Genomic DNA, 429,824 nt, shown 5'->3' with positions numbered 1-429,824 from the left:
AACCGATTTGGATGGTTAAGGCGGCAATCGAAAGAGCTTGTTGGCCATCAACTTTTCTGGAAATTTCAGATCATTTGATCAAGTAGATTCGAAAATATTGGCGAATTACGGAAAAAAAAATTTTTTTTTTTTAGTTTTTTATTGATTTCTCAGAAACGACTCGAACGATCGTCTTCAAAATCTAATCAGCTCTAGAACTCAATAAAACACGTCGATTGCCGCCTCAACCATCGAAATCGGTCGATTCGTTCGTGAGATATTGTTGGAGAAAGAAATGCCAAAAACGGTTTTTTTCGAAAAGAATGGAATACAATAGTATTTTCGAAGAGCTCGAAAATGTACTCACAACAATGTTTTCGAGCTCAAGGAGCTCGAAAACAGCGGGAAGTTTCGGGGCTGGCCCGCAGGGTCAACCGATAGACAGATTTTTTTTTTTAAGGTACACATCTATATTATTATTAGGCTTCGGGCAATCTCATATCCGGCCAACTTAGTTGAATTCAAATTCAAATTCAAATTCAATTTTTTTAAACCAAATTAAATGAAGTGTATTAGTCTCCAATCTTTCTAACAGTCTAATTCCGCTGTTTTTATAGCTCTTGATTCTTTTCATCTATTTATCTATTTAACTAGTACTGACAACAAAATTGGCGGGACAGTCGTTAAAAAAGTAACGACGTCTACGAAAAAGGTGATATACTCGAAAAAATAATTTTTTGCACACATCGAACGCGAAGCGAAAAGGTACAGTGCTCTATACTGTCGCCAAACTTAAAAACTGGGTTTTCATCAACTTAAGTCATCTCCGCTAATTTTATCCAGCACTTAAATAACAAAATAAATGCACTAATGTCAAAAGATATTCCAATAAACAATTTCAATATAATTTAAAGTCTTCTTGATTAGTACACTGTAAAAAATTGGGAGTGAATTCGGAGCGATTGCGGATTTTATTTCGATCCGAATTCAATTCGTCACTCGGAGTTCCGGAGTTGAAAAAAACCAATCTACATACGAAGTAAATGGGGAGTATGTTTTTTCAGCTGAGTGATTTCAATCTGCATTCACTCGGATTTGAAGTTTTAATACACTTATCCAAAAAATTAAAGGAACAAAAAAATTTTATAAATTTTTTAGTGATTTTTGGAAGGCTGTATTTTTGTGAAAAATATTCGTATCAAAAAAATTAAAAAAGCAAATTAAAGCTTGAAATCTCTAGTTTAAAGATCTTCCAGCGAAATATTTTTTCGAGCCACGGTTTTTGCGAAATCATAAGAAAAAGGTCGAGACAAAATTTTTCTAAATTTTTTGGTTTTGTTTTTTAGGACTACGGGGCCGGGAAAAATTTTCCGAAAAACGAATTCATGGTTCGTTTAGGAAATTTATTCAGCTACAATTTGCTTTTTTTTGTTTCTCTGTACGACAATTTGCTGCTGAGATATCAGCCTTCAAATGAAAAAGGATCTTTTTGTCTTTGACTATCGATATCTCAGTAAATATTGGCCGCACAGTAATTTAAAGGGCAGTTCAAGAAACTTGAATAAATTCCCTACAAGCTCCATTTTCGATTTTAAAAAAAAAAAAATTTTTTTTATCCTTGATATCCATTTGAAAAATGGCCATTTTCTGATTTTTTAGTCAACTCATCGCTACTCTGCAAATATTGATAAAAAAAATAATGTTGCCAGGTAATTTTACAGCTAAATGTACCCTCAAAAACCTTGGAAATTTTCAGATTGATCCATTGAACCGTTTGTCCGGGCCGATTGCTCAAAGTTTTACAAAACAATCAAACGAAGAAGTTTTGTTCCTTAATTTGTATAATCATTACCAAAATGAAAAAATCAATTTTTTTTGGATTTTCTTTCTTTTTGCGTTAATTATTCAGTAAATATAAGGTAAAGACACAAAAAAACAAATTTTCCGAAAAACGAGATAAAACAAGAATTTTTTTACTTTTTTTTTTTAACGTTTTATTCAGTTTTTTTTTTCGTTTTTCGGAAAATTTTTCCCGGCCTCGTAGACCTAAAAAACAAAACCAAAAAATTTCGAAAAATTTTGTCTCGACTTTTTTCTTATGATTTCGCAAAAACCGTGGCTCGAAAAAATATTTTGCTGGAAGATCTTTAAACTAGAGATTTCAAGCTTCAATTTGCTTTTTTAATTTTTTCGATATGAATATTTTTCCCAAAAATACAGCCTTCCAAAAATCACTAAAAAATTTATAAAATTTTTTTGTTCCTTTAATTTTTTGGATAAGTGTATTATTAAACAAAAGTTGATTATAAAAAATTTTTGTATATGAAGATACAAGTTATATAATAGTCCCTGCACGAAAAAAAACAGTATTGTAAAAATTACAGAAAAAAGTCGCTAAAATCTACCGATTATATTATCTGTAACATTTACAGATAAAATATGTTATTTGTATAAATTTTCACGAATAAAAGTAATTAGGTAATAAAAGCAAATAAAGGTACTAAAAGTAATAAGAGTAAAAATTACAAATTTAGGTTGACAGAATTCAGAATGTAAAAATAAGATATTTCGTTCTGTAAATATTGCATAAGTCAATTTATAAATTGTATACAGAGAAACTTCGGTAAATTTCACAGATTTTTCTGTTTTTTTTACAGAACTGTTTTTTTCCGTACCCTCTAGAAATGAATTAGTAAAATTCACTGCGAATCAGTGGATAGTCACTATTTCTACAGCTATAAGTATACCACTAATTCAACCAGTGGTATACTTATGCTGGTTCTCAGTGAATATTCATTTCACTTCGAAATAAATTTCACTGATTCATTTTTAGAGAGTATGAACTCAAATATCTTCGGTTCTACGTAATCAACATTTTTCTTTTCCTTTTCGCTAAGTAATCCAGAATATTTTAAATGACAATCCCTTACAATTCCAAAAATATCGTAAGAAACTGGTTTTAGGAGCTTATTACATACTCTAATATGAACACATTTTTGTAACAACTTATATTTAACGACTTTTGAATTATTTTTGTGATCATCAATTTATTAATACTTTATTTTACAATCACTGATAGCAGACAGAAGTATTTTGAGATAAATAAATTATGATTAAAAGATATAATTTATAATAAAAAAACAAAAATGTATCAATGAGTAATAAAATGATTAATTTATAAATTATAACGTAATACCTATAAATAAAAATCCTGTATAAAACGTCATATTATTTTCAGAATAAGATAACTATGATAAAATAATTGTTTTTGTTAAGTGAAAGATAAATGTCTATGACATAAACTCAATTTGCTGTGTCTTACATATGACATCATAGAATATATTTATTTATTATGACGGCATTACATATATTAACAATATTATTCATACATTATTTGCACGGCTCATAATGCGAAGCATTAGGAAGTGCTTTACGATCGAAAATTTTTTATTTATTTGTAACAACACATAAACGAAGATGAAAAAAAAAATTTATAAATAAATATCAAATTTTTTTCAACATTCAAATTTTAAATTAAATCATTTTATTTTTACATTATATAAACAACTTGGAATTCATAATTGACTCGATTTTTTCGTTTCGTTCGTGTTAAATAGTTCCAATAATCAATACAACAGCAGAATAAATTTATACGGTTGTTTTCTATATTCATCTAAATTAAAATTATAATTAAAGATAATTAATAATTGTGACATACATAAATATATATATATATATATATATTAGGGTGATCCAAAAAATAACAAATTTTTTTTTTTTCTCGCAAACAGGTTCAAAAGTTTTATATAGATAAAAAAAGACGCCTGTGAAAATTAGAGCTCTTAATATTAACATAAAGAGGTTCCTCATCGCACTATTCTATTTTCCATAAGAATAACATGGAAAAAATTTTTTTTACGTCTTCTGATTTTTATAAGTAGCTAACGATGCGTCATAGAAATAATTGGCAGGCATGTTTTAGTAGGAAATTGAATGCTCTACAAAAAAAGATTCTTATCAATTCTTGAGGAATCTATTTGTTCAAAAGTTATTTGAGGTTGAAGTCAAATTCATATTAAATTTTGAGATTTTCTTACTTTTCCGGCGAAACTATCAGACCTATTACAAAATATCATTGGACCTTTTTTGTAGACAATTTTATTCCCTAGAAGTTATTTTGAATAAAGTTTTTTCGAATTCCGCATTGTTTTCTAGTTATTTTAATTTTAATGACATGCTCATAAAAAAAATAGTCTTATGATCGATTTTAACATTAAAATAAAAATAACTAGAAAACAATGCGGAATTCGAAAAAACTTTATTCAAAATAACTTCTAGGGAATAAAATTGTCTACAAAAAAGGTTCAATGATATTTTGTAATAGGTCTGATAGTTTCGCCGGAAAAGTAAGAAAATCTCAAAATTTAATATGAATTTGACTTCAACCTCAAATAACTTTTGAACAAATAGATTCCTCAAGAATTGATAAGAATCTTTTTTTGTAGAGCATTCAATTTCCTACAAAAACATGCCTGCCAATTATTTCTATGACGCATCGTTAGCTACTTATAAAAATCAGAAGACGTAAAAAAAATTTTTTCCATGTTATTCTTATGGAAAATAGAATAGTGCGATGAGGAACCTCTTAATGTTAATATTAAGAGCTCTAATTTTCACAGGCGTCTTTTTTTATCTATATAAAACTTTTGAACCTGTTTGCGAGAAAAAAAAAAAATTTGTTATTTTTTGGATCACCCTAATATATATATATATAATTTTTAGATTATCGGGCGAGTTTAATAATAAAGAAAATGATAATCTGTTTTATCTAAACATATAATGAATCAGTTAAACGTTAGATGTCACTAAAAGTAACGTTTTTTTTCAAAGAATTCCCCGATTTATTTACAGTAAAATTTGTATAACTTACAGGATCCTCGTTTCTTAATGTTACTGATATTATTTGTGAAGTTTGCGGGTCTCTTGATGTGGAACTTCGTTCGTTAATTTGATTCATTTCTAAATTAGTACTTACTAATTTTTTTTGGTGATGCTCCTATTGATTTGATTTAATTGAACTTATTTATAAAATACACATCGATATTAATTAATTAATTAGAAAGTCAAACAGTAGATGTATAATTAAACAAACCCAATGTAAATAATCATATATGAGCCAAAATTGAATTTGATTTAAAGCAAGATTGAAAATAGATAAAACACAAATAACAAAGTCATGAATAAATATTGGATGGCTAATAACATCAGCAATATTAACTCCTGCAAGATTTATTTGTACTTGAGCTTGTCTCATTACGACAATTGATGTGACTATTGACAAAATGGTACCAATGGCACAACCACCGAAAGACTTGAAGAAATAAAAAAAAAATAATTAAGCAAATTATAATTTATTTAATTAATATACCAATAGTACAGTCAACCTCAGCCACTTTGGTCCGTTGACGATTATTTTAACCATTCCTTAAAAATATATTTATGCTTTTTTTACTCTAAAATTAGGTATTTTTTTTTATTCTAAGCCGTCTGTTGCTTATGTTTAAAAGAAAAATTAGTTAACTTATTTTTCGGACGACAATGTAACTCTAAGCGGCCAAAGTTATTCAAGTTGACTGTAAGTTAACTTACAATTTCATTTTTTTTTTTTAACTTTTTAGCAAATAACCACATGAAACTCAGACCTAAACTCACAATCATATTGAATGGTATATTGATAATTAATAAAATATCACGATCACCGTCAAGACTCGGTAGAGCAGGATTTCTTTCTTTTAAACGTCTATGAACTTCATGGTAAATGTGGTGAAATATTTCGCTTAGTGTTATTACCATCTACGACAAATTAAATAATTTTTTTGATTAATTAAAAATAATTAATTTAACTTATTTAATTATTTATTCCTCAAATAACTACGCTATTAATTTTTATCTATTCCATTGCAATTCAGAGTGATTGTTGGACACCTGATTGATGAGACAAAAAAAGAAATAGGAAAGAATAGAAAATGTCAGTAAAATCGAACCAATGCATGTTTTACACTGTACAAAGTCAGGAGTGAATACGTATTTTATTTCAATCCGAATTCACTCTGTCCCTCGAAGCTCCGGAGTTAAAAAAATATATCACTTCCATGCGGAGTGAAGAGGGCCTTTTTTTTTAGCGTAACGATTTCGGAGTGGCGCGAATTTTATTTTATTCCGCATTTACTCCGGTCTGGAGTTTTTATGACTAAGTGAAACTATATTAATGATGGAAAATGAAAAATCTATTTAACTTAATAAGCGTGAAAGTTTTCATTGTCAACTGCTTATAATTTTAAAAAATTAATTTGCGTGAATAAATATAAAGGGAGCATGTAATTATTTCCGCATTTAACATAAACGTCAAAACACAAAAAAACTCACCTCGCTATGTATTAGTAATCTAATCCGCGAGTTTTTACTACGATTTTACTTTGCAGAGTTCTTTTTTTATAAATAATACTACCTAATGTACATGGCGCACGTATCGCTTTTTATATGATATTTTAATGTACATTACTTTGTCAATTGAGTATATTTTTGTGCTGTTTTGAGCTCTTAGCTAATGACGTTACGAATAGTTTGACTTCACAGATTTTTTATGGCTTTTATATTTTAGGGATTTTACAACAGTCCCCCTCAAAGTGAATTTCACTTCAAGACAATTAAATAAATAAAAAGTCATCCACTCCGCGGAAAACTCCCCTTCGGAATGATTTTCGCTTTGAAAGATACTGATTGATTGATGTAACGGAGCTAACTATGGTGATTAATAATTTTCGAATTCTCACCCCTTTTTACGGGAGCTGTTCCTTCACCTTTTTGGGTATATCTGACCCCATTGATCTGTGATGTCTAACCACAACCACCACGAGTCCATAACTCTGTGGGCCTAACACCTTCCATCTCATAGGGAATAAAGAGACTCTGGACGAAGTGGGCTTCGAGAGCCCTGCCGTGGTACCAGTTCCCTATACTAGAGAACAGGCTGCTTCAAGATAAAATTGTAAAACAGCCGCGCATTATTACCCTAAAAAAGGTCCTCTTCATTTATATCTCTCTCAAATTTCAGACTAGCTATTATACACTTGTTCCGTCCCTGAGCGACAAACTACTTTTCCGAGCTTCCATGCAATCGACGCACTTGACTTTTTTGAGCCAAAGCAAAAATGGCGCCCACTCGAGGGGCAACTCCAAGAGGGAGTGAATATATAAAATTCATCCAGTCTTCGTTCATTCCGAAAATTTTTACAGTATACAAGTTACCAAATAATATCATTTGTTTTTTTTTTATTTCTTAACTTGAGCTCTGCTTATAAAAATGAAGAGCAAGCGATTGAAAAGCACCCTAAAAAAACTATATGTACAACTATTTATTAAAAACAATAAAAGGGCTTACTCTTCAACATGGAATTTCAATAGAGTTCTACTCTAGTTAAAAACAAATCTCCACTTACAATGACAATGTTTATCATGTAAGTAAACATAAATACTTACACACATGTGTTATATAAATTTTTGATTTAATATAAAGTTGACTCACTAGAACATTGGATTTTAAAAAAATGATTTATTCCAAAATACCTATTATGTCATTTGTCTTATGTGGGAGTTGAAGAATAGGAATCCTTATGAAAATTGCAATCTGAATCTTTTCTGTTTCATTATAATCAATTAAAAACTTGAATCTGATAATTACTAATAATAGTAATTTTTGGCTTTAATTTTGATTTTATTTTTTAAGTGGCTAATATTTAGAAACAAAAAAGCAAAAATATATCATGTCAAGATTACTCTTAATTGCAGAGTAATTTTTATTAAAATATTTTTTTGATGTAGTATTGATAATATTTTACAAAATAACTAGGGTTATAGAGTAAAATGAAATAGAGTTAAATAGAAATCGAATTAAAAAACAATAAGAATAGTATCGCAGTAAATTTCACAAGAGAATTTCTTTGATAAATTTAAAAGACCTGATTTTTATTGCACTCACGCAATGTGCTCATATCCTCAAACGTGATACCATTCGCGCGTGTTTATTATATATAGATATATGTAATATATATAGAGAAATACAAGACGACACACAATTAAATTATGTAATCTGATACAATTGTCCTCGTTATAGTATTTTTTTCATTTACTTTTTTTTTCTTTTTACATAAATAAACTTGTTCTAATTTTCAATCATTAAGTTCAATAATAATGATACATATATACGATTTAATACAATAAAATAATAAAACGTAAAATTAATATTTTTATAAAAGAAAAAAAATTAATTTTAATGAGGTTAATAAAACATTTACTTACAAATTGTGATAAGTGTAATGTTGTATGAACGATGTGAGATAGATTAAAATTTCGTTTTAATTGTGAGTAATCTGATAAATATAATTTTCTTATTCGCGCTAATTTTTCCAACTCCTCAAGTTCTTCAGAAAAACCTGTTTGAATCATTGCTTCATTACACGAAGTTGTTCATTTATAATTAAAATTCAAATGATTGTTGTTTTGTTTATTTATATATTTTATTTACTGATTTAATCATTTGGATGTACATCTATAAGAATATGACTATTGATTTAGATTAAATTTAATGGAGAAAATGAATAAAACAAATGTTAAAACATGTATACATTTATATTGGATCTACATGCATGGTATAAGATCACTTCTCATGTTGTATAGAATAGAATAAGAAGTGGAAGTTGTAAACACGCGGATCTAAAGTAAGTGGCGCCAGTGGACATTTAGTTGCTTTGGCGATGGCGCCTCCATGGAGCCTTTCTCCAACATTTAGCTGCTTGTCGACCTTCAGTATGGTGTTGTAGATGCGACAGAAAATTCTTCTTTGCTGTCTCTTAAATTAACCTTTCAATTTTTATCTGTTTTTTATCTATCTTGTTATTTTATTTTTTTTTTTGGACTTAATTTTCACACTGTATCTACTTAAGATAATAATTAATAGGTAATTAATTAGGTATCAGTGCACAAAAAAAAAAAGTATTTTTTACTTTAATTCTTACATCCTCTAAAACTTATATACCTGAACTTATAAAAAATTATATTGTTAGTGAAAATGCTTATTGGTTTTGAAGCCGCATTCACAGAAAACGAAACTGTGAAGGTGCAGAAGAGTGAATAAAGTCTTGATGTCTTAGATCATTCGGTCACTGCGAAATTAAATCTAAAGTTTATGATTCCTTATTAAAATGAAAGTAGTATTAATGGAAAATTTTCATTAAACTAAAGAAAAAGAATTAGGTATAAATTTTATCTAATTATTTTTCATTAGAACATAGAAGGTAACCACACAGAAAGAAATTTTTCGCGGATACTACTATTCTGTATGGTCGATTCCACCATACTGTATGGTATAGCAAGGATTTTTTTATTCGTTTAAAAATTGTTTATATAGATGATTTGACCATTACGGGAATGGTTACATTCACGATAGTCATGGCGGGTGAGTATGTCAGTATGAGCGTCGTGCCCATACTGCTTGGAGGTATCCACAATGCTTCAGGCAGAAAACCCTATTCAATATTGTAAAATTACTTATGATAATATTGGAGTACGACTAAAGTTTATTTAAATAAAAAAGTAAAGTACATTTAGTTATAGCTTTTAAATAGGAGAGGGCCAGGCAAAACGGGGTACCTAAAGTAATACTAAGTTTTCAAGGGTTAAATACGCTAAATCGTTTTTTTTAATGATAATCAAAGTAAATAGAAAAATTTTTAGTTGCCGTTGAAACAAAACAATTTAATTTTTGCGGGCAAAATGGCGTACCCTCTAAAAAAGATAAAAAAAATTTTCTGGATTTTAAATGAATTTCATTAAATTAATTTTTTTGTAAGTAATTTACATAAAGAAAAATGATATTTTACATGATTATTTGATACAAAAAAAGAAAAAAAAAATTTTAATAGTTTTTATCATAAAACGAAAATCATTAACATTTTTCGACTGACACTTGATTTTTGAAAAAGTTTAACGAAAAAAATTCAAAATAATACTCAATTATATTTACAAAAGTCATTTAGAAAAAAAATTTTTTTCTATCAAATTTTGGGGGTACCCCGTTTTGCCCGGCCTTCCCTTAATATTGTCCAAAAATGTTATAAAATTAAGCCCAATATTGATAAATAAAGAAATATATGAGAACAAAATATTAATGATTAATTGTATGTTATTATTAATATTAATTATTTTCAGTATTGAGCATATGATTTTTTTTATTCCCGATTAAAATCAATTCATTCCGATTAAAAATTCTCAATGGGATTCAAGAGAAATTTTATAATAATCTTATAATATGAAATATATTGATTGCTTTAAATAATGAAAATATATCGTTTAAAAAAGTTAATTTCTAAATTGTGGGAGATTATTTTTTGTAAAATTTAAAAGATGAATAAAAAATTAAAGTAAAAGTTCTTTTTTAAATTTATTTATGTATGATTTTTTTATTTTCAATGATTAGTGTACAGCATTATTAATAATAATATAGATTATATAAAGAAATCAGCAGCTAAATTTATGCAATATTGATGGTAATCTGATAGTGTATTGACACAAAAATCTATGGTGGTGTTGCCATTTCTTCAATGCATATAGTATGGGATTCAAGCCCATACTTCTCTAGCCAATCCTGCTATACAGATATGTGAACCCAAAGTTTTTTGTACTATTCAGTATAGTAAATAACACCATATTTATGGTACTTGTTACGATACTATATAAGAGTATGGTCATAAGCACCATATATTTCTTTCCGTGCACACAAAGATCAGTCCAAAATTGATCATAATCAAAATTTCCTCTGATAATATCATTTATAATAATTTGAAATACTGTAAAAAATTCGCGGAACGAACGCGGATTAAATCTTGAGTGAATACGGAGTGAATGCAGAGTGGATGATTTTTCATTTATTTAATCCCCTCGGAGACAGATTGACACTAAATTCACGTTCCTCCAAAATCATTCCGCTGAAAAAAAAACTTCTTATTCATTTCCTATGCTATGCTGAGTTATTTTTTTAAAAACTCTGAAACTTCAAATGACGAGTAAATTCGGCTTCAAATAAAATTCATATCCACTCCCAATTTTTTACAGTGAAAGAAAAAGAAATTATTCTTATTAAGAAAGTTTGAACCAGCGTCAGAAAAATTATTCCGAAGTACCAACATAAAACAAAATTGCAAATCGTTGAAAAGAAATTCATTTTTTTTTCTTTTACATCAAAGAGCATAAAAATATATAAATTATTATAATTTTGTGCTGAACTAGAGAGAAACTAGTAACGAAAAAAAGGAAACCTCATTTATCTAAATTGGTTAATTAGTTTTCGAGTTTTTGAGGGGAATTTACAAAAAATAAAAGATGTTTTTATAGAAACTCGTTTAAAGTTTCAAGTGCGGTGCGTACCCTCGTCAATACGTTAGATTACAAACTTTTATAACTTATCGAATTTTATAAATTTTTATAAAGTTTTTGTGAAGGCTTATGCTGGAAGATTTGCAAAAAATTAGAATTTAAAAAGCGTTCGATGAAAATACCATCTCATAGTTTTGAATTTATAAGATATTCAAAGACTATTGGTAAATGATACATTTGGCCCATTTATTTAACTTATTGATTTATATTCCCCTGTCAATAGTCAGAAGGGAAAGTTCCAAAAATTTAATAATATATTTGACTATTGAACATGAGAAATAGAAGCATAAAAAATGTATATGCGTATGCGTCAATTCTTAACAAATAAGGTTCTCGAGCAGAAACCTTATTGGAATAATAAAAATCTATCCAGTTACGATATTTATTTAAATTTGAATAGAAAAAAGTAGATACTTGACATTGATAGTGAAATAAAAATTTATGAAAACAGATAAATATTTTATTAAATCCTTGCCTTGCATATTGATTCGTAGAAATGATTGATATTTAATCATTGTCAATTCGTAATCTTACTAGTTCGCTTATACTTTGTATCAGCAAAAATATAAACTCTTATATATTATACTTAATTTTTGATACTCAAGAAAACTGAAAGAATGAGAGCTTTTTAAACTATTGCCCATGACGAATTTAATTATATGAGAAAAATTATACAATCTTTTATCAATGATTTTTTAACTTCTCGAATTTTTTTTTAAAGTTCCAATTTTCTTAGCGTGAAGTTAAAAAAAAGTTATTGATTTCGGTCCGATTTCAAAAAATCGAGTTTTGACCTAATTTCGACGTTTGAAGGTCTTATAATGTTATTTAATTATTTTTTAAGATGATGCCCAAGTGTATGTATATCACTCCAGAAATAAAATTTTTGAAAATACATTTTGTTCTGATAACTTTTATCATACTTTATGGATTGATTTCAAAATTTAATCAATTCTAAAAACTAAAATCCGCATATCGAATGCTGCCTTAACGAACAAAATCGGATCATTTGTTCGAGAAATATCGTTAACAAAAAATTTAAAAAACACGTCTCTGTCGAATACCATCAGAATTGTTGATCTAATTGATTCTGAGATTTTTTTCGCATTCGAGGAAATATTTCAAGTACATAATAAGTAAACACGAGTTATGTGATACGATGGTCTCAATTTAAAAAAAATGCCATCTGGCAGCTAGAATGGAAGGTAGATTTTTTGAAAATTTTCAGCACCTCCCCGACTTTTCGCTAGCTCGCGCTTAGTTAAAACGAAGGTGGCCCTTGTTTATTTATTTAAGGTTGAAGCCAATTTTTGAAGATCAGTTTCCCAGATAATTTTTTAATCAGATATTTCAAGGTGATACTCTTTCAGATTTCGATTAGTTTTGGAGTTTTTTTTTCTTTTGGTTGTTGAGGTTTGAGTATTTATGCAATTATTTTTTAACTGTAGATTTCATTTATCTTCAAAAACAAAATGATTGCTTTCAGACGACAGTAACTTACAGTAGGTACTTACGCATGGGTTGCTCAAAATCTGCTCATGGCTCAAAGTCAATTCTGAGCCTTGAGCAGATCTTGAGCAAGCCATGCGTACTATTTTCAACTATAGTCTTCCTTCAGAATTGAGTTATAATCTGGCACGAATTTCTTGTGTAAGGCTTGTACTAGGCTTGCAATTTTAATCTGGTGACAAGTATCTGCAGCAAGACACATACGTAGAAAAAGACACTAGCATCTATCGATTTTGAGAACAGACTTGCTCAAGAATTGAAAAAGATTGTTATATGAGAAAGAATCACACCTAATTTTTTAGACCATCTAGACTTTTTCTATCATATATATTAGGGTGTGCCATAAAAAGAACTAATTTTTTTTTCTTTAGTTACCGTGAAAATATGGTTAAAGATGATGACGAAAAAATTCTGGTAAAGTTGGAGCTTTTAAAATTTATAATAAGAGGTGCCTCTTCGCGATTTTTGATTTCCCATTTAAATAACATGAGAAAAAAAAATTTAAGTCTGGAATTTTATACCTCATGCAGGCAATGGCTCATTGTACAGATAAGCTCAAGACATATTTTGTAAGGAATTAAACGCTCTACAAAAAAAGTCTCTTATTATTTTTTGATAAATTCATCTGTTCAAAAGTTATTGGAGCTCGAAATCAAGTTATAATAAATTTCGAGATCTTTTTACTTTTCTGGCGAAACTATCAGACTTATCACAAAACTTCATAGGGACTTTTTTGTACCCGGATCAAAAATAAAACTTGATTTAGACTTGGTTTACTAAGTCGAAATTTGGAGTCGTTTTTCAGAAGACAAACTCGATTTTTTTTTTACGGAGATATGAAATACAGTTTTCGCCTTGGTTTAGACTTAACTATGGCTTACTTAGCCAAGATTTAAGACGAAAAAGTTGAAATCAAGTCGAAACTGATTCGGTTAAGACTTATTCAACTTAAATTTTAAGACGAAAAAGTCGAGATCCAGTCGAAACTGGTTTGGTTTCGACTTATTCGCCTTAAATTGTAAGGCGAAAAAGTCAAAACCAAGGCAAAATAATCTTTATATATTAGATCGTTGGAAATCAACCAAGTACCGAATCGTTAAAAAAATATTTTTAAATATAGACTTAAGATTCATTTAAGAGCTTAAATTTTAAATTTTAATTTCGGTATCTAGTTGAAATATTAATTTACTACTTAACAATTCAGATTAAAAATAATATTAATTTATTTGTATCATATTTTTATTCAGAATTTTTTTGATTATCTATATTCTGGCGAATAGATTAATTCATTAAATATATATTCATGAATATTTAATTCGACAAGTAAAGAAAAAATTGATTAAATATTTATTATCAATTTGAAGTAGGTCTTTTTTCAGTTTGATAGCTATTAAAAATTAAGAAATACATCTTCAGCTTACAAAAATTTTTTTTAACGTTATCAAGCTTAAAAAAACATAATCGTCAATTTATCTAATATAAATATTATTTTTTATACCGTTATATTTATGTAATTATTTATTTTGATAGTAACAAAAAAAAAAAAAAACTGTTGAATGAGTTTTGGAGTTTTAAAGAAACACTCAAGACATCAAGTAGTTTAAATTTCAAAGGGAAATTTTTTTTTTTCAAAATAAATGAAGGGATTAAAAAACACCTGCATCATTTTTTTTACCTGGAATGTTAGAAAAAAAAAAATCCGGAAAAAAGTGTTTACATAATTGTACTTGAACTTTTTCTTATGTTTAACGGTAAAAAAATACATATTTAATATTTTAGTTCTAATTATTTTTTTTTGTCGGAAACCTTGAAAAATTGTTTAAATATCATAGGCTACGTAAAATAAAAATATTTACTGATATAATTTCTACAATAAAAATATTTTTTATTATTTTTTTTTCCTCCCACTTGTTAATGGCGCCAGTCATTAACCCACTTGCATTAAACGTGTACTCTATAAACTTAATAACGAGGGCATTATTAGAAGATGTTGACGATAGACGAGATCAAAGAATAACCGGCGTATAGTAAAAAATAAATAGATTAAAAAGATAATTGTGAGCATATATGAGTGCAATAAGAAAACACAGTAAGCTTTGTTGTTATTACTCTGTTGATGTTGTTGTTTATTGTAAAGTGTGAATTATTTCCTAGATTATTCTCTGACACAAACGATCGCATCTTAAAGATGCGCGCAATCTTATCCTCTACACAAAATAATAGGTCTTTGACGCGTCTTTATGTTTATGACTTACATTTTCTCATTCTATATCTATTCTTTTATTGCTATACCCTGTAAAAATTATTATTAACGCTTTATATTCTTGGAATAATATTTCCAACATGAATATAATTTTTCCAAGGTTAATTTTTTTGTTTTTTAATGAAAACTTAATTTTGAAGTTCAAATTTTTTTAATTAAAAAATAATAATTTAATTGAATCTTGTTTTAAATAAAACTTTGACAGTGTAATAAAATGAAAAAAAAATATTTAAGGTGACGAAGTATTGAGTGAAAGAGGATTACATAACGTTTTTTTTTATTCATTGAAATTCGATAATGAGCAGCGCATATATATTTAAAAGTCGGGGAATAAAATCAATTGGCAAACGAATTATGGAAAGTTTAATGAGAGTTTGAAATTCATAGCTCAAAGGGAAGCACTTGATAATTAATATATAGTTATACCCCTGGGCGATAATATTAATTAATCAATGTTAAAGCCGGTAGCTCTCCTCAAAGCTCGGTCAATCGTTTTATGCTTTAGTGAATTCGCTCGCAACCCACTGTTTTGCATACACTAGATCCACATTATATTATTGAATATATTTATATTTGTTATCTTTGGTAAATAAGTTTACATTAAAGTGACTCAACAGTAAACATGTGACGCGATAATTTTAATAACTCTAGATAAGTAATTACCATAATAAATTGTCAACTTTGATTCCGTTTAAAGTATATATTAGTACAAATATAGTGTATGTGCACTGTGAAAAAAATAACCTTTAGAAAATTGAATTTTCTTCTGACAAGAAATTACGCTATTAAAAATTTTCAGTCTTATATATATTTAGTGAAAAAATTTTAATATTTTATTCAAAGAAATTTTCTGAATCGAAGAAAATTTAGTTTAGTTCAAGATATGCTGATCTTATTTTTTTTCGTAATAATAGTGTAATAAATATCGACTTTCTCTTGTCAAGAAAATTATTATATAAATATAAAATTAATAATGCTATCATTATTGTAGAATAACTATTCAGCAAAATAATTTTTATTTCTCAGTGTATTTGGAAAATCCAAAAGTGCCCACCTCAAACGCTCATGTTATATTTTCATTGATCAATTTATTTTCATAATAACACGAAATATTCTTTGACGGTACGATATTGACAACTCTTCTCTCTAAAAATAAGTAATAGTGAAATTCACTGCGATTTAGTGAATATGCACTGGGAATCAGCTACATGTATACACTGTAAAAAGAGCGGTGTTAAAAATGGACTCGTTTTAACTCCACTCGGTGGTAAAATGAAATTACACCGGTGTAGGAGGAGTAATACACCGGTGTTAAAAATACCGGTGTTGAAGCGGGGTAACAGGTGTAAAAGCGGAGTAATGCCGGTGTGAAAGCGGGGTAAATTGCGTCCGCTTGGAGTATTAACTTTAAAGATTATAAAACACAAAAAATTTTAGTTCTTTATGAAAATTAATAAAAAATATCATTTATCAACTAGTATAGTGATCGAGTTAGTAAAAATATTCACAAAATAAAATATTTTAACACCGGTAAAGAATATCTACACCGGCGGCGTCGTTATTTTAACACCGGTCTAGAATATTTACACCGGTGGCGGCGTTATTTTTACACCGCTTTCGGGGGTAAATTTAACACCGATAATTTTAACACCTACACCGCTTGGACTTACCCCGGTGATTTTTTACAGTGTACCACTGGTTGAATTAGTGGTATACTTATAATAGCTGGAGAAATATAGTGACTATCCACTGATTCGCACTGAATTTCACTAATTCCTTTTTAGAGAGTTGACTTAACTACATTAAATTTGATTATTTGTATTCAATTTAAATGCTCTGCTAGATGTCGTCGAAAGGTGTGTATCAGTTTTAACATTTGTTTTTTTACTACTATCACGCCAAGGTTTATGTCAATATTTGACGGGAAAAAATTGCCAGAAATAAAAAAAAGAGGTGTGCAAAAAATCCATCTGGATGCAGCACAGGTAGAAGGCCCATAACAGAATATATGTGTAATATGTATATGGGGCATTCCACGCCAAATCAACCACTTTGGAATTTGACCCCTTTAATTTGGCTGAAAATTTTTTCTCTTTTTCTACCCTATCAGAAATGTTTCTCATAATTTTTTCAAATTTTTTCACCCAACCGAAAAAAAGTTATAAATTTTTGAAAAAAATGGCTTTTTTTATTTTAAATAGCTATAACTTGTTCAAAATTCGACTGATTGGAACGTTTTTTTTTTCAAAATTTTTGTTTTTAAATGTACTTTTTGAAAAAAAATACAAAAAAATTATTGCAACCTATTTTCATTGTTTTTTTGTAGATTTTTAGAAAAAATCAAAAATTTTTCGATGTTTACCATTTTTGATTTTTGATTTTTTTTTTTTATATGGAACTTTGACATTTTCTCCAGATCCTCAAATTTTTTCAGAGTGATGATTTTTCGATTTATATTTTTTTTTTCCAATTGAAAAAAAAAATTATTTACAACTAGCCTTATTTCTCATAACACCATGCTTAAAATTTTTGAGAGTGCTCAGAAAATTTTCAAATTTGGAAAAAAAAATAAAAACAATAAATTTAAATGGTAATGTTCGAAATAATTTGAATTTTGTTCGAAAAATCAAGTTTAAAAATAGAAGGACCTTCTGAATAATTTTTTTGTATTTTTTTCTGAAAACTACATTTAAAAACGAAGAAAATGAAAAAAAAAAGTTTTCGTTTGGGCCATTTTTGGACAGATGCTGGCAATTCAAAAAAATTCCTTCTACACTCATTGTTTTATGGTTAAAAGAATTTTTTTTTGAATTGCCAGCATCTGTCCAAAAATGGCCCAAACGAAAACTTTTTTTTTCATTTTCTTCGTTTTTAAATGTAGTTTTCAGAAAAAAATACAAAAAAATTATTCAGAAGGTCCTTCTATTTTTAAACTTGATTTTTCGAACAAAATTCAAATTATTTCGAACATTACCATTTAAATTTATTGTTTTTATTTTTTTTTCCAAATTTGAAAGTTTTCTGAGCACTCTCAAAAATTTTAAGCATGGTGTTATGAGAAATAAGGCTAGTTGTAAATAATTTTTTTTTTCAATTGGAAAAAAAAAATATAAATCGAAAAAACATCACTCTGAAAAAATTTGAGGATCTGGAGAAAATGTCAAAGTTTCATATAAAAAAAAAAAATCAAAAATCAAAAATAGTAAACATCGAAAAATTTTTGATTTTTTCTAAAAATCTACAAAAAAACAATGAAAATAGGTTGCAATAATTTTTTTGTATTTTTTTTCAAAAAGTACATTTAAAAACAAAAATTTTGAAAAAAAAAACGTTCCAATCAGTCGAATTTTGAACAAGTTATAGCTATTTAAAATAAAAAAAGCCATTTTTTTCAAAAATTTATAACTTTTTTTCGGTTGGGTGAAAAAATTTGAAAAAATTATGAGAAACATTTTTGATAGGGTAGAAAAAGAGAAAAAATTTTCAGCCAAATTAAAGGGGTCAAATTCCAAAGTGGTTGATTTGGCGTGGAATGCCCCATATATAGAAAAAAAAATATAGAGTCCAACACCCCTGCTCCGCGTTCAGGGCATACGATTTGAGGAGGTCAAAACGAAGCTTGCAAAATTATCCGTTAGATATATATAGTCGATTATAGAGAAAAATTTACCGTCAATCATTACTTATATTTAATTATAAAAAAAAAAAATCGGTCTATCGGTTGACCCTGCGGGCCAGCCCCAAAACTTCCCGCTGTTTTCAAGCTCTTTGAGCTCGAAAATACTTTTGTATGCCGTTGTTTTTGAAAAAAATCGTCTTTTATCATTTTCTCTCCAACGACATCTCTTAAACGAATCGACCGATTGAGACGGTTAAAGTGGCAATCGGCGCGTTTTATTGAGTTCTAAAGCTGATCAGATTTTGGATTTGATCGGATGTGTCGCTCCGAAGATAATCGAAGAAAACCGTTTTTCACCATTTCTTTCTCGATTGATATCTCTCGAACGAATAACCCGATTGAGATGGTTGAGGCGGCAATCGACGTGTTTTATTGAATTCTAGAGCTGATTAGATTTTGGAATCGATCGATCGAGTTATTTCTGAAAAATTTGGAAAAAACTGAAAAAAAAAATTGTTTTTTTTTGTATTTCTTCTATATCTTAGAGTCCATTTGATCGATCGATTTGAAATTCCCAGAAAAATTGACGGCCAACAAACTCTTTTGATTGCCACCTCATCCATCTCAATCGGTCAATTCATTAAAAAGATATGAAGAGTTTACATCCATACACACACACATACACAGACACTCGGACATCATCTTGAAAATAATCAGAATAGCTTCCTAGGACCTCAAAACGTCGACATCGGATGAAAACTCGATTTTCGAAAATCGGACCGAAACCAATAACTTCCTGAATTTTTCAAAATTAACAATTTTCTTAGTGAGAAGTTAAAAATGATAAGAACTATACGATAGTAGTGAAAATCGAAAGGGATCAACTAGACAAAACTCTAAAGATGATAAAAAAAAACAAGTCTTTCCAGTGAATGGTTCACGAGATATCGTGTTTACATACGTATACCCCTTTATAAACAGACCAATTGATGGACAACGAAAGTTTTTTTCAATCAACTTTTTTTTAATAATATACTCAACAAGAAGACTTTTTGAGTATATCATTTACTGTTACTATTTTTTGTAACGTGAATAAATTTAATAAAACTAAAAAATATATATTTGTAACGTACCAGTAAGAAAATCGAAAATTTATAAAAAATACGAGAGCTATTGTTTTCAATCCGATTTTGAAAAATTGATTTTTTATCAAATGTCGAAGTTTTGAGAATAGAAGGAAGCTCTTCTGACTATTTTAGGATGACATCAGAATATGTATATGTGAATATTCAATAACTTTTGAACGGATGAAAGAATTAGATCGTATTTGCAGTATTTGGAGCAGCTTATCAAACCTAAAATTTCATGAAAATTTGAGTTCAATCGAATCCCTTAATTTTTTTAATGTTCCAAAACTATAATGTTTTGAAAAATCATTTTTTTTTTTGTAATAACTTTAAAACTACTCTGCCGATCAAAAAAGCATCGGAAATGGATTATTCGTTTCAAAGGTGTTATCGTAAAATTGAAAAAATTAACAATTGTTATCATTTTTTTTGAATGAAATAATAGAATCTTCATCTTAGTAGCCTCATTTGATTACTGTAAAATTTATTTTAATCGTAGATCCATATAAGTGTAAAGAATATTGTTATTGAAAATACTTGTTTTGAACATTTCCTTAAATTAATCATAATTTAATGGTCAAATCTGATCTGATAGTTATTTCTTTTGTCTAAATGACCACTTTTGATTCTTGTCCATACCGATTAATTTCATCAAAAATATTCTTTAACGAAAATGTAATAGTTGTTAATTCATTAATTACTTTCAATTTCTTATATTTTTTTACTTGGATATAAAATAAAACTTTTTGAAAATACAATTGGTCGAGAGTATTTTTGAGTTCGAAGATCCCAAAAATATCGGCAAGTTTTCGGGCTTGCATGCCTGCAAATCAATTCCAAATATTTTTGTAGTGAGTCAATCTGTTAAATTAATGAAAAAAAAAATTTTTCAAATAAATGTCGATGAACTTTTTCGTTACCTAAAGATATCCGATTAATCATTTGAGTGATTGAATTATACTCAAAGCATGTCAGGCTACATTACGGGTTAAAGATCAGAAGAAACTACACACTGTATGTGCAAGACTTGATACTTTGAATGAACGCCTTCTTCATTAATGTAAACATTACGCTTTCTGACACACCGATCACATCACCGTATAAATTTATTTTTACTCTTCCTCTTTCTTTTATTTTTATTTTTTAAATTCATACTCTGCTCATATTCTTCTCACAAATTATTATTTCTTATTTTTTTTTCAAAGTCACGGATTTAATTTCCATCTATATCATTATTTATAGTGACCTTATTTTTTAATCTATCTCGTCATATGATGATTTAACAGTTAGATTTGTGTAATATAATCTGCTCTACATATTTATAGTATGAGTAATTTTTTTTGTTTTTGTTTTTTTTCACTCAATATTTCAATGATTCAGAATTTGGATATAAAAATAATAAATTTATATTTAAATTATGGTTAATATTCATGGTCCGATAATAAACGGAACGTCTTGCAGTGACTTAGTGCATGGTACGTGTAATAATTAATGTATAAAGAGTAGAGGAGTTAACTAAACCGTCTATAGGGTCATCGGTAGTGAGCGCAGGAAACAGGAAATCCTGAGGAATAAGACGAGCCAACCAGAAAGCAACAATATTGTGCCTGTGATTTTAACTCTGTGATTTTTACAATACCTTTATTTTATTAACAAAGGGATTTTTATTTACTTTTTAAAGTTTTGCTTAAAAAAATACAACATACATATGATTTATGATTAATAATCGAATTATTATTGAAAAGTATAATTTAAGTTTAATTTATTGATAATAAAGTTTCAATAAAAAATTTATCTGAAACTTTTGATGTTGGAAAATTATAAAAAAAAGTAAGATGAATAATGAGTTAATAATAAATTCACAAAGATATGATGTATAAGTGTATGAAAGTAATAGTGAAAACAAAAATGAATGTAAGAATGAAAAAAGATGAAATGAAAGATAAAAGGAGTGAGAAAGAGAAAGGAAAAATTTTATGGGTTCGTTGATGCACACGTTTAAGATTTATTGTGATGCCGAACTGCATTACAAATCTTATATCATGAGCAGAAATAACTTTTGAAAATTTTGTAAGAGATTATTGTCATGTTTATTTTCAGAAATATTTTTTATTTTTAATTATCAAAGTTTTACAGTAAAAAATGTCATGAAATTTAACTCAATATGGACTATCAACGTGTGTTCGTATTAATTGTTTAATTTAAATTCTATAGTTAATCGATATTCATGATCTTGAATGAATACACTGTAAAAAATTGGGAGTGATTTCGGAGTAATCTAGATTTTATTTAAATCCGCATTTACTCCAATTCTGAGTTTCAATATTAAAATAATCTCCTTGTAGGAGTAAATTTTAGTCCAAACCAGAGTTTCAATATTAATATGAACTTCTCTTTGGAGTGAATTTGACCCGGAGGAGATTAAATAAATAACCAGTGATCCACTTCACATTCACTCTGCAATCACTCCGGATTTAATCCACGTTCACTCGGAAAATTTTTTACAGTGTAATAAGATATTTGTCCCAAAATAATTTTTCTTAAAAATATAAGTAAGATATTCAGACGTTTGTAAGATTTTTTAAGACTCGAATTTTATAGATCAGATATGAAATCCAACTTTTAAATCTTTTTAAAAAGATTTTTTAATCAGTTAATTAATTAAAAATACAATTGAAAAAAAAACTTCTAAAATCTTTTAATCATGAGCTATAATTTGATATCCAACACGCAATTTTATTTAAAAACAAAAGAAACTTTTTTTTTTGTTTGAAATAAATCTCAATGCAAATTATAAAAAATAATTATTTTACAAAAATCGAAACTATTACAGGCTTTAAAAAATTAATTTTATTTATATGAAAAATTTTGAAAATCATTGGGTACAGATATATTTATTTTGAAAGATATTGAACTTTTATTAAAAATAAGCGTTTTACTGTGGAAATATAAAAAACAAACTATTTTCTGTTGTATAAAAAATTTGATTGACATTAAAAAAAAAAAATTGTTTAGTAAATTTTTTTTTAGTTAAAAAAGCCTAGTCTGTAAATATAACAAGAGCATTGTGATGGGTGTAGGAAGGATTTAGAGAGTGATGGCACAAACCTTTTAGGCAAACTAATGCATCAACCCTGTGGGTGATGGCAGAGCACAGGATGTGTGTTGATAAAGCAAGCTTTGCACTAAAATGAAACAACAGGATATGAGAGGTAGAGCTAACTGTAGTCACTTTTACCATGACTGATAATGGCTGATTGCATTTTCACTTACACATACACACATAAGTGTATATATATGTGTGTTACATAATGACAGCTTAGTTATTACTACCAAGTCATTTACGAGTATATAAATGTTTATGGGCGACTTCTACACCTGATGCCTCACAATTTTAGCAGTCAGACAAAGGAATTAAATTTTAAATATAATGAAAATTTATAATGTGCTTCATATACATATATTTATTGAAATAAAAAAAAAAAAAAAAAAAAACGATAAAAAAAATAATTAAGAATAAGATAAAATAAATAATTTATTCTACGAAAAAATTAGAAAGTTACTTTATGGAAATTGATGTATTAACGTCAATACTCTTGAAGATAGAAAATATATTATACGCTACTCGTTGTCATTATCAACAAAGAAGAGGTAAATCTGGTTGGAATTTTATTATTAGTTTTTGAAACTGAAGTAAATCTGCATTACTTTATGTTGACATTTAATAAAGGTCGATCGGAGAATATTCTTTTAAGAAAAATATTATTTATGCCGTACTTATTATAATGATCAAGGATAAAAAAAAATAAAAAAAGAGATTTAAAATAAAAAAACTTTAGAGTTAATTAAATTAGTTATAAGAGTAGTATTTTCATATAAATGAAATATTGATTAAATAAAATTGAGTGATTGCCTTATTAATGAACTTTTTTTTAATTTCGATGAATGTCTAATGAAGTTACTATTTTAAATGTTGATACTTGGAGAAATAATAATTTTTATTTGAATGATAAATGTATTTGTTGTATATATCTAGAGTAATTTTAATATTAAATTGAAGAATAAATTTAGTCTTTGGTGTATAACAAAAGTTTCACTGAAACTTTTCTTATAGATAAGTGCTTTCTTGTGTTTGTATATAAATTTACATTATTTATTATACAAAGTACAAATCCCATATATTATACAAAAGATAATTAACAAAAAAACTTTAAATTAAATTTTAAAAATGAAAATTTTAAAACTTGTTTTTTTAATTTTGATTTAAAAAAGAAAAAGTCTGTTAAAATAAACGAAAAGAGAAAAAAAAAGAGCAAGTGCATTGAAAATGTCCAGTTGTCCATTTTTTCGCTAGACATTTACAAAGGGTTGAACCCCGTGCATTCATCGGTCTAAGCCCTTACATTTCCATTTATGCATTGTTCAATATACCAACAATTTTCGTTCAGTAACAACCCTAATCTAGTAGGGTGGCTTTGTGTCTCAAGGGAATTTTCCTACTAAAATTCATCCCGTAAATCAGTAGATCCCTATATTTATATTCTCCCTTAAATTTATCATTTTTTTCTTTTCTTTATTCTTAATATCAAATCATCCATATTATCTCATACCACTAGGGAGTGTGTTATATTATCAGCCCACTAACCACTGGTTACACTAATTGTCTTATCATTTTACAACTAACTACATATATATCTACATGTAGATATCACTTTTTTATCTCTATCTCTGCTATCTTTTTCTCAGTCTTACAATTATATGTTCTTATTACATTACTTATTATTATTTAATTCATTAAAATATTTCATCACAAAATTTGTTTTTTTTTAATCAATAATTTATTGTAATTTTTAAAAATAAAAAATAAATATTTATATCCAATAATATATATTTTAAAATAATTAATGGTTTTTTTATTGACTCTACATTTATGATAATTGATATGATATATTACGACAATTTACTGGTCGAGTAAGCAATAATAATGATGACTTCCGCATGAACTACATAAAAAGTATCATCATGTAAGCAGCATCTAAACATACTAATATATAAGAAGTAACATAACACTAGAGTGTTGAGAAAAATAAGATGAGGGGTTGGATGCCAGTTCTATGGGAGCTGGTAATAAGATAAATCTATTGCCTTCATGACCACTGAGTGTGTGATGAGAAAAAAAAGTTTTAATGAGTAAAAAGGTGATAGAAAATGAGTTAAGGGAACCTGGGAAATAAAAGAAAGAAAATGACAATAGAAAAAATAACAGGATTTAGAAATTGACTTTATGTTAGGATTTAAATACGGTAGATCTTGGATGTTGTCCTAGACCTCCTAGACGAGAGTTACTATTCTATTGTGATGTTTATACATGTTTCTTAAAAGTCTTTTGGAGTATGTATATATTTGAGTCATAATAAAGTTAAGAGAGAGAAAGAGACAGAGAGAGGGAGAGAGCAGGGAAAGAGAGAAAGATCGAGGAAGGGGCAACAGCAATGAGTGAGAGATATTGAAAATGTGTAAGAGAGATACACACTCGTCGGCTTTACTCGAGAACTCGATTGTACACCGAAGAAACGGCAGTCGCCACTCGACGCCCGCTACGAACGGAAAGAAAATTGTACGCAAACGCGAGGAGAACGACTTTGAAATTACAGAGCTGGCTTATCGCTATTGCATTTTCATATTTTATTTTTTAAAAATTTTATTTGATTGTTGATATTTACAAATTTTAGTTTGTTTTTTTTTTAATTTACCGGTAAAAAAAAAAATTTTAGTATTTTTATTTTTAGTGCCACGTTTTTATTTTTGTGAAGGTGTAAAGTGAAAGGGAATAGCCATAAAACTTTTTTTGGAGTAGTTTTTTTTAGAGAAATTTAAAAAAGTAAAAGTAAGAGAAGAGATTAAGGACAAGGGAACTTTTAAGATTTTTTTTTTTTTTAAATACATATAATAAATTTAATAAAATTGTGGACTTGATTTAATAAAAAAAAGTAAAAGCGCTAAAAAAATGAATCAAAATTTATTGGAGTTGATTATTTTTTAAACAAGGAAATTAAAAAACGCGGAACTCTGTTTTTGTGATAAAAAAAAAAAAACAATAATAATAAACAATACGAATTGGTAAGAAAACAAAATTAAATATTTAAATTATCAATATATATTTATTTATTATTGATAATTGTAGTATATGTTTAAGACGAAATGTCAAAGGAGATACTGAAAGACAATTGGATTGAGAGGCGAGAAGTGCATGGATATTTTAATGAAAATAAATCATTAGATTGCAAGTAGATTTATTAAAACTTACTTATCGTCATATATTTATATATTTAGTGATACATATACACTTCTGTACATTTTAAAATATAAAAGTGAATTAATAACTTATTGTATTACATTACTGTCGTTGCATGTGTATGTTGACTGTTGGATGTCATCTTGTCATAACATTTAAAAATTAAACTCCAATGTGCTACTCAGCTCTTTGTAATTATTATTGGTACTAATAAATGAATAGATAATATATCTGTATATTGGTTAAGTGTGAAAAAATAAATAGTTTCTTTTCGCAACGTGACTTGTTTTGTTTATGTGAAAGTGGTGGCTAAATATGTAATTGTAATAGTGATTTAAATCTATTGATGGATATTTATTTTTTTCCACTGGATTCAATTCTGTGGTTTAAAATTTTATTTTCAAATATTTTTTAATGGTAAGTTTATTTATTTTTTATTATTGAATGTTTTCATGTTTTGTCATTAAAAATTTGCTGAATATTTTATTTTAAATAAACTTTAATACATAATTGTTTCTGTGAATTTATTAATTATAAAAAATAAATGTAACGTTTATTGTATTATGATTTTCATCGATTTAATTAAATTTAATTTAAAATAACGTCAAAATAGACAATAATTTTATTTGAATTTAAAAAAAAAAAATTTTGTATTCAAACATAAAAATTAGTACGCGGAAAAAAATAAGGCTTGAAAATTTATCATTTACGAAGTATATTTGTGACTTGAAATTAATATTTATCTACAAACTTTGAACCAGGATCATAATTTATTAAAAAACGATAAACATTTGTATAAAAATTAAAAATATATTAATTTATAATTCGGTATACTTTAATTAATAAGTATTATTTATTTTATTCTTGTACATTAGATTATTTTTCGTTAATAAATAAATGATATTTTCTATGAATTATCAGTAAATTTATGGTTAATGTACTATAATTTATAAAATAAGGATTAGAAATTTTTAAAATTCTTTCTGTAGAAAATTGGTAATGGAAACATCAATTTTTTTCTTCACAATAAGTATCAATAATTTAATTGTTGTATATCTTTAATTAATTAGCGTTTGCTACTGAATTATAAATTTATATCGAAAGAAATAATATTTATTTACTTTTGAAATTGTAAATCTACAAAAATTAGTAATCTACTTTTACATTAAGTTACAGGTCAATACTAATTATTGATAATAAACTCTACACATACACTACTTTTTACTACTTTACATTCATTTTTAATATTGTTTATCCGTATAATATCTCTGCGATTTTATTAATATTTTGTCGATAAAAATAATTCGTATAAACAAACAACTAATGATCAAATTTCATCATGCGAAAGATTATCATCACAAGCAGCATCATAATTATCTAAGATGATATAAAGTTACCATTAGATCTTTAATAAAATAAAATTAGATATAACATGCGTAAGAATGACCGATAATTTGTTTGTTCTTGACCCTACTCTCTTAAACACTGTCTTTATCATCCACACATGGAAATATATGAATCAGTCGTAATAATTATAAAATTATAATTACAAAATAATTTCTAATTCGACATGGCATCGGTACTACTAAAAACAAATTAATATAAATTATTTAAATAAAATTAAATATTTTAGTAGGCCGGTAATTTTAATTATTCTTTGATCCAATTATTAGCCTCCAATGAAGATAAAGCTCTCCTTCGTTCTTGTGTATAATAGAGTAAGTAGAATAAGAGTTTATAAACTTATAGAGTACACATAGGGGTTGTTCATTTAATAATTAATCAGTCCACGGAGTGATTGGTTTAACTGGATTACCGAGATAGAAAGCGTAACACACCGCACACGCGTTTGTAATTAATTTTACACAGATTCTCTCACTTCTCATCGCTTATCCATTAGCTATTCATCAGGATTATTATCTATATGTATGTCTATACAGACAAAAGATCATATATCTATATATTTTACATATTAACGCATAACAGGATATAGTCAATGTATATATATATACACTGCGGTCTTTTGTTAACACTAAAGCTCGCATAATATTATCGTGTGTATAGTATTTTGGTGAATGAATAGAAAGAGATTAATTAGCGTCAAGTAGTTAATTTAAACCTATTTGAGTTTAAATGGAAATTAATTTAAATTTGTCCATGGCACACTTATTATACACTGTAAAAAATTGGGAGCAAATTCAGAGTAATTATGAATTTTATTTCAATCTGAATTCACTCCTTCACTCAGAGTTCCGGAGTTTTAGAAAAAATCACTCCGAATACGAAGTAGACGGGGAGTGTTTTTCCAGTGGAGTGATTTCGGAGTGATCAAGCTTTTATTTAAATCTGCATTCACTCCGATTTGTCGTTTTATTATTCAAATAAACTCCCTCTAGGAATTAATTTCACTTTGAACGAACGAATTCAGTTGAAAATTTTGTATTCTTGTGTATGAAAATTCAATGGTTAAATATTTTGTGTCAATTATTTGATACCATCAAGTGTGAATATAACTAACGTTGAATGTTTTATCTGATCTCAACAAGTTTTAAACCTGTATTATTGTTTGACATATGATCTCTGTGTTAAATTTAACACAAATTTTTCAACTGTGTACTATTTTACGTTAAATAAATACACAGTCATCCGCTCCGCATTCACTCCGGATTTAACCCACGTTTACTTCCCAAATTTTTTACAATGTATATTTGGTTAATAATTATTTCTATTAATTTTACAAATTATTATTTAATTAGATTATCAATTATAATGTAACACGAAATTATTTAATGGTTTATATTGTCAACAATCGGGAGTGAATTCAAAATGAATATAATTTTATTTTAGTCTGTAATCACTCCGTCACTTGAAGTTTCGAAGTTTTAAAAAAAATCACTCCGGAGTTTAAATGATCAAATAAACTGCTCTTCGGAGTGAATTCCGGGTTAGATGAATAAATAATCATCCGTTCCGAATTCATTCTGGATTTAATCCGCGCCTTTACTCCAAAAATTTTACAGTGTAATAACAATAATCATAATAATAATAATCATCATCATATTTATTTATTGATTTTGTAATTATTTTACATGATTAATTTATTTAATATAATATTTAAAATGAATAATTTAGAATAATTTATATCGAGACTAGTAATTGGCTACTTTTAATAACTTTTATTTTTTTTAGTAATTACAAAATAAACTATTAGTTTATTTTATATTTAAATAAAAAATATATAATGATTTGTATTGAATCCGGTAAAAAAAATAGGATGAAATAAAATTGAGATCAAAGTATTTCTACGAATGTTATCCGTACTAATGGACTTCATGATGTATCTTTGCTTCATGAAGTATATATATAAAAAATTGAAGCAGTATGTTGTACATACTAGTTCTATTCGTTTTACTTAACTTTTTACCTTATACTTTAAGTGTACATTCGTTCTATTCGCTACCTGCTGGTAAAGCTGTTGGTGCTATTCCATCACATCAGTATAAGTAACCACGGCACGGACTTTGCTCACGCGGTCACGTTGCGCGCGCGCGGCTGCGCTAAATGTCAGGTGCACTATACAACATTGCGTGTATATTTACCCAGCCTCCTTTGTAATAATATTGTCGTGAGAATTTTCATAGTAAAACCATTTACAGATTTTTATTTTTATGAATTTATTTTTTTTTGTCTTCTTATGGTAACACAACAACGTAATAATCTCAAACTCACATGTACAAATTCTTATTAAATTGAATCATGTTTGTTTATTTATATTTATTGACTGGAATTTATTTCAATGCAATATTTGAAAATTATTCGTTTATTACTATTTTTTTTTTATTTAACAGATACATGTCAATAAAACTAAAAAATATTTATTCGCGACACTTTCTAACGACATTCAAGAATCTATAGTGTCCTGATACATGAATCTGTACTCTCTCTCTTGAGAATTCAAAAGAAGCCGCAATGAACGAGAGAGTTTTTTAAATTAACTTTTGTACATGTATGTATGATATTACTATAATCATGTTGTAGTGTAATATATATATTTATAAAAGATTAGTTTGTGATGGTTTAATCGTAGTATATATATGATAACCACCTGTTTCATCTCATGTTGTCCGTAACTACGATATAAGAGGAAAGTGTATCCTATACATATATATTACATATATAGAAATAATTGTATTTGTATGGCAAGTGGGTCGGCTGTCACACCTTCTTCAAACTGCTCATTTACCGATGTACCAAATATACAATCGTTATCATTATCATTATCATATTTAAAAAATATAAAACTTTGTAATATATTCGCTCTTGTTTTCATAAGGTTTCAAAGCATTACGTATAAAAAATTTATAAATAGAATATTAAATATGTAAAATAATATAAATAACTATACACAAATATATAATTGGATATTATTATATAAATTTAATTTAAACTTAAAATAATAAAAATAAATTATTTAAAATATTAACATTATTTGAAAGCGACTTTAATTAAAAATTTAATAAACAAGTTTTTTTTGTGTCTTTTAGTTTTATAAAAAATAAAAATAAATGTTTATTTGGTATAATAAAATGGATAAAATATTTTTTTATTAAAACGTCTGTCGAACTCACGATTTCCAATTTAATTCACTTCATATTTCGTTAGTTGTTTTATATTTACCTCTCGTTTGTAGTTTTTTGAAAGGTCAATGAACTAACAAATAATAACTGATATTTTTATTGTAATTATTTTTAATACATGAATATTGTTGTTGATAAAGTGTTCAATAACTTGACAAAAAACCTAATTATAAATTTTTATTTTGAATAAAAATTCAATTTAAGATTCTAGGTACTTGACTTATAAATGATTACGTATTGTATTTAGTTTATTTATAGTATCGTACATTGTGTGTACGAATAATACATAATAAAATAATTAAGTTAGTCAATTAGAGATAAAGACATTAAATTATTTAATGCGCATGCACTTTACTCTATATGTATGCGTATTTATTTTATTACTTCATAACCAAAGAGATAGTTATCACGTGTTTTTATTTATTTGTTTTTTTTTCTGTAGTCACGCGAGAGTTATTTTAAAACATATGTGCCGCATAAAGTAATTAACAAAGATTTAAATATAAGAATTAAGATGACGATAATGATACTTGTAATTATTAAGAAAAGTATATTTAAATGACATATATATCTATATATATGTAAGGAAGTAATTTTAAATTACGGTAAATTTTTAACACGAGTCTGTAGTCATTTTTTCTCATCATTATTATTATTTTTTGAGCATAACAATGATATTTTGGACCATACTCTTTTTTATTTTTTTAAACATTAATGTCCCGTTTAGTATCTGGTGAGTTATATATGTTATGTGTTAATTATTGTTACTGTACCATCAAGAGTAAAAAATATTTTTATTTTTAGCTGAAAAATAAATACTTTTTTAAAGTTAATTATTAACAATCTTTTATATTAATTAATAAATAATTTTGATAATTAAATTTTATTGGAAATAAAATTCATTTTTGAACTAAATTTTATTTTCTAATGAAGATTTCGATGTAATTATATGAAAATCGGCTATTGTTTAATTAAAATATACTAAATTATTAAAATATTTAAATTAATAAATATTGATTTGAAGATACAATTTATTAATTAGTACTGTTTACATAATAATAATAATCATAGTAACTAACAACCTACAGTGACTACGTGACTTGCCGAGTATTACTGCCAAATTTATAAAAAATGATTTGAATTTAACTGTTTATTAAAATCTCTACTGTGAAAGCAATTCTAGAATCTTCTGTTTATTTCTATTATCATTGAAATTTAATGAGACAAATATGATTAACTCGCAACGTTATTGATTTCGATGACTGTATAATCATGGGATTCTTGAAAAAAAATCTACACACGGTCAAATTTTGTTTTATTATTCGTTTAATATATTTTTTTCACTGATAACAAATTAAATTTTTTTAATTTTTATCATGATAGAAGACATGGCATAGACTAAATTTTCTTCATGTTCTCTTACTTAAATGTATAATAGTTATATATATTCAGTCATAATTAGTAACAGAATAATTAAAATATTAATTTATTTGAAGAAAATAAATGTGATTGACTTTTTTTCCCGTGTAATTTAAATGTAAATCGAATATTATAGATAAATTGATTTATCTAGAAATTTAGCAATAAAAAAGAGTTCAAACCATGAGAAGGCACAAATTCGAGTCAATACCTTTTTAACGATACCAAATTTGATAACTGATTCTATCATATAGATTCGGCTGGAACAAAATTTTCCTTATTCTCTTAATAATACAGATAACAATATAGATAATAATAATAATAATTTTAAAAAATTTTAATTAGTTGACCGAATATGGCTATCCTAAAATCTCATTTTTAAATATCTGAATTATAAAATATTTATTTTTTAAAATAAAAATTATTATAAAACGAAAAATCAAAAGAAGGTAAAATAAATGAAATTTTTTTAACATTTCGGTTACATCTTTTAACTAAATCGACCGATTTAATAATTCTTTCAGCAACTAAAAGTCTTCATGGAGACCAAATTTAATGAAGGGTTGAAGAAGTTTAATATGAGATACAAAAAAAAAAAAAACCACATCCGCAATTATTTTAAAAATATTATTTTAATCTCGTCAATTATCTGATCGATATAAAAATTGAATGAGATCTATATCTTGATAAATAGTGATTATTGCGAAGAAAATTAAAATCAGTCGATTGGTTCGAAAAAATCGTTTATAAAATTTATTTTATTGTTCTATATTTATTAAATTAATTAATGATAATGTAATTCAGCAATCGAAGGAAATTATAAAGAATTGTATTTGTATAATTTTCCGATTAATTAAGTTGATAAGTTAACGACTTATTAAAATATTTGAATACATTTTTTTCGTATTTTATGTTTATAAAAACTTAATAAAATATTTAATCTGCTGAATTAAAAAAATTAATTAACTTCAGATCTTACGTCTTATAAATCTTAATTAGGAAATTTACAAACTCAAAATTCTGTTTTTGAATTTTAAGCTAAGAAAATTTTAAATTTTTATTTAAAAAAAAAGTTTTGACTTATAAATTGTTTATATAAACGAAACAATATAAGAAACACTATAAATAAATTTAAATTATTCAATGAACGTTGTAATGAGCATTGAATCAAGATTAGCAAATATGAATTTCTCCTCATCCTTTCAATGTCATAAAGAATAAAAAAAAAATTTCATTGTGAGCATGGAATTACCGTCAAGAAATTATAAAAGAGAATTTCATGACCAAGGTCTCTGTTGTGTAATCATTGATTTTTTTTTTTTTTATTATTATTATTTGAAAACAATTATAACCGAGTATAATAACTAAACAACAATGTACACAATCAAAAAAATAATCAAACTGGAAAATATTATTAAATAATGTACAGAAAAATTTTCATAATTTACTCAAAAATAAATAATAATTAAAATTAATAATCATTAGAATTAAAATGAAATTGCATAATCGTTCATAATTAAAAAATTAGTTCAAAATATTTATAGAAAAATTCCATATATATATTATATATTATATATAAATTTTTTTTTTTAATACATATGTGTATTTATTATACAGTACATATAAAGAAAAGTCGTTCGTGTAAGGTTGGGAATTACCTGAGGTTACACAACGTAAATATTTCCGGTTGTCTGCGGCCAGTAAGTGTGTCTTCAAGTCACTTGTCAAACCATAAACTCTATATGATATACCTATTTTTTTTTAAATATATATATTACATACCTTTACATATACATAGTAAACACACGATTTTAATTAATTTTCCCATTCTGTATTATTACATGCGTATATAACATATATATAAACTATAAAGAATTATTTTATTATATATAATTAAATCAATCCATATATTGTGCTTCTCAGTATAATTAGACAAAGAAAAAAGTAATAATACATTTTAATTGGGATGTTAAAAAGGGTTGATATTATTTTTTTCTATAATAATTAATATGATTCATATCCTGTGAATCAACTTTAGTTTTTTTTTTTTTTTAACATCTGATCTATATTATTTTCATTCATAAGAACGATAAATAATTATTAATTCGTAATTAATTAATTAATATATAATAATTTGTCCTTTAAATGTTGGAGATAAAATATTGCACGAGTTTACCTGAACTCTGTGTCCGTTAGTCTAGCAAGTTTCAAAGTGGGTTGCTATAATGAGATCGACGATTTTGTATGAGTATATATACGATTCTATATATGTGTCACTTCGGTAAAAAAAACACTCAACAAAAAGTTTGTAAAAGTTTTTTTTTTTTTTCTAAATCTAATTTCACTCTGCGTGATATGTTTACTAATCAATCAATTAATTAATTAACTATTAATTTATTTATTATTGTTATTGTTATTACCGTATATATATTCAAGTTAAATACTTTTACTTTCAACATTATCGGCTTGAATGAAAAGGTAACGGAATACGAATCACTAATGAAATTGCTTAAGAATAATTATAACATTTTTTTTATTCTCCATAAAAATAATAATTAAAACAAAACTTAAAAATTATAGTTTTATTAATTTCAAAATTGAATTAATTTATAAGAATGAATTTTAAAAAGGAGCGTACGTAAGTGGGCCAGCGACTGGGTCAGTGTCAAACCTTGATATAGTTTTTTTAAATTTTCTTTCAATTAAAAAAATATTGAATTTTTTTTTTTTTTTAGTAAATTAATTCCTTTGTAAGTAAATTATTAATTTAAATAAATATATAAATTTATAATTTATCATAAATTTGATGACCTTTTAGTCGGTGAAAATGTCACGATAAAATAAAGTATTAAATAGTCTTTAAGATTTATATACATATAGAATATTCGAATATTTTTCTCATCATCAATATCATTACTCTCAATCTCACTATTCTTTAAATTAATCTGTAAACGTCGCTTAAAGTTCAAGTAAATCTTAAAAGATCTTGTCGTTTAATAAGCAAGGTGGTCTGGTGGCCTTAGGCTGTCGGTCACTGACACTGTTTCACGAGACACACAATTTAACTGGGGCCTTACAAGCCTTATAGGCCTCACTTTATACTCATCACATGACCAATGAAAAATATACGATTTAATAAAACTCAATTCAATTTAAAATTACAGGCTTATTACTTGCTAAGAAAATACCCATTCTCATAACGACGATGTAACAATATATGTCTGTATATATGTGTGTATTTGTGCTCGTGATGATAACATTATTTTAATTTATATATAAGAAAGCATAATATTGTTAAAGATTGAGGTGGGAAATATATTGTGCGAAAGAGAACTTACGGGTTAACAATCGGGTCAATTCCTCGTTTTAAAAACCAGTTGAACATACACAAGAACACACACGTGATGATGTTGATGCTTATTATTATGATAGTGATACTGATCAAGATTATTATTATTTTTATTAATATTATTATTATTAATGTGATGATGATGATCCATTCTCTTTAGAACTGCCTTTACGGTCAATTTAGTTCGTCAAACATCGATCGACTTATCATGTTAAATAATTTATAGTAAAAAAATATTTATTTTGACAACTTTTTTCACGTCAGTTGATATATATTTTTGTTTCACTTTATTAATTGACTAATGTCAATTTATGTGAAAGCATATTCATTTTTAGAGCTTTGTTCCTCTATTAATTAAAAAATAAAGTATAAAATATTATTTATTTATGGATTTTTAGTTTAAGATAAATTAGTATAATATATTACAAAGTTAGCTTAATTTTTTATTGTACGATGCTTGAGTTATGTAAAATATAATTAATAGATTTAAATATGTATGCATATTTAATGCCAATGTACGAGGGATACATGATGATGCCAGTAGAGGAGAGAATACAAAATTTAAGTTGAGAGTAAATAGTCTATATTACAATACATACTACCAAAGAGAAACTAGAAATAATCTCCAACGACCTGGGTACGTCGACGTCAACGATCGTACCGAAGAGATATGGATGGCAAGGGGCGAAAATATATTTTGACCCGCGGGCCATCTTGCTTTAGTCCGGGTTTTAGCGACCAAAAATGCCATGTTCATGTGTACATATATAAACATACAAACTGACACGTGCGTCAATGTATATATTTGTCTGCGACATTAATTAAACTTGTAATTAATTAAAGACCTAGCGCTAAAATATTTAATAACGACATTTATAAATAAGAAAAATAAAATAAATACACGCAGCGAATTATATAGAAAAAATTACCCGAAAATTTTAGATGATGGTTTGACAAGTTACTATTCTAAAAAATTCTACATGTTCTAGTAAATTTTAATAAAAGCTTATTAAAATATACTCTGAAACATAAGTACTTTTACTATACCACGTAGTAATATTTCTGACTTATCAAAAAATTGATTACTTTTTTTTAATATTTACAATAAAAAAGAATTTAAAAAAATTCGTGCAATGGGAAACTTATCAAACTTTCAACGTTAAAATTCCAACTTTTCTGAAACTATATACTATACAGCATGGTAATTTTATCAAAAATATTTCAAATTCGAGTTTGTTCGGTAATATTCGGCTCTTTTCGTTTATTCCAGTACTGATAGGTTAGAATGGTTAGAATGAAGTATAATTACGGGACGTATTAATACATAAGCAAGCATCTCTGTGTATATTATCTTATGAATTTTCTTTCGTATTATAATTACAAATATGTATTTGAATGTTTATGAAATTTTGGATAAATTTAGTAGATGGGCTATTTTTATTATTGTTAACGGCGATGTATTGAAATCAATAGGTTATAATTTACTTTACAAAAGGAGCATGCTTATATTTTGTTGTTACTAAGTAATTGAATCTACATTGATCTATGAATGCAAGCGATTCATTTTTTTTTAACTTTCTTTTAATGATAAGTTTTTTTAAATTTATTATTTATGACTATTTTACCAAATATTATAATTTTAAATAATTAATTTTGATGCAGCTGGTAAAAATTTCCAAATTAAATTTTATCCGTTGCTTTGTCAAAATTAAATTCTATCAGTGGATATTAAAAATTTCCACTTTGTCGTTAATTTTCACTATAACTCCATACTGCTATGTCTTCATGTTGCTATTATCATAGTAATTTTTCTACAAATTTTTCACTTAAAAATCCGACGAAATTATCTTAGTGTATTGTTTTGTTATTCGCAAGTATTTAACAAATTTATTTGTAAATTATTTCTTAAATATTCTGATGAATGTAAACATTATTGTTGTTGTTATACAACATGTTTTTCTAAAAAAGTTTGCGCATATCACGGCCATATGAAATGTGTGCCCAACAGTCTGGAAAGTTTTGGCACTGACCCAAAATATTTATACGACGATCGTGCGTATTTTATATATGCCTATCTTCAAATTTACAACAGTATCTTTGAATTGTTTTTAATTCATCAACTTTGTTTTACATTAAAACAATATTTTTTATTTTTACATTAAGTAGATATGATACACATAAGAACAGATGCTTTTACTTATTTAAGTCTTGAGTTCTATTTCAGTTGAAAATTTTTGCGCCGAAAAAAAATTTTTTTAAATTGTATATAGACATATTATTTAAAATTAATATAAAAACGTACGAAAATACTTATTTTTATAAAGACCGGAAATATTCCGTTATCACAGCGATTGCATGTCACATATTCTTCCGCTTTCTGTTTATTTAATAAAAACACGGAAAATAATGATATTATATTCATCATTAAATTATATAATTAATTAATAAGTTAATCATTAAAAAAATTATTTTAATTCTGTTTTATAATTAATATAAATCCCGATTGAATTAAAATGATATTACACTAACCAGAAATAAGTGGTTATATGTAATTATAAATATGTAAATAATTAAAAAGAAAGCCACAATATGTATAAGTTACAAGACAAACTCTATCAGAGCATGTCCATATGAGTGGCATTTATTTTTTTAATATTCTTGTTATTATATTATACAGTTTACGTGGAATTAAAATACGTTAACATTAATAACCGTATAACCGTCAAATACTCATTTTAATATTTATTAAATATATATTTTAATATTCAAATAAAATATAATAAATTGATAATAAATGTAAAGAGTTCACAAGAGATTTACCGAGTCATCTTAAAAGAATGTTTTTGTCAGTAAGAAGCCATTGCTCCCAACATTAATCTCATTATATAAAAAAAAGAAGCCGGTTTGACATTTTTCAAAAAAAAATTGAAACTCCGGATTTTCAAAAAACATTTCGATAAAATAATATTTTTTATTATCTTATAATTTTTAAATTTGGTAAAAAAAATAATTAATTAAATTTTTTATTACCAAGATCTTAAGAGTGAAGTAAATAGCAAAGACAAGAGTAAAAAAAATGAAGGAATGAGAGAGAAAGAGTATGGACAGGGAAAAATCGAAGAAAGCCTTGACGCACGACTGGACAAGGATCGAAGGTCTTTCTAGCACGTGTATAATATAATCCAAGACCTGCTGAGAACGAGTCTATACAAAGGGAGTAAAATAAATATAAAAATAAAGTAATAAAATAAAGTTTAATAAAATGAAACCAACAGAAACAACGACAATGGGTTGTCGAACTTGCAGCCAACATTCACCCACTGTAGAATGGAAATTACACTAGGGTATTGCCTTGAATACCTGGATTGTATTACAATATTTAAGTAAGATATAACGCCATCCTCTTCCTTGTACGTTTTAACATAAAAATAAATAAATTATTATTATTTTTAAAATAATAAAAATACAAGTACAGCGGTATTACACTCAAAGAAAACGAATGGAGTATCAGTAAAAAAAAAAAAAAAAAAAAAAAACTCGCTTGCTAAATATAAACTCCAGGCACACGTTTAGATATTCTTATTTTTTTTTATTTATAAAAAAAAATGTCAGATAAAAAAAATTATTTACACGAGAAGTTAAAAAGAAAATATTAATAACATAAATTAACTTATTTTTCAACTATATATTAATTTAATATTACGTAATAGTCATAATGTCGAGGTTAAATCTAAACAAAGAATAATTTATTTATTATAATTTAGAAAAAAATTTTTCACTTAAAAAAAGTTATATTTTGGAAGAGTTGACTATTTAAAAGCAAGTGGGTAAAAAATATGAGTTTAATGTATATTGAAAATAATAATAAATGTAGTAGAGTGTTTGGAGTCGCGAGGGAGATGAAAAGAAAAAGAGAGAGCGATTGAGCCGTGAAGGACGAAAGTGAATTGAGAGACGAGGTTGGAGTGCCTTGGGGCATCTGCGTTTGCTTTTCTCCCTGCTGCTGTAGTAGTATCACTCGTTCAAACTATTCCAGTACCCAGTACCCAGTACACAGCCTAGTAAAGTAGACGGTATATCTATATATAACTTGGTAGGGTCTAGTATATAGACAGAATGCCCTGAAGGATCATCTCATGTCGTCCTTATGGTTCCATGTGCTTTAACCAACTACATTTTAACCACACCGACAATGACGACCACGTAAATTCACATAACGGCACCAAAAGTTTCACCACGAAACTTGCATTAACATCAGTTATTTTTTATACTACACACTACTGAATTATATATACCCTCTTTTTTATAAAACTTTTTGATGATTCTCCAACAAAAGTTTCCAACTATACTTGAGTATTTTTTTAAATTATTAAAATGTCTCGCGGTGTTGAGCAAATACGTGATATTTAAATTAATTTCCAAGTTTTCGAAAAAATAATAAAAAATTTCAACAATAATATTTAGTTATGAAAAAAAAAAAATATCAAAGATCATTAAAGACAAAGTTATGAATCAAAACATGAGGATAAAGATGAAAGGGCCAAAAGATAGAGGATGCTACTGCTGATGATGGTGTGGAGAATATATAGAGCGTAGTTTGTAACTATGGATAGTGTAGGCAAAACAAGGTAATATGAGAGCTTCCGGCAGACAATTTAAACTTCAAAGTAGTCTATGCCTTTCTCCCTTCTATATCATTCTATTCATATGAGTATATACATATAGATAGTAGTGATATAAGTAGTGGTAAAATGTAACGCCTGCGGAGATTAGCAAAATAAGCTCGAGAAGTTTCGTGGGAGCTTTTTGGGATACGCATAAGTTTATTCATGCAGTTTAACTAGTTCACACTATGTGTGTGTTTTACAATGTGTATGTAACTATCTTTTATAGTGAACTCAGCTCATCGTCGATGATAGTTGGCTTGGTCTAGTACCTAGTATACCCTATTAATGTTATAAAGTTTATAAAGACAAGATGGTATGATAGGAGCTTGTAGATGAGACGAGAGACAGTTAGAAAAGGGACACTGGCACACGGCCAAACGAGCCGCAAACGTGCTCTGGAATTCTCTTTGCGGAAACTGCTGTCTCTGCTGATCCTGAACGCTAAACTACTTCAGTAGTTTCTCATTCTCTTTCTCATTATATAAATTATACATGTTACTATGACCCGATCAAGTAGTATCGATTTTATCACGATAACTATTATTTCTTTCTCTTAAATTGAATCTTCTTTTATTTATTTCTTTCCTTGTGTGATAGATCAACTTTGTCGCATCTGCTGTTATATTATTGATAATATAATATAATATGACAGTATTACATATACTTGACACTTAAAGCTACAATTTGCTTTTTTTATATTCGCTGATGTAAGACCATTTTTCTCTGAGTCACAGCATGTTGAAAATCGCTTAAAAATTGTGAATTTTTTTTATATCCTTATTATTAACGTTAGTAGTTAAAAAACTGCGTCGAATGTCACCTTGAACGTCAAAATTGGTTCATTATTTCTAAAGATATTGCTGGTATAAAATAAAAAAAAACAACGATTTACTTGATTATTTATTTTTGTTATTGTTCAATTACTTGAATTTTCGTAATGAAAGGCGCGACATTACTATTTTCGAGCTTGAAGAACGCAAAAATGCATTAACAATAGTATTTTCGAGCTCAAAAGGTAAAAAAAAGCTGGAAGATTGAGGGCTAGCCCGCAGGATCAGGCGGTTTTCAGAGTTGTTTTTTTGTTATACAACATAACTTCTATAATTTAATCAATAAACACTTAATATATTTAAATTTAATAAAAAATCATTCTTAGAATGGACTAAATAAATTTTTTTTTTATGGAAAGTATCGGTTTTGTTTTATATTTTTTTAGCGTTGATTGACCTCATCATTCTCAGAATTATACGATTATTATTATTATTATTATTTTTATTTTTATTTTTCTTTCTCTCATCGAGTATAGCCAAAGGCTAAAGCAAAAAAAGTTACAGGTATATACGACCTACACCTACAGGTTTTGAAAGGAAGAAAAAAAAAACGGGCAAAAAAATTTTTCTTCAACTTTCTAACTATATTGACTCTTCCTCATCTCTCGTCGTCCTTAATCCGCAGATATAATATTAAATATATATAAAATGTAAAAAAAAAAAAAATTTAGAAGGTCAAAGATCACCTACACTTCTAGCGCAACTGCAACTTTTATCGTTAAGGTAAACAGTTTTTTACCGCTAAAAAAATTTCGACATTTTATTAATAAAAAAAAATAATATTTTTTAGTAAACCTCGAAAATGAATATATATTTTATAAAGAAATTTTTTTTTAGATCAAATAAATTGTAAATTATTATTTAATAATTAACAATGCATCACGGTCATTTGAATGTATAACTCTATTAAAAAAAATAATAATTTATCTGTTTGCATACTTATCAAATGGTCTATCTAATTGAACCATATATCATAAAGTTATGAACGATTAATTTATATATTAATCTTACTTAGCTAAATTAAATTTAAATATTTAAGTTTATTTAGAAATATATTCACTAAAGAAGAAGTGATTAATATGATGGAAAAACTTGAGTAAAAAAAAAAAAACTAAGTAAACATAATGATTAAAAGATGTTGTGATAATTTGATTAGAGGATTAAAATATTAAAAAAATTAATTGCAAATAACAAGTGTAATATATATAATGCAAATACTTTCGAAATACTATGAATGCATAGCTCTGTTCTGTCAATGATATATTTCCGAGTACATAGTAGAGTAATAAGAAAATTCACAGCGATCACAATCCTGTGGAATGCGCTTAGAACTTAAATTTCGAAAGGCTTCTCTTATATTACATATTATATACAATATACACTATGTTCTTACTCTCTTATAACATTGCTATGAATGCTTACGCACGGTTACTGAGCTATATGAGTTACAAGTGTTTCTTTGAATTACATTTAAATTTCTGGTATTCAAAAATACGATATATTTCAATGAAATAATATTTTTTTATTGAAATTTTAGACACGAGTAGGAGCGTAGTAACACGAAAAATAAAAAAAATTATGATAATTTATAAGTAGTGACATTAAAGGCGATATTTAATTAAAAATTTATAAGCCATTTTCGTAAATTTATTGATAAATTAAGATAATTTTATTTAAATTTAAATTTATCAGTGGTATAAATATAAATATTTTCGTATTGTATATCAGTCATTATTTAGACTTCAGACAGTAAAGTGCTCGGAAAAATTTATTTAAAAATGAATTATCAAAAAAATATAACTTTCATTTTCTTTATTTTTTTTATTATTATATATTTTTTAAATGCTGTAGCGATAAATAGAATGCATATTGAAGAATGGAAAAATCATCGTAAAGAATTTAACAAACCTAAATTTTTAACTGATAATCCGAAAGTATGTCAAAGTAATAAAAATAATTATAAAGATAAAAAAAACTAGATCTTTTTAAAAAAATCTATTATTACAATTTAAAATTATCTGATACTAAAAAAGTTAATTACATAGATATTTTGTAAGTGTCTATTTGTTAAAAAAATTTTTAACTTACACTAAAATTAATTACACGTGAATAAGTATTTAATACAACTACTCAACTATTATGTTAGATAAAATATCTGACTTTAAAAAAAAAAGATGAAATATACTAAATTAAATCCAGTATAAGACACGTCTACAAATATGTTACTATTTTAGTTTAATAATTTCAAGCGCAGATAAAGGTAATCTTATATGTACTTTTTAAAATTAATGATTATTTTATGATTAATTATTACTAATTAAAATTATAATTATAGTCTATTTATAAAACATACAATGAAGTTTATTAAGATAAATTGGATAACAATTTTAATGACATTATTGGTCGTCATTAATTCTATAAATGCTGTTCCGTTAAAGACGGAATCAGTTTATGAAGATGATAATAATCAATTGAAACTTCATCGGATTGTTAACGAAAACTACAATAATGCTGAAGATTGCGATGGAAACGTACTAAGTGACAGCTACAAGTGTGTAATTGATCCGAGTTATGTAAAATAAATAATTGAAATATTTTTTAGAATTATATTTACTGCGAGAAAAAAAATTTGAGTCGTAAATCACTTGGATTATTGGCTTATAAATATGTATTGATATTGAAATATGTAATTTAACTTTGTAAAATTTCTGAAAGTTTAAGAAAAAAAATACAATGAAAAATTTAAAATTCTAAACACGTTTATCTGTAATAAATTTTCTTTTTTCCTGCGTGTTTTTCAATGAGCCTCTTTAGAAGAGAAAATACATATTTCGTAAAGTAAGAGGGTTGGGAACAAATATAAAGATCTTACTTCAAATATATGTTCAAATGAGTTATTTTATTTTGAAAATAAAAAAATAAACTTTAAGAAAAAAAAAATATAAGATTAGAATGATTTAGTAATTTAATATTGCAGTTACTCATTACTGATTAGGATTAGTAATTTAAAATCCTTATCAAACAGTGAAAGTTTTAAAAAAATTCTGTGAGTTATAGAGAAACTCAATGAGTCAATGTTTAAGTTTTTTTTTATTTTAACCGTGAAATTTTTATCATCATTTATAAAAAATATATAATGTTGAAATTCGATTTTTTATAATAAAAATTTTTAGAGAATAATAAAATTTATAAATGAGAAGGCATAATTTTATTATCAATTGCGACACTTACTCGATAGTTATATTTTTATTGGATATTTTTTTTTTTAATAATATATCTCTTTTAAAATTAATAAAATAAATAATAGGTTTGTAAGAACTGTATTTACTTACTGCCTTTAAAACGTCGTTAGGTCTATAATAATTTGATATAAAAATAAATCATACAATAAATATAAGAATAAAAGTTAATCAATTAATTTTATTATTTTTAATCAAGTAATATTTATTTTTTGTTACAAACCGTCTTATGTTAATGAATGAGGAAGTTTTTTTTTGTGACCACTAACCCGGAAAGTTACCATATATAACATGATTTTGTTAAAAGATTACATGTATTAAGTGATTTAATTTAATAATTTTATGCGACAAATGAATTCCTCACAGTATTTCTTTTATCTTATATTTATTAATTTATATAATATTTTAAGTTGGTAATGAATTACTTTTCCTTTAAGAACCCAATTTGATTAATAAAAGAAAATTCAAAAGTATTTATATTAAATAATAAAATAATTTATTAATTTTTATTTCAACTATATGTATCTATTAAATTAATTATGGGTATTTTTATGAATTTAAATATGCATTTTTTTATGAAATGTCAAAACGGTTCAATATAAAAAATATTCATGTTATTTTGAAATATGCATATAAAAAAAAAATTGCGAAATTTTTTTTTTTTCTTATTATTAAGAAAAAAAACATAAAACTCTATACTCATATATATAGGTAAGAAAAAATGTAAATTTAGTATAATAAAATTATTTTTCAATGGAATGGTACAACAAAGCATTATTATAAAAATAACTGTATTTTTTCTTTTATGTTAAACCAAATTTAAATAGGAATTTTTATATATTTTATTACGGAATATTTATAAAATTAAAAAATAATAGTTTTATTAAGTAATTAATATTACATTTTATTTTAGTATTATTCATTTTCCTTTTTTCAACCACAGATTTTCAAACGTAATTTAGCAGGAAAAAAATTTTACAAGTACAAAATAATAATCAATTTTTAAACTAAATAATTAAAAAAAATTTAATCTAACATTCCTCACATAAAATCAACTTATTAATATTCTGAAGAATAATAACACCTGTATCGCGCAAACGTCATCAAATGTATAAATTAATGTCTATATATATTAAAGCCTTACTGATAAACTTTATTTACTATTTATATTTAATCGTAACTGATTTTCCCGATAACTTACGAAGAATGCCATACAATATACTATATTAATACGTCATTAGCATAATTTACGGCTATTTAATAAACTTTTCCTATTTTAGACAATAAAATTAATTTTTTTATTTTTTAAGAAATATCATTTTTAAAATTCATGTAATTATGATTACTAACAGAGACCTATTTTATTTTTTTGTTACAGAAATAACTCCAATGTCACGAATGAGCTACCAAAATATTGTAACAAATTAAAAACTATTAACCGTGGAATAATTCAGTCAAGATGTTTTCATCCAGAAAACAAAAAAATAATAGTAGTAAATTAACTTGTTTATTATTTTTAAGTATTTTGAGTTCGAATGTATTATCAGCACCTACAAGTGAACTCAAAAAATCGCCATCAGCATCATCATCAAAAAAGATTAAAAGTTTAGATGACCCTCAACATCCAAGTGAGTTAGCTTGGGGAGCACTATTACTAGTCGATAGCTCTATATTAGATTCACCAAGTCCACCACGTCGTATAACTCCAAAAAGCATTTTTATAGCGCCGCCATTGCAAACTTGCGCTGAAGGTTATCAACCGGATAGTATGAATCGTTGTGTAAAAGATGTTAATATTAACCAAGAAGCATATTTTGACTTTCTGCTTCAGCGATTAAATGCAATGTACGGTAATTTAGGTAATCCTCAACAATCTGATTCATCATCATCATCATCTTCGTCTTCTTCATCTTCATCTAATGGATCTTTAGAACCTTTTCAATTAAACATTCCAATCCTAATAAATTCAAATAAAGAATCATCAAATTTAGATAATACTTCTGAAAAAGCTCCCGTATCAACATTTGATGACAAACGCCCAGAAAATGAAACAAAGAAACAAGAAACAATAATAACAGTTTATGAAATCGAAGATCCAGATAATAATAATAGTAATAACAAAACAAAACCACATAATGATGATAAATCTTCAGAAAATGAACAATTAATTCCTGTTGTAGAAATTGTTGAGACAAATTTAAATGGTTCTGAAATAATTGATTATACAATTCCTATTCAGTTGTACAATGTAACAAATAACACAGATTCGAAAAATAATACAGTTATTTCCAACAAAGAAGAAAATCCATTAAATGAATCATCATCATCAACTCTAGTAGTTCTTTTATCTCCAACAAAATTACTATCAAACATAACGGAAGATTTAAATAAAATAAAAAATCAAAGTCTTGACAAAGACATCGTGAATGTACGAAATACTTCAATGGATGAAGAAATAAATATAAGCCTACCTGAATACACAGTAACAACTACTTTAAGTCCTATTAAAATTTTTCTTAACTCATCAACATCAACACCGTCGTCATCATCATTATCATCAGTATCAACAAACACTAATACGGATTACGAAGATACATCTCAAGTGACAGAGGAAGATCGTGATGTTATTTATAATGATAATGATAATAATAAAGAGGCCATAGATTATAATACAGCTGAGGACCTTGAAGAGCATGATCTTGAAGACCACACGGAAGACTTAGAAGAGTTTACGGAAAGTGATGATGAAATATTAAAGCATAGTGAGGCTGGTATGGCTGTAACGTTACCTTCACGATTTCACACAACATCTTCACTTACTACACTTGATGATCAAAATAACAACGATGATAACGAAAAAATATCAAGTGAGGTTCACATTAATCGTGATTTTATTCGTGAGACTACTTTGGTAGGTCTTAATTACGATAAAAATAATATTTCAACTGTAGTTGACAAAGAAATTCAATCTACAACGCCATTAGATGTTGAATACGATGACAATAATGAAGATATTATGGAAGTAACAACAATTGCGGAAGAAATTCCAGAGTTTGAAACACAATCTTCGGTTTCGCTTGTTGACAAAACTTTTGATTCATTGGATAACATTAACCCGGTAATAACAATTGAGGAAGCTTCACTTACAGGGTTTATTGATAAGAAGACAACAACAACACCTGAAACTACAACAATAAAATCAACAACACCATTTATTGTTTATCCAAGTCAAACTGTTGAAAATATAAATTCCCAGACAGTTAAACCAATTTATCAACCAGATAATACAGAAATAATGACAGCATCTTCATCAAACGCAGCAGAAACAGTTGTACCTGAAGTAGAATCACAAAAACCAATTGTTGTAAAACCTACGGTCGATAAAACACATAAAGAAATATTCATAAATGGTCCAATTACAAAACCAAAAGAAATCGAAACAGCTTCACAAAATAAGCAAACATTTGATTATGATCCGGCTCCACAAGTTTCCAGTTTCAGTAGCCACAATTCAGAAAATAATCCTATTATCAAAACGATAGACGACCAACGAATAGAACTGAACAAAAATCCACTTAACTTCTTTCCCAATAATAATTTTCAATCTTCTTACAATCCTCCAAGAGATTATGTAAGATTTCCGTTGTACGATCAGCCACAAAATCGTCCGAATTACGTAAGATTCCCGTCTGAAGAAGCTAATAGTATTCACACTGATGATTCAAAAGATCGTTATCATAATCATTATCCACCCGGGCAAAATAATCGAATTACGACAACTAAAGTTGGAGGATTCAAACGACCTATATGGCCAATTCCACCGACATGGCGTCTAGATCGTCAACATTTACGAGAGAAATCAGACTCTCCTGATGATGATCAAAAACAAAGTGAAAGTACTCCAATGCTAATGAGATTTTGGAAACGAATGCCATTAATTTTAGATCCCAGTTTAATAAATGATTCTTCTCATCCAACATTTCCACAAACTCCGAGTCAACCTGAGTCTAATGAACGTACGGGGAGATCATATTCTTCACGTAGAATTAATTATTATCAAGAAATGTCACCGCAAGATGTAACACAATCTTTTGCACGTATTCAACGTTAAATCAAACTCGTGTTACAAGGAAGAGTTCTTGACTAGATTCTCTTCTTCTTTTAATCGTATTTTTTTTTTTTTTTTGTAAACTTCCTTGATGAAAGAACATCGCCATGGATAAACAAAGAGGATGGAATCCCTCCGACTCTCTTCGTTATCAACATTGATAATTATCGACTTATCGATTACAAGAAGTGAGCTTGGATTTACGTGGGCTTATAAATACCCATTATGCTGGTTCAAATACATATATTAATTATAATTATTATAATTATATTACGTTTGTCCAGCACGCACATATTTCAAGACTGATAGCACTATTATAGAGAAAAAATGAAAAAAAGAAAATAAATAAATAAATGAATAAAAATAAGTGAGTCCTGAATAAAGCGAGTTGGATAGACGGTGCTTTTTTTTATTTATTAATTCGATTCAATATTTTTATTAAAAATTATTTTAATTCTATGTCCTGAAATTGCCATTCGATATATTAATGATTTATATTAATCAACTACGATAACAACTAATTAAATGTGATTAAAAATACTTGCGCTAAAAAAAAAAATTATGTATGCAAATCTATGAATCAACTCGATCTATTATGAATAAATATAATAATAATAACTAATATATTAAATATATACTATCTATAAAAGAAAAATATTTAAATGTGTATTTAAAAAAAATAATAAAAAAATATATATATAGAATTATGTGTGAATGAATTTGACATTGTGGCCAGTAATTGTTACTGTCTTAATTAATATTATTATTTTAATATATCGATCGCACCGTCTTGAAAGCATTATATCAAAGCCCACTCTTTCCTATATTTGTATCTCAGTATGTCGCCATACATATCTAATTAATTATTATTATTATTATTATTATGTTTAATATATATATAAATGTCAATTTGTGTAAATAATTTCTTTATTCGTTGTCGTAATAAATAAATAAAAATTGTATATATCACGTATTATTAATATTAAATATATTAAAATTAAAAAAATTAATAATAAAACGATTATAGTAATAAGGAATGAAATTATTAGAGTGTTAAGTAGAATTGTATTAAATCGTAATATTGTATTATTATTATTATTATTATTAATATTATTTTATTATTTATATTATAAATTCGAAAAAAGGAAGTGATGGATTATATATACATATATATATATATATATGCACATCATTGTATAACCAATAGGTGGAAATCTGCTTCAAGTAGATACACAATTTTTTTTTTTCATACGATGAACAAATATTAAAAATGATTAATTAAATATTATTTCAATTCTTTTATTTATTAATATCCTTTTTATTATTTATTTACTTTTTTCTTTTTTATAAAAAATTTTTTATTTTAATTTTTATTTACGTTTTATTTAAGATAAGAGACCTATTAAGCGATCAAGATCTAATTTATTCTAGCTGTCAGATTAAAAATATTCAATAACTGAGTTATTGATAATAAAATAATTATTTAAAAATTTAAATTCATTGCGTTGTTAAATTATTAAATAAAATACACGTCAATGTGAAACGATACCTGTTTCAAGTATTTAAATATTTATTAGTTAATTTTCGTAAATTAATGTTTTGTAAACAAATCAATATTCTCTATTAATGTACTTGAGAAATTAAAAAAGATAAAATATCTTTTCATATTTATTATAATTAAAACTGGATAATACTAGTTTTATTTTATATTAAACTACAACTCAATTTGCTCAAAATGTTTATTTATATTTAAAAATTTTTTTGAAATTAATATTTCACACCACATACAATTTTTTAATATAACAAAAATTTATAATGTCATATGTATTTTTTAAAAATACATCGATATTTTTCTTTTATCGATCGCTAAGAGCTTGTGTTGATTGAGTATCAAAGTTTTAAAAAAGTTTTTAAATCGGCTACCGGAATATTAATTTATATATTTTTTAAATTTGATTAAATCAAATAGTGACGTCATATATTTTTTTATTCGATGTTTTAAAAGTTTTTTGAAAATTGTAAGAATATAAGAAATTAAATTTGTCGTTTTTTCATATAGATCATACTTTTGAAAAACGTGCGTAAAATTATTTACATTGATATTAAAAAAATTCTATATCAGGTCAGACAGCTCCAGTTTATAATTTCAGTTTAAAACTCGTTTTTTACAAAACTTTTATTGAAACAGTGGCAATATCTTCAAGTTAATTATCCAATCAAAATTTAATTTCATCATTTTATTCAATATTACGTCTTCGTTTTTGAAATTTCACATATGATTATTTTCGTAAACTTTTTTTTTAGTTCAAAGGGTTAATATAAATTATTTTTTTATTCAATTCTATTCGCAGAAAAGGCTTCAAACATCAAATAAAAAAGAGGTTTTGGCGTTATTTTAGTGCACAATACAACATTTTAGCATAAATTATTTTAGATTTATTAATTAAAAAGATTAATGCTACCAACAACATTCAATTCAACGATTTGATTATAAATAAAAATAAAAAAGATGATGCTGCTTCTCATTATCCACGATCATTGTTTTTGGCGTTTGATCAACAAAAAATGAAATTTCAAAAAATCTTTTTGAGTAAACTAATGTATAATTTTGCACATTCAAAAATTATCTTCATTTTTTTATTTATTTTTTTTGTTAGATTATTCAATTGAAAAATTTTATTGTCACCATCAAAATACATTTGGGAATTGCCCTACGAGATGTAATATAATTTTTGTTGATTTTGATATTTTCTGATATAAATAAATAAAAATTTTTTTTGACAACAGCCGTTATTTTATTTGTTATAAGTTATAATTTATTTTTACTTTTAGACACTCATCAATAAAATTAAAAAAAAAATCATTAAATTAATTGTTTTTTCAAACAAGAAAATAATTTTTTATTTGTTTTATCTAATCACTTTAATAATAAATACGAGCGACCTGCAGTCACTACGTGATTGCCCAAATATCACAACTAAATTTATGAAATACACAGAAAAAAAGGATTTTTTGCTGCATAAAGTTTAATTGTACCAAGAAATTTTACGCATTATGAATGAAATACACAAATTTTCTTGGGGCGAGAAAAGATTTTATTGGCAAGAAATAATTTCTTGCGCCAAGTAATTTTTTTCTAATTATAAATAAATTTTTGTTTTCAATTCACAATGCAAAAAATTTCTTGGGGTAAGTTAAAATTTTCTTTAATTGAGTAAAGATTTTTTATGTCAATGAATCCTTTTTTTCTGTGTACGATCTTTTGGCTTTGAGAAGCTCCCTAAAACCAAAAGGGTGTATAAAAATATGTCATTTTGGAATAAGTAACGCGATATAAATAATATAGCTATATATTCAGTGACATTTAATCATATTTAGTGACAGAATAATTAAAGTATTAATTTATTTAAAGAAAATAAATACTATAGTCCTTTTTCTCGCGTAATTTAAATGTAATTCGAATGGTACAGATAAATGTATTTATCTCAATACTTGGCAATTAAAAAGAGTTTAAAATATAAAAAGGCACAAATTCAAGTCAGGACCTTCCTAATGATACCAATTTCAATAACATTAACCAATTCTATCACGTAGATATGGCGGAAACAAAATTTTCCTTATTCTCCTAATAATAAAGATAACTTATTTATTTATTAAATTAGGTTATAATAATTGAAAAATTGCCAAAATTATTGTCTCCATTGTTTCTAAATGGAAAAAATTTTTTTTTCCATTTAATTCAAGAATTTATTAATAATTACCATAAAAGATTTAAACACTTTATATATTTTATTATGACAACTATTTTTTATTTAATTTCAACAAATAATAATCAAATGTTAAGTCTCTTCTCTTATTTGTTTATTAATTTATAAATATGTATGTTAAATTAACTTGTTTTAAGACCTTTAAACCCTCTAGCTAAAACATATTTTTCAGTAGATTCATCTCTCGTAGCATCAGGCCTAACAATTTTAACATGATTATAAAACCTAGCAACATCTTTTTCAAACTGTGGCGATTTACTACCGTCCCATATTTTGACAACAAATGTACCATCGACTTTAGACATCTTAATAGCGAATTCCATAGCAGCATACGCCAATACAATAATTTGATCGTGATCAATATCTCGTATACCGGTTGCATTGGGTGCCATATCTGACATTACAACATCAACCGGTTGTTTCAATAATTCACGCAGTTTAGTTTGTGCTAGGTTGGTTGTAAAATCTAAATTACCAAATGTCGTGGCACCTTCGATATGATGAATTGGCAATCTATCAATTGCATAAACACTACCTACAGGTGTATTTTCCGTTTTACCTGACGCATTTGTTAAATTAACAGCAACTTGTGTCCAGCTACCAGGTGCAGCACCACAATCAACGACACATAAACCAGGTGTGAGTATATTAAAACGGTCATTTATTTCTAGCAATTTAAATGCACTACGACAACGATAATTTTCTTGTCTTGCTTTTTCGACATATGGATCACGGATATATCTGATTAACCATTTTTTAGAATCAGCTTTCTTACCTTTTAAATTATTTGGTACTGCTTTGCATAAAGTTTTACAGGTTGAGAAATTTTTTCTAATTAAAATATTAAACAGATCCATTTTTAAATATCTGTAATTATAAAAAAATTATTGTTTTTTTATTTTAATAAATTAAATTCATAATTATAATAATTTACCTTTTTGAATTTACTTCTGCTTAAAAATAAAAATTCAATAATTTTAATAATTTATCTGTAACAATAAAATAATAAATTTTTTTTTTTTTTTTTTTTTTTTTTTTTTTTTTTTTTTTTTTTTTTTTCAAATTAAGGGTATTCTCAGACAGTTCCCCTCATTTTAAAAAAATTTTTAAAGACTTTCAACTGTCATCAACGTATCTAAATTTTGTTGATTAATTAAAAAAAAATTAAAAACCTTAATTGGACACAGGACAACGTAATTGCGATTTTGCCAAAATAAAGAATTAAAAACAAATTACTCACAGTTGTTATCAATAGAAGTTGAACAAAATTTAATAAATAAATTTTAGCCTACAAAATTTGAAAATTCAAATTATGAAATTGACATAAAGATTTTACTGAAATTTATTTTCCAAATTTCGTTTAACTTCCAGTTGATATTAATTGTAAGTAATTTCTTTTTTAAAATATATACCTCAGCAAAATTACTACTACGTTGTCCTTTATTCAATCAAGGTTTTAATTTTTCTTTTTTTTTTCAAAGAAAATTTTTAAAAAATGGAAGGCACTGTCTGAGAATGGCCTTAATAAAACAAATAATTAAAAGCATACATTTCAATAATTACTGCATGGTTAAATAACATATTTAATGTTTGAAAACTTTGTTTCTTTTTTAATCAATTGTGTAGGTTAGAATAAACTTTCCGCAATTTCAAAATTTAGTTATTAATATAATATTATATAAACAAACATTCATGTTCAAAAATATAAATTCTGGTTATTTAAATAATGTTAATTAAATGTCAACAACTAGTTTCTATTATTTAATAGCTGTTTATTGTTATAACAAAATCAAAATAAATTTGTTTTCCAATGCTTAAAAACACTAGCGCCATCTTTTAAGTTTTAAATCCACAGTATGGTAATTTTAAAATGGCGCCATCTGAGTGTTTAATTTAAACTCACGAAGTTAGTAACCGATTGAATTATTTTATAACAACAAATATAATTGATAACTAGCATTTTAAAATTGTAAATATGTACCCTAATAGCACTGTTTGATTTAGTTAAAATTTATTTTACAAAATTTCCCTTGAATAGGCGTGCGTCCAATTTTGGAGGACAAAATGCCGGCAAGACATAAATCTAAATTTGCTGTACACTCATTGTCATTAATGCCTAGTCCCCTGCATGGCTAAGATTCTATAGTCTGGGGGACCAGGCATTAATGACAACGAGTATAAATTTGCACTTTCATGCAAAATCTGATCTGGAAACTTGTGAGTCAAAGTTCCCAAGATCTACGTCCACTATTAGATATCAAATTGCCAGCAAAAGTTGCAAATTAAAATTTACAGTCAACTCGATGTCAATTTGCACTCATATTGTAATTAAGGGTAGGCAGTACTAACCGAATTTTCGAATTTTACTTTTCTAATTACGTTTCGAATAATTACGTCACTCAAATGATGAAAACCTTCCGAAAAAGTTTGTCTTACACATTTTTTCGGAAGCTATAAAAATTTCTATAATAACAATTGATTAATAAATTAAAAGAAAAGTAAAATTCAAAAATTTTTTTAGTACGGTCCAGCCTTAAAACACTAAACAACCAAAATTGACGTATATTTGAAAGAAAATTTGATTAGTAAACTCCGGATCCAGTTTCCCCAAAATCTACGTCCACTATTAGATATCAAAATACCAGTAAAAGTTGCAAATTAAAATTTTCTGTCAATTTGCACTCATGTTGTAGTCGGAAAACTAAACCACAAAAATTGACGTTTATTTAATAAAAAAATGTGACCATCAAACTCAGGATTCAGGTTTTCCAAAATCTACGTCCACTATCAGATGTCAAATGCCAGGAAACTTTAAAAAATTAAATTTACCTGATCTGCTGCTGGAAGTTGATGACAAATTTACAGCAAAAGTTGAAAAGAAATTAATTGGCTGAATAAATAAATGGCGGTAAACCAATTATTCAAAATGACAACGTTGAAATTTAAAACTACTGGCGCTAGTGTATCCAAAATGGCGCTCTCTGGGATACTCAAGTAAACAATTAAAATAAAAAAAGGTTATACTTATACTTATTTAAATATATTATTTTATTGATATTGTCTCCCGCCCAAGTGTATCTAGTTTGTGGGATTAAAACTTCTGAACGTAATTTGTCAAGTCACTTATTAATTAATTATGATCAATAATCCAGTAGTTGAGTGTTCGATTTCAACGTGGTATCCGGAATTTACAAAAAATTCATTAGAAACAGTTGTATTAAAAATACCAGATAATTTTCTTAATTATTTAGAGCATGATGCATTTATATTGCCACTCGAAGCTACTGATAATAAAGTACGAAATTTAAAGTGGTCTGATGGTTCTTCCGGAGATGATAACCTAGCAGAGGTGAGTTGATTATCCAATTTTTTTTGTTTTTATTTTAATTCAAAACAAATGTTTAATTATTTTTTTTTTATGAATTCACTACTCAGGAATCAGCTCAACCAACATTTCCAGAGTTTAGTAAAAAAATTCAAGATGTAATCGATGATTTTGGAGCAGTATTTATAAAATCCAATTGGAGAACTCCTTCAGTAATTTACATTTATTTTAAATAATTTAACTGATATTCTAATAATTATTCATAAGATTTTTTTATAGTCCGCTAAAAAATATTTTACGTTTTTTAAATATCATAAAAGTTACTTTAAACGAAATTTTTTAAACAATCTTTTGTTAAGGACATTCTTAGACAGAGCCCTCCACTTTTTAAAAATTACTAATAACTTTCAACTGCCATAAACGTATTGAAATTTTATTGATTAATTAAAAAAAATTAAAACATTCATTTAAAAAAGAATGACGTAGTTGCAATTTCGTCGAGATATAAAATTTAAAAAAAATTACTTGTAGTTGTTATCAACCCGGAGTTAAACAAAATTTGATAAATAAATTTTAGTCTACAAAATTGAAAATTCGAATTATAATATTGACATAAAGATTTTACGAAAATTTATTTAAGAGCATTCTCTGACAATGCTACCCCTCTCCCCACTTTTTAAAAATATGCAATGACTTTCAACTGTCATAACTGTATTAAAGTTTTATTAATTAATTAGAAAAAATTAAAACCTTAATTGATAAAAGAACTACGTAATTAAAATTTCGCTCAAATATAGATTTAGAAAGATATTACTTACAGTTATTATCAATTAAGAGCGAAATTTGGTAAGTAAATTGTAGTTAACAAAATTTGACACTAAATTATAATATTGATATGAAGATTCTAATGAAATTTATTTAACAAATTTCGTTTAACTCTTTATTGATAACAACTGTTAGTAATTTTTTTTTTTAATCTATATCTCAGCAAAATGGCAACTGCAGTGTCCTTTTTTTCAATTTTTTTTTAATTAATTGATAAAATTTTGATATGTTGCTGACTGTTAAATATCATTGAAAATTTGTAATAATAGGGGGGAGGGGGGCCCTGTCTGAGAATCGCCTTAAGGGGAAATACCACTGGACCTCTTTCTAGCTCTCAGAAAAATAAACGGGTCTATCTTTGTTGCACTAGTAGAGTAAATGAGAATTTTAAAACAATTTTTCTCGGAGTCAAATTAGAATTTTTGAAAATACGACATTTTTAGCCCTCTGTTAAGGTTTTAAAAAAGCTAACGACTCTCTATTTTAGGTTTCCTGTATTTGTCCGTGAATTGAATTAAATTGAAAATGGATTGACGTTACCCATTAACGTAAAATTATACTAGTAAATACCAAAATTAATTTTTTAAAGGCTTTTTGAATATATAATAGTTATTTGACCCACTCAATTCATAAGTAATGTTACATTTAAATTATAAAAATCGAGATGTCTTTTAAATCATTTTAATTGCGAGTTTCTCGGTCAGGATGTATATCAATAATTAACTAAGAATTAAAACTTATAATTTTACTGGCCATTGGAAGTATAAAATACTTAATTGACTCTTTCATTAAGGGCCATTTTTTAAATCCAGGTTAAAATTATTATTGCTGGTATATCTATATGTTATTAATGCATAGATATACTAGCAATATTAATTTAAGCTTGGTTTGAAAAACCGGCCTTAAATCCCCGCAAATATATAAGTACTAAACAAACTTATTTAAAATAATGACAGGATGCAATGTGGGTAGCAGTAACAAAATCATTAAAGTGCACATCACTTGAAGAAGTATATTTACTTTTAAAAAGTTCAGATCGCATTTCACGTGATCTTACTGCAGTAAAAGAGCTAACGAGTGATACCAAAGTAATCCCGCCTTGTTTGGTATTAAAAAAATGGCGTGACATAAATCCATGCACAGAATTTCGTTGTTTCGTCGTGAATAGAGAGTTAGTTGGTAAATATATCTTTTATATTTATGAATTAAACTTGAAAATTTATTTATTAATCAACTATTGATTAAATGTTCTTTTTGCAGGCATTTGTCAAAGAGATGTCACTCAATACCATCAGTACATAGAAAATGAAAAATATAGTATACAAACTGACATAAAAAGTTTGTTTAGGGAGCGTATAAAAAATCGATTCCAACTAGACAATTGTAATAAATTAAATATATTACATATATATATTAGGGTGCTTCGTTTCCGGTGAAAGTTTGTTTTTCGTTGCTCATCAAGCAAAATATTGTTCTTCATGCTGAAACAAAAATTCCTGCCATGTTTGAGCTCTTAATTTCAACCCTAAGTACTTTCCATTTTATTTCAAAGATTTCCCATTTAAAATACACGTAAATTCAATTACTTTTTTTTTAACTTTCTGATACTCAGCTACTTTTTATGATATCGAAGCGCCGTTTGTCGCTAATTGTAGGGAACTCTAATTGTGTTCTTCAAAAGTGTCTATAGCAACTTAGCTGTTACTCAAACTGTTTTACTTGTGTCCGCTGCGGAAGTCATTTTTACTATGAAATTGACATTTATCAGCTTGCAGAATGTAAACCAATAAAAGTACACTAAAAATGGTAATGGGAATATTATAGGAAATTTCATTCCCTTCAAAAAAAGTCCTATGAGCCAAGTCACTAAAGTCCATAGTTTTCGAATTATAGTAATTTTAATAATTTGAAAAATACAATATCGAAAAAAAAAAAAAATACAATTGCACCCTAATATATGTATATATTTAGTAGTCCAAAAATTTTTAGCTGATATTTAATAATTGCATTTCCTAGATACGTTTGATGTGATTCGTTACAAAAAAGACAAAGTAAAACTACTTGATTTCGGACCGTTGGATGAGTCAACAACAAAAGGAACACTATTTACCTATCAAGAATTAATTAGTTCAATAGTAGAACCACCAGAATTTCGTTTCATTGGTGAAGACATGGGGATTCAACCCAGTACTCCAAATTACTTTTGCATGCCCCAGGAACTTAACGAATATTTTACCAGAGAAGGCTCTAATGACATGATTGAAATGATCCGCAGGGTATTTTTCGTATAAATTATTATTAAAAAATAAGTAATTAATAAATAAAATTTAAAAAAAATTTAATTTTCAGGCAGTTGAAACCCAACAAATCGAATGAACGGCTTAACAATAATTTTATCAATATTGACTAATAAATAATAGCTTATAATTATTAAAAAAAAAGTAAATAAATCTAAAAAATGTTATTAATTAATTGAAAAAATGATTAATTGTAGGAAAGGTGAGTAATGTCAAAGATATTAATATACACAAAACAATGTAAATACAGAACTTTAATTTATATTCTGTCAGACCATTTTTTTCTATTTGATGCATTACATAAACTGATTAAACTATCCTACATTTTCTCTTTAAAGAATCATTATTAATGTTAATATTAATATTATTATTATTTTAATATATAATATTGCAATATTTTTCGGTTCGTCGATCCTTACGAGCGACGCATCCTTATATAGAAAATATGTCTCGTTTATGTACAATATGCAATCATCTTAATACTTCCGTTTGAATAAATGATTCTTGATATATGTAATTTTTTTTTTTCAGACAATTATTCTTTCAACCCACTGTACAATCATATTCTCAAGAGTATTTATCAATTAATAATAAATTAATGTTCATTTTCATTTTTAATATAATTTTCATTTCTTGTTTATTATTTACCTTTATAATTAGCAAACGTAATTAATAATTAAGCTGAAAATTAGATAATATTAATCTCTGTTATTTTGAAGCCATCTACATTTTTTTTTTCACTTATTTGTTACTTATTAATAAATCATTCATTATGTACTTGCCATTTGTGCATTTTTCCAGTACTCATTCTCTCATACAAATTTTTATTTTTATGTATTATTATTATTATTATTATTATTATTATTATTATTATTATTATTATTATTATTACTATTATTAATTATTAAATATGTATACACCGTGCAATTGGTATTTAAATCAGTTTCTATTTGAAACGAGTAATTAATTATAATCTCGTATTACGTGTCAATTTTTTTTTTTATACAGTAATCTATTAAAATTACGTACTAAAAATTAATTATTTACAGAATAGCTTTGCGGATTACAAGTTGATCGTAACATTTTATTAAATGCGCTATTCCGCTTAACTTATTGATATTATTATTGTAATTATTATAACTATTGTTAATATCCGAAATTTGTGCAAACGGAATTACATTGTAATTAGTTGATACATTATTGTTCACTCACCAGTGATTTTATTTATTTTAAATCTGTAACACTAATTACCATATTGCAATCATGCAATACAATATGTCAATACTGTTAAGTGACAAATTTAATAGCTCTTACAAATATACATTACAAAAAAATTATTTCATTATATATTTATATATATAATCTTATCAACGGCCTTTTTAAAGCAGCTTAAATGGAGTTAACTTTGGAAAACTCGATTTATAATTAAAATTATTATATTTAAATAAATCTTATTTTACTTTTCTTATTATTGGCTAATTTTATTTTTTTATTTTAAAAAAATTTTTAAATGCATTTGGTACGACTAATAGAATTACTCTCAAAGCCACTGTCATTAAATTTAAAAAAAAATTTAATACAATAACATGTTTGTGCTGTTACCGAATAAAAAAAATTTTAAACGTTCAAAAATATTAATCTATTGATAATTTACATATATACTTTTTTTTATAACTATCAATTTACAGGAAGATGTTGAGATTAATTATAGTAATTAATTTAACACGCTGAATTTTACTATGCAGTTAATTAAAATTAACAAAAGTTCGATCCTGCGACATCTAGCAGGTTTGTAAATTTTAACCAGTAAGGGCGTGTTCAGAAATACACTCTGGAGATGAAAAAATACCTATCCAGGTGTGATTAGTACCTTTGTAATGTTAAATCGCATCTCTGGTTCTACCAGAGGACATTTCTGAACGCAGGAGTTGAATATTTCTCTTCCAGAGTGTGTTTCTGAACATGCCCTAAAAATTATATTTCAAATTATGAGTGTGAATATAGCAGACACCAGACCAATTTACAATTATAAATAGAGAGTAAATAAGTTAAAAAAATAATATTTATATAAAATGCACTTCTTAATTTTTTAATTTTTTAAATGCGCATTTTTAAAAAATTTTATTTTATTAATTATTTACTCTATTTATTAATAACTTTAAATTTGTCTGATGTCTGCTACATTCATTTTCATTTCAAATTGATAATTGAATATCTACTTTATATTCAATCGCATTAATTGTACATAATATTTAATCAAGTTTCATTAAAATTTTTAATTAACGATTATAAAAAAAAAAAATTTGAATTCAATCTTCATAATCGAAGTAAATAAAATTTAATTTGCAATTAATAAACATAACCGGCTAACTTCAATATCACGTGTAATGAATCAAATAACTTTTTTTAAGTCATACATTTTTAAATGTATCAGTACATATTTAAAATAATCAAAATATCAAATTATAATTTCTTGAAAATAATTTACATCTTAAACAAGTTTAACACGATTTAATATTAAATTTGTAACCAATTTTAATAAATAATGATATTTTTAGTCCGTAAACAATTTTTTTTTAAGATCACTTACCAAAAAAATTATTATTGTATAAAATTAGTAACAAACTTTAATATTAACACTCGAGAAATTTTTAAAAAATAGAAATTATTAATAAAAAATTTTTAATCGATACTCTAAAAGTTTTCATACAAAAAGCAGTGGATTTAATGTAATTTTTTTTTTTTTTTTCTGAAAAATTAACCAAATAAAATTAATTTATTCATTTAAAATTACCAAATGCACAATTGTCGATGATTCTTTAATAACCAGACAATTTTCGGTTTATGTTTTCAACGAATCAAAAAATTAAAACAATGCACATGTAGAAAATTTCAAAAACTACAGGTGCAATTTTTTAAAATATTTTTTTTTTCATAATTTATCGTTTTTAAAAAATCCAAAAATTATAAGACGTCAGCTAATTTCAGTATCATAAATGTCGATTTTTTAATTCTCAGGGTAATTTGCGCAAAAAAGATGAAAATAAACCGCTAAAAAATAAAAATATAATCATATATAAATACCAAGTTTATTTAACTAAGTAGTCATATATAATGAGATCAAAATATAATAAAAAATTTACAGTACATTCAGCTAATTCAGCTTTACATGAAACTAAAATAATGTCAATTATTAATTACTTATTTATTTATGATTTTTTGTCAAACACTTTGAAAAAGAAAAAAAATACGTTAACACGAGAAACGTATCTGCAGTTGCACGATGTCTTACATTATTTAATTTATTTGTTTATCCTTATCATCATAACTAAGTAACAAATTATTAAAAATTATTTCTATGACTTCGGACTTTTTAATAAAACGAAGAAAAAATAAAATAAAAAAATTAATCTCCTATTAAATTAATGTTTACAAAATAGCCGCTAATATTAATATTAATAATAGTAATGATAATAATAATTACTATTATTATTATAAAATGAATGAACTTAATAATAATAATATTAATACCCAGACAAACTTTACAAATGCAATAACACAAAATAATAATATATTTAAAAAAAATTGCAGGCATTCGCGCTTCACCACCGTTATAATACGTCAAGAATAGTACCTGCCGATATTCAAATAAGAGATGAAGCATTTTTGTACTAAAGTGCAGCAATATATGATATTATTATTGTTATTTTTATTTTAAGTATTTATTATTTTAAATCTTAATTAATAAATTTATAAATTTAAGTTATTCATATAAACTACTCAATGTACAGTATGGATTTACATATGATGTCATTTTTATAATTTAAAAAAAAAAATTTTTTTAAATTAAACTAATCTAATAAGTAAATAAAAATAATAACCCATGATATTTTGTCCTATCTTTTATTTAAAATGTACAAATTGATCAGCAACTCATGTTTTATTTTAAAATAATTAAATAATAAAATCTCATAAATATCGTTAATGGTATTAATTATTTATTATTCATTAAAAAAAATATAAACTGATGATAAAATAGGGAATAAATCTAGAACGATGGAGACTTGTGATCACATGTGGCTTTAGATTTAAAAAAAAAACGACGCGGAGAAAAAAACTGTACACAAGTTTTATAATATTTATTTATTAATTAATTAATTAATTATTTTTATTTTAGTCTCTGGTTGGCTTGCATCACCAAGTGTGCAAGTACGCAATAGTATGATAGCCACTTTAAAATACGCTATCATTTTATTTTCTCTGTTATCATATATTTTATATTCAATTTATTTATTTACTCATTCATTAATAAACTCTCAACTAGAGTTCCAACCAGTTGACTAGATTGCGGTTTTTTTTTCTTCAGTGTCTCTTAAAAGATATAAATCTATAATTTAAATATAAATTTACTTTATTTAATTTTTTTTTTGTATTTTTATTTTTTTTTATTTTTATTAAATGATCGACTACAATTAGAATTTGAATCTACTATATTAATTAATTTATTTATTAATCAATAAAGATAATCTAATAATAAATTTTCGTCTTACTATTTATACTTAAATGTAATAATAATAATAATAATAATAATAATAATAATAATAATAATAATAATAATAATAATAATAATAATAATCAATTAATTAGTAATAGTAATAATAAGAATAATTAAATATTAATGAATATTAACTACAGGTTGTTGCCTCGTTCCAAACTAAATCTGGATAAGTGAAGCCTGCTATACACTGATCAAGCATACTATTATTTACATTATCATCATCATTAATTCATAATAATAATATTAATAATAATAATAATAATAATTATCATAATAAATAAATTAATTAATAAAGATTAGCAAGAATCTGTTATTAAGCTACTACTGTATTCACTGTAAAATTATCTCATCCACTCATTATTTTCTCTCTTAATCTTTCTTTTTATTCATTATCATTATTATTTAATTATTTTCTCATTATGATAATTGGCATTAGCCGCTTTGGTCGCATTTAATCAATCATCATTTATTTAAATATTACTAAACACATGGCAATTGCCCTTAAGCGTTTTTTTTTTATTTTTATTATTATTTATTTTTTTAATAATTATAATATTTAAATATTACTTTTTAAAATTTTTCTTCAATAAATTTACAAATACCGTACACTTTAATTAAATACATTTAATAATAAATAAGCAAGAATACAATCGCTAAGACTACCTCTTTTTTCCAAGTGATTTAACCAATTTCTTCTTGAGTTTGTGCTCCAATATTTTACCGCCTCCACTAGTAGCACCGGTACCTGTGGCATTAACTCCAGAGTTACCAGTTTGTCCAGCACCAGTACCACTTTGTTTCTTCTTGGGTCTCTCGGGTGATCCATTGCAGCAAGCGCATCCTTTTTTAACGTGTCCTCGTAAACTAGATCTCCTGGCACGGCAGTCGGGTTCAATCAATGTCGTATGGCACGATTCGTCGTCCGATGGTTCTGATGTTTTGTCATGACTCGACATTAAACCCATTTCATTGTTCATTCCTTCACTTTTACCACGTTTACCAATAATACTTTTAGATTCTGCGCGATTTAATACCACTCTGGCATTACCGTGTACTTTAGTGTTGTCCTTTTTTTTTAAATAAGTACATCTATCATTAACTACAGTCGTACTACTATTAGTTGTTGTTGTTGTTGAGTTAATATTAGAAGCAGTACTTTTAATGCTACTTAATTGTAAACTGTCATCAAGCCCATTGGTAATTAAATCATCAGTCTGACTACTGATAGATTCACTTATACTTGAATCCTCGTCATCGCTACTTGATCTCGTTCTCTCGGATATTGGACTCTCCCAAGATAAATACTCAGCGCGTAATACTTTTGATGTCGCACGTTTTTTGTTGGTATATGTGTACTTGTGCGTTGATAATAAAGGTCCTGCGATAGGTGACAGTGGCGACGGTATCGTAACATCAGCGGTATTGCTACCCATCAATGTCATACTGTCATCACCAGAACTGCCAATTGTATTGTTAACATTTGAACCAAGTGGTAATGACTCGGAATCTAAATCAATGTCTAATTTAATATTTGATGGAATACTAGACACGCTGGTAGGTGATCCTTCTTTAGAACCATTACGTGAAATCATTTTTTTTAAAGACATTGTATCTTTTGAATCATTATCCATAAGCGGTAAATGCGGAGGTGAGAGTCGAGATAAATCTGAATTACTATTAGATCCATCGTCTTGACTCTCTGGACTTAATCTTAAATGTTTCGGTGGATTAATCAGTTCGTCATCTTGCCTGTCACGTTTACATCTTTTTGACAGTCGGTCAGAGTCCTTGGAGGTTCTATTGCGCTGCGAAATACTTTTTCTCCGTTCAGTCGTTTTCATTTCGACACTGGCAACTGGACTGGTGTCACGACTGCCACTCGACGAATCTAATGGTCGAAAGTATGAGGAAGCGTTATACAATTTCATGCCCAATGGCTGACTACACGACGCATCTTGTGACAGATGATCAAATGACGGGGAATGATTGGTGTCAAACAGTAAATCGGCTTCTGGAAATAAGTCACTAGTGCTCGGTTCGTCAACTCCTAAATCTTCACACTCTTCGGACAAACTTTTTTGCAATCTTAATTCACGTTCCATTGCCGCACGATTACGTTCAATTCTCTGCTGTGCTAATTCACGCTCCAGTCTTGGATTATTACTTGAATTTTTATTGGCAACAACAATATTACTTTTATTTGAAGTTGTAAACTGTTGAAAAGGCTCAAGATGATTTATAAAATATTTTTTAGTCGTATTACTTTGAAACAATTGCCCGCTATTCATTTCTATACTCTGACTGGTGCCTTTATTTATAATTTGCAATACAGTTTGTACATTTTCAGAACTATCACCGTCACGTGAGTAAACTTTAAGAGGTTCAATAGTCAATTGATTTGTTTGAGAAGGAACGTATCTCCATGGTGTATCTGGTGATGATTTTCTGTCATCTGGTTCCCAGGCTTCTTGTAGTCTCGCATTGCCACATAAAACACCATTACCTACTTTACAATTAACCTCATTTTCACCAGATTGCCTCAATGTTGATTCTTGGCCATCCAAACTTCCACTAGTAGCGTCAGTACTCACTAAATATTGACTCGGACTGTCTATACTTGACATTTGCTTTGAAGTTACCACCGAAATCGACTCAGTCTTCATATGATTTTGCATTGACGTCACTGTACTCGGCGACACAAGCGAAGTAATCAGTGATTTTGAAATTTTTTCCGGCGACATCACTTGATGATCTTCAAGTTTTCTCTTAACAGCTTTAGGTGATATAACTTTACTGCTGGTTATTAATTCTGTCACCGCTTCACGGTTTTTATGCTGAACAATATGTGCTACTTGTTGCTGCATTGATTTACTTTGCGTACTGGTATTGTTTAATGCCGTTACGTCACTTGGAGATGCAAACGCTAAAGCAATTGTTGCCCCGTGCATTGATACCGACTTATTATCAGCCTGCAGTTGTTCAATAAGCGGCTTTTTGTCATTATCTCCAACATTTGATGCCAAACAAACGACACTCTCAGTCTTACTACCACCAGAAGTTGATAATTTACCAATTGTTGAATTAAATAGCCTCGCACCTTGCAGTGTTAAGTTTGAATTACTTGTTATGACACCACAAAATTGTTGTGTATCAGTAATTTCACTCAGACTACGTTGCAATAAACCAATTGCCGGTGATTTATTAACTAAAATAGTATTTTGTGTTGTTGTGTCATTGATAGCTGGAGTACCAGGTTCACTTTTGATAATAACATCAGTTGCATTCTCATTTTTAACGTCCAACGTTGAGTCATTATTTGTAAATTGTTGTGCTGAAGAATTAGTCGATTGTTGCGGTATGACAACAGATGTTGTATTTAATGTTGTTGTTGTTGTTGTTGCAGCCGTTGAATTAGAAGTTATTGTTTGTAAATTTGGTAACTTAACTTGTTTGACTTGTCCAGGTTGTTGTGAAATAATTTTACCAGCTTGATTTAAAAATGACTGCAATACAAGAGCATTTGACACACCGGAGTTACCACTTGTTGCCAACCCTGCCGGTACTGTTGCCAATAATTTAGACCCACGCGATACTATTGTAAATTGTTGTGTACTTTTTACAAGATTCATTGGTAAAATATAATTACCACTGGGTACAAGTACTGCTGTACCACTTACTTTACCTGTAACAGATGCCAATGCTTCGCTCACGTTAACAGTACCCGAAGGCATAGTTTCTTGGACAATAACCGTTCTCTGTTGCCCACTGGTAGGTTCAGTAAATATTAAATTGCGTCTTTTGACGTTAACTTCAACTCCGTCATTTGAATCAGAAGTTGTTAAATTATTACGGGTTTCAGATTGTGAGTCGAGATTTGAAGCTGTTGATGGTTCATCTTGTCCTGAAAAACCAGCCGGACTGTCTTGTACAAGAGCGATGCCACTTGATGAATCTTCACTGCCCATTGTCCGACCCAAGTCATCAGCACTGGGACTCATTTCCGACGATTGCTGTCCACCAGAAGGTTTACTTGATTTACCACCAGATTTTTTTCGTTTTGATGACTGACTTGGATTTGTCGGCGGATTAGACCGTCTTCTAGGTGCCGGTTTGTTATTTAAATCCGGTGAATTTCTCAACTGCTCCGCATACTCGGCAAGAATTGTGTAGATACGTTGTGCCGTTTGTTCATCTTCTTGAGGTTTTTGCTGTGGTTTTGGAATTGGTGATGACTTTGATGCATTACTTGACGTATTTGTTTTGACATTTTTAGGCGCCGACTTTTTCGAACTTTTTGGTGAAGGTGTCGGTGGTGTTTTACCAGCAGAAGGAACAGATGCTGGAGCTGGAGTAACACAAGGACTTGAAGAACTCTGTGAAGTGACACTGAGTGCTGGTGAAGCTGCTGGTTGACAATAACTCGTTACCACAACTACTGGTGTCGTTGCAGTGCTGGTACTTTTTTGCGGAGTAGTCGGTGCTGTTTGATTTACGTAAGTGAGAGAAACTTTTTGCGGAAATACATCTTGCTGTTGAAACGTCGTAGTATTATTATTATTGCCACCATTGCTGGTTGTAAACTCGGCGTTTGTTGAAGTTTGAGATGAAATAAGAAGCTGTTGAGCTAAAGCCGATACAGCAGTTTGTTGATGCTGTTGTTTAGCTTGAGTTTGCTGACTTGTCGTTTGCGTTTGAACAGTTGTGGTGGTAGTGGTATTGGAAGTTGATTGAAGCTGAGGTTGAATGGTACTGCGTTCTTTTACCTGCTCAAGTACACTTTCAAATTCACGCAATTGCTCAAGTGTCGTTGAGCTCACCTGGTTTGGTACTTCAATTGGTGAATTCAATAGAGTGTCCGTTCTAACTGTCGTCTGTCTTTGTTGCTGTTGTTGTTGCTGCTGTTGTTGTTGCTGCTGCTGCTGCTGCTGTTGCTGCTGTGAATTTTGCTGCTGAAGTCTTGAAGCATTCAAAGTAGCCTGTATTACTTCAGCAAGATTCTGCTGTCTCAGTGGAGTTCTTATGATATTTAATTTGACAACTGGTGGCCTACCACCTGGTAGGGAGTTAGCGTGGGATATAGCCGGAATGATGTTCAACTGACTAGGATTTGCTGTTGTCGTAATAGTGACAGGTATTTTGTGCGTTGTATAAATAACACCTTGTGAAGCATTTTGAACAAGTTGAGTTATTGTTTGACTAGCATTTGGAGTATTAACATTTGTATTATTGCCACCAGTGCTCTGTACAATATTAAGTATCTGTCTGCCACCTGATGATGACAATTGAAGATTTGGAATGTTTGTTATTGACTGTACACTAAGACCACTATTACTACCACCAGCACTAACACTACTTTGACTATTTAATACAGATGTTTGTACAGCTTTTGATAAATTTGACGTTTTCTGAATACTACTCATTGGCTGGGTTATTGTTTCAGTTGTCGACGAAGTCGCAACAGTCGTCGTATCAGTTGATTGTGTATAAATTGTTTTACCAAAAGCCTGTTGAAATTTTGGTAATCCTGTATTTTGCTGCTGCTGCTGTTGCTGTTGCTGTTGCTGTTGCTGTTGCTGTTGCTGTTGCTGAGAAACTTTAACAGGCTGTCTTTCATAAGTATTGCTTCTATTATTAGATCCATTACCAGTTGAGGATTCAGACACTCGTTGAATGTGTCTCGTAAAACCAACAGCATCATCATCTAAATTTTGTAACGTTAATAAATTTCTTTGTCCCGTTGTTATAGCATTTGGATTAATTGTCGCCAGCTGATAAGTACCATCAGGTTTACAAACAATTTGTAATTGTTCTGTGGTAATTGGTACTGTTGTTGTTGTAGCAGCTGTTGATGTTATTGTTGTTGTTGTGGTTGTTGCTGAAGGCGATGGTGATTTATTTGGTGAATCATTACGACTTATTACCCGTTGATTATTATTATTATTATTATTATTACTACTACTATTATTATTGTTATTATTATTATTAACATTATTACTCATGGCATGAGGACTGTCTGGTTCAGTTGTCGACGCATTTGTTGAACTTGTTGGTGATGTGTCAGGCGGTTGATTAGCCTCTTCACCGACATCATGAAGTACTGAGGTACGTGTAGGCGGGGGTGTTTGTCCGGCTGGACTCATTCCAACCCCGCTATCATGGCCACCCGATGACGGTGTACCCGGTAATTGTATTATACTGCCAGCCATACTCGAGGTACGATTTCGCGGCGGTGTGTTCCCACTATTAACCGATCCAGAATTCGGACTCTGCGGAATGTTACGTGATATTTGCACAACATTAACTGTTGACTGCACACGTGGCGGTACCATCATATCCAATGTATTTAAACCTGGAACTGTTTGAGCCAGTATATCGGAATCACGAACTGCTTTAGCTAGTATATCATAATTATTATTTTTTCCTATATTATTATTAATATTATTATTATTAGATTTAATTGGTTTACGTCCACGTGGACTTTTGTTATTTTTATCACTCGAATGCTGATGATGATGATGATGATGATGGTGGTGGTGATGATGATGATTATTATTATTATTGTTATTATGGTGATTGTGATTATGATGATGATTATGATTATGATGATCACTTTTAGTATGCTTATGATAAGAGCCAATTGAATTTTTGTGCGCAAATGGCATTTTCTTTTGTATATTTATAAGCTCACTTGATAAATCACCGGCACTCAATACTCCCGGTTGTTTTTTAATTCTCGTTTGTTCTAATTTTTTATCAATCTCATCGTTACGTGTTAGTATTATTTTAGGATTTAAATTAAGTGTACTCAGTAGTGGAGCAAATTTTGTAATATTATTACCGACACCAACATTTTTACCACCAGTATTATTGTTATTATTGTTATTACCACTGATATTGTTCGTAACATTGTCTTTATTATTGTTATTACTTTTATTATTATTATTATTTAAAATATTTTTAGTTACCAATTGGGTTATTCTCGTAGGTTTTTTACTGTTTTGCGGGCGAAACATTCTTAATGATTTTAAAACAGCCGGATCACTTCGTTTTTTAGTTATTATTATCGGTGCAACAGCCGTAAAAGCCGAACCTTTTATTGTTTCACGTTTATTTTCATCAAGATCTGCTGAAAATAATGTTATTATATCATTACTACTAACATCTGATCCACTTACATCCTCGCTGCCGACACCACTCGTTACTGTCGTTGCAGTATGACGTATATTTTCATTTACAAGCATATGAAAATGCGATACCGTATCAACTGTTAATTTAGATTTACCAACACTATTTGCATTATTTACGATACCAATACCCCCACTGGCTCCACTGTTACCACCACGTTTAGTTAAGTCTTTATTATTGCACGGTTTATTATTTATTTTATTATCCTGCCGACATCCATCACTTCCTAAACTGTCTGTCTGACTGTCCTGAGTGTTGGTATCCTCGGTATCAGACACGCAACTTGATTTTCTTGTTCTATTGTGATTATGATTGTAATTATTATTACGATAATGTTTATTACCCGTTGATTTAACACCACTACCACTGTCATAATCGCTCTCAGAAGATATCAACCGATGAACTTTACGTTGTCTGGCAGTTCTACGTACCCGTAAAACACTACCGCTGTCTGAGTCAGAGCTGTCATCCAAGCTTCGTCTTGTGGAAGTCCTTTTATAAGAGCCAGCTGGTTGAAAACTTCCATACTGCTCCGAGTTATCTGAAGGTATGTCTGCCCACTGCTCGTAACCCTTTTCAATACCAAAAAAAACATCCTTGCTGTCATCTTCCGATGGCCAATCTTTAAATTGCGAGTAGTCGATATTAAGATACTTTAGTTCTTTATTTGTATGACGCATTTCTTCAGCATTTTCCAAATATCGCTCACAAAGTGCACTCAGTTCATTCCAATCTGACACCCAACTCAGCATGTGGTAACGCGGACTACTCAGTACGACAGCTAAATCATCGCACAATTGAGGCGTCAGTCCCAATTGTTCGGCATCCAAAATTTGATTTGGCACTGATTTTTCGTCATAATTTGCCGAACCGGTAACAACTTCTCCTTTAATAAGTATCAATGCATCTAATGTACGATGATCTTTATTAACAACAGCACTATTATTACTACCACCTTGACTCTCAGTAGAAGACTTTTTTTTAATATTATTATTACCACTATTACTACTACTACTATTATTATTACTGATACTATTATTAGTATTACTATCGACATCCATTCCCTCATAATTATTACAATTAAAACATATTTCATCCAATGAACCCCCACTGTTTGGCTCTTTTTTAATATTAACAACACACTTATTATTATCTTGTTTTTTAATTGAATTATTACTCGAATTTGAATGACAACACTTAACAGGTGCAGTCAATAATTTTTTTAACAACACATCTGTACATTTATTATTATAATTTTGTGATTCTTGTTTACTGTTGTTATCCTTTGGCTCTGCTTTAATATCACTTGTGTTATTTTTAAATGGTGATTCACTTGATTTATCAGCAGTAGTATTTAGTTTTTTATTATTATCTGATTGAGCGTTGTCGTCCATTTTATTTGAACTAGTTGTGGTAGTTGTTGTTGTTGTTGTTGTTGTTGGTGATGTCAATCTTTCATTTTCTTTAGTCTCTTCATCAAGAGTTTGAGTTTGCGGTTGACTCTCTTGTCGAGTTACTTTACCACAAGCTATTGCCAATTCACAAATTTTATCGTAACAATTGCGCGTTGGATGCAACGAAAATGCCGTTAATACGCACTCACGTGCAATACCAATATTATTATTAACAACATCTGCTAATTTTAAAAACTGAATACTCAAACGTTTTGCAGTTTCACGTACATTGTCATTATCAAGCTTTATTTTTTGTGTCTCCAGTTCATTCATATCTGCTGTTAGTGCTCTTATGTATAATTCAATAGTCAATGGTTTAATACTATCTCCAAACTGCAATTACAAAAAAATATTTTATTATTAATAACTAATAATTAATAGTATACTGTAAAAAAATTTTCGGAGTCAATCCGGAGTGAACGCGGAGTGGATGATTTTTTATTTATTTAATTCCCTCGAAGTGAATTTCACTCCGAAGAGGAGTTTCGAAAAATATTAATTATAAAAAAAATTACTAATACATAATGAGCTTAGGTCTGATATTTTGACATTTATATTGAGTACGGAACCAATTACGAGCTCTCTTTCCATATGTTCACGCGAAATGATTTTAAAAAATTATAAGCAACTGATAATAAAACTTGAACAAATATAACTCCACTGAGTCACAAACTGTCGTATGACTTACATCGACCATACCACGAGATAAAATTTCATATTGTACGGAAATATCAAATATTCCTATAAAAACTATGTCACTGTAGCTATTCAATAATTTAAAATTTTCACTATGTATTATATATATGAAATTATAATTTAGTGAGTTACTAAAACATTTTATAAATTAAAAACATAATGTTTTAAGTTCAATTATTAATATCTGAATCAATTATTTATTGAAATAATTATGTTTCTAATTAATAGATGTTTCTATTGAATACAAATTTATTTAAGTATTAAAACTCCGGATCGGAGTGAATGCGGATTGAAATAAAATCCGCGTCACTCCGAAATCACTCTACTCATAAAAAAAATCCCTGTTCACTTCACATAAGAAGTGATTTTTTTTTAAAACTCCGGAACTCCGAATGACGGAGTGAATTAGGATTGAAATCAAATCCGTATTCACTCCAGATTCACATCCGATTTTTTACAGTCTAATGATAATAAATAATTTCATTTTTGAGTAAACTTACATGTTTTAATAAAACAGCACAGAATAAATAAATATGCTGTGCACTTTCAGCAGGTTCTATTAATTTTCTAATCATACCCGGGAGATTTGGATCAGTAGCCTTTAGTTTAACGTGTAAGCACGCCCAGGAATTAAGAATTTGTTCTAAAATACTTGCACTAGTTTCATTAACGGGCCTAATCATACCCGCTGTAACAAGATACTGAGCAACTAATTCGGCGGCTTTTATCGAATTTCGCCAAACACGCGCAGTACCATATTTCATTGGTTTCTCCTCGCTTAATCTTTGGACTAGTTCTAATCCATCATTTAGGTCCATTGATTTTAACTGTAAATATAAATATTATTTATATTAAATTCTTATGTCAAAATAAATTTATAATATTTATAACGTTATTGTGTAATTTATTATGATTTAGACATCATTATTATTCTTACTTGAGCGAATATATCTTGCGTGCGTTTTAATTTGTACAACAGGACAATGTATACGTCAATCATAAAGTGAACATGTTGTAAATCTGACAATGAACGTAATCGATCACTTCTTCGCAAACTACGGACACAAGCTGCTGCAAGATTTACTGCGATATCCTCACAGCGATCTTCACAGAGAATTTTTAACCGCATTGTTAATAATTCACCTTTTTCCGAGCAACAAAATTCTGTAATTCAAAATTATAATTTATTTTAATATTACACATCATTTAATCTTTTTTTTTTTTTACTTTAAAATATCATTATAAAAGGTTTTAATAAAATACTTTGCATTACTAATTCCAAAAGGACATATTTTTATTCGCCCTTGTAGCTTTAGGGAGCTTCCTAAAGCCAAAAGGGCGTATGATTTTTTTTCCATTGCCAATTGTTTGGTAAACTTCTTTTAGAGCAAAAAATTAAGAACACATTTTTTGAAAGCCTAATGGATGCATGACTTAAATTATTCTTCCTATTAGCTTTCAAAAATTTTTTTCAATTTTGAACATAATATTAATTCTTCAAAACGGTTTGTAATAAAAAAAATTCTACGCCCTTTTAGAATTAGTAACGCGACTTACCCGTGTAAACAAAATCCGTCCCAAAAATGTTTCAAAAACGGTCCTGACAATGAATTTCGAAATTTGAGACAATTCTGAACTTTAACTTGAACTTTAAAATAATTACAGTTGTGAAAAATTTTCTTTGCAGGTTTCTATTTTTTTTTTTTTTTTTTTTTTTTTAATTTTTTGAGTAAAAATGATTTGAATTAAAAATTTTGTGAGTTCATAATAAGTTCATAAAAAGTTTATAATTACTTTCAATTGATGACTACTTACTTTCATTTTATGGACTATTTTTGAACTAGTCGAAAAGTGAAAAAAAAAACTGATCTTCCCAAAAAGTTTTAAAAAATGTTCATAAATATTTTCAAATCATTTTTATTTTTTTTGTCTCATTCCCGAATAATTCTGGTAAGAGTCGTAGATTTTCATAATTCCTAATCAATTCCTTTTTTTTTTTTTTAAGGTTCTTCAAACCCAAAAAATTGTCAAATCGAATTATTTTTGCTAAAAAAATAAAAAAACGCGCAGGAAAAGCCTACGGGAGTTGAAAATTGTTCGCTTTCTAATTTAGAAGGTTCCAAAAATGTCCAACTTTAAGTTCAGAATTGTCTCTATTTTGGAAGTTCACTGTCATGAACGTTTTTGAAACGAATTTTTTTAATACGGGTAATATCAAAACGTTAAAAAGAAAAATTATAAATATTTGTTTTTTACCGACAAAAGTATCATTAGAATATTTAACAGCCCGACAATTTATAAATCTAGACTGTACAGTAATGAATAATTAATGATTAATCATTAATTCGGTCGATATAAATACAATTTTATCTTTACAACAGTGATAAGCACGTATAGTTATATATTTAGTAGACTTAGTCATTAGATATCACTAATTATAATGTCATTAAGTGTAATGTGATGTGACAAATTGATATGGCGGTATAGTACAGTTAAATAATTGAACAATTGTTGATATTAATATAAAAGTATAAAATATACCTTCTTCATGTTCAGGATCTGGTTGGCCATTGAGTATTCGGTCGAGTGCTGGATGAGCCCAAGGATTGTGTACCAACGCGACGAGGGCTGTGCACCTCGACGCAACCGGATGGTGCACCAGGTGACTCACACACCTCTGCAACGTTACGCTGAGGTGTGTTTTTGTAGCAGGTGACAGCTTTGGCCACTCCCCGCGCAATACCAATGTCAACGTGTGCCTAAAAAAATTTATTCATTTATATCAATATTCAATTTTATTTATTATTTAAAAAATTTTTTTTATTTTTTATTCTCATCATATTGTTGTAAAAAAACTTTTTTTCAAATATATATTTATGTTTATTAATGACTTAAAAAACAGATTTTATGTGGGTATTGGAAGTTTATGCCGGAAGTTGGATTTTTTCATACATTTAATGGTACGTTTTTCTCGATAACTAATAGAGGTAATTATTTTAGTTTTTTTTTTTTTTAAATTAAAAATAAAAATATGAGGAAATAAAGTAAACCTATTAATTTTTTTCAAGTTTGTCAAAAGATAAATTACTAACAGAAAATTACAGAAATTTATTACATTTTTTTTTTAATAAAAAAAAAATTAATCAAGTTTTGATGGAAATAAAATTTAAAAGAAAAAACAAGTATTTGATGATAAAATTTAAACGAAAGTTAGTACGATAATTGATTAAATTAATTAAAGTATTAATATAACTCTTAAGACGATGATAAAATTTAAATTAATTATCCAAGAAATCAATAATAATTTAAATGAATATTTAAAATTTATTACTAAAAGTTATAAAAAAATATTGCTAAGTATACTTTAAGTTGATTTAAATTGTTATAGACTGGTTACTAAACTTATAAACTTGTAAATAAAATAAAATAAAACTTACTTGTGGACCCATTCTATAAGAGACTGGGTGGCCTCTGGGCTTGCCGTAGAAATGAAGTTGGTGACATGCTCCCAGGCAGACAGAAGTGCACCCACCTTGTCGCCGTACTTTTTTTTGCTGTCACTTAAAGTAGCTTCGAGCCCCTGTAAATAAATTTATTTAATTATTTAGTATTATTATTTACATACAAGTTATTAAATATAAATTTTTTTATCGAGTAAAGCACTGAAAAAAAAATAATGAATAAAAAATAAATAACAACAAATAATATAAATAAATAATTGAATACATTAATCATCATAAATAAACACCTGAAAAAAATAACCATCAGTAATAGTATGCGTACTGTAAGTGTTCTGACTGTTAATTGTATTGTACCGTAAAAAAGAAAAATAGATAAAATAAAATAAAATAAAATAAAATAAAATAAGCAACCACTTTACTGAATTAAAACAAGTGATACAGCATCATGCTGGATAATCAATTTAAAATGCTTGTATTATTTAATTAATTACATTCGTAATGTAAATTTTGATGTGATTAAATATTAATAAAATACTTAATATGCTGTGCAATTATTAAAATAATAATTAAGCTTGCAGGAAGATAGAATAATTTATTATTTTATAAAAATTTTAAATATATGAATTATCGATTATTCTATTATTATTATTAATAATAATAATAATAATATTTCCTATTTAATCTGCCTTGAATTTGATAACTTTATCACTAATGATCTGATTCATTTAATATTGGCTCGTGACTTTTTATTAGCTATGATAAAAATTAAAAAAAAAATTAATTATGATAATAATAATAATGATATTGTTATTAATGAAAATATTATCGGATAAATTGTAATTTAGATGACATGATTGATATCTAAATATGTCATATCGCGAGTTTACCAAGTATATATATATATATATATATATATATATGTATGTATGTATGTATATATATATACAGTATACTCTATATACTCAGTCGTCTATTGCAATCAGTATTATTTGGTGCAGTGTGTTGTCTACCGGAATAACATTCACGTCAACCACAGAATTTCCTGACCTGAAATATAACGATATTAAGACTGAACTATTGGAAATAATTTTATATGTATCCATTGAAGCATTTATAAATTGTCAATAAGTATTATATTATTTTATATATATATATTTGAAAATGTTGTAACATAAATATTGTCATTATACTTATAATATTGTTATTAAGTATACATATGATAGTATATCAATTTAAATGTATATGTATAGATACACTGTAATGAGATATTATAATACTGGATAATATGATAATAAAATTCAACGAAAAATTACGCAATGCTACGTAAAAAAATATTATTTTTAATTATAAGTAAATTATGCATATTTATATATTGTTTACATTTAATTAATGTTTATTTGTATATCGATTCTCGAGCACGATATAAAAGAAAAAAAATAAATTGGAGTCTGTGAATCTGTAGTTACAATATTTGTACTTCTGCGCAGATATTATTTGTTTTATAGTTGATCGATATATATATATTATTTATCAAGATTATAATTAAAAGTTATTATTAATTGTAGTAATTTAATTAATGACTGATAAAATATTAATTTAGTTATAATAATATTTGTGTACTTGTAAAGCTTCGGGTCCTATATATATAAATAGACGAGTATAAACTCTCATTTATTAAAATGAATATTATTTTTATTACCCTAGTAATTTGTTTTGTGATTTAATTAAATTTAAAACTTTTAATATAAAATAAATAATACCGGTTACTTTAAAATAATTTTTCCAATAAAACTATTGAAATAAAAATACAGATAAAATTTTTTTTTTATGAATAAAAAAATTTTTATGAACATTTTCAACTTATTTTTTTTTTATTCATAACTAACTCAACTGTTATCTCTGATAAAAATATTCTGGTGAACTATTTTCAGTATGAATTGTATGAATAGTATATTTGTATACGTGTATATGTATATATATTTACGTATGTACATTGGTCCATGAATTTTCAGCATATTTGCAGATACACGAGGGATTTACATTGACAATAAAAAATAAAAACCTTGTGGTATTATGAGTCATAATATTAATTAATATCAAAATATGTGGATTTAATATTAATACGGATGATGAATTTATACTTGTTATTATTGTAATAATAATCATGATAATTTACAAATGCGAGTAATCAATATCAAATATTATTCATATTTAATAAATATTTCATTGGAATTTAAATAATTTTTTTAATATGAAGTTTTTTTTAAAATTCGTAATTATACTGAGGTAAATTAAAAGTTAAATTAAAAATATTTTATGAAATTTACAAGCACGGATTTAATTACTTAGAACATGTAGTATAATTAAAAAAAAAAAAAAAATTATTAAACTGAGTTGAATTTTTTATAAAAATAAAACTTTTATTTTTCAGTGACTCGTTACTTAACTTTGATCTTTAAACGCTTTGCGATAAAAAGAAACGTATGTTTTATTCAAATATAGATTAAAAGACAATTAAAAAAAAAATATATATATATATATATATATATATTTATGTACAAAAAATTAATAAAAATGATTGATATTACCACAAGTTTTTCTACAGCGCAGAAAGCATTTTTTGTTTTTTCATTTTCCTCAAAACCAAATTGAATAACAATCAACATAAAATATTGTTGTGAAAAAAAATTTGAAAAAAAAGAAAATCATCAGCGGTGAATAGCAACAAAAAGTGCATTAACAATGAGCTTTGTAAATAAATAAAAAATGCGATAGAAATACAAAAGAAATTCAACGAAATAATAATAAATAATAATAAAAATAATAAAAAGGAATCGGACGTTGAAATAATATAATTTATTGGTGCAATCTTGACCGAAGTATAAACTAAAAGAAGGGATAGGAAGGGAATTTATAGACGTTGCACATTGCAAAGCGTCGAGATAGCCATTATTGGAATAGCATGAATAACCGAGTACACTTTACTAATCGATAATCGATACACACCGAAACCATCATAATCAAGATTCGTAGGTGGCCTTACAGTTGTTACAAACACACACTAGTCCATATATTTATGTATATAAAATACAGCAATTAGAAGAAAGATACAAGGCATCAGTAGTCTTATATTAAACGATAATAATTTAAGAGAACAGTATATTTCAACCAACCAAATATATATCTCAGGAATTACCCAGTGGTACATTATTGAGTCGCGGGTGAACAAGAGAGTAATGCTAAACAGTAAAGACAGTGTGGAGTATGTACACTCTGTACAATTTGCTGAGTACGTATTTATGTATATAGATATATATAAATCTTTGTGTGTGTGTTTGTGTACTGAGAGGTATTACATTATATGAAAGTGAAGGAAAACATGGATTGAGGAGCTTGAGAGAGTAAGAGATAAGAAAATTTGTTGAGATGAGAGTAGAATTGCCGGAACTAGTGTTTACTGTTTGTCGTATTCAATGCTTACGACTGCTCACCCAAGTTATACAACTCATGCTTTAGTTGACAACTTTGAAAATACGAATTTCAGATGCTCACAAATTTAAGCTTCGTTGACTTTGTAATTATTTTCAATGAGTTTTTTTAAATTTATATGTATTATCAATTTATTAAAAATAAACCGTAAGATATTCATATATAATATAATTATTATTCTAATTATTTTATGTATTACTTTTGGTGTCGCTCTTGTTGCAGTAGTAGTAATGATAATTTTTATGTAAAATAATAATTTTGAAATTTATATAACAAATTAAGGATTTATAGAAAAATAAAAAAAAAAATTTTAATAAAAACAAACAGAAGAAAACAAAAAATATATTAATGCCTACCGCGACAAATGGGACCATTATAATGATGATTGTTTTGTGTACGTAGTTATTTTCTTGCGGTGTAAATGCTGCCTTCTTATTTTACCATGATAATCCATTGTATGTGCTGTCCGATCCTTTAGTGAGATTACGCTATAAAAAAACATAGACTAAATTTTTAAGATTGAAGCGACAAGAGTTTTTCAACATTCAACAAAATAACAGTAACAGGAATGAGTTGAAATAAATAAATTTAAAAAAAAAGTCGACATTATTTTAATGATAAATAGGTGACATTTATTTGGTTTTTACTTTTTTCCTAACCCATTTATCTTTTATCTAGTACAGACTTTATTTAACTCATTCATTTTTTTTTTTTTTTTTTCAATTCACTCAATATATCGATGCGTATTCGATTCGATTTAATGTAATTTAAAATATCCTTTTAAGTATAACTCAGGCAGTACGCTTTTCTTTATTTTAATTTTTTCATTTCATTTCGTATTTTCTTCATCATTTTTTTAAAATTTACTCGAGAATAAATCAATAGTTCACCAGAGACTAGAAGTATAAAATAATAGGATAATAATAATGACAAAAAATAAAATAATAAATGTTAAAATGACAGTTTGGACTTGTTCAAAGCCCGGGGCAATTTAAAATTTACAAAAGAAAATAACCAACGATTTTAGAGTACTCGTGTGATGTATGTGTACTTTTGTATGTGTGGTGTACCATCTTTTTACAGCAGGAAGTAACAAGAGAAAACTTCATAAAAAATAAAAATAATAAATGTGTAAATTTGTTCTTCAGGTTGGATATTGCGTCAACTGAAAACTGTCAATATGAATGAAGGGATTTAACTGAGTTGAGGGAAAAAACTAAATTTATTATTTTTCCCTTTTGTTTTGTGCTTGACACACACTCGAGTTGTCAGACCTTACGCTAAGATCCAAGTACTAGGATTAGAAAAATAATAAAAAATAGCAAGATTTAATATAATAAAAATATAGAATAAAAAGAGCGTGAGTTAAGTATGAGAGGAAACAAAAGTGAGAAAAGAAATATATAAGTTGTATTATTATCATCATCGTGATAATCACAATCATCAAAATCATCAAAACCGTTGTCTCAGTCGTCTGGCAGTAAGACTAACCGGACTTTTCGGTAACTTTTCTCATTCTGAAAGCTTTACTAAACATAAGACTTTTCGTCTTGGGCTTGTCGAGAGCCCACCCGTTTACGTTTGGAAACTACGACGTTTGCCAACTCGGTAAATTCGACAATTCTCAACGTCCTTTTCTCTATTTTCCTGTTTACTTTTTTTCTCGCTTTTTTTTTTCCTCTCTACTTCTCATTCTCTTTTCGTCTATTTTTTTTTTCTGAAAGCAAAAAAAAATCTAAAATCTCTCCTCACTTTGCCAATTATTTTTTTTACCTAAGAGTAAAAATAAAGTAAAAAAATATTAAAAGGATTAAACAAACAATAAAATAATAATGATAATAAAAATAATAATTCTTACCACGCACGACTTTTGGATGTGCGAAGACATTCAGAGTCGTATCGTATGCAATTCAAGTGTGTCAGCGACTGTACTTCGTGATAATTATTATTATTAAATAATTTAAATAATGTTGGGGATATTATAGTTGTAATTAACCAATAATAGCTGTGGCACGGCCCCAGCAATGGCGGCAGCAGCCTTGACTCTGTTGACGATACAGCGTGATTGTTTTTAAAGTTTATAGTTGTCGAACCCGGTGTGTCTCGTGGCCGCGAGCACCGTCCAGGAGCTACAGTGACAGGTCTCGTGGCGGACATCAGCAACTACGCTTAAATGTCAAACGCCAGCTATGTTCTCCCCCGAGACCCCAGGCTGCCAATAAGTATTTCCTATAACCAATAGTATCCTATCTTTCTTACGTAACTCACAGTACTTTTTTTTCCAAACTTATTTCTTCTTTGAGTTTCAACCCTCTGTAGACCTTCGCCAACTCCACCTCCTTGGCCACTCGAACTTCTGTAATTATCAAAAAGTGTTTGAATTATTACTTTTTCATTACATTAGTATTATTATTATTATCACTATTGTTATAGTTACTAACTAGATTTATTTTTATAATTATTTAATTATCTTTTATAGTTATATCTATTGTTATTATTATTTCTATTTACTTTTACAGACTTTAATCGTCGTATTATTTTTCAATGAAAAATTTCTATTATGACCAATCCTCGAGAACATACAGTAAATAATGAAAAAGACGGTTCAACAGAGCGTAAGACGGAATCGCTCGTATATATATATATAACATTTTTTTCATTTTTTTTACCTTTTCCAATCGAGTTTTCTCTTTCCCCATTTATTTTTTACTAGTTATATATATATATATATATATATATATATATATATATTCCTCTATGTTTTCTCAGTGAAAAAGATGACTCGATCCTCTCTTCGCATTTTCTTAACGAGCTCAAGAGCAAAAGCTCTCATCTTTTTGCTCTTTTTATTTTATTTATTTTTTTCACCCTATACAAGTATTAGTTAAGCCGTTTTATACATAAATTTCATTCATTTGCTTTTGTGTTTATATTACTGCCTCATCCAGTAATTTTATAACTACTTACATTTTTATCTAAATTCACTCTCAAAAACCAATTAGTGAAAATCACTATTTGGCAGTGAATAATCACTTATTGCCAGTGAAAAGTATACCACTATTTGAATTTGTGACATAGTTTTCACTAGTAAACAGTGAATAGTAACAATTTTCACTATTCCAAATTTAAGAGAGCATTAAATTGAAAGAAAAATGAATTATCTATTACTGTACTATAAAAAAAAACTGCAATTTGCAATCATAAACTTATTTTATTTTATTTTTTTTTTTTTTTTTAGATTAATAACTAAAATAACTAGTGTAAAAATGTTCAACAAACTAATTGGCATCAGAAAGTTATCGACACAATGCGAAAAAACAAGTATTGAAAATTAGTCTAATTAATTATTGGAATAACAAAGATGAAGTGAGCTACAGCGCAAAAACATTTATATTATACATAGATATAAATATTAAATGAAAAAGTATATATAGAACTATGTGTCAAGCTATGTTGGGTTCATGCTTGCAGTCGCAATTTACATTGAAATAATATACGGTTCACCTGGTCCGCCATCTTTCTCTTTTCATCCCTCATTAACTTGCGGACGTAGACACGAGGTTTGTGCTAATTAGTCTTCTCTCATCCTTACATATATACATTTCATTGCATCTCTATTGCTCTTTCTCTTTATCTTTAGATAAGGGTTAACTCAACCGTATCAACAAATTTTCTAGCATACGTGATCGGAAATCATATGTAGATGCACGAACGTCGGAGTGTTCCCTTCCGGCGTTGTGTATTTATCGCTTGTATAATTCAACACACCTACTACTGTACGATGTCTACGACAACGACTATCACAGACGGCGACGTAGACGTAGACATAGATGTAGATGTAGACATAGAGACGACGTTATACAGGGAATACCGCTTATAGCACGTACGCAAAGTAAAATCCTTTGAGGCAACGCAAATGCAAGCGATGTATGGAGATATGATGCAACAAGACTAGACTACATACTCACTATTTAACACAATATATATATATATATATATTAGTATTTAGGTATGGTACTGGTGTATTCACGGCTTCTGATTCAGAACAGAGGGTAAAAGAGAATAGCGATATGGGGTAGTATAGTTATGAGGGGATTTTGTATTGCGTGTGAAACCTGATGTCTTGCTCGAGACTTAAGAGTAGATTTTTTTTTTCTCAACTATACACAACTATAACTGTATAAAAAAAAAAATAAAAAATAATAATAATAAAAATGTGGAAAAACTTTTGGGTTCGAGAGCAGCTCTAAGGAAAAACTTTTTTTTACCGGACGAGAGTATACTTTGAGGTTTGCGAGACTTATTTTTTTCTTTCTTATATATACTAACTTTTATGAAAAATAATTGCCATTCACTTTTCCCGCAGAAAAAATAAACGGGCTACTTGGCAACGTGTATATATGTATATCTTAAGGGCGCGTTTGTAACATATATTTTTTTTTGCTTATCATTTTCTTTTATTTCTTGAGTTTTTATATTTATATTTTAATGCTAATTTTTTTTTTTCTACTTTTCCGTTATTTTATATTTTTTTACGCCTCAGGGGCATATACGAAGAACGTACCACCAAATGGAGTTGAGGAAAGTAAAATACAAGAGGCGTTTTCTCCAATAATTGAACGTCACATTTGCATTGCTAAAGTTTTAGTTTATTTCATTTTATTTTTTCATGTTGAATTGGGAGAAAACGAAGCATAGGGTTTCATATTTATTTGAATATTTCATTAAATAACGTTTGTTTATTTATTTACAAGTAGCTATTGATTAATATTTATTTAATCATTTTTGTTTTCAAAAACCATTTATTATTATTTTCTTTTACCATCAATAGATGTCTACAGATCTATTTATTTATTCAAGTATTTATATATGGATATAAATATCTATTTATATCTGATATATGCTGATGCAAGCTATGTGAATAAATGCAAGGATATTTAAATGATAAACGATTTAGGGATAAAGAAAATGAAAAAGATAAATTTGACATTTATAAATTTGAACTTTACGTAATTTTACTGTTTAGGTTTCTCGGTCATTACAAAACAATGTGGGAAATGCGAATGCTGCGCACATATCCAACACACACACACACACACACACACACACACACATATATATATATATATATATATATATGTATATATATATATATGTGTGTGTGTGTACACAACAATACAAGGGGAGAAATAGGGGCACGCCCTTCTTCAACGCTTCTACGATCTACGAATAGTAAAATATAAAACAGAAACTAAAGCTTTACTAGTCTTGTAGTTTTTAGCTTTAGTTTTAGTTTCGAAAACAGAAATCGTACTGAATAAAAGACACTAGTATTTATATCCATTTTTTTTTATTTTTTTGTTTTAGAGCTTTTGTATTTTTATGTTACATCCATTTACTCATGAATAATTTTTGTTATTTAAAATATCCACATGAAATTTATTTTGACGAATATAAAAATATTACATTTGAATATTTAAGAAAATAAAAAAAAAAATGGACATTTTTTTCACTCCATTTAGTGAACTCGACAAAACGGTTTTTTTTTTTTAGTATACTACTTCAGAAAGTTTAACGTTGATATCAAAACAGTTAGAATACTCGGAAAATGAAATTGCCGTAATTTCAGTAACGCTTGATAATTGCCAATTACCATTTTCTGTTCACGTACAAACTCATCTACATATACGTGTCTATATATATATATATATATATATATATATATATAGAATGATGTGTTGTGTACTTTTAGTACACAGCGTTGTGTTAGCAATAAAAATCCTATTCAGCGTGATCACAATACGGTCATTTAATTTTTATCGAAATACAGCAATAAAAATAAAAATTTGATAGTAATAAAATTAAAATTGAAATGAAAAATAAAGAAAAATAATAATAATCTATTTAGTATGTAAGATGTTTTTTTTTCCCCTACGTACTTTAGTAATTAATTTTTAATTTTTATTTTATATTTGAGATAAATTGTTGACAAAAAATATATAATTATTTATAATATCCACCTGTTAGAGATAAAATGCATTAACCCTTAAATTTTTGCCCTTTAACATTCAACCCTTACAGAAGCGAAAACTTAACGGATATCCGTCCTTTTTTTTTCCTTCCACCTCGCAGCACACTGCGACGTCACACGAGGGTGAGCGAGAGCCTGAGCGTGTGTAGAGTCTTCATGAGGGCACTTAATCCTATAGTTAGTGCTCAATGAAAGAGTAAAAAAAATTAAAAAAAAAAAAAAAAAAAAAAAAGAGGAAGGAAAAAAAAAGAATGAGAGTAGGCAACTTGAGTGTGAGTGTGCGCGTTGGCGAGATATTTACAATTTTAATTATTTTTCACGGAGAAATTATTCATTAAAAGTGATTTAGGTAATAAAAATCTGAATATTTTATATTCCTCAGTTAAATTACATTTAATGAAACATTAAATGCATACGACAATATGAATTTAATTTAAATGGAGTTTTTTTTTTATTTGCTTGTTAATCCTAACACATCATTTGAATATTAAATTAAAAGCCTATTAGTGGCTAAATATTACCATATAAATAAATTTTCATCAAAATTTAAAATTCATAATAATGTAACATTTAAATATTGATTCATATTTACTCTTCTATAATTTTATAAAAGAAAAAAGCTATTAAATGTTAATTAATTAGATGTATGCATAAAAGTTTAATAATGTATTTAAAATTTAAAAACTGCGATAATTCCCGTAGAAATGTAATTTTTATAACTGCGTTGCATACTTCATATGCGAAGTGTGATAAATGTACTGAATATTATCTCAAAAATTTTTCACCGATACTTTAAATCGAATTCACAATTCATAGTCTATTAAAATGGAATTAAAAGCACAATATTGCATTGAAAAATTTATAGAAAGTACGATTAGTGAATTTTTATCTCGATTTATTTTAGTATTGGCAAAAAAAATTAATCAACTAGATGTTGAATTTCGGGGTGAGTTAATTTGTGTACGCTGGTGTGTGAAAACACAATTATATCTGAAATACGCAATTAATTGACTTAATTATTTTTGCTTCAATTTAATACTATTCTAAAGTACAGTTCTGTCAAATATTATCATTTAAATCCTTGTCATTTAATTGTAATTAATAAATTAATTTAAGATTTGACAGTTTGATTAGTTAATATCTTTGTCTTTCCTTCTGTCATGAGCGACACCACATGTCAATCAAAGTAATTAAAATTGATCTAAAGTAATTTTTAACCTGGCAGTTGATAAAGCAGAAATTTTTAATAATTTACTGAGAATATTTGAAGTGTTTAATTACTTGTTTTTTTTTTTTTTTTTAATTAGTATCTTTGTTACAACATGAGGGTTTGAAGTATACATTTGTTGTTTCTATCTAAAATTAGATAAAAATTTTCTTTGACAACAAAAAACAAACAAGCTCTCTAAAAATAAAATACCGAGCATTTTTTTGTATTTTTTTTTTTTTTTTTTGTAAATAAAAATATATTTAGTTTTAAAGTGGAACTGTTGGCATTTGGAAAAAATAAATTGGCATGGTCAGAGGGTGACCCGGTTGCACGCTGAGCTTGCAACAGAAGGGTAGTAATATAAAATGAAAGTGCGTCTAGGGCACGTGCGAATTATATACGTCCCAATAAAATCAAAGACTCTTTTCTCATATATACATATAAATATAACGTTAACAAAAGCATAACATTGTACATTTGTACTTTCTACAGACATCCATTGCAAATACACAGATTAATATAAGCATTAAGAGAGACACTCATACATATATTACAAGAGGAATAAGAGGGGCGGTCACTGTGACTTTCGACTATGTCGCGTGCCGCACGCAAGGGTCAGATCGCGTTGAAGAGCGACTATGTATTTTATTACCCCAAACACCTGGAATGACAATTTGCTCTGCTAGCCACAAAAACATTTTTAATTTTTTTTTTAATTAGAAATAAAATATATCAATTTACAAGATTTGAAAAAAAAAAAAAAAAATCTTATTTAGAATATAACTACATAGTTCCACTTATATTAGAAGATTACTCCAGCACTTTAAAAGCGATGAGTTCTAGCCAAGACCACAAAATGTGACAGTAACAGTTAAAGTTTGTGAACAAAACTTACGAAATTTGGTTCGAGTCTTAAAACTTATCGCCCTACAACTTTCCTATCCACATTAAATTTAAACCTTACCCATTCAAAACCTCAAACTAAATCTCGTTTTTTTTTTTTTTTTTAATTTCTTTTTTAAAACTTTTTGGTCTCTCCTCTCCTCTAACTACCCCAATGTAACCAACATGCGATTAACCCTGGACGACTACGAACCAACTATTTTACATTCCCCTGTGATTACATGATTGTAGATGTTAATGAGCTTCCCAAAACACTTGTGAAGCTTTATCAGCATAAATGACGAATGAGTTTTAACATTTGTTTGATACATAACTTCTCCCAGCGGTATTTTATCTACTCAAATATACATACACTTATTTTTTTATACTTTTTTAATTATGGAAATGACTTTTTAATATTCAAATTATAATTCAGATATCTATCTTTAAATTTCAATAATAATGCGAGATTATTATCGACAATAATTAAGACATACATACGTATTTAAAAATATATCCTACGGATAAATACTTTAGGGAATATCCAGTAAAATTTTACTACTTTTATGATAAAAAAAAAATTTATATATATATATATAAGTTTGAATTTCAATCCAAATATGGTAATTTATTCTTTACCACATACATTATTTATTCTCGTATCCATGAACTAACTATAAAGTTGTTGGATTTTATTTTTTATAAACATATATTTATATATATTTTTTTGTCCCTCAATTTCGAATGCATGAAAGTCAGTTGTAGCTTTTATTTATCCCTCTTTAGATTCTTTTTTCGTGGCAGCAAAATTCTCATTACCACCCGTTTTTATTATTTTCCTCTACTGTACCAGTTTTGTTTAATATTTCAGTGTATATATATATGTTTTACTTTGAATACTATAACAACTATTATAATACGTACAGCACTCTCCTCAGTACTCAACTCTTTACTTTGACTTCTGACTTGTGTGTTCCATTTAGCAAAAGCATTACAACATCTCTCTTTCATTTAATTTTTTCTTTCAATGCATTTTATTTCCTGTGATCGCTATATAGTAATAATAATTTATAACCAAATGTATTTTATGCATTTCTATATTACATATATATATATATATATATATATATATATATATATATATATATATATATATATATATATATATATATATATATATATATATATATCTATTGGTAATAAAAGAAGAAAAAAGAAAAAATAAAAGTAATGGAATGTAATTTTAAAATTATATTACTTTTGTACAGTACACGTTTATTTCACCGTGACGTCTTTGAAGAAACTAAACTAGCAATATATATGTAGATGGATTACAACAATATTTTTACAAGTAGATAAAGAATAAAAATAAGGTAAATAAATAAATATTTCTTATAAAAAGTATCGTGACAATATATAACAAACTTATATTTTATTTTATCTTTTTATTTTCTTGTCTTATTCTTCAGGACAAAAGAGTTATCGAAAAAAGTTATGAGTACTAGAACATATATTGATGGATAATATTGTACGTATACAATAATTCAAATAAAAAAACAATGATTATAGTAATGGTAAAAATACTGAAAAATAAAAAATGATAACAATAAAATCTGTTGAAATTTTCCGATAATTTTTTTCATCATGTTTCAACTTTTTTTTTTTTTTTCAATTATTAAATTCCGTCGGTTATTCAATGTACGTTATTTATATATATCGATGCACGATGTCGACAGCTAAAAGTTACACGGTACCGTCAGTGAGTGAAATTCAAGAACGAAATCGATATTTGATAGGATAAAAAAAAAACCAACGAATAAGGGAATGAAAATAATCAAATTCCAATTGGTTTAAATTTTCATACGAATATTAAAATATAGAGTAGAAGAGAAAAAAATGTTATTTTTATGTTATATTTTACATACGATATGAAATAAAATGATAATGTAGAAATATGTGAATATATGTGTCAGTAAATAAATGTAGAAGGAAAAGAGAAAACAGATGTCATCTATTCCCTTTAAAATGTAGGAGTCCAACATCAAGGCCCCCAAGGCTGTCGTTAAATATCACACTGAGGTACGATTTCATCAAGGACTTTAAAAGACAATGCACAACGTCGGTCAGGATGAATATCGTGAGGGTGAAAACGATGGAGGGATACGCGAGAAATAGCGCAAGGCTACGAACAATATACATATAAGACATATCATACACACATCTGTGAGAAAAAGTGTTCATTGTCTTCAGGTGGATTGTGTACGAGTAGTGATGTGGATTGATGTACATCAAGAATCAAGCCGCAATGTCCAAGATTATTCTTACATTATTAATAATAATAATAATAATATTATTATTATTTTTTGTAGAATTTATTTAAACGATCAGAGTTATTTTATTTTTTCACGGAAAAAAAAATGTGGATCTTCTAACCACAATATTGTATCAGAGTCAAAAAACAAATTCTAGTTTAGTCCACAAAAGTCTCAATTCCTTTGATGTTTTATTTGCCGCCCAGAAAGTAACTCTACTTTAGTAGTACTAAAAATCCTCAATGAGAACTATGAGGTCTAAATGCGAATAATTTGTCGATTTTAAATTATAACTAAGACCTCAAAATCATCAACGAATGAAAAGTTATACTTCGGACTTTGAAAAATTTTAGATAGAAAAAGGAGGGGAGAGAATACGTCGAATGAGACTTTTGAGGTTCAAATGTGGATAAAATTATTCCTGTATGTTTTGAATATTTTGAGGCTCTAATCCAGATTATGTTAGTCTAGTTTAGTCTTCAAAGTGATAAAATTGGTCGTAACTACTACTTTGAGAACTAAACTAGGATAACTTTCTATACTGTTGTCAATCTTCAAATTCTTAATTGATCCTCAAAAACCTCATTGAGAACTTTGAGACTTAAATCCAAATTTGTTTTTTGACTCGGGGTAGTAAAACTTTGTAGTAGCGAGTACTCCAATATGTAGTAAAGGATACTACATAAATAGTACTGACGTTACTACACGTGTGTTTGAGATTATTCCAAATTGGAGTTGGCATTTCTTTACTCCAACTTGTAGTAACCTCAACTAAAGCTGCTGTTGTAGCAACTACAATTTTTCTTCCGTGTTATTAAAGGAATTACGGCTTTACTGATCTAATTAATTGACGGTTTTATTAGATTCTAAACTTCGTATGAGTGATTACATATGGATATCATTATAATGCTTACTGTAATCCCATACATTATTAAGAAAGATTCGGACGTCTACAGGTGTTAAATTTATAAGTACGGTTTCGTCCCGATCATACTTTCTGCATTATCTGATAAATTTTACTCATTAGTTGTGAGTAAAACTGGGCCAGTACGAATAATTACTCTTCCATTTCTAGATAGTGTTCAATTATGGGGTAAAAAAAATCAATTTCAAGTAATTTTTAGATCAAAATGAGTAAAAAATAAAACCAAAAAAATTAGTTTTTATTCTTTCCGTATAGAGTAGAGGTACCATTTGTGGCCACTGCTCCATTTTTGGGCATTTAATTCTTTATTTTAATTAATGAAAAAGTGTCAAATAAAATTTGGATTTTACTAGTCGGATAGTAGTATCTTTAAAACTTATTATGTTACCGGGTCTTTTACAAATTATTTTACTTAAATTTTTCAAGTGCCTGAAACTGCCCTGAAAGTGGCCGAAAACGATACCTCTACCCTATTTGTTTTGTTTTTGGCCCAAGTTTACTCTGAATTGTAGGGTAAATTTTATCAAAAAATTTTCTCCGCGTGGGCTTATCAGTAAAGTTGATGCAAGTATATTCTACTTTAGACCGTTTAACTGATGATGAGAATAATGACGGTGAATTTTTCTTTATGATGATGTTATAGCAAATATTTCAAGTTTGCTGTCATAATTTGAGAAAAATTCTATTTTATTTATATAGTCTCGTATAATTATATGTATTTTTTTGTTTAAACGATTAGTTGTTTTATTTTTTATTACTGATCTGATTAATTGACAGTTTTATTAGATTCTAAATTTCGTATGGAGTAAAGCCGTAATTTTTTTCATAACAAATTATTATAAATGTAATTATTATTATTATTATTGTTTGTACTCTCAGTTATTTTATTTCATATTTACTACTTTTATTCCTTCCATCTTTTCTTTATCAATTTAAATAAATATCATCCGTAGAAATGATTAAATTGATAATAATCTGACAAATCAAATTCCACACGTACGTGTGGTTATATTGCACAAGCACATTACATGAGTCAAGTGTAATTTCGTATGAAATTGAAAAATATATTTTTTTATTTTTTATACTAAAAACAACAATACAAAAATAACTATATTGAAAAAATATATATTTACGTTTACTCAATGAGAATAATAATGGTAATAAAAAAATAAAATAAAAAACAAAAAAAAATGAAAAGCACCAAAGGAAAATACGTGACGGGAATTTAAAGATATTCTTTCAACAGTCCAAATGCCGAAAAACACACGAGGGTATATATACCTAATATGATACGCGAGTAACAGAATAGGGACTGAGAAAATAGAATTAAAAAAAAAAAAAAACACATACAAGTTACCCTAATGTCAAAACACGTGGTAAGGTCCCCTTTAAGTCTGCGTGCTGAAGTGAGATTATATAATAAACATAAACATCAGTATACCTAGAATCCTACTATCACATATATATCTATATACTTGGATATAGTATATAAAATCCAATATATAGATATAGACATACGTATATATAGATGTATACAATGATATTGTATGGTAGAATGTACTACAGAGACAAGACATTTCATTTGAAAATAAGCTAGAAAAGCGTAAATGCGACACCAAGAGTCTCGACTCGACATTTTGCTATGGTGGAATACGCTTGTGGTATTTCAGTGGCTGACGTTGGCAAAATTTTAAACCCCCAGTAACAGCAGCAGCAGCAGCATCAGAATCTGCTCGACTCCCGGAGATTGTAAAGCGCTCAAAATGATCTCTCTTGTGTTCGCGGTAGACAACCGAGCTTTTCAACTACGTGCGGTAACATCTCTTTAACAATATAGAAAATAAAAAAAAAAAAAAAACTCTTCAAACAAAAAACAAAAAACTAATAATTTAAACAAAATAAAAAAAGATGAAAAAGAAAAAATGCAACTGCATACACATTAATTTATAGGAACAAACAGGATGAATTAAAAATCAGCAGGGTCGAGACTAAGGCTCACGTGGACTAAGGGTGGGAGTTGAGAGTAAAAGTAAATCGTAGAATCGTGAAACCGTAAATCACGCAAACTCCAACCACCCAATTTTTCCCCTCTTTTACTCTTACTCTCTTACCCCATTCTATCTCACTTAGTTTCCGTAGTAACTAATGGTACTGTCTTTCTCATAGCCTCCCCTATCTTTCCTCAACCCCTCAACCCCCAAAAGTTCCTGACGCTGTCTCTTTACTCCTCGCGCTAGAGCTCCACGCGTGCTTATATTCCTACTATCCCCAGGGTCGAGGTTTCCCTTTACCCCTCGCCCCATCTCGCCCACCTAGTCCCCATTTTCCGTACTCCTCAACATCCTCCCTGCTCGTTCGTGTACCCCCTCACCGCAGTTCCTCCGCTCTCTGTCGGCTTCCATTCCATTCCGTTCTATTCGCCCACTATATAATACTATGCCGCTATGCTTGCTTGCTTACTTGCTCGCTCGCTATATACTATATATCTACCACTAGATATTATACTACCAACTACTACAACTACAACCCTCTTCAATGTTGACTGTATCTCTCGTCCACCGTGCCAGCAACAACCTCCTCTATACTCTATAGCCCCTTTACATTCTCGCTGCACTATACCCTCTTCACCAGCTGGAAACACATGGCGTCATCAGCGTACGGCGTCCGGGAACATATGCACTAGCCCTGCCTGCCTGCCTGCGTGTCGCATACAGCGTCACGCCATCATCTATGCTCGAGAGATGATCAGACACTAATATACACACACACACACATATATTTATATATTTATATATAATGTAACCTAAACCAAATAATAGTTTATTCTACACCTCTATCTGTTCTATATACATATGGATATCATACGTAAATATATATTACGTATAAATATATCATACATACAAATCTATATATTTATAGATAGATATGAAAACAATAAAGAAGAAGAAAAAGATGAATGTCTGGTCCACCGGGAAACTTGGAAAATGTCAAGAGTTGAGTGCTCTTTTAGGACTGACTCTTAAAATAAAAGTTTAAAAAAAGTATACGTACAAGACAGGATAATTAAATTTTAACGGTGCACGTTTTAGTTTCTTTTTTTTACAATCCAAAAATAACCATTTAAAGCTATTAATTATTAATGAAGATTAAATTATGGATTAGAGATCTATCGCTGAGGGTATTAGAGAATATAAATGGGGTTGGGAAACATAAAAAATCAGTGTTATCTTGAATAGTAAGATTTAAATGCATGATGAATGCACTCTCTAAAGAATCCTTTATTTTATTCAAAGCATTTATCTTGATGAACGGCTTGAAACAAATTTTATGTGCGCGCTTTTTTTTTTTTTTTATTTATTGAACACGATTTATCCGTCAATTCATCTTTGAATTTCCTCTATCCATCACCATTTACTATGTTTATTGTTGTTATTGTTATTGTTGCTCCATTAATATTAATCGATTTAATACGTCATTGTATTGTGATTATTATCAATTTTTTTTTTTTTCTATTAATGTATTTCATCATCTTGAAGTTAGGAGACAATTAATAATATTCAGATTTTTTTTTCAACAAATCAATGAAAAAAAAAAAAAAAAGGCCATTCGGCAGCCAAAATGGAAGTAGATTTCATGATGTCTATATGTATAAATAGATATATATGTAAAAAGTGTATAGCGAGAATTGGAGGCATTGAGAAAGCCACAAAAAAGTTTATTTGAATATCATCAGAAACGAATGCAACAGCGGAATTTCATTTAATGAGTAGTAAGATAAGTAATTTCTTTAGTCTAGGTATATATATAGGCATAAAAATTAAAGCTTATTTAAGGGGCTTTCAGATGCATTTTGAAGGAATTCGATAAGTTGTCACATTCAAAAGTTATTGAAGAAAGAATCAGTAAAAATATGAATTTTTGACATTTTTTAAATTTTGAAATGCTATAACTTCTAGACTAATTGACCGATTTTGCTTATCTTCGAACTTGATCACAAAAATCGCCTACAGAAAATGTGTGCTGAGTTTCATTGAGATCAGTTAAGAATATTGGGCGCTATCGTCGCGACAAACTGCGTTCTATCGTATAAATATATAAATACATACATATATAAACTTTTGAACCCTATGTATTTCTTGACTCAGCTCGTCAAACTGAGTTCAGAGGTACCAAAATTTTTCGAAAATTCCGTCATGAAGACAAATGCATTAGTTAGATTTCTATAAAATCTACTAAAAAAGCCAAAGGTGCAATTTTTTTATAATGTATCTCTTTTGAAAAAATTCAAAAATTATTAGACGTCGGCTAACTTCAGTATCATATGTATTTCATGGATACATTATAATTAGAGTGATCAAGTATTGTCTGTCGATAAAAAGAAATAAATATGGATGAGGATGTACATTAATAAAAAAAAAATAATAAAAATGAAAAAGTCATAAAAGCGTGAAAGAGAAAGACCCCAATAATGTCGAGCCGTCGCTGGTGATAACGAATAGAAGCGAGAGTAGAATAGTAGTGCATATAAGAGATTTTTTTTCCTTCTCCTCTTACTCTCCCCATACTCTTTCTTATTATTTTTTATTCGTCTTATTATTTTAATTTAACTTTTTTTTTCTCGAGCGCAACTCCAAGTCTGACGAGAAAAAATGTAATTATCGTGAATCAGTACGCGAGCTAAATTATAACATAGTATATGTCAAAAATTTTAAACTCAATTATGCTCTTGAACAAAAAAATAATAATTCATTGTAATAAAAAATAAAAATCATGGCCACTAAAATAAAAGCTCAAGAAAACGTTTAAAAAAAATCTAATTCAATTATAAATATCTTTAGATTATGAATTACGAATAATTAAACTACAGTATTTTTAACGATAATTAAATTTAATAACAAAACTTTATTTTTAATATGAAATTTATCTGAAAGTCAATACTTGATTAAAAATAAAAAAATTTCAATTTTTGTCAAGTTTTTTTATAAAATATTTCAACAGTGAATTTTAAATTATAAACTTTTTAAAAAAATTTCATTTAAAAAAGTTACCGTACTCTGATAGCAAAAGAGAATTACGGTTATTAAATATAAATATACATGTACAGTATATCATAATATATTAAAATAAGATATAATAAAAATTGTTAAAAAATCATTCACTGAAGCTTAAAGAAAGTAACAACTAAAGCTCAGTACTCTACTCATACTTGCTTACGTAATTCTTCAGTTCATTGTGTGCCAGCCAAGGAAAAAAAATGGTCGAGGACACAGAGCCACTTTATATTTGTATATACGTCATATATTAAGCTACTATACATATAACGGATTCAAAGCTATTATAACTTTTTACAAAAAAAAAAGCAGAGAGAGAAATAAAAAGTTGTCATGATAACTATACTGTGTCAAGTAATGTAAGGACAGACACAGAGACAAATAACTATAAGTACTCTATGCTGTGCTCGGTACATCATTGGACTATTGCTCAAGTACTTTACACCAAATACAAAGTAAAATGTTCTGGTTAAAGTATTTCAATAGCTTTTGCCTAGTTCGATCCATAGTACCCCGTCTAGTCATGTTGAGTCGCCGGCGTAATCGTATAGAGTAACTGCCTAACTTCTATTCCATCTCAACCAACAAATAGTCAAGTCTTCAACTCAATTTCTATATACATATATATAATACTATACACGATATACATTATACTGTATATTATATACATATATATGTATACATAGATGTATGTATCATCATCATACCGTACATGAAATAACGGATAAAATAGTTGACATATACATAGATATATATAAAGAGATGAATAGTAAGAGAAGATTATAATCCCAGTGATTGGATGGAGTCTTGTTGATAATCCCAAACTCTATATGTTATATGTCTTACGCTTTTGGATGTCAGAAAATCTTATCATTTAATTTTGAAAATTTAATTCCGAAACAAGATTAAATTTTTTATGTATTTTTCTTTTCTTATTTTTTATATTTATATTTAAACATATGCGTATATATGTTTATTACTTTACTTTGTGCTGTTTTAAAAAAAAACCACAAGACTTTGGTGTGGCCTTCACATAACATCATTCAGTACGTGGCAAGAGTGTATAAAAAAATATCCACGATGTGATGCAACGACACAAACTTTTTTTTTTATATTCTTTATATTTTAATCTTTTTTTTTCTTTTTTACATTACCTACTGTTACTTGTCGTGTTTGCAAAGTGAAGTGATGGAGAGAAAAAAGCGTTAAAACTTTTCTTAAAATGATGAAGAGACAACTTAGCTGGTGAAAAATGTGACTGGGTGAACGGGGAGCGAAAAATATTGAATAAGAATAATAAATAAGAGAGAGAGAAAAAAAGAAAGAGTATTTACTTGAGTAAGCTCGCTGAATTATCGTTAAATATATTTATCATTAAATTATTCAAGTATTTAGATATATTATCATTTAAATAAGATTGCTATCACCAATAATAATAATAATAATAATAATAATAATAATAATACGTTGTAAAAAGAGTGGTGTTAAAAATAGACTCAATTTAACACTGCAGGGTGTTAAAATCGAAATAAGACCGGTGTAGACAGTGTAATTTGGTGGTGTTAAATCAATGTAAAAAAAAATTCCACGTATAAAAATTAGAAAAAAAACTGTAATACATATAAAAAAAATATAAAAATTTATTGAATATTATCTGGAGGAAATTTCAATTTTGCGATATACTTATTTAAACAATTATTTACGAGTGTAAGTGTAGCAGACATCTGACGAATTTAAAATTATAAATAAATAGAGTAAATATTAAAAAAATAATATTTATAAAAAATGCACTTGTTAATTTCAAAATTTTTCGAATGCGCATTTTTTTCAAATTTTATTTTATCAATTATTTACTTGATTTATTTATAATTTTCAAGTTGTCTGATGTCTGCTACATTAACACTCATAATTATTTATGCTGTACGTAATTTATTTAAAAATAATTTAATTAATGTGTAAAAACACGGTTTAACTGTAGTAATCGAGTAAGTAAAATATTTTAACACCGGTAGAAAATATTTAACACCGAAAATTCTAACACCTACACCGCCTGGACTTACTCCGTTTTTTTACAGTGGAATGAATTTAATTACATAAGAAAAAAAAAAAATAATAATAATAATCAGTGCTAAATACACATGAGTGAGAAAAATAAATTTAAAAAAATATATATATATTTAATGGATTGGAGAAAAAAAATTGTTTTATGGTGATTAATTGAAAAAATATATATTTGAAAAGATGCTGATAGATTAATGTTGAACCATAGAGAATTGTAATTTTTTTTTCTTTTTTCTTACTGTACTAGCGTGACTCGTTGGAAGTAAAATATAATAATGTCAGTATGTATAAAAAATATATCCATTAAATTGTGAAATAAATCTTTCGTGATGCATTTTTTCTAATTATGTGTATACTTCCATTTTGTATGTATATTAAAATAAAGAATGCAATATCTTCAGATTATTGTACATTTTATTAACCATTAAATCGTATTTACTTTTTTTTTTTTTTTTATTACCACAAGATTTTATTGCTCGAGACACAAGTAAAATGTATTTTGTGGTAAAGAAATTATGAATATAAGAATAATATATGTGCAGACACACATAAATGAGGGTATATTAAAATATTGATGTAAATGATAAATTAGAGAGTAATATTTTAAAAAATAAATTTTGAAAACGGAAGGGAGAAAGGAAATGACGTTGTTGATGGGGTGAAAAATACGGCCATTAAACCAAGACTAGGAATATAATAGAACAGCCGACGGAAAATGATGCTTTTGAATGTAATATAGTATAATAAAATAAAATAAGCCAGAATCAAACGTTAAAATCAAATGGAAGACAACAGAAGCGAATATGGGAAATAAAACAGACGATGACAGCTTTAAGCAGGAAATATAGGTGATAGAGAAGCGTCCAAGACTTTTCTACGATTCTAAATGCTCTATTTTATTGTCTATCCCTCTACTCTATATTCCTACACACACAAATATATATGTACTTGGAATATATGTATGTTTATATACCGAAAGAAAAAATAAATAATAATTTTCTCAGCACAAATACTCACTGAAAATACTCATAAACTCTGATAGCCTTGATAACTCAACACATATATTATCGAGAAAAACAGCCGGAGTTTTATTGGCGAGAGTAAATTTTTAAAAACAAGAGACATTTTTTTCTCGCCGCCACCATCGTCTACGTTTCGTCGTCACGTTCCCGTTTTCATTTTATAAAATTTTATTGCTGTACATTTTATTTTTCACTCATCAATTTAAAACACCAAACACTTTAACAAAAATGTATACACATCCACAATAATGATAATAATAAATATTATCCAATCTACGAGCTCTATTTTTCCATCTCGGACGTCTATCTGTCAAACCATCAATATATTTATATATATATTATATTACACCTCGACATTATATTTATATTAAACTCATATATATATATATGTATTTTTTTCCCAACTGGGTCTTTTCTCTCACTCTTTAGCACCGCCGAAACTCCGATGACGGCGGAGCTCCAGATTAATATGGCCGTCCGTTGACACGAACTTTCGATAGGGCGAAAGTATCTGGTCAACTTTATAATAATTCACAACAAATATAAACTAACATATCCTTGCATGCTTAAATAAAATTATAATATGCTAGCAATATCATATATATTAAATAATATATAAAAAAAAAATAAAATAATCACATGAATGCTCATCACCAGAACACTTCACCCTTGACTCTCTTATTCTCACACCCACATATCCTATGGTAACTCTCTCTTGTTATATACATTTACACTTATATATTATATATCTATATATATAAATGTAAAATGTATATTACCTTAATATATACATGCATACATTCATGTACTCACACTCTCACTCACTCTTTCTTTCTTTCTCTCTCTCTCTTTCTTTCTCTGGGCACTCACCTCACTGTCGTGCTTTCCTTCACCCTCACTAAAAATCCTCACTGGTGTTAAAGTTGAATTTAATAAATCCACATAAATGTATAAATGTTGTTATCGTATCAATAAAACACAGCACATTTAATAAATCTATTAACAAATGTCACTATTAATATTTAAACAAACTGATACACATTATTAAATAATAATGGTAAATTGGACGCGGGTTATACCATGAACGACGTCAACATCACCACCGTACGCTGTCGTGGCGGCCATCTTTTTCGGGGCCACACGAATGAAACGCCGTGCTAGATCTCAACTACAAATACCAACCAACAATGTCTGTATGCACTCTCTATATAAATATAAATATATATATATATGTATATGTATGTGTGTGTGTACGTGGATGTACTTTTGTGCTCTATGTACTCCACACTGTACAGAAAATGGATATGTATATGTATATAAAATGTACACAAAAGAGTTAGGATCACGGACAATTTGACACAGACTTTGGTTGTGTGCAGACTCACAGATGTTTTTAACGTGGGTAAATATAATGTTAACTTGTGTATACGGATATGTAGTGCAACAATGGCGCTACTGATGTTTTGCTAATTTAAAAACTATCTACAACGACATCTTTTGAATAATGGCGGTAAAAAAAACACTGACGGCGGGAAAATTTAAATTTAGGAATTTTATTATTAAAAATTTTTTAAGAAATTTTTCTTTTTGTTTTAAATGTTTGCATTTATAATTAATAACAACAATACTTGATCGATATGAAATATTTAAATTTTATTAAATGTAAAAAAAACTTTTTTTTTAAACTTTTTATAAAATATAACGGTACAAGTTTAATTTTTAGTGTAGAAAAATTTTGAACACAAATATATATATTTTTGTACGTTTTGAGGTAAAGAGATTATAAATTTTATTTATTTTAGTGAGTGGAAGACTGCTATGGGAACAAAACGGAATGTGTGAGCCCACGCATTAATAATAATAATAATAAATTTTTAATGTTTTATGAAGTCTTTGACGGCTTCAGTTATTTTAGCGGCGCTGATACCGTAATTGTCGAGGAGGACATCGGGTGGTCCTGAGTGCGGAACTTTTGTGACAGCGAGTTTCTTTATTATGATGTTGCGTTCAAGAGCTATCGCTGATGCAACGGCTTCGCCTAGCCCACCCTCGGGATAATGATCCTCGACGGTGATAATTCGACCCCCGCATTCCTTGGCATTGGTGATTATTGTTGTAGAATCAATTGGTTTTACGGTGAATGGGTCAAGTACACGTACGCTGATGCCGGCTTCAGCAAGTTTGTCGGCAGCTTTTAGTGCTTCGTGAAGTGTTACACCAGCACCAATTAAGAGCACTTGATCTTTGGCAGCTGAGCGAATCACTTTGGCTTTGCCAATAGCTAATGATTCGTTGTTTTCATAAATTATGGCAGTATTGGGACGCGATGTACGGATGAAGCAGACGCCTTTGGTATTGGCTGCCAATTCAACGGCACGTTCCGTTGATACTGCGTCACTTGGGTAAAAAACTGTTGAACCGGGAATTGAACGGAACATTGCTATGTCTTCAAGACCCATTTGTGATGGTCCATCTTCACCAATTGATACTCCACAGTGAGATCCAACAAAGTTAACATTTGTTTGAGAAATCGCTCCCATACGAATCTGTAATGTTATTAAAATTTATTTAAACTTTATAAGAAATTACACGGCGAAATGATTCTTGTATGGTGTCATAGTAAAGCTGGACCATATTGGCCACTAGTAGGAATCAAAATAAACACATGGAAAAATCACTATGATCATAGTAAAATTGACAACGATTATATCACAAATTACTGTAACCTTTGTAATTTTACTATGGTTATAGTAATTTTATCATGTATTTGTTTCAACTTCCGTTAGGTTGCCAACATGGCCCGGCTTTACCATGGCACCATAGCATTTCAAACAACAATAATTTCGCCTTTATTGTAGTGAATTCAATTTGCTATAAAATTGTATCAAATTGTTTTTATTTTATCTCTAATAGTTCAGCCTTGATTTCAATTAATTAAAAAAAATAAAAATTTGAATTAGTGAGTAAAAATATTAGGACAACAAACCTGATCAAAAGTACGTGTGAAAAATGTTGCAAATGCTGATACAAAAGCAACAGTACGATCTCTACAAGCAGCTCCAATAGCAACACCAACAGCATTCTGTTCAGCAATGAAACACTCAACGAAACGCTTTGGATCAACTGTTTTTATCTTCTCAGCAAAAGTTGAATTTTTCGTGTCACCATCTAGTGCAATAACACGATCGTTGTTTTTAGCTATTTTAGCCAAAGCAGTTCCATAGGCCAAACGGGTTGCAACTTGGTCAGTTTTTTTGTAACTCGGTGGAGTGTCCAGTTTAATGTTGCTAATATCTACCACTGGAACATCGTCTACCAAAGGCTTCTGCGGGTGTAAAGTCAAAGGACCGGCATTTTTTATCAATGATTTCAAATGAGCAATAACTTCGTCGGCTTTATTGCCAAGAGCTTTTCCATGCCAATTTTCCAAATCTTCAATACCCGGAAAATTTTTTCCTTTGAATGTTTTTGCGAGAATTGCCGTTGGGCGGTCTTTTGTTATTTGTGATTCGTGGAATGCCTGATAAATTGAGTAATCATAGTAATAACTTTATTATTTATAACTTGTAAATTAATTTTTTACTATTATGTAATTACTAGTCAAGTTAATTTATGCATACCTTGACCAATTCTTCAACGTCATGACCATCAACAACTAGAGCATTAAATCCAAATGCTTCTAAACGCTTACGATATACTTCCATATTGTGCTGTAAAGAAGTAGGTTCACTTTGACCAAGACGATTGATATCAAAAATAGCACAGAGATTATCAAGTTTATAATAAGAAGCAAAATGTAATGCTTCCCAAATAGAACCTTCTGCTGATTCTCCATCACCAATTAAACAGTATACCCTGTAATAAATTATTTATTTGAACTTAAAAGGACTTATATTTTTTAATGCTCTTTTAGATTTAGTGAGCTTCCTAAAGCCAAAAGGGCGAATAGTTTTTTTTTTATTGCCAATCGTTTTGTAAATTTATTTTATAGCTAAAAATTGGAAAAAAAAAGTTTTGAAAGCCAAAAGAGCACCTTGGTTAAGAATTCTGATTGAGTTTAATTGGAATAAATCGGAAGAAAATGCACAAAAATAAAAATATTATTTTCCGATTGTAGTCAGTTTATTCCAATTAAAAATTTTGAATGAGATTCAATCGATTTCAATCGAAAAATAATGATTTTATTTTTGTGCATTTTTTCCAATTGAAACAGATTCATTCCGATTAAATTCAATCGGATTCAATCAGAAATTTCCTATCCTATTGAAGTGAATCGAATTTCTCAACCAGGGCATGTAGCTTAAATTATACGCTCTTTTGTCTTTCGAAATTTTTTTTCAATTTCAGCTTTAGAATAAGTCTGCAATATGATTAGCAGTTAAAAAAAATTATACGTCCTTTTCGTTTTAAACTTAGTGACTACCCAAGTAGCACACTTGCTTTTGTGACATCTATAAGATATCAGTTTTCAGACTACTTTTTGACATATCGATAAGGCACCAATATGTTGACAAAACGATCAGAAATTTATGTCACCGAAAAAATATCTATTTAAAAGACTTAACACAAGTGACGACAAAAAGTAAATTACAAATAGTGGTAAAATAAGTCATCTAAAAGACTTTTTAATTGACATAAGACAGGAAAAACAACACAAATTTTCTCTGTCTCCGGAACTAACATTTGCATGTCGTATTTATATCAAAAAAGGTAACTTTGAGACAAAAAAAAATGTTTTTTATCCTTTTAAAAGACATCTTAAAGTTGTCTCTATCCAACTCGGGTAAAGCCAAAAGGGCGTATAAAACATAAGCCTTTTTGGAATTAGTGACGTGATTTATAGAAACAGTAATTTTATAATATAAATATTTAAAATGCTAACCGGTAATTAGCTTTGTCATAATTTTTTCCAACATAAGCCATACCAGCAGCAACTGAAAGACCTTGACCCAAGGATCCAGTTCCTACATCAACAAAGTTCAATCTTGGAGTTGGATGTCCTTCTAAATCGCTGTCGATTTTACGTAAATTTTGTAAATCTTCAACAGGGAACAGGCCAGCTTCTGCCCATGCTGTAAATTATAGTCATACATTGTAATTACTTAGTTATTGTTTATTTAAATTAAAAAACAAGAAATGATTTATAATTACCGGCATATAAGATTGGAGCAGCATGTCCTTTACTCAAGATAAATCTGTCGCTGTTTGGATCACGTGGCGCTGACACTTTGTAACGCATCGTATGGAAAAATAGTACAGACATAACTTCTGCCATTGATGAACATGATGTTGGATGCCTGGAAAATAATATTCATAAAAATCAATTAAAATTGTTTTTAAAAACATAAATTAATGTTAATATAATTAATAAAAATTTTTGATTAGCAGTAAAAAAATTTAATTCAAGTATTGATGAAAGTTTTATCGTCGCAACATCAATACTAGCAAAGCCTATTGATCCGTTCAAAATGACAGCATGAAAACTAAAAGGCGGTTGACCTACGAAAGATAATCCCATTAAAAAAAAAGAATTCATTTACATAAAATTCATTTGAATTCAAAAATCGATAAAAAATTTAAACTATAAAATATTTTTTTCAACAGCTTTAGTACTTTTAATTTATTTTTTAATATTATTGATTTATTTAAAAAATTAATACTAATAATCAATACAAAAAATTTACTATCAATTAAATTTTAATTTTTGAATTGATTTTTTGTATTAAAAATCCATATTTTCAAAATCAAATTGAAAAATTGATAAAATAATAAATAAAGTAACTTATCAATATTAAAAATTAATCATAATTGATCACTTAATTTATATTTTTGAATAATATATAAATAAATTTGAATTTTCATTACCCGCTCTTCGAAGCTTCGGTAGCTTTTATACTTAAAATCCTCAATTTGTGAGCCATATCACGTAATTTTTGTAATTCTTTATCGCGCGCCATTTTTTAAATTTAATTAATATAAATATTAATAAATCACTAACAATTCAAAAATATGCAATATATATATATTTATTAACAGTAAATTATTTTCGACCGTATCGCACAGTGGTTCGATATCAACTAGCAGTTAATGTTACGTTCGCAATCGGTGAACTGCGCGCCGACCTTATGACGTTATATCTAAGTATTGAGCGTATATATTTTATCGACTAGACTATGAAAAAAAAATTTTTTTAATATAAAACTCAAAACTCCAGTATATTTTAAATATATCCAAAAAAGTTATTAACAAATGAAATAAATAATTAAAATTCTTTGCATACTTAATTACTTTAAATAAATAATTTTTTTATAATCATTTTTATGTTTATTATATTTTTATTCTATTAGTCTTTACTAAAAATGTATTGGATATTTATGTATTCAATTGTGATCTTGAAGTTAGCAGACAATTAACAATTACCGGATTTTTTTTCAACAAATCAATTTAAAAAAAATGAAGAAACCAAGGACCAATTTTTCAAACCGGATTTATTTTTACCCGGGTTTACATTAATATTGCTAGTGTATCTATACATTAATAATATGTAATATGTAATACCAGCAATAATAATGTAAACAGGGATTAAAAATAAACCCGGTTTGAAAAACTGGCCCTCAAAATATGTGCAGGTAGAAAATTATAAAAGCTATAGGTGCAATTTTTTAAATCTTTTTTTTTTTTTTTTTTTTTTTGTAATCTATCGCTTTTGAAAAAATTCAAAAATTAGTAGACATCGACTAACTTCAGTATCATATTATATTACGGTACTGTTATTATATAATCGTATGTTAGTATGATGTTAATTAATGATAGAATTTTTTTTTGCAATGATAGTGTAATTTTAAAATCGTCGTGTGGTGAAGAAAGAAGATAAGTTATCATTTACAATAGTGATAAGTTATTTTTGTAAAAAAAAATATTGTGATTTAGATAATAGATTATTTAGAAAATTTATTATTTTTTTAATTTAATCAATTTAATTATTTAAAGCAAATATTTCCGGTGATAATAAATTAATATCAATGAATGTGATACCTTGAACTGAAAGTCAGTAGTTTGATATAAATTTATATCTTTTGAAATCAACTATTGATATATTATTATTGTTATTATTAGTTTATTAATAAAATTTATCAATGAAAGGTCGCGTGAACTGATAGAATTTATTCGGCTTCGGCACGTGGTCATGGAAATAAAAAATATGAGTAATTTAAAATAAATTATATAAAAGATGATGGTTTGATGATTAACTATTGAACAACTTTGCAAAACAGGTTGTTAAAATAGAAAGTAAATAATTTTCACAGGCTTACCCAGACTTGCTAGCTTGGGTAGAATTAATTGAATGAACTCTCAATTTGTTGGCGATGTCCTTGAGTTCTTGGATTGTTTTAGATTCTGGTTTATGATAGTTGGCCATTATTGATATTTTTTAAATGATTTTTATTTATTTTATGAAAATATTATTTCTATAAAATAAAATTTATTATATAGAACAAGAGGTTTCCAACGTATAATTGCCGGAAACTCGAGTAAGAATAACCGTAAAAAAATCTAACGCGGTGTTTGGAGGAGATAAGAAACGCCGGGAGTCAATTACATATATTGTGTTGTTATAGTACTTTTATATATCGCTAGATTACACTTATGATTAATTTTAATAAGCGGGAAAATGTGCAAAATTTTTTAATAATGTCAATGTATCTTCTGCGGGTTCGAGCGCGCGCTTCGACTCTTTCTTGCGTTATCATTTTAAGATAAAAAAGTTTGTGATTAATTTTTACCATCAGTGAGATATATTGAAAAAAATTGGGGGGTTATGCTTTTTGGGTGGACATCAATCACCCATGATCCAATTGCCCAGATCTAACATTGGACATAATCCTTTTACCCAGAATTCGTTTACCCAGATTTTTAAAATACAGTATATCTTTTGCTCAAACATCCACATATACACAGAGTTTCTTTGACCTAGACATCCGTTAGCACAGATTATCTTTTACACAAGCATCCATTCACACACGATTCTTTTGCCCAGATTCTTTATTTTTGTCTTCCCGATGAAAAAAGTTTTTGTCTAATCATATATAATTATGCATACAACAAAGTTTTCGCGCTCAAGGAGCTCGAATAACAGCGGGAAGTTTCGGGGCTGGCCCGCAGGGTCAACTGATAGACCAATTTTTTTTTTAATAATCGAAATATTCAATTTCAATGATTAACTCACTTGAAATTTTTCTAACTTCCCGCTAAGAAAATTCAGAAATTCGGGAAGTTATTGTTTTCACCCTGATTTTCGAAAATCGAGTTTTCATCGATGTCGACGTTTTGAGGTCCTAGGAAGCTATTCTGACTATTTTTAGGATGATGTCCGAGTGTATATATATATACCATATATATATATATATATATGTGTGTGTGTGTGTGTGTGTGTAAACTCTTTGTAACTTTTCAACTAATGAATCGATTTGGTTGGTTGAGGTGGTAATCGAAAGAGCTTGTTGGCCCTCAACTTTTTCTGATAATTCCAAATCATTTGATCAAGCAGACTCGAAAATATTGGCGAATTACGAAAAAAAAAAAATTTTTTTTTTTAGTTTTTTATAGATTTTTCAAAAACGAGTTGAACGATCGACTTCAAAATCTAATCAGCTCTAGAACTTTATAAGCCGCGCCAAATGCCACCTCAACCATCTCAATCGGTTAATCTGTTCGAGAGATATTGTTGGCGAAAGAAATGATAAAAAACGGTTTTTTTCGATTATCTTTGAAGTGACTCATCCGATCAATTTCAAAATTTAATCAGCTCTAGAATTCAAGAAAACGCGCCGATTGCCACCTCAAACGTCAAAATCGATTGATTAGTTCAAAAGATATCGGCGCTGAAAAGTTAAAAAAATAACATTTTATGTTATTTTTTCCAGATAAATCAAAATATAATGTGCTAAAATGTGTCTGAAATCATAACAACTCTTTCTCTTTATAGTCCCTTCCGATCATCAGATAATGTCATATAACTTGTTCTTTAGTTTTAATCATATTGTCAGCAAAAAATTGAAAAACCCAGTCTTGAATGTTTTTCTCGAATATTCCATATATTATTGCTCTGACCTAAGTCAAAACTCATTCAAATCTTGATTTCTATCACTGACATTGATTTCTACCTCAACACATTTATTTCAGAGAATATAATCGATAATAAAAATTTAAAAGCCGCTCCTTCATTAATGATTTTCGATACTTAACTTTTCAAACTCTAGCATAAAACGTAACTTATTAGAGCTTGAAAAGCTCATAAAAAAATGATTCCACGTAATAGCATTTTCGACGCCCAGATTTTTTTTTTAGGTATACCGGAGGGAATTAAGATTGCAGCAGAGGAGGTGGTTTTGCATAACTAGATAACAATAATCCATTTATTAATCGCGGCAAGATTTTTCTACATTAAAAGTAATATTAGATAAATAAATTGGTTTTTTCTACTCAATTTACGTTTGCGTTTTTCCACTTTCAATTTATATTAAATATGTTCAAAAAGTTTTCATTTCAGTCATTAATTGATGTAAAGTATAAACTTCATAATATTTCATTAAACTGGAAGAATAAATGTAAAAACATATGAAAGTCGACTTATATTTAAATCATTTATTTTACCCAATAATCCTGTCTAAATATTTTTATTATCATCTAAGAATGTTAATGATGCCAGTAATTTATTTTATTAATTTTTGATTAAATATATATACACATATATATTAAACATACATATATTTAAAAGTATTGAATTAATTATTATTAAGTCCTTCAAAAATATGAATCTTGTTCGCAAAAAACGAAAAAAATCAGATTTAAAATTTATTTTAATTACTCGTACTGTCATTTTTTAAAAAATAATTTAATTTTTTTAAACTCCGGAACTCCGAGTGGTGGAGTGAATTCGGATTGACATTAAATCCAGATTCACTTCCGATTTTTTACGGTGAAATAACTTAAGTAATACCGTATTTATGCAGCATTTATACCGTTAAATTGTGGTATTGTTTCGGTAACTCCAAAACCGCAAGGGTTGTATTCAAGAATGATTGTCTTTAAATTCTCATTTGCTGTATGAATGCAATAACGATATGCAAAACTTTCTATGAAATCTACTAAAAAGTGTCTTCGTATATCTATCTCTGTAATAAATATTTTACTCTCTAAAACTAATTAACGAAAATTAGTGAATATTCACTAATTCCAAGTTATAGTTAACACTTACTCCAAAAAGTGTTACGAATATAACTTTGAATGAGTGAATATTCACTATTTGCTAGTAAATTTCACTAATTCACTTTTAAAGAGTAGATAAAAATATTTATCAAATCGATTTTAAATTGGAAATCAAGTTTTTGATTTTTTATTATTTTAAATTACATTTCTACACATATTTACATATTTTTTAAAATTATTATGATCAGATATTTTCAGTGGAATCTCGATTATCGACATTGTTTCCATCAATGTGACAGCTACAACAGCTGATTCAAAAGTTTATCGTCAGGATTACAAAACAAAAAAAAATGATTCAAATTAGTACTTAAATAAACTAATGAAATACACAGCAAGAATATAAAAATCACCAGTGCTATTAAATGTTATCTTTAATAATACATTTATTATAAAAAAAATGTACAAATCGGTTTAATTGTTTATAAACAAAGACAATCGTAACCTCAATGTCCTACATAACCAGACATTTATTTCAACATTAATTATTATTACTTAATTAGATTGGACTTTGAACAATGAATAATAATAGTATTGATAATTAAGATACTTCCAATGATCAGTTTAAATAGTATTGATATATATTTTGTCATGTAAACATTTATCTGCTTTGCTACAATATTCAAAGTTGAGAATTCACTGGAACATATAAAATAGTCATGAGTTTTATTAATTATATATATTTATTATTTACTATAAATTAATATACTTATATTAAATAAAATAAAATTAAATGATTGTGTTAAAATATAAATAATAATTAAATAATGGAATCAGTGGGTGGAATACCAGTTGAATGTTTGACGTCTGGAGAATTAGCTGGTGTCTGGTCTGGCTGGTCATCGATGAGAGATCGTGAGGTCGTCAGAGAATCATCAGCTAAAGGAACACACATAAATTTAGCATATAAATTTCTATGTTACCGAAAAAATTTAAATATCAGTGACGCTAAATTATTTTTTAATAACGAAGTCGATGTTTGGATTGACGAATTACTAAACAAGCAACAGATCCATCGCGCTTCACATATTTTACGAAATGTTGGTCAAGATCCTATCGGATATATTCGTAACATTTGTATTAAATTACCTGATCATAAAATACGTGAATATTTAGTCAATCATATTATCAATAACAATGGTTTCTCTGATGAAGATATTCTGGGATGGAATATCGTTAAATGTCTCAAGAAGTATAAAGATAAATGTGAATTTACAGATACATTGTTTCATTATAAATTGATACCGAATATTTCCATACAAGATGTATTGAGTATTGATAATAATGTCAGGGAGTCTCTGGTAACTGAACTTTATTTTATAACTTATGATAGCAGTTTGTCGAGCAAACTCAAGACTGAAGTTGTTTGGGATTATTTGTTATTGAATAATAAAATTGATTTTTTGATAAACTGGATTGATATTTATTATAATAAACAGGAAAGTATTAATAGTTGTAATAAAGATATTGATGTTAAAATATTTTCAAAACTTGACATCACACTGGAGATGATTGAAAGTATTGAGACGTCTAATGCTACATTTCCTGTCAAGTTGTTACTACTAAATCATTTAGCGAGGTTATTATTATATATTATTTATTTATAATTTAATTAAGTCTAATTTTTTATTATATTATTAATAAATCATATAGTTTTTAGTTACAGTAATGAGATATCTCAAAAATTTATGGATTTATTAATTTAATGTTTTTAATTGGAGAACATACATTTATTTAGGCGTAAAGTAGTTTCATATTTTTTTATTTTATTTTTTATGTTTAATAGAACGTAAAGTTAATTAAAAATATATTGAAGAAAAATTATTAAGTTATGAGTTCAAATAATTAAAAACATTAAAAAAAAATTTTTTAGTCAAGACTACTTTCGGACCCGCCCCCCACACTTTTGAAAAATAATCCATAACTTTTAGCTGTCATAAAAGTATTAAAATTTAATTAATTAATTAAAAAAAAATTAAAGTATTAATTCAAAAAGGGACAGCGTGGTTGCAATTTTGCTGAAATAGGGTAGGAGGTACCGTTTTTGGTCACTTTAGGACCAGTTTTGGAGACTTGAAAAATTCAAATAAAGTAATTTGTAAAAGACACAGTGAAATAATTAATTTTTAAAATGTGTACAAAGATACTTTTATCACACATTGCAATGACAATTTTATTTTATACTTCTTCATTAATTAAAATAAAGTATTAAATATTTAAAAGTGGAGCAATGGTCACAAATTGGACTTCTACCCTAGATTTAAAAAAAAGTTACTTACAGTTGTTATCAACTAAGAGTCAAATGAAATTTGTAAGTAATTTTTTTTTAAATTTCTATCTCAGTGAAATTGCGACTACGTTATCTTTTTTTAAATTAATGCCTTAATTTTATTAAAATTAATTAATAAAAATTTAATACCGTTATGACAGTTCCAGGTCATTGCATATTTTAAAAAGTGGGGGCACTGTCTAAGAATGCCTTCAAAAATGAATATTACTTTTTAAATTTGTGTTATAATATCGACATATATATTTTTTATAATTAAATGAAATTATTTACATGAATTGATCCATAAAATTTTGAAATATTTTCTACACGTCGGATACCAAAAGATAAATTTTAAAAAACTTTTATTTTTATTTGCAGATATGGAATATTTTTAAATAGCGAACAAAAAGATATTAGATCAACATTGTCACGTTTATTTAGTGCGTCAGTAATACCATCAGAGTTTAATAAAATATTGTCAAAAGAACACTGTCGTTTATGTAGTGATATATTTAATGAAAATATATTTTCAATTGTATATCACCAGAAAAAAATAAGCGATGATTTTGATCACAACGTATATTTACAAGAGAAAAAATTGCAACATTCATTACGCGATTTAAGTAAATTTAATAATGCCGATCAAAAAATTATTACCAATGCAATTTTTCAAACAATTTATAACATAACGCACAATTTTACTGAGTTCCTACAGTCAAATCCTTATGTCGCATTAATACTGATTATTATTAACTACGTAAATGCTCGTAATCTTATGCAACAACAAGAAAATGATAAAAAGTTAATAAGCTTCAAAAATTATTTTTGTGGTGATGAATTTTTGATTGAAAGTCTGACATTTGAAAAGGAAATAATTGATGCACTTTTAAAATGTATACCTTATTTAAAAGATGTCATGGATGACAATTTAACAGGAAGAAATGACATAACAATGTACCAACTTATTAATGGATTTAATAATTTAAATATTCAAGAATTATTTAAGTGGCGAAACAAAAATGATCCAATTCCTACTTTTACTAGTGATTATTTGATTAAAAAATATGGGCATAGAGAAAAACTAACTTATAAGTACTATTTGAAAGAATTGAGACCAAGTATGGCTGGTTATATTTTACAAAAACAGCGGGCTAAAATATCCGATAGTATTTCATCTAAAATGTGAATATTATTAACAATAATTTAATTTTTAATTAGTAGTTAGAATATTTACTCCAAGTCTTTTATCTAAATAATTATCAAGTCAATATTTATTATTAAAATAAATTGTATATATTTTTTAAAAGGTATTTAATGACGAAGAATTTTCAAAAATTTATGTAAAGTAAAGAGCGAAATTATTTTCATTACAATCGCATAGTAAATGAAAACTCTGTCCCACTTTTACAAAAAATAAATTACTCGAGGATTAGATAAAAAAATTTTAACGTGTGATGATTTTTTTCAAATATTCTTATAATTAGAATTATTCAAATAAATCAATTGTGAGTTGGATGAAAATTTTTTTCTAATGAAAATTTGATGATAATAAAAATTTTAAAAATATCTCAGAGTAACGCGGGTTAAATCCAGTGTGAATGCGGAGTAGATGACTTTCTATTTATTTAATCTCCTTGGAGTGAAATTAATTCCGAAGGGGAGTTCATTTTAATGTTGAAACTCCGATTCGGAGTAAAATTCACTCCTAATGTAAGTGAATTTCAATTTTGGAACTCCGAATTGGAGTCAATGCGAATGAAAATAAAATCCAGATCACTCCAAAACCACTCCGTGGAAAAATGAACTTCTTATTTACTCCATTTGCGGAGTGATTTTTTATTAAATTCCGGAGTGAGTGACGAAGTGAATTCAGATTTAATCAAAATCTGTAATCACTCCGAATTCACTTCCCATTTTTGACAGTGTAAATATATTAAGTACTGATACTCAGACAGTCTCGTAGAAACTGCCAACTTATACTTAAAAATAACAGAAATTATAAATTATTGCAACTATTATTCAAACCATTATAAATTTTATATTACTTCAGCTTACGACGGCAAATTACAATTTATTTTACATATATATTTTAATATTTTAATTTTATATCATTTGCGTGTTATGTAATTCAGATAATCTAAATTTTATTAATTTAAAAAAAATTCGTTAATTATTTTTTTAAATATATAAATTATAGCTTTAATTAATTAGTAATTATAAAAGACTTGGAAAATATATATTTTAGTTATTAAATTTGAATATTAATGAAAATAACAACAAAATTAATTTTTCAGAAAATCCCAAAGCGCATTCCATGCACATATTTATGGATTAAAAAACTTAAATGATAGTAAAATAATAAGTACCTGCATATCTTTTATAGAATATCTTGGTATTGATTCAGAATGTCTGAGGTTCCATACGACAGCAGCCAATTATATTAAAAATAAAATAGATGTATCAATAAGTAAGTATATTTCTTAAAATATTTATAGAATACTAACGTTCATCGTACTCCCGTCGATTTTTTTTTAAAGAGATAATAAAAATTTAATATGAACTCTAGATGACCTCCTTGAGTCTGTAACTTATCACAACTCTTATAAAGATTCGGCAATAATAACAAACTATCTTGAAGAGAGTTTTAAAAATGAATGTACTGTATCTATGAAAAATGTTAATGAATTTATATCAGCATTAAAATCATGGGATTTTATTGTACAATTTTGTTGTATACATAATACTAAATTTCCTTCATTATTTTTAAAATATCTGGCGAATCATAATTTTTGGTTTGAATTCGTGTTAGTTGGACACATTTTCGGTTATCCATTAGAACAGGTAAAGTATATTTTTATTTAAATTTAATTAACTCAATAAAATCACGTCAATAATTCCAAAGGACTTATTTTTTTGTACGCCTTTTTGACTTTAGTCACTAAGTTGAAAACCAAAAGGATGTACACAGAAAAAAAGGATTTCTTGGCGCAAAAAATATTTTTTGTTATGAATTGAAGACAAAAATTTTCTTAGGACTAGAAAAAATTTTTTCTTGCTCTAAAAAAATTTTTGTTTTCACTTTATTATGTTTTGGGGCAAGCAAAAAATTTCTTGGGGTGAGTAAAAAGTTTTTGAGTTAAGAAATGCTTTTTTTCTGTGTATAATTTTTTTTTTAATTGCTAAACGTTTTGTAGAATTTTTCTAAAGCTGAAACTTTGTAAAAAAAAATTTTGAAAGCCAAAAGGGCGCATAAAAATATGTCCTTTTAAAATTAGTAACGCAAAACTTTTTAATAATTATTTTCATATTATATGTTATAGATATTTCACAATGCAGAGTTATTTAAAAATCAAAATATACGTGAACATTTATTGATATCATTAAATAATTCACATTTACTTGCCGAAACTTATTCTCGGGTTAATTTTCCACTAATTAAATTACCGGATACAAGACAATCGAATATGTCAAGGATGAGTCGTAAAAATGTAAGAATCATTTATTATTAATATACGGACATACTTTTTTAACGATAAGCTAAAAAAAATATAATGCCATTTTACCATTTAATTTATTTTTGGTCTTAAAAAATTTAAATCTAAAAGCAAATATCTCAAGCTATAAAACTAAATTTAAATCCAAAAATAATAAATATAACAGTTGGTAATTTAAGTATTGGTATTAATAAATATATAATTTATTTATTTATTTAGGAACTAGGAGGTCTTCAAACTAAAATAAACACAAATGATACAGAAGAATCATTACCGAATGTCTTCAAATACTTTCCATTAAACCAAAAAAGTTTATCATATAATTACGACCTATGGCTGACGATACTAAAGTGTCATCAGAGTCAAGACCCACCTGGCGCATTATTGAAATCATCACGTGATTGCAGATCAGCGATACCGATAATTTTAGCAGCATGTTATGAGCCATCAGCGACAGCAGCTTACTGCTATTCTTGGCTCGTTATATCCGTCAACGATGAAGATTTAATAATTGATTACACAAATTGTTTGAACGATCAAATTTGGTCTGCCAAAAAAGTATCTGATCTCTTCCGTAGAATAATATCACTTGGTTATGTCGATACTTTGAGCCGCGGGTTTAAAATATTTATGCCTGATAATCCGCTTTCAATATTTTTTTATTTTCTCGTAAAATGTATCAAGCACGCGGACTTTGAATCATCAGTCAATAGTTTAAAAAATTTTTTAAGTACCTGTTCGACATTTAAAAGTAATAAAATGATTGATTGGACGGATGTTGATACAACGTATCTAAATAATGAATATTGGATTGCAACTGTCGCTACTGAATGTATTTTATCAGCTTTGGGACGTTGCTCTAAAAGTATACAGATTCAAACAAAAATATTACGTATTCTTGTTGAAAATAATTTTAATTCTTCATTAAATATCGATGGAATTGAATTTAAAATGCTTTGGGAAATAGTTACAAGTCTCGAAAGGACAAATGTTAAAGTAGACTTTACTGCTATTAAATTAATAGACAATTGTTCAAATATAACACAAGAATTTAAACGCTGTATTCAACTACTAATTGACAATGAAGATTTTACAAGTGCACTTGAATTATCTAAGATATCTAATTTACCCTGTTCGAAAATAATTATCGATCAGTATCGCTGTGAATTTAAATCACATTCAATTAAAATGAATAATAATAAAAAAATAACCGGTACTGATAAATGTGATTTAAATTTTTGGAATAAGTGCGCTCTTGATATTAAAAAATATAACGTTAATTTCGAGGATGCTGCTGGATTTTTCGTTGAACATGCGGAGAAAGTTAACTCACATAAAGAGCGATACGAAATATTAGAACTTGCTCTTAATACTTTGAAGCCTATTTCAACTGACCAGCAAACAATTGATACAATTGAAATGGCGATGTGGAAATCTTGCATACTTGCCGGTCCAGAAGCCATAGAAATAAATAACAAAAGATGTTTATTTAATAAACTAAAAACGGAATTGTTGTCGGGTGTTAGTAATTTAAGAGTTAGCTGTGTACTGAACGATATCACTGAAGAAAATGCAATAAATGAATTAATAAATAAATTTATTGACATTGAAGATCTCGAAACTGCTTTGCGTATAAGCGCGATTTTTAATTATAAACATAATGATTTAAAAATACTTATGCTTTGCTTAAGTATTGCTGAGGGTGAACTGTCACCTTATGAATTAAATTCCCAGCATAAAATTCTTTTAAAAGAACTGTCGCCAGTAAAACCACAAAAGTATTCGCTGTTACGTCCACGGGGACTCAAAAGACAGCCTGAGGCATCAATGAATTTATCAGCCTCTTATGTTCATGATGATGATAATGGAACTGAAGATGAAACAGATATTCCAGTTCAACAAATAACTGCAGACTGTATTAAATTATTAGATAAATTAGTGAAAAATCTTAAACATGGCACGAATGTAGGCAACAAAATTCTTTTATTATATAAATTATCTGTTAGTTTAAAAAGAAATTATCAAAGTTTGCTGATGTCCAAAGACCCAATAGAAATACTTTACGATATAACGGGAATAAATTGTCCAAACAAATTTGATCTCATTAAAGATGTGATAATAATATACAGAATAAAAGATAGTGAAGTCGCAAAATTTTTAGCTGGAGAAATAATTTTACATATAACGCGACAAGTCGAAGATGGATATGAATTATCATCTTCAATGTGGGGTTACCCATTAGAAGTACATGCCCATTTAATAACTGATTTGTGCAGTGATCCTTCAATACTTGGATGGGAATTAATGAAGAGCATTAATATTAGATTGGGACAATCGCATGGTAGTAAACGTGATATTGCGACATTAAAAATAATTATCGAATTACTTATACGTGCTCATAATTATTTTACGGCTGGTTGTCATATGGAAGGTATCGCTTATGTTTTAAGAAAATGTCAGAGCTTAGCAAATACTTTACAGCATCTTAAACTTTGGAGTCTCTTGGTACGATTGCTGACTGGTATTGGCCGTTTTACAGAAATGAATTATATATTTAATATACTTAAAGAAAATGATCAGTTTGAATTTTTGCTTGGCAAAGGACTTGACAAAGTAAACGGTTTAAAAATGGCAACCATGGAATTTTGTAAAAAACAGTGCCCGGATAATAAAGAACTATTTAATTTAGTTGCTAATCATTTTCAACTCTATACAGAAGTCGCCATTGTGTGGGAAAATAAAGCTAAGATGGTGATACGTGAACTTTTACAAGATATCAGAAAAGAAAATATAAGAATGATGATTAATTTACAGACGGTTATTAAATTAACACGTAATGATAAGACGGAAAAAAAATTACAGTCTGCGATTACATACTTTACGGATGCTACTGAACATTATTTACAAGATAATAAATTGAATACTGCCCATAAATGTTCACATCAGGCACAATTAGTTGCTTTGCAATTGTCTTTATTAAATGGGGTTGCTGTTAATCAACAAGTTACTTGCTTACTTAGTTTAAGTAATGAAGAAATAAATAAAGCGCTTTGCCAAACGCTTACTTTTCCACAAACTTTTATTCTCGTTCAAGCTTACAATCATAATGCTGACTGGCCGAGCATTATTTATCATCATGTTATTGCTAATGGAGAAATTAAATTCCTGAAAGATTTTTTGACATACAAACGTCTTACTAATGCTATTGTACAGGATTGTGTTTGCAAGTAAGTAATATATATATTTTATCTAAATGATAAGAACATCAAATTTTATATCATTGGAATTGTATTGATCTTTTATTTATTTACGCCATTCGGCAATTATACATTATTGAAACGGTGTCACGACTAAATATTTGACCCTAAATATCTAACGTCAAAATATCTAAGAAATTAGATCTAATCCAAAAATATCTGATCAAATCATCTGATGAAGTTACTGGTGTAATTGTTTCTGACAGTATTGCTATTATCATAGCAATTTTAAATGTATTTGTATATCTATATCTAGTCAAATTTACTAAGTATAGGAATACAAACAGTGTCACGACTAAATATTTGACCCCAATATTTTGTCATTAGATCTTTTGTCGTCAGATATTTTGAATTAGTTATTTAGTCATGTAACCATTGAAACAATAGGTAATAGATGATAAACTACAATTATAAATTGCATAAACAGATAACATCACCTGGATGATAATAAACAAAAAGTTAGAAGAGAAAAATATAAAACAGAAGTAACAGCAAAAAAATAACAAAAATCACATATATATATATACAGTTTTATTAATTACATTACTAAATTTCTAGCGACACTTTTAAATTTATTAGCCGAAACACCAAAAAATGTCAATCTCAGATGCAAATTCGTTGATTAACTTCGATATTCTATACAGCGGAGCTCGCGTGGAGTAGCGCGTTTTAACTTTCGGGACAACGAGTATTAATAATATCAGCACCACAACATAATATATATTCATAGGCCTGCTGCCGACTCATAAAAATATTCCTTTCGTTATTTCTGAACCTTATGTGACTGACAAACTTTCTTTGAACCCTTTCTAGCTTCTCCACCTGATAATTTTTAATCGGGTCCCAGATTAGACATCCATATTCAAGAATCATTCTTACCAGGGAATTAAACAGCTTAACCAATGTCACATCTTTTTTGAAATCACTGTTTGATCTCAGCATGCTTCCCAAGACTTTGTTAGCCTTAGCTGTGATGTTATTCATGTGTCCCCCGAAAGATAACTTATTGTCCACAAAAATACCGAGATCTCTCATTCTTTCAACTTGGGGAACAACGTCGGTACCAATGTAATGATGGTGGTGGTCATTAAACGCGCACCGGCTGAAACTAATCATTGCACACTTCTTGACATTCATTATCAGCCTATTTAATTCACACCACATAAATAACTTGTTGATATATTCCTGTAGAGTGTGCCTATCATCATTATCCTTGATACCCCTAAATATTTTAGTCATCAGCAACAAGCGAAAATTGTATTGATCTTAATTTGTCTTTTTATATAAACCCTGTGTGTAAAAAAAAATTCGTTCTAAAAATTATCCAAAAAAGTTTATAACAGTGAACTTCCAAATTTGGGACAATTCTGAATTTTGAGTTGATAATTTTCAGAACTTTAAAAAAAATGTTTATTGAGTATTTTTTAGGCGCGTTTTTTCGTAATTTTTCAAGCAAAGCTAATTTGCTTTGAGAATTTTGATGGTTTGAAGAGAACGCTAAAAAAAAAAAACTAAAAGCAATTATGAACGGTTTTTTTAAATCTTATCAGAACTATTCAAAAACTAGCTTTGAGATGACTCCAAAATTATTAACATCAAAATTTTTAATGATATTTTATGATACTGAAGCTAGTCGACGTCTAATGATTTTGTGATACTGAAGTTAGCCGACATTTGATAATTTTTTAAAAAATGATAAATTATAACGAAAAAAATATTTTAAAAAATCCACCTGTAGATTTTTCAATTTTCTACATGTGCATATTTTTCTTTTTTTTTTTACAATTGATTTGCTGAAAGAAAAAAAAATTCAAAAATTTTTAATTGTCTACTAACTTCAGGATCATAATGATTTTTGGAATTTTTTCAAAACGTTAAATTTAAAAAAAAAATATATTTTTAAAAATTGCACTGATAATTTTTTCATAATTTACGTGTGCATATTTTTTTTTTAATTGATTAGTTGAAAAAAACAATTCCAAAAATTGCTAATTGTCTAATAAAGTCAGGATCATAATATTTTAAGATGAAAGACTGATATTATTTTATTTCATAATTATAATAAATTATTAAAACATTTATTTTTTGTAACTTTCAATTGTAGAGATATTTTATAAAAAAAAAATTTTACGAAAATTAGACGACAATATTATAAAAAAATTTGAGCGTTCGTTTATTTTTTTCAAGTATTTCATGATTATACAATTATTTAAATCAATAAGTTTTACGACAAATGATAATAAAAATAATCAAATATCTCACAGTAAAATATTTAATAAATAATTAAATTAATTTATTGATAGTGACGTAGGGACGGCAGGTTACTATTTTTAAATAATCAAATAAATTTTCAGTATTAAATTGTATTTAATAAACAGATTAATAATTATTATTTATAATAATAATAATAAAGTACTTTGGTAATATAAAAAAATAACATTCTATTAAATAATTAATAATAATTCCGTTTGATTTCAGATATCGTATGGAAAAAAACATAACTAAACAAATGACACAAAATATGCAAAGTTTAATATGTGAATTAAGCGACGTTGAGTGTAAATATGTAATGGCAAGTCAATTGGGATTTAAAAATATTATTGAAGCCATGCTTTCTAATTTAACAATTGGATCGTATTTAAAAGATACCGTATGGAAACAAGGATTCAATCCTCAAGAATTTATTGGAGAAAATTTTCGAAGTTAAATATTATAAAATATTTTTTGTTAAATACATATAATATATATATTTTATCAAAGCAATTATATATTGTATTGTATAATATTCCATTAATATAAGTAATGTATATACATTTTTATAAGATACATGATTTAATGCCCAGCATTTATTTTTTTAACGTAAGCCTAATTAACATGTCTCCATTTATTTACAATAAAAATTTAATAAAAATAAAAAATAATAAATTGAATAATTAATTAATTAAAATAGATTCTCAATGGAGATCTCGCGTATTTTAAAATAAATTTATTGGCATATTGCAGTATCTGCATCAATATCACAGATGTTAATAATAAAAGACACTTTGAAAGTGGATTAAAAGTTAAATTAATTTATAAATAAGATAATTGATAAAAGTTAGTAAATAATTGTCAGTTATCAATTGATTTTAAATTTAAATTTAAAATAAAAATAAAAACAGAGGCACTTGGTGTTAAGATGTAAAATACCCTAATATAAATAGTTATTTTAAGTTCGGTATAAATTTAAATAATTACTAGGTACGTATCCACTTTTTCCATCACGGTTTTCCATTAACCACCAAGCAGTATTACCTTTTTCGTCGTTTGGTCTAATCAGCTTTAATGCTTGCCCTTTTTTAACGGCAAGTGTTCCTGGCATTTTACCATCGAAATCAAATTCCACATAATAAAACTAAAAAATATAATAATTCATATTTTATTAAATAATTTTAAAATAGAGGAGGGAGAGGCAAAACGGGACACTTAAGGAAATTATAAGTTTTGGGAACTCAAATACGTTAAATCTTTTTTTTCTTTTTAATGATATTCAAAGTGAATAGAAGAAATTTTCATTCTTTGCGGGCAAAATGGGGTACCCGTTTTACCCTTCCCCTAAATTAAAATAAACAATAAATAAATTTAATTACCTTAGTATCAAAATTTTCATATCTTTGTTCCTGTTTAGCTGGTAAATTACCATAATTTTTATTGTCATTATTTATTCCCTCAGTATTTAAATACCACTGAGATTGTGAATTTGAATTTGAATTAGGATGAGAATGAGATAGAGATAGAGATTCTTTTTGAGGACTATCAAGTGAAATTAAATTAGTATTAACATTTTTTACTGGTGATTCCAGAGACATGAGATCTGGAGTATTAGAACGTGAATCAACGACATCATTATTATTATAATTATTATTAAAATTTATTTTAGTCTGCGTCAAAGCTTCCAGCATTTTCGACGGCATAAAACCCTGAGTGAAACCATTATCAACAAACCACCTGGAGCTATCGCCCATCGGGTCCTGCGTTTTGATAACCGCCACAATAGTCCCTTTACTCGCTCCCAAATCCAGCGTCGACGTGCTAACTAAATTATCCTTGACAATAAATAATTTATCTCGCTGATATTTACGTAGCAATTGGGTTTTATGTTTGTCTTTTTGCGGACTGACATCAGCACTCGGTTCTTCAACACGCGGATTAACGCCAGCGAAACTAAACCTCGATATTTGATTCCACAATAAATTGTGATTTATCAAAAATAATTGTAAAATATCTTCAGATGGATTTTGTGTTGCTGATTTAGGTAAATCTAAATATTGTTTCGTAACTTTTCCATTAAATAATTTACGCGCTTTTGTAAAACTACGTAGACATGATATTGTTATTTTAACACCCGCGTCTATCAATATCGGCAATTCTTCAGACAATTGTTGGTTTAATGCTTCATAATTAGTCTTAGCAGTTATCAACTCATCATTTATTATTCTTGATTCTTTATTTTTTTCACTTCTCGATATCGCATTGTCGTAATCCAATAATTTGTCATAACGTTTAGTAATGAGCATTTCCGGTCCTTCAAGTAACAACAGCAATGAAGAAAGAGGTTTAATAACAGATTTATCAATATTATCTTTGAATGTTTTAATGAATTGATTTGATATCAAACAACGAACTTGATTATATTTTTGCACTTCAATACTATGAACACCAGAGTGATATTGATAAATATATTCAGCTAATAGTTCACCACAAGATGCATCATCATTTAGCCAAATAAAACATTGATCAATATCTATAATTAATTGCTCAACACATTTAGCCATTGATTTAAATTGTTTTTCAAGTTCTTCAAAAATAGGATCTGCTGGTACATTTGTAAGACCAAGACTCGCTGACAATTTAGCGCTCAGTCTACTTGATTTTTTGGCAACCGAGTGCATACTTAGTTTAGCCATTTTACTCATCAATGTATTGTCTGTGTCAAGATACTTTGAAACAATATCTTTTCTTCGTTTATATTCATTAATATAAGAAGCAACGTCAGTCATTGCTTTCCAAGCGGCTTCAATACCCGCCCGGTCTGGGTGTTCATCTTCCGTACACTTTGTCAACTCGTACAACATGAGCGGATATTTTAAAATTCTCTGAACCGGTTTTATTAAAATAGAACTCATATCAAAGCACGCAACTTGATAACGAAGAGTCTCTATGCCTTTTTCAAAAATCTTCATAATTTCACGATTCTCTTCGTACTTTTTAAGTAGCAACAATGCGGCTTCATGATTGCTGCAATATTTACCGTAAACTGTTTGCAGTCTATCGGCCATTGTTAAAAAACAGGGAGAAATCATTTGTTTAGATTCATCACAGCCTTTCATAGCTTTCAGCAACGAATCAAGCAGCTCTTCCGCAACATGAATCACTTCTAAAATATTACCAAACAATAAAGGAACATCAATACCTCGTTCTTCCAATATTTTTGGATTAAATAAATGAAACGTTTCGTAAGTAACTTTCAAATCACGCACAAATTCTTTCTCAGTTATCACCAACTCGGATATAACATTTTGTCTTTTATCAGCCCGTTTCTGTTTAGCGGCTTCAGCTTCACTTGTTTCGTCAGCTTTATTGCTAGATTCTGCGACTGGCGGTTGAGTTTTATCGGCCACAGATTGTTTTTGCAGAGGAACAGACCCAGGAGCTGGCGCAGGAGGAGCGGGACGGTGAGGCTCAGACAATCGCTTAGTTCGTTGTTCTTCTTGAGCTTCAGTTTTTTCGACGTCTCTAATAACAACAAAGTCTTCAACTGAATCGTGTTTAACAATCGGATCTTGAGCTTCTTGAGTCTCTTGAGTATCAGTATGAGTAAGATATCCACGTGGACAAAGACCGATATCACCAAATTTATTTTTAACGCTCACCCAATCATCATTAGCCATTTCAACTACAGTCAGTACGTCACCTTCAGCTACACTCAAGTCTCCATTCATTTGAGCATTAAATGTATGCTGAACTCTCACTGAATCACCAGAATTCAAGTGTTGGTAATCTTTTGGCAGCTCGTGTTCATTATTTTCAGCTTGATTGACATCGCTGGATGAACAATCAACAATAATATTGACGTATGTCGTGGGAAATATTCCTTTTTCATTTTCAATTTCACCTTCCGCCCATTCAGAATCAATATGACGTATAAGATGCACAACTTGACCTGCTTCAAAGTTTAATTCATTAGGAAATTGAGCATTAAAGGGATAGAGTGTTATAGCGTATGGTTTTAAACCCAATGAATTTAATTGGCCATTATTATCATTATCAATATCGATATTAAAATCACTGGATCCATTAACTTGACAAGTAGGTCGACTTTCTGGAAATAAATCGTAGTAAGATGGTGCTGGTTCATTATCTACAGACGTACTCGTACTTGTACTTGGAACTGATTGATTGAAATCTTTAAATATTTCACCACCTTGAGCAGCTGAATCGGGAAATGGATCCATTGTTATATTTAATGCAGACGCCCGGTCACTTTCATCAACTGCACTCTCTTGATCCTCTTCTATATAACTCACAAATCCTTGAGGAAAACTTCCTTCTCTACCGTCACCAGTAACACCCAGTACCCAACCGTCCTCTAATATTTCTAACACTGTAACTATTTCACCAGCAGTTAAATCTAATTCTTCATCCAATTGTGCTTTTAATGACGTCTTAACTCTGGCTTTTCTCCTGACTTTTTTTTTTTCTGTTGGTTTCTATAAAAAAAAAAATATAAATATACAAATTAGTCATAAATTTTCATTTGAATGAAATAAAATGATAAAACTTTTGATTAAATATTTTAGTGACTCGACTGATATTAGCAGAATATGTATTTTAGTTACTTTGAGTACTGCAGAATTTATCAACCATACATGAGTTAATGGAAACAATCCGGTTCTTGAATCGATATATCCAGAATACCAATCAGTGTCTACTTGTTGTACTCCAATAATAAGTTCTCCTAATGTTAAAAAATGATGATTAATTTTTAAAAATACTTAACAGTAATTATTAAATTAATTTAAACTTTAAAAACCGTTGCAAGAGTATATTTATAATTATTTATGATAAGATAAGAGCTTCCATCATTAACATTATTGAAAGTATGTTAGACATTATAATTAATTTATCACAATGAGAATAAGTTGACAGTTTCTTCGATAGTAGGTGTTGTAATTAACGTTTATTCACGATTTTTTTAAAACGAAATTTAATAAATAAATTTTAGTCTACAAAATTTGAAATTTGAATTATAATATTGACATAAAGATTTTACTAAAATTTATGTAAGGGCATTCTCTGACGGTCTTCCCACTTTTTAAAAATATGTAATGACTTTGAACTGTCATGACCGTATTAAAATTTTATCAATTAATTGAAAAAAAAATTAAAACCTTAATTGAAAAAAAGGACAACGCAGTTGCAATTTCACCGAGATATAGAATTTTTAAAAAATTACTTACAGTTGTCATCAATTAGAAGTTAAACAAAATTTTTGAATTCGAATTATAAAATTGACATGAAGATTTTACTGAAATTTAATTAACAAATTTTGTTTAACTCCTAATTGATAACAACTTTAAGTAATTTTTTTAAAAATCTGTATCTCGGCGAAATTGTACTCCATTGTTCTTTTTTCAATTAATCCTTAATTTTTTTTTTTTATCAATTGATAAAACTTTAATACGCTTATGATAATGAAAAGTCTTTGAAAATTTTTTTAAAAGTGGGGGAGGGGGACACTGTCTGAGAATGTCCTTTGTAACTTTGTAAAAAAATTTTTCTTGATTTTCTTTTATAATATCGATTATTAGTAATATCGACGTTCTGATTAGCAAATTGTCTCACTCCGTTTCAGTAAATCCTCCATTTATGCGAAAAAAAAGTAATTTAAAAATTTTTTTTTCATCTAAAGATCAATTCCATATCTAGTATGTGTATAATATTTTTGTGCAGGTTACTCAAATAATATTTTTTTTTACTATTACTATCTGAAAATTGCACATAATTACCTACTAAAAAATATTAAGTCAGACAATTTGCTAATTAGAACGTTGATATGAATAATAGTGTGTTGAAGGAAAAACTAGTAGACAACACTGTCTTAATTATTTTTCATTTTCGTGGCCATTAATGTTTAATAATCGAGGTAATTATTCCAAACTGTAGTTAATTTATGTGTCTTTGAACTAGTATGAATTCAACTTAACAATTAACATTTTTATTAGTTATTCCAATTTATATATTGATATATACTGATATACTTGTCTTTCCAGTACTTGAATAAATCGGGAAACCGACGAAACATTGGACAAAAATTGTGAATAAACATTAATTATAACACCTACTATTCAAGAAACTGTGAATTTATTCCTATTATAAATAACAAATAAATTTGAAATCGTAATTCATTACATTTAATATTAATAATAAATAAATTTTTCAAACGAATTTGTTTATTCCATGCTTCTAGTGATTTAATAAATCATTTTTGCTGTTAATAAACAAAATATCGTAATAATTACAATGCATTTTATGTGATCATTAAAATTTATCATAAACGTATGCAATAAAATTAGCGGACTTTCGATAATTTCTTAAATTTCTAAAAAAAAAATTACAAATTACTAGAAAGAGTAATTTAAAAATATTTAAATATCGTTTGTATAAATTTACTCAATTAATGTTAAATTTATTTATTAAGAAATATATGAATTATCTGTTATTTACTACTTCCTGTATGATAAATATTTATATCTTATAAAAGTAATAAAGAGGTTTAATTCAAATAATTAAAATAAAATAAAGTGTCAATAAATGATGAGTATAAATGTTGCAGATATGAGACAATTTGTAAATTTTAAATAAATTAATTATTTAATTAAAATAATGAAATTAAAAAAATGCGTGTACTGGTTTTTCAATTATCTAAGTACGCATTTTTGAAATTTCATTCTTCTCACATTTTATTCATTTATTTAAAAATTACAAAAATTGTCAATCGCCAGCCAAGTTCACGCTCATAATAAATTAATCTTTTATCTTAATATAGGGTAGAAGTTCCATTTGTGGTCACTGCTCCACTTTTGGACATTTAATATTTCATTTTAAATAATAAAAAAGTATAAAATAACATTTCTATTGTAAGTGTGATAAAAGTATCTCTGTACAAATTTTAAAAATTAATTATGTCATTGCGTCTTTTAAGAATTTTTTTATTTAAATTTTTCGTGTCCAAAACTGGCCCTAAAATGACCCTGACTACGAAAAATGATTTAATTCATGCTGAGTGTATATCTACATATTAGTGGATTAAAATTATTTCAAATAATTTTTCTTAATCAGGGGAAACCTCTACCTCATAATTTATGAATTGGCTAAAGTTTATGATAAATAATTTATAAATTGTACCTTCAGCAAATGATAAATCGCCGTCTTGTTCACCATTAAATGGAGCAATTGATACAAATAATTTTTCAGTATCTTTAAAATAAGGAATATCCACTTTGTGTAAATGATTTGACGGAAATGTACCACGTTTGCCATAAGACTCGCCATAACACCAGTGTTTATCGATGACGTTATAAATCTGTAATTTTATCATTAACAATAATAATAATAATTACCACTTAAAAAATAAAGACAGCATTATAAGATAAAGATAAGACTAGAAGCAGAAATTACGTGGTACTTGATACGTAATCACATAGATTAATTACCAGAAAATAATCTCCTTTTGACAGACTCAATTCTCCATCGACAATTGTCAGAAAATCGTTAATTACTTTTGTTAATAAACCTGCTTCCATTTTTTAAATTATTTTTACATATGATTATTTAAAATTAAAGAGTAGTCAGCTTTGTTATTATTTTTTTTTTTTTTTCAGTGTATGTATGTGTGCGAAATCATATTAAATATGTATTTCATGAATAGCTGACAGATTTTTATAGTGACGTCAATAAATATGAAGTTAGACATTTTTACCACGTGGTTTATTTCGATTCTCGAGAATCGATAGGTTGCTTTTTATTATTTTAGTACTTCAAGTAATTGGTCTGCTTATAAAAATTATAACAAGGGTTAGAATTCCGTATTGTTTATTGTTTTTACAATTGACAATTGTTTATTGTCAATAAAAAACAAAAAATTATTTAACAAGTACTAAAAAATTGACTGATAAATTTTTTCAAAATCATAAATCGGCCAGTGATTTTACTTGGTTATGTTATTATATAAGTAATTTATTTAGTGTAATTGTTTAAAGTTAATAAATTTGAAATTATGAGTAAGAAAAATGAAATTTTAACAAAAGAATTAATCAGTGAAGAAGATTATAATCTTAAATTAGCAACATGTTCAAGGCATGCTCTTAAGTATGCTTTTGGATCATTTTTTGTTGGTAATTATTTTTATATATTTATCTGTGATACTTAAGTTAGCCGAGGTCTAATAATTTTTAGATTTTTTTAGACATGAGTGTGAAATGATTGTAAATGCAGCAGACATACGACAATTTTTTAATTACACATAAGAAAATAAAATAATAAAATTAAAAAAAAGCATGTACTGAATTTTAAATTATCTAAACATGTATTTTTTTTTTTTTTATTTTATAAAGATTTTAATTTATTATTTCAAAGTTTTAAAAATTGTCAGATGTCCGCTAACTTTACTATCATGAGTGTGAATGTAGCAGATATGAGACAATTTATAAATTTGAAATAAATAAATTGATTAATTAAAATAATTAAATTTGAAAAAATGCGCGTAAGGATTTTGCATTTATCTAAATATGAATTTTTTAATTTTTACTCTACTTACAATTTATTCATTTATTCTAAAATTTAAAAAATTGACAATTGTCTGCTACGTTCACACTCATTTTTGGACACGTTATATTATAAAAAAAAAATATTTCAAAAAATTGCACCTATAGCTTTTTTAAATTTCTACATGTGCATATTTTTATTTTTTTTTTATAATTGATTTATTAGAAAAAAAATTCAGAAAGTTTTTGTCTTCTAACTTTAGGATCATTATTTATCTTCATGATTACTTTTAAAAAACTATCATGAGTGTGAATGTAACTGACAAGTAGGAATTTTTAAATTTTGAAATAAATGAATAAATAAAATTAAGTAGAATAAAAATTAAAAAACGCGTATTCAGATCAATGAAAAATCAGTACGTGCATTTTTTTAAATTTCAATATTTTTATTTATTTATTAAAAATTTATTAATTGTCTTAAGTCTGCAACATTCTCACTCATAAGTTATTTATTTTCTTCATACTGAAAGTAGCAGACATTAAAATTTTTCTTTTTAATAAAACAAATAAAATATTTTTAAAACTGCAGATCAAAAATTTAAAAAATATTTTTTTAAATATTCAAAAAATTTTATTTGCTTTTCAATACTTGTGAATTTTTTTTTTACATCAATTCGAACTTACATTAATAACTATTTTTTTTTTTTTTTAGCTCACACTTAATTTGTACTATTATGGTTACCGCAACTAATTTTGCATTATTCAATTTTGTTTAAAGTGGATGAATTTCTGTACTGCCAGTACTGCTCTGTTTCCTCACATGTCATTAGAGATTTTAATCCTGGATTTCACATAGCGTTCATAATCCTTGTAGCTCTCTCTGAGTTATTTTTTCCCGATGGTATTAAAATCCTTTATCTAGCTTTTCCGCAATTATTCTACTTTCTTCTTTTTTTCATATTCATTTAATTTCATCCTCGAACTTCATTTCTACAACGACTTTTTCAAACATGTTTTCCCATTTTCTCTCTATATCTCGGGATCTTTCTATTCAGAACCTCCCGACTTTTGTCTGAGGCAATTTTTTTGTACTTCATTGTTAATTATATTAATTACTTGGTCTTATTAATTAATTATAATAATAAACTTCAGTTTTAATTACTTTTCATTTGTTATTTAATTAGTTTATGAAACAAACGATGTTAAATTTTATTCATAAATAAAATTTTACGTTTATATTTATTAATTAATAAATTATTTACAAACTATATAAAAGTAATTACAAATTCATTGATGAAATAATAAGAATAAATATTTTGAAGTAAATTATTCATTAATTAATTAATATATAAGATCGTGATAAAAATTTGAAAAATTATATCTATTAATGGCTGAAGCCAAAAATTAAGAATGAAAATCAAGAATAATTAGAATTTTCAAATACTTTAATATTTTTTGTTTTTTTTTCTTTAGTAATTTATTCCTAAAGTTTATCTGTTATGTATGGTAGTTTATTTTGATTATTCGCACTGAATAACGCAAGCAAAATATAAAAAATTGTAAATTGCTAAAAGCGTTAATAAATAAATAAATTAATTAAAAATATAAATATGTATTACGTAAATAAAGTTAATGAAATTTGATGGTGTAGTAAAAGTATTAGGGTGTTCTTTATTAAGGTCGTTTTTGAATTTTAATCGTTACACCCCCTCAAACTCTTTCAAATAATTAAAAAAAAAATTCCTGTAACGTTGTAGCTCTTAATCTTAACATTAACCCGGGCCTTAAGACAGTAAAAGTTTTAAATAGAAAACACATGTATTTTTTATCAAGTTTTTTAAAAATTGAACTTTGAATATTTATGTCTCTGGTAACAATTGATGAAAAAATTTTAAACTTGGCAACAACTTAAGTTACTTGTATGATCCTCGAAAAAGTGTAATCGAAAAATTTTTAGACAGCTATTTTCTTGTTTCTACATGGAGAGAAAAGAATAGCAATGATTCCCATTCTACATAGTAACCAGGCTCATTTTTTGTATAATGCTATGTGGAATATGATTCATTACCATTTTTCTGGTAATGATTACTACGTTACATCAAAAACAAGTAGAATGTTAAAAATCGCTATCTAGCATGGGAATCAGAGATATGTAGAATTTTACTGTCCCATGCTTGAATAGCTGTCATTACAGTTTAATATATATATATATGAGACAATGAAGTAAATAAAGTGTTTTTTACTATATCTTCTAATTTTTTAAAATTATTCTTTATCTTTCATCAAAAAATGATATTTCGTTATGAGCAGGATTTTAATTATTTAAATAGATTAATTCAATTTCAACATAAGTATATTTAGAGTAACTTGAGTTATTCATTTTGTCATAATCTCATTTACTAAATATAAAATAAAATAAAAAATCGTAAATGTTGCTAGGTAGCATTGTACTTCGTCCATTTACATAGTTCTCTTGCCAATGTAGAATGGTAATCTCTCTATGCTAGCATAGTTAACGTTACCATATAAAATGGGGGGGGGGGTTACTCTGTCCCGTGACTCTCGACGCTAAAAAATCCTTGTTACTATGTAAAATTGTAATGGTTACCATTCTGCATAAGCATTAGAACTATTCTTTTCTCTCCGTGTCGACTCGAACAAATTTTATTTTTTTTATCTTTCAATGTTTCGCTTTTTGTCGACAGTTAAAGAAATATTTGATCATTTCTGTTATTTATATGAGTTTTGTCTATAATTTTGGAAACCAGTAATTGAATTATTATTGTGTTATTATGATATATTTATTAAAATACGTTAAAACATATAATTTCGCGTTTTTCGCAGAACAAAAATAAAAAAACAAAATGAAAAGTAAAAAATCTACTGAATCTAGATTTCTGAAATGTTTCGCATAGATGCTAGTATGTCAACCGCAAATTGCAGCCACCCCTAATCACGCCTTCAGTCATCTTTAAGCAGTCAAATTATATAAATTTATTTTTATTTTCGTTGCGCGGAAAATGTTCCGATCTTCAAGTAAATGTAAAAGTTACAGACAGCTAAAAGTTTTTAAATTTTTAAATAAACAAATTAAATATTAATAGAAATCAATAAAACGATACTTAATAAAGTATTTATATTGAGATTATCTTCTATCTAGAATTGAATATTTTAGAACATTTTTCACAGACTTCATAAGCAATTTTTTATAATACAAAGTTTTATCATGAAATGAGACGTTAGTTGTCAACTTATAAATATTAATTTTGTAATTAATTGGGAAAGACATATTGTGTCATTTATCATTATTTTGTGTCTCAATTATTTAATTATACTTCTGACATTTTATATTTAACCAATTGAGTACTTGATAGTCCCGAAAAGAACGAAATGTTGCACGATAATTGTTAATGAACATTAAATAGTAACAGTAATTCTAAGTCCACACTGTAAAAAATTTTGAGTCCACCGTGTGGTATAAATGATTTCATGTAAAAATTTTCAACACCGCCGGTGTGAAAGTTTTACGATGAACAGTGTTAAATTTTTGGCCGTGTGAATTAAATCACATCGACAACGGTGTAAATGTTAATACGAACCGTAAAATATCTTATAATAGTCGTATAATATCAACGGCAAATGCTTATACGTATATATAAATATATATACACACACTCAGACACGCGCACACACATCTTATGATCAGACAATGTATGAGATAATAACACCGAAGGACCATTTTCACACTAAAAATTTTTTACAGTGCAGTTATCTGTAAGTCATTACCTGGTTTTATCAAAAATTTATATTGAAAATAAATTATTTCTGTTGCAGGTATAATAACAATACCTATAATACTTAAAGGTTTCAAGTTATACCGATTACCAATAGAAGCTCGATTAGCAGCTGGATTTATCTCTGGTCTTCCAATATTATATTACTGCGGGAAATACGCCCGAGATACTTGTATGATTGAAGTCAAAGATACCTATAGATTTAATTAAACAAACAAACATAATGCATTTATTAAAAAATATAAAACAAACTTCAAAATTTATTTTATTAAACTATAAAAAAATATTAAACCATAATTCTAAATTAAATTCAATATGTATTAAAAGATTTATACATGATTACGAACACGAATCAATTGATGAAGATCCAACTATCAATAGAGAATACGCAGATTTAACTAAGCAGTATTTGAACCCAGCTCAACATGGACACGGAACTTTAATATTGCAGCCGTATATTAAATGGGGCGCTGATAAAAAACGAAATACGACACCTCAGTTACAATTAGCCGAAGCAGAAGCGTTGATAAGAACGTTACCACGTTGGACAGTTGTTGATTCACTCTGCATATCATTGATGACATTAAAAAAAAAAAAACTTTTAGGTAAAGGTAATTTGAAGATGCTTGAAGAACGAGTTAAACATGATTCGAAAGTGACAGCATTGTTTGTAAGCGTTAATTTATTGCGACCAGTACAAATTAATGAATTGCAAGACTTACTTGGTGTCCCAGTTTACGATCGTTATTCAATAGTAATTCAAATATTTCGCGAGCATGCTAAGACACCAGAAGCTAAACTACAAGTAGCACTTGCTGAGTTACCTTACATATGGAAAAAATTAACCTGGACAACAGAAGACAGCGGTGGTCGAATTAATTTATCCGAGAAACGTAAATTAGTACTGCATGCGCGTGAATCAAAATTACGGAATGCATTAAGTAAACTAAAAGAACACCGTAAATTAATACGCAGCAATAGATCTAGTAAAAAAATACCCAGTGTTGCTATTGTTGGTTACACTAATTCTGGTAAAACTTGTTTAATAAAAGCATTGACAGGCGACCAATCATTAATGCCACAAAATAAATTATTCGCAACTCTCGACACGACAGCACATGAAGGTTTATTGCCATGTAGATTGAAAGTTTTATATATGGATACTATTGGATTTATTCAGGATATACCAGAAGGTCTTATTGAACCTTTTGTTGCGACATTCGAAGATGCAATAATAGCTGTAGGTATTAATAAAAAATAAATATTAATTTATCTATTTAAATTAACGCTTCATTAAATATTACTAGGATGTCATTGTTCACGTGTATGACGCTAGTCATCCAGATAAAGATGCTCAAATAGAACATGTAAGAGAAACACTTGATAAAATAATGACCGAATTGGAGACACCGGATAAACCGATAATTGAAATCGCTAATAAGTGTGACGTTGCACCTACAGGCGCTGTACCTGACAACGTTCTAGCTATTTCAGCTCTTAAGTTAACAGGTTTTATCAATAAATCAATACATTTAGTTTAATTAATTTAATATATATTTTATGCAGGATCAATTTATTTTTATATCAAAAAAGTATAATTTGAAATAAGTGACTTTTGCGTAATTAACTTTTATATTTATAATAATAATAATAATAAGTGATTAATTTATATTTCTAGGTATTGATTTGCTGAGACGACAAATAGAGAAACATATATTGGACGTAACTGGTCGTAAATCATTAAAAATACGTGTACTGTCAGGAAGTAATATCGCTGCTTGGTTGTACAAAGAAACTACTGTTACAGATACTGAAGCTGATTTGAATAATCCGCAGTACATGTTTATAACGTCACTTGTTACGGACCAACAAATGCATCGATTTAAAAAATTTATAAAAGAGCAAAGTGCTAGATAATATTTATAGATATTAATAAAATAAAAATTGTTTAAAATAATAATAATAATTTATAAAAATTGTTTAATTGCTAGTGCATTTTTTAATATCAGCAAAAGATAATTGGATTAAATATGTAACATACGAAAGGCACGTATCTTTGATGAGAACGCTGTTCTCTTTTGTGATGTGTACACGTGCAGAACACGTGTCTCATTTTTAGTACATCATGTGAGTCTTTAAATATCAAACAAATGGCACGTGGTTACCAAAGATTGAACGAGTTTTTTTTTTTTTATGATTATTCATCTCTCAACACTTTTTTACGTGCTCCTTCATTAAAAAAAAATACTAAGATTTTTTTTTTTGTTTACAAAAATATAATTTATGTTGGTTGCATTTTTATGGAATAATTAGTACATTAATAGTTTAAGTTTGCAGTAACTCAAAAGCAGCAGTGACACTTAATTTAGATTTTAAAAAATATATAGAACATATTAAGTGTCATTAATAAATTAACAACTGGTATAAAGTATTGTAATTAAAGTAATCAGTTTGAAAACAGGCTCTCTGGTATTTAAAGTTCAAGGTGCCAGTGTTAAAGTATGAGAAATGTTTTTGCAGTGGATCTAATAACGTAACTAAAAAAATTTTACCGTAATATGTCTTATTTTTTTGAGTGGTCTCGAAAAATAATATGTAAATATATATACATTAGGGTGATTCATTTTGAACGACTATTTTTTTTTCTTTACTCCCACTTCAAAATTTTGTTGTAAACATTGAAAAAAATTCCCTGTAAGTTTCAGTCCTTAATTTTAATTTTAAATACTTTACATTTGATTTTGAAGTTTTCCCATTTAGAATACGTAGGAAAGTTAAGATTTTTTTTTTCAATTCTCTGCAGCTCAGCCGCATTTCAAGTTATCGGGTCGCCGTTTGCGGTATTTTGTAGGCAATATAATACTCTTCAAAAGTTTCCGAAATAATTTTACTGAGACTCTAATTGTTTTTTCTGTATTGCTTTTGAAAATCATTTTTTCTGCCCTCCGGCCGGAAAGTGGCAACTTTCGGGCCGCTGCCCTGAACGAAGTTGCAACTTTCCGGCTTTGTCGAGCAGAAAAATAGTATACGCACCTTGGCCAGTAAAAAAGAAAGCCTCAGACCACATGTTTGTCAACCTCGGCTTCGCCTCGGCCAACAATTACATGTGCTCTGAGACTTTTCTTATTTTACTGGCCTAGGTATGTAATATACTATTTAATGAAAATTTGAGTTTTGAGTTGATATTAACTAAATAACGAAATTTACAGTAAAAATGCAGATAACGATTTTTTAGGAAATTTGATTCTCTATAAAAAAGGTCCTTTTATTTAAATGGCTCAAGTTCTTCGTTCACATTATATAGGGATTTTATTAATTTTGTAAATAAAATATTTGTCATAAATTTTTCCCAATCTTATCAAATTTAATCCTTTTTATTTTCATAAATGGGTTGAATTACTAAAAAAGTAAATTATTAACGGATGTTTATCTAAAATTAAAATGTATAATTTTGTATACACATTTTTTAAGAAAATGCTGTAAAAAAAAAGTCAATTAGTGACATCTCCCCCTTTAGCTGGAGTTAAAGTTTGCGCGCTTTTAGCGTCTTGTTTTTTTGTACTCCGATGATTTTCGTTTTTTACTTTTAACATAATTTAACTTTGTTAATTACTAAGCAAGGGGTTTTAATGAACAAAAAATTTATTTATTATGTAAAACACTCGCCCGAAAAAGGTTTTAAATTTTTTAAAATATATAAATAATTATAAATAAATTAATTTAAATATCTAATTCAATTGATCTCTCTATTAACGCGTAACATGTTTAATTATCTATAGACAATACATTAATTACAATAGTACGATTCGTTATACCCATTATGATTCGACAATTACACAACCGATTGATCCGTACTGTTGATGTTGATGTTGCCGTACGTAAATACAGTCTGGACTTGAAATAACATTACGCAGTAGTCCATCTAAATAAACTATAATTTATCACACAGTTTAATTATTTTATTGCAATAAATGATATAGTTTTGTAGCATCTAAATATACTATTTATATAAAAGTGTAACTATATAATTTAAATATTTGTTTTTAAAATAACTAAAAAAATATTCCAAAGTGTAGGATTACTAAAAGATTCGAGCCAAAATTGAATCGAGAAAAGATCTCTGGTACGTGCCTTCGCAAATCGACACAGCACATCCGTCTTATTTTTTTTTCTTTTTTTCAACATTTTTTTATCCCTCTCTCATACATTAAATCCTCATTTTGAATTTCTATCGTTTTCCTGCTTTACATTTCACTCACAAACGAGTAAAAACATCGATAGCCATCCAGGTAATTTATTTAATTTAATTTTTTTTTAATAAAACAAAATTTTAATTAAAAAAAAATAATCTTAACACAATTACTTACTACTTAAGTAATTAGTAACCTGCAGTCTCTATGACTGCCCAAGAATAAAAAATATTTTATGTTTTAGTTTTAACTTTATATTAATGGGAAATTTTTTTTTAAATAACTAAATAATTTTTTCCAAAATCTACATTTGAAGACGACTATTTTAAAAAAAGAAACGTCCTGATAAGTCAATTTTTGAAAAAGTTTTAGCTTATTGAAAAAAAACCTTTTTTTTCAAATTCCCATTTTTTTTTTGGTTAGATAAAAAAAAGAGAAAAAATTTTTAGCCAAATCGAAGGGGGTCTGGTTCCAAAGTGGTCAATTTGTCGTGGAATGCCCCATATATAATGTTCTTTTGTTTGATTTGAAAAGAAAGAACGATCGATAATCGATCAAAAGTATTGAAATGAAATTTGAAAAATATACAGTTTTTATCATTAAAATGATAATAATATATAGCTAAAAACCTTCTTTGAAATACGCAGAAGTTTATGATGCAAATTTCGTGTCAAAATATTCAGTAGTTTTTGTGTGATGGGCGTTTGAAAAAAAATACCTATCATTTTATAGATATAGATTTTTATCGAGTAATTTATTTTATTTTAAAATATTTTTTTATTTGTATTATTATTGAATTTTTATACGATGAATATTCTCTTGAATTTTCACAAGCGTATTAAAATTTTAAATACTTTGTTATTTTTTAAACGAGTGGTTTACTTTTTTTAGAATTAATTAATTAAATTTTAATAAAATTATGATAATTTAGTCCGCAAAATAATAAAATATTACAAAATTTTTAATGTTAGTAATTTCTGTATGTGATTTAAAAAAATGTATTTTCGCGGGAAATTTAAATCTATTTAAAACTTGAAAAAACTAAAAACATTTAATTAGAAAAATTCGAAATTATAAACTGGAAAAGTCATAAATTAAACTCGCGCTTTTCCAATAAAATCAAATTTAATGAATTTAATTAATTTTCCAATTGAAAAATAGCCTGGAGTAAATTTTTCTCATGGTCGTTATCAAAAAATTAATCACAAGCAGAAGTTAAATAATCCGCTTAAAATTTTAATTGGGTATCGAAACAGCAATAATAAATATATGAACTCTCGATTGGTCGTGAGACGGGCGTGGGAGTTTAAATACTTGGAGATTTATTTTGCCAGCTAATGTTCTCCAGACGGTTAGTACCCATCGATTCCAGGAGCGAATACAGAGGGTAGCACTGGAGTGTGTCAGGTTTTCTATAGAAATAGAGTAGAGGGGCTTCAGTCGAGACTTGGATTGGTTTTTAGATGAGGAGACTGGAGGGGTGATACAGGAGGTAAGAGGGAAGCTAACAGTGGCAGCAGCAGCAGCCCAGCAGTTGAGTCCCGTGAGTGGTCCGGGCACGCAAAAACGTATGAAACACAAATCGCGAAAGTGGTGGCACATTGTACCGGGTTGTTAAATATTATAAAACTGCCATCGAACGTCGAGAGGGTGCGGAGCGGTGCTTAGGGTGTGTGTGTGTTAACGAGACGCGTGAGATCATATAGACACTAAACCAACAATAATATTCTCAATCCTCAGTACAACAAATACACGAGTTCATTAACTCCACGACTTAATCTCACTCATGTTAGTCTACTAAATTTCATTTCAATTTATATATTTAAACTTATACATTTAAACAATAATATATATATATATTTATTATAAACCAACAATAAATGGAGTCTCTTGTCCCGGTGTATTTAAAATTATAAAGTTAAAGTGCTCGTGGAATAATATTTTTTCAAAGTGAGCCGGCGCGAGAGCTGTCACTTCGATCGCCATTTTAGCGCCGTTCGTGCTGGAGAATGCGCGGACTCGATCACGTTCTTTAAGGGACACTGGACGCTCGTGTTACTTTTTTTTATAAATAAATATTTTTTTTTACACAATATAAATAATAGTATTATTATAAATATTGTAATTAATAATACTAATCAAATAATTTAAAAAAAGTGAGTGGTCGAGTGTTGGTTAGTGTTAGAGGATAGTTGTAGTTGTAGCAGAAGACAGAGGAGAAAAGGTAAAGAAAAAAACGAAATAAATAAATGGTTATGTTGAGAAGGAAAGAAAGCTAAAGTGAGAGTTGCCGGCAAGTTTGAGAAAGAGAGATAAATATATAAACCAGTGTGTGTTGTTATACATATTTGTATTCATATATACATATGCATATACATATATATAGATAGACGTGTATTTGTGTCGTGGGAGGCAGAGTTCGCCGTTTTCTTGTGGCTTACCAAGTTTTTTATTTTTATTTATTAAACTTACGCTCCTTTATCGTTTCTCATCTTTCTCTAACTACGGCAGTTTTTTTTCTCAATGCTCAGATATTTTTTATGTTTAACTTTTTTTAGGATTCATACTGGAGTTAAGTGATAACGTTATTTACGGCGTGATATTTTAAATCCATCCCACGCACGCAACAATTCATTTTATATTTTAATATCGATATATTGATGAGCGAAAAGACCTGGAAAATAAATACGTGAGTTGTTTTTTTTATAATTAGTGTATAAATAGTGACAAAGTGTTGGTGTGTGAACATTTTTTTTTTAATCCAAGTAAAGATAAAAAAAAAAGTAACCGTGTAAATGGTTAAAAGTGAAGTGAAGGGTGAATTTGCAAGCTGAAAAATTCGTAGTTAGGTGAAATAACTGTGCGACACAACACAGTTAAGGTGGATTTATAAATAATATATATTTGTTTAAATAAAATATACTCGATTTGGTTCGAGACGTGATAGTAGATACTTTAAAAATTTTTTATAAAAGTCAATATACTAGATGTCTTGTGTATGACGAGACAGGATCATTGACTTTAATTGAAAGTATTTAATTAAAAGTATACCTGTGCTTGCTGGACAGACCTCTATTATTTATTTAAAATATATGCAATCCAATAAATAATATCGCAAGGTCAAGTTGGTGGTTAGAGAAAGGGTTCTTTCACTCTTACTCCAATAATAACAACAACAATTGTAATAATAATAATAAAGAGATATAAAAAAGTGTGTGATTATCAGTGTGTGCGTGCAATACCGGTCGAGCGACTGGAAAGGGTCGCGTGTTATCGGCCACACAAAATATATATCTTATGGTAAAAGTGGTTAATCAGCTCCGTGGATAAGGGTTGTTAGGTTATTTTAGTTTTTTTTTTAAGTGTGCTAAGGGATCGAAGGCAACGGGCGCTCGAAATGATTCTGCGCGTTTAAGGGGGTGGGTGGAAAGGAGCCAACGATCGACCAAGATAAACGAGAGCTGGAGGCCGCCAGAAAAACGGTGAGTTACTTAAAAAAAAAAAAAAATTCATTATTTCTTTTCTATTTATCAAGTTTAAGTTTAAATTAATTATAAATTATGATACTGAAATTAGCATGAGTATGAATGGAGCAGACAGACAAATTTAAAATTTGAAATAATTTAAAAAATAATATTTACAAAAAATGCACTTATTAATATCAAAATTTTTAAAAAATTTAATTTTATTAATTATTTACTCTATTTATTTATAATTTTTAATTTGTCTGATGTCTGTTACATTCACGCACATAAATTAGCCGAGGTCTAATAATTTTTGGATTTTTTTAAAAACGATACATTTAAAAAAAAAAGTATTTAAAGAAATTGCACTTGAAGTTTTTTTAATTATCTACAAGTGCATATTTTTAGTTTTTTTTTTTTTTTTTTTAAATTAAATTAGTAACAAAAAATTAAAAATTGTCTGCTAACTTCAGGATCACTATAAATTATATTTGTTCACAAAAATATTAACCGTGGAATAAGTTTACGGTCTGGGTTGGCAAATATATTAACGAAAAATACCGTTTGGAAATGATAATATCCTTATACCTGGACGAGATAGTTCTACCTGGTTGTTGTTATAACATCCTTGGGGTTTTTCGTTGGCTGTATCGCCGGCATTCTTAAATCTTAAGTATATAATATGTATATGTATGTGGATATATAACTTGAGAAGAGAATGAACTTGCTCGCTTTCCCTCTCCCTTGATCTTTCTGTCTTGTTTTCGATGGCTGAATAAGGTATGCGGCTGTAAAAAGGAGTTATATGGCGAGACGGCTGAAAATTTTTCGGCCAACAATGCGCCAGTTAATAAAATATATATTTAATATATTACGATGATACAATTTAATCTTAAATAATTAATATTCTAATTATTTTCTACTTGCATTAGAATGTTATAGCAAATTAAAATAAGTAAAAAGTTATGCACACGATATGAGAATTAAATATTTTCTTATTCTTAGTGCTGGCTATTTCATTAGTTGCTCCATCTGATAAGAGAGTCGTCAAGGTCCGCTCGGGGATATAAATATATAATAAAAAATGAAAACAAAATAAAAATGAATGGAGTAGTAACGCGACCTCTGGCCGCGTGAATGTTTATTAATCCTTCCTATCGTCACTACACGCAGAGTAAAAAAAAATTTTTTTTAATAACCCAGCCTACACTAATCTAAACTAGCGTATCATTCTATCTAATCATATCGTTTGTTCTTTTTTATTATTTTTCATTCAGTATTCTCATTTATTTTTATTATTATTTTTTTTTTTTTTGATCTCCAATGGAATTCGATTAATCGGTCGGTGAATATATATTATGTATAATATAAAATCGCGTGTTTTAAATTAAAATAATAATATAAAAGTCGGCAAATGAAATCGAGTGAGACTATTTAATTTTTTAGAGCTTTAGAGAGCTGCCTTGTGATACGGTGGTGTTTTATACATACATATATATATATCTATTTATATGCTGGGTTATTTGCTGCCACTACGGCAATATTACGCGCGCGGCTTTCTCACAAAACGACCTTCGACGAGAGGCGGCGATTATTAATCGAGCGTTTATCCATCCGCCGGTTCGATTCAAACCTGATCGCAAATTGCCACCAATGTATACTATATATTATATACTATACTATATAGCCAATAGTATTGAGGAGGAAAAGAAGACAGGGTACCAATACTCACTATCATCGTCACACCATTGAATAAAATGAAAAAAGGAGTACGAGGATGCGGCGCCTCCAGGGCACGGCTGCATTGAAATATACAACAACTAGTCTGATACCAATGGATTTTATTATTTCGTATTCGTGGCTCCCGGCATTTAAGAAAAGACCGCGCCTACTACTAGTCTACACTCAATCCCCTGCAATGCACTTTTACATATATATGTATATATATATATATTTCTACCGCCCTTTATGTTATGTATCCACATACTACTTTAGTCTGTGTTCTGGATGACTAACAAAAAAAAACAGGATAGTTTTAACCCCTCGTTATACTTAGTCAATCGTCCGTACTCTACTCCAAAGCAGGATAGAGGGACCAATAGACCCAACTATAACTTAAAACTTGTATATATATATTTAAAAAAGAAATAGAGTGAAAGAGATTCGTCATGCTTGATGATAAATTGTTAAGCTTTTCATTCTTCCACAAAACCATCTTGTCTAAACACTAATTTAAGTTATACATTTTTTAAATATTTTATTTTAGTATAACTTGAGTTAAAATATTTTTTTTTTTTGTTATTATAATTAAATAGCGTTAAATAATACTCATTATTAAAACTGACACGTTTATGTTGCGTTTTTTTTAAAATTTAAAATAATAGTTTAGCAAAGGTAAACCCAGTTAGTCGGTTCTCGTGCGACTTTAGATGTTTGTGGTTTTTCTTGTCTGACTACTGAGTCAACTTTATGTGAACATGTATATATTTATGTACGTATATATGTTATATGCATGAGGAAATGTTTATTAATTACGTGAGAGTGTGTCGGCACGGTTTATGATCACGGTGTCCCGGACATGTTCGCTGAACTGTGACCGTCACTTCAGTAAACGGCTAAACAATTGGAATAAAAAAAACTTTGAAAGAATAAAAAAAAAACGTATAAATAAATATGTGTAAAAATGTGTTTTGGTTTGACGTTTTGCTCTAGAAATAATTCAATTCAATTCAATTTACAAAGCGTTTGTTATTCCATGAGTATAAAAATATTCTATTAGCAAGGTACAATTTTTTTTTTTTTTTTTTTTTCTGGTCCCGACCGTTTGAGAAATTGAAAACAAAAAAATTGTGCGTGCATGTTAAATAAAAAACAACATGGAATAATAAAATAATAGAAATAGAAAGGAAAAAAAGTTAAAAGAACAACGAATCCGATTCACAGAGAAGGATTACACGAGTACCTGAAATAACAGGAGATCTAGACGGATTATCCTTGAGTATTTGTTCAAGGGAGTACGCGATGACCGGTTTTTAGTTCACACGCTTTTCATTCTACATTCTTTTATTTATCTTATTAACTAGTTTTGCTATTATATCAACCGTACTTGTTCAATAAATTCAAACTTGATGACATACCCACTCGATTTATAATCCATCTATGTTTATTTTTTACTTCTTCAGAAGAGACTGTGACACTAACGGGACATTAAATCTCATCTCAGTTACTTTTTTTTCCTCGTTGTTTGTTTCTTAACTCCATTATATACTCGTCATAATAATTGCTGTGTTTATGACTATTGCTATGGCTACGATAATGATAATAATAGACAACAACAACAACAACAACAACAACAACAACAACAATAACAACAACGAAAATAAAACAGTACCAGTAGCATCAGCTTCAACAGCAAGAGCTGAGTTTTCAATGGGAATAAAACCGTGAAGAAGTAAATTCTAGTGTGATGCAACGGGTAAAATGGACGAAGAGTTTTGAACAGAGAGAACACATGGTGGTCGAAAGCGAGTAAGGATAAAAACTTGAGAAAAAAAACTAAAATAAAATAAAAATAAAAATATCCTGCTCCTTCTCTTAAGACTATAGCGTAGCGTTTGTACAAGACCATGCGCGCGTCGACTGTGATGGCGAACTCATGTTAATATATATACATCCCTGAGTCCTAGATTCTTGGATTCGTATCCGTGAGAGCAGTGTAGACTGTAATATGTTGGAAAGAGATGAAACTAAGCGAGATATCTTCGCGGCAGTCCCACGGGGTCTCTGAAGAGTATGCTGTATATGACCAACCATCCTCTCTACTCCATCGGCTGATGCTGTGTCTATGTGTCTATGTGCTTGTGTGTTTTTATGTATGTATATATATTTATATATATAATATGATGGTACAGAGCCGGGCCTTAAAGGCCTTACCTCAGAGTTGTGTATATAGCTCAGTTGTGGTACAGCATAGACGATCCTCTTCTCAGTTTCTCAGTTCCCTTTCTCTCGATGCAGCAACAACATCTGAGTAGTATTATAGAGAGAAGTTGTTGTATACAACAACAGTCCCTCGTTGATGTCGACTCCTTTTTTCTCCTTTCGCGTCTCTCGCGCCTTGTCTCCCTTTCATTCTCGCCTCGACAATGCATTTGGATTCATATAAAAGCCGTGTGGTATAATCATCATTCCTTTTTTTTCTTGCGTTTTATTATTACTTTTTTTTTTTTAATCCTTCCATGGCCTTTTTTTTTAATAATATCTTTGTGTTTCCTTAGACTCTTAGACCTTTATAGAGTCACGCGTGCAGACTACAATACAACAACGGATGAGACTGATATTTTTCTCGCCTATTTTGTCCTAATGCTTGTATATATACGTCTTTTTTGTTAATAAAATATAAAAAAACTAATAATAATAGAATAATAAAATAATAAAATTCAAATTTCATTGTAAATTGGTTTAGTCTGAAAATAAAATAATTGTTTGTATATATGTATATATATAATGTAGAGAATGAGTTAATGTGAATATTTTTTTCGTTGACTGTTTGCTTCTTCTCTCATTCGGGCTATTGAGTTTGTCACGCTTAAAACCCCAAGCGTCCTACCAACGAATTAGTTATTTGCAAGAGTTGTGAGTAAGAGGTTTAATTCCCAAGACAAAGTTGTATAAGTGAGTAACTATGTATATATATATAAATAAATACATAGTGATAGTAGTTTTGGTGGTGGTAGTAGTTGGTTGCAGTGAGAAATAATACAATGATAGAATGGAAAAGGAAGTGGAGTGGACAATGGTAAAGAGAAGATCAGAAAGGGATTTTAATAGGCACCAGGAAACCTATCGACTGTGTTCTCTCGAGAGAGAACAAAGAGAACGATACGGACAGATCGTGACAGAGAGAAATTATGAAAGAGTCCGGGATTGCGAGTATATAGTAGTGAAGGTATAAGGATGAACAAGAAGAAGAAGAAGAAGAAGGGCCATTGCTTTACTCAACACGAGTCCTGCATTCTCTCGAGACTTTGGTTTCACTCTTGGTCTTCTTTGTCTTATTATATATCTTCTTACTCTTCTGCTTACCTGTCCAATCGTCTTTCTCTGATTCGCGTGTCCAAGCGTGCATACTCGTCAGTTTATTCTTGTTCGATCTTCGTCCTTGACTCTGCTTTTATTTATATTTATTTTTCTTACCCATCATACTCTTTTTTTCTTTTGTTTTAATTTTATTTTTTAAGTCTCAAACTCTCTTCCGTCGATTCTCTTGACATTCGTTGTCCACACACGCTCCGAATTCTGAACATACTTTCTCTCTATTTTTCTCACTTGCTCTTTGTCTGGTTTTTTTTATTTTTTCTGTCTCCGTTTTCACCACATACACCAACATTTGTGTGTTATATCCCTGTATCCCAACGGTCGCATTCTATCTCTTACACGTTTTCTCCAGAGACTTTCTGGCCACTGGCATCTATTTCTTTCTCTCTTTTCTTTCTTATTCGTATTCGTATTCGTAAACCTCTACTACTTTAGCTAACTTAAACTTTTCAGTCCCTCGAAAATTCAACGTTGCGTCCGTGCCCAGTGTTCTCGCCTCAGGCTTTCCAAACTTTCCCATCTCTCGGGTTTTAAAGACGACGAAGACACCGACGACGACGACGACAACGACGAGGACGAAGGAAGAAGGAAGAACTGTCTACAGAAACTACTACGACTTTTTGACTCTCATTCCACTAGCACTACACTCTATATTTCCCTCTTTCCTTCCTTAACCATCACCTCATACTTCTCTACAATATTTTCTATCTCCCGACATCCCTTACATCTTATATTTTTCCTCTTTCTCAGTTAGTTGGTATTCCCTTGACTCACTTGGCTGCTGGTACCCGAGCTACCCGAGTAAAGACGCAAGGAGGATGCATTTTCGTTGTCGTCATCTTCACGCCTCGAGCCTGATGCTTCTTCACTTCATTTTATTCTTTTCGTCCATCCTCATCTCTTATCTCTCTTCTTCCTCTTTATAGTTGATGATAATCACCAAGTGCCTCAAGCGATTAATCCTACGACAAGGTTATACTTTTCATTGTTTCCTTATTCAATCAACTATCTCACAGACTTTTTACAAAATTTTCGTCACGAGTTATCCTCCTATTTTTATCCCTCTCCTTTTCGCTCTTCCCCCTCTCTTCTTCATCTTCCTCTTCTTCTTTTAACAAATTAAATATAATCATCCATTTAAAATTTTTACCCTTTTATTATTCTTGCACTCATACCAATTGCGTGTCACAATTATCTTATTTTATTTTTTTTTAAACTTCTTTACAAAATTTTCTTCCAAAACTTTCGTGCATTAATTATTGAAATACACTTGAGTGTCTTCCATTCATTCAAATGCTTAAAATATATAATTATTTAAATTAAATAATGATACTTGAACAAAAAAAAAAAAAAAAACTGAACTAAATTAAACATATAAATACACTGAGACTTGATGATTAAAATGAAAATTATATTACCATTAGTCATTATCATTATATAGAAATGATAAAAATAAAAAAATTACCGATGACAATCTATTGATTATTTTCTCACACTCCTTTACTCTTACATTTGCCTATTCAATTTTTTATTGCTCGCTTCTTCCTTTATTCTGTTATTGCTCAGTTCATAAATAGACTTGTCTCGTGATTGTATAGTCTGACTAATCGACAGTTGTCGTTTTTTTTTATCTTTTTTTTCTCTCTTTTCTACGTGTCCATTTGACGATTATACTTATCGTACCAGTTGATTCACTTGATGATAAATTTTCATAGTCATGATGTTCAATGCTTTAAATGAAAGTATGTAATGTATGTGTGTGCGTGTGTGTGTGTTGTGGTGAGTATGTATAGTTAGTTGGAAATAAACGAGCAAGAGAAATAGGAGATAAAGAGAATTTACTAAAAGAAAAAAATGATGGGCGGAGGGCGGATAATCTACCTCACCGCGTCGTAATAATTTTGTGCGGTTGACTGCGCTTTGTAATAACGTTTAATACTAGATTATTGAAATTTGAATACAAAACCACCACCATTCCAACCTAACTATATCATAAAATTTGGTAACATTAATGAGTTTGTGAATATATATATTGTAAGCTGCAAATATTATATACGCTTATATATTATGTTGTATGTATCTATATAGACATTAATTTATAATATATCATTATATATAAATAGACATTTATGTATATATACATGCATATAGTGAAAATCAATTCTAATTCTGTAGTAAATCTCATTATTTCAATGAAATAATCACGTGTTGGTTAATTAATTATACGCGATTATTTGCATTTAATTTTCTATAATTTATATTTCAATCAACCTCGTGTAATAATTATTATTTATATTTGATATATGTTTATTATTTGCTTATATTAGTTTATTATAAATTTATCACTATATACACAGGGAAAAGATGAACTATATAAATTGAGAAATGACAACTAATATATTGATAAAGTGATCAGAAAATACTGTCATTCTAGATAGTAACTCTTTCATTTACAATTGAAACGTAAATAATTATAGGATAAATATTACAATTTATTGTCTATGCAGGAAAAATTAATATTTGAATTTTAAAAATCGTAACTTAAACATTAAAAATTTATGAGACGTATTATAAAATTTATTGTTTGGAATGTTAAAATTCTCTATATTGACATCTGGGTTTCGGATTTTTTAAAGTTTATTTTTTTCTGTGTACACATGGGGGATGGAAAGGAGAGGGGGCAAAACGAGGTACCCCTAAAATTTTATTTTTTAAAACATTTCAAAATCACGTTTGTAATTATAATTGAGCATTATTATGCATATTTTCTTTTAAACTTTTTCAAAAATCGAGTGTCAGTCGAAAAATATTAATGACTTTTTTTTTATAATAAAAGCTACATATTAAAAATTTCTGTTTTTTTCTTTTGTATCCGATAATTATGTAAAATGTGATTTTCCTCCATGTAAATTATTTATAAAAAAATTTATTTAATATCCAGAATTTTTTTTATTTCACTTTTTGATGAGGTGCCCCATTTTCGGCCGCAAAAATGAAATTGTTTTTGTAACGGTCTCTGAAAGTTTTTTTCTATTTACTTTGAATATCATGAAAAAAAAAAACAGATTCAACTTATGTGAGTCCTCAAAACTTAGTATTTCCTTGAGTACTCCGTTTTGCCCCCCCCCCCCCCTCATGTATATACTTTTTTTTGTCTACTAGTCTGATCGGTTGTCTACTTTTGAAATTTCTTAAAAGTCGATTCTTAATTGGATTTTAATTTGACATGTAAAAAAGAAAAAAAAATGGACGTAATAGGTTTAAAAAAAAAAGTAATGGGTTAATGTGCAAAAAGCATTACAGAGTCAAAAACACCAGAAGAATCATACCTTCAAAATTCGGGTATCACTGACTTTAAAAACTGGACAGTCGTTCTAGATACCCGACGTAAATTAATTCAAGAAAAAAATCTCTCACGGTTCTTTGTTAGCGTATTTCAAGCCTCCAATTAAAAAAAAAATTTTTTAATTTATTTTATCATTGCGCAAATGTCAATAATTTTTCATTGAAAAACAAAAGTTAAAAATATACTTCAAATTAGATATTTATTGAAATATTCTAACGTTAAGGTTATTTATAAAATTTTAAGAATCCGTGGAATTTAATTCGTTAAAAAAAATTCAGTAGCGTCTCATTTCTTAGAATAGGATGACTTGGGTGAATTAAAAAATAAAAAGTACAGATTTAACACATATTTAGGAATTTTTAATTTATAACGGTTCTCTATAAATGTAACTTGACTCTCCTGAATAGTGAAACAGGAAACTTGTTTAATTTCATCATCTTAAAATAATTTATAAACCCAAGCTTTTATAACAAAATTAATGCCCAGGTATTTAAAGAAATAAATATAATAGACTTTTGTTATCTATTTGTTGTCTAGTATGATTGAGCTGCCTAATTTTAAATAAAAGATGTTACTGAATGACCTTGCGTGTGGTCCACTGAGTATATAAAGTTTATGCTAAGAATAAGAGTTGATCGTTTTTTTCTGCAGTCCTCTTAAAAATTTTTTATTCTTTGTTCTTTACTTGAAACTCGTATATTTTTTTTGTTCTCTTTTTTTTTTTCACTCTTCTTTACACTCACCTGTAAAGAGACGACCGCTTCGTGTGAGCGAGTACAGGCACATAGCACTCTCGACCTCTTTCTTTTGCGGAGAAATTAACGCAATGTGTCACTCGAGCATAGGGGTGGGTTGAGTCACCCTTCATTTCATTTTATAATCTTTTTTTTTCTTTTTATTGCCTTACATTTTTACACTTTTTATGTTTAACTTTGAGAATAATTTCTCAAACATATTTCCACATATTACATAATCATTATGTTACATTATAGCTCATAAGATATGAGTCATTGATAAAAAAAACTTTGATAATATGTGAACAGAAAGAATAGAAAAAAAAAAAAAAATTAAAAGAAAGTACAAAATAAAAATAAAAGTTCAAGAAAAAAAGGCTGATTTATTTTATGATTAAATAAAAGTAAATAATAATAATAATAATAAAAAAGGGGAATAGGAAATAATGAAAAAAAAAAAAAGAAAAGGTAAATTTGTTTTACCACAAAATGTTTATGTTCGATCAAAGCACTTTTTCTGCTTTCATCTCGACTTTACTTCGTTTTCACCGCGATTTCAAGGCGAATAAATAAATTACGTGGATGATCAAATAGAAGAGAGAATAAGAAGAAGATGGGACACAAATTGTGAGGGGTGTATGTTTAAGTATACATACATACATATATGCATACATGTGTATATGTGGAGGTTTGCATGTGAATGTTGGTGCAAACACGAATAAAAAAAAAAAGAAATAAAAGTTGGGAAGTAATGCGTGAATTTTCCTAGCGCAATTTTGTGCTTGTCACAACATAACTTGGTAAAGTTTATTGCTCTTGAAAAGAGGAAGATATAGAGTGAAAGATATGTCGGGGTAATATTGCAAAAAGATGCGAGAGAACAAGGAAACTGTTATATTAACTTTAATACAGTAAAAAACTAAGATTTATGGATTGAATTAATACGCAACGGGGGTTTATTTAATGTTAAAGTTTAGTATTATAAATATTTATTCTATTGTTCATTTCTTTTTCTTTACCGCCGTATAAAATATTTACTTTACACTCCTCCCAGTATATTATTTATTTTTCGTAATTGATTTAAAAATTTGACTTTGGATACAAGTAAAATTTACTCAGTCGATTCATTGGGTATAGAAATTTTTTAATTTTATGTAGTTTTTATTTTTATACACGAAAAGAAAAAATAAATATTAATTTTATATCCAAGCATTAATTGCAAGTCCGCTCAGCAACACGTCGCTTCGAATCCGAAATTTGTAAAGTTATGATATTTTCATGACAGTGCAGTTTTACAATTTAAAATAAATTATCCTCTTGTCGATTTAGCTAGAATTCAATTTCGAGATGTAAAATTAATTACCCCTACTTGTTACTGTACTCATTATTACAAGTTTTAATTATTAATTACAGCATAGACTCCGACTTTTGCACACTCAGGTTCAAAAAGATTCAGTTTTATCTTTTCCCTGATATGTACATAAATATGATCTCAAATATTTTACAATAACTATTTCTTCTATTATTCTATTTAATAATTACTATATTCACTACAATTTAATATATATTCATACATATATTGAAAAAATAATTACAATCGAATAAATCAATGTTATGGTCTGAATTGTAATTTTTACCAACTGATAAATTTACACTAATAGTAATTAGTCAATAGAACAATTATATTTTTAATTCATAAATACATAAAAATTTAATTCTTCCTATTGTCCACTATTATTATTATCTATATTCTATATTATTAAGAGAAAAAGAAAAACTTTGTTCCCACCATATCTATATGATAGAATTGGTTAATGTTATTGAAATTAGTACCATTAGAAAGGTCTTGACTTGAATTTGTGCCTTTTCATAGTTTAAGCTCTTTTTTATTGCCAAGAATTGACCTAAATAGATTTATCTCGATCATTCGAATTATATTTGAATTACGCGAAAAAAAAGACGATCGTATATTTATTTTCTTTAAATAAATTAATATTTTAATTATTCAGTCACTAAATATGAATGTCACTGAATATATAGCTATATTATTTATATCGCGTTACTAATTCCAAAATGACATTTTTATACTCCCTTTCGGTTTTACGGAGCTTCTCAAAGCCAAAAAATCGTACCTAGAAAAAAAGGATTCATTTACACAAAAAACCGTTACTCGCCTAAAGAAAATCTTTACTTACCCCAAGAAATTTTTTGCATTGTGGATTGAAAACAAAAATTTATTTAGAACTAGAAAAAATTAATTGGTGCAAGAAATTATTTCCTGCCTAAAAATATCTTTTCTCGTCCCAAGGGAATTTTCCTATTCAATTCATAATGCATAAAATTTTTTGGTGTAAGTAAAAATTTTTTGCGGCAAGAATTCCTTTTTTTCTATGTCCATGGATTTTATAAATTTAGTAGTGATATTTGGACAGCCACGTAGTATCTGCAGGTTGCTCGTTATTATTATTATTATTATTACAAATAATTAATCCCCATTTTTTCGTTGTACTTTGATATGTATTTAGTTTATCAAAAGTTATGAAACTCATGTCCACAAGTTGAATTAGTCCTTTTGATTTGTTAATACACAGTTAAATTCATTGCTCGGAATTAAATTACACATATACGTTTTAGCAAAGTAAATGTACTCAATCAGTACAAAGTTTTACTCTAAACTCAATCAGTTGGCTTTTAACCCTTCACAAACATTTAATTTATAGTATAGCTACTTTCTCTATTTTAGATAATAAAATTATTATTATTAATGCATAAAAATATCTTTCATTTTAACATTAATGTCAATAAAACCCATATGCTCGAGATAAGAATTATTAAATTAACCAGTATATATTTCTCAACTTCAAAGTTATATTAGCTTTTAACTATGTGAGTTAATAAACAACCATTGCTATTATTACATGTGAATAATATATGACTTACATAAAATGAACAATAGCAAACAATACAATGAGATATTAAATTAATAATCAACAATTAGAAAAATTAACAGCTGATAAAATAATAATTATTATTATTATCGTTACATGCAAAAAAAGGCCATTCGGCAGCCGAAATGGAAGTAGATTTCTCGTTGTTGAATTTTTTTCACTGTTCACATAAAAGTTAATAATAAAATAATTTTTTTTTTTACATTTTCGTAAAAATTCTCGAGATGATAAAACAAAGAAAATAAAATAATTCTAAGTATAATGTCAAAATTGATGCTAACTAAATGAACTTCAGAAGAATTTTTGATGATAATGCACTATATGTTTTGATTTGACGTTATTTAAAGATACGTATGCATATATTTAAACTATCGGACCAATGGTATTCCGGACCCTATTCGAAAAATTATGATAGATTATGGTTTTAATGCTCGAGAATTCTACCATAAAGACAAAGGCGATAATTTGCTTTCAATAAAATCTACTAATAAAATATTCTAAGATTAAAAATTGATTGTGATACATCAAAGTGTCATACTTGAAATTAGTACTGATATTTGAAATAAAAAGCCTATTAGAATATCAAACGACGAGTCGATATAGAAAATATTATCATCATAACTAATGTTAATCTTGTTATTGATATATCATATCATTTATACACTGTCAATTGAACGAAATTGTATATACCCACTGAATTGAGATGTTTGGATTTTATAATTGTCACACTGCGATAATATGAATTTAAGTAGCTCCATGAATGTACTAAGAAGTAGGAGAACTAATGCAATAGCAAAATTTCATTAAATGAATGGTAAAATAAGTAATTTCAGTGGTCTAGGCACATATATAGGCATGAAAATTAAAGCTTATTCGAAGAGCTTTCAGATGAATTTTATATAAAGTCGATAAGTTATCACATTCAAAAGATATTGAAGGAAGAATAAGTAAAAATATGAATTTTGGACATTTTGAAAATTTTGAAATGCTATAACTTCTAAACTAATCGACCGATTGAGCTCATTTTCAAACTCGAACAAGGTAGTCACCCACAAAATACGTATACTAAGTTTCAAGGTGATCGGTTTGAAATTGTGGCTATAATCAAAGTGAAAACCTGCATAAAATTAGTTTTTATAATATTTTGTAAATGTTCAAAATCATTTATCTACTAGAAAAAATGGTCCAATCAATGAGCTGTATAGTCAAAATTGTAGGCAATCGGACGAGCTTTCACATAGAACAAACGAAAATAAGCTATCTCTTTCCGTTTAGAAGTTACATCCAGTTAAAGCGGCAAACAAATTTTTTTTTGAAAATTTTACAAAATTTCAATTAACCATAACTTCTAAACTTATTGGCCGAATTGGCTCATCTTCGAACTTATCCAAGGTAATCGTCCATAGAATAAGTATACTAAGTTTCATTAAGATCGGTGTAGAATTGCGGACGCTATCGTTGGAGAACGGCGCGTTATATTATATATATATATATATATATAAATACATATATAAACTTTTAAACTGAATGTATTTCCTGACTCAGCTCATCGAGCTGAGTTCAGAGGTAGCAAAATTTTTCGAAAATTCCATCATGAGGACAAATACAATAGTTAGATTTTTATGAAATCTACTAAAAAGGATCTCTTGATACAAGAAATTTTTACTCGCATTAAAAAATTTTTCGTACCATGAATTGAAAACAAAAAATTTCTTGATGCGAGAATAACTTTTCTTAGAGCAAGAAAACATTTTTTGAGCAAAGAAATTTATTCTCGCCCCCAGAAAATTTTTGTTTTTAATTTGCACTACAAAAAATTTCTTACTTGAAAAATTTATTTTTTTCTGTATATTTATTTGTGAATGAGTTTGTGTAGCAACGGAATGCATTAAACCAGGTTCACACGCGTGGCGAGAAATGCATATTGCAGTTGCTTTAGGATCGCATTACGCATGTCGTCGACTCACATTTCTATTTTTCTCCTTGCCCTTACTATATCTTGAACGTCTTTTATTTCATTTAATTTAATTCCTCTTCTTGGCTTGTGTGTTATGTTGTATATAGTGCATTGTGCTTTGTATTGTATGAGGAATGCCGGACGCAGGTTGATTTAGGTCGTGCTTACTGTGTGTGACGTGAGTGATGAAACTAATATTTACTAAAAAATATAAAATATATATATCACTGTACAGTACTCTGAAAGAAATGTTTTTTTTTTTAATGTCCATATTATAAACATTTTATTTCTCTTTTTTTTTTTTACGGTGTTTGTCAACACTGAAATCGTTAACTGTATCTCAGGTCTCGTTATTTTCCTCTCTATCCTAACGATTTCGTATACAACATAACAAACTTTTTATGTCTGCATTCTTTTAAAAATGTATATACAATATACATAGAATGTAGTAAACAAAAAACATGGAAAAAAAACATGAATATAATATGTAACTTTTTAGAAGTTGATTCTTAAGATTTATGATGTCGCCGTTTGCCAAGCAGTCGTTTCCGAGTTTATCGACGCGTGTCGTTGTACTGACGAGGCGAGACACTATAGAGGTAGAAGTAGGTGCTGCTGCACAAATGGGGATGATCGTAAGGGTGAAAAGAATGAACAAAATATATCTATACATACAAGAAATAGATGCCGGAGAAAAAAATAAGCAAGTGTGTTGTAATATAGTTTAGTATAGTATGATGTGTATATATATATATATATGTATATATACATATGTTGGTACCGGGTAGTTTGAAAGGATCGATCGGTCGTGGGTCGCACGTGTTGCCAAGGATTTGCTGCTTCAAGATGCCTCACTTCGCTTTTGCCTTCTCATTCTCCTCCTCCTCGTTCTTTTCCTACTTTTCCGTCTTCTCCACCCACTGTACGCCATATACAGAGTAAGAGGGATGTTATTTCCAAGTGTATCGGGGTGTGTATCGTCGACAAGGGGCGAGGTCGCGTGGTGGATAAAAAAAAAACCGAGGAAAAAAAAAAAGTAAAAAGATCGGGACTGATGCGGAGAAAGCCATGAGGGGCTCAGTGTTAGGGCAAAGTGGAATGCGTGTGGGAAGGGTCATAAGGGTGAAAGGAGCCTCGAACGCACCAGCGAACGCGAATAACCCAACAATAGCTTTTTTTTGCTTTAGCTATTTCTACCCTTACTTGCACCCTCTTAGAGGTGAAGGGATTTTTTTTTTTATTATATTTTTTTTTGCTGGTATCGCCGCGTAAGTGTAAACTCACGTACCGAGTTTGAATTATATTTCATACTGAATGGCGTACGAGAAATTTACTCTAAATGGCTTTTAAAAAAAAAATAATAATAAAGTGTTTTTTTGTAAAAGTTTTTGAGAGCTGTGTAAACGTTGAATTGATATTAACGTCGGGTATTTAAGACGTTAAATTTAATTTTGTTGACAACTTGTCGTCGAGTATCACGCGTATAAGTTTGACAATTTGTATTGCTTAATCGTCTGAATGTTTTCCTTTCAAAGTCTTCCTCTATATCTACTCTACTCGGGGGTTCTTGCTCTGGGAGTTTGCTTGTGTGTTACTGTTATATTATTTTAGTACATATATATATGTATTATGTTCATGTAAGTGTATATATGTATGCATACATATATATATAAGAATAAGTAAACATGTATATGTCTTACCTTTATTTCAAGGTTACCCACAGAATAGGGAACTATGGAAATATGTATACATAAAGTCTGTCGTTGCTGATTCTTGGGCTAAAGTTATGCTAATCTCATGCCACCCCTTGTCCTTCAGATCGTGTTTCAGCTACTGGCTTTATATATGTGTATATATATTTATATTTCTTTTTAACTGTGTTTTACATGATCTTGCTTCACAATCAGTGTATGCCTCGTCGTAACATCCTTAACTATTTTTTATTATGCTTAATACCATAATTTTATTTACCCCTTTGGTTGTTTATGTTGGTTCTCTCCCTGCTACTCTACTCATTTTACAATTGAGTCTGCGGGTATAAGTAACGAGAGTCATGTTCAAGCTACTGTAAATAATATAATTTTATTTTTTTTCTTTAAATACAACTTTATAATTCAAGAGTTTTTTTTCTTTTTTAGACGAATGATAATTTATTATTAACGCGACGCTTATAAATAGTCAATAAAAAAAGGAAATTCAATATTAGCGAGTGTTTATTAAGTTAGATGAAATTATCGAATTGTTATTATTAAATTACGGGCAAGTAAATCGAAAATCCAATGACAGTAATTCACTATCGAAAATTGATGAAATTTTATTTTTAAACGATTTTAAATTTATTTTATAATTTAATTATTTTATATCAAGTTTTGTATGCATGAGGATTATTTTTTTTCATGTATGTTATCATAATCTCATTTTTTTTTATGTAAATGCAACATGAACTTTTTCAATTATCAGTAATTATTATTTGTGCACTTACTTTAATTAACGTTTGAATAAAAATGACAATTTTATATTTCTCTATTGTTATTATTGTTAAAAAAAAGAATCAGTCGTACTGGAAATAATATTCCTAAAAAAAAAAAAAAACGCAGCAAGTAAAAAGGTTAATAGACATCGATAAGAATAAGATGGCGAAAAAAAAGAAATAAAAAAAATTTTTAGTGAAGCTGTTCTCATATAAAATTCTCAAGAGGCTTCCGCTCAATTACTGACTTCTTGAATCCATAGCAGTATAATATTGGAAAAAATTTTCAATAGACTGACATTTTGCCTTTATTGTTAAGTGAGAATATTATTATTTGAAATAGAGACAGATGGAATACTTGAATATCTAGAAAACGAAGATGATGAACAAGACGAAGATGACTACGTCGACGACGACGACGATGTTACTGTTCCCTTGCGACAAGTGGGATAATAGAGTCATTGAGATTTTGAGCACGCGGCGGCGCGACACTCGGGTAATACGACGAGTCTGGTCGTGTTTCATTGACGAACGTTGTATGAATCGAAAGAACGTGGTAACTATAGTTATATGCGCGCGCTTCCGCTCTTTGGGTCGGGTCGAGACTATATTTCCTGGCTATTCTACTCTTTTGCTACGATATAATACTTGTCTCCTTCTATCCTTGTCTTTTATCCCCCGACACTTATATTACACACTGATAAACTTCTATTCTATTCTATTCCATGTTACATTACTTACACATCTTTACTTCACACACACTCGTACCCTGATATGACTGCTGTGTTGGGAGTGAATAAGATTCTTCTGAATTACACCAACCAATTGAATATTCCCCCCTCGTGATATCTATCCTCAGGGATTAAATTTCCGCTTTATCGTCAAATTTGTTTTATTTACCGGTGATTTATTATGATATAAGTAAACATATCTGCAATATATATTTTTTATATACTCCAGAAAAATTTATTTCATTCTTCATGAGTAATAAATTTTTTTTTATTAACTAATTATAAATATAAATATAAATTAAATCTTTGGTCATTTTCGTACAGTTTCAAAATTTTTTAAATTAGTGTGAGATTATTTGGTACAACCGAGTAAGCTATCTTCTAATTATTTTAACTAATTAGTTATTAAAATTTTAATGAAAAAAAAAAAGTTAAAGAAAATTTAGAAAAATTTAATATTTGTCATTAACTTCTATCAGTTAATTGTTGATTTAAATTTATGAATGAAATTTTTAAGTCTCTAATGACATAAAAATAAATAAGTCCTATTAAAAAAAAAAAAAAAAGAATTATAATTTAATTAGTTTCGTTGCTTATCGAAATTCCACGACCAATTAAGATATTTTTGATGTCTCTCATTGATAAGAAATCTCAAAAATAAATTCAATTTTAATTACCATTAATTAAATGATAAAAAAAATATTCATAATATTTATATTTTTAATGACAATTAATAATTTAATATAAATAAATAAATGATTACGTAATTTATTATATCAACGCATTGAATTCTTTACCACTAACAGCTTTTATGTACATCAGTACAAATTAACAGGTCGTTATTGGTAAAGAACTTGACAATTTGCGTGCAAGGTGTTCCAATAATAATATATTACAGTAATTTAGGTCACTAATTTAAATATATGTTATTTTAAAATAGCCAGAGATAATAAATTTTATTGAAATGTCATTTAGTAATTACAAAAAGTGTTACATTAATTACTAAATATCGTTTTTATTTTTATTTGAAAATAAAATGAAATTAATTTATCGAGTTACTGAAAATTTACTCATCAATTATTAAACATACATTTAATTAGTTACCTACAATTACAAATAATCCGACGCGATAATTAATGAATGTTGGTACAAATAATTATTAAATTAAATTTTTAAATAAATTATAAATTTATTATAAATTAAAATTTTATTTATTAATTAAAATAATGATACTACGAGCAACCTACAGTCTCTATACGTGACTGCCCAAATATTACTGCTAAATTTATAAAATATGGTTTGAATTCAACCGTTTATTAAAATCTCTACTGTAAAATCAATTCTATAATCTTTTGTTTATTTCTATTATCATTGAAATTTAATGAGACAAATCTCATCATTAACTCGCAAACTCATTGATTTCGATGATTGTTAAATCATGGGATTCTTTAAAAAAAATCTACACACAGTCTAATTTTTTTTTATTAGTCGTCCAATATATTTTTTTTTTCACTGATACCAAATCAAATTTTTTTAATTTTTATTAATTTTTGTTATTAGTTTCGATACACGGATAGTAATTAAATAAAAAAGAGGCTAAGTCTTTTGTCTATCATTAGTCAATATCAAAATGAATTTGTCTGAAAACTAGTCTAGTTACTTTTCAATATTGCGGTATAATCGGTTAAGACTATTGAGATGTCCCTCAGAGTATAGTTAGACATTGAATCGGATTCTCATCGATCGCTCTTGTCCATCTCTCGACAACTCGGTTATGGAGTCGCGGTGTAAAAACCCGTCAGGTACATACATATGTAAGTAGTGAGTGAGTGAGCGAGTGAATAAGCGAGTGAGTGAGAATATACGCATATGTACTTTGTATTCTCGATAACGTAGAACATATATAACTAGTACGTGTAGTGTGTACATATAAATGTATGTAAGAGTAAAGAAATAAAGAGAAGTGACAAGAGGAAACACCCGGGAATGAATAAGCGAGATAGTGAGACTGCGAGACGCCGTTGGTAGATGAGAAGGTAAAGGTATCAAGGTATTGAGGTAGTATATAGTGTTATATGTAGAGAAGATGAAGGAGGAGAAATAAAAGAACATGAAGAAGACCCCCGGGTATAAAAGTGTATGCGTGTATTTGAATTGAATCGATTTAAGCGTCGAAGCGAATATGCCGCCGTTGCCGAGAGATTTTTTCCTGTACCACGGAAGGCAGGCAGGCTGGCAGCTGCTGAATTATTGCCACCGTCGTGCGAATACGATCGCTGTCGTTGGCCTGTTTGGTCTCTACTCACACTCTGGTTACCCAGAGTAAAGTCGATGGCATTCCCGACCAACGAATAATGCTCGACACTATCGATCACACCATTTGGGTATATAAGTCCCCGAAGATTCATCTGCCAGTTTAAAATGGATTAAAGAAATATTTTCACGTTAAAATAACATAAATATTGTCTCTATGTGTCTGTTCTTCTCTTCTATCAGTCCTATCACTATTCATGTCGATTTTTAATTTTATCTTTTAACCGTACAATGTTTTTGTTATCGTTGAATTAATTTTATATTTTTTCGTTATTTAAATTTTCATTGTTTAACTATTTTTGCTGATTGATCGTCGAAAAAATATTAAATTTATTTTTAAACTTTACTAGGGTAGAAAAAATAAAAATACATTTTTTTTTTCTGCACTTTATCTTTCGAGTATATGTATCATACATATAATGGACATGTGTTATTTTTAACATCACCACGTCGACGAAAACATCGCGGGGGAAGTGCAATAAAAAAAAAAGTTGCTAAAAAAGTGTGCGATATTCAGAGGCGTGGAAAATTCATGCGAACAGTCGAACCAAGTTAAAATAGACTCAAGAAGTATTTTATGGTACATCTTGACTTAACAATCTTTACTTTCGAAGACCTTCACTTTACACATGTGTATATCAAGAGAAAAGTGCGTATACATGTAAATATGCATATAGTTTGCGTAAGAATGAGTATCGAAAAGAAAGGGATGGGAGAAAGAAGAAAGAAAATAAGTAAAGACACAAGTTGCAAGCAAATGAAAAGGTAAAAAAGTAAACTTCTATACCCATACTTGGAAGAATGTCGAGGTACTCCTACGTGACGCGTATAAAGAATAGTAAAAGAAAAAAACAAAATTAATATATTTTGTTGTGTCTGTAGCCATTGGAGTTGTCGTAGTGGTTAAAAATTCACGGAATCAACAACTTGATATTACGTACCATTAATGAATTTTAAAAGTCCAAGGACGTTAATTTAAATTCGATACCGTCTACCGATGACACAGCGAAAGTTATAAATATTTTAAAAATGCAGTTAACAAAAAACATAAATAATTATTTATGCTAATAATATGATAATCGATATTTTTTTATTTATTAACTGACTAAATTAATATCAGCAGTATATATATTAATGAAAAAAAATCAAATCATCACTTTAATATATCATCAGAGTGCTTTGTTTTCATTTTAAAAACCTCTTATTTTTATCTTCCCATTATATTATTATACTCCTTTCTCTTTTAACAACCGGTTTTTTTTTTTTTTTTTTTTTTTCATTTTTTTAAACTTTTTTTTTTTTTATTATCTCCCGTAGAGTCGTAAAGTTTATGACGATCTTTTAGATCTCGGCGCAAATTATCGGGCTTCAAAATCACATTATATCTAGAGTAGTAGAACAGAAGCCTACACTATTACTATTATACGATGTAATATCATTTATAGTAATCTATATATATGTAGTGGAGTATAGTCTGACTCTAGCTAGATGTAGAGAAAGGCTTTTGGCTCGAGAAGACATGAAGAGGATCAGAGATTGTTTAAAGTGATGTCGAAGAAAAAGGATAGGAACGATAGAGACTTGTTGTGAAAGATCTTGAGACGAAGCCATACCAACAATATCTTCCTCTTTCTTAGTCTCTCCCTCTGTTCATTCTCTTTGCTGATGTACTTTGACAGACTTCTTGAGGGTAATCGCAAGTTCCTGAATTGTCGTGGCCAAGGAAACCCATCGCAGTTACGACAATAATTATAGGCATGTCGACATTCCAACCGTCGGCAGTTCCGGTTTCCATTTTGCCGAATTCACTCTTATCTGGTCTCTCTCTATATATTTATAAACCGAGTTTATTATTTTGCGGATTGTAAATAAAATATATAGTTTATTGCTTCTTTATTAAAGTCGTAGCAATAAAAATATGAAATGAACCAACATATTTATAATAAACAAGTTTATAAACTTATCAATTTATTTATTTATTTAGTTGGTTATAGATATTTTTTAGTTACAGTATTTATTTAAATTACTTTATAAACTTTTAGCTAGAGACCATAGACCAGAGAAATATATTTATTGTATAATGTAAATTTATATTACATAGTTTAAGTAAAGTCAACCGAGTCAACACAGAGTAACGAAAATTAACGTCGTGAAATTTAGCTGTTCAATGTGATATCAAATATTTGTTGAGTTAAATGTACCCAGTCGTTCGTCAGAGCTCCACTTTTACTTTGAAAACTCGCGTAGTACTTTGGACACAACTTGTCTCAATGGTTTGGAATGCAATGACATCACATGCGGGAACTTTATCATAAACTATATAATAATACACCAGTTTACTTTTTAAAATATTAAATTAAAAAAAACAAAAATTAACATTTATTTAAAAAGAAAATAAAAAAAAATTAAGTTCAGGATAAATTTATTTTTTGACGTTCGGAATTTTTATCATTATTATTCGTGTCGTCGTTTTATCATTTTATTCTCATTACATGAAATAAGAGGAAATGAGTGCTGTCACTCACCGATTACTCGATCTCGGTCTGGTCGCAATGACGACGACTTAAACTCGAGCGAGTCAAGTCCATCATCTACTCTGTACTCTGTAGATTTCTACCAACTGGTCCTGGAACCTGGAACCAACGAGGAAGAGAAAAAGGAAGAGCAAAAGATATACTACATACTGTACTATACTACTAAGTCTACGTGAATTGAATAATTTAATGTTGTGTTAAAGTTACTTGGATTCAGTAATTTTTATTTATTTTCATTTGTACGTTTGTTCATTGGTCGGTTTATTCGTTTCTTTGGTTGTTGGATCTGTAACACATACAAGTAAAGTTCTTTGGCCCGCAGCCGAGGCGGCTGAACTACTTGGACGTGATGTGGAGGATACGATGGACAGAATGTAAGTAAGTAAACTAAAGGAGTATAAAGTATAGAAAGATATATGTATAGTGAGAGAAAGAAATACATTTATATAGTAGAAGCCAGAGCAATGACAACGAAGAATACGAGTTCGCCTTGCCGCAGCCTTGCAAGACTGGCCAACGACCGTTTTATATACATCTACACATATATATGTTTCCTCTTTGTCTCTTGTCCAAACATATACGTGCTGGTATGAACTTAGACTCGGGACCTACACACCATCTTATTTTTTGCCTTTTTTTTTTTATTTAATTTTATTATTTCTCTTTATTTTATTTTTTAAAACCCTTCTTATTCCGGCAATGTGCGTCCTTTCTCCATGAAGAATCTCACATTCCCGTGATCCTCGCAAGGACTCCAAAGGACTCTCCGATCACTGGAATTCCTGCAGAACCCAAAGACAGAGCTAAGAATTAAAGACAAGTTTAAAGAAAGAAATAACTATTCTCTAATACTTGTCAGATGCTTTATACAAAACAAGAGCTGGAAAGTTAATGATGTGACTTTGTACCTCTACTCCTCGCTAAGGATATATAGATATGATAGAAATCAGAGAACCAAAGTTATATATAGAAACCCCTCATAAAATTACGAGGCTAAGTCTTAAAACTTAAAGATACTCCGCATTCTTATATTCTTTATAAACTTTTTGCTTTTATCTTTTTTTATTCCTCATACTTTACTTTGTGAGTGTACAATACTAAACTTTCAGATAAAGTAAAAAAGAAGGCTAGTTAAATGAGCATGTAAATAGCTATACCATACTGCCGTACTATTTTCAAGAAAGTTCAAAAGACATTTTTTTTTTTTTATTATTATCATTATTTTTTTTTTTTCTGTCTGTACGAATAACAGAATAATGGTGCACGTGTATCAACGAAATCGTTATCTAGCGGATCGATTTCTCTGCTATGCTGTCGTTTCATTTGTTTTAACTGACTGTGTATGCTTGCCTAGAGTATATATATCTACATATTTATATACATATGTACATGTATACTAGTACTATGAGTAAAGGCCAGATCAGTGGTTACAGAAGAATGACTCGGTTCGAATTCGGTCGAGCGGAATCAAACAGCTCATATATAGATGTATATATATAGTAACAATGCAGTAGTTTAGAGTAAAGGGTGCATCGTTGCGTTTGAAACTGTATAGGAGTATTCACTTTACTCAAAGATATATATGTATAAATATATATATGTATAGATATAGAAGGCGTGAGTCTGTTTCCGTATCGCGTCCCATCCTATCTAATGTACCGACATCGAACGGATGTCGTGATAACACGTTTCAGAGAATGTGGACGTCATGAACAATGAACCAAGCGTAGTCAAGTTGAGTCGACGTTCCTGTTGTTGCTTCGTTGCGGTGGTTGATAGTATTGGTGATTCTTGGCGATGGTAGCAGTGGTAGCAGTGCCAGTAGAAGGGGACCAGTTTAAACTCTCACTCTCACTCTCTTTACTTTATTACTCTCGGCTTCTGTCCTTTTTTACTCTTTTACTGACACACATATATAATATATTAAACCAGCCCTAGAATAAATCTTATTCGGGTACAACTGACACGTCAAGTACGATTGTACCGTACGATAGTGATTATTTTTTAAAAATATGATCGACGGTTTGTCTAATGAAGCAGTCCATCATTCAGTTTAATCAGCTCGCGATATACACGCGCAACACTTTCAAATAATATATACATTTAATTCGCGTCACTGTGAGATACTAATCACGTTATCTTATGCCGAGTCAATGTACCCGAGAATGTAATTATAAAGAGATACATTTATAATGAAAGTACTCTGATGTTTCATAGATACATACATATATGCATATTATTTTATTTATTATTATTATTTTTGTGATTATTATCATCATTTATTTATTAAATTTTTTCATACAACTCGAGTGTACTTATCATGTTGGAAAAAAAAGTTTATCTTCGAGGTGTGTTATTAAAAATAAATGAGATATATTTTATTTTTTATATTCGTTTAATAATTTTATGTGCATTTATTATTAAATTTATATTTTAGTGTTGTATTTATTTGTTGGTTTGAATTTCTTGAGAGTGAAATATGAAGATTTTCAAGTGGAAAGTCTCGTGATAATGATGTACTGTCGAACTGAATGTTCTCAAATGTTGTACCTCATTCTACAGATAACTTTTGTTGTCGTCTTAGTTTTGTTTACTGCTTCGCTGCCGTTCATATTATTATTATTATTATTATTATTATTATTATTATTATTATTATCGCTGCTACTGCAACTGCTTTTGGGTTGTCTTGTCGTTTTCTGACAGTAAGTACAAACCCCTCAGCAGCACCCACTTGCTACAGTGACACTTGAGTGAATCTAGCATCCCCTTACACCCTTCGCTACCCCTCATCATTATTCCTCAAACTCAATATTTTCTTCAGTATTATGCTTAAAAATATCGCGTTTCTTGCTGAGGATGACAGTAAAGAACACATCTTTTGCTCTCTCATGTCATACGACACTCCAGAACTCTATTCTTCATACGTACCTATATATATGTATATATATTCTAGCAGTATATACAGATACAAATTCAAGGAAAATCTCTCAACTGCTGAGCTTCCTACCCGTGAGATAGTAAACCTTAATACATGCCTCAATGCGTAACGTGGATTTTCGAAACACTCTTCCTGTTTATAGTAGGTACATTCTAGGATATACTATTGAGCCTTTCTCCTTGTATGTACTCTCTATCTATATATAATACTCCTGCTTATTTACTTATTTACTTACTTTACATTACTTACTTATCTTCATCGTCTTGGTTGATGTGTATTAAGGATTAGAAACTCGATCAACCGTACCCTGTTATTGAACAACATCCTCTACTTCTATGTACCTTAAATTTTAGCTTTCAATCAACTTGGATAAATATTCAAGATAATCCTTTTTGTTAGTTATTTAATTTTTACATATTTTTTGTAATTTTAAATTTTAAATTACTAAAAAAAAGAAAAAAAGAAATGATTTAATATATTTTATTTAAATAATTTCTTGATTTATGGAAAGAAATTTTTTTACGAAATCTATTATTCAAATGCAAGGTATGCTGATTATTTATAAGACGAGAGAAAAAGGATAACCTTGTTGTATAAAATAATATTTTACATTGCGTTGCATTATTTTCCATATTCTTTCTCTCGTTTTATGATGTAGTAAGGAATTTTTTCATGTTTTTTATTGACGTTAAATTGATGTGGTAAGAATATAAAAAAATATTAATAACAATAATAATAACAAATGATGAACAGAGGAGTTTATTTCAATTCTGTAATACATCACTTTTATCTAAAATATGTAAGTAGAACGGAGAAACAAAGTAATACGTGGATCACACGGGTGAAGTCTATAGACGTCAAGAAAGCGCGACGGTGGCTCGCTGTCAGCCAGTTTCTTTCACACGTCGAAAGAATTCTTGCTCGCAAAATATCACGTTACTTACGTCCGATGGATGTAATCAATCTTAAGATTAATCTTTTTCTCGCTACGCACTGACAAGATTTAAAGCCCGCACGCGTCTTTACTATTTTTTTATCACTCCCAAAAACGCATTACACAACAAGAAAATATTACACTGTAAAAAATTTTTTGGACCAGGTGTAGTGTAAATGTCTCGGTGTCAAAATTCAGTGTGAAAATTACACCAAATTTGCCGTATGAATTTAAAATTTTTACACCGCCAAACGTGTAAATGTATATTCATGATAATTTTGCGTTAAGAAAATTAATCATAAAAATATTGAAATATTCGAAATACTATTTAATATCTAAATAAAATTAATGTAATTAAAAATATTCAATGATCGTTTGTTGCTCATTAATCAAAATTACAACGACTAACACGGAATGGTGTCAAAAAAGTAGATTACAACGTTTTCAAAATTACACGGATGGAAAATTTACACCGAGGGAATTTTACACCGTTATTTCACACTCCACGGCCGTGTAAAGTTCTCCGGGTCCATTTTTACACCGAAATTTTTTACAGTGTAATAATAATCAAATTTAAAAAAAACAACATCATTTAAATGTGTAAAAAAATTATTTAAAATTAAATAAACTAATATTTTACAAACTAATGAGAAAAAAAACAAACTTAAAGTTAAATACAGTACGTGTGCAATTTAAATTAAAGTAATCCAAAGGGAAATTGAGAGAATGTAGTTCTATGAGTGTAATATCACGTTTCTCAGCGAGTCTGTCACGCGACACCGTTGATCGTCTACAATAGGAGAGAGAGCTAGAGCTTTAGAGCAAGTAAAACTATCATGCCCATACCATTCCATACCATACCATAATACAATTTAACTTGATGTTGAGTTCTCATATGACGGCAGTATAGACGAGAAAAATAAAACCTACTCGTCCAGTCAACTTTAAGATTATTAAAGTTAATGTACATTACATTGTAAAGAAAAGACTCACAAAGACGTAAATCCTCGTCTACTTTTATTTTATTTTCAAGACGAGATTTAATTCGGCAAACTCGACAACACAATAGTACAATTCGCATTTAGTCTTACTCCATTTTATATTCAATTCAATGAGTATATTAATAATAATATATATATAATTTTTTTTTTTTTGCTCAAAGAATACTCAATGGACTAGACTAGTGTTAGCAGACTGAGTCATTCTTATATTCATTTTTTACTTACTCATAGTCATTGTTGCGGCTGAGTGAATGCCAATAATCTGACGGTTTCTGTGTGATGTCTTGCGAGATCATTAAATGGCCTCTTTTTTTTTTTCTTCAAATCTTGTGTATTATATTGTTATTTTATTATATATCATACATGTGTATGTTGTATTATAGTCAATAGAAATTTCGTCATGTGATTTTTTAGTTGATTGATACTCAAAGACTTCCGTTGCGTGTTAGAATGCCTCGTGCGTGGAAGAAAATAATGACAAAGGATAAAAAGTAATTCGGAGTACGGTTCGTGAGAATCTCTCGCCGATTAAAATTATCGATAGTCTTTGTGATTAATGCGTTTTGTTTGGGTCAATATAGAAATATATACATATATGTTCTTTGAGTTTAATTTACAACAATATATATCGTATAATATAAACGAATATATGTGAATGTGTTTGATAGCACGGAAATGGAATGCAGTGAGTGACACGACAGAATTTTATTACTTGGGTTATTTATTTAAATACTGTCGCTTTAATCTGACAGGTAATTAATGTAATATAGCATTACTTGGTGACTTTGTTTAAGTGCATATGAATATATTACTTTTATGATTATGAATGAGATCGATACATTTAATTATTGAACCACTTCAACTAACTCTTTATGGTATGTTGATTTTTAATTTTATTGGAGTCTATTATGTATGCTAGTTGTATAAGATTCCAATAATTGGAAATTAAAAGTCATTGTCCAATGACGTTTCACTACATTTTCCTCTTAAAAAATAGTGATTTATAAAAATCTACACTGTGAAAAATCGGCAGTGAATACGGATTTTATTTCAATCCGCATTCACTCCGGCCCGGAATATTATAAATAAATTTATATTTAATAGAAACAGCTGTTAATTAGAAACATAATTATTTCAATAAATAATTGATTCATATAGGGGAGGGAGGGGCAGAGCGGCCCCCATGGGGCGGAGCGGCCCCCCTGAAATTTTGATCAAAAAAAAAATTTTTTTTTTTTCGCCTAATTACTATAAATCCGATATGTTTGCGCATTTTTACCCCTACGCATGACATTTGGGGCAAAATGGACAAGCCCAAAGTTTTGAAAAAGTGATTTTTTCATATTTTTATCGTCAAATTAAAAAAAAATTATTATAATTCCACATTTCTAGCCCTACGCATAACACCTGGGGCAAAATGGACCAGCCGAAACTTCCGAAAAAATTATTTTTTCATTTTTTTCGGCCGTTTCTCTATGTAAGAGGCAAATTTGGTCACTAAAAATTTATAAAAATTAAATTTTTTTTTTTAGTTGATAAATTTTTGAAATAAAGTAAAATTATAGAATTGATTTTTTTTTTATTAAATAACAATTAGTAATTAAGGTAATCGAGAGTGAACGATTTTTTACGCTTTAAAAAATTTTTTTCGAGTAATATAAAACCAAAAATAGTTGTCAAGAGAAAGAAATACATTCTTAATGATGAAAACAATTTAAAAAAAAAAAAAACGAAAAAAAAAATTTTTTTTATCACTTTTTGGAGGGGGGCCGCTCTGCCCCACAAAAAAAAAAAATTTTTTTTCAGAATTTTGGCAAAATGTCCATAAATTTGTTCGAAATAGGACAAAAGTAAAGTGATCTTATGGTTGAAAGCCACAAAAAATAATAATTGGCTTAGGGGGGCCGCTCTGCCCCACCCTCCCCTATTAATAATTAAACTTCCAATAAAATGTTTTTAATTTATAGAATATGTTAATAACTCACTAAATTATAATTTAATATATATAACACATAGTGAAAATATCAAATTATTTAATAGCTATAGTGACATAGTTTTTATGGGAATCTTTGATATTTCGGTACAATATAAAATGTTATCTCGTGGTATGGTGATGTAAGTCATACGACGATTTGTGACTCAGTAAAATTATATTTGTCAAAGTTTTATTATTAGCTGCTTATAAATTTTTAAAATCATTTCTCGTGAATATATGGAAAGGGAGCTCGTAATTATTTCCGTACTCAAAATATCAAAGACCTACGCTCACTATGTATTAGTAATTTTTTTATAATTAATATTTTCCGCAACTTCCCTTCGGAGTGAAAATCACTTCGAGGGAATTAAATTAATAAAAAATCATCCATTCTGTATTCACTCCGGATTATCTCCGAAAATTTTTTACAGTGTATTAAAGCATTTAATTTTTTTTCTCCTTAAAATAAATTTTAGTACGGCACTAATGGCCATTAGTGATATTACGTGGGTTAATATTGATGGTCACTATTAAAGAGCATCAGTTAAAGATAATGATGATTTATCTGGTCAATTAGTACTCACAAACCAAACTTGTGTTATCTCAACAATAGTGCCAGTATTGAATTGAGCTCGACAGTTTCTTGGTCTACCCGTCATTGGGTTTAAATTGAGTATAGTAGATTTCATCGGATCTGTAGATATCCACTCATGATAATTCCCACTTACTAACAGACGGTCGTTGTCGTCGTTAAAGTCGTTGTTAAAACCCAGTGTAAAAATAAAATCAATTGTTACATTGGTTACTCACAAACAAAACAAACAAGACATCTCATGAAAGCGTTAAAGGTCAACAGTGATAAAGTTAAACGATTAACTCAATCTCTCCATCACAATCACATTCACATTCACATTCGCATAAATACAAGTACAAGTATACATACCATTGAATCAGTTTTTTTTTAAACTGAGAACTAGTATGTATTATATCTAGCGATCGCTATTGTACATCTCGTCGATACAGTTAAACTATATACCTTGAATATGCTACTGACTCTGTTATGCGATACTGAGCTCGCTGGATCAGATCGAAAAGCAATTAATCACAATTAGCCAAGAGCTGACAGCGAGGACGTATTGTACTATACATTTTAACATTTGATTTGCATATAGTACGCCACTGTTGCGCGAAACCAACCATACATATAAATATATATCTGTATATATATATAAAGTGCAGTGAAGAGACGCAAGAAGAGAAGGTTGAAAGGGATTAACCGTTATTGCGAAGCTCATATACTCTCTCTATATATGTATATATGGCTATATACATGCTTCAATAGATGTATATAGATATATATAGAAATATCTCTTAGGTAGATATTAAGCTGACGAATAACTGTATACACACGAGGAATATACGTATAATCCGTTGATTAGACTATAGACATCAGAGAAATGACACTGTGCGCGCCCTCTTTGAACAATTACTGTCGGGGATTGTCTGACACTTATGGCGACGGTGATGTAGTGCTCGTAACAACTCTGACAAACCGTTTCAACGTTACCAGTTTCACCTACTCGAGCTCACATACTCTCATATTAATCAAAATAAATCTGTGCGATAATATAAAATGATATATATGCATATCTATATATGTGTATATTTTTTAAACAGGACGAAAAAAGAAAGGATGATCTGAAAATATATGAATGTAAATCCTGGACAAATCCTCTTGGAACATATCACAACCATTTCCTTGCTCTGTTTTCCTGCAATCGTTCCAAACCTCAGTCTCAGTATGAGTCTCTCTTCTCTTCTCTTCTCTTCTCTTCTGTTTTGTTCTCTACTCTCGGCACATATTATACAGTAATATAAAGAGATGAGAAAGAGAGATAAAGTGAGAGAGAGAGAAGGAGATTCGCTCTCGAGACTTTAACAACTCAGACTCAGAAAGCGGCTGTGATCATGCGCAGGAGTCTTAAACTCCTCCATGGAGCCATTACATCACAGGTAATTCGATAAGCTCACTCGGCAATAGTTGTTGAGGTATAACTACCTTCAAAGGATGACTCTATAACAAGGACCGTTGATGGTGAAGTAGAAGGGCGTTTCCCACAGCCAGAGTTGGAATAAATCCAATCTAAACGATCTCAAAGCTTTCAACGTCAATCCGATTATTATTATTATTATCATTACCGTGTTGATTATGATTATCGTTATTAATATTAGTATAATAGCCCCCATTCGTAGGTTTTATTGTTAACGTTGAGTAACAATTGCAGCATACGTATTTTTCTCTTCTCTTCTCTTCTCATTTTATTTTTTTTTTTTCCGTTAGCAAGCTTCACTTGTCTTGTATTATAGCCCCTCGAAAATGTACGATTACAGTGGTAGTTAAAGCCTCTATATCTCCATTAGTGTTGGATCGTTAACGTGAGAGGAGCGCAGAACAGCAGCAGTAGCATTTAGCTCGTTGTTGGTGCCGGTGAATTCCTAGAAAACAAAAAGTTGTAAACTAGAGTTGCTGCAAGCGTAAATGTGTGGGCTTTTAGAGTTAGTTTCATCGTTCTACGTCTACTTCATGTCTTGTTTTGTAATTAATTTCCGACAATAATTAATTTTAAAGTACAAGTCAAGTGGGTGTCTGTCTAAGTATGTGTGCCGGTTTATATGTCACTGAGTCTTGCTATTATTACATTTAATTATTATTTATTATTATTACACACTGTTACTATCTATTGTCATGCTGTCATATTTATACTTTTCTGGTCTTCCAATGTTTATTAATACAAAGTCGCAAAAGTTTATTTTGTGATAAAAACTAGATAATTATTGATAACAACCAAAGTTGTTAATGTATGACTCGCTGTCACGTGACTTTAGTCTTAAAAAAAATAAAATGATTTCATCGGATTCGCGGTTGCCAGTTTTCTTTGTTAACACTAAAGATTTCTTAATATAAGATAATAAATATACTGCTGATATTATTATTTCAATTTATTTATTTTAAAAAATATATTTAATCTATTAATTCAATCGAACAGGTTGTGAGAAATAAAATTAAAAAAAAAAAAGAGTAATAAGTGTTTAAAATAATTAAACTTTTCTCTTATCTATCGGCTGTTGTTATAATATTCACATACCGCTAAAAGATAATTGCTTATAATTTTGTCTTAAAATTTTAATAGCTGTGTTTATAGTTTTTAGATAACTATCTTGAGATCTTGACATACGTGTGAAGTTAGTTATGACTTAATGTATATGTACATAACAACACAGTGTATGTACATAAGTTTATATCTAAGTTGGGACATCTATATGGAACACTTTATTATAGGACACTAGACGACTAGATAAAAACAGGGTATACAGATAGCTACACATATATATGTATATAAAATATATATATTTATGTATTTATGTATATATAACAGCTAGTATCATTGGGATATATATTTATGCAGCGTGAATAAAGCCAATAGACCGAGTCTTTATAGTTAGTTGATTGTCGTGTCAATGATTCAGAAACTCGTGACTCGACGATCTTGTTTTTCTTCACTTAAAAACTGTACCACGTGATTTTACAATACTTTAGTGTCCGCATGTGTGAATAAATCTTTCGTATCGTGTTAAATTTTTTAAATATAATGGCATTACAATTTAAATTATTCTTTAAATTGCACCACTGAGATTTCTTAATAATTTTTTAGTCTCTATACTTAAACAATTTACGATGTCTGCTCGCAAAATTAATGTAAGATAACTTTATTTTATTTTATTTAATATGTATGCAAGTTTTCTTTAGTTAGTCAACCGAAAATCACGATTACTACCCTCTTGGTTTTAAATTTATCATTATTATCATTATATTCCTTATGGTTTTTATTATCGTATCTGCCGCTGGTGGTTCGCCTTTGTGGGTTTTATTTTTTGCCCATCAGTTCACTTGCCTTGCCTTGCATTACCTTTCTTTCGGTCTTTCATCCTCCCTCTCTAGTCCTCCTGCTCTTTAACCCGTAACGACGTAAATTATTCCGGTGATTCTTACCTAAAAACTTAAGCCAAAGAAAATGGTTATAAGGTCAGATGGTAATTTGATAGCCAAAAAAAAAAACAAAGAATTAATAATAATAATAATAATTTCTTCTTTATTATTATAACTTTTTTTTCTTTACACATCTTGAATTTTAACGTTTTATCTCGAGAATGTATGAACCATGAATTCAATCGTTCATTTAAACTTTAAGCTTCTTATCCGAAGTACCATGATTACTGAGTTCTATTCGTTTCATCGCCTGATGCTAGTGGTTTTCAACCCCACGGGTCATTTCTTTAACGGACTACTTTCTTAGTCAGCCAGCTAGCTAGTATTAATAGTAGTAGTGCAATGCTCTACTTTATTTTCCCTTTATTTTTTTTTATCCTCCTCACGAAGGCTAATTTTTACCCGGCAACTTGCTGCAGGCGGTGGGCTTCTAATCCCGACTTTAACTCTTGGTTTTTTTCTTTTTTTTCGACCCCTTGCCTCCGTTAGCTACTTTGTTTTCTTCTACTTTTCTGCCTCTATACAGCGCGTCTCTTTTCCTCACGGCAAAATATAAAATTTTCTCAAGACGAATAACACAAGAGAAAAAAAAATAAAATGATGATGATGATGATGCACAAAAAGAAGACTATTGAACAAAAGTTACAATGAAAACTTATTAAAGTGTCGATGACGTAAAGAAGTTTACGATTAATTTCCATCGCCAGTTAATCGCATTATAACTTTATCTTCTGGCAGCCTTCCAACTTATTTTACAGCTCATTCTTACTTTATTTATTATTTGTAAATAATAAATATAGCATAGATGGTTTCAACATATATTTAAAAGGTTATTTTGTATATCAACTTTCTATGTTGCATCTATGGTGATTTTTTTTTATTTTTATTAAACCCAACTTGAACGAGTCTCTTCTCCTCGTTATAATGTAATTGACGATAATTATAATACCGTTTGGCTGCGCCGGTGAATATCCGCCCTGGTGTGCTCGGTACTCTATGTACGGCCTGTTGTCGTGTTTCACGTTACGTAGAAAGGAGTTGCCGAGCCGTGAAACGCCTCGACAGTTATTACGAGGCGAGACATTTTGTTTCCTTACTCCGTATGCTTTTACTCGTGCTACTGTTATTACTATACACTGCTACTGTTGTCGTTGTCGTTGTTGCTGCTGCTGTTGTTGTTGTTGTTGTTGTTGTTGATGATGTTGTTTTTGTTTTCGTTGTCGCTCCTATTGTTGCAAAGAAAAACCAATGACGACACGACGTAAAACATTGTGAACAGAAGGTAACAAGCATACATAGTAGAGTGCAGGTGGTACAAGACCGAATTCTTATCACGTTTTTTCATCGCTTCAGATGATACTTATGAGTGTAAAATAAAGAAAAAAATTACTCAACCTGACTTATTTGTCCTTTGTCTTTTCCACCTGATACAATTCTGCCAAGCGACGAAATATTAAAATTCCTCAACGGAATTTCAATTATGTAACATTTATCATTTTTTAAATTGTTTCGAACTCTCAATTTATGAATTTCTACATTTTATTTGTCAGAAAACAAATTTATATTAAAATTATTTATTTACAACCTTTAATTTCCTGAAAATTCTTACATTAGTTAATACATTGTTCGAATACAAAATTTTAAATTAAAAATATATGTGAGTAAAAATACATACACATAAATGTGCAATTGAATTTTCAATGATAAATTTGTCGCAAGTCATAAAACATGGTCATGAGAAAAATACGATTTTTATTCTCTCACACTTACATTGGTCATAATTGTCATCTGGTGGTTATAAATTGAACATATATATGTAAGGAAGACAGTGAAAGGAATATTGAATCGATGCAACATACGACGGTAGACAGTTATTACGTCCGGAAGTAGATTTAAATATTTTTTAAATTCTATTTAAAATTTAATTAAATGAAATTATATATTTTTTTCTTTTCCCTTTGCACGATATTTAAGTGAAGCTGTAAGTACGATCCACTGGTGGTACAAACAACCAGTGAGTAAGTAAAGTATCCATCTTCTTTTCTCTTCGTTTCACTACTTGCGCTCTTTTGACTCTCAGTCTCGACTTTGCGCGCTAATAAACCGTTTTCTCGCTTCTTGGGCACCAGCAACAGCACCCGTACCAGCATCAGCGAACTACGTTCTACGTGACTAGGTGCCAAGACGGATTACGAGAAACCGTGAGAAATTATGACCCAGTCCAAATGATTTATAGCATACCCAAGCGATCGTGTCTCTTCAATTTTTATTTTTATTTTAAAAACTAGCTCTGCATGACTTGCTTTATTAAAGTATATAAAAATAAAAAAATATAAATCTTTTATAAACATAACTTTGCCAAACTTATTTTTTTTTATTACTTAAATTAATCTTAAATACTGTGGCGTATCTAGAAAGCGTTCTATCCATCTATTATTTTTTTTTCTCATCATAATTTTCTTTATGAGAAATTCTAACGCTGAATAAACATTAAAACTTTCTCTCTTGTACAGTGAAGCAAATGATACTCTGCGGTAAGGTTTATAACTTAAAGTAGCTGTCGATCTGCGTCTCATTGAAGAGGATCAGGATAGTTGACAACCCAGAGATCGCATGTCACCATTTCCTGTCACGCAAAATTCTCAAAGGCATTGAGTAATACGTGATGCGTGCAACTTTACTCGCAGAGTGTTCAGAGTGATCAAGTAAACGGTTTAGGGCCATTGGGCTGAATAGTGATATTGCTTTTGCAGAAACACAGCAAGCAGTTGCTACTGGTTCGCAGGCTCCAGGCGGACGATAAACAGTTGTTGATTATGTCAAACTGCCCCCTCACTCTGGAGGCTAATCGTAAACTCTTGTTTATACACTAACTTACCCTTAACTAATGGCTATATATCTATAACCATACATTTGTTAATATAACGTTGTTTATATATGCATGTATGGATCCATTAAATATACAGTAGCACTCGAATTGATCGTAGATTATTAGCAAATGGTAATGCTTTCAGTAATCAAGTCTCAATCGGGCGCCAAATATAAATTAATGGATTTTGAATAATTATTAATATTAATAAAAATTATATGAGGTTTATTAATATTTCGAGTATAATATTATGAAAGGAAATTTAAATTGGAAACAGCAATAGACAGAGTTGTCCATCTGTATATGTTGTATATATTAGTTGACATTTTAATTAGTCAATTGGTAAATGCCAGTGGCTCGAATTCCAAAACGTAAGTTTGTCGTTAACTAACTGCGGTTAGCAATACTCCAACTAGACTCCAATGTCGTGGTTGTCTGTCTACGAACTCAAGTAAACAACGTATAACAACTGTTAGAGAGTGTAGTGGAGTAGAGTAGAAGAGAGTAGACGGGATTTCGTCGCGAACGCGAGAGTTGCATTATCGTCGAGTGCGTTCGCTTCTCTCGCGGTGTACCGTGGAAACCGGATATATAGAGTTTCACACATAAGAGTCATCCTCTGTTGTAGGTTTAATGTTCGCTGGTGTAGGTTATACGTTCTAGCTTGTTTGGTTGGTGTTGCCGTTGTTGTTGTTGTTGTTGTTGTTCTTGCTCTTGTTGGTGGCTCTATAAGGCTTTGGATATTCAACTCGTATACCTTATCTCCAGGTGCTCTTCATGGCAATATTAATGCCCAAGTCATTTTGCGGTTAATGCTTCGAGAGGCTAAGAGAGTAAATTCTAAATTGTTTTACATTTAAATTTTATTATTTTTTTTTATATTTATGAATTTTCATTTTTTATTCAAATTCGACGTAAGACTAAATTGTTATTTTTATTTTTATTATACTCATCACTGGCAAAGTTTTTTATAAATTAAGAATTTATCAAAAAAAATTTATTTTATTTTATAAATCTAAGAGTGATTACTCCCGCTGGGACTCGAACCCGAGATTTACAAGTTAACGATGATTAAATAAGAAAAAACCCATATCTTTCCGACTATAATGAAATTAAAATAAACGCAGTCTTTTTTAAATCTCACAGTAATTTAAAGAGCATTATTTGCTCGAACAAAACATGAAAATAACTTTTACTTTATTATCGTGATAAAAAATAATCAATTAATTTTTTTGTTCACACCTCCAAACGACCCTGTATTCTTTTAATTAATAGAACTAGCTGCTATTGTACAATCCCTTATACAATTATACTCAACATTGGTAATCAATCTCCTCCGCAATATATATATAGCAGTCTTAGCGAGTGTAAAAGTCAATCGAGCCATCAAGTTTTTGACTTGGCACAACTATGGCAACGCAATCGAACTTTTTTAAAGGATTTAATTTGTCTTGCTGTGTAACGGTTATTTTCTTTAGTTTATTTTATTTTTTATACAAGTGTGGTATCCAAGCTAACTCGTTCTCACTGTTGAACATCTACCGCACAAGAGAGAATCGATCGCGATCTACTGGACAGGGTAATTAATTGAAAAGGGCGACGAACGGTAACTCCAGAGTCGGTATGGTATAGATACTAACCAACCAACCAACTCGTTCGTCCCTCGGCTCACTGGCTTTTTATTTCTTTTCCAACTACGACGCTGTATAGTTACTCTATCCAACTTTTTCCTTTACTATTTCCGCGTTACTTGTCTTCTGACAATGTACAAAGATCACGAGTACTGCCACTAGCTTTAGCTTCGGCATCAACTTCTACTACTGCAACAACTTTAACTACTCCAGCTACTGCTGCTGTTGGCGACGTACCAATGCAGTCTCTTCTTTCAACTCTGGATGGTAACCACGCAAACGGTTATCTTTATTTTCGCGGAAAACATTCTCCCGGTTCTGTGATGGTTTAAACTTTATCCTTTTTTTTTTGTTTTATTGTTATATAGAGTAAAATAACTTGTTTTATTTTTTTGTTTATATTATAAGTAATATCAAACGGATATGACTCACCAGACTGTGAGTACAATGAGATTTGTTTCGTTGAAGCAGTAATTTATTAAATAAATTTTTTTATATTTTTTTTTTTTACTTTACTCATAATTTATTAAACTTTTTTTTTCTCTTGATTATTGTTTTATCTCGGCACACCACACAAAGTTTAAAACATTTGTCCGCAGATTGCCTGCAATCTTTATTTGATTTACCATATCACGCGTGACTTCTCCGGAAACCTCTGACTAATGATAATTCATAATAATGATCCAGTGTGAAGTAAAATAAAATAAAAATGATTAGAAAAAAAAGTAAATAAATAAATAAGCAAAATAAAAATATTTATATACAAATATTTCTTTTATTTATAAATCAAATGACTTCCGTTACCAGGGATAATTTAAGTCTTGTCTGCGGTTGACGTCACACGATTACCCTTTACTTTAGTCCCTTCCTCAGCAGTATATACTCTGGTTTGGTTCGTGTAGCAGAACCAGCACCAGTACTAGTGCTAGTACCAGTACTAGCACCAGAACCACCAGCAGCAAGCAAGTTGGTTTCATTAGGTCGACGTTGACCAAGACATTAGTTACCCTGAGGCTCATACTCTCTCTCTTTCTCTATCGCTCAATCTTGTTTTTCTCTTTCACTCTTTCTCACTCGGTTTCTTTTTACGTTTTTTAACCGCGTCTTGCTTTTCCTCATGGTTATTTTATTTTATTTTTTTCACCTTCAGTGCAGTGGCAAGCGGGTGGCCAGTAGCTACGTAAAACGTCTGCTCATCCTGTCTTGCTATTAAATTTAAGTGGATCAGGTTCCTAAATCTCATGGACTACGATAAAAATACCGGAAATTACTCCTAGAGATTTTGTACATAAAATTTAATGTCTACAAGAAAATCTTTACCTCATTCGAGCTATAGTTTTTTTTATTATACAGATTAAAGGCTCTGTATACATACACATTTAACAATAAAACCCATAAATAAGGGGAGTCTTTGACACTCGGGAAATAGCTAAAAATTATTGATGTACCTGAAAAAAAAATACATGTATTACTTTTGGTTAGTCGTTTAAAATATCTCTTAATACTTAATAAAAATTAAACAATATTTTATCGTTTGCTGAAAAATGATAAAGATTTAATATGAAATCGGATTAAAATGATGTAATTACTGATGCAATCATTTAATGCCATACACTGACCGAAAGGTTATCTTGGTTCAAAGAGAATTATCTTGAGTCAAGAGAATATATAGGAAAATGGAATAAATCTTGGTTGAAGAAAATTTTCTCTTAATTTTGATTATTTTGATTCAAAAAGTTATTTTTTCGACCCAAGTGGGTTAAAGTTTTAAGTTAAAAATATATGATTTTAGTTCAAAAAGAAAAAATATTTTAAGAAAGTGAATTGTTTTTTGAATTAATATTTTGAATTTCTTCATTCATGTATATTGAATATTTTATTCTATGAAATTTAACTTCTCTACGTAAGGAGTCAGATTTCTTAAACCAACTAGTGGCTATTGCTTGAAACAAAAATAAAAAAAATTCAAGTCAAGAAAATCAAGCTCTTGGTTTTTTTCCATAGCAGCATTCGGATAACAGGAGCACTCGGGTCTATGCAGCTTCTCTACTTCGGACACTACTTTGTGTATACACGTAGACGCCCGAAGATCCCAAAAAAATGAAACGAGTCTGTTCAGCGCTGGCGCCGTATATGTGCAATTATATATTACACACCAATATTCTAATAGTATTAGTTTATTAATTATACAATTAACTAATTCATATACATAAATTGTTTTGAATTGAAGTGTTCGGTAAAAATGTGAGTTATTGTAGTTATTAGTCATTATATCTGGTGTTATTTCCTGATTTAAGTTAAGTTAAAGGGTGTCGTTTCAATCGCGAAAAAAGTAAGTTAATTTTTATTTATGCTGTTTTTAATCATATATCAGATAATCAAGTTTGTTTTCATTTCTAATCCTAAGTTCATATAAAATTGTTTCCTTTTTAGTGTGGTATCATGCAGTTCATAGTGTCAATGAAGCCAGGATAAATAACATAACCTTTAATTTATTTTCATAAACAAAAAAAATTTCTTATTGTAATAAAGAATCAAAATTTATTTTGATAATTAATTGTATATATTCTGAGAATTGAATTTTTAATAAAAACAATTAATTTGAAATTGAACTTATTTATTATATTTTAAAATAAAAGTATTTTTTATTTACATTGATGTATAATTTAGTTTTAAAATGAGTTTTTTATTTTTTAAATCTAAAATTAATCGTTCTAAGATGAAGTCTACATTTATTTTGAACTAAATGTTATCAAATCTTTAAATAAATTAATTTTTACTTGGAGTAAGTTAAATGTGCCTCCGTTTAAAAACTCGATGTATCGAAATGAATCGATATCGACTACATTCGAGAGAACGATGTTTTTAGAATGAGTTGGTATCTTCTAAAACCAAGAGCTAAATTTTCTTGAGCCAACCAAGTTGTTTTCTTGTTCGGAGAAACTAAAAACATTTAAAGCAAAAATTTATATTTTTAAATCAAAATTGAATTTCTTTATTGAAGAGCTTTATATACTCTAATTAAAAAAAAAAAATTTTTTTACCAAGAGAAAATTTTTTCAAACAAGAAAAGAGGATATTTTAATTTAAGAATTTATTTTTGGAAACGATTTTCTTCTTGACCCAAGAATTCCTTTTTTTGTGTGTACAAATAAAATATACATATATATGTATAAATGCATATGTGAATTTTATGAATCGTTTAATCTTAATAGATGTTGTGTATATATGTATATAAATCGGTTAAATTCATATTTAGTAACATCCGACAGGAAAATAGGATGCATGTATGTGGGACTTTATGAACAGTTCACTGAAAGTAATTCCCTGACCAACTGCCAGAAAAATTCACCACCGATTCTCCCGGGACATGATGAAGAGTAGAGCATTATATTGTAGGTATTGAGCATACTATAGTAGGGAGAAAACATCCAATACAAATAAATAATAAGCAAAGCAACACACGACGACAGTTGTCATAGAGGCTTCATCGGTCGCGCGGCGGTCCCCTTTACCAATTGTATGCACACTGAAAATAAATAATAAAATATGTAGAGAGACTTACTATTGAATGCCATGTGTGAACATACATACTCATCTTTATCTTTTTATTTAAACTCCTTTTCTATCATTTTCATTGTGAATTATTTCATCCCTACGTTATTTTTCATTCCTTGTCAACCGTATCACCAACAAGTACAACTACATATACTTCATACATACAGTCTTATAAGACACGACGTTTTGACGTCAACCTAACGAGTGCAAAGGAACTTTTTTTTTCGTGTTGATCGCCTCAAGGCATCTGCACTTCACTCCTCTTCAATTCTCATCTTTTTCATAAAACAAAACGTACGTGAATTTAAACATTCAAGACTTGAAAAAATTTACTCTTCGCATTGTCAAACTTGATACATATTTGTCAAGGTTTTGAATAAATTAAAACACACATAGACTATTTAAGAGTTATTTTTCTTATAAACGTAAAACCTCTAACTGTACATTCTTTCTTTTTTTTTTTTTTTTCATTCATTTTATTTAAAATTCATTTACTTTAAAGCCAGCGCACGAACGAACGTAACATTCCCCTGATCTGCCTGCCAACTCACTACAGTATTTTCGCTCTTCTCATTCTCGTTGATTTTTATTTTTATTCTATACCACATATATATGTATTTTTTTTTCTTTGTCTTCTATATGTTTTTTATTCTCATGCTACTTACACACTTGGACCTCAATGGTACTCTACCTCATTTTATTCTTCTCTCTTTCTCATTTTCATTTTATTTAACTTTTTTATTTTTCTTCCACCACTTTCTCACCATCATTTTATTTTATTCACCGCACGGACCTTGGAAAAACGCTACTCTCGCTTATTCCAATGGACGCACGTCCGTCCGTAAAACGAAACATCTGCTTTCACGGAAGTCTAGTACGACTTGCAGAAAAAATATATATATTCATTACACATATATATATATATATATATATTATAGTAGTAGCAGAGTATAAAATACAGCATATAGTGATATACCTTCATATCAACCTTTTCCTCATTCTTCCTCTATACATTATATATTTCCTGCTTTATTTTGCGGCTAGGAAATGCCCATGTCAAAACTTTCATTATACAGTTATACAGTACCTCTATCTATATATAGATATATTCATTTATATAAACCATAGAATACAACAACAAACCCCGTAGAATTTCCATCTCTTCCTTCCGTTTCACGATTTCCTTCTGAATCAGCAGACGATAAGATATTTATGCCCTTCACATTGCCGCGCTCGACAAAATTATTTCCGAGATGAGAAAATACGATATCATCCGTATCTATTGTAAACATCATCGTGCACCTGATATTTATAAACAATTACTATTTTTTTTTATTGCCTATTGTATTGAATTTCGCAAGTGTAGTCATAACGTCAAAGAGCTTTTCCATCAGACCGGCTGGAGGGGTGGTTGCTGATGTTGTATATCGAGTTTATCACTAAAGTATGTTACTAATAATCCTAATAACGGGTCTCGAATATTTACATCCATATGTATAAAGACATGTATATAAAATGTATGTATAAATGTGTGCTGTGGGTGAGGCGGTACTGGTTATGTATTGTATGTAGGAACAACCCGAGAGCAGGAATAATAATGACGATGTACGGCTACGACGACGAGAGCTTGGCAGCCCCCGAGCTAAATACGAATACACGTACCCCGTCACATACTCCTCTTAGTTCTATACTGGATTTTGTTCTGTATTCTGTTCTACACTGGTACTGGTACTGGTGCTGGTGCTGATGCTGATGCTGGTGCTACTCTACTCTCCGAACTGGTACTGTTACTGACTGGGATATGTTATATAGTACAGCTACACTGCGCCTTCCTGGCTGTACTGGCAATGGGGCGGAGTACAAAGAAGTGCATGTAAACGGGGAGAACGAGACGTCCGGCTTTGTAGTTGCAATTAGCCTCGAGTATCCCCGGCCTATCCTCGATTCTAAACAATAACTGAATGAGCATTAAGCGCTATGTCCTCTACTACTTGAGGGTCGGACTTTTCAGTCAAGTCTCTGGTTATGCTTTTTTTTTTATTTTTTTTACTATTTTTTATTTTCATAATGTGATGTATTTAATAGCCATGTTATTAAATTTATGAGAGACGTATTATAAAGTCATTTCAATGGAAATTTTTAATTGAGCAATTTTTTTTTTTTTATAATTATACAGAGCAAAAATTTCTTATTAGATCATTTTATACAAATAATTAGTTTTAATTAAAGTCGGATTAAAAATTTTTCTAATTACTTCAAAACTTGTTGACGTCTTAAAATTATAAAATAATATTTTTTTTTATTGTACTCAGCAATTTGTCGTTAATTTGATACATCCTTAATACACATCTTCAAAGAGAGCTTCCGTTCTATTATATTTAATTTCTCATTGACCATATTAGTAAACTACAGTCATTAGATATCTCATATGGTATTATATAGTAACAGTATATATATATATATATATATATATATATGTATATCTAGGTACAACGATATAAAGTTTTCTTGGGTTCCCTGGTTGTTTCTCTGTAGCGGATTCTCGTGACGGAATTCAACGGACGCGAGAAGACGTCGGAACGTTGAGGTATATAAGCCTTGAAGGACTTAGCTCTTTATCTCTGTCATGAACGAATGGTGCATGTATATATGTGCATAGAGATATACTCATACATACAATTACATTATACACAACTACTATAACTACAGCGACGACAACGACAACGAGGACCTCCGTGTTTCTTGCGCCGTTCCTTGAAGCTCGACGATGGACGACGCTCGGTCTAAGGACCGCCGTGGCTAAGTGAACAGACTGAAAAAAGGAAATTACACCGATTTAACAATCCTGCTAAGACGGGAATTAAAATTTAAACGAGAAAAAAAAAAATTTGAATTAAGTAAAAGTAAAAAAAAAACAATCGTTAAGATAAAAGAAAGTACGGATAGAAAAAAATATATAGATATATAATAGACGTAAAAATTTTTTAAAGCTCAAAGAGAAATAAAAAAATGAGTATAAATGTAAGAAGAGTAAAAAGAGAAATTAATTAAATAACGTCTGGTTCTTTTTGACTTTACGGTAGTTTATACGCGAACTCCAACCAGTAGTTGTAGTTCTGTACTTGCGGAAAACTGCTTTGCGCTCTCTGGGAAAAATAAAGTGGCGTTTTGCGCGACACGTAATGTAATAGGTGGAATAAGACGCCCAGCAGGGGAGAGAGAGTTTAAAATATAAAAAGAGCAAGTAAGTAAGCAAGTGAGCTAGCTTTATTATGGTATGGAGAAGCGAAGAGGGAAAACCGGTTGCAGATAGTTCGCCCGTGCCTCACCGACGATACGGTTAATCTTCGCACCGAGCTCTAAATAAGGAGATTAAAGCACAGCGAGGGAGGAGGACTTATAAAAAAAGAGACTAGTAAAAACGGCATCAGCGAATAAAACTAAATAAAATGCGGAAGAAAAAGTGTAGTGGTAGTAGACGAAGACCTAAGAGATGGCTTGTCCCGTGGGCTTATCGTATTTATTTATATATATATATATATATATATATATAGATATAAAACACTGGTGTACTCTAACCTTATAGCGAAGATGCATACGGAAGTGTATAATAGTGGTTGTGGATCACATGGAGCTTCTTATTTGCGCGTAAAATATTATCTTGTGGCTAAGAGGGAGATAGAGGATTGACTTCAACTCTTAACGATTGTTCTGCTCGTTCGGGTATCCATTAACGCGTCTCCCCTTACGTACGTGGGAATTTAACCTCTTTATCGTCACTACTTCCACCTCCACCTTCTACTTCACCTCTACTTATACTAGCACTGCTCTTATCCAACAACGACAACCACGGACACGAGGACGAGGCTCCAGCTCCAAGACTAATACCAAGACGACCCCAGCAAGTGAACTATAACATAACCAACCCAAGACGTTGACTCTCTTTTTATTCCCGTTTCCTTTTCCGCTTGCCGGAGTTTATATGGCCTCAAGCTTAATCCAAGTTAGCCCGGCGATCGCATTCGTTACTCGAATCGCTATTTTAAAAGCCAGTTTCCCTCCAAGGTACTTTACACACTCGTAACGATCTCCACCGTACGATCCTATTCTCTTTCTTTTCTCTCACTTTATTGTATCCATACAACGATTTTTTTTTCTTATTCACTCCCAACTTCCCAGACGTACTTTTATTTTTTATCCAACGTCTTATTGCCCTGACCAATATAGTCCCGTTCCTCTTTCCATTCTCACCTTTTTTCACTTACCGACTTCTTGATCCCTTTCTTATTCTCATACTTATACACTCGTTCTATCTTTTTTTTTTATATTTATTTTTCCGTTACTTACTTTTACCCCTGTCCAGAAACATTACCCGTCAATTTAAGTGCCGCGCAATTCGTTTTCACCGGATATTAAAATTCCATTCTCATACAAGAGAATTCTTTAGTACTTGCCGAGTATACATATATATATTTTTTTTTTTTATTAATATTTCAACAACTTTATGAAATAACTTTTTTCGATTATCATTCGAATCTATTTACACCCCTTTACTTCATGGAATTTTTATATATTCAGTGTAAGATTGACAGTTTTCACAATAAATTTTATTTCCTTCGATCGTGTCACTAAAAAATATATATGTATATAGACTAGTCTGGTGTATAAGAGGGAATTGAGAAGCCTGTGAGCATTTCTCGTAAATGTATTTTACCGAGACGATATATCGATATCCAGATTGATGTATATACGTGTTGTTGTGTGATAGCTGAAGAAGTGCATCCATGCATTCATGACTGCAAAGACGACATCGACATCAACGACAAGAGACGACAAAGACCAAGACTGAGACGAGCATGTCTACTACGACAGTATAAACTTAACATTTCTCTTCTCTTCTCATACTAAACTCGTGGCATCCACGTGCCACTTGTGCGCTAATTAACAACAAAGGTCAGACTTAATTAACGTCATGTAATATTCCGCGTTGCTATGCGTGTCACCTCCAATAACTACGACTACTTCTCTCCTTGTGCCAGTAATTTGATACTCAAACTTTGATGTTGATGTATAATACATATATATCTATATCTTACTTTACCAACTATATTATCTTGTACTAATATATCATTTTAATTAGCATAATTCCCTTGATTACTTATTAAAAAATATTAGAAATTCATAAAATAAACCGATATTAAAATAAGTATTTAATAAATTAAACGTCCAATTTAAAGCCCATTTAAATAGTTACCTGGAGATAAAAATATATATTCTGAATACTTAATCTTGGATGCTAATGGAGAAAAAAAAATAAACTCAATATCTTTATATTTAAAAACTTATTTATATTTTTATCTCAATCTTTATCTTTAATTTTAATTTATTTAATTTGATGTAGTTGGTAGTTTGAACAACAAACTAATTGACACGGTAACAATTAAACTGAAGGGTAACGATTTTTAATGAGAGAGTACAAGTTTAATCTGCGCCACGTGCGCGATCTTGATACCGGTATATACAAAGTCGCTGGGAGTTCTCGAGTCAGAGGACCTCCCTCCTCGTGGTGTAGACTCTTCATCGTCATCATCATCATCATCATCATCATCATCATCATCGTTGCTTGAGAATCAACTGAGAGAGAAAGCGATGTTAACTGAGACAGAATTTGTTTAATCACGACTCAGTGGCTTAGAGGTCTCGACGTCGTCGTCTTATTAGTATTGGTCTTGGTTACGTTGACTCGACTTCTCTTGACTCGAGTTTATGTCAAGGAATATTCGAAGCGTCAGTGATTGCGTACATGATCCACTTTCTTAGCGATCCCACTACCCTATGACCTGGCTTTCAACTCGTTTTAACAACACACACACACAGACACAGACGCTCTGGAGCATCTCTTTAACATCGCGAGCACGTGCTCGTTAAACTTTAACATCGATTTAAAATTAAGCTAACGGTTAATGCAAGTAAAAATAAATAAGTTGCTCTGGCGCATACTGACAGACAAATTTTAACAGAGTGTATTAAAAATATATTATCATACTTTTAAAAACTTGAATAAATGTAATTGCTATTTGTTATGCACTATTTTTATACATGTAACAAATCATTTAAATACGCAGAGTAGTGGGTTTTAAAAGTAGAGACTGTAAAGCTGAAATACCAGCCAAGGCACCTGGTACCTCGTCGATAAATCCCTGGTGGTTCATGAGAGCTCAGACTCTACTCTTGTGTCTCTGGTGATTTTTTTTTTTTTCTCGTTACCTTCGCTTCGCGTCCTTCCGCTTCCTTTTTCGGTGCGCGAGACAACGGCAGAACCGAGAGTGAGCGAAAAAGAATGAAGAATGAGTGAGACGAAACTTCTTCTGGTATTTCAGACAAGCTCATCGACCAGACAATTTTATATACCCGGTGTCGTAATCCCATCTGAAAACTTTCGCCTCCGTTCTCTTGTACTTACACCCAATTTATTGACCATTTCGTGATGAAAAAAGAAAAAAAAAGTATTAAATAAATAAAAATAATCAAAGTATAAATAGATATAAAAGATAAAAAGAGTATTTTATAATATCCACAACAAGCGTCTGGTCTAGCTCACCACTAAAACTTGAGTTTAAACCACACTCTTGTACTGTAGCTAGCAAACCACAAGCCAGTAGTGTAGTAGTTGCTTTTAGATTTATCGATGCGTGACCTGTCTTTACACTAGTTCCGTACTAGTCGCTCAAGCGCAAATGTCAAAGAAAAGTTTTGTTTAAATGAAGATTGAATCGCGTTAAAAAATAACGGTGCCTTCGTTAGTGTCACTGTTAAGCGCCGAACGAGTATATCACGATTGATATTTGTGGCAAGCTGTCTGTCAGATTACCACCGCCAGTAAACACTCTAGTATGTCGGGGATAGAAACAATAATAACAATGATAAAAGTAAATAAATAATCTATAGAGAGAAAGAGAAAAAAAAAAACCAAAGTTCTCCGTACGCATATCTTGAAGAGTGGATCTCGGCAAAGGAGGTTGGAATTTCATGGTGATCGGAGTTGCCGGGTCGGTCCATCATGGGTGGATATACCCGAGTACCTACCACAGTCTTAGTGGAGATTGGACGGCGGAACGGAATGAAAGAGCAGGAGAAAGAGTAAGAGTATAATGTGAATAGAGATGCAGAAGCAGCAGCTAGCAACTACAGTGGAACCCTTGAGACATTGCCTGGTACGGGGACCAACTGAAATCAATCCAAAGTCACTATCGATCCCCAGCTCGTCGTTGTCCTCCTTGTAGTCCAAGTCTTAGTCGTAGTTGTTGTCGTCGTTCCACCTCCGCAGCACTTCGTTAGTACACTCGCCCACGAGGACTGGCCCTCGTTAACCAGCGTACGGTTTCTCTCTTCTGTAACGCGCATCGCCCTTGAGAGATCACCCTCGAGAGCACCGACTTTAAGTGTATATAGAAAACGGAAAAAGAAGCCACTCGAGGCTCAATCATCCTGTCTATACAACCTCTGATGAGTTTTATTCACTCATTTTATTTTATTATTATTATAGTTTTTTTCTTTTCATCTTCATTTAAATGAAAATACGCATAAGCCACTCGAAATATTCATCCTCCCTATTAGCAAAAATACCCGTCCGTAAAATTTTATTATCATGTATTATATATTTAAAAATTTTAAATCTTTATAACTAATTGAGGATTTAACTTTCTGATTTCAGGCAAACGAGGTGGGCTCCAGACTAAGTAGTAGCTCGGTGGAGGCGGGGGGCGGGTAAAATCCCGTCCCGTAGGATAGGAAGGTAGTTTAGAGGGGCTGGCAAGTGGAGTTTGCCGTTACTATAAATATTATAATCATCAATAAGATCACGGCAAAGCAACGATGACGACAGTGGTGGTGGGTCTTGTGTTATTGCGCTATTGGCGGCAATTGCCGCTTATACTTAACATTTTCCTGCTACTTGAACAGCTGACATTGATAAACGGTGCCGCTTCAACCGATATCGTTCATCAATTTTACGATCCGGATGTTCAGCGTATGAACCATTTGGTAGTTGACAAAAATACTGGTCGTGTTTACGTCGGGGCTGTTAATCGATTGTATCAATTTTCACCGGACCTAAATCTCGTGGTGAAAGCAATCACCGGTCCCCAAGAAGATGCACTTGATTGCTCGAGTTTCGATTGTCCGCGTGAAACAGTAAAACGTAAAGTAGACAACGTAAACAAAGCGTTGGTAATTGATTACACGACAAGCCGTTTGATATCGTGCAATAGTCTATTTCAGGGTACATGCGATGTGAGAAATTTACACAACATAACAGATGTAGTGCAAAAGGTTAAAGACCCGGTGGTGGCAAACAACGCGACGGCCTCAACGGTGGCATTCATTGCGCCAGGACCACCAAATCCACCGGTATCCCAAGTCATGTATGTCGGTGTCACGTACACAGCAAATTCACCCTACCGGTCAGAGGTCCCGGCGGTCAGCTCAAGATCCCTCGACAAAGACAAGATGCTCAACATCGCCGAGTCCGCGGTCACGACCGGCACGAGAATATACGTAAACTCACTCTCAAGGGAACGCTATCCGATCAACTACATATACGGTTTCAGCAGTGAAGGTTTCAGTTACTTCTTTACCACCCAGTTGAAGGACACTGAAGCTACCAACTTTATCTCAAAACTCGTTAGACTCTGTCAGGATGACATGCATTACTATTCCTACACTGAGATACCGGTTGAGTGCAAAAACGAAGAACGCAATTACAATTTAGTACAGGCGGCTTATGTCGGTAAAGCCGGGTCAGTATTAGCCGGCGCGCTTGGTATTACTGCACAAGATGATGTACTTTATGCAGTATTTGCCGAAAGCAATGACCCAAATAGCCAACGACCGGGTAATGATTCTGCTCTGTGTATCTACGCGCTCAAGAGTATACGTAGAAAATTCATGAGAAATATTCAGCGATGTTTCAGCGGCGAAGGCCAGCGGGGCCTAGAGTTCATATCGCCGAGTCACAAGTGCGTCCTTACGGTGAGTAAACATTTATTTATAATACTTTACTTATAATACATATACACCACTATCAAATAATAATTAAACATTGCCAAGGTAAACATGCCTACTATGTATACTCTCAACGTCATATATATTTATCTTTGTACACATTTATAACCTTTTAGCTCATGATATAAAATGAGTGTGATTTCCAAGAATGATCTCGGGGATCCATAGTCCTTGACAAAGGATTAAATCCGTTAACGATAAATTAAATACAGTAAATAGCTAAATAAATCTTTCGTTGCATATATATAATATACATATACATAAGTATACTGTGTCATTTACTTAGTTCTCGTTCTGTTATTCATCTAGCTTTATTTTCTCAAGGAAGTAGTTGGCTCGTGAGTACCAAGATCATTCGATATGTCCTCGTCGTCCATTAGGGGGATAAATCAATTGGCGACGAGTCGATATATACCGCGGTGGTAGTCTAGTGCACCTGTATTTACGTAACAGGTGGCATTGATGCTACTTGAACTGGTGGTACTGCACCAGCACCAGCACCAGCATTAGCTAAACTATAATATCTTTCTCGCACGTTATATTCAAAGACTATTCTAAATGTACTCTCAACGTCACACCATATGCTAACTGTGATTTATTATTAAAATAATATATGTATATATGTATATAAGTGAATATAATAACCTATTAATCTTAGTAGACTTAGGTATAGACTAGAGATTATGATAGTAACTATGTATATCCTCAGTGATTATTCACATAGTTGTTGATGTCGTCGACTAACAGGGTACAGTTGAGCAATATATACATATACATATTCACACACATGCATATATTCTTGTGATGATCTCTTGCGACATTCTGTGATGCAGGGATTAAAATCATCCCCGTGGCGACGACGCCAATCTCTTCAGGTGAATCGACTCCTTATCTTCTCTCTCTCTCTCTCTCTCTTGTCTTATATTATCAATTATCCATTGTTCCCAAGTTATTCATTATTGTCAGAGGTGAATAATTAATCTATTGTTCAACGTCAATTGCTCATAATTCTGATACTTTTTTTTTTGATCGGTAATTATTTATTATCATTATTGTTATTATTGATTGTCTTTTAAATTGTAGGCTTCAGAAACTTGATTTTAAGCAGGTGATTTTTTTTTATTTTATTTATATTGTTATTATGAAAGCTTGTAAAAAGGTAGACCACCTGGAGTACTGCAAAAAGATTGCTCTTTAGAGTCTGTGTATAATCTGCAGATAAGACATCTTTCAACAAAAAGGTGTCAAAAGTCGTCGTAGATGAGTTTGAGATTTTTATCGCGATGAAAAAAAAAAAGTAATATATTAAAATAGTATGATAAGCGTGGTCCATGTATGATTTCATCATGAATATAAACATTACGTAAATCACTTACTAACATAAAAATACACTATACGTACTTTAAATTTACTCATGCGCGGTTCTTGAGTGTACGTTATAAAGTATTCTTGATTTATGTTATGATTGTTTAAGATTTATATAATCTTTATTTATATATAATTTATAAACTTTTATTTATATATATTTTTACTCTATAAATATTTAAACATTCTTCGGTTTAATTTTTAAAATTTAAAATTTAAACAGCCGTCAACATGAGGAAGTTAAATAATAATCGGAAATGTATTAAATTTGAAATAATATATATCTATATATTTTATGATCAAAGTAAGTGATTATTTCTTAATAAAAAGCTTTCGAAGCAATAAATTTTATTTTTCGTATCGAAACACTAAATTATTAGTGACCTTGAACTGGTGTTAGGACCTCACGTTTCGATTGTCAAAGTGTTCCCCGGGGATATATGAAAAAAGTTAACAGAAGGAAAAGGTTTTATTTGCTTGCTCGAGTAATAGCAGCAGTAGTAGAACCACCAGGCTTTAGGTTTATAAAAAATAAAAAAGTAAATGGTTGAATTGAAGTCCAAGTAAAAAGTGCACAAGAAATTAATGAAAAGAAATAGAATGAAAAAAAAAGAAATAATAAAAAGTAACGAGAGAAAGAAAAAAAAGTAAACGAGACGATTAGTTCCAATTAGTCGCTAGCATTAGAGAACAGATCGACGGTGGATAATTTTCATTGGGAAATCGGGTCGGTCTAATGCTCACTCAGTCGTAATTTTATTGATGTAGAATTATTTATACAATGTAATGATGGAGTTTCTCGTGAATCATTTGGACATTTATGTCTATCGACCCTGCCATTACTCATCTATATATAACATTGCTCGCCTTTTTAATACTTATTTTAAATTATTAACTTTAGTTCCCACGAAAACACACGTATCTTTGAATAAATAAATAGTCCAGTTAAGTACTAAAATAGAATTAACCCCTTTGAATTATAAATTTATAAATTATTTTATACTTTTAGCGTAAAACTTTGTGCTATTTATGGTAACACAGTTTGTTGGTTATTATTAAAAATTAAGAAACGCTTATAGTTTAGTTTTATAGTTATATATATTGGTAAATCGAATTTTCCTTGGACCTGTTAAAGCTCAACGAACAACACAGCGTAGGAAACCTTATCTACTTCGATAACTCGATTAATTTCTCGAGTAGAGCAAGCAAAGCGAGTGGGTGTTCAAGCCCGCGGATATTTTATATCGGCAATTCGATTTACGCTTGAAATTAGATATTCGCGGAGTCTGAGAATTCTTGCGTCACTTCGATTATAGAAAATTTTTACCTCAGCATCTTATACATTAAATTTTTTTTTTTTTTTTTATTCATATTCATTTATATTATTTTTTATTTTAAAACCATGAATACGAAAAATCGGAAGAATGTTTTGTCGTTATCATTTTTTTTAACGTCCCGTTAATATCCGGATGAAAATCGAGGCTGGCAAAAAGCCAGACATTTTTTATTTTTAATAATATATTTAAATTTATTTTTTATTATTGCTGTCATTTTACTTACATTTTTTTGTCAGCTTTTTTCGTTATCACGTTGGTTCTTTTTTTTTCTTTCGGTACATTTGCTTTCTTTTCTTAAACTTTTATATATAAATATATGTGTAGGATGTATATATACTTAAAGGTCGAATGCGCGTGCGTTTTACCTTGATCGTAGCTTGCCTCGGTTTATCGACCTCTTGTGTTTCGTATGTTCAAAGCTATACAATCATTACATTAGTTCAAGTAGTCACAAACTTTATATATATATATATATATATATATATATATATATATATATATATATATATATATAACAACTGAAAAATTGTTTAAAATTACGTGGATTTTTTTTTGTAGCTTGTTAACGAGATAAAAAAGAAAGAAAATGAAAATAAAAATAAATTGAGTAAATATATAAATAGATCTATATATGTACACACAGTATTTTTTCCAAAGTTTTGGGTTAGTTTTTTTTTTAATTGTTTGTTCAAGTTGCACTTAATTCTTCGTGGGTAACAAGCGAAATCAGTCGAGTGACTGGAATGAAAAAAAGTTGATAGAAAAAGATCGTATCAGTATGGAAGAATAAAAAAGAAAAAAAATAAAGAAAGAAAGAAAGGAAAATTGTAGATGGAGGTTTGGCAAACTGTAGAGCAAAAAAAATGAAAAAAAAAAAATCCTGAGAGAAAGGAAGGTCGCACGAGTCGAGTCATAGGTTTGAAGGAAAACCCATTCGCGCAAATTGGATGGCCGTACACTAGGAGAGATGGCAAACTATGCAATTAAAAAGTTTCCAATGGATAAAAAATCTGGTACACCTGGTTGGTAGTGGTAGTGTAGTGGATTGAGAGATTGAGATTGGCACCAACGATTCCCATGTCGAGTCGAGATCTTATGTATTGGTAACTTTATTTTATTTTTAGATTAATTTTATTCAGAGGTCAATGACGTGATGCAAAAAAAAGCTTTAATAATTCCGCCGAGAGTCAATGTCTCGAGTAGGGTTGGGCTTTACTCTGTTTAATAACAAGTTTTATGTCAACGACATTGCTAGCTATGTAGTTTTGAAATTTCTCCAAGGAAATGTCGTACATTCTGAAAACTCTTACTACTAAACTTGATAATTTTACTTGTACAATAATAATTATAATAATAATAATATTTCAGGATAAAAATAATATTTTAAAATTTTAAAGAACATGCAATCAATAACAATCACATTTACGTTAAAATTTAAATAAATATTTTATTCATTCGAATAATAAAATTGTAACGTAAAAATCAATAAGAAATTTCAGTAAATGAAAATAAAAATTAAATAAAATAAAAAAATGGGGTTTAAAATAAAATTACACAGATTTACCTCGACATAGTTCGAATACTGTGCTAACATTTGCACAACATTGTTTGCAAACATTTTTTTATAATCCATTAAAACAGCGAACAATGCATAAATCTTACCAATACATTAAATTTATTAATTGCTTACTTTTCAGAATAAGAACAAAATTTAATAATTATCAGTTTATATATATACACATCAATACAAATTTATTAATAACATCTAATATTAATTTTTTACTACACTTGCCCATATTACCAGTTATTTAAATATTATAAAATTAAATCTACTAACCAAATAACTTTATCAATTTATAAAAATCAAAATTACCAAATCAACAAACAAAATATAATTAATTTGATATAATATTTGTATTTAATATCCGTAATGTTTATCATCGAGTAAATCAAACGTCGGCAACTCTTCCGGACAAACAAGTCTGCTAAATTTCATACACCCATATTCGACTTTAATACCATATACTACTCTCAAGTCGATCATATCGATCGTCTCTTAGATTGCATTCGACGCACGCAGCTCTCTCAGCTTTCACTTCTTCAACAGCAGCAGCAGCACACGAACAAATCGATACAATCACACATATATATATATATATATATATATATATATATATATTGTATACAACAGAGAGTAAGTACAATATGCGTACAACCTCTATTCGTCCTGCGCTTGGCCTCTGAGCTTCGTCACCGCAACAATTTCGACAAGAGGACACACAAGGGATATATGTATATATAGTAACATGTACCATAGACGAATTTAACATGTTCTATATATAAATCCCTCTCTCTTTAACAAATTCAAAACTTGATTGTCATTTAGGACAAACACAATAAACTTGTCACTCCTTTATCTGCTTCTATCGTCTTGTCTATTCTTTCATCATACTTATTAACAAAAGTGACAAGTTGTTACCACTTCCGGTATACAGATCAAGATAGAGAATGTATATGATAGAGATATCTATATCTTGATATCCAAGATAACATTATTTCATCTCTTAGTACTGTTGTTGTACATTTGTAGTTGTAGTAGTGATCCTATATATATATATATATATATATATATATATATAAACTTATGGGCGTGTGCACACGGTTACTTGGTTCTCTTGGCCAGTAACCAGGTTATAGCTCGTGTTGGAAGTCCGTTAAGCCGTCAAGTCTTACGCCCGCGCCAGCTTTCACTCGCCCTTCGAAAAACTGTACTCAACAATCTACTCTTTTATTATTTTTAATATATTTTTATACTCTCTTATTCTTTTTATTATTATTATCATTATCATTATTATTATTTAACTTTTTTTACTTTACTTTTTTCTCGCTACATTATTCGTTTTGTCGGATTTGTGTTTTAAGCACACACACTCACGCACACATATATCATACTAGTACTACACACATAAGGTAGAGTACCACGCGTGTGGGCTTTATAAATCTCTTGAGACTTTCCATTGTTGTTTAGGCACAACACATACGGCTTTCGCTTCACTCTTGTTGACCAACAGTACTTTGACGATTTAAATCTTTAAACGTAATGCTGTATGTACTTTGAAGACATGTTATTTATTATTTACTCGTGATAATGGCTCTTTTTATCAGACTTATCTTAAGAAGATTTGGATCAAAGTAGCTGAATTATTTAATTTATTATAAATAACTTCGATTGAATAATAATATAAATATGTAATTATTTAATTTCATTAAAATCCAAGCCGTTCACGATCTAATTTATTGACATATCAATAAAAAAATTTTTAAACATGACAGTTTTGGTTGATATTAACCGAACCGACATCATATCTGTAATTAAGAACAACCAATAATGTCAATTAAACTAAGAATTTCCTAAAGGATTAAGTTAATCGGATAATAAATTATATTTTGAATGTGGGCATTAAGTATTCTAGTAGAAATAACAGCGAGTTGTCTTGAGAGAAAACTTGATCTTTCCTTTTTTTCACACAAAAAATATAAATAGAACATTTTTTGTCCCATTCGTATAATAACTGATAATTCAAAAAAAAATTTCTGGGACATAAGAATTTTTTAAACACAAAATTTTCTAGCCTTGTATTAAATGTTACAAATTTTTTTAGTTTTTGAGGGGTAAAATCTTAGTCGGTGAATTAAATCGCATTTTCAAATAAATTGATTTCTGATTTGTAATTGTCCTTATTATTATTATTAGTATTTTAAAATGTGATTCAGTATCCAAGACGATAAACCGTTCGGTGGCACACAGGCTCAAAGATGGAAGAAAATTCGCGATAAAACGTCCAAGACGATTCACGACGATGCCACGTAAGGCTTTGAAAGTCTTCTTGGCGTTCGTTGGATAGTTTAGCTCTGGTACTGCTGGCTCTGCTGCTGCTGCTGCTGCTACTGGTACTGCTGGGTTGGATAGTACGCTCAGCTTCTCGTAAATCAATCGAGGCGCTTACCATTTACCGCAACCCTTAAGCTCTATACCCTCGCTCGCTCGTCTCTGTCAAGGGTAAAGTCTGACTTGAAACTACTACTACTACTACACCCATTTCCAACTTTGTCTTATCTTGCTCAGACATATATATCTATATATAAATATATACTTTTTCTTGTATTTTCTTTTTCCCACCTCACACTTAACTTTATATTCTTATATATTATTTTAAATAAATTTTGAAATATACTCGGATATATTTTTTATACAACACATTAACTTTAACGTAAAAGTTATTTATTAATTCAATTAAGTATTTGGTTATTAAAATTAATGATAATTACAAATAACGAAGTACTTACACACTTTTATCAAACATTTTGTGGAATGAAACAATTCAGATATTATACCCCTGGAAAATATGTAAAAATGTTTACTTGATACTTTAAAACTTTAATTGCATGATAAAATTTTATAAATAATTTAATATTTTCATTCATTAGTACACGCGAGTTATTCAATATTAATAATTTGATATACAATGAATACTTATTTATTATCAATTATACTATATAGTTCCAACATATTGCATTACAGTTCATATAGATTTATATTATGTTCCATTAAATGAGATTTAATCTTCAAAGTAAATAGTTAACATATAGTGAAATGGCAAAGGGTTACTTACATAATTAAATTTAATTAATATAGACTTTCAATCGATTATTTAGTTGAAAATTAATAAATTATGTTTATTATCAGCTTAAAACGAACAATAAATATCAAATGATTTTTTTTTATATCTATATACAATGTATACATTTTTTTTTTAACTAGATGGTTATATAATGATAACGTGCAATATTGTTTTGTCCTCGATAAATAAGAATTAACGTCCTCGTAATTATCACAGTAACAAAATAAATGGCCTTAAAGCCAAAAAAAAAAAGAATAAATAAATAAATATAAACAAATAGTAGAGTTATAATTTAATAGTATCAACAAATTAAATCTGGCAAGGCCAGAAAACATTTTTTTTTTTTATTTTTTTTTATTACATAGAAGCTTTTTGTGTCTGTATACATATATATTAGGGTTTATATAAATATATATTATACATATATACGTTGATATAAAAATTTATCTTTTTATATTTAATCGAATAAATATTATAAGAATTGCAAGAATTCAAGGATGAGCATCTCCTACTAGTTTGTAGTCGATGAAATTGAGCCTGGAGCATCGCGGTGAAATTTTATCCGCAAAAATCTTGAGATATATAAAAATAAAAAAAAAAAAAAAAAAAAAAAAAGAAAGTAAGCAGACGCAGACTTGGACTTGGATTGAGGTTTAGTATTACTCCCTCGATACTTTTCTTCATCTTATAATTCTTTTAATCTCGTGTATCCCGTCTTAGTTACGAATTTACCTCGAAATCTCATTAGTATATATTTATTTTATTTTACAAATTTAAATGTATTTAATTTAAATTTTATGACAGTAAAAAAAAACTAAAAGTAACAGAGATCCAATTAAAATGAAAATTATTTACCATAATTAAACGTGGTATTTGTGAAAGAGATATTCTCAATAGCGTTTGCATTCATAGCCCGAATTACCGATAATCAAGGATGCACATTTCAAGTTAAGTGTGATAATGGAAACACACTCTGAATCCGGCTCTGTATACTGGTGATAATTAGAAAACCTTAATTTTGGAACGGGGCCATTGGGGACTGGGATGTATTCCCATCTAGGATAACCACCGGTGCCTATAGACCACCAGTAACAGCAACAACACTACATAATAGTATATAGTAGCTGTACTGTAGTATATACCGCCAGCCATCAGCCAGTCTACCACCAATACACCAACACTAAACACGGCTAGCTCGCGCGGTGGTGATAATGCAAACGACTGGACGCCGGGAAAATGCAACAGGCCGGAAATAATGTGTAATAGATATAGATCACGATAGATAGAATTGTATTGGAGTTGTTGGAGCCGAGGTCTTCGCGTCTATTCAACCTTCATCAATTGGCTCAGACGTTGTTGTTGTCGAACGCCAAAAGGATAAGCCCAACCTACTCCGATAACGAGTATGCTATGCTGTTATACTAGATAGCTATCTTAACTTTTGTTGGGTAAAAAGCTTTTGCATCAATGAATTTTAATCTCTATTATACTCTCTCATGTTATTTACGTCACTCATTTTATTTAAATCCAATATTAATCGAAACAGTATAAGCCATCGATTTTAAATATACACTTTATTTTATTTAAATTCAATTTTATTATATTTTTTTTTTTATTCAATCCGTCGTTAAATTATTTAAACTTTTTTTTTCAAGACACTCAGTTATGTAAATTATTAACTTTGACAGTTTTATTATACTCAAAGATATTCTCAAGAGATAAATCCGCTATCACGGAATTCATCCATGGAAAAAGTTGAAATATTATATATTTTTTATATTTTTGTTATACGAACATTATATCTATCAGTATATTTATATAAATGGCGTGGATTTTCGCGCTAAATGTTCCACAGGAAATTGGAATAATCGTTTATTCATGAGGTGAAACGAATATTTTGTTGTGAAAATCGATGTTACGGGTAATTTATAGACACGTAGGTAGCAAGCAGTAACAAAGAGTGAGTAAGAGAGTGAGTGGGTGGTTGAGAGAGTGAGTGAGTGAAATAGATTTTGAAAATGGCGGCAGGTCTCTGGAAATTTCGAGGCAATCCCAATTAACCATGTTCTCTAGTACAATATGCACCCTCTATTTGTTTGATTCTCTGGACCATGTAGTGTACCTCGGCACATTGGTAGAATGGTTTGTGCACGTCCCACAACGCCTCAGCACATATCCTATCCGCGTCGGTGTAATCAACTCTCGATTTACTTCCGCGAGTTTCTAATTAGGATAGCGTAGTACCCACCGGCAGAGGCAACTCTCGCGTACGAGTCAGTTTCACCGATTCTATTCTACCGTCGTCACTCATCTCACTCTTGTTCTCTTTGTACATCATATTTTATCCCTTTTCATTCATTCTCTGTACACGTATCTCTGTTTTATGCCCGGTGGTGTATTAATCTCGTGTAATCGCGAGAGACTCCCATCGCATCCCGGCCCGCCCGTGCTTTTCCAATCCACTATTACTATTACTGCGGTGAGTAAAAGGGGAAAGAGAAATATATATATATATATATACATGTACAAGAGAATCAAGACCGAAGGGTGTGTACAGTATTATCAATGTACCTCGGATTTTCGGATTAATTGCGCTTTGCTACCATCTGCTTTGGTCATCACGCCACGATGAATAAATAATTCACGATAAATAGCGTAAAATTTTCGACTATTCAATCCTCTGACGAGCTTCATTTTATAGATATACATTACCCACAGTGCTTTGATGCTTAATTCTTTTATATTCCTTTAAATAAAATGTCGAAACAGATATTTTAAATTAATAAAACATTTAGAATAAACAATTTTATCTTCTATTCAATTTCAAATTTAATTAAAAATACAATAATTTTTTTTTTTTTTTTTTTTTTTTCAAATAACTCGAAGCTTTCAGCTCCTATCTATAGCTCTAAATATTAATTCCGTAGAAAACCAATTGGAAAATCTTTTTGTCGAATGAATTTTATATCGGTGGATAGTTAATAAGTTTTAGTTTAAAGTTATAAATTTGTAAAAAAGTTTGGTTTTATTAATAAACTCTAGATTGAGTTTATCTAGGAAATTTTTTGTATTTTTTTTTAATTACAGATAAAGTTGTTGAGAATTTAATTATCTATTAAAAAGATCTCTTCTCCATTGCCAGCGTCATTTTTATCTTCCATGAAAGATTACGGTGTAAAGTAAAAAAAAAAAAAAAGAAAAAAGAAAAGGAAGATTAAAATTTTCCAGGCTTTAATAATTGCAATGAAGTTATTTTTAAAATGAAAAAATATTTCGATAAAAATTTCATCCTTGAGCACTTGGTAATTTCCTGTTAGATGTATGCATAAAAAAAAAGTTAAAAAATGGATGAAATTTTCATATATCAGATGTATAGTATCCTCTAATATATACGTATACATATATATCTCTCTATATATAACCTTGATCTGAATGCTTACTTGCAGCATTTTCCTCTCTTGATTTTTCCCTTCAGGCAATTCAGCGACGCTATATAGCGTTAAACTACGGTAGCACGTCATCGACTGAAGATGCCCGTCGGTAATTTTCAATTTCAATCTCTCCTATTTCCGAATTCTCAGCTGCGCATCGTGAGAATATAACGACCAAGATTTTAACTGTGTGAGTGAGAGAGTGAGTAAGATATAAATAAAAGAGAGATAAAAATAAGAACCAAGAGCTTACAGACTATAGACTATGGAGTATAGATATAGTGAGTAAATGAGAATAAGACAAGACGAAAGCTTTTCTCCTATCCCTCCTCCTTACGTTCTTGAATTTTCTACAACATTCATTATTCACATTTCCCCCTCAGTCTTACTCTACCCTCCTCTGGTTCGCGATTGTCATCTGATAAATTGCCGGGCATCTAAAGGAAATTTCTCCTTTTTATTGAAACATATTTTACACTGAAAGTCCAACTCGTCTATCGTTTATTTTTTCTCATTTAAAAAAAAAAGTAAAAATAAAAATATTTATATAAAATAACAAAAGAAAATAAAAATACAGTGAGGAAGTCGATAAAATGATAATTTCCTTCTTGAAGGCTTTGAGTCTCTTGGCTGTCGTAAAATTCCGTTGAGATGATAGAGAGTAAAGGATCTCCTCGTAGACGTTACTGTTGAGCGCCAGTACATACATTGTATATACATCAGCGTATATATAAAATAAAAATAAATAAAAGATTGAATATGTTGGTAGATAAAGACATCGTATGACGGGTAAATATCTTGCACGTCGAGACGAAAAAACGCAACAGGGCGGAAGTATGTCGAGCGGATGGGACGTCGATAGTATTGAATGGTTCTGATGTTGATGCTACAAGGTAAGAGTAGCAAAAAAAATAAAAAAAAATAAAATGAGAAACCGAGATAGTGATAGAGAGAGAATTTTAGCTTTTGTTAAAACTCTACAGCGTATATGATGCTCTCACCAGTTTTTTAACCCATGTTCATACTAGGGATATAGTACCCCCAGCTTTCTGGATTGGTTGTCAAGTATATTCGCGTGATGTACATTGTACACTACCTAAAGTACCTAAATATCAGCTTTCGTGATGTATTGTACATCATATATAAGCACATATTGGTTCGCAAACATTAGTAGTACACATATTGTAAGATGTGATGTCGTATGTCAGCCGCATTTATGTGTATAAACTTTTTTTTTTACTTTTGCAAGTAAATAACTAAGCGTTAAAGTGAAAATACATTATACTGTTATGATGATATATATATATGTTTATACGGTTATATGTTGTGAGAAATCAATATTTCTATCCACTTATATATAATATATATATATATAACACGGACGGTTTTATGGACAAACATCTGTCACGAACACACGCATTGTGACTCACGGGAATTAACCTGCCCGCAATTTCATAAAACTACCTACCGACAATTGTCTATAATTTTGCTAGATAAAAAAATAAGTACTATTAGGTACTTTATTTTTTTTTTTTATTCTTCCGCAATCGTATATATTTTTTTTATGAATTTTAAATCTACAACAATTATAGAGATAAAATAAATATAAATGGGAAAAAAAAAATCTTTGGCAATTATCCTAGAATTTTAATATCGTACATATAATACATGGCATTTGAAATACCTACTCACTGCTTACTATACTACCCAAGGAAATATCATTATGGATAAATATCATATATTATGCTGGAATTACTATTTAATAATTGAACAAACAAAGTATTGATTATAAAATCAACTTATTATTTAATTATACTAATAACCAGTAGTATGAATCATTTAAAAAATATTTACTTTGAAACAGATACAATTAATTATTTAGACAGATTAATTCTGTATCCAATAATCAAATATGTATTAGACATTTAGGGTCATGTGAATCGATCGATTACTACCTTAAGGATTAAATGTTTCCTATCCTCATACTCTCGTACGTGTATATTGCTAGACGAAGCTTATTCGTCATGACATCACGTGTAGTATAGGTAGATCAGACATCGAGGTAAGCAGGCGAGCAGCTATCTAGGCAAATGGAGTTGAAGCTTTGTCACAAGGGGTGCAATGAGCACATAACTGCAGGAGCATTTCGCTCTATGTATTAGAGTGTTACTATGTATGTACTTATATATACTGTAGTATACATACATACATATGTATATATAGATACACATATACAGTGGTACCAGAGACTCATGTATACAGAGGTCCTTTAGGACACGTGGACATCGAGAATGTTATCATGGGGATCAATTCAATTGTCTTAAAGTGAGTTACTGCCGTTAGGACACAACGAATTACAAGAGGGGAATCAACTCTGATCGTTGATGTTGTAAGCTAGCAAGCTAGCAAGCCAGCCAGCAAAATCAGGAATAGGAGCTTTTGTATTGGAAATGAACAAAGTCAATGTATGTTACGTGATAATGATACTTACCACCCTATCTGTTATAGTTCGCTAGCTATTTCTAGCTATTTCTACCTGTCTGTACCTACTAGCAACCCACCCCCTATCTCAACTGTTATATCTCGAATCCAATATCGAACAGTCAATGCAAGTGTCTTTTGTTATTTCGTCCCTTTGATCCTGGCGTATTGGCGAACGAACAAACGAACATTTGCTGGGTGAAAGAAAAAAAAATAACTGAATAAGAGAATAAAAAAAAAAATCAGGGGGGAGGGAGAAATTGAGAGAAAGAAAGAAACGTACATTTTGTCAAACTCTATACAGGTTTCTCTTTGATTCGGAATTACTGGAGCTATTTTTTGTTCGGGCCTTTGTCACATGACAGTTACTCTTTTGAATTTATATACCTCTTTGTGAATACCAGTTAATGAAAAACTATGTTTGATTAACGTAAATTACTTGTTTGATTAAAGTGATTAATATCACTTGTTTAATTTGTCGATGTTTCATTCAAGCATGTTTATAAATTAGCAGCGTTGAATTACTCCGAGTAAAATTTTCATCCATTTATTTATTTAATTATAATTTATAATTAATTTTTTGTTAAAAAAATTATCAGTTTCAGAAAATAAAATTTTGTTTGAAAAAAAAAAAAAGATTATTAAATTTAAAAATAAACAACTGCTTAATAGATTTAACGCTGCTGGTACCATATGCTACCAACAAAATAACTTTTATAAATTATTTTTCACATAAAGTTTATTGAAAAAAAATTATTTTTCATTATAAACAATAGCCTTTTAATAAATTTAAATGAATTTAAAAATATTCGGTTCGTAATGAAAGTTTTTTATGTTTTTATGTTTTTTAATTACCGGCATATATTAAAAATAATTATAAATGTAAATGGGTTATAATTATAAAATTTTTATTATAATTTAGTGAATTCAATGACGCAAAATGCGCGAAGCAAATTGATGGCATGAAATGTCTGTCCTATAATAATTATAGTGAATGGTTAAACTTCCGGCGTGAGTATCAGCATCAGCATTGTGTTTAACTCCCCCGTCTCTATTGTTGTGAATATAGCGGATATTGGAAATACTCAAAGACGAACTTTCCAAAGTAGGTTTCTCACACCGCAGACGACATCACCACCTACCAGTACTACCACTTTTACTTATACCACTCACTTATGAATAGAAACGGGTCGTTTGGGGGTCGAGAGATCGCTACCGGATCTACTCTCATGGGTACATCGGGGTGAACTACTCCCAGGAACCGATTAATATTCATGATATCACGATAACGTGAACTGTCGTGAAATCGGTGCCATTGCATTACATTGCAATGGAAGGGTAAAAAGCCACCACCGTAACACACACACATGTAAGTTTTAATATTAGTACTTGCAGTGTGATGATGCTAAGGGACCAATATTCACACCAATGCAAACGGAAAATATTCCAACCTAGTTTTATAGTCTGAACACGCGCACACTTTTCATTATTATCATTCCGAATACACAATCGTAATAAAGGTGTATACATACGATTTATATCATCAGTAAGTTGAAGAGAGAATACACAAAATAAAATAGCTGTTGTATGTAATGCCAACAACAATAGGATAATAAAAAAAATGTCGTGTACTTGAGCTGTAAGCTGTAATAGTTGTAGGCACTAAAAATAAGTAGCTCTATTATAAAAAAAAAAAACAATAATAGTTGGGTAGACTAATTTTTCAGTCTTGACATATATACTTATTTTAAAGAATCTAGTTTGTCCTCCATCGTACTGTTTTGTTATAATAGTCATCTTTCTTGATGAGTAGTAAATAACCTCTGATGCAATTCTCTCGTCGACGCGTGTGCAAATGCTTCGCGGATGTGGAATATTTAAAAGAAGGGGAAAGTAAGTGCCTCCCTTTGTTCATGTTTGACAATAGTGCACCTGCTAGTTTTTTTTTGTACATACATTTTTTTCTTTATTGTTATTATTTTTATTATATTTTTAACTCTCTGTACTGTGCATTTACGCGGAAATTATACAACACCAAGAAAAACACCTCCATTGCGTCATATTTTTCTCCCTCCTTGTTACTTTAAACTTCTCAGCTCGTCGACTCGCTCTCATCATCTTCAACTTTAAAATTATCACTGACGCATCCGCTTATTAACTCGCGTTGAATTGTTGCAAGAAAACGTGATAGACAAATCTAGAGATAAATGCCATACGAGTTAAATTAGTTTGAAAATTTATTATTATGAATTCAACTATAATTTATTTATTATTAAAAAAAAAAAATTGCAAATTTATACTTTAATACTTTCGTAATACTGAAACTCCGTTACGTAATTTCTTAAAATCAATTTAATATCCAATTTAAAATTCTAAACATTCAAAATAATTTTATTAAATACAAAAAATATACATATCTTTATTTTTAAAAAATTAACTAACTATATTTTACAACATGCATTATCCGGTGTTAAATATCGAATAGTAGTAATAAAAAAAAAAAAAAATAATAAATAACTAATAAAAAATAAAAAGGAAGGTAAAGTTAACCGCAGAATGCACAGCGTTTTAGTCGTTTTTCACGTTAACGTTTCGCATTTCCCGGGTGGTTTAACGAGTCGCGTGATAGTCCACAGCCCAAGAGGGGCGAGGTAAGCACTAGAGGTAAAACCACCAAGAATCATGTTACTTAAGGCGAGGGGGAAGATCACATGGGGGTAAGGGGACCGAGGATACGATAGAGGTAGCAGTACATATATATATAATAGCGTGAGTGAGGTTACAAAGAGGAGGCGAAGAGATCGAGACGCGAAGTACAAGTTGGAGCAGAGGCCATACCAGCAAAATACAGAGTCCAGGCTTCTTGCCAGTTCAGGAATAAAACTCATGGCTATAGACTAAACACCAGTGTACCATACATATAACATCAGACAATATTAGCTGTATTGTAGAGTTTCTTACCGGTGGATAGAAGCCTCCTATAAGCTTGCTGCTGATACTCTCCACTACAACATGCAACAAACAACTCAGAAGCGAGTATGGATATAGGTAGGACTGTACCAAGGTTCGTCGTTGTCGGTAGATAGTAAGCCGGCAGCCGGCAATTACTAGCTGGAATGTCTAGGAACGCGTGGGACTCGATCTTGAGTAAGGCCCCTACCCGCCACGACACATACATATATACAAGTCCTTGCCTTCTTCTCTCTTTGTCTTTTTCAGCATCCTCTTTCTCTTTATCCTCCTCACATTACCCTCCCACTTATTTTCTTGACTGTAAACTTTACAGTCATACTGTCTACTGTGTGCTCTATAGCTAGACTCCCTACTTGCATTATATGGATGCATACATCTATGCAAGAAATTACGTGGACAGGTATATGACCCGTTCTCTCGAGAGAAGAGTCACAAGCATTAACCGTTTCTATATATATACTTATACCGTATGTCTAAGTATTTTCTATCCTACTCGACTTATTTGCGTATATATATATATGTATATACATATACTTGAGCGTATATAATGTTAACTCCGAGACTCTCTAATCTACCATTCCTCTATCATCTATTTCCATTCCGTTAAAAGACGTAACATAACAGTGTGTCCCGACATATGCCCTGAGAGATATACACGCAATCTTGTGGCAGGCCACGAGGATCAATGAGCGTATGAGTGAGTTAGTGAGAGAGATGATAAGGATGAGGATGAGGAGGAAAGTTTTAGATAAAGAGAAAGATAGAAATGGCAACGGTTACAAACGAACCAGCGAACGAGTGAGCCCCACCCACACTGCCCGGATGTGTGGCATCTCCGACCTCGAATAATTTCAGAGGACGCCCAGCTACAGAGTTCTCTCGGTATTACGGGTTTTATAAGTGTCCGCTGATTTATCTTTTACATATATACACATATATATGTATTGCTCGCGTTTATATATATTAGTCGTCGTATGTATTCGAGGATAAGAGACCCGTTGAAATATATTGTAAGCGACCGAGCGGGATATCTCCTGGCGATGACTTTCTCCCTTGGTTTAAAACTTGCCGAGTGGAGGTTTATCTTATTCATCTGGACGTGTACGCGCCTACGCAAGTCCTGGGCTTACAGCGATCGCTCCTGCCGCAGTGTTGCTCTGCTGCTCGAAGAGTAGCAGATACCAGAAAGAGTCCAAGTATTTTGTACCTGACTACACGTGTGTTTTACTTTTTTTAACTAAATTTAATAAAAGAATGGAAGAAAACGGAGTAGGAAAAAAAAATAATAACAAAAATGAGTAGAAAAAATATAAATAAAAATAACAAGTTGGCGACGATCAACATCTGGCGAAGCGATTTGCCCCAGGGACCATTCACGCGATTGGGCGCGAGCCGTGAAGATAAAGAACACTGATTCCTTTTCCCTTATTTATATTCTGCACATCCTTCTTTTCCGTCTTTCTTTCTTTCTTTCTTTCTTTATTCTGTTCCCGCTACTTCTTCTTTCTTGTTCTTCAGATATATTTACTGTATATGTATATAAACTGTATGCTTGTTTGCTTCCTTGGTATCTTTCGTAATCGTGCACGCGTGCCTACAAGTACGCACTTACCAGGACTCCTGTTCTCTTTAGACACGCTTCTGTGCGTTTCAAGGTTCACTATTTATACGCACGTCTATTAAATTCATAGGTCATTATATTTAATTCACTATTAAATTTTTTTTTTTTCATTTTAAAATTTTTTCAATAATAATTTTTTTTTTTTTCTGACTGTTGTATAACTAATTTAATTAGTTATAATGAGTCAAAAGTAAATTTATATACATGCTTAAAATATTTGCGTATTTACTATTTGAAAAGTTAGAGCTTTAATAATTGTAATTACAAAGTTTTTGATTCTTAATGAATTTTCTTGCTTAAAACTATCTTTCTCTTTAATCGTCTTTCTCAACACAAAAGAAAACAAAGAACCTGAAATTCAAACTTTAAATTATGTCACTAAATAAAACTACTAAAGAACAATTAAATATAATGTACAATTCGAGTTGAATTGTTTTTTTTATATTATAAATTAAGTTTAAACATAAATTAGATAACTTTTTAATTTTATAAAATAGTTAAATAAAGTTTTTAATTGTTTTTAGTATATAAATATTTATATATCAAATATACTAGACCAGCAGATCGTGATGGACAATAGTAATGTCGCGGAAAAAAAAAGTAAGTAAAAATTACTATATTGATACTGCTATTCTAATACGTCGTATCCCACAGAATTTGACATTTTTATTTTTGAAAAATAGAATCATTGTAACAATGTGCAGCTTATGTCAAAATTTTAGAGGTCAAATTGTTTATTTAGTATTTTTAAATAAATATTATAATATGTCGTATTCCACATTCATGTAGGTTCAGTCACGCTTAGTATTTTTAATTTTAAGGGAGCAATTAACAACATGCGTATACTCTTATGAGAAAGTAATTATGCAAAATTTTTTACTTTTCTTATAGAATATAATTCAAAATTATTCATTCACTACAAATGCCTGTATTTTATAAAAAACGAAATTAACTTTGTAGGTTACACCAATGTAAACATAATACAAATAATTGCACACCTCAAGCGCGAAAGCGCTGAGGGTGTCTTATGAACGGTTTTTTTTTTCTTTTGCGACCGTGAAACGTTTTTATCGTCTCTTGAAAAATTTCCTAAATGTGGGATACGACATATTAGAATGGCAGTATCGATATAGAAAGAAACTTGATATCACTAATGCACGGAAAAAACAATATAGTAGTGGCAACTCTCTGGGATAGTACTGAGTACTTTCTGTAAAAAATAATTTCAGACAGTACTGTATGATATCTAGACTGTATCCACTACTATCTAGACTATACCCACTACTGTCCGGGATAGTACTCAGTACTATCCAGAAAGTAGTGGATACAGTCTAGATGGCATACAGTACTGTCTGAAATTTTTTTTTACAGAAAGTACTCAGTACTATCCCAGAAAGTTGCCACTACTATATTGTTTTTTCTGTGTGGGATCCGATAGTTTTTACTTTAGATAAAAGTAAAAAATTACTATTCCATAAGTAAAATGTGCTATCATAAATTAAAAATTACTAAAGTAGTAACTTTTACTAAGTCTCTGGATCTTTTACTTATGGAAATAGTAATTTTTCACTTATGCTAACAGTAAAAGCTATCGGATCCATTAAAGTTTTCGGGTTACTTTCCACATAGTAATTATAGCTAAATTTTGAGATCCGTTTTTATCCGTGTGGTAATTTGATTATTTGTTATTTAAAAAATTTCTTTGGTTTTTAAAAATAATTAAATAACCCCGAGTGGTATGAGCGCCAGTAAACGGTACTGCATAAAGCCATTGTGTGTCACTGGGAAAAAATAAACGGTGTATGAAAGAAGAAATAAAAGGTAATAAAAAAAAAAAAATGAAAATAAAAGTAAAATAGGCACGCGATTTTGTTTTTAATTCAGGTCACCGAGCCACGTGGCACTGTCATGCTTTTCCAATTGATCGGATGTATTACGTTGAAGTAGTTTAGGAGAGTTTAACACATTTATAGATACTCATATATATATATTACTGTTAGATATTATCGATCATAAAACCAGTTAATTTTTTTTTATCTCTCCGTTCAAACAAACGCTTAAGCCAAAAGAATACGATGAATATTAAAGCACAAAAAAACGTCGAAATAAAACCGTAATGAAGGCTTTACTTGTGAATTTAATAGCTCACTGTAATAGCGATTTACAAAGCAATAAAACGAGAGCTGCTCAGTGAGATCTTAAACGAACCGTGATCGACATAAGTCGACACAGAATAAGATTAAAAATAAAAAAATGATAACAAAAAAAGAATAAAAAGATGATAAGAATAAGCGGGAAGGAGATTTCCTCTGTCCGGTGAGGATTACATCCGGCTCCGCATACTAGCAGGATTGAGAGTGCGGGAAAGTGAGGAAGAAAGAATAAAAATAAAAAAAAGGATTGAGTGTTTTAATACACGGAAAGATCAGAGAAGTGAGAGTAAAGGATAGAAGATGGTTTCAGAAGCACACTGGATAATATTACGAGGCTTTAAAATGCTAATTAGAATATACCAATTAAAACAACGTTAACCGTGGACTTTTCCGTCTACCACCTGGGACTCGACCTTCCGTGAATTCATCGTCACAATCCACTCTCCATCTCCAGCTCCACCTCCACCTCTACCTCAACCTCTTGTCCCTACTTTACTGTGTTAATACCGAGAACATCAATAAATTTTTATGCTAAAAAATCTTTTATTTTTATTCCACAATCTTTTATATTAAATAGTTGACGGTATTTTTAATCGCTGGTTTAAAAAAAACCTTGTTCCTCATCATTAAATTTCATCACTGGTTTTTTTTTTTTAAAATTTTTTTACCAATTTAAAAAGTACATTCAAAAGTCTCATCTCATCTTGCTCGTGCCGGTTCTCCGGCTTTCTGAGTATATATCAGCGTAGGGAGAGATTGGAAAAAAAAAAAAAAAAAAAATTACGTAAGAGACCGACGACCGAAGATTACGAAGCATAAGAAATAATGAGATCTGGAAAAGGAATGAAAGCAAGGCCGAATAGTTGAATTGCCGGCAAGGTCGTCGAGTTCGAGAAAGTAACGAGTTGTAGTTATATTCCCAGGAGTCACTTTTCCCACGTGTTCGAAGAGTCGAGGACTTTGAGAAGGCGTTGCACGTGAATTATTAAACGGTATAATCTGTCTAGTCTTATATATAGATATCTATATCTATATATATAGAGTTTGGTAGAATAGTAAAACTAATGTCAAAGAATTGAGCCGGAGAAAGGTCTTGGTGTGATATCTGTCGTCGTTGTGGTACTGAAGAGTGTCCAGATAGGATAAGATTAAAGATAAAAAATAAAAAAAATATATCTAATTCGTCGTGGTTTGAATCATCACGTTCGCGTATCTATGATGTAATCTTGATAACTATGAGATCGATGCTTCGTGACGACAGATCTTTTTAGTGATACTGTTACTATGATGATGATGACGGTGATGATGATGATGATTATAATCTATAGGTGATTTTGTTTTATGTGCTGCTCGTGAATGTACGTCCAGTCAATCCACTCTCGAGTATCTTGTGCTGTGTAACTATAGATATACAAAAGTACATAATAAGTATGGTTATCTCTGTCGAAAGTCATCAAGTATACGAGTTGTCTGATGGCTTTGTCGCGCGACGGGTTTCTCACTAAAGCCCAAGCCAAGTAAAGCCATGCCATGGCAAAGCCCATACTACACCATACCAGCGTAACTGAATGATTACCATATGAATAGAGTCCGAGCGAGTGAATTGTAAAGCCCACTAGGGCCCTCCCAGAAGCTCTTGATACTTAATCCCCTTTATACTTTCACGTATTTTCTATTAATACTTTTGTTTGTATACACACTGCCGTTAAGTGAATATTTGAATAATTATCTAGTATTTAATTTAAATTTAAATTTATATTTTTTTTTGCTTTTCGGTTTTACTGGTGGTGGTGATGGTATGCATTCTATTATCGCCATAGAAAACAATAATGCTAATAATTATTTACTGCCATGAATTTGAGGTATAAAAATTTAAACAACGCCTTTCAATAATTCCACTAAACGAGTTAATTACAATTTAGCCAATTAAAGTGCCAAACAGTGAGTGTGAGAGATGAACGGCACGAACATTGGAAATGGCTGATGGCTTCAATCGCATTTCCATCATCACCATACGCACCCGATAATTTGCGGCTTAACTGTTTTCCTCTCTCGCTCCCTCTTGCTTGTTTCCGCGTTGTCGTTTTCTTTCTCACTTTTGTCACAACGATAGACTACTGAATGTATATTTATATATCTATGTTAATATATAAACATATATATCTATATATATATTTACGGGATCGTGCCGATGGCGTCGACCCGACGCTGTGCGAACCAACGCATTTCCATTTTCTCGGTTGGATCAGGCGGCGTGTTTTGCCCGAGGGTGTAAGCACCCAACCACTAGTACTCGTATCTATCTGCCCCTCGGCAACAACCGCAGTCGTGCAAAGTAAAACGTGTCGCCAGTGACTGAACCTTGGGTTTCATAATAATAGAAAAACTAAAAAATGTATGTAGGAATTATATATATCTATATCTATAAAGTTATTGATTATTTTATTTTTATATTTCAATCTCTAGACATGGAAAATTTTAAAGACTGGAACAAAAAACGAGTCTAGAAAATATAATTGAGTTATTAATTTTCTAAACTAATTTTGAGTATAAAGTTATCGAATTTGTTAAATTTATTCTATGGATCCCGACAGGCGGTAAAGTTAATATATTTTAAATTTATAATAAAATAATGTTATAAATTTTTTAAACTTTTCTCTAAATAATTTAACCGAATACACCTTTTCCCGAGCATATCAAAACTTTTAATTAAATATGAATGCAGTTTTAAAATATCTCCGTATGTAGTATCGATTGAACGGTAGATATATTATTTTTAAAATAACCGAAAGATAACCAGATTTTTGATGAATTATTTAATCATCAACGTCGTAAAGTTTTAATTATAAATAATAGCTCATCGTATCTCTAAAGTAGTATTTAATGTTAAAGATAAAATTGATTTATTAGATGAAATTTAATTATTCATATCTCAGTTATTAATCCTTTTAAAAATTAAAAAAATTCTAAACTTTATTAAGGAAAAACCATTAATATTAAATACTTGAATGGCTTCTATTTAATAATATTAAATTTATCCAAAATATCAGTTTCACCTCGAAATCCGACACCTGTCTCGTTTTCAAGATAATTATTAAATATTCAAACTTAACGTAATATTAAATCGTACATTAGTCGTGCTTCTCCTCGTAGTTCACCCTCTATACTCTAATTTACTCTTTTCCGTCAGTGTTGTACTGTCTATCTACGTCCATTATCCTCCTTGTTCAGTAAAAGTGAAGCCCGATATCGACATAGCAATATAGCTTCTCCCGTAGCTGTATCGTCGATATATTGCAGGAGTGAAACCCAAGATATCCACGGGAATCAGCATCATAGAGAGAGCTATTGAAATTACTTCACGTCTCACTGTCTTCTCACTGCTATTGCATAGAGCAGGAGCAGCAGCATCCAACAACGTGCTGCAGTATCCAATCCTGCACTCCTACAACCATCAGTACTTGTGTTGCTGTCCACCTCTGGTTAGTTATTCCTTCCTCTCTCTACAATCCCCTCATAGCAATAACCTATACGGAAATACACATCGTACCGTGATATTATTCCTGCTTCATTCTCCCCGGTCTCGGGGTATTCCGACTACTGATCCTAGACGATTATCCAGCCGTACGAACGTGTGCAGATTGGCCTCTTCATCCATTCCAGAGAGGCGTCAAAACGGAATTCAATGGCTCTTCTCTCTCTCTCTCTCTCTCTATCTCTGTCTCAGTCTCCTCTTATTCCTCAAATCCACATACACATATATATAGCCCGTCTCACACATGTAATACGATGTAGTTTCCGCGTTTATGCAATCTATTTGCACGGATACAGGTTGATGCAATCGTCATCATATTCTATCGCGTGTGCCAGCAGTAAACTATCAATAAACTACACGGCATCAATACATTTGATGGTTACATTATGTTGTTTCTCTTTCTTTATCTGTTTTTCTCTCGCTCTTTTTCTTTATAGTTTCCTCTTAAGTAATATATGTTCAAGTTGTACATAGAAGCCGAAGAAAAGAATAAGGCTGTACGTCTTCGGCAACACTTTAAATCGTGTCTTAAACCCGTGAGAACTTTCTAGCTTGAATCGAGTTATCGTGATGTACTGTAGCACTTATTATGCGAAGGACGCACGTGAGGAAGCTTCATATTTATATTTAAAATTATTATATTTTTATTACTTACCTACTTACATAAAAACTGTTGTTATTATTTAGGAAATATATATTATTATCATGAGGATTGGCGGATGAGAGAATGGTCCGCGGAACTGACAGTAATCCTACGCTGGCCCCTAAACGATAAGATTCAAACTGATGGGCTTTGTCTAGAACTCTTTGAGTTTGCTCGATAAAAGCTCGGATTTACAGAGTTATTGGACTCCACTGCAACTGAGTTTTAGAACCAACTTTTATTGACGTCACGAATATTTCATTTCTCAAGGTTTTATATTTCTTCTTTATCCTGTTCTTTTTACTCAAACTTAAACTTCTGCAGCTTTTACTACAGCATTTAATTAAAAATATTTAATTTCGTTATCACGACAAATTTTATCTATTTCTTTTAAATTTATTCGACAAAATTGTGTTTTACAGCTTAAAGTTATATTTATAATATACAGCATTATTTTATATTTTTTGTCGCTGGATGTCTATGAATTCTCGTGTGTCATGTAGCATCAAAAAGATCGTAAAACCCTGGTACTCAATGAGATTCTGAAGATCTTCTCAGACATGTTTATGCTCACGAACGGCGACAGACAGGTAAAAATATTTTTCTCTCATATCTCTGAGGAGTCTGTCTATAAATATATCTGTCTATGTATATATATATACTATAGGTATAAATATATTGTTGATGGTTAAGACGAGAGTAGTATAAGCACATCGATTTGAACGATGAACGCTTGCCCATATACTCTCGTAAAAGCTTGACTGGCACACGCGCGTGAAATATCCTTAGGACATGTCTTGCACTTTTCAAATGTCTTTTGGGTTTCCGTTTCTCACCAACAGCAACAACAACAACAACAACAACAACAACAACAACAATAATAGTAGTAACAACAACAACGACTTTTTCTTCAGTCGTAAAACCATAAGATACGACCCCCAGTATGACGTGCTCTATATATTTCTCCTGGCTAACAACTACTTATCTTTCTTTCTCTTTATCCCTTTCCTTTTTTTTTACTTACTTTTATACATTTATCTAACCACCACAATATCCATCTAGTCGTTCTCGTTCTTCGCGAAATGATAATCCTCCTGTCATCTCATTCCCATCGGTGCATAACGAAGGATATTACTTTCCGCGAACTTCACCTAATAATCAAAGAAAAAAATATTTTGCCGCACAAAAGAAAATAAAACTTATTTTTGTAACTTAAAGTTTAATGAGAAAAATTGTACGGACCATCAAACGTTAAAACTAGACTCGATTGCAGATCTCAAGATTTAAAAAACAAAAGGATATTTCACTTGAATAAATGAACAAAAAAAATAATAAAAATTCCATTATTTATTTTTTTATTTTCGAATATATTTTTTTCAATATAACTATACAAGCGCGAAGGAAAAAAATTAAATTACGATGTCGATGTATTTCGAGTGGAATGCGATGGAACGAAAATCGACACGATCGCGTTCACTACTAGCATTTGAAAAATGTAGAGGAGGGTCGCCGACCCGGACTGACCCGTCTGTAGCTCTCGACCCTATCCTCCTTCTTCTCCCTCGGTCCCTCTCCGCGTTCTATCACCTCCATCGCTACTCATCTCACTAACTCGTGTGTCTACTGGTATTTCTCTCACTTGCACTCCAACAAATACCAATACCATTGTGGATACACTGTATAGATATATACATATGTATATATTTTGTAACGCGTGAAACTGCGGCCGAGTTATCACAGCAACTAACAACTCACAAATATCTGTATACCGGTGTACCATACTCTACCATACTAGTACATACCAGTTCATCTGTGTACATGTGTACAGCCTTAATCTATTCTCCATATAATACCTCATCTAATCGGTTCTTCTCTCATATCATCGCAGAGAGCAGTTTCTCTCTATATAACGTGCTGCTACCGTAATCTCATACCGAGATAAATTTCCTCAGTCTGATCCTCAGGGCATTAATCCACGCGGATTGGCGACACGACACGACTCTTGTGGACCAATACCACCTAAAGTTGTCTTGTATTATATACACGTACCAATATGTGTACTAGCATAGACCCCGCGGGCCATCTGATCGAGGAAAACCACCGGCAAATTGCGTCTGAGCGAACCTGTTTCGTGGGATTTATCCAATCACACAAATTATCTGAGCTATTTTTTTTTTTTTTTTTTTTTTTTTTTTTTTTTTTTTTTTTTACATATATATTTCTTGCTAAACTTACTGTCGTTTGTAAACACGCACACCTAAATCTATATATCAGTAATTAAATATAAATGTACGTGTATACACTTAACTATTATGTCTTACGTATTCTGTAGACGCGCAACGCGCAACGTATGTTTGAGTCACGGTACCGCATTTTATTTAACTTTTTAAATTATCAGAGTGATGTTTAACATGTAAATGCAAATATCTCATCACAGATATGACACTTGCTCTCTCAATTTTTTACACTTGATCTTATTTCATCAACTTACAGCTTTCCGGTTTCACGTGACACTTGTGACTCATCCTTTGCCAAGGGGTTACGTCACATTTATCGTGATACATGAGTGCATTATGCAGTCACATCACGTTTTTTTTCATGTATGACTAGTTATATGTTATTTATTATTCTTCCTTCATCATATTGCCAATCTATGTCAATGGTTATATTTAACTTATTCAATTTTTGCCGACAGATTTTTATATTCAAAGTAGATTATATATGAATAATTAAATTAGTTATTACAGAAAAGTTCATTTAATTTCTTGTTTTTTTTTTTTTTTTTTTTTTTAAATTCAATTAACGTAAATTCCTAAAAGTATCGCTAAATGTAATGAAAAATTTTTATATTTATTTTAAGTATAAGTAGAAAAATGTGTCAGTAGTCAGACAAAATTAATTATGCGTTATGTATTTTTAATGTTCAAAGAGAGAAAAATTATTTTATATTTTTTAATGCAGACTAAATGTAATTGAATATTTAAATATGATTAACATTATTTTTTAATAGCTAGAAATATTTGATAAAGTTTAGAGTCGTTATTATGTGAAAAATTAATTTTGCCAATAAATTTTAGGTAATTATAATTTACACATTGCAACAAATTTCGGTGTAAAAATAGATCCGGAGTATTTTACACGGCCGTGTAGTCTGAAAAAACGGTGTAAAATTCTCTCGGTGTAAATTTTCCATTCATGTAATTTTAACACGGTGTAATCTACTTTTTTTTACACCATTCCGTGTTACTCGTTGTAATTTTGAATAATGAGCAACAAACGATCATTGAATATTTTTAATTACATTAATTTTATTTAGTTATTAAATAGTATTTTGAACATTTAAATATTTTTATGATTAATTTTTTTAACGCAAAATTATCATAAATTATACATTTACACGTTTGGCGTTGTAAAAATTTTAAATTCACACCACCTAAATTTAACACCGAATTTGGTGTAATTTTCACAACAAAATTTTTACACAAAGACATTTACACTACACCGGGTCCAAAAATTTTTTAGCGTATGGATTGACGATTAATAAACGAATTAAATCTAAAACGAACCACAAAAAATAAATAAAAACATCAAGTTTTCGTGTATTTGAAATCGTATGGAAGATAAAACTTTGGTTTGTTTGTATAAAAAGGCAATATACGGGAATCTGGTACACAAATAAAAACATGAACGTGCAGTTTTTATTAAAAACAATAAAAAAATAAAAATTTACTTTTGGTTATTTTAGCATTCAATTCACTCAACTGAATTAAAATCTTTTATAAGTAAACATAACTATTTTTTTAAACAACCTATGGAAATAAATTTATTCCAATATTACAAGATTACAAAGTCATATTAAATTTTTCCATCGTTTATCATCAGCAAAACGTTTTAATTAAAAATACAAGTAAACAAAAAAAAAAATAAACAATTTATTAAATTAATTAAATAAAAAAAAAAACGTGAGTAATATTTAAAATAATACACATATATGTAATTAAATATAAATTTTCTCGTATGTTGGTATGTTGGATAGGATGATCGTGAGATAAATTTTTTACTTTAGAATAAATAAAATAATAAAAATTATTCAATTTATCACCGCATACATATATAATACAAGCAAACATTGTAGTAAGAACTCGTTTACCTCTTCTTGGCGTACTCGTTTGCAAGGAAGAGTAAGTACACGGCGAAAGACACGCGATACAATTTGTTGAATCCAACGTACACGCGTCTCGTTAGCACCGTCTTACTTGCCCGTTTCTACAGGTAAATAAATGACGATTAAAACAAAAATACTAGGGGATGTGAGATAACTCTATCTGTATATATTTATATATATCAAAGTATATAGATGTATATGTGGGTGTGGCTAAAAGTTTGAATGCAGTGGTATCGACAAATGAAAGACGATGACCTTTCAGGCCCAGACTCAACTTCAAGTCTTCTCTTCCGCTTCTCATTCGTTTCACTGCACAAGTACGTCTTCTGTATACGCTCCCATGCTCTCAGAAAAGATGCTCAGCTACTCGGTTCTGCTGCTGGCTGTTGGCTGGGGAAAGTTGCCCTGCAAGAGCTTCTATTATCTCAAATTCTAGATTTTTCTTCCGGGTCTACCTCAAACTGCTGTGGTTGTTCCTACCTTATTTCACATTACTTTTGCTCTCTTTGCTCCATCATTTAAGACTTCTGCGAAGTACTTTTGCAAATTCAACCTTGGATCATCGAGTTTCGTACTCTGTTTTTCACTTCTACATATACTTTTTATATGTGTATTATTTTTACTATTATATTTTCAGTGCACGTTAAGTCTACTCTGAAATATTCCAGTTTAAGTTTTACATAATAATATTTCAAGGAATAAACATACAAACAATTTAGTATGATTGCAAAAACTTTATTGCAGTTAAATAAAATTTATTATTGTTATTATTTTTACATAAGATTCATTTTGTTTGCAGTTTATATTTTATTTACTTAAAAATTATAAACAATTGAAAAAGTTTTATTTGTACAACTTTTTCTTGTAATTAATGCGATAAAATAAATAATAAAAACAAAATGAACAAACATTTTTCTAGCGAAAAATTGAAAAAAAAATCATTAACGCCTCTAGTTGAAAGTCAATTAAGGAAGAAAAAAATTGTAACGATAATAAATTGTTTGAACAACAAACTTGACTTGAAAAAAAAAAAAAAAGTATATTGATTATAATGACTGCAGTACACGTTACCATGAACATACATCAGTCAATTCTATGACTTGAACTCGACACATTCGCACTCAGGTTTGCTCTAACGAGGCACTTGAGTCTCACAACTCTCAACACCTCGATCGTCGATATTTTCACGGAACTACCATCAACGTACATGCATACATGCATTTATTCTGCACCAATATGAGCATATATGTAATGTAGAAGAATAGAGAGTTAGTTGTTCCATGTAATCTTGCACATCAGCACACGTTGTTCCTGTACCGGTAGCACAACTATACATATCCATGTGCTACACAATAACTACCTGTACTTATATATATAAATATATCTACATAAATAATGTGTACATATACACATATATGTAAATATACTTGCACTTTGCCGTCAGTTTTCTTTCAACGAGACGCGTTCAGAGGCTAATGGATACGCGGGGGTCTTCACAGTACGGAGTGTAGCCACGTAGTTGAACAACGGCACGTCTCGAAGCCGACAGGGCTCGCGAGACTACCTTTTACAAAAGTCTCACGACCTCTTAAAAAAGCCAGCTAAAAAAATTGAAAAATAATTTACTACTCAAGACAGTTATTTTCTTTATTATTTTATTTTTTGTTGCCTTTAAGGGGCTTCGAAAAAAAAAAAAATAAATAATATACAAATATATATATATATATATATATACAGTAGAGTACTCGACAGAATTTTCTGAAAAGGATTAATATACAAGTATTATATTATTTAACTTGAAGTAAGATTGAGAAATTAATTCTCAATAGGAAGCGTTTAAATAATAATTACAGAAAAGAAATAAAATTTCCATTGAGCTTCCAATTAGTGAAATAATTCCTCTTTAAAGGTCATTGTAGATCTCGCTTAAATCCTCACAAATAAACGGTCCTGTTAAATCTCTTGACTGTTCCTCTAATCAGACAAAGTCCAAGATAGAGATAGGAATAAAGAGTATATATATATATATATATATATACATGTATATAGATAGGAGTGGATGAGGCATATAGTCATCAGTTATCCCAAGAGACCGGTTTTGAATTACCCCGAGGCCGGACCAATGACCAGTCGGCGATTAATACGACGAGATCGCGTTTGAAAGATTGTCGAGGATGATGATAAATTTTCGGAGAGCAATGGACCACTATATATATATAACTCGTCATATTTTATCTTACTCTCTTCCATCGATCTCTCTGATGATTTACTAAATGTGTAATATTGCATTCTCTGTCTTACTTTGGGGCTTTCTCAGTTCTGTGCTCTGGGTTCTGGGTTTTCGTCTCTCGTTTATGGTCGCAGTCCTCCGGAAGGAACCTATCCAGTAATTATATTGCATAAGCGAGAGTATTTGATGAAAGGTTCAAAGCCCATCCGGGGCTTACAAGAGGAGATAACTTGGGGAGATACTGAGAGATCAAATTAATTACACGGGGAGAGGAGATTCGATTGCTCTTAGCGGATTGCCACGAGGGTGGACAAGGGCCACAAGACCAATGCCAACTACGTTTCAAGTATCTTCTCATGTCCCATAATATCTGCACACACGCATGTACACACATGTCTGTTGATATTAATATACTATATGTTATTATAATAATAATAGTAATAGTACAGTAAGATAGGCTTATATGTACAAATATAACGGTATCAAGGGGGATCAGTATAAAGGCAAACGAGCATGTTCAAGCTAAAAATCTAATTATCATGATTTCCGATTAATCTTGTATTTATAAAACAAAAAATAATTTTATTATGATCGTTTTAAGATACGATAATTTTAAAAGCACATCATGCATAATAAATTATAATCATATATTTAAATAAGCGATTTTATATTTTTTAAAATACGTTTATAAAAAATTTAATTACTGAGTTTTTAAATAAAAATTGTTTATTAAATAAATATTCAAATTTAATCGCGTAATTGAAGATGAATCAGTGTTAGTAAGAACAAAGAAAAAGATTTAAAATTTTTTAAAAAATTTAAAACGCTTGCGTGCATTAATGATGGCATTTAAAAATAAATCTAAATAATATCAATTAAATTTATTTTAACGGTCGAATAAATGCTAGAGTACTACATCTAATTATCTATTGGTTGCATGCGATTCGGTCGATTTTATCAAGGCATCGTGAATCGCTGTAGGTATTCACGGTCGTAAGAAAATTACGATCTTGTGGAATGTCGTGAAAGTGAATGAAAGAGGGAACATATAACGTAAATATACATACATATACATAAATACAAGTGGAGTTGAAGCGTGTATGGGGAATATTTAAATTCGGTAGTAACCATAATCATTGTAATATAGAGAGAAGTTTGGCGGTACATCCTGTTTAAAGGGAGCAAAAGAAGGGACAAAGCAAGAGATCGAGCTCAAGACGACCCTCCGCGACGCGGCAGGAGTCGTGCGCTCAATCCCGACGACCCCCATCACGCGATGGCTCCGGTTAGGTACTGGGGGAGTACTGCTTTGGGCTAGGTCTTAGGTTACATTCGTGGAGCTCGTTCCTTAAAGGTCCTGTCACGCGAGAAACAGAGATGAGAATATAGTCAAGTGAGTATTTCCTCTTCTTGTCTCTTCCGCCCCTTCAGAGACTATTCACATACCAACTCATACCGTCTCCTTCATCTTCTCATTCTCGTCCTCATCCTCATCCTTCTTTTCACTTCCCCCTTCTCCCTCGCTTTGCCGTCATACTCTCATCGTGTCTCTTAGTTCCGGGTATGGGCTCTTTTCCCATTTCCTCCTTACATCTTAGCGCCTTTGTCAATCCCCCTAAAGAAAGACTCGTGTTCGCGTCAAAGAAAATAAAAACCAATAAGATGCTTTTTAACTTTTATTTTTATATATTATTAGAGTATTTTATATTTATTAAATCAATTAGTTCAACTCATTGTTTCAGTTACCATTATTTTAATATTTTATTTTTTATTATTGCTATAAACTTTTATTATTTTTTTTTTTAAAAAAGTTGCTCGAAGCGTTTATTTGACGTAGCTTTTAATAAATGCAGCACAATCTCCATCGTACATTCATGCGACAAAATGAATCCCGAGATAGCAACGAAGTGAATAAATAAATGACTCATATACTGGCAAGCTCCAGTCTCTTATTCAAAACACCTAGTCTAGTGTTGTGTATTATATAGAATATGCACATGTATATGTATACAAGTTTATGTATTTACACAACATCTGGACAATAGCAGTTGTGATATACTACTCGACAGTATTTATTTTAGCATTTATTTATCAATTAGGTTGAAAATAAAAATATATTATTTTGTATGCAGTAAAAATGAGCAATTTTTTTATTTTTCATTTAATTCAGCCGTTAAAATGCTTAGATGTCGTTCGCTTTATATGATGGCCCAGTTAATTTGTGCTGGACAATAATTAAGTCAATAACTTACTCAAGTTAAAAATTACTGCTGCATATAAACTTTTTGAAATATTAATTTATACATTTATAATCTCAGTAACTTAATAATCCTCTCTGGCTTATGTTGTTTTAGTTATTGCAGCTTATACATTTATAAATTGAATGTATTTAGTCGGAAAATTTAGTTATAATCGTCCAAAGTGTTTTAGTAGGGTGTTATATTTTTTATTATTTATTTATTCATAAAATAATAACGCGAGGTAAATTTGATACGTATATTCATAAAGTAGTGATTACTCGCTTGTATTTATAAATAAAAAATTTATGTGAAACATTCATTTGATAAATATAGATATAAAACTGGTATTCGCATTTTTCTTCTTTCATACTTTTATTCACGAGCAATATAAACCGTTGAATTTAAGCCGGAAAAGGAGGATATCCATAACGTGAGTGGACGGTTAAAAGAGTGCCGGTAAAAGAGGGAGGATTTAAAGAGAAGGAGGTAACTGGTGGGTCGGCACCATATTTTCATTGAAAATGGGCCATCTGCCTTCGGTTTATGCTGTGAAGATGAACGACCACCTCGACTACTGGAATCCGTAAAGAGTCCAACTCCCCGACTCAATCTTTCCTTCCATAAACTACTTCTGGCACTCTTCCCACTCGGTTTATCATTGGCCTACTCAATAAATACTACCAAATTATTATTATTATCATTATTATTATTGTTATTTCTTATTATAACTTGAGTGGTTAATATAATTTTTGCCTGAATAGAAAGGCAACTGGATAGATATATTTGTGTGCGTAAAAACTTTATTTTTAAATTAAATAATAAGGGGATTGTTTGTTGTTGTGTAAAGTTATTCATGATGATAAACAGAATCCTCATCCCTTAATTTTCTCACGCGGCTCGGTGAATCAAAGTTTTGCCACTAGTTTCTCTTGGAGTTGGGGGTGTAGTATTGGTGATAGTGGAAGCAGTAGTAGCCTAGAGGACTTTTTGCAACGGGAATTCAAGTAGAATAGAAGTAAACTGGGACGTTGAAGAAGAGAAGATAAAATGAAATTAAGTCGTACCTGCTGCTTTTCCTTTTGCTTCTGCTTCTGCTTCTGGTCCCGGTGATGGTGGTTCTGGTTCTACTTCTGCTTCTGCTTCTGCTTCTGCTTCTACTTTTACCACTACCACAAAACTAGACTAGACCACAGTATTACGTAATATAGTATGGGCTGCACACGGCGCCGCCGGGAATCATCCAGATACAAAAAAATAAATAAAACTTTCCAGTAGGAATAGAGCGACAGCATAAAGAAAAGGAAGAGAAATGGCTTTAGCTTGGGGACAAATTCCACAATACCATTCACAAGAAGATGCACTAAATTGCAATAAGGTCGTTGAAAAGTATTGACGAAAAACAAAAAAAAAAAAAAAAAACAATAATGAAAATAAAGTAGACGTATGAAATTGAGAAGAGATAAGAATAAAACAGTACAAAAAGTATTTAAAAACCACTTTATTAAACCAGATGTATCAATGTGATATATATATATATATATATATATATATATATAGAAAATTTATTATTAAGAGAAAAAAAAAGAGAGGGAGAGAGAAAAAAAGAAAGAGAAAGTATTTTAGCACACGCTCATTTCGTCACGCCGGGATTGGATCCATTTGAATAATTCATACACTTAGCGCACGTATTTATCGCTCGATCGATGATCACAATGGACAGGAGAGGCGATACTCGTGATCGAGGTCGGCACGACTTTGCACGGACCGTCGAGTGTGAGGAATGTCCAAACATCCGTAACTTGATACACGTGTCTACCTGAAACTGAGTATTATAAACTTATACACATTTACATACATGTACTTAAAAATGTAATTAATTTGATACTCAAATATCACTCTGCCACTTGATGGACCATTTTTGCACCAAGCATTTGTGCATTTTTTTTTTTAGTTTTCATTTTATATTTAAAAATTCAATTACCTTCGTTTATGTAAATCAATACCACGCTGAGTTTAAATTCATTGTAAAAGATATTTAAATTGAATTCAAATTGATTTATTATAAAATTAAAAATCAAATAACATTTTTCTTAACATCACAACTATTAGATAAAAATTGTAAACATGAAAAAAGGAGCAACTAATAACAATAACTTTTCATCTTCGTGCAAAAAACAATTTTCAATGTACGTTCTATTATAGAATAATAATAATAATGATAATAATAATCTATTCAGTTCCCTAACAATGGAAACGATAATATTCAAAACCGTTTACTGACCTACGACGCCAGTTGTCGATGAGGTTGGCGTCGGAAAGGGCGCCATGGTTATCGACCCAGCCATTACGCTGGCAGCAGCATATACACGGCTAGGAGAAGTTTTCCTCGTACACATACGTACCTATCGTTCGCCTTCTGAGCGTTTCTCGTATCTATGAAAACTACGGCATCAGTTATATCCATAGATGTAAATACATATATATATATATATCTACATACATACGGGTAAGTACATATTCTGCTCGATAAATCCCTCGACGATGTACTTTCAAGGGTGATCCTGTCTACATGGTTGATTCAGAAGAGAGATCCAAAAAAACATTCGATCCCGTACAAACATGAATTTTCTCGAGGACAGCATCAACTCAAACGGTAATCCGTAGGGAAAGTTTTGTGTCTGCCAGCGACACGAATTTTATATGTATGCTTATCTTACTCTTCTGGCCCTGCTCCTGTTAGAGCATGAGTAGTCTCTACTATATGCTCTATATATATATATATATATATATATATGTAGATGATGCGAACTAGATGTATACAGCTTTTACTCGTCATCACCCAGCAGTCGACCCTTGTTGTTAGATCGCCGGGTACCACGGGCTACTCTCAACTTTTATCTCTGTCTTGCTGGAACCCCCGGAGAATAAACAAATCCCAGAGCGACTGTGGGCTTTACGTTTCTTTTTTACCACCATAACATTTTTGATTTGGATCGAAGCTTTCCCGTAGTGATTCTTTTGTTCGGTAAATAGGGATCGGACTTTAAAATTTTTTACAATGACATTTTGTTGTAGGGTATTACAGCTCGAAAAGAGATTGAATGTATTGTCAATCTGTCTGATATGTCGATTGATGAAAAAGACGTGTATTATATTTTATTTTATTATTATAATCATTATTTTCATTATTACAACATATTTTCCGTAATTTGTAAGCAATTTGTGTAGGGATCTTAGTCTTCTTATTATTCTCAATCTTCATCTCTTAGTGTTTTTTCAAAGTAATATTCCAAGATAGTCAAGTATCCTGAACGAATTCCTTTTTCCAAGACACGAGAAATGATTCGATATGACCTGACATTTCTCAACGACCCAATTTTCTTTAAGCACGCGATTTCCTCCTAAGTGCCTCCATTCAAGAGATTAAACTTTACCAAATAAAATAAAAAGAAAAATAATAATAATAATAAACATAAAATAAAAAGCATAAAAAAAAACGTTCTCCATATCTGTGGCAGTAAAATTGACATTTAAAAAGGCATTACAAAAAAAAGTAGCACCCTAAAACAAAGAAACATTGTAAATGTCATTGAGTAAAGCAAAGCTCATCACTCACCGAAAGGGTTGATAGTATATGCAAGGCACGGCTACTGGTACACACACAGGCCGACCGAGGGAGCGAACAGATTGGTCGTCGTTTCCAAGTTAAACCCCTCGGCGTCGACGACACAAGCAGATATACTAGTTGAGAAGGAGCTGGGCGCCAGTCGGCTAGAGCGAGTGAGACGGCAAATATCGGCTTTAGCAAGCAAACCGTCAGTGGTAGATGGGACTACGCGGTCTGGGGGCAAGAGGGTGAGAGGGTTATCAAGAAGGAAGGCGAACCAGAGAAGGAAAATTAGCTGCAGGGTTAATGCATGAAGGAAATGACCGAGAGCCCTGACATTACGCTTCAACTGACTACTCTCTATTCTCTTTCTCTCTTGACTAAACCGTCACCTTCGTGGCCACGAATTGTGCCGAGCTTCATGCGCGTAAATTTGCGTGTGGCCTAATATACATTTGTGGCTGCATACTACCACTATCCTCTGTATGTGTTTATAATCTGTTCCATGTACATTTCAGTTATATACCTTTGTACATATATATTGATAACAAAAACGCCTGCGCAATTTAAACAAAGTCTTATTTTCATTTAAGAATAAAATTCAACTCAACTCTGATGGGAGCAACCTCAAGCTCGGAAGTAAAGCTCGAGGTCTAAAATGAAATGAAAGATAAAGACTAAAAGTTGTACAGCGTTACCGAGGTTACTCGTTGGTTCGTCGCGACTACTAGTATTCAAGTAGTACAGCAACAGCAGCAGTAGTAGTAAAAGTAGTAGTAGTAGTAGTAGTAGTAGTAGTAGTAAAAGTAGTTGTAGCAGAGTACAGTAATGTACAGTAGTAGACTATGGAGTATACCCTCCGTCAAGTGTACTTGAGAACTCTTCTCTCATCCATTTATATTACTCTCCGATACATACATCTCAACGAAAATACACCGGTTGTTGCCTTGGACGCACCCTACTCGTGCCTATTGGATTATATAGAGGGGTGTGAGGTGTGGGTGGATGAAGCGGGTGAACGAGCGGGTCTATATCTCTTCACGCACGCAAAGTATATGTTCCAACAGCGAGGGGTGGAATAACCATCCCCGAACCCCGAGCGACATGGAGTCGCGCGCGCAGGGCCGTGAGCTCACGGCTCAGCCGGTCTCTCGAGGCTCGACGTTGGCCCTCGGCAAAACCCCTGACTAACTCGGTCTTGCTCTTGTCCCCGTGGATACCCGACAACTCCGATCCTCCTTTTCGCTCCCCTGCGAATCAATAGTGCGTACCTAGCCACGGCGCCGCTACGGGGCAGGACCGACGTCGACGCCCGATCCCAACCGAACACATCCGATCTCGAAAACTCTTACTCTAGCTCACTCGCTACCTCGTGCTTTTATATTTTTGTTATCTTTATCTTACTTTTGCTCGTTTTCTTTTACCTGCGCAAGTCTGCGCTTCTTTTATATACATACATACACACATCCATCCATCCACCAACTTTAAGGAGTCTTTTACTTTCTCGTACTCTTTGCACTGCATTCTCTCCCCGACGATAATGCGAGTGAGTACCAGTATAAATCCTACGGGAGATTTTTTTAAACCTTTTTTATTTTCAGTTTTCTTTCTTTCCCCGTTTCTTTTTTCTTCGTTTACTCCAAGAAAATCCGATCAACATTTTTTTTTTTTTTCTTTTTTTTTTTCAAGTATTTTTTGTTATCTTTTGCATAACCGTCTCTTATTATTATATTTATTTTCTTTATTTCTTACCGAATATTTTTTAAATATAATGAGACGTAGGATTTTATGAGCAAGAGATTTTGCATCAAGAAATTTACGTATTTTGCATAAACTATTCTTTTCTGTCTTAGTTTACTCTTTTTTACATAATTTATTTTCATTTTTAAGGTCTCTTTAAAACTGAATAAAAATAGCTTCCACCATATATATCATCATATAATAAAAAAGTAGTTGAGGCATCATTATTCTGTACAGAATCCATAGAATCGAATTGTACGTTATTCAAAAGTGCACCTGCACAACAAAATCGTTTTTTTTTTTTTTTTTATTTAGTTTTATGTTATAAAGAGAGTGAGAGAGATGGGAGTATAGGACTGAAAAGTGAATGGCAACTTTCGTGTGGTACATTTAGGGGCTTTTCGATCAACGCCCGAAAAGAGAGTGATGCAATGGCCTCCAGCCCACCAACAGAGACCATTGCACACTGGATAATAACACTCTATACAACTCTAAAAATATCATTATATATGTCTATATACATAAAGAGAATCGTATGTTGGTATAAGAGAGGGTGGCTCCCTATTGATATCCCTTCAGTACTTCATCTCTTGGACACTGCAGGCAGTGGCAGACCTCGAGTTCTCTTGTAATAATGTCTGGCACACTGCCCCGTTAATACCCTCAGGCATTATTTCGTCTTCAGCTCACACTCACCCTCGTCACAATATATGTCTATATATCTATATACCTTTTGTGTTTACTCGTGTTATTAAATGTATAAATAATGTTATCAACGGATTTATGCACAGTAAATAGATTACAAGAAATTATGAGAGTCACTTGAGATGAAGATTTTGTCAGTAGAGTAAAGATTTAGATGCAGATATAGATATAGATGTAAATACATATAAGCACTATGTACATTGTAGGATAAAGTCATATATGCTTCGCTCACTAAAATTCACATTGTCTTTGTCTCCCTTGGCCTACTGATGCTTCTGTCTGGCATAGTCACATTCTCTGGTATTTGCTTCTACGGGCTGCTACATACTCAAGTTATCATTCTGTCTTTGTCGGTGATGTACCGTCGAGAGTCATTGTTCCATTTTCCGAACAGTGGCTTGGCACTTTGCCCTATAGTACGTACTAGTCGTCTCTACTACTCCTTTACCGTCCTCTGACTATCGTGGACTACCCTGTTTACATCGGGTTTCTACCGAAATTGATTTAGGCCAACGTACTTCCGCTGACACCGGTTGAACTTGCTGATGCCAATTCAACTAACGCCTCTCATACATCCTTTAATATATTAACCACACGATCTTTATTTAATATATAACTTATATAATTTAATTATTTATTATTATTGTTGTTATTAAACTTTAAACTTTAACAATTTACTTCCTCGTCATAAATTTTAGTTGGTAGAAGATAAATTCAGCTTTTCCTGTCGATTTGTTGCAAACATTCAAGGGCTTGTTTGCTTTGATACTGAAACTCTAATATAACAGTTCAGGAAGTCCTTGTATTATTAGCTACTGAAATTAACTGCTTCGTGATTGGTCTGTTACTATCGAGTGTTTATAATGGGTAAATTTAGTTGGTAATTTAAATAAGATTGCCTTGATCGAAGTAAGTGTTAATTGCGAATAGGAAGCCATTATTACACAGTAGATTTTTATATTTGAAAACTTTCATGTTGATAATTACTAATTGAGAATAAATTTTGTAACAGGGGTAGAATCATAAAATTTCTCAAACTATTGTAATATTGGTATTAGAATAAATGAGTCCTAAAAAGTAAAAAATAATTAAAGTAGCCCGCATTTAAATTTAAGGCATACATTGAAAACCTACATTAGACTTTTTAGGATATATTGTAAAAGCTTGAAATGGATTTACTTAGACTTACAATGGCTTGAATTGAACCTACGAAAACATATATCGTGAAATGAACGAACTCAAATTTTTTTAATTGACTCTCTGTCGGTCTCAAGCTGCTTCTAGGTCCTATTCCACTCCTATATGTATCATTAATCCACTGGTAAAATCATTGAATCACGTGCAGTAATTTTTTACTAGCCTTAGAATATTTTAAATCGACCATATGAGTCCCGGCTGAATGTGGGACCCAATGCACCCTTAAGTGTCATTAGTCCAATGGAGATATGACTGCATCACTTACATCAATTCTCCAGTAGTCCGCAAATTGAACAATTTTACCTTTTTGTAGTATTTCTTGCAAGTCCTTCCTTCTGTTAAGTCTAGTTACGTTCATCTCACGATTTATGTCTATGTAGGTCTAATTCAAGCCTTTATAAGTCTAAGTTGGTCCATTTCAAACTATTACAATGATTATATCCTAAAAAGTTTAATGAAGGTTTTCGATGTTCATTTAGGTTTGTCATATTGTAACAAATTTGCGGAGTGAACACGGAGCGAATAACTGTTTATTTATTTAACTCACTCCGCAGGGGGTTTATTTCAATATTAAAACTCCGAATTGAAGTGAATGCGGATTTAGATAAAATCCAGATCACTATGAAATCACTATTGAAAAGACAAATTCTCTATTTACTCTGTACACGGAATGATTTTTTTTAAAACTCCATAACTCCGAGTGACGAAGTGAGCTTAGGATTTAATTAAAATCCGAATTTACTCCGAATTTTTTACAGTCAAATAAATAAGTAATAAAAATGTAATTTAATTTTTTTAATTTATAAAATTACTTGATTGAAAAATTTTTTACCGTCCGTAATTTATTTTTAAAAATTAATGAGAAAATAGTGAAGTACAGCGAAGTTTTTTTTGCAATACCGAATTTAATTTCCTTTCGGTTATTAAATTCGCTGATGAAATAACATCTTTATATAAATTTAAAATAAATGTCTAAAATCAAAGTTCAGTAATACTGACACTCAGCAACCTCAACTATAATTATAAAGACTTATTTTAGTTAGGTCAAGTTAAAAGTTTAATACGTTAAAATAATATCCTGTCGAGCTCCGTCTGTATACTGCAGTAAGTAATTTTATTACTGTAAAAATTAAATTCAACCATCACAAATTAAATATTGACATGAAAACAAAAATAAACCATTAAAAGATTAAATTTTCCTAAGTATTCTTATAATTAATAATTCTCATAAAATAAACCACTCCAAGTGAGATTTAAAATTATTATTATTAATAATTCGCGATGTTTAAAACAAAAACATAAAATATTTATTTATTTCGTCCACTTGGTAGTTAAAGAGTGAGTTGGTTCATAATAATCTACAATCTAGATTATTCCACGTGGTTTGCGTGCGGCGAACGTTATCAAAATAAATAAAGTAATGTTAATTTTTTTATTATACTTTTTCGGTTACCTTCTTCTTCATCTTCTTATGATATACATTTGTGATTTCAAGCACGCGCGTATTTCTCCTGTATCATTCACAAAACTTAGTTCTCGGTACAGAAGCTGCTGAGATCCCTCGAGAGATAATCCTTGGGCGAGTGTTGGTTCTGCAAAAAAAAAGAAAAAAAACAAAAGTACAACAACAAAATAATAATAAAATAACCATACAAAAAATAAAAAATAACTCTATACTGGGCATACAGTATGCTGTCGGCTCCATACTCCATAAAGTTCAACATTCAGATGGAAAAACTCAAGGAACAAAGACATTGTAACTCACGTAAACAAAAATACCCAACAAAGGAAAATATACCGTAAGAAAATGACAGGAAAATGTTGCTAGGGTAAAAAGTGTAAGGAATAAAAGAAGCAAAGTAATTTGCGAAACGTCAGCCGCGTCATTCCTTTCGACGAGGTTTGCTTCCAATTTTGCGGGCCTTAATTGGCATTGCCCACTCCACATTTTACCTACCAACCAACTTACCCTCGTCCTCTTTTTCTTTTTCTTCGCCTTCTTTACCTCCATCTCCATCTCCCAGCTTGGGTTTTGGTTTGGGTTTCGGCTTGGTCTCTTTCTTTCTAACCACTTTCCCTCAAAGATCATCTCCCCCCGTATTCGCAAATAGCGTTTCCTTGACAGCAATCAAGTCCGCCTTACATTCTTACAGTTTCCCTGGCTTTCTCCACGTCAATAAATCGAAGCCTTTTTATACCGAGGGATGGCGACGGTTACTGTTGGCTGCTGACTGCTGTTGTGCTACTCGCGATCAACGGAAAATCATCAAATTTATTCATTCAACCTCATACTCAACTTGACTGAGTCTTCGAGAAAAAATAATATAATTCAATTTCTTTCTCCGCCCATAAATTTAATACCAGCGATGAAATTAAAATACTCGGATTTTAACTTCCACGACGATAAAGTTTTTTTTCTTGTTTTTTTTTTAAATTATTATAAAAGCCTGAGATTCTAAGGCTTATATAGAGAAAGAGTAAATTCCATGTCTTTTTGAGTATAAAACGGATAAAAAGCTCAATTGCCATTGGGTTAGTTCTTTTCTCTAGCTTTATATTTTTTTCTTTTCCTCTCATGAGTCCCGGAATTCCGGCTTGATTTTCCACATGAGCTGATCGGGCACGGCTGTGCAGCCCCGGATTTTTTACCAACAGTAAATTGAATATGACGATAGTAATGTGTCTCTACTACCATACATCCCTTCAATACATACATACAAATGTATTTTATCTCTGTCGCTTTTCATTTATCTTTTTCTCTTTATATCATTCGTCAAATACATTTTCTCTACAGACTATGATGTGCAGCAGTAGCAGCCAGCAGCATCGTACATATATATGTATATATAAAGGACACAGATAGTTATAGGGGGAAAACGGCCGGCGGTTAAGCGATGATTCGATGGACGAGCTGCACATGAAACTACGACCCCTCGTATCCGACCAATCGTCAATTCGTCCGAATTTCCGGAATGTCACAGGTGCAAAGGATATATAATATCACTGCGTATAACCATAATCAAAAAAATACGCGGCTTTTATTTTATTTTAACTGCATCATGCTTCGGTACATGGTCTCCTTCACTCACTTTATCCTTCCCTATAATATTTTTATTATATTCACCATACACTCCACGTCCGTTCCTCTTCTCCTCCCTCTTCTCCCTCAAAGATTTACGTCCGATCGTAAAAAATAACTGAAACTAAAAATGGTGCAAGAAAAAGGTTAAAAAAAATTTTTAAATGGCGAGAAAAAATAGGGACATCGAGAGAAAGAGTACTGTCGATAAATCCATTAAATTCGATTGGTCATTCACGATTCGTTTGCAACACAGATTTACCGTCTCTTTTCCCAATGAAATAAACCCCCATGGACACAACACCACCAACTATACTTTACTATACTGTAACTCGACTGCACACTATATATCTCATCCTTTCTATTCTATTGAAACAATTTGGTGCTTATCTAATAGTAGTTGAGTTCGGGGTGACACAAAATATGCGCGAAAAACAAGTGCAGGCACGCGTCTCCCTTTTTTTTACACAACGGACTTTTGTATTTTTTAGATTTTTATTATAAACTTTTTTTTTTTTTTTTTTACGTTCATTCATATATATAGAGAAAACAGTAAACTACGATAATGTGTACGTGAATGCGATCGTATAAGTGCTGAACGGAGCGTAGTAGCAGAGAGTGATTGGAGGTTATCCCATTTTTGTAAATTCGATAGCCAGATTGGAAATGGAGGGATAACCCTGAGAATATAACGATAGTGTACATGCATATGAAGTTGAATAAGTGAGTGTATATATATATATAAACATATGTATATGTATACAGATTGACCTCTCTTTCTCAATTTCTTTCTCTCTCAGCGAGTAAAACCCGGGGATCCCATTAAATGTTTAAACCTCGTTCAGTTGCCCCTATTTCGTGCAACGACCGGCTAAATTGACGGTTGATTGGACAATTTTATGAGATTCAAAAAGAGTACTGTTAGGAAGAACATTTTGCCGTGTGATTAATTATTATTGTTCCCAGATATATATTTTTTCATCCGACCTCTATTTTATTTGTTCATTTCTTTACTTTTTTATTATTCTTTCAATGCTTCCTTTTTTCATTCGAACGTGATATCATCCAGTAATGAAAAATGTCTATCATGGATTAATTTCTATTGAAATATTTTTTATCAAATATTTTTATTCCCCTTGCTTCTTAATTTATTATTATTATTATTTTTTTTTTGTTTAATACGTGGTACGTTTTTTTATTTAAAAATTTTTTTTTCCACTGTTGAGTGAAATTGTACTTGGTATATTTCTTCTCTGTACATACTTTCCGACAACGTCGAGAAATTACCAATGGGGGAAGTATAAAAGAGCAAACAGAAAAAAACAAAAATAAAAAGGTAAAAAAAAAAAAAAAGGTACAACGTACAAGCGAAAGAAATTAACCACGAGAAACAATTTCTCCCAGAATTTTACTCCCCTCAGATGTAGTACCTGTATATATGTATATATATTTTTCTCGTATTCTCTGACTATTCGCATTTTCTCCTCGTCGTTTAATGGTTCGTCGGTATAATTACTTATGCTGACGAATCCGTGCGACGCAAATATATTCACCTACATACCCTCTAGCAAACATATATATCTAGTGAAGATGGAAAACTCGAGTAAGCGAGCGAGTTGGTAAGAAAGAGACCGAAAAATAATAAAAGAAACGGAAAAATAAAAAAAAAAAAAAAATGAAAAAAACGACGACAGATAGTGTAAAGAGTACCCAGAGTTGTCGATCGAATCAACGAGAATGAGTCTCGAGAGGTAAAAGAGAGCCTTCCTCATGTTCCTCTATCCTTTATTTTATTTTTTTATTATTTTTTATTTTTTATTCTACCACTCGACAGGGTTAGTGAACTTTACGCGCAGGCGATGAAGAATCGCGATCTCGTTTTCTCTGGTTTTCCTCTCACGATTCCAATAATCTACAATAATTCGTCAAACTTCTTCGGCCTCTCTCCAGCTTCATCTTTATCTTCATTTTCATTTCTTCCGTTTTTGTTATTCAGTCTCTCCTTTCTCTTTTTTTTTTATTATTTTCTCTTTAACATCAACGTCATAATAAATCTCACTTTTTGCCAAATCAATCGCTTTTACGATGTCAGCCGTCACATATACTATATGTTCGAAACCATTTCTCTAAAAGCTTTTTTTTATTTATTAACCAAAAGTTTTTTTTACACCATAGTTACATTTACATCGTCATATTCATTTTATTATCCCTGATATTAGCTAAAAACTCGTCAAATTCAATTTTACTTTTATTTTTTTTTTTTTATCCCTTGATATCGGTATTAAAACAGAGTAAATAAAAAGTCATAAAAACTCATTTAAAGCACACCTGAATGTATTAATAATGAAAAAAAATAAAACTAAATTTATTCAGAATAATTATCAAGAGGGTCGGAGAATTACATGGGATTGAAAGGGTCGTCGACAGGTCCAGAGATAGTCTGGGTTGATTCTACAGAAAAAAAATCTACAATGAGAACCCGGGAACACGATGTCCAGTGAGCGAAAAACGAGGGCGACACTACTAGTTTCAAACTCCAGGGGCTGGTGAAAGCCAAAGAGTGCAAGGGAGAGCTGGCTCTGGCAAGAAAGAGTAGGAAAAAATGAAGGGCGGATAGCAACCCTCGATCCTCAGTCCCTCGTTGGGAAGAACGTTAAGCCGGGTTTATAAACCACGGGCGGGTCGTTGCAAGTCGACCCTTACGTTCAATACATCTTGTACCTTACCCGTTATAACTTCTCTCTTACTCAACTCTTCCTACTATATCATACCTTAATAACCCACACAACCCTCTTATTACCTTTCAGCCTCTTCATCGAACCCTAAATATCCAGCGTTGAAATATAAATTTTTAATCAGTCCATACTGATAATTTACACATACTTGACCTGTTTTTCAGACGTCATTCATCCGTGGAATAATGATTACATACAAACTTGGTCTTTAAGTCGTGTTATAACACGTCTGTTGCTGATGTTTCTATATTCTGGGTCATAGTGTAGTCTGGGAATAAATACAACTCAGTCGAGTTAACTTGCTATCACATTCGTAATTTTATCCTCACAATAACAAGCCGCAAGTTGTTTGGCGTTGTGCCAAAAATATATATGTATTTTTTCTTCTATTCATTTATTTACTTTTACTTTGTTTGGACTTATTCTCATATCTACATCTATGTATTTTCTTTCGCTCAAAACAATTCACTGTCAAGAGCATACGGGTGGGTTTTCTGCAGCAATACTACAACATACATAAGAATTAATTGATTTCAGTGTGTCTTTCACCTGGAGAATAAATCGTCTTGTCTACAACCTGTCACCCCGTTATCCAACTTCAACTTAAACATATAGGTATACATATACACATAATATAATGTTGACGTAACGTTTCTCAACACGTCGAGCTCAGCAATTTCGCTAGCGGTTTCGCACGAGATCCGGTGTAAATCCGGCTGGAGATGCGCGTCTTTCAGTATGTGACGACGAACCAGAGAACCGGAAAATATAAAGGATGTTATATGCTAGCTGGTGTATACCCAGGTCATTTTTATTTTTTATTCTACTTATATATATATATATATATTGTGTTGAACCATTAAAGGTTGGCCATTGTTTTGCACAAACTCGAGTCGTAAAGGCGCGTACACAGAATAGAAGCTCTGTACACACTGGGTACTCTTAGTAGAAAAAGAGGGCAAAAAGATATGCCAGAAAAGAATGAAAGAGAAAGATTAACAAGAGAAGCAAGCAGGCTCTGCGAAGGATATCTCATTCGCCGGATGTCGGGGACTGCCGCTTTGTGTTTTCATTTTTTTTTCTTCCTCTTTCTTTTATCTCGCTCTCCTTCGTTTCCTGCAGTATCCTACGGTGGCCGGAGATCTGTGTTACAACCGACAGAAGTGAAAGAAAAAGATACACTATTACTGAGTCTGTGTACATACATACATATATAGATATATAAGTGGATGAGCGCTTGCGCGACGCGAGATAGCACAAGTCGATAGGTGATGCAAGTATCACAAGACTATTTCCGTCTTTTGGGTGATAGACTGTCTCTCCGGTCACCGGTCAGCCTGGACGCTCCGCCTCTTCTTTACTTTTTCGTATTTTTTTATTTTTCTTACTCTATATTCTCTTTCTATATATATATACTATTCTACTAGTCTATCCTTTCAGCAGCAGCCCGAAGGATCTGAAGTCTACGTAACATTCCTCAACGCCTCAGGGTCTGTATTCCCGGATCGCTGCTCCTGAATCTCTGGCTCTCAATAAAAATACGAGGGTTCTGAGAATTATTTCGAGAATGCATCGAGTGGTCGAGTTATTAACTTGATATTGATATCACGTTTTATATATTTTTTTTATTATAACAAATAAAGTTATTTATTATTTCATGATAAAAATTTTTTTATCACCAGCATTCGGTAATACAAGTTGGTTGTTTGTAACCCATAAAAACTGTCGTATCATCGGTGTGCTTTTTATAACGAAGCCGTAATGATTTTTTAACGATGTTACTCTCTTAAATCCGTGGGTATACGTATGAGTTTTCTGGGTACTCTCGTTTAGTCTCTCGTTTATGATGTCGAGTGAAGACTGAGGTGAGAGAAAAAGGCAAAAGGAGATGTAGAGTTTGAGATAGACAGAAAGGTATAAAGGGAGTAGGTTGGTGTATCTAGTTAGTTGGAGAGAACGTGTACCCGTACATACATGCATACACATATACATCTATATATACATATGTATAGAGAGTTAAACTTGGGCTGTATTAGTTGGTCGCTCATTAAAATTGCAAGACCCGAGAGCAAGGCAGCTACCGCTACTGCTACCAGAGGGTTGTGTCTCTTACTGGTACCCCTCGACTCGAGAAACTTTGTCGAACACTTCGATATAGTCGGGCCTTTCGCTTCCGTGAACGACTCATTATGCTAATTAATTACTGCCGAGCGTACAACTTTACTAAACATATGACATACACATACACACACTCATGCAATTTAACGTGGGCGTTATTGCGAGATTTTTTTAACAATTTTTGTTTTCGTTATTCGTGTTTATTCTCCTTTAAATGCATCTCGTGTCCTAGTTAATGCTTTTATTTTCTTCCACCTGCAAAACAGTTTTTTGTGTGCATTTTAAAATGTTTATTTAATTCGCGGACTGTTTGCATTTTGATGTATTTAATTGTTTTAGCCAGCATATTCAATTAGTTTGATTCATTGAGTGGAAACTAAAATGTGGTTGAAAATAAATATATTGACCGTTGTTGAACCTCTTCAATAAGCAATGAGACCATCAATAGATTATTTATTGAAAAACAAATAATAAATAAATGAAATAAAAATAATATTATTTGATTAATAATTTAAATTTCTGTTCAATAAAAAAAAAGTCATTAAATTACTGACTGCGGGATTCGAACCGTGCACTTTTGGCTGTGGATACTGGGTCATTTGAGCTTTATTTATTTTTAATATCTATTATAAAATATGACATAAATTTTATATCGTAAATAAAATATATATTTCAAAATCTATTTTTCACATTTATCATTTTGCTTTTGACCCTTCTTTTCCCCGTCAGTTGGAATGTATTGAGAAGAAAATTTTCATACATCAGAAAATAATACGTGAGTTTCGTATATAAAAAGGTCGTGTCGCATGATTCGATGGTGTGCCAATACTTATATATTTATATCCGCATACACACACACTCACATACACACGTATACAAAATGATCGATAGCAATTTCGTGAAAATTCCAAGAGAGTCGACGTCTTGAAGCCCGTGCATCAGCAAGGATGTGAGGAGATTCCAAGAACGTGGCCCAGTATAGAGAATACAAAGAGAGATAGAAAGAAAGGTCGGATAGAAAAGGAAAAACTTATGAAAGATAAAGATAAATAGTATAAATCTACAAATACTGGTAGAAGAGAAACAGAGATAGTGAGATGAAGTAGTTTGAATCGTTTCTGAGAAAATTGCAGAGCGCCTCGAGACGACTTCCGGCAAGTAGCCGATCGCGTCCTTCTTCCGCTACCGCGAAAACGAAGAAGCGGTGCGGCTGACGTGGATTCTCGTTCATCTAAATTGCATGCCGTCCGCTTCGGTTGTTTTCCCAACCCACCTCATCTTCAACTACAACCCACCAAAACCTCACCCCAATTTTAGTCTCACTTCATCGCTGCTGCCAACTACCCACCGGCTTCAACTTTACTACTACTACTACTACTACTACTGTTAACTACTACTGCTACTGGTCTTCTCTCAGTTGTGTTCGCTTCGTCATTTACCTCCGCTCGTTTTCTCATCTATTTAGTGACACGTAGTTATATGTGCTTCTGTGCTACTACTGCTGCTGCAGCTACGGCTGCTGTTAACGACAGCGTGTGGCAAAGCGCGATATCAAGAAAGACGTTAGGTAAACTTTGGCGCGTGCCAATTGCTCATTTGCGCGGCTTCCAACCTAGTAAACAAAGATTTTCCTCTACCTTGTTCTCTCTCCTATTACTATCAAATCCCTCTCGATCATTAAATTACCCGTATCTTTGCTTATACATAGCATATAATACACATTTTTTTATCCTTATCAACCATCCCATTAAATCCCCTTTCATTTATGATATAATAAAATCACTTAGCAGATATAAATCATTATCCAGCATAACTCAGTATTTTATTTAAATTTATTTCATAATAAAAAAAAAAAAATATAATAATTTAATAAACGGATATTAGAGCAAATTGAATAACAAAATAAATAATAAAAAAAAAGAAAAGTAAAAGGGAGAAAAAGTAATGTACTTTTCTACTCTTTAGTGATATTGAGCACATCACGTGAGGAAACAGAAATGGGTTTTTGGCTCGCAATCTTCTTTTTTCCCTTGTTCAATGAGGTTTTAGCGGTCGCGCTCTGACACGGCTCTTCGACACCAACAGCATCAGGGAGCCAGTAGTACCAGCAGCCTCGTTTCCTTCCGCACTCATGTCTCGTAACGAGTGGCTTTTCGACCCTCTCCTCTTCCCTCCCTCATCCTACTATCCCTCTTCATCACTTGGTTACTTCACACCCCTTTATATCGCTATACACACCTTCTCTCTCTCTCCCGCTATATACACATCTATATATATATATATACTCTCATCTATTCACTGCCATGTCTTCTCGTCCCATCGACGTTCTCTCTACGCGGTTGCGTATACACGTCCCCGGGACTTTCCGGGACGTTGGTTTATAACGTTAACAGCTCTTCGCAGCGCTTGTCTCTCTGTACCACCGTCATATATCTATATATATATATATACATACATATACATATACATATACATACTATATAATACTACTATCACGCCTCCACTACTTCACCTCCATGTCGTCGGTGTTAATCAAAATCAATCGGGTGAAGATTGATTTATTAACGTTTTATCACCTTTGTACTACCTCTGTACATCAATTTTCACCCTTTAGTAGTATACATCAAGCTTGTAAGGAAAAAAAAAACATTTTTTTTTAATCTAAACAAAAATACACCATAAATATCAATTAATTTAAACGTTATTAAATTGATATGGAATCGAAAATGGATAAATATGAAATCGACGTGTAATACCCACGTGTATTTATTTAGTTTCTCTGGCGAATTGATATGCGTGGAAAATATAGCACACCAGGATATTCCTCTTGGTTTATTCCCACAGGACAATACACACGGTAGACATATATATATATATGGATGCATATATTTAGACAATGTGCAGTAGGAGAATAACGTATAGCCAGTACGTATTTTCCAACAAATATACATGTGTGTTAAATTGTGCAGTGTGTAACACATTGTACAGTAGCAGCTTCTCTACTCGAGTTGGAGGTTCTATTGGTGTGTGCAGACGATATAAGCGCGTGTAATCGGTCCAGCAGTGTCGAGCATAGACATATATGTAGTGTGTACCAGACTTGGCTCGTCGCGTCACGAATTATTCCCTGAATACAGCTAGTCCATTAGTGTCATGTTCAGTGACCTGAGGCAGGCTTGACAGTGTCTCAACACACCCTGTTAATCCATGTTCAATTACATGCTTCTACAGAACTAAATTATCTAAATATAATTAAATTACTTATCTGTATTCAAAAATATTTATAATTTATTCTTTTATTTTTTTTTTAAATTATTGTTTTATTGACTGAAATCTCTGGTTTTAATACAGCGGCAAAAAAAGTCCCAGGTCGAGCGACTAGATAACACAGAATTCAAAAATAAACTGAATATTTACAAAAAAAAAAAAAAAAAATAATAATAATAAGTGATATTTGAATAAAATGGTAAATACAATTTCGGTTTTTTTTTATCATTTCACTGTAGAGCTATTGAGCCGAAATGTACCTGAAAGCAATTTTAACTTGGCGAAATTAAAATCGAGTTTACCTCCCTGTGGTTGTTGTTTATATTTATACGTATATATGTATGTATATATATTTTATTTTATATATATATATAAAATAGACAGATGTAGAGTATGAGGTGTTTACGTCTAACGCAGGTACACGCACTCTGACGCAAAAGAAGCGAATTGTAATTGAGTTGGTCGTTTCAAAGCGCCAAGTAATTATAAACGATGCCGTTATACTACTATGTATACTATAATACTGTATAGTAGTACTGTATATAGCAGAAACAAGACAGGCAGACTGGCAGACCGGCTTGTCTATCCTTTTCTTTCATCCCTTGGTTTCTACTACCGTGGCTTAATTAGATGTAACATGAAAACAAGCTCGTCTGAGATTTATAAATGGTCTTGGTACACCTCGACTAATGTTTGGGCTTATATATATTACCGCAAACTTTCTCATGAAATCTCATTCTAGACCTTTCATCAAATTATCTTAACATTAAAAAGCATATTTTTTAGTATGTAATTAAAATTTTATTTTATTGTCAAACAAGAAAATAAACAAAAACACTCATGATTGATTTCATTTTATATGCAAAATAGATAAGACCAAATACCTAAAGCTCTTTAAATAATTGGCTCGATAATAATCAACTAATGCATCAGATTCAATTTATTTAATAAATTCATAGATATTATATCACTTTGAAATATATAGTTTTTTATAATTATTTTAAGTATAAAATGAATATATTTAAACTATAAGTAATTAAAATAACTTTTTGAAATATTATTTCTATTAAAGTCGCGTTGAGATTAGTAATTACTATTAATGTACATTGCAATAAATAAAAACGATTGATCAGTATAATTATTTTTAACTGCGATAACACATACGGGCGTTGATTAAATATATAGCTCCATGTATGTATGTATATATTCATATATATAATAAGGATTATAGTGTAGATACATTGATTGGCAGACGAGATAAAAGTCATCGATAGACTGCTGTATGATTTACATCACATACATTTTATACTTGTCAATATATATATGTATATTCACACATATATAAATAATATATTTTCTGTATCACAGACGTAAATATTCGCTGGACTCTATTGGTGTAATCGCGTGCTCAGGGCTCCTTTCACTCATATCGCCACACGACTGAAATTATATTTATGTGCATGAACATATATATATGTATATGTTTATGTCAAACACAATATTTTTAGTGTTTTATGGACATGTATAAATGATAAAGTTTTAATTGAAATACAATATCCAAAGTTAGTTAAAATTAAAAATTATTTAACAAATCATTTATCATTAATTTTGTCCATTATTATGTCATACATATATAACGAATTTTATATAATTATATAATAAACCAGCAATACCTTCGAACGTCTCGCTGGGCGTCAATCAGTTTTTGAAGGATATAGATTTTTTAAGGTACAGATATTAATACATACTTAAAAGTTAGTGAAAAAAAATATACAGGAAGATCGGAACGTTTTTCGTGCAATGGGGAAAAGATCTACTGGATGACTGGATTTCTTAAACATTTTGCATATAAATGCTTGTATGTCAGCCGAAAATCTTAGGCAACTCCCAACCTCCGGAACTACTCCTCAAGCGGTCGAAGTACACGGAGAAGAAAATATAGTCAGAATGACTATCCACACGGAAAAAAAATTCGACGAAAAATTCCAATATTACTATCGTAATCCTGGACTATACTTTTATTATCTGTAACATTCAAATATATGATACGAAAATTTACAGTTTTTAAAAGATTTTTTACTATTCACTATCGTAATTTCATTAAGAGTTTATTGTAATCAATTCAATAAGAAATATTACAATGTTACTATCGTAAATAGTAAAAGAATAAAAAATAAGATTTAATTATACTATTTATTCTTTTATTCTTCCTTTTAATTTACAGTGCTGCCTCTATGTTTTTACAATACAAGCTACAAAAATTACGATAGTTGGATTGTAAATTTTCTGAAATGGTATAGTATATGCCATCTGAAGCGTTTACGTATGAAAGACAAGTGTTGTCACAAACCATGATGTGATGCTTGTATGAGTGTATATATATATATATAAATACAAATGATGACATCTACTTTGTCTGTATTATTTGTGGTTCAACTATATATATTTATAAATCAGTTCATCTTTATCCACAGTGTAGTGCAGAAATAGAGGTTATTATTCATGACGTTTTTCGGACAATTGTAAATAAGAAATTTAAAATAAAAACTGTACTTTCGTCATTACAAACCTACATAGATTGTGGAATATAATAATTTGGTGGTGTAAGTATAATTATTATTATTCAATTTTTATTAAACTTAATATTCTGTGGGTATATCGTATGATCCTGAAGTTGGCAGATAATTAGTAATTTTCGGATTTTTTTTTTCACCAAAGAAATTACAAAAAAAAAAAAACTAAAAAAATACACATGTAGAAAATTTAAAAAACTATGGGTGCAATTTTTTTAAATATTTTTTTTTTAATTATTTATCGTCTAAAAAAAAATCCAAAAATTATTAGATATCTGCTAACTTCAGTATCATGTATATCGTTCGTTTTAAAATCATTTATCTGGACAAGAAGTTTATTTTTATAAACAATTTAGTAGTATTTTGTGGTCATAGGATAAATGATTCTAAATGAATGAAAATTTATTTTTTCTAATAAATTCAATTCTCCTAATTTTGTTACAGGATAATCTTCATTTGTCGACAATGAATAATTTTACCCGGCTTTGCGAGAGGTAAAACATTTCAATAACCTCAAATTATGGACATTCAACATTTCTTTATGATACTTTATGAAGTTAGCAGACGCCTAATAATTTTTGGATTTTTTTAAAAATGATAAATTATAGAAAAAAAGTATTCGAAAAAATTGCACCTATGGTTTTTTAAATTTTCTACATGTGCGTATTTTGAATACAAATAAATGAGTTATTTATTCATAAATTTTATATATACCAAAAAAATATGTTTGAAAAAATATTAAATAAATGTTTTATTATTACTACTTCAACATGTTTTATTTTTATTTCGAGATTGTATTTTCCTTCTCAATTTAACTGTTAAAAAAAAAAAAAAAATTCCAAATGATAAATTTTTCTTTTTTATTAATTATAAGTTCTACTTTTTTAAGAAAATATATTTTACTCCATTGACTTCTAATTATTATTTTATATTTAAAGAAATTCTACATTACCGACTCATTCATTTTACGATAGTTGTATTAGAATTTATGTTAACACAACTTGTATAATTTACTCTATAGTATCTGATTTTTTCTTTCTGGTAGTAGTATAAATTATAAAATAAAAATTACGATAGTCTATTGTAAAAATTATTATTGAAAACTTATAGTCCAGCGTTACAATACTATATAATGAAAATTACGATAGTTAAATCGTAAAAAATCCGTGAATTTTTTTTCCGTGCAATGTATCCTCAAATGACGTATCGTCAGAATAACGATTCGTATACCTAATTTAGGAATACTCTCATAATAATTTAATAATCTATAGTATCGTTAAAGTAAAGATACGTTTTTGGGTTAGGTTAAGTATTCGTTTATTTAATTTAACAATACGACGAATAGCCTTTGTAACGATATGTAGTTTCGTTGATATAAGTATCTGTATTGCCAGCGTGAGGATCCGTATAGCTAAATTGGCTATACGTATCATCGTTCTCGGTTGCCGGATGCCTAAATACAGAGTTTGCGCAATAGTCATGTCAGCGATTCATAAAATGCCTAAAATAAGGATATGGATCGTCATTTTGACGATCCACTGTGAGGATACTCTGTATAGCTGAATTGGCTATACGGCGTATCGTTAAGTAAGATGACTATACAGCGTATAGCCATAGAATAGCGATACGTATACTTAATCTGACGATATTTTTCTCTCCGTGTACACAAATTATGTTCGTTTTCGTTGCGCGAAGGACGTTCTGATCTTCAGATACGTGAAAAAAAAGCTTGAATGAACTATTCATTTTTGGATGGAACTACTGATCTTTTAATCTTGCAGTATCAGTCTTATGTAGAAATATTCAGTATAGTTTCCGCGGTTTATTAGATGAAAAAAACATCCTTTCATTCATTAGTATTGAGTGCAGATGTCGCGGATGACTGTGAAATATAAAGACCAATTAACATTCTAAAGATTTTCCATAGGAATAATTGTAATTTATTCTTAATAGATCTTTAAATGCTTGTTCTTTTGATTGGAGATCGGTGTTAGAGTATAAAATTTTTAAATTTGATCTTCCGTCTATTATTGCGATTCAACAGATGTAGATCATCTGATAATTGAATTTCAAATAATAATAATTCCTGTAGATCCATTACTTCAAAGATTTATTAAAAACCAATTCGCCAGTAATTTGATTTTCAATTTAACTTGGCTAATTTCAAAATTCTTGGTACATATGTTATTTTTATCCTTAAATTTATGTTCTTAGTTCATATATTTTACAAAGATCTGCGTTTTATTTTTTAAATTTATTTTGTAGTGACATTTAGTTAATTAAATATTTCGATTTATTCGAAATAAATAGATAAATTATATACGATTTCTTTTCTTGAAAATTAAGAACAAAAATAACACAAGTGGTACTTTTTGATTTTATTCAAGCGAAATAAATGTACAAAAGCAAATTTAAAAAACTCCAAGTTCTCCTGCATAAATTAAATATAATAACCAGCCTAAAATCTTTTCTGAGCGATGCTGCATCGAATGGTGAAAGTTATACGTCAAAAACGTTTTGTAGTTTTCAAGTCATAGTGTTCCAAGAAAGAACCTTTTTTATTTTACGAACGTCGATTATATCCACGCATTTTTTTAAGTTTAATCTACAGATTAATTAAGATTTAATTCCCTGATTTTATGTGCTCAAATGAATTTCTATTTAGTTGATTGCATCCGTTTTCTCGTAAAGCTGTTGATGATCAGATGAGTATGCATTGCACCAGCAATGTTACGTATGTGAATGAATGTCTTTACGACTGAGTCTCTCAGTCTCTCAAAGTGTAATTCAACGTCTAACATGCCACTGTACTATTAATTGTCAGTCTCTAACAAGGATATTTGAATCGATACACGCTTCTATCCTTAATTAAATATAATTAATTAATCCTGTGAACTAGAAAGTAATATGTAGTAATTATTAATATATTTAAATATCCAACCAGGTAAATAAATTATCCGAAAATTTCAACTCTCGATATTTTTACTATTTAAATACTTGTTTTTAATAATAATTAGTATTATAAATAAATATTGAATGTAAATCAACGATTTGAATTGTAAATGACCATTTTATTTCTGTAAAGTTTATTTAATAACTTTAGCCGGATATATTAAATTAAATCAATATCAATATTACTAATTGCAAAGTTTCATTATTTATTGGAATATTGTCAAAACTTTTTAATTAAATACAATTTTTTATTTAAATATTCATGAGTTATAAAGTTATTTAAATAGTTAAATATTTATTATACCGATACTTCAATTCATATATATCAGTATTATTTTTAGATATTTTGTCAATTAACGTATCAATAATCATTACAATCAATTAAATAAAATTTACATAATTCCTTATCTTCAAAATTCCACTACATTAGTGTTTACCTGTAGTATTTCCTGTAACTTTTATTGTTGTTTTTCTTCTTTTTATTTTACAACTAATTTAATGCATTTGGCATAGCGCCAACCCTTGCATTCATGTCATTACTTGAAAAACAAATAACAAATTTTCGCACCAAACATTACCAGATTTTAACTTAACAATTACTACCGAGATTCACTAGCTCAACTTAAATAAAACTTGTAAACGTTATTTTTGAATTTCGCATTATTTTTAACTTTATCCGTCTAAAAATATAAATAATTGAAAATAATCAAAAACATCTTCTAGACGATAGAATTCATATGATCAAGGTAGTAGGATGTGATCATTTTTGTGATTGGTTATGTTGTACCATGAGATTGTAACGTTAATTGTTTATTTATATAATTTGTAAATCATTTTTTCATGATACCAGCATCGAAAATCAAAGTTTCAATGTCTTCACAGCCAGTCGAAACAAACTAATTTCAAGCCGATGCTGCAAACAACTGCTGGCGAATTCGTAATTCACAAATGTCTTCATACAGCGGACAGAAACATGCGTTTCTTCCCTTGGGAAGAAACACAACTGTTTCTGCTCGGTGTTAGTTATATTTAATGTTCATTGCAGCCTTATTACTCTCATTTGTTTACTTGTCACTTCAGTTTACTCATTTAATTTTTTAAGTGACAGTTTTAATTAACCAAATAAAATTACTAAAAAAGTGAGTGAAAATAATATTTTTGTCTTATTGACTGTTTAATAAGTGCCTGTACATCACATATTTCTCATTCTCTAACAGTTCTCCGCATCATCGGCTAGAAATTAACTTGTTTCTTACTGGCTGCTGACACTGAATTTTCAAGTTCCGATTCAGGTAATCGCGAAAAATGTGGTGTATGGCAGCCAACTTCATCCTAGTCTGAAATCGTCTTATTTCATCCCTTGTCACACAATATACTAATAATGACTTGTTTCAGTTGCTAAAGAAATCCCAATAAAGGGACGAAGCGTCCACTTTATGGCCAAAATTAAATTCTATTTTTTGAATTACTGCCCACCTCCCTATGATTTTACCATTTCATTTAAAATAATATTTATATTTTATAAAAGAAACATAATATGAGATTTAAAATAAATATTAAGCCAGCTTATTTATTTAACGAAGAATGTAAATAATTTTGTTCGTGAATAAAATTTATGTTAGTTTATATGTTAGTATAAACATTGAAGAATGTTAATAGTGTTGTATGTTGAACTCTATATATACATGTATATATAAATTCTTTCTACTATACTCTACTCATGTTTAGTCGATCCTCATGTGAATTTACCTCTCGCGACGTTCGTTCCGCTTGTCTAACTTTGCGTGGGTGTGAGTCGAGGGCATTTTACCTTTAACTCGTTTTAGCGCCACTTGGCTTCACATTGATACTATTATGTTTCCTATACGTGTAATCTCACATACAGAATACATATGTAGACACATTATATATATATTATATAAATGCGAATGCCCTCAAGTCATAGTCTACATTCATTTCAATTAGATTATTCGTCATTTTAATTGATAAATTGTTATTTCTTCATGACAATAATAATAATTATTAATTACACTATTGAGTCCAGAGGGCTTGATTATAATTACATGATAAGATCTATTAATAGAAATATTATTAATTTATTTATATTGCGAAATTAGTAAAAAAATTTTTTTTGCTTTGAAATTCATAGAGCAGTAAATCCGAGGAACACAAAAATTTTAATATAAATGTCCATTATAGCGGATAAAATTTGAGGAAAAAAAATAGGCAATAAATATTTATAAATAAAAAAAAAACGTTTTATAAATAATGTAAAAATTCATGCGAGCCATTACAAGGCATGACAAAAATTTCATATGACTAAGTATTGTCATCGGTCAAAATTTTTACTCTCGGCTCACAATAAAATTCATATTTTCTACTTTACTCTTCACCACATTGTTCGTAATATTTATAAAAAAAAAAAAAAAATGTTAAAAAGATTGACAGGCAATATTTCTAAAAATGTCACATTATTTAACGCTCCGCGCGTTAACGCGCTTTCATCATCGCTATTCTTTAATAAATATTTTTTTTCTTTATCCAGGTAATTAAATTGAAAACTTTTACGAGAGTTAAAAAATTACCCACAGTCAATGCAGTAAATGAAATTTCATAATTAAATATCACGATAATTTCTTAAACTTTTCGATTATTAAATTTTTTAAACTATTGACATTTTTATAATTAATTTTCATTTGTGAAAAATAAAAAGTTTTAAATCACTGAAAAATAATTAAAAATTTCTGATTAAAAAAATTGAATTATTGATTTATCAAACATATAATAATTATTATTATTTTTAATTTTTTCAGAAATTGCAAACAATCGCTGAGGACTTTTGTGGTCTAGACGTAAACACTCCACTCGGTGGACAGGAACCAATGACAGCAGTACCAGTACTAACTTTTCCGACATTGCTGACAGCAGTTGCTGCGACGTCGACCGGAGACTTTACTGTAGTTTTCATAGGCACTCGTGACGGTCACTTAAAGAAGGTAAGTTAAAAAGACTAGACCATGAAAATATAAATACTTAAACATATATATTTAACCTGTCATCAACCTCGCAATTATACATAAACCGGTCATTTAAACATCCCTAACAACAGTAATAAAGATAAAACAAACTAAAAAAAAAAAAGTTAAATAAAATTGCGTGTAAAAGAAAAAAGATACAAAAAGGTTCTACGATACAAGACTTGTATCTCTCCCTACTATCCCTCCCCCTTTCTTTGTACATCGCCGGAAGGATCTTGAGAAAGCCTCAAGCCTTGATGTAATTTAGCAACGATGTACTACGAGCAATGTTACCGGCACCATGCTCGTGGCTTTGCCAACGCCCGCGTTCTTCGACCAGGACGTGCTCTATTGCTCCATTACTAAGTTTACCAGCCCAACCGACCGACCATCCAACCCACAAGAGTCTCGTGCACGTAACATCCACTACATTGATAATAAAAAAAAAAAAAAAAGTATATATATTTAAGACATTGAAAGCTAGTGAGAGGTGAATATCGTGTCCGTAAAACCCTTTAAATGTCTACGTGAACTGACAAAAACATCTCCATTAATGTCTTCCTGGTACTTAACAGTTTTCCTTTTTATATTATGCTAAAAAATTTATCACTGATGGCATTTTAAAACAGTTAAAAAATTTCTACTCTGTAAAAAATTTCGGTGTAAAAATGGACCCGGAGAACTTTACACGGCCGTTTACTCTCTAAACATGAATAAGTGAATATTCACTAATTCAGAGTGCTAATCGAACCTCTTTTAGGAATTAGTGGTTCGATTTGCACTCTGAATTAATGAATATTCACTTATTTTCTCTATTTTTACTTATTTATGGTTAGAGAGTAGTGTAAAATTCTCTCGGTGTAAATTTTCCATCCGTGTAATTTTAACACGGTGTAATCTACTTTCTTAACACCATTCCGTGTTACTCGTTGTAATTTTGATTAATGAGCAACAAACAATCATTGAATATTTTCAATTACAATTATTTTATTTAGATATTAAATAGTATTTTGAACATTTACATATTTTTATGATTAATTTTCTTAACGCAAAATTATCATGAGTTATACATTTACACGTTTGGCGGTGGAAAAATTTGAACCCTAATCCGGTGTCGTGGTTTTCAGTGCCCGTAAACTTTGAATATGGGTCATTAGCGGCCGCTGCTTATTTAACTATGTTATTCTGTAAGGAAAAATCTAAATAAATTCGTAGGTCTTCTTTGGACTTCTAACTATGCGATAGAGTTGTTGCCAGCCCCGAAAATTCCTTTTTCAATAAACATTTTCATCAAAATTCCGAGGCATGTAGGCTGTTTACAGTAGAATATTTGGACCCAAACGACCCATGTTCAACCGATTAGGGTTAAATTCACACCGCCTAAATTTAACGCCGAGTTTGGTGTAATTTTTACACCGATACATTTGCACTACACCGGGTCAAAACAATTTTTCACAATGTAAGTCTCACCTTGAGCGTAATTTTTATTTAAATTTAATTTATAATAAATTGAATAGTTAGTTAATTGATGAAGAATGATTTAAAGTACATATTTACATTGCTATAAGAAAATTAAATATAATGTGTCGGGAGATATGAATTGAATTGAATGAAATTGAAGACAAAGAATTTATAATATGAACAAGATGAAACGAGAGTCTAGTTACATGGTGATTACATGCATGTCGGAACGTTTTGCTCAATGAGATAGAAAGAGAGATAAATAGATAGAGAAAACACTACGCGGCATTTGATTCATTGCCGCGCCCTGAAGGTAATCGCGAGGCGATTGTGATTAATTAATGAACGCGCGTAGGTAGTCCGGAACTGTAGTTGTAGTTGTTGTTGTTGTTGTTTTTGTTTTTGTTTTTGTTGTTGTTGATGGTACGGCAAAAGCATACACGAGTTTAGTCGAGAGAGGATAGGAGAGGATAGGAGAGGATAGGAGAGACGGGCATGCATACTCACTGTCTCGTTGATATATCTGTGCATCTCCCCCGCGAGAGTTTACTTTCATGGGAAAATTCATAGAGAAATGCATATATACTATTATTTATACTTGTGTATATCATTTTATATATTCAATGGAGTGAGTTAATACACGTATACATATATATGTATGTAAATGTTCAAAGTATATGTAAAGAGTGTAATTATTTCTGGTAATCATGTTGATTGAATTATGTGTTCTGCTAAAGCATCATTAGTAAATTATTCTTGTCCTTTAGCTTTTTACCATAAATTGAATAATTGTTTTATGTTTTTATTTATTTGAGTGATAAATTATTTTATTATTATTGATGAAAACAAAAAAAAAAATTTAAGTAATGTGATATTATATTTTTATTGAGATATTATTTTACTAAAGATAAATTTACCAATTAACCTTAAGCATTTTATTATTTATAGCCAAGTCATTAATCATCTGTAGTGTAAAAATATTATTTAAAAATACGCTAGTGATCAAATATATATTTTATTACTTTATAATGAAGCTTTGAACAGCCATAATGCCAATGACCTTTTTTCATTTTGACCTGTGATTTATTAAAAAGTGCTGGTATTTAAAAGGGTGAAAAAAAGTCCGATTGTTTGAAACAATTTAAAAAATTTTTATTTAATAAATAATAATATACTACTAGTATTGATATTTTTTAACAATTGATTGTTTTGTTTTTATAAATAATAGAAATAAAAAATAGTTTTATTTTTTGTGTATGAATTCGATTATATAAAATATGATTGATTGAATATAAAAAATATATCGAGGTTAAAACTGATTTGTTAATTTTTATACTGCTGTCAAGAGAAAAAAAAAATATATATATAAATTTACTACAATGAATAAAAAACACAAAACATGGATTCAAAACAAAAAAAAACAAAAATAAAAGTGTCAATTGAGTTAAATTTACGACAAGTGACAGTCGGATGTCAACTACAATAATTGTCGGAGCGATGAGTTCGCGATTGCAATTAATTATCCACGAACACGCGTGTCGAGTCTTTTAACAACCAAAAAAAAAGGCAATTCAAGAATTTAATAATCCATTTTAATATTATCTTTTTTTCCACTGAAACACTTTATTCAATTTATTACTATCAATATTTTAAATAAATTCTCATTATTGCTATCATAAATAAATAATTAAATCTCATCTCATCGCATCGCATCTCATTTGATCCCATCTCATGAATTAAATTTATTGGAGAAACAAGACCCGAGTACCAGGCTGTCGCATGAACTTGATGCATGGTCCCACATATCTGCTGGTCCCGGAAGGATTATTAATTAATGATCGAGCCCTCTCTTTCCCAGTTTACCGCGCGTTCGACCGCAAGTGCCGACTCATTTGGCTGAGCTGCGGTTCAGAGGTCACAGGGAGATGCCACGATCTACGACCACAGTAGATTCGACGAGCTACGTGACCGCTCGAGTGCCGCATAACTCGAATCGCGTACTCTGATATCACCCTCCCGTTATCTCTATACATTGCGGACTTTGTTTATAATCTCTGACGCTTTATTCAAAGCCAATTCTAAAACTAATTCATTCCTGTGTCATATCATCTCTGATTATCGATCATATAATCATACCAATACCAATACCATTGTCTACATTTTTTTTTTTTTTTTTAATTAAATAATTCGAAAGCTCTGCAACTGATCCTCTTGTGACAATTAACCTAATCTGATTATTTTCAAATTGAAAATTCATTATTTCAATACTTGACATCATGGCTAGTGTCATTTTAATTAATGTTCTGTATAAATTACTGCTAATTCAAATATTTTATTATAAATGACAACCTCATATATTGGTATTGATATTTGATAAATTTTACAGTTTTCAAAGGATATTGATTTATGATGATGAAATTAATAATCCATATATTTAAAAATTATTGAAAAAAAAAAGCTTAAATGAACTATTCATTTTTAGATGGAACTGCTGATCTTCTAATCTTGTGGTATCAGTCTCGTGTAGAAATATTCAGTAGTTTCCGCGGTTAATAAGATGGAAAAAACTTCTTTTCATTTATTAGTATTGAGTGCAGATGTCGCGGACGACTGTGAAATATAAAGACCAATTAACATTCCAAAGACTTTTCATAGGAATAATTATAATTTATTCTTAATAGATCTTTAAATGCTTGTTCTTCAGATTGGAGATCGGTGTTAGAGTATAAAATTTTTAAATTTGATCTTCCGTCTATTATTGCGATTCAACAGATGTAGATCATCTGATAATTGAATTTTAAATAATAATAATTCCTGTAGATCCATTATTCTAAAGATTTATTAAAAACCAATTCGCCAGTAATTTGATTTGCAATTTAACTTGGCTAATTTAAAAATTCTGAGTACATACATTATTCTCATCCTTAAATTTATGTTCTTAGTTCATATATTTTACGAAGATCTGTGTTTTATTTTTTAAATTTATTTCGTAGTGACATTTAGTTAATTATAAATATTTCGGTTTATTCGAAATAATTAGATAAATTATATGCGATTTCTTTTCTTGAAAATGAAGAACAAAAATAACACGAATGGTATTTTTTGTTTTTATTCAAGCGAAATAAATATATAGAAGCAAATTTAAAAAAAAATTAATTAAACACGCATGAATTAAATATCATAAATAACCTTAAATTTTTTTTGAACGTTGCTGCATTGAATGGTGAAAGTACCGTGTCGAAGTTTCGTAGTTTTTGAATTATTAGCGCTCCAAAAAAAAGAGCCTTTTCATTTTATAAGCATAGATCAATAACGACAACGATGCGATAGTATAAAATATTTAAAAAAAAAAAATATCTTTGATATATCGTCGGACGTCATAAATTGCTATTACTTGTCGATTTATTTAATAAGATAAACTTTATTGCAGTATTATATAAACTGCAAGCCTCAGTATATTTTATTTGTCTTAGAGTTAATGGCACTGCTTCGATAAATCCGTAGTTTATAAACTAGTGCTTAAAGTTGATTTACTCGTATTTAACTTTATTTATTTCAATTAAATTTTTTTTATTCACCTATTTCTGTCCCTATTACCGTTCTATTTTTATTCTTAATTATTTTTTTTACAATTAATTAACTCACCATTTCGCTAAATATCGGGTTTTAAAAAAATATAAGCCCGTATTAATCTTTTAATTCTTATTCGATCTTAATCCCTCAATCATTTGGATAATTACAGTAATTAGCGATCCACGTTTAAATTACTCCGTTCATACGAGCTAGCAACGACAATTAAAAAAATAAAAGCTAATAAATATAGTATATTTCATATTTAAAAGTAATTTTAAATTATAGTCACTCCAATTTTCGATAATGGACAAACGATTTTTTTCATTTTACTCTTTTATACATTACATGTAGCACAATATGCATTATATATGTATATACATATATTAGGATGTGAGCTCAAACACATAATAGTACTAAAATGAAAAAGCATGCTTGTACACGTGTACTCACGTGAACATGTTTCTTTGTTCATCAGCGGGTTTAAACCCATCGCAGAGTGTATATACATGTCGTAATTTTTTTCCGTCATATCAACAGAGGGTGAAAGAGTTGAGTAGTGGATACAACAGAAAACGACGGATGATCGATCACGTTAAAATTACTACGGATTTATTTTTTTTTTTTATTTTTTTATTTCTCTCTTACTCCCTTTATCAGGACCGAAATTTTATTTTTTTTCTACAAAAATTTTGTTGTTTTAATTGGACGCATTGACTGTGTGAACCTCACAAATTCGCATGCATCAAGTACGTTATTTATTTTTTTTTATTTTTACTTTGCAAATATTTTTTTAAATTCAACTAACCAATGCGAGTCAAACTCCAAACGTCACTGGATGACGTGTTTTAATATTAAATCAATACTATCACACTTTCACGATCAATATAGCTGCATATATCTATATATAAACATGTAAATTTAAATTTCAAACTTAATATTATTCAAAAATTATTCAGCTTCGGAAAAATATTTAGTTTTTTAAATAAAATGAAATGTTTGAAGTCATGTAAAAAACATTTTTCATTACGCTAAACTTTTACATATAAGATAATATAATTTGAAGTCAGCATTTTAAACTTTGAGAAAATTTAATAGTTGAAATAATTCTTAACTTTTATTTTGTGTAATCGCATTTTTTAAATTAAAAATTAATTTGTATGGAACTTTCTGTGAAATATTCAAAAAATTTCAGATTCATAGCAAAAAAAGATTTCTTGGCGCAAGAAAAATTTTGCATTATGAAATGAAATCAAAAATTTCCTTAGGACTAGGAAAATTTTTTGACGCAAAAAATTTTCTCTCGCTTCAATGTTTTTCTCGGCTCAAGAAAATTTTAGTTTTTAATTTATAATTCAAAAATTTTGCAAGACAAGTAAAAATTTTTCGCACCTAGAAATCCTTCTTTACTGTTTGCGTTTGTTAAAGTGATTCCATATTTTCTTACTTCTTAAAGCTTTTTAAACTCTAAAATTTAGATTAAAATTTCTCAAATAATTTTTTTTCATCGTTTATTTTATTCATGCTGAACAGTATAAAAATAATTGAAAAATTTCAATTTTTCCATTAGTTGAGAATTTAAAAAGTATGGAAAAGTGGAAAATTCAGCAGCGTAAATTCGAAACCCCGACGCAGCGTTTATCATTTTCACATCCTCATAACTCACTGAGAAATTGAGATATGTCCATTTTTTCCATTTTCAATTTCTATTTTTACAAATCTATTGTAAAAAACAAATCACACTCCTGCAGTCAATGAAAAATTGTTTACAAAACAAAATAAAGATAACCACCTCTTCATATTTACCTTCAAACTCAATTATTATTTTCCTTTTTCAATTGAATGGGTAAAAAAAAAAATTAAAAATTGTAAACTCGAAGATCGAAGTTTTTTTGAAATTTGGAAATTTTTCATAGTGAAAGTTATTCGAACGTTTCTTTCTTTTACACCGGTATCGTAGATTAAATCTAAATATTATATTATCCTTGATTTTATCTAGGATTAAAGCGTACTCCTTTTACTTTTAACTTGACGAGATTAATTTATCTATTGGGAGGTTTAAAATTATATAGCAGGAGAATGTTATTTCTCGGTTGATCTTACAACCACAAGAATAGTCTCCTTACATAATTGATGTACATTCACAGTAAAATGCCGACTCACTTTAAAACTATACGAGCGTCTTGTACACTTGAGCGCTATAAATAAATGTTTTAATACATAAATAATGAATGTAAGGTCTAATCGTGAATTTACAATCGTGCTAAAAATTGAATTACACTTTTAAAGTTCATACATTTCTTTATTATAATTTTTTTGTTATACATTATTTTGATGGAATGAAAACTATCTACTGCACACCTCAAGCGCGAAGCTTTATGAACGGATTTTCTTTTCCTAAATATTTTACTCATACGAAAATATTGCTACACTCTTTTAATTACACCTAAATACGTCTAATTGTATACTACAATATAGAGAATTCATTAAGGAACAATTTGCACCTAATATTAAGTCGATTCGTTATTTAATTAATTTGAAAATTATCATTTTAGTTCAAAAAACCAGTGCTGTCAATTGTTATGTATGAATCATCGTAAACACGATAACTCTCAATAGACAAAATTAATCGGCCCAACTTTTTTTTTATTATCTTTGAAATTTTCATTACAAGAACCCTACGAAAATCACTCCAAATCTTTTTAGCTTAATTATAATTAATTACAAACGTAAAAGTGATTATTCACGAAAAATTTAGCTGCCATTTTTTTAAATTTTTAATGTTGTTATTATTTTTTTCCTTTTTTTACTCCATCAACCACTGGCAGCAGCACTAGCGTAACAGCAAGATTAAAAAAAACGACATCGAAGATAAAAAGGCGGGATATTTAAAAAAAATTTTAATCAGAAAAAAAATTAAACTCATAATTCACAAATTGAATAAAAATTCATAATAAAAAAAATGTAATATTACAATATAAAAGTAATGATTAAAAATAAAATGAGCGAATGAGGTGCTCTTTTGAATTTTCCAACAGTTTTTTTTTTATTTGTATTTAATAAAGGAATAATTATAAGTGCAAGTACAAAATTACAAGATGTAAAAGTCTTATCTAAAATGTGTAGAGCACACAAGCCTCCTTCGTTAATGGTTAAAGTTTGCTAGAACAACGCGTTGAATTGCCAAGTTCAATTGAGTTTGGTTGATCGAGCAAGAACCTCCTTGACGCAGGATTAATTACTCAAAATTAAACGATTAACTCATGAGAAAATTTATTTATTTTTATATAATTTTCTTTACTGTAATTTAATTTAGATTTTTTTTTCTAACTTTAATATAAATTACTTAGGAAAATAAATAAATGAATAAATTTACTTGAAAAGAACATCTGAAAACTTTTAACAGAGATTTCTAATTTATTTTAATAACTTGAAATTACTTTACTCCGCTCTTGTTAATTTTTCATTAAGTTGATTCGTGTGTATCTAGTTTTTAATTGTATGATTGCCCTTTTTTTTTTTCTTTTTTGTCAAGAAACATTTAAATATAAATATTAGTTTTATTATATGGATTTTTTTAATTAGTAAAGAAAAGACAGATGGAAAAATGAGAGCACAAAAAAAAGTACACATTTTTTTTCTGAACAAGTTAAATATTTGCTTCAATTTCATGAAAATCTTACGAATTTCCATCGGTTTTTGAAAATTATTCTTTTCAAATTTTCGGGGTGATTAAATATCTTAAAAAATCAATTAAGAAGTATGATGTTTATTACAATTAAAAAATTGAAATGTAAAAAAAACTAAGCTTAAAAAAAAAATCTAGAGTATCTTAAATAATTGAAAAATAATTCTGAAAGTACAAAAATACTATGAAATATGTACCTGAAGATCGGAACGTTTTTCGCGGAAAGAAAATAAAAAAACAAAGTGAAAAGTAAAAAATCTACTGAATCTAGATTTCCAAAATGTTTTACACGGATGCTAGTACGTCAACTGAAAATTGCAGACACCCCCAATTATCCCTTAAGTCACCTCAAGCAGTCGAATTACGTGAATTTTTTTCATTTTCGTTGCACGAAAAACGTTCCGATCTTCAGATACATTTCCAGGTCATAATATCTAGCCTCAATCTAGCCTCATCGAACCCAGGTAAGCCTCAATCCAGCCTCACTGAGTAAAAAAAGCATTTTGAGCCTCAAATAATGCTCACAGAGCCTCAATAAGCCTCAGATAATGCTTACAGGGCCTCAATGAGTCTTAAATGGTGATCAAAGAGCCTCAAATAATACTAATAGAATTTAAATTACATAGTCGAGACTAGGTTCATTTGAGATTCATCGAGGCTTATTGATGATCTTTGAGCATCATTTGAGGCTCTGTGAGCATTATTTGAGGCTCAAAATGCTTTTTTTTACTCAGTGAGGCTGGATTGAGGCTTACTTGAGTTCGATGAGGCTAGATATTATGACCCGGGTTATTAAATATCATTTTAAAAAAGAAAAACTCTTGGGTACCCCATTTTGCTTTGTCCTTTATTTTATTTAATAACAAAAAAAATTACAAACTTAAATCTTCAAGTATAAATATCATTTCTACAAAATAAAATATTAAAGGAAATATATAACAATCTTACTCATAATATTTAAAAAATAGTTACTAAAGTTTTATAAAATAAGAAGCGGTATAGTAACCCGATTTAAGTTTTACAACAGTAAAGTTTTAAAGACACAATCAGTTCCCTTTATCCATCACTCTGTGTCACAGGCAAACCAGCAAGTAAGCAACCAACCAACCACTGTCTTATTACTTCTCTTTGTACGCTACTTACTATATAATAAAATATACCACACAATATATATATGTATATATATTAAAAATAAAATATTCCTTTGTCCGTCAATTTTATAGTAGAACATTAAAGTGATTAAAGAATATTATTTTCTTCTTTACGTTTTCTTTAAAAAAAAATCTATTTAAATTTTCATTACAACATTACATATTTTTTTCATATATCTATATATATTCATAACTATACCTTTACTACCACTGAAAGGACTATTTCAATAAGTTTAATTTTTAATATTGAAAATTTTTTTCTTAAAAAAAAAAAAAATTATTTCTCATGTATAAATAAAAGTAAGAATCTCTTAGTAAAAATGTAATAATATAAAAAATAATTTCATTCGACTCAAAAGTTTCAAATATTTTGTCATAATTTACACCGAAAAAAATTCATTTCATAAAAATCGCCACATTGAAATAATTATTTGTCGGATTTTTAAATATAAAAACGGTACTTTTATGGACCAACAACAACAACAGCAACAACAACAATAACTATTACTTGTGGAAGTTGAGTAAAATAATAAAGACGCCTCATCGTAAAGTAAGATTAAGTATATCTCTCAACACACAACACAACTCTCGTCATATCTCGTGTACCAATACTCTCATCATCAGCCCAACCACTCTCGAGTCTCGTGTCTAGTGTTCGTGCACACGAACCCGAAACCGGATGTACTTAAATTCAAACTTTAACAACATATATACATTTAAGAGTTTAAGTATATAATATAAACACTAATACATTATAAAGTAACCAAGTGATGGCCTTAGTACGGAGAAGCAGTTATAGTTTAGCTTTAGCTTTAGCTTTAGGTTTAACCTGCTATGCTGGATCTAACCGATTCGGTTGACCCGATCTAACCCCATAGCGTTGTTGTATCCGCATCGAATCTGTCTAACCAACTACAAGCTAGTACTACCCAAGAGCCAACAGTGTACGAGCACTTTACCACATCCAACGGTTTTCTCATGGCATTAAAATTCTCAACTTCCGCGATGCCCCGTTTGCTTTTGCTCTAGCTCCAATCAGGACAAGTCTCACCAGTCTTTTTATTCAGCATCTACATCCACATCTACATCTACATCTACATCCATAACCATATCCACAGTAATCCGCCTACAACAACTACATCTGTACAAGCACACAATCACTATGATCAATATAGCATCGCCTCGAATACTATTACCTAAAGCCTTGTCTAATCGTATAACGCACGATCGATCGTTTCATCGTTTAGTTTCATCTTCGGTGAGTGAGACCACCAAGTACTTGGTACTCTATACTCAATACTCTGTATTCAGTATTCAACACTACACACTGCGTACTATGTACTGGTCGAAGGTGAACACCATGAGCATGAGCCAACTTTCATCTCCCCTTTAACTCTTCTTAACTTCCCTTCCCTTCCCTGCTCATTCTCTTTCATCTCCTCAGCTGATGTTGCTGCTATTGCTATTGCTACTCCAGCTCCTGCTTTTGCTCGAGCTTTTGCTTTTGCATTTGCTTATAACTTTACTCCCCGGAATCCGTCATGCCAAGAGACGTGTCGCGATAACTGTCTTTATTCACCCTGACTTTTATCGCCCTTATTCATCGCTAATTTCAAGTGGAACTTCAAAGTCTCTAAAAGCTGGATCAATCTTCGAAGTCCCTGCGTTTAATTTGATAATATACTTTTTTTTTTCGTAAAATTCAACTCTGCTTATTTATTTCAAATTTCGCTACTTTAATTATAAATAGTGAGTTTAAAAATATTTAAGTAAATATCAGCATAATAATAATATTGATAATTTATATTACCTGAAAGAATCTTAACTAGTCTCTTAGTCTTTCCATACCACGTATATCGAGTTACATGATCATATTTCTACTTAATAATAGTAATAAGTCGTGAAGCAAGGTCACGACCATTGGGGTCACTAAGATCGATCAATCGCCACGGCATTGTTAACCCGAGTAGCCGTCGAGAATAAACAGGTGCTCGTTAGACAATTCTCGTGAGGTTATACATACAAACGTCCGCATATATATATATACATATTATATATAAACACAACCAGTAGAGAGTACACTCGACCCGGGTCTGCTGGCGATTAGTCAAAGAGATACTTGCACTCTCACATGGGACTACCAGCTTGATTCTCGACATCAAGGAACCAATGACTAACGACAGCTACCAGCACCATACAACAAATCAAATATATATTTAGTCATAACATCCTGTATGTGACATTAAACAATTAAGTACATTCGTGACATCATAAACCGATTATATCCATGCATACAAATAAAATAATCAATAGGAAACAACAATTACTTAGTCCGGTTAATTTATTTGACAACGTCAACGTCTTATGTCTGCCGTATGAACAAGCATTGGCTATACTACTCTTACAATATTTAACTTTTTATTTCATACCCAGTACACTCTGGTTCTATTGTGTATCGTTGGTATCTATACTACCGATTGCTATCTATTCTCCCGAGGATTGTGTGCAGATCACGACGGTCTCACGCGTGTCTCAAGAGGCTACAGCCTTTTAATCCGATGGCGTTAACTTGATAAGGATAAAATATACATACACACGCATACACAATAATATCACATGCAATACATTTAAATATAAATAGATCTATGTACTACATATATACACATAAACGTACGTATGCACGCACTCACAAATGAACGCACGCACGCGCTTAGATTTTCACCATCACCACCATCATCATCATCATCATCAAGTGTCATCATCATAACCACAGCATAATAAGCGTAATATAAATGCAGGAAATGAATTTGTATGCGCATGAAATGAAACTAGTAATAATATATACGTATATATATGTGTAATAATATATACCACCCAGTGTATTAACTGAGAGACGCGTGCGCTGTTGCGAAATTGGACCTCTGTAATGTCGTATTCGGGAAGATATAACCAATGGCGTTGGGTCCCAAGGGATGTAAAGCCTGAATAGAACTCGATGCTCGAAAACAACGAGACGTCATACGGAAGGTGAACACACAATATAACAACAATCTCTCTATCTCTAGATGATTCCTTTGGCTACGGTCTATTTCATCTTTATCTGGTTAACTCACAGCCCTTTGTCTATCTATCTCATTCTCTCCTATCTTCACTGATGTGTGTCTATATTTCTTCCTAGTGTTGATATATCTGTATATAAATACATACATATATATATATATATATATATATATATAGTTCTGTGAACTGTACGCCCAGTAGACCGACGCAATCGAGTGGCAAGCACGCCCATGTCTCTTGACGGTACTACGTTACGTATTTTCCACGTTCATATCACTCCCGAGTGTATACATGCACGTCCAACCGCGGTAAGAAAAAGACCACACTAACGTTAAGGTTTATGGTATAAGGGAGAAACGCGAGAACTCAGTATAAAAGTTGAGGGAACAAATAAAGAGGAAGAAGAGGAAGGGTAAGAAAGGAAGAAATGAGAACGAGAATACGAAGAGAAGCTGCCATTAAACCCACTCGGGTCACGCCGAGAGTCTGCCAGGCGAGAAGCCACAGAATGCCGCCACCGCTCGCTCTGACTCTCGTCAGCGAATTTTCCGCGAGAATGCAGTGGAATAAAAATGAAGATGGCAAGAGAGGAATAATGTATATGTATATATATGTATATAGTGAGAGAGGATGCGAATATTTTCCACGACCAAGTTTAAAGAAGGAATTTTTTATTTTTATTGTTATTATGATATACTATTTTATTATTATTATTATTTTTTTTTTTTTTTTGTATGTAACAGGAAAAATTTAATCTCGAGATTTTATTCAGACTTTAGCCTGTGAGCAAAGATTATAAAGTATATTAGATTTGAAGTGTTTTTTTTAAATGTAAGATGAAGATCAAATATATATTACATATATATATATATATAGTAGTCTTTCTTACATAAAAGGTAATGTAGTTTGGATTATATATAAGGGACTGGAGAAGACGAGAATGAGATGAGAAGTTGCTGGAAATGATGACGGCGAAGGGAAATTGAAAAAGGTTTCGATGAAGAGCTGCAGACAGAAACTCACTGTTGCAATAAGAGTATGACGACTGCGGAGGTTATTCTTGTTCCTTTTAAAATGGACAAAAACTACAGACTTTTTTTTACTACTATTATATTATCGTTCGTTTCGTCTCGACTAGTTGCTCGGTCGCTAGTCGATTCGATTCCCAATAATTTTATTTCAATTTCACTGCTACGAGAATCACAAGCACTCACTGGCTGCACTTCCGCTCTTACTTGATACTGAAATCTTAGTTTAATTTTAATTTAACGACAGAAAATCAATCCCTGTATTTTTATTGCTGTATTATTTTGTCTTGTCAAACTTGTCTATTTAATTTTACCGAAATTCACTGCCTGTATATATTATATATATATATGTAGAAAAATAAAAAATAAATTTAAACTGAGATTGCATCAGAATATCTGCGTTAGAGATGTGGCTGGTTTGGAGCACTAGAGTATATACTATACGTGAAATTTGCTACGGACTGTCGAATTTGAACGGGTCACAGAGTAATAGTAGTATCTGTACTTTTCTTCGAAAAAAGAAAAACTCGATTTAAGCGCATTTAAATTTCCCAACGGGGACACGGGCAACTTGGTTGCTTGCACTCTGCTATATAATACTTTCCTTTACTCACTCGTTTTCTCGTTCACTCGCAACTGACAGCAAAATATATATATATATATATATGTATAGTATTCTTGGGGCTTCGACGAATTCGAGAAAAGTCGGATGAGCTTCTGGTGGATTTCCATGAAATGAGGTCACACGTTGCAGACAAAAGTCTGAGAATGTTCTATTATTCGCAGGCTCATGGAAGCCATTAAAGATTCATTCAAAAATAAAAAAATGAAATTCAAAAAAATAAAAAAAAAGTGAGCAAAAAATAAGTTTCAATAAAACCATTGTCATTTAAATACTTTACTGTTTAAAATTGCTTTCTACTTTAAATGTCAGTCTAACATAAAAAATCTCTTAGTCTAGTTTTTTTATCAGCATCCAAAAATAAACACACTGAAATAAATATCACCCGAGAAAAATGCATACGAATCTTGATGAAAAAAAAAAAAAAAAAAAAAAGTTTTCTCGACAATTTTATTGTTAGCTGAAAAATAATCGCAGTACCAAAATAACATTTATTATTTATTTTTCATCCTGAAAAAAAAAATTTTCACCCATTTTCACATCGAAATGAATTTAATAATTTTTTTTATAACTCCAAGCACATAAATCATCAATATATCAATAAGTATATATATAAAAATATATAAAGGAATTGATAAAATCTCAAATAACTTTCTATTACACACGAGGATGTCGCCATACAACAGTCCAAGGATCTTTTGCAAACGGGGCCTCTCCCTCGGCGCCTTCATTGACGTGGAAAAACTTGCACAAGGCCTTGGACTGACCTGATAGGGAGTATAAGAAGACGAAAGTAGGTGCCCTGTATTCGCGATGTTGCCAACCGGAGCAATCACCGCTCTACAAATTTGAAAAAAAAACTCATAATAATAAATAATAATAACAATAACGAAAAAAGAAAACAATCATTAAAAAAATGAAAAGACAATAGGTCATGCTTCACGTTGATTACTATGCGTTGTGATGAATTTACAAGTGAGTGAAAAATCCGTAGCCCCAGTTTCAACATTTATACATTCATCTATACATATATACAAGATATATATATCAGAAACATGTATCAGTGATTAATCTCATCTTATGTTACTTTTTATTCTCCCACATAAGCCGCAATATCCTTTGATATATATGTATATATAACTTGTGTTGGTTCGTTCATGGACATATATGTACATGGACTTTTATTCCCCGTTTATATATATACATAGTACCTATTATATATATATATTGCCATAAATATAGTTTGTACAGTGTTAGCTGGGTTTCAGAACAGTTTGGTGATTGAGATGAGAGAGAAAGCATATGCTTATATATTGCATACAAGCTACCAGCTGCACACAAACACCAAGCAGAATACTAGGACAAAAGTGTAACAGAAAGATAAAGTGAAGGAGAGAGATAGAGAGAGAGAAAGACATATATGAGAAGGCGGGTGGACATGTTTAATGTACGCGACACCACGTCGTTTATTGCAACTTGCTTTTATAACCCACCAGGATTTTAGCCAAACTTGGCGTTGAACCCGGGTTAACTTTCACGCGAGGATTTTACTCGGGCTATTACACTTTCCCGACATCTTGTACACATAACCTAAACTTCTGTGTTTGTATTTCTATTACTCTCTCTCAACTTGTTGGTATGCATTTACTTTTAGACACGAATCAACTCAAGTCGTTAAAGATATCAAAACTTTGTATCCATATTTTTTAATATTTTTATTTATTAAAATACATGGATATTTTCTTTTTGTTTTATTCATGAACAAGCTTTAATAAAATAACGATATAAATATACGAGCCACTGGTATATATATATATATATATATATATAATTTAAGAAATCTAACTTGGTAAATTTTTGAAAACCAAAAAAACTTTTTAATCCGACTATTAGATTAAATTTTATTGGGAATCGTTTTATGCCCGACTCTACGATCATTATAACTTTTAGTGAGCTCTTTTTTTTTTATTTTTTTTTACCAACTACCTGAATTTATCAGGTCTCGAAATTTTCCAACGATGTTGACATATTTACTAACTTTTAAATTTATTTAATATATTTTATTACTCATTATAAATATTTTACTTTCATAACAACAAAATCTATAAAGCAAGTTTATTGAATAAATTAGAAGACATACATTTAAAACATTCAAATCTATACGATAAAAGTAATAAAAAATATTTACAAACAAAATTTCCATTACTTTATAAAAAAAAAAACTTGTAAATCAAATAGTTTATCTAAACTTTTATTTCATTAAATCTTTTATTAATAAACTTTGGGAATAAACCACTGAAACTTGTATGTATGTAGAAAAGTTTAAAGAAAAAAAACAAATAAAGCAAAAATTCATATATATGCAAGTTGATATCCGTATACAGGCATATATAGGATCGCTAAAGTAAGAATAGTATCCACACTATAATACACAACGGCAGTTGTAGCAATAGCCGTAGTAGTATCAGTAGTAGCAAAACACTGCAGTAGAACAGGAACTTTGGAAGTATATATTGAGCTTGCACGAGGCTAAACAGCAGCTATACTACTCGCAAATTCGTATAACGACACTCGTGGGTAAGTTTAAGTCTGTAACACACGCGAAACCCGGTCAGTTTTGTAGACTCCATGAAACAGGCGAATAAAAAATACAATCCTCTGTACACCTATATATACATATATACATGTATATATGGACACCATTGTGCCACGTGCTAAAAATAAATGTTTCATAGAAAACGTACGTAATAAGCGTCGACAACAGACAGTAGTCTAACTCACTATCGTTTTCTCTCTACCTTATTATTATATGTATAAATTTTTTTTTATTGGCTAATATTTATATACTTCGATGGATACACAATAAATAGATTTTTTTATAAATTATAAAACGATTCGTGCACAGTTAAAAATAATGTGTATTTGCGTTTAATCAACACATTTTACTGTGTTAATTTAAAATTTTAAATCGATCTAATATTTAACATTTTAAAAGTGTTACTTAGTACGAAAATTGAAATTATTAAAATTTATTTGCTGTTACTTAAAAATGAACACAAAATTTATGTGGAAACTCAATCGATAGTCACGAAAAAATTTTTATAAAAATGAAATTGAAATCGACAATTTCAACTTAAAAACTTTTATTATTAATATATTAAATTGGCCATTTACTACACACAGAAAAAAAATTTGCGACTGAAGATAAATATTCTTGATTAAAGAAATTTTTTTTGAAAATCTGAATTTTCTCGGATAAAGGAGAAATTTCCTCTGATCAAGTCAAATTTTCTTGGCTTAAAAAAAACGACTTGATTTTCGAAAACGCTTGTCTTTCAAAATAATTTCTTGACTCAAGATAACTCTTTTTTTGTGCAGAAGCTGGAATATTTAACATACTAATCCCTGATTAAGAAAAATTATTTGAAATGATTCAAAACAATTTGAATCGACTAATATATAGATTATATACACGGAAAGAAAATTATGGGAAGTTTTGCTATGCATTATGGGAATGGTTCCTATAATGGTATGGGAATAGTTCCTATACTACTATAGGGATGGTTCCCATATATTATGGGAACCATTCCCATAATAGTATGAGAATAGTTCCCATACTATTATGGGAATGGTTCCCATATTGGTATAGGAACTATTCCTATAATATTATGGGAACTATTCCCATAATGTTATGGGAACCATCCCTATAATATCATAAAATTTTTTTTTGCACAATAGTGTAGAAATTTCCCAAAATTTGAATTTTCTTAAATGTTTTGTGCTGACAAAAAATTCTTGTTTAAAATTTTAATGTTTTTTGCCAAATACGATTTTTTTTTTCAATGTTCGAATTTTTGTTTTTATGTTTAATAATATTTCTGTGTATTGTAGAAGTGATTACCACACTTCTTTAAATTAATTTTTTCATGATATTATGGGAACCATTCCCATAATATTATGGGAATGGTTCCTATAATATTATAGAAAGTATTCCTATAAATTATAGGAACCATTCCTATAATTATAGGAAGCATTCCTATAGTGTTATGGGTATCATTCCCATAATTATAGGAACTATTCCTATAATTATGGGAAACATTCCTATAATTATAGGAACCGCTCCCATAATTTATGGTCGTAATTCCTATTTTGGTATAGGAAAAAATTTCACAAAATTATGGGAACCGTTGCCATAATTTTCTTTCCGTGTACTTAGCACTGATTAAATCATTTTTCTTAACAAGGAATAAAAAAAATTTAGTTATTATTTCAAATTATTTTATGTTATGTGAAAATTTTTTTTTGCTGAATGAAAATGTGTTTTTATTTTTTTACTAGAATTTAATTGATTTATCATTTACAACTGGTATAAAATACTGCGTGATTCATTTTAATTTTTACTCTAAAAAAAGAAAAATATTTACATACTCTTAGAAAATAGATCATTGTTAAATAATAATTGTTGTCACTTCTGATAACATCAAGATAATGTATAAGTCATGTATACTGAATCCATTGTTCAAAAGTAAAATGTGAAAATTAATATTTTTTTTGTGTCATCACTGACGTTTAAAAAGTGTTAAATTTACTTCTCGTATAACCAGAATTTTGTGTTGGAATTTTAACACAAATTTTATATTGTAATTTAAAACAAATATTGTCGACCGTTTATATAAATTCAAAGTTGATATATAATTTTTGAAACATTTAGTAGGAGTCTACTTTAGTAGATGAATATTGAAACACTCAGTTTCTGGATTAATATTTTTTAAACGCTTTACATTTAAGTTTGTTAATTTTTAATTACCATTTAGTGGCTTATAAATTATTTATGGCATTTAATTAAAGATATGTTAATTAATATTTAATTTGCATAATATCGAGTATTTTAAATATTTACTTTAAGTATACGATTTTAAATGCCAGTGCTCAGAAAAAAATGGGGATAAAAATAATTAAATAATAATCTTAGTAGGCTTTAGAAAAAAATTACTAGATTTTTGGCGATTACCGAATAAAACTAGATCGATTTTTCAAAAGAATTACCTTTCGTTTAAAAAAAAAAAAACGGAAATACTTTAGTATCACAATTTAAAATTTTTTGTAGTAAAAAATAGGTGGAGCTACACATTTAAACAATTACCATAATTTTCACTCATGGGCAATATTTTGTTCAGGAATGTGTGATCACTGCATTTTTTTATCTTTTATATTTTACTCAGCCATATTCTTATTTTTTCTTGACTTTTTTTCTCTGTATTTATTTATTTTTTTCAGTTTTTTTAACCTTATTATTTCATTTACGTTTAACAATTATTCTTATTTATCTTATCATTAAATATAGCACAATACTTTCGAAAAAAAAATTCTAAAAAAAATATCCGTGCCAATGGAATTTACTTTTATGCCAAAAGCATTGAATTCCACCCGCTAAAATAATTCACTGAGGAAACCGGTTTGACGGGCGTGCGAATGGATTGTTAATATCTATGTATGTATGTACATACGTATGTATATATGTTTGCATGTATGAGTAAACCACGATATGCGTGTATATAGTACTTGACTTGTACGAAGTACATACACGAGTGTTACGCGATTAATCGTACAAAAGAGGCACACGCGACTAATCGATTCTTTAAATGATTAATCTCTACAGTTTCAATTCGAAAATGATAATAATAATTATTATGATTATTATTATTGTTATAATATGGAAATAATTATAATAATAGACTGTAATATTATTAATTTAGTATTCGACCTTTTTATTAAGTAATTCATGTCTGTTTGTTTGTCTGTCTGTCCTGTTAAAGTCATTTGACCTTTTAGTTCCTACACTATTAAATATACTAAATATACTTTAAAAGCTCGTATTTTCATTAGGATTTACAATTCCAAGTGTACTTATAACTCATTTTTAAGTATTATAAAAAATAATTAAATTCATTTACTGCAATTAGCAAATTTATTACAAAATTTAAAAGGACACACGTTTTTTTAATCTATTTATTCATATTATTTTGTAAATATATCCGGTGATAATTGACTGACAAAAAAATATTTATTTAATTACAAATTAAATGCGAATATGAGTGCGAGTGATAATGAGTTTGTCAATTTGAATACTCGCGTTAATATTATTCATTTTTACCAGTTGATATTGTTTTAATTAATATTTATTTGCGTTCTCTTTGACCGTAATTTGTTATATTACAAACGTTAATCTTCAGAATTGAAATCGAAAAATAAAATAATAATAATTTTTATTTATAAAGACAATGGAACGTTTTTTTTTTTTTGTTTGTTAATTATTTTTTGTGACAGTAAAAAAAAATAATCTCTTAATTACCTCCCTAAAAAAGTAATTAAATAAAATGGTTGTGGGACGGTAAATCATGTAATATAATAGTGTGTAACAATAATAGTAGAAAATTTCTTTTATATAAAAAAGTAAAACGTTAAAATAAATCTTATTTTTTAATAAAATTGAATGTACGAGGTAATGCAAATGAAGTAGGCTGATTTAAAACGAATGAGTGGTAATCTCTTTTAGCATTATATAAAATATATATATAAGAAACTGTCAGAAGTACTGCACTATTACTATAACTACATGAAAATCCTCAAACGAATCGAAGAGATTTCACGAATGAAATCGTACAACGACTCCGCCGCGTCTGAGTAGGGATGATAAAAGAAGGGATGAGGTGGCAAAGTGGTCTAACGTCTATTTCCCACAGAGTCTTTCATCTCATGTTCAGTGAGACCGTCTCTCGAAAATGTCATTCGATTCGTTGAACCTAAAAGTCTTTTCCTATATCCTCAGCTGCTACAGAGCGCCGCCTGCCATAGTACTGGTCTCATACAAGCGAAAAATAGCCAATCTGAAAAGCGTTCATTTCATTTAGACTCATTTCATTTTATATATATATATATATTTTTTTTTTCCTTTACCTTATTTCATTTTATTTTCCATCCTCTTTCCAATATATTTTTTACATCTCAACATTTCTCCTCCAACCCACCACCCACACACATTTAATAATTATTTTTACACGTAAATACCCTCCGGCAAGAGAACATTTTAATTAGCTTTACTTTATTATTATTATTTTTCACATCAATCAAATTTTCTTTTTTTGTTTTTTTCCATGGTCTACTAATTTCATTTCGTTTTTTCCATCTCTCCCTATCTATATAAAATTATATATTTTTATTTCAAACCTTTTCCATTTTACATTTATTTATTTCCCTTGTTCCTTTTTTTTTCTCCACTCTATATTAAAATTTTTTTTATATTGCTATTATTAAAAAAAAAAAATTTATCGGAACACCTATGACAGTATAAAAATTTATTAACGACCAGTGGATTACGTAACACCACACATATCGGCAATCCACGTATATCCACCCCAAAACATGTATAAAAGAAAAAAAAAAAAAAAACAGTATGTACTGAAAAACACATGGAAAATTTTAACGTAGCAAGCTTTATTTTTTTTTATATTCTTTTCTGCTCTCGTACCTTTAGCAGCACAAGTCTGAGCCATGGTATATTAAAACGGAAGCCCAGGGATTTCGTAGCAGGTATACACCGGCATACAAGTACATACGTGAGGAGGTAAAAGAGGTAGAGGTAAAACTAGAGAGATTGAGGTGGTGATGGTGATAGAGATGGAGAAATAGTTATAAAGCACGTGAAAGCAAGAACGAGAAAGACTACTCCCAAGCGTTTCAACATATTTCAGACCGCGGCGACAAAGGGTTTCGAGTTGGTTTGGTGTAGTGGGTGGTGAAGGGTGGTCTTGCTTAGTTCTTGTCTTGCTACAATATTATATGTGTGCCATATACATAGATATACACATATATATGTTAGTGTAGATGAAAGAGTGACTCGTCGACGTTAGCAACTTGCATATAGTACATCTACAGCAGTACTACTGCGAGGTCTACTCAAGGGAATGTAGTGAAACAATACAGACATACAGACGGACTGAAAGAGAGTAGCGTAGAGTAGAATAGAGAAAGTAGTATAGAGAGTAGTAAGTTGAGTGCGAGGTGGCCCAGGTTGGTTAATATATTACAGGGCAAATGGCACGAAAGGCATAACGTACGAGCTCCATACTATTTCCAAGACTCTTCAACTACCAACTACTACCTAGTGCATGCAGTTATCCTCCATACCCAGCCTTGTATTACTCGGTCGGTCAATGTCTTCAGCTTCGTGTTGAATTTTAACCACCTACTGCAGACGCCGGATATCGTTTCCTGTACAAATCGCCCTGGTGATTTAATTCCGACGTTATTGCTGAGTACCAACTCGGCTTTGTCGTGTCTGGATAATTGTAATTTTAATACTGATATTCTTCCACTGTTTAAGTAGGTCAGTTTTAAAGGATTTAAATTTTCAAATAATTTATATTTATACAATAATATAAAGTAATGTTGATGTTTAGTTCTCTTGTACAAAATGTGTCTTGAGGGAAAGTACTTAAGTGTTTACGACCAAGATATTTTTCGATGTCTTGAATAAATTTAAAATTTTTTTTACCGCGTGCAGTGACGTTGAGAAGCTTGGGGATATATAAAATAAGTGGTTTTAAGTCCGTCAACCATTTTTCTATCTTTCTTTGCGACGTATTCTTAAAATTTGTAACATGACAAATAATTTATTATTAAATTTATTTTTCTGCTGTCACCCAGTCTAATATTATTTTTATTAAATATTTAAATTTCAATAACGAAAGACCACTTTACATTATAAATTTGATTATTTAATTGATTTACAATAATTTATTCAGATGATGTCGGTGTCTTGCATTGATTTTATTATTCAATTTTTATGTAATGTTAAATCTTTTAAATAAGTAATTAAAAATTTGAATAATATTGAAATTATAATACCCTGCAAAAAATTTGCGGAGTGAACGCTGATTAAATCCGTAGTAGACTAAAATTCACTCCAAAGGGGAGTTTATTTTACTATTAAAACTCCGAATCGGAGTGAATGTGGATTTAAATAAAATCCGCATTCACTCCTGATTTTGTACAGTGTAATTATTTTAAATTAAATTTATAATTGATTTTAGAATTTAAAAACTATTGGAACTTAATCTATTAACTATTTTGAATAATTAATTAATTAACTAATTATAAAGTGACTTATTAAATAAAATGGAGTGATAATACATAGTATTTAAAGCCACAGATCACACATATTCACTCTGTCGTGCTGACATAATCTCACCCTTTCGAACAAATCAATAGTTTGAACGGATCAATCTACATTGCCCTGATGGTGTACACGCATCAGTGAGCGAGTGATTCTCGTTGAATTTTCACGCATCGCCAGTGGGCAAACGTTGAAACGCAATTTTAACAATCCTCCTACTTCTCCTCCCTCACCACCTACAAAATCTCTCTTTCCCTCTCTCTCTCTCTCTTTGAGTTACCCACCGACAACAACCGGGTCTACTACCAGCAACAGATTTCTCTCATGTCACTCATCAACATCACCAATTCTATCCAGTCAGATTTACTTCCTCGTAGCTCCTAAATGGCATTAATCTATTTCGAAACCTATTTTATAATTATTTTATACACAAAAGTCCTGTCAAAAACTAAAATTACCAAAGAAATAAAACCAAGAAGTTTAACTAAATAAATTCGTTGTACTAACGAATGGCAACACCAACTTTAACTCCACGGGATACGAGTTGATAATTAAAGAGAGCAAGCACAAGTACATTTTTACCTTTTTATTTTCATTTTTTTTACGTCCATTCTTTCAGGCCTCAGCTCTTTGGAAGGGGCGAGGCATTTCCTGTCAAAACTCATTGAGAACAGCAACAGAGTAGTTGATAAAAAGAGTTTAAAAAAAAATAAAAAAGATAATAATAAAATGAAAATGAAAAGAGTAGAATATAACTCGGACAAAGCATTCGTTGGGCATATAAAAAGTAATCGACAATTTCGTTTGCCGGGCACTGGACGAAATTAAGGGACAAAAGTCTCATTGACTTTATTCCTCGGGGCTTATATATATAGAGTACAGAGTATATTTACTATATATATATATAGAGAGAGAGAGAGATGTATATAGAGTATATACTATTTACAATGTATAAAAGAGTGTTGAGTCTAGGGAAAAAAAGAGGGTCTGCTAAGATTTGTCACTGCTGTATTATTTTCTCAGTCGACAAATAATGTAACGCTGTATTTTATTTATTTTTTATCCTTTTTTATTTTTTAAAGTCTTTTTTAGTGACAAACAAAGTAAGATAAATAGTAAAGATAAAGGGTTAATAAAGACGTGATTTATTAGTGTAGATTTATTGGTGAAAATGAGGATAAAGAGTAACAGTAAAATGTAATTTATTTTTTTTTTATATTTTTAACCTTTAAAGATGCATTAAATATGATTCAGATTGATGGACATTGTGAGGGTGAGGTTGAATGTCTCATGAGAAAATTTTCACGTGAATTTTACCACGCGAGTACGAGGAGCCGTAAATGTGGATGAAGAGGAGGATGAAGAGGAAAAGGAATGAGGTGGAGAACGGTATGGCACGACAAATTGGTCGTGGAATTTCTTCTCGTTGGAAAGTCGTTCGCACGATGTCGTTCGCGTCTACCCATCGATCTTAACTCGGGTCACGAAGTGGCTATGCAAAATATATGAGAAGAAAGAGAAGAGAAGGTGAGAAAGTCGATGAGCAAGAGAAATAGAAATACTATAAGAAGGAGTAGTGTGCAAGTGGAAGTTGTTGAGTTAGAGAGACGAAAGTAGTAAAAAATGGGTCTGATAAAAGTTATATCGTTTTCCAGGCCGTTCCTACGATGAAAAAGACAAAGACTAAAACTAAAAAGTAAAATATATATTAAATAAAATCCGAAGAAGAAAAAGATAAAAAAATAATACAGTATAAAAATTAAATTGATAAAACAAAGAGAAAACAAATAAATTCTTTTCGACAAAGTTTATTTACTTAGTCTTCTCTTAGGTCTCTTTATCTTTCATTCTTTTTATCTAACTATCTATCTATCTAACTATCTAACTATCTATGGATAGAGGGTGGAAAAAATGGAGGAAGGGTATAGCCACCTATCTATATCGATTTATCTATACTCACTTTCAGTAACATAGGTTTTTCGTTAAACGAATTTCTTGAAGAGGAATGTCGTATACTACAAGAGCGAAGAAGTTTGTGAAGATTTAAGTGGAATCGTTGGAAGAGACCGAGACGTCGCGAATTTCATTTCTTCATCATTGGAAACTTACGCGACGTTGTGAGAACTCGAGATCCTTTTACTATATAACTTATATCTTTCTCTATCCCTTTTACTACTACGTATATATTGAATACGCACAACTAAAAATATATATATATATCTATATACACAAGTTGAGAGAGAGTTGTCGCGAGGCAACGCCCGGGATTCTCTATCATTTCACTCTCTCTCTTTTATCGTTGGTTCTTCTTGTTCGCTCTTCTCTCCCCTTTGGGTGTGACTCGATTCGGAATTTCTCGTGTAAGGGTTTATTGACGAGCGCTGAGCTCGACAGAAATTAGTTTAGAAATTTCCAACCGTCCTGTTCACTCACTCGTTCACTCACTCACTCTTTTACAAACTTTAACTCACTCTCTCTTGCTTTATACACCTCTTGTCGTATTCACTTGTGTCCCATGTCATCGTACTAACATCTAAAGTGTAATTTCACGAGTCCCTCAATTTGATTCACGCGGAACAACCATTTTCACTAACTTTATATCGTCAAGTTTGTCATCTCTGACTGATGCCATTCAGACCAATAAATACATTAAGCCATTCAATAAACCGCCACAAATATTTATAGCTCTCTATTGATTTTTAAAATATTCAAGTTTTATAACACTGTAAAAAATCGGGAGTGAATTCGGAGTGATCTGGATTTTATTTAAATCTGCATTCACTCCGATTCGGAGTTTTAATATTCAAATAAATTCCCCTTCGGAGTGAATTTCACTCCGAGGAAATTGAATAAATAAACAGTCATTCTCATCGCATACACTTCGGATACACTCCGCGTTCACTCCGCTAATTTTTTACAGAGTACGCTTTAATAATTTAATTGTATGTAATTATTATTGTCAGATTAGAGTAAAATTCAACATATTCTTATATGATAGACGTCACTTACATATGTACCTAAAGATCCGAATGTTTTTTGCGGAACGAAAATAAAATAACAAAATGAACAGTAACAAATCTATTGGATCTAGATTTTTGAAATGTTTCGCATGAGTGCTAGTATGTCAGCCGAAAATTGCAGGTCACCTTTTTAACAGTCAAATTACACAAATTTTTTAAATTATCGTTGCGCGAAAAACGTTCTGATTTTCAGGTACATACTTATATAATTATTTTTATTTCTACACAGAAAAAAAAAAGGTTTTTTGGCGCAATAAATATTTTGCATTATAAAATGAAAACAAAAATTTTCTTAGGACTAGTAAAAATTTCTTAGTGCAATAAATTTTTTTTTTTTCAATTTATTGTTCAAAAAATTTCTTAAGGCAAGTTAAAATATTTTGCGTCAAAAAAACCTTTTTTTCTGTGTATGATTGAAAATACAACATAATAATAGTTAACTCTAAATAAAAAAACGATCTAGTAATAAATGAATTTTATATTTATTAAAATAACAAGATTTTTATTTGGATTTAACCATCAAAACGTCGTCGGATTATTTAAAAATACACGATGTTAACTGTTACTATCCCAATACAATCAATATTGTCAGCTAGCGTTATAAATATTTACATAAATTATGTAAGTGATTATTTTAATTGATAACAGCAATTGTTATTCAGCAGTGATAATAATAGTCATCATCAACGATTGTTGTCAATAGCATCGTGCTGAATAATTTAAAAACTACTGTACTGAATAGTAACCATTAAATGTTCATGATGACAACCATTAGTATTAAATTCTCTCAACGTGTCATATAATAAAAGTATATATTTGTGTGTATGTGATAAAAATTATTACGGTGGCTCGTTAACACAATTTAGTGACTGTAAGCCGTTGAGTTAGTGAGCAAATCTCGAAGATAGGTGAGTTGAACTTTGCTAACGAGCAAGTCAATTCGCGTCTACGAATAAAGGGCTCCTTTGTGTGATGTCTCTAACTGCGACGACGATTCAGACACGACATAACTCTTCGTCATCTTACTTTACTAACTCTGCGATTTACTTTGTGTGTGAAATTCACCACCTACCCACATTCTATACGTAAATATATATATATATATATATGCATGTATATATAGGCGTAGACATCTTATGACGATAGTTTCTCCAATAATTGTCGTTAAATGCTTTGTACATAGTTCGCCAAGATTTTCGACAACTGTCAAAAGACCACTTTGTTAATTAATATATAAACGTTTCTTTTGTACCCACTGCACTTAGATTTAATTAATTTAATACAATTTAAAGTCTATGTATATATGTATATACTTTTTTTTTAGGTATTGGTAGCTTTAATTAATTACAGTGGGAACAATATGAAGCTAAAATGGTATATCTTTTGTGAAATTCATCTAAAAAGACTACTTTAGTATAGACTTTTTACGGTTCGATGGTTAACAATATAATGGCTATTTACTTGGCAAAATGCGATCTTCTTATTCATGATGAAAATGCTGGAAATTTTCTCAGGCAGAATTGAGAAAACAGGCTTGGATAGAAAAGAAAGTAAATTCGTTGATCGATAAGAATACAATAATAATAATAATACAAAAAGACCTTAATTATAAGTGATGAATTAATTAAATTTATAAATTAATAGCAATACTCTCGCTCGCTTCGCTGAGCATCAATTTAATATCGTTCAGAGTATTGATTTCTTTAGGTAAAATTTCTAATTTATATTTAAAAGTCACTGAAAAAAAAAAGCTTGAATGAACTATTTGTTTTTGGATGGAACTATCGATCTTTTAATCTTGTGGTATCGGCCTTATGTAGAAATATTCAGTAGTTTCTGCGATTAATAAGATGAAAAAACCTTTCTTTCATTTATTAGTATTGAGTGCAAATGTTTCGGACTACTCTGAAATATAGAGACCAATCAACAATCCAATAAAGACTTTTCATAGGAATAATTGTAATTTATTCTTAATAGATCTTTAAATGCTCATTCTTCTCATTGAAGATCGGTGTTAAAGTATAAAATTTGTTAATTTGATCTTCCGTCTATTATTGCAATTCAACAGATGTTGATCATCTGATAATTAAATTTCAAATAATAATAATTCCTGTAGATCCATTATTCTAAAGATTTATTAAAAACCAATTCGCCAGTAATTTGATTTTCAATTTAACTTGGCTAATTTTATAATTCTTAGTACATACGTTATACTCATCCTTAAATTTATGTTCTTAGTTCATATTTTACGAAGATCTGCGTTTTATTTTTTTAATTTATTTCGCAGTGACATTTAGTTAATTAAATATTTCGGTTTATTAAAAATAAACAAATAAATTATATACGATTTCTTTTCTTGAAAATGAAGAACACAAAAATAACACGGATGGTATTTTTTGTTTTTATTCAATTGAAATAAGTTTATAGAAACAAATTTAAAAAAAAAAATTAAACATGCATGAAGTAAATAGTAAATAGCCTAAAATCTTTTTTGAACGTTACTGCATTGAATGGTGAAAGTCTTGCGTCAAAAAGTTTTGTAGTTTTTAAATTATTAATGTCTATTAAAAGACTTTTAATTTAATGAGTATAAATTAATTAAAAATTATCTTAAATACTGTCTTCGAATGTTGTTAATTTTTATGGCTCTTTTAATTGACATCTTAAAATTGACTTTTACTCATAAAATTAATTTATTAATTTTTAATAATAAATTCTAAGAGAACTAGATTTTCATTTTATTACATTTAGTAACTAGACTATTAAGGTTAATAGGTATTTAAAAAAAAAAAAAAAAAAAAAAAAACTGCACTTTATTTTTCTTTCCGGCTGGTATATGAAACCGGAAGTTAGATTATAGCGGCCGGATAGATTGAATTGAATTTACGTAGTTTTTTTTTTTTTAGTTTTCAAGTTGATTTAAAACAGAACGTAACAAGATTGAAAGTTAATATGATATTTCGATAACTATCAATGCTTTTCATCAAAAAGATAAAATGTTTCTATAGAAACAAAATATAAAATATCAGAGTGAAGTTGGTAGTATTTTTTACCCATCTCTTTGATTATTCATTTTTATTTTACTATTTTTTTACATTTACCTTTTCTTTGTCGTTTATCCAAGAGATAAATGTATGGTAAGAGACATGACTTTGAAAGTTACCTCAAAGGATATATGACAACGATATCACTGTCCTCATTTATATGTCTTTAATATCCAAGTATATCATATGCATTTCGGTTGAATTATAAAATATAAATATATCCAGCTTTTCCATGATTTCTTTCTTGTTTATCGTCAATATTTAACGTTCAAACAAACTATCTCTGGTAAATATTCCTTTGTACATCTCAATTGATACAAGAAAAAATCCATCAGAAAACATCTTTTTATTTATAAAAATTTTCTTCACAAAAATATCACAAAGTACTTTGAAAAAAATTTCAAGTCCAAACATCAAACTTATGAGAAAAATGTTACGGTCCGCTCATTTTTCCCTATCACAAATAGATGAATGGAAGTGTCCTTGTTGCACTTGCGCAGTAAATGAAATCTTTGTCAAGGTTTTTTTCTTGAACAAATAAACAGTTTTGAAAAATGAAAACAAAGATTGCTAGATTGTAGAGAAATGCATCGAGCCTCATTTCTAATTTTACGTTCAGAGTTTTCGTTTGAGAGAAAAGATCGGACAAAAATAACTATCGACCCTCCTTAATTAATTGTTTAGTCAATAAAGTGTATACAATTTCTACCTTATCGACAGTTAATTTTCACACGACCAACAATTTTAATTACTTTGAATGACGCGGCGTTGCTTGCACTTGACAAGTAAGACAAAGGTACCGAATAACCATACTACTAAACCGTTCATAAATTCGTAAATTATTGTTAAATGACAGAAATTTATATAACAATTTTTTATAGGCTCATATTTCAGAATGTAGATAAATATATTTATTTGATTCTAGAGCCGTAGCTCCCAGAGGACCATCAAAAAATACAAAAAATCTAATAAAATACATATATACATGTGTATGTTTTACAGTTTTAACAAAAAGATTAATTAATTAATAATTAATATTCAAAAAATGATCAAAACAAGCAATCTTAAATTCACAAAAGTTTGTATTGTCGTTAGTTCTGGCGGCAAAGAATTGCATACATGCATACCATGAATTAAAAACGAGTTTTCATATATTGTTGATCTACATTTTGGTATTCTTAAGTAATCTTGCCTAAAATCTCCCCTACGTAACAAAACAGGCAGAAACTTTCATTTTGATCTAAATAGTTGATTAAAGTTCAAATGTATTTCTTTGTAAAATAGGCAAACAATCAAAAAGTCTCTTCTCGTTTTTAACTTTAACCAACCTAATCTTTTATAATACGCACTGACATGTTCGAACTTAGCAATTTTATAAATGAATCTAACATATTGAAGTTAATACAACAAAAATTAAACTAATTAATTTTGAATTTCGAATTAAATCGTGTTTGCGTTCACACGAGCAGACTTGTTCCTTATTCATTACAAAATACTTTAGATAAAAAAAAAATTTATTTAAACGAAACGTTTTTTTTTTTGTTGATATTTATATTTATTATTTATTTCTTGTCTCAGGTAAAATTATTTGCATCGTGTAGTTTAGAGTCATTTCCCACTGGGATCGTTAGAATGACACGTAGATCGCGTAGATGAAAAGTGTGCCGGACTTTATATTCTCCCGTCTCTCATTCTCGATGTCAATTTCCCGAGGGTAAAGCGTATGCACGAAATGAATATACACATATATTTATATACATATCTGTAGATAAATTTATAAGTAATGCATATAAGACCAGTAGCACGTAACAGAAAGTGGTTAATCGTAAATCTTTTAGGTGAAAATCAATAAACATAAAAGCATGTGCATTACTTTTATTATTTTATTTTTTTTAGTTATTGCATTTTCCTTTAGTAACTTTCTTGCACCCTGCAGTAGTCTTACTCAGTAAAACAAGTACAACAACTTGCCGTGAGCACAACACTTGTCTACAATCCACCGGAAGCGTTGCTTTGAAACTTAAGTCCTCGAAGCTTCCTGACTCGTTTTCTCTATTCTCCGAACAACTCTTACTTTTACATTAGTTTAACTACCTATAAATACAACTGCATATGTATATGTATACATACATCCATACATATATATTTTGTTAGTACCACCAAATGCGTTAAAAGGTAATCAGTTATAAAGATAACAAGTTAAATGTAAAAGATAAAAGATAAAGGCTGTTTTAAAGCCATGTAAAGGTAATTTGGTGTTTTGTGGGCCGATACACCAGCAAAGTAAAAGGGTCATAGGGATGATAGGATGTATGGTAGTAAATGAAGAGGATAAAAGCGAATACTGTAGAAGGTAAAATAGGCGCGGAGAGTAGTTGAGAATAAGCTATTGTTTTCTGCGGGTCACCCGCCAGTATCGGGACTAATGAATTGCATTATTGGAAATCCGGCATATAAATAAGGTTATGCCATTAGCGATTGCCGACGACCGTAATTGCTGGTATTATGTTTTGACGTCACGCGCCACTTTTCTCTCCAAGTTACATCCTTTTTATATATATATATATTTTTATCGGCGACTCCTATCTTTATTTCTCATCACTTATATTTTTTTTGTTATCAATTTTTTTTTACCGGATGATTGATGACTGGGAGAAAATTCGTTGCTATTTCTCAGCGCTTATCGTTTTAGTTACACACGGTTACATTATTTCTTACGTTTTATTTGTTTTATTTTTTTTTATGAAATGAAATTAACGATCGTTAATGATTATTAAATGATTAAATCGTTAAATCCGTGATTAATTTATCAAGATTGAAATAAAAAATACATTTTTCTGATGAGATAAATTTTTTGTTGCATTCTTTCTTAAATAATAATTTATTTTAGCAAGATTAAAATTATTTAATTACACGGTTATAAACGCTAAAAAAGATAATCTTAATATTCATGAATTTATGTTTATGTAGTGTATATTAATGAAGAAGAAATTAAAAAAATAAACATAAGCTCATTAGAGTACACTGAGTTAAGTAGATTAGACGTTTAAAATTTGAATAGTGGCAACTTGCTATTTTTATTTCACTTGACAGTTTTTATTTTTTTATCCTTCTCGTACTTAATTTTTTTTTTTATTTCTATTCATTATTCATAAACAAGTAAACAGTGATAGTGTTAGTGAGTAAAAGAGGTCCGCAAGAGTGAATAAAAAGATTGACTCGAACCGGCGTTGCCTGAGGGGAAATTAATTGGCCTACGAGAAAATTGCAGATGAGAAAGAGCTATAAGTACTTGGCGTTCATCCCCAAGCATAGCAGGGGAGGACAGGGTTATAGTGGAAAAGGCGCAGTATAAGCAGTAGATGGCGAAGAAAAAAGAGGGAAGAGGTTGAGGAGCCGGAGTTTGAGCTGAAGCTGGAGGAGAGGAAGTAAAGAAGATAGCCTAGGATTTAGTCTTCATTTTTCCTTTCATTGACAAACTCATCTCGAGTGCTTGGTCGAGACACTCCGCTCGACCTTAATTAAGACGTCAAGAGAATTTTAACCTCCCGTTTCTACCCGTCTATCCGATCAGTTAAATGAATCTCGAAGCAAACATCTAGTTTTTACCTTCCCTCTTTTTTTATTTCTTTATCATTTTATTCATCCTTATCCTCTTACATTTGCACGCTGCTAACTTTATAATTCATCTTTACACTCATGCAATTATTTTTAAAACACTCAGACCTTATAAGAGTTAACTGTTGATAAAAATCAATAAACTTTTATTTTAAAATATAATTTAATCTCATCCCAGTGATTAACAAGATCCAAGAATCTCTTGTAACTTCCGGTTGCAAGTAGCAATGTCCGTTGACAGATTTTAAATAAACCAAAACAAAAGATATAAATAGTTCGTACGCACATATATATAAATATAAAAGCTTGGGTTTACTGTAACGTACTTGTACTACAGCGGCGTGTCCTCGGTAGTCGACGCGGGAATCTTGACGATTTCTTTCTCATCATCATCATCCACTACAAACAACATCTTTTACCCGTCAATCGTTCACCGCGTGTACCAACCATCCTGATAATTAAGACGTCCCGCTGCGCCTTCCGTTGCAAGTGGCGTTTCATTATTAATCGTCCAAGACTCCCGATGAAATTGGCGTGGAATCGCCGTACTATAGATACAAACATTTATTTATTTATATATATAGATATATACTGTACTTGTAAACTCTAAGCTTTTTTCCGATTTTATTTATTACTATGCACTTTGATATATACCATCTAACCAACCAACTTTTAAATAACTACTAAGTAAGGTACTGAGATAAATCACAGTGGATTTAACGGCGCAAACCCCACAGATAATGTACTCATTGAATTTTATTATTAATATGATAATAAACTAACTTATAAAGTTAATAAAATTAATACTTAAAATTATATTCCACTTAAATTAAATAACCCAGTGTGGAATCTTGATCAGTTAACATTTCAATTCTCGTCTGCATTCTTGACTTGCCTTCTCTCCTTATTTATATTATACTCATGCACCATTTTATGCATATATTTACACAAGATCCGAAGAAATCACCGAGTATAACCGAGCTTATGATCCCCTTTGTTCTCGATCTTGACCTTTTCCAGAGTTCGATCATCGTTTGAGATTTGCTTGGATAGTAAGACCATAGCAGACCTCTTGTCCCACTATTTATTTTTCTTTACTTCTCTTTTCTCTTATTCCTCTTATCTCAACTCTCTTACCGTACTTTACCAACAATCATGCAAGTATGAGAACACACCACATACCACAAACTACATCACATTCCATAGCACACCCCGGCGACCCACATCTCCACTTATTTGATATTCCCTCATCACCATCATCAGCTACCCTAAAACCGCAAATTCAATCTTTTCCAACAGTCACGTCAGCATTTAAAATTCACAACAAATATAATCATGCACAGATTTATACATTATTATTATTTTTATTAGAAGTAACATAAAGAATACATATAGTATAGTAAAAATAATAAAAGAACTTTGATCTCGACGTGAGACCGCCAGTTATTATGACCTCTCCTCACGCGATATTGAATTATTATTATTATTGTCATTGTCTACATTTTTTATTACCACTCTTTTTATCATTCATATATATATATATTCACACATGCATACACATAAATATTAGTTATAAATGTACAGTTATATAGATTAGTCTTAATCCCACCCGCGTGGTCGATTCAATTCGTCCGTCCATTAATTAAATAATATTTTTATATCAATCTCTCCACAATATATATAACTAAATACTAAATGGCAGTGTTAAGTAGATGTATATATATATATATATATATATATATATATATAGAATGCCAGACATTTTAAAATGAGTAAAAAAATTTTTATTACGATAAATGACAATTACCACCACAACGGATTTATATATTCTACAACTCATTATATTATTATCTCATTTCCTGGATGAGTCACTACAGTTGGATCGGCCACAAAATATCGTGCTCGCTGCTCAATACATCCATATATATACATACATACATACATACATTTATATATTTATATGTGCACGAATATTTCTACATATGCATATAAATTCAATATGTGTATATTATTATCTATATAAAATATACTACATATTCAGGTTATATGAATTCATATCCATACAAATACATACACACATCCCTATAGCTTTTAGTTGGTGTATTCTCGTCCGGGCAAATTATTGCAAATCGATTTACTGTCTGCTTTCTTTCTCTCTTTCTCTTTCCCTCTATCTTCCTATGGCTATCTTTATCTCTGCGCCCCTAGGAATTACATCGACGATAGAATTCTACGTTCGCAGTTTCTATTGTTCAAATTCAAGGGAATTAGAGGGGCATATAGACCATAATATATATATATATATAATACACACACAGACATTGAAGATGAAACATTCGTCTCCACTAATGGCTGGTGTGTCTCTACACCCTCCACCTCTCCACCCTCTAGTTGGCTTTACAGAAACTTTGGAATTTTCTACTTCCACCTTCTATACCAAGTGATGTAACATGCAGGGTGTGGAATTGAAGATAGATGGGTATTCAGTAGTACAACTATACGTAGTTTAGTCCTTAAGGAGTGAAAGAAGAAAAATGCTAGAACCCAGGGGTGCGCGAATGCGGTCACAGACAACACGACACCACCATCGCAATGCCGTCCCCGTCGTTAGTCCCTTTGGACTTCTGCAACTGTACTGTTCCTGTTGTTGTTATACTCAACACGTAAAACTCACATTTGCTTTCTCACTCATGAGTTCTCTTACTGTCAACTCACCCTGTAATTCTTCACTCTCTGAGGTACAACACAGAGAGAAACAACAAATCTACGAATCAGCCGAATCGATTCACTTCTTTTCCCGGGGCGTTTTGTTTCCTCTGAGCGCGAAGGCAATTCTTTAAATTTCTATAAATATATATATATATATATATATATTATACAAGTATATAAATATCTATAGCATATTGCTTATGCTGAAATAGGGTTACGAAATACTGGGGTCTTTGTTTCATCGAGTCAATAAATACCGTTATGATTGAGCAACTACATTTATATATATGTATAAAAATGTATCTATATAAAGATTTTTTAATATTTTTTTTTAAACCACTATCAAACAAATGCGTCTAGTAAATGCCGTTGAACTGTTGCCCATAAGTCCTGCGGCTCAGTTAAATTTTAACAAATCACTGATTGTAAATGGATAAAATTGAAACAATATTTTATTTTATCATTCTTTTTTTATTATTTATTATTGTTTAGTGTATCGCTGGGTCGATAGTCCTTCTTTAGAACCTGTTGCATTGTTATTTTACATGTATTTATATTACATATACATATACATGAAACAAATATTGAACTACTATAGATAACTTTATAATGTATAAAGTTTTACTGTTGTTACTGCAATAAACATAATAATAAAAATAATGACTTAGTATTATTTATAAAGCGAAAGGAATTATATTTGTTAGTATAAGAATAGCATAAAAGTTTACCAACAATAGTAATAATTAAGTATAAAAATATACGTAATTATAAAATTAAAATAAACTGTTTTATTTGTTTTGTTTGCAGGTGGTAGTAGAGAGTGCATTGGTTGCGCAAGAATATGGAGATTTGGAGATCGATACAAATTCAACGGTAAATGCTGACCTGCTGTTTGATTCCCAACAACCTCCGATGCATCTTTATGTACTGACAGAAAAGAAAATATCTAAAGTTAAAGTACAAGAGTGTTCGGTTTATAAAACATGTTGGGACTGTTTGGGCGCAAAAGATCCGTATTGCGGATGGTGTTCATTGGAGAACAAATGTAATTTACGAAGTGACTGTCAGGATGCTGCCAAAGATCCGCTTTACTGGATTTCGTACAAAAGTGGCAAGTGTACGACAATCACATCTGTTACACCAGAATTATTACAAAAAACAACTGCGAGAACTCTTGAGCTGAGTATTGACAACTTACCAACGCTCAGTGGTGAATTTTTATGCGCATTTTCAGTCCTTGATAAAACGCTCATCACTAATGCTACGAGAAAACAATTTGGTGTTAACTGTACAACACCTAGAACAGATTTATTGCCCTCGATACCCATTGGACATCATCATTTCACGGCCAAGTTGTCGGTCAGAATGACCAATGGACCGGATCTTGTAACTACTGATTTCACATTTTTTGATTGTAATACTTATGCATCCTGTACTGAATGCGTTTCCTCAAGTTTTCCCTGTGATTGGTGTGTTGATGGTCACAGATGTACACATGACACTGCCGCTAACTGCCGTAATGATATTCTTGTAACTGGTGTTAGTGTAAGTATTATATATCATATAATTATTTTATTTTGCACACCTCAAGCGTGAAAGCGCTGCGAGTGTTTCCTGATCAATCTATTATTTTCGACTCATTCAGTCATATTAAATTATCTCTACACTCTTCGGATTAGACAAAAATGAGTTAAATAGTATACTATTACAAGGACAATTTATTTAAGAATAATTTCGACCAAATATTAAGTCGATTGATTATTCCATTAATTAAATACAAATTATTTTAATCCCAGAGACACGAGATGTCAATTGTCGTGTATGAAACTTAGTAAACACGATGACTTCCGATAGACACAATTAATCGGCATAACTTTTTTTTGTTATCTTTGTATTTTTTATCACAAGAACCTTAAGAAAATCACTATCTAAATCTTTTTAGTTTAATTATAATTAATTAAAAAACGTAAAACTGATTATTCATGAAAAGTTCAGTTAACATTTTTATTTTTACTATTGTTATTATTTTTTTCCTTTTTTCTCTCCATCAACTACTGGCAGCAGCACTAGCATAACAGTAAAATTTAAAATATAGCGACATTTCAGACAAAAAAACGGGATATTTAAAAAAAAATTAAACTGAAAATAAGAAATAAAAAATGGAATTCATAATATGAAAGTTGAATAAAAATTCATAATATAAAAAAGTAAATTAATTATATAAAATAAAAGTAATGATTGAAAATGAACGATGGAGGTATGCACTTTTGGATTTTCCAACATTTTTGTTTATTATACAATTTTTACGCATTTTTGATCAGTAGAAGAAAAGTTTTTTCTGTATCATAATTACTTATACTCCGAACAATGGGAAAAGTTATTTCATTTTTATAAACTATTTTATTTTCCAACTGCAGATATAAATAAAGTTTTTAAAAATAATAACCAAAATTTAAAATTACACATTCAAAAATAAATGAAGCTACAAAATAAATTCATTAGGCTAATGAGGGTTTTTTTTTAATGAATATTTTGAAATAGTAAAAGATATCGATATATCTTTGTTGTCAACTTGAATTCAATTCAAATAAAAAATAAAAATTCAATAATGAAAATATTTCTGTATCAAAAATTTTTTCAAGAACAAAATTATTATATTTATTAAATTATTCAACTCCTGATAAATTTTAGGTTAGTGGAGTCATCGCTGTATCCATTTCGAATGATAAATAGTAAATAGATCTGTTTGACCCTCGGAGGACTAATGTACACGCAATTGAAACTAACTTTACTTTTTCGCAAGAAATAGCCTCTGAATTACGTAAATTTCAGCACAAAAAACACTATGCGGAGTGAAACTCATTTATTTTCAGCTAAATCTAGAATTTTTCCAAATCATTGAAAGAGTTTTCCAAGTTAATAATCTATCAGAACTTACGAAATTATTAAAAACGTTACTCTCATTAAAACACACGATGCACACCTTATCACTACCTAGACGCAATTCAACTCCAGATAAATTTTAGCAGTAATAAACACTTTCTTAATAATATCCATATTATTTTAGAAAATTATCAAATTGTTTTTCTTTTGATTTTTAAAATTAATACTTTTCTTAAATTTCATAAATTTCCTTGAATATAAAAAAAATAAAAAATTTATTTTCCATTCGACAATTGATGCGATTGATGTGAATAGTCGCGTGTATTTTAAAATAAATGAAAATAATTGTTTCGTTGTATATAAATTTCATCAATATATATTTATAAGTATATTGTTATTTCAACCTTGGTTAAAGTATGCAATAGAATAGTTAATTACTTAAATCATTGAATATAAATCGCGTGACTAAAATTATAAATGCATATGCGACAGGTATACGCCCTTAGGATACTTCGGGCAATATATAAATGCGTATATTCTCTTTACTTTATTTATTTATTCATTCATTAAACTTTTTCCATAAAAGTAATTACATTCATAAATACATTATGCCAGTACCTACAATGGAAATAATTTTTTTTTTATACATAATTATGTTTTTAAAGCCCCAGAATTTTTATTTTTTTCTCAAAAAGTTAATTTCTATTCAATTCATATTTACTCAATTTTTTTTTTATTTCAATAACAAATATGTATTCAAAATTTTTTTACGTATTTATACAAATATATATAAAAAAGTCATAATTGAAGTTAATTAATGAAAATATTTATTTTCAATTTTTAATTAAAAAATAAACAGAATTCTTTGATTTGATTGGCAGAAAAGGATTTATAATTAAATTTAAAAAAAAAAAATGTGCAACATAAATTCAATTTGTAGTGATCAGAATTTTATTTAATTATCTTTAGTAACGAAATGTCTAAATTTCAATTAAAATTAAAAATAAAATAAAAACAATCAATAAAAAAAATTTTTAATAGCGTAAATTTTTTTTTTTATTAATTAACATTTAACAAATAAATGTAAATAACAGCTCGATCATTTTGTATACATTTGTGTCGGAAGTATCACGTGTTAATTAAGTGCATTGGTTATTAAAATGCATCACGTAATTTCAGTAATAATCCCCTGAACTATATTATACTGAGTACAAATATACATATCACTATTGTTTTTACATATTCATTAAAAAAATTAATATTCACAATATATTACTCGAAAATAATAAAACTTTTTTTTAATAAAATATTGAATTATAATTCTTTAACTAAAGCTTCGTTTGATATTCAATTTTGTAGATAATTAATTCCATATTTAATTTTAATAAAAATATAAAAAAATTTACCTCGGGCTTTATTAAAAAATTTACATGACATATGTTTAATTTAACATCAAATATGACAGGTTCTCGATAATATGAAATTGTAATTTTTAAAAAATTTAAATATAGATTTCTATTATAGCTAATAATTTAATGAATTTAAATAACATGACAATTCAATTTTGTTTTAATTAAATATAAAAATATACTTTTTCCTGACTTTTATTCAATATATTAAATTTAAATATTATATTTATATAAGTCCGTTCATATAAAATACAAGGAACTTATAATTTTTATTCATTATTTCATTGCTATTTAAAAAAATAGAGTTTTAAAGTGATCAGTAAATTTATTTTAAAATAATTTATTTGCACGTAAAATAAATGACAAAAAATATTTAAAATTACAGAGAGTAGGACCCAGTTACAGAAGTGGTCCAGCATTTTGTCCTACAATAAATGCGACTGGTTCTCAGGAGATATTAGTGCCTTCTGGAGTTAAAAAAGCGATATCTGTCCAAGTTCATATCATTGGAGTAAGTATTTATTCTACTAAATTTTTTAATTAAAATTATTTTCAATATTAGGTTACGATAATTCTTACTTGCAGTTATTTACGTTTTAAAATTTTAAAAAGCTTGTTTTCACTTCAAATTCTTTTACAAAAAAAAGTACGAAAGTTATTTTTTTTCTCAGTCACAATCTAAAACTGTTCGTGAAATTTCATTTTAATAAAGAAAAAAAACTTTTTATAATTTTTGCAGTTACAATACGGAATTAAAGTAACGATTATTAGTTTTCATATATTTGCTGGATTCAAATTAAGATTTTCGCCGACGTTTCGCAAACGTTTCATATTTACGAAAGCATTAGAAATACTAAAATTATACTTGTTTATAAAATACTAATTAATTACAGTATAAATTTAATTATCTTTACTTAGCATTTGAACTCTGTACACAATTACATTCAATATCGCAGTGTACTATTCGGTTTATACAGATTATTAACTATTGTATAGGTATTTAATGATTAAATTCCATAGCTTAGATAATTAGTCTATATTGGGAACAAATATATCTGTAATTTATATTAGAGCAGATTCAAAAACTGTAATAGTCATAAAATGTAATCAGAAATTAAAATCTAAAAAATTTTTAATATTTATTGTTAATAATTAAATTTTTTTTAACAGCAATTTATCATACAAACAAGATTCGTTTGTCAATTCAACATAGAAGGCCGCGTGACAAGTGTTAATGCAAAATTAAGAGCCGACACAATATTCTGTGATGAAATGGAATTTTCGTACAGTTCAAAACCACCCAACATAACAGTACCCTTTGCCGTAATATGGGGCGGATCTAAACCCCTCGACAATCCAGACAATATTCACGTAGTTATTTATAGATGTCGTGACATGGCCGACAATTGTGGTATGTGTTTAGCAATTCCACCAAAATACGGTTGTGGATGGTGTCAGAGTTCGGATCGCTGTGAAGTTAAAGAACAGTGCGATCGTGGTGCTGGAATATGGTTGGACAGAAATATGACATGCCCAAACCCCGAAATCCACTCATTCGAACCAATGATGGGACCATGGGAAGGCAATACCAATATAACAATACGTGGTATTAATCTCGGTAAAACATTCAATGATATTTATGCCGGGGTGAGCGTTGCCGGAATGCCATGTCAGCCATACGAGAGTCTTTACATTCGTACAAAACAAATAACCTGCCGAGTAGATGGACCCGGTTCAAAGGAACCAAAACAAGGTCCAGTTATTGTTAAAATTGAAAATTTCCGTGGTCAATCACGTCATAATTATCAATTTGTTAATCCTGTGATAACAAACATATTCCCAAAATATGGACCCAAAAGTGGCGGGACAATTATCAAAATAACAGGACGTTATATGAATGCAGGAAGTGAAATAAAAGTTATGATTGACGAGTTACCTTGTTTTGTAATAAGTACTGATTCTAATGAGACACTTTGTATGACAAGTGCCAGCGATATTAACCGTAACGGCACGCTATTAATAACATTTGACGGACGTAATCGTACGTACAATGGTTTCTTCGAGTACGTTGATGACCCGACAATAAAGGGCGTCGGAAGTGGCGTTGCAGGACAAATGAAAATTCCAAAGGGTATTCCAGCGGGCGGTATAAAGATGTCTGTTTCCGGTAAAAATCTTGGTTACATACAAAACCCTCAAATGTATGTTTACTACGATGATAAAATGTTTGTATCACATTGTGATGTATTGAGTCAAACAAGCATGGAATGTTGTTCTCCGACAATAGAAGTCCCGGAGCACGTGGTACTTGATGCTGAAAAGCCAATGATGTTAGAATACGGTTTCCGTATGGATAATGTCACTGGTGTACAAAATTTATCACGCGTTTTACAAAATAGTTTTTTACTATACCCAAATCCAATCTACGATAAATTTGATGAAGAAGTTAAATACTACAAGAGTGACTATTTGACAATTAATGGACAACATCTTGATCGTGCTTGTCAGGAATCTGATGTTATTGTACAAATTGGAAGTACGTATTGTAACGTAACATCATTGTCAAGACAACAATTAACATGCAAACCTCCAATTTCCCAACCGCCAGCATTAAATGCCGAAGGTTTGCCTGATAAACAAGAATTACCGGAGGTTATTGTTATTGTTGGCAATACATTGAGATTTAAAATCGGCAAACTGAGTTACGCATTACCGGCTGGATTAAATGGACCGCTATCTAAACCCGCACTCATTGGTGTTATTGCTGCTATCGTGATACTTATAATTATATTCATTGCATTTTTGATAGCATACAGACGTAAATCTACGGAAAGTAATCGTGTATTGAAAAATATGCAGGAACAAATGGACATACTTGAATTACGTGTAGCAGCTGAGTGCAAGGAAGCATTTGCTGAATTACAAACTGAAATGACTGATTTGACGGGTGATATTACCAGTGGGGGTATTCCATTCTTGGACTACCGAACTTATACTATGAAAATATTGTTTCCGAATGTTGAAAATCATGTAGTGCTCCAGTGGGACAGACCAGAGTTGTCACGTAAAGAAAAAGGATTGAGACTTTTCGGACAGCTTATTATGAATAAAACATTTTTACTGTTATTTGTACGTACGCTAGAGAGCAATCGGTATTTCTCGATGCGGGATCGTGTTAATGTTGCTAGCCTTATCATGGTAACATTGCAAAGTAAAATGGAGTATTGTACAGACATCTTGAAGACTTTGCTGGCTGAACTCATCGAAAAGTGCATGGAAGGAAAGAGCCACCCTAAATTATTGCTCAGACGGTAAGAATTTTACATATTTATGATACATTATTAATTGTAGGGGTTAGAGCTGAAGAGTATAAGTGACAAAAAAAAATTTTAACGGAAAATGGTTTTAAAATCACAAAATTTTGCTTCTTCAGAAAAAAGACTTTTTACTTTGTGAATATTTTTTATATGTAGTACATTTTTTTTTCTCTTTTCTATACGTGAAATTTTTTTTTTACACCGATTTAACACCAGTATTTTAACACCGCCAAATTACACCGCCTGCACCGGTGTTATTTCATTTTAACACCGTTATTTTTTACAGTGTACTTCTAATGCTTAAACTTTTTACCCGCTTTAAAAAAAAAAAAAAAAACAACTAGAGATGAGAATTATTTTAAGTTCAAAATTGCTGGAGTTTATGAGGTTTTACTCTCGATAAGTATAAATCTGATTCAATTCGATAATTTGTTTAAACTACTGGCCATTCGTTAGTTACAAACTCATGAATTGGATTTAACTCTCGCGTTAATTCGGTCTTTTGGGATAATTTGTTTCAATAAATCTATTTCAACTGCTATTGAAGTCTATTCCAACAAGTATTTTTTTTCACAATTAATTTAAAAATCTGATTAAGTTAAATAAGAGTTCATAGCTTTAGTTCATTTTTATTGGTAACACTCATTTAAGAATCAACTTTATTTAATCTTTGGCTATCTCTTATTATTATAATTATATTTTTTTTCAATGATCAAATTTCATTATTGACCAACACATTTATCATTTTTTCAAATAATTTTTTTTAATGATATCTAAAATATTTGACACTTAAAAATTTTTTTTAGAATATTCGAAAAAAATTTTTTTTTTTCTTATAATAAATATATATAGTTTTTATGTTAAATAAAAAAAATTTTGAATCTTCTAAATGTTCCATTACGGACACGCCGAAAAAAATTAAGTGTTAATTAATTATACTGCTTTATTTCGAAATATTTCTAACGATTCCATCAAAAATCATTCTTATTATTAAATTGTCAACATTTTTTTTTCCTTTTCTTTATAAATTTGAATATATAATTTTATTTAAATACAAGCGTTTAAAGTACACACTATTTTTTACCCAACCATTAACTTCTAACTTTCATTTTTTCACCTGCAATTAATTAAATATAATAACAGCAATTACATACTTTTCTCTCAATTAATATTTAATAACAATTAATTAATTTTAATAAATGTTTGAAATTTTTTTCGTTAGAAATTTCTCTGCATTATTTATATTATTCAACATCTAAAAGTTTTTCGTTACTAATTTTTTTTTAAAAACTCATAACAAAAAGTCGTTGTATAATTTTTTATTATGCATGAACTCTTATAATTAAGATTGTGTAAAAAATATTATGAAAAATAGGATTGAAATATAAATATCTTTACAGGGAAAAATCTTTTGTTTTATTATCATGCAACCGAAGTAATTTTAATTCCGTTTATTATTTTTTTTTTCTTTGTTAGCTTCATAAAAAATATTATCATAATAATTTACTACTTTATACTTGAATAATTAATTGTCCATAACAAGAAAATAAATTATAAACAATGACATTTAAATAGCAAACCAAATAATATATAAAACTACTTGTGCATTTATTTAAAAAAAAAAAATAATAAATTTTTTAAATTATATCTCGTTACGCTCGGTAACATTTAATTAACTTGGGAAAGTTAATAAATAATAAAGAAAATGTTTTATTTTTTAAATTTTTGTCCACAGAACGGAAAGTGTAGCTGAAAAAATGCTCTCCGCCTGGTTCACTTTTCTTCTGTATAAATTTATGCGCGAGTGCGCTGGCGAACCACTTTATATGCTATTCCGTGCGATGAAGCAGCAGGTTGACAAGGGTCCTGTGGACGCTATCTCGTCTGAAGCACGATACTCACTCTCCGAGGAGAAACTTATAAGACAGTCAATTGACTTTAAAGCAATGGTAAGCGATATTACTCAAGCTATTACATTATTCATCAAGTTAATTAATCAATTACTATATAAACTTCAATACTTTTTAATAATTTAATATACTGGACATTATATATCTATATTACCTTAAATATTAAACAAAGTACATGATCATGCACTAAGTTAAATAGGTCGCGTAACAACATATTCGCAACAAAATATCCACAAGACAAATTATCCTCAGACAAAATACCTGCGGAAATAATATCCGATGAATAAAATATCTACGGCCAAAATATCCTGAAAATGGACATACCAAAGATATGAATTCATCATATCAAAATTTTCATAGTTAAAATAACAGTAAAAGAAAGTTATTAAAATCATATTTTTATAAACATTTATCATTTAATTCATTAAATACTTAATGCGAAAATACATATAATTGATACATGCATAAAAAGGTGTGAAACATAGCGCTCTTTTTTCACGAACTTTGTGTGAGTGCATTTACAAAAATATGTCTATACACAAAAAAGTGTGAAACATAGTGACCTTTTTTCACGAATTTGTGCCCAAAAAGCGTCACACCAATTTTTATCGACAAATATTTGATCAATTAAATTTTTTTAGAGATATTTTGCCTGCAGATTTTTTGTCCACGTATAATTTGTCTGATGGACATTTTGTCGCATGGATTTTTTATCAACGGATATTTTTTTGCGGATATTTTGTCCATGAATATCTAAGCGTGTCGCCGTTAAATATCTTGCATTAATCATTTTACTTTTTTTTTAGACTGTCTATGTAACGATAGCTCAAACAACAGTCTTCAGTGGTTTGGATCCAAGTACTGAGAATGTTCCAGTTAAAGTACTTGACTGCGACACCATTTCTCAAGTAAAAGAAAAAGCACTGGATACTATTTATCGTGCTACACCTTACAGCCAACGCCCTAGAAAAGAAGATCTTGACCTAGGTTTGTTTCTAAAATATTAAAAAAAAAAGAAAATAGGTATCACTTATTTTTGGTCTGAACAATCGGTAATTTAATAAAATATTGACGCAGAATTTTAAAGCTTCGGCTTTTAAATTAATGATTCAATTCAATTACGGACTAAATTTAGATAAATTTTATTTTTTAAAGACGATGTTCAGAAAAAATTTTTCAATTATTTTTTTGATGCCAAGGAAATTATTTTCTTTAAATTTAAAAAAAAAAAAAAAAAAAATTGAGCGCTCGGTTTTTTTTTCGTTGTTTAAATTCGATATTTTGTTATTAATTCTATTTTGAGTCTATAAAAATTTTAATTAAGCTTTTTTCATTTATATTAGTAGTAAATTTAATTTTATTACAAAAAATAAAATTGATTTTTAATTAAAATTAATCTTCAGCTAGAAATTCAATTTTTTTTTTAATTGAAGGGTAAATTATAATATTTTAAAGAATTAACTTTTTTTTTATCAAATGAAAAAATTAAAAAAAAGTTTTTACGGCATGTTTTTAATTTTGCATGAATTGATTTATTAATAATTGATGATTTGTAATTTAAATAAAAATAGAATGGAGAACAGGAGCATCAGGCAGATTAATTCTATATGACGAAGACTCAACCACTAAAACAGAAGGAGAATGGAAGAAAAGAAATACATTAAATCATTACCGAGTACCGGATAGTGCATCACTGAGCTTAGTATCTAAGCAATCGTCTATTTACAACCTCTCAATATTATCCGAGAAGACTGACAAATCACACAAATATGAAACATTAAATCTTACTAAATTCAGCTCCGCAAGTCCACCTTTGTCACGTGCGACATCACCATTAAACCACGACCACGACGGTGGTCTTAAAGTTTGGCATTTAGTTAAACATCACGACACAGATGCACAGAAGGAAGGTGAACGTGGTAATAAAATGGTATCGGAAATATATTTAACGAGGTTATTAGCAACAAAGGGTACTCTCCAAAAGTTTGTCGACGATTTGTTCGAGACTATATTTAGTACGGCACATCGTGGCTCTGCACTGCCATTAGCTATTAAATATATGTTTGATTTTCTTGATGATCAAGCACTACATCACGGCATATCGGATCCAGAGGTTGTACACACGTGGAAAAGTAATTCATTGCCATTAAGATTTTGGGTTAATCTTATTAAAAACCCTAATTTTGTATTTGATATTCATAAATCCAATATTGTTGATTCATGTTTGTCTGTCGTCGCACAAACATTTATGGACAGTTGTTCAACGTCTGATCATAGATTAGGTAAATATTTTTTTTTATTATCTATATTAATTTTATTTATTTAATTATTTTTCTCTCAAAAAGATCATCACTTTTTAAATTATAAATAATTTTTTTTTTCTAAATGATTTGTCATTTGTAACTTTTCAAATGACTCGTCGATTTTTAAATTACTTAAAAGTTTTGGAATTATTTACAAGTTTTCAAATTACACGATTTGAATCGAGAAAATTCTGGTCAATTTTCAAATATTCAATGAAGAGCTTAGTTCTTAAAGTAACAAAAATTAATTTTTTCGTAGATTTTTATCTAAATTCTATTTACCTCTGACAAAAACTTGAATTATTAGAAAAACTATTTTGATTCGTTCACAAGAAAATTTTCGAATAATTCGAAGTTCGAATCGAATAATTTGATTGAACTATTTGCACACTCCTAATATTTATATTAAATTTTTTTTTGGTATCAATTTTGTGTTAAAATATAGAATTTTTTTTTTACAATATACTTTTTTAAAAAACTAATAAAAGTTCAAATTTTTTTTATGAAAAAAATATTTAAAAAATTACAGAATTTAAAATTAAAAAAAAATATTTTCATATTTAAAAAGTATTTTTATTAATTATCGCAATTGAAATTTCAAATATAAATTTTAATGACATTTTTACAACTCAACCGGAAGTTTCTATTTAAATAAACAAGAAAAATACACCGGAAGTAGTCAACAATAACTTTGATAAATATAAACAAAATTAATAAAAACCGCAATAAATTACCATAAAAAATATGCAGATAAAGATAATTTTAATATTTAAAATTTATCAGTCTCTTGAATAATTACCTTTAAAAATAAATTTGTATTAAATAGTCTTCATAAAAGTCTATAAAACCAATAGTTGAAGCGTAATCTATAAAAGTAATTTAAATTGTAAAGTATTTAATCTCAATGGATTAAATTAACAATCAATCACTGAGTAAAAAAAATAAAATAAAAATAATTGTTTTAATTACAGGTAAAGATTCACCGAGTTCAAAGCTGCTTTACGCAAAAGACATTCCATTGTACAAAGAGTGGGTAGAGCGTTATTACTCGGATATTAAAATAATGCCAGCTATATCCGATCAGGATATGAATGCAATGTTGGCTGAAGAGTCGAGGGTAAGTTTTATTTTTAAATAACGTTAACAATAACAATAATAACAATAATAATAATAATAATAATAAAAATAATTATGATATATTTACAGTCACACACGACGGAATTTAATACCAACTGCGCGCTGTACGAGCTGTATACGTATGCGGGTAAATACAACGAGCAATTAATAGTGACCCTTGAAGAGGATGAATTTTCACAGAAGCAGAGGTTGGCGTATAAATTAGAACAGGTGCACAATATAATGGCTGCGGATGTTAATCCCTGATGCCCTGTGATTCCAACCAAGCATCCGACAAAGCCTCTTCGACATGAATGGCCGTGCTGAGTCGTTATGCCACTGGCTGGTTATTACTACTAATAATATTTAATATTTAATAATTATTATTATTAATACCGCTATTTAAAAATAATGCCACGTCAACTGGCCTAATTGGACACTGAAAGAAAAAAGAGTTTTTAAATCATAACAGCGCGATGTTAATTTATTTATTTATTTTTCTCGTATTAATTTTTTTTTCTTTTGTTAACTTTTTTAAACGACAGACTTTAACTCGCGATTTATCATTTAAATTATTGAGACAACTCAACAAAATAATTATATAATTAGATAGGATATATGAATGAGTGTGCAAGCAACGTTTATATATATATATATTAAAAAAAAAATAAATAAATAAATAAGTCTTCGGGTAGGCCGCTGGCTGGAATGTGCGACTTATCATCGCACTACCAGATTATTATGTATATAAAGTACCAAAATAATTATCGACAGCAATAGGATAATTTATTATTATTATTATTATTATTATATTATTTTGTTTGTTGTTTTTAAATTATTTAAATTAAAATAGTAAACGCTCACTCCGGCGGCCCAGCGGACACGCAGTCTTAAGACGTCTGATAATTTAAAATAAATACGAAACAAAATAATAAACTAATTATTAATAATAATAATAATAATAACAATAATATATTGATAAAATAATGTTTGAATGAACAATATTCAACGATATATTTGTAAATGTATAATTGATCGATCCGCGCCACGTGCCCAACAAGCGACTGACGACCTTAATAAATAATAAGTGTCGAATTTAAAACGAATAAACATTTCCATCCACTGCTAAATAAATAAATAGCCGAAGACCCCAGCTTTTATTATTATAATTATTATTTATTAAATATTAACAGCTAGGTCTTCGCGGATTGCGATTAATTTATAGTATTTAGCTAAAGTAATTTATATAAATAAATAAATAAATATATATATATATAAATATAAATATTATATACAATGAATGTCATATGTATATGTGTATATATACTTAAATAATGACGGTATGACGTACATAAATACATACGTCTACCCTTCCGTAATATATTACGCGATATAAATATTATACATAATTATTATAAATTATAATAATTATATTATATATATATATATATACGTACATCCATAAATATAAATATAAAATTAATTGTAATTTATAAATAGACGCGCACACATTCGATGAAGAACGAAACGATAAAGTAATAAATAAATAAATAAATGAATAAAATAATAATAATGTCATTCAGTGACACAAGAACGTGTATTATTTGATAGGTATTAATTATGTGGACGATGGTCACGTGTGAGACCAACTTATAGTGTGACGGTTGTGACGAGTGTGCGTGCTTCCCATTTGACAATTTATAAACGTCCCCCAAAATGCCATATAATCGTAATATAATTTCATTTTTTTTTTTTTTTCATCAATAACTTTGTCATTGTCATCATTATTATTATTATTATTATTATTATTATTATTATTATTATTATTATTAATATCATTGTAATAATAATGAAAATTTCAAATGACAGCGTAAAATTATCTCTAAAACCACCTTTGTGCCACTCAATTTCTCATTAAAAAAAAAATGCTTAACGCCTCCGTCGTCATTAATTGTTGTCACTCTTTAATTATTGTAATATATATATTATATTTATTATTATTAATTATAATAATAATAATGATAATTGTTGAGTATTGTCTGATTGTAATACATTGATATTGATATGAATTGATAATCATTAATTAAAAATAAAAAAAAATAATAAAGTAAACGTAAAATAAAATATATATATATATATATATATATATAATATAAATTGAAACAGTATGTAATAAAATTAAAATAAATTTAGCCATAACAATTGTGTGTTACGTAAGTTGTCGATTAAAGTCGCGGTGCAAATGGATCGGTATGAATGAATTGTTTATAATTTAATAAGGATTTATGAAGGAATGAATTGATTTATTTTTTTTTTCTGTTTACTTTTACTTTATTTTTTCCAAATGCGTCAATTTAAAATGTGCATGTAAGTGGAGAAAGTATTTATTGCTCAAAAATATTTGGAAAATAAAATGAAAAATGATTTAAGATCTAGATGTGGAGAGGGAGTTTAAGAGAGTGATTAAAACCGAGCGAGATTATTTAAATAGACAATGGGGATAATAAGGGAGAGCGTGATAAATTTTATTTGGACATGTAATAACTGGAGATAAAAATATTACGAGGTTGCTAAAGATTAAATTATCGGAAACTCGTATCGGGGAAAGACCGATTTAATATTGTACGAAAGTTGATAATGACTAATAAAACTAAAAAAAATGTATTGATTAATTACTCATTACTTATTGATTGATAAGAAATAGTAATGGATAAATTTGGTAAATAATAATAACAATAATATTAATAATAATAATAATAATAATAATAATAATAATAATAATGTCCTCGCGTTGTGCCACGTACAATCTTTGGATCAGATGTGCGGTGTGTCCCTCCCCTTGCGCACGCCGACTTTTAATGGTACTAATAAACCCAAAGTGCCTCTGGTAGATTTTTGGGCATAAGCTTGTATTGAGTAATTGAACAAGAAAAAAAAAAAGACGAAAAATGAAAAAAAAAAAAAAAATAATAATAATAATGGAGATTAACATTTAATAATAAATGATTATGATTATGATTATCATTGCGATTGCAATTGCTGATTACTGATGACGAATTAACGAACTGATGAAATTAATAAAGATTGAAAATAATAACAACGTGTGCACATGCGTATACATATCATGATAATTATTGTACTGTCGCGTGTATGTATACCGTGTGCATGTGCATATAGTATAGGGATTATTATAGATAGATAGATAGATAGTTGATAAATAGCCTAGTCTTATGTGTCTGTGTGTCTGTCTGTACCCCGAAGTGTCTTTCCCCGGCCGTCGATTCCTCAGCCTTCTTTCTTGTTATTATTATTACTATCATTATTATTATTATTATTATTATTGTTGTTATTATTATTTTTTACTTTAATTGCTAAAGTGTCTCGTGCAAAAGCTTAATTTAATTATTTTTATTAATGTAACATTGAAGCATATTCTAAATGTTTATTGAATTTATTATTTTTATTATTGTAAAATATTTAAATATTTTTTATTATTAATGTTACATTAGTAGAAATAATTTTTAATTTTATTCAACTATTTTTTTATGATCCTGAAGTTAGAAGACAATTAAAAATTTTTTGATTTTTTTTTTCAGCAAATTAATGAAAAAAAAAAACCAAAATTATGCATATGTAGAAAATTAAAAAAGCTATAGGTGCAATTTTTTAAAATATATATTTTTTTTTAATTTATCATTTTTAAAAAATCTAAAAATTATTAGACGTCGGCTAATTTCAGTATCGCATTTTTAAAAATTAAATGTGAAGGTAAAAAAAAAATCGCGGCTTCTGACGGCCCCTGAGTTCACGACAACTGTCATGTAACGACGAGCTTTTTTCCATATCCTCCCCAATTCCAATTAAAAAATATTAAAAAATAAAAATAAAACCTGGCTATCCCAATTGTCGCGTTTATTATAATTACCTGTGCTCACGCCACGCGTGCTACGTCCTCAAATTTTCCCACTAAAGCACTTACTAATTGGCACTTTATGCTAAAACTTTTTAAAATAAATTTTATTATATCGATGGTTCCTTATTGATAATGATAATAATTACTAAAAAAAAAACAATATAAAAAAAATATATACGGCCCCGAATTAATAATAAATAATAAGTGTAATACTTGTGTAATCAGAAAATAAAGTGCGCAGCTTTCTGCCCAGCAGTCTACCGTCGTGTGCGCTAACAAACTTATTTAAATAAACGTTTAATAAATAACACAATTAATAAATGAATACAAATAAATAAATAAATAAACAGTGTGCTGATTATTATAAGCACCTAGTGTAATAAAACAATAATTTTATAATTTAATTTAAAATCGTAAGTTTGTCGAGGATCACTTGCTGCTCCGTCCGCGGCCGATCAGGAGAGACGGAGAAATTTAAAAATTATTATTTGAATAACGAGCACGATTTTACGGGGTATGAAAAATAAATAAAAAAAGGATTGAAAACTATAATAATAATAATACTTATAATAATAATAATATTAATAATAATAATAAAAAAAAGAAAATAAGTAAATAAAAATAAAAATGAAAATGAAATAAAATTGATAAGGGTACGCATGAATAAATGAATGAATGCATATGAACTGTGTAAGACTGAGAGAGACAGCGATGGGGGTTTAACTACCTGTCGATTGGGTGATTCCCCTCGCCGCTCATTTTTACGTCATTATTAATTACGAGTATAAATATAAATATATATAAATAAAATAAAAATTAATAAATATATATAAATAATGCATACAATACAATTTTTACCTTTACGTTTTACAATAGTCATTTATTTTACTTTATTTTATTTACAATTATTTATAATTAAACAGTTTTATTAACGGATCAATAAACAAAATCATCACAGGATCCAACATTTTATTTTCTACTTGTTTTTAATTTTAATATATATATAAATAATACCGTTTTTTTTTAAGTTATCCAATTTTATAATTATTATTATTATTATTACTTCAATAATTATTATTATTTTTGTATAAATGTGTGATTAATAAGTATGAATAGTGTAATAATTTTGTATGTTTATTGAACCAAAAATAAATATTATTGATAAAGATGAATGAGGATACAAAATATTTATTTATTTATAAATAAAATATAATTAATCGTTTTGTATAAAATTTAGAGGGATTTGTGCACTCAAGTCCTTCGAATCAATATCACTGTCTAGTACGATTGCATTATTTTTATCATTATTACTAGTATTTTTATCAATTTTAGTTCTACCGACTTGTAGACTCTGTGGACCAATGGAGCTTAAAATTACTGGCAGCAAGAAGAGGCCGTGCCAGACGCCGAATGAAATAACGAGGAAAAATATCTTGAAAAATGTTCGGAAAACGTATGCTTCAGAAAACGCTAGAAGCGATTGAGCGAGTAATGTTGAACCAGCGCCATAAAGTACCGCCGCACCGATATGTCTTACGGCAATTAATGCCCTTACAGTACGATTATTTTCATCGCCTCCGGCGTCATTAGGTGATTTACTGTTTAAAAATGCGTGGGCTACGTGCGCTGCATAATCAACACTTAAGCCCACTGCTAATTCAAGTCCTGCAATTTATAATTACAATTATAAATTTAATTAGTTTTTAATTTTAATTAGTTTTTAAAAATTTAATTTAAGATAAGTTTTTTAGTTTTTAAAAATCCGCGACTAAACTCGAGGATTAAATAATCAGATATAAATTTAAATATTAATTATTATAAACCTCCAAAAAAAATCATTGCAATAAGTAAATATTTTACTTAACAATAACTAACGTTTTTATTATTATCTATAACTTTTTTTTTATTCATAGTATAGTGCGTGGAAAGAAATGAAACAACAATTTCAGACGAGGGTGAAGTTGACTGTCCAAGCCGAAGGCGAGGGCTGAAATAAATCAAGTCAAAAACTAAATTAGCGGACAAAAACTCATAAATTTTTTTCCTAGGGAAGAAAACTGATCAGTTTCTGCCCGCTAAATCTGATTGGTCTGAAATAGGGGTGTGCGAATAGTTCGAACTTACTAATTATTTGTAAATTTTCGAATAATTCCAACATTTTATTTTGAACGACTTAAAATTGTAATATTTTTTCCAATAATTCAGATTTTCGTCAGAGGTAAATAGAGCTCAGACACGAATCTACGAAAAAATTACTTTTTCTTACTTAAAAAAAATAAACTCTCTATTAAATAAAAATTGAATATTTCAAAACTGATCAGAATTTTATCGTTTAGAATCGAGTAATTTAAAATGTCATAAGTAATTCAAAAATTTTCGTATTGTTAGATTTTATCTAATTATTTGTGTTGAATTTCGAATATAACTATTCGATTCGATTCAAGAATACGATTCGTACAGCCCTAGTGTGAAATTGACTTTTTTTGACTGGAAACAGACATTAAAACTCGTAATTCCAATGCCGGCGATATGCAAAAAAAAAATGTAATTCAACTTTTCCCTTGATCAGACAATCTTCAGTTATGAAGTAAAAAAAAATCAATTAAGAAAATTAAAATGATGTGTAATTATACATATATATATAATACATATAAATATATTATGATATTTATTCTAATGTGACTGTTATTTTATCCTCGGTTAGAACGTTACACTGCCGTTAAAATTCGTATCAAAGCTAATGATTAATAATTTATTTGTACGTTCTAATGACTAATGTCGACTAATTTACTTTTAGATAATTAGTAATAATATTTACCTATACAGGAAACAATGTCAACAGATAATCCCCAGTAATACATGAATCCACAAATGTCAACAAGAGTTAAACTGACGCACAAAAGTATCCAAATACACGTCTGCGGTTCAGCTATCAACACTGCAGTAGTACCCATCACACAAATAAGTGCAAGTATTATATTACGCGTAACTTCACGAGCAATTACTTTGTCTGTTACCCAGGCAGCAAATATTTTACTCCATATGGTAGCGTAGTTGCTAAAATTTGTTTCTTTAACCACTAATTTAACAGCATCCATTGCGGGTATCCATTCATCTGGTCCGCTAAACTTTTTAAATGATAAACTTATACTAGAGAGCATTATTTTTGGTGTATTTTTTCCACATGTCAGTGTTCCATTGAACCGAAAATTTTTCTGATAGCGGCCTCCACTTCGACTGAATAAAAATTTTGATAGATAAAAATTAAAATCATCTACTGTTACTGTGTTATTATTTGTGACATCTAAAATATTAAAATTTTAAATTAGTTTATTAATAAATTATTCATTTATTTAATTATTTAAGGGCATTAATTAGACAGTATCCCTCCCCCCCACTTTTTAAAAATATGCAATGACTTTCATCTGTCATAACTGTATTATAAATTTTATGATACTGAAGTTAGCCAACGTCCAATAATTTTTGGATTTTTTTTTAAACAATAAATTATAAAAAAAAAAATATTTTAGAAAATTTCACTTGTGGTTTTTAAAATTTTCTACACGTGCATATTTTTAGTTTTTGTTTTTTTATAAATTAAATTGTTGAAAGAACGAGCCGAAAATTGTTAATTGTCTGTTAACTTCAGGACCATTCAAATTTTATTAATTAATTTCAAAAAAATCAAAGCATTAATTGAAAAAGAGACAATGGAGTTACAATTTCGCCGAGATATAGATTTTTTAAAAAATTACTCACAGTTGTTATCTATTAGGAATTAAACGAAATTTGGTAAATAAATTTTAGCCTACAAGATTTGAAAATTCGAATTATAAAATTGACATGAAGATCTTACTGAAAATTATTTGACAAATTTCGTTCAACTCCCAATTGATATCAACTGCGTCATTTTTTAAAAATCTATTTCTCAGCGAAATTTTCTTTTTTTCAATTAATGCTTTTATTTTTTTTCTAATTAATTGATAAAATTTAAGGCGCTTATGACAGTTGAAAGTCATTGAAATTTTTTAAAAAGTGGGAGGCACTGTCTGAAAATTGCCTTAATTACCTATTTCATAGTGAAGTGTTACAAAATCAGCGAAGTCATGCGGCCAAGATTCAACACTATTAATAATAGTTGTCATGTTAATTAATCTCTCGGTAACTGTTATTAATTTTGGAAATTCATTTAGATAATCAATATCCGCGATGTAGATAGCCGCTGGGTTACCGCGATTTGGAAATTGTTTATCATTAATATTAATATAATTACTGAGATAAGATTCTTTTGGTAAAAACCAGTTGGGATCGAACCATTGTTCGAGATTGTAAGCACCAATGCCACCGATGACAGTCACTGATGCGGTTATTAATATAATAAATATTTTTCCTGATAATGTCAATACTATTTTGGAGTAGAGCCAGTTAAATATACGCCATGATATTGTTTTACTTGGATCAACTTGTGGTGTTTGATGATTTTTATGTACTATACATGGTATTACTCCGTTACGTTTACTCTCAATTCGTCTTACATCCAGCGTAAATACTGCTACGAAAAATGTTACTTGCAATAAAAAAGTAACAAGAACTCCAACTGCTGCGTAAATACAAAATGATTCTAGTGATGGAAGAATCTAAAAAAAATATTTATTGATTTTTTAATTATAATAATGGTAATAATAATCAATAATTAATAATTATTAATAATTTTTTATGGTCATTCATCATAAATTTATGATCCTGAAGTTAGCAGACAATTAACAGTTTTTGGATTTTTTTCTTAACTACTCAATTACAAAAAAAAAAAAAACTAAAAATATGCACATGTAGAAAATTAAAAAAATTATAGGTGCAATTTTTTTTTTTTTTTTCATAATTTATCGTTTTTAATAAATTCAAAAAATTATTAGACTTCGGCTAACTTCAGTATCATATAAATTTTGGGAAAGGAATAGGCAGGAAAAAATAGGCAATGAATTAAGAATAATGAGCATGGAAATTAGACAAAAAATTAGGCAGAATATGATTCCACATACAACAGCTTGTATAGAAAACTGGTACCTGGACCAGAACGAGCTGGATATTTAAACAATAGGACGAAAAAGAAAGAAAAGGAAGAAATTTGGGCCAGGTTGAGATGTGGAAATGTAGGTAGGGCTAAAAAAAAGAATTAATGAGTGGGGTTGTAGAATTTGTGAGGAAGAGAAGAGACATTGGCTCATTTTTTTTGCTGAAGCAAAGCTTTGGGGTTGCAAAATGATGATATAAAGGAGTATATTGCGGAGTGAAGAGGGGACAGGCAAGATTGCAATCTGGGTGAAATAATAGTAGATATACTAAGAGGATAAATAAGCGAGGAAGTTTGTGAGTATATGAGTGGAAAATAAAATTAAGGAGAACAGAGATAAGAGATAAGAGAATATAGAAGTATGATGGGGTCATGAAAACATGAGAAGGATGTAGACTTTTATTTTTTAATATTTCAAATTTTGTAAGCAAATTGCAAATTCTCAGTAAGAGTAAAAAACCGGGAGTGAATTCGGAGTGATCACGAATTTTATTTAAGCCCGCATTCACTCCGATTCAGAGTTTTAATTTTAAAATAAACTGCGCTTCGGAGTGAATTTTACTCCGAGAGGTTTAAATACTCACTAAATCACTTACTAATAATTATTAATTTTTGACAATAATTAATTTAAAAAATATAAAAATATTTAAAATAATTAACCGTAGATGCACCAATAATAAATGCAACAACATCCGTCAAAGATGTTATTGAAATAGCAGCACCTGCATGACTTAACATGATACCAATACGCTCTTCAACAGATTTAACACGATTTGACTCGTGCGATAAGACTTCTTCCCAAGATGCCATCATTACAAATATGTCATCTACACCAAGACCCATCAGCATAAAAGGTAACGAAGAGTGTACTGGTCCATAAGGCACACCAAATAGAGAGCATAGTCCAACAGCTACAACAAAAGCTCCTCCAACGCATAACAAGCCAGCGCTCGTTAAACAAAACTAGATATTTAAATTATTTGACAATCATTAATTTTTATTTTTATCAAATAAAAATGTTTCGTACTCAATATAAAAACTTACGCGCCATTCTAACCAATTGAAACGGGATAGAATAATCTGGACGTACAGAGTCATTAAAACTATTCCTATTATTACTTTTTTTATATCTTGGAACATTGTCGAGGCACTTATGTCACCAAAACTACGACCGGCTTCATACCATATCTCCAATGATTGATTAGTAATGAGATTATTTTTTTTTAAATACTCAGAGCTCGAGTGAAGTTGATTTATAAAGGCACTTTCCCAATTTAATACATCAAGCGTTGCCTAAAAATGTTAATTATCAATTAATGAATTCTTATTAAGGGGGGAAAGGTGTCTGAGATACAAAAAGAGGATATTTTTGTGAATTTTTTTTTTTTGGAGTACCTCCTTTATTAAAATTCTTAAAATTTGTGACATTATTAGGCATCATTCCAAAAATATTCTGCTAAATTTTCATAAAAAAATATTGAAAAATAAGCCAGTGGTAGTGGGGAGAAGCGAGTCACTTTAAAAAATAACTCTCCATGCAGTAGGCAAGATAACTCATGACTGCCTCATCTGAAATCAAAAAACCAAAAAGATTTCTTTAGTACATAAGTTATCTTAGATTTGAACGAAGGAATAAACAAAATATTAATTTTTGAATTTTTGGTAAAAGTGCAATCAAAAAATTCGGATTTTTGCCGAAAATTGTTCCTTTTGTTTAATTAAAAAATAAGTAGTTATTGAAAAAAAAATTCTTCGTTCAGATCTAAGATAAACTTATGTACTAAAGAAATCTTTTTGGTTTTTTGATTTCAGATGAGGCAGTCATGAGTTATCCTGGCTACTGCATGAAGACTTGTTTTTTAAAGTGACTCGGTTCTCCTCACTACCACTGGCTTATTTCTCAATATTTTTTCATGAAAATTTAGCAGAATATTCTTCGAATGATGCTTTATAATGTCACAAATTTTAAGAATTTTAACAACGAGGGTACTCTAAAAAAAAAAATCACAAAAATATCCTCTTTTTTTTGTCTCTCAAACCTCTTTCCCTCCTTAATTTATTATATTAAAATTAAAATGATACTTTATAACATTTTATAATTAATGTATATTATTTTTTAATTCAGTTTTGTATTAATTATTGATAAATTCAAGTGGAAAACGTGATTGAGTTTTATAAAATATTAAAAACTTACCGTACCCAGTCAGAAGTTCCAACATCATTGCCGGCGTCATTCATATTTATTTGTTTAAAATCAACGTGCAGCATCCAGTGAGTCTTGAGAGCCTTAGCGCTGACAATTTTACCCGTGTCATCGGTGACAGTGCCACCTAATAATTCAGTAAAATTCATCGGATGACCCAAAGTTGGACTTATTTCAGCAGAATTTATTTTTTTAATAATATCAGCTTTTGTTTGATTAAATATTAAATCAGAATTATACTCCCATAAATCAAGTATGCTCAGAATAAGGCAACCTGTCGGTAAATTATTTAAAATATCGCAGTATACTTTTGTCGGCGCATGAACTGAAGGATCGAAATTTATTTTATCTGAACGTGCTGCTGGTTCTTCTTCAAAAAAATCGTCATCTTCTATATCACGTTTTTCACGATTTGTGTACCCAGATATTATAGGAATCCTAAATATTAATAAAATAATGATCAATTGTTTTTTTTTACTTATTTTATTATACAAATAAAATTGTAATCAATGAAGTTCCGAAATTAAAAAAAATTTAGAGAAATAAATTTACTAATAAATTAATTTTTGTTTTAAATTTTAACTAAAAAATTTATTTATTTTTTATTTTCAATAATTTTAAATGTTTTATATTTATTAAAAAATTTATTAATTAATAGTGAAAATAATTAAATTTTTTTTTCGTAATGAATAAATATAATTATAGTGTATAAAAAAATATGTATTTTAAAATGATTTTAGTCAAAACATGTATTTCAACTCATAGATTACTTATCGAATTATTAAATGAATAAATAGTATAATGTGTGACGTGGGATGAAACAAAACGATTTCAGACTAGGGTGAAGTTAGCTGATATCACCTGCAGTCTGAAATCGTTTTTTATCTTGAGCTACACACTCGATTTTTCATGATTACCTGCATTGGAACTTAAAGTTTCAGTGTCAGCAGCCAGTCAGAACTGTCATTTACATAAATAAAATTAATGGTCCGAAATTACTATTAAACAAATGACAAGTATCAGTTAATTAATGTAATGAGACCGAAGTCTGCCTCCTTTCTACAGGAGACCTTTTCCTCAGCCTTTTGGGTACACACGCGCTTCGTACATTCTTATCTTCCTCTATAGTATAATTATAGCGAAATATTGAGCATAAGCTCGTTGTTGGCAATACTCTATGATCGATGATCGGATCAAAGATCCTTTTGCGTGTGGGTGCCGAACCAGCAGCCACTACGAGTACAGACCCATTGAATCCAAAGCATACGGTTTCCCTTATGACGGCTTGGAAAGGATTCACCCATAGCACCAATTCCATTAGCCAAGAGGGCACGTGGTTTCTTCCCCTGCCTTCCTGAGAAGACGCTCAGTAATGACAAGTATCAGAATTTAAATTGCGAAAGTCTTCAGTCAGCGGGCAGAAACTTTATTTGTTTCTTCCCAAGGGACGAAATAAATTTTTTCTACCCGCTGACTGAAGGCATTCACAATTTACGCGCTTGCTAATATTAATTCGCGGCATTGGACTAAATAGTATATTATACACCTAGGGAAGTAAAGTAAGAAATGTCTCAGATCACATGTAATTGTTGGCCGAGGCGAAGCCGAGGTCAACAAACATGTGATCTGAGGCTTTCTTATTTACTTCCCGAGGAGTGTATACTATTTTTCTCCTCGACGGAGGCGGGAAGCGGCAACTTCGTTTCGCACAGCGGGACGAAAGTTGACGCTTTCCGCCCGGAGGTGAGAAAATTATCTTGTTTCGACTGGCTGTAGAGACACTGAAACTTTAAGTTTCGATGCTAATATCATGAAAATAAAATTGAAAGCTTACTTAAAACAAACATCAGTCCAATAAAGCTTTGGTTGACTATCAGTCTCCATAGACATGATACGTTTTATTATTTCATTCATTTCAAATAAAACATGAGGTTGTAAAACATCATCAGCAGTCATAATCACAGTCTCAACGCGTTGTCCTTCACCAAAACGCTCCATCAACCATTCAGTGTCTTTCACAAAGTCGGAATCCGGTGGTACCCATAATTTCAATGGATTTTTTTCTTGACGGAAACGGTACAAACCTCCTATGCACAATAAAACTACTATTGAACATCCTAATATCCATATTATTGGTTGTCTTGCTATTTGTATTCCTAAACTGTAAGACAATTAATTAAATAATTGAATAATTAAATCGTATATATATAAATATAATTACCTATAAAAAAAATGTTCAACAGTTGTAGCAATATTTTGAGGAATACGTTTCAATAAACGACCAATAGATTTACGTTTGACAGTTGATTCTTCAGTAGCTTCCATTGCTTGTGGATATTATGTGGGTAATTATTAATTAAAGTAATTTACATATACATTTAATTAAAGCCTTTACTTCTTAATGACAGTCTTTTATTATTGACAACTTAAAATTATGAGTCAGCCTTCACTTAATTGCTACTGATGCTTTTACATGTCGTTTTGTATTGAAATAAATATGAGCAGATAAATTTTTATGTCTTGTTTTTTAAAACTTTATTTTGAGTAAAAAAATAAAAAAAGGAAATTATTTAAATATTTTATCTTAAATTAATCTTGTGACATTTAAATTGAGAGACAAACAAATTTAAAATAAAAAAAAAAAAATTGTGAACAGAGACTGACTTACTGTGAAATAATTTATTTTTATTATTAATATAAATCATAACTTGATATGAATAATGAATGGACAATCATCACAAGAGAACCTTTGGACCAAGATTTTACATCTTGATTATTTAAGAGATTCAATGACGCCTATGTTTATATTTAATGTATATTATGATTATTAGATAATAATCATATCGTTTATTTTTACATGTTTGATATTTAGCCTGTAGATGTAACTCAATAATTAATAATTACAATAACAATGAGGCTTAGAAACTCAAGTAATTAAACAATTTGACATGTTTACTTTTTAATTGTCAAATTTAAATGGCCAGTGATAACATAACCACATTTTTTGCATCGTTGATTAATAAACTTTTAAAATGATAGGATATATTAAAGATGAATAAAAATATCAAATATATATATTGTTTTGTGAATAATGAGTATTAAGTATATTTGTGGTATTATAAATATATATGAGCTTGGTTAGACAGTTAAATTTAGAATTTAAAGTGTGGGTGACGTTTGTCGCTGTTTAGTCAAATTTAAATTTTACCGCCCAAAGATACCTGCGCGCGCAGTGTTGATTTGAAATATTTTTAACAGGTGGCTCAATTGCTTGAGACTAATTTCCGGGTTTGAAATATAAATTTGTTGGTAAGATTATAAAAAAATATATATAATTATTAATATATGATCTTATGAAAAGTGATAATTAGTTTTTACTTTTTTTAGAATAAATTAAAATATTACTGTGGTTGTATAATCAAATGAAGTATAATTTGTTATTGAAAAACATTCTGGATATAGACAATAATTAACAAATGTATGTAAAAATAATATAATTCGAGCTCAAAGAACGGTTACATTCTTTTAGACTAAAAACAATTAATTCAATAAAGTAGTTCATTTTTTTTTTATTTATTTATTTATTGCTACAATCGATTGACCTCAAACGAATTTTAATTTATCCGAAAAAATATAAAAAAAAAAAAAAATTCGAAAAAATCAATTTTCTTGAAAAAAAAAAAATTTTTGAAAAAATTTTTTTTTTTCAATTTTTTTCAAGAATTACTGTTTTCGATTGAAGAGAAAAGCTTGTCACTAAAAAAAACTTTTTGACATTGAAGAAATGATTGAAAACCAAAGAATCGCTAATTATGCGATTTTTGGCTAAATCATTAAATGTAAAGCTTCGGGACACTAAGAAAGAAAAATCGTAGCTCTTTGAAATTTTCAGGGTTTTTTCAGATACTTTGAGGTTGAAAAAAAAACGACGATATCTTTTGTTCATCCGTTATATCCAAAGTCATAGCAAGATTTCCGAATATCCTTAAATATACGAATTTTGACCGGTTTTTTAATAAACATTATCGCTCCAAAAAAAATTTTTCCATCAAAAGCCACTAAATTTGTCTTATAGAGAATGTTTTGCAGTTTTTAAAACTCTACTTCCATTCTCTGTACGATGAATACGTCCGGAGTTATTGATTATTAAAGCCAAAATGGACTTTTTTGCTTTGATCAATGATAACTCGGCGCCAAATCGCTGTAGAGAATTTTTTAGGCTGCCAAATTAAAGCGCATAAAATTTCCTAAAAGAGTCATAAGGTTTGATTATCCAAAAAAATTTATTGAAGCCCATAGACTTGTTGGAACACGAGCAAAAATTTTGAAAATTTTTTTTTCGACGGTTTTCTTATGATTACTCCAGAACCGTGCATGATAAAAAAATTTGAGGTCCAGATCTGAAAACTAGAAACTTGAAGCTACAATTTGCTTTTTTTTTTTTTTTTCTACGACCATTTTTCACCGAGTTACAGCATGTTGAAAATCACCCAAAAATTTCGAATTTTTTTTCTATCCGTTAATTTTTGTGACCAGTGTATTTAGATTATAAGAAAGTTTAAATAAATAGATAAATAAATCTTTATTTTGTATTTGGAGAAATATTAATACAGTTGAGTGGTTGTGAAGAAGGTAGTAAAAGCGGGGAGTTTATTATTCTGTTCATTAAATGTCAATTTTTAGTTTATAATTAATTAGTTATTGTTATTAGTGCTATTGTTATTTTGAATTAATTACTTGAAAATTAGTATAAGCAATAATAATTTTCGTTACGACGATTATTGTTTACGACGTTTATTTTTTTTGTTTACGAAGATTATAAATATCTATTAATGTATTGTTTTGTTTATTATTTTTATGATTAAAATTATTGTAACCTATGATAAAATTATTAGTATGAGTAGTGTGAAAATTATTCAAAGCCCTGAGCGACTTAGTTAAGCAAAGGAAATAATTTTGAAAAAGAAATTAAAATAAGTGTGAAAATTATTCCAAGTCCCAAGTGAGTTTAATGCGGAAAAGGAAAATAATTTTGAAAGAAATTATTTTAAGTATAAATACTTAGAATCTGGCCGACCGAATGGATAGAGAACGAAAGAATGCCGATTGGGATTTAAAATAATTTCGAGCGACATGACGAAAATAATTTTTGATAAATAAAAACTTAGAAAAAAACCCGTCGATCGGCGAGCTTGTGCGAGCATCGCTAGAGGGCCACTACGAAAAGACTTCTCGTGTCTAGGCGGGTTCAGATCACCGTTAAGTACGGTCGGAAACACCCCGGTGGTTGACACTTTTCTCTGGGGGAATTTCTCGACCGGAGACTTCTAGCCGAGGAATTCAAGTGTCCAATACCTTAAGCTTTATATTTTGACTATTTCTTCTAATAATTTGATAGCCCTGAATGTTTGGACAGAACCAAGAAAATTTAAAAATATGGTTTTTATTCCTGATAGCTTATGCATTTCCCAGTATAATCCAATCCCGTCAGTTATGTGTTTTGCAATCTTTTAATAGTAAAGGTTCGTATAACTTTGAACTCTATTTATCTGTTGGGTTTATTGTAACGGAAAAAAATAATGACAAAATTATTTACTATGATAGAATTTAGCTTATGTAAAATAAACACCAAACATGATAAACATCATTAAGGCAAAAGCTCCAAATGCACGAGCTGCAAGCTTGTCCATGATTGGTGACCCGGGTAAAAAACTTTATATATAATTATATATAGTTTATATATAATTATATATGATTTATATATAATTATATATAATGACTTTTGTGATTTCGTATAATTATATATAATGGCTTTTGTGATTTCGTATAATTACATATAATTATACATAATTATATATAATTATACATAATTATATATAATTATACATAATTATATATAATTATATATATCTTTCTCTCACGTATATATATTTTTCTCAATTTATCTATAAATTGTCTTATTGAGAGGTTTGCATGTTTAGGTTTCCACTATATTTAAATGGTGTATTGACGTACGATGGACGGTGTGGCTCAATAAGTTATAGATCAAATTGAACGGAATATAGTATAGGGCCGGATAGCTCAACTGGTAGAGCACTCGGCGCGATACCGATATGGTCTGGGTCCGATTCCCAGTTCGGGCTATCTATATTTTTCTCAATTTATCTATAAACGGTGTTATTGATAGGTTTGCATGTTTAGGTTTCCACTATATTTAAATGGTGTATTACCGTACGAAGGACGGTGTGGCTCAATAAGTTATAGATCAAATTGAATGGAATATAGTATAGGGCCGGATAGCTCAACTGGTAGAGCACTCGGCGCGATACCGAATTGGTCTGGGTTCGATTCCCAGTTCGGGCTATCTATATTTTTCTCAATTTATTTATAAATTGTCTTATTGAGAAGGTTATTTGCATGTTTGCATGTTTAGGTTTCCACTAAATTTATAGATAAATTGAGAAAAATATAGATAGCCCGAACTGGGAATCGAACCCAGACCAATTCGATATCGCGCCGAGTGCTCTACCAGTTGAGCTATCCGGCCCTATACTATATTCCATTCAATTTGATCTATAACTTATTGAGCTACACCGTCCTTCGTACGGTAATACACCATTTAAATATAGTGGAAACCTAAACATGCAAACATGCAAATAAGCTTCTCAATAAGACAATTTATAGATAAATTGAGAAAAATATAGATAAACCAAAGAGAAAAATAAACAGGAAAAATAAGGCCAATTTCTATATATAATTATATATAACTATATATAATTATATATAACTATATATAATTATATATAATTATATAAGGCCAATTTCCATATATAATTATATATAATATTATATATAATTATATATAAACTTTTTTACCCGGGGAAACATGGTCCGGTGGCGACAACATTTCGTAGGGTATGTACAAGCATGATGCGGTGGCTATGACGAATCTTAATATTATCCATCCTTTCCCTTTGTAATTGTAACAATAAAATGCGAGACCAATGTTGCAGATTATTGCCAGTCTCCAAAAACATACCAATATCCAGAAACGATCATTATTCTAGATTCTTCTCTGTGTAAGAGAGGTGCGTGTTAGCGCCATGATTACAATGGTTATAATAAATGACTTAAAATGACTTAAACTTTAAGTCAAAATCCTTCAAATGTCAACTAAGTTAATTTTTTTAGTCAGTGAAAAATTTCCATAACATTTGACTTAGGTTTGACTTTTTGTGGCTTAGTTAGGATCGATTTAAGACAAAATAAGTCACGTTTAGGTCAAAACTGGTTTAGTTTGACTCTATTTCCTTTAGATTTAAGACAAAAAAAAGTTACATTAAAGTCAGAATAAAACAAAATTAGACAGTTACAACGCAAATTTAAAAAATACTTATAATTGGTAACATGTAATTAATGATAGTAATAATTATTAGCGACAGTTATAATAATAGTGATAATTATAATAATAATAATAATAAAAATGATAATAATTATATGAACATTAATAACTATGCCGAATATATTATTATTATTATTATTATGATTATTATCGTTGTTATTGTCAACATTAATGGTAGTAGCACCAGTAATAGAACTTAGACATAATGTTATGATAACAATAATGTATTGAATAATAATATTACTAATTAAAAAAATAATTATTATATTCTTCAGGAACAGAATAACAAAAAATCATTGCAATAAAAATTTTTTTAATAGTAATTTTAATTTAATCAGAAATAATTTTTAAAAAATTTGCTATAATTAAAATTGAGTTTTAATTTTAGATTAGTATAATTAAGAAATAAGTATAAAAATCACATTCGATTTGACTTAATTTTTAAGTTAAAATTAAGTCAAAAATAGAACTAGATTTCGAATCGATAACCAGTTGTTTTTTTAAGACAAAAACAAAATAAGTCAAATTTAAGTCAATGAAATAATTTAAGCCAAAAAAAGTTGAATTAAAGGAAACTAAACAATTTAAATCAAAAAAAAGTCTAATCTAATGCAAAAAAGTTAAAAAAAGTCAAGATTAAGTCAATATTAAGTCAAAAAAAGTCTAAAAAGTTAAAATGTGGAATACAGTTGTCGGCATATCGATGACTTTAAAGGAAATTAAGTTAAATCAAGTCAAATTTAAGATTTTTTTTTTACCCGGGTAGACTCTCTCAAAGAAGAGAAAAAATTTAGAAAATTTTTGTCTCGCGGTATTTCTCATGTTTGCGTAATGGCTGAAGGTCTAAAAGAATTTGATTAAAATGCGTCGAAACTAGAGATTTCAAGCTACAAGATGCTTTTTTTTTCTGATACGATTATTTTTCACGAAGTTACAGCCTTGCAAAAATCACTAAAAAATTTCTAAAATTTTTCTGTTCCTTTAATTTATGGCATGAGTGTATATATATATTGTAACGAATGTGAAACTGATCTTTTAAAATATTTGAATAGCTAGAAAACAAGTGCCTTAAGGCACTATAGTAAATTATTGTCATTGTCTTTTTTATTGTTATTAGCGGCTTTACTTCAAGAGGTGCGTTGTCTTGCTGACATTGTTGAGGATACATTTCGCTCAGTAACTTTTGATAAATATGCATTACATGAATCATAATTTTTTTTTATCTAGATATTTATTTTTAAAATCTAAAGTCTAATTGTGCACTCAATACCTAAAATATTTTTTCACTAAAATTTAATTTATTTTTAGAAGATGTCGCGTCTAATTCCAAAAGGACTTGTTTTTATTCGTACTTTTGGCTTTAGGGAGCCCCTTGAAGCTAAAATGGTGTATATAATTATTTTTATTGACAATTTCTTGGTAGACTTATTTTAGAGCTGAAAAATTACAAAAAAAAAAAATTTGAAAACCTAAAGGGCGCATGACTTAAATTTCCTTTTGAAGTTCAAAAATTTCTTTTAAACTTTAAATTTCAAAATAAGCCTCCAAAATAATTTGTAGTAGAAAAAAAAAACTGAAAGACGGTTGACCCTGTGGGCCAAAGCCAAAACTTCCCGCTGTTTTTGAGCTCAGAGAGCTCGAAAACGTTATTATTGATATACTTTTGAGTTCTTCGAGGTCAAAAAACGGTCAAACTTAGAAACAAATTGAAAGTCTATCGGATTTCAATCGGAACCAATCGGATTCAATCGGAATTCAGCGGTTTCAATCAGAGTTTTTAATCAAGGATATCGTGGATAAAAACAATTTACACACACACATACACGGCAGGACGTCCACCCATAGCTTTTCCTAGGACCTAAAAACGTCGAAATCTGATGAAAACTCGATTTTTGAATATCGGATAGTTTTCCTTTATTTTAAAAAATTTTCAATTTTTACAGCGGAAAGTTTGACATTATACGCTCTTTTGGCTTTAAATTTAGTGACTAAATCCAAAAAGACGTATAAAAATGTAAGTCCTTTAGGAATTATTAACGCGATATTTCAATTAATTACCACAGTTATTTCTTAAAATATTTTTATTTTATTAATGAGTAGTAAAAATTTTTAAGATTCTTGACAGTTTAAATTTCACTGAAAATACTTCAAATTTTGGCCGCAAAAAATATTAAAAATTTTTTTTTTTAAATCTTGTTCATACATTTGTGGGTTAATTAAATCAATTCTTAGGATATAAGATAAAAAGTATAGAAGATTTAAAAAGACTAAAAATAATATTTTTTACGGCCAAGAATATCGAGCCTACGAAATTATTAAACATAAAAAAAAAAATAAAAGATAAAATAATTAATTTTTATTAACAACAAATTTACACGAAGTCAAATGGTAAATGTACCATCGAGCTACTTCAAGTAGAGAAATAGTATTAAAAAAATAGTAAGAATAATTTGTGATTTTGTAAACTAGTAGATTAAGTATGTAAGAATCGCATGGGCAAATAATATATAGCACTTACAAAAGTGTTTATGAAAAAAAAAATAAAAATCAAAGAATTAATGCTATTGAAGCCAGAATGTCATTTACTGTGAAAATGTGACAACATATCGCAAACATGACGGAGAATAAACACAACTATAGCGTAATTGAATTTTACAATAAGATAAGTTACCGTGTAAATTTAAATATCAATAAAATAGGGGAAGGGAGGGCAAAAGGGAGTAGGGCAGGCAAATCGGGGTACCCCCAAAATTTGATAAAAAAAAATTTTATATTTTAAATGGTTTTTAAACATTTCAAAATCATTTTTGTAAATATAATTAAGCGTTAATTTGAATTTTTTTTGGTAAACTTTTTCAAGAATCAATTGTCAGTTGAAAAATATTAATGACGTTTGTTTTATGATAAAAACTATTAAAAAATTTTTTTCTTCTTTTGTATCCAATAAGAATATAAAATATAATTCTTCTTCATGTAAATTACTTAAAAAAAAAATTCAACTTAATCAAATTCGTTTAAAATCCAGAAATTTTTTTTTTTACCTTTTTTAGGGGGTACCCCACTTTGCTCGCAGAAATGAAAAATTTTTTTTTTCAACGGTAACTGAAAATTTCTTCTATTTACTTTGAATATCATAAAAAAAAAAGATTTAGCGCATTTGAGTCCTCGAAAACTTGGTATTTCCTTAAGTACCCCCTTTTGCCTTTCTCACTCCTACATCCGGACGTAGCAATGATGACAACTTTTAAATAGCACTGAATTTATTATTAATAATAATATTATAAATAATTGATACATAATTGTAATATTTATCTTACATAAATTCGTACATCCATTCAAACACAGTAATAAATAATTATTTATATTTAAAACCGACAAGATCTGTTAGGCATTCGAATTTTAAAAATTGGATCGAAACAAACAATTTTTATTATTTAATAAATTTTTATATTCATAAAGGAGATCTAAAAAGATTACGTTAAGTTTAACACATGTGTGAATAATTATAAAATAAACATACATCAATTATTAGTTCATTAATAAATCATCACGTACGTTAAAATACATAAATGAATTTAAAAAAAGTAAACAAAAATATCTGATCGAGCGATTGATAATAATTATTAATAGTGTTATTATTTTAAATTCAGTAAGTAAATTTTATTTTATAAACTATTGGTAATTAGTAATTATTTATACAATAACTAAAGAGTAAAAAAATAAAATATCAAATTAATTAATCATAGTTATCTTTAAAATGTCTAATTTGTTTATAAATTTTAAAAACCTAATAATTCATAATTTTTATTTGCTCCAATCAAATAGATTCAGATGTTAAGCAGCTTGCTCTTGGCCTGAATAATTTAACAGATTAATTCTGATTATCTTATAAAAACAATTAATTGTTAAAAAAAATTATAGTCAGTTTTAAACTTTCATCTTAAACTTTTTTTATATTTTACAGTTCAGACATGAGATTGAATATTTTTTATTTTACTTTGTAAAAATAATTTTTATTTTTTAATTTACTTCTTTATAGGGTAACAGTGCCAAATATTGACGAGTGTCATTTAATGACCGGGTACCTAAATACCCTTGGAAATGGAAAAATTGGTAAATTTAATTCATGAAAACTATGTAATTATGATTTTTTAATTTCCCATAAATTAAATTCACCAATTTTTCCATTTTTAGGGTATTTAGGTACCCGATCATTAAATGGAACTCGACCAATATTTGGTACTATTACCCTACTAAACTTTAAATTTTATATAATTATATATATAAATTTATTTTTTTAAGTTTTTGTATTACAATCTATGGAACTTTCGATTTACGGACAATTGCAATGTCGACAAACATCAATGATGGCCTGGTTTGTAAAAGTGATGCATGTAAAGAAATCGGTAATAATTTTATTTATTTAACGCTTTTCTGCAATTTAAAAATAATGCATACAGATGTTTTGGCTTGTTTATAATATATAAATAAAAAAGAAAATTATACTTTGAATTTTTCAACATGTCAATACATTTGAACAATTATTCAGTAGAGCTTTAGCTGCGGATTTAAAACTAGAAAGAGTACCACCAAAATAATTTAGGTTTTCAGAATATTTATTCACCGTATTTAAAAGTTTATATTTAGAGCAATGTTTTACATAATTCTTTCCAGCGGTTGGAACATTTACTAATCGAGTTTGTCTGAGCCTTTGTTTAGATATAATGAAATCTATAGATCTAAGTAAATCCGGGGATAGTATCATATTATTAATAAGTTTGAAAAAGAAACATAACTCCGAATATTCCAGTCTAGTAGTTAATTTCCACAGTTTCAATTTATCATATTACTCTCCAACACTGGTTATTATTTCGGTCGTTCTTAGTTTGTATACTACAAACTTTATGAACTTGCACCGTATGGATTCAAGCCTATCTACTTGATATGATTGATACAGAAACCAAATTATGTTGTTATCTCCAGTAGTGGTTTTACTAGAGCATTAAACAACCTCTTTAGAGTTACTACACTATTAAAAACATTACCCACTCTAATTATGCAGCCCAATATTTGACTGGATTTAGCAATAGTTTTATTTATATGTAACTTGAAAGTAAGTTTCTCATCTACAGTTACGCTAAGGTCCTTGATCGAGTCCACGATCTTCAGCACACTTGTCCACATCTTAGTTTATTTCTACGACACCATTTGGCTAGCTTCCCTGCTTAAAAAATCCAATAGGTTCTTATAACTGTATGTATAAGGCCCTATACTATAGCACTTCTCATAGAACTCATTTATTCTCATAAAATCTACATGGGAATTTATGAGAATCTATTGGATTCTATGAGATTTTTTAAACAGGATTGTTAACATCTGCTTGCAGTATCTTATGATCTATTAAGCCCCGAATTGTCCTCCTGATTTTATAGTCGTCCGCAAAAAGTTCATATAGAGACTCAATGAACATACTGATATCATTGATGTATATGCAGAAAAATATAGGCCCTAGGTGTGAACCTTGATTGTAAATAAAATAAATAAATAATAAATAGTTATTAAATATTTTTATAATTTATTAGCTGATGAAATAATTCGTGGAATGAATCAATCAATGGACCCATGCAATGATTTTTTTAATTATGCTTGTGGTAATTGGCATAATGGATTATCTCATCAAAGTCACTTTCATATATTAACTAATGAAACTAGTTTCCGGTTAAAAGGTACATTAAATACTTAAATGAATTTCAAGTAGATGAATATTTAATATTTATATTATTATTAATAGAAATATTTGAGTCTCCACGGTCACCTGATGATACCTCTGCATTAACTAAAGCTAAAAAAATTTACAAAACTTGTATGAATGAAGGTAATTTAATTAATTAATTTACTTATTTATTTTTTCTCATAATTATATATTCGTTTGATTTGGTATTAATATTTTTTTTAAATAAAATAGATTTTATTGAAAAAAGGGGAATAACGGATCTTGTAGAATTAATAGATAATATAAGTGGTTGGCCAATGGCAATGAGTACATACGAATGGTTACATAAAAAAATATCATGGCAAGAAATAGACAAAACTTTTCGACAAATATTAGGAAATTCTCCTTTGTTTAATTTAAAAGTTTTGGCGGATGTTGAGAACTCGACGAATAATATTATAACGGTATGTTTATTATTTATTTAAACGGTATATTATAAATACAATTTTAACAGTTTGGGAATTACATAGAAGTACAATTTCACTTATTTTTCCCTATTAAAAATTGAAAAATTAAGATTTTTTTTATTTAAAATTTTTTTTTTCGACAGATTGATTTATTAATTCATAAGTTTCAAAATAATCTTTTTTTTTTTAATCGGAATAAATTATTTTTATTTAAAAATTTCACAAAAAAAATAAATTCAAGTCTTAACAAAGTCAAGAGAATTTTTTTTTAAATTTTAAACAGTCGCTGAGCATTTTTAAAAATAAAAAATTAAAATCCGACTATTTTTGTAAATTCAAATTCCATCTTGTTTTATTTATAAATCAAATAAAAAATAATACAGTTAATTCGAGTAACTTTATCCCAATTAGGGTAAATAGAGCCGTTCCTGAAAAGTATGATGAGTTTTTTTTGATTGTGTGTATAAGTAATAAATTATTTATGTTTTTATAAATATTATTTTTTGAGGCGAACAACATTACCCTGATTGGCTAAAGTTAACGCAGGCTAGCTTCAGATATTTAAAGATAAAAATATTTATTTTTTATAATTTTTGTATTTATTTATTAACCTGGCGTGAGGTAGAATTAAAATAAAAAAAGTTCTATTGAAATTTTGCTTCTAAAATTCTCATAGCCAATGAGTAAGACCGTACACAGAAGGATTTTTCGGCGCAAGAAATATTTTACATTGTGAATTGAAATCAAAAATTTTCTATACTGAGAGAACAATTTATTTGAGCCAAATAAATAAATTTATTTGACTGAACAAAATCATTTATTTCATTCAAATATATATTTCTTTGTAGCTAACAAATGGCGCTACAGTGCCACCATTCAAATACAAATTTGTTAACATTAAAAAAATCATTATTTCATTCAAATGAACCATATCTTTGACTCAAATAAGTATTGATTGGGTTCATTCAAATGTGGGATTCATTTGCCTGAAACAAATCTTACTTGGCTCAAATAAATTGTTCTCTAAGTGATAGGTCTAAAATAACTTCTTGGCCCAAGAAATTTTTTCCCGCCCCGAGAATAATTTTTTTTTATCATAAGAAAATTTTTATTTCCTATTCATACACTGTAAAAAGAGCGGTGTTAAAAATGGACTCATTTTAACTCCACCCGGCGTTAAAATAAAATTACACCGGTGTAGTAGGATTAATTCACCGGTGTTAAAAATACCAGTGTAAAAGCGGGGTAACGGTGTAAAAACGGAGTAATATCGGTGTAAAAGCGGGGTAACCGGTGTAAAAGCAGAGTAATACCGGTGTAATAGCAGGGTAAACTGCGTCCGCTTGGAGCATTAACTTTAAAGATAATAAAACACAAAAAATGTCAGTTCTTTATGAAAATTAATAAAAAATATCATTTATTAACAAGTATAGTGATCGAGTAAGTAAATATATTCACAAAGTAAAATATTTTAACACCAGTAAAGAATATCTACACCGGCGGCGGCGTTATTTTAACATCGGTATAAAATATTTACACCGGCAGCGGTGTTATTTTAACACCGGAGAATTTTTTTTAACACCGGTACAGAATATTTACACCGGCGGCGGCGTTATTTTTACACCGCTTTCGGTGTTGAAATTTAACACCTACACCGCTTGGACTTACCCCGGTGATTTTTTACAGTGTAATGCTGAAAAATTCTGGTGATAAGTGAAAATTTTCTTGGGGCGAGTAAAAATTTTTTAAGCCAAGAAATCCTTTTTTTTCTGTTTATATACCTCTGGTGGATCCGAATTACGGTAATTACCGTAATTTGCCATAATTTACGATATTTGGAAAAATCTTGAAATTTTACGACAAAAGTATGGCATTTTTACCCAAAATTTGCGGTAAAATAATGGTAGTCTACCATAAAATTGCGGCAAGCTTGCGGTATTTTACCGATAAAAATTCCGTAAATTACAGTAAGTTGTCGTATTTTACCGCAATTCGCCGCAAACAACTGTAAAATGCGGCTAATTTGCCGTAAAAATATTGTATTACGGTAAGTTACCGTAATTCGGATTCGTCAGGGACTTGATCATATTTACAGTAACGTAAATTAATTATTTTAGATTGCACCGCCAATAGAGGGTATTGCTGAATATATATCTCCATTAGTATCAGCATCATTAACATTAAATCAAATTTTAAATTTACCTAGTGTTATGAAATATCATAGTATTATTGAAGACTCTTGCAGACTTATTGCCAGACATAGAGGTTCTTATGTACTAGAAAAAAATATTAAAAAAGATGCTCAAGATATTGTGTCTTTTGAATGGAGTTTAAAAATAGTAAGACAATTAATACTCAACTAATTCAGAATTATATACTTAATATTTACTACTAAAAAAATTATTTTAATTATTAGATTTCTACTCCTTCCAATAATTTTAAACTTGACGTTGATTCTATGTTTGAAAAAATGACTATTAAAAATTTTCAAAGATTTTACAACTCTAGAGTGTTCAAAAGTTCTGCAACAAGCGTAATACTTTTTTTTATGTCTCATTAAAAAATAATTATTTAGTTATTGATTAGTTCATTTATTTATTACAGGTTAAATGGATAGATGTGATAAAAGATCTCTTCGCTGAAGCGCAGGGAGTTAATATCGAGGAATCTGAAGTTATTGCAGTAGTAGATAAAAATTATTTTATAGCATTAGCTTATCTTATTAATCGAACTCCCATTAGAACTATTGGTAATTAATAAATTAATTGACTATCAAATTTGTTTTAATCAGTATTGAAAAATTAAATTTTTTTATTATAGTAAATACAATGCATTGGTGGTTAATAAGGAATCTCGGTACTTATACAAATAAACAAATGAGTAATTTAATTGATAATGTTTTACCAGGAGGTTTATCAGTTGGTCAAAGTAAAAGTAATCAAGATACTCCTAGATGGTACACATGTACGATGCAAAATGAAATGACACATGCGTATTCTTATGCTTATGTTAAAAAATATTTTCCTAGACGTGCACAACAAATTGTAAGTTTATAGGGAGGAAATGGGCAAAACGGGGTACCCCCAAAATTTTGTAAAAACTGTTTTTTTTTTCTAAATGTTTTTTGAACATTCAAAAATCACTTTTGTAAGTATAATTGAGCATTATTTTGAGTTTCTTTTTCACTGTTTTCGAAAAATTTTTTTTTTGTAAAAAAACAGTATGAAATCAATTTGATTTTTTTTCTTATAAATTTATACGAAAGGAACTCTCAGTGTCAAATTACTTCAATTGTATTTCAATAATCAAGTTCAAAATGTTTACAATTTTTTAAATTTTTAAATTTAATTAACTCTTGATAATTTTTTAATCTATTACTTTAAGCAAGATATAATTGCGTTTTTAAAAATATCTTCTTTGGAATCGAAACTGGCTTAAATCGTTTACTTTGAAGTTGATAATAAAAAGTGATTAACAAATAAAAAATTAACAATTTAAAGCAGATAATTAAACTCTTTCAAAAATCGAAAGTGTCAGTCGAAAAATGTTAATGACTTTTGTTTTGTGATAAAAACGATTAAAAATTGTTTTTCCTTTACATCCAATAATTATGTGAAATAATTTTCTTTACGTAAATTACTTACAAGAAAATTCAATTTAATCAAATTTATTTAATATCCAGAAATTTTTTTTTTGCCTTTTTCAGGGAGTACCTCTTTTTCCCACAAAAAATGAAATTATTTTTTTTAACGACAGCTGAAATTTTTTCTATTTATTTTGAATATAAAAAAAAAGATTTAACGTATTTGAGTCTCCAAAAGCTTAGTAATTCCTCAAGTACTCCGTTTTGCCCCCACCCCTTCCTTAATTACTGGAGATTTAATTATTGGATGTTGGTTTGAATGATTAATAAATTTCATTGGATTTGTTTTTTTTTTTAATTAAAAGGCTACAGAATTAGTCCATAAAATAATAAATGGAATGAGAAGACAAATTGAAAATAGTAAATGGCTTGATGACTATTCGAAAGAAGGAGCTTTAAAAAAAGTACAAACTATGAAAGAATTTATCGGATTTCCTCATTGGTACGATGATCCAAATGCTGTTGATAATTATTATAAAGATATTAAGCCAAGTATATTCTATTTTAAAAATATATTGATGATGTTCAGACTCAGTAAAACGGAAGAGTTGAAATTATTACGGGAGCGAGTTACTAACAATAAGTACGTAGCAATTTATTTATTTTTTTTTTATTAAAAAATTTTATTAATAAAAATATTTAACAGATGGGTTGGAAGTCCAGTTGACGTTAATGCTTTCTATTTATATACAACGAATTCAATAAGTATAATTAATAAATATATACAGTCAAATTTAAATAAATAGATTATCGAATTCATTATTAAAAATTTTTTTTAGCGATACCGGCAGGAATTTTGCAAGTTCCATTTTTCGAGGATGACCAGCCTGAGTAAATTAAAAATTTTATTATTAAAATTAACATAAATAAATAAAATTATTAATTTATTAATTAATTATATAACAGTGCTCTTAATTATGGTGGCCTTGGCACAATAATCGGTCATGAAATTTCACACGGTTTTGACGATGTAGGCAGTCAATTTAATAACGACGGTAATGCACACAATTGGTGGTCAAATTCAACTAAAGCTGAATATAAAAGACGCGCCCAATGTTTTGTTGATGAGTTCGATAAATATAGTTTTGTCCATGATAATAATGTTCATAAAGTAAATAAAATATATGTTTATTTATAAATTATATAATCGATGATTGATTAATTTATAAATATTATTTAAGGTCGATGCGCAACAAACATTGACAGAAAATATTGCCGATTCAACGGGTGTCAGAGCTGTTTTTGAGGCATTTAAACGTCATGCTGATAAGTCCTTGACATCAAATATGAAATTACCTGGTCTTGAACATCTCAATAGTTATCAACTTTTTTTTTTATCGTATGCACACGTAAGTATTTTATAAAATATATTCAATTATTTACGTACTTCATTTATTTATTTATTTATTTTATCCCAGATGTTTTGCACAAATTCTGATGTATATCCGGTGATAAATCAATTAAGTGGTGATGCGCATAGCCCAGCAGCTTTTAGAATAGCAGGTACTCTGTCAAATATTGAAGGATTTGCTGAGACATTTAAATGTCCTAGAGGAACGAGAATGAATCCTATTGAAAAATGCAGTATCTGGTAATTTAATTATTTATGCATCGTCTGTTACTGCCATCAATTATTTTTCATCTATATATTCTTATCTTTTTTTATTTAGTCATTAATTTAAACTCAATATCATTCTGTCACAAATGTACAGACTGCTTGTAAATATTTTATTGTAAATAAAAAAAAGTTGTTAATTATCTCTGAAAATAGTCTTACATTATTTACATAATCTACATATATGAGTATAGAATTGAAGTAACTGAAAGTGAGACAAAGGTAGTCGACAAGAATATTTGAAATTTTTTTTCTTCCAAATTTTTTTTTTAATTGTCCTAAGATAATGAGTATAAATTAATTAATTACCTTGATTAGAAAATACGATTAATGATGATTAAAAATGTTGCAATAGTTTTAAATCCTCATGAATCGTAAATTGATGATTAAAGAGTATTAAAAACGATTTAAATTTTTGGCCGTCATGAATAATTTTCAATCGTAAAATAACAAATAATCTTTTGATGATTAAATGTAAAAAACCATGATGATTATGAGTATTGAAGATGATCAAATTTTTAATCGTTTTTAATCACGAATCGTATTTTCTTATCAGGGTTGGTATTTATAAGAGAAGGCTCTAAAGAATCAAATGAAATAATAATAATAATAGTTCATTTATTTGATGTTAATAAATATAAATCTACTCAAAATTGAATGAAATTCCTTCAAAGCTGATTTATTTATCGAGCGCAAGCTTCAAAAGTCAGCCTTTGAAGTAAATTTTGAATAAGTTTGTATTTATCAACATCTAATAAATTTACTATTATTGTTATTATTATTATTATTATTATTATTATTATTATTATTATTATTATTATTATTATTATCAATATTATTATGAGAATAAGGAAAATTTTGTTCCCGCCATATCTATATGATAGAATCAGCCAATGTTATTGAAATTGATATCATTAGATAGATCTTGATTTGAATTTGTGCCTTTTCATAGTTTAAACTCTTTTTTATTACCAAGCATTAAGATAAATAGATTTATCTATATCATTCGAATTACATTTAAATTACGCGAGAAAAAAGACGATCGTATTTATTTTCTTTAAATAAATTAATACTTTAATTATTCCGTCACTAAATATGACTGAATATCACTGAATATATAGCTATATTATTTATATCGCGTTACTAATTTCAAAATGACATATTTTTATACTCCCTTTTGACTTTAGGAAGCTTCTCAAAGCCAAAAGAGCGTGCACAGAAAAAAAAGGATTCATTGATGCAAAAATCTTTACTCGTCTAAAGAAAATTTTTAGTTTTCCTAAGAAATTTTTTGCATTGTGAATTGAAAACAAAAATTTATTTAAAACTAGAAAAAATTGCTTGGCGCAAGAAATTATTTCTTGACCAAGAAATCTTTTCTCGTACCAAGACAGTTTTTGTATTCAATGCGTAATGCACAAAATTTCTTGGTGCAAGTAAAAAATTTTTTGCGGCAAAAACCCTTTTTTTCTGTGTATTTCATAAATTTAGTTGTGATATTTGGGCAGTCACGTAGTGACTGCAGGTTGCTAGTTGTTAATATTGTTATTATTTCGTTTGATCCTTTAGAGCTTTCTCTTGTAAATAAACTAATTAATTTGTACTCATAATTTGTTCACTGTTAAAAATTTTTATTGAAGTTAAAAGCAAATTACTTGAAGTTATGAACAAGTTACAATCCATCATAAATATAAAATATAAATATCATAATAAATTAAATAATCGCGTTGTATTTTCATGAAAGATTATGCTTTGGTTTTTTTAATTATATGAAAAATCGATGATCATGTAAAATTAATAAATGTTATTAAATTTCCATGACAATTATCCTTAAAAATCGAAGAAATTCTAAATAGTGTACGAATAATAATTATGAAGGTTGTGATAAAAATATAAATAAATAAATACTAAATTTGTATCGTCAGTAATGATTTATTATTAATATTCTAATGAATAATGATATTAAATATCAATGAATATTACAAAAAAAAAATTACAATTGAGCTGATACGCGTACATAATTATAAAATAAACATACATTAATAATTCATCAATTAATCGCGTACTCCGCTAAAATACATAGGTCATTAATTTAAAAAAGTAAACAAATATCCGATCGAGCCACTGGTAATAATTATTAACTCTATTATTATTTTTTAAACTTAGTAAGTAACTTTTGTTTTATAAACGATACTGAAAATAACAGACACCAGATATTTTTTTTTTTTAACAAATTATCTATTAGTGGAGAAAAATTATTTGGAAATACGCATCCAGAGATTTTTAAAAATCATTGGAATGATTTTTAAAAAAATTTTCTAAAAATTGTAATCCATAATTTAAAAATAAAAAAACTGTTAGTTTCTTGTAATTTAACTGTCATTTTTATAGACCATCAGTTATTAATAATAATTAATATTGATATTATTATTAATAATTACACAGTAAAAAAAAGTTGTCAACTGATTAATTGTAGTTGTATTAAAGATTGTCTAAATCATTATGAAAATCAATTAAAAAATTCTATACTAAATATAAAAAAAAATTTAATACCTGTCATAATACTAAAAATTTCGACGAATGTTTAACTGTATTTTTTTACCGCACACTTATAAATTTAAATGTAAAGTCAAAAATAATAATAAATAATAATTACATAAATAATTCATTGTTACTCGGTAGATAAATTTTAAATAATGTAATTGATTAAAAAATATTTAAAAAAAAAATATAAAGTATCATTTAAATTATATAGGAGTAAAAAAAAAAAAAAAAAAAAAAAACTGTGATGAAAATGAACTAATAATATTAAAAATAATAACCGGCTCGGATCGGCATCCTGAGGTATATTTATATCATATTCGTCTTTAATTCAAGTGTAAAATTTCAGTCATTTGGGTATGTAGTATTTTACTATTACTGTATTTAAAAAAGCACCCACACATAAATCACATCGATACACACGCACGCACACAACATAAAAAAAAAATAAAAAAAAAGTTATGGAAGATATTTCTTATATGTACATTTTAATTTTTTTCGAGGACTATACAACATTTATTTGTGTCTCTATCATTCATCTTTATTTATAATTATCATTTTTTTTTATCATTTGTAGCACTCGTGGAATGCTTATTACCCAAGTGGCTGTTAGAGTACCGCAAGATTTTAAAAACTAAATCTAACATTAAATAAGTAATTACTGTAATTAAATAAAATAAACACGACACAAATTAATTTAATACAAGTACATTAAGCAGGACAACCGGATACCGAAAGATTTTTTTTTATAAGACAAAGTAACATAAAAATGGCTGAATCAAATGGCAAGTTTGTGCGAACACGACATTAATTATGATAATAAATTTAAAAATAAAGAAAAGTATGTATCAATAAATCTTAAATTCTATATAAACGGACACAAATAATTATTTTGAGATCATTCGTGTCTTAATTATATATACAAATTATTTTCGACACTTGTACGTCAATACCATTCGATTCGTTGCGATCGTTAAGCTAATTTATGTTTATTATGCAGTAGGCAATTATATCTTAGTCTATATTTAAATAAAACTTGACAATTTAAATGATAATGATAATTATTTAGTTCCAGCCAATCCGAGATACCTAATAATCGTTTATTTTTTTTAAAAATTTAATTAGACATTATTAAATAATATTAAACAGCGCACGCGGTATGCAATAAATGCATCAATAAAGCGACAGGTACTGTCACACATAACAGTGTTTATTTAAACTGTTATAGTTTTTAAATATACGTTTTATCAATTAATTTTATTTAATTATTGCTGCTGCACTGTTTGAATCATGACTTTGCTTGATTATTAATTATTATCGTGAACCTGAAAATCGGAACGTTTTTCGCGCAATCAAGATGAAAAGAATTTATGTAATTCGACTGCTTAATGAACAACAACTTGAAGGGTAGTGTCAGGGGTTGGGGGTGGCCTTAGATTTTCGGCTAACATACGAACATATATGAGCGAAGCATTTCAGAAATCTAGTCATTCAGTAGATTTTTTACTTTCAAATTATTTTTTCGTTGAGCGAAAAACGTTTCGATTTTCAGGAAAATTTATTATCATTGAATATGTTTGCAATAAGTTTATCATTTTTCGACCTGTAAATATTTTTTAAACGAATAAAGCTATAAATAATAATTATAAATGTACAAAAAATAATAATTTAACTTTTTTTTTTTTTTTTTTTAACGGCTAATTCATTTTATTTTTCTAATAGTTATTTTTATTTTTTCCTTAAATTTGTCGACTAAAATAGTTCAAAAAATATTTACAGCTTTAAATAAATGCACGATACATCTTTATTGGCAATGAAATAATTGAAAATTATCTTATTTATAATAAAAAAAATAATATAAATTATCGACACTGAGCGTTTAGAAAATCTAAATTTGTCTATAAGAACATTTAAATAAAACCTAATATTCTAAACAGAAATTAACTAAACACGAGTTCAATAAACGTTAATTATAAGAAAAAAAAATAAAAATTAATTAAGACCAAACTACACGAAACTAAAAAATCTACAATAATTTTTTCACCATTTATTATACGCATTTAACATTGCATAAAATAGTATTGTCGTTAAAAAATATCGTATCTGTTATTAAATTATTTTTTTTTAATCCTGGGTACATTTGGCAAGCGTGTAATTTTTTTTTGTGTTTAACTCTGATGTAATGAATTTATTTATTTAATATTTATCATTTCGTCAGAGATTTTAAATAAATGGCTACGAAAAAATAGCGCGGAGTTTTCTCCAGCGCAAGTCCCATGAAAAATTATTACTGTTATTACTACTGTTATTGTTATTATTATTATTTAAGTTATTGTTATTATAATAATAATGATTATTTCTCAATAACGCAGGAGGTAATCCAAAATCAATGCCATTATCAAAAGTTTTGTCAACGAATCTCATACGCGCTTCCTTGAATTTAATGTCGTAATTAAATTCATTTAAATTAGTAGCATGTAAAATACGTACAGCTGATGATAGTCTCAATTTACTGGTAGGTGAGCTAAACACTAGACGACGATTTTGACGATTATTTATGGTATTATTTATATTACCATTACATCTGCTGTTGGTGATTGATTGACGTTGATTGTTGTCCTGCGGTTGTTGTTGTTGCTGCTGATGATGTTTTAGTTTTCGTGAATATTCCATTATTCGATATAACTTGGCCGTAGATCATTGACGATACGCCTGGGGTGCTATTCCATTACCAGGTGTCACATAATCACCAATCATCAGGCTCGGATTCACTGGGTAGTGTGATGTATTGCTGAGTACCAGCGATTGCTGGAAAGTAACACCAAGCTGTAGCCGCGAAAGACACAGATACGAATTTTATTTAGTATATTCTATGTCATTCTTATAATATCACCGCCGTTATGACTGAGCTACTCTACCGCTTTTATTATTAATTCATGATTATTATTAACCCTAAGTGAGTACACTGTATTTTTTTAGACACAGTATGTGCGCTGGGTCTTTTAGGGAACAGTCAAGTTTTACAAGTTTCTAGACTTTTAAAAAATATGGATTATTTCTTGAAGTGTCTAATACATGACCTAGAAGTTGCCAAAGTCAAAAGTTTAAAATTGTTGTTAACAAAAATCGAAGAATAATCGAAAAAAAATAAATTTTTTTTTAAATTGACTGTTCCTTCAAAGACCCAGTATACACACGAGGGGTTAATAATATCCTGGAATACGATTTATTAAATTTTTTTTACTCAAAATGTTATTTCATTTAGTTTATTATAATAATTTTTTTTTTCTGTTTTTCGACTGAGTAGACAAAATTTTCTTATCAATTTACTTGAAATATCACCAAATATATATTGGTGTGTAAAAAAAAAAATTGATTATTTTTTTAGCTGTATCGAAACTTGTAATAAATTAAAAAACAACATTTTCTGAAATTTTTCATTCTCAATATTGATTTTGTTAATTTTTTATTTATTTAACGTAGGAAATTATTTTCAGTTTCACTTTTTCACGTATTACCGGGTAAAAATAATTTATCACGAAATTGTACATGATATAATTTTATAGAAAATTTGAATGCTTTACAAAAACAACATTAAGCTATAAAGCGCAATCTTTTATGATTTTGAATCTACGGAACTTAAAACTGATTAAATTCAAAATTTTATTTCCAACGTCTTTTAATTAGCGAAAAAAATCAACAATACTCAAAATTTAAATATAAAAATTTGTAGTCTACTCGATCCATTGCAGGAAAATTTGGTTTCGTAACAAAATAACCAGAAAAATAAAAATCAGTTGGCAAAATATCGATACGACCAAATATCAGCGGCCAAAGAAACGTCAAATTGATATATTTAAATAACTAATTAACATTGAATAATTAGTAATTATCAAGCAAGTTTTAGTATATAATAATAATTTTAGTATATAAAAATATTCATAAAGATCTATAAATATAATGATCTAATGATATAAATATTAGAATGCACAAATACATTCAAATTATCAAGCATACATTTGTCATGATTAAATTACAATTCAAGATTCATTTTATGATTGAAATATTTTCGATACTTTCTCGATCTTGATTATTTTAAATAATGTTACTATGCAGAAAAATGTGTTCATGCATACACACATACGGGAATATATACGTGAAGCATTCCACACTTTCATGTTATAAGAAAGGAGAATTTATTCGATCGGCTTGTATAATCAAGTAATTTCTACAAAAAAGAATATAATTTCCTAATTAAGTTTTTCTTAAGGATATTTTGTCCGCGGACATGTAGTCGCGGCACCGGATAGGATAATTTATCTTTGATTTAATTTTATATATATTTCCAATTAAAGTAATGGTTGGGTAATCATTTTTATTGGAAAAACTAAAGTTTAAATGACAGTTGTTTCGAAATTATCAAAGAAAGCGCTTTAAGCTCAATACTTTTTTTATAGATCGTTTAAAAGCTCGACTTTTCAAATATTATTTTTTTAATGAACTACAAATTGCTCAGTAATTTTTAAAACAATAATCGATTTCTTTGGCGCACCTTAATATGTATTAGTCTGAATAATTAAACAAAAAATTTAATAATTTCTAAAAGAAATTGAACTTTGGAGTATCATTTTATAAAGTTACTATATCAATAGATTAATAATAATTTATTTGAACTAAAAATATTATGACCCAGATATCATACTAGTAACTTTTTTATCTCAATGAAAATTCATAAATTTAAAAAAAATCTTAACTTCGATAGCAAGCAACTAAAAATAAGTTTCTATAGCTGAATAATTAATATCTAATAAAATATATTAAATAAATAAAAATCACAATAATTTATAAATAAAATTTGAAACTATAAATTAATAAATTAATAATTATTGTGATTTAAATCAGTGTTAACTTAAATCTATAACTACGTATTAAAATACTTGTACTTATAACTACTAAGAGTCTTAAAAAATACCAGATAGTATTACTGTTTTTGTAAATATGTAAAAATATCTTACAAGCGGACAAGTATCTCGTCATGGATTGATAACGATTGTACTCGATACTTACAGTTGCCGGTGATGTGAACATATTTGGCGTAATACCGCCGCCAATGAGCTGTGCAGCCTGTGTACTTGTAGCCGTTCCACCGATTCTACCTCTCCCAGTGCTTGAAATCGAACCCGGGTGTATATTAGGTTGACCGCCTACCAAGCAAATTAAATATATAATTTTAAGTATTTAAAAATATAAAATAAAAACTGGAGGGGATTTAAATTAAAATATCATGCAGGATTTTAAATATAATAATAATAATGAATAAAATAATTGATTTAAATTAAACCAGTTAGTCATCTTCAAAGAGCCGTTTATTGACACGGATTCAGTCTTACAAATTTACAAAATATTATCACAACGGATTTTTGTTACTGAAATATTTACAAATTCATCTGATAATACAGAGTGTTTTACGAAAAATATAAGTTTTTTAAATAATTATAAGAATCTGTTTTAAATAATTGGTTACTTTTTTTATTTTTAAAATACACTCGATAAAATATATATATAAAATATATATTACGCGATTTTTAGTAAAAAATTAAATTATCATTAGTTTATAATTTATATTTTTTTTATACTGTGGTATATATGTATAAGAAAAAAAAAATAATAAACTAATTTTTACCACATTAATACATTAGAAATATTAAATTAAATATAATAATTATAATAATAATAATTAAATATAATTGGATAATTAATTTTGAAATATTTGTAAAATTAAATCCTGTTGTCGAAACGATTTGTTAAATATGTATCATTCATTTCAATTATTAATTATTAAACTTTAACTAGCGTTGCTTAATTGATTTATTTGTTGTTTTCATTGTTTACAATTTAAATATAATTTCATCTCAACTTCATCATTTTTATTTTATTTTATTTTTTTTTGTTTTCAATTAATAATTAATAATATTAAATAATAAAATACATTGAGTATGAGTACACACTCGTACTACTTATTACACAATCATTAAAGTATTGAGCCAATAATTAAAATTACAATTCATTTGATAAAACGTTTTTTGAATCTTGATTTCAAACTATGGAAATTGACACGTAGAGTATTGCAAATAATGCAAATAAATTTATTGTTTTTTTGTTATTTTTACACTAGATCGAAGCCGTGAAATATAATAAAATTTAGTAATTTAATAATCTCTTACATAGAGTAATGATACAATGAGGGATCAAGCCAAACCTTACCTAGTGCTAGTAAATTACTGGGATTGACAGCTCCCGTATCCATTGAAACTTCACCTAGACCATTAACAGACATTCCATTGACCATATTAACAGCTTGTCGCGCGCCTTGAGCATCCAATGTTGTCCAATATGATTCACTAGGTGATGTGCTATTTAAACCAGCGGGCAATTGTGCCGCGGCACCAGTGTATCTGAAGTAAGGATTTTTTAAGTCTAGTGTATTGCTGCTACTTTCGATATTCGTTCCTTCTAATTTTAAATCTATCGTAACATCATACGATTGTCTGAAATAATTAATTTATATAATTAATTTAATTACTTTTAAATATTATCCAATAAAAAATAATTACTACCTTTTATTAGCTATCAAAATAACTTTTCCAGAAAGTAATTGTCCGCTTTTACAGAACAATGGATTTTCTAAGAGACATCGGACTTGGTACCAATGAGTAAGAGGTTCCGTTGGTGCTGTACTCAACCAAACTTGCTGAGTTGAACCAATAAATGCAACATCAAACCAAAATGCAAGACCGTGACATGTTCCACTCTCCAATATATGGAAATCAACGTCTATTTCTGTAATTTCATTAAATTTAGTTATTATTGGGTTTTGTAATTTATTACTACTCATTAGCATAAAATACTAGGAATAATAATGAGATAAAGATAAATGAAATATATTAACCTATTTTATGTAAATCAGTCTCGTCAGCAGTTTGGAAGTCAACAACGTGTCTGACAGATTTAGCCATACAAATACGTATGTCAAATGTGTCGACAATAGGCTGTCGGAAGTACTCTTTGATCGCGTTATTCCGCAATGATGACAAGTCAACGCCATGGAAACACGTTTGGTACCAAAAGTTTGCTTTATTAAACTGTTCCATGTAAAGTGTTTCATCAGAGAACGGAGCTATGTGAAGGTCACCGCGCGAAGGGAACATTCTTCCACCTGTTATACATATAAAAATAAATAAATAAATAAACATAATACTTAATATAATATATTCACGTTTATTTAAATATATCGTCGGGTTTGTGTTTATTACCTGGCACTAGCCATTTTTTAGCATGTAAATAAGTCTCAAGCATTCTCTCGTTGTACAGCATGTAGCCCATGGGTTCACTGACAATACAATCGACACGTTCCGGCAGTTCAATTTCTTCAATTTTACCAGCAATTACAACTATTTTATCTGATAGATTGTTTGCGGCGACAAGAAGTTCCGCGTGATTGGCCATATTACTAGCCTCGACTGCGTATACTTTTTTAGCACCAGCTTGGACTGCAAAGAATGATAATATTCCAGATCCGGCACCTACGTCTAGCACAACTTTGTCTTTAAAGTCTGACAAGTTTCCAAGAATAGCACGCTGATATGTGCTTGTTCTAATGTAATCTTGCATCATGTTTTGCTGCTGTGATAAATAGCCATAGAATTGAAAATACTGCATCGCTGATAAGTCTTCTGTTCTCTCATTAAAAGCGGACATGCCTTTTCCATTTTTTAGTTTTAGCACTTGGGAATGGAAGTTTCGGAAATCTGTGCATAATTTATTTAATCCATTAATGTGTTAATTTAAATAACAAGTAATTACGATACACTATAAAACTTTTATGATATAATAAAAATGTGTTTATTTTAAGTATTAATAAAAAATGCTACTGTTCATTTAAATAGTTGTCAATATTATTTTATACATTTATATTTCTTACATTATTATTAACTTATAATAACAATAAGGATCGAATTGTTTGCACGTAATTCAAGAATTAATACTTCAATATGTTTCATTATATACTCTTCCCAGTAGCACACTTGCTTTTGAGACATCTATAAGATATCAGTTTTTAGGCTACTTTTTGACATATCGATAAGGCACCAAATGTTGACAAAACGATCAGAAATTTATATCACCGAAAAAATGTCTACTTAAAAGACTGAACACAAGTGAAGACAAAAAGTAAATTACAAATAGTGGTAAAATAAGTCATCTAAATGATTTTTTGATTGACATAAGACAAGAAAAACAACACAAATTTTCTTTGTCTCCGGAACTAACATTTGCATGTCGTATTTATACCAAAAAAGGTGACTTTGAGATAAAAAAAAATTTGTCATCCTTTTAAAAGACATCTTAAAGTTGACTCTGTGCTACTTGGGGTTTCAATAATTTTTTAAAAACATGAATTCTGTTTTCAGTGTCAATGTCATCGAGTAGCTGATTATACGTTAAACCCTAAATATATGATTGATTTTTCTCCAGAGTGTGTACTTGTTTTATTTATTTCTAAATGGTTCTTTGTCTTGTATTATAGTGATGTTTGTTTTTTATCAGTTGTACATGTTCAGTTAAATAACTTGGAGTTAAATTATAGATTTTTCGAAGTAATTAAACTTTATTTAATTTATAAATAAAGTTTAAATACTTGAATAAAATTTTACGACGCAAACAAGTTTTAAGTTTTCATATAAATCAAATAAATTACCTGGTTCATTTGAAAATGTAATAAGTAGACTCTCAGCATCTAGAGTAAATACGTAACTTCTAGTAGCAACTCGCGAGCATTCAGTAGTATGTGTTATGGGAAATTCCAATAATTGTTTTGGCTCTTTTTCAGTGAAGTCTTCTGTAATTAAGTTTTAAAATAAAAAAATTTATATAAGCTGTGCATTCAAAAAATATTCATTTTCTCTGCAAATAAAACATTCATCCATTGATACAAAGGAACCATTATTTCCACCTGCTTTTATGAAAATAATTAATATTGATTTTTTATCATTATCAATAAAAACAGTAAAGAAAAATATAAAAAAAAAGTAGCAAATAAATAATGGAAAATAAATATAATGAAGTCAAAAAATAATGAAAATAATTAGTAATAATTATTGGAGCGTCTAATTTTAAGTGTGGTTAGGTCGCGTCGTTCCAACATTGATACACACACACAGATACAGGCATCACTTGGAGATATTGATCGTATTGGATATAAGTAATAAATAAATACCTGATAATAATTCAATGCTGAGTCCTTGAGGATCATAGTTAATGTTAAGTGTAACCGGTCTGTTGTATTTCGGCGTTGACTGTCCATTGTTTGACAAAGTAGAGACTGTCACCGCGCGAAACGCCTTCGCCATTTTTATATAGACACCGCGTGCGTTTTTCTGCGCTCCAGTCTTTCTTTCTTTCGCGGCGTTTTTTTATTTTTATATCTAACAACTTTTTTTTTATCTTACTTTTGTTCTTCCTTTGTTGCTCTGATACTTTTATTACACACACGCACACTGCTGCTTTACCGGCGTTACTAATCCTATTAATTCCTAGTTATAAATATATATATATGTATATATAATAATTATTACTCTTAGTCTTAGTCTTATTATTATTATTATTATTTATGTAAATGTAATAAATTAAAAAAATACTGATAACCAACGATTATTATTTGATAATTAAAATAATAATCAAGTATTGTCTTTACTGTCTGTTTAAATAAAATGATGTGTATGTTGATGATTGAAATAGGAATTAAAATGGAGCCGAACAAAATTTTAATAAAGACAAGATCGTATGATTTTCGGAGTTCGGACCACCGACCGACCAACCACCCCCGGCGTGGTTTGCACACGCGCACGTTGTTATCCCTTCTCTTCTCTTAATGCTGTTCCTTCCCTTTACTGTACCCTATTACTCTACGTCCTATATCTTCTGTCCTCTACCTCCTATACTATACTATTTAACTTTTGGTTATGCGTGTGCTTGCTTTTCCTACCCCACTCTTACACTGGGTTCGCTCTTCGCTCGGTTCCTCTATTGTTTGCTTTCTCTTACGCCAACTGTTTAATGGAATTTATCCTTCTCAGTTTTAGTTTGTATGCTCAATTCACAAGTTAAGCCCGGATGGAGCATGGAGCAGATAGGACCCGGACGCTGATCATCGACTCAGGAACTTGCTTGCTTCTCATTTAGTATTTTATTTTATTTTGTTATTATAATTTTTTACCCTAAAGTTAATGATCCTGAAGTTAGCAGACAATTTAAAATTTTCGAATTTTTTTCAGCAAATCAATGACAAAAAAAAAATACTAAAAAATCCTCATCTAGAAAATTTAAAAATCTATAAGTGCAATTTTTTTTTTAATTTATCGTTTTGAAAAAAAAAATCCGAAAATTATTAGACGTCGGCTAACTTCAGAATCGTTGAAGTTAGCAGACAATTAACAATTTTTGAATTTTTTTTTCAACAATTTTTTTGAAAAAAGAAAAAAAAATATGCAGGTGTAGAAAATTTTTATTACACTTTTATTAGAACATTGTTTTTTTTTTTTTTTACTTTTAGTTACAATTACTTTCTACTTACATATTTATTATGACAGATGATGAATTTAAATTATAGAAGGAACAATACAGTAAATTAACCTTGAGACCCCGGGAAAATATATATTATTATTATTTAAATTATATGTTATGATATTACGTACTTAGAAGTTACATAAATGTTTTTTTTAAATTTTTGTTTGTAGAACTTTAATTAATATTTTTGAATTAAGAAAAAGTATGAATATTTATTTTCATTAATTAATTAAAAAATCGTTTTAATTATATATGAATTATTAATTGATTACTGGTTTTAACTGTTAATTAAATGTGCGGCAAAAATTAAATGTAAAATAAATTTTTTAAACAAGCGCGCGCTTTTTATATTCGATCGTGTTTAAAGAGGATTGGTGATTGGCTGAAAAAAATAATTCTTTTAATTAGCCAATAAAAATGTAAATATTTCAGCGCATGCGGATGCGAATAAAAGATTAATGCGCCATTTTGAATAATCGAGCGTCATGAAATCGTGATAATTTATCCGGCTTTATAAAATACGTAAACAACAAAGGCTTTATATACGTATATATTTTAATATTTTGGTATATGTCATTATTGTTTAAGGGATTTTTAAAAAATATTAATCATAATTAGTATATTGTAATTTGAATTCCTTGTTGTGGCAAATAGGTTAAAAACGGTGGGAAAGTTATTTTTGAATAATTATTTATAATTTTAAAGTTTTCACATAAAATTTTTTTTTTCTTTCGCTGGGAGTTTATTTTTTACTTTGGTTATGTCTACGCGTCATTATCGTGTTGATTATTTAATTTGTCACATACGTTTACGAAATATTGACTTAAAATTTATAAAATAACATATTTTATATCTACCAAACGTTAGAAAATATATATTTTAAAATTATTTTATTTAATTTTTCTGACAAAACAACAAAATGCTCATAATTAAAAGTTTATTTTTGGAAGCAGTCAATAGGCCTATTATTTATCAGTCAATAGTATCATTTATTTTTGTATTGTTTACATCATTATTATTTTTATTTCTCAACAATATACAACCGGCTTATTATATTGACGAAGTTTTTCATGTTCCTCAAACTCAAAAATACTGCAATGGCTCTTTTCTGGAGGTAAATATATTTATTATTTACTATAATTATTTATATAATAATATTTTATACATAAATTTGTTTTACAGTGGGACAAAAAGATCACGACACTTCCTGGTCTTTATATATTGTCAGCAATATTATTAGCACCATTTAAATTATGTGTGACAATATATTTACGGGGTATTAATTTAATTGGTACCTTCATTAATTTGTATCTTATATACCAAATATTGAGTACAAAAAAATGGGTTCAAAAATGTAAAGCTGAAAATAAATCATGGTTACCATTGATGGTGTCATTAAGTATAACATTACTACCGCCATTATATTTTTGGCATTTTCTTTATTACACTGATGTTTTATCAGTCAATTTAGTCTTGACTATGTTTTTATTACATGAACGCCAATGTTATAAATATTCTGCAATCGTAGGTAAGTTAAATGTAACTTAGAGTAACTCAAAAAAACCGACTTTTATGTTTTCTAGTCTCACGGAAATTTGTTGGTTCAACATGATACTGAAGTTAGCTGACGTCTAATAATTTTTGAACTATTTTAAAAATAATAAGTTATGAAAAAAAATTTTTTTTTAATTGCACCTGTAGCTTCTTTAATTTTCTATATGCGCATATTTTTTTTGTAATGATTTATTGAAAAAACAATCCGAAAATTGTTAATTCTCTGATAACTTTAGGATCATGGCCTGACGTATTTTCAAGACCCTCTCTGAAAATCAATTTGAAAAAAAATTTTTAAGAGGTTGCTTACAAATTTTGAAAATTCCAAAAATGACTGCAATTCGAAGTTTTTTAAAAATTTTTTTTCTTTTTTGAATTTTGAATGTTTTCAGTGCTGTCTTTGGGACGTTTCCAAACGCCCTTGAATATTAATAGTGACGCATCTCGAATTTTTCACCATCAATGTAGATCGTGGTAAATAAAAATAGAACCCGAGGAATAGAAAGAATTAATTATTTACGTACTTTTGCACACCTCAAGTGCTCTATTGTTGCTCGATTTTTATTCTTTAATTCTATTTTTAGGTGCTTTTGACTATTTAAATCTTGCCCAATTTTATTGTTTAAGACTCCAGATATATTTTCGGTTATGCAAAAGTTATATTTTAGTGGAACGATAATAATTGAGTTATAAAAAAATACAAAAATTAATTCAAAGTATTAGTTACATATTACGAGAATATTCAAGATTCTTAAGCAACATTCAAAAATCCATATTTAAAGCTAAAATTCTCAGCATGGCATTGATTTTATAGATAGAAAATATTTCTGCTACGAGCGACCACTTAAAAATTTGTTTTCGAGCTAATTTTTGGAAAGGTTCTTAAAAAATGTTAAACCAACAAATTTTTATATGAAACTCGGAAAAAAAAAATAGTTATTTTTTTGGGCCATCTTAGTAACTACAGATAATTTATTTCTGTAACTTAACTAATTTTTGGTGATAATTCATTTCCCTTCAAATTTTTTAGACGTTTATTAATTTTTTATAAATTTTATCTACTCATTAAATATTTTATTTCATAAAAATATTTGATTATCATCATTTGTTTTTATCAAAAAAATTATTTATTATTCGAAAAATTAATTAGAGTTACAGAATTATCATTTAAATATTAAAAAAAAAAATTAATATAATTTAAATAAATAATTTATTTCAGGTGCCTTGGGAATTTTAGTAAGACAAACAAATGTCATATGGCTGATATTATTAATAGGCGAAAGAATATTGACAATAATTGAAGCAGAAACACCGCAAAGTATATCAGCATTGCGAGATCGAGGTATTTACGGAACATCAATTCACGCAAGGGTGAGTAAACTTAATAAACAAATAGTAATAGTTATAAAGAAAAACAAGAGATTAAGTAATTATCTTACAGTTAATCTGGAATAATGTTAGACATTACACCCAACGTGGGATTCGTCCATTCGCATCATTTTTAATGGATATAATCTCCCACTTAAAGTATCAATCAGTAGTAATACTATCATTCGTAGTATTTATCATTTGGAATAAAGGTATCGTGTTAGGAGATCGCAGTGCTCATGTACCGACAATTCATCTGCCTCAGTTATTTTATTTCTCTATTTTTACTTCGGGATTCGCTTGGCCCTACATGCTGCCTCATGTCAAGTCATACATCCAATGGATTTACAAACACTGGATCATCACAAGCTTATGTTTATTAATAATGACTGTTATCGTCCATAGTAATACGTTGGTACATCCGTATTTATTAGCTGATAATAGGCATTACGTTTTTTACATATGGAACAAATTTATGGGACGTTATCATTTAGCCAAATATATTCTGATACCTTTTTATGGATTTTCTGTCTATGCAACAGTAATGTGTCTACAGGATATGAGATATTTGTCAAAAGTATTATACGCTGGATGTATTTCCGCTGTTTTAATACCCCAACTATTATTAGAACCTCGTTATTTTATAATACCGTATATATTAATACGTTTAAATTTCCGAGAACCAAAATTATGGCAAATGTCATTTGAATTAATGACAACTTTAATTATTAACTTTATACAATTTTATATATTTGTTACTAAAACGTTTTATTGGACAGACCAAGAAGGTCCTCAACGATTATCATGGTGATAAATTATATATATGTTTGAATATTTATGACAGCTATTGAAATAATTTAATAGATTTAAATTCTAAAATATATATAAATATATTTTATTTGAATCTGTGTACTATAATTTTATTTAAGTAATTATAAATTGTTTAAGTAATTCAATATTTGAAATCTTGTTTTACGTTAGACTTCTTTAGACGCTAACAGTACAAATAGATTATGTCAGGTCGTGATTGTAATTTAATCTGTCTGCACTTGAAGAGCTTAGAGGAAAAGTTTCAATGTCCGAAACGCTAGAATCTTTTGATAATTTCATTATTTAATTGACAACACATTATATTTTTAAAAGTTTAAAAACTTTTATACTTACAAAAAATAACTATCGGGCATTTAAATTTTACATTTTTTTTTAAATTAAATCTTGAGGCCATTCTCAGACAGTGCCCCCACTTTTTTAAAATACTCAATGACTTTTAATTGTAATAACCGCATTAAAATTTTGATAATTAATTTAAAAAAAGTTTAAGCATTAATTGAAAAAAAGGACAGCGCAGTTGCAATTTCGCCGAGACACAGATTTAAAAAAAAATTATTTACAGTTGATATCAATTAGAAGTTGAACGATATTTGGAATATAAGTTTCAGTAAAATCTTCATGTCAGTTTTATGTTTTGAATTTTCAAATTTTGTAGGCTAAAATTTATTCAACAAATTTCGTTTAACTCCTAATTGATAACAATTGTAAGTAATTTTTTTTTGAATCTTTATCTTGGCGAAATTGTCCTTTTTTCAATTAATGCTTTAAATTTTTTTTAAATTAATGAATAAAATTTTAATACGCTTATGACAGTTGAGTGATTGATTATTTTTGAAAAGTCGGGGGAACTATCTGAGAATGCCCTTAAATTATTCCAATATTTTTATATTTATACGTCACAGCCGTTTAAATCCGTAATATTGCCAAAATCATTCTATGACTGATGAGTTATATAAATATATATATATATATATATATATTTGAGAAATATATTAATATTATAATAGGAATAGGGTAAAGTGACAAAAAAAAAATAAATAATAAATTAAGAAAGAGTATAATTGTTTATTATAACTAAGCGAGATCTTATATTTCAATATTTTACACTTAATTATTAAAACAAATTGAATCTTAATAATTATAATCACTTTTTTTTACTCTAATTATTTAATGTTTAATTAAATATAAGAATAAGTAACATTGCAGTATACACTTTTGTGTATTATACAAATATAATACATTATTTTGTTTATCGTATTTTATACTCGTCATTTGAATTAAAATTAAAAATCATAAAAAAAAATCAATAATTATTACACAAATAAATAATAAGTGAATTTATTAATTTGCATTTTTGTGCATATAACTTTTTTTTTTTTTAGTTTTAATTAAATATTAAAATTAATTTAATTGCAGTATAAATATTTTTATTACTCAGTATTGTCTCCCAATTGAATCCACTATCCTGTGATTTTCATTTATTTATTATTTTAATAATAAATTTAACTTACAACTAATTCTTATTATAAAATCTCATAGTTGTGCAAGGGACTCGATATGCATATGCTACAATTAAATATGCAAATATGCATTTTATTTTTAAAATGCTTTACGTAACAATGCGTATTCAATTTCTAAGCTCCATTATTTATTTATTGCTTTATTTTTATGACTTTTATTAATACAATTATTTTTATATGACCTTGAAGTTAGCAGACAATTAGTAATTTTCGGATTTTTTTTTTAAACAAATCAATTACAAAAATCAAAAACTAAAAATATGCACATGTAGAAAATTTAAAAAACTACAGGTGCAATTTTTTCGAATATTTTTTTTTTTATAATTTATCGTTTAAAAAAAAATCAAAAAATTATCAGACGTCGGCTAACTTCAGTATCATTATTTTTATTTATATTCATCATAATTATTTTTTTTTATTTACTATTATTTTTTTTTAAAAGTTTCAATAGTAACTAGAGTTTAAAAAATTGAAGTTTTTTTTTTTATTTAAAATTATTGAAATTTTTAAATATTTAATACTAAAAATTTTTAAATTACTGACAAAAACCATATTTTCTTGTCAGTTTAAAATTTAAAAACAAACATCAAAATCTTAAATCTAGTTACGGAAATATAAACTTTTTAAATACCAGAGTATGTAGAGTATTAATTTTGAAATTTTTATTTTATTTAATTAATGAGGAGCAATAGAAGCTGCTGCACAACTCGGAAGCGCTCGAACTTTTATCACTTTTAAAATTATCCCATCCATAATAAATACCAATAACTTATTTAATTTTTAAAAACTAAATCACGGGTTTATTTAAAATAACTATTAATTTTTCAACTGTTAAAATTATTTAAAAATTCAGTCTTTTAAGTTTTTTTTACTCAAAAAGACTGAATAAGTGAGTGAACTAATGACAAGCCGCATAAATTTAAAATAATAAATATTAATTATTATTGTAAGTTGATAAATATTATAATTAATAAAAATGAATATTAATTAAAGTGGGGTCATTTGTAGGCACTGGATCACATTATTAAGTGCAATTGATGGTCTAGCACTAGCTTTGGTATTATTATAGACCAAACATTACGGATACAGTTATAATTAGTTATTTAAAAAATTATTAGAACATTATTTGTCATAATGGACATAATTATTATCATACTATTTGTTGTTTCAATTCAACAAGATTTGTTGACCGATAAATTTTCATATCAAGTGGAGCACTTGGTTCATTTTTTTTTGTCTGTGTATGCCACGCAAGTACTCTTGTACAATTATCACCCAGTAGTTCTATTTCACGTGGTTCAAACGGTGCTAAACTACGTAAGAAACCGTCCTCTTCAAACCCAGCACGATAAGGCATCGTAGCATTTGGCCTTTGAAGAAGAAATTTAACGCTGACCGCGAAACCCGCCATGTCAACAGGAAACCTACGGCCTGCTACCCATCCGTCGTAAAATCCAATGAACTTGCCGTCTTTTACGACCGGGGAACTCAAACCAAACTTTGTACACAGTCCCACAGGAAACATTGACACTTTTTTAGTCCTCCGTATCTGAAACAATAAAAACACACATGGGAATTTTTTTCACCCATAAACTTTTTATGCCTTACAATCCTGGGGACATTCAACACTGAGTATAAAATAATAAAGTTATTGAAAGAAAAGAAACAGAGAAAATATAAAAGTAAAAAATATTTACTTGGTCAAAAAGATCGAGGTCATATGTATTGTCATCGTCGGCAAAATAAAAAACTCCTTCTGTTGCATTTGCGCGAATCCATTTAAGACCGCGATTTCTGTTAGAAACACCTCGTGGTTTTACACCTTTTTTTTGTTTATATTTTGCTGGCATTGGTGCTGAAATAATAAATCATTTAAATGGACCCAAAAGTGTAAATTATTCTATTTATTATTTATAATAAATAAATAATTATTTATTTAATTTACCTGTCAGATGGTCGAATTTTAGACCAGTGCGATTTAAAAATTTAGTAACTTCTTTAGTCTGTACTTTAGCGTCTTCTATAACTAACCAATGTACATTTTCAACCAACAATAATGTATGAGACATTCTTATGAGTTCAGGAATTTGTTCAGGTCTCCTATAAGTTGGCGTTATTATATAAAGTGGTGGAATTTTTTCTACCGGTACGTTGATTGTCGTGACTTGTTGTGTCCGTTGCTTAACTGTCAAATCATCAGACGTTTTAATTTGCAATGGCAAAGGTATTCTGTTCTTACGAAATTGGTTTATTAATTCAGCAACTAAAATGTTTTGCAAATCTGGACTCAGACCGTGAACATTTTGGACCCACTGCACCGCCGCTCTTATCTATAAAAGTTAAATATATATATATATATTTTTTTTTTTATCATTTAAATACATTTAGATATATAATTATCGATATTAAATATTCATGAAAATAAAGATTAATGCTTAGTAATAAACAATGAGTCTAAAATTTTATATTCTACTGAGAAACTTTAACATCAATAAAACGGAAGATAAAAATATAGAGGATACTATCGTAATAATTAATGCCGGTCCATTAAATCTAATCCATTATTTTTAGTTAAAAATAATAATATCGAATTCCCATTAAAAGTTTTCAATTATTAAACATGATAAAGTATTTTAGTTTTAATACTAATTAATTATTCAAGACTTGAGCTCATTAATTTTATTTGAGAGCAGTATTAAATTTTTTTCTATTTGTTTGATGAATCGATAAAGTGAATATTTATATAAAATAATGATAAAATCAATGTGAAGAGTTTATAGATTTGTATATATATATTGATCATTTGATTACTTAAAATAGTGAATAAACGATGAAAATTGTAAAGTTGAATATCACCTTATCTTCAGTTACTTTATTAATATAACTATTATTATCATCATCCTCGAGTTCATTATTGGGAATATTAGCAGCCGCGTAAGGTACAACAGGATCACCAGCATTTATCTGATCAGTTAACTGATCGAACCTTACACCAGCTGATAAGTGGTACTGATATAGGATAACACATACTCCGACTAAAGCAACTACTCCAACCTTCATTGAGGGCTTCATTGTATCGATACCTGTAATTTTAAGTACAAACTCGTGTTTACAATATCCTTTAGCAAGTTAACTTCCTAGATACTTTACTACTATCCTCTCTGATCGTTCAGTGTAATAAATAGTAATTAGTATTAGTATCACACTGTTCAAAAATCAGAAGGGCACGGAGCTGGTAATTACATAGCTATATAAATGGGGCTTCTAGAAGTGAGGCTGCTTACGTTTATGGTGACAAAAAAAAGTATTTGAGATACGTACTTTATAAATGTACTAGAAAAATCTTTGAAGAACTGAAAAAAACTATGAATTTTTCGGTAAAAAAGTAAAAAAAAACAAGGTAACCAAATTTTTTGAATTAATATCAATAGAAATTAATAAATCCGCCGACAAAGTTGAACAAAATTACACCAAAACGAAGTACCGTATCTCAAATACACTGTAAAAAATTTTTTGGACCCGGTGTAAAAATTTAAGTGTGAAAATTACATCAAACTCGGTGTTAAATTTAAGCGGTGTGAATTGAAAATTTTTCCACCGCCAAACGTGTAAATGTATAATTCATGATAATTTTGCGTTAAGAAAATTAATCATAAAAATATTGAAATGTTTAAAATACTATTCAATATCTAAATAAAATTAATGTAGTTATTGATTAAGTAGTTAAAAATATTCAATGATTGTTTGTTGCTTATTGATAGAAATTACAACGAGCAACACAGAATGGTGTAAAAAAGTAAATTACACCGTGTTAAAATTACACGGATGGAAAATTTACACCGAGAGAATTTTTTCACCGTTATTTCACACTACACGGCCGTGTAAAGTTCTCAAGGTCCATTTTTACACCGAAATTTTTTACAGTGTACTTTTTTTTTATTGCAAAAAAGCCCCACTTCTATATAATTACCTCGGAGTCAATACAGATTTTATTTTACTCCGTTATTCAGAGTTCCGGAGTTTCAAAAAAAATCACTCCGTATACGGAATGAGCAGAGATTTTTTTTAAACGGAGTAATGTGAATTTTAATCAAATCTGCATTTACTCCGATCCGAAGTTTTAATGTTAAAAAAAAAACTCTGCTTTGTAGTGAATTTCACTCCGAGGTGATGAAATAAATAAGAAATCATCACTCCGAAGTAACTCCAGATTTAATTAGCATTTTTTACAGTGCAAAATATAGTTTATTTTTTTATATCAAAAAAACATATTTAATTAAATGTTTATTACTTTAACGTAATGTCGATTCATTCGCTTAGACGTAAGACGACATGAAAGAAACTTTTTTTTTAAATTTTATTTTTCTTGCCAACTTAAATATTCTCATCCGGTTTAGTTTACAGAAGTAAGATAGTATAAATACAAGTCTGTTTATTCAGTACAGTAGCGATGTTCAGTGACCGATCTTCAGTTCTTATATATTTGTTTAGTAGTACTCTCTCGCGCATTATATTATTTATCATCAAACATCCGGAGATAATTAGTTGCCGCCTACTACTAACTTTTTAACTATTTATGATCACGGGCTTTCCGCTTTACAATATTATCCCTTGCATTTTTTATAATAAAATAAGTTTATTATTCAGTTTTAAATCACTTTATTAATAAATTTTTATGATATGTCACGTACTAGTTTTTATTTATTTATTTTGTTTCACAATTAAAATTCATTACTCATCTCTACAATTTTTTTTCGCTGTTGGTTATTTAATTATCAGACAGTAATTTAATTAACAGTAGTATGAAAGTTTTAATGAATTAAAGTAAAATAAAAATTTATTTATTATTTATTAATAAAAATAAAAAAAAAAAATATTTTTACTGGTCAGCATATGTCTAGTCATAACTGAAACGTTTAAATACTTAAGAATACGCGTGTAAGGTCAAAAAAAAATCCATGCTAAGCATTTTTTATTGATTTTTTTATTGTCGTGTCACGATAATCGTCAATCTTTTCTTTAGAGTATATCAAATAATAATAATAATAATGAATATAAAGTTAGTGTAGCTAGCAAGTGATAGTCTGATAGGTTTTATTAATTAAAATGGTTTTTTTTTCTTTTTTCATACTTCTCTACAGCCATGAATCCGCTATACTACTGAGTACTTTGAATTTTAGATAAGATTAATCCGAGACTTGTACAAGTATTAGTGTTTACATTAAAACCTTGTATAACTTTGGAAACTAATGTAAATGAATTTATCGAACAATGAGACTTTGCATTGATTTTAGTGACTGAATAAATTATTATCGATACACTGTCTTATCACAATAAAAATGTTATCAAGTTGATTCTCTTTTCATTGCAGAATTTAATTTTAATAAATTTTATCTTTTATTTAAAAAAATAATTGATGTTTAATAAATATATATTCGCTACACAGTAAAAAATTTCAGTGTAAAAATGGACCCGAACTACACGGTCGTGTAGTGTGAAATGACGATGTAAAATTATCTCGGTGTAAATTTTCCATCCGTGTAATTTTAACACGGTGTAATCTACTTTTTTTACACCATTCCGTGTTACTCGTAATTTTGATTAATGAGCATCAAACGATCATTGAATATTTTTAATTACATTAATTTTATTTAGATATTAAATAGTATTTTGAGCATTTAAATATTTTTATGATTAATTTTCTTAATGCAAAATTATCATGAGTTATACATTTACACGTTTGGCGGTGTAAAAATTTGAAATTCACACCGTCTAAATTTAACACCGAATTTGGTGTAATTTTTACACCGAGACATTTTCACTGCACCGGGTCCAAAAAATTTCGTACAGTGTATGAATATTTTAAATGAAATTTGTGGCAATTAAATATTCATTAGTTTATTAAATATTAATGAAATTTTATTTCTATAATCGAATAAACGTTTATAAAATATAAATGAATTTTAGTAATATTTAATAAAATAAATTTGTATCAATATATAAATCAACTTATCAAATTTATCAAGCTGTCAAAAACATAAACTTGAAGTGGCCACAACCGGTAGTATCTTATTTTATTGATGATCATTAAGAAAATAAATATTATTATCTTACTCTGGTTAAAAAAAAATAGGGTTTGATAAAACTTTTTCCGGTTTTTGAAATATCAGACAGGTCAAATGAGTCACTCGAGTATTAAAGTGATTATTGTATATGCAATTTACTCTGATTTTTCCTTTCAACACATTAAATTATAGTAATTATAATGTAATTATTGACTTTAAAAAATAAAAATATTATTTACCAGTAATTGAGGTCTATCAGTACAAATGAACACTGCGAATAAATGGACTTTAATATTTTTCATAAGACTAATATATAAAAAAAAATATATTTATCTTTTACGTAAATGTTACCTTTTGTTTCTTAGCTCAAATATTCTTTTGTTAAAAATAATTTTTCTACTAAGTATAGTCGGAGACGATACATTGAATTTAAAAAATAAAATATTTAAGATAAATTTATGTATGATAATAAATTATTACGGAAGTTATTAGTATTCCATGTTATAAACATTCTTGTCTTTAATAGAATAAAAATCAATATCTGAGATTACTAAAATGTTGGCGTGTTGAAACTTGCTCGGAATCTCAACTAAACGTTAACACTAAGTCGCTCTTGTCGAGTTAAAGATATCTAACTGTGTGTAACAAGTAATCGCGTTGCTGGAATTCTAAATTTCCGAGGAAATACTTCTTTTTAATAAAAATTCACTGAAAATATTTTTTATGATTATGTATTAAAAAGAGGAAATTATATTTTTAAAATGTCGATAGTCTTGATTTGATAACTTATTTTATTGATGATCATCAATAATTTATACTTTTTTGTCTCAAAATTTTCTTATTCAATTAAAAATATTTTCTTCATACTGAAGACCGTCATATCCTGTGTAAAAAAAATTTTTTCCAAAAATGTTCCAAAAACTTTCATGACACTGAACTTCCAAAATTAAGACAGTTCTAAACTTTAAACGCAAAAAAATGAATTGTAAAAATTACTAATTGATAAGTAAAAATTTAGAATGTGGTCACAATTTAATACCATTTGAAACAGTAATTTCGTGGTTTTATGGAATAAATTATAATAATCTTTATTTAAGTATTGAAATTAAAAGTTTATATGTAAATAAATCATGTTACAAGTAATAGAAATTACTGTTTAGTAGATAAAAAAATGAAATTATAGTAATTTAACGTTTCAGCTTCAACATTCGCTGTTTGGAACATTAAAGTTTATAGTAAAAAAGTAAAAAAACATTTAGTATGATAAATAAAATTTTCAATGTCGAACACTTGATTTTATATACAACGTAATATAATTATTACTTTTTTACAATTGTGCAAAGTATATTTTAAGCGCATCAGTTTTTATAGTTTGAAACAATAAAATTTTAGTTGTGTTTGTGGGCTTCCAATGTATGTGAAAGAATTAACCTAAAGTATTACTATTACTGATGTGACTATTTCTACATGGCAAGATGACGTATTTTATCATTTCAAACAACAAAATTTAAAGACCAAGAGTGACTCTTTTTTTTTTTTTTTCTCATATCAATATATTTTAGAGAATCACTCTTATACTTTTTCGCTTTCGATATTATATTACTTATAAATTACCTTCTTTAATGCGGGTTTATTGTTCAAACAATAAAAATGAATGAAAATCCGAGTAAAATTTATTATTTATTTTTTTGCGTGTAAAAAATTTGAAAATATTTATATGAACATATTTCAATTTTTATTAGAAGTTTTTGGGAAGGTCAATTTTGCTTAAAAAATTAAAAAAAAAAAAACCTGCAAGAAAAGTTTACACTAGTTGAACATTTTTCACACTTCCAATTATTTTGAAATTCCAAAAATGTACAACTTTAAGGTCAGAATTGTCTCAATTTTTAAAGTTCAGTCAAGAACGTTTTAGAAACAAATTTTTTTTACACGGGATTGTTATTATAAATCATCATTTATTAATTACGATGAGTTAGTAAAAATAAGGGTTAAAATGTTTCTCACAAGACAAACTTTTCCAATGAATATTTCTAATTAGTTAATATAAGTATTTAAAATTACTTTCGAATCAAAAGATTATATACTTGTTAATAATTCATTTTTTACTCACTATACAACAGAACAGTATTCAAATTTTTTAAAAATGATATTGATGCAATTCGTACGTACGGAAACAGAATTCAATTCGAAATACGCAATCGATCGGCTTGATTACTTTCACATTTGCTTCACAATTATATAGCGTATAAACTCATAGGAAATCTATACTTGTTCTCGTCGTTAAATTGTAATTAATTAATTTATTAATTAATGGCTTGACAGCGTAGTTTGGTTAGTTTAAATTTTCGTCTTATTATCTGCCAAATGCACCGCTACGTGTCAGTCAAAGTAATTAAAATTTTGCTGTAGTAATAGTACGTGTAAGTCGATAGCTAATCAACTGCTAAATTTCAGAAACTGATTTATTGGCTTTATTAAAAATATAAAATATTTTAATTAAAAAATTTTTTTTTTTTAATATTTTATAAATTTTTGGTCGAATTGTTTTACCAAACTTCTTTTTTGGTATTTATTTTATTAGTAAATAATCAAAATATCTTTTTCAAAATTTGAAAAAACGAAATTTTCATTTTTAAAAAATATTTAAGTTTGAAAAAAAAAAATATTTACTCTTTGCAAATTATAGTAAATAATAGCGTATGTTTTAATTACTTTTTTTTGTATATTAAATTAAATTAAACATAATAAAGTTTATTGACCCTGAAAGTGTACAAACACATACACTGTAATAATATACTGAAGCAAACGAGGATATTGCTTATGCGCAAACATTCACACGATTCAATTTGCAATTTTGTCGATTGTTTACTCAATCAACTTGTACTTTGTTATCTCAAATGTTTGTTCGATAATACATAAATTAAATTAATTTATCTATCGTAAAAGATCTCTCTTTGAAAAATAAATCAAAATATTTTTTTACCAGTAACTATATTTAGTTTAGTAGCCACTATAAATAACAAATTTATACTGTTTGGGGTTGACTATTTATATTGATTTAATTTATATTGAAACACAACGGAGTTGTTCTAATAATTGGCGGGAATTATATTTCGTTAGTGAGGTCAGCTGATAAGTCAACAAAAAAAAAATAATAATAATAAAATAACTAGCACACGCTGTTATATATTAAACAAAAAATAAAAGTAACCAAAGTCAAGGAAACTCAATGAATTAGGCTATGAGCAAAAAGGGTTATCGGATTTCGATTTAGACTAACGCTATCACTCGTATCTCGCATCAACGCTTTAACGATTTTTTATTCAACCTAAATGTCTTTCATTATAACTTCTTATATTTTTATTATTATTATTTTTTTAATAATATAAAAAAAGAAAAAAATTAATACTTCAGTTCTGATAGAATTTGAATAGCCAATTTATAAAACAAATTAAACTCAGATGATCATGTCACTAAAAATAAACATCGACCTGCTGAAATAAATTGCCGATAACTTTTATTGTTACGTCTTCATAATTTATTTATTATTTATATTTTATTACATACCCATATGCTATATTTGATTGATATGTCTTCTCTCGCCGTCTCGCCTTCGACGTAAATCAAATTTATTTTCCTGTTAAAAAAAAAAATAACAAACTAAATAATTATCATTGCATTTGTACATAAATTTAAATATAAATTGTTTGCAAACATTGTTCGGCTAGTGAAGAGTTTTATAAATTTTTTAATATTAATTTTATACTCGCAATAAAGATAAAGTATAAACTAAGACTCATTTTTATGATTAAAGTTTATGTGAATAGAGCGAATGTCGATACGACCACCGGAAACATACATCCTTTTTTTATAGTACTGTGAGATTATCATGGAAATTTATATTAAAAGAATAATAATTATAATAACTACAGTATAAAAAAAACTTTGATTTTATTTCGTTAATTAAGGTGATAAGGTTTTTTTTTTCTTTTAATTCGTCAAGTAAATTTAATTAATTTTCTTTTGTCTCAATTATTAATTTCACGAAAGAATTATTAAACTTTTTTTAAAATTTGAATTTTAAATTCACTTCAATGCTTAAAATAATTAACTTACAATAATTTTTTTAGTCAAGTTAATTTATTAAATAAATTTATTTTATGTGCAAATATTATCGATTGCTAACGTATATATCAGTGAATTCATTAGTGTTAACAGCAATGCATATCAACGTACAATTTATTTAACTAACGTTACAGCAAGTGCAATATTTTCTGACTAAAGACAAGCGTATAAAATAGTAACATACATAATCAAACGACAATAAATTTAAGTTTTTTTTATTGTGTTTATTAGCTTCAAATTTGATCGAAAATCGTCATTTAAATGAAATAATTATTTATTTATTTTATTTAAGAATAACCATTATCTTTAATTTCGTAGTAAAATTTTATAATAATAATAATAATAATAACAATAATAATAATAATAATTATTATTATTATTATTATTATTTTAATTAATATTGCAATTTCAAGCGCGAAAGCGTTGAGTGTGATTTACACTCATTACTAAATTTTCGGCTATTTCACTCACATTAAATCATTTCTACACTCTTTCAAGTAATTTAAAATAGAATAATTTGTCTATAGTCATATATACAATTTATCAATGATTAGTTTTGACACAATTTCAAGTTAATTTCATCAAGGCAGTATTCTACTTTGAACGCTCGAAAAAAAGAATATCTTTTACGAATTTTTAATAAGATTATGACTAAAGTTATACGTGTAGGGTTTGTTAGGATTAATAAATACACTATTGAAATACATTAAAAAAAATGTTATTATATATTTTATATATTTTGAACATACAGAAACATCATTCGAATACAACTCGATTAGTAGAAGAGTTTGTGTTTGATGTTAAAATTTCAAAAATGGACAATCCGAAACAGAAATTTTTTGAAATTTTAACACCAAGCACAGACTCTCCTACTAATCGAGGCGTTGTATTCGAATGATATTTTTGTATGTTCAAAATGTATAAAATATATAATAACATTTTTTTTAATGTATTTCAATAGTGTATTTATTAAGCATAACAAATCCCACATGTATATTTTTATTCATAATCTCATTAAAAATTCATAAAAAATAGCTTTTTTCGCACCCTTAAGGTAGAATACTGCCTTAATATATATATTTTTAGAAAATTATTTTATTTAAAAAAAACAGTGACGTCCATTGTCCTGTATGTTTTTTCGTAAGCTCGGAAACTTTTGAAAAAAATAATTAATCGGCCTAATTTTTTTTATTTTCATTGGCTTTGTATTTTTTATAAAAAGAACCCTATTGAAAATCGCTATCTAAATCCTTTCCATTTAATTATAATCAATACAAAACTTATAGCTTGCGCATGTTATGTTTGTGTCCTTTATTTCTAACGGCTTTCTTTCTTTCTCTATCTTTATTTAACGATGAATGATATTAATATCAGCCTGAATAGTCAAAAATTGGTAAATTGAAAAAAAAAATAAATGTTAATATTTCGTTTACTATTAAAACCTAACCACCCCTGGTGGAAATTTTTCGGACTTTTCTCTGAAAAACTCTGGAAAAGTCTTTAGAACTTTGAAAAAGTTTTTAGAACTTTACAACTGAGCCTTTCAGAGAAAATTCCGAAAAATTTCCACCAGGGACTATATACATTTATATATATTTACATTTTGATTGTTATTTTTTTACTGTAATATGAGCGATTAGGTTTTGAATTTTTGAATTTTTTTTTTTTTATTATTTTCACTATAGTGCAAATCGCATAAATATCTTAACGGTTTTCTAACAAATAAAGTCGCAAGTATATAAATTGGATAATAAATTTTATCAGTATAAAATATATTTACTGAAAGACATAATAGATTTAGCATATCAATAGCAATCTATTGCTCATAACATTCTATACAACCTCATTTCATTATCATTTTATACCTACTATCATCATATATTATTTATATTTAATATCATTGTTTTTTTCTTACGAGCTCGTTGAAACCATTGAATATATTTTAGTATATGGAAATACTTTTGTTCGGAATATTGTCAAAGAAAAGCTCTTTTAGTGCATTGCACAATCGCCTGGAGCTCGATAAAATCTCAGGAGTATTGGAAAGGCAATTCATGAATAAGATTCATATATACAGAAAACTATATACATTATTTTCTCTCCCTTTTATCATGTACATTTGCATTTCTGTAGTTTTCTTTTTAAAATAAAAAAAAATAACTCATCGATGTAGATGGGAGTGATAACAAGTAAATGCTGCATTGACTAGGAAATTATGCTATTCCGGCGTCAATAATTGCTTTTACCATTTTACTTTTATTCGAAAAAATCCAATCCGTGTTATATCAATGTTCATATAGAGTGTTTGGGGAGAGGTTGAATCCCTTCAAGTTATTTATAAATTAAAATTTTTTAAACATAATGGGCTTGAAAAATTTTTGTTCAAAGTTTTACAAAGAGGTAATATGAACATAACGAGGCAATTTGAGCTGCTCAAAATTTCTTGTGAAAAATTTTTGAATTTAACATAATTAAAAATTTTATTATATAGCCGGAGTATATTGACACCGAACATTTATTTGGGGACTCAAAAAATTGATCTGGTAAAAAAACAAATCACATCACGTGTAAAAAAATTCGTTCCAAAAACGTTCATGACAGCGAACTTACAAAATTGAGAAAATTCTGCTTTAAGTTGAGCACGTTTGGAACTTTGAAAAAATTAGAAAATGAATACTTTTCAACTGGTGGAGGATTTTCTTGAGCTTTTTTTGAGCAAAAATAATTTAATTTGAAAATTTTTTGGGTTTGAAAGACATTAAAAAAAAGGAATTAATAAGAAATGATGAGTATTTGCGACTCTTATCAGGGTTATTCAGGTATGAGGCAAAAAGAAATAAACATGATTTCAAAATATTTATCAACATTTTTTTACTTTTATTAGAACTTTTTGGTAAGGTCAGTTTTCGTATTTGTTAAAAAAAAGTAAAAAAATTGAGTGATGGGAACTAATTTTGAACTCAATATAAACTCACAATGTTATCGATTCAAATCATTTTTGCTTAAAAAAAAAAAAAAAATAGAAACCCGCAAGAAAAGTCCACACTAGTTGAAAATTTTTTACACTTCTAATTATTTTAAAGTTCCAAAAACGTTCAACTCAAAGTTCAGAATGGTCTAATTGTGTAATTTTGGAAGTTCACTGTCAGGAACGTTTATGGAACATTTTTGGAACGAATTTTTTCTACACGGGATCATTGAAATTTTTTTATTGGGCGGATCATTAATTCTTCATCTATGGGTAAATAAATAAATAATGTAAATGGATACTAATGAAGAAGGACTATGTTTGTCCACCTTTTAGTTCTCAATACATATATACGTATATTCTGTTTTGGTGGACGGTAAACATAAATAGCATATCGGGTTTACGCACAGACGATTGGATGCAAGCCATTTGGACCACAGTAATCGCTATCAGGTTTATGTATTCACGAGAATACCTAGCATGTTTAATATACATTCTCGAAACGTGTTAGTATTGAATCATTCAATTCATGCCTCTAACCAGTAAACGTAAATTCAATAGCTTGTCCGCAGTATTATTGTCTCATTATTTTATTTTTATCATTCTTCAATACCATATTTTATAGATTTTGTTTTTGAAACGCATTCATTGTGTTATGAATCGATTTTTCATTTATTATTTATTATGATACACTTTTAACGCGACAAAAATAATCTATTATGTAGATACCGAGTCATGTCATCACGGATTAACTTAATGACAAATGAATTAAAAAAAAATTTTATTGTTTATTTTATTATTATATTCTATTTTTCACTTTATTAAAATTATATGCAAAGACACTGATTAAATTTTATGTTGCCATATTTAATTAAATCTATTTTATTTTAGATCGATTTAATTCGTACAAAGTCTTTTTTAATTAATTTATTAGCGGACTGTTAATTTTATATTCCATTTACTCTAGATAAATAATTAAAAAAATTTTTGTTCTGCACATTTAGACTTGAAATTACTGGAAAATTTTTAACTTCCCGCTAAGAAAATTGTAAATTTTCAAAAATTCGGGAATTATTGGTTTCGGTCCGATTTACGAAAATCGAAATTTCATCAGATGTCGACGTTCTGAGGTCCTAGGAAGCTATTCTGACTATTTTTAGAATGATGTCCGAGTGTATGTATGTATGTATGTGCGTACGTACGTATGTAAATACCTGTATCTTTTGAACGAATGAACCGATTTTGAACTTTAAGGTGTCATTCGACGCGGTTTGTCGGTATCTTGAAGCTGTAAGAAAATTGAGCTTGATCGGTAGGGCTCGTTCAGAGATATTCCAAAAATAAAATTTTTTCAAAAATGTTTTTTTTTGATAACTTTTGATGTGCTCGATGGATCGATTCCAAAATGGACTGGGCTCTAGAGCTTTATAAGCCGCGTCGAATGCCACCTCAACCTTCAAAATCGGTTCATTCGTTCAAGAGAAACCGTTGTCGACAGAATTAAAAAAAAAATTTTTTTTTATTTTTTCTGAAATATCTCAAAAACTACTCGATAAATCAAATCCAAAATTTGATCAGCTTTAGAACTTGACAAAACGCGTCGATTGCCACCTCAACCGTCTCAATCGGTTTATTCGTTTGAGAGATATCGTTGGAGAAAAAATGGTGAAAAACATTTTTTTTCGAAAACAACAGCATACAAACGTATTTTTGAGCTCAAAGAGCTCGAAAATGTATTCACAATAATGTTTTCGAGGTTCTTGAGCTTGAAAACAGCGGGAAGTTTTGGCGCTGGCCCGCAGGGTCAATCGATAGACAGATTTTTTTAATTGTAATCTATTATCATTTGAACAGAATATTAAATTGATTGAACGTCAATGCAATGAAACTATAAAAAGGGTGAATTTATTTTCTAAAAAAATTTATAGTGAAACCATAGATTTTAGAAAAAAATGTTCCAAACAAAAGTTAAAGGAAATTTACTTTGCTACAAAAAAAGTTTTTAGGCTTATCAACATATCTCTGATAGTTTTAAAGTTATAGAGAAAATAAACAAGAGCTCAATTTATTTTAAAATAATATAATAAAACTTTCTGTCTTCAAGTTACAATTACGTCTAAATAATTACATTTATGTAAAAATATCATAAGATCTTTTTTGTCAAGAATTTAATTAGCTATAAAACTGTTCATATACATTTTTGTCATATCTGTATTAGTTCACTCAGAATTTTTATTTTTTACAGTAAATTTTAAATGCGATTTTGAAATTTTGTGATAAAAAAAATATATTTAGAAAAGCTGGGATACTGCCAGTAATTTACAATTTTATTTTAAAAAATTTACCTGTGAAAACATCGAAAAAATATTTTCAACATTTGTCACAGTTGAAAAAAAAAAAAAATAATAATAAAAATAAATTGCAAATTTATAAATAAAAAATAAAAGCATTTTGTATATAATATTTTATTATTTTACTTTTACGCGCCAAGGTGTAAAAAAAAATTCAGTGATTTTTTTATGAATTTATATCTTCAGAATCGTGAACTTTTTGACGATGCAAAAGCGTTGAATAAAATAGTAAAATAAACATAAATAACAAAAGTATAATTTAATAAAATTTTTGAATGTTTAATCTGAGTGGAATTAAATTCAAAATTTAAAGATTTTAAAATATTAATTTCTATTGTCTACTTCATAAAGAGAATCAGCAATTAAATTCAAACCTACGTAAATTCTCTGTAAATTTCAAGAGGATTTATACAAAATATTGCTACGCAATTATATATCATTATAAATTTATACCATGATGAAATTATATAAGTATTAATGCAGATTATTGCAATGATAATATCAAGTACATAAATTAGCCGGTATATTGACTATCAAATAAACCGATTTATTAGAATTATTATGATTTAAGTATATTATCAAATTCGAATTAATATTAAACATATCTCACAATAACCTATTAATTTATCTTCTCAATCCGCTTGTTATTAATTATCATCATTCAAAGATAAACGCCAATAAAATTACAAACAAATAATTTATTATAAATTGATTACCAATAATTAATTACAAATAATTAATCAAACTTTCCTGGAATTCTATCGCGATAACGAGCTGTGTATTTATTATGATTATTATTATATTTTTTAAAATCAATCACCATGCAAGTTTCAAATCTATCAATTATTACTCGTTTTTTTTTTTTAATTTAATTGCAAAAATACTTGAGGTAACAATGGGATGTTGTTATTTTTAATTACAATATATTTGAGTAATTTTATAAAATAAATAACTCACTCAAAATAACATTTTAGTTGTGCTCTCGTTATCAACAAACATTTATTGTTAAATGTTTTGCTGCATTGTCCTATCTTTTTTTTTTTTTTTTTTTTTTATTTTTTTTGCTACTCTTGTTTATTTTTCACTCTCGCATTTTTATATTTCATTTTTCATTTTTCATTTAAATTGATAATTGTAAACGTTGATTCAAAATACGTAACATCCGGACGACACACTGAACAATTCTCCAAATGACTAAACACTTGTGTCACTTTGTCGCAAAATTTATTAACATAAATAACACAGATAACTTTTATAAATTATAACTGCTCACTATATATATATATTTAAGTACTAAATATTATATTTCATATTTTCAAATATCCTTGGTGTTTTAAACTGTTGATATATACGCATATGTATTTTTATAATTTGTTGTTATTAATTTTTTTACTGCTGACTTTATTGTCATTTATTTAAAAAAAAAAAAAAAAAAACAACAATTTCTAAATTTTTTATTTACCATCAAAAATTAAAATTATTAAAAAAAAAAAATTTAATTATTCATAAAAAAAAGTTTAATTTAAAATTTTGAATAATTTAAAAAATATTAAATTTAAAGTTACAAAAATTAAAAAAAATGACAAGTCCACATGTCGAGTAAATAGTATTTGTATAAACGTACAATAACAATAATACGATAGAAATAGAAGTGGAGTATTTTGTGAGATGAAGCGACGCGAACCGCGTTCACTACTGAATAAGAACCACCACGATCTGGGTGGTGGTGTATGGGTACTGATGCACAGTCATGTGTAACGCCCCACCATCTAGCACATCTGGCACAGCAACCGCTCAAAACCGTGCAGTACTATTATATATGTAGAGAATACCGGCTTTTCTACCGCGGCAAATCGACTTGGGTACGGTCAACGTCACGTGCAGTAATCACGTGGTGCTGACGACCGTCGTGTTCGTGCAAGGATTACTACAACTATATGTAAACCCTGTAATAGAGCACGACACATCTACACTAGACGTAAATACAACAACAACCAGACTACTAGACTTCTGGACTTGTAGACTTGAGACCAGACAAGACTAGACTTACAGGTGCCATGACCACTTTTAAACGTCTGAAACTCCTTCCGGATTCTTAATGTTTTTGAGACAGTATTAAACCAATTGACAACAAACTGTTAACTAAATTTATTACTCAGACCTAGATCATGCACCGAAAAAAAAGATTCTTTGACGCAAGAAAAATTTTGCATTTCGGAATGAAAACAAAAATTTTCTTAGGACTAGAAAAAATTTCTTTGAGCGAATAAAAAGTTTTTGTGCCAAGAAATCCTTCTTTCTGTGTGAGCTTTTAATAATGGAAAATAATTTATTTTTTTAAAGTGATTCGTTTTTTAACAAATAAAGATAATTAACAGATCAGGTGGCAATGTCTCATAGGATTTGAATTTAAAAAAAAAAATATATAAAATAGCTTGAGTAAAAGGTCAATGCGAAAACCGACGCCCTGCGGTATTGAGGGACTCTCAAAGCGCACGTGCAGAATCTGTGTCACTTAAATGTTCTATTAGATAGGTCATAAATATTTCAATTGAATTCGATCGGTATCAGTTGAGATTAATGTTTTGTTTTCGAGCTTACCCAAGAGATCCACCATGAAATGGAATATATTAAAAAAGACTGTAAAAATGATGATTGACATGAAAAAGAAATAGAAGAATTATATGTAATAAAAATATATGAAGGATAAATGAAAAATCGGTAGTACATAACATGAGCACGTAATATATAGGTGACCCTGAATAAAAAGCATCACGCTATCGTTTGCCAACAGTTAAATCTATCTGCAGTGTGCATGTGACCAAGACTCATCGCCGGGGGTTAAAATTGTGACTCAAGGGAGAATTGATCTGAAATTGGGGGTCGTTCGTGCACGATTATTCTGCTTGTTCAAGTAATAAGCTAGTCGGTCAACCATAAGTCTATTAAGTAGGAGACATTATGAATAATAATCTTCTATAAGCTCATGAATAATTTTCTATCAATGTGTCACGAAAAAAATATCGGCTAATATATTTTTTTTAACGCTCTCTGACACTTAATTAAAAGTGAAAAAAAATTTGTGTCCTTTACAAATTTGTTTTCAGTCAAATTAAGTAACAAATCAAGTAACATTTCTTAATTGAAGTTTTTCTCAATATGCTGAGACCGTGACACTATTAAAAAGTTCACGAAATAACCTTTTTTATTTATTGTTTTATTATTAATTTATAAATTTTTTTTTATTAATTCGATTATCCTCAGTAATTGAAATGGTAATCGGTTAAATAAACTAGAGGGAAAATAGTATTTATAAAATTTGTATTGAATAAAAAATGAGTTAACAATAAAATATAATTTTAAGAGACTAAATAATAAAAAAGTAACCAGCTGTATTTATTTTAAAACAACAGTAGATTATACGATTATATTTTATTTATGGATGATAAAAAAATAAAACTTTTATACGAAATAATATCTAATTGTATCCTTATGATATATATATAAAGCAGTATAAGCTTATATGCTCGCGTGACCAACCAACTCACCAACTCACCGGGTAAATCTGAAGTTTGATGAAACGACTTAAATATTGATTTTATGTCTGTATATCCATGCATCCTTATTTCTTATCACGCAATATTATAACTTTAAATAAGGAGATATCACTCGATGACTTATTGCCTTATTTCCATTTCTCTCTTTCTCTCATTCTTGACAATATTCGATTACTCATAGCTTTATTTATTACTTAACATCTTTAAATTACCGGTATTTACGTACTTATGTTTAAGCTAAATAAATTACACATTCATTTTTTTAAATCATACGTCTTTTTTTTTTTTTTCATCTATCAATGTCTACATTTCATAATTAAATTAGGCAATAAAATAAAATTTGTTAGATATTTTATAAAATAAATTTTCAAGTGTTCGATATCTGTCAAACTACCCAAGTAGCACACTTGACTTTGTGACATTTATAAGATATGTTTTTAGTTTTAGGCTGTTTTTTGACACATTGATAAGGCACCAAAATGTTGACAAAACGATCGGAAAATTTATGTCACCGAAAAAATATCTGCTTAAAAGACTTGTCACAAGTGACGACAAAAAGTTAATTACAAATAATGGTCAAATAAGTCATCTAAACAATTCTTAATTAAAATTACTTTTTTAAGATAGGAAAAGTAACACGAATTTTCCATTGCTCCTAGCACCAACATCTGTACGTCTTATTTCTACACGCAAAAAAATGAATTATAAAAATTAATAATTGATGACTAAAAATTTAGAATGTGGTCACAATTTAATATCATTTCAAACAGTAATTTCGTGGTTTTATAGAATAAATTATAATAATCTTTATTTAAATATTGAAATTTAAAGTTTATATGTAAATAAATCATGTTACTAGTAATAGAAATTACTGTTTGGTAGATAAAAAAATGAAATTATAGTAATTTAACGTTTCAGCTTCAATATTCGCTGTTTGGAACATTAAAGTTTATAGTAAAAAAGTAAAAAAACATTCAGTATGATAAATAAAATTTTCAATGTCGATCATTTGATTTTATATACAACGTAATATAATTATTACTTTTTTAAAATTGTACAAAGTATATCTTAAGCGCATCAGTTTTTATAGTTTGAAACAATAAAATTTTACTTGTGTTTGTGGGCTTCCAATGTATGTGAAAGAATTAACCTAAAGCATTACTGATGCAACCATACCTACATGGCAAGATGACGTATTTTATTATTTCAAACAATAAAATTTAAAGACCAAGAGTGACTATTTTTTTTCATATCAATATATTTTAGAGAATCACTCATATTTTTTCGCTTTCGATATTATATTACTTATAAATTACCTTCTTTGTTGCGGGTTTATTGTTCAAACAATAAAAATAAATGAAAATCCGAATAAAATTTCCCTGATTAAACAACTAAATTCGATCGAATTAAACAGAATTAAATCTTTAATTCTATTTAATTCTGTTAATTCGGTACCTAACTTAAAAATGAATTCTGTCTAATTCGGCAGGAAAACCAGAATTTGTCCAAATTACAACAAATTTAAATAATTCTATTCGGTTTAATTTTGATTAATTCGAAAACAATTCTCCAATTTCTGGTTCAGAATCCGAATTAAAGTGAATTAAAACGAATTTGAAATTTTCAAATCGGTTTTATTCTGTTTGATTCAAATTCAAATTTTCAATTCAGTTGAATTCTGTTTTGCAGAATTCGACAGAATATAACAGAATTAAAATTTTTAATTCGGTCGAATTTAATTGTTTAATCAGGGTTATTATTTATTTTTTTGCGTGTAAAAAAACTTGGCTTTGAGACAAAAAAAAATTTGTCTTGTCCTTTTAAAATAAATCTTAATCACATCTTCAAGTTGTCTCTGTGCTACTTGGGTAATTTAATACTTAAATTTTGAAAATGAAATTTTAAATTTATAATCGTCATCAATAAAGTGAAGGTATTATAAATAAGTACGGCTCTTATTTTTTTATGAAATTTATAACTAAGCTCGAAAAATCTTAAAAAAAGCTTTAATAAATTGTTCTTAAACAGTCATTGTAAAATTTTTTTAACCCAAAAATAGATGGAGCATTAGCTATATTTAGAAACCAAAATGTAATTTAATCTAAACCGTTAAAAATTTCAATTTAATTGTAATCTGTCAAAATTTATTTTCAATCAAATCAATAGAACTCGTTTCTAATCTAAAAAAAAAAAAATAATAATATAGTTCAGATATAAAAATACACAAAACTTTGGCATTACTTTCAAAGTCATTTATAATTATTATTATTATAGAATACTATAAACATCAATAAATATCTACTACCCTCACATTTGCATAAAGAAATTTTTTAAAACTTTACATAGAGACATTGAACATTATAGGTCTGCACAGCTGACTTCCAGATATTATTGATTACCACCATCATTGAGCTAGCGTACTGTAATATACTTTAACAAAGGCGCTTGTATGTAATTAAACGGTGTATAACTTCCCTTTACCTTCATCATCTCATCGTAAAATCACGTGGTAATTCTCATAATACATAGCATTTACTCCCTATATATAATACATATATTTTATTTTTATTTTTTATGTATTTCAAAAGGAAATACTATCCTTTTACCCGAGAACTTCCTTTGTGGTCGATAATTACGTTTTGCTATTTCTTCACTTCCATTTGCTTCGAGTCTTTCTTTCTATACATCTACATATATCTATCTACATGTATATTAACTCAGTTCCGACCTACAACTACCTCGATTCATTCACATTTTTTTCATTTTTTTTCATTATCGTCTTTCTCTAGAGCTCGTCGTTCCGGCATTTTTTTTTTTCAGCTTCAACTTCTCAATATCACCCCGAATAATCTCACTCCGACATCTGTTAATGTCATGTTTTTTCTTATAGAAAAAAATATTTTATTTTAAAGTACGTTTTTACTTTTCATTTTCGTTTTCGTTTTCATTTTAAGTTTATTCATTATCGTTACTCCGGCCAAATAATTCTATACTATTTATTTAAGCTATAAGTAAAAGGGTAAATTAATGAATGTATTACTGTAAACATGAGAAGAAATAATGCGGTTAGGGTGTAACGCCTTGGGGAAAATATATATTTGAATTTAGTGCGGTTATGAAGAAGTTGTGAGACAGAGCCAGCGGTAGAACCAACTTTAGAGATCATGACAAGGGTCTTCCATTGGAGATTTTAAACCACCACAGGGTTTTATACGTATTAGGTATATATATATTGTGTCGGGCTGTAGTATGTACTTTTGAGTCATATATATACATATACACCCACCAATGCGGGACTTTTGCTGAAAACTGTGAAGGCTCAGGCACTTTACTAGCTTTTTGCTAGCCTCAGGCTCTCGGTCGCACGTACTAAAGTACGACCCATTACTCTCTATTTTCTGTGTGCAACCTCGTTTCCGCCTCTCAACTTCTCGTTTACGTACTTTTTTTTTTACTCTTCAAATTATTATTTGTATATGTTGTTTCAAATTTATCTCATGTTAAAAGGCTTTTATCTCATACAAAAAACATTTTTTCTACCTTACAAATAAATCTTTGGTATATATATCTATTGTAAATGCTACTTTATATTTATATAGACGAGATAGGTAATTTCATTTTTGTGAAATCCAATTTTCGAGAGACGTAATTGAAGTTAACATAAAGCTCTTTTCGTTGCCTGTCTAATGTTGTTAATTAAAATACTTTCTTTGGCTTTAGGAAGCCCTTGTGATTTTTATGTTGTTTTTAAGTATTTATTTATAATTAATTTATAAAATAATAATATTTAAATTCAAAGAAACAATTTTTCTCAGAAATTCAATTCAAATGAAATAAAAGATATTTATAATAATAAATTATTCCTTTGGAATTTATTTTATATGGATTTCGTTTAAATAAATGTAATTTTTTAACTTCCCGCTATGGAAATTGCAAATTTTCAAAAAAAGGAGGTTATTGGTCTTGGTCCGACTTTCAAAAATCGAGTTTTCATCGGATGTCGACGTTTTGAGGTCCTAGGAAGCTATTCTGGCTATTTCCGGATGGACGTCCGCGTGTGTGTGTGTGTAAACTTTCTTTGTTCGAGGATATCTTTGGAACGAATCACCCGATTTGAACGTTCTTGGCGGCAATCGAAAGGGCTCACCAAGACTTAAAATTGATCAGATTTTGGAGTCGATCGGTCTTGTAGTTTACAAGTTATACAAAAAATAAAAATTACAAAATTTTTTTTTTTATGTTTTTTGCGTATAACTCAAAAACAACTTGCCCGATTCGCCTCAAGATGTAATCAGTTTGAATTCGTGGTGAGCTTTTTCGATTGCCGCCAAAAACGCTTGAATCGGTTCATTCATTCCAAAGATGTCGTCGGACAAAAATTATTCCTTTTCAGTGAAATGTGTGTTTTGTCGGTTTAACAGTTTTTTGAGTTCGAACATCTTACAAATTTACAAGTAATAATGTTTTTGAGCTCGCTGAGCTCGAAAACAGCTGGAAGTTTTGGGGCTGGTCCACAGGGTCAGGCGGTTTTCAGATTTTTTTTTTTATTTTGACATTAAAGAAAGTAACTACTGAGTTTTTTTTATGAAACAATAATTTTTTAAAATTTTAGTCATGAACAAAAAAATATAATATACTGAAAATCATTATTATAATTATTGTTATTATTATTAATAATAACTAAACGAAGTAAGTTTCTTTAAATAAATTTATATGCAAAGTATCAAGCTTTGCAGAGCACAAAAATAGAGAATAGTATAAATTATTATTCTCTGTTGAATTGTTACTTCGTGAATATGTATATAAAGAAAGATATAACTCATAAAATATCGAAAGACTATACAGGAAAGAATAAACCACTTGTTCTCGACACTTCTCGTTTATTCTCACAGTTCTTTATAGACAAAAAAAAAAAAAAAAGAAAATGAGAGAGAGGGAAAAAAATCTCATACCTAAATTCATTGTATAAAATCTATACTGTAGATGAACGATTGGGAGAGATAGAGTGTAAGGGAAGAACGATCGAAAGGTCGATGATGAAAGCTTTGTCAACGGATGAGAAATGAAAAGCAATCACTCAACTACATCTTACCCTCTATATATAATAATATTCCTCGATAAAAATTCTATACCTTTTTTCTTGTCATATTTACATCGAAATCAAGTAATAACATGGCAATAAAATGCTATTTTATTTGGAACCTCCTAATTCAATATTTTATTATTATGTAGGATCAGACCTATCGAAAAAATCAAAAAGAATTTTTTTTCACTTATTTGTTCACGAGATGAAAGTTAAGCAAAAATTACTTTATGGCTGACCAAACCAAAAATTATCAAAAAATTAACTGATTCCTCTTTATTCTTCTTGAATATAAAAATTACTCGTACAATAGTTGTAGGTAATTTTATTTCAATACTGGAATGTATTGTAATAATTAATAAATAAATCATTTAAACTCCAATAATCATTTCTAGTTTTAATAAAATTTAAAAGTGGAAGTAATCTTTTTTGTTTTAAATGACATTATTTTTAATGTCTACTGTGATTTTTTTTAACTTTTAAGCCTTATTTTTTTTTTTTTTCGTATTGATGTCACTCGAAATATAGATATCCAAAAGCTCAGTATTATTTTGAGTTTTTGACGGTTATTTAACCTCGTAGCACCACCACAAGGACGCTGTTGGTTGAATTGCTTTGAAGAGCCATAGACTATTTCACATGGGAAATACCACCGACAGGAAGATCGCCAAAATTGAACCAAACAAGTGGTACTTTCGGCATTCTCGCGAGCTACTCAACTGAATGCAGTGGAATGCAACTCACCAAAATATAAATATATATACTAGTGAGAGTACTGCAATGCAATGCACTTCTTTTTAGTCAATGTTTCATTGTTCTCAGTGCAACAGAGCAACATTTCTTCCTTCCGGTCTGAAACCTTTGTTATGCACATTTACTTCTTACTTACAAAATTACCTCGATCTCGATAATAAATTATATTTAAAAGTACTTTATTTTACTTCAATTATTCAACCTATTCGTTTTTTTCTTATCTGTTACAAACAATTAAAATTAATTGATTGCTCAATAAATTTTTTTAACAACAAACTAAAAAAGAAAAAAAATATAAAACAATAATTCGCAAGTTTTTATCCTGGAGTTTAACTGAGAGAAATTTATAACTTGGAAAATTTCTTGCACAAAACATTAATTCATTCTTATTATTTTTATTATGTGCTCGGTATTTAATACTGCTAGTATTATTATTTGTAAATAGTATCTACTAATTAAAAATAATGGATTCATAAAACCGTCTAGTAAATACAAACATTAAATAATATAATTTATTATTTTTTTAAATAAAATTTTTCTTGTTTTGCATAAAAATAAAAATTATTTAAATGCGTTGAAATTTAAATTATGATGATCATCAACAGTTTGAGGCAACACTAAAATTATCCTTACGAAAAAGGTTCTTAACATAAATGCTTTAATTATACTGTTTGAAATATTTATAATAATAGTTTGCATTCCCAACATTCAATAAATATGAATAATAATTATTTCTATTCTACATATTGTAAGAAATTTGCAGAGTAAACGCGAACTTAATCCGGAGTGAATGTGAATCGGATGACTTTATTAATTTACTCCCCTCTAGATGAAATCCACTCTTAAAAGGAGATTATTTTATTATTAAAACTCGGAACCGGAGTAAATGTACATTTGAATAAAAAATAGATCACTCCGAAATCACTCCGCTGAAAAACCAAACTCCTTATTTACCTCGAATGACGGAGTAAATTTGGATTCAAACAAAATCCGTAATCGCTCCGAATTTACTCCTAATTTTTTACAGTGTAACTAATATTGTCAGCCAATATTATAAGTATTGATTGATTAACATTATGTTCATTGTTAATATTGATTTTTTGTTTAGTTTTGATAATAATTATCATCAGCAATTATCGTCAATAGCATCATGTTGAATAATTTAATAGTATGTTGCGTAGCAAGGGATGAAACAAGACGATTTCAGGCGAGGGTGAAGTTGAGTGCGCAAGCAGAAGGCGAGGGCTTAAATTACTCGAAGTCTGAAATTGTGTTTTATCCCGGGCCACGAACTATATTTTTCATACTACCTGCATTGGTACTCAGAATTTTAATGTCTCGAGCAAGTCGAAAAAATAATGCTGTATTATAACTATGCAAATTTAAGTAATTGAACAGAGAAAACAATGACTCCTTATTAATTTAACAATTTTGAACTTTCCGTTATGAAAATTAAAAATTTTTTAAAAAAAGGGAAGTTATTGGTTTCGGTCTGATTTTCAAAAATCGAGTCTTTATCAGATCTCGACGTTTTGAGGTTCTAGGAAGCTATTCTGACTATTTTCAGATGAACGTCCGGTCGTGTGTGTGTGTGTGTGAGCTTTTTTCATTCGACGATATCTTCAGAATTGTGGAAGTTTTGGGGTTGGCCCACAGGGTTAACCGTTTTTCGGATTTTATTTATTGGAACTAATATTATTATTTGAATTCCCAAACATATATGTTAGTATGGTTTGTTATTAGAATGACATAAACAATTAAAGGTTTGCAATAAACAAATGCGATTCTGACAGGGATTAACTAAAGTCCAAAACTAATTTAGAGAGCAGAAACTAATGAGTTTCTTCCCCAGGGAAAAAACTGATCAGTTTCTGCCAGTTCAATTGCATGGGTCTGAAATTAGATTATTTCGACTGGCAAAACAGGCATTGAAACTGTAAGTTTCAATGCTGGTGATATCAAAAAATTATCATACTCAATAGTACACATTAAAGATTTCTGGTGTTAAACATTATCATTAAATTTTAAACACGTATACATTGGAATAAAAATATATGTCAATAGGGTAAAAAGTAATCAAGGATTTCATCTAGTTGTTTTAGGTAGGAAAAGAAAAAAAAACGAGAGAAAACATGAATTTGAAATTTTTTGTCAACACTCAATAAAAAAACAATTTTTTGCTTCGCAATATTGCAAACTTTTTATAGCACATCACCGTTCAAACGTATTTACAACTTTGATGTCCATATAAAAAAGTCCACTTTCCGATATTAGTTTTAAAGTTATTTGCATTTTTACGTATAAAAAAAATTCGGTTATAAATGTAAAATTGAGGCTTTTAAAAAAAACACTTCCCTTTATCTGTAGCAAAAATGTTTTTTTTTTTTCTCTAGTTTAATACTGTTTTATTTACATTACCTCTTTTATCGAAATTTTTCAATATCAAACAACGGTTTTAATTAAACCGCTGAAGGTTTATTGATAAATATAAAATTAGGTCGGAAAATTATTCAAAGAAATAAATAATTTATAAAGAGAGCTGTAGTACTTAATGTCGTCAGAAATAATAGTAGAAAAAATTAATGCACAATTTAAAAACTTTTCCTGACATGAGACATAAACGAATTGGTGTAATTTGCGAGAGCCGTATCAGCTAGATACGTACGGTCATAAAAAACGGTTGTAGCCGTTGATCCAGGAATGCACTATACGTTGCATGAGAGTAACAAAAAGGGGATATAAAAGTACACGATAAACATTTGTGCACGTAAACCCAAAACTACCGCACTATACAAAATATTACAGTAAAAAAGAAAAAGGTGTTAAAGTGGATACTTTTAACATTACTGCAGTAAATTAACTTATACTTCAGATATGTGCTAACAGAATATTTATTATTCATGACTGGCAATTTTTCCAACCAAACTTAATTTAAATATATTTTAAATTGATAAATTATTATTCTTAAAAAAAAATTATCTTAATATTTTTACTGTATCCGTAGTATAACACATTTAAGATTACTTAGACGCTTTTATTGCATTTTGATTAAATTTAATATTCAATCGACTCATAAATACGTCATTAAAATAAGAACGTTTTTTTTTTTTTTTTACTAAAAGTAACATGTTGGGTTTAAATTTAAGCTTATAATCAAGAGATTCTCATAGTAGTTTTCTTATAATTTATTTTTAATGATTTAATTGATTAAAAAACTCAATTAAATTTAAAATACTGTCCTCAATCTTTAAAACTAGGCTATAAAAATTTAAAATTACATTGTTTACATTAATAACAAAATTTATTTAGGATTGGACATTTCAGTTTACATTAAAAGGATTATTAATGTGTCAACCAACAACATAATTTGAATATTAAAAAATTAAAAATTTTACTTAAGTGAATAGAACAAAAAATTAATCTACTTTATGGCAAATATTAATAATAAAAAACTAAGATGAGTACTCAAAATTTTAAGGAAATTAAATTAGTACACGCTCGGGTCAAAAATTAAATTTAATTCGAAAGATCTCGAGTTTTTCGACTGAAATTAAATTTTCGTCAACTTTTAGAGCTTTTTTCATCTTAGTTTGAATTTATTTGTCTTCAATCCCAGCATGACAGTCATTCGACTTACTTTAGACTTGCTCAACCAAGTCAAAAGCAAGCAGTATTTTTTAGTATAAAATGTGTTTTTCACGGTTCACCTAAGCCCATAATTTCTGGAAGAAGTTATCATAACTATGGGAACAATTCTTATAATTATGGTGATAGTTTCTGGTTCGTATGGTAATTGAATTATGGTAATGATTACTATATTCATGGGAATAGTTCCCATAATTACATAAAGTAATGAATCCTATATCCACATTGGAACGGTTCCTAAGTGTATATGGTAATAAATCTTATACATCATAGTAATCGTTCTCATAATCTACGTAAAATATTATAGTAATTATAACCATAATTTTATGGTAACCATTACAGTAATATTATGCTAACTTCAGCCATAGATTATGGGAATCATTAACAAAATATATGGTAACGTTTACCATGGTAACGGTTACCATAGCAGTATGGGAACGATTACCATAATGACATAGGAATTATTACCATAACTTTATAGGAACTATTCTGATATCGTACAGGAACGAAATTCATATAGATAGAAATGAAACCCATATTGTAATTATTACCATAAATTTCTCTCTTTACTTGAAACAGGAAGTTGAGTCATCAAAAAATTATTATGCTGCACTATAATTATTATTGTGAACCTCTAAAAATTTTTTATTTTCTACTATAATTCCTAATTTAGACAAATAATATTCATTATAATTTATCAATAAGTTTTAAGTGTATAATATTTTTTGTAGTGTAGCATAATAATTTTTTGGCAACTCAACTTCCTGTTTCAAGTTTGGTCGACATCAGCGTAATAAAAATTCGTACATTTTTTATCTCCACACGGAAAAAAATTTTTTGTAACCGCAAGATAAGATAACTTACAGTAACAAATTTCTGCCTTAATATACGGATAACGAAGCATTCGTTATGACTACAACGTTTTTGTAACGCTAGCAAATCGTTTGTGGCGCCTAGCAATGGTTTGTAACTGCAGCAAAACTGTTGTGTTGCAGTAAAAAAAGTGATTTGTTAAAATAACAAAATGAATTTGTAGTACTGACAAAATTTTTGTCCCCACAAGCTAAGATTACTTAGAGTAACAAATGCTTGCTTTGAAATACGATGATATTGATATCATTTGTACTCATAACAAATAAGCTTCTTAATTACGACACAATTTCATTTGTTATTATAACAAATTTATTTGTTACCGTAAGCTAATCATATTGATCAGTATAACAAAATTTTTCGTTATCCCGTCTTTTGTTATGAGAACGAAACTCTTTTTTTCCGTGCATTTTTCTCCGTGTACATTAAAAATGATTATATATACATATATACAATGTTTAAACGTAATATAAAACCAGATTATACATAATATCAAATGGACAACATAAATATGTAACTGTATAACGTCAATAACGGGAACATAAATTTAAAAAATAATTTCAACAATTAACTATAAATATTTATTTCATAGTTTGTTAGTAGTTAGTTCGTCTTTTATCAATATTTGTTTTAATAATGCATCAGTAATGGCCATTAATCTATTTATATTATCATTATCATCATTTATCATGTTCTCAAACAAAACCCTTTGATTATTAATACATCAGCATTAGCACACATACGTTATTACCACAATTAATATTTTTTTTTTTTATGAAAAACAAGTGACTGTAGATAAGAATAAATTGACACGGTTATCATGTGAGTGCTTTTAATATTTACTATCTTAAATCTAGCCTGCATAGTGGCCGTAAAATGTATCTAGTTTCGTGACTATTATCTGCACTAACAGCAGCATAGAAACGAGGAAAAAAAATGCTACTAGCTACTAGCTACATTGTTACTACAGAAAATGCATTAACCATATATATATATAGTTATAGTCAGATTCCTTGGTTTTATAATTCACGTCACGTTTTAGCAAATCCTAACGAAACATTGAAAACACGATGTGCATTCGCCAACGATTGGTTCTGTATTGTAGGTGTAATATTGTATATGTATACGGCTACACCCATTGTATGTTTTGTTTTGTTTCCTCCCTTATTCAGTGGATAGTTAAGATAACTATAGGTAAATAGATAGCTATAAAAACTCAAGCTAAAGCTACCTACACAAGTCTTGTTAAGATAGGATGTAAGGAGGTGGCATTCGTATAAAATCGATGTGCAAGCAAAAGAGCTCGTTGCTGTATACGCTTCTTCTATATATTTATGTATATATATAACGCAAACGCGCAATATCCACCGAAACCGCAAGGAGTAAAAACGACACGTGGCCGAAAGCTCCCGAGATATAACGACATTTTTATTGAATTAAAATGTCGAACTGTATAAACGTCAACCAGCAAATCTTTATATTATAAAATATGAAAATATAAATATTTCAAAATTATCAATTTTTTTTTTTTCAATTATATTTAAAAAAAAGAATGCATTGAAGAATATATATATATAATATATAACACTTGAGTGAACATAGAAAAAATAATTTAATTATAAATTCTTTTGATATATTTCATATTTGTCAAAATGAAATATTTTATTTATAATTGGAATTTTTTCAATAAATATTTTCGTCTGCGTGTTCGAATAGTCAACTCTTTGTCAATTTATTTTATATTTTTTTTTTTTTTTTAAATAAACGGTTTTAAAAAAATTTCTTGACAAAACTATGTATATAGTTCTTGAAAATTTTTATATATTGAAATTTATATTTTGCAGAAAAAGTCGTATACATATAACAATGTCTATTGAAAGTATAGACTTCAGTTTATTTTGTTTTTTTTATAATAGTTTTTTTTCTGTATCAGCTATTTTTCTCAATTCATTTCATTTATATCTTCGCAAATACGTGTTGTATTGAAAAGGATGTAGGTGGTATGTTCTCAATATAGAATGGATTGACGTAATTCTTTACTCAATTTATTCGTTTGTATATATATATAGATTTATTTCATATTTCAAAGTACCTACTTCCTTTATAACATTTATGAGTTTATTTCTTTTTTATTTGAAAGTAAAAATGAAGTCATCGAAATATTTGCAAGATTGCAGTGATAATGTTCTATATATATAAGTAAAAGAAATAAGTCAAAGACTTATACAAAGTAATCCAATAAGCTGAGAGTAATCGTTACTTTCCTTAAGTGCATAAAAAACGTCCAAGTATTAAATTCAGATACTATATAATAATAGACTTGAATTTGAAAGCACAATTTTTCTATCTCTTAACTCCAACATTTTTATTTTCATTTCTCTTATCTCCTTTGACATTTCGTTACTCCCTTTTATTACATTCTCATCATCCAATGTCTATTTCACCTGATGTGAAATAGAATTCTCTTTGTCTATATATATGTCTGTCTGTAGATTAAAAAATAAAATTTAAAAAAAGTGACAATTTTAACTCTCACTATTTTTATTTAATGAATTTTGTCGACAAGGGAATATTTTTCACATGTATGCTTCGACGCCTCCCGAAATGTCTGCGTATTCATTTACATTCTCTACTTGTACAATATACCTGTATACATATATGTATATGCATGCATATGTATATTTATATATGCATATGTGCATTTACAGGCAGAAGAAGTAGAAGTAAATACACGAGTATTATCTGATGAATTTTTTTTTTTTTTTTATATTTTTACCCATCTCATATTTTTTGTATTATATTTAATTTTTTTTTTCTTAATTACGAAAAAAAAAAAAAATAGTATGCTTAGTATGGTTGCCGGATAACCGTGTCTTTATTACTGGCGGATATGGGATGTGCAAGAGGTAGATTATTAAGAGAAACATCCACAAGTTCAAATGTTACCGAAGGAATTTCCCAGGCTCAACAGTATATATGATAAGAGAGCTTGAAAATTGTTTTGAATGACCTTAGAGTGTATAAACTATTGCAGTGAGGTCGTTGAAAGTATGGCGAAAATCCTCAGTGATTAATGCACCAAGAATTTCATCTTGTGGTTTAATTAAAATATTTTACTTGCATCTGAATTAAGAGGATCTTTTATTTTTATTGATAAATATCAGCTATAAATAATAAATAATTATTTTACATTTTATTTGTTTGTAAATTTATATTTTAGTTATTATATATGACATTAAACTAGTAATTAGAATAGACATATTCCAATATTTAATCTATTTATTGATAATAATTTTGAGTATAAAGTTTTAAATTATAATAAATGACAACAGCTCTTACCTGTAAATGTCAATTTAAAATATTCATATTAAAATAAACTTGTCATTTAGATACCTGGAAAATATCTTCTGACATTAAGTGAAATTATTCCACTTAACAGAAATTACAATATATATTTATAGAAATACATGAATAATATTTTGTCTTTCGTTTGAATTTTCGAGCAAACTACATTATAAATAAGTTTTATAATTCACTAATCAATTACCACTTGAATACCAATTTCGTGACACTATTTTTAAAAAATCAATAATGTCTAGCTGGATTTTAAAATAAAACATTAAATTTTTTAACTAACTTTTCATTTAAAAAAACTATTAAACGACTAATGGCCGATTTCTTCACTCGTAGTTATCCTACGATTAAAGTTATCCGTTAGTTAATTTGAGTTAACGGGAGATTTTTTTTTATTCACACTAGTTTAAGAACTAACCCTTGATTATTTTTGTCCTAAGGATAAATATTTGAGTGAATAAATATTCGATACTTTCATCGCAGATTCAATAAAAAATACTATTGGAATATTTTGCATTCTCTTCTGATAGCATTAACAAATAGTTGCCGAAGTGAGGCGAAAAAAAATTTTCGATCGTAAAGCACTCTCTGATGCTTCGCATCATGAGTCGTGCAAATAAGTAACTACTCTCTAAACATGAATTAGTGAAAATAAGTGAATATTCACTGATTCCAAGTGCAAACCGAACCACTAATTTCAAAAAGTAGTTCGGTTGGCACTCAAAATTAGTGAATATTCACTTATTTCATTCATTCATGTTTAGAGAGTAACGACTTTCATTAGTACGGAGTTGAATGTAGTAGATATTCTTTAGATACATACGCAAAATTTTGGTCTATTGGACCCATATAGTAGGTGACCCATCGTTGAAAACAAGCGATGAAATTTTAAACCCAGAATAAGTTTATCTGCCGAACAACAAACTCTAGTTTATCGTTCTCATTAAGAAATCGGCAAGAAGCCGTATTAATATATATTTAAATTACCAATATACATGATAAACTGATACTTTTAAAATTATTTGCCAGTAAGCCTGCCAAATAAAAGTAAAAAAAAAAAAGTAAATAAATAAATATAAAGTTATTTCATACAAGTGCAATTCAACGTTCAATCTTGGTACTTGTACTATATACGAACTCAATACCCCATCCGCGTCTACCATTTCGAAACTTTGCTTGTTAACTATCCTGGTCTCTACCCTGGTTTATCCTCTACCCTCTAGCCTTGTATCACTGTCCAAGTTTCTTCGAATTAGAGTAGAAAAGTATAAAACTATAAAAAAATAAAAAAATATCTAAAGACCGAGAGTGAGCAAAGAGCCAATTTATATCACTTATTTTTTTTTTTTCCTTTATTTTCTTTTGAAACTTTTTATTTTATAATTTTCTCACGAAAGCTAAATTACACAAAGCTATAAATAAACTTGACTTATTGTTTATTAATTATTCTCTTTGCAGAGAGAAAATTATACTAAGTAAATATATATTTATATATATAAATTTGTGAGAATTATATTTATGATTTATGTATATTACAACTTGGTCGTCCATTACTCCTCGTATTGTATAAACTGCTTACTTCTTAGTACAGAGAGAATACTTGGGAGCTTTCGTCTATTAATATATACAATAAGTACATGAGTGTGCATGAGACATACCAAACTTATCTTTCTTATTGTATTTTCTTTTTTTATCTTTCTCTTTCTCTTCCGTTCTCTTTCCTAGTCTTATATTATTTTGAGCAAAGTCTACAAGTTCTGGCTTTGTCATTAATCGTAACACTGGTGTTCTACTTCGTCAATTATACTTTTGTTGACTGAGAAATGTCACACATTGCATAAAATAATTAGTTTTAATAATGAAAGTCTGATTGTTTAGAACTTTAAATACAATGAAAAATTTCTTGCAACTGACAGTAGAAATCATAAACTTTGCAATTTTTATTTTTTATTTTAAATAAATTAAAGTGAGTATATAAAAATATAAGATGTGTATGAATGGAAATTTAATGGAATTTGAATTTTTTTTTAAATACCGTCGAATAAATTCAATTGGAATATTTTTTTATTGAATAAATTAATTAGAGTATCGTATCGAGTTCATGTGTTGTCATGAAAAATAAATTTATATAAATAATATTTGTGTATGTATAAATGCATTTATATGCAGCAAATATATCTTTAATAATTCTCCGAGAATGTGGATACGTGCGGCTCGAGCGCAGCTATCCATATTGAACCTTTATCCTTTGGGAAATATCGAATGGAATGTGAGCACAACGCAAATATTGCCACGTCTATCGGATCATTATAAATATTTTGTATTTTTTTTTCTTTCAGTTTAAATACTGAAAAAAATAATTAGATTATTTTTCATCATAGAAAATAATTAAAAATAATATAATATATTTTTTTAAGGATTCAGAATAAATTATCTAGTTTTCTGTACTTTTTCAAAAATTGCTCTAGGTGTAAAGATGTAAAGTAAAAATCATTCAAACTTTATTTTATGACAATGCCGCTCATTTTATGACAATAAATTATTATTTTTGATATCTACACGGAAAAAAGAGAAGTTGAAAAATTACAGTTTCGTATAGTAGTAAAGCGCTCCAAGTCTGAAACTGTAAAAATTACATTTTTTATCCAGAAATAACAAATATTAGAGTTTCAAACTCGATGTTGTCGATTTAAACTGTAAAATTTGCTGCTTAAAATTGTATTAATTTTATTACTATAACAAATTTTCTAAAATTACAGTTTAAGCTTTAATGATTAAAGATTTTTGCCCGAAAGGCCTATTTTTACTGTAGAAACTGTAATTTTTCAACTGCTCTTTTTACCGTGTATATTATTAAGAGAGATAGAATTAGTTAATGTTATTAAATTTGGTACACTGATAGAAGGATTTCTTAGCATTTCAAAAGATTTTTAATAGTTAAGAAATCATTTCTTAAATAGTAAAAAATATTTGTTAAATACAAAGAAATGATTTTTTAAATACTAAGATCTTTTTAAATGTTAAGAAATCCTTCTGTCAGTATATTGTTGAAAAAGTCTTGAGTTGAATTTGTACCTTTTCATGGTTTCAACTCTTTTTTATTGCCAAGTATTGAGATAAATAAGTTATTTAGTAAAATTAAAGAAATCATTTGCAATACATTTAAATTAGACGCGAAAAAAAATACGATCGTATTTATTTTCTTCAAAAAAATTAATATTTTAATTATACTATCACTGAATTTAGCTAAATTTCACTGAATATATATCTAATATCTATATTATTAATAGAGAATAAGAAAAATTTAGTCTATGCCATTTCTATATGATAATAATAATTAATGGTTTTGTAAAATTACTGACATAAAAATTTTTAAATAATCTAAGATTAGATACTGAATTTTTTTTTGCATAAATGAAAGATAACAGTCTTTTGGTAAACCCAATAAATTCAATCAGTTTTTGTGTATTTTTTATCAAAGTTGATATATTTTAGAAAAAAAATATATTGACGATTAACAAGAAAACTTTGACCGTGTGGATTTTTTTTTTTAAATCCCATAACTAATACAATAATTGAAATCAATTAGTTTGCAAATTAATGAAAATATCTGAAAGTTAGTTTTTCAGATTTTTATAAACGAGTAAATCATATTTGATAAATTTGGTAGTGACACTTGAGCAGTCACATAGTGACAAGTTGATCGCTATTATAATTATTATTATTAATTATAAAATGTAGTTTTATGGCCTTAATTTTAAATAATCCATCTGACTAGTAAAAAATAAATCATCTTTTTAAAATTAACTTTGTGAATAAAATATATAGATGGGCTAGATACTATAGTAGGGAGCTGTCAATTTAGTATCTTACCCTAAATATTTATTTTCTTTAAAAATTCATGTAGACCTGGGTAAAAATAAATAATATTTTATTCATGTAATATTTATTTGTAATTTAAAATTCATTGAATAGTAATATCTTCTCTTGATGGATGGGTTTTCGGTTAAATATTTTTAGAAAATAATGATTAATCAAAGAACGTTATTTAAGTTGTTCGTAAATATGGGATGTAGAGAAGTTTATATATTTATTTGGTGGACGATGTGTGACTATTTATATACGGGCAATCGTGTACGTCACAATCAAATATTTACGTACCCAACAAAATATGTTGATGAATTAAACCGAACTATTATTTCAAATCACATATGTACAACATGGTAAATTAAATCAACGTTCGATAGAAACAATTATTTTAGTAAATTTTCAACACAAAATCTTTGGAAGCACTGGGGTCCAGTCAGAAAGAGGACTTTACGGAAAACATTTTTTTTATCTTGAATATACTTATCCTCTTAATTTTTTATTACATTTATGAAAAATTAAGATAAATATTTAAGTTCGTTTGAAAATTTTGACTTTTAAGCTTTTTGTTTATATATTAATATATATATATTTTTTTGTCATATTTCTGATCTAGCATAATAAACATGATGACTTACTTACAATAACATATAAGAAATACAATTTGGGGATGAAAGCGTCAAAAAAAAATTTTTGTTCAAATATTTATCGGATTCTTAAATTACTTGAAAATAATTATGAAAGAAATTATAAATTTTTTTAAAGAAAAAAAAAAAAAAAAGAAAAAAAATTCTGCTTTATAAATTGTAAATGAAAAACTTATTTTTAAAATGAGAAAAAATTTTTCTACTTTACTTCTTTGATAAAAAAAAAAAATAATAAAAATCGTCTTGATAAATTTCGATATTAAAAAATATTTAATGAAAAAAAATTTTAGACTAAAAAAAAATTGATATTAATACTCTAAACTTTTTTTAAAAAAGTTTTGTAATGCACATGAAAATAAGTAGAGCACAAGTTTTTTTTTTTTTTTTTTTTCTTTTAAGTAAGTAAAATTAAAAACTAAATAATAATAAAAAAAAGTATGTCAAATAGCGATTAATTTTTTTTTAAAAACGTAATTGAAGAACTTTATTAAAAATAATTAACAAAACTATAAATTTGTAAATAATCAAATATTAAAATTTTCACGATTCACGATAATTATTTTTTAATTAATTTCCAGCCCTCGATTCACCAATAAACCCTGTCATACTCAACGTAATTAACTGATTTATATTCAGTAATTACACGTCGAATTTGTCAAAAATTAATTGTAATACTGATTAAAAAAAAGAAAATTACCTTTTGCAACTTGACAAAAATTGAAGTATTAATTAAAATTTTAATGACTTATTTATTTTAATGTCATAAAAAAATGTATATTCATCGAATGTATATAATGTATAGAAGAAATATTGAGAGACTCTTGATAGTTGTAAAGATACAAAGTATGAAATGTTATTGAACGCAAGGGAACGAACTAAAGAGTCACGAGAGGGTTGCCACTGAAAAGTGCGAGTGTCTTTGAAAGTCATCTGCTAGAGTAAGTCTTGAGACGAAAGAGTTGATGTGAAAGTAAAAAATTAAAAGTAAAGTATGTAGACAGTAAGAAGACGTATGTCTTTATTATTTTTATAGTCATTATTATTCTACGACAGAGTAGCAAAATTCGTGATAAGATAGAATGCGTTTTAGTGCGTCACGTCATCCGTAAGCTGATCAACGTAAGCCGATATAAGGGGATTTAATTCACTCGTGGCAGTAGAATATTGAGGATTGACATTAATGGTATTAAATTACAGTCAAATATCAGCTCTTATATTGACTATTAGCTAAATAAATTATTGTATTTTAAATAAATTACATTAGAATTGATTTTATTTTTATTTCATAAATTTATCTCGTACTTTTTTTTTGGCTCGTGGATTTAAAAAATTAATTATGCAAGTGGGTCGAGTGAGTAAACTATCGTATTGTTCTGAGAGATAAAAAAGTAATTAATTAATGTTATATATATATTTTTTTTAAGAGCTTTAGAATAAAATGAATTTATTTGTTGCTAATTTACTTTATTGTAATAAAATTTATTAAAACTTTAAAACTAAGGTTTTATTTTAAAAAAGTTACGTAAAAATGACGTTAAATTTAGTGAAGCGAAAAAACTTGAAATAAAGAAAAAAGTTATGGAATTTTATTCCGATATTTTCTGTTCAGTAAACTGCGAACTTGAAATATTTTATCAATGTGTATTTTAAAAATATTTTTTTAAAAAAAAAACTTGTTCGTATACAAAAGAAGAACAAGGTGATGTTATGAAAACAGTATTATTGATCTTTGAAAAATAAATATAATTTTTAAAAATTGACATTGCGAATTGTTTAAATGAAAGAATAAAAATTTATCTGATGAATAAATTTACGTAAAATTCACTTCAAGCTTATAAATACATTGTTTGGAAATTTTTTATTTATTTTAAGTATCAAGTAATGAAGTCGGTGTATTAAATTATATATACATATACATATTTTATAAATAAATAATATAGATATATAAATTAAATATACGGCTAATTTAGTGCTTAATATATTTGGCAAGTAATTACAGTAGGGAACAACGCTCAGACTACGAAATGACGTTCGAGGTTATCGCACGAAATGAACATTAATCAGTCAGGGAGTCTAGTTCATTCGGGTGAACAACATTGGGCGGTAAATAAGGCATAGAATCATAAGTAAGGAATAGTAATAATAATAATAGCAGTAGCAGGATACTGTAGTAGTAGTAGTAGTAGTAGTAATAGAACGTAAGTACAACTACACTAGGACTAATGTAAGATTTAACGTACAAAGTACGTAACTAGTAACCGGCGTGCAAAGCCAGTTGAATTTGCAAATGTGCACCCTTACCATCACTTCCCGTTCCTTTCAATATCCTAGTCAGGATTCAGGACGTACGGTAGCACAAAGTAAGGGAGTTATATACAGTCAAAATACACGAGTAGATGTAGTAGTTGTGGGAGAAAGAGACCGAGGAGGAGTAGGGATGGACGGGGGTGGTGGGTATAACCGCAAGCTCCTAACACTGCGAGGACTATCGAACGTGCGCCATTGACTATCGGGGGGTGGTTGTGATGTGCCGCTACCGCTGCTGGTACTACTGCAGTACTTACCATAGTAATGAGTGAGAGGTGTCGGCCAATTTCTGGGGATGACACGAGAGAGCGCAACAGCGTGATGTAGATGAGACTGTATAAAAAGCACCTGTATACTGATCTATATATATATATGTATTTATATAGGTATATGTATATTTAAGTACGTAGGATGATAAGGACAAGACAGAAGCGCGTCACACTACGGGCTGCTAGGCCAAAACTGCTGTCATGATACCATGCCAGCCTTTATAACCTTCCTTTCCCGGCTATAGAGTCACTCACTCTGCGCATGATTATATACCCATCCCTTTTTAAATATATATATGTGTATTCACTTTTTTACTTCATTTTGTGTTACTTTCCTTATTTATTTATTATTTTATTTTTAATGGCAAAAGACATTGACGCAACAAGCGCCTATGAACATGTAAATAGACTTAGGAATAATTTTTTTTTATTTCTAAAAAAGACTATTTTCATTTTTTTTATTTTTTATTTTATTAAAATTAGTTTTAGTTTAGTTAAGGGTAAAGGGAGTAAAAAAGTTGAATTTATTGTTAAGCTAGTGTTAAGGTGGTGAGGAATTTTATTTTGAATTTAGGAGGTTCTGTAGAATACGGAGTTATCGGTATTTATTTTGTGATTGAATTTGGTGCGGACTCTGTTGAGTAGAAATAGTGTTTTAAGTAGATTAGGTAACCTGTGGTAGGACAGCAAGTAAAGAGTGGAAAGTAAGTAGAAAGTGACTGTACCGTCAGACAGTAGTTACGGATCATAGATTAAGTTTTGATCAGACGATAAAAAATAGTTATTGCAAAAAATAACTTACCTTTGACGTTTGAAATTTTTAGTATTTAAATTATTCATAGAATAATTAGGAATATTTAAAGATTTTTGAAGATATGCTATTTTTCACACAATCCTTTATTTTATTGACAAACTTGTACATATTTAAATAACAATTTTATAGTAAATTAAAATGTTAAGTAAACTTGACTCATATTTCTTAAATATTTAAGTTAAGTTAGAGAAATAAAATTTAATGTCAGTGATTAAAATAACAGAGTATACTATAGTAACTACACAGGGAAAAAAAACAAACGGATTGATTCTACTGACTTATGGAAACCATTCCTATGTGGGTATAGGAAATGCTCCTACGTTATGAAAAAAAATTATCCTGGTATTAAAATTATCGGTGTTGAAATAACACCAGTAGTGGTGTTACAATTTTTCCCGGTATTAAAAAAGAAGTAATTATATATTTGAAGTATCAAAAGTCTAACTGTATTTCAGCTATAAAAAAAATTTTGTTAATGTTATTGTGCAAAATATGGGAAACAAATTATTATGATTCAAGTCTTTTTGTTACGCGACATTGCATTATTACCGACAATTTGCCTATAATTATGAAAGTATTACCCATAATTCATACGAATGGTTTCTATATATTGTAACGAATGTGAAACTGATCTATATAATATTTGAATAACTAGAAAACAAATGCCTTCTTTTCTTGTTTTTAGATGCGCGACTAGAGTCAGTCAGTCTCATATTGACAACTAAACAGCAAACATTGTATCTCAATAAACTATATATTGCTTTTGCTTTCTTTACCGCTGTTAATTGTGGTGTTGTTCTTTCTAATATTAAGTGTGTTACCATTGTGGTGTATAAGTGATATTAATATAAGATACCAATCGCTACAATATTATGTGAATTATTCTCATAATTTATCGGAACAGTTCTGTTGATTTTCGTGAATATTTATTCTTATTGTTATAACTTCTAATCACGTAATCACTTTGGTTTTAAAAAAAGCTTTGCTTATTTCAAAACTAAATGTCCTATTAATCAAACGTGTATGAAAATTACTAGACAAATTATTTTACTAAAACCATCCGATTTCCGACAAAAACAATTTTTTTTTCTAACGTTTCTATTATTTTTTTTCGGTGTTGTGATGATTTACGTTTTTCTATAAGTATTTCAGCCACAAAAATCAACACCCAAAAAATTAAACTCAGGGCCATAAAAATGTAAACAAATATTAAATTTTCAAATTCGATTCGATCATATTCCTCGAATAATCTTTGCCGTGCTTCTATAGCTTTCATTTTTTTCAGAGAAGAAGTGTATACACGTTTTTTCCAATAATCGATAAGTCCATGCTCCGAAAATTTAAGTGCTAATTGATCAATTCTATTTTTTAACACCCAATTCTTACGCATCAAATAAGAACCGTAAGCATTAAACGTCATTTCCTGTGCTAAATACAAGTTATACTTTTTAGCCGCGGGTAAGAGAGCACCTACGAAACCAATACATGCGTTAGAACTATCATTCAAAACTTGTTCATGACAAGTGTAAGGAAATTGGTTATGCTCATGTAAATAATGTTTATCAGAACCTTGCCATAATTGCTGCTCAGCAATAAAATTTTTAATTTCCTGGTGATAGTACACGTGGAATTTAAAATCATGTAAGTCTTTAAGATTTTGGGGGTAGCGGTATTCTGGTTTAGCAGACATTGATGTTATGTGCCCTTGAAAAGCGGGAGTTATAATAAATACAAGTAGCGTTGTCGTCAGAAAAATGATACGCATCGATAATTTATGTAATGGTGCTGCTATTCCAGCACTTAATGATAGTCGAACAATATCCAAGAATCCATTACCATAATCGTTACCGTTATTGCAAATTATTATCACAAATGATATAAATAAAATGAGTACTGACACAGCAATTAAGTTAAAATTTAACGAATTATGAAAGATTTCACCCGACAATTTAAGTTTGTTACGTTGTGTCATTATCATAAAGCCACTCTGATAGTGTAAATTCATAATATCGAGCTGTGAACTGTAGTATTTTAGTGGTACTGCATTTAGAATTAAATCAGGTGTCGAATTCATTACGAGCATCTCTAAATCTATTAATGTTACATTTTTCGAATTCATTTTGCTTACAATGCTAATATCCGGTGTAACATTTAAATGCAAAAAAATATTTTGAAAAAAAGCATAGCTAAAATTGAATAATACACCATTCTTTAACGCACTAATATTATACGTTTTGGTTTGGGTGACGTTTGATTTTAGGCCCGGAACTGTCACAGCTTTTACGGTGTAGCCATTAAGAAATTTAGTCTTATCAAAAGTCAGATTACGACATATGTTTTTATCTGAAAGAAGAAAAATCAAAAATATTAAAAGCATTGTTATTTTTTAATGCTAATCAATAATTGGCTTCAAAAATACCATTTGAGTAAGGTTGTTTGTAGAGACTCCATCGGCTGTCAGGTTTGTCAAAAGTTTTTACTTCTACCCATGGTTCAGGAGCTTGGTTCGTGAATGGGTTGTAAGTGTACAACATCATAATTTCATCTTTATCAGACTCATAGCAAACAAAATAAGACGAAACCAAGTCGAGTTTCCAGAGTACTTGCAGCGTTTTTGATGCCCCTCCACAAGAATTTTCAGTGATTCCAATAATAAAGAAAACTGAAGTAACACTCCACGTTGGTGATAACTTCAATGCGTCCAAAAGAGCTTCAAGTTCATCAGTAGATTGCGCAGACAGGATATACGTGGGGTAAGCAGGATTGAATATTTGTATATCCTTTGCTTTATAATTGCTGTCAATTATGGTAACATTCGGGTGATCGACAACTCGTGAATTTCGATAAATTATGTCGATCAAGTCCTTAGTAATGACGATAGGATTTGTGCGATCAGAAAAACATAATTTTAACAATTCCCCCTATTAACATATAAAATTAAGTTTTTTTGCTGTTTGAAGTTAACAAATAGATAAAATAAAGTGTTTTATTATTTTTTTTATTTTACTGATTTCTGCTTAAAATTGAACATTAAAAAAACATTTACCCAATGTCTTTGAGTTATAAAATCAAATTCTGTTTAGTTATGAGAGTAACTGTATAAATTCATGAAAGTGGTATTACTTTACAAATTTTTTTTTTGTTCATTGAAAAAATACGTCATAGCGGCCCGATTGTCTCCTAAATATATTATTTTATGCAACAATATTTAATAATTACCACTTGATCCCACGAAATTGATGAATACTCCGATTTGAATTTATCAAGTATTCGGTTTCCACTGCACACTGTTATTATCATTATCCACCAAATAAATTTTTTGATCCACTTCATTTTTATTAATTTTTTATTGACATTAAAACCAATCAAATTTGATATTGATCGATTAGAAAATGATAAATATTATCGGTATAACTATTGTCGATGTAGTTTCCACATCTCAAGGCACATATAGGAATACCCTGAAAATGATCAGCGCTAAGCGCATCATTTCAGTTCGATATAACAATTGTACTAACCGTGTGACAAATCATACTTCACTGTAGTCGTAAAAAAAGACACGTCATATGGGTTAATTATAAATTTTATTGTTTTGACATTTCCACTTTACTTTTTCCTAGATACCGTCTGTTTATTTTTAATCTTTTTCCCTTATCTATCAGGGATATTATTACGAAACGCACGCAAAGCAAATCATATACTTGTGTTTTTCCTATCGCTACAGTTTCACACCACTCAAAACAATTAAAAAACTATGTTGCGATCAATATATGTATCATCGTTATTCCGTTATTTTGACTCAAAAGTTATGCATATGAAAAATCAAAAAATTATATAGATATATGTGTATTATTCGCGGATAAATGCAGACATTTATAGAATATAAGTAAAAGATGGCCACGGAAAATGAGAGTACAAAAATTTGTATTGATTGAAAAGGCACGAAATCTTGATTATTCATGATTACAATCATTTTTATACATTTCGAACTTTTCCGAAATGTATAATAACCCGTGTAAAATTCAATTATTCTAATTTTTCTTTTCATTCGTTTTTTTCTACGCTTTCGCTTTCAAATTTTAATATAAACTACATCTTGAATATTTGTCGTATTGTCTTTAGTTGTACGCAAATAGCAAGAGATTGTGTGCAGTTTAGGCAAAGATAAATAGTTTTTTCTTTCAAGTATTCATTTTATACCTTCCCATGCAGGAGCTGCCAGAGTTGAACGAAGGTGCCCTCCTTGGCTCAGCACTGGGGAACCTAGCTTTCGCACCTCTATATTGGCCCATTCTTTGGTCAAGAATGGTTACTCAATCATGGCCGAACCAATTATAACCCGAGTTTAAGCCAAGACTAGGTTCCCCTGCCTTAATCCTTGAATGGCAACCCAGATTTGGACCAAGATAGGATTATCCAAGTTCGGCTATACCTATAGTTACCCATCCTTGGACCAAAATTGGCTAACCCAGGGTTTTTATTAATTATTCAATTAACTTGTTATTATGTAATGACGTAAAGACTAAAATTTATTTACGGTTTGACTAGAAATTCGGCCGGTGAGTTGGCGTCACGCGGATCCTGAATTTTACTGACGTTATTCGAGTAAATTGATTGAATTTCTTACTTAGGAATTAATGCGGCTGACGGAATAAATTCCAGCCTGAATTAATCTTAAGACACAGTAATAAATTAATTTATAACGGCCGAAAAGCCTGGAATAAATTAATAAATTTTATTTACCGGATTATTTTCGCGACAACTTTATTTTATTCCGGCTGTAGAGCCTTGAATAAATACTACAGAGTTCGAACACTTAACGGCGGCAAAGCGAGACGCGATGGAACTTTTGAGAACACGAGATTGAACGGCTGGAGAGCCTGAACTATCCGTTTCTTTACGCGAGATCAAAGGAAAGATATTAAGTAATATATTATAATTAATTAGCCAGATTAATAGAATTAATCAGAGGCCTTTTTAATTATAATTTACCTTTACTTTTTCAGCAGTCCTTGAACTTTTAGTGATGTCCTGCTCCGGGCTGTGACCAATTTGTCGATGTTCTTTTGAGTTTTCCAAGTTCCGTTGTCCGGCTTTCCTCGTCCTCTCACTTCCTCTTTCGCCAACAATTTTATAAATTTTTTTGAAATGTAATTGATAACCTGTCAATGAACAGTGCGTATAAGTATTTTTATATATATAGTTAATTAATAGAATGGCCCCCTAAGTGCCAGGTAACAATTGATAATTAACAAGAATTAATCACCTCGTTCCACGTGAAGCGGACGCAGACTCTTATATTTACCTTTTTGTTACTAGGTCTGATCCTTTTGGATGTCCGACGAACTCTCTTAATTTTTGGCACTGCACTCCCTTATAACTCTTCGATTCACCCCAGGAAAACTCATCCCTACTAGATTAATTAGCCAAAGAGAGAGACGGATGTTCGGGTCTCACTGATTAGCGACACCCGATGACATGTCGAATCACTCAATTTAATAAACCGGATTATAATTAGGACCCGTTATCGACCGTGGACAAATCCAAATTTAGATCTTAATAAATAGTCATTGGAATCTATTTTACCCTGTTACAACAACATATAAAAGTTTCAGTTCAAGATTAGTAGGTTTGTCCAGTAGCTACCGTTCGGATCCAGCAATCAGAAGGATGGCAGTTCGCGCCCAGAGCCCAGCCGAATTTTCACTGAGTTTTTTCACGTCATTTACTCATTTAAATAGTTTAAACGTTATAATCACAAACTCTATTAGGATAATAATAATAAGATTTTTTTTTTTAATTAAATTTATTTGTTTTGTCGATGCATGGGCAAAGTCTGGCAACCAAGCATGGGCCAGGTCTGGCAAGCAAGCATGAGTCAGGGCTGGCAACCAGGCTTGGCACGATGTTATCATTCCAGACTTCTAGCAAGGCTGGAACCAGGCTGGCTTACAAGTTTGGCCCAGAGTTCTACATAGTTGAACCAAGCCTGGGCTCGTCGTACTTTCCTGTCTGGGTTTTTAATAAAAAATCCTTTTATAAAAAAAAAGGAATGATTATTTTTTTTGTACAAAAAATTGATTGCTTTTTCATAATAGAATACGAATAAGAACTTGTTGTTCCATACTCTCACTACATCAAATGGTCTAATGATTGCGCCACATGGAAAATTGCTCTATGTCTTATTCTGAAAGAAGTAATTTTTCATGGTAGATTTCCATTTCTTTAACTCTTTCGTCTATCTTTCGGTAATGAATTCACGGTTAATTTTTGATTATATGATAGTTAGTTATAGTTTAGTGAGAGATAGAAAAAGTAAAAAACTAATTTCATTTTTAACGTCCCGCTAAGAAAATTGTAGATTTTCTAAAATTCGGGAAGTTATTGTTTTCATTCCGATTATCGAAAATCGAGTGTTCATCAGATGTCAGCGTTTAGAGGTCCTAGGAAGCTATTCTGACTATTTTCAGAATGATGTCCGAGTACCTGTATGAGTGTGTGTGTGTTCAAACCTTGTATAACTTTTAAACTAATGAACCGATTTGAATGGTTAAGGCGGCAATCGAAGGAGCGTGCTAGCCATCAACTTCCTGAAAATTTCAGATCATTTGATCAAGAAAACTCGAAAATATTGGCGAACTACGAAAAAAAAAATTTCTCTTTTAGTTTTTTATAGATTTCTCAGAAACGAGTCGAGCAATCGACTTGAAAATGTAATCAGCTCTAAAACTTTATAAAGCACGTTGATTGCCGCCTCAACTATCAAAATTGGTTAATTCGTTCGCGAGATACCGTGGAAGAAATAAATGGTGGAAAACGGTTTTTTTTTAAAACAACGGCATACAAACGTATTTTCGAGCTCGAAAATGTATTCACAACAGACAGCGGGAAGTTTTAGGGCTGGCCCGCAAGGACAATCGATAGACAGATTTTTTAGCTCGTGTTAAGGTGGTGTGGAATTTTATTTTGAATTTAGGAGATTGGGTAGAATATGGAGTTATCGGTATTTATTTTGTGATTGAATTTGGTGTGGACTCTGTTGAGTAGAAATAGTGTTTTAAGTACATTAGATAACCTGTAGTAGGACAGCAAGTAAAGAGTGGAAATTAAGTAGAAAGGGACTGTACCGTCAGACAGTAGCTACGGATCATAGATTAAGTTTTGATCAGACGATAAAAAATAGTTATTGCAAAAAATAACTTACCTTTGACGTTTGAAATTTTTAGTATTTAAATTATTCATAGAATAATTAGGAATATTTAAAGATTTTTGAAGATATGCTATTTTTCACACAATCCTTTATTTTATTGACAAACTTGTACATATTTAAATAACAATTTTATAGTAAATTAAAATGTTAAGTAAACTTGACTCATATGTCTTGAATATTCAAGTTAAGTTAGAAAAATAAAATTTAATGTCAGTGATAAAAATAACAGAGTATACTATAGTAACTACACACGGAAAAAAAAACCAACGGATCGATTCTACTGACTTATGAAAACCATTCCCACGTGGGTATAGAAAATACTCCTACATTATGAAAAACAAATTATCCTGGTATTAAACTTATCGGTGTTAAATTAAGCCCGGAAAACGGTGTTGAAATAACACCAGTAGTGGTGTTACAATTTTTCCCGGTATTAAAAAGAAAGCCATTTTATTTTTGAAGTATCAAAAGTCTAAATGTATTTCAGCTACAAAAAAAATTTCATCAATGTTATCGTGTAAAATATGGGAAACAAATTATTATGATTCAAGTCTCTTTGTTACGCGGTATTGCATTATTACCGACGATTTGCCTATGATTATGAGAATATTACCCATAATTCATACCAATAATTTCTACATATTATGTGAATTATTTTCATAATTTATTGGAACAGTTCTGTTGATCTTCGTGAATATTTATTATCATTATTATAACTTCTAATCACGTAATCACTCTGGATTTTAATAAAGCATTGCTTATTTTACATCTAAATGTGCACTTAATCAAACGTATATGAAAATTACTACACCAATTATTTTAGTAAAACCATCCGATTTCCAACAAAAACAATTTTTCTTTCTAACGTTTCAATTATTTTTTTTCGGTGTTGTAATAATTTACGTTTTGCTATAAGTATTTCAGCCACAAAAATCAACACCCAAAAAATTAAACTCAGGGACATAAGAATGTAAACAAATATTAAATTTTCAAATTCGATTTGTTCATATTTCTCGACTATTCTTCGCCGTACCTCTATAGCTTTCATTTTTTTAGAGAATGAGTGTATTCACGTTTTTTACAATAATCGAGAAAGCCGTGCTCCGATAATTTGAGTGCTGATTGATCAATTCTATTTTTTAACACCCAATTCTTCCGCATCAAATAAGAACCATAAACATTATACATCATTTCCTGTGCTAAATACAAGTTATACTTTTTAGCCGCAGGTAAGAGAATACCTACGGAACCAATACATGCGTTAGAACTGTCATTCAAAACTTGTTCGTGACAAGTGTAAGGAAATTGGTTATGCTCATGTAAATAATGTTTATCAGAACCTTGCCATAATTGCTGATCAACAATAAAATTTTTAATTACCGGGTGATAGTACACCCGGAATTTAAAATCATGTAAGTCTTTAAGATTTTGGGTGTAGCGGTATTCTGGTTTAGCAGACATTGATGTTATGTGCCCTTGAAAAGCGGGAGTTATAATAAATACAAGTAGCGTTGTCGTCAGAAAAATCATACGCATCGATAATTTATGTAATGGAGCTGCTATTCCAGCACTTAATGATAGTCGAACAATATCCAAGAATCCATTACCATAATCGTTACCGTTATTGCAAATTATTATCACAAATGTTATAAATAAAATGAGTACTGACAAAGCAATTAAGTTAAAATTTAACGAATTATGAAAGATTTCACCCGATAATTTAAGTTTGTTACGTTGTGTCATAATCATGAAGCCAGTCTGATAGTGAAAATTCATAATATCGAGCTGTGAACTTTGGTATCTTAGTGGTACTATATTTAGAATTAAATCATGTGTCGAATTCATTACGAGCTTTTCTAAATCTATTAATGTTACATTTTTCGAATTCATTTTGCTTACAATGCTAATATCCGGTGTAACATTTAAATGCAAAAAAATATTTTGAAAAACAGCATAGCTAAAATTTAATAATAAACCATTCTTTAACTCACTGATATTATGCGTTTTGGTTTGGGTGACGTTTGATTTTAGGCGCGGAACTGTCACAGCTTTTACGGTGTAGCCATTAAGAAATTGAGTCTTATCAAAAGTCAGATTGCGACATATATTTTTGTCTGAAAGGAGAAAAATCAAACATATTAAAACCATTTTTTTTTTTTTAATGCTAATCAATAATTGGCTTCAAAAATACCATTTGAGTAAGGTTGTTTGTAGAGGGTCCATCGGCTGTCAGGTTTGTCAAAAGTTTCCACTTCTACCCATGGTTCAGGAGCTTGGTTCGTGAATGGGTTATAAGTGTACAGCATCATAATTTCATCTTTATCAGACTCATAGCAAACAAAATAAGACGAAACCAAGTCGAGTTTCCAGAGTACTTGCAGCGTTTTTGATGCGCCTCCACAAGATTTTTCAGTGATTCCAATAATAAAGAAAACTGAAGTAACACTCCACGTTGGTGATAACTTCAATGCGTCCAAAAGAGCACCAAGTTCATCAGTAGATTGGGCAGACAGGATATACGTGGGGTAAGCAGGATTGAATATCTGTATATCCTTTGCTTTATAATTGCTGTCAATTATGTTAACGTTTGGGTGATCAATGTCTCGTGAATTTCGATAAATTACATCGATCAAGTCCTTAGTAATGACGATAGAATTTGCTCGATCAGAAAAACATAATTTTAACAATTCCCCCTATTAACATATAAAAGTAAGATTTTTATTTTTATTTGGAAAAATATAAAAGTTACCAGTCGTAGAAGATTACTTTCGAGAAGTGTTAATTAATTACACGCAGAGAATTTTATAGTTTTTTTTACATCAAAAATTTATAGAAAAATTACTACAGTCATAGTAACATGAGGACAGAATAGAATTATTGTACAAATTACCGATAACGTAGAAATTTTTAAAATACATTGAACCGAATTTACAAGGTGCATTGTATATTTGACAAAGTAACAGATTAAGAAATTTAAATTTCTTGGATAAAATTTAATCTGTTGCTTTGTCAAATATACAATGCACCTTGTAAATTCTGTCCGATATATTTTAAAAATTACTACGTTATCGGTAATTTGTACAATAAATCCATACTGTCCTCATTAGACTGGTTCAAAAAAATCGACTATTTTTTTTTTTTCAAAACCCGCAGTGAAATATCTTCCTAGTCATAAAAAAAGAAGCCTGTGAAAACGGGAGCTCTTAATATCAATTTTGAAAGGTCGCCCATCGTAAATTTCTATTTTACGTTTAAATAACATGGAAAAAAAAATTTTTTAACTTTGGAATTTTTCAACTCATTTTGGAATTAACATGTCGGGGTGAGATATACATATTTTTGAAGGAAATTGAACGCTCTAAATAAATTGTCTCTTATGTTTTTTCTCTAAGTCTGCTCCTTTAAAAGTTATTCGAGTTTAAAGTTCAAGATGTAATTAATTTAATCTTTTTTTCTTAATTTTTCTTAAATATTTCATAATTACTATTGAAAAAAAAAAAAAATTTGTCTTAAAATATTAAATTATCAAGTTTAACGTCGTTGACAAAGTAGATCTTTATTGTTCTACTATGAGGAATAAATGACTTTTCAATTCAAAAAATCTGAAATTAATTCTCTCTTTGAAGTTTAAAAAAAATTTGAATTGTATGTACATTGTAAATTGTTTAGGTTTCCACTATATTGTACATTGTACATACAATTCAAATTTTTTTTAAACTTCAAAGAGAGAATTAATTTCAGATTTTTTGAATTGAAAAGTCATTTATTCCTCATAGTAGAACAATAAAGATCTACTTTGTCAACGACGTTAAACTTGATAATTTAATATTTTAAGACAAATTTTTTTTTTTTTTCAATAGTAATTATGAAATATTTAAGAAAAATTAAGAAAAAAAGATTAAATTAATTACATCTTGAACTTTAAACTCGAATAACTTTTAAAGGAGCAGACTTAGAGAAAAAACATAAGAGACAATTTATTTAGAGCGTTCAATTTCCTTCAAAAATATGTATCTCTCACCCCGACATGTTAATTCCAAAATGAGTTGAAAAATTCCAAAGTTAAAAATTTTTTTTTCCATGTTATTTAAACGTAAAATAGAAATTTACGATGGGCGACCTTTCAAAATTGATATTAAGAGCTCCCGTTTTCACCGGCTTCTTTTTTTATGACTAGGAAAATATTTCACTGCGGGTTTTGAAAAAAAAAAAAACAGTCGATTTTTTTGAACCGGTCTAGTCCTCATGTTACTATGACTATAGTAATTTTTCTACAAATTTTTGATGTAAAAAATACCGTAAAATTCTCTGCGTGTAGAAGTCAATAAAAAGTTAATATATAGTGAATTCTTTTCCTCTTTTTTATTTTACTAATATTTGCTTAAAATTAAACGTTAAAAAAAACTTCTACCTAATGTCTCTGAATTAACAAACCAAATTTTGTTTAGTTATTACACTAATTAGGTTAATTATAACAATGGTATTATTTTATAAACTTTTTTTTTTTTTTTTTTTACTTTTTAAATTTCTTATTGCAGACTGGTTTTCTTTCAACTATGTTATTTTATGAAAAAATATTTAATAATTACCATTTGATCCCACGAAATTGATGAATACTCCGATTTGAATTTATCAAATATTCGGTTTCCACTGCACATTGTTATTATCATTGTCCACCAAATAAATTTTTTGATCCACTTCATTTTTATTAATTTTTTATTGACATTAAAACCAATCAAATTTGATAATGACCGATTAGAAAATGATAAATATTATCGGCCTAACTATTGTCGATGTAGTTTCCACATCTCAAGACACTTATAGGAATACCCTGAAAATGATCAGCACTAAGCGCATCATTTCAGTTCGATATAACAATTGTACTAACCGTGTGACAAATCATACTTCACTGCAGTCGTAAAAAAAGACACGTCATATGTGTCAATCATGAATTGTATTGTTTTGAAATTACCACTTCACTTTTTCCTAGATACCGTCTGTTTATTTTTAATCCTTTTTCCTTATCTATCAGAGATAGATTTATGATATTACGAAACGCACGAAAAGCAAATCATATACTTGTGTTTTTCCTATCGCTACAGTTTCACACCACTCAAAACAATTAAAAAACTGTTGCGATCAATATATGTATCATCATTATTCCGTTATTTCGACTCAAAAGTTATGCATATGAAAAATCAAAAATGTTGAGAGTAATGCACAACCTCAAACGCTTCGCGTTATGAGGCGTGCAAAATTGTATATATGTGTTTCATTTGCCGATAAATGCAGACATTTATAGAATATAAGTAAAGGATGAGTAGAAAATTTGTATTGATTGAAATGGTAGCAATTCGTGATTATTTATGATTACAATTATTTTTAAACATTTAGAAATTCCCTGAATTCTATAACTCGTGTAAAATCCAATTATTCTAATTTTGTTTTTTCATGCGTTTTTTTTCGCGCTTTTGTTCTCAAATCACAATATAAACTACATCTTGAAAATTTGTCGTATTGTCTATAGTTGTGTGCAAATAGCAAAGGATTGTGTACAGTTTAGGCAAAGATAAATAGTTTATTCTTTCAAGTATTCATTTTATACCGTTTTAATAAAAAATCATTTTATAAAAAAAAAGGAATGCTTATTTTTTTCGTACAAAAAATTGATTGCTTTTTCATAATAGAATAGAATAAGAACTTGTTGTTCCATACTCTTACTATATCTAATGGTCTAATAATTGCGCCACATGGAAGATTGCTCTATTCTGGAAGAAGTAATTTTTCATGATAGATTTCCGTTTCTTTAACTCTTTCGTCTATCTTCCGGTAATGAATTTACGGTTGGTTTTTAATTATATGATAGTTAGTTATAGTTTAGTGACAGATAGAAAAAGTAAAAAAACTTATTTCATTTTTTAGCTCGTGTTTAGATGGTAAGGAATTTTATTCTGTACTCAAGAAGACTGAGTAGAGTATGAAATCAGTTTTTATTCTGAGGTGGAATCGAGTGTGGACTATATATATATATATTCAGTAGAAACAGTGTTTTAAGTCGATTAGGTAAGCTGTGGTAGTTCGGCAAGTAGAGTTGCAAGTAAATAAAAAGTCAGGTTACCATCGGACAGTAGTTAGAGATCATAGAATAAGATTTGATCGGACGTTGATGAAAAATATTTATTGTAAAAAACAACTTACCTTTGATTTTGGAAATTTTTAGTATTCTAAACATTCATATAAATTGAGAATATTTATAGAGATTTTAAAGTTATACTATTTATTTTTCACGCACAATTCTTTATTATATTGACAAACTTATACATATTTAAATAACAATTTTACAATAAATTTGAATATCCAGTAACAATCAAGCAATACTTTTTGAACGAATAAATTATAATAAGAGTCATAAAAATTAACAAAGTAGTGACTACATACAGAGAAAAAATTAACGGACTCATTGGACTAAACAAGGGAAAAAACCTCATAATACAGTGAAATCTCTCTAACTTTTACACTCCCTAACTGATTTCCTCCCATTTCTTACGCAAAATTGGAAGAAGTATATATCTACTGCTGTGTATTCTGTACTTTGATTCCAGGTATTTCGAGGCGCTCGGTGTCAAAGTCTGACAACTTCCATTGTGTATAACAACCATTTCCGTGTGTGTATAGGAACCATTTCAATACATTATGGAGAACATTTCTATAGCTATGAAGACTATGCACATAATATTATGGGAGCGGTGCCTGTGTATTATAGAAATGGCTCTCGTTTATTATAGAAAAATTCCTTACAATTCGGGTAATACTTCCTATAGTTTATAATGGTTTTTACATTGATATGGGATCCATCCCCATAAATCACATAAAACAAAGAAAAAAACGAATCGTCAAAGTGTAAAATAAGCGTGTGTTAAATTTCTGAGCGTTGAATTATTAACACTTTTGGTTGTCAATTTAACACACAGTATTTTTATTGTTTGAACTGTCGCAATTGATTAACTTTCCATCACACAAAAATGTAATTTTATACGAAAATAATACTTTTTATATGTTACTGTCGAATCAATACACAAAATTTGTTATAATTTATATATATATATATATATATATATATATATATATATATATATATATATATTAGGGTGGCGCAAAAAAACCGACTACTTTTTTTTTTCGATCTCGCATGAAAATTTGTTGGTTTACGATGTTTTAAGAAGCTTTTCCGAAAATCACCTCGGTCAAAAATTTGCAATTCGCTCACGAATTTTGAAAATATCATAAATGATCGAAATTCGGATTTTTTTTTCTCGTGGCAGCAATAGTTTATATTTGCAAAATCATGACTATCCTGAAAATTTCAGCCCAAAATTTGAATATTCAAACGGCGCTCAAGAATTTTGAATATTAACTGATAATATGTAACTAATAGTTTGAATTAGTTTTTGTATTTTTTTATAACTCAATTATTGTCATTTCAGTAAAACATAACTTTTGCATAACCAAAAATATACAGGACAGTCTTAAACAATAAAATTTGGTAAGTTTTGAATCAGCGAAAAAACCGACAAATTGAATAAAAAAATTAAAAAGTATGTAAATAACTTATTATTTATATTTCTCGGGTTATATTTTCATTCATTGTCATGCAAATTGATAGTGAAACAATCGAAAAGCTTTATTATTAATATTTAAGGGTCGCTCGGAAACGTCCAAAAGACAGCACTCGGAAACATTCAAAATTCTTGAGCGAGGTTTAAATATTTAAATTTTCAGCGTAGTTATGATCTCACAAATATAAATTATTACCGCCACGAAAAAGAAAAAAATTTGAAATAAAAAAATCGAATTTCGATCATTTTTGATGTTTTCAAAATTCGTGAGTGACCTCTTGAAAAATTTTTATCGAGCTGATTTTTGGAGAGGCTTCTTAAAACATCGTAAACCAACAAATTTGCATGCGACATCGAAAAAAAAAATAGTCGGTTTTTTTGCGCCCCCCTAATATATATATTAGGGTGGGTAAAAAAAATCAACTATTTTTTTTTTTACAAATGCTACGCAAAAATAGATTGCTAGACACCTTAAAAAAATTCCCACCATATATGAGCTCTTAATTTTAATAGGAAGATCCTCCGGATCGCAGTTTTTTATTTTTTTTTCTCAGCTCAATAGAAAAAAATTCATACCTCATTATTAATTGATTGTACAAAAAAATTTTGTGAGAAATTGAATGCTCTACAAAAATGGTATCACATATTTTTTCCGTAACACTCACCATTCGAATGATATTGAAGATTTAAGTTTGATCATTTTGAGACAAATTTTATTTTTGTTTATGAATTTTATAACTCGACAATAAATGACTATTATAAAATGCGCAACACCAATGTTTGTAGGAATTTAACTGCTCTATAAAAATGGTGTCTTATGTTTTGGCGATTAAATTAAGCGTTCAAAAGATATTCATCATCAAATTTTCATGTGTACTGGTTTTAAGAGTTTTTGATTAGTTGTTAATTTGTTAATATACAAGACTTACTAAGCCCAAAGTTTGTACCAATGTTACAAATTTTGCTTATTTTTCAGGTTATTATAAATATTTTCCAGTTTCATGCTACACTGCACTGTTTGTATGAGTTTTGATCAGACGATGAAAAATAGTTATTGCAAAAAATAAATTAACCCATGACGTTTGAAATTTTTAGTATTTCAATTATTCATAAAATAATTAGGAGTATTTAAAGATTTTTGAAAATATGCTATTTTTCACACAATCCTTTATTTTATTGAGAAACTTGTACATATTTAAATAACAATTTTATAGTAAAATCAAATGTTAAGTAAACTTGACTCATATGTCTTGAATATTCAAGTTAAGTTAGAAAAATAAAATTTAATGTCAGTGATAAAAATAACAGAGTATACTATAGTAACTACACACGGAAAAAAAAAACAACGGATCGATTCTACTGACTTATGAAAACCATTCCCACGTGGGTATAGAAAATACTCCTACATTATGAAAAAAAAATTATCCTGGTATTAAAATTACCCATAATTCATACCAATAATTTCTACATATTATGTGAATTATTCTCATAATTTATTGGAACAGTTCTGTTGATTTTCGTGAATATGTATTATTATTATTATAACTTCTAATCACGTAATCACTCTGGATTTTAATAAAGCATTGCTTATTTTACATCTAAATGTGCACTTAATCAAACGTATATGAAAATTACTACACCAATTATTTTAGTAAAACCATCCGATTTCCAACAAAAACAATTTTTCTTTCTAACGTTTCAATTATTTTTTTTCGGTGTTGTAATAATTTACGTTTTGCTATAAGTATTTCAGCCACAAAAATCAACACCCAAAAAATTAAACTCAGAGCCATAAGAATATAAACAAATATTAAACTTTCAAATTCGATTCGATCATACTCCTCGAATAATCTTTGTCGTGCTTCTATAGCTTTCATTTTTTTAAGGGAATAAGTGAATTCACGTTTATTCCAAAAATCGAAAAGGCCGTGTTCGGAAAATTTGAGCGCTAATTGATCAATTCTATTTTTCAACACCCACTCTTTACGCATCAAATAAGAACCGTATACATTAAACATCATTTCCTGTGCTAAATACAAGTTATACTTTTTAGCCGCGGGTAAGACAACACCTACGTAACCAATACATGCGTTAGAACTATCATTCAAAACTTGTTCATGACAAGTGTAAAGAAATTCGTTATGCTCATGTAAATAATTTTTATCAGAACCTTGCCATAATTGCTGCTCAGTAATATAATTTTTAATTGTATGGCGATAGTACACGTGGAATTTAAAATCATGTAAGTCTTTAAGATTTTGGGGGTAGCGGTATTCTGGTTTAGCAGACATTGATGTTATGTGCCCTTGAAAAGCGGGAGTTATAATAAATACAAGTAGCGTTGTCGTCAGAAAAATGATACGCATCGATAATTTATGTAATGGTGCTGCTATTCCAGCACTTAATGATAGTCGAACAATATCCAAGAATCCATTACCATAATCGTTACCGTTATTGCAAATTATTATCACAAATGTTATAAATAAAATGAGTACTGACACAGCAATTAAATCAAAATTTAACGAATTATGAAAGATTTCACCCGATAATTTAAGTTTGTTACGTTGTGTCATAATCATGAAGCCATTTTGATAGTGTAAATTCATACTATCGAGCAGTGAATTTTGGTATTTTAGTGGTACTATAACTAGAATTAAATCATGTGTCGAATTTATTACGAGTTTTTCTAAATCTATTAATGTTACATTTGTCGAATTTAGTTTGCTTATAATGCTAATATCCGGTGTAACATTTAAATGTAAAAAAAGATTTCCAAAAAAATCACAGCTAAAATTTAATAATAAACCATTCTTTAACTCACTGATATTATGCGTCTTGGTTTGGGTGACGTTTGATTTTAAGCGCGAACCTGTCGCAGCTTTTACGGTGTAGCCATTAAGAAATTTAGTCTTATCAAAAGTCAGATTGCGACATATATTTTTATCTGAAAGAAAATAAGACATATTAATGGCATTTTACGTATTTCACTAAAATTACTTTTTTCTTAAACTAATAATAATTTATTAGTAATAAATAATCAGTTTTGAAAATACCATTTAAGTAGGGTTGTTTGTAAAGACTCCATCGGCTGTCAGGTTTGTCAAAAGTTTTCACTTCTACCCATGGTTCAGGAGCTTGGTTCGTGAATGGGTTGTAAGTGTACAGCATCATAATTTCATCTTTAGCAGACTCATAGCAAACAAAATAAGACGAAACCAAGTCGAGTTTCCAGAGTACTTGCAGCGTTTTTGATGCGCCTCCACAAGAATTTTCAGTGATTCCAATAATAACGAAAACTGAAGTAACACTCCACGTTGGTGATGACTTCAATGCGTCCAAAAGAGCACCAAGTTCATCAGTAGATTGGGCAGACAGGATATACGTGGGGTAAGCAGGATTGAATATCTGTATATCTTTTGCTTTATAATTGTTGTCAATTATGTTAACGTTTGGGTGATTAATGTCTCGTGAACTTCGATAAATTATATCAATCAAGTTATTAGTAATGACGATAGGATTTGTACGATCAGAAAAACATAATTTTAACAATCCCCCCTATTAACATATAAAATAAATTTTTTAAATTATCTTAATTAATCATAAGTCAATTGAAAAAAAATAGTGAATTCTTTTTTTTTTTTTTTTTCATTTTACTAATTTTTGCTTAAAATTGAACGTTAAAAAAACATCTACCTAATGTCTTTGAATTAACAAATCAAATTATGTTTAGTTTACATTAATTATTATTACACTAATTAAGTTAATTATAACAATGGTCTTATTTTATAAACTTTTGTTTTTTTTTTACTTTTAAAATGCCGTATCGCACTGATTTTCTCTCAAATATATTGTTTTATGAAAAAATATTTAATAATTACCATTTTGTTCCACGAAATTGATGAATTCCCCGAATCGAATTTATCAAATATTCGGTTTTCACTGCACGCAGTTATTATCATTATACACCAAATAAATTTTTTAATCCACTCCATTTTTATTAGATTTTTATTGACATTAAAACCAATCGAATTTGATATTGATCGATTAGAGAATGATAAATATTATCGGTCTAACTATTGTAAATGTAGTGTCTACATCTCAAGACATTAATAGGAATACTCTGAAAATGATCAGCACTAAACGCATCATTTTCATTCGATGTAATAATTGTTACTGACCGTGTGACAAGTCATACTTCACTGCATTCGTGAAAAAAGACACGTCATATTTGTTAATCATAAATTGTATTGTTTTGAAATTTCCACTTTACAGTATCCTAGATACCAACCGTTTATTTTTAATTTTTACCTTATCTGTCAAGGGTAATATTACGGAATGTTGCATAGCAAAATAATCACTTGTATTTTTCCTATTACCACAGTTTTACACCGCTTAAAACATATAAAAAATTATATGGCGATCAATACACATATTATTACTATTCCGTTATGTTTAGAAACGTGATATGAGAAAAGAATAAATATGCAATATATTTTATAGTCATATGATGTTAATAGAAAATAAGTAACGGGGGTCGATTGAAACGGGTCCAAAATTTTAGAAAAAAATTCTTATCAACTTACATAGTTTTAAATCATGATTTTTTGTGATTAGAATTATTTTTAAGCAATTTGGAATGTTTCAAAATAACTTTTGTTAAATTTTATTGTTTTTAATTTTTTCAATAATTGGTTTTTGACGCTATCACTCTCAAATAACCATATTTATTAAATTTTTTTAGAACATTAATAAATTTTTTTTTTTTTTCTTAAATGTATCCTATTTTGTTCAAAATGAAAAAAAATAAAAAATTTGCACTGTATTGAAAATCTGTCGTGCCCCGTATGAAAAAACCATATACTGTCGATAATATATAAAAAAAATATATGGTAAATAACTGAACATATATGGCGGCAAAATTATTAACATTGATTAATATATGATTTATCATATATAATATGTGTGATTATATACATGTGATATTGTATCAAAAATTATATGTCCGTTTTATATGTTAATTTATAACGTAAAATATATGTTTCATCTTATAAATTAATTTATAAATTTAATATTATTATAATCCATGTAATTTATAAAATTGTATATATACACATGTATACATATGTTATTACATCTCAAATTATATTCTCGTTTTATATATAAACTTATAATTTCAATATAATAATAATTTCGATATTATTATACATAAATTATAATACATGTATCTCATTTAATATTATTTCATTTATAATAACAATACGATAAAGTAAAAACAAATACACTACATCACGATAGTAAAAAAAAAAAATGAATAGTTGTAGCTACCATGTAACTACATAAAAATACTAAAAATATCATAGCTTACATTATATATTAATTATATAAATCTATAATATATTTAAATACATATATGTTTACATGTATTTGTGCAAATATATGTAAACATATATCTATATTAATATATATTTACATACATTTATACAAATATATGTGAACATAAATTTATATAATTATATATTTACATGTATAAATATTATATGTCAGTCATATAATTAAATCATATATCTTATCATATAACTTAAAGTATAGTATAAAATGTTATAAGCAATACTTATAAGTTAGCATGTAAAAAAATATATTACCGATATATATGTTGCAAATTATAAAATCATATAACATTTCGGCAAAATGTTGTATATGGCTCCATATATGACTTCTTATAATTCTGTATAATTTATCATATATTTTGAATTATACTGAAGCTCATATATTGCTTTTTCATACGGGTTTTTCTACACATATAAGCAAAAAGCAGAAGATTTAGCGTATACAGACAGAAAATGTAATTTTTTTCTTCAAGTCTTCATCTTGCTCACTGCTTTCTTATCTTTACACAAAAATTTAAATATTTATAATTTTTTAACACATAAATTTGAAATTATAAACAAAAAAAAATCATTTTAATTTTCGTGTTAAAAATAATTTTCACAGTACACAGTAAAAAAGGATTCGTCAAAATCAACACTCATCGTGTGTAAACTAAACGTTTTACACTTATTTATATGTTATTTTAACATGTCGTGAGTGTTGAAAAAGTTACACGCGTATATGTTGAAAGTAAAAAATTTTCAAAGAATTCTTTTGTGATGGTCGAGATTATTTTCAACAGATTTTGTGTGTTGGTTTAATAGTAACATATAAAAAGTGTTACTTTCGTATAAAATAACATTTTTCTGTGTTAAAAAATCAATCGATTGCGACAGTTCACAAAAAATAAATACTGTGTGTAAAATCGACACCCAAAAGTGTTAAAAATTCAACACTCAGAATTTTAACACACGCTTTTTCTTACACTTTGACGATCCGTTTTTTACTGTGTACATAATTTGTTTATGTAATTTTTTTTTAAGGGATTAAATAGTAATGGTAATTATCGAAAATAAAATAGTCAGTACACGATGAAAAAAAAATGCCAACTGTTACCATCTTGCAGTAGAGAATGATTACTATCTGTATGTGATAATCACTATCATACTTTTATGTTAACTATTCGTTTCTCGTAAAGTAATAAGTAATAATCAATACTGCCGACAGTAATAGTTATCCTCTAGATAGTAATATTTCTTTTGTCTGAAAAATTTTTTAATTTTGCTTCCTGAGATAGTAATGATTATCATCTCGAATAAGCATGCTTACCATCTCCGATAAGAAAAGTTAACATAAAAGAATGAGCATCATTAAAATGTAAAGACGGGAAGTATTACCACTTTTTTTTTTCAGCGTGTATTTAAATATATGCGTTTTAAAATTAACTAAAATATTTATTGTTAACCTGATAATCTTATTAAACATCGATAATATTATTTGTACTTCAAAGGTACAGCGATTCCCTCATATTGGTCATTTTCAATACCCCAACTATTCATCAGCACTCGTTTCTTAATAGCTTCTCGGTAACTCGTAATATCAGTGATCATATTCAACCACAGGCCAATCATTTCAATCATGTACCATCGTTTCATATTTTCATTAACTTCGTCATCCTGCGGATTTTGACAAACAACGTCTTCATCAACCCCCTCGTCCATTCCATCAGTAGGAGCTAGAGGACTAGGAAAAATATCCAAACTCGCAGACGCAAATAATTCTCTCAAAATATCTTCATTCCTCGCTAGCAAACGTCGTACCGTTACCCGACTTGTATCAAATAATTTTCTAAAACGTTCTTCCGGCCGTTGATTTAACAAAATATTTAAATAAACTTCCTGACTATTCAAATTTTTCGAATCAAAATTTTTATCTTTCAAATCCGCGGTTATTTTCAAAGTATTTTTTATAAAGTCGTGCAATTCTTCGATACTATTAAACTGATTTATTTCAGCAAATCCATCGAAATTTTCTCGATACTCATGTGCCATTTGCAAAAGACTATCGTCCATCGTTACTTTTATTTCCGGAGGATCTGAAATTATTTTTGTGAATTTTATTTATGCGCTTTAATATTAAAATTAATTATCCAAATAAATATTTACCGAAAGAATTTGATTGATTTGTATCCAGTAATGAATTGTTATTTTGTGATCGTAAATTAGCTTCCTCAATTTCCGCGTCATCTTCTACTTCTTCTTCTTCTTCACTTTCTTCTTCTTCTTCTTTGTCAATTAAATCTTCTTGTAAATTATTCCGCCAGAGCATATTAGTAGTTCTTTCTCTCTGTATCATATTTTGTGACGTAGATTCTTTAAAATAAATTAAAATTATCAATTAATTAATTTTAAAAAAATTAACAACTTACTAAATTCATTTAAAAAAATGACAAACCATTGGATTGACTTGAAGTATCTTCCGCCATGTCTTCTTCTTCTTCTTCTTCAATTCTATCGTCAATTTGATCTGTAGTCGTAGAAGAATTTAATAAAACTTGACCAACAAGATTGCGATAAGTTCGACACCTTCTAATAGTACGCGGTATTGAACCTGAATTAACAGCAATTATATTTATTCTCATTACTCGTGATGCATCGAGGCCACACGATTTATCCAGTCTATTTAGTTATCATAACTCACAACACAATCATCAAATTTATTTATTTAAATTGTGCTAATATAATTATAAGTTATTTATTTATTTATTAATGAAATTAAATTGAACTGGTTGATAAAATAAAAGAGTGATGCAAGATATAAATTTGTTAACTTGTCACTATTCACACTGGTCTGACAATGTCACTGATGACCAATGGGTCATAGAATGACAGGTCGATCAGGATGACTATCGTGTGTGACTATGCTGACACACACGCGGATATCTATTTTCGACCGGGGCCACGTGATGAAATAATTCGTATCTGGTCTAAACCTCGTTGCGCTTATTTTATTGACAACATTGGATCGTCAATAATTAACAATACTATTTTTATCGATTCTTTCTTTCGTCACCGATACGACTATTATTTTTTTTAAATACAAGTTCACTAATTATTTATTGTTTTAATTCATTTTTATTATTTATTAAAGACTATTGGAGATTTTTTATAATCTTTAAGTATTGGTTTTTATATTTTTTATTAGCAATTATAATAAATGATTAAAATATTCAATAATTTTTAGATTTTGAAAAAAAAAAAAAAATAAATAATGACAAAATTTAGAGTAAAAATCAAATATTAAACTCAAATTTTCGACTCAAATATATATATTTAAAAATTAAATTTTCTCAGACGTCCTATAAAAAGCTTCTTTTTAGTGAAAAAATACGCGGGGAATTTAGTTTTTTTTTTTTAAGGAAAAAAAGAACACATGCCTCAGGACGACCAAAGTTCATTTTTCAATACAATCGCGTTTTTTTTAAATATCTCATGAAATATGCAGATTAAAGGAAAAAATCATAGGAACAATTTCGTAGGAAATTCAATTCTTGAAAAAAAAGGTCACATTCATTTTTTTTATAAAATGTTGTCTTACGAAGATATTTTGAAATAACGTTTTATACATACATATGTATGTATTTGAATAATTTTTTTTTTTTTTATTATATTAAATGCAAATTTGATAGATATAATAAATTTTGGAAATACTTTACAAAATAAATGTAAATATAATTAATTCTGAAGCAAAATAATCAGTTCAAAAATTAAAAGAAAGATAATATTTAAATTTTTGAATTGCATAACTTTTTCATTTATTTTTAGTTATAAATATGATAGACGTCAAAAAAAAATAATGGTCGATAGAAAAGTGTCATCCTTTCTCATCTGATTGCCGGCTATTTTTGATACGGAAGGAAATAATTACTTTTAAATTTTTCTTGATTAATTTTTCTAGATTATCGACAATGGGCAAATCTCTAAATAAAATAAAAAAAAAAACTTTGCCTTCCAAAAGTCATTATTACTTTTCATTTATTTTGAAATAATGAAAATTATTTTTATTAAAATTAGTAACCAATATCACTAAATTTTTGTTTATTTCCAAAATAGATCAAATTTATTATGCGAATGTATTTTTTCTAATCCTGAGTACAATAAATTTTGATTTTATCACTTGTATTTAACGATAACCATATAAAATATTTAAATACTTTACAAAAAAAATTGTTATTTTATTTTCTAATGAGATTAAAAAAATACAAAAATAAAATTTGCCATTTTTAATTTCAAAGCTTAACAAAAAATCTTGAAAAAAAAAAAATAATTAAACAGTTTTAAGAATTAAATTCTCAGAATTTCTAATATCTTAAAAATACTAGAACAACTTATAGATTACAATTTGAAAAAAAAAAAAAAAAAAAAAAAAAAAAAAAAAAAAAAAAGATTCTGTTTATAACAATTTTTGGTTATCCCATTTGTCCGCAGTATTCTATTTCTCTCGACCCTCCTCTTTGATACAAATAAAAAAAAACTAATTAACTCATAAATTATATATTTCATTTAACATTTTTTATTTTACTTTCATTTGTTACGGTAATCCGCAAATACAATAATTGTACACATTGTTCAGTTACCATTACGAACATAAATTTTCATTTAATCTATTAAATATTTATTTGTTTATTTTATTTATTTTCATAAATGTATATAATTTATATATGAGTATGTATTCGAATTTGGCAACGATATATAAATAATTCAGTTTATTGTATCGGTAATTTAAAACTGGAACATCGATAATACTTCTTCTCATACATACATATAACTATATGTTTATAATATTTAAATGTATACATATATAATTTATAATTTTTATAGTTTTTATTTTTTGTTTGTATACTCTCGATTCAATCGATATGTTCGCCAGCGTAAAATTATTTTTAATTTATACTTTCACTAATAATATATATCAATAATTTCTATGATACATAGTTTTAAATACAACATGATATACTCATAAATATTAGCAATAAAATTAAATATCTAAATGATTGATTATAATTAAAAAAAAAAAAAAAAAAAAGAAAAAAAAACTTTATAATAAAATTATATAATAATTTTTAGTTCCTTCGTTGTTAATTGTCTAATGAATAAACATTTTCACAAGTTTTATTAGACATTGTCTAAATAAATCAGTCAATCACCTCAATGATCATAAAAAGTATCTAAATAATAATGAAGAACAAAATATATAATGAAACACTCAGGCATCTAGAACACTTAGACGGTGATTAAATTTGAATCGTGTCACATAACACAATAAGTTTTTAATACCTCGATTATTGTTACTATAATTATTAATTAACATTAATATTATTTATGTAATAATTTATTATCATAATTATGTTTTAATTGCATAAATGGCCGCTCATTTACCCTGGCCAATATTTATTGTCATGGTTTATTTCACGAATCAGTTCATATCGACGTTGTGTTATGCTCGGTACCATTTTTTGATTGTACATGGTGTGGTAATGCTGCTAATTCATCTCTACTTAAATGATTAACTATTCCGGCGCCCAATGAATCACCAATAACATTCACTGATGTCCTAAAACGATCCCTAAAAATTTTCAAAATTATAACTTTAATATTTAGTTATTTATACATATTTATTAGTATTATTATTTAAATAATTATAATTACAGTAGCCAATCAATTGCTATAATTAAAGTAACATCTTTTGCGGGAAGTCCTACAGTATCTAGAACCATTACCATAGTAACTAAACCTGCTTGTGGTATTCCAGCGGCACCAATACTTGCAGCAGTTGCTGTAATACTGGAATTCATAAAATTAATTTTTTATTATTTATTCTATAAAATTATACACTAAAAAATTTGCGAAGTGAATGCGGATTAAATCCGGAGTGTATGCGGAGGGGGTGACTGTTTATTTATTTAATCCCGTCGGAGTGAAATTTACTCCGAAGGGGAGTTTATTTAAATATTAAAACTTCAAATCGGAGCGAATGCGGATTGAAATAAAATCCGTAATCACTCCGCATTCACTTCCGATTTCTTGTAGTGTAATCAGTTGACTAAATTAAATTATTCGTAAGCTTTCAAATTGTTTATAGATTTTCAAATTATTAAATTTCTCTTTTATAGAAAAATTTTACAATAATTTACAAATAATTTGAAAGCTTACGAATACAAAAAAAAATAATAAAACAATAAAAATTATAAATTAAAATAAGAATTTAAGAATCCTATGTAAAAAAAGTTGATGACATTGAACTTTGAAATTCGAGACAATTCTAAACTTTAAGTTGATCATTTTTAGAACTTTAAAAAAATTCAAAAGTAGAAAAATTTTAAATCTTCAGACCTCAGTTTTTAAAAGTTTTTATGAAAAGTGAAAAAAACGTTTATAATTGGTCTTAAAGTCTCTTTTTTTTCTATGTTCTAACCAGCAAAATTTTCAAGTCGATTTTTTATTTGAAAAATTCAGATAAATGTTCCTAAAAATTACTCAGTTAAAAATTCCTTTACTCTTTAATGTTTTCAAAGTTCAAAGTCGTGTCAAATTTGAAAGTTCTCGGTTACAAATTTTTTTGAAACATTTTTCGAACGATTATTTTTTACCCGAGGTCGTACTAAAATTTTAGTTAAAAATAAATAATAAACTGCAAAACTGACTGAGAATTATACTCATTAAAATTATTATTCAAAACTATAATTGTTACAAAATTTCGTCAAATGCTTCGAGTTTTCTATTCAAAGCTCCGCGTTACGAAAAACTCTAATTTTTCCTGTTTTTTTTTTTTTTTGTGTGAAAAATTCGAAAACGGATGAATAATCTGAAAATTTGCATTTAATCCAATACACATATAATTCGTAAGTTCAAATTATTTGCACATCCTTGTTTAAAAATTTAAAGTTAAAAAAAAAAAAAATTACCTGACAGCAACAAGTTGTCCAAAAGTTAATGAAATCTCGCGAACTTGGGCAATAAAAATAGCTGCAACAGCTTCATACAATGCTGTACCATCCATATTAATAGTAGCCCCGATAGGCATTACGAAACGTGATACTCGAGGGTCAATACCATTGCGATCTTCTAAACACCCGATAGCAACTGGTAAAGTTGCTGAACTCGAAGAGGTACCGAATGCCGTAGCGACAGCTTGCGCCATATTTGAAATGTATCTTACAGGGTTTTTCCTTGTTATTATAAAGAATATTGTTGGGAGAACAATGAAACCATGTATGATGAGGCCAACTAGAACTGTTAAAAAGTACATTCCCAATTGACCCAATATTACATCGAATGATTTCATTTCCAATACTTTTGATGACACGAGAAATAAAACACCGACTGGAGACAGCCTGAAAAGTTTTGTTTTATTAATAAAAATTTACTTGTAGTTTTTTTTTTTATAAAATATAATTTTTTTAAGTGTTAATTAACAACTTACCATATTACCCAGTTTGTAATTATCATCATTGCTGAGGACAGTGCTTCAAAAAAGTTCAGCAGCGGTTTTCCAGTTGATCCCATTTTACCCAAAGTTATGCCAAGAACTGTTGCAAATACTACCAGACCTAATATATTCATTCCTGTTGGATCCTCACTTGATATTTTCCATGTGGTTATGTCATCTAATTTTATTTATTTATTCATTAATAATAAATATGGTAACTTAAGTGCTGATAAGATATTTTTTAAATTTACTTCTATTACGAAACTACAATTTGAATATTTTAAAAAATAGTAGTGGAGAATTTAAAAAAATATCAGTAGTTTATTGGGAATATTGAAAACTACTTTGTCATTCAATATTTTTTCATTAAAATTCAATCGAATAGCTCTTGCAATATATATTCATTAAAATCTTATTGAATATTTAGAAAAATTTCTTGCGATAGAAAAATACATTTTTTTTTTTAAATGACAAAATAATTCATTTTGAATGTCAATTTTATTAGAGTATTTAAATTAAGAAGTTAAAAATGTATTTTTTAATTTACATTTTTATTTTACGGAAAAAAGTTATAGGAACGGTTTCTATGTAATTTTAGGAAAAATGATCTATTTATGGCTTAATAATATCAAACCAATTTCTGTAATATTTCAATAAAATAGAAATTGATTTTTGTTAACATTAATAATTTTCACTTCTCGTAATTTACTCTGTACACGGAGAGAAAATTATGGTAAGCGTTTCTAGTACGTATATAAAATATCAACCCATAACGATATAATAATAATTGCTTGGAATTATGGGATATACATCCCACAGCCACACAGTAATAAATCATATATCCACATTGGAACGGTTCCTTGGTGTGTATGGTAATAAACCTTATACATCATGGTAACCGCTCTCATAATATCACGGTAATGATAACTATAATAGTGTGATAAACACCACCATAATATTATAATAACGATTCTCATAATACGGGGAGTCTCTAAATGTTATGGTAATAGTTACCATGCTATGGTAACCATTACCACAATTTTATGATAACTTATGCCATAAATTATGGGGAATTTCTAAATGGTATGGCGATAGTTCCCATGTATTATGGTAACCATTACATTCGTCTTTGGCAAGAACTACCACTAGAAATTATTCAATTCAGTAGTATTGAGGTGTTCAGAAATAGAATACATGATTATTTATTAAATCTAGATATAAGGTAAATTTCATTTGATCAAACTTGTAAAAGTGCTCTCCTCTAGTTAGTTTAAGTTGAATCTAAGTTAATCTAAATCTAAATCTTAAGTTAGTTCTAGAATTAAGAATTTATATAATGTAGTAGAATTAAGAATGTAACCTAAAGTTAAGTTAAAACTTGCATAGAACCTGTAAAACTTATAGAAATTGTATTATGAAATTGCCATATGGCCTGTACCTTGGCATGATTAATAAATAATAATAATAATAATTACCACAATATTATAGTAAATTTTACCATAATATATAGTAATGTTTATCATAGTATATGGTAACAGTTAGCATTTACTGTGGGAACGATTACTATAATGATATAGGAATTATTACCGGAATTGTATCAAAACTGTTCCAATATCATATAGGAATGAAACCCATATAGATAGCAATGGTTACCATAATTTGTATAAGTGTCATTTCTGTAATCAATATTTCAACAAGACCTGTTACCATACGATAAGGGAACTATTTCCATAATATATTGTAATTGTTACCGTAAATTTCTCTCCACGTATTTAATCCGCGTTTACTCCGAAAACTTTTTTAAGTGTACAGGAATAATTGTCATAAAATATAGAAACCATTTCTTCTTAAGAATAAATGATAATAATAATAATAATAATATATATTATTTAATTACTAGATGGATTATCAGATTGTCTTGTAAGTACAGTGCGGTACTGAGAAATACAAGCTTGAACTAAATTTGGCGGGAACATATTTCTGATCAAATCCATCAACGTATCAACAGTCGAAACATTTCGTGGTCCCACACTATTATCTTGTGATGAATTATCACTTTTACCATACTTTCCTGGTTGGACTGTTATAACCAGTATAATACCTGAATAAAAATAATAAATATTAACATGTATATAACAGGCGGTTACAAATATTCCTTTAAATTAAAAGCAAATTACTTTAAGTCATTAATGAATTCAAATCAAACAGGAAAAAATAAAAGATAAATATCATAATAAATTAACTTATTTTTACATTACTTTAAACTTTCAAGTTATAAATGTCATGAAAATAAAAATCATAATGTATTTTATTTTAGGTGCCGCATGAAAATATCCACGGGACAAAATATCAGTGGACAAAATATCTATGGATGAAATATCTATCTTTACTAGATAAATCAAAGAAAATATACTCATATTTTAAATTAATTTTGAAATTTAATTTCGCTAATTACTGGATTATTTTTAGCGTACTTGAGTGGATGTGTTATTAAGTAGTGGTAAAAGGAAACTAAAATCTTTGATTGAAATATAACATATGTATTTTTTAATAGATAATTGATCCCTATTTTACACACATGATACTATTTCGGTTGGTAGCTTCGTCTGCAGACATTTCGTAGTGTTTAAATTTTGTCCATGGACGTTTTGTCCGTAGATATTTTTTCTTGTAGATATTTCGTTACGGTACCTTTATTTTATTTCATATCAATAATTGTTTTTCATTGACCATAAGCCAATTAATTTTAAAGCTGATAGTTATTTGAAAATTATTTTTTTTTTCATATATAAGTAAGTACGGTATTTTTTTAACTTCTTTAATTGAAATCCAACTCAATATCTTTATTAATCACATAGAGCATATATTTTTAGATAGTCTCATGGTATTTCTATAAAGATTTTGCTTTAATTTAAAATTATGTGAAAAAATCGATGTTTATGTAAAATTGATACATTTTATTAAATTTCCATGACAGTTATCTTTAAAAATCGGCAAAATTTTGAACAGTGGATATGAATGAACAAAAGACTATAAATTGATTAATGGAATACAAAAGATAAAACTAACCGAGTATAACAGCACTAACAGTAGTAACCATGTAATATGTGATAGCACGTGCTCCGATTTTACCACTGAGTGATAAATCTAAAGATCCGATAGCAGATACCAAACTTGAAATAATAAGCGGCAGAATCAAACTCTTGAGCATTCTGAGAAACAGTTCACCCACGTAGTTGACATACATTATTTCACGTTCGGTCCAACCACTGCGTACATGTCTCAATGTTAGACCCAACACTATACCACCAACAACACCAGAAATAGTAAGAATAGTCAATGCATTGTGGCTTAAACATGACGTAATCCTTTGACGTCTATTAAGTGGCCTCTTGTTTGGTGAATCGCGGTAGCAGGTTCTCCTCTCGATTTCTGCGGGTTTTGATTGAGCGTCCGCTCCCGATAGAGGAGATCTACAAATAGATTACTAATTAATTATCGGTAACAGCTATGTGACAATCAAATAGATGCAATTGTATTATGGTCACATACATCTACATCTATATTTGTTCCATGATGTAGATTAAGATGTAGACGGTAATTAGATACGGCGGTTTATTCCCAAGGAGATTAACTAAAGTCAATTTTCGGTAACGAATGCAACTAGGCAATCAGCTTGTGGATATGCCTTAGGTTTGATTAAATTATGTCTTGGAATTTGATTAAGGCTATTCTGGTGGATCTTAATTAAATAATTGGGCTACTCGAGCTAGACTGTCGATTTAATTGTTGACTAAGATAAAGATATTTTAAATATGATTTTACTCTCTTTAAATTGATTAATTTATTTTTTAATTTTAAACTATATTTTTACATTTCACTTTAAGATAAAATATTTTTTTAATTACATATTATTCAGTAAATATTTCGTAATTATTTTAAACTATCAATTGAATTTGAATTTAACGTTTATTTATTTTAAATAAAATTATGAAAATCTACACTGATAGAAGGATTTCTTAGTATTTAAGAAATCATTTCTTAAGGCATGATTTCTTAACTATTAAAAAATCATTTCTTAAATAGTAAGAAATATTTGTTAAATACAGAGAAATGATATTTAAGAAATGGTTTCTTAAATACTAAGAAATCCTTCTATCAGTGTATTAATCATAAAACGTAATTTCATGCACTTATAGTTGTAGTAAAAAAAAAATTGTTTTTATTTTAAAACCCATTATAAAGAAAAAAATTTATTTCTACTAAAAATAAGATACGCCAAGGCAACTTGAAAGTGTGACATTGTAGATAAGCTAAAAGACCCAGTACCCGATCACTCCATATATTTGTGTATCCATACTTAGAAAAATTAAGTAAATATAGAATTACAAATATATGATTGATCGGGTATTAGTTCATCGATCAGATACTGGATCTCTTACCTTGAATAATAATTAAAAATTTTCTGAGCATTCTATTTTTCTAATTTTAAATGTTTGTTATTTAAATAAGTTTTGTAACTATTGGAGGCTATCGATCAAAATTGACATTTATTTTAACAAAAAACAAGTTTTTATCTCTTAATGACTAATGTTTTATTTATAATTTTGTTTTTTATTTAACAAAATTTCTCAATCGAAAAAATAAATTATTCAAAAAAACAACTTTTCATCTATTCCAAAAATGATTGTATGTACATATTTTGTACTCGATAATCTATTCAAAATTACTTATACAAAAAAAACATTTTATTTATTAAATAGAAAATATTGACTCTGTTTAAAAATAAATGACTTTCTCTAATTATAGAAAATATTTACTAATGCATCTACTTTTAAATGTCATATCAAATACTCAAAAATATAACTGTTTATTCTATATATATCAACACAAGTATATGTATACCTATATATTGAAATTATCGAACAAACAAATAAATAAATAAATCGATCATTATAAATACTGACTATTTTCACTCAGGACTAAATAGCAAATTATTCGAAATTTCAAAAATTTCATAAATTTTAAAAGTATCAGCGTATGAATAAATAATTGAAGTATCATTTTGATAAATAAAAAGCAATTAAATGTTATAATTTTTTAATGACTAGATTAAAACGTTTTACTGCACCCGTGGTATTAATAATTGAAAATTAAATGCGTGGGCGATATATCTAACGCTTTAACCGCATTCATACATACACATAATATATAACTAACACGTCGATAATAAATTTATCCTGAGCAATACGTATATATATATATATATATATATATATATATATAATACACATACATAAACAGGATGTGACGACACGCGAACAGTGAATCTATCATTTTAATATGTTGTATTAACTATTACACGTGTTAGTGCTCCTTTTAACCAGCTGTTATACTCGTGATATATATACATATATTTATTATATATTTAAAGTCGCGTAACTTTAACTCATGAATAGACTGAAATGAAAATGATAATAATAATAATAATACGTATGAAAGTGTCAGATAGGGATTAAAAAATGCTAAAAAACTCAATAAGTCAGCGATTTTGTATGCACGGATTATTTTTCGTATATTTGTTCCATTGAAAGCTATTTTTAAATAAACTTTTTGTTACAAACCATCAAGATGAATAATGTTAATAATAATAATAATAATAACAACAATAACAATAATAATAATAATAGTTCACTTTATCAATAAGAAAAGTTAATTCTCCTATTCCATTGAAATGAATAATAATTATAACTTTTATCATTCCAATTAATTTCTGTTTCAATTATAAGTAAGTTAATAAAATTAATTCTGGAACTTTTTTTATTGAAAATTAAATGAAATTAAATATATAAAAAATGACAAACTTTTCATTTCAATTAGGTAGGAATTTTTTTAAAATTAATTACACTTTCAAGAAGTTATTAAAAGTACATCTACTCAATCGTAATGAAACCAAAAATAATAATTTGAACTTTATTAATGAAATCAAATTGCACAATAATATAACTTTCTTACGGTTATTTTTCTGACAAAGTTAGTTATTTAACAATAAAATATCGTTATTTACTGATGATCAATCTAACACTATTTATTACTTTAATTATGACGTTTCAAAAAGACTTGGGATATACATATCTATATAACGACTTTTTATTGTAATTTTAATGGTGCGTTATGAATCAAAACTTGATACGATGAAGAAAAGAAAAATATTAACATTTGGCCATGGGTATCTGGGACAAACGACAATTTTGATCATGATACACGAATGTGTCGGAATCCCTGCGCCTAGTTATTTATATATCTTTTATTGACCTTTATATACTTTTTGTTCGAACACAAAGAATAAGCTTCGGTGAATAGTAAATCTTTGTTCGGAGTTTGAAGGACGACTTTGAAAAGATTTCCTCAAAATCCTAGATAATCTTATATTGAAAATAAATATTAATGTTATACGTAGGGTGTTAACTTGATATATAATATATAAATATGAATGTTTTTTCAGTGCGTAACAAAACACAAAAACACTCGGAGTCTTTTATTTCTATAGAAGTTATTTTCTGAAATGTTCAACCGTTTACTACAACAATTGGCACAAAAAATAAAGGAAATAACTCTAAATCCCGAAAAATCGATATTTCTATAAAAAAATTTCTACTTAAATTACATTTCAAATTAAAGCTGATTATGCATTTTTAATAAAATTTTTGTAATATTCATTAATTATTCAACAAACCTAATAAATGTTTAAAAATAAGCCCCCTCTTCCTGATTCGAAACTGAAGGCTCAAAAAATTTGAAAAAAATTAAGAATTGCATTGACTATATTTTTTCCAAAAATGATTCAAATTTAGAATTTTCAATTAACTAAAAAAAAATTATTTCAAAAAATAATTAAGGGCATTCTCATACAGTGCCGCCTTCTTACACTTTTCAAAAATTTTCAATGACTTTGGGCTGTCATAAACGTATTTAAATTTTATTGATTATTTAAAAAAAAATTAAAACCTTAATTGAAAAAAAGGATAACGCAGTTGCAATTTCACTGAGATGTAGAATTAAAAAAAATTTACTTACAATTGTTATCAATAAGAAGTTTAATAAAATTTTTTGAATAAATTTTAGCCTACGAAATTTGTAAATCCTAATTATAAAATTGACATGAAGATTTTACTGAAATTCATCTTCCAAATTTTGTTTAACTCCCAATTGATATCAACTGTAAGTAATTTTTTTAAAAATCTATACCTCAGCGAAATTGAAACTACGTTGTCCTTTTTTCAATTAATACTTTAATTTTTTTTTTTTTAAATAATTGATAAAATTTTGATACGGTTATGACAGTCGAAAGTCATTGCATATTTTAAAAAAATAAGGGAAACTGTCTGGAAATGCCCTTAATGTCTCGATTCATTACAAATTTGTTGATAGAAAAAATATTAAATAAAACTAATTTGTAAATAGTCAAAGAAAACTATTCACTCATAATTTATGACATATTTATATCACATCACTTTTTATGATTTTTTTTTTATAATATTTTATCTTTAAAAACAAAAACATTTCAAATTACAAAAAAATAAAAAGCAAAGCCATCAATCAAACGAAAATATGTTACATGTTTAGTTTTTATTTTCAAACATTCTAAATAATAAATTATCACGTATAAAATAGAATACTTAAAGTTTTTAACTGCGTGTCAGAAATAAATTTCATAATAACCGCGATGAACATTAAATACTTTGAATCTCTGTAAGTCACCTGTTGACGTACATATACTATTAATACATAATAAAAGTTTTAACGTGTAAAATAATATTGACACTACAGTTTATCAATATTTACTTATATATTGTATCTTTTTGATATTATATATTAACTTTTAATAAGAAAAACAAAACAAACATTTAAAATATAAATTCATTAAAGCTTAAACTTATTTATTACATATCATAAATAAATAACAAACATTAGCTGAAAACCTTACGCAACAATTACGTTACAGAGAATATAAAGTGAACATGATGTATATCTTAATGTAAATCATAAATAAAACAGAAAGTTGAATTGTTTGGACATTTACAGTTTAAATTTACGCGCTCGATTTAATACGCCTTCAAAAATTAAATATTCAATGTCTTCATTGTAATTTTAAATCCATTTAATTATTTTTTTTTCTATTTGTAAGGAATTGTTTTTCATTCAAATTTATATTTATTTATTGATACCTTAAGCCTTCAAATAAATAAAACACCTACAACACTTTCAGTACTTAGAATAAATTATGATAAAAAACTAATTTGTTATTTCGTTTATGCAATTAACCAAAATATTCTAGCCAACATTACCATATAAAGTAAAAAGTGTTTTTTTTTAAATGCCGACTAATTTTTTATTATTCACTTCTATTATCAATAAGGTCATGCGTTATGAGAATATATTGCATTAATTAATATTTAAGTTATTATAATTTTTTTATATATATCTATACATATTATAAAAATGATTAATTACATATTTAATGTGTCTATTTATATAAACATTTAAATATCCGGTATAAAGAATGTAAATATATATATTTGTCAACAATCTCCCGCGCATTTTTAAATTATTTAAAAATGAATTATACGCTTGTAAAGAAAAGTTGATGAAGAAGAAGAAGAAGAAGAAGATGGTCATAGAATAATACAATTGAGACCTTACAGTGACCCGACAATTGACCAAATGTCAAAAGATAAAGACAGTGATCTACAATAACAGACCGTGAAGTTACAATTATCATTACTATATGCCCTTGTATAAAAATAAAAAAAATAATAAAATGATATTTATGTTATTTATTAGATAATAAAAATGAATACTTACAATTCAGAAGCTTCCATCTTCAGTAGTGTGGACGCTACGGTTTCGGTGTCGGTGGGGTCACTTCTGCCCGTTCACATGGACCTCGCTTCCGGTGAGGCGGAAGTGTAGAGTGACTACAAGAGGAGGCAAATGCTCCCCAAAGGGGCCCGAAGTGGACCGACTCGTTGTCGGTTGCCGAGGAAAAAAAATAATGCGCGTAAAATTAAACGTCGGCTGTCAAATGTATAATTTAATTTATCTATCAATAATTTTCTGATAATTATCAATCAACAGATAAAAATAATAATATTGATAATAATAATAATTGTTATTTATCTTTTAATAAACTTTCACTGTTTGTAAACTGTGCGAATCTGAGTCTCGGCAAGTGTAAAAAATAAGCGGCAAAATCCTGGTCAGTTGCAAGAGAGGATGTGTGCTGATGGGGCTTTAAATGTATGCCACCTTGGGTGGTACAATTAGATATGGGTGATACATACACTGTCGCTATATCCCCCTACGAAAATCCCTTCCTGCCTCGGTATCGGGCTATCATAATGTCACAAATACTCGGTGATGATGGTACTACTGTGCATCCATTAGTCGCCTATGGTAATACTGCTGGTATTGCTCCTATTGCTTCTACTTCTGCTTCTATATGCTATAGACTGGTCACCATTGTTACGATCACTCGCCCCGAATTAACAGCAATCTGAGTGCCGACACACTGTGATTATTATACGTATTAATTTTTATTGATACTCCTTATTAACACCAACAATGAAAATTAAATATTATTTTCCTTTTTTTTATAACTCAATTTAATCACTCATTATATATGTAGGGGGCGCGGGGCAAACGGGGTAGGGCGGGCAAAACGGAGTATCCCTCAAATTTTACAAAAAAAACTTTTTTTTTAAATGTTTTTTAAAAATTCCAAAATCACTTTTGCAAATATAATTGAACATTATTTTGAATATTTTTCTTGTTAAACTTTTTCAAAAATCGAGTGTTTTTTTCTTTGTATTCCATAATTATATAAAATGTTATTTTTCTTTATGAAAATTGCTTACTAAAAAATGAAATTTAATCAAATTTATACAATATTCAGAAATTTTTTTTGTCACCTTTTTTAGGGGGTATCCCATTTCGCCCGCGAAAATGAAAATTTTTTTGTTTTAATGGCAACTGAAATTTTTTTCTATTTACTTTGAATATCATTAAAAAAAAAAGATTTAGCGTATTTGAGCCCTCGAAAACTTGGTATTTCCTCAAGTACCCCATTTGCCCCCCCCCCCTCCCCTATACACACACAGAAAAAACGATTTCTGGCCGTAATAAATATTTTGCATTATGAAATGAAAAAAACAAAATTTTCTTGGGGAAAGTAAAAACTCTTTTTTTCTGTGTAGGTATTTTATTTATTCATTAACTATTTTTATTTCATATATTTTTCATCAATTTATGAGATTACGTTTCTTTTTTTATCCCTAACGATTTATTTATAATTAATTACGTAAAAGCGAATCATTAGTAAATTTTTTTTTTTTTTTTTAATTACTATTTATATTACGTAAGCATTAGTTGAGTAAAGTATACTCGAAAAAAATTCTAAAGGAATCACCGTAAAAAGAATTTTAAAATAATTGCTCGTGCTTGCGTTAAAAATTTTTATGCCCACTCAAAACTTACTCACTAACTTTGCCGTATAATTTTTATGCAGAACGAAATTACGGAAATCAAATAAAGCTTTATATGAATTAATAATCCAAGAGTTTATGCTAAAAAATACGCAACTATAATTATTTTTATTTTTTTTTTTATTTATTATTAATCTAGCTTGTCTATTTCAATGTTGAAAATTTATTATATTTATTAACTGGGCTGTGAAAATATTTATAATATTTCTTATTTTGTTGAATGCAAATTTAAATCTGTACCTACTTTGCATATCGATTCAAAAATTAATACGTTAATAAAAGTAATTCATAGCTGCATACTAAACAATTAATAATTCATATTCAAGAGTTTTGATGCTGAATTTTAATAACAAACATAAAAATAGTGAAAAACGTTTGAAAAAAAAAAAGCATTTTTTTGCTAGCGAGACTAAAAATCTCTTTGTTGTGCTTTTTTTGTCGAGTTGTATAACTTTGCCGGTTAAAATGAAAGCTTTTAAGGTTGCGTTTTCACGCAACAGTATTTCCTTTTAAAAAATCCTAGTTTTTTTTAGTGGACTTAAATTGACGGCTCAGTTTTAAACTTTATCTCGAGTAAAAATCTAGGATTTTGTTGAAATTATAAAAATAAAATAAAATGAATTAAAACGAGTCGCAGAGATTGAGTTTGAGAATGTATAGACTCGAGCTTTTAATCAAGATTTACACAGAAGTACGATTACTAAATCTCACTAATAGAAAGCTTAACTTTCCAGATTGATTTGGATTTCAAGTTATTAAAACAAATAAATCTTTCCAACGGGTTATTGAAGTTTTGTTTAAATATGAGGAATTTAATTCAACAAATCTATTGTTTGAGCGACCTCGATTCACGATCAACAGTCGATATTTGATATGCATATATGAAATAGTAACGGAAATTGGTACTCGGAAAAGCTGAAGAACCTTTTTCCGGTTACACTAAAATGCACTTTTACCCATTTAATTTAAAACTCCAGAGCTTTAAAAAAATTATTTTTTATTAATTAGAATTTGAATAAATTTTCAAAAATTATTTTTTAAAATATAATTTACAACAAAATTTTATATAGCTTTTTATTCATAAATTTAAATTTGAATATTTTAAATATTTAAAAATTCAAACTTTTCTTAAATTTATAAAATAATCAACTTCAAAAAACATTTATATTTATTTATAAAAAAATCCTTACGATTGACAATATTATCAGTTTCGTAATATCCCAAGTTATCTCTTAATTCCACTTCATTTAACTCTTCCTGCATATTCGCGTGTCACTATACACTAGGAGAACCCACCCTCATCGTTCTCACTCAGTTTGTCGTTTTCCCTCTTTATTTTTTTATATCTATCTCTCGCTTCTTCCCTCTTTATTTCCCGCCCTCTCTCCCATATCTATATATCTATATACACTATCATCTTCCCCGACATCCTTACAAATATACCCGAAAAAGGGTTAAATGGGCTTGTGGACCTATATAATGAGAAATCGAGATCTTAAGTGACGGGATTTCCTAAATTCTTTTAACATCATCTTAAAAGAAACGCACCCTCATTTATTTTATTTACTTTAATTACAATCAAATAAAATGTATAATTAAGAATAATTATTATTAAATATTTAGTTAATGAATAAATAATGACAACAATAACAGTAATAATTTTTTTTTCAAGTGTCAACAATAAATTAAAAAAAAAAAAAAAATACAAATGTAATTGTAAAAATTAAAAATTATTTAAAATATATATGTTTACAGTAAATAACGCGTGTAGAGGGTGTAAAAAAATAATAAGAGTACACAATAAAATCACCTTCGCGCGAGCACGCCACGAACACTTGTGGCGTGAGACTCAAATGCGAGAGACGCGGCCACCCGCTGGTACTGAGTAGTAGAGTTTAGTTGTGTGTAGTCATGGTGGTGGTAGTAGAATTGTTCAAGAGTAGTATACAGAGAGTGGAGTTGATGTAGTTGATTCAAATATAGTTACTGATAGGAGTTAACTCTGCAGATAGTATGATAGCGAGAGACAATGATGACGTGAATGGTAGAGGATGAGAGATTGATAAAAAAAATTTTTTAAATATTTAAAAGTTAGTGGACTTTTTCGTGAAAAATTTTGTTTCCTTAAAATTCTTTAGCAGTCGGTAGTAAACTCAGGATTAAGAAAATTGACTCTTGACAGCAACTTATGTGATATTAAACTGTTTTTTTCCCTCTTTTCATTATTATTATTTTAATTTATTTGTAATATTACATATCGATCCGCTAAATGATTTCATTGGCTACCGGAAATTAAAAACAAGATTCAACTTTTCCTTACTCGATATCATTTTATTTTCTTTTGGCAAAAAAAAAAGTTATTTTACCGAAATTATGTCTGTGGAAATTTCATTTCAACGAATGAATTTAATAAAAGAGTTTTTTATTTCGGAAAAATTAATTTTTTCTAAAAAAATAGACATGACTTTTTATGTATGAATTATTTAAAATAATATCAAAATAACTTAATTTAAAAACATGTCAATAGACGTGAAACGCTATTATAAAAGTAACTCCTGTCTTCTTAAATTTGTGTCAGTTTTAACGAGGAACGGCTCACATATTTCCGGCATCACTGGCGTTCTTTTAATCTTATATAATGAGAGTCAACGTTTATTATCAAGTGAACAATGTATCTATACAAAATTTATATATTTAGTATATATATATATATGTAGTATATATGCGTCAATGAATTAGGGCAAAATTTTTTTTATTCA

The 429,824-nt window shown here is 28.9% G+C and overlaps 19 protein-coding genes and 3 long non-coding RNA genes across 45 annotated transcripts; 8 read left to right on the top strand and 14 right to left on the bottom strand.

Annotated features, from left to right (window-relative positions):
* Positions 1-3,295: 3,295 nt before the first annotated feature.
* On the bottom strand, positions 3,296-8,559 carry LOC130666557 (uncharacterized). The gene is made up of 5 exons (XM_057467674.1): positions 8,338-8,559; positions 5,629-5,832; positions 5,132-5,350; positions 4,910-5,035; positions 3,296-3,652 (listed from the first exon to the last, which is right to left on the bottom strand). Exons 1-5 carry the CDS (start codon positions 8,482-8,484, stop codon positions 3,530-3,532), a joined length of 819 nt encoding a protein of 272 aa, XP_057323657.1. The 5' UTR covers positions 8,485-8,559; the 3' UTR covers positions 3,296-3,529.
* Positions 8,560-25,547: 16,988 nt separating this feature from the next.
* LOC130666586 (putative uncharacterized protein DDB_G0291812) lies at positions 25,548-50,040 on the top strand. 3 transcript variants are annotated; one of them, XM_057467705.1, is made up of 3 exons: positions 25,548-26,107; positions 26,172-26,699; positions 45,802-50,039. In XM_057467705.1, the coding sequence occupies exon 3, from the start codon at positions 45,883-45,885 to the stop codon at positions 48,532-48,534; it is 2,652 nt and encodes an 883-aa protein (XP_057323688.1). In that variant the 5' UTR covers positions 25,548-26,107; positions 26,172-26,699; positions 45,802-45,882; the 3' UTR covers positions 48,535-50,039. The 3 variants fall into 3 exon arrangements, with proteins under 3 accessions (XP_057323688.1, XP_057323690.1, XP_057323689.1); XM_057467707.1 differs by lacking the exon at positions 26,172-26,699 and having other exon boundaries at positions 45,802-50,040; XM_057467706.1 differs by lacking the exons at positions 25,548-26,107; positions 26,172-26,699 and adding an exon at positions 38,764-39,070 and having other exon boundaries at positions 45,802-50,040.
* Positions 50,041-50,054: 14 nt separating this feature from the next.
* Positions 50,055-53,997, bottom strand: LOC130666587 (rRNA methyltransferase 2, mitochondrial). The gene is made up of 3 exons (XM_057467708.1): positions 53,848-53,997; positions 53,233-53,287; positions 50,055-53,165 (listed from the first exon to the last, which is right to left on the bottom strand). Exon 3 carries the CDS (start codon positions 53,153-53,155, stop codon positions 52,421-52,423), a length of 735 nt encoding a protein of 244 aa, XP_057323691.1. The 5' UTR covers positions 53,156-53,165; positions 53,233-53,287; positions 53,848-53,997; the 3' UTR covers positions 50,055-52,420.
* A 1,257-nt stretch (positions 53,998-55,254) lies between these two features.
* On the top strand, positions 55,255-62,785 carry LOC130666584 (cell division cycle protein 123 homolog). Of its 3 annotated transcripts, none has more exons than XR_008989708.1 (7): positions 55,255-55,647; positions 55,734-55,835; positions 57,405-57,627; positions 57,709-57,831; positions 58,465-58,724; positions 58,798-58,947; positions 62,337-62,785. XR_008989708.1 is itself a non-coding variant. In XM_057467703.1 (6 exons), the coding sequence occupies exons 1-6, from the start codon at positions 55,435-55,437 to the stop codon at positions 58,822-58,824; spliced, it is 948 nt and encodes a 315-aa protein (XP_057323686.1). In that variant the 5' UTR covers positions 55,255-55,434; the 3' UTR covers positions 58,825-59,374. The 3 variants fall into 3 exon arrangements, 1 of the variants encoding a protein (XP_057323686.1); XR_008989707.1 differs by lacking the exon at positions 62,337-62,785 and adding an exon at positions 59,277-59,374; XM_057467703.1 differs by lacking the exon at positions 62,337-62,785 and having other exon boundaries at positions 58,798-59,374.
* Positions 62,786-63,009: 224 nt separating this feature from the next.
* LOC130666582 (serine-rich adhesin for platelets-like) lies at positions 63,010-100,345 on the bottom strand. 3 transcript variants are annotated; one of them, XM_057467699.1, is made up of 8 exons: positions 99,953-100,345; positions 99,078-99,593; positions 81,447-81,944; positions 76,076-76,218; positions 75,180-75,397; positions 73,576-73,802; positions 73,139-73,465; positions 63,010-72,275 (listed from the first exon to the last, which is right to left on the bottom strand). In XM_057467699.1, the coding sequence occupies exons 3-8, from the start codon at positions 81,474-81,476 to the stop codon at positions 63,963-63,965; spliced, it is 9,258 nt and encodes a 3,085-aa protein (XP_057323682.1). In that variant the 5' UTR covers positions 81,477-81,944; positions 99,078-99,593; positions 99,953-100,345; the 3' UTR covers positions 63,010-63,962. The 3 variants fall into 3 exon arrangements, with proteins under 3 accessions (XP_057323682.1, XP_057323681.1, XP_057323683.1); XM_057467698.1 differs by lacking the exon at positions 99,078-99,593 and having other exon boundaries at positions 99,953-100,078; positions 100,162-100,345; XM_057467700.1 differs by lacking the exon at positions 99,078-99,593 and adding an exon at positions 79,945-80,076 and having other exon boundaries at positions 99,953-100,344.
* LOC130666585 (uncharacterized) lies at positions 85,858-89,332 on the top strand. Its single transcript, XR_008989709.1, has 3 exons — positions 85,858-85,968; positions 88,980-89,084; positions 89,181-89,332. It is a non-coding gene; the product is annotated as an uncharacterized LOC130666585 (long non-coding RNA).
* Positions 100,346-100,714: 369 nt separating the features above from the next.
* On the bottom strand, positions 100,715-106,659 carry LOC130666583 (transketolase-like protein 2). 2 transcript variants are annotated; one of them, XM_057467701.1, is made up of 6 exons: positions 106,396-106,659; positions 104,234-104,379; positions 103,965-104,154; positions 102,703-102,937; positions 102,069-102,602; positions 100,715-101,628 (listed from the first exon to the last, which is right to left on the bottom strand). In XM_057467701.1, exons 1-6 carry the CDS (start codon positions 106,500-106,502, stop codon positions 100,957-100,959), a joined length of 1,884 nt encoding a protein of 627 aa, XP_057323684.1. In that variant the 5' UTR covers positions 106,503-106,659; the 3' UTR covers positions 100,715-100,956. The 2 variants fall into 2 exon arrangements, with proteins under 2 accessions (XP_057323684.1, XP_057323685.1); XM_057467702.1 differs by lacking the exon at positions 106,396-106,659 and adding an exon at positions 104,948-105,157.
* Positions 106,660-109,848: 3,189 nt separating this feature from the next.
* LOC130667075 (uncharacterized) lies at positions 109,849-115,441 on the bottom strand. 3 transcript variants are annotated; one of them, XR_008989796.1, is made up of 5 exons: positions 115,386-115,441; positions 114,122-114,198; positions 113,984-114,026; positions 110,138-110,227; positions 109,849-109,987 (listed from the first exon to the last, which is right to left on the bottom strand). It is a non-coding gene; the product is annotated as an uncharacterized LOC130667075 (long non-coding RNA). The 3 variants fall into 3 exon arrangements; XR_008989797.1 differs by lacking the exons at positions 114,122-114,198; positions 115,386-115,441 and having other exon boundaries at positions 113,984-114,119; XR_008989795.1 differs by lacking the exons at positions 113,984-114,026; positions 114,122-114,198; positions 115,386-115,441 and adding an exon at positions 110,438-110,578.
* Positions 109,982-121,526, top strand: LOC130667072 (spatacsin). Its single transcript, XM_057468480.1, has 7 exons — positions 109,982-110,927; positions 111,996-112,799; positions 113,912-114,084; positions 114,184-114,458; positions 114,938-115,105; positions 115,331-118,338; positions 120,847-121,526. Exons 1-7 carry the CDS (start codon positions 110,116-110,118, stop codon positions 121,073-121,075), a joined length of 5,469 nt encoding a protein of 1,822 aa, XP_057324463.1. The 5' UTR covers positions 109,982-110,115; the 3' UTR covers positions 121,076-121,526.
* Positions 121,527-121,529: 3 nt separating this feature from the next.
* Positions 121,530-128,360, bottom strand: LOC130667073 (dynamin-binding protein-like). The gene is made up of 5 exons (XM_057468481.1): positions 128,124-128,360; positions 127,816-127,993; positions 125,247-125,365; positions 121,998-125,117; positions 121,530-121,762 (listed from the first exon to the last, which is right to left on the bottom strand). Exons 1-5 carry the CDS (start codon positions 128,211-128,213, stop codon positions 121,577-121,579), a joined length of 3,693 nt encoding a protein of 1,230 aa, XP_057324464.1. The 5' UTR covers positions 128,214-128,360; the 3' UTR covers positions 121,530-121,576.
* A 145-nt stretch (positions 128,361-128,505) lies between these two features.
* Positions 128,506-137,281, top strand: LOC130667074 (putative GTP-binding protein 6). The gene is made up of 4 exons (XM_057468482.1): positions 128,506-128,804; positions 133,008-134,207; positions 134,275-134,476; positions 134,646-137,281. Exons 2-4 carry the CDS (start codon positions 133,191-133,193, stop codon positions 134,882-134,884), a joined length of 1,458 nt encoding a protein of 485 aa, XP_057324465.1. The 5' UTR covers positions 128,506-128,804; positions 133,008-133,190; the 3' UTR covers positions 134,885-137,281.
* A 1,403-nt stretch (positions 137,282-138,684) lies between these two features.
* On the top strand, positions 138,685-302,668 carry LOC130666912 (plexin-A4). 2 transcript variants are annotated; one of them, XM_057468237.1, is made up of 12 exons: positions 138,685-139,381; positions 139,716-140,639; positions 189,420-190,735; positions 250,411-250,593; positions 287,568-288,305; positions 291,438-291,563; positions 292,223-294,363; positions 296,105-296,318; positions 297,086-297,266; positions 297,851-298,561; positions 299,554-299,699; positions 299,789-302,668. In XM_057468237.1, the coding sequence occupies exons 3-12, from the start codon at positions 189,581-189,583 to the stop codon at positions 299,963-299,965; spliced, it is 5,772 nt and encodes a 1,923-aa protein (XP_057324220.1). In that variant the 5' UTR covers positions 138,685-139,381; positions 139,716-140,639; positions 189,420-189,580; the 3' UTR covers positions 299,966-302,668. The 2 variants fall into 2 exon arrangements, with proteins under 2 accessions (XP_057324220.1, XP_057324219.1); XM_057468236.1 differs by having other exon boundaries at positions 138,685-140,639.
* Positions 180,051-182,480, bottom strand: LOC130666916 (uncharacterized). Its single transcript, XR_008989764.1, has 3 exons — positions 181,742-182,480; positions 181,192-181,676; positions 180,051-181,090 (listed from the first exon to the last, which is right to left on the bottom strand). It is a non-coding gene; the product is annotated as an uncharacterized LOC130666916 (long non-coding RNA).
* A 1,327-nt stretch (positions 302,669-303,995) lies between the features above and the next one.
* LOC130666914 (NPC1-like intracellular cholesterol transporter 1) lies at positions 303,996-313,783 on the bottom strand. The gene is made up of 9 exons (XM_057468238.1): positions 313,554-313,783; positions 313,107-313,418; positions 312,720-313,046; positions 310,882-311,323; positions 309,727-309,975; positions 309,343-309,645; positions 307,681-308,248; positions 306,430-306,915; positions 303,996-305,276 (listed from the first exon to the last, which is right to left on the bottom strand). Exons 2-9 carry the CDS (start codon positions 313,208-313,210, stop codon positions 304,825-304,827), a joined length of 2,931 nt encoding a protein of 976 aa, XP_057324221.1. The 5' UTR covers positions 313,211-313,418; positions 313,554-313,783; the 3' UTR covers positions 303,996-304,824.
* A 92-nt stretch (positions 313,784-313,875) lies between these two features.
* Positions 313,876-329,865, top strand: LOC130666915 (endothelin-converting enzyme 1-like). Of its 2 annotated transcripts, XM_057468240.1 has the most exons (16): positions 322,607-322,693; positions 323,420-323,540; positions 323,674-323,799; positions 323,870-324,013; positions 324,079-324,162; positions 324,253-324,464; positions 326,585-326,806; positions 326,884-327,000; positions 327,072-327,216; positions 327,288-327,511; positions 328,416-328,693; positions 328,757-328,815; positions 328,890-328,941; positions 329,017-329,221; positions 329,292-329,459; positions 329,529-329,865. In XM_057468240.1, the coding sequence occupies exons 4-16, from the start codon at positions 323,890-323,892 to the stop codon at positions 329,703-329,705; spliced, it is 2,067 nt and encodes a 688-aa protein (XP_057324223.1). In that variant the 5' UTR covers positions 322,607-322,693; positions 323,420-323,540; positions 323,674-323,799; positions 323,870-323,889; the 3' UTR covers positions 329,706-329,865. The 2 variants fall into 2 exon arrangements, with proteins under 2 accessions (XP_057324222.1, XP_057324223.1); XM_057468239.1 differs by lacking the exons at positions 323,420-323,540; positions 323,674-323,799 and adding an exon at positions 313,876-314,194 and having other exon boundaries at positions 322,590-322,693.
* A 5,067-nt stretch (positions 329,866-334,932) lies between these two features.
* LOC130666413 (histone-arginine methyltransferase CARMER) lies at positions 334,933-342,250 on the bottom strand. 4 transcript variants are annotated; one of them, XM_057467386.1, is made up of 8 exons: positions 341,541-342,245; positions 341,022-341,162; positions 339,580-340,074; positions 339,216-339,482; positions 338,884-339,106; positions 338,531-338,814; positions 337,334-337,470; positions 334,933-335,074 (listed from the first exon to the last, which is right to left on the bottom strand). In XM_057467386.1, exons 1-8 carry the CDS (start codon positions 341,671-341,673, stop codon positions 334,964-334,966), a joined length of 1,791 nt encoding a protein of 596 aa, XP_057323369.1. In that variant the 5' UTR covers positions 341,674-342,245; the 3' UTR covers positions 334,933-334,963. The 4 variants fall into 4 exon arrangements, with proteins under 4 accessions (XP_057323369.1, XP_057323368.1, XP_057323367.1 ...); XM_057467385.1 differs by having other exon boundaries at positions 334,952-335,092; positions 341,022-341,159; positions 341,541-342,250; XM_057467384.1 differs by having other exon boundaries at positions 334,952-335,092; positions 341,541-342,246.
* Positions 342,251-343,344: 1,094 nt separating this feature from the next.
* Positions 343,345-347,732, top strand: LOC130666328 (putative Dol-P-Glc:Glc(2)Man(9)GlcNAc(2)-PP-Dol alpha-1,2-glucosyltransferase). The gene is made up of 4 exons (XM_057467197.1): positions 343,345-344,003; positions 344,072-344,417; positions 345,663-345,814; positions 345,885-347,732. Exons 1-4 carry the CDS (start codon positions 343,809-343,811, stop codon positions 346,620-346,622), a joined length of 1,431 nt encoding a protein of 476 aa, XP_057323180.1. The 5' UTR covers positions 343,345-343,808; the 3' UTR covers positions 346,623-347,732.
* A 171-nt stretch (positions 347,733-347,903) lies between these two features.
* Positions 347,904-388,225, bottom strand: LOC130666329 (galactosylgalactosylxylosylprotein 3-beta-glucuronosyltransferase P-like). 4 transcript variants are annotated; one of them, XM_057467201.1, is made up of 7 exons: positions 365,299-365,393; positions 364,632-364,884; positions 357,798-357,867; positions 351,019-351,245; positions 350,108-350,492; positions 349,860-350,017; positions 347,904-349,711 (listed from the first exon to the last, which is right to left on the bottom strand). In XM_057467201.1, exons 3-7 carry the CDS (start codon positions 357,799-357,801, stop codon positions 349,313-349,315), a joined length of 1,173 nt encoding a protein of 390 aa, XP_057323184.1. In that variant the 5' UTR covers positions 357,802-357,867; positions 364,632-364,884; positions 365,299-365,393; the 3' UTR covers positions 347,904-349,312. The 4 variants fall into 4 exon arrangements, with proteins under 4 accessions (XP_057323184.1, XP_057323182.1, XP_057323181.1 ...); XM_057467199.1 differs by lacking the exons at positions 364,632-364,884; positions 365,299-365,393 and adding an exon at positions 388,015-388,225; XM_057467198.1 differs by lacking the exon at positions 365,299-365,393 and having other exon boundaries at positions 364,632-365,228.
* A 3,011-nt stretch (positions 388,226-391,236) lies between these two features.
* Positions 391,237-400,708, bottom strand: LOC130667189 (uncharacterized). The gene is made up of 5 exons (XM_057468679.1): positions 400,640-400,708; positions 398,242-398,686; positions 397,133-398,164; positions 393,833-394,002; positions 391,237-391,704 (listed from the first exon to the last, which is right to left on the bottom strand). Exons 1-5 carry the CDS (start codon positions 400,706-400,708, stop codon positions 391,237-391,239), a joined length of 2,184 nt encoding a protein of 727 aa, XP_057324662.1.
* A 2,494-nt stretch (positions 400,709-403,202) lies between these two features.
* Positions 403,203-408,759, bottom strand: LOC130666327 (uncharacterized). The gene is made up of 3 exons (XM_057467196.1): positions 407,545-408,759; positions 406,720-407,221; positions 403,203-406,610 (listed from the first exon to the last, which is right to left on the bottom strand). Exons 1-3 carry the CDS (start codon positions 407,656-407,658, stop codon positions 405,310-405,312), a joined length of 1,917 nt encoding a protein of 638 aa, XP_057323179.1. The 5' UTR covers positions 407,659-408,759; the 3' UTR covers positions 403,203-405,309.
* Positions 408,760-410,464: 1,705 nt separating this feature from the next.
* On the bottom strand, positions 410,465-411,925 carry LOC130666851 (rho GTPase-activating protein gacV-like). The gene is made up of 3 exons (XM_057468170.1): positions 411,488-411,925; positions 411,199-411,405; positions 410,465-411,128 (listed from the first exon to the last, which is right to left on the bottom strand). Exons 1-3 carry the CDS (start codon positions 411,672-411,674, stop codon positions 410,527-410,529), a joined length of 996 nt encoding a protein of 331 aa, XP_057324153.1. The 5' UTR covers positions 411,675-411,925; the 3' UTR covers positions 410,465-410,526.
* A 1,666-nt stretch (positions 411,926-413,591) lies between these two features.
* Positions 413,592-428,942, bottom strand: LOC130667105 (excitatory amino acid transporter 1-like). Of its 7 annotated transcripts, none has more exons than XM_057468558.1 (8): positions 428,876-428,942; positions 425,387-426,092; positions 419,591-419,994; positions 418,419-418,622; positions 416,516-416,699; positions 415,998-416,426; positions 414,742-414,876; positions 413,592-414,658 (listed from the first exon to the last, which is right to left on the bottom strand). In XM_057468558.1, the coding sequence occupies exons 2-8, from the start codon at positions 425,401-425,403 to the stop codon at positions 414,514-414,516; spliced, it is 1,518 nt and encodes a 505-aa protein (XP_057324541.1). In that variant the 5' UTR covers positions 425,404-426,092; positions 428,876-428,942; the 3' UTR covers positions 413,592-414,513. The 7 variants fall into 7 exon arrangements, with proteins under 7 accessions (XP_057324541.1, XP_057324537.1, XP_057324538.1 ...); XM_057468554.1 differs by having other exon boundaries at positions 425,387-426,129; positions 428,819-428,934; XM_057468555.1 differs by having other exon boundaries at positions 425,387-426,129; positions 428,876-428,917.
* Between the last annotated feature and the right edge of the window lie 882 nt (positions 428,943-429,824).

The sequence above is a fragment of the Microplitis mediator genome, chromosome 4 (assembly GCF_029852145.1).
Source record: "Microplitis mediator isolate UGA2020A chromosome 4, iyMicMedi2.1, whole genome shotgun sequence".
NCBI lineage: Eukaryota > Metazoa > Arthropoda > Insecta > Hymenoptera > Braconidae > Microplitis > Microplitis mediator.
This window is presented reverse-complemented; position numbering and strand designations above follow the sequence as displayed.

Bases quoted from the DNA above. Each gene is read 5' to 3' on its own strand.
- LOC130666557 (XM_057467674.1), bottom strand. From the start codon at position 8,484: ATGATTCAAACAGGTTTTTCTGAAGAACTTGAGGAGTTGGAAAAATTA. The intron at 5,833-8,337 runs GTAAGTAAATGT...AATTTGTCGTAG, and splicing joins CATTACACTTATCACAATTT to ATGGTAATAACACTAAGCGA. The intron at 3,653-4,909 runs GTAAGTTATACA...ATTTTAATTTAG, and splicing joins CATTAAGAAACGAGGATCCT to ATGAATATAGAAAACAACCG.
- LOC130666586 (XM_057467707.1), top strand. From the start codon at position 45,883: ATGTTTTCATCCAGAAAACAAAAAAATAATAGTAGTAAATTAACTTGT.
- LOC130666587 (XM_057467708.1), bottom strand. From the start codon at position 53,155: ATGGATCTGTTTAATATTTTAATTAGAAAAAATTTCTCAACCTGTAAA.
- LOC130666584 (XM_057467703.1), top strand. From the start codon at position 55,435: ATGATCAATAATCCAGTAGTTGAGTGTTCGATTTCAACGTGGTATCCG. The intron at 55,648-55,733 runs GTGAGTTGATTA...TTCACTACTCAG, and splicing joins GAGATGATAACCTAGCAGAG to GAATCAGCTCAACCAACATT. The intron at 58,725-58,797 runs GTATTTTTCGTA...TTTAATTTTCAG, and splicing joins TGATTGAAATGATCCGCAGG to GCAGTTGAAACCCAACAAAT.
- LOC130666582 (XM_057467699.1), bottom strand. From the start codon at position 81,476: ATGTCTTCGCACATCCAAAAGTCGTGCGTG. The intron at 73,803-75,179 runs GTATATTTTATA...TTTGAATTACAG, and splicing joins AGATCCTGAACATGAAGAAG to AATTTTGTTGCTCGGAAAAA. The intron at 72,276-73,138 runs GTAAGTTTACTC...TTGTAATTGCAG, and splicing joins GTGCTGTTTTATTAAAACAT to TTTGGAGATAGTATTAAACC.
- LOC130666583 (XM_057467701.1), bottom strand. From the start codon at position 106,502: ATGGCCAACTATCATAAACCAGAATCTAAAACAATCCAAGAACTCAAG. The intron at 104,380-106,395 runs GTAAGCCTGTGA...ATTATTTTCCAG, and splicing joins ACCCAAGCTAGCAAGTCTGG to GCATCCAACATCATGTTCAT. The intron at 104,155-104,233 runs GTAATTATAAAT...TATAATTTACAG, and splicing joins TGCTCCAATCTTATATGCCG to CATGGGCAGAAGCTGGCCTG.
- LOC130667072 (XM_057468480.1), top strand. From the start codon at position 110,116: ATGGAATCAGTGGGTGGAATACCAGTTGAATGTTTGACGTCTGGAGAA. The intron at 110,928-111,995 runs GTTATTATTATA...TTTTATTTGCAG, and splicing joins CTACTAAATCATTTAGCGAG to ATATGGAATATTTTTAAATA. The intron at 114,085-114,183 runs GTAAGTATATTT...TATGAACTCTAG, and splicing joins TAAAATAGATGTATCAATAA to ATGACCTCCTTGAGTCTGTA.
- LOC130667073 (XM_057468481.1), bottom strand. From the start codon at position 128,213: ATGGAAGCAGGTTTATTAACAAAAGTAATTAACGATTTTCTGACAATT. The intron at 125,366-127,815 runs GTACAATTTATA...TTTTAACATTAG, and splicing joins CGATTTATCATTTGCTGAAG to GAGAACTTATTATTGGAGTA. The intron at 125,118-125,246 runs GTAACTAAAATA...TTTTTTTTATAG, and splicing joins TAAATTCTGCAGTACTCAAA to AAACCAACAGAAAAAAAAAA.
- LOC130667074 (XM_057468482.1), top strand. From the start codon at position 133,191: ATGCATTTATTAAAAAATATAAAACAAACTTCAAAATTTATTTTATTA. The intron at 134,208-134,274 runs GTAGGTATTAAT...AAATATTACTAG, and splicing joins TCGAAGATGCAATAATAGCT to GATGTCATTGTTCACGTGTA. The intron at 134,477-134,645 runs GTTTTATCAATA...TTATATTTCTAG, and splicing joins TTCAGCTCTTAAGTTAACAG to GTATTGATTTGCTGAGACGA.
- LOC130666912 (XM_057468237.1), top strand. From the start codon at position 189,581: ATGACGACAGTGGTGGTGGGTCTTGTGTTATTGCGCTATTGGCGGCAA. The intron at 288,306-291,437 runs GTAAGTATTATA...TTAAAATTACAG, and splicing joins TTCTTGTAACTGGTGTTAGT to AGAGTAGGACCCAGTTACAG. The intron at 294,364-296,104 runs GTAAGAATTTTA...TTTTGTCCACAG, and splicing joins CCTAAATTATTGCTCAGACG to AACGGAAAGTGTAGCTGAAA.
- LOC130666914 (XM_057468238.1), bottom strand. From the start codon at position 313,210: ATGGAAGCTACTGAAGAATCAACTGTCAAACGTAAATCTATTGGTCGT. The intron at 311,324-312,719 runs GTAAGCTTTCAA...ATTAATATTTAG, and splicing joins TGGACTGATGTTTGTTTTAA to GATTCCTATAATATCTGGGT. The intron at 308,249-309,342 runs GTTAATTATTTT...TATTTTTTTTAG, and splicing joins TTATTATTGGTGCATCTACG to ATTCTTCCATCACTAGAATC.
- LOC130666915 (XM_057468239.1), top strand. From the start codon at position 322,636: ATGTCGACAAACATCAATGATGGCCTGGTTTGTAAAAGTGATGCATGT. The intron at 328,942-329,016 runs GTAAATTAAAAA...ATTATATAACAG, and splicing joins TTCGAGGATGACCAGCCTGA to TGCTCTTAATTATGGTGGCC. The intron at 329,222-329,291 runs GTAAATAAAATA...ATATTATTTAAG, and splicing joins ATGATAATAATGTTCATAAA to GTCGATGCGCAACAAACATT.
- LOC130666413 (XM_057467384.1), bottom strand. From the start codon at position 341,673: ATGGCGAAGGCGTTTCGCGCGGTGACAGTCTCTACTTTGTCAAACAAT. The intron at 341,163-341,540 runs GTATTTATTTAT...ACTTAATTACAG, and splicing joins CAGCATTGAATTATTATCAG to AAGACTTCACTGAAAAAGAG. The intron at 337,471-338,530 runs GTAAGGTTTGGC...TTTGCTTGGTAG, and splicing joins CAGTAATTTACTAGCACTAG to GCGGTCAACCTAATATACAC.
- LOC130666328 (XM_057467197.1), top strand. From the start codon at position 343,809: ATGCTCATAATTAAAAGTTTATTTTTGGAAGCAGTCAATAGGCCTATT. The intron at 344,004-344,071 runs GTAAATATATTT...TTTGTTTTACAG, and splicing joins GCAATGGCTCTTTTCTGGAG to TGGGACAAAAAGATCACGAC. The intron at 345,815-345,884 runs GTGAGTAAACTT...ATTATCTTACAG, and splicing joins GAACATCAATTCACGCAAGG to TTAATCTGGAATAATGTTAG.
- LOC130666329 (XM_057467199.1), bottom strand. The intron at 350,018-350,107 runs GTAAATTAAATA...TTATTATTTCAG, and splicing joins AAAATTCGACCATCTGACAG to CACCAATGCCAGCAAAATAT. The intron at 349,712-349,859 runs GTAAATATTTTT...TTATTGTTTCAG, and splicing joins ACCTCGATCTTTTTGACCAA to ATACGGAGGACTAAAAAAGT.
- LOC130667189 (XM_057468679.1), bottom strand. From the start codon at position 400,708: ATGTGCAGTGGAAACCGAATATTTGATAAATTCAAATCGGAGTATTCA. The intron at 398,165-398,241 runs GTATTTTTGAAG...TTCTCCTTTCAG, and splicing joins CAAACAACCTTACTCAAATG to ACAAAAATATATGTCGCAAT. The intron at 394,003-397,132 runs GTAAAAAACGTG...GTTCATTGACAG, and splicing joins GCACGGCTTTCTCGATTATT to GTTATCAATTACATTTCAAA.
- LOC130666327 (XM_057467196.1), bottom strand. From the start codon at position 407,658: ATGGAGTGGATTAAAAAATTTATTTGGTGTATAATGATAATAACTGCG. The intron at 407,222-407,544 runs GTAATTATTAAA...ATATGTTAATAG, and splicing joins CAATTTCGTGGAACAAAATG to GGGGGATTGTTAAAATTATG. The intron at 406,611-406,719 runs GTATTTTCAAAA...ATTTTCTTTCAG, and splicing joins CAAACAACCCTACTTAAATG to ATAAAAATATATGTCGCAAT.
- LOC130666851 (XM_057468170.1), bottom strand. From the start codon at position 411,674: ATGAGAATAAATATAATTGCTGTTAATTCAGGTTCAATACCGCGTACT. The intron at 411,406-411,487 runs GTTTGTCATTTT...TTTATTTTAAAG, and splicing joins TACTTCAAGTCAATCCAATG to AATCTACGTCACAAAATATG. The intron at 411,129-411,198 runs GTAAATATTTAT...AAATAATTTCAG, and splicing joins AAATCAATCAAATTCTTTCG to ATCCTCCGGAAATAAAAGTA.
- LOC130667105 (XM_057468558.1), bottom strand. The intron at 414,877-415,997 runs GTAATTTTTTTT...TATGAATTCCAG, and splicing joins GGACAACTTGTTGCTGTCAG to TATTACAGCAACTGCTGCAA. The intron at 414,659-414,741 runs GTAATTATAATT...GAAAATTTTTAG, and splicing joins ATAGCAATTGATTGGCTACT to GGATCGTTTTAGGACATCAG.